General features: G+C 40.7%; 8 protein-coding genes across 25 annotated transcripts in view; 3 read left to right on the top strand and 5 right to left on the bottom strand.

Moving 5' to 3' along the window:
- dusp16 (dual specificity phosphatase 16) overlaps positions 1 to 112,877 on the top strand; it is a 128,278-nt gene extending 15,401 nt beyond the window's left edge. Inside the window, exons 1-8 of one of the 3 annotated variants that reach the window (XM_048548540.2) lie at positions 19,996 to 20,380; positions 33,560 to 33,674; positions 53,718 to 54,220; positions 68,932 to 69,070; positions 94,873 to 95,036; positions 95,355 to 95,514; positions 100,557 to 100,680; positions 107,863 to 112,877. In XM_048548540.2, the coding sequence (XP_048404497.2) occupies positions 53,990 to 54,220; positions 68,932 to 69,070; positions 94,873 to 95,036; positions 95,355 to 95,514; positions 100,557 to 100,680; positions 107,863 to 109,069 (2,025 nt within the window). In that variant the 5' untranslated portion in view covers positions 19,996 to 20,380; positions 33,560 to 33,674; positions 53,718 to 53,989 and the 3' untranslated portion in view covers positions 109,070 to 112,877. Of the gene's footprint in view, positions 1 to 19,995; positions 20,381 to 33,559; positions 33,675 to 53,717; positions 54,221 to 68,931; positions 69,071 to 94,872; positions 95,037 to 95,354; positions 95,515 to 100,556; positions 100,681 to 107,862 lie in introns of those variants that run through there. The other 2 variants (XM_048548539.2, XM_048548543.2) reach the window with 2 other exon arrangements.
- Positions 107,361 to 201,579, bottom strand: borcs5 (BLOC-1 related complex subunit 5). 2 transcript variants are annotated; one of them, XM_048548545.2, is made up of 5 exons: positions 201,253 to 201,579; positions 196,288 to 196,378; positions 193,848 to 193,994; positions 143,336 to 143,493; positions 107,361 to 112,705 (listed from the first exon to the last, which is right to left on the bottom strand). In XM_048548545.2, exons 2-5 carry the CDS (start codon positions 196,340 to 196,342, stop codon positions 112,472 to 112,474), a joined length of 594 nt encoding a protein of 197 aa, XP_048404502.1. In that variant the 5' UTR covers positions 196,343 to 196,378; positions 201,253 to 201,579; the 3' UTR covers positions 107,361 to 112,471. The 2 variants fall into 2 exon arrangements, with proteins under 2 accessions (XP_048404502.1, XP_048404501.1); XM_048548544.2 differs by having other exon boundaries at positions 201,137 to 201,577.
- Positions 201,580 to 224,903: 23,324 nt separating this feature from the next.
- lrp6 (low density lipoprotein receptor-related protein 6) lies at positions 224,904 to 407,661 on the bottom strand. 5 transcript variants are annotated; one of them, XM_048549411.1, is made up of 23 exons: positions 407,419 to 407,661; positions 404,091 to 404,484; positions 320,971 to 321,168; positions 295,154 to 295,350; positions 285,478 to 285,609; positions 278,552 to 278,948; positions 277,909 to 278,080; positions 258,643 to 258,859; positions 257,797 to 258,086; positions 256,824 to 257,050; positions 254,569 to 254,753; positions 253,981 to 254,307; positions 253,210 to 253,412; positions 249,478 to 249,689; positions 249,162 to 249,352; positions 244,126 to 244,335; positions 243,098 to 243,223; positions 242,524 to 242,760; positions 233,180 to 233,290; positions 232,194 to 232,424; positions 229,800 to 229,936; positions 229,081 to 229,178; positions 224,904 to 227,030 (listed from the first exon to the last, which is right to left on the bottom strand). In XM_048549411.1, the coding sequence occupies exons 1-23, from the start codon at positions 407,471 to 407,473 to the stop codon at positions 226,748 to 226,750; spliced, it is 4,830 nt and encodes a 1,609-aa protein (XP_048405368.1). In that variant the 5' UTR covers positions 407,474 to 407,661; the 3' UTR covers positions 224,904 to 226,747. The 5 variants fall into 5 exon arrangements, with proteins under 5 accessions (XP_048405368.1, XP_059508406.1, XP_048405370.1 ...); XM_059652423.1 differs by lacking the exon at positions 242,524 to 242,760; XM_048549413.2 differs by lacking the exons at positions 404,091 to 404,484; positions 407,419 to 407,661 and adding an exon at positions 361,782 to 361,855.
- A 24,040-nt stretch (positions 407,662 to 431,701) lies between these two features.
- On the bottom strand, positions 431,702 to 463,451 carry LOC125461067 (hepatitis A virus cellular receptor 1-like). 4 transcript variants are annotated; one of them, XM_048549415.2, is made up of 6 exons: positions 463,364 to 463,451; positions 456,448 to 456,609; positions 456,181 to 456,265; positions 448,615 to 448,958; positions 439,599 to 439,742; positions 431,702 to 435,684 (listed from the first exon to the last, which is right to left on the bottom strand). In XM_048549415.2, the coding sequence occupies exons 4-6, from the start codon at positions 448,835 to 448,837 to the stop codon at positions 434,555 to 434,557; spliced, it is 1,497 nt and encodes a 498-aa protein (XP_048405372.1). In that variant the 5' UTR covers positions 448,838 to 448,958; positions 456,181 to 456,265; positions 456,448 to 456,609; positions 463,364 to 463,451; the 3' UTR covers positions 431,702 to 434,554. The 4 variants fall into 4 exon arrangements, with proteins under 4 accessions (XP_048405372.1, XP_048405371.1, XP_048405373.1 ...); XM_048549414.2 differs by lacking the exons at positions 456,448 to 456,609; positions 463,364 to 463,451 and adding an exon at positions 456,370 to 456,440; XM_048549416.2 differs by lacking the exons at positions 456,448 to 456,609; positions 463,364 to 463,451 and adding an exon at positions 456,404 to 456,425.
- An 8,447-nt stretch (positions 463,452 to 471,898) lies between these two features.
- LOC125460654 (apoptosis facilitator Bcl-2-like protein 14) lies at positions 471,899 to 486,082 on the bottom strand. Of its 2 annotated transcripts, none has more exons than XM_048548324.2 (6): positions 485,895 to 486,082; positions 483,734 to 484,152; positions 481,257 to 481,376; positions 481,099 to 481,169; positions 480,712 to 480,993; positions 471,899 to 474,717 (listed from the first exon to the last, which is right to left on the bottom strand). In XM_048548324.2, exons 2-6 carry the CDS (start codon positions 484,143 to 484,145, stop codon positions 474,685 to 474,687), a joined length of 918 nt encoding a protein of 305 aa, XP_048404281.1. In that variant the 5' UTR covers positions 484,146 to 484,152; positions 485,895 to 486,082; the 3' UTR covers positions 471,899 to 474,684. The 2 variants fall into 2 exon arrangements, with proteins under 2 accessions (XP_048404281.1, XP_048404280.1); XM_048548323.2 differs by lacking the exon at positions 485,895 to 486,082 and adding an exon at positions 485,622 to 485,857.
- A 24,202-nt stretch (positions 486,083 to 510,284) lies between these two features.
- Positions 510,285 to 531,607, top strand: LOC125461116 (BH3-interacting domain death agonist-like). Of its 2 annotated transcripts, none has more exons than XM_048549524.2 (5): positions 510,285 to 510,624; positions 510,932 to 511,171; positions 517,270 to 517,409; positions 521,796 to 522,017; positions 524,291 to 531,607. In XM_048549524.2, exons 2-5 carry the CDS (start codon positions 510,958 to 510,960, stop codon positions 524,303 to 524,305), a joined length of 591 nt encoding a protein of 196 aa, XP_048405481.1. In that variant the 5' UTR covers positions 510,285 to 510,624; positions 510,932 to 510,957; the 3' UTR covers positions 524,306 to 531,607. The 2 variants fall into 2 exon arrangements, with proteins under 2 accessions (XP_048405481.1, XP_059508405.1); XM_059652422.1 differs by lacking the exon at positions 510,285 to 510,624 and adding an exon at positions 510,680 to 510,775.
- Positions 526,131 to 549,132, bottom strand: bcl2l13 (BCL2 like 13). Of its 6 annotated transcripts, none has more exons than XM_048549518.2 (7): positions 548,914 to 549,132; positions 547,502 to 547,642; positions 546,701 to 546,805; positions 542,926 to 543,082; positions 538,815 to 538,884; positions 535,417 to 535,551; positions 526,131 to 527,898 (listed from the first exon to the last, which is right to left on the bottom strand). In XM_048549518.2, the coding sequence occupies exons 1-7, from the start codon at positions 549,020 to 549,022 to the stop codon at positions 527,059 to 527,061; spliced, it is 1,557 nt and encodes a 518-aa protein (XP_048405475.2). In that variant the 5' UTR covers positions 549,023 to 549,132; the 3' UTR covers positions 526,131 to 527,058. The 6 variants fall into 6 exon arrangements, with proteins under 6 accessions (XP_048405475.2, XP_048405474.2, XP_048405476.2 ...); XM_048549517.2 differs by lacking the exon at positions 548,914 to 549,132 and adding an exon at positions 548,515 to 548,831; XM_048549521.2 differs by having other exon boundaries at positions 526,408 to 527,898; positions 548,946 to 549,029.
- A 76-nt stretch (positions 549,133 to 549,208) lies between these two features.
- Positions 549,209 to 562,326, top strand: LOC125461115 (V-type proton ATPase subunit E 1-like). The gene is made up of 9 exons (XM_048549523.1): positions 549,209 to 549,512; positions 553,077 to 553,142; positions 555,127 to 555,236; positions 555,522 to 555,588; positions 556,837 to 556,926; positions 558,177 to 558,245; positions 560,168 to 560,262; positions 561,146 to 561,233; positions 561,782 to 562,326. The coding sequence occupies exons 1-9, from the start codon at positions 549,480 to 549,482 to the stop codon at positions 561,842 to 561,844; spliced, it is 681 nt and encodes a 226-aa protein (XP_048405480.1). The 5' UTR covers positions 549,209 to 549,479; the 3' UTR covers positions 561,845 to 562,326.
- Positions 562,327 to 576,716: the final 14,390 nt, after the last annotated feature.

Below are 576,716 nucleotides of genomic sequence, written 5' to 3'. Positions count from 1 at the left end.
TGGAATGGTAGGTTTAGCATATGATGAACGGCTAAGGATCCAGGGATTGTACTCATTAGGGTTTAGAAGGTTGAGGGGAGATCTAATAGAAACTTACAAGATAATGTATGGTTTAGAAGGGGTGGACGGTAGGAAGTTGTTTCCGTTAGGTGGGGAGACTAGGACCTGTGGGCACAGCCTTAGAATTAGAGGGGGTAAATTTAAAACTGAAATGAGACGACATTTCTTCAGCCAGAGAGTAGTGGGCTTGTGGAATTCATTGCCACAGAGTGCAGTGGAGGCCGGGACGTTGGATGCCTTCAAGGCAGAGATCGACAAATTCTTGATCTCACAAGGAATCAAGGGCTACGGGGAGAGTGCAGGCAAGTGGTGTTGAAATGCCCATCGGCCATGATTTAAATGGCGGAGTGGACTTGATGGGCCGAATGGCCTTACTTCCACTCCTATGTCTTATGGTCTTATCTCACCCACTGTGCTGACAATACAATATTAAGTTTCTCAGTTCACGGTGACTGTTAACAGTAGTGTTTGTGTGCAATTTCAGCACACACGAGAAATATAATTCCATAGGGTAACACAGTGCGGAGCTGGAGGAACACAGCAGGCCAGGCAGCATCAGGGGAGCAGGAAAGTTGACATTTCGGGTTGGGAGCCTTCTTCAGAAATGTCTAAGTGAAATATAATTCCATGATTGTTTATTTTGTTTTCACCCATTTAGTTTCTGTTTTACCTTTTGGAAATTTTAAAATTTATATATAAGATGTGGTTGTTACTGGCTGGGCCAGTATTTATTTCCCATCCCTTTGCTCTTGAGAAGATGATAGTGACCTACCTTTGTGAAGTGCCACAGACCATTTGGTGTAGGTACACCACAGTGCTGTTCCTGATGTTGCCTTGTTTATTCATCACTTAGAACATGGATGACTTGACCTTCTTGCAGGACTGGAATCAAGGTGAACTCAAGTTTTTGTTTAACCAGAAGCCAATGTGTGTTAGTGAACGCAAAGATGAGGGTGAAAAGGACTCTGTGCTAACTCAAACATGAGCAGATCTCAACTTTACAAAGGGTAGAATTTGGCAGGTTGATTAAGAGTGCATTGGAATAATCAGGTCCAGAGTTAATTATAGCATAAATGAGCAGAACCAGGCAACAAGATTGAAGTGGACAGTGTGGTCTTCGTGACAACATAATCAAGTGGTGGGAAAATCAACCGGCCTTGAGTATGCCCCATGGTTGTGAACACTCTGGTTTGGCATCAGATAGTTGTTGGGGAGAGAGAAGAAGTTGTTGACTAGGAATGGAGTTTGAAGTAGGGGCCAAAGATAATAGTTTTGACTTTCCCAATATTTAATTTGAGAAAATCAGTACTCATCACTGGATATTGTGCAACCATTTAGACACAGAGACCAAGAAGAAGATGGTACTGATAGACTCATATTCTGCTTGGGAACCCTGCAGCCCAATGGTATCAATGTGGACTTCACCAGCTTCAAAATCTCCCCTTCCCCCACCACATCCCAAAACCAGCCCAGTTCGTCCCGTCCCCCAACTGCACCACACAACCAGCTCAGCTCTTCCCCTCCACCCACTGCATCCCAAAACCAGTCCAGCCTGTCTCTGCCTCCCTAACCTGTTCTTCCACTCACCCATCCCTTCCTCCCACCCCAAGCCACACCTCCATCTCCTACCTACTAACCTCATCCCACCTCCTTGACCTATCTGTCTTCCCTGGACTGACCTATCCCCTCCCCACCTCCCCACCTATACTCTCCTCTCCACCTATCTTCTTTTCTCTCCATCTTCGGTCCGCCTCCCCCTCTCTCCCTACTTATTCCACAACCCTCTCCCCATCCCCCTCTCTGATGAAGGGTCTAGGCCCGAAACATCAGCTTTTGTGCTCCTGAGATGCTGCTTGGCCTGCTGTGTTCATCCAGCTCCACACTTTGTTATCTTGGATTCTCCAGCATCTGTAGTTCCCATTATTTCTGGTAATGATAGAGCTGAGTACTGTAAGTGTACATGTGTCATTGTGCTGTCAGATGATGTCAATAGGCAGGAAGTAGATGAGAATTAAGAGGGCCCAATGACAGGTCCTTGGGAGACACCAGAAGTAACAGTGCAGGAGGCCATTTAAAGTTATCCCTTACGTACCATGTTTGAGAATGCAGTTTCGCCCAGCTGAACGATACTGAAGGGACATTGGTGGCAATACTGTGGTCAATTGTATCAGAGATTGCAGATAGGTCAAAGGTTTGAGATGTGATAGTTTATTTTGCCACACTCACATAGGGTACTTGTAAAATTAACAGCTTTTTCTATACCGTGACAGGACTAAAATCTGACTGAGTGATTCAAACATGGAGTTCTAAGAATGATAGACAAGAATTTGGGAGGCACCAGCGTGTTTGAGGCCTAGCAAGCAATATTTCTCAATTGCTGTGCAAGACAAATTGATTTCAGTGCATCTGATTACAGAAGTATTATTATAAATATACTGGCTCAGATCTTCCAATCTGGAAAGATAACTATTACAAACAGCTGACTCTGTGAGAACAGCTCAGGAAATTGAAAATTCCAATGGGCAATTGCCTGGTATGCAGAACCGTGTGGAAAGGTTGGAATTGGAGACTCTGGAAAGTTCTGACTGAATTGGCTTGAGTTATCTAGGAGGTTAGAGGAAACATGCTCCAACTGCGGGGTAACTACTCATCTGACCCTCCAACTCAACAATGACACCCTTCTGACCTTCTACTGACATCCAACTCCCCTCTCAAAACCTTGTTTTTGCTAGAGCAATCCTTACTCACAACCCTCCCGGACCTGGCACCCTTTCTATCTTGACACCGTCTGCCCTCGGGACCCTTGACATGCTCCAACCAACCTGACCCAATCAATCAGCCTCTGCCAGCACACCCCACTACTCTCACCTACCCCACACCACGTCCTGGCAGGACTGTCAACAATTTGACTCCCATCTCCACCCACTTGGCCTGATCCCACCCTATCTCTTCTCCCCACTAACCCCCAATTGATTCTTCAATCAGCCTGACCCAATTTCCAATTGTTCCTGAACATTTCCTTCAGTAATCTCAACCTCCATCCCCTAGCATGGTAATATTCCCCATCTCAGAAACTGCACTTACCCTGCTCCACCCAATAAAACCCCTCCAACTCCACACTCCTCCAACACAATCTCACCTGGCACCCTATCTACTCAGCAATGTGCCACCTCAACCATTCATCCACCTGATACCTGTACCCTTACACCCTTACCTGTCAGACAGCAGATATAGAAGTGGCTTCACTGACTACAGCAGGCTACTTGTGAAAGAGAAGCATAGCCCATCCTCTAATGTGCATCACAGCTAACTGAATGGAATCATGGATTATGTTGGATAGTTTCAGCTTAAAAGCCTCCTGGCCTAGAACTTTGCAGGGTGAACTCCTCCAAAGGGAAGTGTGTGTGTTTTTTTCTTCACACACGAAAACAGAGTATGCTGGAGAAATTCAACAAGTCTAGCCGAATTTGTGGAGAGAAAAATAGAATTAACATCTTGAGTGCAGTGACCCTTTGTCAGAACAAAGAGGTATTTAAAGCTTTTTGAATCCTTCTTTGTTCTAATGAAAGGTCACTGAACTCAAACGTTTAACTGCGCTTTCTCTCCGTAAATGCTGCCGGACCTGCTTAGATTCTCCAGGATAATCTGATTTTGTTTCAGATTTCCATCATCTGCAGCTCTTTAATTTTTGTTTGTCCAATCAAGATCATAAATATTATTTCCAATCTTGGTCGGAAAATCTGGCCACCACAACGGGAGAAACAATGTGCAAATATGTGATGTGTGCATACTGTACAGTGGAATAAAATGATGTGAAAGTTACAATACAGTTATGTAAAGTTCTGGTCAGTCTCCATTTAGTAGATTATATTCTGTCAGGACAATACAACTCAAGAAGGATGTATTAGTCTTGGATAGGAAGCAGTGTTGATTCACCAGAGTTATACCAAAGCTAAAAATATTAAATTACAAAGGACAGTTTACATTGACGAGGTTTGTATTCCCTAGATTATAGAAGATTAAAGGTTGATGTAATTGAGCTGTTCAGGATAATTAGGGAAATTGATAGGTCACTCAGAAAAAACTAATACCCTTAATGGCAGAGTCCAGAACAGGGAAATGTAATCTTAAAATCAGATGCTCTTCTTCCAAGAAAGAGTAGGGGAAATTTGGAGCTCTCTACTTTTTAAAACTGAGATGGGCCAGGTCCTTTGAACATTTCAAAATTGAGATTGACAAATTGTTAGGCAAACGAGGAAAGATGGAGTTGCTAGATAGATTAAATTGCATGATGGAATAGGCTGGAAAGACTGAATAGACCACTCCTGTTCCTACAATGGTATTGAAAATTTGTTTGGCTCACTTATTTTAAGCCTAATTGGGTTCAATGCTCAGGTCGTATTTTGCTTTCAAACTACAAATAAAATATTTTTTACCATATGATGCTATACTCTGAAAGCAGGTCACTAAACTATGAAACACAAATAGGGAATGATACATTGCCTACAAAATAAAAGGAAAATATAGCTACAAATAAAAGCCAAAAACCTTTTCAAAAATGTTATTGTGTCACCAAGTGGCTAGAGCCTGAAACTGCATGTAGGTGCAAAACCAGCATTATTTTATAATTTCTTACTCTCGGAATGAAGCAAGTTTTGGACCGATTAAAGAGAATATTTCATCCAATTGATGATGTCCAGAGTAGTTTATTTCTTTTTCTTAATGTGTCTCCCAGGGAACAGTTTGTAGAGCATAAATTCCTATAGAACATAGAACATTACAGCACAGTACAGGCCCTTTGGCCCTCGATGTTGTGCCGACCTGTCATACCAATCTGCAGCCCATCTAACCTACACTATTCCATGTACGTCCATATGCTTGTCCAATGATGACTTAAATGTACTTAAAGTTGGCGAATCTACTACCGTTGCAGGCAAAGCGTTCCATTTCCTTACTACTGTCTGAGTAAAGAAACTACCTCTGACATCCATCCTATATCTTTCACCCCTCAATTTAAAACTATGCCCCCTCGTGCTCTCCGTCACCATCCTAGGAAAAAGGCTCTCTCTATCCACCCTATCTAACCCTCTGAATATTTTATATGTCTCAATTAAGTCACCTCTCAACCTTCTTCTCTCTAACGAAAACAGTCTCAAGTCCCTCAGCCTTTCCTCGTAAGACCTTCCCTCCATACCAGGCAACATCCTAGTAAATCTCCTCTGCACCCTTTCCAAAGCTTCCACATCCTTCTTATAATGCGGTGACCAGAACTGTATGCAATACTCCATGTGCAGCCGCACCAGAGTTTTGTACAGCTGCAGCATAAAACATGTTAAGTAACTGTTTGAGATAAACCTTGGATAGAAAACTGCTAAACTTCTTTCCAGATGTACTTTATGATGACATCTCTAGAAGGTGAAGAAAATTCCACTGCAGCTGTCTTGAGGACAGTGCAAAGGGAAATCAGATGTACATGAATGATCTGATTACCACCATCAAACTATATCACAGGGCTTGTTTGAAAGTTCTGATGTTAAGGCATTCTGCTAAGACTTTGACACTCTGTTGAAGGAACCATCCAACAGGATCTGCTATTTCCAGCATATAATGAGAACATTATGTAAGAATATAGGAAATAGGAACAGGAGAAGACCATATGGCCTGTCGAGCTTGTTCTGCCATTCATTATTGTCAGACCTGATACACTTTTTGATTCCCCATCATTGATCACCCAAAATCCCAACTGTCTCCCAGCTCCAGTTGTAAATATATTCAGCCCTCTGAGGTAGAATAAGGATTTTGTGTGATACTATAGCATATGCTTTTAGGAAATCCATATAACATTTGTTGGTTCCCCATTCATGAAGCTACTAATTACATCTACAGTGAACTTTAATAAATTAGTCAGACAGGACTTCCCTTTCCTGAAACCATGTTGACTTGTTCAAAGGCTAACGTTTCGGGCCTAGACCCTTCGTCAGAGAGGGGCATGGGGAGAGGATTCTGAAATAAATAGGGAGAGAGGGGGAGGTGGACCGAAGATGGATAGAGGAGAAGCTTGAGCCGCACCTCCATTTCCCACCAACTAACCTCATCCTGCCGACTGACCTATCCCCTCCCCACCTCCCCATCCATACTCCCCTCTCCACCTATCTTCTCCTCTATCCATCTTCAGTCCGCCTCCCCCTCTCTCCCTATTTATTTCAGAACCCTCTCTCCATCCCCCTGTCTGATGAAGGGTCTAGGCCTGAATCGTCAGCTTTTGTGCTCCTGAGATGCTGCTTGGCCTGCTGTGTTCATCCAGCTTCACACTTTGTTATCTTGGATTCTCCAACATCTGCAGTTCCCATTATCTTTGACTTGTTCAAATCATAGTTCCCTTTTTAAAGTACATTATCAAGACTTCTGTAATAAGTTTAATAGTTAACCATAGTTTTCAACACTTTCCAATAAGTGATGTCAGATTAACTGGCCTGTAGTTCCCTGTTTCTACCCTCCTTTCTTGAACTGGAGTGCTATATTTGTTAAAAACTAATCTGCTAGTACCTTTTCAGAATCTAGGAAATATAGGAAAATCATAGCCTCAAAGAGTGGCCAGCGTCAGAAGACTGGCCGTAAAAAGCACAGGCAGATGTGAGTACTGTTTCCTATGATTGGTATCAGTCAAACTAACTCCGATGCCAATAGGAATTTGTGGGCTTTAGAGTTTGTATATCTGGGGTTTATGCACAGCTTGATCTAGTGTGCACTCGAGTGACTAACAAGTTGAGGAAGGCATCTTTACAAATATGACTGATTTTCGATCTCCACATCTAGTGATTCATTTTGGAAGATCGAATTTGAATGCAGAATACAGGGTTAATGGCAAGATTCTTGGCAGTGTGGAGGAACAGAGGGATCTTGGGGTCCACGTCCATAGATCCCTCAAAGTTGCTACCCAAGTTAATAGGGTTGTAAAGAAGGTGTATGGTGTGTTGGCTTTCATTGACAGGGGAATTGAATTAAAGTGCTTCGAGGTTATGCTGCAGCTCTATAAAACCCTTGTTAGACCACACTTGTAATATTATGTTCAGTTCTGGTCACCTCATTATAGGAAGGATGTGGAAACTTTAGAGAGGGTGTAGAGGAGATTTACCATAATGCTGCCTGGACTGGAGGGCAGGTCTTATGAGAAAAGGTTGAGGGAGCTAGAGCTTTTTTAGCGAAAATGGATGAGAGGTGACAAGATAAAGGTGTACAAGATGATGAGAGGCACAGATAGAGTGGATAATCAGAGACATTTTTCCCAGGGCAGAAATAACTATTACAAAGGGGCATCATTTTAAGGTGATTGCAGGAAAAGTATATGGGAGGTGTCAGAAGTAGGTTCTTTACACGAAGAGTGATGGGCAAATGCAATGCACTGATACTTTAGATACTTCTAAGCGACTCTTGGATATGCACATGGAGAATAGCAAAATATTGGGTATGCAGGGTAGTTTGATCTCAGTAGGATTTTAGATTGACACAACATCATGGGCTGAAGGGTCTGTACTGTGCTGTACTGTTCTATGTTTTATGTTCATATGGTACAGGATTGGGATATGGGCCAGAGCTAAAATGCCTTTCACTGAAGACTAGGTTTTTACTCACAACAAAGAGGGGTATTGCTCCAAAATTCTCATTTTCTGCTTTTCTTTTGTTATAAACTCCTTCAGGTTCTTGGTACTATATCGTATTTCCATCATTTTAGGTAATCTGATCTTATGCTAAATTAAACAAAAGATCAATTGGCTGAACTCCTAAAGAAAAAGACACTTTTGCTGTGGTTTACTTTGGCTCCATAGGCCAGTTCAGATGCTGCTCATCAATCTATGGATTGATAGTGGATCCAAGCAGAAGATGATAACGTTTCCGTGTACAGGGAGGTCTTGACCTCAATTTTTCTGCTGCCTGGAATCATCACCCCTCTTAAGTTTGAATCCTTTTCATTGACTCAGCAAAATATTCAATATAACAAATGAACATAATATAGAAGAACAGTTCATGCTATCTGACACCAGATGTGATCAGAGCACTTTCCACTTATCACTTCATTAAAGGTGTACTACTAATGTTTGTATGGAGCAGCTGGATAAAAATTGTAGCTTTCCACCCCACACCCATTTCTGAGAGCATCTCTATCATGTACAAATGAGATATTCTGTCAAAGGCCTTCTCTTGGTCCAAAACGATTAAGTAGGTGTCCAGGCTCCTGTTCTGCATGTAAGTGATCGTATTCTAGCATAGCCAGATGATTAGAAGTCTTCCTTCTGGACGTGGTGCAGGGCTAATCAGGTGAATTCAAAGCAAACTTGATACAATTGGCAATGACTTCGGATGGAATTTTACTGTCCATGTTGTATAGTGATCTCTTTTTCCTTCTGCTTATAGCTGAAGGTGATGGTGAGGGAGCGTCAGCTGTGGATCAGGTGGTAGCACTGTTTCTTCAGTCACAAGATTCCAGGTTCAAATCTCACCTGTGTACAAAAATCAAGGCTGATGCTCCATTGCAGCATTGAGGGATTGCAACACTGTCAGACAACCTGTTTTTAGATGACGTGTTAGCACAAGGTCCCAACTGCCCACGTAGTTGGATGTAAAAGATCCCTTGGCATCAGTATGAAGTACAGGTGAGCTATTCCCAATGCCCCTGACAGTATTTACTCCATGATCAACATTGCATAAACAGATTATCTAGTCATTATCAGAATCCTGGTTTTGTAAGCTTGATTATTTATATATTGGCTGCTGCATATCCCACACTGCAACAGTGATTATCCTTGAAGACATTTTTACTGTGGAGAAAGAAATGGAGGCAAGACAACTCAGGGAAATAAATGTTGATGTTTTAGAAACAGTTCACATTAAGGAAGAGGATGTTTTGGAGGTCTTAGAGAATATAAAGGTGGATAAATCTCTGGGACCTGACCTGATAAATTCCAGAACAATGAGAAGTAAGGGAGGAAATTTCAAGGGTCCTTGCAGAGATATTTGCACCATCCATAACAATGGGTGAGGTGCCTGATGACTGGAGTATGGCTAATGTTGTGTCCGTGTTTAAGAGGGAAGTAAGGAGAAACTGGAGAACTATCGACTTTGGTTGTGGGTTGTAGGATTTATGGACACTTAGAGAGGCAAAAATTGGTTAGGGATAGTCTGCATGGTTTTGTGTGAGGAAAATTCTGTCTGACAAACTTGATTGAGTTTTTCAGGAAGTTACCAAAAAAATTGAAGAGGGCAGAGCAGTAGACATTGTTTACTTGGACTTTGGTAAAACTTTTGGCAGGATTCTGCATGGTAGGCTAGTTAGTAAAATTAGAGTTAGGTCACATGAGATTCAAGGTGAGCTTGCCAGTTGGACATGTGATTGGCTTAATGGCAGGAATCAGAGAGTGGTGTTGGAGGGTTGCTTTTCAGACTGGAGGCCTGTGACCAGTGGTGTTCCGTAGAGATCGATTCTGTGTTCTCTTCTATTTGTCATTTATATAATTGATTTAGCTGAGAATATAGAGACATGTTTAGTATGTTTGCAGACGACACCAAAGATGGTAGATTAGTAAACAGTGAAGAAGATTTTTTAAGATTACGAAGGGATCTTCATTAAGTGGGTCAATTGACGAAAAATAGCAGATGGAGTTCAATCTGGATAAATGCAAGGTATTGCATTTTGGTACAACAAACAAGGGCAGGACTTATACAATTAATGGTAGGGCCTTGGGTAGTGTTGTAGAACAAAAGGACCTAAAGGTTTAGGTATATAATTCTTTGACATTTGTGTCACATATAGACAGGAGGGTTAAAAATGCATTTAGCATGTTTGCCTTCATTCCTTGATCCTTGGGTACAGGAGTTGGAAAGTCATGTTGAGGTTTACAGGATATTGATGAGGCTTCTTCTGGAATACTGTCTCCAGTTCTGGTCACCCAGTTAAAGGAAGGATATTATTAAGTTAGAGAGGGTTTAGAGCAATTGAAAGAGATTCCAGGATATGGAAGATTTGAGTTATCAAGAAAGGCTGGATAGTCTGGGACATTTTCACCACAGATTAGGAGGCTGACAGATGACATTATAGAGGTTTATAAAATCTTGAGGGGTATAGATAGGTTTAATGATCGATTTTTCCCCCTAAGATGGGGATTTCAAGGCCGAGGGGCATATTTTTAAGGTGAGAAGAGATTTAAAGCAGACATGAGGGGCAAATGTTTTACACCGAGGGTGGTTCACATGTGCAGTGAACCTCCTGAGGAAGTGGCAGATTTAGGTACAATTAAAACATTTAAAAGACATTTAGATAACTACATGAATAGGAAAAGTTAGGAGGGATATGGGTCAGGAGTAGGCAGGTGGGACTAGTTTAGTGTGGGATCATGTTTGGCCTGGACTAGTTGGACTGAAGAGTCTGTTTCTATGCCATATAATTCAATGACTCTAAGTGTTTAATTGGCACAAACTGCTTTGAGACATCAGGTGCTTATGAAAAGCACAATACAAATGGAATTTGTTTACTTATTTCTCTTTTACAGGATGCCTTTCCTCACATATTCTAACATTCTCCTGGCTGGAAACATACTCTTATACACTTCATCAGGCCCAAGCTGATCCAGTCCCACAGAGTCAAATACAACTTAACTGTAAATCATCTCTTCCAGGGTTTTGCTGTTCTGATAGGACTGAACTGCCTTTGAGAGTTTATCGAGAGATAGCAAGTAATCTACACTGGCACAATGTAGTTCCTCCACATGGGCTAAATGAATAGCAACTCTGCAATCAAACTTATCAATGGTGCTTCCCTTCCATTTCTTTAAAAGCACGCAGAAATTTCAGGTATATAGTAGTCATTTAAACATTACATTAAATTATCCATTGTTGAGATTACCCTGCAGACAAAATAATCCATAGATTGAAATCCAAAGTAGACGAACAGAATTTTCAAAAACTGTTAGTCCATGGACATATCTTTCTCCATATTCTTTGCTATCACCCTTATAGGATTCCTCAACCTGGATCGGAGCTTAACACATTTCATTCTTCTCCTGCTTTGGTGTTAGACTGAAAGCACACAGAATGCATCAAACATAGTGAAGATTCCACATAGCAAGATCATTAAACCAGGATCACCATTGAGAATGATCCGATTGTCAAACACAGGATTTGTCATTTGGATTTTCTGCTAAGAACAGATATTGCACTGGATTCCCAAAATGTATTACTTCACACTTACACTAAATTGCACGTAGTGCCTGCCTCAGAAGGGAATTGAGGTATTGTTATCCTTTGTAATCAATCTTTAGTGTACACAGCTAATTGTGAATTGTTCAGTATGAAACTAGTAGTAGTATCTGAAAACTGGGAATGTGTCATTTACTATCTCATTTCATTAGTGTTAGAGCACATCTTGAGTGAAATCCTGTGAGAAAGAGTTAGTTAAATACTTGTAATATGTATATCAGGGTTGTGTGATTTCATATGACCCAAATACAGTTTGACGTATAAATGAATTCTATGTCTAGATAATACAGTGAGTTGGAAAACAGCAATGTGCCTTGATGCCTAGAACCTTAGGTTTGCTAGGGCATTGCAAATTACTTTGAGTATAGTCCTATGTAACCTTTTATTCCTGTCTCATGTTTGAAAAAGTGAAAGCGATCATTTTGAGGTGATAGTTAGGAGGGTGACGATGATTGTCACTGTAGGGAATATCCCCAAGAAATTACTATTACATTGTGATTGGAAGGTTAGTAAAAAGCCTGAACTGACCATTAGAGCCAATGATAGTGCTAGTCCAACATCCATTTTAGCATCTGCTCCTTTACTGATGCACTGAATTTCAACCTTTTTACATTTTCTAAGGAATGCTGTTGAGCAATGGTCCAGAAGTTGCTGTGACATGTATCTGTTGGGATGCTACTGAAAAATAACTGGCCAGTGGGGAGGTACTGGATGTGGTCTGGAAGTGTACCAAGGAGGGAGAAGGGCAGAATTATATGCCTACTAATGTTACAGTGAATTTCAAGTTTCAGATTTTATAGTACTCATGCATTTAAACACTATGCAACATACATGGATGAGAGAGAATTGCAGTTTGGGGATTGAGGGGGCTTGATTGGAAGGAAATGATGCTCAAGGCATTAGAGTTGCAGGATTTCAACAAAATGGTGAGAAGCCAGAGCAGCAGTAAAACTAGTAGGCCCAAGTCGTAGAAGGAAGAGGTTATGATGGGATCCGAAACAAAAACGGAAATTACTGGCGAAACTCAGCAGGTCTGGCAGTGCCTTGGGCAGAAAGTAGAGTCAATGTTTCGAGTCCAGTGACTCTTCATCAGACCTGCTAAATTTCACCAGCCATTTCGGTTTATTTTCTTGTTTCAGATCTGCAGCTGCTGCAGTTATTCGTTTTATATAAGGATGGGATTTGTTTTGATGCTGGCTTATTTCAGTATGAGACAAACAGGAGATTAGCTTGATATGAAATTCAATATAACCTCCAAATAATAAACTTCTCTTCTAATATTTCTATTTTTTTCATTGCCAGGGTTAAATTAGGTCATCAGTTGTAATGTGGATTACACGTTGATACAGTCTTGGGGTGGTACATTAACTGATTTGCTAAATGATGATCATGTGTCTTGAAAAAAAATTAGAGAAGCAGTGGTTCAGTGTTCAGACGGACAGGTGACTGCCTACTCCCATTTTTGATTGCGGCTACATCTATTGTTTCCCAGTTACAAATGAGTTCACAACAGATTTTCTCAAATGAATACCATATTTTGTTATGCACTTGGACGGTTCACAACCACCTTCTCAAAGGTAATTTGGGATGGGCAATAAATGCTGGACTAGCCAACAAAGCCTGCATCCTTTCAATTAATAAATAAAAACTATTAGCACATCACTTTGACTAACAGCTAGTTAAATAATGTTTACATTACAGTAGTTGTAGTTGTAACAGTAAAATCCACTCTTGTCCTTTGATCTCACACTAAATATCATCTAGATTTTCCTGTTATTTGAAAGGCTCGTGATGAACACACCAGGAAACAACAGCATGAACCAAATAAAAAATTTTGCATAAAAACAATGAGAGCACCAAAGACAAATTTTTCAGTAAGATAATGCTTTTTATCACCTTTATTAATGTGTAAAACAACAAAATATGACATTCGTATTTTTGCTGATGGCCCAAACTCACTTTACAGTTAACAGTCATCAACAAACTGGTGTTAATCTATTCTCAATCAGATTTATTCATAATTTAGCTTGACGTCTGATGTTTTCTGACTGTCTCCTTCCTTATTCCAGACTGACTTCTGCAGACAGAATCTGACCTCTTACTTTTCCCTCAACTTCCTATGATGAGGATTGGTATGTTGGTTTGCTAATCAACGTTACAGTCTTAAATGAGAATCCCATCCTGAGATGCTGCTGGGCCTGCTGTGTTCATCCAGCCTCACATTTTATTATCTTGGATTCTTCAGCATCTGCAGTTCCCATTATCACCCATCCTATCTCTGTTTGGAAGCTCAATTTGCTGTTTGCCTGCCCCTCCTCACTTGCTGACTGTATTGAATACCATCCATTTCAAAATCAGACTTGTGTGCTGCTCTCAAAAGAGCTCAAGACTTGGTATTCAGTCAAAATAAATCAGTTATGGAAAGTCCAAGATAACAAAGTGTGAAGGTGGATGAACACAGCAGGCCAAGCGGCATCTCAGGAGCACAAATGCTAATGTTTCGGGCCTAGACCCTTCATTAGAGGGGAGGATGGGGAGAGGGTTCTGAAATAAATAGGGATAGAGGGGGAGGCGGACCGAAGATGGATAGAGGAGAAGATAGTTGGAGAGGAGGGTATAGGTGGGGAGGTAGGGAGGGGATTGATCAGTCCGGGGAGGACGGACAGGTCAAGGAGGCAGGATGAGGTTGGTAGATGGGAAATGGAGGTGCGGCTTGGGATGGGAGGAGGGGATAGGTGAGAGGTAAAACAGGTTAGGGAGGCGGGGACGAGCTGGGCTGGTTTTGGGATGCAGTGGGGGGAGGGGACAATCTGGGCTGGTTTTGGGATGCGGTGGGGGAAGGGGAGATTTTGAAGCTTGTGAAGTCCACATTGATACCATTGGGCTGCAGGGTTCCCAAGTGGAATGTGATTTGCTGTTCCTGCAGCCTTCGGGTGGTATCATTGTGACACGTGATGGACATGTCGTTTAAGGGATGGGAGGGTGAGTTAAAATTGTTCATGACTGGGAGGTGCAGTTGTTTATTGCGAACCAAGCGGAGGTGTTCTGCAAAGCGGTCCCCAAACCTCTGCTTGGTTTCCCCAATGTAGAGGAAGCCAGAACGGGTACAGTGGATACAGTATACCACATTGGCAGATGTGCAGGTGAACATCTGCTTGATATTGGAAAGTCATCTTGGGACCTGGGATGGGGGTGAGGGAGGAGGTGTGTGGGCACGTGTAGCACTTCCTGCGGTTGCAGGGGAAGGTGCCGGGTGTGGTGGGGTTGGAGGCGAGTGTGGAGCGGACAAGGCACTCCCAGAGAGAGTGGTCTCTCCGGAAGGCAGACAAAGGTGGGGATGCAACAATGTCTTAGGTGGTGGGGTCGGATTGTAGATGGCGGAAGTGTCGGAGGATGATGCTTGTATCCGAAGGTTGGGGGGGTCGTATGTGAGGACTAGGGGGATTCTCTTTGGGCGGTTATTGTGGGGGCGGGGTGTGAGGGATGTGTTGCGGGAAATGCGGGAGACACGGTCGAGGGCGTTCTTGACTGCAGGGGAGAAGTTGGGGTTCTTGACGACTGCAGGGGAGAAGTTGTGGTCCTTGAAGATCGTGGACATCTGGGATGTGCGGGAGTGGAATGCGTCATCCTGGGAGCAGATGCGGCGGAGGCGAAGGAATTGGGAATAGGGGATGGAATTTTTGCAGGATGGTGGGGGGGAGGAGGTGTATTCTAGGTAGCTGTGGGAGTCAGAGATATTGTGAACTGCAGACGCTGGAGAATCCAAGATAACAAAGCGTGAAGCTGGACGAACACAGCAGGCCAAGCAGCATCTCAGGAGCGCAAAAGCTGACGTTTCGGGCCTAGACCCTTCATCAGAGCTGTAGGAGTCGGTGGGCTTGAAATGGACATCAGTTTCTAGCTGGTTGCCTGAGATGGAATCAGAGAGTTCCAAGAAGGTGAGGATGTGTTGGACATGGCCCAGGTGAACTTGAGGTTGGGGTGGAAGGTGTTGGTGAAGTGAATGAACTGTTCGAGCGCCTCTTGGGAGCAAGAGGTGGCGCCGATACAGTCACCAATGTAACAGAGGAAGAGGTGGAACTTGAGGTTGGTGTGCAAGTTTTTCCATTCCCACCCTTGTCTGCCTCCCGGAGAGACCACTCTCTCTGGGACTCCCTTGTCCGCTCCAAACTCCCCTCCAACCCCACCACACCCGGCACCTTCCCCTGCAACCGCAGGAAGTGCTACACTTGCCCCCACACCTCCTCCCTCAGCCCCATCCCAGGCCCCAAGATGACTTTCCGTATCAAGCAGATGTTCACCTGCACATCTGCCAATGTGGTATACTGTATCCACTGTACCCGTTGTGGCTTTTTCCACATTGGGGAAACCAAGCGGAGGCTTGGGGACCACTTTGCAGAACATCTCTGCTTGGTTCGCAATAAACAACTGCACCTCCTAGTCATGAACAATTTTAACTCCCCCTCCCATTCCTTAGATGTCACGTCCATCCTGGGACTCCTGCAGTGGCACAATGATGCCACTCGAAGGCTGCATGAACAGCAACTTATATTCTGCTTGGGAACCCTGCAGCCCAATGGTATCAATGTGGACTTCACAAGCTTCAAAATCTCCCCTTCCCCCACTGCATCCCAAAACCAGCCCAGCTTGTCCCCTCCCCCCACTGCATCCCAAAACCAGACCAGCTCATCCCTGCCTCCCTAACCTGTTCTTCCTCTCACCTATCCCCTCCTCCCACCTCAAGCCACACCTCCATTTCCTACCTACTAACCTCATCCCACCTCCTTGACCTGTCCGTCCTCCCCAGACTGTTCTTTCCCCTCCCTACCTATACTCTCCTCTCCACCTATCTTCTCCTCTATCCATCTTTGGTCTGCCTCCCCCCTCTATCCTTATTTATTTCAGAACCCTCTCCCCATCCCCCTCTCTGATGAAGGGTCTAGGCCCGAAACATCAGCCATTTTGTGCTCCTGAGATGCTACTTGGCCGGCTGTGTTCATCCAGCTTCACACCTTTTTATCTTACCCTCAGAAACAAAAGTGACATGAGGAAAATCCTTTCCATGAAGCATGTTTGAAGTCTCAAAGGCACTGTCTAAGACTGTGGTGGAGGCAGGTTAAATTGAAAAATTCAAAGAAGAAAGACTCTGTCGGGTTACAAGGAGAAGGGAGGTGAATGGCACTGAGTATTTCAGCCATTTGGGGAGCCACTGTAGACGCGGTAGACCAAATAGAGTTTCTCTGCTCTGTAACAATTCTATAAAATATTACCAGAAAGAGAAATATTTGCACTGTTAGGTTCACCTGTGCTACTTGCAATTCCTGGCTGAATGGTTATTGTGTCATCTGCACTGTGGTGAATGAAATCAGACTGGGTTGAGTTAGTTTTTAAATCCCAACCTCTCAATGTGACGGGAAATACCTTTCCCTTCTTAACCTTTCCTGAAGTAACAGTACTAAAATTTAGACAGGAAAATAATTTATTTCTAAATTCCATGTGATTGTTATAATTGCCAAACCTTTAGCTTTGGAAAAAACATCAGATGTTCACACATGGTGTGGAATTTTCCACTCCTTAAAAGTGCTGAGGTTAGTGGCAGCAAGGTCAAATAACAGGGCAAATGAACATTGATGAGTTACCCAGCCCTTTCCCACCACTTCAGTAGGCAGATTCTAGCCAGGAAGTTCCATGGATGACCTTCGCAACCTGCTACTAATTTAGGCCTTTAAGATCAATTGGTGACTATTTAAAGACTTCAACCCATCACTGTCCAATATACCTCACCTGTTAGCAGGAGAGAAAAGTGGATTTTCCTGACAAGGAAATCAGAGCAATCCATCTGCACATGTGTCAAGGCCATGTATTTGCCCCATTCTGAAGCAATTGAGGTGATGGCGTGGGGTTGGCATAGCTGCTGAAAACTATCCCCTGCCATTGCTGCCAACCATCCACTTCCGTGACCCACCCCCAAAACAGAGACATATTTGTGTCATTCCCTGTCTTCAAGGCTGTACCGCCTGAGCTTCTGATGACTCATTCCAACTCCTAGTGCCTCACAGCCTTTCAAGGATTGTCAGCTTCAGGTTGAGCAGGACTTTACTGATGACAAATCCAATAGGTCAACAATCCGACAGGACAATATTTAAGTGCCTGCTGGTTGCTTTGTTCCTGGTGGAAGAACAGGTTGTTATTCACTGTTAAAACATTACACACATTACAAAGAAAAACACTAAATTCAGCCCATGATGTGGTGCTCTGATTTATTATGCGAATCATCAATCAAATGTTCAGATTTTCCTAAACTTATGAGTGAACTATATTGCTGTGAAATGTACAAGTGTTATCATTTTAACAGAGGAATGCTCAGATTATGTTGGTCAAATCCAACTGAGATGGCTACTTGGTAATTGCAAACTCTGTCGGGGTTTGTGGTCCTGATTCCTGTTGTGGCTATTCCAGGTGTTAGTTAGGCCAAAAACAGAGTAACCTAGGGCTCTTGTAGCACAGTACTGGTGTCCTGACCTCTGAGTCAGCAGACCCAGGTCCAAGTCCCATCTGCTCCTAAGGGGTGTGATACCATCTCTATCAGGTCAATTAGAAAATATCTAAACAGGGTAACCCAGTGAATGCCTGCTGGATTCAATTGTGAATTTTTTAAAGAATACTTTAAAAGTATACTTTATTCATTAAAAAATACTAAAGCTGTTTGGTTCTGTACAATAGCATATGAAGAAAACAAACATTGGAGTTGGACTCTATCCAACAAACGAATCAAAGGCATCTCTTACTTATGATTATATTTGAGATACTTACATATTCTTGAGGTACTAGGAGGGTCTGATAAGCGAATGGATCCCCAATTAACTTCAGCAGAAAGACCTCAGGCAGTGGTCTTTCCCCACTGTTCCCTAGTAGCCCCAAGCTTTAATCTGTCCCTCAACACATAGTCCTATACTTGGAATGTGTCAGTCTACAACATTTAGTCAGGGTGAACCTCTTGGTCTGGAAGACCTAACAAGTTTCAGGCAGATCAAAGAGTCTTTCACTGAGTTGATGGTTCTCACGATGCAGTCGATGTTTGTCTTGGTGTGTGGCACAGGGAGCAGAACCTTAACAAAAACCAAGGCATCTTTCTCCAGAGGTGAATTTTTGCAAAGGCACATTCCAGAAGGAGATGTGTGACAGTCTCATTCCCCCACTCCACCACTTCTAGAGTAAAGTGCTGCAACACAGATAGAGCATGTGTCGAAGAAGGATCTCACAGGTTGTACCCTTCTCACACCGTATCAAGTGATCCCTTGGTGCTTGTTGCAAAGTTCTGGTGATAAGGCATTCTGCCAAATGACTGACAGTCAGCTCAGGGAACCATGCAACAGGATTCACGTTCTTCTTTTCCCACAGGGTCTCCAGAACACTATGTGCTGATCACTTCCTAATGGACATGTGGTCAAAGGTGATTTTTCTTTGCAAATTTTTCCACCAGTGAAATATTTCTGAGACTTGCTCGCTTTCTGATACATAAATAAAGACTGAGAATGTTATCCTTTTTGCTAGTAAAGGTGAAGGTGACTTTCAAAACAAAACAAAGAATATTTAAGAGATAGTTGGAACTGCAGATGCTGGAGAATCTGAGATAACAAGGTGTAGAGCTGGATGAACACAGCAGGCCAAGCAGCATCAGAGGAGCAGGAAAGCTGACATTTTGGGCCCTTGGTCTAGGCCTGAAACGTCAGCCTTCCGGCTCCTCTGACGCAGCTTGGCCTGCTGTGTTCATCCAGCTCTACACCTTGTTATGAAAGAATATTTAACTTAAGTGGAAATCTTGTGAATAAGTTGGCCTAGAATAGATTTTTCTTAGTTTAAGAAAAAATATTAAAGTGAATCTTGGAGAGCCAATTGAATTTATCAGCAATAAAAAAAATTCTCAGTGGGCCTGTGCTAGGTTTTACTTGAATTTTAAGGCATATCAAATCTGCCAAAGAATTGATTGGCTAGCTTTATCTCATGTTTTGTATACACGCAATGCATGTGTTATGTTAGATGAAAATCAATTTAGCACGTCAGACTATTTACTCAATTCAATATGGCATATATTTTCATACTTTTCTTTCCTACTAAGTTATCTAAAGTGCAGCAATGTATGTGTTGTGTGTGTTTTTCCTGTTATCAGCAACAGATTATCCCAATCAACTCATATCGTAAATGCCATGCACAGCTCTTAGTTTGTCAGTCTAAAGAATGCATAAAGACGACATTTCTGAATTTATATTATCGTCATTTCTGGATAAAAAAAATTAAGTGTAAAAGTAATTTTATTTATCAGAGACAAAAACAAAAAAAAATGACCATAACCCGAGTTTCCGATGAGATAGATGCTGTTATATGCAATAGATCTGACACAGGAATTAAGAGAAAAAAAAAATCATGGGAATATTGATTCCAACGTAAGAGCCGATCGGCTTTCTGTATCTAGAAGCACAGTGTGTCTGATGTCTATACGTTGAATAAACACAGTGAATATTTACATACGAGAATTAATTTTATGTAATCCTACCCAGAAAGAAACAGGGTGGAATAAAGGTTAAAAAACTCTTTGGAAGCGTTCCCAAGCAGCAGCGCAATTTGAATATGGAGCATTGTCCTTTCATTGCTGCTCCCTGAATTCCCGCCTCCTTTGAAACAAAGTAACAAGAACTGGTAAAGCGAGGAAAAGCTTGGGGAAGGTGAAGAGGAAACAGTTTTACCACCACCTTTATGCGAACGGCGATATATTGTAACAAGGTACCTCACTGCGGCTGGGAAGTAGAGTGAATAGTTTGCCTTTCCCAGCCCCTTCTCTGCTGAGTGGCTATCAGTGGGATTGGTCTGAAATGACGCCATCCTTTTATTTTTAAACCAATGACCTCATCCCTGCTTCAAGTTTTAGTGAACAGAAAAAAAACCTCTTGTGTATGTTTTTTTAAAACTAGTCCTACTTCTCTCCTTCGTGTCACGTCAAAGTTACAAATTGGCTGCACAGAACATCGGGTAAAGAGACTTTGAACTGCGTTGGAGCTTCGAGTTTGTTGAAGTAAGTTCTCCCACAAGAGGAAAAAAAACACCCAAAAATCATCTGTGGGCCTGCAGTTGTCGCCTCACGTGTTGGGGGTGGGGTGGATGTGAGAAAGTGTCGGAGATGGTTGCTTAACGTTATTGGAATTATATCTGCTATTGTTTATAAAAATGTATTTTGTTCTCGTAAATTTAATTGAACAGCTTTTAGACATGCTACTGGGTAAAAGGTCCCCGCCACTTCTGCAGTCGAAGCTGCCTGCTTTCCTTACATGTGAAAGGCCTGGGGAAACGACAAAATATTACAACAGAGAAACACTTTAAGAGATGTTTCACCGATCTTTAAACAGACCTGAAGTTTTAATAACACTGGAAACTTGATATTAGACATAATGTTTTCATCTCCAGAAGAGCTTGCCCAGTATTTTATTTACTTGCCATTGGTTAGAGTGCGGTGCTGGTCCAAATGGACTCAATTAAATGCTAATCCTGCCAATAAAAATTACAGAATGCAAATAAACTCCCGCAGAGCTCCAGCTTGTATCTGTCTGTTTTAGCTTTTATGTTATGATTTGTAATACCGAAAGTCAAACTTGTAAGGCATATTACTGGAAACGCTAACTGAAGGGGAAAGTAGGTTTAAAATGAATGTATAAATTCGATTAAGTGGATTTATGCAGTATGAGGTATCTAACTTAGCCACCAGGACAGATTTCATTAATAAACTTAAAGTTTGAAAAAAGTAAATGACCATATGTGTACATTTTGATTGGCAGGTTAACCTAGATGCTATATTCCCATTTAAAAGAAAAGGAAGAATTTTTGTAGTGCTAAATGTAAAATTTACTGAGATTTTTGGGAACCAATCCTGGCTGTGTTTTTACTTCCCTGAGCCCCTAACGCCCTTGCTGAATGTGAAAGTATATTGTTCACCTCAAGTGATAATTATCTAAGATAACTATGACAGAATTAAATATGCCTTTATACCATTCCATCAGTCTTTTATCAATTTTGATCTTCATTCCTTTACTGTATAAAAGCAACAAAATGTTGTGCTTACACAGTGATTTTAATATAGAAAAGTCTCGCAGCATAGCAAAAGTTGATGCTGGATTAGAAATTGTGAGATGACCAAAAGGATAGTGAAATGAAGGGCACACAAATTTGGGGTAGAAGTTCCAGAGATTAAAACATAAATTATTGAAGGCACAACAGTTGGAGAGAAAATGCACAAGAGGTCAGAATTTAAAAAAAGCTTTGAAACTTACAACCAGTTGTATCTTTCACTTCCTCCCTCATTTTTCTCATCATTTGCTGTTCCAGAAATGTACAAATTGTTGTGTGTGTGTGTGTGTGTGTGTGTGTGTGTGTGTGTGTATATATACAAAAAATAAAAGCTCTTGAGACTTAAACTTTGTACATTTTAAATGCTGAATGCAAGGTCATAGTATACTCCAAGCAAATGTTTGAGCCACAGCCTGTTCCAAAGTGGGATCTGAGTATTAGTTAAATTGTAATCTTGTCAGAGATAATAATAAAAATTTAATTCTAAATGCCCCCAGACATCCAACAAAAGCATTTAAATTACTGGACAGTATTGAATAACTGACTGTAAATTGTATTTCCTCAAATATAACTTGGCAAAGTTAACTAACCAAAATTAACAAATGTTAAGAGTTGTTTAACACAGCACCTATTTTGTATTTCTTTACTATGTCCAGCATATTTTCTGTTCTGCACCTTGGGTATTTGAATTTTAGCTGTAGGTTCTTCAAAAGTGATTCCTTATTAGTAAGGTTTATAAAACTGTAGTATGAGTAAATGGTTCATATTTGTAGTACATGAATGCAAGATGCTAAATGTTTGTTTAAATCCTGCCAGGTTGCCCAGGTCCAATTGGCCTACATTAGATAGTCCAGCTTATACCCAGACTGCTCATCATCTTGACTGTGTGTGTGTAATACTATAAAATGTCGACTATTACTTCTTGTGCGCATTTTCATGCACACCATCAATGCCAAAAAGCATTTTACTAGGGTGGTGGGATAGCACAGGATAATATGCATTGGTTGAACTAGAGATGGCGAATTCTAAAATTGCATTACACCACAACCCTGATAGTAATTACCTTCAGGAAAGGTTATGCTGATAATATTTACAAGATAATAGTACAGTTGGTATAAAATTCTTAATTTAAGTTTTAATATTAATTTAAACATTAGCATTAGCTACAAGTGCCAACACTGATCCTCCCAACATTAGAAATGAAGGGGGATAGCTGGCTAATAGATTGTTTTGCCAAAACTATTACCAAGCAGATTTAAAATCTGCAGGTGAAAGGAGCAGCTGTTAAAGCAAGATCAGTAATTTATTGCAGCAGGTGAATGGTGTGCTTATAACACGCATTGCAAACCATGCAAGTATAGTTCAGTTGCTCTGTCAACATTATGGTCTTTAAAATATGGACAGAATCTCAAATGATTATTTTATTTTAAAAATAATTTTACCTTAAGATGCTCCAGGACATTAACACAAATTTCTTTATTGTGACTATACAACAGTAATGCTCTGGCTAGTGTAGTGTATTTAGCGGTAATTGTTTTGGCATTGTTTCTGTAATGATCTCCCATTTATATGACACAAAACTCTTCCAACATGAAAACAATCATAATTCAAGATACAGAAGCTAAATTTTTCATGAAGGTTAATATGGACAAATCTTACAGAGAAAATACTTTTAAATGCTTGATATCAGTATGTTCAAAAGTGCAAGGCCGTTGGGACTAGATGACCTTCATAAACTGCCCTGCCATGTAATATTGTCTCAGCCACCTGCCCAAATCCAGTCACCAGTCCCCAGTTTGCTACATACTAAATTAACTATACAGGATAGTAAATCAGTGATGATATATGTAAAGCTCTTGTGTGTATTTGCAGTACAAATTTAGTGTTGGTTATGGTTTGGTTCAATGGTAGAGTCACACATTTTTTGTTGCCTTTTAAACTTTGTTGAAAAGTGAAACAACTTTGCACCAATGAAACAGTTGTGCAAAACTCAACAGTAATCAAAACAGCTTTTCATTGGATTTTGATTTTTAAAAGAAATGTGATTATAGGCAGAGATAATGGGAACTGCAGATGCTGGAGAATCCAAGATAATAAAATGTGAGGCTGGATGAACACAGCAGGCCAGGCAGCATCTCAGGAGCACAAAAGCTGACGTTTCGTGCCTAAACCCTTCATCAGAGAGCTCTCTGATGAAGGGTCTAGGCCCGAAACGTCAGCTTTTGTGCTGAAGGGTTTAGGCACGAAACGTCAGCTTTTGTGCTCCTGAGATGCTGCCTGGCCTGCTGTGTTCATCCAGCCTCACATTTTATTATCTGTGGTTATAGGCAGTTTTGGTTGACGGGCAGTTGTGTTGTTTATTAAATTATAGTAAATTCCAAAGTGATGCAGATAAAAATGATTAAGTGATCTTACGAGTTTGTAAATATCAATAGTTGTTTTTGAGGAAATTGTACGGAAGTGCATTTCTGAAGGAATTTTACAAGAAGGTGGCGCGAATGCCGAACAGGTGGTGAATTATTGGTTGTATTAAAAACACAGTGAAACAGATTTTTAAAAGGTTTGTAGATGTAGATGGATGAGGGAAGAGATTTCATGGATTAAATGTTTGCGATAGAGTCAAACCCTTTCCATTTGAAAGATCAGCCGGAGTAAAAGGCAGTGGGATTGGGAAATGAATAGAAAATAAGTCTGAAGAACAAAGTTGTGAACCCAGGATATGTTTGGACCAAGTTCTGAAATAAGATAGACCATGAAAGGAATTATAATCAAGAACAGTTTTGAATTCACTGCATTTTGGGAAACTGGTGGATCTGGGGAGGAAGGGCAGATTTGGTGTTATGATTTCGTGCTAAGAGCTAAAGAATATGGTAATTTAACATTGTGTACAAAATGGCTGCTACATTTGTCTGGATTGTAACGGTGATTGCACTTCAAAAGTCCTTTTCATTGTCTTTTGAGTCACTTGAAAGGACTTTAATACATGAATATAGTTATATAAATGCAATTTTTGCTTCTTTTTCTTTTTTTCTGTCTTGCAGTGATATTAAACTGATTTAAATTATATTATGGATTTGCTGACATCTTGAAGTGCAGTAATTAAGATGCTTACAAGGTGATAATTTGAGAAATTGACCTTCGTTATAATGGGTGAAGAGGGTAATGCTCTGGAAGAGGAAGGCAGCAGTTTTGGAAATAGACCATATGTGGAATTGAAAACGCAGCTCAAAGTCTAATTGAATGCCTGAGAAGCACTTTGCTGGGTTCAGCCTAAGTGAGCAACAGGGAAGATTGATTAGGTCAAAAACAGATGGATGTATGTACTGAGCAGAAAACGGAGTGGGTTCAGTTTTGTTGACATTTAGCCACAGGATTCAAGTACTAAGTAATGCAGAAGATATTAGGACTTCTTGCAACGGCTCAAGAAGAAATAGCTGTCATGTACTAAAGTGTTCCAACACAGGAATGATTATCAAAAAAAATTTCATAGTTAAATAGTAAATGAACAGTAATGTTTATGTATTGCCACCATCATGATTTGCTAAGTGAGCATGCAAGATTTTATGGAATTTTATTACTGCGTTTATTTTCTGAAAACATTTTAAAAAAATTTGCGGGTTATTAATGCAGTAATGTTGTGACAACATTCAATGTTTATTTAGCAGGAGTATTAAAGCATCATTTATGTTTTTAATATGGTATGCTAAAATGAGAGGGTTTTTTTGCATCCTTTCATGCAAAGTTAATGAACAGAATGTGAAGTGGGAAACATTAGTTTTTTGGTATCTGAGGAACATTTGTGAGCCAGAGGTTTAACTCCCTTGGAGAAGTGAGCAATTTTCATATCCTTTTGAGAGTACCTATGTTTTTGCTTGTTTAGTTAAGTTCTCTTCATAGGTGAGTGAACAGTAAAACCTTAGTTTCTTCCTTTTCAGCACCTATTTTCTTATGTCTCTGTTTCAAAGACTCATATAGGATTTTACAATCAGCCAATACTACAGTCATCATTTTAAGCTTAAAACGTAATGAGCTGGTTATGCAGACACAAAAGATAATGTAGTAGTGAAATGTAATGATAAATGACTTTCCAGAATGTTGTTTAATAAAAGCCAGCAATTCCTAAAGCAAAACCAGGTAAACACTAAGATTTTCCTTTTTCCCCATTAAAGATATTGACCAGTTTAATTCTTTCCATAGTGTCTCTTAGATATTTTTGAGATTTTTAAACTTTCATGTTTAAAGGGATTTTCCAATTGTATGTCTTCATGACATTCTTCACCTGCAAAAAAAAGTGAACATTCCTCACTGCCCCATCTCAAATTCTTGATTTTGACTAGGAAGCTGCTGTAACTCCCAGAAGAAATTGTCACTCCATTAGAAGCTGAACCAGTCTTATTATACATCAGATTTTCTCGCAAGCTTGGTAGCAAGGCAACCTTCTTGCTGTTCTTACCTTACTTGACAGTTTAAACAGTCAATTTACTTAAGGATTTTTCAAGTGGTAACAAAATCAAGACTTAGACAAACACTTTTAAATATTACACTGTGGATACCTGTTAGATTGAAAGTATTGGTTTAAGAACAGCATCTGACTTGAGTTGCTAAACAGCAGCACACATATTATGTATAATACCTCTGCCTTGTGATATATTGGAAAAATTAATATTGCATTCTGCACCTGATAAGAATTCTGAGCCCTGTGCATCAACTTGATCTCTTTCTCTGGCTGCTCAATCAATGTGGAACCAGACTGTTCAACTTGCATCCTATTTGTTAACAAGGTTGCATCCTTCCAACTCCCTGCAGCATTGCTTTGCCAAGCCCCTACCTTAGCAGACTATTGTGAATCTTTTACTTCTATATTCAATTTATCCAACGTTCTTTTGTCTTTCTGACATTCACTGTCAATGTAATTCAGACTATTCATCTGTTCCACACATTGCTTGTCCTTACTGAGCTACATTGGCTCCTAGATTAACGATGACACAATCTTATTCATCCTCCTTATCTAGAATTTGCTCTATACCCTATCTTTGCAACTTTAACTAAAGTGAATCTCTATCTCTTTACTGTATGACCCATCTTTTGAAAGCCTTCAGAAAACAAGATCAGGTTCTCCCCATCCTCCCAAAAAGACTAAAGCCCACTAATTTCCTCTTCTCTAAAGCAGCTTGGGATGTTCAATGCAAATTGCACATTTATAAGCAATAACTGCAGAGCTTTGGTCACTCTTGTCCAAAAAAATGAGTCCATTTTCAAGGTTGATCAATAGCTGATTGGACATTCTGCTCTTTCTGCTAAGACTACAACGTATAAAAGTGGAGGCTTCAGTGATGTGAAAGCCATGCAGTTTTATTGCATTGTTGAACTACGATTATTTGTTTGTAGGAAATTACATTTGTATAGTGTGGATATTTGCCCCTGGATAAACAACAAGATTAGTGAAATATGTTAGGATAGGGTTAGAACTTGGGATCAAGAGTAGACCATTCAGTTTGTCAAGCCTGCATCGCCATTTAAACAGATTCTGCCTCTGTCACTTCCCACATTCCCTACTATCCAAATCTCCCTAGGTTTTATTAGAGCCTATAAATTTAATATTTCTGCTGGAATACGTTCAATGAATAAACTTCCCAAGCCCTCTGTGGTAGAGAATTCCAGAGATGCACCTATCCCTCTGAGTGAAGAAATTCCCTCTCATCTCAGGCTTAAGCGACTTGCCCCTTATTCTGACTCTACCAGCCCTGTCACATTCTCTAAGAATTATATACATTAAGTTTCAAAAGGGTCACCTCTCATTCTTTAAACTCCAGAAAATGCCTGTCCAGTCTCCTCAGTCTCACTTCAAAAAACAATCCTGCCTTCCTGGGAATTATTCTGGTGAACCTTTGTTGCACATCTTTTATGCCAAGTACATCATTCCTTGGCTAAGGAGACCGAAGCTGTACCCACGATATGACATGAGGTCTCACCAAGACTTTATACATCTGTGGCAAGACATTTTTTAATTCCAGTACTGGAATCATCTTGCAGTAAAAACCAACTTGCCATTTGCATTCCTAATTACTTGCTGAATCTTCGTTCAGGCTTTTGGTGACTCATGAACAAGGACACCTAAGTCCTGTTGGACATCACCAGTTCCCAAATTCTCACATTTAAAAATTACTTTGCTTTCTACTTTGATCTACCAAAGTGGATAAATGGAAGAATATGCATTACAAGGGGAGATCACAGAAACTACAGTTGTTTCCCAGAATTTTTAATAAGTTAAGTGGTGATTTGATTGAAGTTTCAAGATCTGAAGCTGTACAGGAAGGATTCATTGAAAGTATTTCTGCTGGTTGGGAGTCAGGAAGTAGAGGCCACAACCTTAAGCTAGGGTGTGACCTTTCAAGAACTAAATTAGGTAATTTCTTGAACACAGAGGATGTTAGAAGCTTGGAACGTTCTTCCTCAAACAGCAACTATTGCTAGATCAGTTAATTTTAAAACCAAGTATGATAGATTTTTATTTTGAAACTGTATTAAAGGTTATTAGCAAAGAAGCAGATAAACTCTGATGTCACTGAATAGTGGGATAAGCACACCTTAGCCACCTCTCAATCCTAAATTTACAATCTTAATGCTTATTTTCTTTTCATTATTCGCTTCGGTTTTTTGTTATTTTGCATCATCAACCCATTCGAATGATGTCTTTCTATAAAATAGTGATGGATAATGAGTAAATCCTGTCAACCTTAAAATACCTTATCCTTTGCCAGCTCATTCCAATTATAGGAAAATTCTGATATAAACTTGCATGAATTTTCTGTTCATCTTAAAAACCTGACTAGTTTAAAATTTCTATTTTGCAAAGAAAAACTGCATCTTCTGTGTTCCAGCTCATGTCTGTGCATTTTTCTCCCTTTGCAGAAACACAGATTCATTGCATTAACTATTTTTGCTGGCACTTTTAATTAACTTTACAAATAATTCTGCAAGGTTTCCAGAAGAATTATCTTTTCTATCTAAAGACATTCTGATTGGCCCTAAATAACAAAGTATGCTGTAAATAATTAGTTTAATCATGATATTGAATCAGGCATTACTTCATGACTTTTGATCAATGTTACATTGATCTGAGTTGACCAACTCTTTTCCTTTGGTGAATCAATCAAAGCTGTCATTCAGAGTTATAGACTTTTGCTGCACTTGGCTCAGTCTTCTGTACTATGCAGTTCCAAGTGTTCACTTAAATACTTCTTTCATATTGTGATGATTCCTGCCTCTACCACCCTTTCAAGCAGTGAGTTCCAGGTACCCACCATTCTCTTGGTGAAAACAATTCTTCTCTAAATCCTAACTAAACCCTAGCTTATGCCTGCAGTATTTGTTCCCTCTACTAATGGGTAAGTTCATTTCTAATTACCCTATTTATGCTCCTCTTAATTTTGTAGACTACAATCAGGTCCCCTTTCGGCCTTCTCTGCTTGAAGGAAATTCTGGACTATCATAGCTGAAGTGCTACAGCCCAAGTCATGTCCTGATATACCTCCTCTGCACCTTTCCGTGAACTTCTACCTGCTTCCTGTAGAATAGTGATCAGAATAGCCCATAGTACTCCAGCTGTGGCCTAATTAATATATATATAGGTCCCTCATAGCCTCTCTACATTTGTGTTCAATGTTTAGATTAATGCAGGTTACCCCACATGTCTTTGTAACCACTTCATCCACCTGTACTGTTGCCTTAGTACGTATGTGGGCATATAAAGCAATGTCCCTCTGATTGTATGTAGTTCTCGGGGTCCTACCATTCATTGTGTACTCCCTTGTCGTTTTAGTCTTTCCTTAATGCATTACCTCCCACTTTTCATGATTAAATTCCATTTGCCACTGTTTTGCCCTTCTCACCAGCCCGTCTATGCCGCAGTGCAGTATGAGCTTTTCCTCCTTACTATTTACCACACCTCCACAATTTGTGTCATTTGCAAATTTATTGGGCAACTCTGTCATATTCATGCCTGGATCATTCATGTATGTAACAAACATAAAGGGGCACAGCACTGAACCTTGTTCTGTGTCATTAGACACAGACTTTGGCCACAAAAACAATCTTTTTGGTCATCACCCTCTGCCTCCTCTCACTAAGCCGGTTTTGGATTCAATTTGCAAATGGCCATTTGGTCATGTGAGATCTTGTCAAAAGTTTTACTGAAGTTCTTGCTGATGACATCAACTGTTATCACCCTCATTTACACACCTAGTCAAGCCTTCAACAAATTCCATCAAATCAATCATGTGTGACCTGCCCCAGACAACAGTACGAACTATCCTTGATTAATCCTTGCTTCTCAAAGTGCAGGTTATTTCTGTCTCTCAGCACTTTTACGAAAAGCTTCCATACCATAGATGTTGGACAATAGGCCAGTGTGTCTTGCAGTCATCTGACCCTGTTCCGTGGTCAGACGGGATTTACAAAATAATGTCAGGGTCCCTGCAGTTCCCCCTCTCGCCTCCTACAACAACCTATGATACATCTCATTTGGGCCTATCCAATTAATAAATCTATCCAATTTAAAGCCTACTGCAACTGTTAATGCATCCTTCCTCTCAATTCCTTCATCCTCTTCCTTTTTTTTCTCTTCCGCAACAAGAACTGAACTTTACAGTGTAGTATTAAAGCAGAGGTATTACTAATGGAGTAAAATTAAGCAGCTAATTTATTTTAGAAAAGGAAAGTACTAATACATCTTGATCTTGTATAGAAGATATTAAGATACCCATGGCTAGTGAGAGTCTTCTTTGATAGGTAGGTTGCTAAGATATTGAGTAAGTTGGAATATATTGTGCCAAGCTGCCAATACTTTGTATGTAATTAATTCACTGTTCAGAAAAGATGAAAGAAAACTTATTTGCTGTCATCTTTGAAACTTGATTGAATTGAAGGATGTACTGTTTTGAATCTTTTTTAAAAAAAATCTAGGTCATTCATGTTTCATGTCTGGTGGGTACTTCAGTAACCAACCTAATGTAGAATTTGATGGTATTGAATCTCTCTAATCTGCTGTCAGATAATTGTAAAAGAATGAGACTAGTCAGTCTTCACATCAATGTTAAATAAACTAATTCTTAACAATTATTCAAGAATTTCTAGGTACCACTTAAAAAGGCTATTTGTGTACTCAAATCTTTACAGATGTTATTAGTATATTGCTTGGAATTTTTGCTTTTTTTAAAATTAAACTTAGGGAAACCTCTACTGTTCGGAATTCTAACATTTTGGAGAAAGTTTTTTTTAATGCAGGAAAAATAGCCTTGAGTGACCATGTTCAAAATAATACTTTCCTTAAATACAGTACCCTATTTCCAAACTAACATTTCTGCAGTATTTTAGTTCAATAGGAAAATGCATTTTTTTGAACAAAATTGGATTGTATTTCTTTTGGAAAAATCAAAACTTATTTGACAAAAGAATAGATGTCCATTTTATTGGCCTTGAAATGCCCTGATCATATTTTTTTGTTTTCTCAAGGTAATTTGGAACTTTCCTCTGATTTGCTATAGACTTGCTCAATTTTAAAATGAGACTTTATAATAGCAGAATTAGGCAAAGTTGTGCTCACAGAAATAACAAATGGAATTGTCTTAAACCAACAAATTACTGGCAGGCGTGTGGTATCCATTTGTAAAATGTCAAGAGGTGAACTTAAAACTAATATTATCAGGACTGAGACCCTAGAAGAACAGCAGCCTTGTAACTTGAATAACTCATTTCAAGTGACTTATAAGGACTGTCATGTTTGACACAAATTGTGGACCGAAGGGCCCATTTCTGTGCTGTCTGGTTCTATGTTCTCTGACTGGAGTATTTCACTTATTTAGTAGGGCAGTTTTGTCCCGCATCTTGGGTATATAGGTCTAAGTTTATGTACACTAGATGACTTGGCATTTGTTTAATGATTAGGTTTTGTTGCTTCACTGTTCAGAGAGGTTGTTTAAGTGCATTGTGTTTTGTTTTGTATCTTATGACCCCTAGGCATTAGAAATTGTTTCATATTTCCACATTGGCTTTTTATAAAACCAAGAACATAAGCCAGTCTGTATCAATCTGGAACTTCTTTTGTCCAAGTAGTTCTGATGATTTGGTTTTGGTTTTCAAACACTTGGAGGAAATTTCTGATCTCAATTTCTATTGCCTTCCAAATGCACCCAGCATAATTTAAAATGTTTTTGATTTCCTTGATAAGGAGACAAAGCATTACTTGTTAGCAAATGTTATATGTGTGGAGTTGGAGAATGGTAAAACAAAACCTTGCTTAGCAGTTAGTTGTCCGAAGACGCACATGACGAAGAGGTCGGACCTGTTATCTGTTGTTAGTTCCTACATTCCTCATCTAAAGTGGAGCACCATTCAAGGAAATGTTCCTGATATTTAAGGGAAGGGTGCCGGAGTTTCTATCAGAACAGGAAAGCAAGAAATCCTGCCATATTTAACAGAATTAATTCAGTTTTTAAAAAACTTTGCCCAGCAACCACTTAAATTTAAGGCTGGCTGGCTGCTAGATTTGAAAGCCTATGTTGTAAAGCAGCAACCAGAATCAACTGGTGACAGTTCTTGTTAGTTGAAAAGATTTGTGATAACGAGGTATAGAACTGGATGAACACAGCAGGCCAAGCAGCATCAGAGGAACAGGAAAGCTGACGTTTTGGGCCTAGACCCTCCTTCAGACACTGGGGAGGGGAAGAGGGTTCTGAAATAAAAAGGGAGAGAAGGGAAGGCGAATAGAAGGTGGATAAAGGAGAAGATAGGTGGAGAGGAGACAGACGGGTCAAAGAGGTGGGGATGGAGCGAGTAAAGGTGAGTGTAGGTGGGGAGTTGGTGGGGGATAGGTCAGTCCAGGAAGGACTGGAGTTGGTGGGCTTGAAATAGATATCAGTTTCCAGGTGGTTGCCAGACATGGAAACAGAGAGGTCCAGGAAGGAGAGAGAGGTATCAGAGATGGTCCAGGTGAACCTACATTTGGGCTGGAATGTGTTGGTGAAGTGGATGAACTGTTTGAGTAACCTGTCCTTCCTCCCACCTATCCCCTCCTCCCACCTCAAGCCCCACCCCCATCCCCCACCTACTAGCCTCATCTTGACCTGTCCATCCTCCCTGGACTGACCTATCCTCTCCTTAACTCCCCACCTACCCTCAGTTTTACAAGCTCCACCCCTGCCTCTTTGACCTGTCTGTCTCCTCTCCAACCATCTTCTCCTTTATCCATCTTCTATCCACCTCCCCCTCTCTCCCTATTTATTTCAGAACCCCCTTCCCCTCCCCCATTTCTGAAGAAGGGTCTAGGCCCGAAACGTCAGCTTTCCTGCTCCTCTGATGCTGCTTGGCCTGCTGTGTTCATCCAGCTCTACACCTTGTTATCTCAGATTCTCCAGCATCTGCAGTTCCTACTATCAGTTGATAAGATTTAAATGGTTGGTGCTTGGAGGAAATGAGGGCGATTTTGAGGAATTGGAGTGATTGATGCTGGAGTCATACATTCGTATGAATGGAGGCAGATCCTAGTAGGTTTCCCTGAAGAATGGGGAATGTACTTCTGCGCCTTGCCCATAAGCAGCATTTAGAAAGCTCTTGCTTAGTGTATTTGACAGCTACAGCCTCCCTCTTTTTCGCTGCTAAATTTTCCAAGCCTTGAGAAGCCTAGGGCGGAATCTATATAGGGCCTGAACAACGTGGCTATGGTGAGAAATGTGGGACAATTGCGTGAGAAGTCAGGCCGTGCTGTTCTTGACTTTAGGAGCAACTTGTTGCAATTTTAAGATTTCCAAGTGTGAAAACACGATTCTCATGAGCGTGTGGCATGATGTCTGTTACGCGGGTTTATTATTTGCTGATCATAATAATATGCACACTTCTACCCTACCATTCACCAGGAGTAAAAGAGGTGCCAACAATTCCCAGCATGAAAGTTAAAGGAGGAACCTGGTGATTTCAGCTCTCTGATTTGCTTCTCTGGGCCACCATCTGGGACACGTGGAAATAATGTCTGTGCATAGTCCAGGAAATCAACTACATGCACCTGGATCGACAGACATTGGCATCTAACACTTGCTAGCCTCTCAGGACTCTCATGGCACCTTTCTTCTACTTACAGGATGTTACTGCTCTTTGGGGTACAACAGTAACTACCATTGAAATGCTGCTGTAAAGATGCTTTGCATGCAGGGACAGGCAGCCATCTCATGGATTGAACAAAGCTGCATCGCAAGGTCATTTACTTTCTTTCTTAATGCTCACTTGCTTTGACCTTACCTGCCTTGCCTTGTCTTTTTGTGCTTTGTTCACTTCAGTCAGTACTACCAGGCTGTTATTGTTCTATCTAGCCTTGCCATTTAGCACAGACATGAGGCCTGGAAGCTTGTCATGGCTGCCAGCAATTGTCAGTCAAGTCAAGGGGACAGTTTAGGGAGTCCCAGGGCAATAAGTCAAGGGCAGCCTTTGATAACAGTGCAGAGGTTTGGGCATGGTCAGTTGGATACGTGGAGCAGTTAGAATCATGATCCTCCCTTCGTAGGGGGTGAGAAACCAAATGTTCAGCAGCCCACCCACTGTCTTGGCTCTTTTTTTCTTATTGTGGGCTCTTATTTCCTGGAATAAAGTGAAAGTGTGTGCCCCAGCTGTTAGTTCTGGCTGGGGGAAAAGTGAACATAAGAACTAGGAGTAGGAGTAGGCCATCCGGCCCCTTGAGCCTGCCCCGCCATTTAATAAGATCATGGCTGATCTTTTTGAGACTCAGCTCCACTTAACGCGCCCACACACCGTAACCCTTAATTCCTTTACCGTTTAAAAATCTATCTAGCCTTGCCTTAAAAACATTCAGCGAGGTAGCTTCAACTGCTTCACAGGGCAGGAAATTCCACAGATTCACAACCCTTTGGATGAAGAAGTTCCTCCTGACCTCAGTCCTACTTCTGCTTCCCTTTTACTTTGAGGCTGTGCCCTCTACTCCAGTTTCACCAGCTGGCAGAAACAACCTCCCTTCCTCCACCTTATCTACTCCCTTCATAATCTTATATGTTTCTATAAGATCTTCCCTCATTCTTCCGAAATTCCAATGAGTATAATCCCAGCCTACTCAGTCTCTCCTCATAATCCAAGCCTCTCAACTCTGGAATCAACCGAGTGAATCTCCTCTGTACCCCCTCCAGTGCTAGTATATTCCTTCTCAAGTAAGGAGACCAAAACTGCACACACTACTCCAGGTGTGGCCTCACCAGGACCCTATACAGCTGCAGCATAGCCTCCCTGTTTTTCAACTCCGTCCTTCTAGCAATGGCAGACAAAATTCCATTTGCCTTTTTAATTACCTACTGCACCTGCAATCCTACTTTTAGCGATTCATGCACAAGGATAGTCAAGTCCCTTTGCTCAGCAGCATGCTGCAAGTTTTCACGATTTAAAACATAGTCCACTTTGCAGTCATTCCTACCAAAATGGATGACCTCATACTTAACAACATTGTACTCCATCTGCCAGACCTTTGCCCACTCACTTAGACTATCTGTATCCCTCTGCAGACTTTCAGTGTCTTCTACACGCTTTGCTTTACCACTCACTTTAGTGTCATCTGCAAATTTTGACACACCACACTTAGTCCCCAACTTCAAATCATCTATGTAAATTGTAAGCGATTGTGGTCCCAACACTGATCTCTGAGGCACACCACTAGCCACTGACCGCCAACCAGAAAATCAACCATTTACCCCTACTCTGCTTTCTCCTGGTTACCCATTCCTCTTTCCATGCCAATACATGACCTGTAATACTGTGCAACTTTATCTTATGTAGCAGCCTTTGGGTGTGGCACCTTGTCAGATGCCTTCTGGAAATGCAGATACACCACATCCACAGGTTCCCCATTGTTCACCATGCAAGTCATATCCTCATAGAATTCCAGCAACTTAGTTAAACATGACCTACCCTTCATGAACCCGTGCTGAGTGTTCCCAATGGGAGAATTTATATCCAGATGTCTTGCTATTTCCTCCTTTAATGATAGATTCAAGCATTTTCCCCATACTAAAGTTAAGCTAACTGGCCTATAGTTAACGTTCTTTTTGTCTACTTCCTTTTTTTAAACAGTGGCGTCACATTGTCTGTTTTCCAATCTGCGGGAACTACTCCAGAGTCCAGTGAATTTTGGTAAATGATTACTGGTGCATTTGCTATTTCCTCCCATCGCCTCTTTTAATACCCTGGGATGCATTTCATCAGGGCCAGGAGACTTGTCTACCTTTAGCCCCATTAGCTTACCCAACACTGCCTCCTTAGTGATAATGATAGTTTCTAGGTCCTCACCTGCTATAACCTCCTTGCCATCAGTTTTCGGCATGTTATTTGTGTCTTCCGCTGTTAAGACTGAAAGAAAATAACTGTTTAATGCCTCAGCTATTTCCTCATTCCCAGTTATTAAATTGGCCTTCTCATCTTCAAAAGGACCAATGTTTACCCTCACTACACTTTTATGATTTACATATTTATGAAAATTTTTGCTGCCTGTTTTTATATTTTGAGCTAGTTTACTTTCATAATCTATCTTCTCTTTATAACTTTTTTTGTGTGGCTTTCAGTTGGCCTTTAAAGATTTCCCAGTCTACTAGGTTTCCACTACTCTTTGCTTTTTTGTATGTATTTTTTTAATCTGATATTTTCCTTTATTTCCTTAGACATCCATGGATGTCTATTTATTTTCCTATATCTCTTCCTTATCACTGGAATGCACTTCTGAGCCCTGTGAACAATTTTTTTGTAAGTCTTTCACTGTTCCTCAGTTGACCCACCATAAAGCTTTTGCTCCCATTTTACCTTATCTAGCTCCTCCCTCATCCTACCATAGTCTCCTTTGTTTAAGGACAGGACATTGGTACTGAATTTAACCTTCTCATGCTCCATCTGTATTTTAAATTTGACCATACTGTGATCGCTCCTTCCAAGAGGATCCCTAACTGTGACATCATTAATTATTCCTGTTTCATTACACAGGACTAGATCTAGGAAAGCTTGTTCCCAAGAAAGTGGATAAGCAGCATTGTGGCTTAAGAGGGAAGGGGGTTTGGGTGGGTCGGAATGACTAAGGCAAGATGTGCATGTAATACTGGGAGGGAGGGGGTAATAATGAGCCTTGGTGGGAGATCACTACAATGACAGAGATGGACTAAATATGAGGTAGCAGAGAGAAGGTGGTGTAATCTACCCTGACCAAGAGGAGAAGTTCCTTCATTGCTGGGCATTCCTCTAGGCTGCTGTTGGCCCTGCAGTCACCCAGGTGGTAAACCTGACCAGGCAGGCAGTGTCTGAGCCTGGCATTTTCTTCTGGGTCTGGATTCTACTGACAGGCATTACTCTGTCCACTAAGACCTCCTTGTCTGCAAAGCTGTGTGCCAATTCAGCATTAGGAGATCAGTATGAAAAAGCATCAATATATAGTCTATGTTGGGTAAGAGGATAATTTCGGATAGATTACAGTAGTAATCTATCAGACGGCAAAGTAATTGCGTACCTGCCTTAGTGACTTGATGGCCAGGAAAAAGAGTTGTCCTCTGAAACATACCAGGCTCATCCAGAATGTGTTCCAGGTATTATTGCATGGTTCCACTTTCATTTGAGAATGAGGTTTTTCATGAACTCTCCTCCTCTTGTTAGAAGCATAGAAACCAGGAGCAGGAGTACACCATTTGGCCTATTGAACCTGCTCCACCTTTTGACATCACCTCTAGTAGAATACCCCATTCCTATTTTCTCTCCATTTCTCTCTAATATCTAAAAATGTGTCAGTTTTGTTTTTGAATATACTCTGCCACAGGTTTAGCACCCTCTGAGTGAATAAATCTTTTTGTCTCAGTCCTGAATGGCCTACCCCCATATCATGAGACTGTGACTCCTGATTTTAGTTTCCCTGACCAGTGAAAACATTTCTCTGGATCCAGTTTGTCTAGCCCTGTTTAAAATTTTACATATTTCAATCCGATTTCCCCCCCTGCCCCCATCCTTCTAAACACAAGTGAATACAGGCTCAATCGAACCAATTGCTCATGTTACAGTCCTAGCAACCCTTGTAGCAGCTAAGTACACCTTTGCTGCACTCTGTCTATGGCAAGTAGCAAGACCAAAACTGCGCACGGTTGTTTAATTATCTACCAGACTAAACGTGGCAGCACTGCAGATCTTTGATCTGATTTATTGATAATTTAGTTTTTCGCCCAAAAGAGATGTTCTGACACACTTCTAGACCAGATGGGACTAGAATCCAGGCCTCCTGGTTCAGAGGTAGAAACATTACCACTGTATCATAAGAGCTCTCTTATTTTTTCATTGTATATGTTTTAATTATCTTGCTCAGAGATGTTATGATACATTGCTAGTGCGTGTGGCACTTAAACGCTGGTCTTCTGACTAATCACCTTTGGCTGCTTTACCAATGATCTTCCCTTCACAAAGTCAAAGGTCACGAAGCTCACCGATGGCTGCATGGTGTTTAGGTTCATTCACAGTTCCTCAGACTGAAATAATCCATATCTGTATGCAGCATGACTGGTAAAATATTCAAGATTGACCTGATTGACCGAAATGACAGATAACATTTGCACCACACCATTGCAAGGTCAAGACTATCACAAATAAGATAATCTAATTGATCCCCCTTCAACTGCATATTCATTGCTGGATCCCTCATCAGTATCCTTGGAAGTCCTTACTCCATAAGAAGCTAAACTGGAGCAGCCATTATGGCTTCAAAGCCTGGTAATTCTGCACTGAGTGAGTTACCCCCAACTCCTGCTTGTCTACTGTTTCCAAAGGCACAAGTTGTGAGTGTGGTGGTGTGCCCTCCATTTGCTTCCTTAAGTACAGCTCCAACAACATTCATTGAGGCCTGGCACCACCTAAGATGAAGTAACCTGCTCTCTATTAACCACCTTAAACATTCACTCCCTCTACCATCAGCATAGAGTGGCACAGTATGTACCGCCTACAAGATGCTCCAAAGTAACTCTGAGGGGGAGGTGATGATGACGTAATGATAATGTGACTGGACTAGTAATCCAGAGGTCCAGGCTAAAGCTACGAAGACATGGGGTCACATTCCATTGTGATAGCTGGTGGGATTTGTAGGTAATAAATCTGGAATTGAAAACTAATCTCAGTAATGTCGACCATGAAAACTATTGTGGGGTTTTTACAAAAAATGTTTGGTTCGCTGCTGTCCTTTTAGGGGGAAATAATTGCCATCCTTATCTGATCTGGCCTATAGTGATGTTGTTGACTGTTAACTGCTCATGGAAATGGCCTGACAAGCCACTTAATACAAGGGCATTTAGGGATGGGCAACAAATGCTTGGAGCTTTGCCAGTGCTGTCTGCATCCTAACGCAAACCTACAACATCCATACCCACAAGAGAGGCCTAAGATGCATGGGAGTTCTGCCACCTATGAGTTTCCCTCCAAGTCCCACCAATCTGACTTAGAAATAAATAATTATTCTCTTATTGTCACTGCCAAAATCCTGAATCTCCCAAGTTTACATACTGTGTGTTTGTACTATAATATAACATGTAATAACCATATCCTGAGTGTACCCACACCTCACATAATGGAGCAATCTAAGATCGTGGCACATCATCATCTTTAGGGGAGTTGGGATGGATGACTAATGCAATGATAACTATATCCTATGAATTTTTTAAAAAAGTTTCTCAACTTTTCTATGAAAAAATGATGGTTACACATTTGCCACTGGGGGAACAATTTGACAAGTTGACTGTATCACTGAAGTGGTTTGATGTATGAGAATACGATTAGCATTCTAGCTTATGGCCATTTTATAACTATAGAAAATGAAGCTTAAAAAATACTTATGGACTGTGTTTTGCTAATCACACTGACAGTTTCAACCAAAGAATTATATGCACATTGATTTTGTTGCATTTTAAAGAATCGTGGTATAAATGAGTGAAAGTTATAAAAGTATATTGTAGTTTTCAAAGTGAGAATCAAAAGTTTACAGCACAAAGTTGATTGAAGCCTTGGATATCTCAAGGTATAAATTCAAGTAAGGCAAGTAATAAAGAGTATTTGAGTGCTAAGTAGTAGGCACTTTTCAGACTAGAGATATAAGTAGCATTGTCTCTGGGTGTTTGGTGTTAAGCCTACCATTCCTCTCCTGAGATGGTTTGAGAGACTTCTTTGCTAAGTTAGAAGTATCTTTGAAATGCAAGTTTTTGATAAATGAGAGTGTTGGAAGTAACAGTGCAGATAATGGGCTCAACCTATATTGCATGTCTGTTGTCAATGGTCTTCTGTATAGTCTTTTCAGATAATGGTTCATCTTGGATCTGGTTTCAAGGCATCAACAGAAGTTGTTCTCATAGCCATTTTATATTTCAGCTGAAGCTGTGAAGATCAGTTAATAGGGTCCATCAGTGTTTGACCCTGGACCATGCTTGTGCCTATGCCTACCTTCCCAGCACACATGCTAAACTGCTTTCCAACCGATGTCACTAAGTTAACCAACAGGAGTTTTCGTCCTGTTTCCTCTTTCCAGCACTCCAAGAGCAACTAAAGCCAACAGTAGTAGTCCTATCTCAACTTTGGTTATCAGTAACAAATTTATTATAAACCACTTATCTTGATCTGTTCATTTACCCATTGGTATGGAGGGATTATTTTGTGAGCAAAGAAGAACAGCTTGGCTTTCTGTTCACTGGAGTCTAGAAGAAGGAAAAGGTGATTTCATTGACATATATAGGATTTTAATGTTCTTGAAAGGCAAATACTGAGAGGATGTTTCCCCTCATGTGAGGGTCTAGGATGAGAAGGCATGTGTCTGTGAGAGTTTCCTCTAGGTGCTCTGGTTTCCTCCCACAGTCCGAAGATATGCAGGTTAGATAGATTGGCCGTGCTAAAAATTGCCCTGTTGTATCTAGGGATGTGCAGATTAGGTGGATTAGCTTTGGTATAAACCTCATGTGGGGTTACAGGGATAGGATAAGGAGTTGGGTTTAGGTGAGGTGCTGTCTGGAGGTTCAGTGAGGACTCGATGGGTCAAATGGCCTCTGTCTGCACTGCAGAGATTCTATGCATGTCAGACCAACCATGACCCTATTGAATGGCTGAGCAAGCTCAAGTGACTAAACTACCTACTACTGTTCTTATTTCTTCTAGTCTTGTGGTTTAACTGTCAGGAAAGTTTGCAAATTTGTATTTAGTGTCAAAACTGCGTTACTTTTAGATAGGTGTATGTACCAAACAGCATTCTGAGAGTGTATTGTGGTATTGTATGAAAACAAGACCACATATGTAAAACAGTTTTCTGTGGTAATTTGTATTAATTGTGATAAATCAAACGAAAAATTGATCTTTCTACCCTTTAAGAATACAGAGGAACTTTGTTTTTCTGTTTTGATTCAATAAGAGGAGTAAAGGTTACTTGAGTTTAACTGGCGACAATTGACTGGTTGTTTTCAAGGGGAAATGTCTAGTTTGACCTTCACCCTTGGCAAAATTTAAAATTGTCAATTAAATTACCGCTTCCTAAGTAATTACATTGTCATAAATCAGTTGAAAGGTCTTTTGAATCAACAGTTGTTGAATACGTTATTCATATTCTAAATTTTGTTACTATTGATTTCTGAACAGAATTCAGTAACATGTTGATATTAGCATTCAGTAGTATTGAAGTTAATTGTGGTATAGTATTCATTAGTAAAATTGTGGAAAAATTTAAAGGAAGCAAAGGATAGCTGAATCTGTTTTGAATGTCTTTTGTTGGTAAGAAACCAAATTTGCACCCCATATTCACTCACTGATATCTGACACAAGCCAGCATCACTGCTTCATGCACATCTCTGATCCATTAGCAATATGCTTCTGCTCTTTAATACTGTACTTTAGAGTGCAGTGACATCTTTCATACTAATGCTGCCACAAGACTACTTTTTCACAGGGATAGGCACCCAGCTCATGGATTGGATTAGTATGTACCTGAGGCCTGCTTAGTTAGGAAGTAATAGTTTAATTGACAAGTTTAAATATTGCCAAGGCTGAAGGTCAAACTGTGTACGTTTTTGCCTCAAACAGCGAGCCGATTGTTGTCTCCAGTTAAACTCAAGCAACCTTTATTCCTTTCTCAGTATTCACTCACTTCACATCTTCTTGGATGCTCGCAGCATCTGCCTTGCAGTGCTTTGCATTTTAGCACTTTGCCTTCCCTGAGCATCTCAAAGGCTCAGAGTGCTTCTGTCTTGCCTTGAAGTTTAATATAGACACAAAGCCAGGCAGCTTGTCAGCAATCATGAGTCAATGGCGGTGGGGAGGGTGGGTGGGGGGGCGGGGCGGGGTGGGCGGGGCAGGCGGGGGGGGGGGGGCGGGAGTGTAGGGTAAGAGGATACCTTGCTGTATGACAAAATGCAGCATTAATCTCGTACCTGTACCACATGCCAGTCGAGTACACACCAAACACCTTGCATGTTCACCAATCAAGTAGCCATTCTCAGAGCCGAAGGGGAGTAGGCCTCGGTTATAGAGTCCAACTCACCCATGCAGGCCAGATATCCTAAATGAATCTAGTCCCATTCTCCAGCATTTGGCCCATGTACCTCTGAACCCTTCCTATTCGTAGACCCATCCAGATGCCCTTTTAAATGGTGCAATTGTACCAGCTTCTGCCATATGCTGTGGTAGTATTCCATACGTGCACCACTCTCTCTGTGTGAAAAAGTTGCCGCTGAGGTCCCTTTTTTTTTTAAATCTTTCTGCTCTCACCTTAAACCTCTACCGTTTTAGTTTTTAACTCTCCTGCCCCAGTCAAATCCAAGGAGTCACCCTTCAGTTGAGAGGTCCTGATGGTGAATCAAGGGCAGCCCATAATATTGGCCCCAGAGCTTGGGCACAGTCAGTGGCCCCTTAGGGTGGTCAGGGTCAGGATCTGAACCTCTGCAATCAGGGTGTGACCCATGGTCCTTTCGGATTCTGTGCAACCAAGTCTGAGGAATAACGGAACCACAGATTGGGAGCCGTACAGATATCCAGCAGGGGCCTGGTCACTCATCGTTTAAGGCTATTTGGCTAAATGGTTCAAAGTTAGGGCAGATTTGGGAGTCAGTCCTCTAAATGTCATGGGGTAGTTGCTGCCTAAGGGTATCTAGTGAGCTCAGTTTTGAGGATTGGAGGCGGAATACTGTGATGTAGAGAGGATGACAGCACTGAAGGAGGGTTGGAGTAATGTTATATGTAAGGCAGAGAGGCATGGGAGGAAAGGGAGTTATGTAGGAGAGGTGTCATTGTTAGTCAGTAGCATCCTGGCCCATTGTAGGGACAATGCGCTACTCGATCTGGTATGTTTATTTGATGTGCCTAGGGCAGGGAGCAGGAGTGAATGGGAAGATAGATGAAGACTTGGATTGACAGGATGTGTGGGCTACCAAGAAGGGGATGTTTCAATTCAGGTGTTCAGCAGAATGGAGAGGCTGAACCTGAGACTCTATGTTCGAGGAGCATCTGCTGTTGCCTTCCATTGAGCTTTAAATAACCTTTGTGCAGTAGAGAAGTAAGTGGTTGTGAGTGTACTTGGAGTGGGTGGGGCAAGTGCTTGCGTCGTAATGCTTTGATTGTGAGTAATAGGAGGCCCTTCAAAAGGTGATGTTGCCACCCAAAAGCTGAAGCTGAAACACAGTTTCAATCACTTTGTGAACCATGGGCATTAGCTGCTTGATGCAGCTCAAATCGTTGTCCTAAGCATTCCTGACCATATCATGCCAGATAATAAATGAATGCCATGAATGCCTGTGATGCAATAACAATGTCCATCTGTCTGGAATGATGGAGTCTAGTTGCTGAAGTAGCAGCAGCCACCTGTCATTTACTCATAGCTGTCTTCACACGTTGGACCATGGAACATCATGTAACGAAAAGGAAAATTAGACTCTGTACCTCCTGTGTTGTTATTGCTGCTAGAAAGAGATTTGCAGACACAGTTGATGGTGAAAACTGAACATGTACAGTCCTGTTTAATGTGGTTTGGACTGATGTAGTTTCACCGGAACACAGTTTTGACTTTACTACCCCTGATTCGAAAAACACTCATTTGACTGGCGATAATGAGATTTTTTTAAAAATCAGATTCCCAGTTCCACAGAGAGACAAATTGTGTGCCAAAACTCACTTCCTGGGCAAGTTCCTGTTTTGGCCATTGCCTTCCTCAATTAAGACTGTATAAGTTTTCTAAAAGTGCCCATAGCCTCCCACTTCCAGATGAACAATCTTGTAAGTGAGGAAAGAAACATTTAAATGATATTCATTTTGCTTTTTTTCCCTATCTTATTTTGATGCTTTTTATTAACTTTGTGCTGGTATTTGTTTGGAGTTCTGGAAACATAACCTGAACAATTGTGTTGGTTTCAATGTAAATATGTGTTTTGAATAACAGTTTTGCATAATGTGATTTTTCAGGATTGCAGCTATTAAAATTTGAGAATTAGCTGTGTTTGCAAATGTGCAAACCTATTTCATGATGGGGTGTCATCTGTGAGTGCTCAGAAGGTCTCTTTTTCTCTTTTTTTTCCCTCTGTTTCCGTGCATTTCGGGGTCCTGAAGCTATAATGGAGGGAGTGCACTCTGCAGAGAAGTATATTGGCCCTGGAGGCTAGGTCTAGCAACCCCAGGTGCAGTTTTGTCTCTAGGGTCCAGACATACTGAGTGAATCCTGTCCAGAGGGAGGTGTACACTCCCTGACATGAACTCCCTCAGGCTGAAGGTGGAAGGCCCAGCGGCTTCTGGAGTGTACTGAGAGGAGACTGATTGGGTTGGTATGGGAGTGGGGGGGGCACCAGTGAGTGGTTCCTCCTTTGGTTTGGTGCTTACTGATACCACCCAGCCCCCCTTCTAATGAAGGGGCACCTGGACTATGCTCAACCTTCTTCAACAACAAGGTGCTTCCCTGCAGAGTGCACTCCCTCCATTACAGCTGCAGGACCCAGAAATGGCCCACTATGGCTATGCTGACCAAAAAAAACCAAACTATACTAAACCCATTTTACCTGCATTTGGTCCAAAGCCTATTAAGCCCTGATGTTTTAGGTCTTTCATCAGCCTCCCAGGAAGCACTTTCCGTATTTCTGCCACCCTCTGGGTGAAAAACATTTTTCTTAGATCCCCTCTAAACCAATTACTCATCACTTCAAACTTATGCCCTCAGGTCTTAGCATATCTATTACAGGGAAAAGGTTTTCACAATCTACTCTGTCTATGCCTCATTATTTTGTATACCTCAATCAGATCACCCCCTCAGCTTCTTCTGCTCCAAGGAAAACAAAGCTAGGCTATCTAACCCCTTTTCACAACTGAGTTATGACGTGTTAATATAAATGAACTGTGGGAATAAATGGAGTGTAGCTAACTTCATTTCCGGGACAAAGAGGTTTTCACATTTCCGTAAGAGTGATCCAGTTCTTTGCCTCCTTTGGTCAAGATCCTCTTTTAGGGGAAAAAGAGATAAATATTTGACACCTCAGCACAGGTCCTGCTTTCAGCTTTGCAGTGGGCATTTTTTTTCTGTAAGAGTAAGGGAGGTATTGAGTGAGGTGAAGATGACTGAGGCACAGCTATTAGTGCTCGTGCAGGTGGGGATTGGTGATGACATGTTCCGATTGAATGAGTAGGCGATGCAGAAGCCATGCAGGGTAAGTAGTGTGGCATGTTGGGGTGGGTGAGAACCAGTGAGGGAGGACATCATGTGCTGTAGTGGAAAGGGAGAGCATGAGCAGTAACAGAGAGAGTAAGGAAGTATGAGGTAGCAGGGAGAAGATGGAGGCATTGACCGTGTTCCTGCATTGCTGGTTGCTCCTCCAGACTACTGACACTAGTTGGGTACCAACCTTGGACCATGTAGGCAGTCTCTGGCACTGTAGCCTCCTCTGCCAGTCCTGACAAACGGCACGATCCTCCTCAGCACCACGCCACCGATCTGGACTTCGAAGTCTGTGGCCACAAAGCAGGGCATCAAATTCTTTTTGTCTGCCACATCCAGGGTGAATGTTTGCAATGCAGCTGCAGACTCTCGGCACTTGACTGAGTGCACAGCAGCCTTTTAAACATGGTGCTGACACCAGGGATGCTGGTTTATCTGGCTGTACTCGGGCTACTGTCAGTGGAAGCATTGAGCTAGCATCGGACAAGTGGAGCACCTTAGAGGCTTGACAGGTAGTTAATGAGGTGTATTTGGAACAGTTGCTAGGCTTCACCAGAGAGAAATGCTGTGTGAAAATTAACGAAAATCACACTTTCCCAAAATGTTTATTTATTTGTTTGTGTTGAGCACCGTTTGTACATCGAATAATTTTTTTTATGTTCTTGCAGAATAAGATGCTAAAATATTGTAACCTTTTAGCATTTAATGCAATCTGTAAAAGAAATCCAATGCTATTTAGGGATTCACAGTTAATATTGTAAAAATGTGCAGATGAATGAAAATCATGGGGTGGATGATTATTTTTGTTTAATTTTGAAACGTAAGGTTTACAGTAAAGTCTGATTAGTTTCTGCTGAGAGAGGCAGCATTAATTCGAAATTAGCCTCACTTTTCTAACCTAGTCCACCACTCTTGACACTTTAGGAATACTTAGTATTTAAATCTGTGCACTTTGCAACGTATAAAGGGATGCCTCAGAAAATGGGTGATTTTGAAATCTCACCTGCACAAGAGGCACAAAATATGTTGGTTGAAAGGTGGGAAATTCTGGGATTTGGGAAGGCAAGACTGAAGCCCCTACCAAAGAGGGAAGCCTGTATGGCTGAAAGATTTGAAGACTAAATTTAATTTGTGTGATTTCCTTTTCTCCAGATGTTTTTAGGAATTTGGGTAAAGTGTCATGCATGGAATATAACACACAGCCTAAAAAATGTAATTATTGTTGCACTTGATTAGTTGGTTTTATGACACTTGTAATTCATTTGTAGCTTGTTAGTGAATGGGAATTTTTGAGAATGAGGTGCTAAATGTTTTTGTAGACAGTGGTTTATATTTTAATCAATGGAATGTTTTGCCTCAGAAATATTTTCTGTGCAACTTTTTATTCCTCCTAGGCCATGTTTGTTCTACAGAAATGTATTAGACGTGAAATGCTTAATGTGGATATACAGTACAGTGCATCAGTAAGTATTTGGCAGGGCTGCTAAAGAACCTCTAAGTAGTACAATACAAGGATATGTTTCATAATACAACAATGTTGGCAAAGACTTGCAAACTCTAGATCCATATGAATGACAAAGGGAGAACTGGCAAGAGTCTGAACATGCACTTAGTACGATTTCAACACCGTATTGATGTGCTGCTAGTTATTTTGAAACCACTGTAGTAATTCAGACTTTGGATAGGAAATTGTATCCTTCTTAATTTCATGATTCATAATAATTTTTTTTACTGCAGTTATGAAATGGCAAAATCTATGTTCACTTTCACTTTTTACCTTTTTTTTAAAAAATATCCTTCCTTCCATAGTTCTTTCTGCTACTTTACATACACTGAATTATATTTATCATCCTCTCTGATAACATGCAAATAGTTTGAAATTATTCAGTTGTCTGTAAGCAGCAAAATTTGTGACTATGCATCTGAAATGTTTCATTAATGCACCCATTAATGTGCATTATTTTTTTTTGCTAAAGGTGAGCGTGACGTAGGACTGAGAAAATGGAGTAAAAGGCATAATGTAAGATTAGAGGATAGAGCGCTTTTGAAATGAAGCTTGGAAAATTGATAGTGGTGTCCAAGGGAATAGTGGCATTGGAAATTGGATCAGATTTATCTTGGATAAGTGTGAGCGACACCGGTATTTGGTTTTGATTTTCTGAATATAGTTGAATAGCTTGGAAGGCAGTTTAAGGTTGAGATTGAGAAGGAGTGGCAAATTTTCAGACTTGGGTTATGTGTGGAAAGGGAAATGGAGGGGAAGGTACAGGTCACATACTGGCCACTCAACAGAGAGCAAGATTCTCTCACCATAAAATTTATTGCTGCTTTGATTGTTGGTGCCCAAACCTAAACAGTAATTAACCTGTAGAAGTGACAAGGTGCTGCCTGGGACGGAATTTGTTGAGAGAAGTAATCTGCAGAGAGCAGTGGGTGATGGGGACCTCAATTTGCTTCTTCAAAAAGGATTGGAAGCAGAGCCACTGAATCTTTTTAAGTTACCGGTAGATAGATCCTTTTTACACAAAGGAGTGAAAGGTTTTTGGGGCTCGTCAGTGTGGAGTAATGAATTTGGCTGTGATGTTTATTGAATGGCAGAACAGGCACAAAGGACCGATTGGCTTATTCCTCCTTGGTTGTATGTTCTTGGTGTACCTGATCTCAGACAACCTTTTAATTGCTGGGGGAATTTGATATATACTACTCTAATTACATTTTCAATGTGCTTAATTGAAAGAGAAAAAGAGCCCCATGGGAGAGAATGTTGAGTAAAACAAAATTATACAATATATTTTAGTACAATGCCATTTCTGTCTAACTTGATGAAAGCCATGAATGTAGAATAAAAAATGTTCCACGTGTACACACAACTTCAAAATTAACAAGACAAATGCAGTGTGACAGAAAATACTGGAGAAAAATAAACAGCTTCTCTTCAATTTTATTGAAGCACTGGCAGTTTTGTGCTGGGTATCACAGTTCAACAGAAACAGCTTTAAATCTGTCACAGTTAATTTTGTACAGTCCACACACGGCTGAAAATGTGGGGATTTTAGGAGTAATTTTTACCTAACACAGTTTATAATCTCCAAGTTTATGTGCAGTCAAAAGTAAAATTGGAGTTGGGGGAGTGGGTGTAAAGCAGGTGATTAATCCAGGATCAATTAATTGTATTCAAGTTGTTTCATTTGATGCCAGCAAATTGATTGGATGGCAGCTCGGAAACCAAAAGTGAAAAATTGTGCTAGCCCATGGCACTTGGTCACTGTTTATTTTTTTTTAATGCTTTTCTTGCCCTAATTTGGCATTTTATGAGCTAAAGAAAATCAAAGAAACTTGAATACAGAAATACAAATGTTTGAATTCAAAGCTTTCAAACATTTCAGAACAAGTGTTCTCTAATACTCTCCACCCCTTGGTGTACAATCCTGAAAGTAATTGATTTGAATATTGTACTTGAAATTTATTTGTGAAATTCCTTTCCTGTACAATGAGGTTGACTCCTGAGCAGGTGAAGGGGAGCAAACAAAATCTTGCTTTGTTTTACTGTACTGAATGTTAGACTGTGGTAGTTTTATTTTCTTCTTGCACCTCTTTGTCTTTATAACAATTATATTGTTGAGTGCAGTGTTTCTTTCTTTTTGAAATGCGGTGCTTCCAAAACCAGCATTGCTTAGTTTTTTTTCTTGTCCGCTGTGCATCCTGTTAGCTTCCTTTTATGATGTAATTTGAAACATTCTCCTCCTGCACTTCCTATCAGCTTTTAGTTTTGAGAAAAATGTTTCATTTTCAAAACAAAATGTTAGACTGTGCCTAGTAAGGCTATTTAATGCACCGTATGCCGGATATGGTGAATGCTGGCCAAAATAATGACCTAGAATCTCATCCTTGAGGTGGGTAATGCGAGTCAGGATAGTTCCCTGCTGGGCTTGCCCCCCTCATGATAATGTGTCCACAAAATCAGAATTTTCTTTGCAGCCCACAGCTGGCTTCCCGTAATCAGGCCAGCTGACCCAGAAAAAAGGTTGGAGAGAGCTGCTGGAGATGCTGCTGCTGAGCTGGGGTGGTTTGAATGTCATCCTTTGGTTAACTGGTACCAGTTATGACGAGAAAACCAGGTCCTCCAGCCCTCTCATTCCACAGAGCTCATGCTCCATTTATGCTAGCTCATGCTCTCTACCCTTCCCCATGGTCCATCCTGCCCCGGGTCAAATTGTGTCCCTCCACTAACCCATCCCTTCAACACCCATCATAGCCCCTTATACCTCCTAGGCATAGTTATTGTAAGTTTATGCCCATTTACTCACCGTACACAAGTATAGCACTATAGTGACAATAGGATGTATTTTAAAAACATTAAAAATGCCAGTCATTTATCATTGATTTTCTACTTTCCTTTACTACAGGGCAAAAAATATTTTCATACCGATCCTTTAATTCCATAATAGAAACAGCAAGTGTTCTAAAGAAGTGAATGGACTTGCAAAGTTAACTCTGTTTTCTCTGCACAGATGCTGCCAGACCTGCTGAGTTTTTCCGGCAATTTCTGTTTTTGTCTGTTTCAGCACTGATGAAGAGTTATGTAGACTCAATGTTAGCTTGCTTTCTGTCCATGGATGCTGGCTGACCTGCTGTGAACTCCAGCATTTTATTTTGTTTGCAGTTCACTACAGTTCAGGCTTGTGTAAATAAACATTGTGTAATTGAGATCAGACAGCCAGGGCTATCAAACAGGCAGTGCTTTTTCCTGGGACTTAGCTGTTTCAGCACACTTGGCTGAGAGCCCAGACATCCGTTAGATTGTTGAAACTGCTTGATGGATCCATCCATAGACTATATCTGACAGGTCAATATGTGCCAGTTTATCACCGTATGGCCATAATTTTTCTTCAAATTGCAATTGGTGCAATGATTCGTTTCTTCATTCCAATATTACAGTCTTTCTGTATACAAGAATATCTATGGTAAATAAATGAAACATCTTCCAAACCATAATGTAGAGAATGGCATAATTCAATCAGTAAAGCTTGATGTGGAAATAAACAGTTTAGGAGATATCTGTCCAGATTTTCACTCTTGGGACAGGTAGTTCAATTTGGGACATTGGCTGACTTGCAGATCTGCCCTAGAAACCATGCCCCCAAATGTCTCGACCTTCTCTCTAATGGGTGGAAAGCAGGCAGGATAGAGTTGGGTCAGCTGAGCCCAGAAACAAGAAGCCCTGATTGGCAGCAGAGCCAAGTGAATGCCAAGTTGCATTGATTAGAGCCTTCACTCCTCACAAACCCTCATCTCTACTGAATCCTATCCCTGGGCTTCTTAACACCTCCATGCTAGCTGTTGCCAACTGCTCCCATCCTATGAGGTTCCTTATACTCCAAAGACAACTCCCCCAGTAACCACTCTGGACAGACATCTGGGGACCTGTGGAAGTTAAATGAAGTTCCAAAAATCTTACACATTTTTCACTACATGTACTTGATAGTGAACAAAACTCCTTCATGATTGATTCTAATTTTTAAAAAAATATTAAATGCTTTGTCTGTTGCAAAGACAAATATTTATTTCTATCCTACATCAATAATATCTAATCCTTTTAATTCATTCTTAAACCGGTCAATTAAATTGTGAAATGAAAACTCTTACCCCACTCAGATTTTTTTTTTGGAAGTTGGGCAAATACTTACAAGGAATCCTTGTGAAATTCTCAACCAGCGACTGCTGAAATTGCTAGAATTTTGTTTTATTTGAACTCTCACTAGCAGCCACAGCCCGACATTGGTTTTGAAGTGTTGGGTATTCAAATAGCTTTACATCATGAGAGTTAAACAGATGGTATTAATCCTTCAAAAGAATTTGTACCTAACCCATAAATTTGTAACTCCCGCAATGCAGGTGAGGCCCATAAATCAGCCAAAATCGAGACTCGTGAACTTAGCTGAGTTCAAATGACCCTTTTGAGTTCACTTTTGCTTGTGTGTATCATTTCTTGACTCCTTTCTCCAGTGCAAAAGGTTTGATTTGTTGGAAGTAGGGTGTGATTCCACATCTGTATCCAGTGCACAAATTTTTTTATTGGTTAAATTTGTATCAAGATTCCTACCCAAGGGTGTGGACCTGGAATTATGTTAAAATGGCTTTGTGTACTAAAAATCTTATTCCTTTATAATAAATTTATCTAATGGTGTTCTTTGATCTTGGGTGAGAAATGTCTGTAGTGCCAGACACCTGTGTAAAATGAATGTCAGATTGGAATCGCGCCTAAAAGTTTTGGCCCAAGACTTTCTGAAAATTGGACCTTGGTGCTGAATTTGAGCAAGCTGCAGATGCCGATCTATTTTGATTTTGGTAACAGAGTATTTCCGTCTCTTAAAAACAAATCACGTTTTTACCTTGAAACCTGGAATCAGGATGTCATTGGTTAGAATGCCCCATTGGACAATACTGAGTTCATTTACATTGGCTTCCGGTAAAACCAGGATTTTCATTCAGATATAGTTGCATGCACATAAATTGTTTGTTCTTTACGTTATTGCAATTCTTGATTGGACTTTGCATTGCTAGATACCGCTTTACTTGAATCATTCCAATGTAACTTGTAGCTTGTCTGCCCTCCTTTTAATATATTTAATTGTATTATATGTATCACACTTGTCTGGTTGTTTATTTGAGATTCCAATCACCAGAATACGATTTGCATTGCTGACAGATTTCACAATTTGAAAACCTGAAGTTGTTCTTAGTTTGAGTCAACACCAATGACCAATAATATTTAAAAGCAGTCCCTAGATAATGAAGCACAGGAAGAATGGATGCAAGTATGAAAAAACATACTGCTGTCACTTTGCTCTGCAGATAAAATGACATTAAATCTAACTGCATTACACTCTTAGAGTCTCAAGATGTGAATATGTTTTTAAAATGCTTCCCAAACATCAATGTATGAAGTTTTCTCCTGATTATTCAACACAATGGTATAGTTCTGCCTTTACAAAAGTCTGTGAAATATGTTATCACTTTTTTATCTTTGGATGGAAAGTTACTATGCGTAGCATATAGTTTTATTTCATACTACACTTCGATTGTCCCCTTTTTGAGCATTTATTTTCTACAGTAGCACAAGTATTGACAGACCTGCAAAAGATTATAGATTTGGAATTTCCACAATCATCTCCACAAAACCTTCATTGCAAATGTAATGCTACAATGCCAGTTTTGTGAGAAAGTAAATTTTGGTATTTGTGATATTTTGAAATGGAACAGACTATACATCAAAAAGAAATTGAATAAAGCCATTAACTCTCTAAGGTTTGTAATGCTGTGTCAGTGATTTTCATTCTACCAATGTTGTGCAACTATATAATTAGTAGAATATGGTATAATTTGATTATATCAAAAGATCTACTAAGGATCTGGGCAGACAAATGTTTAGTTCTCACTGAATTTTTGAAATTTGACACATTTATGGAATACTAAGGTCTAATTCTTCTATGAATATATTAGACTTAGTATTAAGTTTTATTGTCATGTGTACTGCAGTTCAGATGCACAGGAGTATAGTGAAGAGTGTACAAAGGCACTATTCTCCTGCGACAAAAACCAAAGCAACAATCTGAGATACAAAAGCTAGATTTTTTAAAAAGAAAAACAAAAGCAGAAATGCAATAAAAACAGAGCCAAGAAGAAAGGGGGAAATGTCTAGATCTAAAAGTCTTGCCTTCATAAGGTAGCCTTATCTCTGTATCTCGAGACACTAGGTTCTCAAAGGCTGGTTGCATAGCTTACTAAATATGAACATCAAAATCAATAAGATTCGATGACAGTAGAAATCCCTAACATATTTCAGAAGAAACACAGACATGTGAATTAGCAATGTACAAATTAATGGAAATTGAAAATTGGTGGTAAACAGACATTCAAATTTGGAACAGTCACTTGAATCAAGTAACTGGTAGGAATACAAATTCTGTGGCTTTGGAATTATGGCACACTAGGGATCCCAAGCATTGACATTTAAGAGATATATTAAACCTGCAGTCAGTCAGTCCGATAAGCCAGTGTAATTTAAACTGTTCACCTACTGGTTCTACCAACTCCATCTTTCATTCTTGCACTTCAAGCACTCTGAATACGTATTCTAGTGACACTTCATAGAAATGCTGTCAGACAACATCAATCTGCCTATCTGCCACTTCAAGTCCTTTTTTGGAAAGGTACAAAATCTAGTCATACTCAACAGTGTGCAGTGTTGTAAATAATATAGGCAAAACAGTCCATTAGGCACTTGAAACAGAATGTTTAACCTGGAGAAAGGCATTGTAGCACTGTGTTTTAAATTAAGATACAGTAAATCATTCCAATGTTTTGTGAACTTGCGGTTAGTGGGTTTCTTCTTTTGAATTTGGAAGCATTGTACTCCGTATGTGAACTTCAAAACTGGGAGATAGTAGAGTATTTAATTCCAAATATTTCTGTAACTTGTTGCTTTCAACACTAGTTTGTGTATAGTAAGTTAGTCTTCAGAATGCTATTCTATTTTTTTTCTAAAGATTCCTTTTTGTTTTGTTTGCAGAATGTTGAACTGGAGATGTAGGTGAAGGATAATGTAAAGCTGAAGTCTCTTTTTCACTCAGGAGGTGATGGTGTCCCAGAGCAACCCAAAACAAGGTTGCTGTCCAACAACTGGATACTCGCAGTGAAAAAGTTTAAGCTTTATAGACTTTTGAAATGGATTTCACTTTTCTAAGAAAATTGCAATCTACGTGACTATAGGTGCTGTTGAAATGAAGTGGCTGTTTTTTTAATTTCAACCAGCCCATAATTTGGGGACAGTCCAGTGTCGCCATGGCTGCTGGAAAAGCCAGGACTCAAATGGTAACTGCTGAGAAGCTGGTGGGACTGTTGGAGAATAGCATACAGAAAGTGCTGATTATTGATAGTCGTTCTTTTGTTGAGTACAATGCTTCCCATATCTTGGATGCTGTGAATATTAATTGCTCAAAGCTCATGAAGAGAAGACTGCAGCAAGACAAAGTGCAAATAATAGAACTCATCCAGCACTCTGCAAAACAAAAGGTATGTTTCTGCTAGAAAAATAACACTGAATTTATTGGGGAGCCTGTATAACGTATTACTTTCAATTTCCTTTCAGTTATCCGTGTGGAATTAATTACATATCTATATCATAAAAATAATATTTGTAGTATCCCAATTGCCTAGTAACAGAGAGACTCATGTATTCCCCTCTCCCATACTTAATGAAATTTTAAGCATTAACGTTGATTTTTAAACATTTAAGCCAACATCATTGCTATGGTGCTGAAATGGAAAATGAAAGTATGCATGTTGGAGGTAATATTTTATGGAATGCTCATGGTTTTAAAAGCAGGTGTATCTCAGTGTTGGTATCATGGGATTAACATACAATCCAAATATTTGTTCAGATTGATGACAATTGTTGGTTAACTGCATGTCTTTTTCTGCATTTTGAGAAAAATGTTTCATCAATTTTGTTTCAAAATTAATTTTTTTAAGAGGTAACATTACCAGTTTAAAATTTACAATGTAGAGCCACTTATCCAAAAATGTCTTTGCCATTTTTTTAAGCTCTATATGTCCTTCTATTCTTTTTTTTCCCCCTTCATGTAGTTTCTAGTTTTCTCTTAAATGCATCTGTGCAGTTTGCTTCAACCACATTCTGATCCAGTCAGCGTTTTCTTACAAATTTTTAAAATTTGTTTGTAACTGCAATGGCCCCAGTTCTAGTCTCCCTAACAAATGGTAAAAAAACAGCATTTGTCCGTCACGCCAATTTTAAAAAATGTGGATTAGTAGCATTGCATATGACACTATGGAGGATTCCTTGAGGTTTACAGCGCAAGAGGCGATCATTTGGTTTGTCATGTCAATGCTGGTCAACAAAGATCTGACTACATTTAATCTCATTTTCCAGCTCTTGGTCCACAGCTGTAGAGGCTGTGGTAATGCAAGTAAATATCTAAATACTGCTTCAATGTTACAAGAGTTTCTGAAATACTTACTTGTTCAGTTGTTCCAGATTCCGCACCCCTCTTGGGGAATACTTGCACTTCATCTCTCCCCTTAATCTCCTGCATCATGCCTTAAATGTATTCCTCCTGGTTATTGACTCCTGTGTTAATGGAAAAAGTATCACTACACATGCTTCACTATTCCAAAGAAAACAACCCCTACCTATTCAGCTTTTCCTCGTAGCTTAAACTCTCCAAGGTAACTTTCCCCTGTATGCTCTCTATTGCAGTCACAACCTTCCTATAATATGGTAACCAGATTTGCATGCTGCACTCCAGTTACGGCAGAACCCTCATTTTACACCATTGTTGCATAACCTCTTTGCTCTTCTATTCCACGTATGAGCTAATAAAAGCAAATATCCCGTAAGCTGCCTTAGTTAAAGAACAGGGTTCTGTTCTTCAGTACTTTGGTTCTACCACTCATAGTTTAAACCCTTGCCTTGTTAGCCCTCCCCAATCATTGAATTTGAACTGAAAACATATACAATTTGCCACTATTCTATCCACCTGACCAGTCAATTGATCTCCTCTTGGAGTTCTGGCTATGTTCTTCACCACCCTACCAATTTTTGTGTCATTCACAAACTTCTTGTTAATACCCCTGCATTTGAATTTAAGTCTAACTCTCATTAATGTGCACTGCAAACAGCGAGGGCCTTAGTACTGACCCCTGCAAAACCTGATTGGAAACATTCTTCGAGCCACAGAAACATACTGTATCATTAATCTGTGCAGCCTGAATTCCAACTAATTTTGGATTCATTTTGCCTTGGGTCCATGGGCTGTTTTTTTTTTTGACCTGTCTACCAAGAAGGATTTTATTAAAAGCCTTGCTAAAGTCTATTTAGTTCACATCAAATGTATTACCCTCAACCATCCTTTTGGTTATCTCCTCAAAGAAATTTTGATAAAGTTCATAAAACTATCTTCTCTTAAGAAATCTTTGACTATTCACAATTAATCCTTACTGTTCCAACTGCAGATATGTTCTGTGTCTCAGAATTCTTCCTAGTAATTTTCCCCAACATTGAGGTTAACCAGACTGGTCTATTCCTTCCATTTTTTGAAATAATGAGACAAAGTTAGCAGACCTTTGGCACCTCACCTGTAGACCAAAAAGCTTTGAAAACACCTCATCTGGACCTGCGGATTTATCAACTTTTTATAAAGCTACCAAGCCTGCTAGCACTTCTCTCACTCTGAATTTCCTTTTAATATTTCACAGACTGTATGTTGATGCCTAGCCTTGGTTTTTCTATTCCACTATGAAAACTGACACATAGTATTAATTGAGGATTGTACTACATCTTCTGGGTTCTTCCTGTACGGTCTCCAGTAGGCTCTTGTTTTTCTCAAGCTGTTTTCTTGTTCTTTATATATTTAATAAGCATTTCTTTTGTTTTCCTTTATCCTCCAGTGCTTTCTCATGTACTCCTTTTCCCTTCCTTGTTTTGTGTAGAAGTTCCTTCCCTGCACTTATTTACTTTTCTAGAAACTCTGTCATACTTAACCCTCAGTTTCTTTCCATAAGCTTTTTTTTTGTTTTCTCAATCCGTACCTTTACATCCCTTGACATCCAGTCTTGGTCCTATCCTTTCATTTCATGTCTCGCTATTTCCTCCTTGAATGCTTCCCACTACTGTGATTAGAAAATTAGAAAATAAGAACACCAGAACTAGGCCCCACAAGCCTGCCCTGCCATTTAGTAAGATCATGGCTGATCTTTTTGAGACTCAGCTCCACTTACCCGTCCACTCACCTTTTAAACCTTAATTCCTTTTACTGTTCAAAAATCTATCTAGCCTTGCCTTAAAAACATTTCAGTGAGGTAGCTTCAACCACTTCACTGGGCAGGGAATTCCACAGATTCACAACCCTTTGGATGAAGAAGTTCCTCCTGACTTCAGTTCCACTTCTGCTTCCCTTTTATTTTGAGGCTGTGCCCTTTACTCCCAGTTTCACCTGCTAGCGGAAACAACCTCCCTGCCTCCACCTTATCTACTCCCTTCATAATCTTATATGTTTCTATAAGATCTTCCCTCATTCTTCCATAATTCCAATGAGTATAATCCCAGCCTACTCAGTCTCTCCTCATAATCCAAGCCTCTCAACTCTGGAATCAACTGAATGAATCTTCTCTGTACCCCCTCCAGTGCTACTGCACACAGTACTCCAGGTGTGGCCTCACCAGGACCCTATACAGTTGCAGCATAGCCTCCCTGTTTTTCAACTCCATCCCGCTAGCAATGGTAGACAAAATTCCATTTGCCTTTTTAATTACCTACTGCACCTGCAATCCTACATTTAGCGATCCATGCACAAGGACGCCCAAGTCCCTTTACATAGCAACATGCTGCAATTTTTAATCATTTAAAACATAGTTCATTTTGCTGTTATTCGTACAAAAATGGATGACCTCACACTTGCCAACATTGTACTCCATCTGCCAGACCTTTGCCCATTCACTTAGTCTATCTGTATCCCTCTGTAGACTTTGTGTCTTCTGCACGCTTTGCCCTACCACTCACCTTAGTGTCATCTGCAAATATTGACACACTGCAGTTAGTCCCCAACTCCAAATAATCTATGTAAGTTGTAAACAATTGCAGTCCTAACACTGATCCCTGAGGCACACCACTAGCCACTGACTGTCAACCAGAAAAACACTCATTTACCCCTACTCTTTGCTTTCTACTGGTCACCCAGTCCTCTTTCCGTGCCAATACATTACCTGTAATACCATGCAACTTTATCTTATGTAGCAGCCTTTGGGCGTCGCACATTGTCAGATGCCTTCTGGAAATCCAGATACACCACATCCACTGCTCTGATGAAGGGTCTAGGCCCGAAACGTCATCTTTTGTGCTCCTGAGATGCTGCTGGGCCTGCTGTGTTCATCCAGCCTCACATTTTATTATCTTGGATTCTCCAGCATCGGCAGTTCCCATTATCACTCACACACCACATCACAGTTTCCCCATTGTTCACCATGCAAGCCATGTCCTCATAGAATTCCACCAAATTAGTTAAACATGACCTACCCTTCATGAACCCATGCTGTGTGTTCCCAATGGGAGAATTTGTATCCAGATGTCTTGCTATTTCTTCCTTAATGATAGATTCAAGCATTATCCCCACTATCGCAGTTAAACTAACTGGCCTATGGTTATCTGTGTTTTGTCTACTTCCTTTTTTAAACAGTGACTTTACATTGTCTGTTTTCCAATCTGTGGGGACCACACCAGAATCCAGTCAGTGAATATTGAAAAATAATTACTAGTGCATTTGCTATTTTCCACCCGTCACCTCTTTTAGCACCCTGGGATGGGCCAGGAGACTTATCTACCTTTAGCCCCATTAGCTTACCCAGCACTGCCTCCTTAGTGATAATGATAGTTTCTAGGTCCTCGCCTGCTATAACCTTCTTGCTGTTGTTTTTGGCATGTTATTCTGCCTTCCACTGTGAAGACCGGCACAAAGTAATTGTTTCATGTCCCGGCTATTTCCTCATTCCCAGTTATTAAATTGGCCTTCTCATCCTCTAAAGGACCACTGTTTACCTTTGCCACTCTTTTATGATTTACATATTTATAGAAACTTTTGCTGCCTGTTTTTATATTCTGAGCTAGTTTACTCTCAGTCTATCTTACTTTTTTTATAACTTTTTTTTGTGGCTTTCTGTTGGCCTTTAAAGATTTCCCATTCTCCTAGGTTCCCACTACCCTTTGTGTTTTTGTATGTCATTTTTGTTTTAATCTGATTATTTCCTTAGACATCCATGGCTGGCTCTCTCTTTTCCTACAGTTCTTCCTTGTCACTGGAATATACTTCTGCTGAGCCCTGTGAAAAATTGTTTTGAAAGTCCTCCACTGTTCCTCAATTGACCCACCATAAAGTTTTTGCTCCCATTCTGCCTTAGCTAACTCGTTCCTCATTCCTTCATAGTCTCCTTTGTTTAAGCACAGGACATAGGTACTGGATTTAACTTTCTCACGCTCCACCTGTATTTTAAATTCGACCATGCTGTGATCGCTCCTTCCAAGAGGATCCCTAACTGTGACATCATTAATTATTCCTGTCTCATTACAAAGGAGCAGATCTAGGATAGCTTGTTCCCTCGTGGGTTCCGTTATATGTTGTTCAAGGAAATTATCGGGAATGCATTCTATGAACCCCAATTGATTGATTTACTTTCAAGTTGCTTCTCCTAGTCAACTTGGACCAAAATATATTTTATCTTTAATAAAATTATCCTGGCCGATTCTTATCTTTTTACATAGCTACTCAAAATATCACTGATGTTCATACTCTCCATAATGTTCCCCTACTGAAACGTCCGCTACCTGCCTGGGTTCATTTCTAAATGTTAGGTCCACCTCCATTGCTGGGCTTTCTTCGTATTGGCTGAAAAAGTTCTCCTGAGTGCAATTTAAGAATTTTATTCCCTCTCTACCTTGCACACTAAAACTACCCCTGTTACTATTTGCAAAGTTAAAATTCCCTACTATTAATGCAAATGTTTTTTTAAATTAACATCAACTTTTATGCATCTAAAATTATTTTTATCGTTTTATTCAAAAATATTTTTAATACAATTTCAAAAGAAATTATGCAATGACACCTTGATTCAGAAAAGATTAACCTGGGAAATGGAGAAATTTGATCATAATCCTTTGCTGGAAAAGCCACAAACAGGAAGGTGCAGTGCTACACATACCGTGCTCCTTACCCCTGTGTTCAGCCATTCTGACTACAATTCCTTCAGAATCGAGACTTTACTTACTGAACATAGTCACTGGTGGAAGTGTCCATCTTCTTCCCAACATACCCCCTGCCATTTTTAGGCTAATATTGCTTCCAGTTGTATTGGACAACTGTACGGCATTGATAAAAACATATGGATTGCAAAAAGCATTTGGTGCAGTATGGAAGAATTGTTCAGAAAATTATTGATATTCCTTAGATGAAGTTCCTAAATGTGGTTACCAATGACAAGGTGCATATCTATAAACGTGCTCTGACTTGGCTCGCAGTCCTGTTGGTGCAGAATCGCTGGAGAACCCCTTCTCTGATTTCTTCAAATTGTTGTATGATCCCTTTCCATTCCTGTCTTCAGCTCTTCATTCTTTACAAAATATTATATGAAGTAACATATTCAGTTTGTTCTCAGACCTGCTTCATCTCAAAAATCTGGTTCAGGACTGCCAATGAGAAAGCTGACCCTTTTTATGGAGAACCTTGCTTCCTTCCGCTCGCGCTCTCCCGCGTGCGCTCTCCTTCTCATGAATTGATAGCAAAAGGCAGCAGGTTGAAATCCTACCCATTACAATTGTCTTTCTTCTATTTGCTCTTTGCTTCTTAGCTGTTCATCCCCACAAGTACCTCTGGCCACGTGGATATTTCTTGCAACCTAATAGTTACATAGTTAGGAAGTCAATTAATTCTCCTATAGAATATTTCCCAGTTTACCTTGATTTTAGTGCACGCTTTGCACAAAGGACACAAAGATGAAGCCATGGTGTCCTTTGACCTTGCCGCCCTAGTCGCATTTATTACATACCACAGGCAGGAGAAACACTCCTGAAAGAACAAAACCTGAGTGACACCAAAGCTGCAGACGACATGCTGAAGTTACTGGACCTATACCCCATGACCCACTTTACCTTTAATGGCCAAATCTGTGAACAAATCAGGTGACCCCATGGGTGTCCCGTTATCTCTGGACTAATAGCAGAAGCGGTGATGCAGAGACTTGAAAGATAGCCCTTCCACAGATCCAACCTAAACTATGGATCTGATATGTGGACACCACTTTCATCGTCATCAAACAGACTAAACTAGAGGAGACACACTGACTTGTAAACAACACTCTCACTGGCATCAGATTCACCAGGGAAGAAGAAAAGAATGAACAGCTCTCATTCCCGGATATGATAGTAGAATGCAGGGCCAACGGGGAAATTCTGACAAAGGTACACTGAAAGGCCACACACTCGGTTAGAGTCCTGAATTTCAACAGCAGCCACCCCAACACACAAACAGAGTTGTGTAAAAACACTGCAGCAACCAAAAAGAAAAAGAGTATCTCTACCAAGTATTTAAGGACAAAAGATACCTGAACAGCTGGGTCCAACAATGCTTATCACACAAACAACAACAGGAAGATACAGTATGCCCTGACACACTCGTCACATTACCATATATGAAGAACATATCTGAACTGACCATAAGACTCCTGCAACCATTGGGCGTCAGAGTGGCACACAAACCTACGTCAACCCGACACCAACTGCTAACTCAAACCAAAGACCCCTTACCCACTATGGACAGAACCAACATGATATACAAGATCCCATGTAAAGAATGTGACAAACATTACATTGGACAGACAGGAAGGAAACTGGCCACAAGAGTACATGAACACCAACTAGCAACAAAAAGATACGACCAATACTCACTCATTTCCATTCACGTGGATAAGGAGAACCACCAGTTAGATTGGAACAATGTCTGGATTCTAGGACAAGCCAAACAGACGAGCATGGGAATTTCTAGGTGCTTGGTTCTCAACCAAGACGGCCATCAATAAACACGTAGAATTAGACCCTATGTGGTGTCATTTAAGTGGGGTATTTTACATAACAGTGAATATTTTTTATCATATATGTGAAATGCTGTATCACTAACATGGTTTTCATAAATGTGAAATGAGCTTGAATTCACAAATTTATGACATGGTTTTGAGCAGTGATATTGACCAGACCGTTGGATGTTCTTTTATTCGTCTTTTAGAATTTTAAATGTATTAATGATTAAAGCTATGTTCTTGTGATTGTAATTTTTAAAAGCTTTATGAATAGAACAGATAGCATAGTATTTGCATACAAGGCTTCAACAGGTGACATTTCTGTTTTTATTAGGTTTTTTTGCAACTTTTAACCTGAAACTCTAAAGTAGTTCCTAGACAACAGCTGTTTATGAATTCAATTTAAATTTACAGCTAAATAATTTAGCAGATCCTATCGAACTATTATGCAAAGAACCATCGCAGCAAACTGCATAGCTGCAATTATTTTGTCCACACAAAATTGCCAAGTTTTTCCTATGTTTAATGCAAGGAGCATTACAGAAATGAGATTTAAAGAAAATGGGCTTGATTTATCTGGAGCAAAGAAATCAGAATTAGTATTTGTAAATAGATTTATCTTTTGTATCTTGAGTATTTTAAAATTCAACACCCAACTTCCATTGTCAGCTACAGTTGCCTCATCCTCCCCTTCACATGTTTCTTTTTCCTTCAGATGGATTTCTGTGGAATTATTCCCAGAAACTGATGCCATTGCGGTTCTGCCACTTTCCCTGCTGGGCTCCCGACCAATCAACTCTAGCCAGCTCCTCTCTCATGTCTTTGCAGGTCTCTTGACTCAACTGTGGTACTGTCACATCTGATTCCAGCTTCTCCCTCCCACTGCAGGGTGATGGGGTTCCGTCATCTTAAGCTCCCTAATAAAGCCTCCCTCATTATACATCAGCAAATCTAGATCCAGAATTGCATGTTCCCTAGTGAGATTCAGCACAAGTTGCTCCAAAAACCCAAGCCATAGACGTTATATGAATTCTTTTTCTTGAGATCTGCTACAGACCTGATATTTCCCAGTCCACCTGCTTTTGAAGTCCCCCATGATTATTGTAGCATTGCCTTTCTTAGATGCCTTTTCAATCTCTTGATTTCCTTTCTTCTTCACATCCTGAATACTGCTTGGAGGCCTATACACAACACCCTGCTGGGTCTTTTTCCTTTGTGTTTCTTCAGTACTACCCAAACAGATCCTATGCCTTCCAATCCTAAATATCGCTTCTTTCTATTGATCTAATTTAATTTCTTTATAACAAAGCAACACCACTCCCTCTGCCCATCTGCATATCTTTTTGATGGGATGCCCATTTTTAGATATTTAGTTTCTGGCCCTGATTTCCTTGAGCAACATCTCTGAGATGCCTACAGATCATACCCCACCAATTTCAATTTTTGCTACAAGCCCATTTACCTTGTTTCGTATACCATGCATGTTTAAGTACAGTACTGTGTTGACCATCTGCCTTCTCATCGTAGTGACCTCATCTGCTGTGCCTGAGGTTACATTCCTGAGCCTTACCATATTCTTTCCCACTAATTTCCTGGAAACTTTAGCAACGATGCCTGAGCACCATTCCCCCGCCCCCCCCCCCATCCCCATTTTAACCTTAATTTACCTTAAATAATGCTATCAGTTTGTCTATTTTACTGTGAATGCTTTGTAGATTGAGATACAAAGCCTTTAAATTCATACTATTATTGATTTGCCTTAGGCTCTTTGCAATATGACATTCACACGTCTACCCCTTCCTTTTATTTTCTGGTAAGTATCAGCTCTGTCATAAATCTTAAATCTTGCCTTCCCCTTTATCTTTGATGCTATAATTTTCCAAGCAACTGAAACCATCCTTGCTCTATTTAGTTTAAGCCCTATCCACAACCTTAGCAATGCAGTTTGCCAGGTATCTGATCTCCGCATGATTCAGGTTGAGCCTATCCCATTGGAACAGCTCCCTCCTTCCCCAGGCCTGGTGCCAATGTTCCATGAATTTAAACCCGTTTCTCCCAAGCCCATCTTTGAGCTACGCAGTTACCTATTCAGTTTTGTTGACCTTGTGCCAATTAGCCCATGGCTCAGGTAGTAATCTGGAGATTATTACTTCTTTGGCTCTGCTTTTTTAATTTAGCCCGAAGCTGCTCATTTTCCCTCAACAGAACCTTTCTTTTCCCCTCTTTCCTTCTATATCATTTGGTACCTATGCAGACAGTGATAACTGGATCAATCCCTCCCATTCAGAGTTCCTCTGCAGTCCAGATGAGAGATCCCCAGGCAAGCAACACAGCCTTCAGGACTCTCATTCATGGTCACAGAGAACAGTGTCTATTCCTCTGACTATACTATCACTGATTAAAATTGCATTTCTCTTTACCTCCCTGCTGTTTAAGGTATTCCTATACCATGGTGCTATGGTGAGTTTGCTCATCCTCCCAAAAAGCCCCTGCTCTCATCCACACAGGGAGCAAGAATCTTGAACCTGTTAGATGAGTTCAAGGGCTGTGGCTCCTTCAGTATTACCTCCTGGATCTGCCTGTCTGTCTTGCTTGTACTTGCATCCTCCTGTCCCTGATCACTGACTGGATTCAAGGTTGTTAATCTAAGGGGTGTGACTGCTGCCTGAAACATAGCATCCAGGTAACTGTATCCTCCTCTCTGTATCAGTGTTTGAAGTTCAGACTCCAACTTGTTAACTGTGAGCCGGAGTTTGTTGAGCAAATGGCACTTGCTGCACATGCGGCCAATAACGCAATGGTGTCCACCACCTACCACATCATGCAGATGTAACACATCGCCTGGCCCTGCATCTCTGTTGTATTTACTTAGTTCTTAAATTGTTTGATTTTTTTTTTAGTTTGTAATCTGTAAGTAGTTCTCCTGGTTACCTTCAACCTGAAAGTAATCTTCAATAGACATAATATTGTAGCCAAATTAACAGCTATTACAAACTAATGGACCTAAGGTTTTCCTGTGATGTCACTTTGTTTTGTGCTGGGCCCCTGATTATTGGCTTCAATTTATCCTGTAAGAAGAAATTAGAAAGTAGGAACAAAAAAGGAATCAAAAAGCGCTTCTTCTCTCTGCACCGATTTCCCATGCTGCCTCCAAAGTCCCAAAACTATATACTCACTCAGGCTAAGTCTCGTTCTGAATATGATCTCCTCTCCTTACCGACCTATGTGAATGAAGCTTCCTGGTTCTCATTTATAATAATTTTCATGTACAATCTGTACTTAGTTGCTTGATACACCAAATCTGATCATTCACTGAGTACTAATTTCTCCTTTTTATGTATTATATTGTGTAATATAATTTCAATAATTCAATATTTGGCACAAAAATGACTTAATTATCATGAGTAGAGGTTCTACATGTGTGCGTTTTTCTGCAGTTCAGGTGGACCTAGGAAATTCTACAACACTGTTCTAAATGGAAGGATGTAATTAGTGTTTATATAGGTAGTTTACATTATAAATGTGAATGTAGAGACTTGAATAGAAAAGATCAGCACAGGGCTTACGTTATATGTGTTATGCCGTAATAAATCATATCACAGAAATTCAAAACAACTCACTACCCCATTTTCTGTCAAAAAACACTTGAGAGTGTTCAGATTTGTTATTTTCTTTTTAGATGTTGACGCTTCGAGTATCCTTTGCAACAAATCCTCCATTGCTGTTAATACAGCATGTAGTCTTACAAAAAAACACACCAGCACTTCCTAACATTCACATTGAATTTATTTGTACATGCCAGTTTAAATTACAATCCTTGCAGCTAGATGACGTGTGGAACAACTGTAGATGCACTGCAAGTGATGGAACTGATTTGATAGTGACATAATGGAGTTACTGTTTAATATTTAGCAGTTAAAGGAGGAAAACTGGAGAGCTTGATAAGTGTTTGTGGGTGTCATTTGTGCTGTTGCTCATTTAATATTGCCTGTTTGCTGCTATAACGTGCTGTGCATGATTGCACTCCTCAGCAGATTTCATGATCATGTGGGACTGGGACTAGCACAAGTACAAGCTTAAGTGCTTAAAAACAGTCTGCACTCTTTCAAGAGGTGGTGGCCTTTGATTGGTGCAAGTGCTGGAAGTAATTTGAAAATTTACGTGGAAAAAAACACGAATGATGCAATGTGGCAGAGTATGCTCCAAAAATCTCTAAGGCAGAGCAGGAAGCCATGATGCAGGAGGTGGACAGAACGATGGGTATCTTCTATCCATTGAGGATGAGGTGGTCCTCCAAATACTAGGAAAGCAGTTCAAGCAGATAGCCATCACAAACAATGGTAGCAGTGTTACTGTTGAGAAGATGGATGCAGTCCACAAGAAATTCAGTGACTACAGTCAAGTGGAGGTGGCCAGTGAACGCATCTTCAAATGTCAATTCACCCATCTGTTCCAGTCACAAACCTTCCACCAGCCAACAATCTCTGTCAAAAATGTTCATTCTTCATATTCATAACTACTTTGCCAGTTATTCTGGAAAATTAGGCACAACACCCCTCTGAGATTGGACTGCATTTACAGCTGTGTCCAAGTAGACACTCCCATTATTGAATCTTGAGGACCAACTCTGGTTACTTAAATGCATAATTGGTAATCAAATTGGAATCTTCCAAAAATGGCAATGCAGGACTCTTGATGGCGAGTGAGACCCTTATCACCTGCATGTTAAACCAGTAGCCATATAACAAAATAAATAATGTTACTTGCTTTCCTTTTGAACAGAGAACACAACCATTTTTTTTTCCCTCTTTCACTCTGGTTTGCCTATGTGAATTTGAAAGGAAAAGTTACGATTTGTATGGTACGCTAGACATCCGTGCCATAAAATATGTTACTTCTGTTTCCTTGATAATGGGAACTGCAGATGCTGGAGAATCCAAGATAATAAAATGTGAGGCTGGATGAACACAGCAGGCCCAGCAGCATCTCAGGAGCACAAAAGCTGACGTTTCGGGCCTAGACCCTTCATCAGCGAGGGGGATGGGGTGAGGGTTCTGGAATAAATAGGGAGAGAGGGGGAGGCGGACCGAAGATGGAGAGAAAAGAAGATAGGTGGGGAGGTAGGGAGGGGATAGGTCAGTCCAAGGAAGACGGACAGGTCAAGGAGGTGGTAGGAGATGGAGGGGTGGGAGGAAGGGATGGGTGAGAGGAAGAACAGGTTAGGGAGGCAGAGACAGGTAGGACTGGTTTTGGGATGCAGTAGGTGGAGGGGAAGAGCTGGGCTGGTTGTGTGGTGCAGTGGGGGGAGGGGACGAACTGGGCTGGTTTTGGGATGCGGTGGGGGAAAGGGAGATTTTGAAGCTGGTGAAGTCCACATTGATACCATTGGGCTGCAGGGTTCCCAAGCGGAATATGAGTTGCTGTTTCTGCAACCTTCGGGTGGCATCATTGTGGCACTGCGGGAGGCCCGTGATGGACATGTCATCTAAAGAATGGGAGGGGGAGTGGAAATGGTTTGCGACTGGGAGGTGCAGTTGTTTATTGCGAACCGAGCGGAGGTGTTCCGCAAAGCAGTCCCCAAGCCTCCGCTTGGTTTCCCCAATGTAGAGGAAGCCACACCGGGTACAGTGGATGCAGTATACCACATTGGCAGATGTGCAGGTGAACCTCTGCGTAATGTGGAAAGTCATCTTGGGGCCTGGGATAGGGGTGAGGGAGGAGATGTGGGGGCAAGTGTAGCATTTCCTGTGGTTGCAGGGGAAGGTGCCGGGTGTGGTGGGGTTGGAGGGCAGTGTGGAGCAAACAAGGGAGTCACGGAGAGAGTGGTCTCTCCGGAAAGCAGACAGGGGTGGGGATGGAAAAATGCCTTGGGTGGTGGGGTCGGATTGTAGATGGCAGAAGTGTCGGAGGATGATGCGTTGTATCTGGAGGTTGGTGGGGTGGTGTGTGAGAACTTCTGTTTCCTAACTGATCGGGTGATCATTGCCTGGTGTTTGCAATGCAAGATAACCCCTAGCCTTGGAGATCACTGATGCCCCAGTTTAACTTGCTTCTTGCATGTGAACAACAGTGCAATGTTGGTCAACATGAGGGCTGATTCACCTTTGCAGAACAGACCGCTATGATGAACCATTCCATCACATACACATCTACATCATAATGCAGCATGATAGTTGAATATATCATTATATTTTAAACGTATCTTTCAAAATTTTGCCTTCACATTAGCACAATTTCACATTTAGTCATGAACTTTCTGAGAAGGAGTGTTTGTTTTGTTTGTTTGCCAAACGAATAGCAAAATCTAGGAGAAAATAGCTGTCTTTAGCCATATTCCCTTTAAGATGCGCTCGCACTGATGTTTCATGCACAATGATTGGTGTCGGCAAACTGATTGTGACATTGACTTCCAGAAGTCAGTGCTGTGCACAGACCTCAGAGGGTCATGCATTTGCTAAGAAAATTAGATGTAATGCTAGTCTCTAGGCTTTGATTACCTTGATGTCAAGAGCTATAGAGAGAGACCCTACTCCTTGCAGTCTGGAAAATCAGCTTCCACCGGATTGTTCATGCACACAAACTGTTCAGTTGCCCAAGACCGATAACTGTCAGAATCTACAACTGGTCACAATTGAACATACCAATGAAATAGGGAAGCAAGTTTTACTTTGCAGACCCACCCTGGTACTATGCCGTCTTCTTTCACTTCTACCATTGGTTGTGAAGTAACTGTGTAAACACAACTCAATGAGTTCCAGTAACTTGTTTTCAAACTTCCAGCAATTCCTTTCAAAGTCCTTGGTTTTAAAACCATTCTTTTCCATTTTAGTCCGCAATATAAATAAAGAAAAATAGGTGGTGCGGTCCTTACAATGGATAGGTGAGGCGTGCACCCAAGGCTTTCCCAACCCACAGGAATGTCACATGAAAATGTGTGGCAAACCACATGAAAGTGCTGGTCCAGCAAAATAAAATTAAGTTTAACATTTCATGACCCTATTTGCAACCCCACTGGGATATGTAAATTTGGTCCTAATTCTACACGTGAAAAGAAAATCAAAGTATGTTATATTTGTATTGTACTTTAAGGTGTGTTGGCTATTGTGGGCATTGCTTTCTGTTAATTGTTTCCCCCATTTTCATTACAGATTGCATTTGATGATGAGCAGGATGTGGTGGTATATGACCAATGTACACAAGATGTCAGTGCGATTTCCTCTGATTGCTTTCTCGCTGTTCTTCTTAGCAAACTAGAGAAAAGTTTTAATAATGTGTCCCTCCTCACAGGTAGGAACTACTATTATCTCAGACTTTCTACCAAAGAAAAAAGTACATAGTAAATGAATTGTTGTAGCGCATTATGTACAAAATATAAAATTTACTATAACCATTCAAAGTTCCTAGGATCTCATTATTCACACTCTATCGGAATATTTGGTATGAAGTATAAGTTACATTGGCCTGAGTTTTGCTCTCAACAGTGAAGGAGTGGACCTTAGATAGTTTGCCTTGTATATAACTTTGTTGAACCTTTTTGCAGGCTTATAAGTGAGGATTTCCACTCATCTGGTGCCTGTAGTGATGTAACATCCCCAACTTGTATCTGTGGCAGCTATGAAGCAACAGTAAGGCTCTTCACCCAATTAGATTGAAGTATCCCCTCTATGAAACAGTCTAAACCCAAACCAAACAAAAAACCCCAAGAATTCACCAAATCCAATTTGGAAAACATTTTAAGTTGCTGGAGAAGCTCAGCAGGTCTGGCAGCATCTGTAGAGGAAAAAAACAGTTAACGTTTCGGCTCCGGTGACCTCCCTCAGAACTGGAGCCGATCTGAGGAAGGTCACCGGACCTGAAACATTAACTGTTTTTTTTCCTTCACAGATGCTGCCAGACCTGCTGAGCTTCTCCAGCAACTTTGTTTTTGTTCCTGATTTCCAGCATCCACAATTCCTTCAGTTTTTATTAGGAAAACATTGTTGTTGTTTTGATTGGAAACATATATTTAGGTTTCATGAATCCATTTGTTGTGAAGTAGTGAGACAGCAAAACAGTGTTGTAGAAAGGGCAAAGGATGTAGGCTTAAAGATAAATGTTGCAAGTAGGTGTAACATAGGTACAAAAGGGCTGCATTTCAACAGAGGTGACACTGATTACATTTTTCAACATTGTAAAGCATAATGTAATGAGGTAAATGTACTCTCTCATGAACACCACTCTCAATCAGTTTCCCATTGTCTACAAACTTATGAATGGATTATATCATTGTCGTGGCTATTACTAAATTTGTGAACTTAAAAGTTGTAACAAATATGTAGGACAAACATCTGATGCTCAAATATGGCTAAAACCAATTTCATTCTGACATTAGATATTTGCTGATTGGAGATCAGTTACTTTGTACTTTGCCTTGTTAAAATGAAAATAATGGTGGCAATTATCTAAGGAAATGGCTTGACGTAATTGGCAGCAATATCCTTGTTAACATAGTAATACCCAATGAACTCACCATGGACGTGTAATGAAACATTAAATGGTTGAGTTCAAAGTTTGAGTTTTGTTTTTATATGGGTCATTGCACTTGGAGTTGTGCTGCACATATTGCAACTTCATCAGGCCCACAAACTGCTGAAAATAACATATTCCTGTATTTGTATAGCACCTTTTAAAAATGGTAAAATTTGCCAAAGCTCTTCACAGAAGTGTTAGCAAACAAGATTTGATGCTAAACCACGTAGACTTTGGGGAACATAAATAGTGGGTTTTAGCAAGCAGGAACTAAATTTTAAGGAGAGTTTTAAAAGAAGAAAGAGGCTGATAGGTTTAACAAGGTTTAGACCTTTGCATTTTAATATACACCTGAGAGTTGTGGAGCTTATTAAAAATCAGTATGCTCAGAGGTCAAAATCGGAGAAAACTTTGAAAGCTGTATGCATGCATCTTCTGAGTTTCCTTTGTACATTGGTGATTTGTTGAAGTGTCCATACATTTACATTTTTGTTGCGCATGGTTATGCATACCTGGTGTCCTAAAGATTTTGTCATGATTGGCTTGGCAACTTTCAAGGGCAACTGTGTGACTTAGAGGAATCATTGGTTCCAGGGCTGGAGAAGATTAGAGACTCGGGTGGAATGTGAATGTGTGGAAGAATTGTTAAACAATAATCTAAGTTTTAAGATCAAAATGCTGCTTAACTTGATTAAAAGCAGAGATTTCTGGAAAAGCTCAGCATGTCTGGCAACCTAATCGTGAGAGAAACACAGTTAACATTTCAAGTCCAGAATGACTTCTTTGTGCGTTAATAGAATCACTACAGTGTGGAAACAGGCCTTTCAGCCCAACATGTCAACTCCAACTGTACAAAGAGCACCCAAACCTGGCTCAACACCCTGTGTTACTGTGTAACCCTGCACTTCACATGGCTAATCCAATTAACCTGCATACAGTGGGCAATTTAGCATGACCAATCCAACTATTCTGCACATCTTTGAACTATGAGAGGAAACCCGCACAAGCACTGGAATTGAACCAGGTCACTGGTGCTGTGAGGCAACAGTGCTAACCACTGAGCCACTGTGCCACCCCTCTAGGACTGAAAATGATGCTGCCAGAACTGCTGCATTTCCCCAGCACATTGTCTGGATGTGAGTTTGCTCGCTGAGCTGGAAGGTTAGTTTGCAGACGTTTTGTCACTTTTTTTTTCATTTGAAAAAATATACTTTATTCATAAGATGTACAAAAAATAAAACATATTTATACACCTACCCAGTCATGCAAGCCGCTCCGGGTTACCCAGGGGGTACATACACCAACTAAAAGAAGAAAATAAAAGCAAAGAAAATACCTCGGCAGTCGTCATCCCGCACAGTCCCAGTTGGCCCCCTGACCAGATGGGGAAGGCGCCAGCTGGGCCCAGTTACCAGATAGGGCCCTTTTTCCGATTCTGGACGAGGGGTTTCATACCGTGGTCTTTCCCCACCGCACCTTGGCGGCGGCTGCCCCAAGCTTTAGCGCGTCCCTCAGCACATAGTCCTGGACCTTGGAGTGTGCCAGTCTGCAACATTCGGTCGGGGTCAGTTCTTTCAGCTGGCAGACCAGCAAGTTGCGGGCAGACCAAAGAGCATCTTTCACCGCATTGATGGTCCTCCAGGCGCAGTTGATGTTGGTCTCGGTGTCCGTCCTGGGAAACAGCCCGTAGAGCACGGAGTCCCGCGTCACGGAGCTGCTCGGGACGAACCTCGACAAATACCACTGCATCCCCCTCCAGACCTCCTGCGCATAGGCACACTCCAGAAGGAGGTGATCGACAGTCTCAACCCCCCCGCAGCCGCCTCGAGGGCAGCATGCGGTGGTGCAGAGATTCCGGGCATGCATAAAGGATCTCACTGGCAGAGCCCCTCTCACCACCAGCCAAGCAATGTCCTTGTGCTTGTTTGAAAGTTCTGGCGATGAGGCATTCTGCCAAACGACTTTGGCAGTCTGCGTGGGGAACCACACGACAGGATCCACCCTCTCCTTTTCCCGAAGGGTCTCGAGGATACTACGTGCTGACCACTGCCTGACGGCCTTGTGGTCAAAGGTGTTTCCTTTCAAAAATTTCTCCATGAAGGACAGGTGGTATGGGACGGTCCAACTACTCGGAGCGTTCCGCGGCAACGAGGCCAGGCCCATCCTTCGCAACACAGGGGACAGGTAGAACCTCAGTAAGTAGTGACACTTGGTGTTTGCGTACCGAGGGTCTATGCTCAGCTTGATGCAGCCGCACACAAAGGTAGCCATCAGGGCGAGGGTGGCGTTCGCTACGCCCTTTCCCCCATTTTCCAGGTCTTTGTACATGGTGTCCCTGCGGACCCGGTCCATCCTCGACCCCCAAATGAAGTGGAAGATGGCCTGGGTGACTGCAGCGGCGCAGGTCCAGGGAATAGGCCAGGCCTGCGCCACATAAAACAGTACCGAAAGCCCCTCACAACCAGGTTCTTACCCGCGATGGAGAGGGACCGGAGCGTCCACCTGCCCAGCTTCTGCTTCAGTTTGCTGATACGCTCCTCCCAAGTCTTAGTGCATGCCCCAGCTCCACCGAACCAAACACCCAGCAACTTCAGGTAGTCTGTCCTGACAGTGAAGGGGATGAAGGAGCGGTCATCCCAGTTCCTGAAGAACATGACCTCGCTCTTACCCCCGTTGACTTTGGCACCTGAGGCCAGTTCAAACTGGCCGCAGATGTCCAACAGCCTACTCACTGGCCGACGATCGGTGCAGAAGACGGCGATGTCGTCCATGTACAGGGAGGTTTTGACCTGAAGGCCTCCGCTGCCTGGGATAGTCACGCCCTTCAGGCTCATGTCCTTCCTGATGGATGCGGCGAAGGGCTCCACACAGCACGCGAACAAGGCAGGAGAGCGCGGGCAGCCCTGCCTGACTCCAGATCTGATGGGAAAACTGTCCGATTCCCACCCGTTGATTGAGACTGTGCTAATGATGTTGGTGTAGAGCAGCCGGATCCAATTGCGGATGCCCTCCCCGAACCCCCATTTGGAGAGGACGTCCCTCATGTAAGCATGAGAGACCCTGTTGAAGGCCTTCTCCTGGTCCAGGCTGACGAGGCAGGTGTCCACCCGCCTGTCCTGCACGTAGGTGATCGTATCCCTGATGAGCGCGAGGCTCTCAGCGATCTTCCTGCCCGGCACAGCACAGGTTTAGTCAGGGTGAATGACCGATTCCAGGACAGACCTGACCCGGTTGGCAATGACCTTGGCCAGGATATTGTAGTCCACGTTCAATAGTGAAATGGGACGCCAATTCTCAATTTCTTCCCTCTCCCCCTTCCTCTTGTAAATGAGGGTGATGATGCCCTTCCTCATGGACTTGCACATTTCCCCTGCCCGAAGCGCACTATCGTACACCTCCAGCAGGTCCTGGCCGACCAGGTCCCACAGAGCGGAATACAGCTCGACCGGTAAGCCGTCGCTCCCAGGAGTCTTATTCCTCTCTGAGGACTTGAGGGCTGTGGTCAGCTCGCCCAGGGATATCGGCCGGTCCAGCCACTCCCTTGTGCCGTCGTCTAAGACCTCCGTGATAGACGACAGGAACGACTCGGAGGCCGTGCTGTCCGTGGGCTTCGTGTCGTACGGTCCGGCATAGAAGGATCTGCTGATCCTCAAAACGTTGGGCTGAGATGACGTCACCGAGTCGGCATCCTCCTTCAGCCGGCTAAGCACAGAGCTCTCTTTGTGCACCTTCTGAAAGAAGATACGCGAGCACGTCTTGTCCTGCTCCCTGGACCGGAAGATTATCCTGGAGGCCTCCACGGCGAAGAGCGAGGCTTGCTAGCCCCTCACCTCGCGGAGGTCCTCCGTGACATCGACCCCCATCAACTGCAGAAGGAGCAGGTTCTGCACCCTTTTCTGGAGTCGCGACAGCTTTCCCTGCCTCTCTCTCGCCTTCCGAACACCCTGGAGGACAAAGATCCTCTGATGTTCTCCTTCACTGTCTCCCACCAGTCGCCCGGAGACTCAAAGAGGGGTTTCACAGTTCTCCAACCGGCGTACTCCCTCTTAAGCTCCTTGACGTTCTCTGGGGTCAACAGAGTCGTGTTGAGCTTCCAGGTCCCCTTGTCGGCCGGCTGGTCATCCTGTAAGTGACAGTCGGCCAGCAGGAGGCAGTGGTCAGAGAAGAACACCGGCTCCGTGCCGGTGGACCTGACCGAGAACGCCCGTGACACAAACAGGAAGTCTATCCTTGAGCGAATAGACCCGTCTGGCCGCGACCAGGTGTACCTCCGCTGCGCTCCATCTGCAGGGGTGCTGAAGACGTCGAGCAGCTTGGCGTCCTTCACCATGCCCATCAGGAATCTGGACGTGACGTCCAGTTGACTTCCCCCCCCCCCCCACCCGCTGTCCCCACGCCGGATCTTCCATCTGCATCGATGATGCAGTTGAAGTCTCCGCCTCGGATGACCGGCCTGGACGTAGCCAGCAGGGGTGGAAGCCGCTGCAGGACGGCCAACCATTCACTCCGTACCGCTGGGGCATACACGTTGATCAGCCTCAGGGGAGCGTTCCTGTAGGTGATGTCAGCCACTAGGAGGCGCTGCCCCCCCCCCCCAACAACCACCTGAACTTGAAAGATGGTGAAGTTGCGCCCCCGCAGCAGAATAGCCAGGCCCGAGGAGCGACAGTCGTTACCCCCCCCCCCCCGACCAGATCGAAGGCCCACAGGTCCAGGCGCCGGACCATTTCCCGTACCTGCTGAGGTGTGGTATCCCGCATTCCTGCACAAACAGGAGGTCCGCCTTGACGGTGGTCAGGTAGGCCACCGTGGACACACATCTTGCAGTGGACTTGACGCTGCGCACATTAATGCTCGCAACTCATACCCCCATTGTGGGCAGTGACCGCAGTACCCTCCCCAAGTCCAAGGTCCAGCCACTCTATCTGTCCCTTCATGCCCATTGCTTGGGCTAACTGCTGGACGCTGTCCGGGCTCAGGAAACCGTCCATGCTGCCTTCCGGGTGGCATCCCCCCGTCGGGGGTACGGAGGCAGGAGAGTCCGGCTCTGGGTCAGGCGGGGACGCGCTGTTGCCTCCTTCCCGCCTGGAAGTTCCGGGGGGTCCTCCAGTGCCCCAGCAGCACGTGACTGGGTGTCAGAGGGAGCCTGAGGACGCCTTCCGTCACCTGGAAGCTTGGTGCTGCTTTCCTTCTCCCTTGAGATCTTTAGCTTCTGCTTCGGGCGGGCCCTTTCCAAATCTCCCTCATGAGAGGAGCTCTTATAGCCCCCCTGTAGCTGCCTCTTCCCGCCTGATGATTGCGGTTCCTGGGCCTGCCGACGCACTTTCCGGACCGTCGTCCACTCCCCTGGGTCACCTGTCGCTGCCTCCATCGACTCCGGGTTGTCGGGGGGGTGCAGAGCCTGCAGGGGCGCTTTGTTGGCCTCGGGTCCATCCTGTGGGGCTGGGCCCTCCTGCACGACCAGGCCCTCCTTCCAGGGCCCTGGTGCCTTCCTCTGCTCTGGGGGGGGCTGGCCCCACATCGCCCCTGCTGGCGACCTGGGCGTAGGTGGTCCCCCGCCGCGGGCATGCCCTATAGAGGTGGCCCGCTTCCCCGCAAAGGTTGCAGCTTTTTTCTTGTGGGCAATGCTTTGCAAGGTGTCCTTCCTCCCTGCAGATGGTAGCTTTGCAGTCGGCCGCCACATGACCTGACCTACCACAGGCATGGCAGACTTTAGGTTGCCCTGCGTAGGTCAGGTAGCCCTTGCTCCCGCCGATCGCAAAGCTGGACGGTGGGTGTACGATGTTCCCGTCTGCGCCCATCCTCAGCGTCACCTTGACCTGCCTCTTACTGGTCCAGATGCCAAAGGGGGTCCATGATGTCAGTTAGGTCCCCTTCCACCTTCACGTACCTTCCAAGGAAGGTCAGGACATCAGCTGCTGGCACATGTGGGCTGTACATGTGTACAGTCACCATACGGCTCCTCTGCGCTGGCATCACGAACAGTGGGACAGTGGTCAATACAGAGAGGGGGCCCTCACCTCCTTTCTCCTTGAAAACCTCCAGGAAGTGCTCGCAAAGCTTGGCACTCCTGAAGATCACATCGTAAAAACCTCCTCCAGGGAAATCCTGCAGGCAGTAAATGTCCACAGCAGTGAACCCACAACAGTCCAACAGGACCCACTTCACGAAGAAGGTGCGGTCCACAGGTGCACCTTCATCCACCTTCTTCACGGAAACACGGATGGTGTTCCGGACCCCCTGACCTGGGGCACGAGCACTTGCCGCAGCCATCGTTGCAGGCTGGCTGCTCCCCGGAACCAGCGTTAGGCGGAAGCCAGCATTAAGATCCACCAGTTGCAAGGGTGCACAGCCAACCCGACGTCTTCCTTCCACCTTCAACACAGCGCTCTCCTCCTCTCGGCCCACAAGAGAGTGGGTCTTTATTTTGTTCCAGATGTAAGCTGGTTCACTGAGCTGGAAGGTTTGTTCCCAGATAATCAGTCACCATTCTAGGTAACATCAACAGTGAGCCTCCTAACGAAGTGCTGGTGTTATGTCCCGCTCTCTCTTTATCTGTTTGGGTTCCCTTGGGTTGGTGATGTCATTTCCTGTGTTGGTGATGTCATTTCCTGTTCTTTTTCTGAGGAGGGTAGATTGGCTCCAAGTCAGTGTGTTGATGGAATTCCGGTTGGAATGCCATGCTTCTAGGAATTCTCGTCGTGTCTCTGTTTGGCTTGTCCTAGGATGGGTGTGTTGCCCCAATCAAAGTGGTGTCCTTCCTCATCTGTATGTAAGGATACGAGTGATAGTGGGTCATGTCGTTTTGTGGCTAGTTGATGTTCATGTATCCTGGTGGCTAGCTTTCTGTCAGTTTGTCCAATGTAGTGTTTGTCACAGTTCTTCCAAGGTATTTTGTAGATGACGTTCGTTTTGCTTGTTGCCTGTATAGGGTCTTTTAAATTCATTAGCTGCTGTTTTAGTGTGTTGGTGGGCTACCATGATGCCAAGAGGTCCGAGTAGTCTGGCAGTCATTTCGGAAATGTCTTTGATGTAGGGGAGAGTGGTTATGGTTTCTGGGCCCGTTTTGTCTGTTTGTTTGGGTTTGTTGCTGAGAAATCGGCGGACTGTGTTCATAGGGTACCCATTCTTTCTGAATACGCTGTATAGGTGATTTTCTTCTGCTCTCCGTAGTTCCTCTGTGCTGCAGTGTGTGGTGGCTCGTTGCAATAATGTTCTAATGCAGCTTCGTTTGTGGGTGTTGGGATGGTTGCTCCTGTAGTTCAGTATTTGGTCCGTATGTGTTGTTTTCCTGTAGACGCTGGTTTGAAGTTCCCCATTGACTGTTCGCTCTACTGTGATATCTAGGAATGGCAGTTTGTTGTTGTTTTCCTCCTCTTTTGTGAATGTTATGCCAGTAAAGGGTATTATTGATGGTCTTGAAGGTTTCCTCTAATTTGTATTGTTTAGTGATGACAAAGGTGTCATCCACGTAGCAGACCCAAAGTTTGGTTTGGATGATTGGCAGAGCTGTTTGTTCGAGTCTCTGCATTACTGCCTCTGCTAAGAACCCTGATATCGGAGATCCCATGGGTGTTCCGTCGGTTTGTCTGTAGGTTTTGTTATTGAAAGTGAAGTGGGTGGTGAGGCATAGGTCCACTAGCTTGATGATGTTGTCCTTGCTGATGAGGTTGCTGGTGTCTGGTGTATGTGTCTTCGGTTCTTCTAATAGTGTAGTCAGTGTTCCTTTGGCCAGTTTGATGTTGATGGATGTGAACAGGGCAGTTACGTCAAAGGAGACCATTATTTCATCCTCTTCTATCTTGGTGTCTTTGGTGTTCAGGAATTCTTGGGTGGAGCGAATGGAGTGGTGGGAGTCTTCTACTAGGTGTTTTAGTCTTTGGTGTAGTTCCTTGGCTAATCTGTAGGTAGGTGTTGCAGGTGGCAATACTGTGGGTCTGAGGGGGTCTCCTGGTTTGTGAATTTTTGGTAGTCCATAGAAGCGTGGTGTGTTGGATCCATCTGGTTTCATTTTTTGCAAGTGTCTCTTGTTTAAGTCTCCAGATTTTTGAAGTAATTAAACAATTTTAATTAAAACAGCGTATTCAAAAAGAATGGGTACCCTATGAACATAGTCCGCTGATTTCTCAGCAACAAACCCAAACAAACAGACAAAACGGGCCCAGAAACCATAACCACTCTCCCTTACATCAAAGACATTTCCGAAATGACTGCCAGACTACTCGGACCTCTTGGCATCATGGTAGCCCACCAACACACTAAAACAGCAGCTAATGAACTTAAAAGACCCTATACAGACAACAAGCAAAACAAACGTTATCTACAAAATACCTTGGAAGAACTGTGACAAACACTACATTGGACAAACTGGCAGAAAGCTAGCCACCAGGATACATGAACATCAACTAGCCACAAAATGACATGACCCACTATCACCGTATCCCTACATACAGATGAGGAAGGACAACACATCCATTCTAGGACAAGCCAAACAGAGACACGCACGAGAATTCCTAGAAGCATGGCATTCCAACCGGAACTCCATCAGCAAACACATTGATTTGGAGCCAATCTACCATCCTCTGAGAAAAAGAACAGGAAATGACATCACCAACCCAAGGAAACCTAAACAGATAAATAGAGAGCGGGACATAACACCAGCGCTTCGTCGGAGGCCCACTGATGATGTTACCTAGAATGGTGATGAAATGTCTGAAAACTAACCTTCCAGCTCAGCGAGCAAACTCACATCCAGAACCTCAACCTGAGCTACAAATCTTCTCAAAACTCGCTAGCACGTTCTCTATTTAATTTTAGATTTTCAGCGTCTGCAGTATTTTGCTTTTAGTTGGCTGCTTAACTGGGAGCCAGGACATGTCAGTGAGACTGGGACTTAGAGTGATTAGGGTATGGGCACACAACCTCAGTTTTATGGGAAAGTAGAACTTGCAAGAACAGCAAGGAGTACGTTTAAATAGTCAAGTCTAGAAGTAATGGAGGCATGAGTGAGGATCTCTCGCAGATGGGATGGGGTCATCTAAATGATGGGGCAGATGTGCAATCAGAAAGTATTTTGGAGTAAAATATGGTACTGAGTTTGCAAACAGTCTGGTTTAGCCTTAGTCGTCTGTCTGGGCAAGGAGTGAGGTTTGAGATAAAAGTTGAAAATAAAGGCCTCAGTTTTGTCAATGTTTAAACCACAAGACATAGGAGCAAAAATAGGTCATTCAGTTGGCTTATGGCTGATCTCATAATCCACAACTCTACTTTCCTGCGTTCCCCTATATCCCTGGATTCCCTTACAAAAATCTGTCTATCTTAGCCTTGAAAATATTTAATGAGCCATTCACAACAAGTAAAACAAAAGTCCATAGATTCACTGACCTCTGAGAAAGGAAAAAAAATCCCCTTCATCTCTGTATTAAATAGGTATAATCTCAGAATAATGAATTGCTGATCATCCTGGATGTCACCTGTAAAGCAAAGGCACTGCTCAGCATCTACTCTGTCAAACCCCATAAGAATCTTACTGGAGTTGTGAAGAATGAGAGGTGACCTTGTGATTCACATGAGTATGGATCCAACATAGTTGATCTTTACTTTTATGAAAGTCCTGCCATAACTGGAATCAACTGAGTGATTCTGTAGACTGCCTCCAATGATAGTATATCTTTATGGAGTTCAAGAGACCAAAACTTGTTGCAGTATTCCAGCTGTGGTCTTGTATAGTTTTAGTAAGATCTCCCCATTTTTATACTCCGTTCCCTTTTGAATTTAAGGCCAGCAGCCCATTTGCCTTCCCTGTTATTCACTGAACTTCGCTAATGTTTTTGTGATTCAGGCAAAAAGCCACCCAAATCTCTCTGTGCTGCAGATTTCTGCAGTCCTTCTCGATTTTTAGATAATATTAAACTCTTCTATTTTTCCTGCCAAAGTGCAGAAACTGACATTTACTAATATTACATTCCATCTGCCAGGTTTTTGCCCACTTGCTCAACCTGTCCATATCTCTCTGCAGACTCTGTCATCCTCACTACTTCTCTTCCCACCTATTTTTACATCACCTGCAAGCTTGGCTATAATACATTCATTTCAGTCATCTAAGTCATAAATACGTATTTTAAATAATTGTGGACCCAGCACTAAGTCCTCTGTTGCAGGTTTCCAGCTCTGAAAATGTTCCCTTTATCTCAACTCTCTGCCTTCTATTAGTTACCCAATCCTTTACCCATGCTAATATACTATCTCCAACACCATGAGTTCTTTTGTGTGGTACCTTATTGAGCACATCTGGAAAATATAAATTTTATAGTACATCTATGGTTCCTCTTTATCTTTCCTGCTTATTACTACCTCAGAGAACACTCAAACAATTTTGTCACGGCATGATTTCCACTTCAAGAAGCCCAGCTGATTCTGCATGATTTTGTTATATATTTTTAAATACTTTTTGATTATAGCCTTTGTAGTATATTCTAGCATTTTCCTAATGACAGATGTCACTGGCCTGCAAATACCTGTTTATTGTCTCCCTCACATTTTTGAATAAGGGTGTTACGTAATGTTTAGGTGTGAAAAAAGTTCTGCCTATCCAGGACTGGTTGTTGGATACGGGAGGGGTTGAAAGAGGTGTTGGTGAGATTGATGGTCATCCAGTTCTGTGTACGTGGGAATCGTGTTTATTTGGATGGTGCCATAGAGAAGCATTGTGTGGATGAGAAAGAGCAGACTGGATAGATCCTTGGGGGAACACCAGAGATAACAAGGTGTGAAAGAGGTGGTAGTCAGCCATTGCTGGCAATTATCTGGCTGTGGCTGTGTAGTCAAGAATAGAAGCAGCTTCTTGAAGTTTGACCTAGCTGAATGATGGTGGCAAAATGTTGGCGGAGTGGTCAACTTATCAAAGGCTTTGGACAAGTCAAATAGGTTGGAGAGGGATAGTTTGATCTAATTGGAAATAACATTTGGAGAAGAATTGACACTTTTGTAAAATTTCTATATTTAAATTTTGCTAACAGTGGATCTTCCTGTATATTACGCTTGGTTGTGTGCAGGTGGTGGACATTAACTAGAGTTTTAGTTGAGCATATAAAGAGATGCTTATTGAAATGTGGTTGTGTTAGGAAGTGAATGCTTGAAATGTTTATTTCTGTAACTAAGTTTTAAGTCTGAGTAAATATTAACTCTCGTTCATTGTCACCACAGGCTTTCTGTAAAGTAACAGTTCACAGTGAGCTGAATGATGTATAGGGAGGTGCACATTAGATGGTCAAATGTGAAACAATATATATTCTGTTTAAATAAAACATCAAAATTGGCCAAGCTAATCACTGTTCAGGACTGCTAGAGAGTAGAACTCCAACTTTGTTGAAAAAAATAATTCACAATCAGCTAACATTGTAGTTCCAGTGTTTCCCGTATATTTGAATTTATTGACATTGCTGCATTCAAAATCAAACAAAAAGAAACATGGAAAACTGCATTTCACTGTGATGATATCTGTGGTATGATGAACAGAAAATTTACACTAGATAGCATTTTTATAATGAATCTTCCTTGCAAAGATGTACAATTATGCTTTATAATCCTTTTGTAATAGTCAAGAGTGTTGATTTTATTGTGAATAAATGCAGCCATCTTCCTAATTTTTTTTGTCTCTAGGTGCAAAGCTAAAAAGAGAGCAAAATCCATTCTCGTGTCTGTATTGTTTACATTTCCTTGAGCCTGTGCTTGGTATGAGGTTGGGTGCCTTGAGACTGGAATCATGGGATAGATGGAATGCTGTTAGTTAAAGAATCTGGAGAAATGTAGCAACAGATATGATGGCAGTTGGGTTACCAGGAGGGAAGGTTACGATGTTTGGAAGCCAAGTGACATATGATAGTTCTACTAGGGCTTGTAGAGGAGTGTTAAGATAAGGTAGCAAGGGGTTGGAGGATCTGCAACTGCATTTGAAGTATTGGGAGAGAGGTGGTGGGATGGACATAGGCTGTGTAAATACTGTTACCATGATGAGTTATTGTGGGTTATCATTAGGGTGGAAACTCTCCCTGGGAATCTTTAGAGGATGAGTGTAATGGGATCTGGATAAGAGGAGAGCGACAGGGAAATGATGTTTTAATATGTCTGCTCAGCAAGGATCGGGAACAATGTGGGAGCTCAGGAAGCTCAGTAAGGAGAATGGGAACAGGCTAAAAGCGAGCTAATTAGCTTGAAAATTCTACCATAATCTTAGTTCAGAGTCACTAACATGCTTTTAGAGAAACTCACTTTTAGTTTGTGGAGGAACTTAAATGTGTATATACCTAAACCTTGCTGTAAAGAAAGCACCCTCTTATGTATTGATTTGATAGAAGAGAACGCTAGCCAACTAAATGATTTTTTAAAAATTATCAATTATCCATATCTTGCTGTTACTTTCGCAGAAACATTGCATTGTGTAAGGGTGTAAAGTATTATTAAAAACATTTTTAGAAATATATTTCGTGGCTGCATAATTCAGAAATGTATAAGGTTGAAGGGCTAAGCTTACCAAAAGTGAGTTTGAAGCACAAACTTTGACCTGTAGCTATGACCCCTGTTATCATCACAGAAATGCCAGTTTGAGTATGTATAAGTACGCAGTTCCCCATTGTGATTTCCTAGTGGCTAGAGATTTTTACTAAAACATTACAAATCTGGATATACAGTTCTATTATTCTGATATACTGGAACTGTTGTTAAGTGACTAACTTAGTGCATAATTTAGACTTGTAAATGTATAAAAGCATGTTCAAACAGATATAAAGAAGTGGTGACGCTTTGCTGAATTGAGTTGAATAATTCCTTTCTCGGAATTCACGGTAGCAATAGACTTACTCCCTATTTTCTCTGTCCTCTTCATTTTCTTAGTTTTTTACAATAATTGTATTACATAAAATGCTCCACCTACATAAATACATTGTTATAGCGCCAGAATAAATGCTTTGTCTTTGGGACAACTGCTGTTCATACAGACAATCCTTCTGGGCTTTGTGTAAGTCATCTAATAACTCGGAGGTGTGTAGATGTTTTGTTTGCAATTCTGTTTTCCCCTTTTTCTGATCACTAGATTGTGACTCATGCTGCAGTATAATTCCAAAGCTACCTCAGATGCTCTGCCAGCTTGGTTAAGTGAGTATTAGTTATACATGGTCTTAAAACTAGATGTTTGGAGACTAGGGGTGAAATACTCCCAGCTCCAATGAGAAATTTGAAAAATCGTTTGAGATGCCCAGCAGAGAACTGCCCAGCAGAGAACTTCTCAGCTTGAAGAACAAAAAGCCCCATTTTCCAACCAAGTGTTCTATGGCGAATGAGGTCTTGTCAGTGAGCAGTGAGAGACCTATTTACATATATTAGCACATATTAACATACTGCAATTAGTTAATCTTGCCTCATTTACACAGTTTCCCAATCTCCCACATGCCAGATAGAAATGAGATGACAGCAGTTCCTACATGAAAGTTAGTATGGTTACCTGGTAACTTCAGCTCACCACTTGCTTCTCCACACCTCAATTCTGAACACAGGCATCTCAGGGCAACATGTCTTCACTGCACCATGGGCCTTGTGCCAGTTTCATCATCTGCAGTCCACTTACAGTACAGCTTTGTACTTCAGTGCTGCACACCTTTCACTGGAACAATGCTGCAGAAACAGGCAGCCACCTCCTGTTTTGTACCTGAGTGCACTCTCACACTCTCACTCTCTCTATTCTCACTCTCATTTTATGCATGCTCCATGTTCGCAGCATCCATGCCTTGTTTGGGCTTGTCTTTTATGCTTTGCACCTTATGGTACTTTTTCTTGACTTTCTTTTTAGAATAGATACAAAGCCAGGCAGTTTGTCTTGGTTGTCAACAGTGATCAATTAAGAAGACAGTCCAGCTTCTGTGTAGAAACATACAGTGTCAATCTCTCATCTATAGCATGTGCCAGCAGAGTAACTGGCAAACGCACTCCAGGTGGATCAGCCAAGTGGCCATGTCTCAAAGTCGAAGGTGCTTCATAGTCTTCAGTCAAACCAAGGGATTTGCTGTCAGTGGGAGGGTCCCAGAGCATTATTGGTGGATAAGTTTTGTTGGCGAAGGTGGGGAAATCAGTTCTTGGGATTGAGTCAGCAACTTGGGACACAGAGAGAACAAGAACAGTGAAGTGAAGAGCAGGAATGTAAATGTTTTAGTCTCCCATAATATACGTGCAACGTGAATGCACTTCCTCAGCGGAATGAGTTGCTGTTCCTGCAACCTTCGGGTGGCATCATTGTGGCACCGCAGGAGGCCCATGATGGACGTGTCATCTAAAGAATGGGAGGGGGAGTGGAAATGGTTTGCGACTGGGAGGTGCAGTTATTTATTGCGAACTGAGCGGAGGTGTTCTGCAAAGCAGTCCCCAAGCCTCCGCTTGGTTTCCCCAATGTAGAGGAAGCCACACCGAGTACAGTGGAAATGCTACACTTGCCCCCACACCACCTCCCTCACCCCTATCCCAGGCCCCAAGATTCACCTGCACATCTGCCAATGTGGTATTCTGCGTCCACGACTCATATTCCGCTTGGGAACCCTGCAGCCCAATGGTATCAATGTGGACTTCACCAGCTTCAAAATCTCCCCTTCCCCCACCGCATCCCAAAACCAGCCCAGTTCGTCCCCTCCCCCCACTGCACCACACAACCAGCCCAGCTCTTCTCCTCCACCCATGCATCCCAAAACCAGTCCAGCTTGTCTCTGCCTCCCTAACCTGTTCTTCCTCTCACCCATCCCTTCCTCCCACCGCAAGCCGCACCTCCATCTCCCACCTACTAACCTCATCCCACCTCCTTGACCTGTCCGTCTTCCCTGGACTGACCTATCCCCTCCCTACCTCCCCACCTATACTCTCCTCTCCACCTATCTTCTTTTCTCTCCATCTTCAGTCCGCCTCCCCCTCTCTCCCTATTTATTCCAGTTCCCTCCCCCCATCCCCCTCTCTGATGAAGGGTCTGGGCCCGAAACGTCAGCTTTTGTGCTCCTGAGATGCTGCTTGGCCTGCTGTGTTCATCCAGCCTCACATTTTATTATCTTGGATTCTCCAGCATCTGCAGTCCCCATTATCACTAAATATCTGCTAACTCAGGTTCTACATGTAGAAATGGTCACAGATGGTACAATAGGGACTGTGGCATATTGGTTATACTACATCTAGAGCTGTGTTCAAATTTCACCTTGGAAGCTGGAGAATTTAAATTCAATGAAACAAATAGTGGAACAGTGGTGATTATGGTGCAACCAGACTCATTTACTCCATTAGTTTCCTTCAGGGCAGGCAATCTGCCAGCCTTGCTCATTCTGGTCTGTGTGCGACTTCACACTCCGAATTATAATTCATTCTTAATTGCCCACTGAAATGGCCAAGTGAACTGTTGTCTCGTATTCAAGGAAGAGATGACCAGCACGCTCATGAGGGCAATTGCCAGCAAAGTCTGAGTTAAGTTTTTAAAACTTATTAGCCTTCAAGATCAATTGTTGAATATGTAAATTGGCCCCTGCTTGGCTTTACTGTGCCAAATATGACAGGTTATCTGAAGTCATGGGGTTCTTTATTGATTAGATTTTAAAATATTGTTCAGTTGTGTTTTAGGTATATTTTGCATATACAATTTAACATTTAGACTGTGATCACTGCCCTCAAGACATTATATATTGTAGATTTCAAACCAGAAAATCTGGCAAGTGAAGATGAAGTAACCTTTTGCTTTTATGGAAAAACTTTTTCATGACTCTTGTCCAAGAATAATTATTATTTTTGGGGCCTGAGATCTCTAGTGTATGATTATCACCAATTCTCTTCTTTCTGTAACTACAGATTTCAGAAATGGAGTGACCAGAAACCAGTGCTTTCAAAGATGTTAGACTGAGACTAATGTATGGCACAATGTTTCCAAAGATTTTGTTTCTTTTTACCACCTGAAACCCAGATTTGAATCCATTCCAAATGCATGGAATAAAGATCTCGCTCTCTGATGTTTTTTTCAAAATGTTCTGAGTTTGTAAATTTGATCTTCTTCCCAATGAGTCCTGTAAATAGTCTTTTATGATCATTTGAAGTTTGTTATGGTGAGTGAAAACTTGAACAAAATGTTTCTCTTTTCAACGAAAACTGTAGTGAATAAAGAAATAGCAGAGACATTAAAAATATTAATGGGATTTCAAGTTGATTAATCTCCTGGACTTGATGGGTTGCATCCTAGATCTTTTTAAAGATGATTACTACAGAGGTAATAGTGCATTGGTCTTCCAGAATTCCCTAAATTCCAGATCAGTTGTAATGGATTAGAAAGGAGAAAATGTAATTTTGTTATTCAAAGAAGAAGGGAGAGAGAGAACTGCCAACTATAGACCAGTTAACCTGAAATCAAGAGCAGGAGAAATGCTAGGATCTGTTTTTGGTATGTGGTAACTAAGCACGTGGATCATCTTAAAAAGGTCAGATAGTCAACGCTGAACTGTAAAGGAAAATCCATGTCTGACAAATCTGTTAGTGAATTTTGAGATTTTAAACTAGAAGGTAGATTTAGAGATTCGGTGTACTTATTTTCAAAAGGTGTTCTGTAAGTTTATTGTACAGAATTACAGCTCATGGGATTTGGAGTTAATATATTAAGCATGGTTTGTGAGTCAGTTAATGGGAAGAAAAGAGAAAGTAGGAATGAATTGGTCATTTTTGGGTTGGCAAGCTGTACTAATGAGATTTCCAGGATCAGTGTTTAGGACCTAACAACTTACAATGTATTTCAATAACTTGAATGAGAAGACTAAATCTAACGTGTCCATGTTTGCTGCTAACATAATTGTTGGTGATAATGTAAAATGAAGACAACATGATCTGCAAAGGGATGCAGGCAGATTAGGAGATTTGGCAAGAAGATGGCAAATGGAATATGGGAAATGTCAGGCTACTTACTTTGGAAAGAAACAAAAATATTTTAAATAGTTGGTGACTGGTTAATGCTGGTATCCTGAGGGGACATGGTTATACTTTATATAATAACACAGGCAAAGTCAATATGAAGGCACAATAAGCATTATAAACGAAATAGTTTGTCAACGTTTATTCCACTCTATAATCTAAAAGAAGCTATACCGCAATTGTATAGCGCTTTGGCAAGATTAACTTGGAGTATTGTGTATTATTTCAAGTCCTTACCTAAGAAAGGAAATCCTTACCTCGGTGGGAAGGCAACAAAAATTCATTGCTTTGACTTTTGGAAAAATCTTGTCAATGAAGGGAGTCTATGTAGGTTTGGTCTGTTTTCCCCAATGTACAACATGATGAGAAGCCTTTTCAGTGAAGCATCTAAAATTCTTAGGGGCTGTTGAAGGGATAAACCTGGGAGGATGTTTCCCTAACTTAACAGTCCAGAATTAGGGGTTTAGTTTGATTTTCATTTATTGTTGTGACATATACCCAAATACAGTGAAAAGTTTTTTGTTTTATGAGCAGTACGGGCAGATCATAGCATATAAGGACATACAGATCATATGGTGTTCAGATGATCGAAATATACAAGGGTGTGGCTGCACAGGAGGTGCACAATAACAAGATCAATGTTAGAAATAGTAGGAACTGCCAATGCTGAAGAATCTGAGGTAACAAGGTAGAGAGCTGGATGAACACAGCAGGCGAAGCAGCGTCAGAGGAGCGGGAAAGCTGACGTTTTGGGTCTGGACCCTCCTTCAGAAAAAAGATCAACATTAGATTTGAAATTAGAGAGGTCTATTCATTAGTCTAATAACAGCAGGGAAGAAGCTGTTCTTGAACTGTTGGTTCACGTGTTTTAAGCTTCTGTCTCTTCTGTCTGACACAAGAGGTTGGAAGAGAGTACTATCAGGGCTTGAATAATGTTGGCAGCCTTTCCACGGCAATGAGAAATGTAGATGGAATCCATGTATGGGAGATAATAAAATGTGAGGCTGGATGAACACAGCAGGCCAAGCAGCATCTCAGGAGCACAAAAGCTGACGTTTCGGGCCTAGACCCTTCATCAGAGAGGGGGATGGGGGGAGGGAACTGGAATAAATAGGGAGAGAGGGGGAGGCGGACCGAAGATGGAGAGTAAAGAAGATAGGTGGAGAGAGTGTAGGTGGGGAGGTAGGGAGGGGATAGGTCAGTCCAGGGAAGACGGACAGGTCAAGGAGGTGGGATGAGGTTAGTAGGTAGCTGGGGGTGCGGCTTGGGGTGGGAGGAAGGGATGGGTGAGAGGAAGAACCGGTTAGGGAGGCAGAGACAGGTTGGACTGGTTTTGGGATGCAGTGGGTGGGGGGGAAGAGCTGGGCTGGTTGTGTGGTGCAGTGGGGGGAGGGGATGAACTGGGCTGGTTCAGGGATGCAGTGGGGGAAGGGGAGATTTTGAAACTGGTGAAGTCCACATTGATACCATTGGGCTGCAGGGTTCCCAGGCGGAATATGAGTTGCTGTTCCTGCAACCTTCGGGTGGCATCATTGTGGCAGTGCAGGAGGCCCATGATGGACATGTCATATAGGAGGGGGAGTGGAAATGGTTTGCGACTGGGAGGTGCAGTTGTTTGTTGCGAACTGAGCGGAGGTGTTCTGCAAAGCGGTCCCCAAGCCTCCGCTTGGTTTCCCCAATGTAGAGGAAGCCGCACCGGGTACAGTGGATGCAGTATACCACATTGGCAGATGTGCAGGTGAACCTCTGCTTAATGTGGAATGTCATCTTGGGGCCTGGGATGGGGGTGAGGGAGGAGGTGTGGGGACAAGTGTAGCATTTCCTGCGGTTGCAGGGGAAGGTGCCGGGTGTGGTGGGGTTGGAGGGCAGTGTGGAGCGAACAAGGGAGTCACGGAGAGAGTGGTCTCTCCGGAAAGCACCCGCATGGGCCCCAGCTATGCCTGCTTTTGAATAGTAAAATGAGCTCAGAGAGCTAAATGGTCTATTCCTTTTCAAGCTGCTTGTACCCTTCTGTTTTTAACTGGCCTAACATGGCAGTTGCAAGAAAAGGACAAAAAACTGAGTATCTCCAACAAATGATTTATCACTCCCACCTTCATCTTCTTGACACTCGTCATGCCAATAACTTAATGCTCTTCTGGATGAGTGCAGCATCAAAAATGCTTGACATTCAATACCATATAGAATAGAATACTCCATTTGGTTGCTCCTACTAAATTGCTGAAGAGACATAATTCATACATTAATGACTCTGTATAAATGCAAGCAGTTTCAGTGAAGAGGAATTGTTGAATGAAGGGAATATAGTGAAGGAGCTAAATAGAATTTACTGGCTTCCTGCTCCACCTATTAAGAATTTTAGGAGAACAGTCTTAGTGCAATGCTTCTAAAATATGAAATCTTAAAATAGGCTTAGCCTTGATTTTTCATGGATCTGAAATGTTGCCAGTTCCATGAAATTTGGGCCCATTTTGATTAATGCACGTAACCAATAAAGGGTGGACCACGTGCTGACTGTGCTTTTAATATAAAAATGTTTTTACTTATTAACAGATAATTACAAACTGCTCCAAAATGCATTAGCTCCAATTTGAAGTAGTTTGATTAGCATTACACTAACCACTTTTTCAGTCTGTGACGCATGCTGTTTTGTTATTACTTCTGTTAAATGCAAATGAACATCTGTTCTTGCAATTATGGGTGCCAGAAATCTGCGTAATAGTCCAGAGCATGAAAGTGAAGATACCTATAAGGGAACAAAATTTGAAACTCTTACATTAAAATAAGTGAATCATGTTGGAATGTGTGAATTATTTTGGGGAAAATGAGTGAGTTGAAACTTTACAGGTACAAAATTAAAGGTTTTGTTTTAAAAAATGCAGGTCATGACTAAAATAACATGAACAATTTGCATTATCCATGTGTCATGCTCAGTAAAGAGCCACATTCGTAATTCTGAAGATAAAAACTTCATTCACTGTGACTATCAAAAGTGGATAATTACTGCTTAAATGGCCACTGAGAATCCACTGCCTACTGTTTGATTTCTACAAAAAAAAATCAGCTTCTGTCTGAAGCTGTTTCTAGAAAGTTCACAAAATGTAAATGATACCTAAAATTCAATAACCTGCCTGTCTGATGTGCCTTTATCTCTAAGATCAGCATTCCACAAAGACAAGTGTGAATATCCACAATTGTGTAGCACTGGCTTCTAACATCTAATTGTGTGGACAGTGGAAGCACTGATCTTACAGTCACATTATCGAAACTGACTTTAGACCTATTTGCCTACTGCAAGGATCAGACAGGAATGAGTCACTCTGGGAACCTACAGGACAAAGAGAGACTATTGCTCCAGTCAGTAGAAGAGAACCTTGCCTGACACCAATCCAGCTCAGACAGTATGAGGGCAATAAATTCACTTTTACCTGCAAAGATTTGTCAACCATAGCTTCATCCAGAGATTGAGATTTCCAACTTGCATTCATCTTCAGAGAACTATGAGAGGCAGCCCGTCAGACCTATTCTATGTACACCTTAAAAGACTCCATCTGAGTGTGATTTGCTTCTTGTATTCTGTTAATAAACTAGTGGTATGCTTTGTCCTCTGGAATCCATCCTTCTACATGTGTATGTGAGTTTTTGATTATACTTGCATATTGGGGTTTTGTGTGAATAAAGAGTTGTTGTTGCATACAACTAATGAGAAAGAGGAAAACATATCCCATAATTTCTCTACCTGTCCATAATACATGGCAGGGATGACAGAATTATTGAATTGTGATATCAAAATAACACCAGAGAAAATGATGATGACTTTGAAAATGGACAAACTTAGTGTTTTTGGGAATTAGCTTCAAAGTGGTTTTGAAATCACAATGTATCCTGAACTGTGTTGTGACAGGTTTATGATGCACTGAAAATTATAACTTGAGATATTTTAGTCAAATGCTAGTGAGTGCTTACAGTTGATGGTTGCACTTGTAATTCTGGTTTAAAAAAAGTATGGTTCATTCGTTTGGTAAAGACTGCATAATTTTATTTTACTTTATTTTTGATAACTAAATTTAAAAAGACTTTTAAAATAAAGGACTGTGGAAGGAACTGCCATACTTTTAAATACAAGTTACTGGAACTTATTGTGAATTGTGCTGTGGGTTGTGTCTGGACTGCTGGTCTGTTCAAGTTGTGAGGGAGGAGAAGTAAATTGGCATGGCACAGGGTTGCATGTGTGGTGTTAGATTTGGTCAGCAGCAGAGTGCTGAATTGATCTGTGCAATTGTGAGCAGTTGTGGATGCCAGAAGCCATCAGCCTGATGATAACTCTGGTTCTTGGGCAGCTCTACAGCTTGTGTGTGAACAATTCAAAGGCAGAGGTCTCCAGACTGAAAGATACAGGGTGTGTGTCTACGTCTGCAGCAAAGTAACTCCAGCCTGGAGAGATAGCAAATGATGGGTAAGATTAATTGGCTATTAGCTGTTGCCTTTAACCAGTAACTCAAATTTTATAATTACATTACCAATTGCCCAGTACCTCCAGCAAAGAAGTGAAAGATTCCACTTGGAGAAAAGAAGTTCATGGGAAGCAAAGGAATATCTCATCAAATGCTGTGGACTAATGCTTTTAAATGATTTCCTCAGAATTATTTCCTCCACCCATAAGACCAATTTTTTTTCTATTAATTCTTGGAACATGGGTTGTATTTCATATTATTGTTAATCTGTGTCCAAAACCTGAGTCTGTCAGGCAGGTTAATTGGGCACTCTGCATACTTTAATCAAACTATTAACACTTATGGTGACTCTAGGAGCCGTGAGGCTCAAGAATCAGTGTACTTTTGCAATTGAGTCACAATGTATCACAAAATTTCTTCTCTCCAATCTTCATCTCCTGGGCTTGGTGATTAGTGGCAAATGATATCTCATTGTTCTTGATCTGTCTCTAGTCTTTGACATGACTGCATTCTCCTTCAGCATCTCACCCAGTTCCATTTAAGTCTACCTAATTATAACCAGTGTATTATTTACAATGGTTTCTCTTCCTGCTTCCCACGTTCCCCGCAGGTCTGTCGTTGAACATTTCAGCAATATCAGCTGAAGGCCCAGTCAGTTTTCACATGACACTGAACAAACCTAGATCTAATTGCCACCACCTCTTTTGACTCATTCTGTGTTGCTAAGTTAGCAAACAGCTTGACTGTCATCCAGTACTGAAATCATCTTCGGATTCCTCGGGCGCGAATGTGATTTTCAAGAAGGCCGTTCGGTAATAAGAACTATATTAATTGGTAGAAAGTTGAGAAATGTGTCCTGTCAAATTTGATTGCTTTCACTTTAGAATTTTTAAAGGATTGTAATGATAATCATGTACCACTATACAATTAGTGTATTTTGTGAAAGGTGAGCAACTGTTTATGGGATGTTGCAGCGAGTGCTAAACTCCTTTGTGTTACTGATCTTTTCAACAAGTGTAAAGCAAGATGGAAGTTCAGAAATTGGAAAAAATCTGTATTAACATAATTCTGTTCACATTCAGGATAGCGATTTAACGTAGAATTAGTACGTCTGAGGCTCTTACAAGACTTTTCACATGTCTGTGCCTTGTGCTGTTCAATAATCCAAGGTATCAGTTAAGCTTATTTTTATTTGCAATTGTGCTATACTGCCCTTAATTTCCGGATAACATTGTTTAGACCATGTAGTTTTACAGGGAGTGAGATTAACAGACATCAGGGTGGATGAAGGGATCACAATAGTGGACTTGAAATGAAAACAATCTTATGATCCTACTGTGGTAATTGGGACAGTTACCATTAACTGAATAATGTCATCCATGGGAAAGGTTGAGTACTGGTTGGGCCTAACAAATGATGATTTGTGCCTTAATACAGTGTGTATTGCGAATGGAGAGATGTTTGTGATATACCATTAATAAGTTTCACAAAACGTTGACAGCACCTTTGACAGCCAATGGCACACTTTGCTCTGTGTCAACAAATAGAAAGCTATAAACATCAGCAGCAACCTGTCTAATGAAGAACAGCCTCCTGCTGTACACATTCTCAAAGATATCCAATAAGTTCTGTTTAACTTTTGCACGAGGTTTACTCTTACTAACGCAAAACCCTCTTTCACCTATCTTCCAACAGACTTATCTACTTATCTGGGGTAATGAGGCGATAATTCCATCCAAAGCAATGAAACAAAAATAGAGCCTAGGGTAGTAAACTGCGAGATTTCACAAGACAAACAGTAAAACCCCATTGGGAATCCACTAAATAGAACCGCATACTGACCTCACTTTTAAATAGTCCTTTCCGTCTGTCTGCAGTTGTATTCGGTGGATTTGCCCCAGGGTGGGGCAGTTAAAATCATATTGACATCCTTCTGTATTAAAGGACCTCAGTTTGCATGAATTCAGGAATCTCTGACCACTATTAAATGGACAGTTAAATAGGCAGCCAGAATAATTACAAGAGGTTAAGGTGCAGTAAGGTCAAATCATTCATTTTATTGACTTATGAATTGCCACCTTTCCACAATATTATGCTTCTTTTTCAAGCAATAACTGAAAAAAAGTGAAATGGCATTCAGCACATGTATGAGATTTGACTGACATCAAGTCTTCGCGAAAGAACAGTGACTATATTCCAAATGTAAGCATTGGCTGTAAGGTACTTTTGAGATGTCTGGTGGTCATGAAAAATATGATATGAATTTAACTATTTTCTTTTTAAACAATAGTTATACACCAATCATCATTTTAAAGGTTGCGACCGTTAATTGTGCGTTTTTGCTTTAATCTCCTTGCCTTGTGCCATGAAATGAGTGAGCCATCAGATTCATTTTGGTATGACTTGCAGTGGTGGCCAGGAGCCTATGTGGAAGAAGGTAAAGAATAGCCAGAATAAAATGAGGATTGAGTCTGAGCCTAGAATACAAGACTCTCTTGGAATTATCATCTTTAATACAGGGAAATCAGCCAACAAATTTATTTCTTTTGCTTAAAAAGATAATTTATGCAGCCAGTAATTAGTTTTATCACTAAATTTCTCCAGTCAATACAGTGTGGAGCTGGAGGAACACAACAGGTCAGACAGTATCAGAGGAACAGGAGAGTCGACTCTCCTGCTCCTCTGCTGCTTGACAAGCCGTGTTCCACCAGCTCCACATTATATTGACTCTGACTCCGACTCCAGCATCTGCAGTTTTTGCTAAAACTAAATTGTTCCATGCACTTTGGCAACTATAATTGGGAGATTTGGGAACTAGAATTTAGTCCATCATCTACAATAGGCAGAAGGCGCTGCACGGGGTGAGTGAATAGAAGGTGGAAAAAAAACTCTAGTCTTTGTACTGTACACGGACTAGTTGTTGGGTTTGTTTTGGCGAACTTATTGAATAGCCGAAAAGAATAAAGCAGTATTAATCACTGAGCATGCTTGATACAGGTAATAAACAAAATAGAAGGGAGAGAAAGTACTGTTCCTTATCTCTTTGCGTTTTGTGTATTGTTTTGCAAAGAGTTGATCATTCCCTTTTGTCAGTTTTTAAATTGCTAGCGTTTTCAGTTGTACTCTGATCATTTTGTCTGTTTTTGATGTTTTCTATAGGTGGATTTGTTACATTTTCATCTAGCTTCTCAGGCCTCTGTGAAGGAAAACCTGCTCTAGTACCAACAAGCATTTCACAGCCATGCTTACCTGTCACCAACACTGGCCCAACTCGCATTCTTCCTCACCTTTACCTTGGTTGCCAACGAGATGTATTGAACAAGGTAATGAGTGTGGCTGCTAGTGTACACAAACCTTTGATTTTTATTAAGTAATTGACTTATTAAAGTGATGTTTTACCACTTGTGTATTTGTGCCATGAAATGTATCACAAAAAGGAAATAAATGGAGCAAGAATGATTCAAAGCACACCCATTTTTAGGAAGTTAAAATGGAGCTCAGTGTTTTGAAATAAGACAATACGGATCACAATTAGAATTAAACCAAGCAAAGCTCCAGTTTGAGATAGTCATATAATTTGAACTGCACTGAATAGCATTTAATAATATTTGTGTTTTTTTTCTGTTTTGCTTCAAATATAGGAGCTAATGCAACAGATTGATATCGGCTATGTACTCAATGCAAGTAACACGTGCCCAAAACCTGACTTTATCCCAGAGAGTCACTTTCTACGTGTTCCAGTCAATGACAGCTTTTGTGAGAAGATATTGCCTTGGCTTGACAAATCAGTAGAATTTATAGGTCAGTAGGAATATTTTTTTTTCCCCTTGTTTCTTAAATAAATTGTAATACATTCTTTGTGGTAATTTTCATCATGCCTTGTGACTCTTTGAGGCTTCCTGATTATTAATTGTCCTTAGCCGGAAAGGAGATGGACACGTGAGGAGAGCTTGGGGCATTTCCCTGTTGTGACAGCTCCCCTCCCCATGAAATGTTATTTTTTTCTATTTGACACAGCTTCATGAAACTGAGAGTACGACCTCTGAGAAATTGCAGATGTAAATCTACATTAGATCAAAGGAATGGAAATAGTAAAATCTGTTATTTTGACCTTTTAGCAAATGCATATTCAGGTTTTTTTTTCAGAAAAAAAAACACACTAGCTCACAAATTTAGAAGATGAAGTAGCGCTTTGGAGAGAGGCTGAATAGGTAGAGAATTTTTTCCTCTGGAGCCTCGGATGCTGAGGGGTCACCTTTATAGAGGTTCATAAAATCCTGAGGGGCATTGATAAAGTGAATGGTCAAGGTCTTTTCCCCAGGCTAGGGGAGTCCAAAGGGAGCATAGGTTTAAAGAGGGGAGAAAAACATTTAAAATGGACCTGATGGGCACCTTTTTCATCCACAGGGTGATGCCTGTATGGAACAAGCTGCCAAAGGAAGTGGTGGAGGCAGGTACAATTATGTCATTTAAAGGGTATCTGGATGGATACATGAATAGAAAGAGTTTAGAGGGATGTGGGTCAAATGCTGTTAAATGCCACTTGATCAGTTTAGGATATCTGGTCAGCATAGATGTGTTGGAACAAAGGGTCTGTTTCCGTGCTGTATATCTCTATGGCTGAGTAGACCATTGAACTCCTTGAGCTGGCTCTGCCGTTCAGTGACATTATGGTTGCTCTTTAATGTTTCAGGTTCCATATTCCCCTCTCTCCCGAATAAGTTTTGATTCCCTTGGCCAAAAAGAATCTTATCTCCTCCACTTTTTAAAAAATATTCAATAACCTTGCCTTCATTGCTTTGAGACAAGTGTTCAAAATTACAGAATCCTCTGAGGAAAATGAAAATGTTTGTGTAAAGTTGGTTGCTGTAAATTTTTTCTGGAATTTTCTTTGCTGGACAATCCGTCTGACTGATGGTTAGCACTGTCACAAAGCAGAAACAAGTGTATTACCCAATGATCCATTTTGTAGATAAACTTAATTTTCTTTCATCTCTTAGTACTTACTTTAATCTCTTATTATCCAAGCATTGTCAGCTATTTAACTGAATGTTTGTGGTTCATTCAGTCTGCTTGATATCATCAGTGAAGGAGGAGAACAGTTCACCCCGAAGTCAATAAATTTCAGCAAGTTCGTTATATACTCAACCTACCAGCTACTGTTCCCCAAATTTTCTTTTAGTCCTTGACAGATCTGGGATTGGCAAAGATGGATTGCAGGAGAATTAAGCCACAAGTCATAGAGATATACAGCATGGAACAGACCCTTCGTTCCATCTTGTCCATACAGACCGGATTTCCTCAATAAATTTAGTCCTATTTGCCAGCATTTGGCCGATATCCATCTAAACCTTTCCTATTCATATACCCATCCAGACACCTTTTTAAATGTTATAACTGTACCAGTTTGCACCACTTCCTCTGGCAGCTCATTCCATACACGCATCGCCACTGCATGAAAATCTTGCCCCTGAGGTCCCTTTTAAATCTTATCCCCTCACCTTAAACCTGTGCCCTCTAGCTTTGGACGCTCCCACCCGGGAAAAAAGACCATTGTTGATTTACCCTATCCATGCCCCTCATGATTTTATAAACTGCTATAAGATCACCCCTCAAACTCCAGTACTTCAGGGAAAATAGCCCTAGTCTATTCAACCTCTCCCTGTAGTTCAAACTCTCCAACTCTAGCAACATCCTTCCTATTGCAGGGAGACCAGAACTGCACGCAGTATTCCAATAGTGGCCGAACTATTGTCCTGTACAGCCGCAACATGACCTCCCAATTCCTATACTCAATGTACTGACCAATAAAGGGAAGCATACCAAACAGCACCTTCGCTATCCTATCTACCTGGCACTCCACTTTCAAGGAACTATGAACCTGCACTCCAAGGTCTTTTTGTTTAATAACACTCCCAAGACCTTACCGTTAAATGTATCAGTCCTGGTCTGATTTGCCTTTCCAAAATGCACAACCTCACATTTACTCCCTCACATTTATCTAAATTAAGCACCATCTGTCGTTCCTCAGGCCACTGGCCCATCTGATCAAGATTCCATTGTATTCTAGGGTAACCTTCTTGGCTGTCCACCATATCTCCTCCAATTTTAGTGTCATTTGCAAACTTACTAACCATACCTCCTTTGTTCACCTCCAAATCATTTATATAAATGACAAAAAGCAGTGAACCCAGCACTGATCCTTATGGCATACTGTTGGTCACAGGCCTCCAATCTGAAAAGCAACCCTGCACCACCAACCTCAGTCTTCTGCCTTCAAGCCAGCTCTGTATCGAGATGGCCAGTTCTCCCTGTATTCCATGTGATCTAACCTTGCTAACCAGTCTACCATGGTGAACCTTGTCAAACACCTTACTGAAGTACATGTAGATCACATCCACCTCATTGCCTGCATCAATCCTCTTCAAAAAAAACTTAATGAAGTTAGTGAGCCACGATTTCCCACACACAAAGCCATGTTGACTATCTCTAATCGGCCCTTGCCTTTCCAAATACATGCAAGTCCTGTCCCTCTGGATTCCTTCCAAGAACGTTCCCACAACCAATGTCAGACTCACTGCTCTATAGATCCCTGGCTTTTCCTTACCACCTTTCTTAAATAGTGGAACCATGTTAACCAACCTCGGCACCTCAACGTTCACTACCAATGATACAAATATCTTAGCATGGGGCCCAGCAATCACTTCCTTAGCTTCCCACCAAGTTCTAGGCTACACCTGATCAGGTTCTGGGGATTTGTACATCTTATGCATTTTAAGCCATCCAGGCCCACCTCATCTATAATATGAACATTTTTCAAGATATTGCTATTTATTTCACCATGTTCTATACCTTCCATATCCTTCTCCTCAGTAAACACTGATGCAAAATACTTGTTTAATATCTCCCCCGTCACCTGCATTTCCACACACAGGTGGCCTTTCTGATCTTTAAGGGGCCCTATTCTCTCCCTAGTTACCATTTTTTGTCCTTAAGCCCTTTGGATTCTCCTTAACCCTTTTTGGCAAAGCTATCTCATGTCCCCTTTTTGCCCTCCTGATTTCTCTCATGCTCCTACTGCCTCTATACTCTTGTAGGGATTCACTCGATCTCTGCTGCCTGTATTTGACATGTGCTTCCTTCTTTTTCTTGACCAAAACCCCTCTTTCTCTAGTCATCCACCCCCTATCAACTTTTGAAAGTTCTTGCCTAATACTGTCAAATTTGACCTTCCTCCAGTTTAGAACATTAACTTCTAGATCTGGTCTATCCTTTTCCATCACTATTTTAAAACTAATAGAATTAAGGTCACTGGCTGCAAAGTGCCCCGCCACTAACATCTCCGTCATCTGCACTGCCTTATTTCCCAAGAGCAATTCAAGTTTTGCATCTTCTCTAGTAGGTATATCCACATACAGAATCAGAAATTTTTCTTGTACACACCTGACATATTCCTCTTCATCCATGCCCTTAACACTGTGGCAGTCCCAGTCTATGATTGAAAAGTTAAAATCCCCTACCAAAGCTACCTTATTATTCTTACAGATAACAGATCTCCTTACAAATTTGTTTCTAGTACAGTCTCAATAAGGTGATCATTCTCTTTCTTATTTCTCAGTTCCAACCGAATAACTTCCCTGGACGTATTCCCAGGAATATCCTCCCTAAGTACAGCCGCAATGTTATTTCCCTAATCAAAAATGCCACTCTCTCCTCCTCTCTTGCCCCCATTTCTATCCTTCCTATAGCATCTGTGCCTTGGAACATTAAGCTGCCAGTCCTGTCCATCCGTGATGCAACATCTCTGTAATTGCTATCATATCTCAGTCCTATGTTCTAACTGTGCCAAAAGTTCATCTGCATTGAAATAAATGCAATTTAAGTAATCAGTCTTACCTTGTTCTTTGCTTTGTTCTTGCCTGCCCTGACTGTCTGACTTTCTCCTTTTCCCAACTGTATCAGTCTCGGACTGATTTCTTACCTCAATGTATCCTTTAGGTCACCATCCCCTGTCCTCACTAGTTCAAATCCTCCCAGGCAGCTCTAGCACATCTCCCTGCCAGTATAGTAGTCCCCTTCCAATTCAAGTACAATCCATCCTTCTTATACAGGTCAGTTCTACCCCAGAAGACATTCCAGTGATCAAGAATTGTGAATCCTTCTCCCTTGCACCAGCTTCTCAGCCACTCATTTATCTGCTCTAGCCCCCATTCCTACCTTCACTAGCTCATGGCACTGGGAGTAATCCAGATCTTACTATCCTCAAGGACCCAAACCTGTGTGGGAGAGCTCATAGCAGGGAGCAGCTAAGTAGCTTTATAAAGTGTAACCATACTCTTTTTTTTTTTTCCTCCTCATATAAATTTTCAATAGGGAGTAGAGTGATTGTATGCTTTATTGAGATCTGTTTCTTGATTAAACTTGAAAAATATAAAACATAGGTGCTAATTTAGCTTGGAGCAGATTTTTTTTAAAAAAGAGCCGTGACTGTGCTATTTTCTGGTCTGTAGATTGTTAGGGTGCAAAGGTGGCCTTTAGCAGAGTGATGTGCTCTTCCTGCTAGATGTGGAAGATTACAGAGAGTTTCCATGTTACTGAGTAAATTAACAACAGAAGTTTGGGGCGGCACCTAGATATACACATGAACGTCGTCTAGCAAATCAGCACTTCTATAAACAGTCACAGCAATGTAAACAAAATATTACTTTATAAAATAACAGTACAGTTCCAACTAATCTTCCAGAGCATGGAAGTGTAATGTTGCAGATTATAAACTGTATCTAAATTCACCATTTGAAAAAATAAAGAACATCGCTAAAGTTCCATCTCCGTTTCATTTCTAGAGAAAGCAAAGGCATCAAATGGATCTGTGTTGGTGCACTGCTTGGCTGGAATTTCCCGTTCTGCCACCATTGCCATAGCTTATATAATGAAGAGAATGGATATGTCACTAGATGAAGCTTACAGGTAAGTAGTAGGATGTTATCAGTTTAGTAGTTTGTGCAGAGATTTTGTTACTGACTCAAAGGTGAGTTAAAGTGGCAGAATGTAGATGTAATAATAAATTTAAAGACATGGAGGTATGTATGTTATTGAAATAGTCACTAATTGACCCATAATCTAATCCTTCAAAATAGTGGTAGGTGGCAGCAATTTGGTTTATGGCTCTGCCATTCATAATAGAGGGCTATTGGTAGAATCATGGACTGAGCAGTTCAAGTTTATCTCTTGCCATTGCTGGACTTAGCCATACTGAGGATAGGGATGTCCGTATGGCTCTGGGACAAGAAATCTTCAAGGGAGAAGGGTGTTGGATTTCAGATGATAAAAATAGTTCAATGAGACAATCACAGTAGACTTCTGATTTGAACACCTAGCTAAAAGGGGCAAATATTTGAGTCACTTGGCTGGAATTGAGAGTCTTGTTCTGATTTGATGCCTGGGTTATGTCCGTGTTTATCAAACACTAATTTAATGCTGCTAATCTTATAACAGCTATTTTACAGCTGGATGATTTTCGCTTCTTAAAAAGCTGTTTGACTGGCCAAACAGGCTGTTATGTTTGGACTACAATACATGGGAATAGATGGACAGAGACTCTTTCACAAGTGAACATGATGGCCTTTGCCTCAGATCAGTTCAGCTTAGTGTCAGTGAGCTTATGGCAAGTTGGAAATATTCTAACCCATAAAAGCAGAGATGTATTTACATGGTTTGCTTCAGACTATGACCACATCTCAGAGGTGCAGGTTCAGAACAGGGTTGATGAAACCAGTATTGGACGGAATAAAAAGGGAAGTCTGGGGGATTGAGAACAAGGATCCAGAGAAAGGAATGAGGGGGCATGCTCTCAAAAAGACAGATAATTTGCTGACCATAGCACTTGTTAAAGCAGGAACCTTTTCAAAGGGACGAGTGGAAAATTTGATGTAGTTATCAGGTATTAGGAGGATGGCTAGCATCCTTTAAAAATAGGACTAAGATTGATTTATTGTCTGCCTCGTGCCGATGCAAGGACCATGTTGAAGGGTATTAGAGAGTGAAGGAGTGTTTTCAATTGTAGCTGTCTATATTGGAGCCTAAAACATGAAGCAACAGACAATAGTTTTTGAGAGAACTAGGAACATTTTTTTTTTAAAAAAGACTTTGAGTGTTATTGTCTTTGGATTAGTATGATTCATTTGTAAATTAGAGGTTAAAAATGGCTGAAGGAGTGGTATCAAAGAGGGACTTCGTGTGACGATAGCTAGTACAAGTATACAGTTAAGAAAAGTATACACTTTAGGAAAGGCAGTCATAACGACTTAATAAATAGGAGGGCATGCTCGCAAGTTGTGAAAGGGAGTTGAAATCCTGCCATTTACATTTGAAATCACTGAAAATCTGGAATTAAGAGTATAATGATGATCATAAATCCATTGTTTGTCAGGAGAAAAAAAAAAACTGATTCACTAATGTCCTTTTAGGGAAGGAAACTTTCATCTGTACCTGGTCTGGCCTACATAGGACTCCTGACCCTCAATGCGGTTGGCTCTTTACTGCCCACTTGGGCAATTAGGGATGGACAGTAAATGCTGGCCTAGCCAACAGCATCCTTATCCCATGGAATGAATCTTTTAGAAGTCTTTGTTTTTGAACTATTAAAGTAATAAAAATCAGAACTGGAATAAAGCAAACAGGTACCAGAAACAACACTGGCAGAATAAAGAAAGAAAATACTTTAAGACTGTAATGGGAATTGTGTATTACAAGCATCTGTGAAATAGTGGAATGTATTTATAGCTAGAAATTGGCTGCATATGTTGTCCAGAGTAATTTTTAAAATAAATATCTTGGTTGTGCTTGGGAATGATAATTTTGGAACAAAGGGAGCAGCATATTAAATAAAATAATGATGCCAAATTAGAGACAATAAGGACAGATGCTGGAAGCCTGAGTCTATTGATGTGAGGCTGGAAAAATCACAGCAGGTCAGACAGCAGAGAAGCAGCTAAGTCAACGTTTTGAGCTGAAACCCTTCGTCAGGATTGGGAGGGGGAGCCCAGAAGTAAAGACGGATGGGGATTAGGCTGAGCAAGTGTTATGAGAGATGGTGAGAGGTAGATTCTGGTAGGGGGTATTGTGATTGGTCCCTGGGTACAATGGAGCAGATAGGTTAGTAGAAAGATGGTCAGGATGGTGAGGGAGAGAAAGAGGGCTGGAAAGGGGATGAGGCTGGGTTGTAAACTCCCAAAGGTGAAATACCAGTTAGTATTCCTCCAGTTTATGTTTGGCCTCACTCTGACAGTGGAGGATGCCAAGAATGGACGTGTCATCAGGGGAGTGGGAGGGGGAAAATTTAAAATGGATAGCAACCAGAAGATCAGGTGGGTTGATGCATGCAGAATGCAGATGCTCCACGAACCGGTCCCTGACCCTGTGTTTCGTTTCCCTGATATGGAGGAAACTACATCAGGAGCAACACATGCAATAAGTCAGGTTGGGTGAAGTGTAGGTGAATCTCTGCCAGATCTAGAAGGATTATTTGGGGCTTTGGATGGAGGGGAGAGGGGAGGTGTAACAGCTGGTGTTGCATCTCTTGTGGTTGCTGCGAAAGGTACTGGGTGTGGTGAGGAATGTCGAGCTGACGACAGAGTCGTGGAATGGAACAGTGCCCACAGAAAGCGGACAGGGCTGGGGAGGGAAATACCTTTTTTGGTGGTACTGTCTGATTGTAGGTGGCAGAAATGTCAGAGGATGATGTATTGTATTCGGGAGTTAGGGGTAGCGCATGATCCAAGTTTATTTAACAGCCTCAGATTGTGTGAACACTTATCTAATAATGACTGTAATACAGTTGTTACAGTAATGATATTTTAGGAGATGGTTTTGAAAGGGGAAACCTAAGATTTGAAATTTAGATACTGCTGACTTCCACCTGTAGTAGTAGTAACTGGGTTGTTTGCAATAATTTGGCTAAAATTGTAGGTGATCAGGGGATATCTACAGACAAATATGAAAAAGGGTGAAAGGACAGTATTTCAAATTTCAAGATTTTTATTGTAACAAACTTACTAAACACATCACTTATACAATCAGACTAAAGTTAAAACATGTCACATTAACTAATACAATCCAAAATATGTCTCCGTTTTACACAATGTCTTGCTTCTGGCAAATGTGTAGCATTATAGGAACAGTCAGAGTCAGTAAATCTCAGCACCAGCATTTCTCCCGGTCATTGACGGAGGTCTGCAGTCCTTTGATAATCATTCCACTCAGCTAAGTTTTCTCATGTTGTATTACCCTATCATAGCATACTTTTGTTGACTTTCCAGTACTTACAAAGAATCCCGCTTGCCCACTGCAGTAGCTTCTTTGCTCTGCATCTTAAACAGCTGATGACCAGTTTCTATGAAATTACCCAAAAAGGTGTTAAAACTGGCACCCATCGCTTGAATACATTGTTGTTGAACTTTTTCTCCCTATAGCAACCCGATCACAATATATCCATTTGAAAAATGATGATTTCACCTTTTTCTGAACATGATTCTGCCTTGCCTTTTATTACATAACTGTCTTGTAAAGTTCAGGGTTTATAGCAGGAAGTGTTGAAAAAGGACTTGATGCAATACAGAACTGGCTTATATTCCCAAGTAAAAAGCTTGTGGGAAAAAAAACTATGGGCGGCTAAAGTAGTAAGGGCACCATAAAACAAAAGAGAAACAAAGGATAGAATGGGCGAAGCAGATGAAATTTGCAAGGAAAACAAAAATCTTTTTCCTAATTGTAGAAGAGGTGGTGAAGAATAATGCAGATTCCTTAAAAACTAAATGATGTTATAAATGGTGAAACTGAAATGGCAGATTATAGAAGAGATTAGCATTTTGGAAAACCTAAGTAATAGCAAGGATGCAGCAAAATTGTTGTAATAAGAAAAAAGGCACTAAAAGTGTTACATCTCCAGAAATGGGATGTTTTACAATTCACTTTCTCAGGAAGCAGGTTACATTGTACTTTCCCTCTGATCAGGAACTGCTCCTGTATTTTAAGGGGGGGGAAAAAAATCAGGGCATAAATTTCCCCAGTGATTAAAGACAGAACAGCTGAACACCTTAGATTTTCAGCTGGCCAGTATGGATCTGCAAAAGACGGAATGCACCCAATGAAAATTGTTGAACATTTTCAAAATGTATCTATACAGGAGAATGTCTATGGCTGCTTTTAACACAAACTCCAAGAAACTTCAATCAATCAGATATCAGCAAAAGCTGAAGCTCTGAATTGAACACATTTTTTGAACTGATCAGATTGAACAACCAAAGGATAATAAGCAGATACAGCAAGTCCTCACTGAAACTTGCAGTGCCCCTGAAATCTGCAACTTTAAGTACATCACATTTTTCTCCATTAAAACCCTTATCAGAACAAAACACATTTTACTTTGAAATACTTTACATTTCTAAATTTCTACACCTTTTTTTGTTTTACATTGATTTTGTTTAACAGCATCTCCTGCTTCTTGAAAGCTCCAGCTTTCCGTCCTCAAGTCTTTCACTGTGTGTGTCTGTGTCTCTCCCTCCCTCCCTCCCTCACTGCTTACATCTCCTGAACCTATGTTTCCATTCAAACTTTGGATCCAATTTGATCTGACCTAAAAGGTGGAATTTGGGGTGGGTGAGGTGAACAGCGCAGAGCTGGGGCTGTCATCATTCATTCATTTTTTTTTAAAAGATGTACTTGTTCACTACTTCTTTATCTTGAATCCTCTCTGCAAGATTGGAGTCTGGAGTCAAGTGGCAAGAGACAGCATGAGTGGCTTTCTCTTTAAAAGAACTGAAAATGGTGGAGGTCTAAAGAATCTTACAAGACCATGGTACATGAATTAAATTGTGATGGATAATTATAAAGAATAATCAGTAAAACAAAATGAAATTCTGACCTTTAAAATATAGATATTAGAGAATCCTGTTGCTCCCATGCCTCGGGAACGACATATTGGTTCCAGAGGGGTAAGCACAATAATTACCAATGCAATACTTAGGGTACAGGTCTCCGGTATTAGTAAAATTAAGGACAAATTGATTAAATTTGAGAATATCAAGGCAACTCATAGAATAGAGACACTATGTCCACTGAGTGCAGAATCTAAGACCAGCTGACATAGCGTACATGTTACAGCCACACCTTTCTTGAGCAAAGTTTGGAAATGCTTCTTTATCAAAAGAATTACAGAAAGTTGGAACTGTTTTGGAAATGGCAGACAGTGCTGGGCTGACAAATCTATCAAAGGTATTAAAAGATAATGGAGCAAAGGAATATACAATAACGTAGCCATTGATTCAGTCAGGAGGCCTGCTCCTAAAGTCTTAAAGTAACCCACTCCTAAGTCACCATTATGAGTTTAACCACTTATACAACAGTCACATATAGGCTAGGGTCTATCATGTAAGCTGGTTCTCTTTCTTTGAAGGAAATTAGTGAGTCTGCTTGGTTTCCAACAGAATTACATTTGATTTGACAGTGTTTAGGGGACACTACCATAAATACTCAGATAACGAAATGTGAGGCTGGATGAACACAGCAGGCCCAGCAGCATCTCCGGAGCACAAAAGCTGACGTTTCGGGCCTAGACCCTTCATCAGAGAGGGGGATGGGGTGAGAGTTCTGGAATAAATAGGGAGAGAGGGGGAGGCGGACCGAAGATGGAGAGAAAAGAAGATAGGTGGAGAGGACAGTATAGGTAGGGAGGGGATAGGTCAGTCCAGGGAAGACAGACAGGTCAAGGAGGTGGGATGAGGTTAGTAGGTAGGAGATGGAGGTGCGGCTTGGGGTGGGAGGAAGAACAGGTTAGGGAGGCAGAGACAGGTGGGACTGGTTTTGGGATGCAGTGGGGAGAGGGGATGAACTGGGCTGGTTTTGGGATGCGGTGGGGGAAGGGGAGATTTTGAAGCTGGTGAAGTCCACATTGATACCATTGGGCTGCAGGGTTCCCAAGCAGAATATGAATTGCTGTTCCTGCAACCTTCGGGTGGCATCATTATGGCACTGCAGGAGGCCCATGATGGACATGTCATCTAAAGAATGGGAGGGGGAGTGGAAATGGTTTGCGACTGGGAGGTGCAGTTGGACAGATGGACAGACATGTCCATCATGGGCCTCCTGCAGTGCCACAATGATGCCACCCGAAGGTTGCAGGAACAGCAACTCATATTCCGCTTGGGAACCCTGCAGCCCAATGGTATCAACGTGGACTTCACCAGCTTCAAAATCTCCCCTTCCCCGACTGCATTCCAAAACCAGCCCAGTTCGTCCCCTCCCCCCACTGCACCACACAACCAGCCCAGCTCTTCCCCTCCACCCACTGCATCCCAAAACCAGTCCAACCTGTCTCTGCCTCCCTAACCTGTTCTTCCTCTCACCCATCTCTTCCTCCCACCCCAAGCCGCACCTCCATCTCCTACCTACTAACCTCATCCCACCTCCTTGACCTGTCAGTCTTCCCTGGACTGACCTATGCCCTCCCTACCTCCCCACCTGTCGTCTTTTCTCTCCATCTTCGGTCCGTCTCCCCCTCTCTCCCCATTTATTCCAGAACCCTCACACTATCCCCCTCTCTGGTGAAGGGTCTAGGCCCAAAACGTCAGCTTTTGTGCTCCTGTGCTCCTGAGATGCTGCTGGGCCTGCTGTGTTCAGCCAGCCTCACATTTCGTTATCTTGGATTCTCCAGCATCTGCAGTTCCCATTATCACCATAAATACTCAGTTATTTTACACTTTCTTCCCCTCTGGATTTACCAAAAACTGAATTATTGTTTTATATATTGGGAAGGAATGTTATTCTTAAGGATGTTCTTCATATTTTATTTCTTATAAACATCATCAATAGTTCTGGGGCTGTAGGGAGAAGAGCCACTAAGCAGCGCCTATATCTTCTGGTCTAGCAAATCACAAAACTAATTTGAAGTGGCATCCTTCATCATGGTCAATAAGCTCATTTCCACATTGGCTATCAATGGTAAGGAAGGATTAATGCTCTATACAGTTTAACCACAAAGTTTTAATTTTTTTCTGACCTAATAACCAAATTTAACACAAGCCTATTTTTTTTTGGAAATAGTTCATTGTATCCTACATCTCAGTCACAAAGAAATTTGCTTTTGTTTTTAAGATTTGTCAAAGAGAAGAGGCCAACCATCTCACCTAACTTTAACTTCCTTGGCCAATTGCTGGATTTTGAGAAAAGGTTGAAAACTCAGACTGGACAAACAGGAACCATTACCAAACTAAAATTCCTGCAGGTGGAGCGAGCTGGGGAACAGAGAGTGATGCAGGAAAGTGGCCATTTTGATACAGTAACAGAAAACCAAGCCTTTACATCCACTACCTCAGAGACTATGGATCAGAATCTGACTGCACCTGTTAAACCTTTATCTGCACTTATGGAATCCACTGTTTCCGGTCTGGAAGAAGAATGTTTTCTGGCTCAAGGACTCAATGGACTCAACCTGTCCTTGGACAGACTAGAGGACAACAATCGATTAAAGCGCTCATTTTCTTTGGACATAAAGTCTGTTTCATATCCCACAAACAGTGGAGGTGCTAGTTCTACACCAATTGCTGCTTCTCCAGAAGACAGTTGTGATCCTTTGAAGGAATCAAATGTGGGTGAAACTGGCCGGTTCTGTTTTTTCTCATCTGCTGAGAAAGAAGTGGAGCAGCTTTCAGAACACACTACACCCATTGTGATGGAGATAAATACAAAACAACCACAAACCATTTGGCAGCAAGGATCACCAAAAAGTGCAGCTATTTCTTCAGCGCAAACAGCAGCAAGCACAAATACAATGCCTAGAACACTCCTGTACCCCTTGCACAGAAGTGGAAGCATGGAGGATAACTACAGAACAAACTTCCTACTAGGTCTTTCTAGCAGCCAACAGCATTTGGCAACATCTGCAGCAGGAATGGGGCTTAAAGGGTGGCATTCAGACATACTCTCACCTCAAACGTCAACTGCATCATTGGCTAATACCTGGTACTTTGCAACAGAAACACTGGCTGGGCAATCTCCTCGTTTCTTGTCAGGTTCTACTCTATTTGGAGGTACCACAGCCTATTCAGCATTTAGCTGTAGTCAGCTATCATCAGGCGTTGATCAGGCAGGGACAGTGCGTCGGCGTGAAAAACACTGTGACCGCCGAGATTCCAGACGGAGCTGGCATGAGGAAAGCCCTTATGAAAAACAATACAAACGCCGCAGCTGTCAAATGGAATTTGAAGAAGGCATGAATGAAAGTAGGTCCCGGGAGGACTTAGGAAAAATTGGAAGTCAGTCCAGCTTTTCTGGCAGCATGGAGATCATTGAAGTTTCCTGAAGAAATGCTAACGTGCAGTCTGGTAATTTGACCAAGTTATAATTCACGTGCAGTTTTGAAGAAATTGTCTTTCACAGCTTCAGCCAGAGACTTCAATAATTTAGAATATTGTTGTTGAAGTCCTACCAATCATGACTGTTCATCAGTTAATTCAACATTAAGTATCTAATCAAGGCAATTATGCATTGAAGTCAGGCTTTTGTATGCATTTGAAAAAAAATCCCAGTTAGCGTTATGTAATTGTCCAATAATGCACTTTGCCTCTGAAGACTGAGCCAAGTTCCGTGGAGGTTTTTTAAAAATTCCAGACAAGCTGGCAAAATCTGGATATCTGGTGTAATCTTAGCTTATTTGATGCAAACTTTTTTGCATCTGTAAATAAATGATGTAACTATCGTGATTTGAGTTTATGGATAGCTAATGTACCAGTGCTGCTTAGAGCAAATACCTCAGAATTTTAATGCTTAAACTGTTTGTAGGTATTCAGTAAATCAAATCTCAGGTCTTACTTGAAACAGATGAGATTTCCAGTTTTTTTGGCTAGGTTTGAATTGCTAATTAGCACTGAGAAAACAACTGTGTATACAAGAGCTGTGTAAACAAGGGCAGAATCAAAAACACAGGGGTATAAATGAAACAACAATGTTGATGCTATGCAGAGTGCATGAGTTGCAGGTTAAAGCGCACTTGTGTGAAGGTCCTGTGGTGGAGATATGCTGGAAACTTGTTCAGAATGGTACAACATGTTTGCGTGATGGAGCTATTTTGTTCAAATGTGTAATGTATGAAGCTTTGATGGATAACTGACAAAAATGTTCTTCATGAGGTGAAATGATGAGCATATTTTGAAATAAAATCTGAGATGGTACCTGTTACATACAAGTGTAATTTAAACATTGTGTCAAGTTCATAGTCTGCTTTAAGTGCCTGAAGGTAAATCCTACCTCATGCTCCTGCAGGGAAAGGAAACTGCGGCGGATGTAGAAATCTGCCAGAAATATTGGAAGGTAACTAACCTAAAGTAGTACTTTTGTCCCCCCTCTTTCTCTGCAGATGCTAATGACTTAAGCATTTCAATGTTCCGTTCATGTTTTCAGGGTGATCTGAAAGTGCTTTACTCTGATCAGAGGGGAAAGGTGATATCTAATATCTGGCCTTCATCTTGTACCACCATTGAGATGTACTGAAAAAAAAAGGTTTTAAAAAAACCTAAATTTTTGCACATTGCTCTTGCCATATGCATTTCCAGCATTATCTGGATTTATTTCAGAGAGCAAGTGAGTTCACTTTTTGAGGATCCTAAAAATATAGCCAATTATTAATACTTTTCTAGGTGACAGAAGTTCACTTTAAAACCAAGGGAATGTCCAGTTAAATCTTGAGAGGGTAACTTATTAGAATTGCCATAACAAGTTTCTTAAAATTCTTCAGGACACCATTTTGGCTTAACTAGCTCCATAAAGAATGTACATCAGTGTAACTAATTTATTGTCCTGTTTATGATCTGTTTTTTATTAAAAAGTGCCAGACACATCTTTAAAACAAAATTTCCAAAGCAGCACAACCCTCCATCCTCAACCCCCACCGAATGTCACAGTAAGTGAATAGCTGAATCATGGGAATACCCAAGGTTTTGCATGTGATACATGGTGAGCAGACAGAGCAATTTTGTTATGATTAGCTCATTGACTTGCACTCTCTAAAAAGAAGTGACATGGGGGGAGAAAACATGCACCAGTTTTGTATTTATATTCTCAAAGTTTTAAAACAAGTGCACAAAATATACAGTACATAAGAATGAAAATACTTGTACATAGTAAAATATAAGCTATCAAAGCCAATAAAAGCATGGAAGTTAAGTTGTAACTTAAAGTGAGCAATTTCCCTCTAGAATGTTCAACTAGTCAAATATAATGTCTAAAGAGAAGATTAGGGATCTTGCAAGCTGAAACGAAACTCAACAGAGCACCTAGTAAATTTGCAAATCCACAATATTGATGCATTTTTGTAGTAATTGCATTTCTTTTCCCTTTGCTTTTTAAATTCTTATTTGTAGAATATCCCTTTTAGAGTTGTGTAGGAACAACATGACCCAGCACCAGCACCAAAGTTATGTGTTCATTCAGTCTGAACTGAAAAATCTTACCTGTGAATCAATTTCTTTTTACATGCCACCAACAGAAGAAAGTGTCCAGTTTATGTTCTTTGTTACTGATTGTTGAACTAGAAGAACTATTAGAGTGGATATTAAATGCTTAGCTACATGCAATATAAATCAATATTGTTTACAATGCTATGTAGCTTCATAAACTTTGAGCCTGCTTATATTACCAGCTTTACTCAAAATTCAGGCTTCAAAAAAAAAACCAGCTTTAGTATGGAGATTTCACAAAGTATGATAAGTATTAGTTGCAGGTAACAAAAGTAACATTGAGATTGAATTTACAATTATAAAAAACCTTACAAAAATTAAATTAATTTCATATCTTCTGCCTATATTATGTATTGTACATTACATCATTGTGTTCTGTTATTTACAGGAGGGTTCAGGAGTCACATTTCAACATTATTAGACTATTTTACAACCCAATAAATGACCTACTTTAAAGTAAATCGTCTCAAACTTTCGAGAAATGGGAGGACAATGATCCAATGTGAAGTGACAATTGCATCACCAGCTATATGAAAATAACCTGGTCAGCCTGTTCAGGGATGTTATTATACAGCTCTGTTGCAGATGGGACTTGAACCCAGGTCTTCTGGCTCAGAAGCAGGGACAATACCACAGACCCCTGACCAGCTGCATGATGGCTTGCAACCTACCATCCCTTGTCGACTATGACTAGTTAAATTTATTCACTTCAAGTGCCAAGGATGAACACTTTCTACTAAGCATAACAGATATCTTGACAGATTAAAAGAGAGAATCACCATGTCATAGAGATGCTTCAAACATATACACAAGGTGCATATTAGCCATCTGAGTATGCTACAGGGCACCAAACAGTTTAATTAGTAAGTGAAGTCTTCAAATCAAGATCTTAATGCATGTAGAGGGATGGGATACTAATTCAAAATCTAGTAGTGGCTACCATGATGCTAACTGATTTGTAGTAGTGCAAACTGATGCAAATATTTGACCTAAAAATCGCTGCAAATGACTTTAGCAGTCTTATTTAAGTAACTCCTTCCACCAAAACTGGATGAAAAGGTTCATAATGACAACAGTTGGTACACTGGATCCACAGTGTTTTGGAAGTGGGGCAGAAGAGCGCACAACAACAAAATGCTCAGCATACCTGGAAATAGATGAAATTTCACTGACTTAATATCCAAACTGCAGATTTAGTGGTGATTGTATACATAATCTAGTGAATGATAAAAGGTTGAGTTTTAGCTTATCTACTGGTACTTTACATCTTTGTCAGCTCTCATGCTGAAAGGTTCAAGTCTTTCATTCTCTGGCAATAAGTTATTAAGTTTCTCCATTAGTGGAATAGTTTGATCTATGCCCATCTGTATACGCCGGAGTATTGCAGACATCTCATTAACTTTCTGTATTTGTTCCGCATACTTGGCGTATCTCTTCTGTCGCTCTTGCATAACACTGTATAAGGCAACAACGGACAGATCCATCTATAACAGAACAAAAATAATACAAGTGGATAACTGTTAGAAATTAAAGTTTGCCTTAGCTGGTGTACAATATTTTATTAACAAAGTATTCATGTTTACTGTACATAGTTGTCTATAACACTGATCAACTTCTGTCTCATTATTTAGGAATTAACAATACAAAACCAACAACCTGATGTAATGCAAAAATTGTAAACATAGGACTGAAGAAAATATTTATCTAAAATTAAAGATCATCATCCATGTTTTATGTCACAACTGTCTTCAGATTTTTCTGGTCATAACATGTAGTGGAATACTTAAATTCATTTCCATTAATGTTATTAACAGTGATTAGCTTTCAATTTCCTACTAGCCAAAATTCATTGTCCAATATCTGACTACACCGCAATATTTTCTTTACCTGAAGAATTCTTCTCCTCTTTGTTGTTTCATGGGATACGGAATCACAGGCAAGGTCAGCATTTGTTGCCGATCAATATCTGAATTTGGGCCATTTCAGAGGGCAGTTAACACTGCTGTAGGTATAGAACCATATACAGAATGGAACAAATAAGGATGGCAGATTACCTGCCTATAGGCTCTTAGTCCTTGGTGATCTAGATGGTTTTCATTTTTAAAAAATGGTGATTAATGGTCATGGTCATGGTCACCAACTCTCACACTAGCTTTATATGCCAGATTTATTAATTGAATTTAAATTCAACCTGCTGCCATGGTAACATCTGAATCCTTGTAATCCATGTCCAAGCAGCATTTCTAGTTCAGTGACCTGTCCATAAAGATGTTGGAGTAGAAGTAGGCCATTCAGCCCATCAAGTCTGCACTACCATTCAATAAAGTCATGGTTGACCTGATAATCCTCATCTCCACTTTCGTACATTTTCCACAACTTTTGATACCCCAACTAAAAATCTGTTACATCAGCTTTGAATATACTTTCTAACAGGATGCTATCAAGGCTGAATTTCACAGGCTGACTCCCCTCAAAAAAAAACTCTTGTCTTAAATTGATGAACCCTTATCCTAAGATTATGCACAGTGGTCCTCGATTCCATGATAAAGGAAAACAACTTCTCTGCATAAAACGAAAGAACAGGAGTAAGCCGTTCTGCCATTCAATAGGATCTGGCCTGATCCTACATTCCTCACGTACTTTTCCTGCCTTTTCACCATTCCTGTACTGATCAAGAATCCATCTCAGCCATAACTATAAACGAGGACCCTGCCCCACATCTCAGTGGAAAGAATTTCCAAAGACTCCCAACTATCTGAAGGAAGAAATTCCTCCTAATCTGTCTTAAATTGGCTCCCCTTTATTCTGAGTTATGCCCTGTGATCCTGGACTGTCCCATGAGGAGAAATATCTTCTCAGCAATTACCCTGCCTCGCCCCTTAAAAATCCCATATGTTTCAATGAGATCACCTCTCATCTGTCAAAACTCAAAGTGACTAGAGCCCTCATCTAGTCTTTGCTCATTAGACAATATCTGCTTATAGCAGGGGCAGTGTCATTCTCATGACCCTTCTCAGAACTGCCTCCAATCAAATGATATTTCCATAAGTAAGGGGACCAAAATTGCTCACAGTACTCCAGATGTTGTCTAACCAACACCTGGTACAGTTAGTGAATTATACTCCAACCTCCTTGAAAATAAGGGTAATATTCCATTAGCCATCCCAACTACCTGCTACACCTGTATACTAGCTTTCTGTCATTTGTGTACAAGTATCCTTCAAATCCCTGTGTTCCAGACTTCTGCAGTTTTACTCTATTTAAAATAATACTGCTTTATTCTCCCTTTCAAAATTAACACTTCACATTTGCCAACTTCTTGCCGAATGACTTATTATCAATACCTCTCTAAGCAGCTTGTATCCCTCTCAACCTGCCTTTCCAGCTAATTTAGTGTTGTCTGCCGATTTGGCTACGGTACATTCACTTCCTTCTTCCAATACAGTCTGTTCTGCTGTAACACAAATTGGTTATAACACGACGAATAAATAGGAAAACGCTATTTCTCAAACTTGAACTTGTGTTGGCTATAACGTGATTCCACTGGTGAGGATGTTGAGCTCCGAGTCCCCCTGTGAAGGCCTTTCTACAGCTGATCAACAACTTGTTGCTAAGGAGTAAGTGGAAGCTGACAATGAAGTACTGGTAGTCCAGGATGCAGCACCATGAGAGCTTTCCATTTCTGTTCTATCTTCTATCCTGAGAGAAATCGAGAAGCAGTTGCAGCTCTTTAGAGGATAATTACAATGCAGAATGTGGCAGGGTAGCACTTCATGGAGTAAGATCTTATTTGGCACCCTATGAACAGCTTCTTCATGAAAGCAGAAAAAAGGGCAAAACAACAAAAACTGGATGACTTTTTAAGCCAACCCCCAAGAAATAAACAGCCAGAAGACAATGAACCACAGCCATCCATTTCTGGATTAATTATTTTTTGCCCTAACCCTGCAACCACAGCTGCGCCTGGTGCTGGTGGTGATGACAATGACAACGACAACGCCCCTCAGCCCCTGCATTAACACAGTAACCTCAAAACCTCCTCCCCCATCAAGTCATCTTGACAGTTTTTTCCTGATGTAAGGTGTTAAATTTACTTTTATTTCACTACGAGATTGAATAAAATGTTTAATTCAAACTTTGCTACCCATTGTGTTAGGCTTTTGAGTAATCTTTGAGCGATATTTTTTGGTGGTCTGCCCCAACACCGCTTTTCCCATGGGCTGTTATTTCTAATAGCATGACTTTCTATAATGCCATGTTGTGCAGGAACAATTGTGTTATAGCAGAAGCGACTGTATATAAACGGATATTGTAAAGAGTTGTGGTCCCAGCACTGATCCTGTGGATCGCCAACCTGAAAATGAACCCCTTAGCCCAATCACCATTTCCTACCCATTAGCCAATTCTCTACCCATACCATGTTTATATTGTCCACCAACTGCTCCCTAGCAAAAGAGAGATTAATTCCACAAGCAAGTTAATGAAAAGGCTTATACATGTTACATTAGAGGCTCTCTCAAAAACATTTAACTTCACAAAACACTGGTCTCATACCTAGTAATATTTCTCAATTTTATACATACCTTCTGATATGTAAATAATACTTTTTAAAAAATCTAGTGTTGATCTACATCTTCGACATCACCAATATAAATATTAAGCGATAACACTGACCAGTAGCAAGTACCTAACATATAATTGTCTTCTATTTCTTCTCATAAATTAACTACAACTTGCATTTCACCAAAGCAAAATCAGGTAAGTGATGATACAGATGGAGGGGATATTAAGAGATATGTTTTAAAGGATGAGGTAGGTGGCAAGGTTTAGGCAGGGTATGTTAGAGTTTAGAACTTAGACAAGTTTAAGGTATGGTTACCAATGGGGAGACAAAATGAACCAAAAGCCAGATTACCACAAGTTCTACATTATTTACTACATTAGCCCAGATCTTCCAGTTAACTGTATAGTTGAAGACTGAAGATATGACCCAAACAGTGTATCAGTATGCCATGAGTCCTAGTGCACTTAAGTTGTGGAAGTTTGCCCTCTTCACTAGGACCATCCAAAATTGCTGACTCTGTTACAGTTAGATCATTTGGATATTTCCAGCTTGCTTACCTCTAAAGTTACTCAGGAAACATTGGACAAAAAAAGATCATTTAACCTAACCGACCTCCCTAAGCACCAGTCTCCTATTCACTCATACACTAAAGCAGTGAAAAACAGTGTAAATGCCCCAAAATCTCTCAGTGTGTTTGAACGCTAAGTAGAATATGGCAGCTAGTGCTGCAAAGAAGGCACATGGCTTACCTGCCACCAATCAGCACTGTGAGGATGCAATTTGATGAACAGTTCTGAGCCTGGCATTGAAAAATCCAGAAATACAGCATTTGGCTGTGGCACAAAAATAGGAGGAACTGAATGGCAATGCATTGTGATTGCTACTACTCCAAAGATTTTGATCATCACTTGGGAGGTTACCTTTAACACTCTATTCTTAATATACTCAAGGCCAACTCTCCATGGAAAATGTCAGTACTAAAGAAAGTGAACCTAGCAAATCATAAATGTAATTTATTTATAGAACTGGAATAGGATGTAAAATGCAGACATAACCATGAATTTAAAATTAGGTACCAATGCACAAGGCATAATTAATTACAGTATTATGGACCACAAACATTTTCTTTCCCCTCAGATAACACCCAACTTTAACCCAAACATGGTGAACACAGGAGATAGCTTGTACGTGTACCAACATAACAAAATCATGTTCCAGTATCCAAGTCTGTTACAGTTTATTTCTAAACATAGGTTCTTGTTTACACAATTCTGTACTGAAATTACACAAATCATATGGGAATGTACTGAATGTTCTGACAAACAAATGCTGATGCTAACAGTCCTCCATTAACTCAAATCACTTTATTGACTGAAGTGTTCACTTTCTCATATATAATAGAGTGGCAGACAAACAAATTGTTTCACAGTACTGAAAACAATACTGCCTAGACAACCTGCTATGTCTAACGTCCCACTTTTTCCCCTCTGTAAGCAATGAGAGACTTTGAGTGTTTTGGACTTGCTGCCAGGTGGTAGCATGTTACGGATTTCTGGACTCAAGGTTCAACAATTTTGATCATAACCTCTACATCTAATTTTTCAGACACAGCAGAATCATCAAGCAGCTATTTTTATTTACAACTCTAGACTTTTTTTGTTTCTTTAATTATTCTATTACCAGCTCATTTCATCTTAATTTAATCTCTCCTACCATTTACTCAATCGCAGACCTTCATTCTTGTTCCTTCTCTGCCTAATCTGTATTTACTTAAATTTCTAATTATTTCTCTAGTACTGCCAGTCTGATTCATCGACCTGAAACATTTAATGTTAGATGCTGTCCAACTTGCAGCGCACTACCAGGTATTTTGCTTTTATACCATGAGGGCAATTGAGTTGAATACCGTAACTACATTAAAGGAAAAGCTAGATAAGTACACGTGCAAGAAAATAACAGAAGAACATGTTGATCAGGTGAGATAGATAAGTTTGGCGAAAGTCGACCTAGAAGATAAATACTGGCATAGACCCTTTTAGGCCAAAAGGTTTTTATGGTATTCCTTCAAACACCAATATAGTCTTCATCATGGCCTACCAGTTATACTTCAAAACAAAGGAAAAGAAATTCCCAAAAGCAGATAATCAGCAAAATACAACATGCCAAAACTGTGTATAAGTCAGGCACTGACAAAATGCAATGTTAAAATACAAAAAATGAATGATAATCAGGGCACTACCTCTAAACACATTCTATTTGGTGCACTGTTGCTTACAAATGAGGAACTGGTGCAAAGGGACAATTTACAGAATCAAGTTTACAGTTAGCAGTTTATAATGTAGCCTCATTTCTCAGTTGCTTTGCACCAAGTCCTGCATTAAAGCTTTTATCTACTTTTTAATCTGGGAAGACATTCCTGGAGTCAACATTGTGGCGAATCTAGTCAGCACAGCAGCAGGAGCAGAGCAGAGTGAACGTGGGGGTGAATGGGAGCAGCAAAACTCAAGGATAGCCTGAGAAGCCCAGACTGAGCGAAGTTGAAGCAGCGGTAGGAGTGGGGCAGAACTTTCACCGAAACGAGAGGCGGAACCCTTGAGGTGAAATCAGGATTCAAAAAGTGCCACCAGGAAACAGGAAGCAGCTCACTGGATAAGCAAGGTTAGGTGAACGTTTATACAATTGTCATCACTTCAAGTTTGTAAAGTCTTTTATTTTGGTTTATTGAGGTCAAGATAAGACAGGCCCTAGAATATTTCATAATATTTGATTTGAAGGACGTCAAAGTTTTAAGCTAAAGGGTTATGTATGGAGATCAAGGCCATGGTGTGTTTCTCTGGCTCAGTGCGGGAAAATAGGCAGAGTTCCAGTGCCTGATCCAAAATGTGTGCAGGAATAGTCTTTAGCTGTAGCTCTTGGAAGCCCAATTTTTAAAGAGTTAGAGCAGTGGCTGGAGACAATGTAGAGCAATCACGAGGCTTTAGTATCGTTGATTGTACACAGAGGTCGTCACTCTGCAGGCTCAGATGCCACAAACTGGGGAGGGAATGGGTGCCCACCAAGCAAAGAAAGAGACAAAAACAAAGCTGCTGGAAAAGCTCAGCAGATATGGCAGCATCTGTGAAGAAAAAAATTAGCGTAACGTTTCGAGTCCAGCGACCCTTCCTCAGAACTGATGGTGGCTGGGAAAATGTCAATTTATATACAGAAAAATGGGGAGGGGGATGGGGCAGGGAACAAATGATAGGATAGAATCTAAAGAGAGAGAAGAACAGTTGAACAGCCAAAGGAGTTGATAATGATCAGGCTGGAAGGGTGAAAAATTGTTAATAGGGACTATTCGTGTCTAACAACAGATAGCGTGTAATGGCCTGTTCTCTCTCTCTTTTAGGCTCTATTCTTTTGTTTACTCCCTACCCCATCCTCCTCTCCTTTATATTGCATATAAACCGACATTTTCCCAGCCAACATCCAGTCTGAGGAAGGGTCATTGGACCTGAAATGGTAACTTTTTTTTCCTTCACAGATGCAGAGATTTGCAGCAACTTTGTTTTTGTTCCCGATTTCCGCTGTTCTTTCAGTTTTTAATTTAAGCAGAGAAAGAGAATTAGACAGGCAGTGCACAATAAGTCCCTTATGGTCATTCCCCTGCATGACAGGCAAATCACTTGGATTCTGCTGTGGGAGAATGACCTCTAAGCGTTAAGTAGCAACACCCAAATTCACTACATCATGGTTAACTCTGCACCTGAGACGAAGAATAAGTGTGGAAATACTATTGTAATGGGGGTTCAATCATAAAGAGAATAGATAGACATCTCTGAAACAGTAAATGAGACTCCAGGATGGTATGTTGCCTCACAGGTACTCGAGTCAAAGAAATCTCGGAGCTGCTTTAGGATATTCTGTAGCAAGGGAGTGAACATCCACTGGTCATGCTACACACCAGTACCAAATACATGGGTAAAGTAGTAGTATAAGGTCCTAAAAGCAAACTATTGGGAGTACAGAAGCAAGTTAAAAAGTAGGACTTTATAGAATGATCTTAGGATTGCTACCAGTACCACATACTGGTTAGCGTCGAAACAGCAGGATATACCAGATGAATACATTGCTGGAAAGATGATGCAAGGGCCGGGCTTCCTCAGACAACATGATCAGTTCTGGAGAAGGGGACTAGTACAAACTGGACAGATAATTTCTAGTCCTGCCTAGATACAATGTCTAGTATTTCCTGGTGAGTTTGAGGAGTGTTTAAACTAAATTGGATGAGATGTTAACTTACACAGGAAGGCAGACGTGTTTGAAAGAGTTGGCAGAATGTGAGGAATGGTCTGCCATAGGGGCCGCAGTTGGGACCTCAGCTACTTATAATCCACAGAAATCATTAGGATGAAAGGACTGACTGTGTGGTTACAAAATTTGCTTTGGAGACTTACTTTCCTACCTATCTTTGTAAAAAGAGGACGTAAGAAGTCTAAAAAACATGAGACAGCCCGATAAAATGAGTTTGCTTAAAATTTGGCAGATGGAGAGCAATGAGAGATACTGTGAACTTGTCCATAAAGGCAATAAGAACAGCAAAAGAATTAGCATATTATTTAAATGAGACAGAGTTCTGCAAGCTAAGGTACCTTCAGATCTGGGTACCCTGGTACATGAAACACAAAAAGTTAGTTTTCAGTTCTAGCAAACAGTTGAGAAGGAAAATGTAAAATTCTTTATTGCAAGGGGATTGGAATATAAAAGTAGAGACATTTTGCTACTGTTGTAAAAATGTAATAGTTGTAATTTGACATCCAGAGTACTGCATACAGTTTGGTGCTCTTATTTAAAGAAGGGATTAGAAGTGTTACAGTTAGCATTTTAAAGAAGGCTTTCACTTCATCTACTGGGTAGTAAGTTCCATGGGACAGAACAATGGGAATGCCTGAGCAGTCAATTTGTGGATTTTGGGGAGAAGGTAAATGTGTACTGGGTTGGGGGACTATGAGCTAGGAGGCTATTATGGGGAGATCCTGGAGGTGCCAGGAGGTTTGTTTCACCAGCAATTTGTTAGTCTTCCACTTGAGATGGAGACTGAAGCTTTTCCTCTCGAATAGTAGGAATTTTCTTTCCTTCTTATCCCCAGAGAACAGCAAAAGTGGGGTCATAAGGCAGAGTAGATTGACTCCCTTGTTCAGCAAAAATCTAAGGTTATTAGAGGTAGTTGGACACATGGACTTGCCCTGATGATCAGGTTCGTAATGAACTGCAGTGCAAGTTCAAGTGACCTAATTCTGCTCCTAATATGAATTATTGTTGCATTTAACATTTAGCATTTTCAGGGAAGTATTTAATTCTAATCAATCAGAATCTTCAATATTTTGGAAGAGTAGTACTGTGATGAGGCTGTGGCAAATATAAATGTTTCAATGAGGAATGAGCAGAGTTTTTTTTTCATGATTCAAACGGCACAAAATTTTTGACATCTTTACTTGGTGTATTTGCACAATTCCTTTACTTGGCTAAGAGAGTTTTTTTTAATGCTTCAAAAGCAGTAACCTCAAACATCTTGTCCAACTTTCCATTTAAGCTATTGCTAGATGCTCCTGCACTTTGCCTAAAATACAGTTGATTGAACCCAAATCATCCTCCATAGCCTCAAATCTTTAAACACTTACATTCAATCATCTCAAAATTAAGATTACAGCATGGTCTCAATTTCAAGATCAATTACTGTCTCGATTTTGAATTTAGGCATATAGCTTTCTTAAGTGTTTTAAACTTTGACTTTTTGTTTTACCATTTAGGTAACGTATGTTTTTTGCGGAAACATAGAACTTATTAGGATTATAGATTAGGCTATTTGGCCCTTCAAGTCTACTCTACTATTCAGCAAGGTCATAGCTGATCTGTTTTTTGTTTCATCTCCACTTGCCTGCCTCCTCACCATGACCATTGACTCCCCAGCAGTCAAGTATCTATTAAACTTGCAAACTAACGTTTTGAAATTCATGTATCAGGAAATCCAGAACATTCTGCCCTCAGATCTGCAATCATCCTCAATCTAAATAATATACTATTTAATATTCTTCTTGCCAAAATGTACAAGTTCACATTTTCCCATATTACTCTCCATCTCCAATTTTTTTTTGCCAGCTCGCTTAATTTACCTAATCCCTTCTGCAGACTTAATGTCCTCGTCACAACTAACTTTCTGACCAAACTGTGTGTCATGACGTGGAGGTGCCAGTTTTGGACCTCCACAACTGGTGGATAAAAGGTCAGAAATCATATGACACCGGGTTATAATCGAACAGATTTATTTGAAAACACAAGTTTTCAGAGCATAGCCCTTCATTAAATAAACCTGGTGGACTATAACCTGGTGTTGAGAGATTTCTGACCTTATCCTTATGTCATCTGTAAATTAACTACTATATATTTGTTCACATCCAAGTTATTGAAATAGATTGGAAGTAGTTGAGGCTCAACACTGATCAGTAATACTTTATTTACATCTTGCCGAACTGAAAAAAAAATTAATCTCTACTCTCTGCTTTCTGTTAGCTAATCCATGAGATACACCATGTGCTCTTTTCTCACATAGCAATCTTCGCTGTAGTACCACATCAAATGCCTTTTCGAAATCCAAGTACACCTCATCTACAGATTCCTCTTTATCCACACTGTTGGTTCTTTCCTCAAAGAATTCTAATAAATTGGTCAGGACAATTTCCCTTTCACAAAAGCAAGTTGATTCTTATAGTTTTGTTTATATTCTACAGTTTTGGGTCTGGTCATTCCTTAAAATTAAATCTGTTGTTCATTCAATACAGAAGGTTACTTGAACAAGTGCCAGTTCATGCTAGTTTATGGCAATGTTCACTGATGCATAAACATGTTGGCCTAAGGATCACTAGAAATTGCTGATAACAAAGTGTGGAGCTGGACAACACAGCAGGCCAAGCAGCATCTTAGGAGCACAAAAGCTGACGTTTTGGGCCCAGACCCTTCATTAGGAAAAAATTGAAATTTAACTGAAAACTAGAAATTGCCGATGTGCAGTTGTCAATACGATGTTCTTATGGAGATTACTACTCAAAGCCAGCTACAACTTTGAATCATTAGCATGTCATAGACATTTGGTAGTCACTGACTTTAGAATTTGGCAGCTGGCGAACGTTTAAGGGATATGAGCATAGGAAAACGCAAACCAAAAACGTTGCCAAAACAGACTTAACAAGGGGTCAATTTCTACCCCCTTTCAATGTGAGCAATAAGTCACCATTTACTGTCAATATTTCCCCTTGCCCCACACAGCAACCCTTCGTTAGATTTCAGTCACGTATAAGACTTAGATCTTCTAGTAACTGAAAACAGTTGAAAGACAAACATTTTAGCAAATCTTGATGAGTGCAGAGTAGCTAAATTTAATTAATTGAAACAATGGTAGTTTTGGGAGATTGATGAATCAGAGAAGCAAGCAGATAGAATGTAACTGAGACTTGCAACTATTTCTAAAACTCCAGTCCATTATCATTTCATGATCTATGAAACTGAGCTTTTTGACCAATTTTATAAGAAAACTATTTCTCTCAGTTGAATTTCCCTATACATCTTCATGATGTGGCATGCTGCACATCATTTCAATAAAATAAAAACTGAAAAATGGCATAAATGAAATAAAAGCTGCTGGCACCTATACTAAAAATCCAAATCCAAATTTTTTTTTTTTAAAAAAGCACCATTTTTATAGTGCCTTCCATATTCTCAGGCTAATATAGCTAATGAAGTCATATGGTTCCCAATGAGTCATGAGCAAATAAGATCCCACAAACAGACAGGACAGTCAAGAATTTCCATGCTCTTCTTTGAATGGTGAACGTAGCTTAACTAGAAGTGGTGCTGATTTGTTGTGTTATGCTATGCTATTGATCGGATTCTCTTAATTTTGTGGGTGGGGGTTGATTTTCTCACCTCTTGTTGGCTCTGAGAGTTTATGTTGTATAATTGAAATATGGTGGAGTAGTTAATACTTATGTGCCAGCAGGCAGCGTGGCTGAACGATACTGTCTCTGCTTCCACACCGGTGCAGAAGGAGCAACCGTAACAAGGGTAATAATTGGTATGCTACAATCCGATCTGTCGGGTTTCAAGGATGAAGTACTAGATGTTAGAAAATACTCAACATTCCTATTCTTGATAAATTGCAAGTATGAGAATGTGGGAAAGTTAAAAGTTAGGTTCAGTTGTAATGCTTCCATAAGTGAACTGTTGTCAACACGCCAAAAGACAATAAGGAGCTGGATTAACTTTGGTACTTCTCCCCAGCATGATAGAGCTCATCATCAGGTATACTATAGATTTGTGAATGAATCTCGGGATTCCCAGGTCTGCACAGATCAGTACCAGGCATATTTATTTCATTAAAAGAACTATTAAGGAAACAAAAAAAAATACAAAGACAAACTTATTGATCCATCCTATTTTCTAACTTACATATCGTCACAATTTTGAAGATGACAGAATGTGAATGACCAACTCCCAGATTTCCACCAACATTGCACTGATACCTGCTGGAGGTTAAGTTAATTGATTTGCAGCTGGGTTTTTACATCTTCCTGCTTCTACATCTGAAACAGGTCATCATTCATGGATGGGCTCTGTAGATTCAACAAAGTCGGACTGCAAAAGAAAAAGCTTGCCAAACAGCAAGGGCAGCAGTCCCATCTAATTTCTGTTGGTGGCCATTTTGCACAATTCAGACCAAGGAATGCACCTACCACTATCAAAAAGCCTAAAAGGTCATATACTGCAGGATTTTCATCAAAGTGGGCTTCAAAAGCCCTTGAAAATCACACGAAGAGGCAGGCCAGAAACAGGCACTGATGAGGGACAAAGTGACCATGAAACATCTTGCAAGCTAAAGCATTTTTAGGATCCTGTAGGTGATATTGGAGGGAAAAGTTTTGAGGATGTCTGAGAGGGGGTATAGTCAACAAGACAAATGCAAGAAATGATCAAATTTTGGGTAGGCTCCATGTCCTCCAGGAGGTACATATCTGCATTTTTAAGTACCAGCAAGAGGGACCCAGGCCCGTTAACACAATGAATCTTTGGAACTCAGAATAAAAAAAAAGTCTCTTCAGTTGAGGCTAGGCTCTGGAACAAAATGGGCCTCCTGCTACGCAAGTCCTGTTTCTTAACAACCAGGAAGAGAGGCTGGAAACCGATTTCACCCTTAAAACAGGAACATCTGGCCTACCATAGGAAATCACTGCAAAATCAACAATTCCATCAATGTGCTTTGCACTAAGGTAGTATACTATGTTATTACTATGGTTGCAGACTAATGCTCTGAAGGACATGGCTTCAACTAAATACGCCTGGAATGTAAAACCAGCCTCAGTAGTACTGCCATGAAGTTACCATCAATTGTTATAAAAATTTATTTTATAAAAAAAAATCTAGTTCACTAATATCCTCTAGGAAGGGAAATCTGCAATTCTTACTTGGTATGGCCTACATGTGACTTCAGGCCCACAGCAATGAGGTTGACTCGTAACTGCCCTCTAAAATGACCTAGCAAGCCACTTAATTCAATGACAATTAGGGATCGGTAATGAATGCCCTGCCATGATGCCCACATCCATGGAAGAATAAAGAAAATAAACTAAATTTAAAAGCTGACATCAATAATACTGACTTTGAGTCAAGTATTTCCTAATGATGGAGAAAATTATTCCTTCCACACAAATTTAAACAACACGCATATTTTCCCCACTCTGTGCCAGACGAAGTTTAACAAAGCCTCTCTAACATCAACCTGGCTGAACTTGGAGAATTAGGTCTTTTAAACAAGATAATTTTGATCCAGATGGAATTCCCATTTATGAACTGACAGGCAACCTAAATCATGACAAAAGAAATTCTAACTCAGTCTGTAGACAATCCTATTCTGTAACAGACACAAGGCAGAAGCCTGGGAAAAAGATGATACATGACATCCCTCCCATAAAACATGAATGCTCCAACCCCTTTTTGGAACGACCTCCCTTCTCTCAAAACATGCCTTGAGAGATGAACCTCAAAGCTCAAAAGAACACAGAAGCTCGACTCCATCTCACCACAATGTGTTCAAGAAGCAGGTAAAGAAATAATTGGCTGCCTCATGTCTATTGCGCAAGTACAGGTTCACAGCCCAAAGTATCAATCTTGATTTGTTTAAATGAAACAAGCTCATGGCATTTAATTCCTTTTTCTTTCTCACTTACATCAATTGAAAATGTCTATCAAATATTTGTTATGAAAAACAGAAACAACGTACAACTCTGATATAGTGCAAACACGGAGGGTTTCCAAAACTAGCATGGGTGCATTAGACTGGTGATGCACCATAGATCATAAAACTCCCAGGAATTTTGTGTGTGTGTGTGTGTGTGTGTGTGTGTGTGTGTGTGTGTGGGTCAAATATTACTTAATCCATTCCTATTGTCAAGTTGCTTTTGAGTTCAAACAATAATAGTTATAAAGGAAGTGAAAATCTTAGCACTGCTAGGGGGTCATTTAAGCAATGATAAATCAGTATTTGGTTAGGTGTGAATGGTATTTCTAGACAAAGTCTGTGCCAGCTACAAGGTTACTGTAGCAACTTGCTAAGGATTCATCTCTTGTGCCAGAGAGCTGCACCAGCTAGAAGGACAAGATCAGCAGGCAGAGATTATGCTGTTATGATCACAGCTGATAACATTGGACAAATCAGATCTCAGAGTTAAACCTAACTTGATAGATCATAAGTTTGTCATTATAATAATTGATCACTGAGCATACTCAAGGCTGCAATACTCATTTAACAAAAAAACACAAAAGTTTGTTGCAAGAAATCAAAAAGCTATATTTGGAAAGATCTTCAGTAACAAAAAAGAGATTCCATCGTCTTTCTTGAAATATTCTTTAGAGTTGCTCAGTACTGGAGAAGTTTTACATTTATTTCTTATTCAAGCGATTCTTTACAGCCTCTCATTTGGACTGCTGAAGCAGCTGAAGTAAACTTTTCAGCTCCAATGACCTGGATACATCTTTGCAATTCAAAAATCTTGGAGGTTTGGCCCAGTTGCCTCAGCCAGGAGGCATTTACAAACCAAACTCTGACAGTCTAAAGACTCCTACAAACAAAAAGTAACAGCTTAGAGACAAGAAAAATATTTTTCGGCAAGGATGACTTCTTCTGAACCCAATTGTATTTTGGCCACTGACCATCTGTTTTGATGTCTTAAAACTCAACTTTGTAAACATTCAGCAATCAACTCCCCAGTGATTGAATGATTGAATCGTTTAACTTGAGTCACATGCTTTCTTGGAGAGGTTTTCTTTAGATCACTGCTCAAAATTACTTTCTGACCTATGACCTTCACAGTATTGTAAACTGAAATCCATTTATCCTCTACTTTCAAATCAAAGTTCGCAAATAATGAAAAATAGTTTTCAAATCTACAACACTACCACCTCCACACTACACACAATCTTGACTTTAAAATGTATTATCCTTCAAAGTTCCAGGTTTCCCGACTCAACAGCCAATGTTGGAGCACCTTGTCCACACAGACCCCAATAGGTGAAGTTAACTCAATACAACCTGCCCAGGGCAACCAGGATGGATGATAAATACCAACTATCTGGCAGTAAATCTTTTCAATCCTATTCAACATCAACTAAAAGAAAGAAATACTGCCCTTTATGGAGAAGAGTTAACAGTTTATAGCTCTTATGAAATGACTGTTTCATTGGCAAGTCAGCATTTAGTGCGCAATCCTAAGTTAGCCTGAAGACAGTGGTGGTGAGCAACTTTTTAGAACCACTGCCATCCACGCATGCTTCCAAAGGAAGAGAGTTCCAAGATTCTGACCCAGCAACAGTCTGGGTTTCAAATCAGGATGTTGAGTTTCTAAGATGGTGTTGCACATCTGCATCTGCTGCCCTTGTCCTTCTGGTTGGCAGTGGTTGCAGGTTTAGAAGGCATTTTAAAGACAACTTGTCTTGTGAAAAAGTCTAGGAGCAGAGGGCATAATCTCAGTAAGGGGTTGATCGCTCGAGAGAGAGATGAGGAAGAAATTTTTCTGAGATTGCGACACACAGACACCATTGGCAATCAATTTTGCAATTCGCACTAAATATGCAACAATGGAAGGATGTTATAATCAAGGCAGGGATGAGGGTTGTTAGCTTATGGCTGGTTTGAGATTCCAAAAGTGTGGGTTTGATTCATCCACCGGGTGAGATTACCACAAAGGACTCTCCTTCTTAACCTCTCCCATCACCCGAAACGTGATGACCTTCAAGTTAAATCACTTTCAGTCATCTTCCTCTAATGGGAGAACAATTTTACTGTCTGTTAAAATTATGGCAACTTTACCTTTTAACTTACTATTTGAAAACATGTTTCTATAAATTTAATCAACTTCTGCAGAGTCAAAGTAGATCATTCATTTAATTCTCACAACTAGGAAAGTTATGTTGTATCCCAGACTTTGTTGTGAAACGACAGCCACACCAAATGTTGCAGCGACTTCAATGGGTAACTGCAGGTAGCATTGCATCAGAAGACATTGTGGGATTGATAGCTACCAAGGCCTCATGCCATGATTGTACAAAATACAAAAAGTGAGATTAAATTACCAATAAATCAAAGGCAAGTGTAACTTTAATTTCAACATTTAGACTCAGACTTTCCATCTCTTTCCCACTGGAATAGCGGAAACTAAAACGAGACATGTCAAGTGTCAAACAAAGAACTATTTCTCCTTATTCTTGGTATCCTATAATGAATGGATCAAAAATTGACACATTCAAAACATTTGGTATTTTAATGTTACACCAGAACGTTATAATGATTAACTAACATTGCTCCAGCCCACGGTTTGCTTGAAGTCCCAATATTCCCTTTCATTGAACAACCAAAGGTCAACCCAATATGTACAGTTTGTGAGAAAGCAAAGCAAGAAACCAGGTCTGCTTAATTGTAACCTGGAAATTAACATTACCCAAAACAGACTGTAGTAAATCTGTCATGTCCTGGATTTTCAAAGCATCCAAAAATAATAAACACTTATTCTACAGGGACCAGTTTAATGTCATTCATTTCTGTTCTTCCCCTCCTCTATAACATTCAAGTTCACGTTTGAAGAAGATATTGTAGTTCGCCCAGTGGGTGAATGGACAGCAAGATGTAGTATTCAAGGAAGTAGATCAAAAACATTCCTTGTTGCCAACGTAAAATCTACTAATTTCTACAGAGTTAGCTCATCTGGACACAAGAAAAGATGATGAACCCTACATTTCCACTCAGCTACTATCCAGGGATTCCTTCTCAAAGTTGTGTAAAAGGTAAGTCAAGGCCAGGATTGGCAGGGGCTTCCAATGCATCAATAAAACTTCCCCCAACTGAGCATTCAAACACCTGACCTTGTGAAAAATTGCCAACTGGATGAATATACTCGCACGCCTCACCTCAGTGTACTTACTGCCTTCAACAGATAAGAAAAAGGATAAAAAGAACACATACAATAAAGTGACATTGTTGACTACAATTGTATATAGGAATTCAGGAGTTAGTAACAGATTTAACTAAAAATGTTTCCATCCTTCAAATCAGTATGTCGCAGTAATGACTTCACAAAACCGACATACAAAATAAGTTTGAAGAAAATGCTCTGGTACCTGTGTGCGTGGGTTGGGGAAACTCAGCATTTATGAGACTGAACATGGCCAAAATTTGTTAAATCTTTGTACCTTTTGAAATGCAAATTGGAATTCCTTCACTTCCCTATTTCCCTTATGCAGGCCTGAGCTGCAGCTGTCTGGATTCTGGCTAATTATTATTCCAACTGATGAATGAATGAATGACCTTGAAAATTCAATTGGCATCATCCAGAACACTTCATTTGTATCTTTCAAAGTGTGTAGCCCCTTTATCTATGGTTGCCTAGAAACATCACACAAACATAAAAATGAACCTTAATACCTTGGTTTGATCAAATAAACCATAAGCATTTACTTATGTATTCCATTTTTTAAAGTAATTATAAATCTCTGGTGCATCAGAATAGCATTTATTCCTTCTCATGGTCATTCTTCAGAAACATAGATGTCCTGAAATTAAAGCTAGGACTTGATTAAATTGACAGAACTATATGCCTTTCATCTGTTACAGTAAAACTATCTATACAGTTTCATTTTCCTATCACTCATAGGAGGCTTGCTCATAACTACTGCCGACCTATGGGCTTTTTAAAAAAATATTCCGACTGGTAGCAATATTAAAAAACAGTACAGTTTCTATTAACCCCGTGATTTACAATTTCAGTTGTAAATGCATTTAAAAGCAATTCAAATTTGTCAACATTTACCTCTGGGAGTTCATGAAGGGAGTGCTGGGAAGGAAAGGTGCAAATGCGAATTTTCTATGCAGCCAAATAAAAATAGTTAGTGTTATTGCACTGGCCAAGCATAGTCAGGACCTGACATTCAATATAACTGATAAGAGTACAGTGACTGAAGCTTCACCCAAACCATTTTCTAGGTAGTTTTTGTATATATCAATCTTGCCACTGCCAATCTAATGACCACCAGAGAAAGGAAAATTAATTAAATACGGAGGTATGGAATTGGAAGTGAAGAAAAAGAGAAATTCCCAAAACAATAAGGAGTAGGATGGGACAGAAGAACAAGCCAAGACATAACATGTCCAAATACACGTTTCAATTCTTCAAGCATACATGATTATTTTGTCACAGTGGTTTTCCCTCTGGAGAGATTTCCCAAGACCTACTGTCAAACTGAAACATTCCCACACATTGAAAGATCTGGCAATCAGATTTTTGGAAGGGTAAAAAGATCATTTTAGACAGAGTGGAGGACAAAAATTTGGTGAATATGCTGCTGCCTTTTTAAATAATTCAGGGTTGCAGTACCACTGTCATCAACAAGCTTTAAAGTGAGGAGAAACAAAATTAAACTGCAAATTCCTGCAGTTATTTCGAATAGCTGATGACTCACTGAAGTCATAGAGTTACACAACAAAAACAACAGAGCCTTCGGTCCAACTGATCATGCCGACCTAAACTGATCTTGTTCCATTTGCTGGAATTTGGCCCATATCACTCTAAACACTTCCTACTTATATCTCCATCCAGATGCCTTTTAAATGCTGTAACTCTATTCACCTCCAGCACTTCTCTGGCATCTCATTCCACTCATGTACCACCCTCTGAAACAGTTACCCCTCGGGTTTCTTTTAAATATTTCCCCTCTCACCCTAAATCTTTGCCCTCTACTTTTAGACTCCCTCAGCCTGAGGGAAGACCTTGGCTATTCATGCTATCCATGCCCCTCATGACTTTAAAAATCTCTCAGGTCATCCCTCAGCTTCCATCACTCTAGGTGATGAAAGCCCCAGCCTATTTAGCCTCTCCCTACATCTCAAACCCTCCAATCCCAGCAAATCTTTTCTGAACCCTTTCAATTTAACAACAACTTTCCTATAGCAGGGAGACCAGACTGAGTGCAATATTCTATAAGTAGCCTAACCAATGCCCTTTACAATCACAACATGACATTCCAACTCCTATACTCAACATACTGACCAATGAAGGCAAAGTGTACCAAATGACTTCCTCATCACCCTACTTATGACTTCACTTTCAAGGAATTATATATCCGAATGCCTAGGTCCCTTTGATTGGCAACACTCCCCAGGGCCCTACCATTAACTGTATATGTCCTACCGGATTTGCAACACCTCATATTTCTAAATTAAACGCCATCTGCTACTCCTCAGGCCATTGGCCTATCTGATCAAGATCCTGCTGTACTCGGATAACCTTCTTTACTGTCCACTACACCACTAATTTTGATGTCATTTGCAAATTTATTAACCACACCTATATTTATATCCAAATCATTTTATATAAATGACAAAATGCAGTGAACCCAACACTCATACTTGCAGCACACTGCTGGTCACAGGGCTCCAGTCCTAAAAACAACCCTCCACCACCACCCATGTCCTACCTTCAAGCCAATTTTGTATCCAATTGGCTAGCTCCCCCTGGACTCCACGTGATCTAACCTTACTAACCAGCCCACCAAGCGCAACCTTGTTGCACATCTTCCTGCAGATCATATAGTCAAGTTTTAACTTGAATTTAATCAAATATATAACAACAGTTTGTAAGTCCATGAATTACTTGGGTGCTGATTGAAGACAGGGAAAAACTTGTTAGGTTCAGCAACAAGCAAACATCAATGCCTTATATCATCAGTTCAAACTCTCATCGTAGGTGTTTTAGTTATACAGACGCAAAGATTTCTTCCCTTCCTCAAATTGTCCGTGTAAAGTAAAACTTCACCTATGAGTATATTGGATTGCGGCACTCAATTTGGTATTATAAATCAGTGTAAAGTTAGTAACAGAATATTTCACACACCATTCAGATTCACGGAATTATTTTCTCATGCACTACATTAATTTGAAATATATGTAAGCTGCATACTGTGCTTAACTGTAATTCTCTCCTGATCTGTGCAGAAATATTTATTCAATGACAAAGTTTGAAGCGACAACTGGTTTAGGTCAGGGTCAAATCATTGGACTCATGAACCATTAAGTGATAAAGTATGCATGGGAAACAAATGTTCTGAAGTAATAGGAGAACAAAGGAGAACATTATGAAATGTTGCGATTTAGTAGTGGTCAAGATAAACTTCGTTTATGGTTTAAATTCAAGACAAGTTAGCAAGAATTCTTTACTGATTAAAAAGAGAAAAATCACAAGAAATTATAACTCCCAGCTAACTCTAATTTTTATTTTCCTGTTTTAATCGAACACAGAGCATGAAACAGTACAGGACAGGAGCGTGCCCGTCGGCCTACGAAGTCATGCTGAATATGATTCCAAATGAAACTAATCCCTTCTGCTTGCCCTTGGTCCATATCTCTCCATTCCTGGTATATTCAGGTGATTATCCAAAAATCCCTTAAACGCCCCCACCACCACCCAGCAGCATGTTCCAGGCTCCTACCACTGTGTAAAACAAAACATGCCCTTCATTTCTTTGAATTTTTCCCTTCTCACCTTTAAATGCATGCCATCTAGTATTAGACATTTCAACTCTGGGAAAGAGGTTGTGACCATCAATCCTATCTATACATCTCATAATTTTATAGACTTCCATCAAGTCTCCCATCAACCTCCACCACTCCAAAGAAAACAACACATGTCTTTCTAGCCTCTACTTACAGTTCATAGCCTCTATTCCAGGCAGCACCCCGGTGAACTTCTTTTCCACCGTTTCCATAGCTTGCGCATCCTTCCTGTAATGTGGCGACCAGAATTGAAAACAATACTCCAACTGTGGCCTAACCAAAAAAATCTTATAAAGCTGCAACATGAACCCTGACTGTTGTACTCAACTGCCAACCAATAAAGGCATACAACCATACATCTTCCTTACAACCCTATCTACTTGTGTGGCCACTTTCAGGTAGCTGTGGACCTGAACCCCAAGATCCCTCTGTACATCAATGCTGTTCAGGGTCCTGCCATTAACTGTATATTTAATAATTACATGATGCCTTGAATTTCACCAATGTTGTATTTACACAAATAGTTACAACCCATTCATTCAGAATTGTTCAAACGCTTTTAACCAACAAATGGACAATGCTATTTCATGACAAGAAACAGATGGCGGTCTCATTTTCTAACTGCACAACTTTGTTAGCTAACATGGGAGAAGAAATCCACAATTCTCAATAGGCAGAATATGGATAAAGTTTTCAAGAGGTTATTTTCATGAATCTAGCTTACTTACACACCTTAATTTTATGTTGCTTCAAGTGTGAGGAAAATATTATCAACTTTCTGTCCCAAAATTGTTAAGTGAATGTATGCTGTATTGCAATATAAAAGATATTACCTCAAGAAAGTAGAAATACTGCAAAAATTACATTGCAGAAAAATTTGAGTCTACTCTAACTCAGAAAATTCTATTTCATCAGTTACAGAAAAATTTATTTTGATGTCTATGTTAAATCTGTCACACTTCATTACACAGAAACATGGTCCATTTAAATTAGGAAAATTATAGCAAAATGAAGATTAAAATGACGGGACTTGCATCTTTCTCTAGTCTTTACTTTCCCCAATTTCCCTCATGTCCTGTCCAAGTTAATCTTGTCTGAGGCGCCAGTCTCCTGTTCCCATGATTCAATTCCCACTAAAAACTGATCACCCAACTTCCCCTCCTGCCTCCACCTTTATCAACATTGTAAATGGTTATCCCCCTCTCCTTTAAATATGCTGTCATTCCTGTCTTCAAACAGAAATCACTTGACATCCAAGTCCTCAAACTACCACTCCACCTCTGACCTCCCTTTCCCTCCTCACAATCCTTGACTGTGCTGCCATTTCCCAACTGTTACTAGCTTTCCTGAAAATCTGTTTGAATCCCTCCAATCAAATTTCCATCCATGCCACGCAGCCAAAACAGGTTTAAATAGCATTCAGACAAAGATAAATGTTCCATCCTCATCTTTCTTGACTTGTCTGGAGTATTTGACAGTTGACCGTACCATCCCTCATTCATAAACTTTCTGCTGCCATCCAGCTGAGTGAGACTGCTCATGGTGCCAATTCAGACATATCTAATTGTAGTGATGCCTTTCTTCCTGTTCATGCCACTTACCTCCGTCTCCCAGTGATTTATCCTTGGATTTCTCCTATCTCTGATGCTGCTGTTTGGTAACACCAAACAAAGGAACAGTAATTAACTTCTCCCGTACATTGATGATTCAGTTCCAAGTTACCACAGTCACTCGAGACTCCCCCACTGCCGCTAACCTGTCGCGCTACTTTTCTGATATGTAGTACTGAATGAACAGAAATTTCCTTGAATTATTGAGAACAGTGAAACCATTATTTTCAGCTATTTGTTCCACAAAAACCCATTCTATTACTACTGACTCCATCCTTCTTCCATGGCAAAAAAAAATCTGAGGTTAAGCAAATGTGTTCCCAGTTTCAGCATCACATTTGAACTCAAGATGAGCTTTTGACTGCATTTTTGCATCTTGAAGATGATTGCCACTAGACTTTGTCCCTGCCTCATCTCATCTGCTGCTGGAATCGTCACCCATACTTGCATCATCTCTAGACTCAATATTCCAATGTACTCCCAAATTCTACTCTCTGCAAACTTGAGGTCATCTAATGCCTATTCTACTGCTCAGATTTAAACGCAGTCTCAATCCCCTCTCAGCCCTAAGCTCACTGACCTATGCTGGCTCCTGGTCAAATGACAAATTGATTTGAAAATTCTATTCCTGGTTTTCAAATTCCCCCAGGTCTGAGTAATCGCCTCCAGTCTTGCAACTCTGAAGGAGGCTAACGTGGTGCCATTATTTAAGAAAGGTGGTAAGGAAAAGCCAGGGAACTCTGGTAAGCCTGACATCAGTGGTGGGTAAGTTGTTGGAAGGGATTCTGAGGGACAGGATTTACATGCATGTTGGAAAGGCAAATCAGGGCCGGTCTTATACACTTAATGGTGAGGTCCTGGAGAGTGTTGCCAAACAAAGAAACCTAAGATGTGCAGGTGTATAGTTCATTGAAAGCAGAGTGGCAGGTAGACAGAACAGTTAAAAAGTGGCATTTAATATGCTTGCTTTCATTGGTCAGTACATTGAGAAAAGGAGTTGGGAGGTCAGGTTGTGACTGTACAGGACATTGGTTGGACCATTTTTGGAATACTGCATTCAATTCTGGTCTCCCTGCTATCGGAAAGATATTGTGTAACTTGAAAGGGTTCCGAAAAGATTTACAAGCATGTTGCCAGGGTTGAAGGATTTGAGCTACAGGGAGAGGCTGAATAGGCTGGGGTTATTTTCCCTGGAACGTCAGAAGCCTCCTTCTAGAGGTTTATAAAATCATAAGAGGCATGGATAGGGTAAACAGCTAAGGTATTTTCTTCCCAGGGTAGGGGAGTTTGAAAACTACAGGTTTAAGGTGAAAGGGGTAGGAATTAAAACAGGACCTTAGGGGCAGCTTTTTCCACAGAGGGTGGTGTGTGTATGGAATGAGCTTCCAGTGGAAGTGGTGGAGGCTGGTACAATTACAATATTTAAAAGACATCTGGACGGGTACATGAATAGTAAGGGTTTAGAGGAAATAGGCCAAATATTGGCAAATGGGACTAGATTAGTTTAGGATACCTGGTTAGCATGGACAAGTTGGACTGAAGGGGCTGTCTCCATTCTGTACAACTTTATGACTATATTTGGCCAAGTGCGCAGTCCTAATTATAGTGATGACCATATCTTAATTTGCCTGGGGTCCCAATTTCTATACATGCACTTCTCCATTTTACTTCCCTCTTTTAAGAATCTTCCTAAAACCATCCTGAAACCAAACTTTCGGTCATTCGACCTAGTTAGTGTCATTCTTTGTTTTATAATGCTCACAGGAAGTGCCTTACGATGTTTAATTACAGGAAAATGCAACATAAACACAAGTTGTTGTAAAGATCATCAAGATATCAAGAATGCCACTTTGCAGCTAACAATTCACTGCTGTATTGTGCAAATGCTATTTATTGTTTAGAAAACAATAAGACAGATACTGCCAGCCCATTTGTTAATTAGCAAGTACCTTTCAAAGAAACTTCACCATACCACGTACTTGATGTTTGATGCCCTGCAGTGAAAGGGAGATGAGGAAAAAGCAAAGGAAGGGAGAGATGAAAATTATCGGTTGACAAAGGCCAACTACGCTACAGCTGGCTCATTATTTCCCACTGCAACCACATATATGTAGCCAGTGGGAAAAAAAACACTTAAACAGAAAAACGGGGTGCTGAAGCAACACTTTCACTGCCTTGATCATTCCATGGAAGCTGGAGTGGGTGCTTTCATTTGTAGTGGTCTGTTACATTGTGGACAATCTGGTCATCACTGGCACAAAGCCTACTATCACCTCAGTAACCTTGCGCTCCCATGAATACAACTTCAAAACCTACATGATGCAACAATCCCACTCCCTGTAATTAATCAGTTATGGAAATTCATGAAAGGACCATGAATTTCACAGTGCAGATTTCTTGGTAAAAGAAGCAAAAGCACATGAGGAAAATAAACTTTTTCATGCAGTGAGCATTTAGATTCCAGAAAGCACGACCTGAAAGTGTGGGGTGCAGTTGGTTTAACCAATACATTTTAGTTGAAGTAGCTCTCTGTCAATTTTCAAACTACCTAGACATGCTTTGGAATTTTTATTTTGTTAGAAGTTTAATAACATCAACCAGGACTTTTCAAATGGCTGTGCAAAGAAAAAAGTAAACATAAAAGGGCAGAATTTGTTAAGTGCATTGAAGAGAGTTTCTTGAAACAGTATTGGATAGCCTAACTAGAGGATGGGCCACACTGGACCTTGTATTGGCTAAGTTACTGACCTTTCAGTAGGAGAGGATTTTGGTAACAGTGATCACAACTCCTTAAGGTTTAAGATTGCTATGAACAAGGATAAGACAGGACATTGTGAGAAGGTACTAAATTGGGGGAGGGTAAATTACGTGAGCATTAGGCAGGAGCTGTTATTAGGCAAGTCCACATTTGACATGTGGGAACTGTTTAGAGACATGCTGGGGAGATTTCAAGACAGTCATGATCCAGTAAGGAGGAAAGGACAAGGATGGCAACATAAAGGATTCCTGGACAATGGAGAGAGGTTGTGAATTTAGTCAAAAAAAGGAAAAAGAAACACGTGTAAGATTTAGGAAACTAAAATCAGACAGGGCTGGCAAGGAATGCAAAGAAAGGGCATTTAAGGGAATTTTAGATAAGCACATGAATATGAAGGGAATGTAGGGATATGGACCAAGGATAGGCAGAAGGAATTAGTTTCATTTAGCGTCATGTTCAGCACAGCATCGTGGGCCAAAGGGCCTGTTCCTGTGGTGCACAGTTCTCTGTTCTAGTAAGAGGTGTTCAGATTTGGGAAAATGCATTAGTTTAGTACAGCCATGAGATTAACTTGCATAATTCAGAGGAGAATAATGTATTGGAAATAGTTAGTGTTTGAAACATCTGCAAATAACTTTACATACTGTGTAATACTTGGCATGCAGCTTAGAATTAAAACATAAACATATTTTAATTCCTCCTTAGATCATCATAGTTCCATCGTTTAAAATGGAACAATTTCCCAACTGGCAAAAACAAGCTGGATCCCTTCCCCCTCCTCATTTCTGAAGAAGTGTCCCAACCCAAAACGTCAACTTTCCTGATCCTCTGATGCCGCGTGGCCTGCTGTGTTTCTCCAGCTCCACACTTGTCTCTGAATCAACTTGAGTTTACTTACATTTGCACACACAATTTTACCCTTAATTAGTTGCTCCAACTACTCATTCACGTATCATAAAACAATAAAAACACAAATATGACTCATCTCTACCCAAAGAAAATTAGTAAATTACCCACTAACCCGCTAACTAAAAAAAATCCTCAGCCTTTTCAGATATGACTGTTACTGTTGTAGCAATCCTGCTGGAGAGGCTGCTCACCTGCTTCTGGGACTCTTTGAGATTATGTCTTGTAAATGCAAGTCCAAGCCATTAATGAACTTCAAAAAGACCAGAGGGTGAAATACCCAACCCTTGTGGGTGGGGGATGGGTTGTCACAGCCTAACATTATCTCCAGAACAGACAATGGTTCCTCACCGTTCTCCTTCTAGCCCCTAGCTATTTTTTGTTTTCCGTATTCATTTAAGCACTACCATCCAGTTCTATTCAAAGTCCATTAAAGGGTTACTTTATCTTCTGAAGATCCACATGCACTGGAGCACTAATCTTATTAACCCTCCACAAATACTTCTAAATAACTAAATAAGATTATCCAAGCATGAACACTTCTTAAAAAATCCACCTAGTTTCATCCATTATCTCATATTTTCCCAAGTGCCAGTTAATTTAAGTTTAGATCACAACCTCTAAAAAAAGTGTCCACACCACAGATATTAAGATGTAGCTGTTGAGTTTATTCTTACGACATGACATGACATTGGCACAACCTCTATATCCAAGTATGATTGGAAAAAATTGTGGTAAAGCCTCCATTCCACCCTTACAATGGTGAGATGAGTGCGAAGTGGTAATCTATCACTTGGATAGGACATATGGTTCCAACTCCACCACAACCACTGTTGGAATTTAAATTCAATTAATAAAATCTGGACTTGAAAGTTAGTCTTAGACTGGTAACCATAATTACAATCATTAATTGCTGCAAAATCCCATCTGGTTCACTAATGTCCTTTAGGAAGGAAAATCTACTAACCTTAACTGGTCTGGCCTCCCTGTGACTCCATTTCTACAGTGATGATTCTTAACTGCCTTCTGAAACATCCTAGCAAACCACTTTGTTCAAAGACAGCAAGGGTTGGACAACAAATGCTGGCTTTGTCAGCCATGCCCACATGGAATTAAACAAGAATCAAACAAGAACTTTACTCAGGAAGCAATGAGAAGACCACAAGACATAGGAACAGAAATTAGGCTATTCTACCCATCGAGTCTGCTCCGCCATTCAATCATGGCTGATAGGTTCTTCAACCCCATTCTCCTGCTTTCTCCCCATAATCCTTAATCCCCTTGATAATCAAGGAACTATCTATCTTAGTCTTAAATGTAGTCAATGACCTGGCCTGCACAGCCTTCTGTGGCAGTGAATTCCATAGATTCAGCACTCTCTGGCTAAAGAAGTTTCTCATTATCTCCATTCTAAAAGGTCTTCCCTTTACTCTAAGGCTGTGCCCTCGGGTCCTAATCTCTCCTACCAATGGAAACATCTTCCCAACATCCATTCTGTCCAGGCCATTCTGTATTCTGTAAGTCTCAATTAGATACCCGTTCATCCTTCCCAACTTCAATGAGTACAGTCCCATGGTCCTCAAACATTCCTCATATCTTAAGCTTCTCATTCCTGGGTCCATTCTCGTGAACCTCCTTTGAACCTGCTCCTGGGCCAGTACATCCTGAGATAGAGGGTCCAAAACTGCAAGCAATACTCCAAATGTGGCCTGACCAAAGCCTCAGTAGTACATCCCTGCTTTTACAATCAAGTTCTCAAAATAAATGCCAACATTGCACTTGCCTTCCTGACCACCGAGTCAACCTGCAAGTTTACCCTGAGAGAATCCTGGACTAGAACTCCCATGTCTCTCTGCACTTCAGACTTCTGAATTTTCTTCCCATTTAGAAAATATAGTCCATGCTTTTATTCTTCTTACCAAAGTGTATGAACTCACACTTTCCCACATTGTACTCCATCTGCCACTTCTTTGCCCACTCACCTAACCTGTCCAAATCCTTCTGCAGTCTCCTCGCCTCCTCAATACTACCTGTCCCTCCACCTATCTTTGTATCTTCTGCAAACTTAGCCAGAATGCCCAGTTTCTTCATCTTGATCATTAATGTATAAAGTGAAAAGTCGTGGTCCCAACACTGACTCTTGTGGAACACCAATTGTCACTGGCTGCCATCTTGAGAAAGACCCTTTTATCCCCACTCTCTGCTTTCAGCCAGGCGGCCAATCTTTTATCGAAGCTAGCACCTTATCCTACTCAGCAGCCGCCTATGTGGCACCTTGCCAAAGGTGTTCTTGAAGTCCAGGTAGATAACATCCATTGGCTCTCCTTGGTCTAACCTGCTTGTTATTTCCTTGAAGAATTCTAGCAGATTTGTCAGGCATGACCTCCCCGTGATGAAACCATGCTGACTTTGCCCTATTTTACCATACACTTCCAAATATTCAGAAATCTTACCCTTTACAATGGACTCCCAAATCTTACTCACAACCGAGTTTAGGCTAATCGCCCTGTAATTTTCCGTCTTCTGCCTTACTCCCTTTTTAAACAGGGGTGTCAGGTTAGCAATTTTCTAGTCCTCCGAGACCCTCCCTGACTCTAGTGATTCGTGAAAAAAAAAATCACCACTAACGCTTCCATTATCCCTTTAGAACTCTGGCCTGCAGCCCATCTGGTCCAGGTTATTTATCCATCTTCAGGCCAATCAGTTTTACCAGAACCAGCACCTTCGTGCTGGCACCATACTTAGTTCTGCCCCCTGACTCTCTTGAATTTTTGGGCTATTTCTCGTGTCTTCCACCATGAAGACTGATGCGAAGTAATTATTCAGTTCCTCAGCCATTTCCTTGTTCCCGACTACTATCACTCCACTGTCATTTTCCAGTGGTCCAATGTCCACCTTTGCCTCTCTTTTGCCCTTGATATATCCAAATCTCTTACAGTCTTTGTTTATATTACTGGCTAACTTACCCTCATATTTAATCATCTCCCTCCTTTTTTTTTTGCTGCCCTCTGTTGGTCTTTGTAAGCACATTTCACCTAGGCCAGATCATCCATCAGCACCGAGTACCGCCAGACTTTCAGTGCCACCTCTTCATCCACCTTTGACTTTTTCCGAATATTGTTCCCATCCTCTCTTTACTGCTACATTACATCTGTGTATATGACAGAAGAGGATGCTGCCAAAGTACTCATTTTTTATCTCGCCTACATGCTCTGCCTTCATAAAATAATCTTTTGTGGTCTCTAGTCAGGCTCACGCTTCCTTAGATTACTCTTTTACGTTTCCGAGAGAGTGTTTTCGTTTTCCTGTTATGCTAACCACTAATCCAATCCCATTAAACTCTTTGTCTCATTTATTTCCAGACAAAGTCTTTCCATTCCCTTTTAAATTCTGCTTGACTTTCCATCAAATTATTCAACTTGGTTCTCTCTTGAATTTTGAACCTGATGAGATTTGTCATAAGTTGGTGTTTTGGTTTAAACCTTATGCTTCTAGCTCTTTCCTTTTGTTTCCTCCATTCTTGTCCATTTTTTGTTTTCTCTCACTTTGCTTCATCTTTTCCTTGCTGCCTTACTTCTTCCTTTTATCTTTCAGCATCTCATTTTTAAGCTGCTTCTTGTAGTTATGGAGCCGTCACCACAATGAGCAATATATAAAAGAGTAGAGAGCTACAGGACAGAGATTTAAGTGAGAGGGAAAAGATTTTAAAAAGGATCTGAGGAGTAACTTTTTCCACACAGACGATGGCGCATATATGGAACAAGCTGCCAAAGCAAGTGTTGGAGGGGGGTACAGTTACAATATTTAAAAGGCATCTGGATGGATATATGAATAGGAATGTTTTAAAGGATACAAGCCAAATGCTGGCAAATAGGAGTAGGTCAGATTGGAATGTCTGGTCAGCATGGACAAGTTGGATTAAGGGGTCTGTTTCGTGCTATATGACTGACTGACTCCACTGAAAAGCATATGCAGCAGGGCCGTGAAAAGGTGAATGGAAATTAGAGGGTGGTACGTTCAAAAGGGACCACAGAAGGGAAAGCTGACCTTGCACGTAGGAACAGAGAACAGGTGGGTGGTTTTTTAGAAGGTGATTTTTTTTTCAAAAAAAAGCATTCATGGGATGAGGGCATCACTGGCTAGCAGCATTTATTGCCCAACCCTAATTGCCCAGAGGGCAGTTAACAGTCAACCACGGTGCTGTGGATCTGGAGTCACATGTAGGACAGACCAAGTAAAGATGGCAGTTTCCGTCCCTAAAGGATATTAATGGATTTTTACGACAATTGACAATGGATTCAAGGTCATTAGATTCTTAATTCCAGATATTTATTGAATTCAAACTCTACCATCTGCCGTGGCAGGATTTGAACCTGTGTCCCCAGAACGTTATCTGGGTCTCTCAATTAACAGTCCAGTGATAATACTACTAGGTCATTGCCTCCCCCAACTGCATATTGAACAGCTGGTTTTTACTAAATGTTGATCAGAACTGACCCGGGAGGGCTAGCATACATGGCCTCATTTACACTGACAGACACTACTCTTGCTCAACTCTCCAAACACACTATCAGACGTATTGTGTATTTCAATCCACCTTTTAATCTTCACTATCAAAGAAAGGAATATACTGTTTGCAAATGTGAAAAGTGCAAAAGCATATTTAGTAAGAACTATACTACTGATATTTGGGCCAGGGAATATTACCTGGACATATAGGAAAAAGTTTTAGTGCACTTCCATTATATCCAAATTGATAATGCTTAACATTCTGACTGGATAAGTAGAATAGTAATTCACACAATATATCTTGTAAAACATTTTCCAATTCCTGTACCTTTTCTCAGATGTTAACTATTTATTGATCGTATCAAATATATGTGGCCAAATTACAAGAAGTTCGGATGTAAGTGGAAGGAAACTCAAAAAGCAGAACAGTCAAAACTGTAGAGAAAAAAAGCACTTAGGAAACTAACAAAATACAGAAATATACTAAAGTTATTCTAAAATCCAATGTCTTTTTAAAGAGAAACATCAAGATCTATTCTATTCTGATATTTATAATAAAGGCTTAAGAAACTCGCTCAGAGTTACTTACAAAGTTTACTTGGTACATATCATTTGTCCCCTATTCTCATTCCTTGCTCTTACCTCTTTGATTCGCTTAACAAGGGCATTTTGATCAAAAGTCACTGCGGCTGCACACTGATGGAGATGATCCTGGTACCGTAAACAAAGTTTCAAGACTTGCTGTGAATCCAGCTTCTCCAATTTGTTACCACTGGTTGTAGTCTGACCACTTAACAGTCCTGAGAAACACAAGACTAGAGTTAGATTACGTACACAACCTATCAGCCTACTGACCAAGTAAAGCCTGGATGTTAGATTAATCATGTAACAGTTTATTGAAGACATCATAAATAAATCAAAAACAATTATATACAAAAAAGGAAAAACATAGATTAAGTTATGAAACAAAAAAACACATGCAGTATAAGTTACATTACTGTCTCAGTGCAATCAACAGTTCATATTGCTCCTCAGCCTGAAGGTGAGAAGACCAGCTGCAAGACCATCAGGTACAGCCTCCAATACAGCGACAAAAGGAAGACAGTCCATTCCATTGCATAGGGTGACTTTACACCCATGTTTTCCCAAGCATTGTCCTAAGTTAACATACCCTGTCCCCAAGAAAATAGTGTTCCTGAAAAAAAGTGTCCAATACATCAAAAAAATTTCCCTGAATATTGAGATGTTTAATTCTTCCATGTTGGAATGTACCTAATGTATAAATGAAGTGCAGCACAGAGTACATAGTTAAAGTCACCTTGAATAAAATGTATCCACTAAATATCTAAATAGTAATAAATATGTTAAAGAGAAATATTCAAGTGTTTCTAAAACACATTGTTATTAACTCTAACATAGATGGTGCAACACTTTTTGCAGTTGCCATAGTTGAGGCTGACTGAATAGTATATGACAAAATACATGCAAAATTTCAGTGAATGGTGGTCAAACATGCATGATTATTAGATAATAAAGTGTGAAGCTAGATGAACACAGCAGGCCAAGCAGCATCTCAGGAGCACAAAAGCTGACATTTTGGGCCTACACCCTTGTCTTTTTTAAATAAAAAGATAAGAACCTTCTATATTTAGGACCAACTAGGAGAAAAATGTGGTGGCAGGAGGTCTATTAAAAGGACACAATAGTACCATTTTAAAAAAGCTGTTCTTACAGCATATGCTAGTTCAAGTTTCATTATTGCTTCTTTTTTGCATAATTGAAAAAAAACACAGACTAGACAGTGAAAAACAAATAAGGTCCCTATACAAGATGTTGCTTAGAAGGGAGCTTGAATACATTTCAATAGTGCGATGTCACATCTATGATAATTGGCTGCACATTTGTTTTCTCCTTGCAGTATATATGCTTAACTGTCAATACATAGACTGGGCAATGTACATTCTTCATCCTGGTTATTTTTCTGTGCCCTCACATGGTACAATGCTGGATTTGGTTTAGAATACATGGTCACCAACATAGTTTAATTTAAACATCATACAATTTTAATTATGGATAATTTTTTTTCGTAAGAAAATGCAAAGGAGAGCACATTTTTCAAGCTTTATACTGGAATGTCTTGTTAATAATTACTTTAAACAGCTTTGATTTTTTTCTATTATTATTGCACTGTTGTTATTAGTTATTGAATAATTGCAAAGAATCAAAGCCTTATTAAAAATCAGCAAGCGATCTTTTGAGAGCACAACTACATCCACTGCAAAACCACAGTGCTACTCAAACTGTACTTGGGATTGGGATCTTTTTAAATAATTGTAGTGCAAATAACTTAATTCCATTACATTAGAAGGTATACACTTCATTAGAAACAGGTATGAATCGCTAACAAAATAGCAAATGTGCACATTGATATTTGCTTTTCAACATATCATGGAATGATTTAAAAAAGGTTTTAAATATATATGTTCAAACTGAATGCACATTGCAGAGTTTCTTATATCTGTGAAGCACTTTCAATACAGCCTTTCATAATTTCTGCGTAAGCCACTCTCAAACATTTGCAATCCAACAGCTGTTGATTAGTTACTTCGCACTACACAGTGGATTCATCAACAGTATTATACATTTCTGAATTAGCAACTGTATATTTCACATTCTTTCTCAAGTTCTGGAATGCTGAATGGAGCTTTGGGTGATATTTTACAAGTGTGTAGTGTCTCTGTGTTTAACTGGCGTGAAATAAATTTGCTTCAGCGAGGATGATACAAAAATATTTGTAAATAATTGGAAACTATAAAATTTTCTGAACGCAAGTCAATTAATGGCTTGCACTGATACAATTTCAGTGTTTCAAAGCAGCATTCAGTGTAACTGAAATTAACATTCTACAGCCCCTACAAAAAAAAATGAAACCCCGCACATTTGTATTTAATCAGACTAACAGCACAAATTTTTCCAGTTAGCCAATTGTGATAAAGTATACTGACAGCATTAAAAGCAAAAGATAAGAAATTTGATCCTCTTCCCTTCCCTTATATCCATAACTTAAGTGCTCAATGTTCACAGTTCAATCATTTTCTACAGAACGTCATTAGTGGCATATTGTACTCCTTTAACAAAAGCTGAGCAAAACACCAGCTTCCAGCAGAGTATAGCAGGTGATTCAGAGACCGGACGCTGTATTTTCCGGTCACTGATGGCAAAGACAGGATGATCGAAATTGCAGCCTTCTGGGTTTTGTCTCCATTTCAGGCCTTGCAGTCCTTGTGGCCTCCCAATTCTGCAGGCCCAAAAGGACCAGTAACTCCAGACCTTTGATGGCCCACTGGGTGAGGTAGGCCACTAAAGGCAGGTGGAGCCTGCAAAGGCCTCTCACAAGGAGTCAACCTCGGAGATGTGAACAGAAATCAATCATCGTCAGGGCCAAAGCTATTAAACTAAAACACAGTTCAATATTTTACTTTCACAAGTACATTAACCTGTTAATATCCAACGTAATAAATCATCAATAGGCACTTAAAAGCTCTAATCAATATGCAATTCCAGCTTGTTATGGTGGTGTGCAATAGTTGAAATAACATGAACTAAAGCACAAGTGAAAACTGATCATTTCTAACCAAAACCTCAGTTGTTTTTAGGACAGAAATGTCAATCATGTCAAATTTAAAAACCTAACACTAGTGTTCAGGTGTCTGATTCGAGTAACTGCCCCACATCCAAGGTAAATAAAACTGTCACAACAGACAAGAAATCTAACAGGAAAAGATGAAATGAATTGGCCTACTTCATAAATGACTCATTTATTTTCTGTTAAACTTCTCAAGCAATCTAGTTCTACAGAGGACAGTGTGCAAATCAGTATCAATGAACATCAGTAGGCCCTCTTTAGGCCCAAGGCTCATTCCAAACAGGAAGGTGTAGATTACTTTGCACTTAGCCCTCATACTGATAAACTAATTCTGAATAGATCAGCTTCATTCAAATAACAGGCCAACATTATCTTTTCTTAATTTAACCTATTTTTCTAATTAATCTAATCAGAGGTATTATTACACAACTCTGAAGCAGTTGGAATTGAATTATGGCCTCTCAGTCCAGTGGCAGGTATCCTACTCCCGAGCCACGAGAGGGCCCATTAATTGCAGACTATAATTGAACTGAAACTCCACTGTCAGTCATGGTAAGATTTGAACCCAGGTTGCCAGGACATTACCCAAGTCTCCGGATTAATAGTCTAGCACTAACAGCACTAGGCCATTGCCTGACAGTAAAGAGGCCAACCTTATCCACAACTTAAAATAACTAAAAATCAGATTAATTTCATTTTACCAATAGTACTTTCTTGAAACGGAGAGGGTTCAAAAAAAAAAGATTTACCAAGGTGTTGCCAGAGTTGGAAAGTTTGAGTTTAAGGACAGGCTGGGACCTTTTTCACTGGAGCATCCGAGTTTGAGGGCTGACCTTTTCAAGATTTATAAAATCATGAGGGGCACAGATAGGGTGAATAGTAACCATCTTTTCCCTAGAGTGGGGGAGTTCAAAACTAGGGTGTATATTTTTCAGGTGAACAGAGAAAGATGTAAAAGGTTTGGGCATCTTTGTCACATGGAGGGTGGTTCATGTGCAGAATGAAATGGCACAGGAAGTGGCCGATACAGGTACAGTTACATTAGTAAGAAAGGTTTAGAGGGAACATGGGCTGAATGCAGGAAAGTGGGACTAGTTTAGTTTGGGAAACTTGGTCGGCATGGATGAGTTAGACCGATGGGTCGGTTTCTGTGTATGACTACGACTTGAAGTGTGTCAAATAGTCAGAACCAAACTTCAATTACGCACCTATTTTAAAATTCACCCACAGCATTCATGACAATGCACACATAAAATGACACTTGAAGAATACCACAGGATCATTTCTCAATCTGTCACTAACATCCTGGATCACATACAGTTGCACATAACTCAAAGCCACAACCTAACAATGTGACTTCAGTGCTATACAGAGAGTGGTCACGTTTCCACACCAAAAAAAAATAGTTTCGCCTTAAAAGTTATTAGTTTTTTTAAAAAGTGTTCACAGGAGGTGTGTCACTTGCTAAGCCAGTGATTAATGCCCATCCTTAAGTGCCGAGAGAAGGGGGTGGAGAGTTGCTCTCTCAAACCACTGCAGTCCTTGGGGTGTAAAGTACAGTCACAGTACTGTTAAAGTGGGGGGGCTCCAGGATTTTTCATCCAGTGAGTGAAGCAATAGCGATATAGTTCCAAGTCAGAATGGTATGTGGCTTGGAGGGGAACTTGTAGCTGGTGGTGTTCCCATGCATCTGTTTCCTTGTCCTTCAGAGGTTGCAGCAGGTCCAACAAATCATGTTGGACTATTCCAGACTCCCGACTTGTGCCTTGTATTTATAGACAGGCACTGGGGAGAAAGAAGACAAAGTTAAAAAGTTACTCACCATAGAACTCCTAGTCTCTGACTTGGTCTTGCAGCCATAATATTTGTTTGGCGGTTTGGATCAGCTTCTGGTCGATGGTAAACCCCAAGATGTTGGTAGTGGGGGATTGTAAATGCCATTGAACGTCACGGGGCAATGGTTAGATTCTCTTTTGTTGAAAATATTCGTGCCCAGCACTTATGTGACATGAACATTTTATGCCACATCTGCCCAACCAAAAGCCTGGGTTTATCGTCCAGATCTTACTGAAGTCTCAAAACTAGAAGTGCTAACTCTGTGCAACATACAATCAGATTTTCTGCCTCTTAACAAAATAAATAGACTCTGCATCATTTCGGTTAAACTGAATGCTCGGCATAGGGCTGCATTTCAGTGTACAATACTGTATTTAGATTAGCCTTATTCTAGTCTGAATATATAGCACATACATCAAAATATAACCATTTCTGCAACTGTTTCAAAAGTGCTTGTAATTTTTACTTATTATGTAATTTATACATGTCAATTAATGTTTTAAAAAATTCAATGCAATAACTCATTTTCATGAGGCATTAAATTATTTACAGATGACTAAAAAAAGCTCACTCCAACCTATTAATATACTAGCTATTTTCACTGAGAATTTAATGCCTGCAAGTTTACATTTCTATTTGCCTTGTGAAAGGTTACAATTTCCACTATGACAAAGAGTTTTTGGATATGATGCCATTAAGTTAGCAATCTCACTCAGAACGAGTTCAGATAAGTATTTGTTGGAAACAGAATACAAAGTCCTTGCCAGTAGAGGGTGCTGAGTTGAATATTCAAGCTGAGTTTCAGACAGACAATTTGCTGCACAGAAACAAGAATTATGTTCTGCATCTGGCTGCCCTATGCCTGAACCGGTGCTACTAGTGACAAAATGGCCTAGCCAGAAAAATGTTTTCCATTTCCTAGTGCTGAAAGTCAGCTTGATAAATTAAAGTATCCACTATGAAACAAACTGTAAACATCCATCTCTCATCTTCATTCAAGATGATTTGGTTTTAAGACAGCTGTTTTCATCAGACCCATTATTGAAAAAGTTTTAAAGTTATACTTTGTTGCTAAATTTAAATCGGTTTTCCATTTGCTTCCTTTACTTACCCCATGGGGCGACATCCTGTGCCATCATTTGATGAGCATGCCATTGAGGAAAACAAAAAAAAATGCTGGAAATAGCACACCGGACATGCTCATTTCATTTTCTTCCCCCAGCCCCACATAGAACACACCAATAAAATCATTGTACAGTTGAAATTGTGATTATTTTCACTCTATTTTGCTTTTTAAAAAGGTGATAACTTGGAAATTACAAAGCAGCAATGTAAACTTTACTGAAGTGGAATGTCAAATTTAAGGTGAGAACTACAAAACACTGGCCACAAAAGAATAAAAGCGGTAAAACCAAAAGAAAGGAATCTGACTTTGTTACAAAGATTTGCCTTGGTCAACCGTTAATTTCTAGCTCATCAGTTGGACTCATACGATGTACTTTTTTAAAAAGCATTTTTTTTTGTTATTAAAACAAGAGACTCACAGCAAGAGGCCACATCAAATTAACATTACTACACCTCCTGCATTCCCATTCTACAGTGAGGAAGCAGCATGTCTACAAAATTCACTAAAGGCAATGGCTCACCTATTAATTATAAATGACTTATTCTTGCATTATCAGCGAGATATCTACAGAAACACCTACACAGTATTCAATTACTGAAAAAAAAATTCCAAAGCTCATCGTTCTTTCCAACAATATTGAGGAGATAACTTCCAAACTAGATTTGATCAAGCCATTATTGGAAAATACAAATTGTCTGAATTACTGCTAGTTGGACTGAGAAGTCACATGTCAAGCCAAGCACACTCACTGTGTTCACTCATGTTTTTTTTGGGACTGGACCGCAGTTGAGTGAAAAGAGAGTCCATGATACTCTACAAACAGAAGCTCATGCCTACCCCTCTGGCTTTAACAACATATTTGCACCCTGTCTATTAATTTGGCTGCTCCAACTTTCTGCAGTAGACAGAATTTTTTAAAAGTAAGACTTCAAATCCGCAGCAATATCTGTGGGGTGGGGGAGGGCACCAGAAATACTAGCCACAGCTTTAAGACACCTCAGGTCTTGCTTTTGAGACTTCAGGTTTTATCTATGGTTGCCAACGCTTCCAAAATGACCAAGAGTCTGCAGGAGTTGATATCAAACTCCTGGTGGTTCAAAGAAAGCATCTTGGGAGATTATTAAACAATATTTTAAGCAAATCACTCACATAATTCATAGAAATTGTTTTGGAGATTCAAACTGATCAAACATGATCTCACTGTATTGAGAATGTAGTACACGGCCAGTTATGTGACATGATGAAATGTGATCATTTAAACTGCTAATATCTTGTATCTGCACCACACACAAGTACTGCACACACAAACATATTTGCCCCTTTGCTCACCAAAGCTGAATCCCAAAAGGAGGAGAAAAGAAGTGAGTAGCGACAGACTAACTATCAGCAAAAGGGCACTGCTGACATGGCCTTGGGGTAGCAATGGTGGTGTAGTGGTTAGCACTGCAGCCTCACAGCACCAAGGACCCAGTTTCAATTCCACCTTCAGGCAACTGTCAGTGTGGAGTTAGAACATTCTCCCCGTGTCAGTATGGATTTCCTCCAGGTGCTCTGGTTTCCTCCCACAGTTCAAAATATGCAGGTTAGGTGCACTGGCCATGCTAAATTGCCCATAGTATCCAAGCATGTGTAGGCCAGTTAGATGAGCCATAGGGAAATGTAGGGTTACAGAGGTGGGCTGGGTCTGGGTGGGATCCTCTTTGGAGAGGTAGTACAGACTCAAATGGGCCAAATGGACTGTTTCCACACTGTAGAGATGCTACAATTCTGTGAAATTCTGCTGACATAAATGAAAACAGATGATACATAAACACAAGGCTTTCCTTAAAGAGATCACATTCTGTGATAGACAATATTTCCATATACTGTGCTTAAATCAAGTATGTCGGTATCTGAATCTTAGACAGGAAAAGAACTGCATTTCTACTGTTCAGAATGATCAGTCCTTTACCCAGATCACAGAGGGCCAAAGTCACTAGACAAGTGGTGGGGTTGGGGGGAGTGGCGGAGAAGGTCGCTAATTCTATGGAACAGTTAGGAGACCATTATTGTGTACAGGTTGAACTAAGGCTGATGGGGTAAAACACGATCATTTTTAAGGGAAATAAACTATTTGTATAGCTTCAGCCACAGTTGGCACCGCTGATGTTAGCTACAGTCAGAGGAAACAGCAAGCCTCAAAACATTGAACTTATTTCATATGGCCTGTAACACAGCCAAACCTATACTTCAGTACTCTGTAATCTGTATGTGCGTGTGGGAATTTCAGATACATAATTTAGAGCATGATTTAAATATTTTACCTAGGTTGGTTTTAGTGCAATAAAACTAACCTCTAACTTTGTTAAGCTCAAGATAACACGTCTTGACCAGTTCCTTATAATCACAGAACTAAAAATACTGAAGTATACATTAAACTGGTGAAGATATGCTAATCCAAAACAAAAACCTGTCATACGAGGAATGGGAAAATAAAAGTCATTCTACCCCTCCTTACCAGGTTTTGGCAGTTCTTTCAGTGACCCCTGATAACCAGTCAGAGATGAAGAATTTTTTTTTTCCCCCAGAGGATGGGGAAACCTTGGAACACTGTGCCTCAAAAGGCAGGATCTTTGAAATATTATAAAGGCAGAGGTAGACAGATTCCTGTTAGGAAAGGGAACTAAAGATTTTCAGGTGTAGATTGAAATGTGGAATTTGAAACAAATAGATCGGTCATCATTCCTATGGAATGGTAAAGCAGGGTCAAGAGGTCATATGGCTCCTATTTCATATGCATGCATCACCAAACCTGAAGTGTCATCTTCAGTTTCGCAGTCCAGATCTTTTTCATCAACCTAGCCCAAGGATTAAATCTGTGACTTGGCTTCTACAGATCAGTAGAATTGAGCCATCAAACAATCAACATGTGCATCCGCAGATATGCTATGGTATTAGTAATCGTGTGTCTGAAAGACCCAGTTTTACAAAGAGAGGGATGTAATCTTCAGGTCTGTTGATACATACACATAAATTAGGAACAGATGTAAGCCATGCAGCCTCTTAAGCCTGCTTGTTAAACTCGGGAATGCATGATGCGTTATTCTACTGGCAAATTACTATTAATTCAACATTTTGTGTCCATTCACCATCCCTTGATTCAGCCGGTTTCCAGCCTTTAACTACCCAGTTCTTGCGCAATGCCCCTCTTAGCCCCCATTCAGCTAGACAATCTCTTCTGTCCTGTCATAGATATAATTTCATGCAAATACCTACTCCTCCAGTTACACCTGGACTCCCAAGGATGTACCTTGCTGTCCTCCTAGTCCTCCAATATATTTTGTCTGACACCAATATAACCTGACTGATGATTTCAGATCCCACATGTAGTGGGCTCATGCAACTCTATCTCTCACCAACCATCCACACAAGTGGACAGACTGTTTATCCAACACCCTGAGGAAGAGTTCTGCGGAAGGGTCACCAGACCCAAAACGCTAACTCTGTTTTCTCCTTCACAGATGCTGCCAGACCTGCTGAGCTTTTCCAGCAACTTTGTTTTTGTTCTTGATTTACAGCTTTTGGTTTTTACTTGCTAAATTTACTGTATCATTCCATTCCTGGTTATGAATTTAACATTTATTTAAAACCATGCTACTCTTTGTGTTAGGCTAACTACTAGTTTCAATTTTGAGTAATATTTTTGGTGGTCTGCCCCAACCCTATTTTTCTTCCATTAGCCTAGTTATTGTGTGATTTTCTGTAGCCCACAAGAATGCAACTTTCGCATTATAGCCGAAAGGACTGTACCACCATCTCTATGCCAGGAAGGACTAACCTCCATCTACATATCACTTGTCTCTATTCGTCAATGTTAGTTCATCTGCTGTTGAAACCCTTATCCGTGCTTTTATTTCCATGAGCTCATGATCAACTTGAATTTGCCTAAAACTTTGGACTGGATTAGCTAAGAGGCAAAACCCATTCAGCTATTATCTGTGAGCACACTGATGCAACAATGCTCCTGATCACACCCATGTATGCATTTTAAAATTCCCACCCACAATATCTCTATTTTTGCAAACTGCTCCAGTTTCATAATTGATCAAAAGATTCTGCATTAGTGTACGACACTATTTGTTCTTGTCCTGCTCAGTGGTAGAGTTTGGAGGTATTTTCAAAGTTTTTAAAAAGGTGCAAGAATTAAACTGTAGACAGCATAGAGGGGACTGGTGTTAGCGAGAGAAGATACTTAGAGGACGGGGATCTGACCAATTGGAGTTTTTTTTTAATTATTGCATGATATCACAGTTAGTATAACACCTAACAAGAGGTGAGTACTTATTCATATTCCATAACACCTTATTTGAATCTTGCTGCTGCTGGCAAAGCATTGAGGAATCATGAAGCAAGTGATCACTGAGGCTCTGACAATTGTGTAAACTTACCTAAAATCTTCTTACCGTAGCAACATCTCAAAATACTAAAAAAAATCAGAAATCCTCTTACATCATGATCATTTGAAATCTACAGAATTCCTGATGTGTAGACTTTCAGGACTGTTGTCTGGAACCCCAAGTCAGACAGAGATATGGGCAGATATCACAACTTGCCTTGATAGCCACGCAAGAAATGTTGGACAATTTAAAGAGAGAGTTCCAACACCTGTGTAATTCTATAACCAACACATGGCCCAAACTACCACTGCACCACTCACTAACTTAAAGACTGCGCCTTTAAATTTACTTGAATACAGCAGCTAATGTTGCAAAGGGGGTGGTTCATTTTCTCCCCCAGTTTCACGGAAATCCACTATACTCCCCAGGGAGAAACTGTATTAACCATCATTCCTCAAGCCAGGCCCAGAAATTCCAGAACAAAATGAGAATTGTCAAGTCAGGAAGATCTTTGGCAACGGGCCCAGCTGCGCTTTTGCGTGGCTGTCCTTTCATTTCACCTCCTCTGTTTGAATTGGCAGCTTTCTTTCCCTGTCCTTTAGTTATTTTATATATCTACTTACTGCAGCCTCACAGTGCCAGCGACCCGGGTTCGATTCCAGCTTCGGGCGACTGTGTGTGGAGTTTGCACATTCTCCCCGTGTCTGCGTGGGTTTCCTCCGGGTGCTCCGGTTTCCTCCCACAGCCCAAGGATGCCCAGGCTAGGTGGATCAGCCATGCTAAATTGCTTGTAGTGTTCAAGGGTGTGTGGGTTATAGGGGGATGGGTCTGGGTGGGGTGCTATAAGGGGTGGTGTGGACTTGTTGGGCCGAAGGGCCTGTTTCCATACTGTAGGGAATCTAATCTAACCTAAATCTAAAAAAACTTGCAACTGTAAGATCAGGACACTTGCAGAGAGTTGTGAAATTCTTTGGCACTCATTGCTGGGAAAAGCATGATCATATTGCTTATTAATATCACAGAAAATAAGTTTCTGATAGGCTAGGCACATGACTTCATAACAGCTGAAAGGACTCGGTGTATATCAGCCCTTATAAGATAATTGGCTCCATTGACATATTAATACTGAGACCAGGAGGTCTGAGAGAGTCAATAAAACAAATTGGTTGGTTCTATTAGAAGGTTTCAAGGGAGCCGTGTTTTTGGGTATTTTGTATCTTACTACCTCAGCCTTTTCAGTTTCTGTGAATTTGAAAACTCTAAAAAGACAAGACTTGGCATCCTCCAAGTGCAACAGAATTTTCAACAATTGCTATCCAGGCAAGCTTCTGGTAATGGGCATAGGATGCCATGCTAGAACAAAAACCTCAGTTATTTTAGCTAATGGAATTATCCTGTTTGTTCCCCTTTTGCAAAAAAAAAGGGGAGAATATCCCACAATTTCCTTCTTACATCTAGCAAAATTATGTTGTTCAGCAAGTAAGGAATTGAATTAGAGGAAGCAGATAATGGATATTTCCTCCAATTGGCAGGTTATGACTACTGGGCTTAAAAACGATCTACCCTGGGATCTTAGCTTTTCAGCATATTTAATAATTACTTAGAAGAAAGAACAGAGTACCATATGTCAGAGCTTGCAGATGACACATTTAGGAGGTATGGTCAATAGTGCAGATGAAAGCAGAAAGTTTCACAAAGACATCAAATTAGTAGCTCTAAAGAAATATCATAAACATGAAACATCAACTCTTTCTCTCTCCACGGATGCTATTAGACCCATTGACTATTTGAAGCATTCACATTTTCTGTTTCAGATTTATAGCATCTTCAACATTTTGCATTTGTATTGCTAAATCAAGTGAGTAGTCAATTTAATTGGACTCCTTTAGCTTCCAAAAGGGTGGAATACAAAGTGTAATTGTCGAAAGGGAGCTTTATACTGCATCTGAAGTCCTGCAACTCAGGCATGATAGTTTTTTTTAAAACCAGCTTGTTCATACATGTTATGACCCTCAGCTTAGACAGGCGGGATGTGAACTTGAAGCACCTGGCTCAGAGGTAGTGACTCTCCCACTACCCACAAAAAACCCTCAATTCATATGACATACTGACCTTGAAAGGGATGCACCTAGGTTAATGAGATTAATTTGCAAGGACATTAAGATTGTTCAAGGGAATAGAAGCACATTGTTTGAAGGATGATTTAATTAAGCTGAAGAAGATGACTAAAGGTATTGACAGGATAGGTAAAAAGAAGTTATTTTCTTGAGTGGAAGATTCTTTGGGCTAAAGGGATGAGGGCTGTTTTGGGGCAGATAGTGTTCCTAGCTCTGAGCCAGGAGGCCGGGGCTCAGGTCCTACCTGCTCTGGAGGCATGCAATAACATTTCTGAACAGATTGATTAGAAAATATTTAGAACAAATAGGGCACGTTCTTGAAAGTGGATCTAAGCCATTAAAAGATGACATCAGGAAACACTTTCATACAAGCGCGCTGTGGAAATCTAGAACTCACTGCCCTGCAAAGCAGTTAAGGAGGTGAACTGAAAATACAACAAACCAGACAGCAATAGTGTGTCTTGTAAGGATATCAAGACAAGTAAATAGACGTAACAAAATTAAATAAACTATGATGTAATTGAACAATGGGAAACAGACTTGAGAAGCTATATTCCAATATGTAGCAGAAACCAAGTGATTTAACATCACATTTCCAAAGTTAAAGCCCTGGATGAGAAACAGTTCAGGAAATTCCTAAACCTCATTTCAGGATCTGACTAAAGCCAAATTTATTCAGCAGATAAACAACTAAATAGGTAGCGATAACTTTTACTGGAGAAATTCTATTCTCCAACTTTGCAAAAGGAAAGCAAGTTTGGAATCCCTATTTTTGTTCTCATTCCCAATTTGCATATTATCAATTGAATGCTCTTTCAATGTTGATAAAATGAGTGTGTTAAACTAGTTCATTTAGGTTTTAAAAAGAATTCAGAATTAATCCTTCAAATTTAACTTTTCAAATTACTTTAAATCCCTGGGTGACTTCTGTATTTCATTAACTGGCAGGTCAGTTAAAAAGGATCAATATTCATAAACAGTACTGTGTAACTGGTTGTTATGTTTCCATTATGTAACTTTATTCCTGTATCTTTGTAGCCTTGGAGACAAATGCCCTAAGCATACAAGTTTTATTGATTTAGGCCAAGGACACTGCATTTTGAAAATGCAACCAACTTTTAACACAGCATGCATTTCCAACATACAGCACCATTAAAAACTGATAATGAAAGTTGTTTGTCCATTGACAGAGCCCAGTTGCCTTTAGTCTCCCACATCAGGGATCTCATTTGCCAGTCTGCCCCTGTGCGTTGTCAGATAACATCACACAAACTGACATTCTATCCTTTTATGCAAGTTAATGTTCACTATCAAAAGAGGAAACTTAGGGGTCTGAATGCCAAGTACATCCACTAATTGATCTTAACATATATTGTACAATATACTAAGCTTAAAATTCACTACAATAACGTAGTCCTTTCCCTACCTAAATGGCTATTTGTATCAACTCAAGTCTCAGTCACAATAAACCAACTGCAACCCCACCACCCAGTCTCCACCTTACCCTAAGGCAGCAGCCCTTAAAATTCTGGTTTAACCTGAACCAAATAAGGTTGTATAACAGAGACATTGCTGCTTGAGAAGTAAATAAGTTTCATTTGGTCTCTTCTATCAGAATGGTAGAAAGATATATTAACTATTCCCAGCAATCAGATTCCAAAATCTGGGTGGGATGCTCTTCTACAGTTGGTGCAATATTGGTGGGCCAAATTGCCTCTCTCCGTGCTGTAGGGGCTCATGATTAAGTCAGCGAAGTTCACTATTAAAAACACAAGTACTTTACTGTTACATTCAAGTTTGATAGTTTCTTAGTAAAACTAAAAGAAAATTGTACAAATTTTTAGAAACACATCTTTTAGCATCCTTGAATATGAAAGAATCTACTCAAATTTTTCCAAGCCTCCCAGAAGACATCCAAATGAGCAATTAGTGGAAAGGACCAATATTGATTAATTCAGACAGGGGGTCAGTTTTGTAAGTAGGCTTGCTTCCATAGTGGTCATCTTAGATTAACACTAAGAATTACAGTGATTCAAATTATGCTGAATGCAAATTGAAATTCTGGGATTGAGAGGTTCTGGTGTCAAGTACATCAATTTCAGAGAACCACACCAAAGAAACCAATGTAATTGAATAGAAATTGTGTGTTTAAGTCATTGAGTTTCAAAACAAGAATACCCCACTAGAGTTCAGAAGTCATATGGTCTATTACTGGCCTTCAATGACCAATTAAGAGCACAGTAAAATACATGAGCTTTATGTATTCAGTAAAAAGGCAAGAGGAAAGAGAGATTCATTTTCAATACCAGAAATTCAAGAGTACAAATGTTAAAACAAATGATTACATTGTACTGCTTATGTATATTTCACAGAAGCCAAAGTACAACATTCTTTTTTAAAATTATCAATGCATCATCTGATTGCATGCCATGTGGGACCTTAACCATTCCCCCTTCAAATGATTTGTTCCTTACCATAAATGAACACAAACATCAGTATTTTTTTCAACTTTGTTCATAAATAATGTTAGTATGTCCAGGCTTTTTGGAATAAGAATCAAGTCTTTCATTCCGCCAAATCTGACTTCAATTCACTAGTATTTACTGATCATTTCCATGCGCTGAAGACACACAAAAGATTGTTTTCTCAATTTAACCTTGCAAGTTTATCCAAATAATTTTCATTCCATCCCCCTTTAGCCCTAATCTTGCTGAGAAAGCAAGAAACTATAGGCCAGTTAGCCTGTTGTTGGGAAAATGCTAGAGTCTAATTATTATGGAAAAGAATAGAAGGACAAATTAGAAAAGATCTATGTAATCAGAAACAACCTTATGAAAGGGAAATCATATTCGACACATTCACTCGAGTTCTTTTTCACACAAGCAAAGATCATAAAGGGGAACTGACAGATTAAATAGAGTATTTGGATTTCCAGAAGGCATTCAATAAAAAAGGTGCCAGAGAAAAGGTTAGAGTTCACAGAACTGGGTTGGATTGAACATTGGTTAACAAACAGAAGACAGAAAGTGGGGATTAATGGGATTTTTTTTGGTTCGAAATGTGTAACTAGTGGAGTGCCACAAGGATCAGTCCTAGATCCTCGAATATTTGCCATATTACTGACTTAGTGGAGCAGAGTGTAATATATCCAAATTTGCTGCTGATGCAAAAACAGGTGAAAGGGCATTTTCTGCTGAGGATACAAGGGTCTACAGGGCATATAGATAGATTGAGCAAGTAAGGAAAAGCTTAACAAATGGATTTCAAACGTAGGATAGTGAGAGGTCATGCACTTTAGTGGGAAGAATCACAAGGCAGATTATCCTAAAAGTGTGGCACAGGGGGATCTGCAAATCTTATGCATAAAACAAAGTTAATATACAGGTGCAGCAAGCAATTAAAAAGGCAAAATTCAATTGTGAACTTTATCGCTGGTGGTAAGAATTGTAAAAAGAAAAAAAGGACAGGTTGATGCAACTGTACAGGACGTTGGTGAGGCCACATGTGGAGTGCTATGCATAGTTTTGGACCTCATATTTAACTAAGGATATACCAGTTATGAAGACAGTTTAAAAAAAAATCAGTGGGCCAATTCCAGGGATGAAGGGTTTTGCTTAAAAGATGGATATACCAGTTAGGGTTTTATTCATTGGAAGTTAGATGAACGAGGAGTGATTTAATTGAAACACACAATATTGAGAGGGTTCAACAAGGTAGATGTTGAGATGTTGTTTCCTCTAATGTGCAATCTCCAAATTGGGGATATAGTCATGAAATAAGGGAATACGCACAAAATTAGGATGCAAAGTAAACTCTTCTCCCAGAACAGAGTGTCTGCAACTCTCTACCCCAAAGTGAGCTTTCGCAGCTCTTCAGGCTTATGGCATATGGTCAATCTACTTCTACTTTTTCCTTAACCCCAACTATCCTCCTGTGATTGTCTGTTATCAGTCTACTGGGTTTCATTTTTAAGTCGGATGTCCAGGAGCAGTATTAATAAAATAAACACTCATCATTCATTTACACTAAAGTGGATAAATAGTTGTGTTTTTTAAGGCAACTTTCAAAAGGAAAATTAAATTCAGAGCTGGCCATTTCAGAGTACAGTGCAATAAATGCAAAGTAATCAGTTCCACTGCAATACCCTGTTAGATCATAAATAGACAAATGACTGGCAATTTACACATTTTAAATGACAGCTGTATGGTTGAACTCGATAAAAAGGCAAGATGGCATCACAGTAAGACGCTCCAGTCAGTACTCCTCTGCTTGCCAGTTCCTTTTCTTCTTCCCCTCTTTGCAGCAGTTTCTCTATTCCCCCCACTCCTCCCCTAAACTACCATATTCTACCTAGGGAATGGGGGACCAGTACAAGAAGGACGGATTGCATCCGAACTGGAAGGGGACCAATGTCCTGGGTGGAAGGTTTGCTCGAGTAGTTTAAGAGGGTTTAAACTAGTATGGCAGGGGGGTGGGAACCTGAGCTGTATACCGGAGGTGAGAGTTGATACAGGTGAGGCAGTAGCAAGAGGTAGACCAGCTAGTGGGAAGGAACCAAGGGATCGGTTAAAGTGTGTTTGCTTTAACGCAAGGAGTATCAGGAATAAAAGTAATGAACTTACAGCATGGATCAGTACCTGGTGCTATGATGTTGTGGCCATAACAGAGACATGGGTTTCTCAGGGGCAGGAATGGTTGCTGGATGTTCTAGGGTTTAGAGCATTTAAAAAGAATAGGGAGGGGGAAAAAAAAAGAGGAGGGGGTGTAGCACTACTAATCAGAGGGTATCACAGCTACAGAAGCTTCCATTGTCGAGGAAGATCTGCCTACCGAGTCAGTATGGGTGGAAATTAGGAACAGCAAGGGAGTAGTCACCTCGTTAGGGGGTTACTACAGGCCCCCCCAATAGCAGCAGGAAGATTGAAGAAAGCATAGGTCGACAGATTTTGGAAAAGTGTGAACGTTGTAATGGGTGACTTTAACTTTCCCAATATTGATTGGAACCTCCTTCGAGCAGTAGATTTGAATGGAGCTGTTTTTGTAAGGTGTGTTCAGGAGGGTTTCCTAACGCAGTACGTTGACAGGCTGACGAGGGGAGAGGCCATTCTAGACTTGGTGCTCGGAAACAAGCCGGGGCAGGTATCAGATCTTGTGGTGGGAGAGCGTTTTGATGATAGTGACCATAACTGCCTCACATTCTACATAGCTATGGAGAAGGAGAGGATTAGGCAAAATGGGAGGATATTTAATTGGGGAAGAGGAAACTATGACGCGATTAGACACGAGTTAGGAAGCATGGACTGGGAGCAATTGTTCCATGGTAAAGGCACTATAGACATGTGGAGACTGTTTAAGGAACAGTTGTTGCGAGTGATGAATAAATATGTCCCTCTGAGACAGGCAAGAAGGGATAAGATAAAGGAACCTTGGATGACGAGAGCGGTGGAGCTTCTCGTCAAAAGGAAGAAGGTAGCTTACATAAGGTGGAGGAAGCTAGGATCAAGCTCAGCTCTAGAGGATTACAGGCAGGCGAGGAAGGAGCTCAAAAATGGTCTGAGGAGAGCCGGGGGGGGGGGGGGGGGGGGGGGCACGAGAAATGCTTGGCAGAACGGATTAGGGAGAACACAAAGGCATTTTACACTTACACGAAGAATAAGAGAATGGTGAATAAGAGGAAGCTGATGTGCTGAAAATTTTGTCAAACATTAAGATTGACAAGTCGCTAGGTCCGGACCAGATTTGTCCTCGGCTGCTTTGGGAAAAGAGAAATGCAATTGCTTCGCCACTTGCAAAGATCTTTGCATCCTCGCTCTCCACCGGAGTCGTACCTGAGGACTAGAGAGAGGCAAATTTAATTCCTCTCTTCAAGAAAGGAAATAGGGAAATCCCCGGCAATTACAGACCAGTAAGTCTCACGTTTGTCGTCTGCAAGGTGTTAGAAAGTATTCTGAGAGATAGGATTTATGACCATCTGGAAGAGCATGGCTTGATTAAATGCAGTCAGTCAACACGGCTTTGAGGTGGGCAGGTCATGCCTCACAAACCTTAGAGTTCTTTGAGGATGTGACTAGAAGAGTTGATGAGGGTCGAGCTGTGGATGTGGTGTATATGGACTTCAGCAAGGCATTTGATAAGGTTCCCCATGGTAGGCTCATTCAGAAGGTCAGGAGAAATGGGATACAGGGGAACTTAGCTGTCTGGATACAGAATTGGCTGGCCAACAGAAGACAGCGAGTGGTAGTAGAAGGAAAACATTCTGCCTGGAAGTCAGTGGTGTTCCACAGGGCTCTGTCCTTGGACCTCTACTGTTTGTAATTTTTATTAATGACTTGGATGAGGGGATTGAAGGATGGGTCAGCAAGTTTGCAGATGACACAAAAGTTGGAGGTGTCGTTGACAGTATAGAAGGCTGTTGTAGGCTGCAGCGGGACATTGACAGGATACAGAGATGGGCTGAGAGGTGGCAGATGGAGTTCAACCTGGATAAATGCGAGGTGATGCATTTTGGAAGGTCGAATTTGAAAGCTGAGTACAGGATTAAGGATAGGATTCTTGGCAGTGTGGAGGAACAGAGGGATCTTGGTGTGCAGATACATAGATCCCTTAAAATGGCCACCCAAGTGGACAGGGTTGTTAAGAAAGCATATGGTGTTTTGGCTTACATTAGCAGGGGGATTGAGTTTAGGAGTCGTGAGATCTTGTTGCAGCTCTAAAACTTTGGTTAGACCGCACCTGGAATACTGCGTCCAGTTCTGGTCGCCCTATTATAGGAAAGATGTGGATGCTTTGGAGAGGGTTCAGAGGAGGTTTACCAGGATGCTGCCTGGACTGGAGGGCTTATCTTATGAAGAGAGGTTGACTGAGCTCGGACTTTTTTCATTGGAGAAAGGAAGGAGAGGGGACCTAATTGAGGTATACAAGATAATGAGAGGCATAGATAGAGTTGATAGCCAGAGACTATTTCCCAGGGCAGAAATGGCTAACACGAGGGGTCATAGTTTTAAGCTGGTTGGAGGAAAGTATAGAGGGGATGTCAGAGACAGGTTCTTTACACAGAGTTGAGAGAGCATGGAATGCGTTGCCAGCAGCAGTTGTGGAAGCAAGGTCATTGGGGACATTTAAGAGACTGCTGGACATGCATATGGTCACAGAAATTTGAGGGTGCATACATGAGGATCAATGATCAGCACAACATCGTGGGCTGAAGGGCCTGTTCTGTGCTGTACTGTTCCATGTTCTGTGTTCTGAATTCTAAAAGGAAGGGAGACGAGTTGTGGCCTGAGCCGGGGTGGAGGACAGCAGAACAAGTCCTGGATGGAGGCCAGCAGGCACAGACTCATGTCGGAAAAGGGCTGTGAGGACTAGAACTTCTGTACTTCATAAGTACATTTTATTATTATTCTGGACTTTAAACTCTGTATTGCCATGCTAATTTTTAAAAACTATTTCAATTCTGTGACAGCACTTAAAGCACTGAGAGGCAACATTACAAACTTTTCACTACACTCATTCGAGTGTACGTGCCAATAAAGGCCATTCCATTCTAAAGATTTCAGTTACTTTAATGCATTCAGTAAGTTATTTGGCATCACTACATTGGTTGTCATAATGTTATCACAAAACTCAGATTTGCACCCTGCCCTTGTTTTGTAAATGAAGAATCTATATGTGTTTACAATCTTTATACAGAGGGCATCTCAGGGGCATTGCATGCTGCACATGATGTACCATAGTGCATGAAACCTTTAGTGGGAACAGAAGGCCATAAGATATAGCAGCAGAATTAGACCATTTGGCCCATCGATTCTGCTCCACCACTTCATGATTGATATGTTTCTCAAAGCCATTCTCCTGCCTTCTCCCTGCAACCCCTGATCCACTTAATAATCAAGAGCCTATCTGACTTAATTATACTCAGTGGCTTGGCCTCCACGGCCTCAAGTTACACAGATTCACCACCTGCTGGTTAAAGGCAGTTTGGCCTCTTGACCTGCTCTGCCATTCAACAGGGTCGTGGCTGATCCGATACTTTTCAAGTCCATTTTCTACGTTTTCTAGGTAATCCTGATTCCCCAACCGAGAAATAATCTATCTCAGCCTTAATTATACACAAGGACACTGCCACCCTACCTCAACTCTCCTATGGCAAGGAGCTCCAAAGACACTGAAACCCTCAGAGGAAATTCCTCCAAACCCAAATCTTAAAGTGGTGCCCCTCTGTTCTGAGACGATGACCTCTGGTCCTAGACTCTCCCGTGAAAGGAAACATTCTTTCTGCACTTACCTTATCAGATCCTTAAGAATCCTTTATGTTTCAATGAGATCACCCTGCTTTCTTCAAAACTCCAGCGAATAGAGTCTCAACTTGTTTAGCCTTTGTTCATAAAATAATCCCTGCTCGAGATCAACCCACTGACCTTTTCTGAATTGCCTCAGATGAAAGGTCCTTTCTTTAAAGTAAAAAAGGACAAAAACTGCTCACTCACCAGCACCTTGTATGGTTGTAAGATGACTTCCCTACTTTCCAATCCATTGAAATAAGGGCCAACATTTCATCAGCCTTCCTGATTACCTGCTGTAGCTGTGTGCTAGTTTCCTGTGTTTCATCTACAAATATCTTCAAGTCCCTTTGTGCAGCTTTTCATTGATGTAACTATTGTTGTTTTTTTATTCTCCTCTTCCAAACTGAACACTTTCACATTTTATTTCCCCCTCACATCACACTCCATTTGCCAACTTTTTGCCCACTTAGTTAACCGGTCAATATCCCGCTTTAAACTGTTTGTAACTCTTACCACTTATTTTTGTGTCATCTGAAAATTTAGCCACAGTACATTCATTTCCTTCCTCCAAGTCACTAATATATATTGTAAACAATTGTAGTCCCAGCAGCAATTCATCTGGAACCCCATAGGTCACGGGTTGCCAATGTGAAAAAGAACCCATTATCCCCACTTGCTGTTTCCTGTCCATTAGCCAAATATCTATTGATGCCAATATACCACATCCAACACCATGCATTTATCTTACGACTAAAACTTTTTGCAAGGTACCTTGTTGAACATATCTACCTGTGACCACCTATCCACTCTAGTTGAGACTTCCTCAAAAAAACTCAAATTAGCCATTTTCCGATTATCTGGTACTTTTCCAGAATCCAATTATTTTCAAAAAAATTATCAGCAATGCATTTGTTATCACTGTAACTCCCTCTTTTAGGAACCTAGGATGAAAGCTATCAGGGTCAGGGGGCTTATGTGCCTTTAGCCCAGTTAAGTAGTAGTATGAGACAAACTAAGTGATTGTGATCGGACTTAACTCCTTCCCTGTATTTTAGCAGCAAGATACAGTTTTGCAGCCACAATCCTTCGCAAATTCAGTTTTCAACCTCAGCTGCTCAGACTGTGTGGCATTGCAGATGACAGTGTCTAAGTGTATGAAAGGGAGAAAGATTCAATAAAAAGTAGCACAGCAGATACCTTCGCTCTCACACAGGTGAAGTCTTGCAATCTTATCAAACTGGTTAAACATGAACTCATTGCCACAGTGCACTTAAACGACAAATAGGAAGCTAAACATCAAACAAAAAAAGTCAGAAAATGTACAGACAGGTCAATTAGTACTTCTCTTTTACTTTTATGAAATCAAAGGTAATTTTATAGGGCTGTTATTTAAATAATTGCCTAATAGTGATTAAAAGCTTGTTATTCAAGAATTATACAGCAAAAAGACAACAAAGGTTGAGTCAGGAAAAAACTATTACAAGTCATATTATAATTTGCTGGGGGGGGGGGGGGGTTGGGGGGTTAGTCATCAACACTGACCTGCTTACCTTCTCAAGTTGCCATTCATTTACATGTTAATCTACCTGGCAGATGTTGTGTGGTTGCAATGGTACTGAACGTCCCTTGACCATAACCTAAAGGGTAGAATCTTGTGCTATCTCTTCTGGTAGGTTTGATTGCAGGTACAATTTAATCAGGCAAGTAGGGATCTCACCACTTGTCCACCTCCAACTCAATCAAGGCAGTGAAAGGGAAAATTAGCCCCTAATTGTGCATTAACTGCCCACTTAAGGTTCTCAATCATAGGACTCATCCTGCTTCTTGGTGGGAAGGAAGAAACATCAAGTCTGAACGGGTCACACACACACACAAAGATTTTTTTTAAATCCAGCAGTCAGCTGCAGCCTGCGTTGTATTTGAGTAAAAATATAGCTTGCTGGTTGATTTAATTTAGCTTTGTTCTGCCTGATTCAGTTGTTATTTTTACTTCCTGTCCAATTCTTATACTGACAAACTACTGCTTTTATCCCTTCAATTCATTCACCGCTACTTCAGTTTTGTAAGAGTGAACAGCTACAGAAGTATAAACCAAACTTAACCATGAAAAGTATGACATAATTTTGTCTATATTTATCAGTTTCATGCTGAATATATAGCTCGGCGTCAGGTTCTCAACATCTGTTGGGAAATTTCTGGTCTTCCTTTCAAAAAAAACTGCAATTTTGTATCTTCTTTCAAAATCGATTCCAACTGAGATAACGAAACTGAAAGTGCAAAAGGTTCAGTGGGAGAGTAAACCTGGATGATCGGCATTAGGACTGAAGTTTTCACCAGCACTGCAGTATCATTGTGTAAAACATCACTGATCAAAAAAACTATAAACAAATATCTTTCTGCATTGCACATCTGCCCTCTGCTGGCACAAAAGGTGTTGCGGTTTGGAGGGAGCTGTTTGGGGAGGGGTGCGAGAGTGAGAACACGCGCGCGCGCGCGCGAGAGAGAGAGAGAGAGAGCGCGCGCTATTAAATAACAATTCACAGGTGAATCCAGGGTGTAAACCGGTCTCCAGTGCAATATTTTAACATTAGCATTGCTACATCAGTATCTGCTGTAAAATAAAGTAAAATTTATTTTTGGTGAAGTTTGTTTGAAAATGAAATTTTATTTATTTTCAATTTGAGAAAAGTCCTTTGCCTTCGTTTCTTTCACTTGTGAGAGCCATAACACCCACAGTTGTCATTTCAGGCTGTAAGCTATTCTGATGAAAGTCACTGGAATCAAAACTTTGATTTTATTTCTGTCTCCACAGAGGCTTCCAGACCTGCTGAGTTTCTCCAGCATCTTGTTTTGGCACACAAAATAGCAGGCCATTTAGTTCCTCAAGCCTTCTCTGCCATTCAAAAATCACAACTGATCTGTGTTTTGTCTGTCATGTTGCTATTGACCCCCAATAACCCTGAATTCCCTGCCTTACAAAAACCTATCCACTTCCAGTCTTTAAAAATATACAATGAGCCCACATCAAAGCAGAAAATTCTAATGTTTCACAACCCTCAGAAAATATTTATGCTCAACAATTCTGAAGGGGAAACCCCTGATTTTAAAAACAGCGTTTCCTACCTCTGGGCTGGAGAATCCAGAAGAGATATTTATTACAGCTATTATATACAAATCTGGCTTAACATTGAGCTGTTGTGTCACAATAAAGAGGCATGCTTCCAGCAGCATCAAGATATCTGAAGACAGTAAGAATACAAGGCCTTTATACCCTTCAGGTCACATGTAGTAACACAGTGAAGATCATAAGCATGTCTCCAAAATGGAAAACAGGCAGACAAACTTACTGACTGTAAGACAACTACACAAGTCCTACCACCTAATAAAACAAAATACTCTGAAAATCTGAAATAAAAACATAAAGATGTTGGAGAAACTCAGCAGGTCTGGAAGCCTTTGTAGAGACAGGAATAAAATCAAAGTTTTGATTCCAATGACTTTCATCGGAATAGCTTACAGCCAGAAATGACAACCGTGGGCATTATGGCTCTCACAAATGAACGAAACAAAGGCAAAGGACTTTTCTCAAATTGAAAATAAATTTTCATTTTCAAACAAACTTCACCAAAAAGAAAAACTTAGAGGTTTTGTCCAACTACATACAATATACAGTTCTTATATTTTTAAAAAAAAGTGTTTATCCTACTGTGATGGACTTAATGTCATAAAGAAACTAAGCAGTCTACCCATGCAACAATTTTCTCAAACTGAAGTTCCCACAATGGAGCGCTTTTGAATGGTGAATCAGTTGTCTGTAATTAGATGAAGTGGAGACCCACCTTAGACTCTTTGCCTGTATGGGAGACAGCCGGTGGGGGCTGCCAACCAATGAAGCTCCCAGGGAACGATCCCTTTCAAATTAGCCCCACTGTTGTTTCTCAAATGATCAACACGAGCCATCCATGGATGGCTCAAGAAAGAGAAACACTTCAATAGAAAAATCATTCAAGCCACGTGGTGCGAGCACAATATTCCTTACCGATTCGGGCTGGAACGGCATAGAAGAAGCACCATTAAGAATGGGTTTATCTACCTTCTTTTTAAGTCAGTGCTACTATTCATAGTACTCAAACAAATAAAAAGCACATTACAGTGTAAATCATACCACCAACCTTAAGTAAAATGATTAGATATATTTTTATAATTAATCAGATGCTAATGATATGAATATTCCTCCAATCTATGGATTTTGTCTGGTGATGGTCTTGACAGCCACAACATGAACTACCTCTAACCTGCTGCAATCTCCTCAGCCGTACAGGGGAGAAAAATCTCCTTTCTGGATTTTTCCTATGGGAGGGAGACATAATTCTGATGCAAGTCATTGCTGTGCTCAGTATCAAGGCCTGCAAGGAGTGAGTACAGATGTTGTTGTCACTCCAGAAAGTGACAAATAGACCACTTCTGCCTAAATTGCCCCATAAGCCTTGACATAAAAGAACTCCTTAAACAGCCAGGCTGCTAGATGATTGGGTGGAGAGGCCATAGCCCAGTTGCCAGCTTATTAATCCAGACAGCCAGGTAACACACTGGGACCTGGGTTCGAAATAGACTATGGCAGGTTATGGAATTGGAATTGACTATAATCTGGAAGTCAGTCCAATGATGACATGCAAGCATCGTCATCTGTTGGAAAAAAAACCATCTGGTTTAGGGGAGGTAACTGCAATCTTTATGTTACCTGGCCTACGTGCGACGACAGACCCACAGCAATGTGATTGACTCCTAACTGCCCTCTGGACCAGAATTTATTTGCCAGTCAGTGGCACCCATATCCCAAGAATAAATTTAAAAAAAACAATACTTCTAGAAGAGCAGCCATCATTATCGAAGAGTGACTTTCAAAGGCTAAGTTTCCATCCCAGCCAGCCATCCTCAATATCTTAGGAAAACAGCACTGAAAGCAAGTCAGCCAGCTGGCAATTATGGTATTCACAATGCTTAAAGTGCTTGTCGAAAAGGAGCACATGCTTTGATAGCATTCCTGGAGGAATGTGATTTCCTGTTTAAAAAAAAGGCAGTTTGGTCTCAAAGTACAGAGAAATTTTGCTTTTGACTTTTAGAAGGAACAAGAATTATATTGCAAGTGATTTGACAAGATAATAATCAATTCTGTTTGCAAAATAATCACACTTAAAGTGTAAGATTACCCAACCCAAACCAAACTGGCACATAGTTGCTGCACTCCAAGAAAATCAGCTATGTTCCAAAGTAAGTTTTGTCAGAAATCTTCAGATGATTACTTTGCCTAACAAACTGTTCTTAGTTGGATCAATGAATTTTAAAAAAAAGCAATTATTTGGAATAAGCAATTTGGTCGGTGTCATTATTAAACAGAAGGATTTTGATGGCTTTATAAACTTGCCCCATAAAATTTATTGTATTCTATTTTCAGTGTGAAACAGGAGTGTTTATTTCTTAAGTATCATATCAAGATGCTTTGAATTCTCCATACAGGACTTAGCAGAAACATTTACTTCATTTAACCCCTTAAGAGCCATTTCCTCATTGTTCATATTCTGAAATGTTGGACACCTCACTACCTTACCACTATTAAACAGAGTAAAATTCTCAGAAGCGAGTGTGTTGATGCACTTGAGTGGGAGTTTTTATACCATACATTTCTGTCCAAAGACTTTCCAGTCTCATCTGTACAAATATATAAGTAGATAGTCAGACTGGGTGGAAAGCTGCTGCTAGGTTTGTTAGGGCAATTTACAGTTTTAATCTTACTCTGCAATCCCACTTTAGGTGCAAATGTGAAGGCGTAGTTTAACAAACAAACAAACTTACTGAGTTACAGATGTAGAACTGGGGTATTCAAATTGCTGTTAAAATACTTAAATTCTCTATTTCTACACACAGAAAATAAGAATATTTCATTGATATTATGGTTTGCAACAGACATAAGGACACAAAGATCGAAAGACAGACTTTAAAATAACACACGCCTGTAAACAATTCTAGAAACAGAAATACAGTTTTTTCTGTGAGCAAAACCACAATGATCAAATATATATCAGTGTTTATTTTAACACCTTTTATAGTCTTAGTTTGTTATAAATTTCTATATCAGATTTTGAGGAGAATTTGTAGGGCAGTGGGTAGCATCCCTGTCTCGGAGAAATTCTAGGTTGAAATTATACTCCAAGACTTGATGGCCAAGGAAGGTGCATTCATAACATGATCAAAATGTTTGAGTATTAATTTGCAAACCCTTCCAATTTATACTAAAGTCACACAATAAGAATAGGAGAGAAACGTGGACAGCAATTTGATGGAAAGAAATTGGAATCTCTATCATTCATACTCTCAGCAACAAGACACAAGACAGAAGAGGAGAGGATGAGGAAGAATGATGATTGTATTCATGTTTACAACAGAAACTGCTTTTCCTCAAATTTGCTTTTCCCTGTTCAAGCTATGTACACAGAACAGTATCTCCAATCCTCCATCAAAACTGGTCTCAGCATCAATGTTGGTGTTAGATTAATTATAAATTAGGAATCACCAAAATAAAGTCGGATGGGATGTCTTCAAACGGGGACTGATGTCTCTAGGTGCACTCCAGCCCGTTTATTTCCTGCCTTCTAAACTGGCTTCATTGTAAGACTATAAAATGTGAGGCTGGATGAACACAGCAGGCCAAGCAGCATCTCAGGAGCACAAAAGCTGACGTTTTGGGCCCAGACCCTTCAGAGAGGGGGATGGGGAGAGGGAACTGGAATAAATAGGGAGAGAGGGGGAGGCGGACCGAAGATGGAGAGTAAAGAAGATAGGTGGAGAGAGTGTAGGTGGGGAGGTAGGGAGGGGATAGGTCAGTCCAGGGAAGACGGACAGGTCAAGGAGGTGGGATGAGGTTAGTAGGTAGCTGGGGGTGCGGCTTGGGGTGGGAGGAAGGGATGGGTGAGAGGAAGAACCGGTTAGGGAGGCGGGTGAGAGGAAGAACCGGTTAGGGAGGCAGTGGGTGGGGGGAAAAAGAGCTGGGCTGGTTGTGTGGTGCAGTGGGGGGAGGGGACGAACTGGGCTGGTTTAGGGATGCAGTAGGGGAAGGGGAGATCTTGAAACTGGTGAAGTCCACATTGATACCATATGGCTGCAGGGTTCCCAGGCGGAATATGAGTTGCTGTTCCTGCAACCTTCGGGTGGCATCATTGTGGCAGTGCAGGAGGCCCATGATGGACATGTCATCAAGAGAATGGGAGGGGGAGTGGAAATGGTTTACGACTGGGAGGTGCAGTTGTTTGTTGCGAACTGAGCGGGGGTGTTCTGCAAAGCGGTCCCCAAGCCTCCGCTTGGTTTCCCCAATGTAGAGGAAGCCGCACCGGGTACAGTGGATGCAGTATACCACATTGGCAGATGTGCAGGTGAACCTCTGCTTGATGTGGAATGTCATCTTGGGGCCTGGGATGGGGGTGAGGGAGGAGGTGTGGGGACAAGTGTAGCATTTCCTGCGGTTGCAGGGGAAGGTGCCGGGTGTGGTGGGGTTGGAGGGCAGTGTGGAGCGAACAAGGGAGTCACGGAGAGAGTGGTCTCTCCGGAAAGCAGACAGGGGAGGGGATGGAAAAATGTCTTGGGTGGTGGGGTCGGATAGTAAATGGCGGAAGTGTCGGAGGATAATGCGTTGTATCCGGAGGTTGGTAGGGTGGTGTGTGAGAACGAGGGGGATCCTCTTGGGGCGGTTGTGGCAGGGGCGGGGTGTGAGGGATGTGTCGCGGGAAATGCGGGAGACGCGGTCAAGGGCGTTCTCGATCACTGTGGGGGGAAAAGTTGCGGTCCTTAAAGAACTTGGACATCTGGGATGTGCGGGAGTGGAATGTCTTATCGTGGGAGCAGATGCAGCGGAGGCGGAGGAATTGGGAATAGGGGATGGAATTTTTGCAGGAGGGACATCCGACCCCACCTCCCAAGACATTTTTCCATCCCCTCCCCTGTCTGCTTTCCGGAGAGACCACTCTCTCCGTGACTCCCTTGTTCGCTCCACACTGCCCTCCAACCCCACCACACCCGGCACCTTCCCCTGCAACCGCAGGAAATGCTACACTTGTCCCCACACCTCCTCCCTCACCCCCATCCCAGGCCCCAAGATGACATTCCACATCAAGCAGAGGTTCACCTGCACATCTGCCAATGTGGTATACTGCATCCACTGTACCCGGTGCGGCTTCCTCTACATTGGGGAAACCAAGAGGAGGCTTGGGGACCGCTTTGCAGAACACCTCCGCTCAGTTCGCAACAAACAACTGCACCTCCCAGTCGTAAACCATTTCCACTCCCCCTCCCATTCTCTTGATGACATGTCCATCATGGGCCTCCTGCACTGCCACAATGATGCCACCCGAAGGTTGCAGGAACAGCAACTCATATTCCGCCTGGGAACTCTGCAGCCATATGGTATCAATGTGGACTTCACCAGTTTCAAAATCTCCCCTTCCCCTACTGCATCCCTAAACCAGCCCAGTTCGTCCCCTCCCCCCACTGCACCACACAACCAGCCCAGCTCTTCTCCCCCCCCCACTGCATCCCAAAACCAGTCCAACTTGTCTCTGCCTCCCTAACCGGTTCTTCCTCTCACCCGCCTCCCTAACCGGTTCTTCCTCTCACCCATCCCTTCCTCCCACCCCAAGCCGCACCCCCAGCTACCTACTAACCTCATCCCACCTCCTTGACCTGTCCGTCTTCCCTGGACTGACCTATCCCCTCCCTACCTATCTTCTTTACTCTCCATCTTCGGTCCGCCTCCCCCTCTCTCCCTATTTATTCCAGTTCCCTCTCCCCATCCCCCTCTCTGATGAAGGGTCTAGGCCCAAAACGTCAGCTTTTGTGCTCCTGAGATGCTGCTTGGCCTGCTGTGTTCATCCAGCCTCACATTTTATTATCTTGGAATTCTCCAGCATCTGCAGTTCCCATTATCATTGTAAGACTGGCAAGTCTAAAAGAGGGCTTGACTTTCAGCATGCAATGCACTGCGCAGTGAAAATTAAACTACAGTGTATTAGAAATCTCAATGTTGCATGCTTAATGGCTGCGCCACTTGGTTTCCTGCTTTTTGTCACATTTTTATGTAAAAATTTCCATGACACACTATTGCCACATGTACAATAAAAATCAGTTACATAAATGTTATCACTTAGATTGTGTACACTGGCAGTATGTTCCTGGCGTTCCGTCAAAATGCTTCTTGAAAAGGGGCTTCAAGCATCATTTTTCCTTCAGTAAAGTCGAACTTCTGATGTCCTGTTATATGAACTCCGAGGAGGAAACCTTCTACAGTTAATTTGTGTTTTTTGAACTAATTTAAAAATTTGCTCAACCCCAGATTCTTCTGAACTTAAAATACAGCTAATAACCTTACATGTTCACCTTAGCTGGAATGTAAACTTTTTTGTTCATAGCACAAGGGTCTGCAGTCACATGCTTTCTCACGAATACTTTATTCCAAAAGAACTTTTTGATTTTATGCTTATTTTTGAAGAAAAACTCTTCAGAGGTAACCAATACTCATGTTTCTACTTCAAAATCCAAATTTCAAAATTAATATGAATTATACACCTTTTATCACAAATGCAACTTAATTTTTGAAAAAGAAAATCAGTTCTAATTTGAAGCCAACTAATTAGCACACCAATGGTTTATTAACAGTTTACTGCTAATGAATGACACTGTCCAGAGAGGGTTTAAGAATGTTTTTTTAAAAAACAGATTTTTCTCTAAAACAGTAGGAAGGATAGAGCAAGGGAATAGGTAAGATCATATAGGTTTCAAGAAGATCATTCGTCATGCTTCCAAATTTTAATGCAAACAGGCCCGACCTGTCCAAATCTTCACTCATAAAGACAATCCCATCATCAGAGCAATCAGTAAATGAACCTTTTCTTTTCTGCTTATCATGCAATTACTCAACTAGCTGTCCATCAAAGTTAGCAACCATACATTTATTCCATTCATCCAACTCAGTTATGTGGATTGTTCATGGTTAGAATAGATTAACCGTTACGGGCCCTGTACTGGTCCTTATGGCATTCCACTATTACATCTTGCCAACTTAAAAAGTGACCCATTTATCCCTATTGCCTGCTTTCCATTAGCTCACCAATCCTTTAAAACATGCTAAATATGTTGCCCTTGACCACAAACTCTTTTTTTGTAATAACTTTTTGTGTGCCACTTTATGACATTGAGATTCTCCAACATTCTAACCTAGTCCCCTAACCAGTTCCCTGTTTGTGCTGTCCTTCTCCACACAGAGATGGGAGACAAGCACATGTCTGACAGACAAATTACATCCATCCCCTTAATCTCCTAGGTTATCTATATCAAGTGTTGGTTGGAAAAAGAGAGTTGCAGGACAGGGCAAGATGCTGGGAGAACTCCCTGTTTCAGATTAAGTAGTATTATGGGATGTTTAATATCACCTTATCAAGTAGGCAAGATGTAGACCTGAAGAGCAGAAGGGACGAAATTAACAGTAAAGATATGTTTGAGTAGCACTAATAGAAGAAAATGAAAGGAGATTGTGGAACAAAGTAGGCTAAAGGGACAGAATGTTTGCCAATTTTTAATTCACAAGTTGAGTCGACAGCTGCAACAAAGTATTCACCATGTTCTGCAAATAATGAGGATGTTTAAATCAACAAAATGACCTCTTGTTGCATTATTTCTAAGAAGTGACACATTTTTGCCAGTTTAATTAAATAGAGCTGACCCATGATCAATGCATAGCATCTAATCTAAAGTAATCTTCTTCATTTGAGTTAAATTCCATAAGCATCCAATGTCTCTAAAATAACGTGTCCCCTTGATCTCACCCACTTCCTTAATACCATGCCTCTGGATAACAGTTACAAGTCTGGCAACAACACAAAGGGTTCATATAGACCCAGCCCAGAGAAACAGGAAAAGCTGAACATGTGAAGGAAAATAGTTCATCCTGGAAATTCAAAAGCCGAAAGCTGCAAAAAAAAAAATCACAGATGACATTTCAAGCAGAGACCCGCTGAAGAAGATGTACAGCAGGGAACAAGAAAGTGAAATGTCACTGAACCAGGATAAAGGAACACAAACCTCAAATTCAGAACCAGGTTACTGGAGACAGCAGTCAGGAAACACATTATTCATGTAAATGGTATTATCAGCACGGAACTATCTCCCATAGAAAGCAATAGATACCAGCTCGATTAGTGATTTTAAATCTGACAGGTTCAACAGATGCCCATTATCGCCTGATAATAAGGGGTTCGGAGGCAGTGCGTATGGATAAGAGTTAATAGGCAGATTGTCCAAGATCTCATCAAATAGCATAATAGGCTTAGGAGACAGATCGACTAAAAACCATAAGATGTAGGAGCAGAATTAGGCCATTCAGCCCATCAAGGCTGCTCTACACTCAATCATGCTGATATGTTTTTCAACCCCATTCTCCTGTTTTCTCCTTGTAAGCTTAAGGCCTTTACTAACCAATAATTGATTGATCTTGGTCTTAAATACACTCAATGCCTTGGCATTTGGCAGCTATGAATTCTACAGAACCACTGTTAGGCTGAAGAAACTCCTCCTCATCTCAGTTCTAAAGAGGTTGTATTCTCAGATCCTAGTCTCTCCTACTAGCGGAAACATCATCTCCATGTCACTCTATCCAGGCCTTTCAGTATTCTGTAAGTTTCAATGGAGGTTCCCCCCCCCCGCTTCATCCTTCTAAATTCCATTGAGTACAGACCCCAGGTTCTCAACCACAGCTCACATGACAAACACTTCATCCCCAGGATTCTTGTGAATTTCCTGCGGACTCCCGCCAAACCCAATACATTGTTCCTTAGATATGGGCCCAAAACAGCTCACAATATTCCAAATGCATTTTGACCAGAGGTTTATACTGCCTTAGCAGTCAACTAAACCTGCATGTTAACCTTAAGGGAATCCTGAACTAAGATTCTCAAGTCCCTTTGTGCTTCAGATTTCTAAAGCTTTACCCTATATAGAAAATAGTCCACATCTCTATTCTTCCTACCAAAATGTATAACCTCACACTTTCACACACTGTATTCTATCTGTCCATCTTCTAGCATGTCCAAGTCCTTCTACAGCCTCTCCGCTTTCTGCCTGTCCTTCCACCCATCTTTGTCATCAACAATGACCTCAATTCCTTCATCTAAATATTTGATGTATAACGTGAATAGTTTTAGTCCTATCACCGGCTGAGATTCTGAAAAAGAACCCTTTATTTCTACTGTCTCCTGCCAATCAGCTACTCTTTACGCATGCTGGTATGTTTCCCCCACCACCATGGGCTTTTAACTTATTTAACAGCCCACAGTGCAGCATCTTGTCAAAGGCCTCCTGGAACTTCAAATAGATCGCGTCCACTGGTTCTCCTTTGTCTCTCTTGCTTGTTGCCTCCTCAAAGAGTTGTAACAGATTTGTCAGGTGTTACCTATCCTTGATGAAGCTGTGTTGACTCAATCTTGTTTTACTATACACTTGCAAGTAGTCCACAATCTTATCCTTAGTAATGAACTCTACAACCTTACCAACAACGGAGATCAGGCTAATCTGCTTATAATTTTTTGTCTTCTGCTTCCCTCCCTTCTTAAATAGGTGTGTTACATTATCCATTTTCCAATCCTCTCATACCCTCCCAGACTCCAGTTATTCCTGAAAGATCCACCATTACCTCCATAATCTCCAGGCCATCTTCTGAACTCTAGGGTGTAGTCCATCTGGTCGAGGTAATATTATCCATCTTTGAACTTTTCAGCTTCCCCAGAATCTTTTCCTTCGTGATGGCCGCTGCTCTCACCTCTGCACACACACACAAACCCCTCCTGGCCCCCCACCGAATGTCTTGAAGTTGTGATATGCTACTTGTATTGTCCACTATGAAAACTGATGCAAAGTATGTATTCAGTTCTTCTGCCATTTCATTACTCCCCATTAATACTCCAGTCCATTGTTCACTTTTGTCTCTCTCTTTTTTTTTTAAACACATCTGAAAAACTCTTGCAATATTTTAAGTTATTAGTCAGTTTACCCTCATATTTCATCGTCTCCTTATTGCTTTTCTGCTGGTTTCTAAAAGGCCTCCAAAGCCTCTGACACCAACCTAAACTTAGACATGAAACAAAATCAGAAGTCAGTGGATAACTCAGCATCTGTGGAGAGAAAGCAGAGTTAACATTTCTGGTCCAGCATCCCTTCTTCAGAACTGGCACAGTCCAATAACAGCAACAACAGCTTGAATTTATACAATGCCTTATAAATAACTCGGGGGCACAAGATAGCTTGGGCTAAGAAGATTAGGATGTAACCAAAAATGCTCTATAAGTGTATTAAAGGAAAAAGAATAAATAGTGAGAGAGTAGGACCCTTCAGGGACCAAAGTGGACAATAATGTGTGGAACGCAGGAGATGGGTGAGGTCCTCACTGGATATTTCTACTCTATGTTTACCATGGAGAAAGACAAAGACTTGGGAAAGTTAGTGGCATTATCTTGGAGACAGTCCACATCATAGTAGAGGTGGTGTTGGAAGTATTCGAGCACATGAAGGTGGATAAATCTCCTGGTCCTACTAGATATATCCAAGAACCCTGCAAGGCACTAGAGAAGAAATTGCAGGGACCCTGGCTGATATACTTGCATCGTTGTTAGCCACAGGGGAGGTCCCAGAAGACTGGAAGGTAGCTTATTCAAGGAGTGCTGCAAAGAAAAACCTGGGAATTATAGACCAGTAAGCTTAACATCTGTGGTAGCTAAGTTACTGGAGAAGATTCTGAGGGATAAGACACACAGCATTTGGAAAGACAGGGTTTGATTAGAAGCAGTCAGCACGGGGTTTCGTGCGTGGGAGATCATGCTTAACAAATTTGTTGAGTTCTTTGACGAAGTGACCAGGAAGGTTGATGAGGGCAGGGCAGTAGTAGACGCAGTCTGTATGGATTACAGCAAGGCCTTTGTAAGGTTCCACATGATAGGCTGTTCTGAAAGGTTAGATTGCATAGAATCCAGGGAGAGTCAGCAAATTGGATTCACAACTGTCTTGATGGCAGGAAGCAGGGTGTAACAGTGGAAGGATGCTTGTTGGACTGCAGGCCTGTGATTAGTGGTGTGCCTCAGGGGTTGGTGCTGGGCCCATTGCTGTTTGTTATCAATATGAATGATTTGGATGAGAATGTACAAGGCATTAGTATGTTTGAGGATGACATTAAAAATAGACGTTATCATGGACAATGAGGAAGGTTATCAGAAGTTGCAGCAGGATCTTTATCAGCTAGGGAAGTGGGCAAGTGAAGTTTAATGTAGATAAGTGCGGGGTATTGCATCTTGCAAGTGAAATCAAAGTAGGAGTTTCATGGTGAATGGTAGGGCTCTAGGGAGTGTAGTGGAACAGAGGGACCTTAGAGTTCAGGTGCATGGTTCTCTGAAAGTGGAGTCACAAGTGGACAGGGTAGCGAAGAAGTTTGGTGCACTGGCCTTCATTAGTCAGGGCATTGAGTATAGAAGTTGGGAAGTAACGTTGCATTTGTACTGGAAATTGGTGTAGCTGCAGTTGGAGTACTGTGTTCAGTTTTGGTTTCCTTGCTATAGGAAGGATGTTATTAAACTGGAAAGGGGAAGAAGAACCTGTGTTTCTGTGGCGCAATTGGTCAGCGTATTTGGCTGCTAAGTGCGAGGTTGGCAGTTCAAAGTCTCCCAGCAAAGCACAAGCACTGTTCTCACTCCACCAGTTCAACAAAAGGGGCGGCGTGGTAGCTCAGTGGTTAGCACTGCTGCCTCACAGTGCCAGAAACCCAGGTTCAATCCCACCCTCGGGCGACTGTATGTGTCGAGTTTGCACGTTTTCTCCCAGTGTCTGCGTGGGTTTTCTCCGGGTGCTCCGGTTTCCACCCACAGTCCAAAGATGTGCAGGCTAGGTGGACTGGTCATGCTAAATTGCCAAGAGAGTGTTCAGGGGTGCGTAGATTAGGTGGGTTATAGGGGAATGGTTCTGGGTAGGATGTTCTGAGGGTCGGTGTGGACTTGTTGGGCCGAAGGGCCTGTTTCCACACTGTAGGGATTCTATGATAATCTAAATTCATCACATCCTCAGGCAGACCTTTAATCCATATTAAAAGCAAAGTACTGTGGATGTTAGAAATCCAGAACAAAGAATGCTGGAGAAACTCAGTAGGTCGGGCAGCTTCTGTGGAGAAAGAAACAGACTTAACATTCAATTCCAATGCAACTGAGAAGATCATAATAGACTTGAAAATTTAACTGCTTCTCTCTCCACAAAATGCTGACAGACAAAGACAGCTGGAGAAATTCAGGTCTATCAATGGTGTTTGTTAACTTGCTCAAAAGAATTTCAATGAATTAGTGGAATGAGTTCCCTTTCACAAGCATTCCAATTCTATCTGATTTCAAAAATCCTAATTCAATGTCCTCTATAAACCCCTTAATCATAGATTTTAACATTTTCCCCTACACCAGACATTAGCCTGTAGTTCCTTTTGTTTTTATAAAGAAGCAAGATATTTTCTACTCAAACTGTTTGCAGACGTAATTGCAAATCTCTGGAGCAGGAAGGATTTGAACTAGAACTCCTGGCTCAGAGGTAGGATAACTACAACTATGCTATAGAGTTTACTGGAGTTGCATGTGTTATTTTTCAAACTGATTTAATTTTTCAGAACCAAGCAAATCTTGCAAAACTAAATCCAATGCATCCCTATCTCAGCAGCCACTCTTTTTAAGACCAAACAATGAAGTCAATTAGGAGCCTGTTAGCATTAACCTCTAATAATTACTGTTGTCATACACTTTGGTGATTAAATTGTTAGGGATTTAGCATTTCACCCAAGGACTCTTTTGTAGGTGCAAGAGTAAGGACAATACTGTGGTATTCAGTGCAAGATCCTAAGATCAATCATTTTTAAATTGCTTCTGTGACCTTCAATCCATCCATATTAGGAGAAGTGGCATGTTCACTGATGATTGCACAATTCAGAAGCAGTCAATATTCAAACACAGCAGAAACTGGACAATGCACAGACTTGTGCTAATATATGGTGAGATTTTTACCTATCAGTTGTGTGCAAAGCAAGGACCATCTCCAAGATAGTATAACCAAGTCTTCAGGACACGTAATAGCTAGGATTACCATCAAAAGAATCCTCTGCAAAAATCATTCTTGGGAGTTGTCACTGACCAGCAAACTGAACTTGACCTAGCCGTATAAATACTGCGGTTACAAGAGTAAGTCAGAGGCTGGGAATCCTGTGATGAGTAATTCATCACCTGTCATCCAAAGGTTTCTTCACAACCTCCAAAATATAGTCAGGAACATGATGAAACACACACCCGCATGGAAAAATACAGTTCCAACAACACTCAAGAAGCCTGACACCACCCAGGACAAAATACTTTCACACCTTACGGCAACTCCATAAAATTGCAGCAGAGAGCTGCATCTACAAGATGCACCAAGGCAACTTGCTAAGTCTTCTTTACTAGAACCTTCTAGACCTATGACCTCCACTAATTAGACAAACAAGAGAATCAGATCCGTGGCAACACGGCCACCTCCAAGTCAACAGTGTCCTGATCAGGAACAGTATTGTCCTTACTCTACTATCACTGGATCAATATGCTGAAACTCCTGTCACAGTGCTGTCAGTGTACATGTACCACATGGACTACAGCAATTCAAGATGGCAGCTTTTATCTGAAGGGCAATAAATAGTGACTTTGTAACAACGTCCATTTTCCAATAAATAAATAATTTAAAAAATCCCATTGTTAGATCAGGTTCAGTATTAAACACTCAGCAATAAAAGATTCATGGAAAAACTAATCCATCATTCAATCTCCTTTTCAGTCATTTCCAGCACAATCAACATATATTTTTGAATCTACATTAGACCTGGATTTCATTGTCGTGGAAAATGCTTACTTATATTAGAAGTGATTATAAAATTTCAAAGTAAGTGGATTGTGAATACGAGAATGAAATAATGAGGCTCTCACACAGTAGCGCTGTGTGTGGCGCCACCAATCCAGCTGAAAAAACGTCACTGTTTCCTTAAAGCACTCACTTTTAAGAATCCTTTCTGTAACATTCTCTCCTTTAAAAATGTATTATTTGGTTGGCCACGTGCCAAAAATCACATTTAAGTATCAATTCCAAAAGCCATGTTTGCACCTTCAACTTATATGAAAAGGTGACCTCGTAAGATGTCCGTCATTTCCTTTGATTTTAATCAGCCCAACCACTTAAACCTCAAAGTGGCGAAAGCTCAAGGTTTCCCTCTGTTGGCAGTAACAATGCACAACTGTTTATTGCAGTATCTGACTAAGAATTTATCATTCCAAACTTCAATTCACATCTTGCTGTATAGAACAGATTATAATAACTGGTAGATTAAAATCGATTCAGTTAAAGTACAATGTCAGCCTTTATTTATTTTTCTAGCAACTTAATGATTGATCAGATCAATAATTTCTATTAACCTTTTCAAGTGTACACAACAGTTACCTAAAAACAAGAACAGCAGATCCTCCTCACTTGAAAGGTTGTTCATTTGGCAATGAATTAACATGAATGAATGTTGAGGTTGAGAATTCTAAATGTCGAGAAGGGGTTAAAACTCATTGCTTCTCAATCGCTGGCCTGCGTGCTAATCTAAGTCATACTCCATAATCTTGATTAAAAAGTACTAAAGTCAGGCTGGTTAAATATGAAAATAAAGATTGACTTTAAGACAAAGATGAAAAGCCGTAGTCACTTGAAGTTTTGATGTCAAGTTTCCAATATGGAATTGCAACACTTCTAGACAGAGGAAAGTAAGGTTAGCATTTCAGGTCAATGACCTTTCGGCTGTGCTTCTTTACCACCTGCTGCACCTCAGAGCAATAATGCTGCAGACTCTGGATCAGTGTCCGTCCAAAACCAACCTTTGCCATTTGATAGAGAGAAAGTGAGATTTCACGGTACAAACTTTTCTCTAATTCCCCACACTTCCCAGGTATTGGTGTGGGAAGTCTGCCTGCCCTGCTGTCAGAGTATTTTTAAATTCAAATCCTACTGATGTCTCCTCCCCAAGTTCTTTTCCTGCTCCACTGATGAATGCATGTGCCACGTCCTGCACTTACACAGAGCTGGAGAATTTCATCAATTTTGCTTTGAAAATTTGTACCCTAAAAAAAAAAGGAGTATGGGTGAAAATATAAATCGATCAAGAACAAGCTCTCTTCATAGACTCCTCGACATTGAGTGTTTCTAGCAGTATGTCTAATAAAAGGTTCTCAAAAACAATTTTTGTAAATGACAGCAATACCACACACACGTGAAGAAAGTTAGCCAATAGCTCAGGTGATATACTATTGCCATTTTATTCGGTTATACCCAGTTTTCCAGGTGCAAACCCACTAACTCTGTAATGCCTTTGTTTTCAGCTCAACTGATCCCCCTGTAACTCAGGCAATTTCATATTTCTCATCAAGCCAAATCATAATTTCTCCCTAAATGTTGGAAATATGATCATTGTCAATCCAGATACTTCTTTTAAAAAAACCAACCTGCTCAGTCTTGTTATGATACGCCTTTGGAGTAGGTGGGTCTCGAATCCAGGTCTTCTGTTATCGCAAGTATTTTTAGTCAACCTTATCGGATATCTTAATTTCACACCTCTGGCGTGGATGGGATCTAAACCCTGGCCTCCTGATTCAGAGCTAGAAACACTACTACTGCTCTACAAGAGTCTCATTCATTGTCATTCTATCTTTTATATTTTTGACTCGCGGTGAAGCGAGTTTCTTGCTCGACAGGGGCAAGCTGCCAATCAACAGGGATTACTGGCTTGCTTTTTTTTTTTAAAAAAAATATGACTTTTTTCCTCCAAAAATCAACTTATTCAGAGGTGTTATTACATATCTGGACCAGATAGGGCTTGAACCCAGGCCTCCTGGTTCAGAATAAGGAACACTACCACTGTGCCATAATATTGGAATAAGAATGAATGGGGCTGTTAAGTGTTAGTTGTAGTCAGCTGTGTTAATCAGCTAAGCCCAACTGATGTTATGCAGTTGTGCACATCACTCCATCTTGCAAGAAGGCGAAAGTGGAAAAGTTGAGAATTACAGACTAATTAGCTTAGCATCAGTGGTGGGGAAATTCTGGAGTTTATAGTCAATTATGGGGCAACTGAACACTTAAACTTTCAATTAATAAGGGACAGCCAGCATGGATTCGTGACAGTTATCACATGCTTCGCAAACCTCAATTTTTTTTTGAAAAGAAAAGATGTGGCAAAGATAATGGATTGGAGAACATCAATGTTGTTTATATGGGCTTTGCGAAAGCATTTGATAAAGTCTAATGTAAGAGGCTGTTAACAAATGCAGATGGAAGGCCACAGAATGGAGGTCAAATTACTGATGTGTCTGGGAAATTGGTCAAGTGGCAGGCGACAGAAAGTAGGAATAATGGGTAGCTCCTGAAACTGGCAGGCTGTGACCACTGGTGTCCCACAAGCAACTGTGTAAGGGTCTTGCAGTATGGCACAGAAAATCATACATTCAAATTTGCCAATGACAGAAAAGTTAGACAGTGTACATGCTAGCATAAAATTACAAAACAATAATGGCAGACCAAGAGAATTGGCAATGGAGTTCAATGTAACACAATGCAAGGTTATCCACTTTGGACCAAGTGAAGGATAAGTAAAGGGTATGAAAGTAAATATGGTGGATATCTGAAGAGACTTGACGTTCAGGTGCATAAATCTAAAGAGCGGCACTAACAAGTGCAGAATATAACAAGAAAGCTGATGGAATGCTGACTTTTATATTTCGAGGGCTGGAGTACAAAAATGCAGAAGTGGTGCTGCTTAGACCCCATGGGAGTACTGTGACGACATCTGGGAATCACACCTTAGGAAGGATATATTGGCCTCAGAGGGAGTACAATGAGATACATTGCAGATACTCAAAAATCCTTCGACAGCATTTTCCAATCCTATGACCACTTCCAACTAGAAGGATAGAATCAGCAGATACATGGGAACACCATCACCTGCAAGATCCCTCCAAAGCACTCAACATCCTGACTTAGAAATATATCGCCATTCCGTTGTTGTTGCTGGGCAAAAATCCTGCAATTCCCTCACTAAATGCATCGTGGATCAACCTATAAGCATGTGGGCTGCAGTGGTTCAAGAAGGCAAATCACCACTATCTTCACGAGGGCAGCTAGGGATGGGCAATAAATACTAGCCAACTACTGATGCTGGATGAATTAAGAAACAGAGTTCCAAGAATCTGTTACAAGTATCTGGACTTCAGCAGTTAAGTTATGAGGACAGATTATACAAACTGGGCCAGATTTTTTTTCTAGGGTTTAAAAGGTCAAAGGGTGATCTGATCACCATCCTCAAGATATTAACAGGAAAAGACAGGGAAGGCAAACTATTTCCACTGGTTGGGGATTCTAGAACTAGGAGGCACTAGGGCTAGAGACTGTTCAAGAGATGTTATGAAGCAATTCTACACACAGGAATGTGAGCATAGTAGATGTTGGAACTCTTCACACGTGCAAGTGGATGCCAGATCAGTTATTCATTTTAAATCTGTGACTGATACCTTTGCTTAATAAAACAAAAATTATCAAAGGATACTGGCCAAAAACAGGTATAGATCAACCATAATCTTACTGAATGGCAGAACAGGTTCAAGGGGCTGAATGGCCTACTCCTGTAGCTATGGACCTAAAAACATTTTACAGGTAGCTCATGCACAGATGTTCAACATTTTCAGCTGAAGCTGCTTTTCTCTGCTATTTTGACTAAGGCATTTATTAAAATAAACTTAGATGTTGTCATTTGGTGGCGTAATTTTAGGGCCTACTGTTTTAGAAAATCTATCAACTTGGATCTAACTTGGTTCTTGGCTCTAACTTCGAAAATTAGTTCCTGTGACCCCAAAATGGTCTCAACTATATGATCTGGGGTGTCACTACAAGTCAGTAATGCTGGTTGTCAGCTTAGTGATTCACACATGATTCTTCCAAGACCCTGACTGCCAGCTCAGGGAACACAAAAAGATCACATGCGACCACGTGAAAGTCACCAGCGAGTTCTCCCAGCAGCGTTTATTTCTGATGCCACAGGTAAATTTTCAAAACAAAAAAATCTGAAACTAAAACTCACGATTTAGCACTCTGCAGTTTTGGATTAAGTTACCAATGAACAGCAGACAAGCTTGGATCTTCCAGCTTTTAATGATTTTCAAAGCCTGATGCCTTTAAGCAGTGGCTGCTTATTAAGCTCATCCACAAATGGTGTTTGAATTGTCTTTGGCTTCAGAACTAATTGTTTGAGTCCACAGCCACATAAGCTAAAAGAAAAAGTATATTCATAGTTCTGAAACTCTGTTGGCCCATTAATGGTACAGCAGCAAGATTCCTTTCCTCCACTTAAGCTGGTGTCCCAAATGTACTGAAAATGGGTGCAAATATTTAAAATTATGAACCCATGAATTAGAAACAGGAACAAGCCATTCAGCTCCTCACAACTGCTCTGCCATTCTGTAAGATCATGATCTAATTCGATTGTGGCATCAAGTTCACTTTCCCATCTGCTTCTATATCTCTCGATCAGCTCTGAATATTCAATGACTTAACCTCCAACAGAAGCAAGTCCAAAAGATTAAGGATCCTCAGAGAAAAATTCTCCTATTCCCCATACAAATGGGAGACTCTCATTTATAGGTTGTGTCCTCTAGTTCTGGACTCCTGCACAAAAGGAAACATCTCCCTGTATATACTCCATCAGGTCCCCTCAGGATCTTATGTTTCAGTAAGATCACTGCTTATTCATGCAAACTTCAATTAACATAGGCCCAACCTTGTGAACTCTTACTCACAAGGCAGCCCTTTGTCACAGGAATCAGTTAAGTGAACTTCTTTAAGCTGCTTCGAGGGAAAGTAACTTGTAAGTGGACCAAATTGTACACACTACTCAGAGCCCCTTACTGCAGCCACATTTCCTTACTTCTACAAGCGATTCCCTTTGCAATAAATGGCAACATTTAGTTTGCATTCCTAATCTTGTAGCTGTTAACTGAATTTTTGTGAATCACATATCCAGGACTGAGATCCCCTTGAATTACAGAGTTTTTCAATCTCACTTTATTCAAATAATATGCTCCTATTTTACCCATTCTTCCTGCCAGTTTTCCTACATAATACTCCATCAAGTCATTAAACACTCAATCTTTTTATATCTCTTTGCAGGATTTTTAAATGTCCTGTTCACAACTTACTTTACGACTTACCTTAATGTCATCAACAAATTTAACTACCATACATTTGGTCACTTCATCTAAGTCATTGATACAGACAATAAATAAAAGAGACCATTAGTTAGTACTTGCCGATCCCAAAAGGACCCATTTATCACTACTCTGCTTTCTGCTAGCTAAACGAACCTTCATCAACAGTCTCCCACAGGAATCAGTTATCCCCCATGAATCAATGAGACCAGAAGTGAGGCTGTTGTTGTCAGCAGTACCTAGAAGGCAATCAGAACTGGCATTCTAAAAGAAAAATTTGGGGTCTGGACAAGGACCTCAGAAATATTGAACTATTTTCCCTTCCCTCAAATTGAGGGAACTATTGTTTATTTCCAATACATCAAGCACTTATCGTGAATTCCAGCATCTGCAAGATTTTTAGTTTAGTCAAGGATTGGGATCAATTACTAATCCTGTACATGGAACCCCTCCCAAATAGGAAAGGCATGCCAGCCTCTAGGTTGTCAGCACAGCTAAAATCATGTAACCTCCTTCTCAATCAAGGTACAAGTGGAACATACTGTTAAAATCAAAGAAAAATGTATCAGAGATAATGGGAACTGCAGATGCTGGAGAATCCAAAATAACAAGTGTGGAGCTGGATGAACACAGCAGGCCAAGCAGCTTCTTCAGAGGAGGAAAGCTGACACTTCGGGCCTAGACCCTTCATCAGAAATGGGGGAGGGGAGGAGGGTTCTGAAATAAAGAGAGAGACGGAGAGGCAGATCGAAGATGGAGCGAGGAGAAGAGACAAACAAGTTAAAGAGGTGGGGATGGAGCCAGTACAGGTGAGTATACGTGGGGAGATAGGGAGTGGATAGGTCAGTTCAGGGAGGACGGACTGGTCGAGGGGGCGGGATGAGGTCAGTAGGTAGGAAATGGAGGTGTGGTTTGAGGTGGGAGGAGGGGATAGATGAGGGGAAGAACAGGTTAGGGAGGCGGGGACAAGCTAGGCTGGTTTTGCGATACAGTGGGGGGGTGGGGGGGGGGATTTTGAAGCCCGTGAAATCCACATTGATACCATTGGGCTGCAGGGTTCCCAAGTGGAATATGAGTTGCTGTTCCTGCAAACTTTGGGTGGCATTGTTGTGGCACTGCAGGAGGCCCATGATGGGCATGTCTCTAAGGAATGGCAGGGGGAGTTGAAATGGTTCGCGACTGGGAGGTGCAGTTGTTTATTGCGAACCGAGTGGTCCCCAAGCCTCCACTGGGTTTCCCTGGTGTAGAGGAGGCCACAATGGGTACAGCGGATGCAGTATACCACATTGGCAGAAAATGCTGGAAACATGCACAAGTCTGATGAAGAGAAAAATTGAGGGTGGATTCTCATCAGGGTCTAAGCAACGTGCGTTCTGGTGAGATTTGAGGTAGGATTGGACAAAAGTCTGGCAAGTCCAAGATCAGTGTCAGAAGAATCTCACTCCATCGTTTGTTTTTCACAGCATGGGGAGCTGCCAATGAAGGGGGATTATTGCTTATTAAATATCTGGTCAATGGTCAACTGCCGTCATAATATTCAGCTTTCTATCTTACCAAGTATATTGAACATCAAGAAAGAGTGACATGAAAATCAGAGTAGACACCTGATGAACTCACTATATGCTGTGTTGCTTAGGACCAAACAGCATCTCAACACACAATCCTTGGGCACCAGCCAAATCCACACACACTTCATCCACAGACAAGGCATTTGCTAAACCCTCAGTAATATCTTGCCCCTCTCCAATACACTCCCAGGGCATTATGGAAGCATAGACTTGCACCAAGAGTTGTGCGCTGGCAAACAAGTTTGAAAGGCTATTGCAAGGACACTGTGCACACAGGAGCCTCGCTCAAAAGTTGGGGGCACAGTATATTTCACAGCTGCTTGTTTGTTCCATTAGCACTGGCTCACTTAGCACTTACCCCTACACCCACAGCATCTGTGCCTTACAGCATTGGCACCCTGTCATCTTCAGTCAAAACTAATCAGTATTACAATACTGACCTATCGATAAGACACAAACAGGTTGTTTCTCACAGCTTGCACACATATTCTGGTGTATAGCAGACAGAGATATAGATCTAACATCTACAGCATGTGCCAGCTGCCTGCACGACAAACACACTCTTTTCAACCAAAGGGTCGCGTGAGAAAATCATTGGGAGCTAACGCTCAGTCTTGTCAAAACTATGGCAAGGTGGAGAAGGTTAATGACACAGAGGAAGGTATTCACACTGAAATCTTTAAGCTCAAATGTTGAGACTTGACACTTAGATAATATACTTCGGCAGAAGGTGGTGCTGCTTCTTGAGCTTGCGTGAGCTTCATTGAAGCACTGCAGCTGACCAGAGACAGAAATGTTGACCAGGGAACATGGTGCTATCAACAAGCGGCAGGCAACTGGAAGCTTGTGTCAGAAAGAACAAACGTTTTCCACAAAGTGGTCATCCTGTCCCTCATATCCCCAAATGGAGGAGACAACATAGTGAATAGCAAATACAGCAAACTAGATTGAATGAAACGGAGGCGAATCGGTGCTTCACTTAGAAGGAGTATCTAGGCCCTCGGATAGTGGCGTAAATGAACAAGTATCGCTCCTTGAAATCGCACGGGAGTGGAGTGAGAGTGGATCAGGGTGACTGAGAGGGAACAGTATCTGTGGCGTGGAACATTGACTTTAACAATTTTAAAGATTGAACACATTCCATGTTCATTACCCATCTCCACACCTTCATGTCCTTTTCTGTAGGAATTGATCCATGTACAACCAACCCATTTTTCACTTAACTGATCACATGTCCCATTAGCACTAGTCTAAAAACACCCAATCACATCTGGCCCCACAGTTTAATCAAACTCAGCTCTGGTTAGTACTAGAATGGGGTTGCTTATGAATATCAGGTGCAATATTCTTTATAAAAAGAGCTCTTGGTGATGCGATTGTAGCATCCCTACCTCTCGACCAGTTCATGCCACCTGTTCCAGAGGTTCATCATTCCATGTCAGAATGAGTTGATTAAAGAAATGTGTACCAGAATAGGTCAAATTGGCTGGCCGAGAAAAATAATATGTTGGGGATTGGGAGCAGTTTAGAATTCAGCTAAGAACCAAGGAACTGAATAAGAAGAGAAAAATGCAGTACAAAAAGTAAGCTTGCAGGGAACACAGAGACTAACACCAAGCGTTTCTATGGGTATGTGAAAAGAAAGAGATTGGCGAAGACAAATGTAGGTCCCCTAAAAACAGGAACAGGGGCATGTTTATTGGGAGAGAAAGAAATGTCTGAGCAACTGAATACATACTTCTGGTTCTATTTTCACAAAAGAGGACACACAAATCAGACACCAAAAATGTTGAAGAATGTAAGATTTAGTGAGAAGGAAGAACGAAGGGAGATCAATATTAGTACCGAAATGGTGCTGGAAAATTGATGGGAATGAAGGTCAATAAATCCCCAGCACCTGATAATCGACATCCCAGAGTAGTTAAGGAAGTGGGTCTAGAAACAATGGATGCATTAGTGGTCATCTTCCTGGACTCTACAGACTCTGAAACAGTCACTGCAGATTACAGTGAGATTAGCTACCCTCCAATATTCAAAAAGGGAGGTGGAGAAGAAACAGGGAATTATAGACCAATAAGTCTAACATCAGCAGTGAGGAGAATTCTCTAATCTATTATCAAGGACTTTATAGCACAGCATTTAGAAAACAGTGGCAAGATCTGACAGAGTCAGCATAGATTTAGCAGTTAAAATCATGATTGACAAGACTGTTGAAATTCTATGAAGATGTAACTAGTAGGGTTGACAAGGGGGAAGCAAGTCAATGTGCAATACTTGGACTTTCAGAAAGCATTTGACAAAGTCCTGCATAAAGAGATTATTGTGCAAGATTAAAGGGCATGGGATTGGAAGAAAGTGTACTAAAATGGATAGAAATCTGGTTGGCAGAGGGGAAACTAAGAATAGGAATTAGTGGATCCTTTTCAAGTTGGCAGGCAGTAACTAGCGGGGTGCCACGGGGATCGGTGCTGGGACCCCAGCTATTCACAATATTTATTACTGATTTTGGATGAGAGAACAAAATACACATCTTAATGTTTGTAAATGATGCCAAGTTGGATGGGAGGGTGAGCCGTGACGAGGACGCAGTATTTGGATAGGTTGGGCGAGTGGGCAAATCAATGGTAGATGAAGTATGATTTGGATAAATGTGAGATCGTTCACATTGGAAGCAAAAACAAGATGACAGACTACTGCCTGAATGGCTGTAAATTAGGAGAAGGGAGTGCGCAGCAGGACCTGGGTGTCCTTGTGCACCAGTCACTGAAGGTAAGCATACAGGTGCAACAGGCGATAAAAGGCGGCAAATGGCATGCTGGCATTCATTGTGAAAGGTTGCGAGTACAGGAGCAGGAATGTGTTGTTGCAGTTATACAGGGCCTTGACGAGGCCTAACCCAGAATACAGTGTGCAATTTTTGTCTCCTTTTCAGAGTAAGGATGCTTTTGCTTTCAAGGGAGCACAGGGAAGGTTTACCAGGCTGATTCCGGTCATGGCAGTGTTGACACATGAGGAGAGATTGACTAGGTTAGGATTGTTTTTGCTGGAGTTCAGGCAAATGAGGCGGCAGGGGGTTTCTCATAGACACTTATAAAATCTAACAGGACTAATCAGGGTAGATGCAGGGAGGGCGTTTTCGACGGTGGGTCCAGAACCAAGGGTCACAGACTGAGGATTTGGGGTAGGCCATTTAGGATGGGGATGAGGAGATATTTCTTCACCCAAAGAATGGTGAGCCTATAGAATTCATTACCACAGGAAATAGTTGATGCTAAAACACAATGTATTCAAGAGGTGGCTAGATATAGCATCTGGGGAGAATGGGATCAAAGGTTATGGGGGAAAAAAGCAGGAATAGGCTACTGAGATAAATGATCAGCCATGATTGTGAAGAATGGTACAGCAGGCTCTAAGGTCCAAATGGCCTCCTCCTGCTCCTATGTGCTTTGTGCTCTTGGACAAGTAGCTCATCTCTTGATTCCTCAAAATCTCTCCAGCGCCTTCAAGTCAAGAATGTGACACAATACTCAACATTCACCTGCACGAACAACTGCACTCAAGAACAACATCCCAAACAGTTTATGATTTCATTTACCATTTGTAGCTGCATTGCAACAACTCACGAAAATTGCTCTGACATTACCTCGTTCACCTGCAGCCTCTACCACCAAGAACAAAAGCAGCAATGTTGTAGAAATACTATTATCACCAAATCAAAGACCTGCTCAACTTAGGCAACACCATCATTAGGCAACCATCCTGGAATTTTCTAACCATCACAATTATTGAAGCACCTTCCACTGCAAGAACTACAGCTCTTCAAAAGAGAGGTAATTGTGAACCTCAGGCCTATGAAAGATGAACAATCAGGCATTCCTATTCAGTTTGTTCAAAAAAGTGATCAACATTTAAAAATCAGTGACTGTCGTCCTGTATTACAGAGCACTTCATAGAAAATTCCTGCTCTCAGTGCCACATTATTGGACTAACGGAATGCACTGGAGACAGTGTACAGAAGTGGGTTACAAAGACATTTCCAGGGATGAACAGTTTCAGTTATGAGCACAGACGGAACACGTGCTGGAAATGTGCTCCTTGCAGAGAAGGGTAAGGGACAATCAGAAAGGTTTTCAAAAAATGGCTCAGCTGGATAGAGGGCATAGATTTAAAGTGATCAGCAAATAAAAAGCAAGTTTGAAGACAGGAGAAACTTTTTCACTCAATGAGTGGTTAAAGTATGGAACGTACTGCCTGGAAATGTGCTGGGGGTGGGTTCCACTGAGGCTTTCAAGAGGGAATTGGATGATTATTTGGATACAAATAATGTTCAAGGGTGATGGGATAAAGCAGGAAATTAACACCAGGTAATGACAGTCATTTAACAAGCCAGAACATGCATTAATGGTCCAAACGGCCTCCCCCTGCATCGTAGTACCTCTATAATTCTATCATACATTTAATTTTACATCTGTTCTTGATCTTAGATTCCTCCTCAAAGACTGAAAACAGTCCATTAATCCACAATGAAACATTTAACATAGATGGAAAATTGGAATAATTGTATGATTATTTGCATTTGCAGGGAATTTCTAATCAAGTTCTGAATTTAAATATACAGATACACTTTAATAATGTTAGTCTTGGAAATATTAAACAAAGATGACGCAGATTACCTCAGCCTACTCGAAAAAGACTTGAATTTCTATATTCTCACTACAGGAACTTAAACTCTAGACAAATAGGACAGAGCATCCATTTAATATCCTGTATAAACAGCTTCTCACTTATTGTGAAAAGTGAAGAGACGTTAGTCTAAGTGTAGAAGTATTTTCTCTGTTAACTTGATATGATAAAAGAAAACATTTTCCAGGAGTCCATTCAAACTTTGACTTCACAGTGTCCCAGCAGATTTTTTCATAAAGTTGTTCCAAATTCTCTCGCTAGACATGTGCACTCTAGTTTTGACCTCTGTACAGTTCAATCCGACAATGAACAACACCAAAGAACAACTCCTTTCAGTAAGTGCAACCGAAACAAATTACAGAGTCAATGTTAAATTTAGGATTAAGGAAATGAGTTAAAGAAAAGAACGTTTGTCTTCATTGGTCATGTCATCCCAACTCCTGTACTCAATGTAATGTTTCTATTCTATAGGCCATTGGCCACTTAAGAATACTGGATACAGTGTTGGTCACCCTTGTATAGGATGAACGTTGTTAAACCTGACAGGCCGCAGAAAAGATTTACAAGGATGTTGCCAGGGTTGGAAGGTTTGAGCGATAGGGCGAGGCTAATTAGGCTGGGACAATTTTCCCTGCAGCAGAGACTGAGGTGTAACATTTTAGAGGTTTACAATATCATGAGGGACACATATAGGGTGAAATGCCAGGACCTTTTTCCCAGAGTCCAAAACTAGAAAGAATAAGTTCAAGGTGAGAGGGGGAAAGACTTAAAAAAGTGACCTGAGGGGCAACTTTCTCCACGCAGTGGGTGGTCTGTATGGGAAGAGCAGCCAGTGAAAGTGGTGGAGGCTGGTACAATTACAACACTTAAAAGGCATCTGGATGAGTATGTAAATGGGAACGGTTTAAGAGGGTCACAGGCCAAACGCTGGCAAGTGCTGGTTGGAATTGGGATATCTGGTCAACGCTGACAAGTTGGACCAAAATGTCTGTTTCCGTGCTGTACAAATGTAAGAAGTAAGATATTTGAATTAGATAGGTATACGTGATACCTTTGTGGTCTTATTGTAAATTCAAAAAGCAAATGACATTTAACTGCATTGGATATTGTCTACAGGCCACGTATTATAGGAACAAGAATGGAAACCAAGCATCACCTTTGAGCAGAGGTTGAAAGGTAGGAATTTCATGAAGCTTAATAACATCTGGATCATTCCAAGTGGTTCGAGCAGGTTGCTGTGTTCCTGTAGCAACAACTATGATATCATCCATTTTAGCTCTTTGCTTCGCTGGAGAATTTGTTGCTGAATAAGAAACAAAAAAATAAAAAAATTTAAAATATGTACATGTATTAGTAGCCCATGAAAATGAATATGGCAGCATTACAATATATCTGATTATGAAACTACAAACTCAAAAGGCCACCAAAAGGGCAACAACCTTTCATCTACTCGTGGCAGAGAGGCAACTACAATAAAAGGAATAAAAAGTGAATAATAAGAAGATAGACAATAGAGTAAAAGGGAAAACTATCAAGTCAGGAAAAACAAACAAGATGAATATTAAAAAGAATATAAAAAGACGAAACATGGAAAAGTAGAAACATGGGTGCAAGAAGAAACTTAAATGTGTAAGCTGAAAAGGGGAAAAAAAAATTCAAGATAGGAACACAAAAGAAATTGAACTGGGAAGGAAGAACAATACAAGCAGAAAAATAGTAGACAATGGACAATAGGTGCTTGAATAGGCCATTCGGCCCTTTGAGCCAGCACCAGCATTCATTATGATCATGGCTGATCATCCACAATCAGTATCCTGTTCCTGCCTTATCCCCATAACCCTTGATTCCACTATCTTTAAGAGCTCTATCTATCTCTTTTTTGAAACTATCCAGAGACTTGGCCTCCACTGCCTTCTGGGGTAGAGCATTCCATATATCCACCACTCTCTGGGTGAAGAAGTTTCTCCTCAAATCTGTTCTAAATGGCCTACTTCTTATTTTTAAACTGTGTCCTCTGGTTATGGACTCCCCCATCAGCGGAAACATGCTTCCTGCCTCCAGAGTGTCCAATCCCTTAATAATCTTATACATCTCAATCAGATTCCCTCTCATCCTCCTAAACTCAAGTGTATACAAGCCCAGTCATTCCAATCTTTCAACATATGATAGTCCTGCCATTCTGGGAATTGACCTCATGAACCTATGCTGCACTCCCTCAATAGCAAGAATGTCCTTCCTCAAATTTGGAGACCAAAACTGCACACAATACTCCAGGTAGAGTCTCATCAGGGCCCTGTACAGCCTCAGAAGGACCTCTTTGCTCCGATACTCAATTCCTCTTGTTATGAAGGCCAGCATGCTATTAGCTTTCTTCACTGCCTGCTGTACCAGCATGCTTGCTTTCATTGACTGATGTACAAGAACACCTAGATCTTATTGTGCTTCCCCTTTACCTAACATGACTCCATTGAGATAGTAATCTGCCTTCTGTTCTTGCCACCAAAGTGGATAACCGCACATTTATCCACATTAAACTGCATCTGCCATGCATCCGTCCACTCACCTAGCCTGTCCTAGTCACCCTGTATTCTCATAGGATGCAATTCTCATGCAATAGGAGAAACAAAAGGAACAAAGTTAAAAATATAGCAAGGCAAAATACTGCTTTTACAAGACAAACTGAACTTTTGTTCAATGAGATCCAGGCTGGCATAGATTTGAATTGGTGCAAATATGAAAAAAATTCAGATGGCCATTTCACTTGGGTTAGCAACAGAACTAGAACACAAACGTATCCCACATACTAATTTCCGAAAGTCACATTTTAGTTCATAAATCATATAATTCTAGTGTTGATGTTGGATTGGAATCAGGTGCCCCAGGCTAATGTTCTGGGAACATAGATTCAAATCTCACAAATACAGCTGATTGAATTTAAATTCAATGAATAAATCTGCAATTAAAAGCTATTCTCAGGTGACCATGAAGCTGTCAATTGTTGTAAAAATCCATCTGGTTCACTAATCTTGTTCAGGGAAGAAATCTGCCATTCTTACCCAGTCTGGCCTAAATTTGACTCCAAACTGATTGCCATGAGTTTGACTCTTGATGGCCCTCTGAAATGCCATTCAGTTAAGAACAATTTGGAATGTGCAACAAATGCTGGCCTAGCCGGTGTTACCCACATTATCTCATGGAAAATAAAAATCAAGGGGAGGCTTAACTAAAATGATCAATTTGATCACTTTAGTCCCACAGTTAGCAGAATTAACTATTATGCAGCATTTAGATATAGAAGATATAGTTATGGTTTAGATTGGATATAGTTATAAAGCACATTCTGAATGTTTCTTTTTGAGTTGGTCATTAAAGAATATTATTATAAACTGCTTTCAGTGTATGAACAGTTGTAGTAAAAGGTACTTAATATTATAATGCTTTAAAATTGCCACAGTCACAGTATTGGAGAATTTAAATTCCATTTCAACTTTAAAATTTTTTAAAACTAACTCTGTATTACTCAATGGAAGGGCACAAGAAATTACTTCCACTTAACTGAGCATCAAGGAAGTCCCAGCATTTTAACTGTTACTTACCAGAAGCATGACATTCTAGTTGTTTATTGTCGTAAGTGCTCTGTTCAGCTCCCATGCTATTGCAGTATGGCCTGCGTAGTTCAACTCAACCCTGCACAAACCAAATAAAGTTAGAACAAGAAGGTATATCTGCACAGCACCTTTAACACAAATGCTAAAGCATTTCGAAAAGACCATTGTTCATAATAGGTAAGGTGATGAAAAAAAGTCAAAAGATAAGTTTTAACAGGAATACAATCAGCTAATCTTTTTTCCTAAGCATCTCCTTCCAAACTCCATTTCCAAACCCCACCCCCAATACATTTTCTTTCCCACAAAAGGAGAAAGCAGCAAACTTGCACACCAAGAAAAAAAATGTCTTCAATGACAGATCCAAAGAAAACTTACAGCTAAATAGCTTGGTTATTTTCAGGCTTCTGTGCCGTTCAACACCCCCCACCCCAAAACCAGAGGTTCTGAGTGTGTTTGCAGCAAACTTATTAACACAGGCTGCAATCAGCTGTGCTCAGTACAGACTGTGAAAGACTCTGACATTCTTAGTCTCAATGACTTGACTCTATTAAGAGGTAGAGGGGAAAACACCTATGTACCAAGCCATTAGGACAGTTCGCAGTAGTGGTAGCGGGTGGTAAATTTAAAAAAAAAAGAGTCCAGGAACATAGGAACCCAGGTGTAAAATGTCCATAAGTATGTAAAGTTTGCAAGTTGAGAGCAGCTAATAAAGCATACAGTATCCTCAATTTTATTAACAGGGACATAAAATGCAAAGCAAGATGGTCACGTTGAAATTATACAAGGCACTAGCTCAGCCACTGCTGAAGTACTACCTCCATCTATGAGCTGCACTTTAGGAAGGATATGAAGGCACTGGACAGACTGCAGAAAAGACTAATGAGAATGGATCCAGTGATGAAGAATAGGAGAGCTTAGGGTTCGAGCTTCCTAGGAGAAAAGAAAAATTAGAGGGTAATTGAAAGAGGTATTCAAAACCATGAGCGGTATGGGCAGAATAAACTATTCCCACTTGCAAAAGGATCGACCACTTTTTCTGTCTAAGCCACTCATCATCCTAACATGGAAATGTATCACCATTCCTTCACGATCAGATCCTGTACTTCCCTCCCTGAGCACAATGTGGGGTCAACAACGTCCAAGGAAGCAGCTCACCATGGCCTTCTCAAAGGCAACTAGGGACAGCTAATAAATGCTGGCCAGCCAGCAATGCTCACATGCCATGAATGAATTAAAAAAGGGAGAAGTCAAAGCTCTAAATTAATTGGCAAAAGAAGCAAAATCAAATAAGACAAAAAAACGTTTTCATGTCATGAGTGTTTGAGATCTGGTATGAACTGCAGGAGTTCAGTGGAGGCAGACTGAATCAAAGCATTCAAAAAGGATGTAGACTATATCTAAAGAGAACAAGCACACAAAACTATGGAAAGAAGACAGGGAGAAAGGGACTCAGTGAATTGTTCAGCGAGGTGTCATGGATGTGATGGACCAAATGGCTTCCTTCTGCACTGTGTCAATATGTTGTTAAGCAATAATGCAAAGACAAGTTTTAGTGACTGAACTGTCTGATTACATCTGTTTCTCTGTTGCCAAGGTTCTTCACAGAAGCACATATTGAAAAAGAATGAACACAAAGCCAAAACAAAAAGGATGACTAAAAGTCTAATCAGAGAGATGGACCATTTGGAGGGTCTGAAAGGAGCAAGTAGAGAATCGAAAGGAGGCAATTTCAGTCAATACGGAGGGCACAGTAGTTAGTACTCCTGCCTCAGAGCACCAGGGACCTAGGTACGATTCAAGTCTCAGGTAACTGTCCGTGTTGAGTTTGCATACTCTCCCTGCATCTGCATGGGTTTCCCCTGGGTGCGCTGGCTTCCTCCCACAGTTCGAAGATGTGCAACGTAAGTGGATTGGCCACACTAAATTGCCGATAGTGTCCAAGGATGTGTCAGTTAGGTGGATTAGCAATGGAAAATTAGCCATAGAGTTACAGAGATGGTGTGGGTCTGGGTGGGATGCTCTTTGGACAGTTGGTGTGGATACGATGAGCCAAATGGCCTGATTCCACGCTTTAGGGATTCTAGTGATTCACAGTTGACAATTCCGGGAAAAAAAATGGGCACAAGGAAGAGGGTCCAATTGGGGGTTCACAGTGAAACCCAGATTTGGAGGATTGCAGAGTTGAGGGCATGATGTAGAAATGGAGGTGGTCAAGTAGCAGGATTTCAAACTGAAAATGTCAGGGGGGCAATAAATCAATATGGATCAACAAGGACAGGGTAATAAACACATGAAACAGTAATACAACCAGAATAGAGTTTGAAGGTGCTGATGCTTCCAAGACAGGCAAGATGCCAGCTTTGGAATAAATCAATTTTGAAGGTGACACGTGCACAAGTCAGGGTTTTAACCATAACTCTGCCGCTACAGCATTAGTGAGGGAGAGGACATGGGCATCAGTGCCTCTATTCAGTGTTAAGAAGCGCATCAAACAAATAGGAAAAAGAAAGGAAGAAAGAAACAAACAATTGGTAAACAGTTTGGTTCAGCCTGAAACCACAGCCTGCAGCTGGTGGTACCAGTAGCAACCACAGGGTCCATGATTTGGGCTGGAGTCCACCAGTTCTACCTTCCCTAAGAAGAAAATTACAGTCAAAAGATTTAACACTGACTATACAGTGTACCCCCACAGAGGTGATACTGGGGTCAACACAGATTGGGGAAATACACCAGATGTCTTCCTTGTATTTAGGAAAATAAAGCCCCAGCTCTGCAGGTGATGTCACCAGGGGGCAGTTTGTAGATGAGGCATAAGAATTAGGTCAAAAGATAAATTCTTATTGACTCTGGAGATATTACTTCAGCCGCAGAAGAGAAGTCAATGTTGGAGATGTTCAGGTTACAACCAAAGCGGAATCCTTTCAAGAGTGGAATGATCGAGGAAACCACTGGAGAACAGTCTAGTCAACTATATTAAAAGATCGCAGTTAGGTCCAGGAGGGAATATCTTTGCTTCCTTATTCTTTACCCCCACCCACTTCCTCTTTTTTAACACATTGTACTTCAGGAAACTCCAATGGAGGATGAATTTTTGTTTTAAAAATGACAACAGACACACTACAATTCTGTTATGGCTGACTACACATATGCCTGGAATCTTTCAAGATAATAAAATGTGAGGCTGGATGAACACAGCAGGCCAAGCAGCATCTCAGGAGCACAAAAGCTGACGTTTCGGGCCTAGACCCTTCATCAGAGAGGGGGATGGGGGGAGGGAACTGGAATAAATAGGGAGAGAGGGGGAGGCGGACCGAAGATGGAGAGTAAAGAAGATAGGTGGAGAGGGTGTAGGTGGGGAGGTAGGGAGGGGATAGGTCAGTCCAGGGAAGACGGACAGGTCAAGGAGGTGGGATGAGGTTAGTAGGTAGCTGGGGGTGCGGCTTGGGGTGGGAGGAAGGGATGGGTGAGAGGAAGAACCGGTTAGGGAGGCAGAGACAGGTTGGACTGGTTTTGGGATGCAGTGGGTGGGGGGGGGAAGAGCTGGGCTGGTTGTGTGGTGCAGTGGGGGGAGGGGATGAACTGGGCTGGTTGAGGGATGCAGTGGGGGAAGGGGAGATTTTGAAACTGGTGAAGTCCACATTGATACCATATGGCTGCAGGGTTCCCAGGCGGAATATGAGTTGCTGTTCCTGCAACCTTCGGGTGGCATCATTGTGGCAGTGCAGGAGGCCCATGATGGACATGTCATCAAGAGAATGGGAGGGGGAGTGGAAATGGTTTGCGACTGGGAGGTGCAGTTGTTTGTTGCGAACTGAGCGGAGGTGTTCTGCAAAGCGGTCCCCAAGCCTCCGCTTGGTTTCCCCAATGTAGAGAAAGCCGCACCGGGTACAGTGGATGCAGTATACCACATTGGCAGATGTGCAGGTGAACCTCTGCTTAATGCGGAATGTCATCTTGGGGCCTGGGATGGGGGTGAGGGAGGAGGTGTGGGGACACTAACCTCATCCCACCTCCTTGACCTGTCCGTCTTCCCTGGACTGACCTATCCCCTCCCTACCTCCCCACCTACACCCTCTCCACCTATCTTCTTTACTCTCCATCTTCGGTCCGCCTCCCCCTCTCTCCCTATTTATTCCAGTTCCCTCCCCCCATCCCCCTCTCTGATGAAGGGTCTAGGCCCGAAACGTCAGCTTTTGTGCTCCTGAGATGCTGCTTGGCCTGCTGTGTTCATCCAGCCTCACATTTTATTATCTTGGAATCTCCAGCATCTGCAGTTCCCATTATCTCTGCCTGGAATCTTTCACACTGCTATCATTTTCTCATATGACATGCAACTTTATCTTGACAGACTTGTATTTATGCAATGTGGTCCTACTGCTTATTAGTAGACAGTTAGATTTTACATTCTATCCAATTATTCAGATCCATACTATCGAAAGGTAATTCTAAAGCTATCATCTCCTACAATAAAGTGTACAAAAAGGTACAAAACAAATTTGCTTTCAGAAATGTACAAACACGAGTAATATTTCTGAACAAACCTTTCAAAATTCATGCTTGTATGTTGAAAATATCTCGGTATCTTCAACACTCCGTAGTAATATTTGATCTAAGTTATTTTCAAAACGGTCTCCAATTTAACACTTGCATTATTATTACTACCAACCCATATAACCGACCATACCCCTCCCCCAGCCGCCACACACAAATTACATTCCTCAAAACATAAACTAAAAACTTAATTTTGTCTACAAGTACGCTAATACCTAGGCCAATTCGTTATGAAAATATCCGGCTCACAAAACCTTTGCCCAAGGATGAAAGCAGACTATCATACCTGGAAACTCACAAAGCCAGTAGTTTTATCCTTTAAACAGCAGACGCAGATCACAACAAACGAAGGTGTCTCTCCACACTGCGGCCTGCTGTTTCCGCAAAACATTCACAACTCACTTTCTTTCTCTCTCTCGGTGTCTAGTTGCTAACAGCAATCGCACAGCCTCCTGGATGCAGGAGCTCTCCGGGTAAGATTCGAATTGGAACGTACTGTGGATATACCAGGTTCGCTCGTGTTGCGATTCCTCCCTATAAATGTAACACACCAGTGCCGATGACTGCTTACTTCCGGGTCACCCTCAATCCCGGAGACAGAATAGGAAAGGTCTCCAAGTTGCTCATGATCCTCTTGCTGTCAACAAATCGATATTTATTTGCATGCAACGGGTGTAAGCATTTGATTGCAATGTTGCTAAGGGGGCTTTGGGATCTGGTAGTCGAGGCATTTCTCCTAAGACTCCAGCCCAGCAACTAAGTGCTGTCATTCGACGGAAACATTAAACTGCTGAACAAGAACGGAGTTATGTCCTTGTGGATAGACAACTCAAGTCACGTTCTTCCAGCTCCATACCGTGTTGTGCATGTTTCTAAGCTGACTGCTCTCCAGCGTTTGCAACGCCTTATCTCCTTCTACTTATTTTGTTCTTTCAAACAAATATCGCAATTCGAACCACGTGTAGAAAACAACGAACAGGAGTTTTCCATGCTTATTTTACAAACCCAAATTAATTTAATGGCTTTTTACAGAACGTAATATTGAAACAGGAATAAATCAGGTAACAGATACAAAACACATTCCACAGGTTTAAAGAGGAAGAGAGAAAGTCTTTTTTTTAAAAAAATCCAGTTTAATTATTGAGAAAATAGTTTTGAAGGTTCAACGGCACAGATGATCAGGCGTCCAATAACGTGTAATCGTCTCAGTCCCGAAACGACTTGCACAATGGTGAATGAACCGTTGGTAAAATATGTACAGAACAATGCCATTCTTGACATCGAGGGGACAAAAGTTGGATTTTTCCACCCAAGATGTTAAAATAAGCGAGAATCTCGCCAGTAACAAGAAGTCTATTTGCTCGGAGTAACATCTCATGAATCCTACCTCATACGTGCAGTTTGCTTTTTTACCAGGTAGTTGAGACATATCAGAGGGCTACAATTCCTGCCAGGAAGGTCAGAGTGGGTACCTGGCAGTTACAACTTGCCACCATCTTCTCCAAATCCAAAAAAGCAAAAGATGTAGGAGCAGAAATAGACGATTCAACTCATCAGTCTGCTGTGCCATTCAGTGAGGCGTTTTTTCAAAGAAACCTGTTGGTTTCTGATCCCATTCAATGAGATCATGGCTGATCAGGTAATCCTCAAGTCCACTTTCTTGCCTTTTCCCTCGATTTATTTACTGATTAAAAATAATCTCTTTCATTCTTGAATATACTTAACAAGCCAGCCTCCGCAGCCTTCTGTATTAAAGAATTCCACAGAATGGTGTCTTGGCCAGCATTCCTCAACAACTTGAGGCACAAGCCAGTGGCAGTCACTGTCTCGGTCCATGTGCAGTTTGGCACCAGCAAAATAGTCAGCATCGCTACATCATGGCACCTATGGGACTCGCGTTTAATACAGTTCAGCACTTCAATGCTGCATTTTGGAACTTACTGTCATTTTACATTGCAATGTTGCTCCCAAACCTCTTTGCGCACAGAGACAGGCACCCATCTCTTGCGTTGGAATAGAGTACATCTCAGGGCTCTTAGTTTGCTTTTTTTAAAGTCTCACTCACGTTGTGCCTTTACTTGGATGGTCATAGTGTGAGGTAACAGAGCAGTTGATGAAGATCACACTTACCCTTGCAGAGTGCAGAAGGTCATGAATCTTGAAGTATTGCTGCGTGCTCCTCCAAACTGTAGACACCATGGTGACCTGGGAGGCTACTTCAGACAAAGCTGGCAGTGTTTAACATTGAAGAAGGGTCAGGACCCAAATCGTCAAACTTTCCTGCTCCTCTGATGCTGCTGGGCCTGCTGTGTTCATCCAGCTCTACACCTTGTTATGTCAGTGTTTAACATAGTATGTAGTTGATGTTTAAATATGGCACCCATGGTGAGAATGCAAGAAGGTCTCAGCACCAGCAAGCATTCCAGTAATAATGGATGCAAGATAGCCATGAGGTGAGCGGTAGAAAATTATGTGAGATAACTCACCAGACCCCATGGAGAGAACGTCCCGTGAAACATCCTGAAATTGACACAGCCAATTTTTGTTAAAATCCAGCCGTCTCCAGCTCCGGAGCAGCCAGCTGCCATCCAGCACCTGCAATTCAAGGCTCCCATTGTATTCAAAGGTAAGCCAAGCGTGGCTTTCATACATCTCTGAAAATCAACTCCAAGGTTTGCGTCAGCCCAGAGGAAAAACCCATCAGTGGGCTGTTTGTAAAGGAGTACAAAAGCTGCCGATTGTCCATGGTCAAGAGGATATTGTGTAAAGACGAACCACTCCCAGGTTCTAGGCTGAAATTAACATCCGTAAACACCGCCAGAAAAATTCTGAGCCAAACATTAAAATTCTGAATCTAATATATTGACTACATTTGCTTAGATACTTCTTCTTGAATTTCAAACCTACTGACATCCCCATCTTCAAAGTCTGTCTATCACTCTTGCCTTTAAACTTGTCTCATTTCACATTCCCTTTCCTCTCTAGGCTCCTGGAATGTGTTCGAAGCAGCTTGGAAATGCCTTAGTAGTTTTAAAGCTGCTATAACATTCAAGTTGTTAGATGTCTCAGTTTGAATTCATTCATTCCTGATAACATCACCATGGCTGCTCCGGCAAAAGTCACAAAGCTCTGTAGCTGAGACCATAACATATCATCTTTCCATGTTTTTATAACCATGTCATTCCCCATCTTTACATTATTAATTGTCCCAATGTAGTTGCAAATTTCCAGCAATGATTTCACCTTATGTATTGCCTCTTATTCTGGTCTCCTCTTTGTCTTCATGTACCCTTTGGTAATACTGTTTACAGCATGGGGTAGCTTTCAAATATATCATGACAGCATCAGACAGCGTTGGTCTGGTCCTACAGTATGCGGACCTTCTAACTGAACTGTTGATGAATAAAATTTTCCCATAGAGCATGAAGATTGAAACAGAAACTCTGCTTCCTTGCCCTATCTCCATCTTTGACCATGTTCTGAAATTGAATCAGATTATAGTAAACTTATGTCTTGAGCATGCTAGGGATTTCATTTTTCAATTTCCAGCTACCATCTGCCCAGGAATACCGTATTCCAGTTCCAGATCAGTTCCCACTTCCTTGTCTATCTCATTCCACTGTGGCTGAAGCTTTTACCCCTGTTTGAAATATCTCATGTTCAATCTGGCTAATAATCTCCTTACAAGCCTCTCATTGTGCTATCTCCATGAAGTCCAAATCAATCAAAATACAGCCACCCATTTTCTATTCTACATTATGACACCATTATCCCCAATCTCACTAAACCACATGTGCTGTAATTTGACTATATCTGAGTTAAAGTACGATAAGATTGTATTAATGGTGACCTAGGTGATCAATCTGGCTTTCACCATGAATTTCACGTATTTGCGATGTAACTGCATAACAGTATCAAAAATGTGTTGTGCAGCCACTGGAAATACACAAGTTAAATAGTTCTAATGAAAGTTATTAAAACAACATTCATTTGTTGATCACAAAATAGGAAAGTTAACTTAAGTATGAGCTACAGTCTCCTGCTCAAATAACACCAATATGCATACACACGATACCCTTACTGTGAAAATAATATATTGCAAGGATGCACTTCATGAGACAATCATAACAAAAATCTGGCACCAAGCCACACAAGAAGCTTGAGGGCAGAATGCCCAAGGTCTGCTCAAATGCATCGATTTTAAGGAGCTGTTAAAAAAGGAAACTGAAGTGGAGGATGATTAGGGTGAGAATTCCAAAGGTTGGTGCTTTATCAATTGAAGAAACAGTCACCAAAGGTGGATCAGTTAAAATTGAGGCTACAAAGGAGTTAAAGCAGTACAGATATCAAAGAGATTTATGTGGTTTGGAGAGATAGAGAGTGGCTTTATTCTTTAGTCTGTTAATCATTTCAAGATCTCTTGTTCCAGCAAGAAATATAGTGGAATATTCATTACAATATTTCGTATATAAATTTTGAGGCTTATGTCTAATTTGCATCAAGCATGGAGCTACAGACGCTGAAGGAACATCCTAAGGAAACCCACCAGTTTTCAGTGACAGAAATCACAGTCAGATGGGACAACAGCTACAGCCACATACAGGAAAAAAAAATTAAGGCAAGGCTGAGTAGAGTGAGCACAGTGGTGTTAAAAAAATTAACCTTCTGTAGTGCCTCTGAGTATTTCACTATTAACTAAATGCAACTCAGTGATATTGATGAAGTCCTCGTTGTCAACCTTGCCCTTCACCAGTCAAAATGGTGACCCTTAGGTTAAACTCACCAGCAGTTGTCTCTCTCTAATAAGAGAGCAATCCTGTGTCTTCTGGGACTGTGATAATGGGAACTGCAGTTGCTGGAGAATCCAAGATAACAAAGTGTGGAGCTGGATGAACACAGCAGGCCAAGCAGCATCTCAGGAGCACAAAAGCTGGCGTTTCAGGCCTAGACCCTCGAGCTCTCTGATGAAGGGTCTAGGCCTGAAATGTCAGCTTTTGTGCTCCTGAGATGCTGCTTGGCCTGCTGTGTTCATCCAGCTCCACACTTTGTTGTCTTCTGGGACTGTGGCGGCTTTGCCTTATATTGGTAAACTTGTGCCCGTATCCTTATCCATCTTAGAAACATGAGACAGTAAAATGTTGATGGGATTCATCTTACATTCAACTAACAAACATTCAGATATTAATGTTTCTTTCGTCCATGGCGGAATACAAAGTTGACTGCCAAAATTCTATAGTTCCATTGGTGATGGTCGTCTTTAAACAAAGGGATGTACTAATTTCCTGGCTTGCTGTGATCGTATGGCTCATCTTTGTGTTTGGGAGAATTTTAATCAATCTGTTCAAATGTGTTGCATATTTTGAATAGGTAGGAACTGCACCTAGTCACCAGAGTCCTCACATTTGTGTTTTTTTAAATAAACTCTCACCAAATCACCAAGTTAACAAATTAAAACAAATAATAAATTAGAAATGATGCAACAATAACAAAAAGTAAAGGGAATGAAGAGAGGAACAGACTAAATAATAATGGGATTGAAATTAGAGACAATGCACTGCAGCCACTGTGGTGCCCACCCCTCTCTAAAAGCCATAAGGGTACTTGGACACTGTGTACTCCCATTCTAAAGATATTCTGGCACGCACATAGCCTCAGAAGAGGGCAGGCAGTTGGGAACAATGACTCACTCCACTCCCTGAAGCCATTGATCGACACTTTTGTTGGGCCCAGGAGTACTCCCACAAGGTTAAGAGTGTCGGCTGAGGCAGGGTTTTAAATAACGGGAAGTGCCAACATATGCATGGTCCACAGACTCCACAGCACCGCAAATAACCATTTGGGTTGCAAGTTCATGAATCATCGCAAATCTGATTACGTGGGACTGCTACATGCTACACCTTCCAACTCAGTTACCCAGTGGAAAGTTGGAGGACTCCCAGATAGAGAAACATTTGCGTTTCATATATTTTCTAATCAACGTGTACAAAACTGTTAATGTACACCACTGGAGCAGATGGAACTTAAACCTGGGTCTCTTGATTCAGAGGTAGGGACACTACGTTGAGCCAGAAGAGTCCTTAAACATTTGTGCTATATTTTTTAAATAACCTGTTTAGAGACATTATGACACACATCGGGAGCAAATGGCATCTGAACCTGGGTCTCCTGACTCATAAGTAGGAGCACTAACACCGCACCACAAAAGCCCAACCATTTGTTTTTCAGAATAGTTATCACAGACAATCAAACAGCAATTTTTCCACTAAAGAACCTGTGGTATTTTTCATCTATTAACCAGGGAGGTGATGGTCTAGAAGTATTATCGCTGGACTATTAATCCAGAGATAGAAATAATGTTCTGAGGACGTGGTTTCCAATCCTGCCACAGCAGATAGTGGAATTTGAATTCAGTTTTTTAGAAGTCTGGAATTAAGAGTCTAATGATGACCATGCCAATTGTTGGAGAAAGCCATCTGGTTAACTAATGTCGTTTAGGGAACAAAACTTTCATCCTTACCTGGTCTGGCCTACTGGTGATGCCAGACCTGCAGCTATGTGGTTAACTAGTTACTAGTGGTGTACCGCAAGGGTCGGTGTTGGGTCCACTGCTGTTTGTCATTTTTATAAATGACCTGGATGAGGGCGTAGAAGGATGGGTTAGTAAATTTGCAGACGACACTAAGGTTGGTGGAGTTGTGGATAGTGACAAAGGATGCTGTCGGTTACAGAGAGACATAGATAAGCTGCAGAGCTGGGCTGAGAGGTGGCAAATGGAGTTTAATGCAGACAAGTGTGAGGTGATGCACTTTGGTAGGAGTAACCAGAAGGCAAAGTACAGGGCTAATGGTAAGATTCTTAGTAGTGTAGATGAGCAGAGAGATCTCGGTGTCCATGTACACAGATTCTTGAAAGTTGCCACCCAGGTTGACAGGGCTGTTAAGAAGGCATACAGTGTTTTAGCTTTTATTAATAGAGGGATCGAGTTCTGGAACCAAGAGGTTATGGTGAAGCTGTACAAAACTCTGGTGCGGCCGCACTTGGAGTATTGCGTACAGTTCTGGTCACCGCATTATAAGAAGGATGTGGAAGCTTTGGAAAGGGTGCAGAGGAGATTTACTAGGATGTTGCCTGGTATGGAGAGAAGGTCTTACCAGGAAAGGCTGAGGGACTTGAGGCTGTTTTCATTAGAGGGAAGGTTGAGAGGTGACTTAATTGAAACATATAGAATAATCAGAGGGTTAGATAGGGTGGATAGGGAGAGCCTTTTTCCTAGGATGGTGATGGCGAGCACGAGGGGGCATAGCTTTAAATTGAGGGGTGAAAGATATAGGACAGATGTCAGAGGTAGTTTCTTTACTCAGAGAATAGTAAGGGACTGGAATGCTTTGCCTACAACAGTAGTAGATTCGCTAACTTTAAGTACATTTAAGTCATCATCGGATAAGCATATGGACGTACATGGAATAGCGTAGGTTAGATGGGCTTCAGATCGGTATGACAGGTCACACAACATCGAGAGCCGAAGGGCCTGTACTGTGCTGTAATGTTCTATGTTCTATGTTCTAACTCTTAATTGCTCTAATAAATGCTGGCCTGTCAGTGATGCTCACATGAATAAAAACAAATCATCACCATTAAATCAACTGTATTCCGATTGATTAATTTACATGCAAAGCCTGTTATTGTCAATGCAATAACACTAAAGGTGACAGACAGACAGGGTATTAATAAATGTAAGGAAAAGTCACCAAAGTCCCACTGGATCAAACAGCTGCTCCCTCATGAAAGAGACTCAACCGGTGGTGGTTTAACCTGAGTGTCACCACACCTCAGGCCAAGGGAAAGATTCAGAAAGACAGTTCTTTGTGATAATCTCAGTTGGTGAGGAATTGAACCCATCCTGTTGGTATCACTCTTGTTAAAGTCAGTCACCCAGGCATCTGAGCTAACCAACAGCATTTGAGTCTTTTTTATCCGCAAGTGCAAAAACAAATAACTGAATGCCTTTCCTTCACAAATCACTTGTGGCAATTTTCACCTACCAGCCACCACCAGAAAATCACCTGCGTTTTCCAACTGACGCATTCACATTCAAAGCCTGTTAAGGGCAATAATGATCATCAAAGGTGATGGAGAGATAGGGAGAGTGGAAGCTAAATCAAAATGAAGTTGGAAGGGGAGAAATATTTGTGTTTTATTGATGGCTTCTAATCAACCTGTTCAGAGATGGTACTACGTATCTCTGGAGCAGGTGGGACTTGATCCCAGGCTTTCTGGCTCAGAGGTGGGGACAGTACTACTGCACGACAATAGCCATAACATTTTTCTATTGGATTCAGATGTCACCATCTGCCACAGTGGGACATGATCTTGTGCCCCGAAGCCATTAGCCTGGAGTTCTGGAATCCTAGCCCAATGACATGACCACTACACTGCCACCTCCTCTACAACATTAGTGTTTAGATACTTTTGAAGGAGTCCACTTGGAGATGTTGGGATACACCTCTAGAACAGGTGGGACTTGAATCCAGGCTTCCTGGCTCAGAAGTAGGGACACCACCATTGAACCACTGTACCACAAGTGCCCAGCAGTCGTGTTTTATGTAACATAATTTAATACTCACAGCAGTTCTTATCAGTCCAGAGTTGCATGAATGTTCCATAAAAATTGGGGGTGGGGGATTTTGGGGACTTAGATTTGACAAAAAAAAATCTTTTCAAGAATTAATTGCAAATTTCTTGGTCCATTGTGTTTTCCTAAGCCAGGCTAAAAATTGATAAACTGCAAACAACCTCAACAGAAAGTGGTGAACAATCTCAATTATTTAAACATTTCTTTAATTAGCTTGTATGTTCTTCTAATCACAGGGAACCATTCTCACAATATCTTTCTGCTCTGATGCAATAAAACAAGTGCTTGAATCTGTAATCGACTGAGGGTACTCTGCCAACGCACTGGTGTTGCCAGACAACTATTCCAGAAACATGGATTAATCAACTGGACAGACCAAAGCATCATGGTGGGAATGAAAATTTGACTCTATCCTAAAGGATAATCTGGGAGTGAAAATATTGGCATTAATAAAACCACAAGAGTGACAGATTGCTAGAAATTGTTAATTAATTGAAGAATATCTGCCATTCTTCTCTGATCTAGACTTCATGTGATTCCAGTTCCAAACCAATATGATTAAAACTTAACTATAGCAGCCTACCGTATTAAACTTCAGCAATGGACTTTGTAGTTAAAGGAAAAGGCGTGTTATTGCCACCTTCTCAAGGTAACAAGGCATTGGCAATAAATTCCAGCCTTAAGATCCATATCCCAAAAAAGAATTTTAAAAATCAATTTACTTATAAATTCTCAAACAATTGTGAAAAAACAATATGTCAGGAATTCAATTCCAAGTTTTAGGAACACTGCTAACAGGCTGTAATAGTATCAAATGTAAAAGATAAGTCTAACATTCATGACAATTGTGTTAGTTTCTATATCTGAATCTATCATTATGTATAAATAGCTGAACACTGTTTTCCATCAAATCCAATTTGAAGCAATATTCTGAATATTGTTGTTATGCCACTTGGCAACAGGCTGGAGATAGTCTCCCACACAATTTTTAAAAATATATACTAAAACTTTTGGTTGTTTCAATATCTATTTAATAGTTTTGTTACCCAAAGTCGTAAGTACTCATAAAGCCTTGGGGATATGGACAATGGAATTTAACAACTGACTGTTGTAAAATTCAGCTATTTATACATTATGATAGATTCAGAGAGAGAAACTAACACAATTGTCATGAATGTTAGTCTTATCTTTTTACAGTTGTAGAATTACTTGTTGATGATCAGTCAATCCTATGACCTCTAAGAAATCCTGAATGAGGTTAGTCTCTTTTTTTGTTTCTTGTACAGAAGTGCTCTTACACACAATTAAAGGCTTTTTTAAAAAAATGAAAGACTGCAGATGCTGTAAATCGGAAGCAAAAACAGAAGTTGCTGAAAAAGCTCAGCAGGTCTGGCAGCACCTATGATGAGAAATCAGAGTTAACATTTCAGGTCTGGTTCTGAGGCTAACTCTAGTTTCTCTTCACAGATGCTGCCAGACCTGCTGAGCTTTTCCAGCAACTTCTGTTTTTGTTAACACTTTTTCTTCCCCATCACCAAATCACTCATGGTTTTTTATTCATCTATTAATTGTCACCAGTAAATCACCTACTGAATTTAGTAATAGAATTACATCTTCCACTCATCGCTCGATGAATTTTTCAATGGGCATTTAACCCCTTATTTGCATAGTTAAGTAGCCTAATAACCAGGTTAGGTATCTGCCCAGAATACCAAAGGAAGATCTCATGTATTCAGCAATAGACCCAATGTCTTCATGAATTGGCTAAATTGATAAGCTTGCATCAGTTCTCCACCAGCAAAATTGGTGTAACATCTATCAATTTCAACTCTATTAGATACATTTTATTGTCATATTTGATGTTTCAGTTTAATTCTTAGACCGGCATAAATTAATTATTGCCTAAAAACAACATATATAACATAATAAAATAAAATGTCATTCCTAGATTATTTACATTTGTTCATATAATAATCTAATCTAATATGTTGAACTTTAAATGATATTTGATGTAATGCTTTGCTGTTTTTAAATATTTTCTGAAACCATAGTCCATTTCTAAGTTGAATAGCAACAGAGCTGTCTGTTTGTTTCACCAGACGAATTATTAAATTGCTATTCTTGAAAGTTTCAAAATAACACGCAGTCGGAGAGCTAAAACACTCCAGTGGAAGGTGACTGTAGGAGCACCAAAAATGTTACATCAAGTGATTTACCATTATTGGTTCAAGCCAAGGACAAGTTATTGGTGTAGGACAAATTATAGGATGTGTCTTTATGCATAATATTTACAAGAGTATGAATATACCAACCTTTTCCAAGCTACAGTCATCTCTGAAGAAGGGTCACTGAACCCAATAAGTTAACTGTCCTTTCTCTCCACAGATGCTCTCAGGCCTGCTGAGTTTTTCCAACAATTTCTGATTGTGTTTCTGATTTACCGCATCGCAGTTTTTCATTTTTTTTTTGTTTAGGTGTTGTATCACTTGTCTTCTTCAATATCTGTTGTTTATGTGCAGTAAGTTTACAATTTATTTTCCAAAAGGCCAGCACTTAAGGGATATAAGTACACTTTTTATATTTTAAGGCTCCACCATGCCAGAATCTGCAGTGTTGGCAGTGATTTGTTGATATAATACTTCTGTGGTTAATGCTTCATCGGTTCAAATCATATATTAAGTTTGTAACTTTTCAAACATGCCAAAGAAAAAAATGGAAAATTCTGCATTGCTTCCAAACAGGGCATAATCCTGCAATGTTTTAAGATCAAGATTTAGGAGCAAATGCATCAATTTGCTCTTTCCTCATTTGTTTCTTTATTTTAAACATTGAAATGATTTATTGCTAATTATAAACCATGTTAGGAGTCTTATACCATTATTTTCTAATTGTGAAATGGAACAAACTATAAACAATAGATTAGATTACCTACAGTGTGGAAACAGGCCCTTCGGCCCAACAAGTCCACACTGCCCCTTGAAGCATCCCACCCAGACCTATCCCCCTATAACCCACACACCGCTGAACACTACGGGCAATTTAGCATGGCCAATCCATCTAGCCTGCACATCTTTGGACTGTGGGAGGAAACCGGAGCACCCGGAGGAAACCCACGCAGACACGGGGAGAATGTGCAAACTCCACACAGACAGTCGCCCGAGGCTCGAATCGGACCCGGGTCCCTGATGCTGTGAGGCTGCAGTGCTACCCACTGAGCCACCATGCTGTAACAAGAAAGAAAGTATAAAGGAGGAGGAGAAACTGCAAGTTGCTGTATTCTGGACACATATTTTTGGGTAAAAAATCATTTTCAGAAAAACAGAAACACACAACTAAAAAAATCTGCGGAAGCTTCTTTGGAGAATCAAAACACATGTTTCAGGACAAAATCTTCATCCTGGAAAATGTCTCTTCCTCCCCCCCAATTTTTCCCTTCCTTTCTGGAATGTTTTGACTCCTGCTGGAGTGAGTTCCACAGCATTGGATCTTCAGAACTTCGCCACAATACCTGGATTTAAAACCTCATTGATGTTTTCCTGCTTTTAAGGATCATCAGGTATGTTATTAAGCTCCCTAGTTTCTTCTACTGCCCTCAAGTAACTTATAAAACCAACATTTGTGCTTTTATCCAATATACCATTAGGGCAGAGATAGTAGGAACTGCAGATGCTGAAGAGTCTGAGATAACAAGTTGTAGAGCTGGATGAACACAGCAGGCCAAGCAGCATCAGAGGAGCAGGAAAGCTGACGTTTCGGGCCTAGACCCTTCTTCAGAAAGGAAGGTCGAATTTCTGAAGAAGTGTCTAGGCCCGAAACATCACCTTTCCTGATGCTCTGATGCTGCTGTGTTCAGTTAGCTCTATACCTTGTTATCTCTACCATTTGGGCAGAAGGTGTTTGTGTCAGAGTGGTAGTGTCCCTGCCTCTAAGCTGGAAGAGGTAGGTGCAAGTCCCATTTCCTTCAGAGGACAATGCATCTGAGTTGGTTGATTGCAAGAAAGTCTAGTGTTAAGGCAGTGGAGATAATTCTTTTATCAGAACAAACTATATGTCATAGAGATTTACAGCACAGAAAAATGTCCTTCAGCCCATCACATCTGCACCAGTCAAAAACAACAACCTAATCATTCTAATCCAATTTTCCTGCATAATGCCCATGGCGTTATATGCCCTGGCATCACATGAGCACATCCAAATACATCTTAAATGTTGTGAGTGTTTCTGCCTCTATCACCCTTACAGGGAGTGAATTCCAGATTCCCCTCTGGGTGAAGAGATTCTTCCTCACATCTCCTCTAAACCTTCTGCATTCACCATAAATCTATGCCCCCAGGTATTAATCCCTCCATAAAGAGTAAGTTTCTTCCTCTCTCATTTATGTATGCCCCTCATAAGTTTATATATCTCAATCATGTCTCTTCTTAAACTTCTCTAAGAACCGTATGAAAGGAATAGGAATAGGCCACTTGGCCTTTCAAGCCTGCTCTGCCATTCATGGCTGAGCTGATATTCTCACATCCACTTTCTTGCCTTTTCCCTGTAACCCTGGATTCCCCTACTGGTCAAGACTCATCTATCTCAGCCTCCTCTGCTCTATGGAAAACAACTTCAGATTGTCCAATTCCTCTTCATAACTGAACAAGTACTGGTACACCTTTCCACTGCAGGTTGAATGCAATTTATAACAGTAAGTAAAGAAGGGTTAGAAGCAATAAGCTCCCAATGACAGACATAACACGGTGTGAAGCTGGATGAACACAGCAGGCCAAGCAACGTCAGAGGAGAAGGAAAGTTTGATGTTTCAGGCCGAGACTTTTCTTCAGAAATGGGGCCGGAGAAGGGGATTCTGAAATAAATAGGGAGACGGGGAAGGCGGATAGAAGATGGATAAAGGAGAAGATAGGGTGAGAGGAGACAAACAGGCCAAAAGCTCCCAATGATGCTGGTCATTGCACCAAACTTTGTTTTACAGACACATAGGGTCAACATAATAGGTTTAAAAATAATCAAATGAAAATGAACAGATAATTTTAATTTATAAAACTCATTTTCTAAAAAAACCCTCTTTATCATGTAATCTTCAGCACGATGTTCAGACCTGATCACTCAATTTATTTCTATTCACCTTTATTGTCAAGATCAGGATTAAAATGATAACCAAAGCAAGACAATGCGTGCAAGTTAAATATTAGGTATGTTGCTGTAAATGAATTCAGATGTTATTTTGTTTCACAGATTTAAGAAAACATTACTGTTGAACCTTGTAACTTTTGTTTGGTTGGTTGAGAATCCTATAGTTAGTAGTCCCTAAAGAGAAGAAATTTTATCCAACATCTGTTATAACCCAGGGTATAAATAATTTAGATTTCTGTATACACTCATTCTATAAGTGAATACTGATCATAATCCTGTAAGCTTGGTCCTTAAATAGAAAGAAAATTATTTCAAAATACATACTGCAGAAACCGTCAGCTTTCTAATCTCCTTTGAAATGGGTAGTTTTGGTTTCTGCTGAAAAATCTGTAAGAAGTTAAAGGAACAAATCAAAGTATTTTTGAAGACTAAAGTCACCAGTAGGTACAAACCACTTAAGAAAATGGCAAACCATTACAGAAAATTATATGTTTATAGAAGATACTGAATTATATAAGAATCATTTTAATTCACGGGCATGGTAACTTTATTAACTCATCAGTGACTGAGTAAAAGTAATCCTCAATAGAATTTTACTGAGGCAGAATATTGGGCAGTGTTGTCATTTTTACAATCACTTTTTGATGAATGTCAATTTATCCCGGTGCAAGACTGAGAAATCAGATTTCAATAAACCAGTGGTTTAAATTAATTCCAGATAAAAGACATGTTTTAATGAGCACAATGTGGTATTGCAAAGTTTTTTTCCTAAAATTGTTTTACAGGAGTTTATCTCTTTGTCTTTCCATTAGGTGAAAAATAATTTGTGGGAACATGCAGCATTGTTTAACAAGACCAGTTGGATTTATATAGCACCTTCAGTACAGAAAACAGTCCTGAGGCATCTCCCAAAAAGATTCTAAAATGAAGAAAATGGACATTATGCTGAAGAAGTAAGAATGGTCAAAGAATTGCCTAAATGCAATGGAAAAGAAATTCAGAGATTAGGGTCTATGATGAAACTATAACTAGATCTACTTTCTTGGCTCGATATTTTTATTGGTGGCTACTGTTGACCTGTGCTTGTTATATGTACTGCAAGCAAAACAAAGCTTTTCACTGCACTGAGGGACATGTTACTACAATAAATCGAATCAAATCAAGTGAATGTCATAGGGGCCTTTCATTCATGTTTCCTAGATTCTAAACCCATTGGCTTGTGATTTTTATTTAAAAGTAATGTGAATCTTAGATTAAGTAGATGCACATACAGCACATTTACAGCTAGACATGTGACAGGTGAAACCCATGTGGAGGGCAAAATAGATGCTTGACCATGCAGTCAGGGAGCTGTGATTCTAGCAAAAGGAACAAGACTAAATGATTAATAATTCCAGAAGCTGTCTGATCAAAATCTTTGAATTTAATTTTGTTATAGGAACAGAGTTATCTTTCTCATTACCATGTAGAATTTCTGCCCACTCTTCTGTTTCAGACAATTTCTCTAAATCTGGATTTTTTAATCAACCTGTTTGGACATGTTATTGACACATCGGTGGAGTAAGTGAGATCGAAACCAAAGCCTCCTGGCTCAGAGACAGGCATACTATACCTTTTGAACTTGAGTGGTAAGACCAACAAAAGACTGAATAATTAATTGTTAGTACAAGATACCCCAAGCTTTTTGTTTGCTGGCAGTCTTTGTGATTCTCTACATGTGTACGTATGTTTAAAATATATATTGACAATTTTGGAGTAACTTGAGAGTCCCTGGGAAGGTGAGAAGTCATGCTACTTATGGATAATCTGCAACCAGCTGAATCACAGTGAGATTTTTATTGTGCAGTCCTATTTATGATGACAGTTGTTATTAAGATTACTGTTATTGGACCAAAAAATTGTTCCTAGTTCATTTCCATACGTTTAACTCCTACCTACCAGTAATATACCAGTACAATGTCAAGAATGGCTTATACTGTTAGATACACAACTGAACAACAGGTTTCAAATAACCTTCAAAAACATCAACTCATTTCAAAAAGTTTTTTTACCCACATACATTATCAAATGAAATTACTGATTTTCTTAGATGTTTGAGTTATCATTTATAATCCTTTTGAGCTAATTTCTCCAATTAAAACTGCACTGCACTAAATATAAATATTCAGAGTTCAAAAAATTACCCTATTAAAAAGTGGACTTCACCCCCATAACAAAGAAGAATATTGTAATTAAATATCAAATTCCACTGATTTCATTGAAATTATGATGCTCCATCCACCTGTCTTTGTGGGTGAAAATACAGTATTAAGAGGCAAGGTACAGCTGCGCTCTTGTCAATATTCCTTGTAACTAGTACCAAGTTTCCTTCAGGGCACAGACTTAAGCATCAAGTTGTTTTGTGAAACTGCCATTTACCAGACTAGAAAAGGAGCTGACAGCGTCATTGGAATAAAAAACGAAATTTTCAATACAAAGTCAAGTAAATGGAAGTTAATGTTCTGAGATAGTGCTTAAAACCTGTAAATTCTACCTAAATGAATGATAAAATCACAGTCTCCAAACATACCTTTAGCTGATCTGAATTTAGCATACACATTTACATCCTTCTCAAACATATGTTTTCAGTTACCTTTTGCAAAGCATGGTTGAGAAAGCAAAGTATGTAAGGAATTCAACAAAAAAAAACCTTTGACCTGGTGTAAAGAGTTATGATTGTTCTGGAATAATGACACTATCCTCTTGTGCAATACTCAATTTTTGGCGTTTTCTATTTGATTTTCATTTTATTCGGTTACGTATGTTGCTTTAAACGAATTCAAATGTTTCATCTTGTTTCACAGATTTAAGAAAACATTACTGTTGAACCTTGTAACTTTTGTTTTGTTGGTTGAGAATCCTACAGTTAGTGGTCCCTAACAAGAAGACATTTTAACCAACATCTGTTATAACACTGGGTAGCGAATATTTTAGTCAGTAAAATGAAAACAGAATGCTCAATAACAGCCAAAGGGACACCACGACATTGTTTTAACAGGAAAATAAATTCTAAAAAGTTATGGTGCTCCGAGTGTCTTGGGATACAAGAGTGCAGCTATTGTTATTGCACGACTGTAAATATAATCAGGAGAATGATAAATTAATACCAAAGGGCGAGGCTTGGGAAATGTGTCTAAGTATCATTTTAATACAGCCTGGAATACATGGCAATAGAATTGATATCATACGGTGGATGTAAAAGCTGTCCAATTTCCGGTCTTACATTAGTTTCAGAACTGGAATTGTTGCATTATGTGTTGCCTAACACAGCAGTTATTTAAATATAAACAGAGGTGGTTTTCAGGAAACACTAACTCTGTTGCATTATCAGGATGACCAGTAACAAGAACTGTTCATTTTAGGGCTCTAAATTGCAGTTTCAGGATTTATACATTTTCAAATTTGCAGATGTTTTAACAGCGCATTAAGTTTGCTGAACCAGTAATTTTGGATCCATTCCTCTGATATATCTAAATAGCAACTTCAAATTTAACAACAGAACCAAAGAAGATGGTGTCCTATTTAAATGTTTATATTTAAACTTAATTGGAACTTATCACAACACCAGGCATACAATTAGCTAATTTAAGTACATCTACAATGTTTTCACAGAGACTGAATATATTACAGAATTGTTGCAGCCCAGAAGGTGATTTGGCCCATCATGTCTGCACCAGCTCTCTCAGCATGTTACCATTGTGCCAATCTACTGTCATTTCTCTGTAAAACTGCAAATTGATTTTATTTGAACTACTATCCAGTGCCCTCTTGAATGCCGTCCCTGTACCACAATTCCAATGTATTCGAAACCCAGACTACTCACTGGATGAAAAATTTTCTTTTACTCACCTCACATTTACTTCTTCTGTTAAGCTGTGCCCTTTGGTTCTCAATACTTTTACTAGAGGAAACAGTGTCTCCCTATTCATTCTGTCCAAAGCTCTCATGATTTTAAAAACTTCTAGAAGATCCTCTTAGCCTTCTCTCCAAGAAAACAATCCCAATTTATCTAACCCATCTTCATAACTGAAGTGCCTCATCCGTGGAACCATTCCCTTAAACCTCTTCTGCACTCTCTCCAAGCCTTCACTTCCCTCCTACAGTGTTACACACAGCAAGTCAATAAAAACCTGAAAAGATACATTAATTATCAGTCTTCATTTCCTATCACTCAACCAATTGTGCATCCACATTGCTATTGTTCTCTTTATTCTATGACCTATAACATTTTTCACATATTTGTTGCCTTTCACTGTTCTAAATGTTTTTGAAATCCATTTACACCTCATCAACAGCTGTTACCTCTTCAAAAAATATTCCAGTTAAAATATGAACTTCCCTTAACAAATCCACACAGAGTCTTCCAAATCAACCCACATCTTTCTATGTAACTATTAATTCTTTCTAAACAATTCTTTCTATAAATTTGCCAGCCACAGCTCCTTTGACATGGGGCTGGGGAAGTTTGTGGGTGAGGATAGGTTTTACTGGTAGCAACCACGGCCTTTGTCTTGGTGTTGCAAGTACTGGCCAGCAGCTCTTGGCAGCTGGAACTACTTCATCCCAGGTCCTATTTCCTGCCTGCCAGCAACCAATTGTATGATTATTGGAAAATCCAACAGATCTTCCTATCTTCACGGGCTGCAAGTTTCCTTCCTTTGAACACTTCAACTTTTGGACTTATTGCAAAGACAGAAAGGTACTGCATTTCAAAAACAGAAATTGCTAGAAAGACACAGCAGGTCTGGTAGCATCTGTGGAGGAGAAGCAGAGTTAACATTTCAGGTCCAGTGACCCTTCTTTAGAACTCATCATGGCTAGGAAAAAGTTGGTATGTATTCTGAACATGGAGGAAGAGTAAATGATAGGTAAAACTGGAGCCCAGAGAGAGAGAACAGAATTTGGGCAGGCAATGTAATGGGTAATAGTCAGCTTGGGGGAAATCAATAGCTGCTAATGGGGACCATTAGCGAGACTGATTTCTTGCTGTCAAATGTATCTTGAAAATACAGTGAGCTGTTTTGTCACCATAACCTGGCACCATTTTGAGTTACAAGTTACAAAAAGAATAAAATAAGCTACTTAAAAAAGATTTCATCATCTTTTCTCTGCAAGGTGTTCCAGTCCTCAAGGAGTCTCAACAGCAACAACAACGCTGATGCCCAAAAATACAACTCCAAACTCTGCAACCACTGCCTCCACACTAACACTGCTAATAGTCCAGGCTCTGTGCCTACTGCTGCCACTAGTCCCCGCTGTGGGCGCTGCTGCAGCCAAGAGTCAAGGCTCTGGGTCTCCTGCTACCAAGAGTCCCTGCTCTGGGCTCTGCCACCAGGGCCCCAGATCCACATCACCGATGCCGCAGCTACCACCCTGCTAAAGATGAAGAAAGAAAAATAGGCTAAAAGTACATCAAGAAAAGGATGCCACTGTCCTAAATTAGAGGGGCTCTGATGAGCCTGAACTTGACCTACTATGCTGGTGCCACCATCAACTTAAGCTTAATGGCTGACAATAGTTTGGTTGTGGTAGCAGGCCACATGGTAACAAATTATGGCAAGGGGTTTGGGGTAAGGACATGGGAGAAGGTGCACAGATCCTAAAATAATTTAACTCAACACTGAATTTTTTGTTTATGGTCCCACACACCTTTTGTCCACAAATGCTGCTTGAACTGCTGCAGTCTTTTTATATGTGCTCAACTTGAAATTTCTTGATAATGTTTTGAGGATGGATTGACAAGACTGTTGCAGATCACATTGTCTTTATGGACTTCTGAAAGGAATTTTGATAAAGTGCCACATTATGGGCTTCAAATTTGCTGCCCAGCCTAGAATAACAGGGAAGTTGGTAGCATATATCCATAGCAACATACAAAATGCAAGGTGAAGAAGGCAATGGCATCGTGGTATTATTGCTGGACTGTTAATACAGAGACCAAACAACATTTTGGGGACCTGGTTCAAATCCAGCCTCGGCAGATGGTGGAATTTGAGTTCTATGCATATCTGGAATTAAGACGCTAATGATTACTGTGAATCTATTACTGATGGTCAGGAAAACCCCATCTGGTCCACTAACGACCTGTAGGGAAGGAAGCTGCCATCCTTACCTGGTCTGGCCTACACGTGACTCCAGACCCACTGCAATGTGGTTGACTGTTAACTGCCCTCTGTGCAATTAGGGATGGGCCATAAATGCTGTGTGGCCAGCAACACCCTCATCCCCCAAATGAACGAAGGGAAAAAAACATAGGGTTCCAAAATAGATCGGCTTTTATATCAAGGGGGAAGAAGTATAAAAATAAGCAAGTCTTGCTAAAACAATACAAGACAGATGTTCGACTGCACCTGGAATACTAAGAACTGTTTTATGGTCGCCTTGGCTAAGGAAAGATATCTTGACATTGGAGGCGGTCTGGAGAAGATTCATGAGTTTGATTCCAGGTATGGAATATGAGTTAATTGGGTTCATACCCATTGGAATTTAGAAGAATTAGAAGAGTTGCCCATTTAAGAGCATGTGAGAAATTTCTTCCTGTGAAATCCTTTACTGCAGAGAGCAGTTGAGGCTGGCTCACTGAGCATATTCACAATGAAGGTAAATAGATTTCTAGTGAGGGCATCAAGAGTTGTAGGAAAAGGCAGGAAAGTGGGGTTGAGGATTATCTGATCAACCATGATCTAATTGAACAGCACAGCAGAGTCAATACATGAAATGGCCGACTTCAGCTTCTACACCTTATTATCTTAAGAAATATGTGGGATCCTGGGATTCATAAGTAAAGCCATGGAGTACAAAAACGCAGAACCTATGCTGTAACTTTAGCAACTCTGATTTACTCTTAACTAACATATTACATTCCTTTCTGGAAACTGCACTCAAGGAAGGATGTGAAAGCTTTAGAGAGAGTGAAGAAAGATTTACTTGAATTGTTCCAGTGAAGAGGGTCTTCAGTTACAGAGATTGATATGGAAAAATGTTGCACTATTCTCCTTGAAAATTGAGGACATTGATAGAGGTGCTCAACTTCATGAGTGTTTAAACAGAGGACATAAACAGTCCCATTTGCAGAAGTGTTGTGAACCAGACAACACTGACTTATAGATAGTAGGAACTGCAGATGCTGGGAGATTCTGAGAAAATAAGCTGCAGTGCTGGATGAACACAGCAGGCCAAGCAGCATCAGAGGAGCAGGAAGGCTGACGTTTTGGGCCTAGACCTTGCTTCAGAAAAGAATTATTTTCTGAAGGAGGGTCTAGGCCCGAAATGTCAGACTTGCTGCTTCTCTGTTGCTGCTTGACCTTCTGTGTTCATCCAGCTCTGCACCTTGTTCACACTGATTTATAGCAAGAAACCTCACAACAATGAGGGAAGCTTCAATATGTAACAGTGGTTGGCATCTGGCTTATATTACCTGAGAATGGTGGATGCAGATACAAACAAACACAGTTTTCAAAGGGAAATTAGGTAAGCACCTGAAAAGAAAAACTATGCAGGACCTTCAGGAAAAGGGAGTGGGACTAGCTGAGTTGCTGATGCAGATTGTAGGTATCTCATTCGCTGCTGTAGTCATTCCATGATTCTATAACTGGCCTATGCTGTTGTTGATCTGCCACACCAGCTATTTTTCTTATTAACACATCCCACCATGCTAGCCAAATCACTCCAAAATATTTAATCAGTCCCCTTTCTTTACTCCATTTTAGTCATTTCTGCACTGGCCATGACTTGCACTAAAATACAATTGATCTAATATATTCAATACCAAGCTGTTAATCATGAAATTTAACATGCAAGACATGTACCTGCACAGAGGTTATGCCAAAAGAATTACAGTAGCCTGTAATAAAAAAAAGTTAAGCAAAGTTTTTTTTGCTCCAATCAAAATCTAAATCTATTTACCTTGGTCTCCGTGGTACTGTATTTTTCTTCCAATATTTTACCAATATTCAGTTAAAAGATGCAATTGACTCTACCTCAATTAATTCCTTCAACAATTACACTGTAAATACAATTACTATCTTTTCCATGAATATTTAGAACTGGTGATCCTTTGTAGACCAAGGGAAAATCCATTTTTTTAAATGTAACATCCACTCTTAGCATTGTTAGTTCCAAACAAAATTGCTGTTGTGATCTCTGGGTTTCCAAAGTGTCATACAGCATGAAAACAGACCCTTCAGTCAAATTTGTCCGTGACAACCAGACATCCCAATGTGAATAGTCCCCTTTACCAGCATTTGGCCCGTTTCCGTCGAAACCCTTCCTATTCACATACCCATCCAGATGCATTTTAAATGTTGTTATAATTGTACCTGCCTCCACCACTTCCTCCGGCTGCTCATTCCATACACACCATCACCCTCTACGTGTATCTCAGGTCCTTTCTAAATTTTACCTCTCTCCCCCACCCTAGGGAAAAGACCTTGACTATTCACTCCATCTATGCCCCTCATGATTTTGTAAACCTCTATAACATCACCCTCAGCCTCTGATGCTCCAGGAAAAATAGCCCCAGGCTGTTCAGCTTCTCGCTTTAACTCAAATCCTCCAGTCTTGGCAACAGACTTGTAAATTTTTTTTCTGCACCCTCTCAAGTTTAACATCCTTCCTATAGAAGGGTGACCAGAATTGCAGTTTTCTAAAAGCAGGCTCACCAATGTCCTGTGCAATCACAACATCATGTCCCAACTCCTGCATTCAATGTACCAACTAATGAAGGCAAGTGTACCGTGTACCAATTAATGAAGGCAAGTGTGCCAAACACCTTCTTCACCACCCTGTCTACCTGCGACTCCACTTTCAAAAAACTATGTACCTGCATCTCAGGTCTCTTTGTAGTGCAACACTCCCCAGATCCCTACCATTCACTGTATAAGTCCTACCCCAGCTTGCCTTACCAAAATGCAACACATCACATTTACCTGACTTAAACTTCATATGCTACCCCCACCCATTTGATCAAGGTCCCATTGTACCCTGAAATAATCATCTTCACTGTCACTACATCACCAATTTTGGGGTCATCCGCAAACTTATCATATCTCCTATATTCACATCCAAATCATTGATATAAATGATGAAAAGCAATGGACCCAGCACCAATTCATGTCGCACACTGCTGGTCACAGGCCTCCAGTCCAAAAAGCAACCCTCTACCACTACCCTGTCTGCTACCTTCAAGCCAATTTTGTATCCAATTAGCTAGTTCCCCCTGGATGCCATGTGATCTGACCTTTCTAACCAGTCTCCCATGTGGAACCTCGTCAAACATTCTGCTGACGTCCATATAGATGTCGTCTATGGCTCATCCTTCATCAATACGCTTTGTCACCTCTACAAAAAACTCAGTTAAGTGAGTCACTATTTCCTACACACAAAACCATGTTGACTATCCCTAACCAGTCCTTGCCTTTCCAAATGCATGTGAATCCCATCCCACAAAATCCCTTTCAACTTCTGGCATGCCACTGACATAAGGTTCACTGATCTACAGTTCCATGCTAGAAGTTTCCCCACTCCTACCGTGTCCTTGTGATGCTAATAATGTACGTTCTGATACAGACTGATATCCTGTCAAAAATAACGAATCTGTAAATGTCATTTGTCAATGGGTATAAAATAGCTAAATATAGTATCATACATTAGGGTTCAGGTATTCAAGAAGTATTTTAGCTTCAAATAGTGGCTGCCAATGCTAACTAAATCATTGCTTGGTGGTACAAATTTTAACAAATACAAAAGTATGTGCTTACTTTTCGTTGTTATGCATTATTTTGCACTAGGGGTCAATTACATCAGTAAATTGCCTTTTGGTTCACCCTTCCAGATACTACTCCATGCATGAATCTTCACACCCCTGTGATTTCTTAATTCAACAGTACTTACAAGTTTGAATTTTGAGTTTGTTTAGAAATATAGAGAAAGATGAGACCCTATACATTACAAATAACTGACTCCCAGGTCCAGTAATCCTTTCTGATGGAAGGTCACAGGCCCAAAATCTTAACTGGTTTTCTCTCTCAGAGGCTACCAGACCTGAATATTTCCAGCATTTTCTGTTTCTGATCTTACTTCTATTTAAAAAAAAAACTTTTATAGTTACTGCATAATCTCAAATTTGATACATGCACAAATGGGGTATGGTATTTTCAGTTCCTTCAAGTCTGAATCAAAAATTCAGTAGTATCTCCCTGACATTTCTTTCCAGCTTCTTTGTTGTGTTGGTGAAAAAGACACATACAGGTTTCAATCTTAGTTTTATTATAAAAATCAATTTTTCATTTGTTACAACTTAACTTGATAGTAACAGAAAGAGCTTTATACAAGGTGCTTTCTTTTTCTCTTTTTAAAAGAATCAGAGTTCAGACAAATAAAGCACTTATTTTACATTTTCAGGATGTTATTGGGCAAATGGATAAGACTGACCAAATGTTGGTCATTAACATAAACACATCCTTGCAAAGCATACTGGTACCAGGGGACTGCACCTGGTACACAACAAAACAGTTAGCTCCAATCGACGGGAGGAAAATCAAAAGGAAGAAGAAAAAAAAGAGGTTTACAATTAATATATTGAGCAGCACCAGATCCTTCACTTCCAAACAAGGTCGTTTGCTTTAGACACACACCACTAGGGTGATTTTTCTAGTAGAATTTGGCACAGAGTTCTATTTTCACTTAGAAGTATACCTGGACAAATATACCAGACATTTCTGGCTCCATGTACACAGCAGCAGACATTTTAAAAATCGTGTACTAATTATCCTATGCATATCTTGACCAAATTTTACGGAAAATAGTGACAATTAAATAATTGAATACTAAAAATACTTTAAATGGCTGCATGATTTAGATTCACTTGGCATTTCAGTCAATCATAAAGGCTATTACAAAGTATTCAGTCTTTGCTACAAAATGTATTTTTTAATACAATGTAATATGTAAAGATGATAATCTGTATTTTGCACAGTACCTTAACTGATAATTGAAAATTACATTTAAAATGGAAAAAAATAAACTCATCTGGCCATCTATTAAAAAAATCTGAGATTGTCATTACCCTTGTACTAATGTTTTATAGAAAAATAAAATGAGGCATAAAGTAATACAACTATACATGAAAGTATTGCAAGGATATATGGACAGGCTTTACAGGAAATCTAATACAAGGTTATTTTATAGCTTATAAATAGGTTATCTACACAATGTGGTATAAAAATACACTCAGAAGATTTGCGGGCACTGAAGTTAAAAGCTCACTGACTAAGAATTTAAAAAGTATCAAGGCATGGTTTATGCCCTTGGTAAAATACTTCAAGATGTCACAGGTGCTATTCCACTATTTGTCCCCATAATTAAAGTAATGATTTTCACCACAAAGATGCGAAAAAGAAGCCGATTTCCTTCCAACTCTACCCCACCCAGACTCTGAAGCAAAGGTGCAGAATAGCTTCCGAGCACATGGCAGAGATCACCTTTGAATGCTGCAGTGTGTTTGACATGGGCTTCACCTTGAAATTGTATACATTACTGGCACTGGTGTGACAAGAATCGCAGGAAGTGACTCTGCATGTGCTCTCCTTCAGCTGACTGTAGCTGAAACAGCTTTGCACAAAAATGCATCATCCCCATGCCAGCTCTCCATGAGTTACTGTTTTCAATTCTATAAGAGTGTTGTGCAGTTGTCTCTCTTGTATTGAAAACAGATGATAATTAACATTTTTATTTTCACTATAAAACACACTGTGATTCTCTTTGGGCACTGGAGTTGCAATCCATCCGGTATCCCGTGCCCTGTTAATGTGTCTGCTAGTTTTCTATGTCTTCTTAGGTACGGTTGCTTCCCTGGGTTAAGGCATTTTTGTTTGCATGTGGAAAAAAAAATCTCATTTGTACAAATTTTTACAAATTTTATGGCACAACCAGCAGGCGCTGTTAGAAAATACATAAATATCCTCTTCTGTACAAATTGTTTGCAAATCATTTCCCTTCCCTCCCAACCTATTTTCACTGTACAAATTACATCTCCCACTTTTAAAATGCAGTCTCTTCATATCAACAATTATTTACAATAGGCAAAGATGGTGCTCATGAGGAGTCTGTACATGGAGAGGGAGGGGGTGGATAAAGATGATGCGAATAACTCCTTTCTGTATAAGGAGAGGGTGGGCAGCTTTCATAGTTCTCCTCAGCAGACAAATACTGGCTCCGTGGAGTCGGAGGTGGAGGGAACGGCTCAGAGTCATAGTTCAAATCGCCATAACATTTTGTTGTAGCAATTCTCCTCCCAGGGGTGTAGTCACTGTCACATACATCAGTACTGCAAGGAGTAGTAGGTGGAGCAAAATTTCTATAAGCATATGGTCTGTAGCTATGTGGGGGGGGGGGGTGGGGGAGAAAATAAGGTATTAATATCAATGTATTTGTAAAGTACATGCAATTTTAATTTACTGGTTAAATTTTTTTAGATTTACTATAAAAAGTGGGTAATGACATAAGGTACAATCTTGTTTTTCCTCTTAAAATTTGTTGAAACACCGTTTCTCTAACACTTTTTTCATGAAATTAAACCAGATGTAAAATTAAACCATCTATGTAAAGAGAAACACAGTTCATGTTTCAAGGCCAATATGACTTGAAAGTCATATCAGACTTGAAATGTCAGCTCAGTTTCTCCAGCATTTTCTGTTCTTATTTAAGATTTCCTGCAACTGCAGTGTTTTGCTTTTAGATGGCAACAAAACAATTAGCTGCTTACAAAACAACCTATTTTTGAATTTGGCTGAATAAGCTTATGTAGTAATTTCTTTTCTTCATTCATGGGATTGGGTGTCACTGGCTGGGCCACTATTTACTGCCCATCCTTAATTACCCTTCAGAAGGTGATAATAAGCTGCCTTCTTGAACTACCGCAGTCTATGGGGATGTATAATACAAGAGTACTGTTAGGAAGACAGTTCCAGGATTTTGACCTATTGAAAGATTGGTGATATAGTTCCAAGTCAGGATGTTGTCAGACTTGGAATGGAACTTGCAGGTGGCATGTGTTAACCCTTGTTCTTTTAGGTGGGGAGATGGTGGCTTTAGAAAGTACTGCTGAAGGAGTTAAGAGTTTTTGCAGTGCACCTTGCAGATGGTACCCACATTGCTATTGAGCATTAGTGAAGAGAGTCAATGTTGAAGGTAGTGGATGGCGTGACAAACATGCTGTTTTGTCTTGGATGGTTTTGAGCTTAAATGAGTGATGTTGGAGCTGCACTCAGTCAGGCAAATGGAGAATACTCCACCACCCTCCTCATTTGCAATTTACTAAACAGGCATTGGGTAGTCTGGTGAATTACACCTCACAGAACTCCTAGCCTCTGACCTGCTCTTATAGCAATAATATTTAAGTGGTTGAACTAGTACAGTTTCTCGTCAAGGGTAACACCTGTACATAAATAGTGGAGGATGGTATTGGCATTGAATGTCAAAGAAAGGTGGTTAGATTTTCTCTTGTTGGAGATGGTCATTGTCTGGTAGTAGCGAGGCACAAATGTTACTTGCCACTTATCAACCCAAGTCCGACTACAGCCCAGGCCTTTTAGCTTATGAACACAAGGCGGTTTAGTATCAGGGGAAATTACAAATAGTGTTGAATCTTAGGTAATCATCAGCGAACATCCCAACTTCTGAACTTATGATGGATGGAAGGATATTGATGAGGCAACTGAAGCTGGTTGGGCCTAGGACCTTACCCTGAGACACTCCTACTGTGATACAGTCCTGGGATTGATTGACCTCCAACTGCCACAACCGCCTTCCTTTGCGACAGCAAGAACTGCCAATACTGGAATCTGAGATAGTGTGGAGTTGGAGGAACACGGCAGGCTAGGCAGCATCAGAGGAGCTGGCAAGCTGATGTTTCGGATTGGGACTCAACTCGAAACGTCAGCTTTCCTGCTCCTCTGATGCTGCCTGGCCTGCTGTGTTCCTCCACGTTCCTTTGGACTAGGTAGGACTGCAACCAGCAGAGAATGTTTTCCCTGATTCCCGTTGAATCTAGTTTTTCCAGGGCTCCTTGATATCCAGAGCTTCATTCTCATCCTACCTCACCTCACCTCTGGAGTTTAGCTCTTCTCTACAATTAAACCAAGTCTGTAATAAAGTATTGGTCTGTCTTTTTTGATGTCCAGATAATTGCTTCCAATGCTTAGACAGGAGTAGCGCATGGGGAGTCTTCAAAATCCCTCTAGCAGCAGACTCCAAAAGAATCGCTTGGGAAATTGAAGATTCCAACAGGCAATTCCTTAATGCTGGAAGCTCTCCAAAATTATCCAATTAAAATTGAAGAATTTGAAGGGTTCTGCTCCAGTTAATAAGTAGTTACACAGAAAAAGGCAGCCTATTAGATCACTAATCTCATTGTGTTCCCCGTTTACCTGTATGATCTATGAGTAGAAGGACTGTTAGAGGAGTAACCAAATTCCATGGTATAATGTGAACGTTCAGTAGCTGGTGATGGTGGAGGATTCAGCATCTATAGAGGAGGAGAAGTATAAATATATATGTAGTCAGTTTAAAAGCTATGTTCATAGTGGTAACTACAAACATGCTGTGGAACAAGCTACAGATATTTCTCAGATTCATATGCTGTGTTGACTTATTTCAGCCAGAAACATGATAGAAACAAAGCAACAGTTTCAGTATCCTCAAATGTGAGACATGGGGAATCAAAGAGGACAAAGTCTGCGAGCTGGAGTACTTGTGTCTGACTGCTGTCTACACCCTCCAACAAATGCATAGGTGTATCAGCTGCCAAGATCCGTCAATACTCTTGCCCATGATACACATGAAAATTTACTTTTTATACAAGGTTCTGGTATGTTGCTGGCACCTGTTCTCAAAAATTTGTTCTGCCGACCTCCGAATTCAGGTATAAATCAGTAAGGTTTTTTTCGTGAAAAAGGATCAATACATTTCTTTTTTCCTTTCACATTGACTAAATCTGTGTTTGCATTCCCAAACAAAAAATGGAGCAAAGTAAAAATAAGACATGGCAAAGATATCATTTTATTTAAAAATAATTCATATTGGTTTAATTTCGGCTATTCTTTAAATGAGAAAAAAGTTAAAGTTGGTAACAAAGCTGTCTACTTACAGGAGGAAAGTAGGTGCCTTTTGTACTTGAAGAACTGCTGGATGAGGCCCCTGTAACATGTGCCCTGTCATATGGTGGCCCACTGCTTCCACCCATAAGACTCAGGGAACTCATCACAGGCTTGCTACGGGACATACCTATAATTAAATAAAACACAATCAGTAAGTAAATTAAAATACGTACAACATGATAAGTATGTTCACAGTATGCAATGTTAATTAAAATGCAGACACAATCACTAGCCAGAGCTTGTGACAGGTCACCTCCTTTACCTGACCACCCATTACTATTGTTAGCTTTGAAACGGATGTGAGAGATGAAGGACTGGCCCTAATGCAGTCGAAAATAGTTAACGCTCTCATAACAGCATCAAAATTCAAAATAAGCCAAGCTGTTTCAGGGTTCATTATTAATGAAGAAATAAAACTTGAAATTCATAAAAGCTTAACATAATTGAAGATACTCAATATGGTACTGTGAAAAGGATATCATATTTAAAAAGTTTGCCAGATTTCTTTGAGGATATAGCAAGCAGTGGTTCAGGGCAAAATTGGTAGATGTAATGTATTTGGATTTCCAGAAGGCATTCAAATGAGGTGCCACATACAGTGTTATTGCTGAAGATAGGAGTCAGTGTGTCAGGAATAACAAGATATAGTTGGGATCAATGGCATTTTACTAAGGTTGGAAATTCCTAACTAATGGAGTACCAGAAGGTTCAATTACATACTATCTATAGTATTGACTTAGAGGACGAGGCAGCGTGTATTGCATCCAAATCTGCTGACAGTATAAAAGTGAGTAGGAGAGTATGTCATGATGAAGACACAAGGAGTGTGTAAGGGTACAAAGATAAATTGAGTGAGTGGGCAAAACTTGGCAGATTGAGTTTAAATGCAGGAAAGTGTGAGGTCATGCACATTGGTTGGAAGAATCAAAAAGCAGGCTATTACTTAAATGGAGGAGACTCTAAAGAAGTGCAGTGCAGGAGGGGTCTAGGTGTTCTTGTACACAAAATGCAAAACTTGCATTAGCACACAAGTGCAGTTAGCATTCCCACAGTGCAATTGCTCCAAGGGTCTGTGCACAGCAACTAGCACGCTGATGCTGTTTGCAACACTGACCCCCAGTTCCGAAGTTGTTGCCGCACAGCGGGTCCCCATAAAAGAAAACAAAATTAGTGGGAAAAACGGGTGCAACAAGATGTTCAGGTGGAATTTTGGCCTTTATTACTAAGGGTTTTAATTTAAAAATAGGCAAACCTTGTTACAACTATACATGGTGTTAGTTAGACAACTACACCTGGAATACTGTGAATGGTTTTGCTCTCTTATTTAAAAAAGGGCGTACTAGCATTAGAGACCATTCAAAAGAGATTCATCAGGCTGATTCCTAGGATGAAGGGGTTGACTTATCAAGAATGGTTAAACAGTTTAGGCTTTTATTCAAATGATGTTTAGAAAAATGAGGGGTGATTGGATTGAAAACTATGAAGATTCTGAGGTGCTTTGTGAGGCTAGATGCTAAGATGTTTCCCACTGGTGGAAAATCTCAAACTAGGATCCACATTTACAGAATAAAGCTGAGATGTGAAGGAACTTCTTCTACCAGAGGGTAATAACTGTCTGAAATTATTGCCTACAAGAAAATCATTGCAGATGAGTCCAGTTATATCAGTATCATGTAGCCAAGCAAGAAATACAGCCAGCGTCTGCTAGAGTTGAAGGGTTGCTGCTAGTGATCTCAACACTGCTGGTCTCAGGAAAGGAGAATTTCAGCTGCACATTCCACTCCAATCAGTGGCCTCTCTGAAATGTGTATGTGGGTATTAGTGAGAGACTAGATCAGATGTTACTACAATTTTGGCATAAGTGAATAGTTTTCTAAGTCACTGCCCATTGTCCTCCAGTTTGGGGCACCCAGCGAATACGCCGTGCTTATGGAACCGCATAGTTGGTGCAGTCAATGAGAAAAAGCCATGAAACTAACAGTTAAATAAGGGAAACCTTAAGTGGTTTCAAAAGAAGAAAGCGTACTACTGGTAAAATGTATCAAAATCTATATCAAAATGTAATGCTGCCGTAATTATCAAAACAACCTTTTCTCTTATGCAGGATCAGTATTACCTAGAAATGACTCATGGGATGTTTTACACCTACATGAGGAGGAAATGAAGGGCCTTATTTACCATCTCATTAGCCTCATCAGGTATAAAGTACAAATTTAAAAATGTGCATAAGCTACATTAAAAGAGTTTGCATAAAGGAAAATAAAAAGTTCTCCAATAGTTAAAGACAGAAAATGGCTGAGTAAAATCTACACGATCAAAGCTTTCCATTGTGATTTCACACACAAGGCCTCAATTTTCAATAGAGGGTGATAGTGCATTTCTACCTTGCAGTGATCCTGGGAGGGAGTTAGTATGTGGCACATAGCCTAGAGGCACTGAAGCAGATCCATGCACGACAAAATCATTTGTCATTGTTTCTCCATCACCTTTCATCCTCGGGCACAGAACACGCTGGCAAATAAAGTATATAGCTCCAATCACAAAGACAGAGAGGATGACACCAATAATTGAACCAATGGTGCTTGTAGGTTGAGGGGTAGGCTCTTCTGTGGGATCTGTGATAAGTTAACAGAAAGATATTTGACAAAGCATAGATCTGCTTAGTCAGTAAAGACCAAGGTAAATTTGCATACATTTGGTATGAAATGAGTATATTGACAGTCTTTTTGCATTGGTACTTTACATAAGAATCGACAGAAGAGAGGCAGATTGATAAATTTATTTAAATAGGACGATGCTGAGTTTAGCTTCAAAATAGTGAAGCAAACAGAAAATAATTAAAAGTAAATCTCAAAATTACTTCAATTTTTAATTTTGTCACAAACGTCAAGTCCACAGTATGCCAATTGCATACCAAAGCATGAGCAGTGACAATTTTGTAACAATGTAAAACAGACTACTAAAACTTTGTAGTAACATTAATAATACTCAGCTCATCATTTCACAGAAACTATGAAGCACAAATCTGCAACGGAGAAACCTGGTCTGCAATTTGATCAAGTGCAACGTGTATTGTACACAGTGTACTGGCACCTGCAACAAGCTAGAATTGGGATTGCCTGGTAATTGAGAGCAACTGCGAGAATTTATGAACATAGCACAAGAAACCATGCTTGCAGGATTTGCTCTCAAGAACATCAGAACGAGGACAGAAGACATTTTGTTTGCTGCATTGCAAGAATTTGAGAGAAGGGAGAAATCACTATCCTTCATCCTTGAAGTAAACCAATGTTTTACATTCACTAAATATAAAGCACAAACTTATTAAAACAGAACCCTGTAATACAATGTGTTATTGGTGAAAGCTTACAGCAGGCATGTTCATCTGAATTATCGGTGCAATCTCCATTATGATCACATCTTTTATGCTTGGCAATGCATTGTCCAGTGGCACACTGAAACTGGTCCATGGCACAGAAAACTGAGAAGTACACAAAAGACAAGATTTTACTTTCTTAAGAGGTCAAACATAACAGAGAGGTTCACTATAGAAACACATCTTAAATACAGAGCAATTTAAAAACACTGACAAGGTGCAGAGCTGCATGAACACAGCAGGCCAAGCAGCACCACACGAGCAGGAAAGCTGACGCCTCGGGTCTCTGCTGTGTTCATCCAGTTCTGCACCTTGCTGTCTTGGATTCTCCGGCATCTGCAGTTCCTATCTCAGAAACAATTTAAAAACAGTAGTCAGTTTTCCAACATTTTTTCCCCAAATTTGCTGTAATTGCCATCAGCATCACCAACTGAGACGGTTGAGTAAGAAGCAAAATGTTTAGATTAGTTGCTCAGTTTTTTTGACAGTCATAGTCTCAGTAATATTATCTTGTAACTATCTGCCAGATATCAGGTGGGAGTGAGAATAGATTGATCTGGCTCTCAGGACCATGAGACTGAAAACATCCTGTCCCACCGATGAACTGCTTTTGATCACTCCGAACTCCTACCCCTCCAACCTTCTGAACAAATCCCCCCAGAGCTATGGAAACATCTGTCAGGGCATAAAATTCCAAGGACCTACATGTGTTGCAGCCTATTGATTAGATTACTGTTAAGTAATTACAGACTTGAACAGAGAGGGGTGGGAGTTCAAATCAACAAATTCAGTTAACTAAATAAATTTCAAGTTAGCATCAGCAAGCGTCACTACAAAACTACTGGATGATCGTCAGAAATCCAGCCAGTTCATTAATATCGTTTGGGGAAGTAAGCCTGCTGTCCATATCCAACTTGTCCTTGTTTAACTTCAGACTCACAGCAATGTAGTTGATTCTAAGCTGGCATATAAAAGGACCTTCCTGGTATTACATTATGAAAAAAGCTGACAAAAAGCCATCATCAGAAGCAAATCCAATTGATTACTCAACGTCCATTAGACACTAGACTCAACAATTGTACAGTCAGCCCTTTCAACACTGCAAAGTCCTCCTAACAACTAGAGCCTTGTCCCAACATGGGAAGAGCTGTCCCACTCGTGATTCAGCTAATGACTGACAGTCACATTCATAGAACTGTACTTCGCAACTGATGCCCCAGAGTCTTCCATCAACAGTTCTGAAGAGGAGTCACACTGGACTCGAAAGTTTAATGTTTCTTTCTCCACAGATGCTGCCAGATCTGCTGAATTTTTTCCAGTATTCTCTGTATTTGTCCCTGTCATTAGCCCTGACTTTTCCCATTCCACTGAGAGGGCAGAGATGGTGGCAATGTAGTGTACAGTTAGGAGTGAATGGCTTTGGAGTACATTCAATTAACTCCATGCTCACTGAGTCTCATTGCTTCAATTACAAGGATACCTCCTCTAGTTTACCATTTACCATCCTCCATCAGCTGATGCATCAATGCTCTTCAAATTGAGCATTACTTAGAAGCAGCAACGACAATAGCAAGTACACAAATGTACACTGGAGGCATCTTAAATGTCCATAACTCAGACTGGCTTAGTAGCAAGACAACTGTGCAAGTTGGCCAATTTCTGAAGGACAGATTTGCAATACTTGGCCTGTGGCAGGCATTGAGAGGAACAACATGAGACAGAAAAGCTACCTGACTTCAATCTATTGGTTGGATGAATCTGTTAAGCTTTTATAGGAATGACCACAGCATAGTTATATGGAGTCAAAAATCCCATCTTACATTGGGAATTTCACCCAATGTGTGTGGTACTGCTGTACTAAATGGGATAGACTTGAACAGATCTACCAGCTTAACAGTGGGCAACCTGAAACACCAATAGTGAACGCAACCACCATCTGCAATGTCATGATCTGGTATTTACCTCACTTTGCCATAACATCGAGATGAATCCTGGTTCAATTGAGATCACAAAAGAGCATGCCTGGAGCTGGGCAAAAGAATGAGGTGCCACCATGGTGAAGCAACATTACAGATTACATGCATGCTTAAAAGCAGAAGCAGCATGCAACAGACTAAGCAATATCGCCACAGATGCATCAGACCAAAAATGTGTAGTTCTGCTGCATCCCGTACTGAATAATTGTGGACGAGAAAATTGTTTACTTGCAAGAGGCTTTATGAATAGCTCCATGCTTAATACCGGCTCGGACCTGCAAAAGACACGTCTGAAGTTTTTTTTCAGCCAGTTGTACCAGAGGGCAATTGATTTCAGCCTCCACTTGTGAACATCACCACAGATGCCAGTTTTAAGCTGGATCAATTCATTCCATATGCTATCAAGAATCAGTGACAAAGCTATCAAACAGCATTTTCTCACCACATACTGATGCTCAGTGTGGGTTCTGACAGGACCACTCAACCACAATTTGTAACCTTGACTGAAACATGAATATGACCTGAATGGCTTAGGTAAGTTGAGAGTGACTGTACTTTATATCAAGGAGCCCAAATAAACTTTAAGTCAATGGGAACCAGGACAAAGACACACATGACTGAAGTCATGCTTATAAAAGCTAGATGCTTGTGTTTACTGGATGCAACAAACACTAACCTAGCCAGCAAAACTCTATCCCATAACTAAACTGAAGATTTAATTCTGACCTCATGGAGGGAAGGTCATTGATGAAGTAGCTGAAGATAGTTGGGCATAGGGCACTACCCTGAAGAACTCATGGAGGTGATATTCTTAAACTGAGACAACTGACCTCCAACAACCATAAACACCTTCCTTAAAGCCTGATACCATACTTAGTTGAATTTTGCCTCATTGTCAAGGGCAGTCACTCTCACCTGACTTCTGTGGTCATTGTTTGGCCCAAAGCTGTATTGAGATCAGGAGGAGAATGATCTTGCCAGAACACAGACTGAGCTGCAGAGAACTTGTTATTCTTTTGCAAGGACTGCTTGATGATACTATTGACAACACCTTTGGGGACAGACAAGGAGGGCTTTTTTTAATCAAGAGTTTTTAAATCAAAGGAATCAAGAGTTAGGAAAATGATAAGGAGGTGGAGTTGAGGATTATCAGACCAGCCATTATTTCACTGAATGGCAGCACAGACTTGGCAGGTTGAATGGCCCACCTCTAATCCTACATTTTATGGTCTTTCATCACCATGCAGATGAATGAAACTAAAGTAACAGGGCATTAAGGATACAACAAGACATAGATCAATTGCAGATGGGCGGAGAAATGGCAAATGGAGTTTAATCCAGGTAAGTGTGAGGTGCTGCACTTTGGGAGATCAAATGTTACGGAAAAGTATACAGTTAATGGCAACACTCTAAACAGCATCAATGTACAGAAGGATCTTACTATTCAAGTCCATAGTTCTGTGAAAGTAGCCACTCAAATAGATTGGGTGGTAAAGGCACCATATGGCATGCTTGCCTTTATTGGTCAGGGAATTAAGTACAAGAGTCACAATGTCATGCTGTAGCTTTATAAGACTTTGGTTAGGCCACATTTAGAGGATGGTGTTCAATTCTGGTCACGACATTACAGGGCAGATGTGGAGGCTTTGGAGAGGATGCAGGATGCTGCCTGAATTAGGGAGTATAAACTGTAAAGAGATGCTGGAAAAACTCAGGTTGTGTTTTCTCGAGTGGTGCAACTTGACGGGAAATTTGATAGAAGTCTATAAAATTATGAGATGCATAGATAAGGCTGACCGTCAGAATTTTTTTCCCCCTGAATTGAAATGTCTAATACTAGGGGGCATGTATTTAATGTTAGAGGGGAAAAGTTCAAAGGAAGCGTGAGGGGCAAGGTTTTCACATAGAGATTGGTAGCAGTTTGAAGTGCACTGCCGGGGTGGTGGGAGGCAGATACAATAGCGGCATTTAGGGAACTTTTAGATAAGCACACAAATATGCAAGGAAGGGAGGGAAATTGACTAATGGCAAGCAGAAGATATTAGTTTCATTTGGCATCACGTTCGCACAACATCGTGGGCTGAAGGCCCTGTTCCTGTGCTGTACTGCTCTATGTAAATAGCCAAATTGGATGTGTCCTGTTTTATGTGGAGAGGATATTGCTGGACAATTTTCCACATCATTTGGTAGATTCTAGTACTGTAGCTGTACTGAAACCGACTGGGCAAGGCTGCAGCTCGTTCTAAGTTTGCAGTCCTACTGCCAGAACAGTGTCAGGGACCACAGCCTCTGTAATACTGGTAACCTTCAGCTGTTTTGTGGTATGAGATGCAGCAAATCAAATTAGCTGAAGGATGGCATCTGTGATGCTGTGGGCCTCAGTAGGAAGCAAAAGATGAATATTCACTTGGCACTTTCAGCTGAAGGTTGATGCAAATGCTTTAGCTTGTCTCTCTATTGATGGGCTGGGTCTTCCCATCAATCAACAAGGATGGGAATATTTGTGGAGCATTCACCTCCTGGTATTTGTTTAATTAACAATTGGATGTAGCAAGACTGCAGAGCTTGGATCTGATCCATTAATAGTGGGATCGTTCAGTACTGTCCACTGCATACTGCCTCAGCTACAAGCACACAGTCCCGGAGGAACTCTGCAGGTCTACCAGCGTCTGCGGAGAGAGAAACAGAGTCAACGTTTCAAGTCCAACAGGACTTCTTCAAAACCCCAAACCCTTGAGTTCCATAGAAGAATCAGTGGACTTGAAACGTATGGTTACAGACTGTAATTTTTACTTCAGATGTTGTAGTGTCTTTGATCCACAACAGTGACTTGCTAGGCTATTTCAGAGATCTGTTAAGATGCACTGCAATGACTGAATCTTAAGTCACAAATAGACCAGACCAGATAAAGATGGCAGATTTCCTTCCCTAAAAATGGGCAGATGGGTTTTAAAACACAATGGCCACTAATAGGCTAGATTTTATTTCCAGATTTTACAGGCATCTCTGCCATGGTGGGATTCAAACCTGTGTTCTAAGAACTATCACCTACAACACTGGATTACTAATTCAATGACATTACCACCTCTCTTAAAGGCGATTCACTGATGGTTGTAGTGTGCAATACCATTCATGACTCCTCTGATATTGCAAGAGTCTGTGCCCAGGTGCAGCAAGACCTGGATGACGTTTATGCTCGGCTGCACAAGTGTCATTAAACTAGTTCCAACAAAAGCCAATGTTACCACTACCTCTTGACATTCAATGGCACTACCATCATTGAGTTCTCCAATATAAACATCCTGGGAGCTATACCAACTAATTTGTCTTTTAGCCTCATAAAACGTATCCACAAACTACAAGCTGAAATCAGAAGTGTGAACTCTACGCTTGCACAAATAAGCGTGCAACACTAAGACATGCGATCCAGACAAATCAGCTCGCTTGACTGTTTAAGGGTTGAAGTTGGATGCAACTCACATCCACTGCCTCTGGTGCGCAGTGTCAGCAGCCATCTGCAAAATACAATGCAGCAAATTACCAAAAGGTTCTTCTGACAGTACCTTCAAAACCATTGATCCCTAAGTGCCTGGACAGACAGGGAACAGGTAAGTGGCAACACTATCATCCATAAGTTGTCCACTACCCTGATTTGGAAATATACAGCCTTCCTTCAACAACACTGGGTCAAGATCCTGTAACTCTCTACTTACTAGTGCTATGGCAGTACGCTGACCAGATTTATCCACTGTAGTTCAAGGTGACAGCTCACCAAGACCCTCCCAACAGTAATTAAAGCGAAGCCGATGTATTCGGGCAAGCCCATCTGCATCTTGCCACGTGGTGGCGCAAGTTGCCAGTAAATCAATATGTCTCTCTCAATACCAAGAAACAATTTTTCAAACAAAGATGTACATTTTGCAACCTCCAAACAAAACTGCAGCCTTGATAATTTGCTCACTGATTTTCTTTCATTCTGCACTTCTTTTTATTCACTATCACTCTACATGGTAATTAAGAACATATACGTAGAATTCATCCCTCTGGAGCAATAATACCCATTTTGTCTTCAGGTTTTTTAACTTAAAGAACTAAACTTCCAGTTCACAGAGTCATAGGAATCATTTTCACCATGGACGACCAGTCCCTATACACCTGCATTCACCATACAGATGGCTTAAAGGCTCTCCGTTTCTTCCGTTCCACAGGCCCGACCAGTCGCCCTCCACCGAAACCCTCATCCGCCTGGCCGAACTCGTCCGCACCCTCAACAACTTCTTTCGATTCCTCCCACTTTCTACAGACAAAGCGGGTGGCCACAGGTACCCGCATGGGCGCAAATTATGCCTGCCTCTTTGTAGTTACGCGGAACAGTCCCTGTTCTGTAACTACACTGGCTCTAAACCCCATCTGAACCTCTGTTACATTGATGATTGTATCGGCGCCGCCTCATGATCCCAAGAGGAGTTTGAACAGTTCATCCACTTCACCAACACCTTCCACTCCAACTTTAAGTTCACCTGGACCATCTCCAACTTGTCCCTCAGCTTCCTGGACCTCTCTGTCTCCATCCCAGGCAAACACCTAGAAACCGATGTCCATTTCAAGCCCACTGACTCCCACAGCTACCTAGAATACACCTCCTCCCATCCACCGTCCTGCAAAAATTCCATCCCCTATTCCCAATTCCTTCACCTCTGCCGCATCTGCTCCCAGGGTGAGGCATTCCACTCCCATAGATCCCAGATGTCCTCGTTCTTGAAGGACCACAAGTTCCCGCACGCAGTGGCCAAGAACGCCCTCGACTGTGTCTTCCGCATTTCCCGCAACTCATCCCTCACATCCCGCCCCTGCAATAACCGCCAAAAGAGAATCCCCCTCGTCCTCACATACCACCCCACCAACCTCCGGACACAACACATCGTCCTCCGACACTTCCGCCATCTACTATCCGACCCCACCACCCAAGACATTTTTCCATCCTCACCCTTGTCTGCCTTCCGGAGAGACCACTCTCTCCAGGACTCCCTTGTCCGCTCCACACTCCCCTCCTAGCCCACCACACCCAGCACCTTCCCCCGCAACCGCAGGAAGTGCTACACTTGCCCCCACACCTCCTCACTCACCCCCATCGCAGGCCCCAAGATGACTTTCCACATCAAGCAGACCTTCACCTGCACATCTGTCAATGTTATAAACTGCATCCGCTGTACTCGGTTTCCCCAATGTAGAGAAAGCCACACCAAGTGGAGGCTTGGGGGCTGCTTTGCAGAACACTTACGCTCGGTTCACAATAAACAACTGCACCTCCCAGTCGCGAACCGTTTCAAATCCCCCTCCCATTCCTTAGATGACATGTCCATCCTGGGCCTCCTGCAGTGCCACGACGATGCCACGCGAAGGTTGCAGGAACAGCAACTCATATTCCGCTTGGGAACCCTGCAGCCCAATGGTATCAATGTGGATTTCACAAGCTTCAAAATCTACCCTCCCCCCGCCACTGCATCCCAAAACCAGCCCAGCTCATCCCTGCCTCCCTAACCTGTTCTTCCTCTCACCTATCCCCTCGTCCCACCTCAAGCCACACCTCCATTTCCTCCCTACTAACCTCATGTCGTCCCCTTGACCAGTCCGTCCTCGCCGGATTGACCTATCTCCTTCCTACCTCCCCACCTATACTCTCCTCTACTGGCTCCATCTCCACCTCTAACTTGTCTATCTCCTCTCCACTGCTCTTCTTTCCATCTTCGATCTGCCTCCCTCTCTCTCCCTAATTATTTCATAACCCTCTCCCCATTCCCCTTTTCTGATGAAGGGTCTAGGCCCGAAACATCAGCTTTTCTGCTCTTAAGATGCTGCTTGCACTGCTGTGTTCATCTAGCTCCACACTTTGTTATCTCGAATTCTCCAGCATCTGCAGTTCCCATTATCTCTCAGTCATAGGACTTGGCTGGTTATGAAAACGAGTAGCTGATGCCTAAATATCATGAAGATTCCAAGGTGATTTTTTTCACTCTGAAAAGCCATTTAGAAAAGAATAGAACTGGAATCAATTTTTATACAGTTCTACGCTTCGAGTTACATATTTATAAGCATGCATCTCCTCACCAGTGACGACCGTTTTAAGCCTGTATTTATTAACTGGGGGTGGGGGCAATCAAATGAATGTCCCAGTTTATCCCTACCACATGGACACCAATAACCATAATGAGCACAGACTCAGTATATTAACAGTCGTCAGTCAGTTAGTCTCTGATTCTAGACAGGATAACAGCCTTGAAGAGGGCACTTGTGGCACAGTGGTAATGCCCCTACCTCCTGGGTCAGGAGGCCTAGGCTTAAGTCTATTTGCACCAGAGGTGTGGCATAGCAAGTCTAACAGGCTAATTTAAAAACATTTAAAATGATTTACTATTGGAGAAATTCGGAGGCTGTTGTGTTATGTGAAACTATGGTTATAATGTAGTGGTTATCATATTTCCCTCATATCTAATAGATCCTCAGTTCAAAACAGACAGAAACATTATCAACACTTTGGGTGAGAGTGATGGTCATCCACGAGTGAGCATAATTGCTTTCCAGTGGTTGTGCCAGGTTTGAATCCCCCAACGCTACAGTGGTCTGAAACTTGAAGAAGGGTCACTGGACCCAAAACATTAAACCTGATTTCTCTCCCAAACTAAAATTGCCAGACCGGCTGAGTTTTTCCAGCAATTTCAGTTTACATTTCTGATTTTCAGCATTTGTAGTTCTTTGATTTTTGTGGCTGAAACCACCTAGGCTTGAGGGCTAGGCTTGGTTAGTACTTGGATCGGAGATAACAGGGAATACCAGGTGCACTAGGCTTTAGAAATCTTGTGATGCAGTGGTAATGTCAATATCTCTGGGCCAGAAAGTTAAGACCCAGGACGTGTCATTACACACCTGAACTGACTGATTCAGGGAGATGATGGTATATTCCTAATGTAACTGGACAAGTAAACCTGAACAACAAGGTAATGCCCTAGGGATGAGAGTTTGAATCCCACCATGACAAATGGTGAAATCTGAATTTAATAGAAAAAAGTCAATTTAGTGGTTATTGTAATGGCAATTAATTATTTAACCTCTATTGTACTAATCTCTTTTATCAAGCCTCATCTTTTCAAGAAGTCATTATAGCACATCAAGTTGACTGAACACAAATACCACTAATTTCACTGGCATTCTTGGGTAAGGAAGGCAAGGAAATCTGTCAGGATTTCCTTTTACAAATCGTTATTCCGTGACCCCTGCTTGAAACCATATCTTGCTATACAGTGGTGGTACTGCAACAAGTAAACAAAGAAGTAGTTTATTCTACGAATAAAAATGATCAACTACCTTCACATTTCTGTTCATCAGATTGGTCTTGGCAATTAGTCTCTCCATTACATCTGAAGACAGCATCAATACACTGCCCACTGGCACACTGGAACTGACTGTCTGAACATACTGGACAGTTCTGCTCATCACTTTGATCATCACATTCAGGATACCCATCACATCGCCAAGCCAAAGGAATACAATCTATCTCACCAGTAGCACAAGTGAAGTGATCTGGTGCACAAGTTGGTGGCTCTGAAAACAGACAAAGTTGGTGGCAAGCTTACAGGTTTAAGAGTGGCAAAAAAAAAGCAAATTGAGCAAAATTCAGCTTTTCTATTTCAATTTTTAACTAAACTGAGGACACAAACTGTCAGTGCACAATTCCACAGTTATCAAAATCCTCAATGATAACTGGTCTGGCATTTTCAAAGAAATGTATATCAACAGGATTGATATAAATCTAAAACAAAATGTCTCATCGCTTGGTTCTCAAATATTTTGTTGTTTGACTTTAAGCTTAGTCACTAGGGGAGCACACATTGCATAAAATCTTGAAATCAGGATTGAGAATGAACAGTTTTGCTCTTACCTCCACATGACAGTTCATCTTGCAACAGTACAAGGTGAACAGGACAGGAGCAGCGTGTAGTACCATCTCCCTTTACAATACATATATGGGAGCAGCCACCATTATCTTGGGCACAAGGATGTTCAGCTGTAACATCACAGGAACAGTAATTTCAATGCTACTAAAACTGAATATGCCAGTCACAAATTTAGCAAAGGAAGTATTGACAGTCTCAATTATTATTTTAGAAACAGATGCATTTAGAATTTTTAAAGGACCTCCTTCCCAACTTTGATAAAATGTTTTAAGCGACTGAACGAGGCTCCAAATGTAGATCATAAATTTACAAGGCAAGAATCTTTCCTGCATCATCCATGTTTGGCATGAACAAATGATTTTTTAAAAAACTGCTGTAAAATCTAATCACTATTTACATGCGCATGCTTATGCTTATATAATCAGAGCTGTTATCAATCAGTACATGCATGGGCATTGCACAGACACAAAAGGTAAACAGTAAGGGAATGGCATACAAAACACCCTGAAAGCTTGTGCATAACAGTGACACAGGAAAAATATGTTTAATTTTTTTAAAATCCTGTGTTTTCAAGTGGATGCAGGAAGGAACTGATTTGAGAGAGGTGATTTTATCTTTAAACTTATTGCACCTATTACTTTATTTGATAAATCTGACCTGGGGCTGACGGGCAGATTTTACTCTGCTTTGGCTTTATTTTGTTATGTAAGGAAGTTGTCCAATACCTATGGCTTTCATTTATCTCAGCAAACTGGATACACAATGATATTCACAGAGACAGATTAAACAGAACAAGTCTACAGAGTAATTATTACTACAAGCCTATGGAGTAATTATCTAATTAGGTATCAGGAATTAAAATATTTAAGTTTTAAACTGCCGTACTTTACAGAACCATAGGAAAATACAGTCAGTAGTTTTATTTCTAGTTTCTTCTCTTTCAAGATTTCTCAGACTTGACTGTTTTTTAATCACGTATTGACTAGATGTAGTTTTTACATTACTAACATACCAAATTCCTTTAGATCGAGTTCTTTCACAGCATGAATGTCACTCAGTTGTGCTATACGAGCTTGAATCTTAGTACGACCATTACCATTTGTCTTTTCAATTCTCTCAAGCATCTGTTGTTGTCTATCAATCCAATATAAGTGGTTACCAAATATAGTCAGACCTACAGGTTGAAGTATGTTGGCATCTTCCAAAACAATTCGATTTGCACCTAAAAGCAAATTTAGAAGATTTTATAAAATAATTCAATTTTTTGTACGCAATTCTACATGGTGGTGATGCTCAACAACAGCTGCTAGCCACATATGGCTAATTGGGAAATTAAATTTTGACTAATGGCATTAGAAGTGTTAGAGGTGGGTGGCATTACAACATTTAAAATACATTTGGACAGGTACATGGATAGGAGCAATTTAGAGACATATGGGCCAAATGCAGGCAAACAGGACTAGTTCAGTTTAGGAAACCTGGTCAGCATGGACGAGTTGGGTCGATGAGTGGGTTTCCGTGCTGTCCGACTCTCTCTCAATTGCAAGACGTACTTGCACATAGGTTTACTTTTTCATACATGTGTTGGCAACATATTGAGACAAAAAGCAGAGTGTGATTTTCTTCTTATTTCGATTGCTGATTAAGCTTCTGGGTCATCTATTCCAACTTGGTGTCCAATTTTGTGTAATAATACTCCTGTGGCACACCTTGAAACATTTCACTGACCCAAGGGTGAAATTAAATACAGATTGCTGTTGTTGCCTCTTTGGTTACTGACAATGGTAGATATTATTAATTAAATACTCAAGAAATTACATTTCTCCGTACTGAGAGACTTGTTTTCCTTTAGAACTACTGCATGTGGCAAAAATGGGGTCAGTGTAACCACTGAACAATTCCGCCATGTACACACATTTCCAAAATCTTGTTCATGTTCATTTCCAAATTAATTCTATGGACCACTAGTTGCTAATGTATCAAAATCACAAGGGCTTTCAACCACATTCCAAGTCAGTCGTCGTGAGTTTGAAATATTAACACTCTCGCTGTACACAGAAGCTGAGAGATCTGCTGAGTTTCTCCAGAAATTTCTTTACACATTTTTTCTGCTTTGATTCATTTACTCCTCACAAACAGCGGGAATCTTGCAAACACAACTATGTAACATTATCTTGCCAACCGTATAACCACAGAAATAGAAAGGATTTTCAACTAGATGGTGGCATCAGGGGATCAAATTTGGGAAGATGTGGTAAATTAAAGCGTTAATTCAAGACCAAAAGAGTGCAGTATTAATACAGGAAATGATAAACACACAGTGACAGGAAGGGACATACAATACAAATCTAAGAGTTGAACAATAGGTAAGACTAGAGTTTCCTAAGAAGTTTAAGGCTAAAGGTTCTGTACCTGAATGCTTATACTATTCAAAGAGAAACTGACGAACTGAGAGCACAATAGAAATAAATAAGAATGATCTGGTAGTCATTACTGAGGCTGAAGGATGATATGGATTGGGAAATTGAACTTAACCCTTGAACAGTACAGGAAGTTAGGAAGAGCACGGAGGGGTTGCTCTTATTAGTTAATAATGATATTAGTACAAAGAGAGGAATGACATATGTTCAGGAGACCAAAATGTGGAAATAGTTTTCATAGAGATAACAGATGTGTGAGAAATTTAGTGCGCGCAGTTCTGGTCACCGTAGTTCAAGGAGGATGAGATTGCACTAGGGGTTGTGAAAGAAATTAACGAGGATGTTGCTGGGGTCAAGTGATTCAGCTAGGAAAAGAAACCAGAAAGGCTGGAGTGGTTTTCCTCAGAGTAGAGGAGGCCAACAGGGGATCTAATTGAGATGTACAAAGTTTTGAGGGGCACAGACAGGGTACAGAAGGAAAACATTTTCCACTTAGTAGATGGATAAGTAAGCAGGGTCACAACTTTAAGGCAGGGAGCAGGAGATTTAGAGGGGATCGAGAATTTCTTTTCTCTTCTGAGGATTCTGGTATTCAGAACTCACTGCCTGAACGGTTGTTAGAAGCAAGAACCCTCGAGAAAATTAAAAACTATTTTGATGAGCACCTGAGATAACAAGATGTAGAAATGGATGAACACAGCAGGCCAGGCAGCAGAGGAGCAGGAAAGCTGATGTTGAGAGTCCGGACCCTTCTTCAGAGAGGACCTGAAACGTCAGCTTTCTTGGTACTCTGGTGCGGCCTGGCCTGCTGGATTCACCCAGTTCTACACCTTGTTATCTCAGATTTTCCAGCATCAGCAGTTCCCACTATGTCTCTTGATGAGCACTTGAAATGGCTATGGTCCAAATGGTGGAAAATAGGATGAGAATAAATGGATGTTTGATGTTTGAGGACACTAAGAGCTGAAGATCTATCTGACAAAATAAAAGGCAAGATATCATTTGATGGGGTGGTGCACAGGTCCCTTAATAGTAACAACATAGTACAGTAGAGCATAAGGGAAGAAATAATAAGAACTTATCAGAAAGGCATTGTAATCATGGGCGATATTAATTACATATTGACTGGAGAAGTTAGAACATTTTCAAAGTAATTTCTTTTAACACGTTCTGAAGCTGACCAGAGAACAGTCAAGACAAAACCTGGTATGGTGTAATGAAGCAGGACTAATCATCTCAAGGTGAAGGTGCTCCTACGTAGCAGGGACATCATTAAATGTTACATTCATTTTGAGGAAGAGAGTAATAGTTTTGAGATTTTTTGTTAAAATTGAAATGAGAGAAACTGACGGTTTGAACACAGAGCTGGTTAAAGTGAATTGGCAAATTAGCGAAGAGGATACATCAACAGAAAAGCAATGGCAGACATTTAAAAGGAGATATTGCAGAATACAACACAGAACAGATACCTTCCAGCGAGTAAGAAAAATTCCAATGAACCGACACACCATCTGCGGTTAACTTGAAAAGTTATGTGGTATCAAATTAAAGGAAAAGCATGCAATTGTGACTGGGTGACAAGTCAGAAGTTTGGACAAATTGTTTAAAAAAATGGAAATAATGACCAAACATTAATAAAGATTTAAAGTTAAAATATGAGAAAAGGCTAGCCAAAAATATAACAGACAGTAAGCGTTTATAGAAATAATTAATAAAAAGATGTAACTGGGAAATAATAACAGAGAACAAAGAAATAGCAGATGAATTGAACAGATATTATGCATCAGTCTACAATACATGTGACTACAATAAACATTCTAGAAGTAGCGATAAATCAGAAAAATGGAACAGAGGGAGGAACTCTGGAAAATCATAACATCTATCAAAGGGAAAGTATCAGACATTAGTATTAAAAGATGTTACAACAGGGTACTTAGATAACTTCAAGGTCACCAGACAAAGTTAGAATAGTTTTGTGAAAGCAAAGTCACGTTTGATTAACCTGTTTGAGCTCCACGTGGGGGTAGCACATACAGTGGGTAAAGGGGAACCAGTGAATACAGAGTATGTAGATTTGGAGTAACCATGCTGGCATGGTCAGAAGACTGGCTGGTTAACAGAAAGCAGAGAGAAGGCACAAGTCCTTTTTAGTTTGCTAAAATGTAGTGAGTGATCTGCCACATGAATTGGTGCTGGGATCTCAACTGTTTACAGTTGATGTAAATGCCTTGAGTGAAGGGATAGAAGGTGTGGCTGCCAAATTAGTCAACTACACAGGGTTAAAGTAGGAAAGTAAGGTGTGAAGACAACAGTGGAGGCTATGAATAATTACAGGTAGTTAAGTGAGTGGGTAAATGGAGCTGTGAAGTTGTCCATTTTGACTGAAAGAATAAAAACCTCTAAATGGTGCAAGATTGCAGAGCTTTATGATACAGAGGAATTGGGATAACCATATACAAGAATTGCAAAAAGATTGTTCTACTTGTATAACAATTCATTAGGAAAGCCAATAGAATCTAGTCATTGATTGTAAAGGGAACTGAATACAAAAGTGGGGAGGTCATGCTTCAGTCATACAGGACAATGGTGAGATAGCATCCAAAATGCTGTTCACAGTACTTGTCACATTATTTGAGGAATAGTTGAAGACATTTCAGAGAAGGTTCATCAGACTAATACCTGGAATTAGTCACATATTGAGAGGTGTCTTATGATAAAAGCTTGGGCAGACTAAGTTTATATCTTTGGAATGAAGAAGATTTGCAAGCTACTTGCTTGAAACAAATGAGGCCCTGAACTGTCCTGCTAGGATAGATGTTGATAGGATGTTTCTTTTTAGGACAAAAACTAGAATGATAGGTCACCCATTTAAAATAGAGAACAGCTGAAATTATTTCTCTTAGAAGATGTTTAGATCTCTCTTTTAAATAAGAGGTGGTGGAAGCAAAGCTTTGAATATTTTATGACAGAGGTAGATTGCAATCAACTCTTGATAAACTATTTAAATTTGAGGTTACAATCAGATCAGTCAGGATTTTATTGAATGGCGATACGTTCTGGAGTGGCTAAACAGCCCTCATCGTTTCCTATCTAGTATATTCATGTAATTTTACAACATTAGTCTGATTAGTTTGTAAAGACCAGAGATCAGCAATCCTTTTCCTGTGTCTGATAGAATCATTAAACTGGTAGGGAAGAATATTACATTGCAAAACAAAATGAAAGTTACCTACCCAATTGTTAAATACTTCTAATCAATGAAAATTTGAAATGGTGCAATATCCCTGTGTGCCAAAATGCTGAAGTGTTTTGCTGTGAAAGAACAACAATAATCCACGGCGTGAAGAGTAATACAACTAGAAGGCTAGGAAGAGAGTCCTGCAGTTAGGGAAAATGTAACTTGCGAAATATTTGGAGGGAAGAATAAAATGTAAAACATTTCAAATAATAATACTGATTATATGGGTCATTGTGTAATCAAATTATTCTGTTCATTCAGAAATAAAGACTTGATGCTTACAAAAACAGCACTTCTCATACATATTTAAAATAATGCATTTTTTCCTTCACTTTCTCCTCCTTTCTCTTTCGTAGAAGTCCTTTGAAAAAATTATTTTCCTCTCTTTACCTGATAAGTCACTGCTCTCTATGCGGCGCAGATCAGAGTCAGCCCAGAACAGTTTGCCAAGCTTGTTGTCGATAGCAAGTGCAACTGGTTTACTAAGTCCACTAAGGAAGAGAACTTCACGCTCTGTACCATCCAATGCAGCTCGCTCTATTCTTGGTGATCTGTCTTGAAGGTTAGTGAAATACATATATCTATCAGTTTGAGAGAGGGGAAAATAAAGGGAAAGCAATTATTTAACAAACTTCTCCAAGTTGCCCCTGGCAAAAGCTTTAATAATAACAATGTCTGTAGGTCAAGTGTCAAATTTTAGTTTTACCCCCTCTCTGGGTTTACGATGATTGCCCTTGGCCTATCTTGTTCGCCTCTCAAAACCACACCAATTGGTTTGCCATCTAGCCGTGTTATGTTTATTACATTAGTCGCCTCACAAGTCCAAAAGATGTAACGACTGTAGATATCAATGCTGAGGTCATAGGGCTGCATATCCAAATTTTGGTTGGGAATTACACTGGTTACAACAGTAAAACTCTGCAATAGAAGTAGAAAACTAAAACAATGAAAGAAACAACATGCAGAAATAAAACAAATTGACAATTACTGTAGTATCGTTTTAGAAGAGTTGGATTATATTATGAATAGTTTCAGAGATTAGCACATTAAGGAACCAATTAGAGGACGTGCTATTTTAGATCTCGTATTACATACTGAGAAAAGGGTGATTAACAATATTGTTGCAAATGAAACTGTAGGGATGAGTGACCAAAACATGGTAGGGATTTTACATATGTTTGGAAGTGAGAATAACAATCTGAAGCGAGGGTGTTAAATTTGAATAAGGTGAATTACAAAGGCATAAAGCACAAAACGGCTGAAGTGGATTGAGAAAATACATTAAACACCGTCCACTGACTCTCTATGGTCATTCGTTTTTAAAGAACTATTATGAGATACAGCAACTATACTTTCAAGGTGCAAAAACTCAAAACAGTCACTCACTGCGGCTAAGAAGGGAAGTTCAAGGTTGTACAAGAGTAGGAGAAAACACCTGTAACATTGCCAGAAACATCAGTAAAACTGAGAATTGGAGGACTTTTTGAACACGTAAAGGAAAATCAGGAAAATAATAAGAGAAAACAGAACACGAGTCTGACGACAGAGAAACAAAAACGCATTGAACAGTTTTGACAGGCATATGAAAGGGAAACATTTAGCTAAAATGAAGTCTTTTTATTTCTGAATGAACAGAACAGTTTGATTTCTTGGTGATCTGTCTTGAAGGTTAGTGAAATACACATATCTATCAGTTTGAGGGAGGGGTAAAATAAAGGGAAAGCAATTATTTAACAAACTTCTCAAAGTTGCCCCTGGCAAAAGCTTTAATAATAACAATGTCTGTAGGTCAAGTGTCAAATGTTAGTTTTACCCCCTCTCTGGGTTTACAATGATTGGCCTTGGCCTATCTTGTTCTCCTCTCAAACTAAGAGTGGGGATAAAACTAAACCAATTTGGCCCCATCACAAGCACACTGACCGATGGGATCTGAGCAGTTCACGTGTAAATGAACTTCAGAGCAAGTGATGGATGTGGACACTAGTTAAGTACATGAACAGGAAATGTTTGGAGTTATATGGGCCAAGTGCAGATAAGGGGGACTAGTTTAGTTTGGGATTATGGTTGGCATGGACCGGTTGGGCCGAATCATCTGTTTCTGTGCTGAATGACTGAGAATTGGTAGAGGAACTACTTTCTAAATAATTACTTTGTCTGTTCTCATAGAGAAATATACAAGAAATCACACAGAACTGGAGATCCAAGTGGCTAGGGAGAATGATAAATTAAAAGGAAATTACTACGTGCAAGAAAATTGAATTGGAGAAATTGAGAGAGCTGGAAGTTAATACACCCCAAGACCTAAAGTTCTTCATTCTAGAGCATTGAGCATGTGGCTGTCGAGATAGTCAATGCATTGATGATTATCGCCCAAAATTCTATGCATTCTAGAATGATTCCTGTGGATTGGAAGATGATGTCACCCCACGATTTAAGGGAACGAGAGAAAATGGAACTACAGCTTGCTTAGCTGTACACCAGTAGTAGGGAAAAGTTAGAATCTATAATAACAGATCTGATAAAGATCACAGAACAGATACTTGAATAACAATGATCTGATTGAGCAGAGTCAGCGTGGATTAGCGAAAGGGAAACTGTGTTAGATGAACTTGGGAGTTGTTTTGAAGATATTAGTAACAAAAGGCTTTTGACCAAGATCCCCACAGGAAGCTGGTTAGAAAAACCGAAGTATATGGGATAGGGTGTGTTGTACTGGCATGGACTATTGACTAGAAAACAGACAAAAAAAAAAGAGTTGGAGTAAGTGAGTCATTCTTCAGTTGGTAGATTGCAGTGGTACAAGGCGGCAATTCACCACCACCTTTTCAAGGGCAACTAGGAATAGGTAATAAATGCTGCCCAGCCAGTGAACCAAAATCTCACAACTGAATAAAGAGCTGAGACTGGTGGAGTACCACAAAGATCAGTACTTGAGTCCCTAATTGTTCATGATACATATCAATGATTAGGAGGTGAGGATGAAACATCATAATTTCCAAATTTTCAGGTGATGCAAAGCCAAGTAGGAATGTGCACCATCAGGAAGACAAAGTAGCTTCAGGAAAATTTGGACAGGCTTTGTGAATGGGCAAACAGAACATAATGTGGAAAAATGAAGATTATTATTATCAACAACAACATCAAATACAGAATTTGCAGGAAAAGCTCAGGATATCTAGGAACATTTGTGAAGAAAAGAAAAATCAGTTAACGTTTCAGGGCTGGTGACACTTCCTCAGAACTGGACCCGAAACATTAACTCTTGACTTTTCCTTCACAGATGCTGCCAGACCTGCTGAGTTTTTCCAGCAAATTCTGTTTTTGTTCCTGATTTACAGCATCCACAGTTCTTTCAGTTTTTATTTTGACAGATTATTAACATCAGTAGAAGAAACAGACGTGCAGAGTATTTTTTAAAAAGGTAAGAGGCCGGAAAGCGTAGGTATAGGTTTTTCTGTTGTCAAGTCTTTGAAGGCCAACGTGCAGGTACCGCAAGCCATTAGGAACGTTATAGATTGTTAACCTTTATTACAAGTGGATGAGAGTCCAGAAATAGTGATAGTTTGCTTTGGTTGTGTTGGAGCTTGGTTAGAATGCACCTGGGAGACAGTGTGCGGTTTTGATCTCATCTCGAGATAGAGGTAGTTTAATGAAGGTGACCAGATCTGTTCCCAGATAGTGGAACTGTCCTATGAAGACAGTTTGGGGAAACTAAGCCTGTATTCTCTAACATTTTGAAGAATGAGAAGTGATCTCATTGAAATTTACAAAATATTGAAAAAGAGAGACAAACGGGGCTGATGCAGGGAACCCGTTTCACTGATCAAGGAGCTTATAACCAGTGAGAGCAACTTAAAAGGTGAGGCCACCTAAATTTTCCTCATTCCAGACTTGCTTTCACTCAGTTGTGAACTGCTGGAATTCTCTACCAGACAGCTGTAGCAGCTCCATCTCAGAATATGGTTAAGGCAGGGAGTTGATAGATTTCTGATTTCCAATGGTGTACTGAATTATGGAGACTGGATGGGATGGGTAGGAGGCAGTGAAGTGTTGATTATCCATGGTCATATTGAATGACAGGTCAAGGTGAATGGCAAACTCCTGTCTCTACATTCCTAACATAGCTAGGTTACCTTGATGAGAGTTAAAATGAGCAACATTATTGCAAGAATTTGACGCAAATGTAAATCAAGATGATTTAATGCATTCTTTTCACCAGTGCTCTCAGCATCTATAATGTATTTACAAAACATATGAGCATGCTCGAGAGTATTGTTAAATAGACAGAAATAACTATTACGTATTCTTAAAAGAGAACTCAGAATAAATCCTGACAGGGAATTAGAGAATGAAGTAAACACTTGTTCGAAAGGAGGAGAAAATGTGCGCGGTTCAAGGCACAAGTATTTTTGTCTCAAACACCCGTGTGAATACAAACCTGGGTCCCATCCTCCTGTGCTCGCCTTATTACATTTTGACGAGAATCAATCCAATACAGATGTTTATCGACGGGATCATAATCAATGGCCCTTACGTTCCTCAGACTGTGAATGGGAAGAATGATGTCTGGGCTCTGTTGTTCATCAATAACCATCCGGTTAATTGCATTCTTTTGACTGAAGAGCAGAAATGAAGTTGGAGCTGCAAAATGATGATATTGCCTTGTCAATCTGAACTGGCTGAGAAAAGTCAAACACTTGAACAAAATATGGAATTCAAATATATGAAAAATGTTCCCCATATATATGAAGCAATTTTTCTTTTTACATAACAGGTTTAGTTCTAAAACCAGATTATATCCAAAAGGCAGCATGTAATTTAGTAATGCACCTAGACATAAGAAAAGTCCTTTTACAATCATTGCTTTGATCGCTGTGCAAATAAATAATGCAATTTATAACATTGTGAGAAATATTTTAACCATATGCAAAATAAAAACATTTAAAAATGCAATCACTGCCACAGATGACAAAAGCCCGATGTCACACTTTTAAATTCAGGTTTCCATCATTCTTACTTATCGCTCTACAGGACCATGCGTTGCCAGTGTTACTGTGAGACAGCAGTATGCTAAGACAAGAAATTCAGTGCTATTGCCTCCCTCTCCCTCGCTGCTTTAGTATTTCATTACAGAATGCCACGTTGCCAACTTCTGAAAACACACGCCTTATAAATAAACGGCAAAATAAGGTACTGTGATATTCCTTACGGCTGCAGGTTTTGTTGTCCATATTCAAGTAGTAGTGAGCAGGGCATCCACAAACATAGCCAACGGTTGGCATAGCCAAACACAAATGAGAACAATGTCCATTGCTTGAAGCACACTCATTCCAACCACCTTGCCTTGAGGAATGAAATACCAGTATGTCCATGACATAATCTAAGTGGCCTTGAATGATGGTGCGATTCTGGCCACTTGTTTTGTTGGCTCGTTCAATGCTACGGCGGCTCCAGTCTGTCCAGTAAATATAGTCTTGATACTGCGTTAAACCAAATGGATGAGGCAAATCGTCTGCAATAACTTCACGGTCCAGACCTACAAAACAACCAGTTAATATTGCTGCAGGAAATTTGTTTCTCAGATCAAACATTTTGATGCATAATTGCTCATTTTCAAAGTGTTATCAATTAAACCAAACCACAAGTACACCAACAGCAGCTGTGCACTGCCCAAAATTTAAAGACACTTTCCTCGAAACCTTCTCCAATACAACCATGAAAGATACAGAATAAAATCAACATTAAACCAAAGAAAGTCAGCTCTTGCCTGCAAATTTAAATACAATTACAAACCTACCCAACATATTGGAGGATTCAATTAGACTCGTATCTAAATCTGTCCAATAAAGCCTTTGCTCTGCATAGTCAATAGTTAGTCCATTTGCTCGTCCAACATTTGGCACCAAAGTGATACGCCCTGTTCCATCCATGGCAGCCCTATCTATCTTTGGCTTGCCACCCCATTCAGTCCAGTACATGAACCTAAGAAAATACATACAAGTTAATGGTGCAATTATAAGCACATTCAGCCAAACACTTACTTCAATAAATGAGAAAGACATTTTACAATAATTTAGGACAATGGAAGAAATTTGCTTTACAATGTAAAATGATGCTACTGAGGCTCAGTGGTGATCTTATCCGTTGCCACATTATTGGAAGAAAACTCAGCTTTCTTCTCCTGCCAAGGAAAGCAGGAAAATCATTTAGAAATCTAAGTAATGGCAATTGAGTCAACCTTGCCCACTTTAGTCTTCATACTATGAGCCAGGTAACGTTATGGGAGCAAGTCACCAGTACGATCTGGAAGGATATGGGAAAATTAACCTAAAGAATATTCAGAACTTCCTGTTACTTGCTGTCCCTTACACCTATGAATTCTTGCGAATTTGAGGAGACTTCTCAGACATGAGATAAAGTAAAGGTAGATCCTGAGCAAGGCTGGCCTCACTGGCAGGTGACAACCCAGAGCACGGACATCAGGGCTTGGAACATATCTTGCCATGACATAACAATGCAGGGCCACTTGATACTGCTGTAGACCTAAAGCTTTTTGATTAAAGACCTTTGAATGAAGTAATATTCTTAATTGTATAGGTCCTAAAAATATCCTTTCCATGGAGAACTTTTCCATTAAATGTAGTAAAATACAGATATGAACTCCTCGATTACTAACCAATTTGAGAAGGCTATCTTGAACCAGAAAAACTCTGGAATTACTGCATCATATAGTAACTAAGTACATCAACAGATCTCACACCAGCAATAACTGGAAACTTTCTGTATTTACCAGTGTGTGACTAAAGCAATCAAATATAATTTAGGCCTTATAAAGTTCATTTCTTCATCTGAAATAGTTGATGTTTCATTTCCAAATAATAAACTGATTCCAAAATTGTTGCTCCATGTAAAAACACTTTGGGAAATGCTATTCAACAATTTCTGGGAGAAGAATTTTGGACATTTTTGCCAAACACAATTTTAAAACAAAAACCAGAAATATGTCAGAGATAATGGGAACAGCAGATGCTGGAGAATCCAATATAACAAAGTGTGGAGCTGGATGAACACAGCAGGCCAAGCAGCATCTTAGGAGCACAAAAGCTGACGTTTCGGGCCTAGACCCTTCACCAGAAAAACTCTGAAATAAATAGGGGGTGGGGGGGAGGCGGACCGAAGATGGACAGAGGAGAAGATAGGTGCAGAGGAGAGTATGGGTGGGGAGGTAGGGAGGGGATAGGTCAGTCCAGGGAGGACAGACAGGTCAAGGGGGCGGAATGAGGTTAGTAGGTAGGAAATGGAGGTGCGGCTTGAGGTGGGATGAGGGGATAGGTGAGATGAAGAACAAGTTAGGGAGGCTGGGACGAGCTGGGCTGGTTTTGGGATGCAGTGGGGGGAGGGGAGATTTTGAAGCCGATGAAATCCACATTGATACAATTGGGCTGCAGGGTTCCCAAGTGGAATATGAGTTGTTGTTCCTGCAACCTACGGGTGGCATCATTACGGCACTGCAGGAGGCCCAGGATAGACAGGTCATCTAAAGAATGGGAGCGGGAGTTGAAATGGTTCGCGACTGGGAGGTGCAGTTGTTTATTGTGAACCGAGCATAGGTGTTCTACAAAGTAATCCCCAAGCCTCTGCTTGGTTTCTCCAATGTAGAGGTAGCCACAACAGTTGCAGTATACCACATTGGCTGTTGTGCAGGTGAAGATCTGCTTGATGTGGAAAGCCAACTTGGGGCCTGGGATGGGGGTGACGGAGGTGGGGGGGGGGCAAGTGTAGCACTTCCTGCAGTTGCAGGGCAAAGTGCTGGGTGTGGCGGGGTTGGTGGGGAGCGTGGAGCAGACATGGGAGTCACGGAGAAAGTGATCTCTCCGGAAGGCAGACAAGGGTGGGGACGGAGAAGTGTCTTTGCTGGTGGGGTTGGATAGTAGATGGCGGAACCGACGGAGGATGATGTGTTGTATCCGGAGGTTGGTGGAGTGGTATGAGGACTAGGGGGATTCTCTTTGGGCGGTTATTGTGGGGGCACTCTGCTTTTCAGTGACTCACCCTTCAGCAGGATCCAGTGCCAAAGCTCTGGGGCTGTCCAGATCTTTCCACACCAATACTTGTCTGTGCTGTCCATCCAGCCTTGCGACTTCAATCCGATTGGTTCCAGTATCAGCCCAGTACAAGTTTTTCCCCAGCCAATCTACTGCCATTCCTTCTGGGTAATCAAGACCAAACTCTACAACATGTTCCAGAGAACTGCCATTCATGAAAGCCCTGCTAATGGTCTGTAAAGTAAAATAGCAGTGTACTATATGTGAGATTAACCATAGTCAGGATCGGAAAAAAAATGATGAGCTTGTTTATCTTTGTTATGTGTATCTTAATAGTTATAGTGTGGTAATGACAGTCATTCCAAAAATTACTTGCAAAACTACTTTGATCCAAAAACAAATGCTGACTTTTAAAAACATCTACTGATGTGAATTAAGGAAAATTGGAAATATAACAAGTGAATGGTATTGGCCTCTAGTTTTCCTATCTTCAGGACAATTTATTTTCGGTCTGAATCAGTTAGCCAGCAAAGGTTGAGGACATGTTTAAATGATCTGTGTTCGCATTACAGCAAGGTTCACAATCTGCTAACTTGTAAAAGTAATTAGAAAAATATACTTAAGAAATGTTTCAAACTATACCAATAAATTGCTGGGTCCACAGTCTTTAATGTTAGCATTTCTTGATGAAAAATTGTTGCATTATATTGTAAATAAATTGAACATTTAATAAAGGTAGCTTTCCATTCCCCTTCTAGATCTAAGTAATAACTATTCTTTTTTAAAAAAGTACACAAACATTCAAGTATATTTTCCAGAATCATGCTTTTCTTTCTCTACATGATAGAAGTACAGGTTATTTTTATACCGAGACTGCAATTACTATTCTAGCAGAATCCTGCGGGAGCCTATTAGCCCTGGCAGCTCAGAGACACACACAGATACCACAGAAACAGCAGCAACAGCAAGGCTTTATATACCTTCAGGCTAATATCCGTCCAGTAAATCCGGTTGTCAGTCACATCGAAATCCAGAGCAGAAGCTTCCTTTACCCCAGTCAGTGGAATAGCCACATTGTTATTGTTTGTTTCGAGCGAAATCCTTCTGATGTCAGCTCTCCGAGAGAAGAGGAGGAAAGCTTCAGGTACTATACAGGTTTTCATATCTCTAATAAGCTCCAAACCTATTGGACAGGCACATCGCACACCCTGAGGTCTGTACAAGCACAAGTGGCTGCATCCACCATTATCTTCTGCACATGGGTTGGTACCTGAAAAATATTAAAACAACCTACTTTACCTGTAAACATGATGGTGTTACAATAAAAGGAGTGACTGTGAATAAATATTCAGAAAAACAAAATTTCAAATTGGTATAGTTACTATTTACTGAAATAAATAACTACTTTTACTGATTAAAAAATTAATACACTTATGACTGTATTTTTCACAACTACCTAAGTCTTAGCCTACAAAATGCAACATGTGAAAGCAGTTTTCACAGAAAATCCACAATAACTAATGTACTTATTTTTAAGCCATTTTTTGGATTAAAATGGAACCTTTCCTAAATTGCACCTTGGATCAATACTCAAAGTGAGAACAAATGGTTCTTACTTTTCAATATCTCTCTCAAGTCCACTTATTTCCCAACAGCACACAGTTAAGACTGGGCTGTTAACAGAAGTTTTCCCTGATAACTTATGCTTCTTGATAGCAACAGGAACTTTATTCAATTCCCCACTTCCAGCTCAGAAAAACCAAAAATTGACAGAATCCTGTTTTCAAAATAAAGAGATAGGATTGGCTACTAACATTTTTACTTACCCAAGATCTGATGAACATTTGTGGCCTTTAAGCCCATCAAATCAGGCAACTGGTCAATGATTATCTCTCTCTCAGCAGATCTTTTGTCAACACGTTCAATGCTACGGCGCTGCCAGTCTGTCCAATAAACATAATTGCCCAACAGAGTAAAACCAAAGATGTGTGGTAATTTATCCTCAACAAGGACCCGCCTACCAGTGCCATCACAGTTCATGACCTGTTTTGTACAAAAAAAAGAAAATCTACATTCAACACTAAACACAAACACTTAACTATAAGATTTCAGGGAAAGTCTCTGAAAGACATTTGCTGAGTTTTGCAAATATAGTTCTTTCTTGCAATTATCTTGTACCAGAACAACTTTCACGAATGATCTAAGTATGACTGGAAAGATTGAGTGTTTCCTCTACACTAGATTGAAGAATGCTTGAGACCTTACCAACTATGTTTAAAGAATGAGCCTTTAGATAGTAAAACAAAATCTCAAGGGGAGTAATCTTAATAATTATCATAGATTACCATCAGACATGTCAAACAGATGAAAATTAGGAAAGTTGACCTCTAAGGCTCAAACAGGAAGACTGGGTTCATGATTGAATAGAACATAAGAGCACAGAATCTATACAATGTGGATACAGGACATTTAGCCCAATAAGTCCATACCATACCTCCAAAGAACATCCCACCCAGACCCATCCTCCCCACCCTATCCCTGTAACCCGGCATTTCCCATGGCTATGGCACTTAACCTACACATTTCCTGAACAGTATGGGTAATTTACTATGGCCAGTCCACCTGACCTGCACATCTTTGCATTATGGCAGGAAACCGGAGCACCAGGTGGAAACCCACACAGGGACAGAGAGATCATGCAAACTCCACACGGACAGTCTCCTAAGGGTGGAATCAAATCCTGGTTCGTGATGCTGTGAGGCACCAGTGCTAACCATGGAGCCACTCTGCCGACTGTGATCTAGGAGCACAAGCGTAATATTGTGCATCAGTTTTACAGATCAATGTGCAATAGAATGGACGGATATAGAATCATTACAATAGTCAATGATGCAAAAAGATTCAGTTTCAAAAATAATCAGGACTCAAAATTATTAGGCCCTGACAGTGAGCACCTTACGCTATTTAAAGAAATCAGCAAATATTGAGAGAGACATATGTTGTATCATGTTATGTTCTACCATATAGATAGCACAGCCCCCTTGTTCAAGCTAAATTACGTCACTATCAATCATTTAAAATAGAATAAAATCAACTGTTAATAGTTTTAGAATCTATAATAATATCAGTTGGTAAGCAGTGATCAAAGTCCAAAATGGATTCATCAAAAGTCTGGTCAGGTACAGTAAATTTGGAATTTTCTTTTGAAGACATGACTAATTGGATAGATAAAGAGAATTCAGTAGATATTGGTGTATGTGGAATTTCAGAAGACAAGTGCTACCAAGTCCCAGAAGAGGAGTGTTAGAAAAGTTAGGCACAAGTTTCAAAATTTAGAATTTCTTTTCCCCCCACAAAAAGGCTTGAATATAGATTTCAACAAGTACTTCAGCAAAAACTCCAAGAGCAGCTAGCTTTTTTGGTTCATGGGCAGAAAAGAATTATTTAAAGAGCAGGAAAGGCAGTTATTTTTACACATATTCCAAACAATAGTGAGTGAGCTAAAAATGTCTTGACTACCCAGACGCGCGCGCACATACACCCTACACACTCTCTCTCCCTCTTCCCACCCCACACATGTAAATCATTGGCATGAATTTGTACTTGCAGATACATTCTGTCTTATTCAAAAAGAATATATTTATAGACAGTCAGTCAGTCAATGTGGCGTTTTATAAATTCCTACTTTAGAAATAAAACTCGTCCAAATTCAAACCAAAACACAAATAGATTCCAAACAAAGCCTCACACCTAACATGCATTATCTGACCGAAAATGTCATTGTTTCTTTACACTGATAAAACCTTTCGTTCTCTCAGGTCAGTGACTTGAAAGAAATTCAGGGATTTACATATACATGTCAATCAATTTAAAAACTTCTAATTGTTTGAAGATTTAACAGAATCTTAGGTGTGTTTAATACATCCTCTTCAGTTGTGTGACCCTTTGATGATTTACTTACAAACTGAGAGTCTGATGCCACCTCTCTAACACCTGACGGAGGAGCAAGACTCTGAAAGCTTGTGTTTTCAAATAAACCTGGTGTCGTGCGATTTCGGACCTTCTCTGGAAGGCACCTTGCTGAATTCAAAGCTTTTCAATCTATAATAGTTTTGAAGCAAGACTTTGGAAAAATCAGGACAAGATATCTATGAGGTTTGAGGCAGGATGTAGTTTTATGAGAATCTGAAGTGGGCTCATATACACTATAATAAGATAACAAGGTGTAGAGCTGGATGAACACAGCAGGCCAAGCAGCATCAGAGGAGCAGGAAAGCTGCTGTTTTGGGCCTATACCCTACTTCAGAAAGGGTCTAGGCCCAAAACGTCAGCTTTCCTGCTCCTCTGATGCTGCTTGGCCTGCTGTGTTCATCCAGCTCCAAACCTTGTTATCTCAGATTCTCCAGCATCTGCTGGTCCTACGACCTCATATATGCTATTTTTAAATTTGAAATGCACTATTCTCTCTTTACACCCTTTTGTTCCGTACAGTTTTCATACCGAGAGATGAAACCATGTACAATTAAAATAAACACTGGGCGGAACGGTTAAATCTGCTTCTCTCCACAGATGCTGCTAGACCTTTTATAGGGCATTCAGAATAAATATGATAAAAGGTCGAATCAACCCTAGATAGTTTAGGAGACTAATCTCAATTGTCTAAAGATCCCAACAAGATATCTATAGCCTCCTCCCGCTTAAGCTGTCCCTTGGGATCAAGGATAATTTACTGACACTCTTATCAGATTGGCCTCATTAGCTATTTCGGAGCAAATGTGTGAACTGCAAGATCTGTCACATGTGGGGCAAGTGTTACCTGAAGCATTGGGGAAATAAGGTGTTTGGAAGTTTGTACGCTCTGTGATGCCTGGACTCAACTTGCGTGAACCCGAAGTCTCCCAATATGTTTGGTGCCTTTGTAATGTTCTTTCCAGCAAGCTTGGACTGCCACCCCCGATTTGGCTCTCAGCAGGATGGGCAATCAGGTATTTTACCAACAAGTCATCTTGACAGCACTGAGGAAACCATGCATGTTGGCATGGCCTGTGTGCTGTTGGATTTCTCACGCTGTTTCTACCTGCCATTTGTTCTTCACGTTACAGGTTTTCCCCTGTAGAGTAATACTTGTAAGACTGCTGTTTTTCTCAAGTATAACAAATCTGTCCAGTAGTACAGTTTAACAAGAAAAACCAAAGAAGTAGAAAACTGCTAGACAGCAAGGAAAGGCAGATTTCAGATTTATAGACTTTGATGCGACTGGAAAAGCACTGAAAATGGAAAAGTCAAGGAGTTACCAAGGAGTCCACTTTATTTCCTCACTACTTAAAGATACAGAAATTCAGGATTTAGTAAACAATGAATTTTTGGAATATGTAAAGTTGGTGGAATGCACAGCCATAATTTAATAAAGATAATGCATGACAACACATTCTGTGAGAAGAAAACAAGGAACAGGAATGTACACTTGAAGATGACAGTGAAAAACATCCAAAGATTCATTTCACATCTGCCGGAAAATGACAGCATTGATAAGTAAAGGCAACAAAAACATTAATAGAATTCTGGTTTTACAAACAGCTACAGCCATAATAATGGATTTAAATAAAATGTACTTTTGACGGACTGTAATCAATGTGCAATCCTGGGTACCTAATTACAGAAACTGCATGAAAGCTGCAATAGACTCTGCAAAGTAGAATTGCGGAAGGTGAGAATCCATAGAGAACTATTTCCACTGGTGTGGAGGAAGCAAGGAAGTATAAAAGAGAGTTTTAAAAGATGATATTGATGAAATCAGTCAGGGAAAAAAATATTTCTCAGGTGACTAGGATTCATCAATGCAAAGTTAAGAGAACAAGGCTAAAAATTACTGAAGCATATTTACACAGGACTGTTGAACCATTGCATGCTTGAGTGGCTAAGGCAGGGACCATTGCAATCAACGGTGGTTTCATGGTCGACATTACAAGACTACCTTTCAATTCCAGATTGCAGCTACCAGTTGCAGCTCACACCCCAGAAAACTAGCCTGGGTCTCTGATTACTGGCCGAATGGTATTATCAACTACTCCACTTTCTCCCCCACCACCTTGTTCTGCATACAATAAGAACGAGGTGAAGACAAAGTTGTCAGAATTGAGCTCAACATGATACTGGATTGGCAATCTCTCTGATAAGCAGGAACGGTTGATGTGGGAAACTAACATTACAGCAAAACAATTTAGTGGAATGGTTAACATGTAAAGTTACAAAAAACAGAAGTTGCTGGTAAAGCTCAGGTCTGGCAACATCTGTGAAGAAAAAAGTCAGAGTTTACGTTTCAGGTCTGGTGACCCTTCCTCATAACGCTCTTCACAGATGCTGCCAGACCTGCTGAGCTTTTCCAGCAACTTCTGTCTTTGCTCCTGATTTATAACATCTGTAGTTTTTTTTCGGTTTTTAACATGTCAGTTAGGCCAACTTGAACCAGTTGGCAATTATACACTTAAGAACTGTATTGGAATTAAGTGTTGTCAACCAACAAGTCTCCCGAGTCCTCACTTACCACTGTAGCTGCCATTTCAAACAAAATATAATTAAGCAAATCAGATTTTCTCATTAAATCCAATGTAAAAGCTCTAGTTCAGTTTTACAGGACATTTCATGTTAGAATAGAACATCAAACATTCTATACTGTAAAGTGAAATAACTTACATTGCTAAATTCCTACAGTTGAATTTAAGCAACTTTTAAACTAAAATGTAATAATAGTTGCTAACTCTACTTACGTTGAGTCACTCCCTCCCCTGAGCCATGACACACACATCCCAGACTAACTTTCCAGTCACCATCTCCTTCTCCTGAACCTAGAAAACAGCACTGTCAACCAGTGGGAGGTTTGCCAGTCATTGGGAGGGTCAGCGAGAAAGAAAGGGTGAGCACTGATCGAGTGTGTCACGGAGCAAGAGAGGCTACTTAAAATTGTTGTAGACTGGGTTATCTAAGACCTGGCATGAAATGACGTTACAATGCAAGTTAAATGACTAAGGGTGAATATAGAACCTGTAACTAACTAGCAAAATGGCTAAAATCAGAGCAATTAAAAATAAGGGCCTACTTCACTCTTCTGGGATTAGGATAAAGTCACAAGATGGGAGCACAACACAGTACCCAAATTTGGAATAGCTCAGATGCAAGTGTGTGTATTACTGGCTTTCATTACTTTGAACAGTACGTACCTACACCTGACTGTGTGTTAAAGAGTTCTAGATTTATTCTCTAAGAGTTGGCCAGCCTTGTTATGTGTGTTTCCCTCTTGTATATGAATCACAATATCACAGAACTGTTATTAACCAGAAGGGCACCATCTGGCCCACTGTTTTTGCAGGGGCACCCAATGAGCAATTCTCTTAATGCCATTCTCCTGTCTTCTCCCTGTAATCTTGCACATTCTTCCTTTTCTAACAGTCTAATGCGCTTTGAACGTTTCCACGGGAACTGCCTCTGCTATCGTCTCGCAGTATTCCAGATCCCAGCCATTGAACGAAAATGTTTCTCATTATTGCTTTCATCTGCTGTCAATTCATTTAAATCTATGCCGTCTTGTTTTCAATCCTTTCACCAAACAGAACAGATTTTTCCTGATCAATTTATCTAGACTCCTTTTGTCCTTGGATGCCTCTATGAAATCCTTCACTTAGCCTTCTTTTCTCGAAAAGAAAACCGTCCTGATTTCTGCAATCAATCTTCAGAGCTAAAGTCCTTCATCCTTGAAACCATTCTCGCGCATCTTTTCTGTGCTGCTCTAACATTTTCAGATGTTTCCTAAAGCACAGTGCCTAGGACTAGCACAATACTCAACTGAGGCCAAATCTGTGTTCTATACAAGTTCTCTATGTTCCTATTAATAAAGCCTCAATATCGTAATCTTCATCAACCAAGAACAGTCTCAACTTGTCCTGCCACCTTCAATGACTTATGCACATATATACAAGTGCCTCTCCACTTCTATCCTTTTTCAGAATTTTGCCCGTAATTCTATCTTGTCTCTCCATGGTCTGCCTACCAAAAATGACTTATTTCATATTTCTCTGTACTGACCTTTATTCGGCATCCGCCTGCCTACTCCACCAACTTGTCTATGTCCTTTTGAAGCGCTCCATGATCCTCCCTATAATTTACAATGTTTCCAAATCTCAGATCATCTACAAACTTTGGAATTATGCCGGCACATCATGGTCTAGCTCATGAATGTATACCTGGAAAAGAATCCAACACTTAAACCTGACACACACTACAAATCTTTCTCCAGCCTGCAAAATATCCACCAACCATAATGTTGGAGCAAATTACTGCAAATGCTGGAATCTGTACTGAAAACTACAAATGCTGGCGATCATAGCAGGTCAGACAGCATCCATGGAGACAGAGAGTAAGCTAATGTTTTGAGTTGAGACGACTCAAAACGTTAGCTTGATCTCTTTCCAAGGATGTCGTCTGACTGAAGGTAATAAAATGTGAGGCTGGATGAACACAGCAGGCCAAGCAGCATCTCAGGAGCACAAAAGCTGACGTTTCGGGCCTAGACCCTTCATCAGAGAGGGGGATGGGGGGAGGGAACTGGAATAAATAGGGAGAGGGGGGGAGGCGGACCGAAGATGGAGAGTAAAGAAGATAGGTGGAGAGAGTATAGGTGGGGAGGTAGGGAGGGGATAGGTCAGTCCAGGGAAGACGGACAGGTCAAGGAGGTGGGATGAGGTTAGTAGGTAGCTGGGGGTGCGGCTTGGGGTGGGAGGAAGGGATGGGTGAGAGGAAGAACCGGTTAGGGAGGCAGAGACAGGTTGGACTGGTTTTGGGATCAGTGGGGGGGGGGGGGGGGGGGGGGAGAGGGTGCTGGGCTGGTTGTGTGGTGCACTGGGGGGAGGGGATGAACTGGGTTGGTTTAGGGAAGGGGAGATTTTGAAACTGGTGAAGTCCACATTGATACCATTTAGCTGCAGGGTTCCCAGGCAGAATATGAGTTGCTGTTCCTGCAACTTTCGGGTGGCATCACTGTGGCACTGCAGGAGGCCCATGATGGACATGTCATCTAAAGAATGGGAAGGGGAGTGGAAATGGTTTGCGACTGGGAGGTGCAGTTGTTTGTTGCGAACTGAGCGGAGGTGTTCTGCAAAGCGGTCTCCAAGCCTCCGCTTGGTTTCCCCAATGTAGAGGAAGCCGCACTGGGTACAGTGGATGCAGTATACCACATTGGCAGATGTGCAGGTGAACCTCTGCTTAATGTGGAATGTCATCTTGGGGCCTGGGATAGGGGTGAGGGAGGTGGTGTGGGGGGCAAGTGTAGCATTTCCTGCGGTTGCAGGGGAAGGTGCCGGGTGTGGTGGGGTTGGAGGGCAGTGTGGAGCGAACAAGGGAGTCACGGAGAGAGTGGTCTCTCCGGAAAGCAGACAGGGGAGGGGATGGAAAAATGTCTTGGGTGGTGGGGTCGGATTGTAAATGGCGGAAGTGTCGGAGGATGATGTGTTGTATCTGGAGGTTGGTAGGGTGGAGTGAGAGAACGAGGGGGATCCTCTTTGGGCGGTTGTGGCGGGGGTGGGGTGTGAGGGATGTGTTGCGGGAAATGCGGGAGACGCGGTCAAGGGCGTTCTCGATCACTGTGGGGGGAAAGTTGCGGTCCTTGAAGAACTTGGACATCTGGGATGTGCGGGAGTGGAATGTCTTATCGTGGGAGCAGATGCGGCGGAGGCGGAGGAATTGGGAATAGGGGATGGAATTTTTGCAGGAGGGTGGGTGGGAGGAGGTCCGTGACTCCCTTGTTCGCTCCACACTGCCCTCCAACCTCACCACACCCGGCACCTTCCCCTGCAACAGCAGGAAATGCTACACTTGCCCCCACACCTCCTCCCTCACTCCTATCCCAGGCCCCAAGATGACATTCCACATTAAGCAGAGGTTCACCTGCACATCTGCCAATGTGGTATACTGCATCCACTGTACCCAGTGTGGCTTCCTCTACATTGGGGAAACCAAGCGGAGGCTTGGAGACCGCTTTGCAGAACACCTCCGCTCAGTTCGCAACAAACAACTGCACCTCCCAGTCGCAAACCATTTCAACCCCCCCTCCCATTCTTTCGATGACATGTCCATCATGGGCCTCTTGCAGTGCCACAATGATGCCACCCGAAGGTTGCAGGAACAGCAACTCATATTCCGCCTGGGAACCCTGCAGCCTAACGGTATCAATGTGGACTTCACCAGTTTCAAAATCTCCCCTTCCCCAACTACATCCCTAAATCAGCCCAGTTCGTCCCCTCCCCCAACTGCACCACACAACCAGCCCAGCTCTTCCCCCCCCCCACCCACTGCATCCCAAAACCAGTCCAACCTGTCTCTGCCTCCCTAACCGGTTCTTCCTCTCACCCATCCCTTCCTCCCACCCCAAGCCGCACCCCCATCTACCTACTAACTTCATCCCACCTCCTTGACCTGTCCGTCTTTCTTGGACTGACCTATCCCCTCCCTACCTCCCCACCTATACTCTCTCCACCTATTTTCTTTACTCTCCATCTTCGGTCCGCCTCCCCCTCTCTCCCTATTTATTCCAGTTCCCTCTCCGATGAAGGGTCTAGGCCCGAAACGTCAGCTTTTGTGCTCCTGAGATGCTGCTTGGCCTGCTGTGTTCACCCAGCCTCACATTTTATTATCTTGGAATTCTCCAGCATCTGCAGTTCCCATTATCTCTGATACCATGTTGTCTGACTTGTTGTGATCTGCAGCATTTATTGCATTCATCCATTGACCATGACTCTCTGCCTGTCACTTTGTCAATTTTCACGTTGTTACTCTCCCTTTTATTCCATGGGCTGTAACTTTTCTCACAGTCTATTACATGATACTGTACCAAATGCTTTCTGGGAGTCTATGTACACCACCACAACAGCACTGTACTGAACACCCTTCGGCATCTCAAAATTCTTCCAGCAAATTAAGTAATCATGATTTTCCATTCAAAAATCTATTCTACTTTAATTAACCTACATTTTTCTATGTAATTATTCATTTTAGTCCCCATGATTTTAAAATTTTATGAAACTCTACCCTGCTTCCTTTTACATCATCGAAGTAATCGCCCTCAGCCTGAAACCCTTTACTACTATGGGCTTCAAGTGACTATTCTCTGCATCTTCTTTCCTGGTGCTCCAGCCTTAATATGCTGCACAGAGGGGAGGCATAAACTGTCACGTCTCACTGTATTTATTTGTGTACATCTGTATTTATTTAAGAAACACATCCGCTGTTGAAAATTACTCAATACTGAATCAAATGCTGATTTTTTTTTAGAAAGGATACCAAAAAGTGAAGACTTGGACGGTCTTACAACCAAACCTATTAATTGTCAGTTCTTTTAATCCAATTTATCAGATAGCAAAGTAAGAGTTATGGAGACAAAGCATCATTTTTGATTTATATTATGAATTGACAGTAAAGTAATTTCTTAGTTAAAATTAAACTTTCATTTCACCTTGAAACCATACCCAGTTCAAAACTAGTTCACGGGATTAGTATTGAATTGTAGACACACATCAGGTTGTTTGCATAGTTTGCATATATTCCATAGATTGTAAGAAATTCGTCGCAAGAGGAGGAAATCATAAGGTCTGCCATTAACCAGCAAAATTCCCCCACTGAGGTCTTTGAACTTTAGCTCTGATCAAATTTACACTTCGATCCAAATCGCTTTTGGGTCACAATATACAAGTGCATTTTTCCAATCTGTATTTACTAATTACAGTTATGGTCAATGCATGCAGGTTATTGCACAACAGTTCCTAACAGTTAATAACTTTTCTTTAGTTAGATAATTTGGATATGGAGGTATTATTGATATAACTATTTCACGTAAAAAAGGATGAAAAACCCAGAAGGGCAATTTGATCAAATTGTAATAATAAGTTTATTTTATTCAATGAGTTACATTTTATTTGAAAGGTGAAAAAACGTACATGAAAGTACTCCACACGAAGTTTTGCTTCATACAATAAAATGTACTGTCAGTTTAATATTTACTGTGTACAATGGCAGCCACTAAGATTTCAGTGCTTTGGGAAATTTTCAACCTTTATCATGATTACTTTCGCTCCAGAAACTGAATCAAATTAAACGATGCTATTTTAGTGGATGCATTTAAGAAATACAAAGTTGTTTCCATTATGTGTTGCAACAAGAAAGAACTGGTCCAATGAAAATAAAATCGACACAAAGTTGATATTTGCCTTCCCAAAAACAAACTCAATTTATGTCAGCTCCGCCATCTCTGCCAAATCTCCGCCATCCAAACTTACTTTTCCTGCACAAACCATACTGTGGTACAGAGTTCACGTTGTGCCATCAAAAACTTAAACCACAGCATGAATATTGTCTACAATAGCAAACAGCTGAGACTATACCACAATCACTAACTTACCAGACATACTTCAGCAACACTGAAACATAATGCAGACACAACAAACATACTATGTTAAAAGCAATTGATGTGCTTTAAAATTTTCTTGGCAAGATTCTGGCCAATTTTGCATGACTTATTTTACACATACAAATCACTAAAATCAGGAACAATTAAAGTCGGAACAATATAAAATAAAAACTAAAGCAAGTTCACTCTTTTCTAGAAATAATAACAAAGATAAGGAATAAATATAATTTCCAAAAAAATAATGATTTGACCAAGGACTGAGCTGAATAACTAACAGAACAGGAATCTATCCATTTGACCTTTGGTTATTCTAAATTTACTTACAAATTATGTACGACATTCACCTTGTACACACACACATAGAACAAATGATTTAAAAAATTAAAATTAAATTAAAATACAATAAGTCATTAGACACAATGATAGCAATTATGCCAGGAAAAATAAACCCATTGTGATTCTTTACAATAAGCACTGATGGTCTATCTAGATGAGCCAAGCATCGCTACAGAAAAATGAATCTGTTACTGCTCATGACTGTTCATGATCTGATTAATGTTTAGTGGACAGCCCAAAAAGAAAACAGCAGAGTATGAATCAATAGCATTCAAAAGATAAAAACAAAGTTGGAGTGAAGATGAAAAAATATTTACAAATAAAGTCATTTATAGATAACAATACAGGCTTTACCATAACCTAAACTTAGGATTCTGGCAGATTTTGGGTGTGGAGAGAGGTACAATGATAATTACTAAGATTGGAAAAAAACCCCACATTCTTGAGATACCGAATCTTTAGCTGAAATAGCTGCACAGCAGTGCTGCGTAAGGTGATAGTGGAGTGATAATGTCACTGGACAACCGACAACTCCAAACTCATGTTTTGAAGATATGGGTTCAAATCCCAGTGAGGCAGAATGAAATCTACTATTCTGCTCTGAATGAGTCACCAGACTGGGAACATACGCTCCGCTTTCTCCCCACAGATGCTGCCAGACTGGAGTTTCGCCAGGAGTTTGTTTTTATTTCAGATCTCCAAAATCCAGGAGTTGTTTTTTTTATTATAAATCTGCCATCCTTATCTGGTCTGGCCTGTGACTGCGGACTCACAGTAATGAGATCAATTTTTAACTGCTGTGGGGCGCGTGCACACACACACACACACACACATACACAATTATCAGAAACTCAGTGCTTCTGAAATCCCAGCAAAATAAAGTTAAGCGTCATCTCACTGCACAGTGGAGATGAAAAATTTAGATCCAAGAAAAATTAGTCAGAATATTTTTGAAGCTTAAATTTACTTAGGCCTTTTAACAAAATAAGGCATTCAAATTGAGTTTGAGATTGATTCTGACTTGTAATAGCATAATGAAAACTGACAAGGTAAAGAATGGTCGAAGTGGTAAAATCTCAAGGTTTTGAAGAAGGGGTTTTAAAAAAAGCATACTGGAGAGCATGCCACAGTAAGGCATAAAATGGTTAAATAATCTGTTATAAATTCTAATCTGAAGGTGCGAAGACAGCAAATGTTGTAGGTGCTGGTGCCGGTCACAAGAACTGCAAGTTGTAAAGCTATGAAGGGTAATATAAAATGGGATTTGAAAATTAAAGTAAAGATTTTCAATTAATTGAGTTGGGTAACACACTACAGCCTTGAATGGTGTTTGTGGAGTACACCAGAGGAATGCAACTTTGCAATCTTCAAATTAGGTGGTTTTAATGATAGATATGATATAGGATTTGAAACAGCTTAGGGTCAAACAGAGCACTGAAGATATGTGCTCAACTTTAGCTTAAGCAGGTTTCTGAGGATAGAGAGAGGGGAGTAGGACATACAATCTTAGAGGATGTCAAGCAAATGGGTTTTAGCTGTTGAATATCATGTTCCACAACCAACTCCTCTATAGCTAGCTATTCAGCAACACATAGTAATTGTCAAAGGTACTGGTTGTTATTTTAATGAAAGCTGATCACGTAACTGTAAAATGTGCTGAATGAAAACTCCATCCAGCACTGCGATTTGAAATACTTCTACTCCTCCTGTCCAAAAATTAGAAATAAATTTAAACTAAAATTTGGGATACTCAAAAGGCCAGAATTACAGAACATACTAGGAAGGGGCAAGGTCTTAGCAGCATTTGATAATAGGGTCGAGAATTTGAAAATCAAGTTGATGATTAACCAGGAGTTAAGAAAGGTCAATGAATGTAAGGATAATGGATGATGTGAATTTTGAAAAAGTTAAAATTTAAGAGGTGAAGTGTGGTTGATAGTCTCAAGAAAAGGCAACAAGAAGATATTGAAGAAATCTGTGAATGTCTTAGCCCAGTTAAGATCATTGATCTCATAATCCATTCATTGTAATCACAGAGAAGTTCACTAACCAAATCTGCCACTGACAGTTAGGCATAGATATCCAACACAACAATAACAAATATTAAAGTAGCATTTACCACAAAAATCTAAGTGCAAAAAACAGCAGAAGTAACCAGAGTGATTATGCATAATGATAATCTTACAATAGTTCAAAAATACAGATGCAACACAGACGTGCAATTCAAAAGCTCAGCATAAATTCTCAAATCACAATTATTAATGCACAGTTTCTTCGATAATGATAATTTTTACTAAAATAAATGGACATTCATGCACATTTCCCCTTTCTCAACAGTTTTAAACCTTTAAAATGAATCATAAAGAACTAATAAGTCTCAAAACAAAATTCAACACAAGCATCTTTAGGCATCAACCACAGTTCAGGTGCTTCTGATTTTTCCCATTATCAACTATGTAGTGAGTTGTAGAACAAAGACTAACTGCAAAGCCTGTGACACAAAACTTGTATACCTCAACTTCCTAATTCACCACATTAAAAGCAAATGCAGAAATCGTGAACCACAGCATACGGCATCAAACTTTGATAATTAACTTACACACACCACATGATCATACTACAGTAGCTGAAGTCTCATTTCCAACCTGTTACAGCCTGCAAGTCTGGTATGTATAAAGATCATATATCAATTAACAGTTGCGATATAATAGAACCACGACCCTAGCATTTATCTCAAAGAATTGGAATGCAAACATCTTGGTACTGATACAAGACATGAATGCCACACCTGTGTCATTTTAACAAAATATCTTGTGCTTATTGGGATACTAGATTACAACCTACAGCTGTCATAAAAAATCTAACGCAGATCATGTGGGTGAGTCTTCCTTCCAAAGAGTAGTAAAAACAATTTTGAAACCAAGAGTAAGGTATGAGAACGTGGGTTAGGAAACAGAAAAGCCAATGTTTTCACTATCTTCTTACCAGAAACACTTGCTGAAAATTAAGGCAAGAACTGGTTCAACTGTGATGCCACCCAGGTTAAACAGCTTGCCTCTCATTCATTATTTATGGCAGAAAATGAAGTCACTCAGAAGTAGAGGTTATTCAAAACAGATAGGGATCTGAACCCAATTCAAATCAGCGTCTCCAGAGTAAAGTGGAGACTCTCCAGAATAAAAGGAGAGAAAATAAATAGCTGCCTTAAGAGGGAATTCATAAAAAAGTAGGAATTCTCTGATCCTGTTGATCAGTTAAGAGCAGATTTATGGCATTTCCTAAAATCTTTATATGTGTAGTGTTTTATTAAATATAAGATGTAGAGTTTTTGAACGCTATAGTTGGTTAGAGAGATACCACGGTTTAGATTCTGTTTTGTAACTCTTGCTCACTCTAAGTCAAAAACCATTGTTGAAAAGATCTCTCTCACTCCACCTCCACCACCGCCCTACAACCCCTCTGGGAATTTGGTCATCTCAAAAATATGTCAAATCTAGTTACACACTGCTGACACACAATATCGAACTGCCCTTCAACTGCCTGAGCTGTAAACCTCCTCCCCAAATCAATTTGTATTCAACTCAGTGTTCACTAAAGTCAAGGTTACAACCTTTGAATCTTCTCTGCTTGACTAAATGGAAGCCTTGTGTTTCATTATTCCCCACAGTAGGCAGTGCAAGCTGCCACTCACCGATAGAATTTTACCCAGTCTAGACAGCTAAAAACAAGCTTCTTTTTAGCTGGACTTTGTAGTCTGTCATCAGAGGAAAAGGCAGCCTCAATTTGAGGATTAGGATGTAAAATGAAGCATTCTCTGGATACTGGTTTTTGGTTCCCATCTAATACAAATGATTCACCAACAAACAAGCGGGGGGGGGGGGGGGGGGGGGGGGGGGGTAATCCTCTGTTTCTCTCTGACTTTGTGCACAGTTCTTTATTAGGCAAATTACTGTGTGAACCTACTCAGTACCTCACAAAATACAGAGGCTGCAACCTCAGACTATACAAATAGCTTTGTTTCACTGAAAGAAATTCAACTACACAATATAGGCAAATGTTGACAACAGTTCTTAGTAAGCTGATTATTCAAAATGGATGATAGTGTAAAATCACAAATGAAAGCAACAAAACAAAATTTTAAGCCATTCCCTTCCCATCCTGCTTGCGTACTTCTCAGAAGAAGCTTAAAACTGAAAACATGCTGGTGACTGTTCTCCATAGGTAGGACATAAGTAGAAACTACACAACAGCAGCAGAGAATTAACAAGGATTAAAGCTGCACAATTAGAGTCTCACCCTAGGTTAGTGCAACTTCTTCATTTTGCTAAGAGTCCCAAGTTCACTTCCCAAGCACAGAATCTTCACATAAACCTAAACATCGGTTAACAGAAAAGCTCAAGACTACCACACTAGAGATTATCTGGCTGAGGTTCAACTCTTCCAAGAATAAAGACGTTTGACATGATCTTTAGTCCCCACATCTGCTCCAGTCAGCTTACCACACCTTTCCCTTATCTCTATCAATGCCATAACTTCCTAAGCTCCAGGAAGCCATATTAGAGTCACATAAAACAAAAACCCATCACAACTGATTTATACAGTCTCTCTCCTTGGACTTCTTAACTACTGCTTATGATGTCAATAAGTCTCAGTGCAGAAATAAAATCAAGACAAGTATCTCAATGAAAGTTTCCTAGTCCACAATGCAAGTGATCCTTGAATAATCTAGGGAAATACATTTGTGGAATAAAATATTCAAAATGCAATATTGTAGCACTGCTTTTCACAGTACTGATGTGTCTACTGCTGGGAGCATGTAAGTTAACATTTACAAAATATTTAAATTTCCACTTTCACAGCATTGAAAATCTGACGAAAAACCTCTCTAAAACAAAATAACTGAGTGTAACTTCCTTCTACATAGATTTTACAGCACCCCTCTCCCTTCATGTGGCATCCTCTGGAGGAGAAAGAATGGTTAAATAACCTGCTAGAGCAGTTGAAATTAGAGGCTATGGAAATGGATGAGTGAGGCTAGGTTGGCTCACCTCCGATATCCTGTTTTGGAACTGCCAAGCTCCAATCTGCACTAATCAATGGTTTCTTTGGATTGACAAAGCTGCAGACAGTGCACTGGCTAAACCAACATATTTACATACCACTGGGTTGCCTTATTTAAGAAAATTTCTTAAAACACTTAAAAATGCACATTTTGAAACAAAAACACATAATACTGATCATTTCCTCTGTAAACTGCATGAAGCATAAATCTACAACTTCAACACAACATTAACATGAAAGCCAATTATGGCGTTCAAAAATACTTCAAGATATAATGTTTTTCCTGACTGGGTACAATCCATAAATTTATTCAATTCGGCACTTACTTTCCCATAATTACATCCAATGAAAAATGCTGCATTATCTAGTTTCAGAGCAACCTAAGTACATTTTATTGAAACTACTCAAGGTTTTGACTTTATGCATGCTTAAGACTGGAGATTAAACATATTATTAGTTATACGCTAAAGGAGGCGCATTTAAACTGTTTCAAGGAGCACTGGAGAAATTTCACTTATTTCAGTTTGGAGTATTTAAAATATTGCATATGGCAGATGTGTCCAGACTCAGAAAGCTGAGACTTTCATGCTAGACTGAAGATGTCAATAGATGCAATTGTATCATAGTTTACCAGCAGCAACCAACTGTGAATAATGACAAACCAGACTTCCAAGTAGCAGGCTGCTTTGCCCACTGTACGCTGCCAGATAAACTCAGGACAAAAGCATCCTGCTGCACCTCCTGCTGATCTCCATTAACCCCTGCTGTTGCTTACTATCTCGTCGGGGCCCCTGTAGTACAGTGGCCGTGCCAAAGCCATACTTCCTAATGAATCTGTCTCTGCTGATGTAACACTGCATGTGCACAATATCCACACAATTGGTTACTATGCAATCGAAAGGTCAACTATAGGCAAACCTGCATTCACAAGAAGTGCATTTTTTAAAAAGTCTGAAAATATCACATTAAGACCAGTTTGCAGTTGCTGTACCTTCAAGTGTCTGTGATTGCCATTCAACAAAAATCTTAACACAACTTGTACAGAGTTCTTAAATTTACTATATGTTATTAGCACAATGTGTGTGTATTAAATTTTGCTTTTTAAAAATACGTTATCTGCAGTACAATTTTTTTCAGCCCTCTAACAGACTGCTTAAGAATGGCAAGATGGAGACTTGCTCCCAACATCCAATGATAACATGGCTGAAACAAACATTTTTTTTAAGCACAGATAGGAAGAAATGAAGGTAGGAAAACTAGAAGAATAAGAAATTTAGATAATAATTTCTGTAGATCTTAATGGTAGTGCAGATTTGGACATGATAAATGCCAATTAGCTTTGCTTGTGTATAAAATGAAGCTTTGTCAAACAGGGAGAGCATACTGTTTTGAAAACTTTTTAAACTATGTGGGGAAGAGGCTGGAGAAATTCATTTCAGGTCAGCAATTGCAGTAATATCAATGGAGAGTAAAAACAATGTGGTGAATAAGTCACAATAATAATATAGCAAGATGGTCAAGGAAAACGGAATGATCTGCATGCAGTTTGTCTAGACCTTATCAAATAGAAAAACACTGCCTAAACCTTTGCGCCACTCCAAAAAATGAACTTTAAAAAAACGTGAGTTTTCAAAATGTTTTGTTTCTTTTCTCAATGCTGGTGCATTAATAACAGGTATATGCAGCACAAAACTAACGTCAAAAAAGGAACTGAATAAACAGATGTGAGCATATAGGGAAAGCAACAGAGGAGGATCAAATCTTATCATAAATTGTTAAATCAGCATCTTACCAACCAATCAAGCCTGACTGAGTGAAGCAGTGTTACAGTTGTATGCTGAAACCCACTTCCCTCCCTACCCCCCCCAAACGCCACAGTAATCCTTCACAAGAAATTGATACAACTGTTGATTCCTTAAACACAAAGTCTGACTATTAAGCTGATGATTCCAGGTATATTGTTTCAAACTAAACTCAATCAGTTACAATGCTTTTAACAAATGGTGATCTGCCAGGAAGATTTTGTTTCACAAAATACATAAAACTCTTCAAAACAGACTTTCTGTTGGGATTATATTCAAAGTAATGGATAAGGTTTGAATAAAATTAAACTGTGCCGAGTTCCTTTTCTCGTCACCAGAAAGCAGATTATTTATTTCCCAACAGGAACACAGGTAGTGTATAAAAGAAGAACGAACCATTTTGAATTCCTAGTCGTACACATTCCTCCCTATCATTACATGCATCATAAAGTCTCCGGATGTCTGTGGATACATCTGTCAAGTTAAGATAAGTTAGATACTCGAGGATAGTGGCTTATCCTTATCACATCAATGTGTGAAAAAACACCACATTCTCACTACAACAGACCTGTGAAATTTCCTTGAGCAAAAGACTACAGACTATTATTTGGGCATGCGGACTTTTAGAGTGGGCCTACTTATTTGCTAAAAGATACAGGGAAGAACCTATTTGAATAGTGTACTAAATTAGAGGACTGTGTGGTACAAATGGGTTGGGTTGAATGGCCTCCTCCTGTATTGCAACCATTCTATGATTCTATAACATAGGAGATAGGCAACAGCTATTTTTATTTCTTTAAATTAACTGTGGCACCTTTAAATACAATTTTATTGCATATTGGAACTTACTGCATTGTTGCAAATGTAATCTTTCATTGTTTGTAAAAATTAGAAAACTGCCAAAAATACAATTTTTTTTATAGCTTTGCTAAGATAATGACGCACAACAAATGAGTTTTAATTAAATAATTTCAGTAGCTTTTGAATTTATTTGGAGAAGTTGGCTATGAAGTAGGAATATTGCAACTATTAATTTTTTTTAAAAATCCCTTCATACATAGACCAAAACTTTTTCTTGCTCATTATTATTTGAGCATGATATTTTTCCCAGAGGTCAATAAAGTAAGATTCAAAGACTACAGTGGGTTGGGACATGTGTAGGACATAGCAAAATAAAATCAAAACCTAAGATGGTATTATCCTCCACTCCACAGTGTCTGCACTAGTTAGTTATGAAAACACAAGCCTTAAGCAATTTAACCTAAAAAAATTTCGCAATGAAAACTGACATGCATGAAAACAAACAAAAAAAACCCAGCCCTGAATAAATCTAAAAGTTCTTAAACTATTTCAATTGGAACATTTAAATCAAGCACATGCACAAGAGTTTAAGTGTGCAAAACTTACGGCAGTTAACATTTTAATTCATGTTACATACAAACCTCTATCTTATCAGTTTTTGCATCTCCCCAATACATTTTTCTTTCTTTGTAATCCAGGGCTAAACCATTTGGCCAGCCCAATGAAGTGTTAACAAGGATAAGTCTGTCTGATCCATCTAAAGCGGCACGTTCTATCTTTGGAATCTCTCCCCAGTCTGTCCAATACATGTGCCTGTTTGGAGGAAACAAAGAGAAATGTGGCATTGGCTGCTTATTTTTTAAAGCAAAAATGAACTAAATACCAACTACAATGTTTACCATCTTGGATTTTAAAAGGGGTGAGGAAACAAAATATGACAGGATACTTGCTACAATGTACATTCTAACACACTTATACCGTCATAAGTAGAAACAGGGCAATAGCTGACAGCCCCTGCAGTCAAATTTTGACATTTCTATCTGTCCAGCCTACAATGTTACATGAAATAAACTAACATTACTTTCCATGATGGGAATTCACAGCACCATTAAATTTTACAAGATCCCTTATGATATAAAAGAGTGATTTCTTTAATGCTCGAATTTTCTCTCTGAAGAAGAGCTTCTAAACACAAAAACACAGGTGAATTTAAGCTTCATCAACAATCAGATTTCAGCAAAAAAAAGCTTCAAAATACGCAAGAAATATTAAATAAGGTCTTACCCAGACATTGGGTCAAGCACAATTGCTCTTGGTTCATCCAGATCCTCAGAAATTAGAATCTTGCGCATTGTCCCATTCAATCTAGTTACTTCAATACGGTCTGTGCCAGTATCGGTCCAATAAAGGTTTCTCGCCACCCAATCTACAGCAATGCCATCAGGATGGTTAATTTGGGAGGTGACAACAAACTGGCTTCCTGAGCCATCCAGATAAGCACGCCTGATAGCACGTACTTCATCATCAGTCCAGTATATATACCCTTCCACCGGATCATAATCTATTGCAATTGCATGGCGGATATCATCCAGCTGTAAGATGACATCTGTAAAATCAGGAGTATCTAGAGATATCCGCCTTAAGTCAGTTCGTCGAGCCAACAGCAATAATTCAGAGGCACCTTAAAAAAAATTGTTTTTAGAAATACATAAGTTGACAACTGGCATCAGTTTGCACCCAACTGACTGTCTTGCAAAATAGCTGCTCAATACAAGATTAACCTGAACAGAAATTTCATGGTATTTAGTCAAGGCAAGGGAAAAAACACACTTACCAAATAGAAGGACAAGAAAGACACAAATCAGACAGAAACAGACTTAAAAATGTGCTATAATATAATTATCTCTTTATAAGCATTTGATTTCACTTGCTAATAAAATCTTTTAGGAATAAAGAGCTAAACTACTTCTGGTGAAGCAATTTGGTTTGTACAGCTGTGCGTGACCAATGGGGTACCAGCATTCAGCTTTGGATACTTTACTCTCAGCCTTGGAGCAGTTTTATTGCTTTGATTGATGACAAAAGCAGCTTTGTTGCTGAGAAGCTACGGCTAAAAAGCCTGTTAGATGCATACAAGTCATGACTCTATGGACCATCAACATGACAAAATAAGTTACTTTAATTGTGGTGTCCTATTGCCATTAGAAGGAGCAAGAGGAAGTAGTTGTAGTGTAGCTCAATGCCATATAGTTTTACTATATTTTAACTGCTTTTAAACATGGCTGACTTTTTAAAAAAAATGTCAGTTTATAAAGTAAATATTAGGTTGAAAGTCTAGGGCCTATAAAGATTTGAGTGTAAAAATAGGAACAGATGTACATGATGCACACTGCATTGTCACAGTATCTTGTGAAGCAATTTTTACTTTATAGGAAAATATTGGAAGTTTTATTGACAAATGATCCTGTTCAAAAATGTTATATTTAACAAAATACATATTCCTGATAATGCTATCTTGGCAATTTGCATCTTTATGCTGATTAATGAATTCTCCATTACAGACACAATTTGGCATCATTACCACTATAATCCTTGTTCCTGGGAAAATGCCAATTGGTGGTGTCATTATTGCAAGCTGTGCAGATTGGATATGGGCTTTATTGAGGGATAATTCAGTGGCAACATTTAGTGAGGAGTCCAACTGGCCTACAAAAGGACAGGGTAATGTTAACAACGTATAAGCAGTGAATCAATTAAAACTGTAAACAATTAAAGGACCACTTTTTTTTGTCTCTGCATCTCTACGGCCATCGGAATAAGAAATATCCATGAGATTCAACTGATATACATATTCCACCTTTTGTAGTCTATGTTGAGCTTTTACCAGATCAATCTGATCAGTTGGAAGGTTCTTTCTATATTCTCCCACCTCAATGGCAATAGGGAATTTTGATGTATTCTCAGCCAACATTTTAGGGTATATTCTAGTTTTTAGCCATACCAAACGTTTTACGGGATTCCGATATATCTATGGCGGCTTTCCTTTTGTTATCAAACAGGCATTTGAAAAATCAGGGCTGCCCTCACATGTTCATCTCCTAGCAACAAGAATCAGTCTCCCTACAAAAAAAATTCTTTTATGGCAGTGTTTTTATTACACAAATTTCAGTGCAGATGAAAGAAAACTCCGTTTTGCATATCTACAAAACTTCTTCCACTGCTGTAAGTTTCCATTTATCAGGTTTCATGCTGTATGCAGGCTTTTGCTGTTGGAATGTAAATAGCATGGTCTAGTCGTATCAATGGCTCATGTCATTCTCTATTAGAGACATCTCAACCAGGCGGCCAATGCTTGCACCATGCATGACCAAACATGCGCTCTCATTTAATTTAAGAGCTGAGGGAAAAAGAAAACAGTGAAGGTACAGATGAATGAAGAATTGTTCTTGTATAAGTCACAGGGCCACAGAACAAAAGACACCTTCTCCTTGCAGTGGGCAGAATACATGCAAGAATGGCCTAGCTGTAAATCCTAACTATTCACAACTACAAGTTTCCATAGTTGCTGTTATTTGCCTAGGGTCAGCTCACCTCATCTTCTATAGCAAAGATCATCAATCAATGCCAGGAGGAATCCCAAAACAAAGGTTACCATTTTACACTCAAGTCAGCAAAATGCATTATTTGTGGGACACAACTGACTCAGCATTCAAATAACGAGATAAATGAGATTACTACTTGCTGGGGAGGGCAAAGAGCGAGGTATTTTCCATTATCTTTTGCTTATAAAAAAAATTGTTCAGAATATCTTATCTTAGAGGAGATGTTATGTAAACTCCAACCTGTTAACAGATGCTGCACACACACGAGGCAGATTTAACACCAGTAAGGAAGTACAAAAACATCAGAGTTAGGCCGAAGCTATGACAATAGGTTCTAGAACCAGGGAAGATACAGATCCTGCACTTGGCATTCCAGCTTCCCTGACTAAATGTCCCCACCTCTGGGCCAAGAGGTCCTGGTTACGTCCCACCTTTCCTGAGAGTGTCATCACATGTCTGACCTGGCTGATTAAAATCCCAAGGGTTCTTGCAGTGGAGTGGCTATCACGTTTGCTTCACACGGAAAAAGGTCCCCAGTACGAATCTGGGCAAAAGCAGCATTATTATTTTAATGCCCTTGTGTGAGGGGGAGGTATATTGTTAGGGACACAGAGGTGGTGTCCCTCCTTCTGAGCCAGAAAATCCAGGTTCAAGTCCCAGCTGTGCTGGAGGTATGCCTAAAGGGGTTGATTATGAGGGCTCACGTGGTACAGTGGCCCTTTGCCGATCTGAAGGCCTGCAATCAAGACCCACCTGTTCCAGAGCGATGTTGTAACACATGTGAACAGGTTGATTTTTGAAAAAAAAAGCAGGGTTCTTCCTCAGTGGAAAGCTGGCTTTTGGACAAGGTAAGGGTATAGAATGGAATGTATGTGTTAAATGATAGGCTTAAAATAAAACCTTTGTAAATCTCTGAAAGTTATTTTCTGCTTAATTCAACATGTGGATATCAACCTATTATGCGTGGGTTTTCACCAACATACCCACTAATTTTCTTCCTTCTGCATGGACCATTGTGGTCTGTGCTTGGCAGTAACTTCCGGAACCAGAAGGTAACGCTGCAAATGGCACTAACATGCCAAGTACACACCTCTGGAGCAGCTGTGTAGCCACATAGCTTAGAGGGAACTGGGTGCCTCTTCACTATTACATAAGAACTAGTGGCATATGCAATTCAGCCTTTCAAGCCTGCTCCACCATTTGATGCAAATCGTGGCTGATCTCATCTCAGCTTCAATTCCACTTTCCTGCCCAGTCTCCACGGCTCTTCAACCATTATTAATTTTAAAAATATGTCCACCTCCTCCTCCAATTTATTCAATGTTCCCAGCATCCCCAATATTCTGGGACTGCAAATTTCACTCTTTGAGAGAAGTAATATCTCGATCTCGGTTGTAAATCTGCTACCTCTTATCCTAGAACTATAATCTCTGATTCTAGATTGTAAGTGTGGAAAGGATATTTCCTCACGAGGCACTCAGTTAAAACCCAATGAAATAATTCAACATTTTTACAAACAAACCCTGTTACCCTAACACTAAAGCACCGTACCAAAAAAGTACAAACAATATTTCAGGAATAAAAGTGATGAACTTAGAGCATGGATCAGTACCTGGTGCTATGATGTTGTGGCCATAACAGAGACATGGGTTTCTCATGGGCAGGAATGGTTGCTGGATGTTCCAGGGTTTAGAACATTTAAAAAGAATAGGGAGGGGGGAAAAAGAGGAGGGGGTGTAGCACTACTAATCAGAGAGGGTATCACAGCTACAGAAGCTTCCTTTGTCGAGGAAGATCTGCCTACTGAGTCAGTATGGGTGGAAATTAGGAACAGCAAGGGAGTAGTCACCTCGTTAGGGGTTTACTACAGGCCCCCCAATAGCAGCAGGGAGATTGAAGAAAGCATAGGTCGACAGATTTTGGAAAAGTGTGCACGCAGTAGGGTTGTTGTAATGGGTGACTTTAACTTTCCTAATATTGATTGGAACCTCCTTCGAGCAGAAGATTTGAATGGAGCTGTTTTTGTAAGGTGTGTTCAGGAGGGTTTCCTAACGCAGTACGTTGACAGGCCGACGAGGCGAGAGGCCATTCTAGACTTGGTGCTCGGAAACGAGCCGGGGCAGGTATCAGATCTTGTGGTGGGAGAGCATTTTGGTGATAGTGACCATAACTGCCTCACATTCTACATAGCTATGGAGAAGGAGAGGATTAGGCAGAATGGGAGGATATTTAATTGGGGAAGAGGAAACTATGATGCGATTAGACATGAGTTAGGAAGCATGGACTGGGAGCAGTTGTTCCATGGTAAGGGAACTATAGACGTGTGGAGACGGTTTAAGGAACAGTTGTTGGGAGTGATGAGTAAATATGTCCCTCTGAGACAGGCAAGAAGGGGTAAGATTCAGGAACCTTGGATGACGAGAGCGGTGGAGCTTCTAGTGAAAAGGAAGAAGGTAGCTTACATAAGGTGGAGGAAGCTAGGGTCAAGTTCAGCTAGAGAGGATTACATGCAGGCAAGGAAGGAGCTCAAAAATGGTCTGAGGAGAGCCAGGAGGGGGCACGAGAAAGGCTTGGCAGAAGGAATCCGGGAAAACACAAAGGCATTTTACACTTACGTGAGGAATAAGAGAATGGTCAAAGAAAGAGTAGGGCCGATCAGGGATAGCATAGGGAACTTGTGTGTGGAGCCTGAGGAGGTAGGGGAAGCCCTAAATGAGTTTTTTGCTTCTGTCTTTACGAAAGAAACCAACTTTGTAGTGAATGAAACCTTTGAAGAGCAGGTGTGCATGCTGGAATGGATAGAGATAGACGAAGCTGATGTGCTGAAAATTTTGTCAAACATTAAGATTGACAAGTCGCCAGGCCCGGATCAGATTTGTCCTCGGCTGCTTTGGGAAGCGAGAAATGCAATTGTTTCGCCACTTGCGAAGATCTTTGCATCCTCGCTCTCCACTGGAGTCGTACCTGAGGACTGGAGAGAGGCAAATGTAATTCCTCTCTTCAAGAAAGGAAATAGGGAAATCCCCGGCAATTATAGACCGGTAAGTCTCACGTCTGTCGTTTGCAAGGTGTTAGAAAGGATTCTGAGGGATAGGATTTATGACCATCTGGAAGAGCATGGCTTGATCAAATACAGTCAACACGGCTTTGTGAGGGGTAGGTCATGCCTTACAAACCTTATCGAGTTTTTTGAGGATGTGACTAGAAAGGTTGATGAGGGTCGAGCTGTGGATGTGGTGTATATGGACTTCAGTAAGGCATTTGATAAGGTTCCCCATGGTAGGCTCATTCAGAAGGTCAGAAGGAATGGGATACAGGGGAACTTAGCTGCTTGGATACAGAATTGGCTGGCCAACAGAAGACAGCGAGTGGTGGTAGAAGGAAAATATTCTGCCTGGAAGTCAGTGGTGAGTGGAGTTCCACAGGGCTCTGTCCTTGGGCCTCTACTGTTTGTAATTTTTATTAATGACTTGGACGAGGGAATTGAAGGATGGGTCAGCAAGTTTGCAGACGACACAAAGGTCGGAGGTGTCGTTGACAGTGTAGAGGGCTGTTGTAGGCTGCAGCGGGACATTGACAGGATGCAGAGATGGGCTGAGAGGTGGCAGATGGAGTTCAACCTGGATAAATGTGAGGTGATGCATTTTGGAAGGTCGAATTTGAAAGCTGAGTACAGGATTAAGGATAGGATTCTTGGCAGTGTGGAGGAACAGGGGGATCTTGGTGTGCAGATACATAGATCCCTTAAAATGGCCACCCAAGTGGACAGGGTTGTTCAGAAAGCATATGGTGTTTTGGCTTTCATTAACAGCTGGATTGAGTTTAAGAGTCGTGAGATCTTGTTGCAGCTCTATAAAACTTTGGTTAGACCGCACGTGGAATACTGCGTCCAGTTCTGGGCGCCCTATTATAGGAAAGATGTGGATGCTTTGGAGAGGGTTCAGAGGAGGTTTACCAGGATGCTGCCTGGACTGGAGGGCTTATCTTATGAAGAGAGGTTGACTGAGCTCGGTCTCTTTTCATTGGAGAAAAGGAGGAGGAGAGGGGACCTAATTGAGGTATACAAGATAATGAGAGGCATAGATAGAGTTGATAGCCAGAGACTATTTCCCAGGGCAGAAATGGCTAGCACGAGGGGTCATAGTTTTAAGCTGGTTGGTGGAAAGTATAGAGGGGATGTCAGAGGCAGGTTCTTTACGCAGAGAGTTGTGAGAGCATGGAATGCGTTGCCAGCAGCAGTTGTGGAAGCAAGGTCATTGGGGTCATTTAAGAGACTGCTGGACATGTATATGGTCACAGAAATTTGAGGGTGCATACATGAGGATCAATGGTCGGCACAACATTGTGGGCTGAAGGGCCTGTTCTGTGCTGTACTGTTCTATGTTCTAATACTTAGAACTCCCAAGTTACAGTGAAGAGGAGCATGAGTTAAACACTGCCTGTGAGATACAGGAATCTCATGTCTCAGAGTTAGAGTTACTTCAAGTTCACATGAACAAGGAATTCACTAGCGACCACAGGGAACTGATAGGAAGCACTTGCCTTCATAAAGACTCTAAGGTAAGTGACTAAATCAGACATCTAGCTTCATATTTGCTATATTCATACCATCTTTACACATTGCTCCATCTTCGAGTAGCTGGACACCAGTTGGACAGGCACACTGAAAGAATGGTTTGATTGGAGACATCAGGCACAAATGGGAACAACCACCATTATTGCTGCCACAGGGGTTTGTAGCTGTTCGAGTAACAGAATTGTAAATATTAACGCAAACTCAACTTCCGATTTTAACCAACACTGATTTTAATGCTTAATATCTAAAATTAGTTGTATGTCAGAGGTTATACTTCATACATTTTCATGAGGCAAGATGCACTACTGTACAGAAAACAACCTGATTATATGTTGGTGAATAGTTTGATAAGAGCAGAGTTTTAAAATTAAAAACATCAAAACATCAAATGCATCACTTTAAACTAGTTCTAAACATGTTTGATATAAGTTGTGTATGCACCATGTTACAGAAAGAGATTCAGCATGCATGGCAAAACATTTTAAATGCAAAACATAACAAGCAATCTTAGCCTATCTATTATGATTTGATTACAAACAACTGAATTGACTACAAGTGGGCAGTGGTCAAAAAGCAAAGCAGCTGCTTGAAATAGTGTAAAATGAGTATCAGGAAAAAATAAATAGCAACATTCAAATATATATTAAAACTGACACGTACCAAACAACTAAGTTGTATCACCTTTTACAGATTCTCCTTCCCATTGCTCACTACACTATTTTCTACCCCCTCCTTTAGGCTCTTGTATGCAAAGGTGGACTGTGTTGAAAAGGCAGGCATTTCCCAAGCCATTTAATGCCTACAGCTCAAAAATAAAACTTTAGCTGGTTCCCAAGGTCTAGGCAAAAGGCAAAAAGAAGTAATAATCTTCTGCTTTTAACCTTCATCAATTCCAACTTCAGTGCAGCAATAGACAGAAATCTGTATTTTCACACTTCATGCCCTAAAAGTTCAGGAATACTGACTTGCATTTGGCTCAAGCACATTCAGAGATTTTTTCCTTGTTTCTCATTTCTTAACTTCCTGGATCATGCATTGTTATCATTTGCTTTCTGCAAACCACCAAAGGCAGTTTAAACAAGCTCCCAGGAAACACAAGAACATTCTAGGAAAGAGGCTTGCAGCTAATTTTCCCTTTTCTAGTGTCTCTTTTACACTTCCCACATGTATTTCAAACCTGTGACTGTCCTATTAACGGCAATACAAGCTGACACTGCCATACACTATACCACTAAAGGACCTGCAGGCTGGTGGACCTGCGATAGTGCAAGAGGGGTTGACAATGAAGGGTCAAGGACATGTGCTAATGGGGTGGGGCGTGAGCCCTGTGAAAATGATTGTACTCCATCTGCACTGAGACTAGGCTATACTAGACCTCAAGATAGTAAGAACCTCCAATGCTGTAGTTTGAGATAATAGTGTGGAACTGGAGGAACACAGCAGGCCAGGCAGCATCAGAGGAGCACGAAACCTGTTGTTTCGGGTCAGGACCCTTCTTCAGAAATGGGAGAGGGGGAAGGAGGCTCTGAAATAAATAGAGAAGGGGAGGGGCCGGTGATAGCAGGTAGGCAGTGGAGGGGATTGGTCAGAGGTGGGAGGAGCGGATAGGTGGGAGAGAAGACGGACAGGTCAATGAGGCGGGAATGGGGTGGGGTGGGGTGGGGGAAGGGTGCTGGTCTTGGGATGAGGTCGGGGGATAAAAGGGGAGTGTAGTTTGTTAGTGGTGGGGGTTGGATTGGCCAGCCCTCCACTTCTTCCTCTCCCGCAGGCCCAACCAGTCCCCTTCCACCGACACCCTTATTTGCTTAACTGAACTCGTCCTTACCCTTAATACAGACATAAGGTGGTGTAGGGCTGGATGAACGCAGCAGGCCAAGCAGCAGAAAGGCTGATGTTTCGGGCCTAGACCCTTCTTCAGAAAAATCAGCAGCCTAATTCTTACTATCTCTGAATGTTAACTTCTCCTTTTACAACTCCTCCCACTTCCTACAGACTAAGGGGGTGGCCACAGGTACCCACATGGGCCCAAGCTATGCCTGCCTTTTTGTAGGAAACGTGGAACAGTCACTCTTCTGCAGTTACACTGGCCCCATCCCCCACACCTTCCTTTGTTACATCAATGACTGTATTGGCTCCACCTCCTGCTTCCACCCCAATCTCATGTTCATCTGGACCATTTCTGATAACTCTCTCCTTCCTGGAATGCTCTGTCTCTATCTCTGGTGACCATCTCAAAGCATACCTATTTCAAGCTCACCGACTCCCATAGCTAGTGACACTACACCTCCTCTCAACCACCTTCCTGCAAGAATGCAATCCCCTACTCCCAACTCCTCCGTATCTGTTTCCAAGATGAGGCGTTCCACTCCCAAACATCCCAGATGCCCTCTTATTTCAAGGACTGCAACTGCCCCCCTTCAGTGATTGTAAACGCCCTTGTCCTCATCTCTTGTGTTTCCTGCAATTTAGCCTTCACACGCCCTCCCCGCAATAAAAATGAAGACAGAATTCCCCTTGTCATCATGTATCACCATAAACCTCTGGATTCAACATATCGTGCTCTGCCACTTCCGCCACCTGTAATCTGACCCCACTACGAAGGGCATATTTCCCTCACCACCTTTATCTGCCTTCTGTAGGGACTGCTCTCTCCGTGACTCCCTTGTCCGCTCCACACTCCCCACTAGCCCCACCACCTTTCCCTGCAACTGCAGGAGGTGCTACACCTGCCCCTGTACCTCCCCCCTCACCCCCATCCAAGGCCCCCAAATCCAAGGCCTTCCACATCAAACAGATGTTCACCTGCAAACCTGCTAATGTGGCCTTCTCTACAATCAGCGAGACTAAGCAGAAGCTTGGAGACCGCTTTGTGGAACACAGACGCTCAGTTCGTGACAAATGATAACATCTCCCAGTCGCGAACCACTTCAACTCCCTGTCCCACTCCCTGGATGACATGTCCATCCTGGGCCTCCTCCAGTGTTACAATGTTGAAACCTGGAAACTGGAGGATCAGCACCTCATATGCCACCCTGGAAACCTACAACCCAATGGTCTCAATGTGGACTTTACTAGCATCAAGAGCTCTCCACCCCGACCTCATCCCACGACGAACCCTCCCTCTCTTCCCTGCCTCACTGACCTGTCAGTCTTCTCTCCCACCTATCCGCGCCTCCCACCTCACTGACCAATTCCCACCACAACCTACCTGTTATCGCCACACCCCTCTCTACTTATTTCAGAGCCCCCTTCTCCTCCCACATTTCTGAAGGCGGGTCCCAGCCCAAAACATCAGCTTTCCTGCTCCTCTGGCCTGCTGTGTTCCTCCAGCACCACACTGTTATAACAGGGCTCATATTGTGCAGTGAATTGGACTATTTATTGATCTCTTAGAGAAGGCATCCAGAGATAGCAGCGATCATAATATGACTGAATTTTACATTCAGTTTGAGGGAGGGGGGAGTGCATCTAAGACTATTTTTAAAAGTTTAGTAAGTGGACTCCTGAGGGCATGAAAGCAGAAGTAAATTAACAAATTATGTTAAAGGACCAGTCAATAGAGAGGTAGTGCCTGACAGAATGATACAGCCTGGAAACTCATCCAAACTGACAGAGGTTCCCAAACTAAACTAGTCCCATTTGCCTGCCTTTGGCCCATATCCGTCTAAACCTTTCCTATTCATATACCTGTCCAAATATCTCATAAGTGTTGTGACTGTACCTGCAACAAACACATCCGCTGACAGTTGAATCCACACAAAACCATCCGCTTTTTGAAAAAGTTGCCCCTCAGTTCCCTTTTAAAGCTTTTGGCTCTCGCTTAAAATTATGCTCTATATAGTTTTGAGCTTCATACCCCAGGGAAAGTACCTTGACCTAATCTATACCCCTTACGGTTTTACAAATCTCTATAACACACCAACTCTCAAGCTCCTAGGCCAGCCTCTCCTTTAACTCAAACCCTCCAGGCCCGGTAACAACCTTAAGTCTTTTCTGCACCCTGTCCAATGTAATAATATCCCTCCCATGGCAGACTGACCAGAAGTATTTATAGCACTCCAAAAATAGCCTCACCAGCATCCTGTACAATGGCAACATGATAACCCGACTTCTTAACTCAATGGTCTGAGCAAAGGAGCTATCAGTGCCAAATGCCTTCTTTGTCTACCTGTGACTCAACTTTCTATCCTCAGGTAGCTCAGGAAATTTGACATGTCCATAAGGATCCTCACCAACTTTTATGGATGCATCACTGAAAGCACACTGCCTGTGTGCATTATGGGCTGGCATGGCAACTGCTCTGCCCAGGAATGGAAGAAACTACAGAAGGCATGTGCAGAGCCCATCACAGAAGCCAACCTTCCGTCCACTGACTACATTTACACTTGCTGTTGCTGCAGAAAGGCTGCCATCATCAAACACCCATTCCACCCTGATAATACTGTTACAACCTCTTCCATCAGGCAAACGATACAGAAGCTTGAACACATACAACAGGTTTAAGAACAGCTTTTTGAACTGACGAATGGCTCTAACTTCAAACAGTGTTGATCTTGGTAATGTTGTTCTTGCTTCGTTCATGTCCTATGTGGTACGCCTCACTCTGTCCAAGTTTTTTTTTCACCTGATGATTTGTCCTTGCTTACTATGATTTGTCTTTTCACTGTTTTTAGGTACATGCGATAATAAATCAACTCAAATGAATAATATACCCGAATCCCTAGGTCTCTGTTCGACTAAATATGTAATAAATACATTCTGAAAAGAAAAAGTTCCAAGGGACAGCCACACACCCATGGTTTACTAGAAAATTAAAGACAGCATCAAGCTAAAAGAAAAAGCATACAATTGTGCAAAGACAGTGTAAAGTCATAAGATTAGACAGAATATAAAACAAAAACTGACCAAGAGGTAAAGAGGGAAAATAAGAGTACAAAAGAAAGTTGGAAAGAATGAAGTTAAAAGTTAATGAAGTGAACATTGGTCTGATAGAAAGCGAGACTGGAAAATTTGTCATGAAAAATAAGGAAACAGCAGATACACTAAACAGGTACTTTGCAGTGGTCTTCACCTCATAGGATACAAAGAATATCCCAGGAAATGGAAGGGTTTGAGGAATTTAAAAAAAGTCACAATTGCTGGTTATGTGGGTACAAACTAAATGACTGGACACATAGGCTAACAGGGTATTAAAAGAAGTGGCTAGTGAGAGAGTTATTTGATTTTTAACTTTTCAAACATTCCTTCATTGAGAGTCAAATGTCATCAGAAATAAAAGTTTAAAATGTTATTTTGAAAAACTAAAACAACAGTAAACTAGAGAAAACGGAGGGAAATGGAAGAATTTGGCATGAAAAAGTTTAATATGCATCAGGTCAGAGTCAGGTAACTACCGTAATTCACTGTGCTTTTGTTTTCTTTATTTGTTTAGAGATCAGTTGGGTTTCTGCTAATGACATGGTATTTTGGACTGTAGCATGAATTTCAGCCCTTCAACAACAGCATCCATGTAATAGTTGATTTAACCCATATTTTTAACATTAAACAATAGTCAAAAAAATACAACTTTTACATGAGCAAATACAGTAAATGCCTTCAATGAAAGGACAGAAGATTGATTAAAAAAATTTTGATGACACAAAGATAGGAGGGAAAGTAAGTTGTGTAGAGGACATATGCAAGGTTGCAAAAAGACATAGATAACTTAAGTCAGTGGGCAAAGTTTTGACAGAGTATAATGCAGGAAATTGTTCATTTTGCCAGGAAGAATAAAACAAATGTATTATAGAAATACTGAGTGTATGTAGATCTTGAAGGTGTGGAGATTTCTCGGTGTAATTCATGTAAGAGGGCAGAAGGTCAGCATGCAGGCATGCCAAGTCATTAGGAAAGTTAACAGAATGACATCATTTCACAGTGAATACAAAAAGGGGATTATGCCTTTGAAGTACACAGAATTGGTGAGACCGCCTCACCTTATTTAAGGTAGCATATAAATACATCAGAAACAGTTCAGAGAAGGTTTGCCAGAATAAAATTTGGAATGGAGGAACGAGAGTTACTCATGAGGAACGGTTGGATGGAATAGGCTTGAGTTCAGATGAGTCAGAAGTGACCAAATCAAACATACAACATCCTGTGGAATTTTGACAGAGTAAATATGGGGAGAAGGTTTCCTCTTGTGAGATATTCCAGAACTAGGGACCATTGGTTAAAATATCAGGGCTCATTCATTTAAAACAGATTGGCAATTCTTTCCTCCAAACATTGTATGCCGCTGGAATGCAATTTCTGAAAAAGTAGCAGAGGCAGAGTCATTGAATGGTTGTAACCAGGCGAAAGACAATTGTCAAGAGGCTGAAAGGCTATCAGGAGTAGGTGGGAACACACTGAGGTTATAATTAGATTAGCTACAAACTTCTTGAATGATGGAGCAGACTTCAAGGTTTAACAGCCTACTTGCGCTCCTAATTCATGTGTCTGTATAACCAGTGGTATACTGGGGCCTCAACCACTAAACATGCTGATGCTGCAAGGATGGGTAAAAAAAAGCTAGTTGTAAAAGAGAACTTAAGAAATCTACAAAAGGGATATACATGGGTTATGCTCACAGGCAGAAATGTGCTAGTTGGAGTTTAATGGGTAAAAATGAATGACTGATAGCAAGAATAGAAATTAGCATTTTGTTTAAATAGAAAATGATTAGAGAACTCTGTGGTACACAAGAATCTAATGTCCAGGTATATGAATCACAATAAAACAGCACACAAGCACATCAACTTCAGCAAGGCAAATTAATTTTTTTCTCGTTAGGAAACAGAACTGAAAAGGTAGGGACATGTTGACACAATTATATAGGGGTAAGACCACATACAGAGTTATGTGCACAGTTGTCCTCTCCTTACTTAAAGTATATAAATGTATCTGAAGCAGTATGAAGAAGTTTCATTTGAGCGATTGATGAGACGAAAGTATCACTCTATGAAGTAAGGTTGGACATGTGGACATTGGTGTTTAGAAGAATGAGGGGGATCTTGTTGAAACAGAAGATTGAGGGGACTTGATGGGGTGGATACTGGGAAGACATTTCCTCACCCAGGGGAAGAGAAGGCAGAGATAAGAAGAATTTCTTTCTCAAAAGGTTTGTTAATCTGTGGAATTCTCTACCTAGTGAGTGAGGGACACTGGGTATCAATATTTTTAAGGCTGAGTTAAACAGATTCTTGATTAACAAGGAAGTCAAATGGCTTAGGAGTCAGAGAGGAAAGTAGCTTTAAGGTCACAATCAAATTAGCCAACACCTCATCAAATAGCAGAGCAACCCGGAGGAGCTGAATGGCTGAAGTCTGCTCCCAAACATGTTGGTAAACCTTTGAGATTAATGATCAGAATTAAAGTTATGATGTTATAGTTCATAAAATAAAATTCAAAACTAATAGTTTTGAGGTCCTGAATAATTCTTGCATCACCCTGTGGAAACACTCAAGTGCCTTCTTTCATATATAAAAATGCTGTGAAAAATGACAATTTTCTCAAGCACTATCTTTTGAATTATTGAAACATTAAGCCAATCCAGTTAGTTTCAAAGGGAAGAGCAGCATAGTCGTAATGTCACTAACTCGTAATCCAGTGGCCCACTCAAATCACATAATGGCAGCTGGTGAAATTTAGAGTCAGGTCATTAAATCTGCAAGTGAATACAGGTATTAATCGTCATGACCATGAAATTATAATTAATTGTCATTAAAACACATCTAGTTCACTTCTGTCCGTCAGAGAAGGAAAACTGACATCCTTGTAGAGCCTGACCTATAGCGATACAACTGCGTCTGAACTGTCCTCTGAAATGATCTAGCAAGCCACTCAGTTCAAGGGCAATTAGGAATAAGCAAAAAAAAATCTAGCGTTGATAGTGATGCCGACTTCTCATGAAAGATTAAAAAATACCTGCCACATTCATAAACATTAAAGCAGGAAGCAGAGATGTGTTGTGAGCCGTACTCTCTCTCTGATTAATTAATTTCTTATCCCAAGCAACATTTAGATCATAATAATAGGATAAAAATACCGTTTTCTCCTCCTGTTCAGGAACTAGATACTTATCTGATATCAACACCATAAAGCTGTTTAGTTAACAGTTAACCTTAGGCTTATAATTATAAGCCTCTGTTGAAAATCAGTAGACAGCAGTTCATTGAAAGGATCTCAGATGATAGAATTATTTCCATTTCAGGAATAGTAGTTATAAGTATACATTAGTCTTCCACACAGTCTAAGAACATAATAGGTAGGAGCACAGTAAACCATCTGGCCCTTGAAGCACACTCCACCACTCATAAGATCATAGCTATTCTGATTGGGGCCTCAAACCTGTGTTTCTGCTTAAGCCATATAATGTTAATTCCCTTGTAGATCAAAAATCTGTCTAATCAAATAGGTGAGCACATTTAATCCCTAAATTGTAAAGTATTGAGAAGGCCGCAGCATGGATTTAAGACAAAAAACCATACTGAAGAAACAAACGTGTTTCCACACCGAGCTTAAATAGGTGTTTCAATTCTTTCTAAACGTATGTGCTTGCTATTAACTATTCCCAAGAGAGGGAATAATAATGGTGTTAAGGTTGAGCAATGGCACAGTGGGTTGCTGGTTCAACAAAGCTACCTATTACGTCCGGGTAAAAATATCTGGTCATCAATGACTCATTCCTCAGGGAGAGACAGGGCATGAGCCTGACAGGTTTTCCAAGGAAGGGCTCTGACATCCAGCAACATTGGATGGCAATATTCCAAGGGATCACTTAACGTTGAGTTTTGTATTTTGAGATTGTTTTCAGGATAATTACCAGTGTGTTTTTACAATTACTAATCATTGCTAATCTGAAAGGCAGTACTTAAAGCTTTCAAGAATGGACCCTTTACACGACATGGAACAAACTGAATGAAGAAAGACCCTTTTTCTCTCTCACATCTGATTTTAATTAAAATGGCTGGATTTTCAAATTATCAACATAATAGAAGGGATAATTAAAGGGCAGTTTATGTTGAAATTAAACATTTTAACTTTTCAAAAATTCAATTTCAATAATAATATGATAATTAAGCTGTTTTTGTATACAAAGCACAAACATTATAATGAGTATGTAGTCAGCAATTTATTTTCTCAAATTGTTCTACTCTCTATAATATAATGGTTATTGCAACACGCATGCACTACAGGAGGCAGCAACAAACTCTTTTACATGTTCCTTGCACGACATATGGTAGCTACACTTCTAACTGATTCACTGACTATAAAGTGCTTTAGAACATTTAAGGTCATAAAATGTGCTTTTTTTTTCACCACTGAAGCTCCATCACAATTATCAACAAGTCCCCAAGGAATCTAAATTCTCCTCACGCTGTACAAGAAGTTTAATTATGCCATACAATGATGCATGCAGTAAGTATATATACACACATCTATCAGCATTGCAATGTATGAATGTGAACCATTATCCCAAAATAGATCGGTACTTGCTTTAAGGCAATAAGGTTTATTTGTCGTGTAATCAAAGTTTGGATCAATTATAGAGTTCAATGTCTTGGGTTGGTAAGATGTCGATCGAAAATACTCATCAATATCAAGCTGGTGGAGAGAAGCATTCAGCATTAGACAACGTGTATCATACATTCAGATGTACTGGCTGACAGAATTACACAATCTTACCATTAGGTTGTCTCTGCTGGTTAAATACATGGATGTCCATAGGAGAGAAAATATTACGGTGCACTTCCCGGCGATAATCTCCAGTGTATTTGTTGCATGCATGAATGGAATGAGTGTTCCAATCTGTCCAATATAAAGTGTCTCCAAACAACGTTAAAGCGAACGGATGTGGAAGTGAGCCTTCAACCACCACTTGCCTGACAAAACAAAATGCAGATTAAATGAAAATTACAATGCTTCCTAGTTTTAGACTAAAATATGAAGTAAAATGAATCTCCCAACCAAAGCTGATGAAAAGCACAATTTGCATACCAGCTGTTAGAAGCTTTGCACTGCAATTAAATGTCTAGCAACTTCAAAAGAATAAGACAAAAACACATAAAAACAGATTCTTTAGCCACAAAATTAAAAGCTTCTCACAGCCATGAGTCTGCATACATAGTAGTAAGTGATCGTAATTCCTAAGCTTTCAGCCCAGATAGGACAGTTATGGTCTTGATCGAAAGAGGTTTAAAGGAGATTTAAATAACTAATTATCGTAGGCGCTGCTAATTAAAATTGAAAACAAAGTGCTGAAGAAACTCAACAGATATGACAGCACCTAGAGTGAGGCGAGTTTTGAGAAGATTTGTAGCTCAGGTTGAGGTTCTGGATGTAAGTTTGCTCACTGAGCTGGAAGGTTAGTTTTCAGACGTTTCGTCCCCATTCTAGGTAACATCATCAGTGAGCCTCCGACGAAGCGCTGGTGTTATGTCCCACTTTCTATTTATCTGGTTAGGTTTCCTTGGGTTGGTGATGTCATTTCCTGTTCTTTTTCTCAGGGGATGGTAGATTGATTTGGAGCCAACGTGTTTGTTGATGGAGTTCCGGTTGGAATGCCATGCTTCTCGGAATTCTCGTGCGTGTCTCTGTTTGGCTTGTCCTAGGATGGATGTGTTGTCCCAATCAAAGTGGTGTCCTTCCTCATCTGTGTGTAAGGATACGAGTGATAGTGGGTCATGTCGTTTTGTGGCTAGTTGATGTTCATGTATTCTGGTGGCTAGCTTTCTGCCAGTTTGTCCAATGTAGTGTTTGTTACAGTTCTTGCAAGGTATTTTGTAGATGACGTTTGTTTTATTTGTTGTCTGTATAGGGTCTTTTAAGTTCATTAGCTGCTGTTTTAGTGTGTTAGTGGGTTTGTGGGCTACGATGCCAAGAGGTCTGAGTAGTCTGGCAGTCATTTCGGAAATGTCTTTGATGTAGGGGAGAGTGGTTATGGTTTATAGTAAAAAAGTACAAAATACCTTGCAAGAACTGTGACAAACACTACATTGGACAAACTAGCAGAAAGCTAGCCACCAGAATACATGAACATCAACTAGCCACAAAACGATATGACCCACTATCACTCGTATCCTTACACACAGATGAGGAAGGACACCACTTTGATTGGGACAACACATCCATCCTAGGACAAGCCAAACAGAGACACGCACGAGAATTCCTAGAAGCATGGCATTCCAATCGGAACTCCAGCAACAAACACGTTGGCTCCCAATCAATCTACCATCCCCTGAGAAAAAGAACAGGAAATGACATCACCAACCCAAGGAAACCTAACCAGATAAATAGAAAGCGGGACATAACACCAGCGCTTCGTCGGAGGCTCACTGATGATGTTACCTGTATGGTGACGAAATGTCTGAAAACTAACCTTCCAGCTCAGCGAGCAAACTCACATCCAGAGCCTAGAGTGAGGAACAGTTAACGTTTCAAGTTCAATATAACTTCGTTTGGAATACTGAAGGACTGGCAAATTATAGTTTAGTTTATTTTATTGACAAAGAGATATGGGGAGCAAGTTAAACAAAGAGCAAGGATGCCCAGGGAAAAAGGAAAAGAGCGAGTTCTTGGTGGTAAAGACGTGATATGGAATTATAGGTGTTAATGGCAAACGCAACTGGTAGGTCAGGTAATCAGTGCAAAAACATGACCACAGGAGGTATGGGTGGGTATGGAAACAGAGGACAGTGTTCACACACTGAAGTTGCTGAGCTCAAATGTTGAATCCTGTAGGCTATAAAGTATCTAAGTGAAAAATACAGTGCAGGTCCTCCAGCTTGCTTGGGTTTTGCTGCAAAACTGCAGCAGACCTAGGAGAGAAACATTGCCTTGAAATAACAGGCAAATGATGAAGGAGTGAACCAAAGTGTTGCAGAGGCAACTGTCCCTGTTAAATGCTGACAAGGGAGGGGAGAAGATAATTGATTTGGTTGTGGCATTCTGCTGGAATTGGTAGGGAAGGCAGAGGATGATCATTTGATTGTAGTGGAAAGTGAGGTCATGGTAAACACCATCGTTGTTCTTGGAGGGAGGGAAAGGAGCAAGATCAGAACTGTGGGAAATGGGTCAATCATGTCTGACATCACTGTCAAGCATGATAAAGGCAAATCCTCAGTTGAGGAAAAAATGAAGAGATGCTGGAAGCATCCCTGTGGAAGATGGATTTAACAGTCAGAGGCATACAGATACACAGCTTAGAAATAGACCAACTTGCCCACGCCAACCAGATTTCTTAAATAAATCTAGTCCCATTTGCCGGCATTTGGCCCACATCCCTCTAAACCCTCCCTATTCATAAACCATACACATGCTTTTTAAATGTTGTAATTGTACCAGCCTCCAACACTTCCTGTGGCTGCTCATTCCATGCACACACCACCTTCTGGATTAAAAGGTTGCCCCTTAGAATCTTTCCCATCTTACCTTAAACATATGCCCCATAGTTTTGGGCTTACTCCATCCTGGGGAAAAGATATAGTCTATTTACCCTCTCCATGCTCCTCATGATTTTATAAACCTCGAAGGTTATCCCTCAGCCTCCAACACTGCAGGGAAAATAGCCCCAGGCTATTTAGCATCTCCCTATAGGTCAAAGCGTCTGACCTTGGCAACATCCTTGTAAATCTTTTCAGAACCCTTTCAAGTTTCACAATATCTCTCCTATAGCAGGGAGACCAGAACTGAATGCAACATTCCAAAAGTGGCCTAATCAATGCCCTGTACAGCCGCAGTATGGCCTCCTAACCCCTATATTCAATGCACTGACCAATAAAGACAAGCAGACCAAATGCCTTCTTTGCTATCTTGTCTACCTGCGATTCCACTTTCAAGGACCTATGAACCTGCACTCCAAAGTCTCTCCATTCAGCCAACACCTGTCAGGACCTCATCATTAAGGTGTACACAAGTCTTGCCCTGATTTGCCTTTCCAAAATGCAGCACCTCACATTTATCTAAATTAAACTCTATCTGCCACTCCTCATCTCACTGGCCCATCTGACCAAGATCTCGTTGTACTCGGAGCTAACCTTTTTCACTGTCCACTACACCTCCAATTTCCGTCTGCAAACTTACTGACCATATGTTCACATCCAAATCATTTATATGAATAATGAAAAGCAGGGGACCCAGCACCGATCCTTGTGGTGCAGCTCAGGTCAGAGGCCTCCAGTCTGAAAAGCAACTCTTCACCACCACATTTCCACCTTTCAGCCAGTTCTTTATCCAAATGGCTAGTTCTCCCTGCATTCTGTGTGACCTAACCTTGCTAACCAGTCTCCCATGATGTGCCATGCCCTGATTCCATGTACCTTACTTGTCAGGCCTCTTACATTGAAATAAATGCAGTTTAATTTCAGTCCTATTTTGTTCCTGCATGCTCAAAGTGTAGAATGGTCTATTTGACTTAATCCTTTTCCCAACAGTATAAGTCTCAGGGGATTCAGGTAGGTTAAGTGAATGGGCAAGAATGTAGCAGATGGTATACTATGATATGGAAGTTATCAATTTTGGTAATAAAAACAAATGCCAAATATTTCTTAAATTGAGAGAAAAAGAGGAGTGCCGAGTTACAAAACGTATCTACAGTCACTAAAAAGCCAATGTACAGGTACAACAAGCAATCGGGAAGGCAAATGGTATGTATGTTAGCCTTTATTACCAGAAGATTTCAGTACAGGATTCTGCAATAGTACTCAGTCTTGGCAAACCACATCTGGAATACAGTTTTGGTCTCCTTATGCAAGGAGTAGAGGGAGTGCAATAATGAATCACCAAATGGATTCCTGGTATGGCAGGACTGTTGAGATTTCTACATATTATAAACATTGAGGTACATGGAGATAACAGAAACCAGGGGATGTACCTTTTCTTTTAGCTGCATTACGTCTAGTGGTTCCCTGAAATTCAAAATGCTTACCTACTTAGCACAAATACTTGCATCAAAGGTATTCATCATGACAGGTGAAATTATCCAATGCTGCATGTGTACATTACTTACAGAGCAGCAGAGAGCAATATGGGACCCTGAATACATATGTGCACCGCTGTATATTTTCTATGTCACTTTGAAATTATATAAAATCTCTCTTTCGAAAGCAACTTAACTGAAGATCGGAAAAGTTTCGACATTACATGTGAAAATGTCAATACAACTGACTTCTTCAACTTGATATGTGAACATTTGTAAAGCTTTTTCATGCTTTTTCTTCACTTTGAAAATACTGACAGCATCACTCCCTTTCATACTGATCCAGTTTACAGTGATGGATGGGCACACTATACCGACGTTGTCACATTTAATGTTGATGATGACCTCTCTTGCTTGACCATTCTTGCTTTCCCTAGTTATTCTTTCAATGCTATCTACAGAGACACAGCATGAAACCGCAGCAGCATGGGTATCATCCATGCCTTAAGAACTGGGAATTGCAGGATAAGATCTTCAAGTCTGCTCCTTTCTTCAAGTCCATTGAGACTATCCTCCAACAGGGAAAACAGATTCTTCCTCAGACGTATACTGTCTAATACGTACTATTTCTTTTGTCAGTAATTTATCATAGGGAGTAATTCCCTTGAAGCATACTTTCCTTGAGTGCATTTGTGTGGGATGAGTTCGTGAACTTGTAAATAAACATCCTATTTATTTAAATTCTCAAAACACGTACAGTTGGTTATTCAAAATCGTCTGTATACCTGAGGGTTAAGAAATACACAGATCTTTCTTTGTAAAAAAAAAGGACACAGACAGGTAACAGGGGAAAGGAACAGGAGTTTGAGAAAAATTATTGAACTCGATAGGGTCCTGAAGGCTGCAAGCTCCCCAAGCGGGAATGAGATGCTGTTCTTCCAGTTTGCACTGAGCTTCACTGGAGCACTGTAGCAAGCCCGAGTAAGATGTTAGCCAGGGAACATGGTGGTGTGTTGAAGTTGCAGGGAATGGGAAGATCAGAGTCATTTTTGCAGGTATAATGTTAGTGTCACCTTCCAGCAAAGACCAGTGCAAGCTGGAAGAACAGCAATTCTAACAGACCAAGTCTGATGGTCTCAACTCTGATTTCATTCCGCTTCAGTGGTGTTACATTCACAAGGTGATGTATCATTGAACCTTGATCTTCTGTTGAATTTCTTGCATGGCAATAAGTGAGAAAGGGCATCAACTAGCACCATTTCTCTTTCTGGCTATGCTGTGGAATTTAATGAAAATGGTACTCGGCCTTAATTGGCATGTGGAATAAAGATGGCTTGCTTCAATTGCATAGAACCTTGGTAAGATTGCATCTGAAGGGCTGCTTGCAGTTCGATTCCCTTATCTCAGGAGGATACACCTGCCAGTCAGGAAATGTAATGGTAATTTGACTGTGGTGCATGTCGAATTTCTCGACAACATTGTCTGGGTATTGTACTCTCATCCTCACATTTTCCAGCAATTGACAAGCTGTTACTCTTTCTCTCGAGTCCAGAGAAGGAAAAACCTGACCCATTCCACATCACTAGCGCCTTTTTGAAAACCACTGAAGGTCAATCTGCACTTTTGTTTAAACTTCTCCACAACAACCTTTCAATTTATCATGGGCTGAAGCTGCATGTTTGAAAGGAACAAGAACTGGCATAGGCCAGTTAGCCCATCAGCCTGTCCCACCATTCAATTAAACCAAATCAATATCCTCTAAGAACTCTGTAAATTTAAGATAGATCTCCATTCATTCTTCAAAGCAACATCTTCCTCACCTTACATCCCCACCTCACTTTGAGCCATCAGCAAATGTTGAATGATTGCACTGGTTCCCACATCCAAATAATTTATAGAGATTGTGAACAGCTGTTCCAGCACTGATCCTTCCTGGATCCCAGTGGTAAGGTCTCGCCATTCCAAGAATAATCAGTTCACTTTTAATCTTTGCTGTCTATTAATCAAGTCTCAATTCATACATTAGCTCTGTGCACATTAATTTTGTAGACTAATTGCTTCATTGCTGCAGCAGTAATAATTTGAATTGATGTCTCCTCAATATAATCCAGCATTTATGTTCAAAGTTTGGGTTCTACACAGATATTGCTGTCATTATGTCTCACTATTCTCAACAGTAGGAAATAATCATATTTTTAGATACGAACATATTAAGTTACGTAATTATAATGTTTCTTTCTTGCATCTCATCATTTCAGGTGAAATTATCCACCTTGTGGCTTTACTGTACCATGGTAAGTGTACCAGTGAGTGATGTGGTCCTCTGGATACACATGATTATGTATGCATGACAATAACAATTCTAAATAATTTTGGAATAACAACTCGTTCGGGTGTAAGTGGGCATTCACTTTGAATTGAGCCGAGCTGATGTGGTGTCATTATCAACTTTTCATTTATAGCAAAAGGTAACTAACTTTGTTGCCCATCCTTTCTGCTAATCAGGTTAGCTGGCATGTGACCCCAGGCCATGAACAACCATGTTATTATACTTTCAATACTAAGCAAAAGTTAAGACTCAAACTTGTTTATGCTCATTGATGTGGTCATCATGGCTAGAGTGTAAATCCCAACATTTCACATCAGCGCATGAGAAAGAATGAAACCAGTGCTATCACTTCAAATTATTCCACAACTTTTGGAAGAGGTTCTGTACCATGTAAGCCACTGCTTTGACGTAATAAACAATTACCCCTTTCTTAATTGACTGTAATAGCCACACACAAAGTAGTCTCACCAGAAATTCCAGCGGCCTTTGAAAGCCCTACTTTAAAATAAGGTACAATCCATCCAATTACACAGGAAAACAGGATTAGAACCCCTTACTTTTCTAGAACTGTATCTAACGTTCAATTGTCCACCTACACTTAGTCACCATAGCTAATGAAATCATGATGCTTTTTTTAAATTGGAAAAAAAAAATTGCACTGCCTTCTAATTTAAAATAATCTCAAATATTCAATGTGACCATCAAATATATCACATTATAACAAGTTTAGGAGGTGATTATCCACAGAGTACAAAAATACTTTCGGTTTCTCCTTTAAAAGAAGGGATCATGAAAGTGTTGAAGACCAAGAGACCGATCACTTGAAACTCAGCAGCGTTTGAAACAATAATGAGTGCGGATGCAAGAAGCCACAGTCTCTAGGTGTGAGCATGGAAAAGTGCAGCAGGTCAAACAGCATCTGAGGAGCGGGAAAGTCGATGTTTTGGGCCAAAACCCTTCATCAGGACTGGGGAGGGGAGCTCAGAAATAAAGAGCTGATGAGGGCTGGGGGACGGGTAGGAGAGATGGTGATAGGTGGAACCAGGTGGGGGGTATTGTGATTGGTCCATGGGAAGGAGGTGAACAAGTTAGGTTAGGTCAGGGAGGTGAGGGTTTGGAGAGATTTTGAAGTTGGTGAAGTCAATGTTGAGGCCACTGGATAATACGGTCCCAAGGCGAAACATCAGGTGTTGTTCCTCCAGTTCACATTTGGTCTCACTCCGTTACTGCAGGCAGCCAAGGATGGACATACCATCAGGAGCGTGAGAGGAGGAATTGAAACTAATGCCAAACGATATTTGATATTAAAATAAAAGATGATCTTTGCTAATAATTTGCCACAGGATATGCAATTATGGATAACTGTAATGGAATTTCACCAAAATAACCCTCACCTTTGTCTAAATCCCAGATCAGAAAGATGACCTGATGATACAGTATTGTGGCATAGCAATATATTTGGTCACTGAGTGGTAGGACAAGATTTTACTACATTACTATGAACAACAGAGTTACTCAGCAGAGCTAACTTATTAGTCAAAATGGATTAAGGCAAATTTACATATAGTTACAACTGGTGTAAACAAGTCTGATAAAATCAACAATATTATTCATTTTTAAAAATTACTCTCAGTTTGGCTTAAGCAGGACTTGGAAAATAACCAGTATTATGAAGAATATTTTGACAATGGAAAGCTAGAAACCAATAAAACTTACATTGCATGCAACAGTGAATTTTACCTACAAGTCAACAATTTGGAATCTGATCATGGTAAAAGCATTTGTACTTTTTTAAAAAATGGCTCACTAAGTAGCATTGTAGAAATCAAACCCTGCCAGACGTCACAGAAGTTAAAGATTTTATAGAAGCACAAAGTTTCACATTTATCCAACATTCAGACTTCAAAAGCATGGACCAACTATAAGTAGTAGTTCTTGTTGAATACAGAATGAGTGTAATTAGGCTCTAGCTACAGATAAAGAGTTATAAATTGTCAGCATGTAACACTCCTAACTAAAACTCTAATCCCCCATAAACACCTTTTACACATACAGACAGGCAGGGAAAATAGGTCACATACAGAGGGAAGAGAAGTTTTTGCTTCCAAATACTGTTGCTGACATGACGCTATTGTTTTATGCCACTGCATGACTGCAAACTGTTTTTCTGTTTGCTTCTGGTGATTGGCGAGACACACAAGAGATGACTGGTTCATGTATAACAAGTTTTTTTGGTTATCAGTTGAAAGTCACACCATACAACTGTTGCAGGAAAGGTAAACTGGCTTTCTTGAGGTATCAAAGTGTGGAGCTGGATGAACACAGCAGGCCAAGCAGCATCTCAGGAGCACAAAAGCTGACGTTTCGGACCTAGACCCTTCATCAGAGAGGGGGATGGGGAGAGGGAACTGGAATAAATAGGGAGAGAGGGGGAGGCAGACCGAAGATGGAGAGAAAACGAGATAGGTAGAGAGGAGAGTATAGGTAGGGAGGGGATAGGTCAGTCCAGGGAAGATGGACAGGTCAAGGAGGCGGGATGAGGTGGTAGGTAGGAAATGGAGGTGCGGCTTGAGGTGGGAGGAAGGGATGGGTGAGAGGAAGAACAGGTTAGGGAAGCAGAGACAGGCTGGGCTGGTTTTGGGATGCAGTGGGGGGAGGGGACGAGCTGGGCTGGTTTTGGGATGCGGCGGGGGGGGTGGGGAAGAACTGGGCTGGTTTTGGGATGCAGTAGGGGAAGGGGAGATTTTGAAGCTTGTGAAGTCCACGTTGATACCATTGGGCTGCAGGGTTCCCAAGCGGAATATGAGTTTCTTGAGGTATAATGAGTTTGACTGCAGAGTACAGAGAGACCACACCTGATCTGGGGATGAACTAAACATCTGTCACTCTCTCTCTGCATCTTGTTCCCAGATCCAAGCTATTCAGTTACCCAAGACTCAAAGTTGCTGGCAGTCAAAAACGCTTCTGTTGTTGATGGCTGGCTGCTAGTCATTGGACCAATCAGCTTAAGTGTTGCCAGCAAAGGCTGCATCAGTATTCCCTTGTTCCATAGTGTCTGCATCTCTGCAATTACTGCTTTTTCAAACAGTTCTTTACATGATGCCTGGCATGCGCGTCAAATTGCATAATTTTCAAATCTGCAGCAACTCTTTCAAACACAGGTTCTAAGACAGCACTTTCTCATATCAGTCCGCAGTTTTAAAAAAAAAACAACAAAATATGTCTTATGGATGGTGGACAGCATTTGGGGAGCCAGGAGTCAAGTTACTCACAGCAGCATTCCTAGCATCTGGCCTGATCTTGAAGCCACCATACTCATATAGCTAGTCCAGTCCTGTTTCTAATCAATGATATCCCCTCAGAACGTTGAGGGTGGGTGATTCAGTGATGGCACTACTATACAATATCAAGGAGTGATGGTTAGATTCTCCCCTGGAGATAAACATTGCCTGGCATCTGTGTGGCACAAACGTTATTTGGCACGTATCAGCCAATGCTGGAGTGTGCCCAGATCTTGCTGATTTTAAAAAGGCCTGCTATGATATCTGAGGGGTCATAAATGGCGCAGAATATTGGTGCAATCATTAGGGAACATTTCTACCTCTGACCTTATGAATAAGGGGAGATCATTAACAAAACAATTGAACACATTTGAACCTAAGACACTTCATTGAGGCACTCTAGTAGAGATATCTTGGAGATCAAATGATTGATTTTCAGTAACACATCCATCTCCCACTGAGCTGAGGATAACTCCAACTAGTGGAGAATTTGCCCCTCAATTCCAGTTTTCTCTGGCTCCTAAATACCGTACTTGGTCAAATGCAGCTTATGGTCAAGTTACTCTCACTTGAACTCTGGAATTCTGCTTGTTTGTCCATGTTTGGAGTATGACCATAATGACGTTGGGAGTTGAATGGACCTAGTAGAACTGAATGTCAGTACTACTTCAATTATACTGTCGCATCACAATGGGGACTGCGTTTGATATCTGCAATTCTACACATAGCAAGGGAGTGCGGGGAGGAAAGGCCAAACTCAAAAACATTTGTCAGTTTTTGTTTGAACAAGGGGTTGAATGTAATATGTATCAAAATAACGTGGTGACAGTAATAGCATATAACATTGTAGTTTTGCATACACAATATGTAAAGAAGACTAGATTCTAAAAGTACAGCAAGTTATTTTTTGTGCTTCACCTCAACAAGTTATTTTTCCCAAAACTTATGGCACTGAAAATTAATTGATTGGATTGAGCTGCAACACCCTGGCTGATAGGGTATTCTTACACTGTTTTTCTACAATTGTTCAAGGAATGGTGAAATGCCTCAAAACACATTTAATGCAAGGAGAATCTTATAGCAGTTTCCTGCCATCCTAGTCACATCAGCTCAAATTCCTTACATCATCACAACCTGGTATTGCCCTGGAGTAAAATTATTCGAATCCTCTTCAAGGGTCCAAAAGGACAAACATTTCTCATGCTACAGTAGTAGTGGCAGGCTGGTCAAAAGAAGTTAGCAGTCTGCTATATGAGGAGGGAGTGGACTGACTGGGCCTGAAGCCACTGGAGTTTAGAAGAATGAGAGATGATCTTACCGAAACAGAAAATCCCAAGTAGATTTAACAGGTTGGATGGTAAAAGGATGTTTCTGCATGTGGAGAGATGATAACTGGGAACAGAGTTTAAAAATAAGGGATCTCCCATTCAAGGTGGAGGATTTTTTTTCCCCTCTCAGAATATTGAGAGTCTTTGAAACTCTCAACCTCAGAGCAACGTAGATGGGGGCATTCGGAATGATTCAGGCAGAAAGATATAGGAATGCAGAGTTGAGGCGACAATCAGATTCAGTGTGATCTTACTGAATGGCTGATTAAGTTAGAGGGGTCATATGGCCTACTCCTGCTCCTAATTGATACTGTTTGCATTTATGTTTACAAGCAGTACAAAGGCAAGGAAGTTTTGAACTTTTATGCACTAATTCAGTCACAGTTGCAGCTGTGTCCAATTTCAGATATCACACATGAGCAAGCATGAAGACTCGAAAAAGAGGCAAAAAAAAGGATAACAAAATGGTTTCAGCAAGGGAGGATGAAGGGATTGATTAAAGAGGGGAAAACAGATTATGAGAGTAAGCTTGCAGAAAGCATGCAAAATGGTGTTTGGAAATTGATGGGATTAAAGACCAATAAATTCCCAGATAATCTAACTGCCCAGAAATAGTTAACGACATGGCCCTAGAAATGGCAGATGCATTGATGACTATCTTTCCAGATTCTATTGCCCCTATAGATTGGATTATAACTAATTTATCCACACTATTACTAAAAGAAGAGAGAGAGAAAACAGGGAATTATATACAGGTTAGACTTACATCAGCAGAAGGGAAAACGCGAGAGTTCATTATTTAAGATTTAATTGCAGAGCACTTGGAAACAATGATGGGATCTGACAGAGTCAGCATGGATTTTCAAAAAGGAAATAATACTGAATGTATCTATTACAATTTTGAGGGGATATAACTAGTAGACTTGATAGATAAGATCCAATAGATGAGGTACTTGGACTTCCAGAAGGCTTTTGATAAGGCCTACAGATGATATTAGATTATAGGATTGAAGCACGTGTGACTAGCGGGTAGCGTAATGATGTAGACAGAGAACTGGTTAACAAACAAGAAACAAAGAATTGGAATATAAAGGAGCCCTCCCGCCAAAAAAAGTGGTAGCCAGTGTCGTCTGGCTAACGCAGGGTTTGATGCTTGTATCCTAACTTTTCCAGATAACTATTAATGATTTCAATCATAGAATTAAATGTAATATCTCCAAATTTGCAAATGATGACACAAAGCTGGATGGGAGACAAACTGTGAGGAGGATACAGAGATACTTCAGTGCAATTTGGACAAGTTGAGAGAATGGACAAATGCATGGTAAACAAAGTGTAATGTAGCAAAATGTGAGGTTATCTACTTTGCTAGCAAAAACAAGGAAGCAAATTATCTAAAAGCCAACAAATTGGGAGGAGGTGCAATGAGATCAGGGTATCCTTGTACACCAATCACTGACAGTAAGCATGCAGGAACAGCAAGCAATGAAAAAAGTAAATGGTATACTGGCCTTTACAGGAAAATGATTTTTGTGCAGGCACAGGGACAGTTTGCTGCCATTGTACAGAGCCTTGAATACCACATCTGGAATACTGTGTACAGTTTAGATTAGATTAGATTCCTACAATGTGGTAAGGTCTCTTTATCTGAGCAAGGGTGTGCAGGCTACGAAGGGAGTGCACCAAAGCTTTACCAGACTGATCCCAGAGGTGGCAGCTCTTGACATAAGACCAGATCAGCTAGGTTTATATTCACTGAAGTTTTGAAGAATGAGAGGTGGGAATCTCAAGTAGGTTAGACGGGCTTCAGATCGGTATGACAGGTCGGCACAACATCGAGGGCAGCAGGGCCTGTACTGTGCTGTAATGTTCTATGTTCTATGTTCTAACAAGTCCTGATAGTAGCAGATAGGAAAATTGGAGAAAGGAATTCAGAACCAGGAGTCACAGTCTAAGCATATGGAGTAGGCAATTTAGGACCAAGGTGAGGAGAAATTTCTTTACCCAGACAAAGTCTGGAATTCTCTGCCATAGAAATTAGTTGAGGCCAAAACATTGAATGTTTTTAACAACGAACTATAATTTTTAGGGTAAGAGGAATCAAAGGAAATGGGAAGAAAGCAAGAATAGGGTACTGTGTTGGATGATAAGCCATTAAATGGTACAGCAGGCATGAGGGATTGATTGGCCTATTCCTGTTCCTATTTTTTCTGTTTCTATATCTGACAGAAATATACCATCAGCCAAAGCTGGGACATGAAGTAAATAAATAATATCAAAACTTAATATATAACCAAGTGAAATGAATATCTTCACTTAGCAACTAAAGACTACTTAATTAACTAATACAATACACAAATTTCATGAAATAAAAGCAAGGACTTTATTTATTAAAATTGTACAGAATGTTTCTCTATTTCCTCTGTTCAATTCACACCTAACTGCCCTGTTTGCAAGTTTCCAAAGTCATATTGTATAATGTTGCAATTTCTGGAAGGTCAGCAATGCCTCCAAATAAACCTAGTTCACAAAAACGAAATGAGGAAAGGCAAGAGGCCTTGTTTATTTTGTGAAACACTGTAGATCCACCCACAGTTATATTCAGTTTCAAAGAAATGATGCACAGACCCATTCTGACTGTGCAGATTTTTGATAGATATTCTGCAGTGACGTTTGCCAAAATAATTCTGAACAAAGTGAAAAAATTCAGTCAGACATATTCCCAAGATAATGCACAGTTCAGCTTATTAACACAGACGCTTCCTGAGGGAAAGGGTAGCAAATCTGCTTGTTATCAACCCGCATCCTGACTTATTAATAAGGGTTATTGCTTCAGGGAACAAACCAAAATATAACTGATAAGCTGCCTCAACAAAACCACATCATCTGCTTCATGCAGTGGTCACAGGAGAGAAGTGTGAATTTGACTGGCATGGCCCCACCATGTCAGAGGATGAATACATTTCAGGAAAGTATTTGAGAAACTGGGCACCAGGGTACGTACTGGTTTATGTTAATGTTAATCACTTTGGCTTACAATATAAGTAAAGCTAGAAAACCCTCCCATGTGACACAGTGGGAAAGCTACAATACAAGGAAGCAGAATGGTCATTTACTGGATTGGGTGAGGGGGGTTGCAGGTAGTGGTTGATGGTGATAGTGGCAGCATACAGACATACACAGTGAGCGGGGAGAGAGATGAAGCAAACAGCTGGAGAGGGAGACCAGACCGAGAGAGGGCAACAGCATGAGAGTTAATGAGTATGAGAGAGAGGAGACACAGGAGGTAGACAGGGAAGGTGAGAGGGACAGCACATGGGTCGGAGAGCTATAACATGACAGCGAGCCAGACAGAGTGCAAGAGAGAAAGATGGAGAGTGGGAGACAACAAGAGCGTGAGAAAAACAGCAAGCGGGCACGATAGACAGTCAGATGTAGGGAGGCAGAGAGGAGGAAGCAGCATTTTAAAATTGTACATCTAACACAATCCACCAGAAATAGTACACAAAATACTTAAAATTCAAACCGCATTTATATTACAGCAGCCTTGTCACAGTGGAGTCCCAACACCTGTGGCAGTGGTATGAGAGAGATAAAGTAGCAATACCCCCACTGGAGACAAGACAGATTGTTGATGGTTCAATTCCCAACACTTGTACCATCCGTGGATTTCAAAGCATCTGCCTATATTAGGTAAAACGGCACCAATCATTTAAATGATCCACAGAAGTCAATTACGAAAGTAACACAAACCATTAAACATGTTGGCTATTTTGGGCATTTAGCACCAAAAAGCCTTCATATTTTGCCGTTCACAAGCTGCAACCATTTTCAATGATTTTGAACGGACTGATTTTATAACAAAGATGCACAGTGCTTCACTGAATTTCTTGGGTATTGTGCAAAGCGATACACAAAATAAGTAAACTATGAGAATCACAATGATCTAGAAGTAGTGACACAGAAAAGTGTAACTTTTGGAAACAACACACAGCATTAATGCTGATGTACAAATCCACTATAACCAATGGGAACCACCATTCTTTGCCCTCGGTCATGTTTTCTTTGCCCTGAGAACTCAAGCTCCTTTAATATGCCAGCAAAGTACATTTTGCTTTATTGGCCCCCTTTGTTGTTAAGGGATGTTATTACTTGAAAGCAGGCTGGTCTTGAACTTAGGGCTCTTGGCTCAGAGGAAGGGCCATTACCACTGTACCACGAGATCACGCAGGTACCAGTACAGTGTACTAAGCCAAACCAACTTCAGATGCTTCTTCAATGACCTGCCTTCTATCATAAGGTCAGAGGTGGAGATTTTCAATGATTACTCAATGCTCAGCATCAACAGAACTCCTTGGATGCTCAAACAGCCCATGCAGTAAAACCTAGCCAATATCCAGGTTTCAGCTAACCAGTAACAGGCAACATCTGTGCCACACAAGTGTCAGGAAATAATCATGTGCAACAGGAGAGAATCTAAACACCACTCCTTTACATTTAATGCTTTAACCATCACAGAGACCCCCACTATCAAGTATCCCAGGGGCTACCACTGACCTGAAACTCCACTAGACAAGCCATACATACTGTAGCTACAGGAGCTGGTCAGAGATTAGGAATCCTGCAGTGTGTAACTCACCTCCTGATTCTCCAGAGCTTGTCCATCATCTACAAGGCACAAGTCAGCTTAGTGGCATGATGTAACAATTTCTCCCCTAACGTCAACAAAACGAAGCAGCTGGTCAACGGCTTCAGGAAGCAGAGTAGAGGACATGCCCTTGTCTGTAATCAATGGTGCTGAAGTGGAGGTGGTTGAGATCTTCAAGTTCCTGGGAGCAAACATCACCAATCTATCTTGGTCTATCCACAATGCTACAGTCAAGAAAACACACTGACGCCTCTACTTCCTCAGAAGGCTAAGGAAATTTAGGACGTCCACAATGATTCTCATCAATTTTTACAGATGAGCCAATGAAAGCGTCCTATCCAGATGTAGCATGCTTGGTATGTTAACTGCTCTGCCCAAAACAGCAAGAACTTAGAGCTACGAACACAGCCCAGTCCCTCTCAAAAAAAACAACCAGCCTTTTCTCCATTGACTCCATCTACACTTTGCGATGCCTCAGGAAAACAGCTGACATAATCTACCAGAGTTTGTCCTTTCATTTAATCGAACAATTTCTCTTTCTAAATTGCTGCACCAGTTTACACAACTTAATGCATCAAGCAGCAATGAAGTCAGCAAATTTAAATATATGGTTCTCTATTCTTTTTACAAATCACATGCAAGAAGTTACAAGTAAAGGCACCTCTATGGATCCCTAGGGACATGATTAATCAAATCCTGCCAATTTGAGTAGATGTCCATTATTCATAGGCATCTCCTACTTTAGAATTAATTTCCTATTCATACCAATAGATTACTTCCAACCCATGGCTTTAAATTTCATTGACAGCAAAAATGAAATTATTAAATGCTTTCTTGGCTGCAAGTTACTGATTTGATAGTTTAGGCAGAGCACAGTCAATTGTTTGAGATATTTTCTTTTCGTCTTAGGCATAATTGCCATGGATGTTTTTATGTGCATGACAACTCTTGCAAAGAAAATTTACTTCCAAGAGGAAGATTTGAGGTTTCATAATATTTTCCTCCCTTATTTTGTTGCCTTTTTTCCCTCCCCACTCTTGAAGGTGTTGTATCTTAAGTGAGAACAATTCTACATGTGCCTGCGTGCAATCATCTCACTTAAATGGTCATCGCTCACGTGCACCTCAATATAGAGGGCAAGGCATTTAAATACTGATGGCTTCACAGCTGGTTCCAACTTTGTTGTCACCTCCACATTTTCCAGGAGTCAACTGGATAGAAATTTGACTAATTTCCCTCCTCGCCCTCTCTCAGCTCTGAAATGCAGAGATCAACCGAATTCACAAAACAAACACTTCAAAGTGTACACATTAAGAAAAGTTTTGCTTAAATCACTACTTGTCACTAAAGCAAAAACAAAGATGCAGCAGGCATTAAGAACTAGCTGCAGCACACGGCGTGCGGTTTATCCTTCAGAAATGGCTCCAGCCCTGGAAACATTCCAATTACGTCCAGATGTACATCTGTGTTTTGTGTGCTGTCACACAGACAATTCATCGCAATTGTATCAGGTCCCTTTCCACACCCTACCCCAATTACCATGCTTTGTGTAGCTTCAGAGAGGGAAATAACGCAACTCTTACTACAATTCACACTTTCAGACTGAAGAGATTCACTTGCTCTCTTCAACACTGATCAGAAACCAACCAATTTTAGTGCATTAGTGCATACATGATACAAAGTTTCGTTTAAAAACATAAAAAGAGAAAAATGCTGCAATACCATTTTCAGAGTAGAAAATTATGGCACAAGTGATTCACACCTGTTGTTTTTTGTTACACTTGAATCTTTTGATATATTATGCCAAATTCTGCACGTTCGCCATTCACACCCTCTGCTGCTTGTTGATATATTTGCAAACATTCTGCAAATGTACTGCTGTGTATATTTGTGAAAAGTGCTTACTGAACAGACTTTGCACCTAAAATTTTCTCAAAGTCATGCTACTCGGAGTTATTTCTTTTTTAATTTTTCTTTACCAAAATCTGTCTGCCCATAACTTTAAGAAATCAGAATAATTTGCATAAAGAGGTGAAAAACTGCTATTGCAGTGCATAACCGATGTGCGTAAATAATACTCAGCTGGCTCGTAACTTCTTCCTCTTGCCCCAACCCCCCACCCCAACATAAGAGGTGAAAAAAATGGTCAAACGTTACTGCTAACGTCAGGCCTCCATTCTTTTCAATGTCAACCAGTTTTCATCCTCTACTAAAGATTGAGATTTTCAGAAAATTTCACCATAACTCACAGTCGGTAGACTGATGTATACTTCAGGATTATTTGCCAGTAATATTGTTTCAGAAAATTATGGGCCGTGATATTACATTTTCATTTTACACCAAAAATTTCCATCTACCACCAATGCCCTCCTCCCCGTGCACACCTCCACAACAATCTCACAGACGTTGCCTGCCAACTAGCTTTATCCAAAAGATCATTCTTTACCCGTGAGCAAAGGGTGAGTATGCTAGCAGGCTGATCGTTGATGGATAGAATCACTATCTGCTCAGATTCTGCCCTAAGTAAACATTAATATACTTGGAATTTACAACACCATTGAAATAGCAATTAGAAAGGTCAAAATTCTATCCGATTTTAACCTTTTATTCAACCAGAGCTTCTCCAGCTCCCTGTAATACAATTGCTGCTTTGTTTTAAGTAAATCAGCTCAGAGCAGAGTGGAGTTCAAACCTGGAACCTCCTAGTCTGTATCACTTACTGCTATGCTAGTCAGCCTTTTCACACTGGGTGGTCAATAAATCTACCAGACAGACTATGATGTAACATTATTTAACTAATATATAACATTAATATAACTAATTTGTGACGTGATGAGTTAAACTAACTAAGATTGACACTGCTAAATCCTATAAACTCTTAGCATACAAGTAATGGCCTGGATTTTCGAATGTCCAGATACCTTTTCTGTAACATAGATGGGAGTTCTATATTGGGAGCCCGAAGAATCAATGACGGAGCAGGCTCCATGGACGGCCCACGAAACTGAAGATTCTGAAGGGCAATTCTCCAGTGCATGTAACCAATTGAAAGTATCCATTTAAATTGCAAAATTCAGAGAGTTGTGCTGCATTTAATAATTAGCAGGAAAAGATAATTAAAAACCTAATCCAAATACTTGGTACATATTAAACTGAACCTTCTCACCACCCGAAACAAAAACAAAGTGCTGGCAATGCTCAAAAGGTTACACAGAATTTTGACAACAGAATTCTGACAACAGAATTCTAAGCAATCTTTATTCCAGATTGGTTACAAGTGAGCAGGCATAAATTTGGTTAATAATGTGGGTAAACGTGAACTTATCCACTTTAGCTGGACAAACAGAACAGCAACATACTACCCGTATTAAGGTAGGGATTCAAAATTGTGAAGTACAGTGTGATAAGAATTTTGATACACGAATTGTAAAAGTTAGTGCGCAAGTATAACAAATCATTAGCAAGATGAATGGATGGAATTAATTTTTTGAAATTGCAAAGACAGATAAGTATTAAAGTAGAAAAATGTTACTACTGTCATAATTCTTTCTTAGACAACTGCTTGAGATGAGGAGGAATCTCTTGTCGCCCAAGTTACAGGTTCTAAGGTGGCTCAAGCAGAACTGGAATCAATGGGAATAAGGGGGCAAATTCTCCACAGTGAGTCTTGGGCGACACACAGGAAGATGGTCATGGTTGCTGGAGGCAACCTCATTTCAGCTCCAGGGCATCTCTGAAGGAGTTCTTAAGAATAGTGCCCTAGGCCCATCCATCTTCAGCTGCTTCATCAGCGACCTTCTCTCTATCATAAGTCAGAAGCGGGATGCTCACCAAGGATTGCATAGAGTTCAGCACCACTCGTGACTCCGCAGATACTGAAGCAGTCCACGTTCAAATGCAAAAATATCTGGACAATATCCAGCCTTGGACTGACAGGTGACAGTTAACAGGTAATAAATGCACCATACAAGTGTTAGGAGATAACCATCTGCAACAAGGGAGAGTCTAACCATCACTGCTTGACATTCAATGAATCTCCCACTAACAACATCCTGGGGGTTTATAATTGACAAGAAACTCAACAGGACTCAACATATAAATCGAGTAGCTACATGAGCAGGTCAGGGACTAGGAATAATGCAGCAAGAAGCTCACCTCCTGATTCCCCAAAGCCTGCCACCACCTATACTCCCCACTTGCCTGGGTGCGTGCAGCTCCAAGACGAGGCATGACACCATCCAGGACAAAGCAGCCCACTAGATTGGTAGGACACCCACAAGCATCCATTCCCTCACCATCGACATTCAGAAGCAGCAATGTGTAACACGATAACTCATGTACTCAATGCTCTGATCGATGAAGGCACGCATGCCAAATACCTTCTTCACCATCCCGTCTACCTGTAGCTCCACTTTCAAGGAGCTATGAACCTGCACCCTAGGTCTCTGTTCAACAACATTCTTCAAGTCCATGCCATTAACTGTACAAGTCTTGCACTGGTTTGTCTTACCAAAATGCAAAACCTCACAACTATCTACATTAAACTCCATCTGTCATTCATAGGCCCAGTGGCCCAGATCAAGATCTCATTGTATTTGGAGATAACCTTCTCCAGTGCCCACTATACCATCAATTTTGATATCATCTGCAAACTTAAGAACTGTAGCTCCCATACTCTTATCCAAACCATATATATATAAATGATTAACAAAGGTAGAACCAACCCTGATGGTCATAGGCCTCCAGTCTGAAGAATAACCCTCTACCACACTATCCCTAATCAGTGCCTGCTTTTCCAAAGGTATTTGGATTCCATCTGAGAATCCCCTCCAATAACTTGCCCACCAGTGACGGCTGGCTCACTAGTATCTAGTTCCCTCACTTTTCCTTGCAGCCTTTCTTAAATAATAGCATATCAGCCACCCCCCAGTCTTCCAGCACCTCACCTGTGCTGCTACGGGCCCCACAACTTCTTCCGTAGCTTCCTACAGTGTCCTGGGATACACCCGATCAGGTCCCAGGGATTTACCCACCTTTCTGCATTTTAAGACCTCCATTTGGTCTCACCACCTTTCTTGAAAATGGTCATAACTGAAGCATCTCCGAGATGCTGACAATCTCCTCTTTCCAGAGGAGGAGAAAAGGCAGTGTAATTATATTAAAGAGTTCTTCACGGTCATATTTCAGTGAAGATTCTATCTACACCTGCAGCCTTGTTGGTTCTCAGCTTTCCAATGGACTTTTCAACCTCATGGCAGCCTGTGGTTGCGCTGAGGTGGTGACAGGTACATAGCAAAGGGGAGGCCACAGCTGAAACTGTGTGTTTGTTCTGACATCCTTATTTTAAAAAAGGATATAATTGCATTAGAAGCAGTTAGAGAAGGATCTCCTAACTGATTCCTTGGATTGGGTAGGTATTCTTTTATCAGACTTGTTGTACAAGTATTTACTGGAGTTTAGGCGAATGAAAGAGAACCTTATTGAAACCTGCCAATATTCTCAGGGCACTTCAGATGGTGGATGATGAAAGAATGTTTTTCCTTATAGATTAGAACTAGGGAACACAGTTTAAAAATAAATGATCTCCTACACAAAGTAGAGATGAAAAAAAAATTCTGAGGGCCATTAATTTGTGGAATTCTCTTTCAAACAGCAGCGGAGTTAGGGTCATTGAATTTTTAAGCTGGAGTTAGATACACTCTTGATCAACAGGGAGTCAGAGTACAGGGATTGCTAGCAAAGTAGAGTCTAAGTCACAATCAAATCAGACATGATCTTAACAAATGGCAGCAGGGCTGAACCCAAGGACTTCTAATGACTTCTGTTCCTAATTACAGCTTCATGTTCATTAACTTGAGACTTTACTTATTTTTCAACAGATGCAGTCCGTACTGCTGAGCATTTCAGGCATTTTTTGATTTTGGTTTATATTTCATTATTTACTTGAAACTCATTAAGAATCCCTTTGTAATCCTATGCTTCTGTTTCCTTGTATTGTATACAATGTCTGAGAGTAGGCTTCCTCTTCTGGCAACTGCAGGTCCTTGTCTATGTGGCATTTAGTCTTGGGTCTGCGAGATCATAACGCTCACAAAATGAACATCTGAGAAAACTTTCCCAGCTATCACTATACCAATAGGGCATGTAACTATCCTCTTCTCTGATTCACCACTGTTGCCTATTCCATACCCTTAAAATAACTGCTACCAAGATGTTTCTGACTGAAGATGTGGGTTCCTGGTTAAAAGGAAAAATATACCCTTCAAAAAGACACCCTCAGCACAGCATATGTTTAAATACTTAAATCACTAGGACTAGATTATTTTTATAGTTACTCCTTCATGAACAAACTTCAAAGTCTTCAGATCATTCAGAAGTGGCTGCCATTTCAGCAAATAGAAGATTTTTAAAAATGTAATAAATTCAGATTTTGCTTATGCAGGCTCACAAATCAATTTTTTTTAAATATACTATTAAATTTGGCTGCAACACAAACATGATAGCACCTCAAAAGTCATTCATCAGTTGCAATACATCAAGTGTCATCCAGAAGTCATGAAAGACAATTTTTACATTTCCTTGTCTTTCCATTGCCTTCGATTTCAGATTATGGTATAAATGAAAACAGATCAGAAAGTGCTGGAAAAGAGGAATCAATGGAGGTTTTGAGACCTTTAAATTTAGTTACATGCACAAATCCAGCAGTCAGTGCTGCAAAAAGGGAAATGACATAGCTTCCCCCTATAATTCTACAACACAAGGATTCAGCAAGTTTAAAAGGAATGCTGCATGTTCCTGAAGCCTATGACACCAGCACTTAGACCCAGAAATGCAGGGTTTGGATGTTGGGCAAAAAAGTCAATGTAAGAGCAGTAACACTATAGAGATAGATGCAGACTTTCAGCTGCAGCAATGTTTCCTATTAAAATTTGTTTTTTTTAAAACATATGCATACATGAAAGAATGCTAAGAAAAAGCATTTATTCCAAAATTATTAAACTAAAGGTATTTGTTTTTACTTCAAGACATTTGAAACCCAAGACCTTCACTTTTTAAACTTCATAAACATACAGCTTGAACTAATTTCAAACTTCAAGTCTCGAGATGAATCATCAAAATGCAATAGAAATGGAAGATCACCTTCAGTCAGCTACTACAGACCAAAAAGCAAAATGGCAGAATGAGACTTCCTCAAACCATATGAATACATATGCACAAAATGATTTTCAGATGCCAGATGAGCACTAAAGTTAGCCACAACCATTCCATTTTGGAAAAGATCCGCATCATTTCCATGTGGCTCCAAAGTAGTCAGCTTGCACAATTATGGAAAACGTACCACAGGATTTGAAGGGAATCTTCCTTGATATATAGAAAATTAGTATTTAAACAGAAATATACTTTAAAACAAATGTAAGTTATCCCAAACTCCAACTTTGATCTTGGGCTCAGCACTCATTATGAGAGAACAGGTCTGTGGAACAACTGGACATGAGAGTCAAGTCACTTCCATCAATTAAAAAGCACTATTTTAGCCAGGCACATTACTTGATCACTCTGAAACAAAACACGTTGCAAACAGTTACCTGGCCTAGGGCTTCCCATTTGATTAATTTCAATGCCATACAGTTACATTATACAGCTACATAAAAACCAAAAGAACTGCGGATGGTGTAAATCAGGGGCAAAAACAAAGTTGCTGGAAAAGCCCAAGCAGGTCTGGCAGCATCTGTGGAGGAGAAAACAGAGTTAACATTTCAGGTCCAGTGACCTTCCTCAGAACTGCTGAGGAAGGTCACCGGACCTGAAGTGTTAACTCTGTTTCTTCCTTCACAGATACTGCCAGGCCTGCTGGGCTTTTCCAGCAACTTCTGTTTTTGTTCATACAGCTACAACTTTTGCTTTGCACGCATTAAAATGACTCATTTGAGATTTTAATAGTAGCTTCAAGAAAATAAAAAAAAGCATGATGGGCAGGTAGAAAATAAATCCTTACTTTTACATACTAAAAACACAAAGTCCCATTCATGCAATTATACAACTTTTGACTTATAGTTTGTTAAGATCATGCCATTTAAATAGGTATGGCGAAGGATAACTAGGCGATGAGTATTATCAATTGTCTTTTCAGGCAGTGAAAGCTGAAATAGATCAGTCTAAAAAGTCTTCGACTGAAAATCTAAAGATTCCTAAGTTTCAGCTGCTTTCAGTCTATGAGAATCTGTAGGACCAAGGTAGCCATTAACAGATCCAGGCAGGACGATAATAGATCTAAATGTTTGCCTGTCTTCTATGGTCACATTTGAGCCTGTGCTCCCTTTTCAGGGCCTCCAATGTCATATTTACATACATGCAATCATACAAAACAGGAACAACAGTGGGCCATTCATTCTTCAAACCGGTTTCAAGAAGATCATAACTGATCTACTCGTAACCTCAAATCTGCATTCCCACCTACCTAGGATTATCTTTTCACCCTTTTGCTTCACAATGAATTATTTACCTCTCGGTCTTAAAAAACATTCAAAAAGTCTTCCAATGCCTTTTCAAGAAGAGAATTCCCAATTCACAACCCACTGCTCTCACGACCCTCCACAACTATCTTGTGGAGGCCAGTCAGGATCTTGTGCTTCAATCAAGTTGCCTCTTACTCTAAAGCCCATTGGGTCCTCATAAGACAACCTGGTCATTCCAGTAGTCGATCTGGTAAGCCTTCTCTGAACTGCCTCACCTTCCTTGAATGAAGTCACCGATAATGCACACAGCCCTACAGATGTGGTCTCACCAGTATACTGTATAACCAAGATACAGGATTGCTACTTTCGTATCTAATTCCCTTGCTGTAATTGATTTTTAAAAAATTATTTGCTGCATCTGCACACTAACCTTTTGAAATTCATGAATGGGAACACAGATCCCGCTAAAGCTCAGACCTCTGAAACCTTTCACTATTTTATATAATACTTTTGTATTCTTCCAGCTAAAGTGACCAATTTCATATTTTCCCACATTATACTTCTTTTGCCACTTCTTTGCACGCTCGCATAACCTATTCTTTTTAATCTCCGAGTGTCCGATTCTAAAAAACTTTCTTTAATACCTCACTCTGTGATACCAGCAAATTTGACAACCATCCCTCCCATGCCTTCATTCAAGTTAATATAAATTGCAAAACGTAAAAGGTCTCAGCACCAAGCCCACAACTCTTTAAATATTGCCAACCCAAAAAAAATTTCCATGTCCACCATCTGTCTTCCTGTTAGCTACAACTATCTTCCACTTAAGCCAACAAGCTACTCCCTGCACTATGAACCTGGAGATAACTTATCAAATGCTTTCTGGAAATCCAAACGTAATACATCGACCAGTTCTTTTATCCAGAGCACGTTAAGTCCTCAAAGAACACCAATGGATCAGTTAAGTATAGCTGCCTTTCACAAAAGCCATGCTGACTCTCCCCGATGAGCTTAATGTTACCTAAAGTGCCCACTTATAACTTGCTGTTAGTAGCTTCTAACGTTAACCCTTCGACAGATGTTATGATTACTGGACCATAGTTTCCTGTTTTCTGGGATTGCCCTCCCTTTCTTTTCAAGAGAAGTAGTTCCATTTGTCACCTTCAAATCTAATAGGACCACCCACAACTGAAAAGTGAGTTTTATTGGAAGAATAAAACCACTGTATTAACTGTCTCACATATCACTTTTGTTTTTAAAGACTCTAGAATGAAGTCCAGCAAAGCCCTGGTACTTGTCAGCCTGCAGTTCCAACAGTTTACTCTTCTACTTCATAGTATCACTTCTCAGGTGACAAGTTTTCCACCACTAAACAAAGAGTTCCAACTGTTGAACTGCACTCTTCAAAATGCATGTTGTAATATCTCCAACTGTTAGTAATTTGATATAAAAGCTTTCCAAATCTAGAATTTAACTCGACAAAGACAGAGAAGCAGGAGTAAGCCATTCTGCCCTTTGAGCTAGATCTCTTTTGAAAGACTTACCGCAAGCTTCCATCAAAGTTTGATCGGTGAATGAAGCTCAGTTTAGCATCTGCCCAGTATAATTTCTCTTCTTCATAATCCAATGTCAATCCATTTGGCCAGTAAATATTACTGTCAATTATAATCGAGCGTGTTGTACCATCCATTCCAGCTCGTTCAATCTTTGGCACTTCTCCCCAGTCTGTCCAATACATATACCTGGAAATTTGTTTTTTTTAAAAAAAAACAATTAGATAACGTACTTCATGATTCTGAAAAAGACTTCTAGTTTTGATGGCGGGGGGGGGGGGGGCGAAGAAAAGTGGGGTTGGCAACAGGTTGGACATTTAATTGTCATGCTTTCTTTAAAATAATGAAATGACAAACAATTGAACTTTTGTCAACCAAAAGTTAACTGTTGTAGTTAACTGAGCTGATAAAAGTATCTGTTATCCTCCAAATAGCATGACTGAATTTCTGTCAGAGGACAGACAAACTACTCCTGTTAAAACAGCAATAATTTTCAAACCATTTTTATTAATGTTTTATGAAAAATTAAATGGACCACAGTAATCTGTTTACAGGATGATTTAGGGCACTGTATATCATTAGTTTGACTGCAACACATCATTTCAAGTTTGACAGGCAATAGCAAACCAAATGCATTCAACAAGCCATTTGATAGCTTCAATACTTGGTAAAAGATGGAATATGTTCAATAAATCAAATAATACCTCAAACATGATACCTCAGAGACGAAGATGCATGTTATTACCAGGATGCAATACAGTATGAAGATGGTTATTAGCTTCCAATTGCCTAATGATATTTCCCCATGTACACAGAAATAATTGATATACACACAATACAATTAATAAATAGCACGACGGCCATTCTGTGGCAGCTTACACACGTTTAATAATTGTATAAAATATGGCCACACCAATAAGAATCTCATTATCTAGAACTTGAGGCCTGCTAAAAATGTGTTTATTTGCAAGGTACAGTAATAAATTCACGTTGTTTCATAGCAAATAGTGCCCATTTCAGCTTAAATTCCATGGTCAACATTTTTTACAAAGAAAGAGACAAGCCGATAATTTAAAAAAAACACCTTTCATAAATCATAACATTTTAAGATTTATTCCTCAAGTAGCCTACAAAGTAAGACAGTTTCCTATCTTAGTTACTACAAAACTGAAAACTTGCTATCGAAACCAATACAGAATAGACATCCTTTGGTTTGCACAGTTGCTTACAGTTAACTTGTGGAATTTAAGAAAATAGATTACTACATGAAAGGACTGCTAAATAATCTCTTGGAACAACCACTTCTGCATGTATGTTTTATGCAATAAAATTCATCATTCTATGACTATTCATGATATTTCAGTTGCCTGACAATAGCCTAAACAGTACCTAAAATTAAACATTTTTTCAATGAAACAGTTCTCATCACAGTTCAAACTCTGATGCATGATGTTAGGCAAGCAGTAATAGGGACAGCATTGCTGCTTTTCAGCATCAACAACTTTATGATAAAGATACTTCCATAATCAATAGATGTTGCAGTTATTCATCGACCAAGACAGCAATTCTGTCTTTTAAAGAGCAGGAATAAAATAAAGTAGTCAAGATTTCGCTGACAGGTCACAAGTAATATGAAGGCCAGGCAAAGATCATCCTGTAGAAGGAAATATCCAGCCATCTCATTTAGATTTTCACAAGTGAAAAGGGAAGGATGGGGGAAAGACAAAGGTAATGAGGGCAATGCAAATATGTCCATGGTGGGTATTGCGACAGATTAAAGATAAAGGCGGGGATGAGGCAATTAAAGAACTGGGCAAGATATGCAAGGGTATTGACATGTGCGAATGCAAGTATAGGCATCAAATAATATAGTCAGAACTGAGGTCCAGTAATGAGGATTACTTTCAGATGAACTAATAAACAAAAAGAGGCCAAATTGTCTGCCCACTTGGGTGGATATTAAAATAAAACAATGTCAGTTCTCAAAGCAATAAAGTTCTCTAATGGCTAATACCTTTCCGTCAATTAAAATCCCAGAAGCACCATAAATTGCCTATTCAATCACACGCAGTTTGCATATGCAAACTGTGTGCCACACTGGTCTACATACTGCACATCAGAAGTAATTAATCGATTGTAAATTATTCTGTAACAACATGAATCCATAACAAGGCACTATAAAAATGCAACTTGTTTATTTTCTAAAGTCTCCCTGTGGTCGGCAGAAGTATTATTTTTGGGCCCTCCCAATGCTTATTTCATCAGAAATCAATTCAGGATTATTCATTCTGAAGGTATCTGCGACAAGAGAAACAGTTAGCATTTCAATAAAGTAATAACTCTGATAAAAGATCATGGAGCTAAAATGTTAGTTGCATTTGTCTCTCTACAGATGCTACCCAACCTACTGGAGGTTTGCCTGCATTTTCTGCTTTTCTTTGATATTCCAGAATCTGCAGTGCTTGCTTTAAATTCAAACAAAAATTTGGTGAAGTTGGTTGAAGTGATTTATCAGGAAAACAATGTTTTTGTTGGAACGACAGTAAAATTAACTTACTGGAAAAACCCATGAAAATAAAGGGATAAATCCCAATACTTGGCACCTTGAGTAATGAATAATGTATTTCAATTAAAGAAAAACTACTAGCAGTGCAATAGGATAAAATATGCAAGAAAAAAATGAAGCAGGATACATTACTTACAATCACATTATAGTAATCAAGAACAAACAAACAAACACTACGGCCAGTCAATGTTATATTGTGACAGACCTATGGCTTTTCTGTTTTACATGAGTGTTGAGCACCTTAAATAGTCCCCCAGTCACAGGGTTAAATAAAAATTCTGGAAATCAGAAACAATAATAGGAAATTATCTTACAGCAACGTAGAGGTCAGGCAAAATTAAAAAGGAGAAAAAAAACAGGATCATATGCTGAAGTAGAACTGGAATATGTAGATAAATTAGACTATTTCAAGGCTTGGACAAGAAAGAAAGAACAAGGTGAAGGAAGAGGAAGAAAGACCCAGAAATATCTATGCCCTACAAAGAGAGTCAGCTAATACTCTTTAAACATTTAGGAAAAATTGCACTGAAAAGATGAAAGCTGCTGGATAAGTTTGTATGGCTGTACAAACAGCAGAACAGGGAAAATACAGCCAAACGATGGATAAGAGGTAGTTTTAAGGATCCACTGCCAAATCATTAGTTCTTCCATTTTCTCCAGCAATGTTACCTCGAGCTCTACCAGAATTTTCAATATGTGCTTCAAGCATCGGCAAAATTTGTGAAGTTTTCACATTGGGAGTGAAAACATAGGGAGATAAAGATACATAGAAAGTTCCAACATGGAAGATAGTTGAAAAACAGTGGTGGCAGAAAACAGTAGATACACACTTTGAACTGTAATGCAGAATAGTCAATTGTATTCTGCCTGTCAGTTATACTCTTCATCTCAGTCAGTTCCATTGGATTCATTGTGGCACCCTCCAAGGTGAATTCCTACCCAAAGTTCCTACATTCAGGAGTCTGCAAAGGGATGCAGGTAATTGGCAGGTGGAATAAAATGATGGAAAGTGCAAACTTATCCATTTGAAGGATGGTTTCCTAGTTCTATACAGTAAATGGCAGAAGCATTAACATAGAGATCTAGGCGTACAGATCCCTAGTTCCCTGAAAGTGGCAACACAAGTGGATAAGGTGATTAAGGAGGCAATTGGCACACTTGCCTTCATCAGTTAGGTCACAGATTGGCAAGTCACACTGCAGCTGTACAGAAAATTAGTTAGGCCATGTTTGGAGTATTGTATACATTCTGGACGCCACACCACCAAAAAGGTTGTGGGAGCTTTGGAGAGGGTACAGAAAAGGTTTACCAGGATGTTGCCTGGTTTGGAGTGTCTTAGGGAGAGGAGAAATTGGACAGATATGGTTTGTTTTCACTTGAAATGTTGCAGGCTATGGAGTGGCCTGATAGAAAATCACAAATTATGACAGGCATGGAAAGTTAGAGTCTTTTTCCCAGGTGCATGAATGTCAAGTACTTGGGAACATCGGGGAGGGGGTGTAAACGAGATGTGAGAAGCAAGTTTTATTTACAGACGATGGTAACGGCCGAGAATGTGCTGCCAGAGGTGGTGGTAGAAGCAGATACAACATCGGTTAAAGGGGCATCATGACAGATACATGAATAGGCAGGGGAAAGAGGGATATGAACCATGTGGAGGCAAAACGTTTTAAGTTTAGAAAGAAATCATGTGTCAGTGTAGGCTTGGTGGGCCAAAGGGCTTGCTCCTGTGATGCACTGTTCTTTGTACCAAGCAATTTGAGGTCGATTGTACACATTTAAAGCAAGCTGTGTCTAACAATAGGGAAATGATTAATTCAGCAAATCAATTAATCATGCAGATTTTCTGTTTACAAAAATCATTGTTCTGAAATGCTTTAGGTAGCTACACAGTATTATAGTATGTGCTAAATTTTTTGAATGAGAAATTGCTTGAAGACCAGAAGAGTATGATCGAAAGATATTTTTTAAACTGGAATGCATTAAGTATGTTGTATGCTAAGAAAAAGGTAAAGTCGCCATAGAACCAGAGGACTATAAGGCTACTCTCTCCAAAAAAAAGAGCAGCAACTCGCAGTGGTTTAACCAGAGGGTCGCCGCACCTCAGACAAGTGGGGAGAATGAGAAAGAGAGAACTTCATGGTAACCTGAGTTTGTGCGGCAATTAAACCCGCATTGTTGGCATCACAAACCAGCCATTCAGTCAAGTGAGCTAACCAATTGCCCCCTAAGTATCAGCTTTGGGACAGCTATTTCATATAATCACAGAATGATGTATAGTGGTGGAGGTCAGTCAGTCCATTTTACCCATGTTAGCTCTTTAGTAGAGCTATGCAATAAATTCCATTCCTGAGGTCTTCCCCATGGCTCTAAGTATTTCACTTCAAATATCCAAGAAATACTTAGTCAATTCTATTTTGAATAAGGTTATTGAATCTGCCTTCAGCACACTTTCAGGCATTGTACTGAAGATCACAAGTTGCAAAGAGTAGTAAAAAGGAACACTGTTTTGAATGGCGAAGTTGCCATAACCAAAAAGGAGATAAATTTAAGATATTTTACAAAAGAAGTAGAGTCAATTTGAGGAAAGCATTTTACTTTGCACTGTGATATGCTGATCTAGAATGTAATACCTGAAACATAAAAACTGATTCAATAGAATTTGAACGAAAGTGGATAAATATTTGAAGGTAAAAAATGAACAGGATTAAGGACAAAGAGCAAAGTATAGGGACTGGTACTTTTGTTCTTTGAGTGTCAGTGTGGACCTAATGGGCTGGTAGTTTTTTTTTCTATAATCAAACTAGATAAAAAGACCCAAACTTGGTTGCAAGAGACACAAATAGAAAAATGTGTACTAAAGCAAGTACAGAAATATTTGGAAGAGATTTTCAAAATCCAAGGACTGTATGGGAAAGAAGTAGTAGGGGACAGGCATCAGCCTGTAGTGTCAGCTAGGCAGTGCTAGGAGCTAGGAGCTCCGCTGGTAGGTCGTGACTTCAACTCCCACTCCATAAATTGTGGACAAAAATGAAGACTGACACCAAAGGGCAATACAGAGGGGGTGCTGCACTGGTGAAGCGATGTCATCTTTTGCACAAAATTTTAAATCAATGTTTCTTTCCACTCTCGGGTGTAAAAATCCCATGGTGCTATTTTGAAGAGCAGGGCAAGAGTCTTTGCCAATAGTAAGTCATCAAGCAATATCATAAAAAACACGTCACCACATTACTGCTCATGGGAGCTTGCAGTATGCAAATTGCCTGTCATTGTTCCCACATTTCAACAGTGCCTACACTTCGGATATATCCTATTGCATACACAGTGCCTTGAGATGTTTGGTACTCATGAAAGGCAATGTGGAAACAGAAGACTTTTTATTCTCTGGGCAGTAGCATTCAGAGGGCTGGCACAAACATGTCTCCTTTTCTGGTGCTTCGAATTTTATATTGTGAAGCATGTTCTTGTTCAGTAATGTTTCCATTCCAGGCATTTGTGACATAGTCAGTCATTCAGATTTTTAGTAGAAACAGATGCAAAACACATGAAGAGAATTTTGAACAAACATCACAGGAAACTTAAGGAAACATAGAAAATATTCTTCTCTCAGATTCCCCATTATAAGGGGTAAAATACTCGCTCGACAACTTGCATTTAGTAGATGTGATACTCCCAATGTCCAAACTTCTTTTTTAAAAAAAGTAATTCTAAAGCATGTTCCAACCCAGAGGCTTTTTCCATTTACCCAGTCACTGCAATTAATCACTAAGATTATTACCAGACTTGCCTAGTTCCAAAATAATACTGTTAATAGATTATTACATCAGCTCACTTAAATATTCAAGGATAGCAGAAACGCCACAGTAGGAAAATTCTGAATTTTTGAAGATTTGATCTCCCCCCAACAGAAGTACAGCTCATTGCAAGTCGTCATTTTGCAATATTTACCTAAAGAGATTTATTTTGCAAAAACAAAATTTACAGTTGCTATGTTGCAGGCAGTACTTCGTCAAAAAACAAATTTATCTATGCAGCTGACCTAAAAATTCATTCATTGGTGAACCAGAACAAGTTCATTAAGCACGAGATATTCACTTTCATATCGATAACACTACTGCAATCTTTGAACGGAGGCTTTTTTAAAAAAAAAAAATCAGCATTCTGACCTAAAGGAAACTGAGCAAGGATGTAACTCGGTTTACATGATTTCTTTCTTCAGTTCCATAAACTGAGTAATTACAAAGGTAGGGAATGTAGCAGCTAAGCTTCACCAGGATGTTGTGAGCTGTCAATTAAATCAGTGAAAACCTCGAGGCATTCTAGAGTCTCAGTGATGGTTCAGCAATAGTCAATTTGAATGACAAGCTGTCACCTTTGGGAAGACACTGCAAGCCCTGCTGATGTACATTGGAAACACAAATCAACATGGGCAGCCACAAGGGATCAGCAACAAGAATATGCAGGCAATTCTAAATGTGGGCTGCAATGACTAATCTGGCTAGGAGTATAAGAAACACATAGCAAACAGTTTTCTGCTACCCTACAATTCATACGTTATTGATGGAAAAAGTGGGAACAGATCCATTGCTGACAAACATTTGCTAATGTGGTATGGAGTCCCATGCAGAAAATTAGCTTACTGCCCAAGGGCTTGCTTGCATTAGTCAAAAATATGATGTCTGCAGATCCTAAAAGGAACAAATTCCTACTGTGTACATGACAACAACTGTCATTCAATAGCTCTAGACAGTCATCTGGTCTCACTGGACCTCTGTCTTGGTCATTAATCTAATACAGTTCACAAACCAAAGAATTTCTCTTGATTTACATTCCAATCACACTTGCGCAACCTTTCAATGTTTGACAGATGTCAGACATTTTATTACATTACCAAATTAACTCTTATTGCCTATGCATCTTCTAATAAAAATAAAATTCTACTCAAACTCAGTTAAATGGGAAACATAAATTGTAAATGTTTCAATATTAAATATCCAATCTATAAACATCCATAGACTGTACTTCTCTTTCCACTTCGATGTCTTTAGGGTGGTTAACATTGTAAAAATTAGAGAAAGGTTTTAGAGTTGATGAATCCAAGTTTCTGTCGTCCCTCTGCAACATTTGTTTCCTCTATGAATTTAATATCTATAGTCCCTTAAGATTAAAAAAAATGCTAGCACTACAACAGTGACCACATTTGAAAAGTATTTAATTCACAAAAATCTTTTCAAACATCCAAGGTCATAAAAGGTGCTGTATACATACAGGTCTTCGATCAGGAGTTAATGGCACCAGGCAGGCTGAGAGATAATAGCAAAGCGGTAGAAAGGACTCCTGACTGAACCAACATCCTGGGCAAATTCATTTCAGCAAGCAAAAGGATTTCAGTGCGAACGCAAACAATTCCAAAACTACATGAAAATTTTGATCCGGCATAAAATGGAAATTTACAATAGTTAGACCAAATCAACAAGTAACAAATTAATGTCCTTTTAAAAACGTGAAGATTGAATCCAACTGAATTTCAAGCAATGTAAAGTTGACCATCTTTCCCTTCAGCAGCATTTGTTATAATCTTCTCCACATAATATATGAAAATGGAAAATTTAAACGCAAAATGAACAAAGAACAAATCAAACTAGTTTTTTTCAATTTCCATATTCCAGGGCTGGATTTAATATTTATGGTGGATCTAACTGAACTAAATTGTCTCTGTTGATCAGCATTTGAAGCCGAAATTCACATTTTTAGTTGTCCATCACTGTTAAAAAAAGTGAAAAACACTCAGGCACCTGGAAGCCAAGTTGAATTTCAGAACCAAAATTTCTCCTGATATGACAGTAATTCATTAATATGAACTTTAAGAATCAGCACAGTGGAAGAAAAGCACCTTACAGCAGATGTTGGAAATCTGTCCCTCAATTTTGTAATCTTCTATCAGGTCACCTCTCAGCCTCCAGCATTAAAATGAAAACAAACTAAGTTTGTTCAATCTCTCCTCATACTAAGACCCTCCAAACCAGGCAACAACCTGATAAATCTTTTCTGTACCCACATCCTTCTGGTGGTGGGGCAAATAGAACTCTATGCCATGCTCCAAACTAAAAGTTTTATAAAGCTACACCAAAAAACTTGTCTATCCTTATTCTCAATGCTCCTTCCAATGAAGGCAAGCATGCCATCGGACTTTTTTTTAAACTACCTTATCTATCTGCACTGCCACTTTCACTGATCTGTGCATCCCCACACCCAGAACTCTCCGCATATCCTGCTAAGTATTGTATTTCCACTTCTACTTGACCTTCCAAAATGCATTTGTCTGGATTAAAATCCATCTGCCACTTTTCTGTCGAAGCCTCCAAATGATCAATATCCTGCTGTATCGACTGACAATCTTCCTCATTAACCGCAACTCCACCAATCTTAGTATCATCTGCAAGCTTACTAAGTAGACCAGCTATGTTTTCCTCCAAGTCATTTATGTAGATGACGAACAGCAGAGGACCCTGTACTGATCCCTGCTGAACACCACTAATCATAAGCGTCCATTCCAAAAAGATCTTTCCACTGCTACCCTCTCTCCTATGAGAAAGCCAGTTCTGTACAGGTTCCCTCACAATCCGAAAGGTGTTGACAATTTCAGAGACAAAAGTAGCTGAACAGAAGCAAAGGGGTGAGTCCACAAAAGGGGCAAGGAGATGGGTGTACTAGATGTATCAATTCTACTCCATGTTGTTAAACTTGAATGGGTCCAAAAAAGATTTATAAGGATGTTGCCAGGGCTGGAGGGTTTGCGACATAGGGAGAGGCTTAATAGGCTGATGTATTTCTCTGAGGCATCAGAGACTGAGGGGTGACCTTTATAGAGAATTATAAAATCATGAGGGGCAGATTTGAAAGAGAGACCTGACGGGCAACATTTTCCACACATAGGGTGTTTCTATGTCGAATGATCTGGCAGAGGATGTGGTAAATGCAGGTACAGTGACAACATTTAAAAGACATTTGGACAGGTACACGAATAGGAAAGGTTTAGAGGTATATGGCCAAATGCAGGCAAGTGAGACAAGTTTAGCATGAGAAACCTGGTCAGCATGGACTAGTTGACCAAAGGATCTGTTTCTGTGCTGTATAATTCTAACAAATGAAATAGTACACCACACCCAACTGGTATAACTTAATAACAGCAAAAAAAATTACCAAAACTTGAAACCCTTGTACAGAATTTGAGAGCGTGATTTCAGTGATCTGCAACAGAGATTCCTTTCTCAACACTTCCAAGTCAAACGGATTTGATTAAATATAGGAAAGAAAATAGTAACTGTTAGAAATGATTAAATCTTTGGCTCTGATAACCTAGTGTTTTTTTCTCTCCTCCAAAGCATTTTACAAACATTCATGCTAGGCTTTGTAGCTACTGAAGTAATATTCCTCCAGACTGAAGGCAGACCCAAAGACAGCCATCCAAGAGCACACATGTTCTGTAGTAACTAACTGAGACTGTTTTACAAAGAACAGTTTGACAAGCTATTATGTGGAATTCTGAGTGTGGGGCACATGCTGCTAGACACACACTAAGCCAAACAGATTTTCTGCCAATATGGTACATGTTATCTTACCATCTTGCTGGCATTTTTTCTCTTTTTGAATACAAAAAGTTTTCAGCCATTTCTGGCAAACACTGAAACACATCTGTATGAAAAAAAATGATTTACCAACAGATTCTAGCCCAGTGTTTGAAATAAATGCCACATCACAGGATACTACAGTTCTTTTATTTCAAAAAAAAACAGCAAGACAAAATCTAGCTTCACTGTAATCCAACATTTATTTTTCAGATGGTTAAATCGTATTACTTATAATCAAAAGGAAATTTAAAAGCACAACTACAGCTGCATTATTATAATTGTAGCATCAGTACAAAGTGGTTTCACTTTGCACCATTGCTGCAGTCATAGTTGTAAAGAAAAACTAGTATATACCATGACACCAAAATGCAATATATTGCAGATTTTGGAAATCAAACAAATACAGCTAACTGGAGAAATCTCAAATACAAAATCACCTCTGAACAAAAAAAAAGTACTGCAGATTCTAGAAATCTGAAATCAGAGTAGACAGTGTCATACAAAAATCAACATGTCTGGCAGTATCTGTGAACAGAGAAAATGTGTTAATGTTTCCAGCTCAATATGACTCTCCCTTGTTCCAAAACCTTAACTTTGGTTTTTCTCTCCAAAAACGTTGCCAGATCTGCTGAGACTCCCCAGCACTTTGCTTTTATCCTTTGAAGTGCCAAACCCAGTTCGAGGCATGAAGAATTAACTTGTGATTGCTCTTCACAACTCTTGCCAGACCTGCTGTTAACTGTTTTCAGCAATCACTGTTTTGTTTCTATCTCGTGAGGGTGTAGAATGCAAGACCCCAAGGGGAGATCTTTGGGCTCCACTTTATTAACAAGCCAGTTTATGCATCAACATCTGAGTAGTGACATACAAACTCAGAGCTGATATAAATCTGAAACTCTGCACACAATGTAGCATTAGAACAAATACCCATTTCCTTTCACAAACTTATTTCCAAGTAAAAATTCCAACTACAAATGCTTGTGGAAGTCAGTCAATAAGTTGGAGGGAAGTGTTACTAGCTAAAGAAACAAGCTTGTGCTTTGTTTTCACTCATTAAAATGTTCAGTTATAGGACAGTATGGTGGAAGAAAAGAAGATTCTTTTCATGTTAAGGACACAAGGTCCAAAAATGCTTTGTATCAAATTTGATGTAAAAATTGGCACAAAAGTTGATATTTAATGACAGATTAGTTAAGATGGTTTAAAGTGCTCACAACCACAACTAGATCTTGCATTTTTGGTGCGCCTTTAAATGAAAAGTAACAAAAAAAAAATCACCTGACCCTCTGATATCTGTGTTTAATTTCTCAGAAATCCACTGCACTACTGGATATTATTTTGAAAATCCTAAAATACACTACTTTATAAAAATCAAAAAGAGTTTTGGTTTTAAAAAGCATTTGGACATGCTTGAAACAAGAATAGCGACAATCTGGTAGCTTTGTCTTCTCCCCTTGCACCTCCATTTTTACTCTCCATCTTCGGTCCGCCTCCCTCTCTCTCCCTATTTATTCCAGTTCCCTCCCCCCATCCCCCTCTCTGATGAAGGGTCTAGGCCCGAAACGTCAGCTTTTGTGCTCCTGAGATGCTGCTTGGCCTGCTGTGTTCATCCAGCCCCACATTTTATTATTTCAGTGCCCTTAGTTGTGTTTTAAAAAGTCTTTGATCCCTGCCCTGCATAGTTCCCCCCACCCCATAGAAGGGCTTACAGTTCTTTATCTTGCTTGCCCTACAGGAATAATACCAGCCCTTCAACTTATTACCTTTTAACATTTGCAGCATGAAGATGTGCAGGTGTTATAAACGCTATACAGCACATCAACCTACCAGCACCATTCCAAACTGCCACTGTATTTTGTTCAATTTTAAAGAATAGAAATATTAGTTCCGGTAAATTGGACTTCTTCAACTTTGAAGAGTCAGAACAAAGTGAAGGACTTCTGAGGTTAAGTGTAGCACAGTAAAGCTATGTGTGCACTGTACCAAACTCAGAATCAATGCTGTTAGAACATGGCACGTCTTCTGGCACCATTATGGTTGGCAGCACTTACAGAAAACAAATGAAATATCAAAACAAAAAACTTTTATTTATTCAACAAACAACAAAGCATTTTTCTAATGATCACATTAGTGATGTTTTGGCATGTCTGAACTTTAGCCTTCCAAATAGCATCAATCAGGAGGAACTGGATAGAGACTCACTTCCTGTAATTTTGAGTTATTACGGCATAGGCTAATGCATAAACAATTGTGGTACAACATAATATTCTCAAAGATAAAAAGGACAGGCAGCAAATTCTGGCCTTGGCACCAAAATCCACTGTAATGAAAGAATGAAGAAAGGACATCTAGCCATGCCACTTCTCCATGTGAGAAATTTAGCGAGTCTGAACCTGAGGTCCTTTCCGACACTTTGGCAATATTTTCCCTTCAGATATTCTTTCAATCCTTTTTGAAAGCCATAATTGAATATTCCTCCATCACACTTTCAGATGCTACATTCTGGATCCTAACCACTTACTCAGTAAAAGTGTTTCATTTCCTCATCTCACCTTTGGTTCATTCACCATACAGTTTAAACCTGTAGCTTTGGTTCTCAACCTTTATACCAATGGGAACACTTTCTCCTAATTTAATCTGTTCAGGGACTTCATGGTTTTAAAAACTCCATTAAATCCCGTTTCAACTTTCATTCAATATCTATTGGCAAGAACAGCTTTAACTTCTGACATTTGATCCACCTCTTTCCTTAGAGCCAGTTCCAACAGCATCCCCTCCTTCAGTGGGGCAGAACTGTACCAGAGAATTCAGCCAAATACAATACAAAACTTTTCCTTGTATCTACCCTTTAACTTTTACTAATTCAGCCTTTTTTAGGATAATGAAAGGTTCTCATCATCACTACTCTTAGATGGTTCTTACACTTCAATAAGATGCCTGAGAACTTTCCCTCGTTGGCAGCCTGTGGAATACATCCAAAATGACACTTCAATTGTTTCTTAACTCTGACCAAATTTATTTTGCCCTTTCACAATGAGTGGCACAAAATTAATGTATGTCACAGGCAAACCCACAATCATGTTACCAAATGGTTAAGGAGGTAGAAAATTAGTCAAAATTACAGCGAACTGGAACTATGCTTAATTTTACACCATGTGGCCGGCTAACAAAGCTAAATGAAAATACATATTTAAGAGTGAGAAAGAAATCTGAGGAAAAGTGAAAGTTAAATGGACTGTACCACTGATAGACAAACTGATTTTAGTTTTCACTTTTAAACTAGCTGCACTGGTCAAACACAAGAATACCAAGTCAGTTGCGAGAGATTAATAACATTGAAAAAAATAGTAGACTAAAAATTTTACTGTCAATGGCAAGACAATAATGCTTGCCCATTAACCTAAAAGAAAGTGGCCTATAAAGACTGAAGGATTTCCATCGGCTCAGTTACCCTTTCTCAATGTCAGGCTCACAATCAAGGAGATCTCCTGGGATCTAACTTCAGTCAGTCAGTTTGCACAGGCAATGGCCTTGAAGTTGGATTCCAGAGCCCAGAACAGTAAAGAAAAACCCTCACTTTTAATGCGCTTAAATTTTATAGGTAACAAAAAAATTGACTGGGACATACAAATGGGATGAAGATAGAAGCTAAAGTATCAAGCTTTTAACAAAACCGTCAAAACGGAGAAGGGTGAAATCACTGATAAAGTCTGTATTTCAATATTTAATTGCAAACTCATGGTAAATTTCACATGAGCAATGAGGGTGAATGCCAACAGTTTTATTGTCACTATACTGACAAATCTAGACCAACGCCACTGCCAGGCAGCTCTTCAAAACTGAGGCAAAGCCACAACGAATGTACCCAAGTTATCTCCCACTTAACGTTGTCTATAAAACTTCATAAAACTTTGTAAGAGATAATGGGAACTGCAGATGCTGGAGAATCTGCGATAACAAAGTGTGGAGCTGGATGAACACGGCAGGCCAAGCAGCATCTTAAGCGCACAACTCCTAAGATGCTGCTTGGCCTGCTGTGTTCATCCAGCTCCACACTTTGCTACAAAACTTCATAATGCAGTTTTACAATAATTGAAGGAGAAAGGTTGGGCAAGGTAACTCAAGGGCAATGTACAGCTTTGGACAAAATTGAATAAAGTGAATCAGGAAGGGACAGAGGGTTTACCAAAAATAATGGGATTTAAATGACTAAAGCCACAGCTGGGAAACTTGTATTGAAGTCTGGAAATGAAAGGTTCCTTAGCTAAATTCCCAAAGCTTTCTTAAGAAGGCAGATGAATTAATACCACAAAAAGAAAGACAGGTTTGATACAGTCATCATCAGTGATATGTGGCCACAGGGTAATCAAGTTTGGGAACTGTGTGTGTCAGGGCACTTGGTTTTTTCGAAAGGATAGGTAAAACATCTGAGGATTAGGTAGGAGAACCCTGAAAACAATGCGAAAAAAATCTTAGCCCAGAAACCAAGCATGGATCTTCAGTATATGTGGCCTTTCACATACCACAATCTATAAATCTGATGTTATCCAAAACTCTGCTACCCAAACACCAACTAGGGTCAAATCTCTTAACCCGTCATCCACGTGTTCAATAAAATGCACTAGCTTCCAGTTAAACAGCATCACAATTTTAAAATTCTCATCTTTGTTTTAAAATTCTGCTCCAGCAGTCTCCCTCCCTCCATCTACAATCTCGCTAGCAATCACATAGCCCTCACAGATATTGTTGCTCCTCTAATTTTGGTCTCTTCAGCAGCTCCAATTTTAATTGTTCCACAATTGGTGGCCATGGTTTCAGATGCTAAGGAATGCAGGGTGCTGTCTTCTTTAATGTTTTCTATGTGACCTGGAACCAAACTTTACTTCCAAGGTTTCTGTGAAGCTCTTTGAGGCATATTGCAATGGTAAAGATGCTACTTAAAATCAGAATGTACCTATATCCAAAAATCAATAATGAAGGGTACACAATAGTGGAACGAAACTGAACAGCTTTAGAACCTTACTTCTACCAATGATTTTCTTACCTGTGAGCATGCAAACCAAAAGGCACATACCCGAAATAATACTCGGCCAGTAAATTACAGATGTTGAAGCCTTTTCAAATAGGGAATGCATTTCTGGAGATTACAGCAAAAAAAATTTGTTGGACTTCCATCATTCCCTAGATTAGTTACTTCCCCATAATAAAGCAGGACTTCATTCTCTGAAGGAACTGTGGAAATTTTTTAAAAAACATAACAGCAATCTCTTCAGGTGATCCTTATGTAATGCCTCCCAGCATTTATTCATAAACCAAGAGTAAACTGAAAGGTCTTCAATTTGTACGCTCTGATTTGTTACTCTTCTTAAGTACTGAAAATGAGACAGACTCCACCTCTGGTCCAAAATCTGGGAGCTATCAAAAATATAAAACAATGACAAACACATTCCCAAAACCTTCAGTTATTTGGAGCAAATACCATTGTCTCAAAGTAGTCACAGGACTGCTGGCAATCAATCAATCAGCTTTGATGCCTTAATTCCAGCCAAGATAATCCTGGAATTTATTTCGATAGAGTATATTTTTAGCAGCACTTCAATTAGTCACAACAGTCATCCGCAATAGTGAAACAATTCATAGAATGCCTACAGTGAGACTGCAGCCCATTCAGCCCATCAGATCCATAACAACCCTCCAAAGAGCATCCCAGTTAGACACAGCACCCACCGTATCCTTGTAACTGCATTCCCCAATGTCTAATTCATCTAACCTCCATACTCTTGAGCACAAGAGCATGGCCACTCCACCTAACCAGCACATCTTCGCCTCGTGTTCACCCACAAAGATACAGGGAGAATGTGCAAACTTCACACACACAGTCGCCCAAGGTTCCCTGATGCTGACCAGCAGCAGTGCCAACCAGAGTGACTGTACTGCCCACAATTAGCAGTTTCCTCATCCAAACTTTGAATGTTATTTTAGTCTACTAACAATTGCACTTTCTTTACATTTTAAGAACCTTGTACGTTACTTTGAATGCACTGAGATGCCACCAAAGCAACCTGCTACTTAATACATGTACATTGTAATAGCACTACCTGTACTATCAGTACATGGAAAACAACCCACTTAGTATTTTGTTTCACTGCACATTGCATATGATTAACAAGAAATAAAATGAAGGCAATTGTGCTTGTGTAGTGTTCTTTGCAGCCACTCTGTTGGCAAGCTTTTTCCAGCCAGGTAAATTCACTCAGCTGGGAAACACAGGAGTCAATATGTGCACAACAAACCCCTATGAAACCAAATATGACAAATGACAGATAATCTGTCTCTGGGATAAAACATCAATTAGGACACCTAGATATCACTTGCTCTTTTTAAAAATACTGCAATGAGGACTTTTATGTTCACTCGAGCAATAGATCAGGACCGGTTAACATTTCAACTCAAAAAAATGGTTTGGTTTTTGCACTCGAGGCTCAAGTGGGTCTTGAGCCAGAATCCTGTGTCCTGGATAAGTATGTACCTGTCAGGCAGGGAGGAAGCTGTAGAGCGCGGGAGCCGTGGTTTACGAAGGAAGTGGAATCTCTGGTCAAGAGGAAGCAGAAGGCTTCTGTTACTATAAGATGTGAATGCTCAGTTAGGGTGCTTGAGGGTTACAAGGTAGCCAGGAAAGACCGAAGGAGAGAGCTCAGAAGAGCCAGGAGGAGACATGAGAAGTTGTTGGCGGATAGGATCAGGGTAAACCGTAAGGTTTTCTATCAGTATTTAAGGAATACAAGAATGACAAAAGTAAGATTAGGCCCAATCAAGGATAGTAGTGGTAAGTTGTGTGTGGAGTCAGATGAGATAGGGGAAGCGCTAAATGAATATTTTTCAACAGTATTCACTCTAGAAAATGACAATGTTGTCGAGGAGAATACAGAGATACAGGCTACTGGACTAGGTGGCATTGAGGTTCACAAGGAAGAGGTATTTGAAGTCCCACAGAGGGTGAAGATAGCTATGACCCCTGGGCCGGATGGGATTTATCCTCGGATCCTCTGGGAATCCAGGGAGGAGATTGCCGAGCCTTTGGCATTGATCTTTAACTCATCATTGTCTGCAGGAAGAGTGCCAGATGACTGGAGGATAGCAATTGTGGTTCTCCGGTTCAAGAAGGGGAGTAGAGACAACCCTGGTAATTCTTGGCCATTGAGCCTTACCTCAGTTGTTGGCAAAGTGTTGGAAAAGGTTCTAAGGGACAGGATTTACAATCATCTAGAAAAGAATAAATTGATTAGGGATAGTCAGCACGGTTTTGTGAAGGGTAGGTCGTGCCTCACAAACCTTATTGAGTTCTTTTGAGAAGGTGACCAAACAGGTAGATGAGAGTAAACCGGTGATGTGGAGTATATGGATTTCAGCAAGGCGTTCGATAAGGTTCCCCATAACAGACTATTGTACAAAATGCAGAGGAATGGAGTTGTGGGAGATATAGCAGTTTGGATTGGAAATTGGCCTGCTGAAAGAAGACAGAGGGCGGTAGTTGATGGGAAACATTCATCCTGGAGACCGGTTACTGGTGGTGTACCGCAAGGGTCGGTGTTGGGTCCACTGCTGTTTGTCATTTTTATAAATGACCTGGATGAGGGCGTAGAAGGATGGGTTAGTAAATTTGCAGATGACACTAAGGTTGGTGGAGTTGTGGATTGGTTGCAGAGAGACATAGATAAGCTGCAGAGCTGGGCTGAGAGGTGGCAAATGGAGTTTAATGCGGACAAGTGTGAGGTGATGCACTTCGGCAGGAGTAACCAGAAGGCAAAGTACAGGGCTAATTGTAAGATTCTTAGTAGTATAGATGAGCAGAGAGATCTCGGTGTCCATGAACACAGATCCTTGAAAGTTGCCACCCAGGTTGACAGGGCTGTTAAGAAGGCATACAGTGTTTTAGCTTTGATTAATAGAGGGATCGAGTTCCGGAACTGAGAGGTTATGGTGAAGATGTACAAAACTCTGGTGCGGCCGCACTTGGAGTATTGTATACAGTTCTGGTCACCGCATTATAAGAAGGATGTGGAAGCTTTGGAAAGGGTACAGAGGAGATTTACTAGGATGTTGCCTGGTATGGAGGGAAGGTCTTATGAGGAATGGCTGAGGGACTTGAGGCTGTTTTCATTAGAGAGAAGAAGGTTGAGGGGTGACTTAATTGAAACATATAAAATAATCAGAGGGTGAGATAGGGTGGATGGGGAGAGCCTTTTTCCTAGGATGGTGACGGCGAGCACGAGGGGGCAGAGCTTTAAATTGAGGGGTGAAAGATACAGGACAGATGTCAGAGGTAGTTTGTTTACTCAGAGAGTCGTAAGGGAATGGAACGCTTTGCCTGCAACGGTAGTAGATTCGCCAACTTCAGGTACATTTAAGTGGTCATTGGATAAGCATATGGTTGTACATGGAATAGTGCAGGTTAGATGGGCTTGAGATCGGCATGACAGGTCAGCACAAGATCGTGGGCCAAAGGGCCTGTATTGTGCTGTAATGTTCTATGTTCTATGTTCAAAGGCAAGACTGTGCTAACATCTAAGCCACAGGTAACACATTATAACTGGGTTTAATGCAACTGTCGTGGATGCTAGAGACCGGAAACAAAAAAATTCCGAGAGTTATAGATGTTGAAATGCAAACTCTGATCCTCTTTCCACAAATGCTACTATGTTTCTCCAGCACTTTCTGTTTATAATACTGTTTAATATGGATTTTCAGAAGAACAGAAAATTTCTTACATAAAACCACTGCCTTCAGAGCCTGCAAGAAAGTTCATTCCCCTGATACCAACTCCATCCATCTCTGCACTACTGCTTGCGGCTGAACCAGGCCACTCGATGTTGCACTTGACCCAGAAGTGGGTTCTCATTATGTTTCCATGCCAGGTTGTCCTTTTTACATCTCGATAGTCAACTAGTTCTGACGTAGTTCTCTCCCTGCTTCTGTTTATCAGCTGTTGAAATTCACAATGCTGTTGTTATATACAACTTGACTATTGGAAAACAAAACTGGAAATACAAATAGCAGCACACCATTTGGTCCTTTGAGCCTGTTTTTCTTGTTAAAATTTCAATGTCACCATCTCCCATAGTGGAACATAAACAGGTGCCCAAAGCATCATCTGGGGTCTCTGGATTACTAGACCAGCGATAATAGCAGTACACCAATCCAAAACTGTTCCTACTCTAATAAACTCCATGGCCAACCTCTCAACTTACAACTTTTATGAATGCAAACTCACCTCAAACTCTACAGCATGCTAAATTCAAGTCACAGCAAGCACTATCCACCACCATCCAATGCTCACTGATCTCCATTGACACCCTTTAAGCAACTTGCTGCTTTCAAAACTCTCACCCTTCTTTTTGAATCTCTCCCCATCTCTAAACTCTACCAGCCCAACAACCCTCCAAAATGCTGCTCCATTCTGGCTTATTTTCCATTTGCTGATTTCATGTGCTCCTTTACCTCCCTTAGTGGCCAAGGCCTTATGCTCTGGGTCAAAAACATAGGCCTTGCTCTCCAACTGCAGTCCACGTACCTAACTGCAGTGGCTCAAGGCAGCTGCTGATGACTGCTTAGTCAAAGACAATTGAAAATTAACAACATCTGGCAACACGTGCACATGAAATTTTTTTTTCAGAAAGCTCTTCCCTAAACACGAGCAGCTCTCTTTACTCCTTTCAGATTCCCCTTAATACTACCATCTTAGACCAAGCTCTTGTTTACCAGCACGACGATATGGTTTGACAAATTTGGCTTCATAATGTGTCTATGAAGCACTTTGGTATGTTTAACTACACTAAACATGCTGGCTAAATAAATAAAAGCATAGTTAATATTAGACAGAACATTTTAAACTGGATACAATTAGCAGCTTTCTTCACAACATTTTTAAAAGACCTTGTTTCCTTTGGGAGATGCCTGCTGCAAAGGATTTTATCACAAATTCAGAGGTGCATACCAGAAGAGAGGGGAGTATTTTCATCCAATTTATAATCTATGTTGGAAGGCACACAGTCCATCTCCAATGACTTTCTAGAAGCCTCACAAGGGAACCATTGATTGTTTCATTTTTCCTATTGCACAACCAAACAAGGCCACAGTCTGTCTCTTTAGTCGAATTAGTCTCAGCTTTCCAGTAATTCCCATCCACCAGAAGATATCCCTAAGGTACCAGGTAATCCATTTTCAGTCCTGCTATAATTAAATACTCTCTCACTTTCTCATTTGCTTCCCTGTCCTCTGCTCTTCACGAGTAACAACCACCAATCATTAAATAGATCTGTCATAGTCCCCACTGTGTTTTCAATTTTCAAATCACAGTGGAAAGAAAACATTAGTCAAAATTCTGACAAATACTGGTTCAATTTCTTGCATGAAAATTGAAGGCATACTTCATATTTTACTGCACCTAAATTCACATGCAATAGTACAATTCCATTAAAATTCTAAAATTTCTGCAAATAGAAGTCAGAATTGGACCTGCACATGCGTGGAGCTCATCACGTCCATGTTGGTTGCTCACATGACAAGCAATGAAACAGTGCGCATGTGACAACAGCAAAGTTATTTTTGCATGGAAGAGTGAGGAGAATTTAAAAAGGAACAGTTCTGTAAAAAGAATGGATAAAGAAGAACCTATGCTGAGAAACCTGAACAGTCCTAATCTTAATCCCTGTTTCGATATTTCCACAAATTCAACATCAATTCAATTCTTTTGAAAGTCAGATCCAGATAGGATGAGACAGTAGAGTCATTGACAGAAACCCAGGACTGATCTCTGGCTGTACAAAGTTATTTGAGCTTAGAAAGGATGCCACAATTCAGCTCAACACCAATGGGGCCATCCTTCAACAATGAAGCAGAAACTAGAGAAGGTGGGGACAGGAAAACTTGAAAGAACTGTACTACAGGGTAACATTCCACCAAAAGCAGAGCAAATTAAAACAGCACGAACTTACGCACGGGCGTTCACATTCTCAGGGTGTCAAAATCAGGTTTCTAGTCAACAAATCATTCAAGTGTAAGAACAGTTGCTTTGCAGTCAGAAGTGGCAAACTGTATGTTGACAGCAAAATCCTGCAAATGGCAACGAGCTGACAAGTTCAGCTATTTTAGTCGCATTGTTTGATCAATAATTGTTGAGGAAGCAAAGGAAAGTGAAATTAAAAACAGAGTCTGGATTTTGTGGGTAATGGCGAAGCAACAGTGTGCGCTCCTGACATCAAAAAAGTTTGCCCATAAAGAAATAGTGAACTTGTGACACTGATTTCACCATCTCTGCCGGTGCCGAATCTGCTGTCAAACCAAAAGGTATCTATCTCCAGCCATCCAAAATCTGTGATGTTATTGAGCAGACGGATACACTGAGGAATTCTCAGGGACAAAACCTGGAAAATGAAGTGCCCTGACTAACGTTTCTGCTTTATCCATTTTAAATAAAGCAAAATAAATAATTTAGAAATTCACATTACAAATAGAAATATCAAACTGCAAAATATAACTTGGAATCTTGATCAGTGTGGTAAAACGTGAAACTATGCAAATTTAATTTTGCAGATTGAGAGACTCTTTTCAGGAGCATTAAGTATCAACACTTAATACTGAGTTAAAAAGTGAATCTCACTATCAAATTAAACCTTTTTTTTAAAATGGCTCTTCCTCAGAATTGTTGGTAGCTAGGCTAAAGTTGTTTTTTATGCAGATAGGGTGGGGGGAAGGGGTAAGGAGTAAGCAATAGGTAGAAATAGAGCCCAAGGAGAAAGAAGAACAGTTGGACAAAGGAGTAGATAACGATCAGACCAGGAGGTGAATAGTTACCATGTGGGCTGTTGGAGGCTAACAATGGTTTGTGTGTAGTAGCATATGATAACAAGACGTAGGGTATGGGGGCAGGGGCAAGGACACGGGACTGGCTCAAGCTCTAAAACTGTTGAACTTGATATGGAGTCGAGAAGTCTGTAGAGTTCCCAAGTGGAAAACGAGGTGCTGTTCTTCCAGCTTGCACAGAACTTAGCTGGAAAGCTGCAGCAAGCCTGAGACAGAGATGTTAGCCAGAGAATTGCATGCTTTTATGAAGTGGCAGGCAACTGGAAATTCAGGGTCTTTTCTGCAGACAGAATGTAGGTGGTTCTGCGAAACGGTCACCCTGACTATACTTCATTTCCACAATGATCAGCAGCCTTATGTTTCCAGATGCTGATAATACTGAACAAGTCACTTTCCACACAAATTAGGCTTGATAGTCCAGAAGTTTAATCTTTGCAATTTGTTTTCTGTAGTGATCAGTCATTGAAAATATTCACAAGAGGCTGTCAATGTACTTCTAACGACTGAAAAATCAACAAGTTTATTTCATGTAAGAAGAAAATAAACTATTTTATACAATGCATTAACAATTTGAAACTGACCTATTACAAATATCAGAAATAAAGATTCATCTCTTTCGCCCTCAACAACTACCTTAGAAAAACTCAAAGGTCAGTAAAAAGTAATCCTCTTTCCACTTTAAAATTCCTGATTCATTTGGCATGGCTATATTTGGTTTCTTTCTGGGATATGTCTGCATCCACACAATCTAACTTCTTTACTTAAGGTCTCTTCGTGAGATCCTGAAAACAAACTGCACAGCACACTCCTTTGCCTCAGCCTCCCGTTTCTGGAGCTTTAGTCCTACCAGTCAAGGTACTCATGACATTTTCTCAGCCCAAACTACTTTGGAGACTTCCAAGATACCTTTCCCTTAGGCCTGTTCTCCCAAATGGTACCTGCGCCTTACTTAACTTTCCGAATGGTTCTGTTTTTCCTTCCAAAGGCAAACTTGTTTTTGGTTTCTGTCATAGGATATTTTCTTGCTAGGCAACAGCTCAATATTTTTCCTCTCTTCGCTCATTTCCATTTTTTAAATATATAAAAGCCTTATTTAAGTGCATGTCATTAAATTTCCAAATCACCTGGGACTCACTAACCTAACATGAAATTCGAACAATGGCCTCACACACAATACAGAAATACAAATCAAAGTTAAACTTATACACGGTTCTGTCATATTTAGAACGCAAGTTTCCAAATAAGAAAAATAAAGCATAAATATTCGTCAAATTATTAACAACAGGTAACCTGATCAGTGGAAGCTATTGTCAGGTCAGTATTTTCAATTGATTGCAGACTGCAGGAATTTTAGCACCAGTCTACTCACTGTACGGAAAAGTCTAGAAAATCAATGACAACAAATTCTGGATTCTGGTAGTTACCTAGTGGAAGTCACTTCCCAGTTTTTCCGGACTATGGAGGGCAAACACTGGAGCTGTTGCTGTCAATACTACTGCAAAATCCAAATCAGCGAATCAGCAACTCTCATTCAGAATCCTACAAAACTGGAAAATCGCCCAAAGCAAACTAAGTACTAAAGCAGGTTTTTATGATGGAGTATGAAACATAAATATTTGCTTTAAGCAACCCTTAAAGACTCAAAGTTTATCGAGTCAACAGATGAAGGGCGTGTTCCCAACTTTGATCGCTGGTCTTTGCTGAATTGCTTGACCTTGTGCAGTATCATCATGAGATCTGAGGCTGGCGTGGTGGAGGCAGAGTTAGAGAGGGCTTTTTGAAAAAAAAGCAAAGTGCCTAAGAATTCCATTAATTACATGAGTGCAATAACCTCTGCTGGAAATCCTGATCCTGATTTGCTCAGTCTTTGCAAAAGACTGCTCTGCAGAATTCAATTTGTAACAATCACATGAAAAACTGGGCAAGGTGAAGCTCTGGAAGGATCATGGATGCCAAAACAAAAAAAATTAGTTATGCTTTGAGCGAGGAAAAAATGGATAAAAACCAGGATATGTTAATCACAAAGCAACTCTTTAGAAACAATCAAAAAAGTTGTCACAGACAATGAGAACTAAGATTGTTTGCAGGAGAACAGAAAAAATTTTCTAAGAGTTATTAATATTTCTTCTATTTCTGTTGAAATTATGTAAGATCCACTTCATTTCAAAAGCATGGAGAAATAATTGCTTCTTTCAACAAAAGTTGCAGTGCTTCGTATCTACTTAATAGGATGAGATTGTAAAAGACAAAAAACAACTTATTCTGTATGCTAGATAAAAAAAATGTGAGGCTGGATGAACACAGCAGGCCAAGCAGCATCTCAGGAGCACAAAAGCTGACATTTCGGGCCTAGACCCTTCATCAGAGAGGTGGATGGGGTGAGGGTTCTGGAATAAATAGGGAGAGAGGGGGAGGCGGACCGAAGATGGAGAGAAAAGAAGATAGGTGGAGAGAGTATAGGTGGGGAGGTAGGGAGGGGATAGGTCAGTCCAGGGAAGACGGACAGGTCAAGGAGGTGGGATGAGGTTAGTAGCTCCCCAGAGGAGCTCGAACAGTTCATCCACCTCACCAACACCTTCCACCCCAACCTCAAGTTCACCTGGGCCATCTCCAACACATCCCTCACCTTCCTGGACCTCTCTCCATCTCAGGCAACCACCTTGTAACTGATGTCCATTTTAAGCCCACCGACTCCCACAGCTACCTAGAATACACCTTCTCCCACCCACCCTCCTGCAAAAATTCCATCCCCTATTCCCAATTCCTCCGCCTCCGTCGCATCTGCTCCCAGGATGAGGCATTCCACTCCCGCACATCCCAAATGTCCATGTTCTTCAAGGACCGCAACTTTCCCCCCACAGTGGTCGAGAACGCCCTTGACCACGTCTCCCGCATTTCCCGCCACACATCCCTCACACCCCGCCCCCGCCACAACCGCCCAAAGAGGATCCCCCTCGTTCTCACACACCACCCCACCAACCTCCGGATAAAACGCATCATCCTCCGACACTTCCGCCATCTACAATCCGACCCCACCACCCAAGACATTTTTCCATCCCCACCCCCGTCTGCTTTCCGGAGAGACCTCTCTCTCCGTGACTCCCTTGTTCGCTCCACACTGCCCTCCAACCCCACCACACTCGGCACCTTCCCCTGCAACCGCAGGAAATGCTACACTTGCCCCCACACCACCTCCCTCCCCCCCATCCCAGGCCCCAAGATGACTTTCCATATTAAGCAGAGGTTCACCTGCACACCTGCCAATGTGGTGTACTGTATCCACTGTACCCGGTGTGGCTTCCTCTACATTGGGGAAACCAAGCGGAGGCTTGGGGACCGCTTTGCAGAACACCTCCGCTTGGTTCGCAATAAACAACTGCACCTCCCAGTCGCGAACCATTTCCACTCCCCCTCCCATTCTTGAGATGACATGTCCATCATGGGCCTCCTACAGTGCCACAGTGATGCCACCCGAAGGTTGCAGGAACAGCAACTCATAATTCCGCTTGGGAACCCTGCAGCCCAGTGGTATCAATGTGGACTTCACCATCTTCAAAATCTCCCCTTCCCCCATCGCATCCCTAAACCAGCCCAGTTCGTCCCCTCTCCCCACTGCACCACACAACCAGCCCAGCTCTTCCCCTCCACCCACTGTATCCCAAAACCAGTCCAACTTGTCTCTGCCTCCCTAACCTGTTCTTCCTCTCACCCATCCCTTCCTCCCACCCCAAGCCGCACCCCCATCTACCTACCAACCTCATCCCAACTCCTTGACCTGTCCGTCTTCCCTGGACTGACCTATCCCCTCCCTACCTCCCCACCTATACTCTCTCCACCTATCTTCTTTTCTCTCCATCTTCGGTCCGCCTCCCCCTCTCTCCCTATTTATTCCAGAACCCTCACCCCATCCCCCTCTCTGATGAAGGGTCTAGGCCCGAAACGTCAGCTTTTGTGCTCCTGAGATGCTGCTTGGCCTGCTGTGTTCATCCAGCCTCACATTTTATTATCTTGGATTCTCCAGCATCTGCAGTTCCCATTATCTCTTATTCTGTATGCTCATCTGTTCAAACACAAAAAAAAGTATAAAGCAGACTATCTAAACTGCAAATTTTTCAAGCACACAGCAAAGTTGTAAAACTTAACGTAGTACTTCATTACTCCAATTCTGTCTACTCGCTCTTGCCGAATTCATATGTTTTATCCCCGCCCCACTGATCAGGAACAGCTTGTGTAGCACAACAATACACAAATGAACAGAGGAAATATGAATACACTGCCCTAAACCAAAATATTTTCAAAGGCTCGATTACACAAATCATACTTAATTGTTTCCATACCATCGTGAGGTGCATGAACTTATGCAAACACGAGAAACAGTTACTCATTATGGGGCGGATCAAAAAGCACATGATTTGATATGTATTTGCTACATTTCAATGTATCCAATTTCCAGGTCTCTGAAGGGTGAAATGGGGCAAAGAGGCATTTCAATGCCTCCTACCTCCACTCTCATGGCATGCCCTGAAAACTACACCAGCCATTTATACTCAAGGCAGCCAATACCAATAAAATTAAATCAAGGCAGATGAAGGAAAACATTAATAAACATACAGAAAGGGAAAATAATTGGCAAATGAAGTTCAACACAGATAATTGAGGCAGAGCCTTTTACAAGGAAATGTACCAAAACTACTTATTACTTTGGAGTAACAGCTCTGAATTCGGCAGAGGAACAAAACAGATTTCAGAACACACTCATGTCAGTGAACACAGTCGCCTGTACTTAGTGAGGCTATGTTTTTTTTAAAAGTAAAAAATACATTTTACCAAAAGGATATAGGTGTTGACCAACATTTGATGCACAAAACAGAATCCAGCCTGCAAAGCTATGGTGTTCAAAAGACAGGTGTGTAAGTGAAATATTCTGCAAAGAGATTTTCCTTCCACCACAAACTGCTTACCCCTCCCAAGGTCTGGTAGGTTCACCGGCCTATCAGCCACAAATGCAGAAGAGAAATAGCCTGCAATTGGGCATGTACAAGGAGTGGATAACATTTGTTTTGTTTTCGCACCCAAGGTACATTCTGAAGAAAGTAGTTCATGTCAGGAGTTCTGAAGAAGGATCACTAAACTGAAAAAAATTAACTCTGATTTCTCTCCACAGATGCTGCCTGGCCTGCTGAGTTTTTCCAGCAATTTCTTGTGTTTGTTTCCAAATTCCACCATCCTCAGTTCTTTGCGTACTTTTTCACATCATGTCAGCCATTGGCAGTGCTCCATCACACAGTACCCCCTCACTGTCTTGGCAGTGCCCTCTCATATACCTCCCCCCCCCAACAATGGCTCACCATCCTTGAGAGGATAGTGAGACAGAGGGGTGGGAAAAGAGGGAGTGAGCAGGTGATGGGAAGGTTGGAAGAGGCAGGGGAGAAATAGGGAGAGGAAGTGGTATAAGATTTAGTAGAGGGTAGGTGGCTCAGCTGGAACAGACACCCAGCAGGCACTATTTGGGCTGAGTGACCTGCATCTGGTCATTACATCCTGTGCAAACAGTGAAGCTATGCATTCAGTTCCCTCAAAATTATTTGTAAAAAATGTATAAAGCTTTGATTTTGTTTTAAAAGTTCCAATTTTTCAGAACATACTGCTAGCCAATAAACCGCAATAGTAGTTATCCCTCTTGCCGCAGATGCTGTAACATCAGTTTGTTGTCAGCATTTTGCATTCTGGATTTTTAACATTTACAAGATTTTATTTACAAACATAAGGGTGAACTAATGACAAATTATTTGGCAAGACCCTTTTTCAAGTATTTGCAGTTACCACAATACCACCAGAAAACCTACAAGTGCACACACTTAGTACTTGCAACAAGTAGTTAAAAGTGGCAAGTAGTAATACTAGTCTTCATTGGAAAGGGACTGGTGTAGAAAAGCAGGGAAGTCCTACTGCAGCCTTACAGGGCTTTCGTGAAACCACATCTTGAGTAGCAGGTGCAGTTTTGGCCTTCTTACCCAAGAAAATACATGCTTCCAACAGTGGGAGCATGGCATAGGTAAGGCAGAATGGTAACTGGGAGAGTGGGTTTGCAATACTGGACCTGTATTCAATGAGGTTTAAAGGAATAAGGGAGCATTTCCTTGAAATGTTTCAAATTCTAAAACAGACGCACAGACTACATATATGGCTATGTCAGGGCTACCTTATTTGACCCATTTTATGTTCAAAGTATGTTCAGGATGTTGCCTGGTATGGAGGGCACCAGCAACGAAGACAGGCTGAGTAGATTAGGATTATTTACATTAGGAAGGCTGAGGTTGAGGGAGGACCTGATTGAGGTCTACAAAATCATGACCAGTATAGACAGGGTGGATAGCAAGAAGCTTCCACTGCTTCCCCGCAGCACCACCACCCCCCCCCCCCCCCCCCACCCCCGCAGAGTCGGGGACTCAATTACTAGGGGTCACAATGTCAAGGTGAGGGGGGAAAGTTTAAGCGAGGTATGTGTGGAAAGCTCTTTATGCAGAAGATGGTGCATGCCTGGAACACGTTGCCAGCAAAGGTGGTAGAGGCGGGCACGATAGCGTCATTTAAGCTGTATCTAGACAGATACATGAATGGGCCAGGGAGCAGTGGGATACAAATCCTTGGAACAGGCCCTTTGGCTCTCCAAGCCTGCGCCGATCCAGATCCCCTAAACCCGTTTAGAGGCAGGTTTAGAGGGTCTGGGTTGGCACAGGTTTGGAGAGCCAAAGGGCCTGTTCCTGTGCTGTAATTTTCTCTGTTCTTTGTTCTATTTGCTATTTTGACCTTTAAGCCACTCTTCCCACTATTGTTCTTCATGCTTGCTTCATTGTACAGAATCTATATTGTCATGCCTCACTGAGTAACATGCTGGAAACTAACTCCTGTTATCCCAGAGTGATCACAAAAGTTAAAGCTTTTACAAAAGTATGCAAAATTTACCAATGACCTGATGTTCAGACAGACGTTGACATAAAACCATTGGAACATAAAACTCCACTAGTTAAAACTTGAATCCCCTTATAAATTGTCCCTACATGTCCATTCATAGACAAAGACAGATGGAGAGACAGAGAGAAGGGGCTGGAGGTAGGGGTGGATATAAAAACTGAGAGAGCAGTTACATGGTCACTGTTCACAGGATGCATTCACAGTTCTTGCACTGATCAGAATATGGCTTCTTGATCTTCCTTCTCCAGATGCTTCCACTGATTTGCTTGAGGCACAGGATGACTGGTTCACATTTACAAAATATATCTGATAATGATTCAAGCATAACAGGTTATGGCACCTGAAGGAAAAATAGACTGATCTTTAAGCAGCTTCTACTGCTGAGAACAGAGAGCTATCCTAAGCTGGAGTAGATCTGATGACTTTTCACAATCCTGTTCATAGCCTCAAGCTGTTCAGCTACCCGAGAACCAACCACAGAGCTGCTGGCAGACAGAAGGCTTCTGTCATTGATATGTGTTTACTAGTACATAGACCGATCAGATACTTGTTACAAGTCGAATCTCCATTTGTACACCCCCTCCTACTAATGCTTGGACTGGTAGCTGTGTGAACACTGTTTCAATAAGTATAATGTTACTTGCTTTCAAAATGTGCAGCAATCTTTCAGCAATTCTGGACTTTTAAAACTATTCTTTTCCAATTTCAATCAACAATTTAAAAATACAGAAACCTAAAAAGATACATTCTTACATTAATAATATCAGAAATGTTATACTTCATATAGAATTGCATTGAAACAGCTAAAAATTACAGCTGAACTTTTCTTTCACCAAATATTCAGATTAAGAGTATCTTCCCACAGTTGGAGAAAACAACAAGTGGTTCCTGGACTAGTGGTCCATTTAGGAACTAAGCATGTGGGTAGAGAACCAGGAATAAGAATCTGCTAAAGACATTGGAGAATACAATTTTAAAAGCAAAGCCTCAACAAAATAATATACGGACAACAGATGAAGTAAAATATGGATGAATGTGAGGTTATCTGCTTTCTTCGTGAAAACAGGAAGGCAGGTCTTCATGTGAAAACCTAAGATTTGGAAAACTGAGCGAGGTGCAGTGAGAGCTAGATGGACATATACACCAGTCACCAAAAGTAAGCATGCAGGTGGTGAAGGCAGCAAATAGTACGCTAACCTGTATAGTGACAGGATTTAAGTACAGCAGCAGGGATGCCTTGCTGCAACTCTACAGGGTCGTGGTAAGATCACACCTGGAGTATTGTGCGCAGTTTTGGTCACGATATCGGAGGAAGGATGTTCTGGTGACAAAGGGAGAGTGGTAAAGGCCTTCCAGATTGATTCCCAGGACAGCTGGACTGCCATATAACCAGTCCAGGCCGTCTTCAGGAGTGTTTTAACTGGAGTTTAGAAGAATTGAGATGTGGGGGGTGAGAATGGGATCTCACAGAAATGATTAAAATATTAAAACAGAACCAGACAGCGCAAAACACAGGAAGGATGCTTCTGATGACCGGGGAATCCTGAACTATGGGTCACAGTTTAAAGATACAGAATAGGCTATTTAGGACTGAGAGGAGAAGGAATTCCTTCACCCAGAGGTTGGTGAGTCAATGGAATTCTCATAATATAGAAACCAGTTGAGGCTAAAATTTTTAATTTAAGAAGGAGTTAAGACGATAGCTGTTTGGACTAAAGGGATCAAAGGTAATATTGGTGCAGGCTCAAAGGGTTCCGACTTTCTAGTGTTCCCATCTTTCTATATCTGCGTTTTGAATTGTGTTGGGAACAGGAAGGTAAAGGAAGGCTCCATTTCTGCTCAGCTGGTAATCAGTCACCCACCCATGCTGAAAAGTACAAAAACATGGACGTGGAAGTGCAGCGTGCAACTCTGCTGTGACAAACACAGTCAAATAGTTTGCCAATAATTACTCAGAGATAATGGGAACTGCAGATGCTGGAGAATCCAAGATAACAAAATGTGAGGCTGGATGAACACAGCAGGCCAAGCAGCATCTCAGGAGCACAAAAGTTGAGGTTTCAGGCCTAGACCCTTCATCAGAGAGGGAGATGGGGTGAGGGTTCTGAAATAACTAGGGAGAGAGGGGGAGGCGGACCAAAGATGGAGAGAAAAGAAGATAGGTGGAGAGGAGAGTATAGGTGGGGAGGTAGGGAGGGGATAGGTCAGTCCAGGGAAGACAGACAGGTCAAGGGAGGTGGGATGAGGTTAGTATGGAAGAAATGGAGGTGTGGCTTGAGGTGGGAGGAAGGGATCGGTGAGAGGAAGAACAGGTTAGGGAGGCAGAGACAGAGGCAGAGGCTGGGCTGGTTTTGGGATGCAGTGGGGGAAGAGGAGATTTTGAAGATGGTGAAGTCCACTTTGATACCACTGGGCTGCAGGGTTCCCAAGCGGAATATGAGTTGCTGTTCCTGCAACCTTCGGGTGGCATCACTGTGGCACTGTAGGAGGCCCATGATGGACATGTCATCTCAAGAATGGGAGGGGGAGTGGAAATGGTTCGCGACTGGGAGGTGCAGTTGTTTATTGCGAACCAAGCGGAGGTGTTCTGCAAAGCGGTCCCCAAGCCTCCGCTTGGTTTCCCCAATGTAGAGGAAGCCACACCGGGTACAGTGGATACAGTACACCACATTGGCAGGTGTGCAGGTGAACCTCTGCTTAATATGGAAAGTCATCTTGGGGCCTGGGATGGGGGGGGAGGGAGGTGGTGTGGGGGCAAGTGTAGCATTTCCTGCGGTTGCAGGGGAAGATGCCATGTGTGGTGGGGTTGGAGGGCAGTGTGGAGCGAACAAGGGAGTCATGGAGAGAGTGGTCTCTCCGGAAAGCAGACAGGGGTGGGGATGGAAAAATGTCTTGGGTGGTGGGGTCGGATTGTAGATGGCGGAAGTGTCGGAGGATGATGCGTTTTATCCGGAGGTTGGTGGGGTGGTGTGTGAGAACGAGGGGGATCCTCTTTGGGCGGTTGTGGCGGGGGCGGGGTGTGAGGGATGTGTGGCGGGAAATGCGGGAGACGTGGTCAAGGGCGTTCTCGACCACTGTGGGGGGAAAGTTGCGGTCCTTGAAGAACTTGGACATTTGGGATGTGCGGGAGTGGAATGCCTCATCCTGGGAGCAGATGCGGCGGAGGCGGAGGAATTGGGAATAGGGGATGGAATTTTTGCAGGAGGGTGGGTGGGAGAAGGTGTATTCTAGGTAGCTGTGGGAGTCGGTGGGCTTAAAATGGACATCAGTTACAAGGTGGTTGCCTGAGATGGAGAGAGGTCCAGGAAGGTGAGGGATGTGTTGGAGATGGCCCAGGTGAACTTGAGGTTGGGGTGGAAGGTGTTGGTGAGGTGGATGAACTGTTCGAGCTCCTCTGGGGAGCAAGAGGCAGCGCCTATACAGTCATCAATGTAACGGAGGAAGAGGTGGGGTTTGGGGCCTGTGTAGGTGCGGAAGAGGGACTGTTCCACGTATCCTACAAACAGGCAGGCACAGCTGGGACCCATGCGGGTGCCCACGGCCACCCCCTTTGTATGTGGGAAGTGGGAGGAATCGAAAGAGAAGTTCTTGAGGGTGAGGACGAGTTCGGCTGGGCGGATGAGGGTGTCGGTGGAAGGGGACTGGTCGGGCCTGCAGGACAGGAAGAAGCGGAGGGCCTTGAGGCCATCTGCATGCGGAATACAGGTGTATAGGGACTGGACATCCATGGTGAAAATGAGGTGTTGGGGACCAGGGAATTGGAAGTTCTGGAGGAGGTGGAGGGCGTGGGTGGCGTCACGGACGTAGGCAGGGAGTTCCTGGACCAAAGGGGAGAAAATGGAGTCCAGATAGGTGGAGGTGAGTTCAGTGGGGCAGGAACAGGCTGAGACAATGGGTCGACCAAGGCAGGCAGGTTTGTGGATTTTGGGAAGGAGATAGAAACGGGCCGTGTGGGGTTGGGGGCTGTGGGTGGGAGGTCCCCTGAGGTGATGAGGTCATGGATGGTGCTGGAGATGATGGTTTGGTGCTCGGGGTGGGGTCATGATTGAGGGGGCGGTAGGAGGTGGTGTCGGAGAGTTGGCGTTTGGCCTCGGCGATGTAGAGGTCAGTGCGCCATACTACCACTGTGCCACCCTTGTCTGCGGGTTTGATGGTGAGGTTGGGGTTGGACTGGAGGGAGCAGAGGGCTGCCCGTTCTGCAGGGGAGAGGTTGGAGTGGGTGAGAGGGGTGGAGAGGTTGAGGTGGTTAATGTCTCGACGGCGGTTAGCGATGAAGAGGTCAAGGGAGGGTAGGAGGCCTGGGGGTGGTGTCCGGGAGGACGACTTGTGTTGGAAGCGGGTGAAGGGGTCAGTGGAGGGAGGGTTAGGCTCCCGGTTGCCAATAATTACTGACCAGGCTACCATTTGAAGAATACCTAATGAGTAACAATATCTCAAACAAACATTCAGCGCTTGCAAAAGACAGAGTGTGGTCAAGGGAGGAGGAGGAGCAAGGCGGGGTTGGTGGCATGGAATAACAATGCTCTGCAAGTCTTCACAATTCCAAATTTTGGCCGATGCAGTAACTAGACAATGCAATCAGAATGCTGCCCAAACAACTTTCACCTCCCCATGGTCAAACATTATTTCTTGAACAGGATTGCACCAAGCAACACAGATAACACCAGAGCCCATTTTCCACAAAACCTTACCTACATACTTGAATCTGCTACTTTGTGGCACAATGCAATGGAGATTCAATGTAATATGTCAATATAAGCTCTTGGTTTCTACTTTAAATTCATGCTCCCAGGGAAACATTTTGAAAAAAGTGCTAGGCAAAAATACCACTTAGTTCACATGATTAAAAGTGCAACATTGTCATTTTTAATGAATTGCGTCCCTTGGAAGGAAGTATCTTAACAAATACTTCATTTATAATAGACCAACAGTAACAGCCATTCCCAGAATGCTGACCTCACTTCATTTTTGCTGCACAGTGGAATTTTTTTACAAAAAAACAGAAACAGAACCAGAAATAGGGCACTTAAAGCAGTGTTAAAATTTTCCACTGAATTATATCATAGTTGACCTGCAACCCAACTTCTTATTCGCACTTTGCCCCATATTCCTGGTTAAAATTTAACTCTCCTGCAAAAGGAGTCGAAGTTCAAAACTGCAACACCCTGTTTTTGCAAGAAACATTTCCTAACGTCCATTCCTAAAGATCTCTGATACTACTGTCTTTTAAAAAAAACACTTTCTTTTAGGCCTAGATTCCCCACTGGAAATAGTTTATTTCCATCCACCGTATCAATTCTCTGCAATATCTCGAAAGCTATGTTCAAATCACACCTTAATCTTCTAACTTCCAGGGAAAACAATCCTATTTTGTGTGAATTTGCATTGTAATTCAGTCCTTCGATTCCAAGTATCAATTTGATGAATCTATGTTATAATCCTTCAAAGGACAATACATCTTCCATGAAGTGTGGTGCCCAGAATTGCTCACAGTATTATAGCCAGTGCTTTATAAAGTTCCAACAACTTATAGATGCATTTTGCTAAAAAAAGTACAAAGCCGATGACTTCAAAATTGCACACATTTAGAACATAATAGTACAGCACAGGGACAGGCCATTCAGCCAACCATGTCTGTGACCACCATGATGCCATTCTAAACTAATCCTATCTGACTACACATGGTCCAAATTCCTCTATTTCCTGTCTGTTTACATCTGTCTAAATGACTCTCAAAATGTTGCTACCGTATTTGCTTCTCCCACCTCCCCTGGCAGTGTGTTCCAGTTACGTACCATGCTCAGTGCAGGATAGCTGCTTCGCAAATCTCCTTTAAAAACTGCCCTTCTCTCATTATACCTCTGCCCCTTAGTATCTGACATTTCCACCTTGTGGAAAAAAGACTCCAACTACCTACTGTATCCATGCCTCTCAGTTTGATACACTTCTATTAGGTCACTCCTCAGCCTCCGATACTCGAGTGAAAACAATCAAAGTTTGTCCAAACTCTCCTTGTAACTAACACACTCCAATCCAGGCAACATCCTGCATTCCCCATGCAGATGGCCTAAAAGACCTCCACTACTTCTTGTCCCGCAGGCCCGACGAGTCCCCCTCCAGTAACACCCTCATCCCGTTTATCCGAACTCGTCCTCACCCTTAACAACTCTCCTTGAATTCCTCCCACTTCCTACAGACAAAGTGGGTGGCCTTGGGTACCCGCATGGGCCCAAGCTATGCCTGCCTCTTTGTAGGTTATATGGAACAATCCCTCTTCTGTGCCTACACTGGCCCTTTCCCCATCTCTTCCTCCATTACATTGATGACTGTTTCGGCGGCGCCTTGTGTTCCCATGAGAGCTCGAACAGTTCATCCACTTTAACACCTTCCACCCCAACCTCAAGTTCACCTGGACCATCTCTGACACTTCTCTCTCCTTCTTGGACCTCTCTTTCTCCATCTCTGGCATCCACCTGGAAACCGATATCCATTTTAAGACTACCGACTCCCACAACTATTTAGAATATTCCTCCTCTCACCCACCTTCCCTCAAAAAGGACATCCCCGATCTCAATTCCTTTGTCTCTGCTGCATCTGCTCCCGAGAGAAGGCATTCCACTCCCGAACATCCCAGATGTCCTCTTTTTTTCAAGAACCGCAATTTCCCCTCCACAGTGATCAAAATGCCCTCAACCGTGTCTCCCGCAACTCATCCCTTATACCCACTATCCGCAATAATAACCAAAACAGAATCCCCCTCATCCTCACGTACCACCCCGCCAACCTCCAAATCCAACACATCATCCTCCAACATTTCTGCCATCTGCAATCTGACCCCACTACCAAAGACATTTTTCCCTCCCCACCCTTATGTACTTTCTGGAGGGGCCACTCTGTCTGTGACTCCCTTGTCCATTCCACACTCCCCTCCAGCCCCACCACCCCCGACACTTTTCCCTGCAACTGAAGCAAGTGCTACATCTGCCCCTATACCTCCCCCTCACCCCCATCCCAGGCCCTAACATGATTTTTCACATCAAACAGATGTTCATCTGCACATCTGTTAATGTGGTATACTGCATCCGCTGTTCCCGTTGTGGCCTCCTCTACATTGGGGAAACCAAGCGGAGGGTTGGGGACTGCTCGCAACAAACACCTATACCTCCCAGTCACGAACCATTTCTAGCCCCACCCCTCCCCACTCCACACCTTGGACGACATGTCCATCGTGGGCCTCCTGCATTGCCACAATGACATCACCCAAAAGATGTAGGAACAGCATCTCCCATTTCGCTTGGGAACCCTGCAGCCCAACGGTGTCTATGTGGACTTCACAAGCTTCAAAATCTCCCCTTCCCCGACCACCTCCCAAAACCAGCCCAGCTCGTCCCCGCTTCCCTAACCGTTCCTCCCACCTCAGGCCCCACCCCCATCTCCTACCCACTAACCTCAGCCCGCCTCCTTGACGCATCCATCCTCCCTGGGCTGACCTATCCCCTCCCTAACTCCCAACCTACACTCACCTTCACTGGCTCTAACCCCGCCTCTTTGACCTGTGTCTCCTCTCACCCTATCTTCTCTTCTATCCGCCTCCCCCATCTCCCTATTTATTTCAGAATCCCCTTCCCATCCCCCATTTCTGAAGGAGGGTCCTGACCCGAAACATCAAGCTTTCCTGCTCCTCTGATGCTGCTTGACCTGCTGTGTTCATCCAGCCTCACACCATGTTATCTCAGATTCTCCAGCATTGCTAGTTCCTACTATCTCTGTAACATCCTGGTAAGGGTTAGTGAGAACTACCAATGTGGAAGTCAGAGATAACAGTGTGGGGTTGGAAGACAGCAGGCCAGGCAGCAGAGGAGTAAGCAAGTTGATATTTTGGGTCGGGACCCTTCTTCAGAGGAAAACATCAAAACATCAACTTTCCAACATCCTGGTAAACTTCCTCTGCATACTGTCTGAAGCCTCAATGCGCTTCCTATACAGTGTGGTGACTAAAAATGCAGCCAATATTCCAAATACGGCCTAACTAAAGTTTTATACAGCTGCAACATGACTCGTCAACTTTTATATTTAATGCCCCTTTCGATAAAGGCAAGCATACCCATACAGCTTCTTTACCACCTTACCCACTGGTGTTGTCACTTTTACCCACTGGTGTTGTCACTTTTAGGGAGCTATGGACTTGCACCCCAAGATTCCCCTTAGTAATGCTCCTAAGCGTTCTGCTATTTACTGTATGACTTCCTCTTCCATTTGAGCTCCTAAAATGTATCACCTCACTTGTTCAGATTAAACACTGCCATTTTTCCACCCAACTTTCCACCTGGTCTATATCCTGTTGTATCCTTAGGCAGCCTTCCTCACAATCTACATTCCACCAGCTTTTGTGTTGTGTTATCTGCAAACTTATTAATCAGATGACCAACACCAACATCCAAATCATTTATATATATTACAAACAACAGAGATCCCAGCACTGATCCTTATAGAACACCACTGGTCACAGACCTCCAGTCAGAAAAACACGCCTCTGCAATTACTTTGTCTGCTATGACCAAGTCAGTTTTGTATCCACTCACCAACTCACCGTGATTGCCACATGACTTAACCTATCATGAGGAACCTTGTCAAATGCTTCACTAAATCCACATAGACCACATCCGCTGTCTTCATTAATCATGTTCATCACTTTCTCAAAAAACTCAAATTTGAAAGACAAGGCCTCACCCTCAAAACTATTTGTTGTTATTTTGCCCATTCACCCAATGTATTTACAGATGTCATTGTTTTGCTTCCGTCCAAAATAGCTACTCCGTGTTGTAGATACAAGGAAGGATCCCGACCCGAAACGTAAGCTTTCCTGCTCCTCCAATGCCGCCTGGCCTGCTGTGTTCCACAGCTCCACGCACTGTTATCTCAGATTCCAGCATGGGCAACTTTCAATATCTCTACTGTGTAGTAATTACAGCAGCAGATTGCACACAAATGGTACATTCATACATTTTAAAATCAACATTCTGACAGAACAACATCCTTCGTATTACAGGAGGTTTACTGTAGTCAATACAGAGAACTCAGTGAACTAGGACAGACTATCTGGTATCACATGGATGGCAGCAGTTCAAGGCAGATCACCAGTTCTTCCAAAGGCAACTAAGGATGGACAGAGATAATGGGAACTGCAGATGCTGGAGAATCCAAGATAATAAAGTGTGAAGCTAGATGAACACAGTAGGCCAAGCAGCATCTCAGGAGCACAAAAGCTGACGTTTCAGGCCTAGACCCTTCATCAGAGAGGGGGATGGGGAGAGGGTTCTGGAATAAATAGGGAGGGAGGGGGAGGCGGACCGAAGATGGAGAGAAAAGAAGATAGGTGGAGGGGAGAGTATAGGTAGGGAGGGGATAGGTCAGTCCAGGGAAGACGGACAGGTCAAGGAGGTGGGATGAGGTTAGTAGGTAGGAGATGGAGGTGCGGCTTGGGGTGGGAGGAAGGGATGGGTGAGAGGAAAAACAGGTTAGGGAGGCAGAGACAGGCTGGGCTGGTTTTGGGATGCAGTGGGGGGAGGGGACGAACTAGGCTGGTTTCGGGATGTGATGGGGGAAGGGGAGATTTTGAAGCTGGTGAAGTCCACATTGATACCATTGGGCTGCAGGGTTCCCAAGCGAAATATGAGTTGCTGTTCCTGCAACCTTCGGGTGGCATCACTGTGGCACTGCAGGAGGCCCATGTTGGACATGTCATCTAAAGACTGGCAGGGGGAGTTAAAATGGTTCGCGACTGGGAGGTGCGGTTGTCCATTGCAAACCGAGCGGAGGTCTTCTGCAAAGCGGTCCCCAAGCCTCCGCTTATTATTATCCTTATTATTAAGGATGGACTTCAATTTCCTTCCCTGCCTCATGAAATAATACCTCCAAAGATCCACTTTCGAGTCTCGACAAACACAGTTTTCCTTGCTCACGCTACAGCACAGCCCATATACTAGTTCAATCAGCAGATTTAGAAAAAATTTCTTGTTGGCATAACAGAGCCAAGGAAATATCCTTTGTTAGCTGTAGTGCTCCTGTTCCTGTACAGGGTCTGTATGTGTTTTTTTTTGGGTGAGCAAGTGGTCTTTGAGAGGGTTGAAAGCAATTGCAGTTGTCCCTGAGTCAAACTCTTTCAATCTGATAAGCAAAACACTGTACAGTGGAAGATAGCTGTGCAACAGATCATCTAAAATATGCTGTCCAGATTGATAAAGACTGAAACATTCATGTTTGGTAAGTTCAGGTAGGTAGGCAGAAACACTAAATAGAAACAACTTATTCCGAATTTCTTGTGCACACTACTGCATTTTTAAAAATGTTGTGTATGTGCTGTCTCCAATGACATTTGATCAAAACTGTATACCTAATACCCAAATTTTGTCAGTAAACATGCAAATTTACACCTGACAGCTTTTAGAGATTTTCTCCAATATTGATGAATAGGATGGATCACTGGGAACAATGCGCAAAACTATCTACAGTTCTCTTCTTTATCCATATGTTGTTTCTATATATTTTTACCCTTCCCCCATTGCTTTGCTCAATATCAATTTCTTGACGATGTCCTTTAGTTAGACTGCTTTTCCCAATAGAAAATCCTGGGAAAAACAAATCATAACTTCCTTCGCTCAAAATCTCAAAGACCAAAGATGGCATACTTTTAGTCCCTGCCAATAATTCAGCTTCCTTGTTACTGTCTCTAGTTTTCTCCCACTAGAGTTTTATCAAACTGCTCATAACGGTGTTGTCCTATTCAACCCTTAAGGTGAGTTCCCTCCACCCCACCGAATAAAATAAACTCCACTCATCAAAGTGTAACCCCCACCTTGGTTCCTGTGCTGCTGACACTGATCACCCACAATACCTTAAATGGTGGCTCAGTCGTTAACACTGCTGCCTCACAGCACCAGGGGCCTGGATTCAATTCCACCCTCCGTTGACTGTGTGGAATTTGCACATCCTCCCCTTGTCTGTGTGGCTTTCCTCCATGTGCTCCAGTTTCCTCCCACAGTCTAAAGATGAGGAATGGCTGTGCTAAATTGCTCATAGTGTTCAGGTATGTGCAGGCTAGGTGGATTAGCCCTGGGAAATGCATGGTTACAGGGATTGGGTAGCTGCTGAGTCTGGGTGGGATGCTCTTTGGAGTGTCGGTGTGGACCTCATGGGCTGAATAGCTTGCTTCCACACTGTAGGGATTCTATGATTCTACAGATAACAACACTTGATTACTGAAAAGCTGGCAATATGAAGAGTTTCACTCATCACATACAGGATATGTTGATAGCATCTTAATTTACTTAGCCAAGTCTTTCCAGGTGCTGGAGTATCATGTAATATTAGCTGTAAATAATTTTAAGTAATAATTTCAAAACAAATGCACACTTGGACGCTAATTCATGCAAAACTGCGTAAAAATGTCTGCTAATTGTCAGAAATTATTCTACAGCACAAGTTGTTACCAGGAAACAGAAGCTCCATTTTACATAAACATTAAATTATTAGTTTTGTTGTTCTATGTTCTCACTTCAATTCAATTGCGCAGGTAAATTGTACAAGTCATTATAAACTTTATTTTCAGACAAATGAAGCACAAATCATATTACTTATTGTACAATGCACTTTTTAAAAGAGGAGGATAAGGGTCAGACAATGCAAGCATTGATACAGCAAATGCCTATACATGTGCCTGTCTAATTATACCTGGGACTTCTGAGGTTTTGACATACAACGATACATACCCTCATCCCACAGGCACTCTACATTGTACCATTCCAATCAGCATCTCTTAGTGTGGCCTTTAATGCTGCCGCCTCACAGTTCAAACTGTTCACCTGCTCTTGCAGGAAGCACCAATAATGACCTCCATCCCAGTCTGCATACAAAGCCAGCCAAGCATGCACAGAGAATGAATAAGGCTGCGTGCAGTTTCCCTTACCCTGGGCCTCTTGGGGCATGGACGGCAGCACTGAACAAAAAGAAATTTTAAAAAACTGCAAGCCTTTCCAACTCTTGCACTTCAATTTTAAAAAAACAGAAAGCAAATGTTTTCTCACAATAGACCAGAGATAACCTTTATCACGCAAACATTTTAAATATTTAAACAAAAACCTCTCCTTTGCTTTTTACCATCGCAGTTTGCCGTTTTTGGCTAGCACTGCTGATAACTTCCCAGCCGTTAATCAATGCACTCACCATTCACTCTTTTTATATCAGAGTCCTTTGAGCAACTTCAAAAACATTCCATGCCTGAACTATTTTGTTTCATAATGAAAATTTAGCTTTAATTCAAGTAGGGTAAAAAAGTATAAGTATTTACTATCAAGATAATTTAGAATTCACAGTTCTATCCTGACTACCCCTATTTACACCCTTGTAATTTGCTGCCATTGTCCCTATAGGTGATAGAGGTCAGGTACTGCAGTGGGTTGTTGAGGCTGGGTAATGGACAGGGTTTTAAACCACTAAAGGAATCAAGGGTCACAGTAAGTTGGGAAGTGGAGCTGAGAATTATTAGCCATCTCACCAAACAGCGCAGCAGACTCGATAGGCCCCACATCTGACAATTTTATGGTAAGATCCTGTCTTCGGAGGGAGCAACAAACACCACATGCTTTCAGGAATAGCATTTGAAATATTTCTTGCGTTATTTCGTTATCAAACAGGCACTCATTTCTTTTCCATTTGAAGTCTCTGTTCCACAAGTCTGCTTACTGTGAAGGTGATTCTCTATTGAATGTTTTTATTCCAGAATGGCCCTGCCTGGGGATCCAGATTCTTTTCTGCCATTCTTTTCCACATCATCAGACAAATGTCTCTCCAACAGCAGCCTTTCAGTTCTTCACTGGTCTCTCAGTATCTGCTTGTTAAGTTCATCTGGTCTTGCCCCACACCACCACCACCTCCTATTCAAGCATTATTGTCAATGATTCTTACACCATTTTAATTATTCATCTCAAAATTTCCCTGCATGTAGTTAAAATGATCCTGATTGATTTCCAAAAAGGTTGTCCTCCAAATCCTGCAACTTCACTGCACTGTGAAGTCTCACACCAAGTCCCCTATAACTTGATTTGACTTAACTTTGACTTCAGTAAAGCCTTTGATAAGGTTCCACATGGTAAGCTATTGGAGAAAATACAGAGGCACGGGATTGAGGGAGATTTAGCAGTTTGGATTAGAAACTGGCTTTCTGTAAGAAGGCAACAAGTGGTGGCTGATGGAAAATATTCAGCCTGAAGTCAGGTCACTAGTGGTGTGCCTCAAGGATCTGTTTTGGGACCACTGCTGTTGGTCATTTTTATAAATGACTTGGATGCAGGCATAAGTGGATGGGTTAGTAAGTTTGCAAATGACACTAAAGTCGGCGGAGTGGTGGACAGTGTGGAATAATGTTGCAGGTTGCAGGGAGACTTGGATAAACTGCAGAATTTGTTAAGGCATTTGATAAGGTTCCCCATGGCAGGCTCATTCATAAAGTCAGGAAGTATAGGATACAGGGTGATTTGGCTGGCTGGATTCAGAATTGGTTGGCTGACAGGAAGCAGAGAGTGGTTGTAGATGGTAAGTATTCGGCCTGGAAGTCAGTGCTGAGTGGTGTCCCACAGGGCTCTGTTCTTGGGCCTCTGCTCTTTGTAGTTTTTATAAATGACTTGGATGAGGAGGTTGAGGGGTGGGTTAGTATGTTTGCTGATGACACAAAGGTTGGAGCTGCCATTGGTAGTATCGAACACTATTGCAGGCTTCAGAGACACATTGACAGAATGCAGAGCTGGGCTGAGAAAAGGCAGATGGAGTTCAACCTGGATAAATGCGAAGTGATGCATTTTGGAAGGTCGAACTTAAATGCTGAATATAGGATTAAAGGCAGGATTCTCGGCAGTGTGGAGGAACAGCGGGATCTTGGTGTTCAAGTGCATAGCTCCCTCAAAGTTGCCACCCAGGTGGATAAGGATGTTAAGAAAGCATATGGTGTTTTGGCTTTCATTAACAGGTGGATCGAGTTTAAGAGCCACGAGGTTATGCTGCAGCTCTACAAAACCCTGGTGAGACCAAACTTGGGATATTGTGTCCAGTTCTGGTTGCCCTATTATAGGGAAGATGTGGAGGTTTTGGAGAGGGTGCAAAGGAGATTTACCAGGATGCTGCCTGGACTGAAGGGCTTGTCTTACGAGGAGAGGTTGACTGAGCTCGGACTTTTCTCTCTGGATAGAAGGAGGAAGAGAGGTGACCTGATCGAGGTGTACAAGGTAATGAGAGGCATGGATAGAGTCGATAGCCAGAGACTTTTCCCCAGGGCAGGACTGACTGCCACGAGGGGTCATAGTTTTAAGGTGTTAGGAGGAAGGTATAGAGGAGACATCAGAGGGATGTTCTTCACCCAGAGAGTTGAGCGCGCATAGAATAGTTTGCCAGTGGTAGTTGTGGAAGCAGAGTCATTAGTGACATTTAAGCGACTGCTGGACATGCACATGGACAGCAGTGAATTGAGGGGAATGTAGGTTAGGTTATTTTATTTTTGGATTAGGATTAATCCACGGTACAGCATTGTGGGCCAAAGGGCCTGTAGTTTTCTATGTTCTATGTTCTAATTGGGCTGAAAAGTGGCAAATGGAGCTTAATTCAGATAAATGTGAGTTGATTCACTTTGGGAGGAATAATAAGGCGGCAGAATACTGGGTCAACGGAAAGATTCTTGGTAGTGTGGATGTGCAGAGGGATCTTGGTGTCCATGTACATAGATCCCTGAAAGTTGCCACCCAGGTTGATAGTGCTGTTAAGAGGGCTTACGGTGTGTTAGATTTTATTGGTAGAGGGACTGAGTTCCAGAGCTGTGATATCATGCAACTGTACAAAGCACTAGTGCGGCCTCATTTAGAATATTGCGTGCAGTTCTGGTCGCCCCATTACAGGAAGGATGTGGAAGCATTGGAAAAGGTGCAGAGGAGATTTACCAGGATGTTGCCTGGTCTGGAGCGAAGGTCTTTTGAGGAAAGGCTGAGGGACTTGGGTCTGTTCTCATTGGTGAGAAGGAGGCTAAGAGGTGATTTAATAGAGACTTACAAGATGATCAGAGGATTAGATAGGACGGACAGTGAGAGTCTTTTTCTGAGGATGGTGACTTCAGCTTGTACAAGGGGACATGGCTAAAAATTGAGGGGTGATAGATTTAAGACAGATGTCAGAGGCAGGTTCTTCACTCAGAGAGAGGTAAAGGAGTGGAACACCCTGCCTGCCAATGTAGTTAACTCAGCCACATTAGGGGCATTTAAACAGTCCCTGGATAAGCATATGGATGATGACAGGATAGTGTAGGGGGAGGGGCTTAGATTAGTTCACAGGTCAGCACAACATCGAGGGCCAAAGGGCCTGTTCTGCGCTGTATTGTTCAGTGTTCTATAAAAGGTGTAGTATCATCTCCTCCATCACTGACTCTCTCATTAAGTCAGTCTAAAACCGGCCAGCCAATCATTCATATTCATCAGTATTCAATAGCACTAGAGTCATAATACAAGCTACAGTTTCAGACTAAAATACATATTATTCCTTTTGAAACACAGTTGTACCTATTGTATTGTACATCTATTGTACCTGATCCACCACAATAAATACATTTCACTGCCTTCATTTGGTAGATCAAGCTGTCTGAAAATCTTGGAAAATCTGCAGTACTAATCCAAAATGCAAGGCCACTTTTAACACAACGTTCACCACAATCAGGTTCTTCAAAGCCCCTCCACCATCTTCTAGCTGACCAGGGTGCTCTCAACGGGCAAATTCTAATCAACTTAGTCATAGCTAGAGCATCATTTCCAATGGCTTCTCTTTCCAATCCTGCACATTTGGTCTCGCTCTATTTTTGACAGCCACATGGTGCCCTTTGTTTTTATTCACTTGTGGGCATCACCGGCTAATCAGCAATTAATTCCTGCCCTGAGCCGCCTTTGAGAAGGAAGGTGGTGGTGTACTCCCTTCTTGAACTGCTGCAGTCCACATGCTTTAGACAGACCCACAATACCCTCACGGAAGAGATTTCAGATTCCAGTTTTGTAGGCCTCCTTGATGCCACACTCTGTCAAATGCAGCCTTGATGTCAAGGGCTGTCACTCTCACCTCACCTCTGGAATTCAGCTCTTTTGTCCATGTTTGAACCAAAGCAGAAATGAGGCCAGGAGCTGAATGGCCCTGGCAGACTCCAAACTGGGCAGCACTGAGCGGGTGCTGCTCGAAAGCTCTGCTGATGACACCTTTCATCAATTTACTGATGACCGAGAGTAGAACGATGGAGCAATAATTGGCTGGTTTGGATTTGTCCTGCTTTTTATGTGCTGGCCATATGCGGGGAATTTTCCATACTGTCAGTTCGAAGCCAATGTTGTAGCTGTACTGGAACAGCTTGGCTAAAGGAGTGGCAAGGTTTGGAGCATAAATTTCAGTACTATTGGCAGCATGTTGTCAGGGCCCATAGCCTTTGCAGTACCCAGTGCTTTCAACAGTTTCTTGATATCATGTGGAGTGAATCAAATTGGCTGAAGATTGGCATCTGTAATATGGTGGAGCACAGGAGGTTGAAATGAATCATCCACTCGGCACTTCAAGCTAAAGACTGCTGCAAATACTTTCAGCCTTAGGATTACTCGTGTTGGTTTCTTCCATGATTGAGGACAGGGGCATTTGTGGAATCTCCTCCTCCAGTGAGTAGTATAACTGACGACCAGCATTCACAATTGGATGTGGCAGGACTGCAGAGTTTAGATCTGAACTGTTGGTTGTCAGATTGCTTAGCTCTGTCTATCACTTGCTGCTCATTTTGTTTGGGATGCAGTATTTTCAGGTGTTCCTTGTGCTGCTCCTGGCATGCACTCTCTATTGAGCCAGGGTGGATCCGTTGGCTTGATGAGCATGGTTTAGTGGGAGAAATATGCCAGGCCATGAGGTTGCAGGTTGTGTTGGAGAACAATTCAGCTGCTGCTGGGGGCCCCACAGTGCTTCACGAATACCTGGGTGAGTTGCTAGATCTTTTCTCAGTCTGTCCCATTTAGCAGGGTGATAGTGGCACACGATACAATGAAGGGCATTCTCAATATAAAGGCAGGACTTTGTCTCCATGAGGACTGTGCTGTGGGTCACTCTTACCAATACTGTCATGGACAGATGCATTGGTAAGGATCAGGTCAAGTATGTTGCTCCTCACCAATTGCCACAAGCCTAGTCTAGCAGTTACATCCTTTGGGACCCAACCAGTAGTGCTGCTGCTGCTGAGCCATTCTTGGTGGTAGGCACTGGACTATCTCCAGAGTACATCTGGTACCCCTGCCACCCTCAGGTGTTTCTGAGTGTTGCTTAACATGGACTGTTTATGAACTGTTCTGAAGAGGAGTCATCGGACCTGAAATGCTAATTCTGCTTTCTCTCCACAAATGCTGCCAGATCTGCCAAGTTTTCCCACCAATTTCTACTTTTGCTGACTTCTAACTAAACACTGGGATGAATGAAGCCATCACCTTTGGCTACACTCTAGCTACCAATCCCATCGCTCTCTCTCCTCACCAACTGACTGAGGCCAAATTGGCCCATACACAGCCTTGGTGTCACATTTGATCAAAATTAGCTTCCAATGATATTTGCATAGATTCATTCAGACCTTCTGAAACATCACATTTATCCACCCTGCCTTAGTGTATCTATTTGAGAAACTGCAGACTGACTTTGTTACCTCTAGACTTGGACTATTCAAGTGCTGGCGTCCAACTGCCCTCCCTCTGCAAACTTAACTCTTTTGCCCATTAATTTTTCATGCCAAGTCCTATTCACTCAACTCCTCTGCTACTGACCTACTACACTCAAGCCAGGTCTCAAGTTTAAAATTCTCATCCATCCTCACCTCTTAAATCTCATTTAAATTACAATCTTCAGGAAGTTAAAGAGAAGGCAGTGGCGTTGTGGTAATCAAGAACTCCCATTTTATGTCCTGGGAAGAGTAATTCAAATCCTACCACGCCAGATACTGAAACTGAATTTATTTAAAAGAACTGGAATTAAAATAAGGCTAGCCTAGTGACTATGCCAACACTGCAGACTGCCATAATTACACATGCCATTCACTAATGTCCTTTAGGGAAGGAAATCTGCTATCCTTGCTTCTCACAGCAATGTGGTTGACTCATAACTGACCACTGGGCAAGTAGGGATAGGCAATAAAATTATTCTTTCATGGGATGTGGGTGACTAAAGAGAAAACAAAAACTGTAGTTAACCAAATCTGATCTCTTGGGCATCCTTGAGGAATGAATGACTCACCAGTCCTTCAACCAATATAGAGCATGCTATGGTCAGATTAAGGAGATGGGGACAAAAGGAGTTGAACACTTCTAACATTCAGTAAAACAAATATAGGATATTGCTGAGGAAAGACACATTTTAGAAGCTTTTCACCTTACACTCATCTGGACAGAATCGCAAGAATACTCAACATTCAATAGGAACAACAATTTATACCGCTGATTGGACTGCCAGATGGATTCATCAAAAACATCAACATCTCTTCTCATGCAGCAGAAACTAGTGCTCTCTTTGAAATCTGGCATTGTGTCTGTCCTGATGGGTGCAAAATGAAAGGCATCCTTTTCTCCACCCATCAATAGTCAAGTTGTAATAATAGAAAATAGAATAATTAGTGACAAATCCAATAGGAAATTTTTATAAAATCAATTGTTAAATGCTCATAGGATAGCAAATATCTTTAAACGTACTAAAGTTGGTGGGGGGGTGGGGGGGGGGGAAGGGGGGAAGAGAGAGAGAGAGAGAGAGAGAGAGAGAGAGATGGACGAGTACATAAGGTAGGAAGGAACCGAAGGTCATTCTGATTGGGCTCAATGAGGTGGTGTGGGAGCAGTTGCTTGTGGAGTAAGGAGGAAGAGAAAATACGAACTTGTCAATGACTCACCCTCTCAAAATTCTTGGGTAGATTAAGCGCATTCAGTCACAGCTCATGCGATATGGCTGAACAGGTTTCCAAACATGAACATATTTAAGTCAGAGCCATGAGCATTAGCCAGTTATGGAGTGCTCGTTCAAAAGCTATTTTTATACCAAAGATCATTAAAAGTTCTGAGAGTCTAGCTAACATAAAGGTTCACAAGTTGTATTCTTGCTGCATAACCTAAAGCTGATATTTCGTAATGGCTTTTTTCAGGCTTCATAAATTCATCAGAAATCCAGCAACAGAAAAGAAATGAACTAAGCAAATGGAAGCTTTGAATTTGTTCATAGGTAAGGATGCAGGAACATTCACTGACTGCTACAGGCAAAGTAATCAGCCCTAACCGATCACAGCAGGAGGGTTTCAGAAGGCTTCTGTAATTAATAGAATACTTACTGAGCTATTTGTACAATGGAGTAATTATAGTACAACTGCCAAAAGAATGCTTTCCTACTCAGCTCATCTCATTAAGCCTCCTGTGGGAGTAAAGCCTGCCTGTGCAGACAGAGTTACAATAATTGAATAACTATGGAGAACCAGAGTTTATCACATGTTTCAAGCTTTAAACTATCCTGTAAAATCTTTAGTTACAGCGTAAAATGATCCCCTGCATCTGGTTAGATGTCTTAAGTATTTATCAAAAACAGTACAATCTTGCACCAATGACTTCAAAAAGATCAGCGTGCATTTTGTTCTCAGCTAAAATGAAAAGATTTTAAATAAAGATCACACTCCCCGCATTTAAAGAGAGCATTTTAACATGCCAAATTGTTGGGAATTTTAAATAATAGAAAATTTTGGGAATAGTCAGATCCAGCACCATCTACAGCGTGAGAAACTGAGTAAAGTTTTCAACTCAGTCACTTTCTAATGGTTGGATAATTACTCCATTGTGCAAAGATTGATCTATGGTCCTTAGCCAGACTGTAACTTGTGTTACTTGCCTCTTGCCCAAACTGCCTGCAGTATGCTAACAGCAGCACTTGTTATGCCTAAAGCCACTTCTCTGCCTCAGCACTCTCAGTTTCAGTTTCTATCTGTGATTCTTCCCCCAGCAAACATACCTCCAGATTAAATGAAACGAGGGAAACTTCTTAAATTTCAATCTTCATGTGTTGAGTTGAACATGGCTTTTAGGGTTTACTAAGCATTTTAGCTAATTTAGCTCAAAAAAGGAAAAATGCAGACAGTATTATTTAAGTGAAACATGACTGCAGAATTTGGGAGGTACAGAGGAATTACAACATTCTGTGCGTAAAATCCCTAGTGCAGAAAGAGGCCATTTGGCCCATCAACCCTCCAAAGTGCATCCCACCAAGACCCAGACCCCACCCTATCCCGGTGCGGCTTTCTCTACATTGGGGAAACCAAGCGGAGGCTTGGGGACCGCTTTGCAGAACACCTCCGCTCAGTTCGCAACAAACAACTGCACCTCCCAGTCGCAAACCATTTCCACTCCCCCTCCCATTCTCTTGATGACATGTCCATCATGGGCCTCCTGCACTGCCACAATGATGCCACCCGAAGGTTGCAGGAACAGCAACTCATATTCCGCCTGGGAACCCTGCAGCCATATGGTATCAATGTGGACTTCACCAGTTTCAAAATCTCCCCTTCCCCCACTGCATCCCTAAACCAGCCCAGTTCATCCCCTCCCCCCACTGCACCACACAACCAGCCCAGCTCTTCCCCCCCACCCACTGCATCCCAAAACCAGTCCAACCTGTCTCTGCCTCCCTAACCGGTTCTTCCTCTCACCCATCCCTTCCTCCCACCCCCAGCCGCACCCCCAGCTACCTACTAACCTCATCCCACCTCCTTGACCTGTCCGTCTTCCCTGGACTGACCTATCCCCTCCCTACCTCCCCACCTACACCCTCTCCACCTATCTTCTTTGCTCTCCATCTTCGGTCCGCCTCCCCCTCTCTCCCTATTTATTCCAGTTCCCTCCCCCCATCCCCCTCTCTGATGAAGGGTCTAGGCCCGAAACGTCAGCTTTTGTGCTCCTGAGATGCTGCTTGGCCTGCTGTGTTCATCCAGCCTCACATTTTATTATCTTGGAATCTCCAGCATCTGCAGTTCCCATTATCTCTGAGCCCTACATTTACCATGGCTAATCCACAAGGCCTGCACATTCCAGGATACCACTGGGTAATTCAGCATGGCCAATCCACGAACCTGCACACCTTTGGACTGGGGGAGGAAAATGGAACACTTGGCAGACACGGGGAGAACATCAAAACTACGCACAGTCGTTAAGCAAATATAACACACTCAAAAAGGCTGAGATGCTATCTTTTATTATGAGAAAAACTGAATATAGAAAAGGACATCATGCTTCAGTTAATTAGGTAATTGGTGAGACCCCATCTCAAATACTGCGCAGAGTTGTGATCTCATTATTTAAATGAAGGGTATAAATGCATTGGAGACAATTTAGAGGAGGTTTACTAGATCGATATTTGCAAGGAGTGGTTGTCCTAAGAGAAAAGGTTGGACAGACTAGATTTGTTTTCACTGCAGTTTAGATGAGAGGGGATGAATTAGATTTAAGTGTACAAGATCCAAAGTGACCTTGACAAGGTGGACATGGATTTTGTTTTCCCTCTTGTAGGTGAGTTCAGATACACTGACTTAAAATTAGGGCCTGTCCTTTTAGGACAAAGATGAGCAGAACTTTTTTCCCTGAGAGGGTTGTGCTACTTTGGAACACTGCCCCAGAAGGCGGTGGTGGTGGAGCTGTTGCATATTTTTGTAAGACACAAGTAGGCTTATTTTTTTGTCAGGCCTATTTCAGTTCCTATTTTGCCTGTTCATATGTAACTGCCTCTGGAGTGCATCACAGCAGGCGTTGCAAACCTCACGTACGTCCAGCAAAGTAAGCAACACGTTTTTCTAACTCATTGCATTATTCGCGTTCTATTTTTTAAAAAATGAGTAATCATCTGAACTGATATTTCTTCCAGGTGTGCTGGCAATCGACAAAGCCAAGGATTGTATTTATCATACCTTCCTGTTCACCTCTTAAAATGACCCTAACCTTCACTCTGCTATACACCAAGGTATTTTAACTGCATTTAGCCCTTTTCTACTGTTAAAGTTTAATTCCTAACCCTAAAAACTAAAATACTAAAACACAAGCCATAAGCAACATATTGACAATGCACAACTTATTGAAGTGTCATCAGAGTCAGTATGGTAGGTAAAATAATAAAAAAAAACCTACACAACTCAAACAATTGTGAAAATCCATCAAGGAATCAGTTGTATTTATAAAAAGGGACTACTACGAGACGAGGGACTTTTGAGGGGCAGTCAAAGCAGGACTGAGTGTGTTGTATTTAAACGCTAAACAAACTAAATGAACTTTAGTGCAGAGTGAAACTGACACGCTCAATTTTGTGGGTATCACACAGGCATGGCTGCACGGGGAGCAGGGCTGGGAGCTAAATATCCAAGGATACTCATCCTGTCAAAATAACAAGCAGATGGTCAAAGGGGTGGGGGGTGTACTTTGCTGGTAAGGGGGAAAATAAAAAACCCTGAAGGGGCTACAGTACAGACCACCTAGTTGTTTTTTATCCTTCCCCATATCCTGACAACTGCTATCAGAAGTTGAGGCGGGGGGGTGTTGGAATCTGATCGAAACTTACAGAATACCGGATAGAGTGGACACAGAGAGGATGTTTCTACTAGTAGGAGAGATTAGGACCCAAGGGCACAGCGTTACAGTGAAGGAACGGCCCTTTAGAACGGAGACGAGAAGGAATTTCTTCAACCAGTCGGCGGTGAATCTGTGTGTAATCTCTTGAGGCGGGCAGGGGGAAATGTTGTCAGTCTACACCACAGAAAGACCCAGAGACCAAAAGGAGGGAGGGAACATCAGAAGGTTTAGCTCCACTGAACCATAAAAACAGCAATATTTCACCTTATCTTTCCAATACTTTGGTGGAATTTACTCATTCTTTTTAAGAGATTTAAATCAACTTTTTAATAATTCACAAATTCAACAATGAACATTTATACAATGCATTTAATATTGAAAAGCTTTACTGACGTCAAAAATATTATAATGAACTAACTTTTCTAGTTTCTCATGTCATTTGGGAGAATTCCAAGCATAAATACTTGAAATTCCCATGCGACGCCACATCTAAGTCATCGTCAACAGTACTATAATGATACTAGTTTCAGTGACATAGCATTCAGTGAATAGTTTTATCCAAGTGATACAGCTAAATGGGACAGTATCATTTACTAGTGGGTAACCTGGACAAATGCATACTTGTCACCCAAATTCAGTCCTGAATAGAGAACATAAGCATGTTTTCAGATATCTGCAATATCTCCTTGCTGGGAAACCAGATTGAGAGGACGACAGCTGACTGCAGTGTAAATTACTATCACCGTGCAATGCACGATCTTTCTGAATATTCATCACTTGCACCCATCAGCTGTGATGAGCTAGCCAGTCTGCTTGGGATGGGGATGTCAACATTGTGCCCCTCCTTCATGGTTATGCTCTTGCTCCAGGTGTCCTTGGAGATGGAGCAAGCAGTGTCCATTATGAGCTCAATGTCTTTAATGAGGGGACAGAATGCTTTATCCAACTCCATTCTGATTTAGCCCCTTCCCTTTCTCCTGACCACCCCCTCACTTTACAGGTTTTGCATGCAAATACTGATTTGGTTATAGGGGCGATTTTACTGGTGGTTATCACTTTAAAAAAAATGAAAAAAAGTTAGTGATTTTAGTGGTGAGAAAGCAGCTGTTACATGTAACAGCACTTCTGGCTATTAAAATAAAAATTGGGATTGACTGCTAAATGTCTGCCCTTCTTCTGCAGATATGTTCGTGCCAGGGTATCTGGAGAGGGAGCGTGTGGCTTCTATCAATGCTTTTGAAGCCTTCAGCGAGGTGGGCACTGCAGGAGATACGGTGCTTTAACTCCTCCTCCAATTCCATTTTGTTTCAGCCCTTCTTTCTCTCCCAACCTCCCCCTCACTCCTGATGATTTGCATTGCCCATGACAGGCTTTACTTGTAAATATTTAATTGACTACACAGGTCACTACTGGTGGTAGTTAAAAGGAAAACAAAAAGCCCTCTTGTGGCACATTGGTAGCATCCCTACCACTGAACCAGATAGGCCCGGTTAAAGTCCCACCTGCTCCAGGCAGGTGTGTAATAACATCTCTGAAAAGGCTGACTCGAAAAATTGCACTTCTTTTTTAAAGAAAGCCCTAATAAAAAGTCACAGTGATTTTGGTGGCAGGAAAGTCAGTTGTGAGAAATAACACTTCTGGATAGAAAAAAAAAATTGGGATGGAGGGTGAAATTTGGGGTGAGGTAGGTGCACTGTTCTCGAACTTAAGAGTTGCAACAGGTTGCTGGGAATGTAGGGAGAAAAATCATTATCAAAATTGTGCAAGTGGATGCATTCAGTGAAGACAGGTTCCAATTTATTGCTGTTCTGGACAGTTTGTCAAGTCACCATTAAGCTTTACAGTGAAAAACGTGCAGAGGCTGCAGGTCTATATAATTCATTTTTTCAGCACCTTCAGAAGAGGAGTAACCGATGCATATTTATACACATTGCATTTATAATAGGCTTTTGAAAAAAAGTCATATTATAGTGTGTGTGGACATGGGGATTGTTCATTGAATATGAATCGCAAGAGGCATCCTCTGGTCCATTTATCAGAGGAATTTGCCTGGACTAAAATTTGAACAAAGCTTGATGGATAGTCATCACTAACTGGTGCATTCCCCATGACAAAACCTCTATCTGAGTCCACTTGCCAAGCCAGCATCACTTTCAGTGGGAAAACAACATTTCTACTATCACACAACCTCCCAATCCACAGGGACTGGACAAGACACATGCTCTTTGCTCACCGGTGTATTCATGCATATGGAGGGGAGTTGCATCCATTCAAAATGGCATACAAGTTCCAAGGTCATGATTGGATACTATAATCAAGGGTACATGTCTTGGTCATCATTAGATGGTATAATCAGATCAATGCATCAATCTCGTACTGTTTCACAGATAACTTGTTTGCATTTACAAGTCATTACTGTAGACATTGTTACTCTCTTTGCTTAAGTGCGTCTGCTTACACATAATTAGTTTACCTTATTACATTCTCAGCATGTGCACACAAGTGCGGTATCCAATTATGACCACAGCATGTACACAGGATTATACTATCCAATAATGACCAAAGCACATGGAAACCTCAAGCCTGTAACTCATGACTACTTGTGGTTTGTCAAGCTTCCTACATAACTCACAACCACTTGTCCTTTAACCTCCTCACCTCTCCTTTCAGTTGACAGATCTGGCAAATTGACTTGACAAGTGCAAAATGAAAAGTTTTGACAATGTGCACTTTTTTAAGCACTTTCGTACACAGTCATTTGATCCAACAGCCATAAATATAACCAATAACAATTTCCATCAAGTTCTGCTTTTCTATTAAACCAAACACATATCACTTCATTCCAAACAGCTTTTTAAGTTTGTCTCCTCAATGTGATATTTTCATCAAATTTGACGCTCCCTATTTTTAGCAATCATCTGAGCAAACTTTGGAAAACATGGTGTATTCACCTTGAAGAAGGATTTCACAAAAGGATGGTACGGCAGTTCTCTCTACGCAAGCTGAACTTGTGAATATTTTTTTAAAAATCAAAGGCTGTAGATGATCAAGTTTGGATATTGGACCATAACGTTAATTCTGTTTCTGCCCCTGTCCCTTTAAGTGATGTTGCCAGGCCTGCTGAGTTTCTCCAGCAGTTTTTTTTAAAAAATGTTGCGAATATTTCATATTGTGAGACAAAGTTAACAATCTCATGACAGAATGCTGATTGTGTTCATACAGTCATACAAAGAAACAGGCTCTTTGGCAAGTGATTTTTTTTTTCAACCAATCATCTGCATGGAAATTTTAAATTCTACTGTATCTGCTACATACTGTATCTTTGGTTAAACTAAGCATAATTTGAGTTTGAAATTAAAGGGCACAACAAGACCTGCAGCTGGAATAGAAAGTAATTCACAGTAATATTTGGAAATATTTTGTGACACAATGATCAGCATAACATTCTCTCTGTCTGGGATATTGTTTAAATCTGCCCTGCAAAAGCATGTTGATAAAATTCTCTCTTCTGGCTGCAAGGAGCCTTTTTAAAATTACATTTCCCAGCAGTCTCGACAGATTCCAGAAAGCAGCGTTACTGCATTGTCCATAACTTAACACAAGTACAATTTAAAATGGCTCATAAAAAGGTTAAGATGAAGGCACCGTAGATCACATTCAGTCATGAGGGAGGTGATTGGTTGTGGTTTAACCGGAGGGCTTCAGGCAAGGGGAGAAGTCGAGAAGGAGAATCTTTCATGGTAACTTCAGTCAGTGCAGGACTTGAACCCAAGCTGCTGGCATCACTTTGCATCGCAAACCAGCTGTGCAGGCAACTGAGCTAACTGACTCCCTTTTGGCTCACGTAAGTCAAAGTGGGTGGAGAAGATGGCAGTTGGATTAAATGGGGTTTAAGTAGCAGAAAGCAGTAGTTATTGTTACGCCAGAGCACACAGAGCTAGACTATGGGGCAAGTGTAACCAACATGCAATTTCATAGTTTCTAATTCCTGAATACCACATTTCAACTTCCCAAAGAAAATAACCTTTTGCTGAAACATAAAACCGCATTATCCTCATCTTGCCAGTATTGCAAGAATCTGTGACGAGGAGAACACATTGGCAACTATATTACATGTTGGCTGGACAGAAACCTGAGGTTGCCTACAGAATTTATATTTTTCCACTCAATGTCAATGTCACAAAGCAAAACATGGTTTTTATCTGAAATCTGCATTTATAACACTTGCCACAACTAACCATTACAATCTTCTACATTTAAAAAAAACTGCAAAAAAATTCACAAATGAAGTAAATTGAAAAGTTAATTAAGTTAATATTTTAAGCCAGAACAATGGCTCATTCTGTTTGCATGAAATGTTTCTATAAGGATAATTCTTTGTAGTTCAACAAACTACAAAGCAATAAAAAAGTGTGATTTATATGGGCAATTTCTGTGATAATGAATTATTGAAGAGTTGGAAAGGAAAGTACTGATTAAAATGAGGAATACACACACTAAAATATGATACAAAATTTTAATATCTTAGTGATGGTTACAGTTGCAGTTCAAATGTGTTTCAAGCAATATCTTCTATTGATGGTGGAGGTGGTGTTTGGTTTTGGGGAAGGGAAGATCTTTAAAATCAGTTGTCCAAACCCTAAACTGCATTCAGAAACAAAATCAAATGTGCGTGCAAGTTTAATTTTTTACACATTCCCTGCATCTAAGATTTGATACGGTCACAATAATAAATAACCAAACAGTAAGTAGGCCACATTTAGGTTTCACTAAATCCCAAGCATACTACTGTACATGGACAGGCAAATTTCCCTCTTCAATGGCATCCAAATTTCTGAGGAAACCAGAACACACTGAATCTACCCAGAATGGAGGATGTGGCATTTGCAGTATGACACAGTCACATAATGAACTGCATACTGGTCCTTCGATCTAGAAATGAGTCAACCTTTATTTTAAGTAGTTCAAAACAACATTTTAAAATGGACACATACTAGCTGAGGTATTTCCATTTACAGAATGGAGACCTACTTCCTTCAAAATAAAGCATATTTCATTTAAAGCTACTTAAAATAGTTTCTTCCCATTTTTAAATTGGACTGGAGTGCAGCAATTCCATTAACTAGTGGATTGTACACTCCCAGTGGAATATGTTTTTAGGCCCGCTAAAGGCAATAGATACACTAATTATTGTGTTGTCCTTTGCCTGCTGAATGCAGTCAGCCTACGGAAAAGCACAAATATGCAATTCTAACATCATCTTTTGCTATTAAACAAAAAATGGTTTAATGGTAAAATCTAAATAGTTGCAAACTCTGCCAAATTAAAGCTTATGTAATCCTTAAACCAGCTGCTGCTATTATGTTTTAAATAAGGGGCAAACTGCAACTTTTTTTTAAAAGCAGCATGTGAAGCCAGCAAAAGGGAGCATCGAAACAAAACGTGAGTGCATCAATTTGAATCAAGTCCATTCCAGACAGGAATAAAGCAGACCCACAAAAATGGGTATCTGTTTTCTGTCTCAAGACAACTACAGAGGGGTGATCTGTCACACCAGGTCATCTTCAAATACAAAAGCTACCCATGATCCCCCCCAAATAAACAATGTTATCAAATTAATTCCCCCCCCAATGAACTAACACATTAGATTAAAACTACTGCAGATTGAAAACACGACTTGAAATGTTTCAAAATTAATTTACAGATTCTTAGAAATATTTAATTAACTATAAATTGTATATACATCATCTCATATGCCATTCACAATCTATTCAAATTTGAAGAGTCCGCTTGCAAATGGGCAACTTCAGCTCAGGAAGCACAACCAGCAGCAGAAAAATATTGGCAAGGAAGTCCAACTGTAATTTAGCACTCCACAACAGACTTGGTACTAGGAGCTGCACAAATGAAAACATGGTGTACCCCTCGAGTCATGCATATTTTCAGTGTTAATGGAATTGCATAATATGGTATAATGGCTGCTATTTAATAACTGCAACATATTATCCAACACAGGCAATCAACTGTGCATTTATTATTTAATATGCTTAGTTATTTTTCCAGGTGCAACTTTGTTTTCTACAACTACTATTCCCATCAAGAAATTAAAATAAAATTGTCAAGTGACATTTCACAGTAACATGATTAAATGTATCCATTGAAAATTATTTTTTCCTCATTTAATGCTTATTAAACTTTTACCTGAGGGTCTCAATCTCTCCCTGAGCCTTTGTTTGGAGGGGGCTGGGGCTCTCACTTTCCCCTCTCATCACTCTGTGTACCCACATAATTCAGCCAGCTTTGTTATGGATTTTGTATCCGTACTTACTACCTTAGGAAGAAATTTTTCTTCATTGTTCTTTTTTGTTGTGTTGGGGGAAGGCAGGGTGAGGTTAGAAAAGAGTAGAGTACAAAACCATTTTTAAAACTACAAAAGCATACTGCAAGACATAATAAAATAAATTATATTTGGAAAAGCATATTCATGAATACATCTCAAAAGTGAGATAACAAAACACTGCTCCCAGTAACAAAATGTATCAGTAGGCACCCCTTCTTGTGTCGAGATGTTTAAGTTGGCTTTGAATTATCCAGTCAGCAGATCAGCTTTCCTAGCTGCAACATCATAGACTTCAAACCATATCTACGCGTCCAGAACAAATGTTTATTCCACCACAGTCCTTGTAAATGAAAAATTAATTTCTGAGAATGGTCTTTAAACCTGTCAATATTTCCACAACAACTCAGCTTTTCCTAGAGATGACTTAGGTGTCCAAATTAAACAATTTCAAAATGATAAAAAGGTGACAGTATGAAAAAATTGACTGATAAAATTAATACGAACTTCTGGAGAAAAATTACATGGTCCAATCTTCCTTTCTTTACTCACCACCTGTGTTTTTTAACATTCATTTTTCAAGCAACTTCTAATTTCTGTTCAAAAAAAAAATGAACTTTACTTCAACTGCAGTTTCAAATTCTAAGGTTGTACGTCTAGCTGTCCATGGATACAAGTATTGCCAGAGCAGTTAACACATCACTCTGAAAGGGGATGTTGATCAGACAGACCAATCAGGCTGAGAAGTGGCCGACAGAGTTTAATTTCGATAAATGTGACTTGTTGCATTTTGGTGAAGGAAACCACAACAGGTTTTATACAGTTAATGGTGGGGTGCTGGTCAGTGTTGCTGAACAAAGAGACCTCAGGGTGCAGGTGCAAGTTCCTTCTAAGTGGAGTCACAGGTAGAGACAGTGAAGTCAGCATTTGACACCCTTGCCTTCATTGGTTAGATTGGAGGGTTTGAGTTACGTGAAGAGGCTCAAAAAGGTGAAGATTTTTTCGTCCCTGGAGCATCAGAAACTGACGCATGACCTTACAGAAGTTTATAAAATCATGAGCGGCATAGATAGGGTGAACAGCCAAGGTCATATTTCTTGGGGGGGGGGGGGGGGGGGGGGGGGGGGGGGAGGCAAAACTAGAAAAAGGGATCTGAGATGTAACATTTTCCAAGCAGAAGGTGGTGCGCGTATGGAATGAGCTGCTAGAGAAAATGGAGGAGGCTGGTATGATCACAACATTTAAAAGGCATCTGGATGGGCACACGAATAGGAAGGGTTTAAGAGGGACGTGGACCAAATACTGGCAAACAGGCCTATATCAGCCATGCTGTATGACTCTACGACTGTATCTCATTGAATAAAACATACTGCAACGTAGACATTTTCTGACGGAAACCTGCATTGCGAGATGATAGTGAGTCTGAGACAGAGGTGGCAACTGCAGTGGGAGTCACTGCTCGAATGCTTCAGATGTTTGACTTCAGCAAATATATTCTACCAAACTGGTTTAAATTGCACCAAGTGCTCATTGGACAAAGTACATTGTAAACGGATTTCAAAAGTTGTCAATTCACTACAAGTGGGAATCAGATGCACAAGGGTCTCCTGCAATTAGCTTCTAATAGTTGCAGTCATACAAGTTACAGACAGTGAAGTATGAGAATTTAGTGAAAAGGAAAAAGATTACAACAAGATTTGAAGTTTGCCTGGAGTGAAGTATGTGGAAATTTCTGGACTGCAAGACTGTCCTGAATCAAAACGTCTGCAATGATGCCTCCATTCTCTAATCGGTCCCACTCAGTCATTGCAGTGGAGCTTGGTTTGGAAATATTCTGACTGTAAAGGGAATGGAAGCAATCTGAATCTTTACATATTCATGTAAGTGACTACGTAAAAGGAGCCCTAGCTAAGAAAGAAAAAAAAAATCAAGAATTTTTACCATGGTCTTAATTCTTTGCTGTTCAAAATTATGCAAGGTTTTGAAAGAGTTTCCAGTGGTAAAGTTAATGAGTGGATGGTACAGATTCACAGGTGATTGCAAAAGATTCAAAGGCAAGAGTAGGAAAATAATTTTACACAGTAAATCATGATGATTTCAAATGCACTGCCAAAAAGGCTAATGAAGCATATTCAAGCTTATTTTCAAAAGAAAACTAGATAAATACTTGCAGCGATACAAGGGAAGAGCAGAGCGGTAGAACTAACTGGATTGATTCTTTGAAGAGTGCTCTTAAAAAGTCTGCACAGGCAGGATGGATCAAATGGCTTCCTTCAGTGCTGCATGATTCTATACCTCTATGAAAATGATCTTATCCAACAGCAACATATAGTAAGTATCGAGGATAAAGACAAAGACTGTGAAAGGATAACTGGACTGTGGATGATGATGTAATGGGACAGGACGTTATTCAAACAAGGGGAAGCATGATGTGGTCACATGATTTTTGTTTTGGTTGGGGGGGCGGTGCGCAGTGTGGAGAGGAAGAGTGTTCTGGCAGGTTGAAAGGGATAAATTCACAGGGTCGGAAGAAACGTATCCCAAGCCACTGAATGAGGCAAGCAAAGAAATAGCAAGGAGTGTGTTAATCATTTTCAATTACTCTCTGGCCACAGGCGAAATGTCAGAGGACAGCTACTCAAGGGATAAACCAGGAAGCTACATGCCAGTCAGTTTAACCCCAGTGGTGGGAAACAATTCTGAGGGACAGAATTAATCTGCACTTGGACAGGTTGGCAATAATAAGAATAGTCCACATGGTCTTGTTAAAAGGGAGGTTTATATTCATGAATATGTTTTTCCAAATATAATCTATTTTATTGAGTCAGGCAGTTTGCTTTTGTAGTTTTAAAAATGGTTTCGCACTACTCTTTTCTAAACTCACCCTGACTCCCCCAACTAAACAAAAATGAAGAAACGTTTGTTCCTAAAGTAGTAAGAGTGGATACAAAATCCATAATGTAAAGTGGGTTAATTATGGTAATACACAGAGTAGCAACAGGAGGGAGAGAGACCCACTCCCCTCGGAACAAAGATTCTGAGAGAGATTCAGACGCCCAGGTACGAGTTTAATAAACATTAAATGAGACAAAATAAGAGCAGTCTGCATGGTCGTGTTAAAGGGATCCATGTCTGACCAAATAGATTGAATTTTTAAACAAGTAACCAGTAGTATACTCAGACTTCAGCAAGGTTTTTGTTAAGGTCATGCATGGGAGACTGATATCAAAAGATCCATCGGAAACAAAGCAGTTTAGCTGATTGGATCCAGAATTGGCTGAGTGGCAGGATGTTAAGGCTGAAGCTTGAGGAGTGTTTTTGTCTATCTGGGTTCCACGAGGACCTGTGTTGGGGCTTATAATATATAACACGTAGATATTTAGACTTGATTGTTGGAGGGTTGACCAGGAAGCTTACAAATGATACAAAAACTGGTGGGATGGTAAATAGTGAGGAGGATCACTTTAGACTACAGGAGGATATAGATAGGCTAGTCAGGTGGGCTGCTCAGTGGCAAATGGAACTCAACACACACAAGTGTGAGGTGATGCACTTAGGCACAACAAACAAGGCAAGTGAATACATAAACGATAAGACTCTGAAAAGCAACAAGGATCCAGGGGACATTGCTGTACATGTCCAACAGTCCCTAGAGTCTGCAGGACATGTGGATAAAATGGTTTAAAAAAAGTGGCATATGGGCCACTTAACTTCATTAGCCAAAGCACAGAGTTCAAGAACAAGGAGATTATGTTGGAACCATATAAAATATAGTATTCTGTACAGTTCTCAAATTCACATTATAGGAGGCGTGCATTAAAAACAAAGTGGTGCGGAGCACAGCAGGTTACACAGCATCTATGGAGACAGAGCAAGCTAGAGTTCAGTTTAGATGACTCTTCATCACAGCCACGTCGGGTCTGATGGAGAGTCGTCTAGACTCAAAACCTGTGCTTGCTCTCTCGATGGATGCTGCCTGACCTGCTGAGATCTCCAGCATTTGCTTTCAGTACAGATTCCAACATCTGCAGTAATTTTCTCCTATTGGAAGGATGTAATTGCACTGAAGAGGGTGCAGATGAGATTTACTCGATGTTGTCTAGATTGAAGCATTTTAGTTTTGGAGAGAGATCGGGCAGACTGGAATTGCAAATCTTGCAGAGGGGACTGACAGGGAGCAGGAGACGATTGAGATGTATCAAATTATGTTGGGGAGGGACAGCGTTGACAGGAAGAAACTCTTGGTAGAGACAATGACCAAGGAATAGATGGACAGAGCTACTTCTGCTATTATTACTTGCACACAAAGAATAAGAAGCACACAATCTAATAATTCGTACCAGATCTCTTAGGAGTGGAACTGAGAAAACATTCTACACTTAAAAAGGTGGTGTATGTTTATAATGGTCTTTCGGTTTAAAATCAATTATTCACTTTGAAACTGAAATTGATAAAAGCAGAAATTTAAGGAGACACGCGACAAAGGCAGTTATATAGACTTAGGTTGAAGCTCAGCCATCATTTTAACCGTTGAAGAGCCTCAAGGTGCTAGACGGTTGATTCTGTAATTCTATAAGAATGATGTATGCCTATTTTAAAAATGGTACACTAATTGTAACGTCTTTCCACAGCTAAAATGGTAAAAACTAATAGAAATATTCCTTGCGTCAGATTCGTAGTCATAAAATTTACAGGGCGGAAACAGATTGTTCAGTCTGTGCCAACCAAATATCCGAAATAAACCTAGTCCCATTTGCCAGCATTTGGCCCATATCCTTCTAAACCCTTCCTATTCATATATCCATCCAGGGGCCTTTAAAAAAATTGCAATTATACTATCCTCCAACACTTTCTCTGGCCTCTGGCTGCTCATTCCATACATGCACCATCATCCATGTCAACAAGTTGTCCCTTAGGTCCCTTTTAAATCTTTCCCCTCTCACTCTAAACCTATGCCCTCTAATTTTGCACAGCCCTATCCCCAGGAAAAGAGCCTTGTCTGCTTAACCTATCCATGCCCCTCATGAGTTTACAAACCCCTAAGGTCACCCCTCAGCCACTGGCACTCCTGGGAAAATAGCCATAGCTTATTCAGCCTCTCCCTATAGCTCAAACCCTCCAACCCTGGCAACATCCTTGTGAATCTTTTCTGAACCATTTCAAGTTTCACTGCATCCTTCTGATAACAGGGAGACCAGAACTGCGCACAGTATTCCAGAAGTGGCCTAACCAATGCCTGCATAGCCACAATAATTGTGGGGTTCCCTTTGTAGGAGATTCCTACACACTTGATATAAATGCAATAGGCCAACTTCTGTGAACAGCCAGAGTTTATTTAAGCAAGAAAAAGCTTTTGGAGGATCACTTAATCTTTGCAGGGCTTGCGGAGCTGTATCAAACGACACTCCCGAATTAGGGAATCATCCTCCCCTTATATAGGATTTTACATCACAGTCATGTATGCAAGATATAATTTTTTACTTCCCCATAGTCATACGCCTAGCATCAGTGATAGTACGTGACTTAATCACCTAACATTAGAAGCAAAGGTCAGCTGCCCAAAAACAATACGTACAACTAGACAGTTCCTCATTTCTCAATCGCCGCTCTGGACAGTTCCTCATCTTTTAGCCTTATTCAACATTTACAGAGAGCTGAGTATAATTAGATTACCACATTTTGTCTGCGAGACAGAAGCGCCCACAGCGCAGCTTAGCACCTAATTTCTTACATGTCAGCAAAACAAATATTCACTCCTTAACATTTCATTCCCTCCTTTTATCATTCCATGATAACCTACTTACTGGGGGCTGGGAAAGGTGCCGCCAGCTTATTCATAAGAATCTTACAGCCAGTATTTAAGCAAGTTATTAACACACAACATACGGTGATTATAACAACAAGAATTGCTAGCCCATGCAGTAGATAGGATCCTCCCAGTAGCCACCCTGGACAGTCATCTCCTTTCTTAGGACCTTGTCTGAAATCATCCAATTGTTTCTTAACAGACTGGATGGCGTGGGTTATGTTGTATGATTCGTCCATAACACGGATGATGCATATGTCTCCTACTATAGTACAAACTCCCTCTTGTTGGGCCAATTGATAATCCACTGCATATCTAGTCAGTTGTGCACAGAGCCTTAACTCTGTCAATTCCCAATTAACCGCTTCTATTCCCCTCACTGTACTGTTTCCCAGGATAGTTAACCCACAAATGAGGTAATTCCAGTTCCTCGCTGCTATTACTCATGCCAATCCTCCGAGGGACAGTGCCCCCAGGAACACGTCGCTAAAGGAAGATCCCAGAGTTACTTGGTCCTTCCGATCCGTGCAAAATTCCTCACTAATAGCTCGAGTAACTATTCTGTGGCGAGTATGCGCTTTCTGTGGGCATGGGACAGTAAGTGGTCCTATTGTCCCTACAGGGAGAGTCGGGGTGGCCATTGTAAAGGTCCCGTTGAAAAGGAACACAAACCCTCTTTTGGGCCAGTAGCATTTGACCACTTTGTTATTGGCACTCATGAAATGTTTATATGTCCAGTTTCTTTCCTGGTTGGAATTTCCTCTGGATCTGATCAGTTGGTAATTGTAAAAGGGATAAGACCAAAAAGCAGAGCTGACATTGGTTCCATTATGATGCCCACAAATGAACTGTCTTCCTGCAGTAACATTTAAGCACCTTTCCTCATCACAGGCGCAGGTGAATATTCCACTGCTCACCTGGCAATGTCTGTGGGCACATTGTCTTTGGGAACAAGAGGCATTGGTGGGGACCAAAGCGTTTGCACAACCCCATCCCCATCCTGAGAAGCAAAGTGGATAATTCATGGGATCAGAGCAAATGCTACCGGCTTCTCCCCGGGTTCCTGTGCAGTTAGGAGACTGAGACCTAGCTGGATTTATCAGCTTTACACATCATCCTGATGACCCCCTTCTGAGCCTCCCACTTTGACCCACACAGGGGGTGTCTGAAGGATCTGTGGTGTCTCTGTTGAGGGGGGTCCACCCAGGGATAGCTACAAATAACGCCTCTCCTGACTGGACAAGTGGGTAACACCTGTAAATTACCCTGTAAATGCATATGAGCCTTATAAAACAAGTTGTCCTTCAGGCCTAATACCATGAAGGTGGCCATGATATCGCAGAGTGCGAGTGTAGTCTTCAGGCCATCTGAGGGCCCCATCGTTTACAGTAACTCAAATGGATCCAGAGACTCTGTCCTCGGACTTTGACTGACGTTGGCGTCAGAGAGTATTTGGAATGATCCTCGCCATCTGGGTCCACACGTGGGGCGGTCCTAGTATCAGCATGAGATCTGCCATTTGCTGTCGACTGTGTGTGCGCGCGTGCGTGCGCATATATATACACACACGTGCGTGTGCGCGTGCGTGTGTGTGTTCCGATCCGTCACCTGTGAAGGTGGTCCAAAGGCCTACTTTACCTGTGAATGGAGAAGCTTCCGGGACAGTGTTGGCTGTCGAAAGTATCTTTGCACGTCCTCACCCATAATGTTTAAGTCTACATTGGCAGGTGGGTCTGTGTCGGCACCCCAAGGGATACTGGGTCGGCCATAAATTATCTGTGCCACTCAGAGTCCAGTAGTGGAGTGGGGTGTTATTCACATGTTGTACAGAGCTAGGGGCAAAACCTTTAACCAGTTAAGGCCGGTTTCAGATGTTAGCTTAGTCAATTTAGCTTTGAGAGTTCTGTTAGCTCTTTTCACTGTCCCTGCCGCCTGAGGGTTGTGGGCACAGTGGAATTGTGGTTGGATGTGCAACACATCACACAATTCCTTATTGATCTTTCCTACAAAATAGGGGCCACTATCCAAACTAATTTGTCGAGGCACTCCAAACCTTGTTAATACTTCAGCTAATAACAGTTTTACCACCATCGAGGCTTTGTTGTTTGTCATTGGGAAAGCCTCTAACCATCTACTGAATACATCAACAATCACACGACAATACTTATAGCAGTGTACATGCAGTAATTCAATAAAATCTATCTGAATACATTCAAACAGTCCATATGGCAAGGATGTTTTTCCTCGTGAGCATCTCAGTCCCTGACCAACATTGTTTTGCTGGCATGTCAAACATGACCTGACATGCTTCTGGGCTGCATCAGCCAATCGGGGGTGCCACCAGGTAGGTAACATGATATTACTCATTCCCTCCTTGCCAAGGTGGGTATCAGTATGAAGACAGTCAATAAGCATTGGTAACAAAGCATCAGGTATACACACTTGGCCAACTGGAGTGATCCAGAGACCTCTTGACACAGAGTGTGAACACCCATGTGTCTTCCATATTTCTTTTTCTGAGTCAGGGGCATCCCCATACAAATGCTGCACAGTGACAATATCTGGCATGCCTGTCATGTTCAAAGAAGGTGAGTGATTTATTGCCTACTTGCTCATAGAGGGCACAATAAAAGTTTGATCTGCGGCAGCCTGTTTGGCAGCTTGATCAGCCCGAGCATTGCCCTAAGTAACTGCAGAGTCATCGGAGGCACGGGCAGTGCATTTGATAATGGCCAATTGTTCAGGGAGGAGGATTGCCTGGAGAAGGTTTTGGACATACAAAGAATTCTGGATGGGCATGCCCGTTGGGGCAAAGGGGTGCCTTCTCCAGTACTCATCGTCTTGCTCATTTATGTCATTACTTTGGAACAACATTGGCAAGCCAGATATGTCAGGAGGTACCTCCATTTTATTCCCACATGATAAACCAGCTTGACATTTCAACCCAGATTCCTTATTTTGCCTCTCCTTTCTCAATCTTTCCCGTTCTGCTTTACTCATTTCATAATCTTCACACTGCTGCTTCAACACCTCCCACGACTTAGAGTTTCCCTCATGATCACACACTCTGATCCCTCTCTGATGTGCATTATTCTCTCAGCTGGCCTGTTTAGATTTATTCGTTATTTCCTCAGCAGCCTTTCTTCACGTGGATATTAAAGTTTTCCATTTTTTTCCCCGTATTACGTTTCCAAATTGCCTCTTCCACTTTTATGCATTTATCTACATCCCAAGTTCCCCCTATTGGCCAAATTTCATTTCCCAATTTCTTATTTAGGCACGCTGACAGACATCTGAACCATTCTTCATTTTCGGGGTCATCCCAGCATAACTGATGTAAAGGGTCTCCGACTTATCTAACGTTTGTCCCATTTTTAGCACTTTTACTGTTTACTTATTACTACACCAGTGTCCTTAGTCTCAACACCCATTTCATGGTCTGGACCTTCGCGTGGGGGGTGGGGGGGGAGAATCTCCCCTCTTAACAACCGGTCTAATGTAGGGTCGTTGAGACAGACATTGACTATTCTATACCTACGTTTGAACACTTATTCTACTTTATCATTTTTATACTAACTTATGTAGTCAATTTCACCTGACCTGGGGACTCTAACCTCCTGGATTTTTCAGTCACCTGGAGGATCACTTAACAATCTTTGCAATTCCCAAAAAGGGAACAGTCTTCCCTTTATATAGGATTTTACATCACAGTCAGTCATGTATGCAAGATACAACTTTTTACTTCCCCATAGTCATATGCCTAGCATCAGTGATAGTACGTGATTTAATCACCTAACATTAGAAGCAAAGGTCAGCTGCCCAAAAACAATACGTACAACTAGACAGTTCCTCACTTCTCAATCGCCGCTCTGGACAAGTTCCCCATCTTTTAGCCTTATTCAACATTTACAGAGAGCAGAGTTATAATTAGATTACCACATTTTGCCTGCAAGACAGAGGCACCCACGGCACAGCTTAGCACCTAATTTCTTACATATCAGCAGAGCAAATATTATCCCTTTAACATTTCGTAATGACCTGCCAACTCCTAAACTCAATGCACTGACCAATAAAGGCAAGCATACCAAATGCCTTCCTCTTTACGAGGTAGTAAGAACTGCAGATGCTGGAGTCAGAGATAACAGTGTGGATCTGGAGGTACACTGCAGGTCAGGCAGCAGAGGAGCAGGAAAGTTGATGTTTTGGGTCTGTCGTCTTCTTCTTCACTACCACATCTACCTCCAACTTCACTTTCAAGGAACTATGAACCTGTACTCCAGTCTCTTTGTTTAGTAATACTCCCATGACCTTACCATTAAATGTGTCAGTCCTGCCCTGATTTGCCTTTCCAAAATGCAGCACCTAGCACAACTATCATTAAGACCTTCTAAAAGCTGCTACCAATGTATGTTTATTACATTATTCCAAAATAGTCGTGTATTAACACTCAAACTAATTAGAATATGCGAAGTCACTGTTGTAACAGACAGAAATACAGCAGCCAATCTTCACCCAAAGGTTCCACCAACAGCAAATGAAATAACTCAGTAGATAATTTGTGTATAAGCAGTGTTGAACGTGGGATAATGTTGGCCATAACACAAAAATTGCTCGCTATTCTTCAAATAATAGCACAAGACTTTTCTTTAACATCCACTTGAAAGGAATATACAAGGCCTTGATTCAAATCTCATCCAAAAGATGTGCAGTGATTCCTCAGCACTGACCTTAAGTGGAACTTGAACCCACAAACTTCAAACACAAGGGATGGGAGCACCACAGAGGGACAGCTGATAGTTTCATTAAAAGTACAGAGCCAAAATTCTTAAGTACCTGACGGGGGCTTAGTACACTTCCTGGTACCTAGTGTAAGTGACTTTGCATCACATGAAGCTAGGCAGTGCGTGTTGCAAGGGTGGGTAGGGGAGAAACCAGACTTTTTTTTAAATGTATGTTTAAAAACTGTTGAACAATTTCAACAATTTGGAATTAAAACACATTCAAAATGTTATCCAGCCCTCTTTTCTAACTTGCGTGCCATTGAGCATTAAAAAGATTAATCATACATACTGTAATGATATTAAAAAGGGGAAAAGGCTCCCACGTCTCCACAAACCACTCAGGATATCTAGCGCTTTCAAACATATGATCACAAGTACACCAGCTCTCACTGCTTTGCTGGAACGCCAACATTTGTTTGCAGTGTACTTTCAAAAGGAAATAGTTTAAACGGAACCAGGCCACAAGTTAACTTAGAGTCAATTCCTCAAATAGCTGATTTCAGGGGTGAATATAACCACTGGCTATGGTAAATGGAATACTGCAGGACACTATTTCCTATTTAGAAGTTATCATACTGGCAAAACTTTGTCGTTCTAAACAGATACATGAAATTCAAAATTAACTAAATCCACTAACTTAATGTCATAACCAAACTTGATGTTCTGGCTCTATTATGTATACATGTAGTATTGTATTACAACACAAAAACCTTTAAGAAGGGCTTTCAGTGGTTTTAGCAATATGAAACTGAGTACAAAACAGACAAATCAAATAAAATTTCCAGGCTGCTTTCAGCCCCAGCAGAAGTGAATCTAGTACAGTTAGCCTCAATGAATAATCTTATTTAGAAAAAGGTAACAGAAGGTCCCAACAGGGATTACTACTAAAAAGGACAGGAGATGGAATTGAAGAGAATCTGCAAAAATAATGTTCAGTTTAAAATTATGAAACTCCAGTATAATAAAACAATATAAAGCGATGCATTTTTCTAAACTGACAGGGATGATTGCACAGAACTAAATGCAGATTTAGCCTCAACTGTGCTAACAGTGCACAATTTACCATGCAATTTTGCATTAAAAAAGAAATTAAAAACTTACAGCTAAAGTTAAAAGATTGGATATCCAATCAATTCAAAATCTGCATTAAACACGTGAAATAGCTTTAAATTTGAGCACCAAAAACGAAGAAAGATGAAAAAAATTAAGGCTTCATGGCTTAAATAAGCAAAATTATATTATTTTAAATTTTAGAAGAACAGCAGACAGCATTCAAAATCATGGAATAAATTCAAACTTGAAATAATGGCCAAATCAGATAACAAACTGCAAACATTAAAATTCATCCTTCCAGGAATGTAGCTTGCATATCATCTTTAATACAGTGTTTAAAAGGCAATTCCACTGCATTTTCACTTAACTTGAGCAATAATGCATTTTATCCCCAATTTGAGAGACTAAAAAGTTTATTTTACTAAAATTAGTGACATGGATGGGTAGATGAACAGGAAGGGTTTAAGAGGGACATGGGCCAAATGTTGGCAAATGGGAGCAGATTAATTTAGGATATCTGATCCGCATGGATAAGTTGGACTGAAGGGTCTGTTTCAATGCGTACAGCTGTATGATTCTATAACCTACAATTCATATTGTGTAGGAAAGTCAACAAATGTGAACAAAAAATGTCACTTTATATTTCTAAATTATCTTACAACAGGGTGCACATACAGATGCTGGACAAAGATATGGTTTTCTCAATCCTTCGCACCTAACAAAGATCATAGCTTAGATCTCACCAGAGTCAAGGTGAATGGAGATCCACAACATTAAAGCTGAACCATACATCAATCATATGCAAATGACTGTTCAAATCAGACTACCAATGGAGGGAAGTAAAAAAATTCATAGGAGTAGAAGAATCAGATTGCCTTCTTTAGGTTGAGGCAAAGGCAAGATGTGTATCACTATTGTAGATATTTCTGGGGTTCTACAGAGCACAGTAAGAGTCAATGCTAATCACATGTGTTAAGTAAACAACTTTTCTTACTGCCACTTGATTTACAAGCAATAACACAAGACATTTTGTGGTCTTCCTCAATTTGCATTGCAGCACCTTCTGACGTGTCAAAAATCCCTTATCCTCAAATGTCTGAACAATCAGACTTGTGGACTTTACTAACTTCAAAGTCTCCCCACCATGGCCTCATCCTATGACCAACCCTCCCTCTCATCCCTGCCATGACCTGTCCGTCTTCTCTCCCACTTATCCACTCCCTCGACCTACCTGCACTCACCTACCACCTTCCCTAGCCCCTCTCATTCCTGCCTCCTTGACTTGTCCATCTTCTCTCCCACCTATCCGCTTTTCTCATCTCACTAACCAATCCCCACCACTCACCTATCATCATCCCACCTACCTTGCCCAACCCTACCCCTCCTCTATTTATTTGAGCCCCCTTCCCTCTCCTCCATTTCTGAAGAAGGGTCCCGACCCAAAACATCGACTTTCCTGCTGCTCTGATGCTGCTTGGCCTGCTGTGTTCCTCCAGCTCCACACTTATCTCCTGACTCCAGTATCAGCAGTCCTTACAATCTCTAACAAGTCTGGTCAGTACACTTTAAATTTTAGCTATTTACAGTGCCAAAGCAAATATTCAAAATGGATTTGGTTATGTACACACATGCATTTCAACTATCAGCTTATCGTATTCTACTGCAGGGAATAAACATTTCGCAACATACACTTCGATTACTGCTTCCAGTTTGCCAAATATTTTGACTGAATTCACTCAAACATTAAAAGCATAAGATTGGCAGGGTATATAGGGATATTACTTTTTTGATGCACAACATGCCAGTCTATAATTCTGAGGAAGGGTCACCGGACCAGAAACATTAACTGTGTTTTCTCCTTCACAGATGCTGCCAGACCCACTGAGCTTCTCCAGCAACTCTGTTTTTGTTCCTGATTTACAGCATCTGCAATTATTTTGGTTTTTATGCCAGTCTATAACCATCTACTGATTAATTTAACAGGAAAGTAAAAGTAGTACCCAGTTGGTGGAAACAAACTAAACTGGTGCTTAAAAATCCTTTGGGGTTTACTGGTTTTCCCCTTGAAAGCCAACTGGCAGATCAGAGGACCCACGAAAGTATGGATTGCTGCTAGACTCAGCAATGCTAACTAGCAGGTTTAATTTTGTAGCCTCTCTAACTGCGTACAACCAACATGGATTGCCATAATACTGAAGCCATTTTTAAGTATCCAACTGTCCATAATAAGTAACAGACATTATGACTCACTTGAGTTAGAAGAATCACAAGCTAAATGAAATGCTTCAGTTAAAGATGGTTAACATATTTCTCAGATTTAGAAGGTATTCACAAACCATTCAGGTTTGGTTTCCTCATTTAAGAGAGTCCATCCGCTTGGTTATTTCTTTCTAACACATCTTCCAAATCTACACTTCCTTCTCAAATCTAGTACCATTGATACCACAACATTCCTATTAACTGTTTGTTTTGATCTTTCATCAACCTCACATCCACTGTATCATGGAATAGTAAACACTTTTATTTTGCACAACATTAGAGGCAAAGTATTGATATTTGAGATTAATTCTGATCGCACAATCCTTGGAACAGAGAGCTAGTGAACTACATACTCTAGGACCTCAGTGAATGATACCCACACCAGTGCTGGTGTATCACCATTTTACTCTTTTTCTTCACTCCTTCCCCAAACGTGGATGAACAATCCTTCAAGGGAAAGGAAATAGTGACTGTTTCCAACTGTTTCCCCTCCTAAGGCCAATCCATACATCAATTTTAAGAAAATGAAATGCACAAAATCATAGTTTCTGCGTTTCAGAAAGAAATAATAAACAAGACAGTTTTTTTGCACACAACTGTTTAGTGCTATGAAGCAGTACTGTCATTTCAATCAAACAAATTTAAAACAGACCTGCTCATATGGCACTTCAAAATAAAATTTCCAACTGGCCTATCCCAGTATATGATAACCTGATCCATGAAACAAGTCAAAAATTGCACAGGATTCTTTTTCAGAAAATACATTAAAACTGATGAACCGCTAGGGCAAAATAAAACTACCAAAAATACATCACGTTTCCTCAAACCAGTCAAGAACTACCATTATTTGTGTAACTACTACTGGTACCACAGAGAACAGGTCATTGGCTCCATTTAGAAAATTTCAGGTCTTCACTGAACCATTTCACCCAAAATGGCAAGTTTTCAACAGTTCATAAATCAAACTACAGAAATGGAATGGTTCTGCATTATCCTTCATTGTATGGGAAATGAAATCCAACATTTTGGGAGTGGGCAAAGTGTTAAAAAGAAAAAGATAAGCAAAAATAACTGTCCCACATTGGAAAGCTCAGTAAGCTGAAAATAAATCTTGAACTGAAATATTTTCACAATTGCTAAAAGAATTATACCAGAAATAATTTAAAGGCAACAGACTAACAATAATTAGCCATATCAACACCCAAAATTTTGCCCCTCTCTTCCCCAGAACAGTACTTCATATTGAAGGTACACGGTACTTCAAAATAGGAATGTAGGAATTAGGAGCGGGAGCAAGTCAGCTCTTCGAGCCCACTCCAATTAACAAAAACCCAAATAAGTTTTCAAGTTCAAGCCCAGACAATCATCTAATAACGGAGTGGACGAAAATGTGTCCACGCAGAGCAAAATGTTCAGATGTAAACTACAGATAATACGTACACATTAGAGTTTTTCAAAGTACCTTTCCATGCTCAGGCACCTGCGGTAAAGCAATTCCAGAAACGTTTGGTGAAATATCTGACAACCTTCACAGCAAATGCCTCCCTGTTTCAGTGGTAAGAAATTAGTAGTCAAGTAGTGATCAAGTAATCAATGAGTCATGCTGACTACATTTTTGCATCTGTTGAGTTAGGGTTACTCTCTTAAACCACTAGTGAATGCTATCACAGATACTCAACCTCATGAAAAACTGACATGACTAAACAGTGATACAATTAAGAGGACGATTGATGGTGCCTCTACAACAAATTAGTCCAGTTTATTGCTCTATACTAACTGATCCTAAGCACAGTACGTGCATTCAACACTGTATGTAAGCCTCTGAAACAGCTTAGAGAATAAAACAGCAATCTGATACAGAACCAAATATTTAAAAAAGGGCCCGCAGTGAATTGTTTGATCATGGTTCTGGTGGCTGTCGTGTAACAATAGTCAAAACCACTTTGGCAAGGTTAGATTTATGGTGGATAGAGAAGAGGGGGGTGGTGTTGAAGGTTCAACCAAGGTTTCAGATATTATTATGCAACAGCTCCAAAAATATGCATATATACGGAGAATCACGACAATCAAGTTCAGTGGCAGGTGATGAGGGAACCAACAACTAGGAAAAAGCTGTTACAGGTGCATTAGTCCATGACATTAGGAGTGACCATTTCACTGAAGAATTCATGCAAGAAACCTTACAGCTGAAATAAGTTGATGTTCAGACTCAGGTTGTAAGATTGGTTCACAGTCTGTTGTATTTGACATGCTGATATAACACAATGGATGACGTGAAGACAGGATTTGATCCTCAGGTGGAATATGGAGAAGTCTCTTGCACTGATGCTGTCAGAGACCAATGTGTCTGTGACAGGTAGACTGGTGAGGGCATGACCATGTAAGCTATTCCTGCTTCTTGGTTCACCCACCACGTGCTAGAGACCCAGGTCAGCAGTTACGTCCTTTAGGACTTGTAGATTGGTGAGCAGTGTGCCACTGAAGCTACTCTTAAGAATGCACACTGAAGGACTCCACCCAGAGTAGAATGTGTCTTCGTGTCTTACCATGCAATGCTGCTTGGTTAACATTGGGGCGTGTGCGCATGTGGTCTCAGCAGGATGGTTCTTTGTGAATATTTAACTTTATATCATGGACTTCAAGGGGTTGAGCTTGATAAGCAAGATCATACTGAATGGTAGAAGCGGCCTGAGGGTCAAATAGTCTACTCCTGCTTCCACCTTACAGATAATGTCTGACCATTCAATAGGACAGCTCTCCTAACTTTGACAAAAGTCCTACCTATATGTTAGCAGGGAGGACTTTTCTGGGTCAATAGCTCTGGGTCTGCTATTGTAACTTCCAGCGCCTAGGTCAAGGCCATGTGGTCCATCTGATTTAATTCCTTTCTTTAGACTTTGCTGTGGTTTTAGTCATAGAGTCATAGATTAACACACCATGAAGCTGGCCCTTCAGCTCAAACTGGTCCTTGTTGACCATGCTGCCCACTCAGCTAGTTCAAACTGCCCACATTTTGTTCACATCCCTTTCAACCATTCCCATCAATGTACCTATACAAATGTTTTTTTTTCCAATGCTGCTACTGTACCTGCTTCAACCACTTTCTCTGGCAGCCCATTCCGTATATACACCACTCCTTACATGAAGAAGTTGCCCCTCAGTCCTTAAAATCTTCCCCCTCTCACTTAAACCAACGCCCTCTAATTTTCCAATTCCCCATCCCTAGGAAAAAGACAATACACATTCATCTTTTCTATACCCCTCATGATCTTATACACATTATCAAGGTCACCCCTCATTTTCTTACGTTGAAAAGAATAAAGTTGTGTCCTGGCCAAACTCTCTCTTCAACTCAGGCCTGCTATCCCTAGGAGCATCCTCATTAATCTTCTTTCCAATTTAACTGTTGTTTTTCTATAACAGGGTGACTAAAACTGTACACAATATTTCCGTGGCCTCACCAATGACTTAGGCAACCGTAACATAACATCCCAACTGCTATACTCAATACCTCGACCAATAAGGCCAGCATGCCACATGGCTTCATCACCACCCTGTCCACCAGTGATACTGCTTTCAATGAACTATGTACTTGATCTTCTAGCTCGCTGTGTTCCACAACACTCCTCAGGGCCTTACCATTTACTGTACAAGTTCCACCTTGGTTTGACTTTCCAAAGTACTTATCAGTGTTGAATTGCATTTGCAAATCATCAGCCCACTTGCACATCCGATCAAGATCCCTCTAATATTTTGATAACCTTCTTCGACATCAATTATACCTCCTAACTTTGTATCATCTGCAAATTTACTTATCATGCCTTTATATTCACGTACAAATCATTTATGTAAATAGCAAGTAATAAATAACAAAAGGTCCCACCACTGATGCCTCTGGCGCATCAGTAGTCACAGGCCTCCAGTCCAAGAAGCAACCTTCAACTATCACCCTCTTCTTCCGACCATCGAGCCAGTTCTGAATCCAATTAGCTAGCTTCCACGTTAGATCCCACCCGACCTAACCTACATGACTAGCCTGCATGCAGGACCTGGTCCATATGCACTTTTGTAAGGCCTTCAACAATATCCATTGCCCTACCTATTCGGTTACCTCTTCAAAAAACTTGAAACTTTTTGTCAGACATGACATCCCACACTCAAATCCATGCTGACTATTCCTAATCAGACCTTGACTCCAAAAGTTGGTTGATCCTGTCCGTCAGTGTCCTTTAAATAACTTGCCTACCACCAATGTCAGGCTCATTGGCCTGCAGTTCCCTGGCTTGACTTTGCCAACTTTCACAATTGAACAAATGAGTTTTGATACAACTGAGTTACTTGCTAGGCCATTTCAAAGACCAATTAAGATTCAACTATATTACTCACAATCTGGAGTCACAGGCAGGTCAGACTATGTAAAAACTGCAGATTTCCTTCCGAGAGATTAATGACCCAATGGGTTCTGACAGCAACTGACATTGGATGGGGTCAGTGGCTGAGGAGTTTAGAGTTCCAATCATCAGTAAACATGATTCTGACATTCTCTTCAATCGTGGACAGGAAGCATGGCCATTTGAACAACATAACAGAAGGCTAATGACGCATATAGTGAAGCATAACTTTTAAGATTATCCATCTACTAAACAGAGTGTACCAACTAATATACTGGTGAACAGTCCCAGTGAAACATTCAAATGATTGATGAGCCAATGTGTTCAAAGAGAAAAAGACTGCATATGTGCCCACAACACCAACTTAAGCTATCCACTTGCACTACACCAGAACAAACAAAAAATTAGTCACGGTTCAGTGTTTACACACACTCATCGGAGTCCAAATTAATCGACTAAAGTTCCATTCCAGGAATGTGGGCAAAAATAAAATCCGGGCCGACAGGCCAGTACAATAACAAGGAAGCACTGCATTGTTGAAGGTTCTGCCTTTCAGACAAGATGTTAAAGGTAATATTTACATCCCAGATGGATGTAAAGATGCAAATGGCTCTATTTTGCAGAGGATCAGAGGAATTCTTCTCACTGTCCTGACCACTACGTATTATTTTCCTTTTAAAAGGTGTTTGTTCAATATCTAATCATGATCAAATTGCTGTTTGTGGAATCTTAATGTACAGAAACTGACTGCTACATTTCATTACTTATTGCAGAGACCACGCCTCAAAATTTCTTAATTGGCTATCGAGCACTTTTGGATATTATGAGATCATGAAAATGTTTTTAAATATTAGGGTGTGCTGGTACAAGTGCATCAATGTTGCCTTGCAGTTCATTTAATTCTTGTGCCAAGAAGCAGGATGAATTCAAAAATCGCTAATAATGTCTAGCTTTGTTTTAAAATTTAGATCCCCAGACATAATACAAAAATAGATCCCTGAAGAATTTGACATTTCTCAAAAGGAGTGGCTATCAAAATTTAATCAAACTCTTGAGAAACCGTAAACAATTATGGAGAATGGACGAGACCAGAGGACATGAGCAAGGTGGATGAATGGGCAGATGCCAGCTAATAACTGAAATATGGTTCATTGTAGTCCAAGAATAAAGAGTGAATATGTATTCAAAACAGCTGAAGTTTCTCTACTAAGTAATTTGAAAAGCTGGTGAATTAAATAATTCTCAACTAGCAAACAATGACAACATTTCGAAGGCAAATCAGAAGTTTAAAATTAGTTACAAAGTTGACATATTAGGGCGTGGAATCTGGGGAGTCCAGGAATGAAATTTGCAAGGATCACTAAATCAGTAACCTGGACTTTGATGCTGGAGTTGCTAAATGACAAAACAAAATTGAAATTTAAAAACTGGGTATTTTGTGGGTTAATAATGAAACATTAACTACAAACTAAATAGTGTAGGAACATACAACAGGCAAGAAATCTGCTACAACAGATTATTGGGCCTGCATTTGTCTCCAGCTCTATCCTACATGACTGACTAAGGCACTTAGGGTTGAGCAATTAATGCTTTCTTGTCACACAATCCACAAAACATGACCAAGTTGAAATGAGTGATTCTACATTCATCAGCTATTATATAACTAGGAATAGAGACAAAATTGATAGTACTATAGCTCAAAAATGTGGACAAGACAATCCTAAACCTGGAATATGACTAATCATGCAGCACAGCAAACCACAAGCTGTTTATTACATGCAATGCACACTCAAGGGTTCAGCAGAGTCTATCCCACAAAGACCCACACTTGCAGTAAATGAAACAAAGAGAGCAGAGCACAGGGCTCACACTCCCAAAACAGTGATTTTTTTTAGCAGTTTGCAAAATATTATTTGGGTGGTCATATAAATATTTTATAAATCATCTTTTTGTATATAAAGCAGGCATTTTTGACCAATCTGAGTGCATATTTTATTGAGTTCAATTTTGTATGAATTGATGTATTAGTTTATTTGTTAATATTCATTTAGCAGTATACCACCATGTACAAGTTAAGGGGAAAAAAAAACTAAAAACACAAAAAAAAACTACTTAAAGGCAAAACTCAGAGATAACCAAAGGTTAAAGTAAGCATTGACTAAAATAGGTAGGATATGCTTTTGGATCACCAATAATGGCAGCAAGACAGATTCTAGTGACCACTGAATGCATTCAGATGTCCTGCATGCTTACCTCACTGTGCGCACACATGCTCATGAGCAAGTTGCTAACTGTTCTGACAGCTGTGTAAATAAAATGCTTTTCTACTTATTTCTTCGGTTATGTGGAGCGTGCATGTGTATTTTTCTTTCATTGTCTTAACACTTTTGTTCAGCATGTGTACACTGAACTTCTAAACAGATCCAGATCAGAAAGAACTTGCATTTATCTAATCCCTTATGTACAGACAAAAACTCAGTGCTATATAACAGAAACAGAGAATGAGATAAAGGGGAAGGATATCTAGCAGAGGTCAGAACGAAGCAACCAAAGACTGGTTTGAAAAAAAATATTGATTTTAGTAAGCTTTTAAAGTAGAGGCAGGAGTGAAGAGGTTCAGCACAGAATTAAGAAATACAACTTATACTAGCCCAAGGTTCAATGACCAATGATAGAGAGATTGAAAGACCTGATTCAGAGGAATAAAGAAAGCAGGAAGGAATAACTGGAGGGAGATAGGAAGAGATTTGAAGACAACGCTGCAGATTTCACATTTACTGTTTAGAGGACAATCAGCCAAAGAGGGTCAGACAGGATAGAGGTGACAAGTTGATCTCAATATGGCTGAGATAGAATGAGTTCTCAGGCTCGATGCCCATCTTATGCAATGTCTGCTTAAGATCAGCTGATTATGTGGAACATTGCACTTGGCATTAATGTCCTTCATGAGTGTAAGCACTCAAGTGAAAAAGAACTTTGTTTTTAAATTCAAAGTGTTGTGATCAAGAGGGTGATTGAGCAACATGTGGTTGAATAAATAAATCAAACTATTTCCTTTAAGGAAATACTGTCCCTTTAACTGTTATACGTAGATTAGACACATTTGTTGCACACAGTTATCATAAAAGGATTTATAAATTGAAGTTTTAAACAATTATTAATTCCCGTGGAAGGGATATCACCAGAAGTTCAGTCAATGCAATATACAATGTTCTCATACCACATTCATTTGAACTTCAAAACTATTTGCCAAAACAAAGGATTTAGAAGGCCATTTCACCCCTTGAGCCTGCTCCAGCAGTCAACTAGATCATGGGTGATCTTTCAGCTCAATGTGATTTTTCTGGACAATCCCGATTTTACTTGATGGTTTCAATATCTAGAAATTTGTTGATTCCTGATTTGAACACACATGACTGTATTGCCTCCACAGCGTCAGTAATGTATTTGCAGATTTTTGTCTTCCTAAACTTAAAATTATCTCTCAAATATGAGTTGCTACAGGTGGAGATGAAATTGAATTCTAAACAGAAAGCTTATTAGCTCATTCAGGTGATATTACCTCAAAGTAATACAGTCAATAACAAAGCCAAGGGAATGTTTAGGATCACATATTACATAGAAGGCTAACAGTCAAGGAACCATTTTATACACTCTTGACACCAATATAATTTTTAAAATGGTAAATCATGGTTAACTTTCCAATTTTGTGGACTGTTTGCATTTTGAAAACAAGTTTTTGTAACACTACAGAAAAACACAGTCGGGAGCTACTAACTAGAAACTCTGAATTGAGCATTCTGTCCTTACATAGACAGAAAAGAAGCTAAAGCATTGATTTGATCAACAGGGTGCATACCCACAAGACTAACAAATGAAACAGCCTCACCAGTGTTATTGCCTCTATTTTACAGTAGCAGCAACCATCCATTACCAACTGTTAGCAAATGCAATGAGAGTCCACATTTATTGAAACATCAACCTCTCACTGTGAAAGCTGACAGTCAAGGAGCTGCAAGCAACACAAACCTAGATACTTTGAATTGCTCATAGATCCTGGCCTCATTTCAAAGCAAAGCTGATCCATGGTGCTTAAAGGTGACAGCAAATCAAAATAAGAAAAAATAATGAAAATGATACCTTAAAAAAAAACATACATGAACAGATTAAAAATTACATACCAATTTCTACAGACTTGCATAGTAAAGGGCTTGGAAGATAAGTGAAGAGTAGCAACGTAAATCACATATCTCAAAATAAAATTCAAATTCATTAAGAAAATTTCAAAACAAACTGATAAAAATCTTCTAGCCAGTTTTTTATCGTTAAATTTCATCCAAAATGAAAAATCAATTCAGGATAAAGCTCAATAAGAAACACGGTTATCTCTAATTCTTCTGTCTCTGGGCAAAATGAATTTTGTTACATACATCAATATCAAGGTAGCGTGTAAACATGTCCCACCAGCATCAATAAAAACTCTAAATGCTCTTCTATTTCATATGCTCAAGTATGGAAGAAAGAATACAACTCCACGGCTGATGAGATGAATGATTATAGGCCATAAATTAACAGATTCACTGAATTCAAGACCAGACATGGATCTTTTGTCTCAAGTTGATAAGCTCAATATATAAAAGGTGGTGGTTTGTCTTTTGACTTGATCAAAAATATGAAACAAGCAAGTTTAGCTTTTCAACTTATTGGCTGTTCTTTTCTACTTACTTTGAAGACTAAGGAAATTGCCTAATTTTTTTTCATGTCAAACATTCCTGCAGACACAAAACATCTCTGTAAATTTGGAGACACATTGCCTGGTGTGAACTGGAGGGTGAAGGTCTGAAGATACATTTTCACCATGCATCAAGTGAATTTTGAAGAAGGTAATGACACTTGGAAACTAGTGAAGACAGAGTGCTAAAGTAAAATAGAGAATAGAATCCAGGGGAGGGAAAGTGACAGCTGAGGTAGATTGTGAAGTTGTAGTGACATTCATTCAACCTAAAACGTTTTGCTGAGGTTTCTTAGAAAAATACAATATGTGAATTAATACACCAGTTCACCATTAAAATAAATTGTCTCCCACAATGCACAGAAAGGTAAACAAGGAAAAGTAGTTGTTAGAGATAAGCACAGTTTAAAATATCCAATGGGATAACTACACAAGAATCTTTGCACTATTATTCAGAGATCCAACTAGGAATCCAAAGATTTTTATGAATTTCAAAATCGCTGCAATACAATGCTCGTATCTTAAATTAACGTCTGTTCCTACTCAACTCTTGCTCAGCACTTCCACCGCACCTTAACTTCCCATCCGAATACTCCGTTTGCTCCTGAACCCTACATGGCAGGGGGTGACAGACTAAGTAAACAAGTGACAGGGGCTGCAACAGGGTGGTCAGGGAGCAAGCACCAAACAAACCACAGGAAATTCACGTGATGACATCTCTCAGGCTCCCAGGACTGTCACAAGTAAATTTGAGATGTCAATTCCACTTGATTAATCATTACTCTTGATCATTATTTGCCTCCCATGGAGTAGTCTACCAGTTCTTTGCAAATGACTAGAGTACAACAGTAAACCTCATTTATACATCAAATAACGGATGGCCATAATGTTTAAACCCATGACACTTGATGCACACTGCACAGCCACCAGCTTAGAACGAACTTGCCAAGTGACTATTCAAATTGATTAAAGTGATTACGATGAAAGAAATGCTGTGAATAGGAGAAATCAGATTTTTGAAATCATTGATATAAATGCCATGGTTATTTGGTTTCTTTGAACTACGTTGAAAAATACCTAATCATGGGCAACAAACAATGATTTATATAGATTAAAATATTTAGTGCTTTATTGGCCTTTTTGCGCCAATTAAACTGTTCAGCAAACAAAAAAACACCTTTTCATTTTATTCTGAGGAAGAGTTAAAAATACCCTGGCTCCAAAGTAGATTTCAGTTCAGCTACAAAACCTAATGGGAGGCTCAGACAAGGATTTGTTAATGCTACATTACTGTCCATTTGTTTGGCATCTGTAAACAGTTAGCAGTATCTAAATTTTAATTTTAGGCTCTCTACATACGAAATGTTGCAAGACCCTTCTACAGTCCTCAGATTGCATAGTGCGACAGGAATTTGGTGAACAATCAACTGTACTTTTCTGCATAATGAATACTGCACCACTTTCCTGCCAAGATTTAATAAAATTGTGATCTTACAAGTAGTTTTCTCCCTTTTTTGGAGGGGGCTGGGGCTGGGAAGAGTTAAAAGGAGGCCATCTTGTATTAGTCTAGCAACTCTCTTAAATCAACTGCATTATTGTCAAAAATTTCTCTACCCTAACCCTGAAGTTATACATAGTTTAGTTCCCAACTGCTGCAATTCTAACAATACTATTGACTTCAAAAGTTGGAGAGATTTGTTCCAAATAAAAAGTAAAAAGAGTTTATAACATTTTCTCATAATTCATCCGGTACGTGTACATGCACATGCATTTCTCTTTAAAAGTGATGCCATTTTTTGCTACCAGTCTTTTGCCCTCTGCATTAATAAAGCATTTTAGAGTTGCTGTATGAAATTCTTAAATGAGAAATATTCCAGAACTATCTTTGAGAAAGAGTAAAAACCAACTTCACTTTTAAAAAAAGTGAAAATTCAGAAACAGCAACACAGACAAGCTATCCCTTTACACAAACTGCTTCAAAATAAAATTCACTAATTCCGAATCGATAACTTTGTGGATAAAACATTAAAGTACGTTACACTCACCCCCTTGCTGGATCCAATGTGATTGCCCTGGGTTGGTCCAGGTCTTGCCAAAATAATACCTTTCGCATTGATCCATCTAAATTAGCAACTTCTATCCGATTAGTTTCAGAGTCTGTCCAATATAACTTTTTCCCCAGCCAATCACAAGCCAGGCCATCTGGTGATACAAGTCCTGATATAACTACATTCTGGGAGTTTCCCGTCTGGTTTAGAAAAATCAATTTGATTGCTTCTTCACTCACATCAGTCCAGTATACAAGATCATCTGCAAATATAAAATCCACCGCAGCTGCATCTTCTAAACCAGCAACAACAATGGTGGCATTAGTCTTTCCACCAGCAGCATCCACCAACCTCAAATCTCGCCGATTTGCAAACAACAAAAGTGGTGCACCTGTATTCATAAAAGAAAAGACATTGTCAGTTAAGCATTACTGATGTAAAAAGAAAGCATATGATTTGCAAAATAAAGGTGAAACAAAAAAATGTTACTTCAACAAATGATTAATTTCATAATCACACATCCTATAATAAAGAAACTTAGCACTTACATTCTTGTTGTGCATGCTTCTTTCTAAACTGCAAGTTATATCTTACAAAACTGTAAAACTGTCAAAATGACTTCAGCAATTGGTAGATGAGTGCTCATGCCACTGCACAAGTGCAAACTGGAAATTCTTGCCCAAAATAAAGACTGGTCAGAGATTTCCAAACTGTCTCAGTACATTTGCACAGGTAGTAGCTCGAAAACTGACTTACACGGTTCTAAATATGATATTCCAAAATGTTAGAAACTATCTGAATACAAAGGATGTATTTGATTAAAATAATGGAATGAGAAATACATCAGTTCCATTAACTGGAACTATGGCATAATTAACCTAAACAGTGCTTTAGGCTTTAAATTCCCCACCTTATTCCCCCCCAACTCTATTTAATTCAGTTGAATTGAAACAGTCTTGTTGCTTTCAATATTTCAGTGCTGTAGGGAATCTTGAATGAATTGTTATTGAAAAGCAGAAACAGTGAAATTTAATTTTAAAAAACCTGCGTCAAATTAGAGATTACTACAAATAAATTTTCAGATTTAACATATTCCAAAGTGGCAAACATGGCATTTTCAGAGATAATAGGAACTGCAGATGCTGGAGAATCCGAGATAACAAGGTGTGGAGCTGGATGAACACAGCAGGCCAAGCAGCATCAGAGGAGCAGGAAGGCTGACGTTTCGGGTCAAGACCGAAACATCAGCTTTCCTGCTCCTAAGATATTGTATTTTCAGTGCAACTTTACAGGATTATGACTATAAAATACAAAATTACAATTCCAGAATGGCTGTATACTTAAGATTACATTACTACTCTGGATAAACAGAATTATAAACATCATGGATACCTGGTGTGAATTAAATTGCAGCAATGTAATCACAGACTGCCCAATACCTTTATGACGACATACCAACTAAAACTAAATTACTTCAACAGTAATCCTCACGGAAATAAGCTCTTTGAGATGTCGAAGGTATTGCACATTTCAAATTGACATCCCAGAATGTTTGGAATCAATACAAAAGGCAATAAGGTCAAGTCCTTCACCAGACTCCCCGTTCCAACTAACTAATGGAACTGCACAATAATGAGAAAAATAACTCAATTTTTACACAAATATGACCCCCACCACACCTCGCCATGAAAAATATGGAGTCAATTTTGAGAGCATCAGGTGATTCTGTGCATTGACAACTTACATGCAAAACAAATCACATGGGTAAAGGTGAGGGGAATTTTACCAATTAACCACTTGGATTCTAAACATCTGTTATTATTAATATGCCTGCAATTACGATCAGGCATATAAACTTGTACACTATTTCATATTCAACACCTAGCAGTTTCTCCTAGGATTATATGTACTGCATTGAACTTGTTTTGAAGTATATACAAAATATTCTTTAAAAAAAAACAAACCTGCAGAAGCTGGAAATCAGAAAGAAAAACAGAAGGCTGTGAGGAAGGGTCTCTGGACCTGAAAGGTTAATTGATTTCTCTCCACAGATGCTGCCAGACCTGCTGAGATTTTCCAACAATTTCTGTCTTTATTCGTGACAAAATATTTAAAGCTTCTTTCACTTAATCTGTCATGTAGGCAACATGTATTTAAAAATTACCTTTTTCTAAAAAATAACGCAAGTTCTTTCACCTTCCAAGATTAGTTATATTAATCTAATTGCAAATTAACTAGTACCTACCTGTCAGGGTTCCTCAAAGTTGCAATCCAGAATGTGAACATGTGAAATTTGGAATTGCACTATTAATAAAGTAATTTGTCTGTGGTATATGTGTAACCAGATACAAGGCTGCACTCGAATTACCCATGAACGATTTGTTAGCCCCCGAAAGATATCTTTCCTGCTTTTGTCGACAATGACTTAATTCACGTATGTTTTACAGGACTACCTGTTGCATTTGCCTAGAACTAACGTGTTCAACGAATGCAGGACTGAAAAAAGGTGTCAGTTATTGTTTAATAAAATAATTAAATTTGAAATCTGATCTGTAGCCCTGTAGAGAATGTGATTTTAAAGAAAGCTCTTTCTGATCAGCTATTATGAATAAAATAGAATACGGTAAAGAAATATGTCTCCAGAAAAGTTGTAAAACGTATTTAAAGCAACCCGAGTGCACAGCCGAAATTCTTTTATTTGCTCTTACAAGCAGGCCCTTCCTAAAACAAAACTAAACTGCTCTTACAAATGAATTAAGATTTCGAATGGACAGATCGGATCCGTCCGTCTGTTTGTTCGGGAACACTTCGATCGGCTTTTAGTGCTCCATAAACAACCAAAAGATGGTAAGCAGATGCTTAAAAGCATTGCAGAAAAAGTTCCAGCAGACCCGTTCCTCCCCATTGAGCACCCTGCGCTGTGTTTTGCCAAGCATTTCCCCCGCACAAAGTGGCAGCACTCCTGAGTGAGAGAGAGAGAGAAATCGCGGCATTCATTCCACCTCACGGCCGGCTCTCTATCACACACACACACACACAAAACCATTCCAGCAGCTAAAAGCGTTGAACGACGTTAGAGTTTATAGTTGAACCATTCGCCTTCCAATATAAATGGCAATGCATGTAAACCGGGGCAGAGAAAGCCCCTTCACCTTTCCCTTCTGCCCCCGTAGACAGCCAACCCCCCCCCCCAACGAAACACACACACACACCATCAGCCCCCTCGCGGGCCCCTCACAGTAACATGCAAGACCGTTCTCACTCAGCCTCCTTTTTTTAATAAAACCAAGAGAGAGGGCCAACCAATCTTTTAACTTTTACTCACCCCTTATCAAAGAGCAAACGCTGCACAACAGCAAACTCCTCAGCGCGGTACCCATGTTTCCCCTCCCCCCCCCCTTCTAGGCAGTCAAAGAGAGCTCAACGTGGCGCCACATTGAAACACATAGTTACAATTCCTGTGACTTTGGGCAGCGCTACAAAGTATCTCGCTCGCCAGCCATGGTTCCGTGGCCTCTCTATCTCCGCTCACCGTCGGCGCAAGCACACGCCTCCTCTCCCTCCGCCACTAACACCCTCCCTTTTCCTTTGCCCTGTTTCTCTCCCGGCGTACTATTTTCTTTACGGCAAGCTCGCTGGGAAAGAAAAGAGCCTTTTTAGTTCATTGTTCCTCCCCATGTGCCCCCTCCCGGGTGTGTAAAAAGATATATTCCCCCGCTCAGTCTCTCATGCATCTTCTTAACCGAGGCTTGGAGCGAGCCTTCCCGGGGATTTCTTTTGCAGCAGAGAGTGGTGCTCTGCCTTAGAACAACATAACCATTTGACCTGGACTGCGGCGCTACTTTTTTTTAATACTAGAGCATCAAGTATCCTTTGTACATGGCTGCGCGTTCAGGTAGTGTGTGTAGGAGGTGTGGGAACGAGGAGACGGTGTTAGGGAGATGGGGACGGTGTCTTTACCCACGTTAATGAAAGAGAGATTACTGCAATTAAATCGAAGGAGCGGGTGGGCTGGGCAGCGGGAAATCACATCTTTGCATTGAAATGTCGCCGTCAAAAATCCTTCCAAAGATGCTCTGGTTGAGAAATTGCGACAACATTGTGAAGAGTGATTTTTCACGCTCAAATAAATATACACGCGTAAAATAAAATTCGTTTTAGATAAAATTGTTATTTCTTTCCTTTCTTTAAAAGGTTTTAATGTGATATGAATTCCAAGAACCTCTTCCACGAATTATCCATCCATATAGGTTTAAGAAAAACGAGAACTTGCCGTCAGCAATGAAAGAAAACGAACAATTCCAAAACATTTCACACGTTTTTGTTTCTGGCATTAAAAATGATTAAACTCAGTTTAAATGTCTTACTGAGTTTATCTATGAGAGAGCTAGACCATGACGACGAATACATTTGGTCATAAACTGGAGATGGTTCTGCATCCGTGCTGGACTACGTGTTAAATCAGCAGCCTCAGAAAATCAATGCATGTAGTGCTCAAATAAAACAAAGAACTGCGGATGCTGGAGATCTCAAAGAAAAACAGAAATTGCCGGCGAAACTCAGAAGCAAGAGTCACCGAACTCCAATTGTTAACATTGCTTCCTCCTCACAGATCATGCCGGACCTGCTGAGTTTCGGCAGCAATTTCTGTTTTTGAGTTGGCACCGCTCAACACTTAAAACAAAAGTATGTGAAGAAAGAAAAACAAACAAAATGATACGCATTTGTTTTTGTGAAAGAAGCGAAAATAAATTAAGTTTAGGTGGTTTGGAATATGAAGCAGCTCCCCCCGCAGTGTTGCTCAGGTCAGCCAGACGGAAGAGGACCATGTCGTGGTCAGCAGATCTGACAGTATCTGCGGAGAGAGAAACCGAATTTAGACGGCAAGGCGAATACGATTTTTAGTGAACTCAGCCAGAGAAAACATTTTTATTTTAGATATTACCAGGTGTCATAGTATTTTGTAACCAAGTAATTTACCACAAACAGTAAGAGATAATTGTTCAGCGTCAGAGCAAGTAAGGATGCTTTTTAAGGTCTGCAACATTCAGACTTGGTTTTGGAGGTTGAGGGTCTGGGAGGTTATGTTATAGACCAGACTGGAATTTGGGAAGGCATGGAAAATTACGTAAGAGCTAAATTGCTGCAGATTTGGGGCAGTACCTCAATGGTTAGTACTGCTGTCTCAGAGTACCAGGAACCTGGGTTCATATACCAGCCTTGGGTGACAGTCTGTGTGGAGTTTGCATGTTCTCCCTGTGTCTGTGGATTTCCTTCCACAGTCTGAACATGTGCAGTTTAAGGCCATACTAAATTGCCCATAGTGCCCAGGGATGTGTAAAATTAGGTGGATTAGCTATGGGGGAATACTGGGTTATAGGGTAGGGTGAGGTGGTGAGTCTGGATGGGGTGCTCTTTAGATAGTTGGTGTGGATTTGTTGAGGTGAGTGGCCTGTTTCCACACTAGCAAAAAAAACATGTCTGTAAGACCAATTGAGGTGAGAACCTGGGAATTCCAACTCTATCTGCAAGTTATCAGGAGGAAGTTGAAAAAATATGCCTGCTCAACCTCATCTCTCTCTCTTCAAGTTTGTCTTCTGCCCACTAATCCTTATGTTTGTTCTTACTTCCACTTTCTCCTTTCCCGTACTCCCTGTTCAATGTTTTACATGCCCACCTCATTTGACATTCCCATGACCACTATTTTCCTTCTATTCAACCTCCCCTAACCTCTCTTTACTTCTCTTTACCTCATTCTATGTTTTGTCTCATTCCTCTTTCTTTCCTCTCTCTTTCCTACCCTGTACACCTTTTCCCCCTTGGTTCGCAAAGCTTTTATTGAGCATTAGAAATCGCAGTCATTTCAGAAAAGAATGTACTAAACGTGAAGCATTTTCAACCATCAATGGGATTTCACTTGCTAACAGCATTTTTGCGCTACATTGAAAATATTTACCAAAATAATGTATGCTAGGTATTTAGTGTCAGTTAAATATCAACATCATAATCTTAATCTTAAGTAAGTAACTTGTATGACAATAAATTCCACAAAACTCGGTTGCAATGAGAAATTCACATAACTGTAATAAGGAATACAGAAAATGCTGGAAATACTCAGCAGTTCTAGTAGCAACTGTCCAGTGAGAAACTCTTCAACACTGTTAAGGGCAGGACTGAAGGCAGGCGGGCATGGAACTACAAACTGGCCTGTATACCAATTACCTGCCTCCATCCCATCCTGGCCATTTTTTAGAAGGTAGGAGTGACAATAGGGAGGTTGAGGGAGCTGGGCTACTCATCTGTAAGAGTTAGATAACCTAGTGAGCTAATTTAAGGGCTTTCTGGAGCCTGGTATCAGTGGCCAACTAGCATTTTGCAGTCAGCCTCATAAGCCCATAGAGGTGACAGGGGACATTTTAGCTGACTGGTGGTGGCCTTCTGGCTGTCCATAGCTACTTGGGTTCAGAGTAGGCACATTGCAGTTTAAATGTGAAAAAGTTGGAAAGAAGGCATTTTTTATTCATGGGATGTGGACTTCATTGGCTGGGTCACCATTTATTGTTCATCTCCAGTATCCACTGAGAAGTTTATGGTGAGATGCCTTCTTGAACTGCTGAAATCCATTTGGCATAAGTCCATCCACAATGCTGGTTGGGATGGAGTTCCAGGATTTTGATCCAGCAACATTGAAGGAAAGTAACATTTTTTCAAGTCAGAATGGTGTGTGACTTGGAAGGGAACCTGCGGGTAGTGGTCTTGCCATGTATCTGCTGCCCTTGTCTTTCTATATGATAGTGATCATGGGTTTGGAAGAATCCTGTCTAAGGGTCTTTGGCAAATTTCTGCAGTGCATTTTGTAGATGGTACACACTTCTACTGCTGAGCGTTGGTGGTGGAGGGAGTGAATATTTGAGTTGCCAATTAAGCGAGCTGCTTTTTCGTGGATGGTGTCAGGCTTCTTATTGGAACTGCACTCATCCAGGCAACTTGGGAGAGTTCCATCACAACTCCTGACTTGTGCCTTGTGGATTATGGACAGGCTTTGGAGAATCAGGAGTTGACTTACACACTGCAGAATGCCTAGCCTCTGGTCTGCTCTTGTAGCCACAGTATTTATGTGGTTAATCCCATTCAGTTTCTGGTCAATGGTAGACCCAGAATGTTGATAGTGAGTAATTCAGCATTGGTAATAACATTGAATGTCAAGGAGTGATGGCTAGATTTTCCCTCGATAGTGATGATCATTACATTGCAATTGTACAAATGTTACTTGCTATTTGTTAGGGGCGGCACAGTGGCTCAGTGGTTAGCACTGCAACCTCATAGTGCCAGGGACCCGGCTTCAATTCCAGCCTCGGGCAACTGTCTGTGTGGAGTTTGCACATTCTCCCTGTGTTTGTGTGGGTTTCCTCCCAGAGTCCAAAGATGTGAGGTGAGGTGGATCGGCCTCGCTAAATTGCCCGTAGTGTGTGGGTTATAGGGGGATGGGTCTGGGTGGGATATTCCAAAGGGCAGTGTGGACTTGTTGGGCCAAAGGGCCTGTTTCCACACTGTAGGGAATCTAATTAATCTAGTCCAAGCCTGGATATTTCCACATCTTGCTGCATTTGGATATGGACTACTTCAGTATCTGAGGAGTCTGTGTTGGTGCTGAACGTGCCCACTTGTTAACTTATGATAGAGATAATGTCATTGATGAAGCAGTTAATATGGTTAGGCCAAAGAAACTAGACACAGGAATTCCTGCAGAGATGTTCTGAAGCAGAGATGACTAACCTCCAACAACTACAAACATTTTCTTTTGTGCCAGGTATAACTCCAACTCATTTACTCCTTGATTCCCATTGACTCCAGTTTTGCTAGGGATCCTTGCTGCCACACTAAATCAAATGTGACTGTGATGCCACAGGCAGTCACTCTCACCTCCTCTCCAGAATTGAGTTATTTTGTCCATGCTTGAACCAGAAGCTCAGTAGCCCTGACTGAACCCGAACTGATCACAAGTGACCACGTTATTGCTCAGCAAATTGTGTTTGATAGCACTGTTGGTGGCAACTTCCAGAACTTTACTGAGAACAGAGAATAGACTGATGGGGCAGTTATTGATTAGGTCAGATTTGACCTGCTTTGTGTATAGGACAAACCTGTCAATTTTCCACATGGCTGGGTAGATGTTAGTGTTATACCTGTTCTGGAAACAGTACAGCTTGAGGCACAGGATGCTTAGGAGCATGTCTGCAGTACTATATGTAGGTTGAATTTCCCCATAATTACTGTATTAGCCATGTTAAATGCACCACTATTTTCCTGATTTATGTCATTTTGGCCAATAAACAACTCCTACCAATATTACTGACCCTTGCTGTTCCCTAGCTCCAGTAAACTGATTGTAGTGCTTGATCTTCCAACCTAAGATTCTCTCTCATGAATGTACAGATCACATCCTTTTCAAACAGTACTACCCCATCTCCTTTACTTTTTTGCCTATCATTCCTAACTGTTAAATCTCGTTGAGTATTCAGATCCCAGCCTTGGTCACCCTACAACTGTATCAATAGCAATTAGATCATACCCTGTTCTCCTTCTACTTCTGCTGTCAATTTGCCTGGCTTGATGTGAATATTATGAGCATTCAGATAGAATGCCTTTAATTCTATCCTTCTTAAAATGTTGCAACCTTACCTGCGAATGCATTCTAAGGTATGTACAATCTGACCATTGCTGAGACATTACGCTTATCAAATGACTTATTGCTACCTTGCTTTCTTGCCCTTCTGAGCATGATTATGCTGAAGACCATCCCAATGGTACGGTCTCATTTTTCCCAGCGCTGGTACCATTGCTCATGAATTGAGTCCCGTCTATCCCACATTAGTCTCTAAGCCACACATTTAAGCCATTAATCTTAGTTACCCTATTCTAATTTGCTTGTGGCTCAGGTAGTAACCCAGACATTATTATTACTTTTGAGGCTCTACTTTTAACTTGGCTCCCAACTGCTGTAATCCTCTAAGCAGAATCTCTTTTATAACCTTACCTGTGTCATTGGTATCTATGTGAATCTGAACAATAGAATCCTTCCCCTCACACGACAAATTCACTTTCAACGTGAAACAGAGGTGTCGAACCAAGCCATTGGGCAGAAAATGCGGCCTTCTAGACTTTTGTTCTCAGGCCCAGAGAATTGTGTTCATCCACCACACTATACTGGACATTACCCTTATTATATTTTTATTAATTTCCCCAGTTGGAATAACTTCCTGCACAACAGTACCCTGGTTAATATGTTCATCCCTCTGCATTCCAGGGTTTTCATCTTTCTAGGCTACTGAACCTCAAACCTGTTGGATAACTGCGAGGGCTTCACTTCTACCTTTTCAATCCCCATATTTGCCTCACTCACAGTCACACCCTCCTGCTCCTTACCATGGATCAAATCAGATGTCCCTATCCTAAAGGCTATGAGGGTCTTCTGGATCAGTGTCTAGATAACCTAATCCCGCTGAATCTGCAGCTTGCCCTCCAGCTCAATGAATCTGAGCTGAAGCTCCTCGAGCTGCAGACGCTTACTGCAGATGTATTTGACTTCGATCACACAAGAGTCCATGAGCTTCCACATTCTGCAGCTGCCATTTATCACCTGATCTGGCACCGATATAGCATTTAAACAATTATTTTGCTGATTTTTAAAACAATGTATATATTGTTAAATATTTATTTCCTTATTCATGATTGCAATGACTGAACTGTGTACATTGTTGATTAAACATTATCATTCTCAAATTATTATTCTAATTAGTATTTTTAGTCATTAAATTTGTTTCTGCATTCAGCCATTCCCACCTCCCTCAAATCAATCACAATGATAAACACAACAATAAGACTATCCCATTTGTCATAATGCCACATGCTGAAAATAGGAATCAACTTTGGCCTGTTGACCCTGTCCACAGAACAGAAGCCTTGGAAGACTACTAGAGATTCTGACTTAATCACAATTTTCTATTCGCCAGATTGTTGGTTGGTTGTAGAAACATAACATTGGAAATTCTAACAGTAAAACATTACTTAATTACGTAATCTATTCAACAATCTTCAGAACATTTAGAAAAATGGTAACTTGTCTTTTATCATTATTGTTAATTGATCGTTGAAGCTGTTCTCTCAGAGAGTCTGCTTATGGTTATTTCAATGAAAACAACTGTACTTTACTATTATTAATATAAATATTATTTATGTCTAAATATTACTAATTCTTCCAAATCTACAGTCTTTGTGCTTGATTTAATGGGTTAGTCAGAAGATATAAGGATTGCTGACAACAAGTTTGCTCAAAGTGCATTATAGCTAAATAAGGTACTTTTCAAATGTTCTTGCTGTTGTAATACAAGAAATTCAGCAAACAATTTGTGCAAACCAAACCCTAACAAACAGCAATTTCATAATGGCCAGATAATCATTTTGCTAATGATAATTGAGAGAAGAATGTTGGCCAAATCACCTATTGTTCTTTAAAGTAGTGCAGACAGAAGGGCTCACATCATAATCAAAATATAGCAAGTCTGACAGTACCGCATTCCCTCAGTATTACACTGGAATTCCAGTCTTAATTTTCAAGAAAGTGGAACATAATTTGAATGTTTATACACTATATATAAAACATTATCGACTGCAGGGTATATCTGTCATATTGAATATTTTTATTCATTGAATTGCTTGCTGTTTTCAAAATCCCACTTTACTAAACATTTACGAGCCATTCGTTGTGTCCATCACAAAGTAATGTGATTGAGCAAGTGCTGATACTGTTCCATTTTATTCATCAATGTTGTTATGTTTTGTTTCCTCTTCTCTTGCACAATTAGTAAGTTTTGTAGGCTTAAGACAGTCTTATACACTGGAAAATAAAAGCTCACATTTTTCTCACTGTTTGGAGTGATAGCCTTATTGTATGTATTTCCCATCCAGTGGACCTCAAATATCTGAGCAGTCTTTGTGCTATTGAACCTACTTCTGGCAAGCTTTGACCAAATATAGTACACAACCAGTTGCTCATGCCAGTCTGTTCTGGTTCCAGTACAAGACTCCAGGACTGGTCTTGATATCTGACAGTTGCTTTTCTAATCACGAAGAATCTGTCTAGTGCATGAGACATAATGGGAACTGCAGATGCTGGAGAATTCCAAGATAATAAAATGTGAGGCTGGATGAACACAGCAGGCCAAGCAGCATCTCAGGAGCACAAAAGCTGACGTTTCGGGCCTAGACCCTTCATCAGAGAGGGGGATGGGGAGAGGGAACTGGAATAAATAGGGAGAGAGGGGGAGGCGGACCGAAGATGGAGAGTAAAGAAGATAGGTGGAGAGAGTATAGGTGGGGAGGTAGGGAGGGTATAGGTTAGTCCAGGGAAGACGGACAGGTCAAGGAGGTGGGATGAGGTTAGTAGGTAGATGGGGGTGCGGCTTGGGGTGGGAGGAAGGGATGGGTGAGAGGAAGAACCGGTTAGGGAGGCAGAGACAGGTTGGACTGGTTTTGGGATGCAGTGGGTGGGGGGGAAGAGCTGGGCTGGTTGTGTGGTGCAGTGGGGGGAGGGGACGAACTGGGCTGGTTGAGGGATGCAGTAGGGGAAGGGGAGATTTTGAAACTGGTGAAGTCCACATTGATACCATATGGCTGCAGGGTTCCCAGGCGGAATATGAGCTGCTGTTCCTGCAACCTTCGGGTGGCATCATTGTGGCAGTGCAGGAGGCCCATGATGGACATGTCATCTAGAGAATGGGAGGGGGAGTGGAAATGGTTTGCGACTGGGAGGTGCAGTTGTTTGTTGCGAACTGAGCGGAGGTGTTCTGCAAAGCGGTCCCCAAGCCTCCGCTTGGTTTCCCCAATGTAGAGGTAGCCGCACCGGGTACAGTGGATGCAGTATACCACATTGGCAGATGTGCAGGTGAACCTCTGCTTAATGTGGAATGTCATCTTGGGGCCTGGGATAGGGGTGAGGGAGGAGGTGTGGGGGCAAGTGTAGCATTTCCTGTGGTTGCAGGGGAAGGTGCCGGGTGTGGTGGGGTTGGAGGGCAGTGTGGAGCGAACAAGGGAGTCACGGAGAGACTGGTCTCTCCGGAAAGCAGACAGGGGAGGGGATGGAAAAATGTCTTGGGTGGTGGGGTCGGATTGTAAATGGCGGAAGTGTCGGAGGATGATGCGTTGTATCCGGAGGTTGGTAGGGTGATGTCTAGTGCATGGTAGTTTTTTGCTGTGAGGTCACCTCATTCCATCACTGTAAACATATTGTTGATGCATGACAAGTACACATTGATGACCTCCCTAACCATTCCTCCCACCTCAAGCCCCACCCCCATCTCCTACCCACTAACATCATCCCGCTCCCCCCCCCCCGACCTGTCCGTCCTCCCTGGACTGACCTATCCCCCCCAACTCCCCACCTATATTCACCTTCACTGGCTCTAACCCCTCCTCTTTGACCTGTCTGTCTTCTCTTACCCTAACTTCTCCTTTATCCACCTTCTATCCTCCTCCCCCTGTCTCCCTATTTATTTCAGAATACCCTTCACCTCCTCCATTTCTGAAGAAGGGTCCTGACACGAAACGTCAAGCTTTCCTGCTCCTCTGATGCTGCTTGGCCTGCTGTATTCATCCAGCTGTACACCGTGTTATCACACAATGATGATGCCTGGCTGAATCAGTCTTTTTACAATACCTTCAGTAGAAAGATTGCATGTGCACATTCAGCCAGTTAACTTGTACCTTATGTATTGGAAGTAATCATAAAGAATATGATTATATCCAGGTTCTGTGCCTGGAAAATCTGAAATGTTGTAGTGTGTTCTATATATTTCTTACAGAAAAGAAATTGCTGTATATACATTGATACTCTCAGTCATTAATTTTAATTTTCCAGTGATTCTAGCTATGGAAGAGCTCTCATAAGTGAGCATAGTTGTCATATTTTCTCCATTCGTATATGGCTTCCTCCCCTTGATCCTTTTGATGATGATCTTTGTAGAGCAGTTGTTGCTGCTCCTGTTAGAGAGATAAATGCTCTCGTGCATTCTGAGCATCTCCTCCACAATTTATCAGTTTAATCGCAATAAAATATCAGACTAACAAACTTTCTTATCCAATCACGTAGATCTTATAGGATCTGCTGCTTTGCCTCAGTGGCATTGGGACAAGTGTTATGCACCATCTAAAAAAAGCAGTTTAGATCAGAATGTTTAATTTTTGGTTTGCGTTGTATTAGCTGATTTTAGACAAAGTAGCAGGTAGGCTCAGCACTGCTGCACACACCTTTGGACAAAAACTGAATTAGGTTCAACTTTTGTACCATTGAATAATCCAATAACAGTCACTGTATAAGCTTACAATAAAGAGTAATCACTCAGGTATAACACAAAAGGGCTGCTGTAATCTTAGCATTATACCTGAGAAAGAATTGTTGCTTTCAGTTGTGAACAGGATAAAAATTTATCAATAAAGTCTGAAGTAGTTATTTTTGCCACACTCAATCCCTAGAAATTGGCACTGACTCTGAAGATTAGCAATCTAGGAAGTGATTTGATCTAAAATTTTCAAATAAAACACTTGTATATAGATTATAACAAAGTAATAGTTAATTTGCATCATGCAGTTAAAGCTAAAAACAATTTCAAGAGTTTAATGATCCATTCTTAACATTTATTGATTAATTTCATAATGTGCCAAGCAGACAGGATCCTGAAGTTTACAAGCAGAAGTATAAAAAGTAAGGAAATTGTGCTAAATGTTTACACATTACAGTTGAATAAAGTTCAGTTCTTCTAAAATTGCTGTTCCTCCTTGAAGTGCCCCAAGTCTTATTTGCCCATCACCCAGATTCTCTGATACCTTTGATAAAGTTCCACATAATAACTAAGGTTAAAGCATGTGGAACCAAGCAGAATTAACTGCAAGGTCGCTATAAAGAGAAAACAGTAGGTGCCAAGGTGTTAAATTTAGGCTGGCAAAATATGGGAAGTGGCTTTCAGCAGGGATCAATCAATACTAGGATCACTGTCCACTATTTAAATTAATAATTTGAACTTGTGAATCAATTATGATTTCTAAATTTGTAGATGAATCCAAGTTGGAGTATGGTTAATACAAGAATGCTTAGATAAAATACAAAGAAAATACTAATAAATTTACAGGAGGAGTATTTAATTGGAAATTAATTTCAACATGGACAAGTGTGAAGTGGTACATTTCGGTGAGAAGAAGGTTATAAGAGTCAAAAAGGAGTGAAAGAACTACCATAGGGAGCTAGCAGTACAGATATATGATCAATAGTGATAGCAGAATAGAATAATAAGGTTTTTTCTGAAAAGAAAATACAATGAAGCAGTCAGGCTAATTTCTGGGAGGATAGAATTAAAAAACAAAAGAATCATTTAAAAATTTTCCGGAACCTTGGTTAGATCACGTTGGAGATAATGGGAACTGCAGATGCTGGAGATTCCAAGATAATAAAATGTGAGGCTGGATGAACACAGCAGGCCAAGCAGCATCTCAGGAGCACAAAAGCTGACGTTTCGGGCCTAGACCCTTCATCAGAGAGGGGGATGGGGGGAGGGAACTGGAATAAATAGGGAGAGAGGGGGAGGCGGACCGAAGATGGAGAGTAAAGAAGATAGGTGGAGAGAGTGTAGGTGGGGAGGTAGGGAGGGGATAGGTCAGTCCAGGGAAGATGGACAGGTCAAGGAGGTGGGATGAGGTTAGTAGGTAGCGGGGGGTGCGGCTTGGGGTGGGAGGAAGGGATGGGTGAGAGGAAGAACCGGTTAGGGAGGCAGAGACAGGTTGGACTGGTTTTGGGATGCAGTGGGTGGGGGGGAAGAGCTGGGCTGGTTGTGTGGTGCAGTGGGGGGAGGGGACGAACTGGGCTGGTTGAGGGATGCAGTAGGGGAAGGGGAGATTTTGAAACTGGTGAAGTCCACATTGATACCATATGGCTGCAGGGTTCTCCACATTGATACCATATGGCTGCAGGGTTCTTTCTCACCCCTCTCACCCACTCCAACCTCTCCCCCGCAGAACGGGCAGCCCTCCGCTCCCTCCGCTCCAACCCCAACCTCACCATCAAACCCGCAGACAAGGGTGGCGCAGTGGTAGTATGGCGCACTGACCTCTACATCGCCGAGGCCAGACGCCAACTCTCCGACACCACCTCCTACCGCCTCCTCGATCATGACCCCACACCCGAGCACCAAACCATCATCTCCAACACCATTCACGACCTCATCACCTCAGGGGACCTCCCACCCACAGCCTCCAACCTCATTGTTCCCCAACCCCGCACGGCCCGTTTCTATCTCCTTCCCAAAATCCACAAACCTGCCTGCCCTGGTCGACCCATCGTCTCAGCCTGCTCCTGCCCCACCGAACTCATCTCCACCTATCTGGACTCCATTTTCTCCCCTTTGGTCCAGGAACTCCCCACCTACGTCCGTGACACCACCCACGCCCTCCACCTCCTCCAGGACTTCCAATTCCCTGGCCCCCAACACCTCATATTCACCATGGACGTCCAGTCCCTGTACACCTGCATTCCGCATGGAGATGGCCTCAAGGCCCTCCGCTTCTTCCTGTACCGCAGGCCCGACCAGTCCCCCTCCACCGACACTCTCATCCGCCTAGCTGAACTCGTCCTCACACTCAACAACTTCTCTTTTGACTCCTCCCACTTCCTACAGACTAAGGGGGTGGCCATGGGCACCCGCATGGGCCCCAGCTATGCCTGCCTCTTTGTAGGTTACGTGGAACAGTCCCTCTTCCGCACCTACACAGGCCCCAAACCCCACCTCTTCCTCCGGTAGATGACTGTATCGGCGCCGCCTCTTGCTCCCCAGAGGAGCTCGAACAGTTCATCCACTTCACCAACACCTTCCACCCCAACCTTCAGTTCACCTGGGCCATCTCCAGCACATCCCTCACCTTCCTGGACCTCTCAGTCTCCATCTCAGGCAACCAGCTTGTAACTGATGTCCATTTCAAGCCCACCGACTCCCACAGCTACCTAGAATACACCTCCTCCCACCCACCCTCCTGCAAAAATTCCATCCCCTATTCCCAATTCCTCCGCCTCCGCCGCATCTGCTCCCACGACAAGACATTCCACTCCCGCACATCCCAGATGTCCAAGTTCTTGAAGGATCGCAACTTTCCCCCCACGGTGATCGAGAACGCCCTTGACCGCGTCTCCCGCATTTCCCGCGACACATCCCTCACACCCCGCTCCCGCCACAACCGCCCCAAGAGGATCCCCCTCGTTCTCACACACCACCCTACCAACCTCCGGATACAACGCATTATCCTCCGACACTTCCGCCATTTACAATCCGACCCCACCACCCAAGACATTTTTCCATCCCCTCCCCTGTCTGCTTTCCGGAGAGACCACTCTCTCCGTGACTCCCTTGTTCGCTCCACACTGCCCTCCAACCCCACCACACCCGGCACCTTCCCCTGCAACCGCAGGAAATGCTACACTTGTCCCCACACCTCCTCCCTCACCCCCATCCCAGGCCCCAAGATGACGTTCCACATCAAGCAGAGGTTCACCTGCACATCTGCCAATGTGGTATACTGCATCCACTGTACCCGGTGCGGCTTCCTCTACATTGGGGAAACCAAGCGGAGGCTTGGGGACCGCTTTGCAGAACACCTCCGCTCAGTTCGCAAAAAACAACTGCACCTCCCAGTCGCAAACCATTTCCACTCCCCCTCCCATTCTCTTGATGACATGTCCATCATGGGCCTCCTGCACTGCCACAATGATGCCACCCGAAGGTTGCAGGAACAGCAACTCATATTCCGCCTGGGAACCCTGCAGCCATATGGTATCAATGTGGACTTCACCAGTTTCAAAATCTCCCCTTCCCCTACTGCATCCCTCAACCAGCCCAGTTCGTCCCCTCCCCCCACTGCACCACACAACCAGCCCAGCTCTTCCCCCCCACCCACTGCATCCCAAAACCAGTCCAACCTATCTCTGCCTCCCTAACCGGTTCTTCCTCTCACCCATCCCTTCCTCCCACCCCAAGCCGCACCCCCAGCTACCTACTAACCTCATCCCACCTCCTTGACCTGTCCGTCTTCCCTGGACTGACCTATCCCCTCCCTACCTCCCCACCTACACTCTCTCCACCTATCTTCTTTACTCTCCATCTTCGGTCCGCCTCCCCCTCTCTCCCTATTTATTCCAGTTCCCTCCCCCCATCCCCCTCTCTGATGAAGGGTCTAGGCCCGAAACGTCAGCTTTTGTGCTCCTGAGATGCTGCTTGGCCTGCTGTGTTCATCCAGCCTCACATTTTATTATCTTAGATCACGTTGGTGTAGTTTGCCCTTGTAAATATATGAACAAGCAGCAGGAGCAGGCCATACAGCCCCTCCAGCTGCTCCACCATTCAAATGTATTCCTGACAACCTATTACCCCACCTTGCTTCACAAAAAATCCATGTGCCGCTGACTTAAAAATAATCAAGACTTTGCTTTCAATTCCTTTTCAGGAAGTAAGTTCCTAAGATTTACATTCGAGCATATTTGTTGTGGTGAGTTCTGCAATCCAGATTATAAGAAGGATATGGAGGTATTTCAAAAATGTGCAGAAACAATTTTCAAGACTATGGGTGAAGTTCAGATGAGGATGAGAATTGTACATGCAAGGTGTTGCCGAACCAAGAGATAAAGTGGGTACATTAGTTCCACACCAAACAACCAAGCCATTTAGCTTGGTGTGTCATGCTCCACTTGGTCATTTTCAAATCTCTCTTCATCTAATCCCTAATTCCCTGACCAGAGAATATATTTATTTGTATCTAGAAGTCTTGATTACATCACATCTTAAGCTTCTACATTCAACGGAATACAACCCAAGTTAAAGCATCCTGTTCTCATAAATTAATCCAGATTCTTGTGAATCTATAATCTAGATTTTATTTTCATGGTCAAAATATCCTTCTTGTGGCACACTGCCCAAAACTGAGGACTACACTCCAACTGGGATCTGACATACGTGATTGCAGTATGATTTTGTCATATTTGTTTTCTGACCACTACATTTTATGATTTTTAGGAATGGAAAACAGCACAGGGACAGATTTATTTTTGAATAAAATTTCTATCCATTTCAAGAGAGGCCACTGGCCAGTTACTACAGGAGCTGCAGGGAAATCACACCAAATAGGTCTTTGGCATTGTTTTGCACTTTTCACTGGAATTAGGTCCCATTATTATCCTATTCAGCAAAGAAGAACCAAAGTGAAGATTGCCTCACTAATTGTTCTTCAAGATAAAGCTGCAGAGTCCCAAAGGACCTTTGGACTGCTCTCTCATTTTAGAGAGAGAGAGAGTGAGAGAGTGAGTGGTGGTTTAACCTGAGAGTCAACATACCTCAAGCGAGGGGAGAGATTGAGAAGGAAAGTCCTTCATGGTAACCTCAGCTGATGCAGGAATTGAACGCATGCTTTTGGTGTCATTTGCATCGCAAACCAGCTGTCCAGCCAACTCAGCTAACCAACCGCCAAAATACCCAGGGTAAGATGAAGCGGAAGAAGAACGCTTTATTTATCTTTAGCATTTACCTTAGCGCTGTTTGTGGGATTATGCTGTGTGTTAATTGACTGCAACATATTTCTACGTTGTTACATTTATGAGGTTTTCTCTGATGATTTGTTTTTTAAACTGCCTCTTTTTAAGGTAAGCCAGGGCGTGTGACCTCTGGCTAATTCTGCCTGAACATAGGCCGATTTGACCTGATTGCTGTGGTGTCTGGGAGCCCAGGTCAAGTGCCAGATTGAGGACCTGAACTTAGAGACAGAAGTAGTTGATCTTATTTTATGCAGTCTTACAGACTCTCAGTCAGACTCAGAAATCCTGGAGACAGAGCAAGAAATTCAAGAAAACAATTATTGTCAGAGTAGAATGGTGGTGGGATTAGATGACCCCATCCGAAGGCAATATCTTGCTGTTCAGGAGTAAAAGAACTTTTAAAAAGGACCCTGGAGGACTTGCCCCAGCGTACAGGAGAAAGAACATGGCATTATGAAGTGGGTGGGGCTGCTGAAAGCTCCCCACTCTGCCTTTGTTTTCGACCCTTTCCTCTCCCGTGAACCTCACCCCATGACTTTTATCTCACTCTCACTCATCTTTGATTTGGTTTTGCTCTAGGGTCAAAGGTGGGTGCACTGCCAGGAGTTGCTACTGCTCCTGGTGATGGTGTCTGTGGAGCCACCCTCTTGCCGGTTGGCATTTCTTGAGGGGGGTATCATTTCTCGAACCCCACAGGGGTCCTTCAGCCTGGGGAATGTTGAACAGTGGCTAGGTAGCTAACTGGTGGGCACTGAGTATGGCTGTTCTTCTCCAAACGGGGCGACGAGTGCACCCGGTGGCAAGATCTGGATGAAACTCTAGCACCTGTTTGTGAACTTGTAGTTCAGTCTGAATGTGTAGTCGGGAAGGAAGGAGTCGATGCAAAGTCAGTGGAGTTCTTTCGGGGGTGGGAGGGAGCAAAGGTAATGGGTCTAGTCTTGTGACATTATTGTTTCTTTAAACTGTAACTAGCTCCCCCAAGATTTTCATATCGGAGAGAGAAACCACCAACTGGTAGAGGAGTCAGAAAAGGTGGCAAAATGCTCACTTGAGGGAAGTGAGACATTTCAAAACCAAGGATTTCTGGAAATAGTTGCAGAGAGTAGGCCTGAGGCAGATAAGAAGATAGGAACTAATGGAGGAGAAGTAGAGGTGCACAGTGAGTTGGAATATGAGAATGATTGAGGTTTTAGAGCTTGGAGGCAAAGGTCTATTCATGAATTTGAATTTTAAATTCAGTACACATCCTTCCAGCAGGTATTTGGTTAAATTTTCTACTACAGTATCTCCATTCATTCAAAGAACCACAGCAATTAACACAAACCCAGAAAAGCAGAACATAAAATTAAGTACAGGCGACATCTAAAGATTTAAAAATAAAACAGTTAATGTGACAATATGAATATTAGAATCAGATGTGGAAATCAGTATAATTGTTTGTGATATCTAAGTGAAGCTGTTTACGCAATATAACCGAGCCTGTTAAATTCAGCTGTATTGGACCACATTTTTATGCTTCAACCAGGAAAATATTTTCTGATACAGTCATAGAGTCATACAGCACAGAAACAGACCCTTCGGTCTAAAACATCCGTGCCAACCAGATATCCCAAAATGATTTAGTTCCATTCCCCAGCATTTGGCCCATATCCCTCTGAATTCTATCATCCTATTCATGTACCCATCCAGATGCCTTTTAAATAGTGTAATTGCACCCGCCTCTACCACTTCCTCTGGCAGCTCATTCCATATAAATATCACCCTCTGCATGAAACTGTAACCCCTCACGTCCTTTTTAAATCTTTCCCTTCTAACCTTAAACCTATGCTGTCTAGTTTTGTGGGACCCCACCCTGGGAAAAAGATCTTGGCTGTTCATCCTATCCGTGCCCCTCATGATTTTGTAAACCCCGATAAGGCCACCCCCTCCACCTCTCACGCAGCAGGAATAAAAGCCCCAGCCTTTTCAGCCTCTTCCTAAAACTCAAACACTCTAGTCCTGGAAACATCCTTGTAAATCTTTTCTGCACCCTCACATGTTTAACAACATCCTTTCTATAGAATGGTGACCAGAAGTGTATGCAGTATTCTAAAAGTGGCCTCACCAATGTCCTGCACAGTAGCAACATGACATCCCAACTCCTATTTCAATGTTCTAACTAATGAAGGCAAATGTGCCAAACACCTTCTTCACCACCCTGTTTACCTGCAATTCCACTTTCAGAAACTATGCACCTGCACTCCTAGGACCCTACTGTTAACTGTATAAGCCCTGCCTTGGTTTGCTTTACCAAAATGCAACATCTCACATTTAACTGAATTAAACTCCGTCTGCCACTCCTTGGCCCATCTGATCAAGGTTCCATTGTACTCTTAGATAATCTTCTGTTCACTACGCCACCTATTTTGGTGTAATCTGTGAACTTACTAACCACAACCTCCTATATTCACATCCAAATCGTTTATATAAATTATGAAAAGCAGGGGACCCAGTAATGATCTTTATGGCACACAGCTGGTCCTAGGCCTTCAGTGAATTCGACTATATAAATAATTATAGAAACATAATCATAGAAACATAATTAAGTGAACCTGTCAGTGTTGATTTCTGCCACATTCTACATTATCTTAAATTCAGCTAGTCAGCTCCTTTTTGTAATGTTTCTACCTATACAAAGAATCAGAAGTGGACATGGACGTGAAACAGGGTTATTGTAGTAGACTTTGCTGAACAAAATAACCAAGTGTTGTTCTTTGGGGAAATATGTTTATTAATTTTCAATCCTTTCTCAATTTGTAAAGTTGGCAATATGCAGCATAGAGAATGGGTTATTTCACAGGTAACTCACATTTGTTGGTTATATTTTATGACTGTCAGTGAGAAGCGTGCTTACAGCAAAATTAACAGTATGAGTTCTTTCCAGCCCACAAATAGCACAGCAGCTCATTTCAGTAGCACAACTGAGCTCTAATTAAATTATTTAATTCTCTAACAGTTTTTTTATTTTTTTAAAAAGATAACTGATATTGATATAACTGGTATTGGAAATCAAATGGATAAATTCTTCAAAAAGTGCTCATTTAATACCACTGCAAATTCATTTTCTTCACAAATGTAAGTCATCAACGAACAGAAACCAGAACTGATACACACTTCTGCATTTGGTGAAAGTGGATAAAGTGTCATCATGATCGTGATTTATTGTTTGTTTTGAAAAGTTAATATGCTCTGACTATATCACTGTGTTTCCTCATATCACCTCAAAGCTGTGAAACTGGACCAGGGAAATGCTACAGGCCACCACCTATCCTATTGTACATCCATTTGGTAGATTTGTGTGCAGTCCTTTCATTTTAGTCCCTACAGGAAATTCATCGGTTTCTGTCTGGTTTCTCTAAATGACGGAATCTTAATACTAAGGTACGTTCAACTGCCCTTTGGCAAAATACTCATAAGATTCATGACACTGAATATGATACTTCTCTGCTCTCATACGATATTTAATAACGATAATTAATTAATATTTGTCAATGGACTTTGCTTCATTCTGAAATTTTCGCTAGAACACACCTACAGTTTTGATATACATTGTACATTTTAGCTATCCAGCAGGAGGCTTGCTTATGTTGGGTTTGTATGCCACCATATGGTTGGAAGAAATATTTCAACATTTGTGATCTTTCAATCTGTCATGTTCTTTCTTTTTGCTTTCCCAAGTGAGAAAGAACAACATTTTTTCCAAACATTTTTGACTTGTTTTGGTAAGGATGCAGCGTTAGATTAAAATAAACCCTTTTTAAAATAAGATTTTTATGCTTGGTGAATTGCAGAAATCTCTTGACAGAAAATTTGCTTTCCTTGTTAAAATAAGTATCTGACATGTTTTGCTGTCTGTTGAGCCGAGTCTGGTTAATATTATCCAGTACAAGGGTTTTCAATCCTCTGAGATTACCATGGAGTCTCCAGGCATTGAAGATTAATCAACAAGACACCACAGCACGTAATCCAGGTTATTAGGGAATTAAAAACATTTGTGTTTAACTGCCTTTGAACATTTTTGTTTATTAGTTATTAAAATATTGGAGGTCAGAGAAATGGATGTTTTACTGGCTGTAAAGAATCATCCAGTAATGTAACAGATAATCCATTCACTTCCCACTGGGTGGTTATGCAGTGTGTTGTGAGCATGAACATGTTTGATGACGAATGACAGGAGCATGGACAAGGTTAAAGTGTGTAATTAAACCTCAGGAACACTTCTAAGCAGAGTTAGTCATCCTATTCCAACACTACTCAAGTTGGTCTGAAGTTGAACCAGCTCTCTGAAATGGAAATCCTCTGGCCAGTATTACTCTACATCAGTTTTCACAGTTGAAGATATCGGCAGCATACAAGGCCTTCAAGAGAGTCAGCGTGAGTGTAGTAGCCATCACTAAGGAGAAGGTGCCGTGGAAGGTCTGAATGTGGACAAATCACCCAGACCAGATGGATACACTCCAGAGCTCTGAAGGAGATAGCTGAGGTATTGGTGGTGGCCTCTCAGGAATCACTGGAGTCAGGGTGTGTCCCAGAGGACTTGAAAATGGCTGGTGTGACACCGCTGTGTAAAAGGCGTGGGGAGGCAGAAGAAAGGAAACTATAGGTGGTTAGCCTAGCCTTGGCTGTTGGTAAGATTTTAGAGCCCTTCATTAAGGATGACATTGCAGAGTACTTGGAAGTGTATGGGTAAAATAGGGCTGAGTCAACATGGCTTTGGCCCTCCAAGCCTGCACCATCATGTGGCCTGTTATAACTAAAACCCCCTACCCTTCCAGGGACTGTATTCCTCTATTCCCATCCTATTCATGTAATTGTCAAGATGTCCTTTAAAAGTCATTCTCGTATCTGCTTCCACAATCTCCCCCAGCAGCGAGTTCCAGGCACCCACTACCCTGTGTAAAAAAACATGCCTCGTACATCACCTTTAAACCTTGCCCCTCGCACCTTAAACCTATTCCCTCTAGTGAATAACTCTTCCACCCTGGGAAAAAGCTTCTGACTGTCCACTCTGTCCATGCCGGTCATAAACTTGTAAACTTCTATCATCAACCTCTGTTGTTCCAGTGAGAAAAACTCAAGTTTCTCCAACCTCTGCTCATAGCTAATACCCTCCATACCAGGAAACATCCCGCTAAATCTTTTCTGTACCATCTCCAAAGCCACCACAACCCTCTGGCAGTGTGGCGACCAGAAGTGAACATAGTATTTCAAATGCGGCCTAACTAAGGTTCTATAAAGCTGCAACATTACCTGCCAATTGTTAAACTCAATGCCCCGGCCAATGAAGGCGAACATGCTGTATGTTAACTACTTTTTCCACCTGTGTTCCCACTTTCAGTGGCCTGAGTTTCTGTATACCCAGATCCCTCTGCCTACCGGTACTCTTAAGGGTTCTGCCATTTGCTGTATATTTTCCATCTGGATTGGACTTTCTGAAATGCATTTCCTCACATTTTTCTAGATTAAACTCTATCCACCATTTCTTTGCCCAAAGTCACCAACACATCTATCTCCTGCTGTATCCTCTGATGGTCCTCATCGCTATCTGCAATTCCACCAACCTTTGTGCCATCAGCAAACTTACTCATCAGACTGGTTACATTCTCTTCCAAATTGTTTATGTATATTACAAATAGCAAAGATCCCAACGCTGATCCCTGAGGAACACCATTAGTCACAGCCCACCATTCAGAAACAGACCCTTCCACTGCTACCTTCTGTCTTGTATGACCGAGCCAGTTTTTTTATCCATCTTGCAAGCTCACCTCTGGCTGCGTGCGACTTTACCTTCTGTATCAGCCAGCCATAAGGGACCCTACTGAAGTTCATGCAGACAACATCCACTGTTCTACCTTCATCGTTCATCTTCATCATATTCTCAGAATAAAACTCAATCAAGCAAGTATTTAGAAACAGATGAGGATGTAAATCAGGAACAAAATCAGAAGTTGCTGGAAAAGCTCAGCAGGTCTGGCAGCATCGGTGAAGAAAAATATCAGAGTGAACATTTCGGGAACAGTGAAGGGTTCTGAGGAAGGTTCACTAGACCCGAAACATTAATTCTGACCAGACCTGCTGAGTCCAGCAGGTATCAATGTGGACTTCACCAGTTTCAAAATCTCCCCTTCCCCCACCGCATCCCTAAACCAGCCCAGTTCGTCCCCTCCCCCCACTGCACCACACAACCAGCCCAGCTCTTCCCCTCCACCCACTGCATCCCAAAACCAGTCCAACCTGTCTCTGCCTCCCTAACCGGTTCTTTCTCTCACCCATCCCTTCCTCCCACCCCAAGCCACACCCCCATCTACCTACTAACCTCATCCCACCTCCTTGACCTGTCTGTCTTCCCTGGACTGACCTATCCCCTCCCTACCTGCCCCCCATACTCTCTCCACCTATCTTCTCTTCTCTCCATCTTCGGTCCGCCTCCCCCTCTCTCCCTATTTATTCCAGAACCCTCACCCTATCCCCCTCTCTGATGAAGGGTCTAGGCCCGAAACGTCAGCTTTTGTGCTCCTGAGATGCTGCTTGGCCTGCTGTGTTCATCCAGCCTCACATTTTATTATCTTGGATTCTCCAGCATCTGCAGTTCCCATTATCTCTGTTCTCTACTGGTTTTATTCCAGTTCCCTCTCCCCATCCCCTCTCTGATGAGGGGTCTTGGCCCGAAACGTCAGCTTTTGTGCTCCTGAGATGCTGCTTGGCCTGCTGTGTTCATCCAGCTCCACACTTTGTTATCTTGGATTCTCCAGCATCTGCAGTTCCCATTATCACAAAATGCATAACCTCACACTTTCACACACGGCTACTGTGCAGTAATTTTCTTTGCTTTTGTTCAAATTTCACTGCTCCTCGCATGGCTTTTTGGAGATTTTAGGGGAAAAACTAATTTCTAGCAGAGTTAAGACTGGGTCCTTTGATTGATATTGAAATGAAGATCAATAGCACCGTTAAGGGAACAACGCAAGCATTTGCATCTCCGAAGTGGTTGTATATTTTGGGGACCTCTTCTGTTTGTATGCACCAACCATCCATCCTTCTGCAGAAAGATTGTTGACAAGTATCTATCTTTCAAAGAAAACATAAATAATAAAAGTAATGCTTTGTGAATCTGGGGATGATGAGATTTTTGGGCCTAGGAATGAATATCTTTGGCTGCACTTCTACTCATGATGGTCTTTAGGGTGGAAAAGTGGGCCATCCTAAGGCTCTGTGGGAATGACCAGAGAAGGTTAGAAACCTACCTAAGTTTGCAGCTTTTTCAGGTAATTTGTAAAAAGACCAGCTAGAACATTCTAAAGTGGCTTTGGCAGATGCCATAGGATGGTAATTTGTAGAGAAGTACACATTGTGCTAGGTTTCATTGCAACTTGGTGACATCCAAGCCAATAGTAGACCATTGTCAAAAATGCTCAAGATCATCAATAACATGAACAGTAAAACATATTTCATTCCAGAGAGCATGGATTGGAACAGAACTTTGAAGGTGAAAGATACCTTAAGAATTAAAAGCAACTTCCATTCCTTTAAAACCGAGTCTAGGCCCAAAACGTCAGCTTTTCTGCTCCTAAGATGCTGCTTGGCCTGCTGTGTTCATCCAGCTCCACACTTTGTTATCTCAGATTCTCCAGCATCTGCAGTTCCTATTATCTCAAATACAAGGGTAAGCGGAAGGTAGTTTAGAGGGATAAAGGGGTTACCTTACAGAAGAAAATGTAACTCCCAGCACCATGGAAATGTAATTTGCAGAAAGTAATTTGCAGACAACACTGCAGTAAATGTATATCTCAGAATTTTATACGGTATTGGTCTAATAGATATTTCAGTTTTCATCTTAGTACTGATTATCAGCATGAGAGAAATAAACTAGGGACAACTTAACAGACACAGGTATCTGTGGTCTGTTAGGATGGAGGCTTGATGAACCATATGGTCAATTGTCATTCAATAATACTTTAGCTCATAACAATAGTTACAACTTCTAAAATTATTTAAAGTTGCTTTTGTTTTAATACCATGTATACTTGTGTAAAAGTCAAATTTTTTAGACAATTTTTAAGGTTAAATTTATGAGGTTGACTATTAAATAGATACTACTTTTGAGGGGCTAAAATTCATGCTACAGTCCAAAATACTGCATCATTAGTTTACCTCCCTCAAAGTTGCCACCCAAGTGGATAAGGTTGTTAAGAAAGCATATGGTGTTTTGGCTTTCATTAACAGGGGGATCGAGTTTAAGAGCCACGAGGTAATGCTGCAGCTCTACAAAACCCTGGTGAGACCACACTTGGAATACTGTGTCCAGTTCTGGTCACCCTATTTTAGGAAAGATGTGGAGGCTTTGGAGAGGGTGGAAAGCAGGTTTACCAGGATGCTGCCTGGACTGGAGGGCTTGTCTTACGAGGAGAGGTTGACTGAGCTCGGACTTTTGTCTCTGGAGAGAAGGAGGAAGAGAGGTGACCTGATCGAGGTGTACAAGGTAATGAGAGGCATGGATAGAGTCGATAGCCAGAGACTTTCCCCAGGGCAGGATTGACTGCCACGAGGGGTCATAGTTTTAAGGTGTTAGGAGGAAGGTATAGAGGAGACATCAGAGGGAGGTTCTTCACCCAGAGAGTTGTGAGCGCATGGAATAGTTTACTAGTGGTAGTCGTGGAAGCAGAGTCATTAGTGACATTTGAGCGACCGCTGGACATGCACATGGACAGCAGTGAATTGAAGGGAATGTAGGTTAGGTTATTTTATTTTTGGATTAGGATTATTCCACGGCACAACATGGTGGGCCGAAGGGCCTGTACTGTGCTGTACTTTTCTATGTTCTATGTTCTATGTTCTATTAGCAGAAGCTTATTCGATCTTAAAACAAATAAAAAAAATTACAGTAATTACCAGATAAAGATAATTGAAACAAAAATGAATAAGTTTTTATTTATTCATACAAAAAGCAGGAACATACCATGGTTTTAAATTACAATTCCATAGTCCTTCTTAAGTTAAACACGTCAAATACAAAAGTTCATTAAAATCCTGCAAAAACACATTGTTCAACATCTTCATCATCGAATAAAGTAATAGGCATTTTGTCCATGTTTCCAAGCATGATAAGTTGTCGCCTTCCTTCTGCCCATGTCTGATTACAGACTGGTGAAACTGTAATATCTCCTAGTTCAGCTTTTGTGCAGTGTTAGTTCTCTGCCAAAGTACTAAGTCACGCCTTCGCATGAACCTTGTGCACCATTCAGCACTTGCCTTAAAATCCAATATGCCATCCTTCTTTGATTTGTTTCATGCATGGATTCGGACGGCTTCATGACTAACATTTTTATTATTTTGACAATTTTCAAGTACCCACTCAGCAACTTTTTTCTCCAATTGCAAGGTTTACCTCTGCTGCCACATTCCTGTTTTGCCATTGTTTGAAGTTTGCTTCATACATTTCTCTAGTCTGTCACGTTTCTCGGAAACACAAAATTCTGTTGCTGCTACAGTTATTTGTCTACTCTGCAACTTGAAATAACTTTCAATTTAAGTGCTGCTGTATATTTTTTGTTTTTTTTCCTCTGGAGGGCACTTTTACACAAAATGATGAAGAAATTTCAAAACTTCAACTAGGTATATAACTGTACTCTATGAATACTGCATTCTGACCTGATGCATCTTAAATTTACATACCAAATTCATCCATTTTCCTCCATTTTCTCCAATCTGCTGTTGTTTTAGTGTTTCAAACTAACATTTGAAGTTTTTATTTCCTATTATAAAGAGTTATTGGACATTTAACTCTCATACAGTCTCACCGATCATTCTTCGTCAACATTTATGTACAGGATAATACCTTGACTCAACAAATCTGGATCTGTTATCTGTGAAGAACTGGAATTGACCTTCACACGAGATATATGGAAAATTCAAGATTTTTTGCCAACAATAGTGAGTCAACTTTTACTCCAGTATATATAGTTCTTCATTCGATTCTTCCGCAAGAAAACATAACACTTCAATTGCAATAAGATTTAGATCAAAGTACAAGCCTTTACAGTGAAAAAACCATTGTTCCAGTTCTTAATTAGTTTGTACATTCACTTATTTCTAAATTTCACTTGTCCATTTATTTGTGCTTTGGCTGATAGAAGGTCCTTGGCTCATTGTCTGCTGATATTTCACCTTAAGCCATTTCCTTCAGTGGTCATTTGCTATTGGTTTTTATTCTCAGATGCAAGTTCCAAGCATAGCTCAACTAGCACAGAGATCAACCCATGCTGTTCACATTATTCTGAATGACACATTAGTCACGGAGACCATGGAGCTAACTCATCTCCTATTTCTACATCTAGTACTAAGCATTTGATATGACCATTGATTACAGGCAGCAACATAAAAATCTTGACAAGGGCATAACAAATCTTGCTATTCTTTTTTCCATGTACATTAAACAAGTTCCTAATATTTGAAACAAAAAACAAAAACCTTTCTTCATGGCAAAGTAGCTCATGCACTAATTTCCTTTACACCATTGAAGTGGGATGCTGTTCAGTGTATACTCAGTCTCCCCAACCACAATTAAATATCCCAGATTGTTATCTCAACACGTTTTGGGAAAATTTAATCGCAGATTATCATTCTATAAATTAAGAATTTAAATTATAGGATCTGGTACATTTTTCATATTTACAATTTTTTTTACAGAGCAGGATTCAACAGGAATGAACTTGCACTTTGGATGGGACATAAAATGGAGGCAAGCAGATCAGCAACTTCACCTGATTCAACCATCCTTTTAATTAATACATCTTAGGTGTATTGCAGTTAAGAATAGTCTTCCATTTTTTGACTTATTTTTCTCCACAATGTCATGCCACATGAAACTTGCTTTGCATCTTAATCCTTCCTTCCTCTTGCAAACATTTAAATATTACATTTCAAGTTTGACATCACATGATCATTACTTCTTTTTCACTTCTTTTCCTGTATTCTGAAACCTTGGTAGTGTCCAGGAACCACTGTTTTTACATTAGAAAAATAATCGAAGTTCAGAATGAGGGTCAGTAGTTCGCTATTGTAAGCTTTCTGGTTCATTTGTTGCCACCAGCACTTTCTTGATAGGGAGTCACAGTTTGCTTGGTCTAGCAGAGTAGTGGAAAACCATTTGGTGGTCTAATCAGAAGAGGCACTTGTCTTAAACAAGATGAAATTTATTGCAATGATAGCAACTCTGATGAAGGGTCTAGGCCTAAAGCGTCAGCTTTTGTGCTCCTGAGATGCTGTTTGGCCTGCTGTGTTCATCCAGCTTCACACTTTGTTATCATGTTGCATGCTATTGAATTGAAGCAAATAACCCAGGACTTTCTAATAAAAAGAGCTGTGCCTAGTTGTTCAATTTTATTTTTAATGAAAAGATGGGACTTGTCAATAAATGATATATTAGGAGTTATCATTTATTTGGCTTTAATTTATTTAGATTCCACCAAATTCCTAACAGAAGATCATTGTTTCTCTTTGCAGTTGTGTTTTACATTGGCTGCAGGCAGCCTTCCTGCTGGTTGTGTGCCATGCCTACCCCAAGGCTGACAGCAGGGGAGCAAGTAATCCAGTCGATGAACTATTTAATTTAATTTTTTAATTATTCAGAAATGTAATTTGCATATTATTCCCCACATCCAATAAAGGAAAGCTAGAAGAGAAAATAAATAATATTTATGTATCCCTTCCATAAAAGGGACAAATCTTTTCATTATACTGGGCTTTTCCAGAAAGTCCAGGTCTATTCATAATGAAACTGGTATTTCTTGGAATCAACTTTACTTCATGCGGCTATATACATTCCATTTATGAGATAATTAATTCTGGTATACTGCCTTCTACTATAGGACTCTGATATTCGTTTACTTAGCAAAAACATTACTATAATTAGAAACAACAAACCAAATAATAAAGCAGCAATCAGTCCACTCTGAATTTTCACTTTTGAATTGTCCATTTGTCCTGCCGATTTGTCCTGTCTTTCCAAATGTTGCTTTTGGTCCAGTATGCTGTCATTTCTATTATGTGATGCTACGGTTATGATCCCAAAGAATGGCGTTTTCACAACTGGAGCCTTTGATAAGGGGGATTGTACAGACTTCTTTGGGATCTGTTTTGCTACTGAGACATTACGGGTAGTTAAACGGCTCTTTGGAAGGATGGTCATGGTCAAGAGTGTGCTTCTTGTCGTCTGAAGGGTGGTGACTGGGAGAGTGGTTGGGAGGGTAGTTCTTATTTGAGGGGTGGTAACTGGGAGGGTAGTTGTCCGAAGGGTGATGGCTGAGAGGGTGGTTGTCCGAATGGTAGTGACTGGGAGAGTGGTTGGGAGGGTAGTTCTTGTCTGAGTGATGGTGATTAGGTGAGTGGTTGGGAGGGTAGTTGTCTGAGTGGTGGTGACTGGGAGGGTAGTTGTCTGAGTGGTAGAGTTTGGGCGTATTTGTGGGACAGTGGTGGTTAACATTGGCTGGATTTTATTCAAGAGTGGAGTCAGGCGATTTGTTCTTGTTAACCGTGTAGAAGTCAATGGCAGATTGGCTAGGAAAGCAGAGGCTGTTATTGACTGGGTAGTTGGAAGAATGGTAGATGTCTTTGATTTGTCAATCGTCCATGAGTGAGTGTTTCGGAGCAACGTTGCTACCATTGACACTCTGGGAGATCTTGTTATGGTTAACTTTTTGGTAGCCACTGAGAAAGTGGAAACTGTTGGATGGGTTGAGAAAGTTACTGGCTGCACTGTAGCCTTTTGAACAGTAGAGACTATAGTTAACCGATGAGTGTTTATTGGGGTAGAAGCAAGATTAGATATCGGGTTGTTGAGCAAATCAGCAGAAATTCCATGATCTGATAATTGTTCCTCTCTGTCAGAAAGTATTTCTTTCATAGGCTCATCCAACTCCTTCATACTCGCAAGATCTAGGAGCAAAAAGAAGACAGTAGAAAAATTCCGCATTTTTGCCACAAAATGTTGAAAAGTGGTAACTTTGTGAATTGCAGAGTTTCAGGTAGCAATCCACCCACATTGCATGTCACTGAGATAAGATTGAGATGATGATATGATGGGTTCACACAGTTCTCTGGGAGCTGAGTTCAAATTCATGCAAAACTGATTGGATTAAAAGGTCTTCATTTTTCTGCAGGCTGTATGACTCCCATTTGAAATAACAGTTACAGAGAACTCTTCCAGCTATGATAAAGCTTATGCAATTTGGGTATTCAAGTACTGAATTGTGCAATTTCTCATCTCCCGTCCCAACTTTTGGAATAAATCCTCATCTCGATCAAGATGGACTGATTATTTTAATGTCAGAATTACCTGAGAGATTGACAACAGTGGACTTAGTACGGAGTTTAGGTTTGGAATAGATCTAAGGCCCCATTACTTATCTATCGGTACTGGAAAACGCACGCTGTGTGCTCAAGATACATTGCAAGAACTCAAGCAATATGCCTGATAGAGGAATGGCGCATGACCCAATGACAGAGGACATGGTTTAGGATGTGTATTAAATTTTTGTCGTGAAAATGTACAGGGTTTACTTTGTATTCTATGCCACATTAGGTCTTAAATTGATGGATTTCGAGTGGCATTACAGTCAACTTAAGTTATTGCTTTTGACATGATCCAAACCCAGCAGCATTAAGAGATTAGGCCCACCTGTGCAAGGAACTGGAGGCTGGCCAGTGCTCATAGATATTTTTGAGAGGAAGAAACCTGAGGCATGGTGGAACTTAGGGCGTGGAACAAGTGATAATGTAATGGAGTGTGTGGCTTCCTATTGTTTACTGGAGAAAATTGCAGATTGTGTAAGACATCAGACAACAAATCAAGAAAGAAATGCAGAGATCGTAGTGCAGTAAAGCAGAGTGCCATCAGCTCACAGATGGAACATTATTTTTTAAGTCACTCATGCGATACAGACATCACTGGCAGGCCAGCACTTATTATCTGTCCCAGATGCCCTTCAGAAGGTGGTGATTTGCCGTCTTGAACCTCTGCAGACTGTGTGCTGTCAGTGGACCCACAATGCCCTCAGGGAGTGAATTCTTGGATTATTAACCCAGTGACAGTGAAGGAACAACAATATACTTCCAAGTCAGGATGCTGACTGGCTCGGAGGGGAATTGACCACCTTCTAAAGAGGGGATATCTCTGGCACAGTGAAGATAAGATTCACATGAGGGAAAAGTTCAAATCTAGAGTTCCCTGAATGATAAATACACAGAGTAAAGTGAAGTAGAAAAAGGATGCATGTAGAAGATGCTTTTACCTCACCTCTGGAATTCAGCTCTTCTGTCCATGTTTGAACCAAGGCTGCAATGAGGTCAGGAGCTCAATTTCTGGCAGAATACAAACTGGATTTCACTGACCAGGTTATTGTTAAGCAAGTGCTGCTAGATAGTACTATTGGTGACATCTTTCATCACTTTACTGATGATCAAGAGTAGACTGATGGGGTAGTAATTGGCCGGGTTGCATTTGCCCTGCTTTTTGTGTACAGGACATGCCTGGGCTACCTTCCACATTGTTGGGTAGATGCCAGTGTTGAAACTGTACTGGAACAGCTTGGTTAGGGCAGTGACAAGTTCTAGAGCCCAAGTCTTCAGTACTGTTGAAGGAATGTTGGCAGGGCCCATAGTTTTTGCAGTATCTAGTGCTTCCAACTGTTTCTTGATATCATGTGGAGTAAATCGAACTGGCTGAAGACTGATCTGTATGATGCTTGGGACGACTGGAGGAGATGGAGCTGAATCATCCACTCAGCACTTCTGGCTGAAGATTGATGCAAATACTTAAGGCTTGTCTTTTGTATTGTTGGTCTCTTCCATCATTGAGTATGGGAATTCATGACTGGATGTGGCAGAACTGTGGAGATTAGATCTGATCTGTTGGCTGTGGGATCACTGAATGGTCTATCATTTGCTACTTATGCTGTCTGGCATGCAAGTAGTCCTGTTTGAGTGCTTCACTGGTTTGACACCTCATTTTGAGATATGCCTGGTGCTAATTCTGGCATAACCTCCAGCACTCTCCATTGAACTAGGATTAGTCCACTGAATTGATGGTAATGGTTGAGTTAACAATATGCCAGGCCGTGAGGTTACAGATTGTGCTGGAGTACAGTTCTGTTGCTGTTGATAGCCCACAGTGCCTCACAGATGCCCGCTCCTGAGTTACTAGATCTGTTCAAAGAATCCTGCATGTTTGAATAAGCATTTTCTCAACTTGGCTTGCATGCTTCGACTAGTGATTTTATCCCTCTGCATCTACTCTGGCTTTACAATTGTATCTTTTGTTTTATGATACCTCTCCTTGTTATTTCTACTGAAATGATTCATTTCACATTTCTTTTGCCTCTTGTCCATCCATTATGCCAGCCTGTCTATGTCCTGTTGAAAGGTGAACATTATATCACAGGTGACAATACTTCCAAGTTTGTGTCATCCACAAATTTTGACACTGTTCCTGGCACACCCAAGTCTAGGTCATTAGAATTTATCAAAGAAAGCAGGAACCCCAAAATGAATTGCATCATAAGCCTTCCTTCAGTCTGAAAAACAATGTTCACCCATTAATCTCTCTTTCCTGTCACTCAGTCAATTTCATATCCCTGTTGCCCTGGTCCTTTTTATCCCATTAGGTCTAAGTGGCTGACAAGTTTGCTATGTGGTACATTATCAAATGTGCTTTAGAAATCAATGTACCCCACGTTGTCTGCATTTCCTACAATAACATTTATCTTTTCAAAAGCTCAAACAAATTAGTTAAACACATTTTTCCCAGAACAGATTCATGTTGGCATTCTTTAATTTATCTGCATTTGCCCAAGTGACGGTTAATTTGTCCCCTGTTATCATTTAAATAGGCTTCCCTGTCACCAAGGTTAGACTGACAAGTCTGTACTTACTGACCTTACCCATGCACCCTTTTATGAACTCTCCAATTGTCTGGCACCAAGCTGGACCTAAAGAAATTTGAGAAATTGCCAGGGCCTCTGCAATGTTCACTTTCATGTCCCTCTGTATCCTGGCTGCGTCTCATCTGATCCTGGAGGCTCAGCAGTTATAAATATCCATTGCTTTTCACCTTCAACTTTTAGCCCATTTACAGCTTTAATTACCTCCTCTCTATACTGACCTGATCAATATCTTCTTTCTCAGTGAAGACAAGGGAGATATGTGGAAAATTCAAGACATTTTGGCCAAAAATAGGGGGTCATCTTTTACAGTGAGATTAACTTTTACTTGAGTGTATACAGTAATCATAGAGTACCTCAGCTATGTCCCCTAAAATTCCTTTCAGGTCTCTAATCAGCCCGCCCCTCCTTTCATCACCCTTTCACTATTAACATGCCAAGTAGAATTCAGGATGCCTTTGTACGTTAGATGTCCATCTCTTTTCATAGTCTGTCTTGTCTTTTGTATTTCTTCCCCACTTCTACTCTGAACTTCCTAAATGGAGCCTAGTTTTCAATTGTGCTCCCCACGTGGAATCTTCTACATGCATCCTTTTTCTACTTCACTTTACTCTGTGTATATACAATTCAGGGAACTCTAGATTTGTATATCCAAACTTTTCCCTCTTGTGAATCTTATCTTCACTGTGCCAGAGATATCCCCTCTTTAAAAGGTAGTCAATTGTTCCCTTCCTAATCTGTGATTCCAATTTATCTGGGCCAGGTCTCCTCTCATCCCTTCCTCAATTAATTATTTTTACTCTGGCTTGCATTCGGGTGTAAGACATTCAGATACAAGCCAATTTGTCTTAAAAATTAAATTTAACACAGTAAATCAGATGGTAGCCTCTCAAAACTAAATTATAAAGTTACCTCTTTGTATAAAGTGGCTTACGAACCCTTCTGAAGACATCAATGGGCAAGCATCTTTGTCTGGGCAGTAGAAAAGGTAGCAATTTTGAAAGGATGAATTATTTCTTGGATCAAATGTCATAAAATTGCATAGGTTGTTTTTTCCTTCCATTTAAAAACAGAAAACAATAGAATGTTTAGTACACCAAACATCTGTGTCACTTAAACGAATCCACAGCACTCTGATCTATTAAGGTAAGCAGAGCAAAGGAAGCCTGTGGTAGAATATCAGACCAAAACAGTAAATAATCTACATTTTCTGAGTCTCTAACAGAGATCACACCAAACCATTATCTGTCATTTTAAGATTTGGAGATGAAAGTTGGCCGGGAACCATTGGAATTATTACACTAGATTTTGACTTTTTAATAAGTGAATTCACGAATGTGGGCATTGTTAGTTTGGCCAACATATATTGCCTTTCCCTAATTTCCTTTCAGAACATGTTGGGGAGCTGCCTTCTTGAACTGCTGAAGTCCAATTGCTGCAAAAGGCCACAAAATAATTAGGGAGGGAGTTCCAGGATTTTGACCCAATGGCTGTTGGACAAGCAACCAGTAGAATATATCAAAGTTTCTAGGTAGATTTGAGTTCTAGTCAACATTTGAATCTAACCAATGAATTGTGCGAGTCTCAATGCAGTTTGCCACGATTGGGCATGGGACGGCGACCAGCTGGAACATTGGTATTAGTTGCAGGTAGGTCGCAGGGTGGGATGAATTTGGGGATGACATGTCTGAGCTGATAGCTACCCACCATTTGTGGAGTTGGGGTGAGTGTAGCTCCCACTCCCAGCCCTCCAGAATGAAATCCTTTTGGGACCTTCTTTGTATTAATTGCCTACTGATTTTGAGTAGACAGGACAAATGGTTCACCCAGTACACTTCACAAAATCCCAAGTAGAGGTCAATGGGTGTATCCTGTGGTGCTGCTCCTTGTCAGGATGGTACACAGGTTACTGCGGGAGGTTGGGGGGTGGGGTCAGTTGGCCAGATGGTCAGTTTGCAATACAGAGCAATGGCAACAGTGTGGATTCAATTCCCGCACCAAATGAAGGATTCTCCTTTCAACCTCTCCCCTTGCCTGAGACAAGATGGCGCTCAGGTTAAAACATTATCTCTCAGAGAGCAATCCTATGGTCTGGTAGGGCCTTGGCAATTTTACTTTTACTTTACACAAGGTTATATGTCCAGAGTGCCTTTTGAATGTACATTATTTTTTAATTCACTTTTTGAATTACTGCATAAGTTACTCCATTAACAAATCAAAATTGATGGAATTGGTGGGAATTTTTCCTTTTTATAGAAACGCATTTTCATGAAGCATTTCCTCTATGAAATTATTGTTAAAAATGTGAAAACAGAAACTGTAAGGGCAACTTACTGAATCAATGCCAAATGGTATCTTTCTTAAAGATAGTTTATTATTTAGAGAACTTGAATAGTGGGGTGTAGTTTCCACTCTGGTGCAAATTGTAACTGAACAAAACATTCTTCCTCATCTCCTCCCTCCCCCAACACTGAGCTCTAAAAGCTTTGCCACAAACTAGCTCAAATTGGACAGCGTTTTGAAACTTTTGTTTTAAAAACTAATTTACTTTAAGATATTCCTTGATTTATTTCAGAATGATAACTGGACCCAATTTATTTAATACAGCTGAGAAGGGGCAAAACATAAGATGTAAACCTTTTAATCACAGTGACAATTCACCACTTGATTTTAAGTGACATGAAATGACTTAAATAGTTTTCATTATCTGTTGGTATAGGCACCAGTTTCTTAGTAACTTTTAGAGCTTTTTCAGAGATCCACCAATGAGTATTATTCGTAGAAACTTCCAATGGTACGGGTGGCACAGTCTGGTAGTACTACAATGGTTTCGCAAGTAATGCAATAAATTGTGAAAACTCTAGTTGCATAGAATGTGATTCGATTCCACAATTCTTTGCAGCAGTTTACACCAGTTTTGACAAATTGCTTTAAAAAATCCAGTGCAACCAAACAAAAATTCCAGAACAGTAATTTACATTTTCTGATCTTCACTACTTTTCACAAGGGACACAGATACAAGGATTCAAAAGTTTGACAATTCTGAGTAATTTGGTGGCATCCACATGCAGAAATCTGATTGCTCTGCCTTCCATATCCCTTTGGACAAATGGTATATTCTTCTCCTTTAGCTATAGGAGAAGCAGGTCTTTCCCATTTAATCTCCTTAAAATTTTGTACACCTCAATTAAGTTTATCCAATATTCCATCATTGGTGCAATTTTCAGGCTCTGGCAATATCTTGTAAATCTCCTCTGTACTCTCTTCAGACTGCTTACGTCTTTCCTTTCATTGTAGCTGTGACCTAAACACCATTGTATGCAGTTCCAGCATTTCATTCCCGCTTTCCTACTCTACACCTTGTCCAGTAAAGGCAAGAAATCATCAGGAGGTCTTACCCAACTGTCCTGACACCTTCAAGAACCAGTGGGCATGCACTTCAAGTGTTGACTTCCTCCATCCATTTCAATATCCTCCCATTAATGGTGTTTACCCTTGTTTTGATTGCCTTCCCCAGTTCTCTGGAGCTGAATTTTATTTGTCACACTTCTGCCTGCTCAAACAAACCATTGATATTATTCTGGAGTCAAAAAATATTTTCTTGACTATTAACTAAACAGCCAATGTTTGTGTGATCTGCAAATTACCCACAATGCCTGCAATATTTAAGACCAAATCAAACAACAAATAGCAAGGAACCAACACCAAGTCTTGTGAAATAGCACTGGAAAAAGCATCCTATTCACAAAAACTCTCATCGTTTTTGTTGCTGAGCCGATTGTAATCAAGCTTGCCACATTCCTCTGTGCTTTTATTTTTAGCGTTCTTGATTTCCTGCAACCTACAGGACATGCATTCCACACAACTGAGCTGCTCTGCCATGCCTCAACATTGATTTACTTGGCCTTAACTGAATACACCTTACAACTATTGATAAACTTACTCATACTGATAAAATCGACGATCAACCTTTGACCAAAAGTCTCTGATTTTATTTCCTGGTGAAAGTGAAGCTGTCACAGCCATCTCCTCACTCCTGTGCAGATGGTAACTTCCGGGCACTCGATCAGTCATTGGTCAAACCTTACCCTGATTGGCTGCCTATCATACCCCATCACCTTACAGCTTTCCTGCGTAGTCACAGTTCTCTCAAAAACTGAAAGGGATTTTATAATAATTTCACAGTCACCATTACTAAGATGAACATTTTTCAAAATTTAATCATTGAATTCAAATACCAGCTGCTGTGGTTAGGATTTGAACCCCTGTCTCCACAGCATTAGTCGGAGAGTCTGGATTGTTAATCCAGTGACATCACCACATATCGCCCATTTTGCTTCTGTTGTGCAAGATAAATAGGCAGAATTAACCTGAAACTCCCTGTCTATCTCCACACATGCTCCCTGACCTGCTAAGTATTAACAGCATTTTCTCTTTTGAAAGAAGTCACAGTTTTCAATTTAATAAAATGTGAGGCTGGATGAACACAGCAGGCCAAGCAGCATCTCAGGAGGACAAAAGCTGACGTTTCGGGCCTAGGCCCTTCATCAGAGAGGGGGATGGGGTGAGGGTTCTGGAATAAATAGGGAGAGGGGGGAGTGGACCGAAGATGGAGAGAAAAGAAGATAGGTGGAGAGGAGAGTATAGGTGGGGAGGTAGGGAGGGGATAGGTCAGTCCAGGGAAGACAGACAGGTCAAGGGGGTGGGATGAGGTTAGTAGGTAGATGGGGGTGCGGCTTGGGGTGGGAGGAAGGGATGGGTGAGAGGAAGAACCAGTTAGGGAGGCAGAGACAGGCTGGATTTGTTTTGGGATACAGTGGGTGGAGGGGAAGAGCTGGGCTGGTTGTGTGGTGCACTGGGGGGAGGGGACGAACTGGGCTGGTTTTGGGGTGCGGTGGGGTTAGGGGAGATTTTGAAGCTGGTGAAGTCCACATTGATACCATTGGGCTGCAGGGTTCCCAAGCAGAATATGAGTTGCTGTTCCTGCAACCTTCGGGTGGCATCATTGTGGCACTGCAGGAGGCCCGTGATGGACGTGTCATCTAAAGAATGGGAGGGGGAGTGGAGGGGTTGTGAGGGATGTGTTGCCGGAAATGCGGGAGACGCGGTCAAGGGCGTTCTCGACCACTGTGGGGGGAAAGTTGCGGTCCTTGAAGAACTTGGACATTTGGGATGTGCGGGAGTGGAATGCCTCATCCTGGGAGCAGATGCGGCGGAGGTGGAGGAGCTGGGAATAGGGGATGGAATTTTTGCTGGAGGGTAAGTGGGAGGTGTATTCTAGGTAGCTATGGGAATCGGTGGGCTTGAAATGGACATCAGTTACAAGCTGGTTGCCTGAGATGGAGACTGAGGGGTCCAGGAAGGTGAGGGATGTGCTGGAGATGGCCCAGGTGAACTGAAGGTTGGGGTGGAAGGTGTTGGTGAAGTGGATGAACTGTTCGAGCTCCTCTGGGGAGCAAGAGGCGGCGCCGATACAGTCATCAATGTAACGGAGGAAGAGGTGGGGTTTGGGGAGCACACCTCCGCTCAGTTTGCAATAAACCCCGCCCCCGCCACAACCGCCAAAAGAGGATCCCCCTCGTTCTCACACACCACCCCACCAACCTCCAGATACAACGCATCATCCTCCGACACTTCCGCCATCTACAATCCGACCCCACCACCCAAGACATTTTTCCATTCCCACCCCTGTCTGCTTTCCGGAGAGACCACTCTCTCCGTGACTCCCTTGTTCGCTCCACACTGCCCTCCAACCCCACCACACCCGGCACCTTCCCCTGCAACCGCAGGAAATGCTACACCTGCCCCCACACCTCCTCCCTCACCCCTATCCCAGGCCCCAAGACCACTTTCCATATTAAGCAGAGGTTCACCTGCACATCTGCCAATGTGGTATACTGTATCCATTGTACCCAGTGTGGCTTCCTCTACATCGGGGAAACCAAGCGGAGGCTTGGGGACCGCTTTGCAGAACACCTCCGCTCGGTTCGCAATAAACAACTGCACCTCCCAGTCGCAAACCATTTCCACTCCCCCTCCCAATCTTTAGATGACATGTCCATCATGGGCCTCCTGCAGTGCCACAATGATGCCACCCGAAGGTTGCAGGAACAGCAACTCATATTCCGCTTGGGAACCCTGCAGCCCAATGGTATCAATGTGGACTTCACCAGCTTCAAAATCTCCCCTTCCCCCACTGCATCCCAAAACCAGCCCAGTTCATCCCCTCCCCCCACTGCATCCCAAAACCAGTCCAACCTGTCTCTGCCTCCCTAACCTGTTCTTCCTCTCACCCATCCCTTCCTCCCACCCCAAGCCACACCTCCATCTCCTACCTACTAAACTCATCCCACCTCCTTGACCTGTCCGTCTTCCCTGGACTGACCTATCCCCTCCCTACCTCCCTACCTATACTGTCCTCTCCACCTATCTTCTTTTCTCTCCATCTTCGGTCCGCCTCCCCCTCTCTCCCTATTTATTCCAGAACCCTCACCCCATCCCCCCCCTCTGAAGAAGGGTCCAGGCCCGAAACGTCAGCTTTTGTGCTCCTGAGATGCTGCTTGGCCTACTGTACTCATCCAGCTCCACACTTTGTTATCTTGGATTCTCCAGCATCTGCATTCCCATTATCACTGATACAGTTTTCAATTTGTTGGACCACAGACTGAACTGGACGTTGGACTGCTTTAAATGGAAAAACAAGGAAGTTATGCAACTTGAAAAATAAGTGTTGCACGTTGTTAGGCTGTGCCACGTTGTTTTTTTGAGGAACAAAAGAAGGGAATGTTGAAACCAAATGATACCGAGAATCTTTCAAGAAAATTCTGCCTGGCAACAATGTGCTGACTGGTTCAGCTGCAGGATGTTAAAAAGTGGAACAAAAGGAAACTTGCCAGAAAAGTCCAGCTGGTCTGGCAGCATTTGTAAAGGGAAAAACAGAGTTAATGTTTCGGGTCTGGTGATCCTTCCTCAGTATGTGCTAAAACGCAGAGTGAAAACATTCAGCCCGCAAGCAGTATCCTCTCTCCCATGAGGAGCTCGAACAGTTCATCCACTTCACCAATACCTTCCATCCCAACCTTAAATTCATCTGGACCATCTCTAATAACTCTCTCTCCTCCTGGACCTCTCTGACTCCATCTCTGGCAGCCACCTAGAAACCGATTTCCATTTCAAGCCCACAGACTCCCACAGCTACCTAGAATACACCTCCTCCTACCCACCGTCCAGTAAAAATGCCATCCCCATTCCCAAATCCTTTGCCTCCGCCGCATCTACTCCCAGGATGAGGCATTCCACTCCCATAAATCTCTGATGTCCTTGTTTTTCCAAGGACCACAACTTCCCCCACTCAGTGGTTGAGAACACCCTCAACTGTGTCTCCCACATTTCCCACAACTCATCCCTCACATCCCCTCCCCGCAATAACAACCAAGACAGAATCCCCCTCATCCTCACGTACCACGCCACCAACCTCCGGATCCAACGCATCATCCTCTGACACTTCCACCATCTGCAATCTGACCCCACCACCAAAGACATTTTTCCTTCCCCTCCCTTATGTACCTTCCAGAGGGAAAACTCTCTCTGTGGCTCCCTTGTCCACTCCACACTCTCCTCCAACCCCAACACTTTTCCCTGCAACTGCAGGAAGTGCTACACCTGCCCCCACACCTCCTCCCTCACCCCCATCCCAGGCCCCAAGAAGACTTTTCACATCAAGCAGATGTTCACCTGCACATCGGCTAATATGGTATACTGCATCCGCTGTACCCCTTGTGGCCTCCTCTACATTGGGAAACCAAGTGGAGGCTTGGCGACTGCTTTGCAAAACACCTACTCTCGGTTTGCACTAAACAACTGCGCCTCCCAGTCGTGAACCACTTCAACTCCCCCTCCCATTCCTCAGACGACATGTCCATCCTGGGCCTCCTGCAGTGACACAATGATGCCACCTGAAGGTTGCAGGAACAGCAACTCATATTCCACTTGGCAACCCTGCAGCCCAATGGTATCAATGCGGACTTCACAAGCTTCAAAATCTCCCCTCCCCCAACCGCATCCCAAAACTAGCCCAGTTTGTCTCCACCTCCCTAACCTGACCTTCCTCACACCTATCCCCTCCTCCCACCTCAAACCCCACACCATCTCCTACCTACTAACCTTATCCCAACCCCTTGACCTGTTCATCCTACCTGGACTGGCCTATCTCCTCCATAACTCCTCACCTTTACTGACTCCATCCCCACCTCTTTGACCAGTCTCTCTCCCCTCCACCTATCTTCTCCTCTATCCATCTTCTATCTGCCTCCCTCCTCTTTCTCTATTTATTTCAGAACCCCCTTCTCCTCCCCCATTTCTGAAGGATCTAGGCCCGAAATGTCAGCCTTCCTGCTCCTCTGATGCTGCCTGGCCTGCTTCGTTCATCCAGTTGTACACCTTGTTATTTCTTATTTTTGATCTTTGGTACTCTGTTTACTGGCTCTATACTTTCTTCCACCTATGATACATACATTAAACCAGTTGTCTTTTGTCAATCTTAATTACGATTGGGTGTGTACATTTAGGAGCGGGGGGGGGGAAGAGTTGAAGGGGTATAATTTAAGTTACAAAAATTAGAAATCTTTTCTTTTCACTGTTCTTGTTAAAGTTAAGCATTACAATAAATAGCCTTTGTTTAGCTGTTGCTCGTGAGACCTGGTGTGGTTTGCTTTTGTCCTGCGTAATAGGCAGCAGACAAATTGGTCATTTTGGTGATGTCATTCGAATTTTTATACATTTTGTAACAACTTATGGAGCAGTGGGGCAACACCATTAGCACACTATTCCCAGCTAAATTGTGAAAGATTTTACTAACTTAGGTCTTACATTCTTTACATTCTCCTTGGTAGTGTCTATTGACTTCAAAAGATCAACTTCCCTCTAGATAACACCATTTAGATGGAAAACTCTTTAATCCCAGTTGTTGACAAAATGAAAAAGACTACTACAGACGTACATGGTCTACACTTTGTAACTGACTGCAATGCTGTTGCCCACTTTGCACCAGGTTTGAAAGCCATTTTTTGAAATCTGCAATTTTACAGGCAAAAAAAAAATGCCTTGTACTAAGACATTACCAAAGCAAAACTCATACCACCCCATCAAGTGAGCTAAATATTCCACCCCTATATTTGTTGAAAATACTCTGGAATATGCTCCATATGCATTCAGCTCACCAAAAACTGCTGCCCCCTTTAGGGAGATAGCAAGAACTGCAGATGCTGTAGTCTGAGAAAACAAAATGTTGAGCTGGAGGAACACAGCGGGCCAGGCATCATCAGAGGAGCAGGTAAGCTGACTGCCAGAAGGCCCTTTTCAGGTCCTGTTTTCTCAACTTTCAAACAAATAATCATCCACAGGAGGGCAAAACTAATGGTTCAAAGATAGTCAGAGGCTGTCCTTGGAGCAAGGCAGCATTGACATTAATAATCGAAGGCCTTGTTACCAGTTGTTCATAATAGTGACAACTTGTTCAACAAGGTGCCTCATGCTTTCAGTAACAACTTGATGAGGCAGAGCAGTGGTGGGAGGAGCAAAACTAAAATAATTCCCATATTCTGAATCCCACTATCTCATCCGGCACCTTGTCCCTTGGGCCCAAAGTTTTGTTAGTCAAGATTCAGTCTGGTCAACCACACGAAGACCAATAGCAGAAACTCATAACGCAGGGGAGGCATTATCCTCAAAATAAGACACACGTGAGGATAGTAGCTTTCAATTTTTCTGAGCAATAAATTTAGCTAACGCAGAAGTTGTTTTTGTCAGTGAACAATGTTACTTTACTGCTATTCAAACACAAGAATATTTAAATATTTTGGAAGCTTGTTTGACACGTAGAAACTGATATTTCATACAATATAAAATACCTTAACAAATCATTGCTTACCTATGAAAGGTGGGTCAGTACAGCACTTATTATGGCACTCCTCCAAGCTGCCTGTGTGGAAAGGTTCCAAACTTTTCAGCCCTTTCGTTAGGGCAATTTTTATGTCAATTATGGTATCCATGGTATTTGAGAAAGTGCACTTGGACTGTTGCAATAGACTGCTGCGGTTTGTAAGTATTGCCAAGAGCAACAATAGCAATGATTCACTGTGACGCCAAAGCATACTGACTTACAAATTCTCAGGCACTTAATTGACAATGACTGTGCACACATTAGGTGCAGTAACACAGAATCTTAGATAGTTTGGAGAATGCAGTGCTTCCAAAAGCAGTGGAAACCAATTCCTGTAAATTTGTAAAAAAGAAGGATTAACATGTCATTTTTAAATCATACATGATTCAAATGACCTAAAAATGGTGGTAAAGCTTTACGAATAATCTGAACAACTTGATATCAAACTTTTTCAATATACTTTGCTGACCAAAATACTGAAACATTTTGAAGCACAAGGTTAAACAGCTGCCATTTAAAGGTGACTGCCCAGTACCAGAATTTAGATTGGTTATAAGTGGACATTTGACAGAATTGAGAAGAGAAAAAGCAGTTGGGATTCAGACTTTTCACTCCAGCCAAAATTTCTCACTCTGACTGACTGTAAGTGTAAGGAATAGTGCTCAAAGACCTTGAACAAAAGACCTGTAAATTCAAGCCAAGATCTAAGTCAACTGAGCAATTATTGAATTAAGGATTGCCACAGTCAACAACAATGGGATACCATTGCCAAAAACCAATGTACAACTACAAGAAAGTGACCTCATATCCCCTTTTGGGTTGGACTCAGATTGATAGACTTTGTGCCATCTTCCTTATGTTCCTCATCCATGATATTGCTGAAAAGACTGTTTGTCTTGTTTGATTTGTCCATCCTTGGATTTAAAATCTGAGTTTCTTTTATCTTAGTAGTAGTAACAGTCAGACAGTAACCATTCTAGAGATTATATTGGTCTCACTACACCTTTATGATATCTCATGGAATGCAGGAGCCTTATTTCCAGTGCACCATCCCCAACATGGTTGTAACACAATGGCTCGATATTATCTCAGCCCACATCTAAATTAGAACCTTTTCTTTTACTACTCTCCAACATCTATAACTGTCTGCATCATGCTTTGGATTTGCTCCGATTTCAATCCCTTCAAAAAGAATGTACACTGCTTCTACCCTTGCCAGTTTGGAGTACTCACTTCCTCCAATCAAGGCTGAATGCCAACAGCCTGATGTCTCAACTTCCCCGGACAATAATCTCAGAACCAAACATCAAGTCAACTCTTGTCACTGACTTCATCTCCCCTGGAGATCTTCCCTCCCAGTTTCTCAATAATGAGAAGCTGCTTCTACACACTTCCCAAGATTCGACAATCATTTGTAAACTAATCATTTTAGCCTCAGAAATCACTTCTTCTAATCTCTATTTCCCATCCCTGTCCCCATGCCCTATCTCTTCCCACTCCCCATCCATGGCTGTATTTCTTCAACTTTGAACAGTTTTCTGCCCTTAGTCATGTTCAATTTATCATGGGCCTTGATCCCTTTTATGCCTCCAGCCCCCACCAGGTTTGTCTGAGTGATTGAAAATCCTTTCAATTTGTCTGCTGCATATCTGGGCTTTGTATCCTTCAACTTCACTTACTTTCTCGAAATGAGAAGTTTTCTTTTGGGAATAAAGGTCCTACTAAATCTGTCATTTTGTGAAATATGTGAAACATTTCTTATTCCAATTCAGAACCTACCTTAACCTCTTCTGGTAAACTCATGAAAGTACTGAAAGTGTGAAGCTGGAGGAACACAGTAGGCCAGGCTGCAAAGGAACAGCAAAGTTGACGTTTCTAGTCAGAACTCTTCTTCAGAAATGGGATGGGGGAAGGTAGCTCAGAAATAAATACAGAGAGGAGGGGTGAGGTTGGGAAAGATAGGTGGGATGGTGATAGGGGAGTACAGGCAGGGAGTGGTGAGGATTGGTCAATGATTTGGGAAGAGCGGATAGGTGGGAGAGAAGATGGGCAGGTTGTGTCAGGTCAAGGGGGCGGGGATGAGATGGAGGGTCTTGGGACGAGGCCGGGAGTGGGGAGATTTTGAAACTGGTAAAATCCGCATTGAGACCATTGGACTGTAGGCTCCGAAGGTGGAATATGAGGTGCTGCTCCTCCAGTTTCCAGGTGATGTCATTGTGACACTGGAGGAGGCCCAGGATGGAGATGTCACTTTAGGGGGGGGGGGGTTGAAATGATTCACAACCAGAAGGTGTTGTTGTTTGTTGAGAACAGAGCACAAGCGCTCTACAAAGTGGCTTCTGAGCCTCTGCTTGGTCTCACTGATACAGAGGAGGCCACAGCGGCAGCAGCGGATGCAGTAGACCACATTAGCAGATTTGTAGGTGAACCTCTGTCTGACGCAAAAGGGTTTTTTTGTTCCTTGGATGGAGGTGAGAGGGGGAGGTGTAGGGGCAGGTATAGCACTTCCTGTGGTTGCAGGGAAAGGTGGTGGGGATGGCGGAGAGTGTGGAGCGGACGAGGCAGTTGGAGTGGTCCCTCTGGAAGGCAGATAGGGGTGGGGAGGGAAATATATCATTGGTTGTGGGGTCGGTTTGCAGGTGGCAAAAGTGGTGGAGTATGATATGTTGAATCCGGAGGTTAGTGGGGTGATACGCGAGGACATGGGGGATGTGGACAAACGACAACATCTTCCAGTCGTGAACCAATTCAACTCCCACTCCTTGGGCGACATATCCATCCTGGGCCTCCTCCAGTGTCAGAATGATGCCACAGAGAAACTGGAAGAGCAGCACCTCATAGTCCACCTTGGGAGCCAACAACCCAATGGTCTCAATGTGGATTTTACCAGATTCAAAATCTCCCCACCCCCTGCCTCATCCCATGACCAACTCTCCCTCTCATCCCTGTCTCCTTGAACTTACACAACCTATCTGCTCCTTCCACTTCACTGATCAATCCCACCACTGCCTACCTGCACTCACCTAACACCATCCCACCTACCTCCCCCAACCCCACCCCTCCTCTCCCTATCTATTACCCAGTTCCCTATCCCCTCCTCCATTTCCAAACAAGGGCTCCAACCCAAAACGCCAGCTTTCCTGCTCCTCTGTTGCTGCCTGGCCTGCTGTGTTCCTCCAGCTCCACACGGTGTTGTCTCTGACTCCAGCATTGGCAGTTCTTACTATTTCCAGTTTCTCCTGTTGTGTTTCCTACACACAGGCCATCAGCAACTCTTCAGTAATCTTCTTTTCAGATTTCTGAGCATAGGCTATCAATCAATATTCAATAAACATACATTTTCTCCACAGATATCTTGTCTAAACTTTCTTCCACCCGAGTTCTTGTAAGGACTAAAGTCATAGAGTCACAGAATCATACAGCATCGAAGCAGGTTCTTTGGTACAGCCTATCCATGCTGGCCGTAATGCCAAAGTAAACCTGCCTGCACTTGGTCCTTATCCTGCCAAACATTTTTTATTCATGTATTTATTCAAATGTCTTTTAAATGTTGTAACTGTATCCACATCCATCACTTCCTCTGGAAGTTGATTTCACACACAAACCACTCCTCCTGTGAAAAAGTTGCTCCTCATGTCTTTCTAAAATATTTCTCTCACCTTAAAAATATGCCCCCTGCTCTTGAAATCCCCCACCCTAGAGAAAAGGCACCCACCATTCACCTTAACTGTTACCCTCATGATATTATAAACCTCTAAAAGGCTACCTCTCAACCTTCTGTCCTCCAGTAAAAAAGTCCCAACCTATTTAGCCTCTCCTGACACCTCAAACCTTCCATTCCCAGCAACAAACTGGTAAATCTCTTCCTAACCCTCTCCAGCTTAATAATATTCTTCCTGTAAAAGGGGAGACCAGAAGTGGACACAGTACTCCACAAGAGATCTCACCAATATCCTTCACAATCTCAACATGACATCCCACCTCCTATACTCAAAGGTCCCAGCAATGAAGGCAAGTGTCCACAATACCTCCTCAGCTACCCTAACTATATGTGATGCACACCTCAAAAATTACGTACCTGAACCCCAATGTCTCTCTGTTCTACAACACTACTCAAGGCCCTACCTTTAATTTTATAAATCCTTCCCTTGTTTGTTTTACCAAAATGCAATATCTGGCATTTATCCAAATTAAATTCCATCTGCCATTCTTTAGCCTATTGACTCAATTGATGACGATCTTTTTATAAATTTGGATAACCTTCTTCACTGTCCACTATACCACCAATTTTGGTGTCATCTGCAAACTTACTAACCTTGCCTTCTCTATTCTCATCTCAATCATTTAAATAAATGACAAACAAAAGTGGACCCAGCACCAACGCCTGTGGAACACCACTGGAGGTCTGCAGTCCTAAAAACAACCCTCTACCATCACTTTGTCTCCTGCTGTTAAGCCAATTATGTATCCACTTGGCAAGCTCATCCTGAATTCCAAATGATCCAACTTCATTAATTCGTCTACCATGTGGAGCCTCGCCAAAGGCTTTACTAAAGTCCAAGTAAACAATGTGTACTGCACTGCCCCCATCAATCTTCTTGGTTACTTCCTCAAAAAACTCCATGAAGCTTGAGAGGCATGATTTTCCTCTCACAAAACTATGATGACTATCCCTAAACATTCCTTGCCTCTCCAAATGCACATAAATCCTAACCTTCAGAATCACCTCCAATAACTTACCTACCACTGAATTCAGATTCACAGGTCGATATTTCTCAGGTTTCTCCTTCAATCCCTTCTTAAACAAAAGCACATTAGCCACTCTCCAGTCCTCTGGCACCTGTAGTTATAGATGATATGAATATTTCTGCAACGGATCCCTAACTCCCCTGCAATTTCTTCCCTAGCTTCCCATGACTTTGTAAGACCTCATACCAGTCTATCAGCTTTCCCATTTCTGTCAATGCCATATTCCAAAGTGATATTTTCAATAAGTATTCTTTTTGCCTCATAGGATTCCTCTCCACTGTGTGAATTAATTGCTTTTGAGCATGTCCATTCCCAGACATCTGCTCTCACCGTTCCCCTCCGATACAGAATTAGGCTGTGGCTGTACTTGCCTTTACCTTTCACATTCATCAAATTCTTTCACCATTTCCACCATTACCTAACACCTTTCCCTCAACTACCATTTCAGCATTCTGGAGACAGTTCCCTTCATGTTATTCTGATTCACTACTCCTCCACCCCAAACATGGCCAGCACCTTCACATGCACAGACAGGAAGTGCATACCTATTCCTTTTGGTTTCTCCCTTCCCAACATCATTGGCCCCAAACATTTTCCCAGGTGAAACAGCGATTTACTTGTTTCAACTTAGGAGACTGTTATTTGCCGTTCACAACATGATTTCCTCCATGCAGGGTGCATGACAACATTGTAGACAAAATTTGCATCATCCACAAACATGACACCAAACTTGTGGACATCTGTAATTTTAATTCCCCACCTTGCTCCAACTTTGAGGAACAGCACCCCACCTTCCAAGTGCATAACCTTGCAGCCTTCTGGCCTGAATTCAACAATTTTATCTCCATTCCCTTTTATTTCTTTACTTTCTTCCTTTATGACAGTGGCCATTCATGATCCTATATTTCATCTATTCTCTCAACACATTTATTTCCACACTTGTCCCTTTAGCCTTGAACCATGAAAACTTTTTTTGCTTTCACTTCTGCTGCCCTCCCAATCTACCACAGATCTTCCATACACATTTCTAACAGTTCCCAGTTCTGATGGATGATAGACAATGTAAAAATTAACTGCACTTCTCTTACCATATTTACAGTCAGATCTTCTGAGCATTTCCAACCTTTGTTTTTATTTCAGATTCCCCCTGCACAAAATCTCATTAGAGTTTGGTCCGGACATGCACAAAAAAAAGCTAAATTCCAGAGGAAAAGGAGAGTGTGACACCTGTTGTTATCTAGGAAGCATTTCAGTAACTGAAGTGCCAAAGGGCTCAAGAAAAATTGAAGTTAATGGCATCAGGAAAATGCTCACCACTGGTTGGAGTCACACCTTGTATGAAGAAAGATAACTGTGATTGATGAGACCAGTTGTCTCAGTTCCAGAATACCACTGAAGGAGCTATCGCCTAATTCCAACCACCATCATCATGACTACCCTCCTATCATACAGTCAAATGTGGTAATGTTCACAACTGATTGTACAATGTTCAATATTGTTCCCAACCCCGCAGAGACTGAGGACTATGACAAGTAATTCACCTGCAGACTCCCCAAACCCCATCCACTCTTTTGAAGGCACAAGTATGATGGATGCGCCTATTTACATAGTTACGTGTAACTCAAACTACATTCAAGAATGTCAACATCATTTAAGACCACTTGATCACCACCCTATCCACTACACACTCTCCGTCCACCACCCACCTACAGCGGCTGCACTATATTCCATCTACAAGATGCACTACAGTAATCAGGACAACGTCTGCCACTGAAATGAACAAAGGAGCCAATGCGGAGGAACACCACCGACTGTAAGCTCTTCACAAAGATTAATTTGGAACTATCAATTCTTCATTTCGCTGCATTGTGGAATTTATTCTCGAATGGGGCCACGGGGATACATACACCACCTTTTCAAGGGAAATTAGGAATGAACATTAAATGCTATCTTAGTGCATTAAAGCCCAATAATAATTATTATTATTTTTAAAATCAACAACTACGGCATTTTGTGTTGTCGGTTAGTGAATGAGGGAGGTGATGCCGCGGTTGTTGAGAAGCCCGGGCAGACTCCCGTCTGAGGTACTCAATTCAGCACAAAAGCAAATATTATACATACTCTGCACCACTCGAGAAAATATCGCACAGCACGTAGCCCGCTAGTTACACTGAAGCTGCTAACTCCGGTATTCAAAAACACTGAATGCTATAGCAACATGAGAGTGACACTAAATAAAAACCGAAAGATCTGCAGATGCTGTAAACCAGGAACAAAAACAAAGTTGCTGGAAAAGCTCAACAGGTCTGGCAGCATCTGTGGAGGAGAAATCAGAGTTAATGTTTCAGGTCCGGTGACCCTTCCTCAGAACTGGACCCGAAATGTTAACTTCTATTTCTTCCTTCACAGATGCTGCCAGACCTGTTGAGAGTCTCCAGCAACTTTGTTTTTGTTGTTGAGAGTGGGACTGTTAGCCAATGTTGTAATGCGACGCATCGTTTAAACAATCGTGTCCCCAAACTGCTCGACCAACCCGAATGCGAATAAACAAAAAAAATGCTCAGCGCCGTCAGGAAGTTAGCACAAAAAGTTACGGGCTAAACTACAAAGGCCCTTCGAGAAATACAAAACTCCCATTTAGTGAGACAGACCCACAAATGTCGAAGTGTGGTGCACACCCAAGTCCACCCACTGCTTTCCGCCTTTCCTGAAAAAAAACCCTATCCCAAACCTTTCCCTCCACAGACAAAACAGCTGCGCAAGCTGCTCATTTTACAGCAAAGTCAATAGCTTCAGAAAACGTACCTTTCAATCCACCCCTCGTCAAGCTACAAGTGAAAATATTCCAACTTGGGGAAAAGTTGCCAAAGTTACTCTTGACGTCCGCGCCCTGCAAACGTACAAAGGAAATGAGAGTTTTATTAAAATAACTTGCCAAAACATTATCAACGAGCTGTTAAAACTTCTTGCGAAGCGTTATGAAAAAAATCCCACTATTTGAGAAAACAAACACCATGAAAGCGAACACCTAAAACCAAAGAAATCCGTGCAAGCACAGACTGATGAACTCACCGAGCAGTTTCCTGTACGTCTGCAGACCTGGGTGGAACTTAATTGCTGCTGGAGTTTGGGTGTGTTGCACTGATATTCAACTTGATTCAGAGTTGATCCGACTAATATGACTGCAATTTACTGAAAACATTTGCAAGCTTCCTCCCCCGTCCCCTATAGGTGCTAGGAATTCAAATCATAAAACATTAGGAAGTCACAAATAAACTTTAAGCCAATGCTCTATTAATACACATATGTCAGACTGTTCTCGCTAACATTCATTGCCCATTCTCCAAATCTGTAAGGCTCGCTATGAATTGAGTTTGCATGTGCTTCACCACAGCACATTGAACAATGCTGGTGTAGAGAAAACCGTTTCTATTTTAGTAACGTATCCCCTCAATGAATGTGGATAATAGGCCATCTTAAAAGGCTTTCAACGGTGGTAAATGTCAGAAAGTAGGTTTATACTGAGAAAATGAAATATCTGCTATAATTGGGGCATCTGGGATATGAGCACACAAATCATTGAAGCTGACAGGTACGTTCACAGAGCAATTTTAAAAAGTCAACAATATCCTGGGTGTTTGCAGTAGGGGCATGGATTACAAAAAAAAAGTTTGTTTCCACCTCAAATGGAATGTTGTGTCCAGTTCTGATAGGAAGGATGTGAAAGCATTTGAGATGATGTAGTCAAAAGTTCACAAGAATGGCTTCTGGCTGAAGAAATTCAGTAACTTGGATAGATAGAGTAGTTGAGACTGTTCTCCTTGTAAAAGAGATGGCTGAGAGGCAATTGATAAAGATATTCAAAATCTCCCCACCAGGGAACGAGACAGAATGGATCAGGAGAAACTGTTTCCCATTGGTAGAAGGATGAAAAAGTAATGAATGCTGATTTAAGTTAGTTGGCAAGAGAAGCAATTGTGACATGAGGAAAGAGATAGTAAGAACAAGATAGTAATAAGAAGGTAAGAACTACGAGCAGGAGCAGGCCAACTGGACACTCGAGACTGCCCCGCCATTTAATAAGGTCATGGCTGATCTTTTTGAGACTCACCTCCACTTACCCACTCACTCACCATAATCCTTAATTCCTTTACTGTTCAAAAATGTATCTAGCCTTGCCTTAAAAACATTCAGTGAGCTATCTTCAGCCACTTCACTGGGCAGGGAATTCCACAGATCCACAACCCTTTGAGTGAAGGAGTTCGCCCTGACCTCATCTGCTTCCCTTTTATTTTAAGACTATGCCCTCTAGTCCTAGTTTCACCTGCTAATGGAAACAACCTCCGTGCCTTCACTCTATCTATTCCCTTCATAATCTTATATGTTTCTATAATATCTCCCCTCATTCTTCTGAATTCCAGTGAATATAATCCCAGTCTACTCAGTCTCTCCTCATAATCTAACCCTCTCAACTCTGGAATCAACTGACTGAATCTCCTCTGTACCCCCTCCAGCGCTAGTATATCCTTTCTCAAGTAAGGAGACCAAAACTGCACACAGTACTCCAGGTGTGGCCTCACCAGGGTCCTATACAGCTGCAGCATAGCCTCCCTGTTTTAAAACTCCATCTCTCGAGCAATGGCAGACAAAGTTCCATTTGCCTTTTTAATCACCTGCTGCACCTGCAATCCCACCTTCAGCGATTCATGCACAAGGACACCCAAGTCCCTTTGCACAGCAATGTGCTACAATTTTTCACCATTTAAAACATAGTCCATTTTGCTGTTAGTCCTACCAAAATGGATGATCTCACACTTATCAACATTGTACTCCATCTGCCATTTGCCCACTCACTTAGACTATCTGTATCCCTCTGTAGACTTTCAGTGTCTTCTGCACACTTTCCTCTATCAGCCACTTTAGTGTCATCTGCAAATTTTGACACACCACACTTAGTCCCCAACTCCAAATCATCTATGTAAATTGTAAACAATTGAGGTTCCAACACTGATCCCTGATGCACACCACGAGCCACTGAAGGCCAACCAGAAGAACACCCATTTATCCCTACCCTTTGCTTTCTACTGGTCAACCAATCCGCTATCCATGCCAATACATGACCTGTAATACCATGCAACTTTATCTTATGTAGCAGCCTTTGGTGTGGCACCTTGTCAAATGCCTTCTGGAAATCCAGATACACCACATCCACAGGTTCCCCATTGTCCACCATGTAAGTAATATCCTCAAAGAATTCCACCAAATTAGTTAAACATGACCTACCCATCATGAACCCATGCTGGGTGTTCCCCATGGGGCAATTTATATCCAGATGCCTTGCTATTTCTTCCTTAATGATAGATTCAAGCATTTTCCCCACTACCGAAGTTATGCTAACTGGCCTATAGTTATTGCAGATGCTGGCATCAGAGATAACACTGCTTTAAAAGAGAATTGAATTATCATTTGAAGAAAGAGAATTTCCAGCATTACAGGAAAGAGGTGGAAGAGTGGTTTTCAGAGGATTATTCTTGCAAAAAGGCCACATAAAACTGCCTACTGAACAGTAAACATTGTACAATTTGATGATTCTGTTATTTAAAGTAGGGAACTCTTTTTTGGTTGAGGCATTACAAAACAAAAGCAACATCCTATACCAGTCAAGCACTTAGTTTTTCTTGATATGACGGATCACCCATCTTTGCTTAGCTGTGCAGAGAAGTGAAACTGACATACCATAGATTGAACTGTATTGCTGAAGGTCTTTCTAGTAAGATTATTTCAAATGGAATTCTGAAAATTACACCCATGAAAAAGCATTGTTACTTCAAATGAGATTTACTAATGTTGCACTCAAATGTGTTTCTCACACAACTTCCACAATGTCACCGGTCCCTTGTAGTTCCAATCCCAGTCACATTGTAGACATTATATTATCTCCACAGATTTTCCTTTCTTACTTATATGATCACCTGTCATGTCAGAGATCCATGTTCTTTTCTCATCGGCATGTATTGTTATAATGTTGCTACATTATTTGATCAACATGTGACAATATGACCTCAAGTCTTGTATCCTACCTACTTTATCTTGATTCAATTTCATTGATTCACTATGTCCAATAAGCTAGATTTAAAGATTTTTATTGGTGCTTCAAACCTCCTAATGATCCCATCCTAGCCAGCCTTATATCTAGTTCTCACTCAAATGTCCAGCTAATTCCTTGTTCCACTGTTCCACCATCACCAGTTGCATCCTTAACCACTATGCTCTCACTCTCTGAAGCCTTCTCCAATCACAGTCTCCATGTCAACTCCTTCCCAGTCTTCAAAATCCTCCCTCAGATCTTCTGTTTAAACATTCATTCAACTCCCAATCTTCCTATTTTCTTTCATCTTTTTCACTTTCCTCTTCTCAATTGGCATCTACATTTTGTAGCCTGTCTGTAAAAGACTTGGATTAATCATTCACAAGTTCAGAAGCATCACTGAAACACAACTCGTTGCTGCTGGTTGATTTTTGTTGCTGGCAACATCAAATCCTTAAATTTCCCTCCTGCTTCCTCATGCATCAATCAACAAAAGAGGTTTATGTTTGTACAGGAACACCTTATTTATATTTTAGCCATTTTATTTGTGAGAACTTTCTGTTTTCATGACAGATATTTAGTTCCACCCTGCAGAAATAGTCCTGCCTATTATTTTACGTAGAATAATACCCTTAGTTTCAGCTGCTTTATGAAAGTTTGTCCTCATCTTTGATTGTATATACAAATATGCATACTAACATATGAGGTAGGAACAAATCCAGATCATTCAGCCCTGAAAGCCTGCTCTACTTTTTAATAAAATTGTGGCTGACCTGTGTTTCAAATTGCAATTTCCCATCTACCCCTAAAACACCTTTCATTCCCCTGCCAGACATAAGTCTATCCACCACAGTCTTAACATATTTAATGATCCTACCTCCATTGCCTTCTGAGGCAGAGTTCCAAAGTTACATAATCCTGAGGTTTTACTATATTTCCTTATCTCTGTCCTGAAAGGGTATTCCCCCATCCTCGCCCACCCCTGACCCTGATTTTAGAGCAGTTCCCCCTATTTCTGGACTGTCTTACAAGAAGAAACATGCTTTTCATATCCACCTTGTCAAGATCATTCAAGACCTTATACAGTTCAATCACGTCACTCTTCACTCTTCTAAACTACAGTGGAAACAAATCCAGAATATCCAACTTATCCTTAGTTTTTCCTTTATTTCTGGAGAGATAGGGAGAAAGAAGATAAGAACATAAAAGATAGAAACAGGAGTAAGTCTTTTAACTCTTCAAATCCACTCAGCCATTCAATGAGATAATGGCTGATCTTCCACCTCCACCATGGCGGCTTTATCTCCAATCCCACCAATTACTAAATGTTCATTTAGAAATAGTGATATAAAGACCGTATGCTGAATTTTCCTGCATTATCTCAATTTCTGTTGATGTTTTCATAATGTAGAAATCTATCATATTCAATGACTGAGCCTCCTAAGTCCTCCATAAAAATCCAAATATTTTCCACCCTTTGAGTGAAGAAATTCTTCCTCATCTGAGTCCTATGTGGCCTCTCCTTTATTTTGAGACTATACCCCTGGTTCTAGAACTATCCCTGACCCACCCCAGTCAGAAGGAACATCCTTCCTGCACCTAATTTTTCAATGACTGTAAAAAGTTTGTATATTTCAATTAAATTACCTCCCAATCTTCTAAACTCCATAAAATAAAAGTCCATTGAAGTCCTCCCACTTTACTGACCAATCCCCAACACTCCTACCTGCACTCACCTATTGCCACCTTCCCTAGCCCCACCCCTCCTCTTCCTATTTATTTCAGAGTCCCCCTCCCCCTCCCCCATTTCTGAAGAAGAGTCCCGACCCGAAGCGTCAGCTTTCCTGCACCTCTGTTGCTGCCTGGCCTGCTGTGTTTCTCCAGCTCCACGCTGTATTATATCCACTTTAATTGATCTTCTCATGTGGTAATTAGATACATGAATCCCCATTGCACTCCCTCGATGGCAAGTGTACATTTCTGTAAATAAATCAAAACTGTCCACGCACAAGGATTTTAGTGGAGGTCAACAAAGATAGTTGAATGAGTGCTTACATTCTCTGTACAAAATACATATGACAAATTGATTCTAGAATCATTGACTCCTACAGCACAGACAGAGTTAATTCAATTGGCCAACTCCTCTCTGGTGTCTGATAAATCTGAAATTCATTTGTGATTAACAGACTGTCCACTTCCTTCCTGAAATTCCTGAAGGGTTCTTGTTTCATGCGTACACATGCATATCATGTTTCTGCAAAAAAATCTTTCCTTTTTTTGTCCTTAATTTATGACTGTGAGTTCTTTGCTTCTGTATATGACAAAGAATATATATGGATACCATTTTTTCAAAGTTTTCATAATTTTAAGCACTTGTATCAAATAATCTCAAAGTCTTCAATTTTTGAGAGAAAACCACCAGCGTAGTCAATCCCTTAGAGTCATAGAGTCATAGAGATGTACAGCAGGGAAACAGATCCTTTGGTACAACTCAGACATGCCAATCAGATATCCAAATTAGTCTGGATTCATTTGCCAACATTTGGCCCAAATCCCTCTAAACGCTTCTGATTCATATACCCATCCAGATGTCGTTTAAAAATGTAATCGTATCAGTTTCCATTACTTCCTCTGGCAACTCATTTCAAACATGCACCACGCTCTGTGTGAAAAGGTTGGCCCTAAAATCCCTTTTAAATCTTTCCCCCCTCACCATAAACCTATGCCCTCTAGTTTGTATCCCCTACCCTGGGAAAAGACCTTGTCTGTTCACCCTGTCCATGCCTTTCATGATTTTATAAACTTCTAAAAGGTCACCCCTCAGCCTCCGACACTTCAGGGAAAATAGCCAAAGTCAATTCAGCCTCTTCCTATAACTTAAACCCTCCAACCCTGGCAACATCCTTGTAAATCTTTTCTGCACCCTTTCAAGTTTGACAACATCTTTCCTATAGCAAGGGAGACCAGAATTAAACACAGTTTTCCAAAAGTGGCATTATCAATGTCCTGTACAGCCTCAACATAACCTCTCAGTTCCTACACTCAATACACTGACCAATAAAGCCAAGCATACCAAATACCTTCGATGCTCCTTGGCCTGCTGTGTTCATCCAGCTCCACACTTTGTTATCTCGGATTCTCCAGCATCTGCAGTTCCCATTATCTCTGATACAATTTTAACCTCACTGTGAAGCCTCTTCCAGGGATGCCTAACCTGAAGAAGGTACCCTCCTCCCTCCAGACAAACCTCAGGGGATCTCTCCTATTTATTTCCGAACCCTCTCCTCCTCCCCCTTTTCTGATGAAGGGTCTAGGCCCAAAACGTCAGCTTTTGTGCTCCTAAGATGCTGCTTGGCCTGCTGTGTTCATCCAGCCCCACACTTTTTCTCGCACCTTCTTCACTACTCTGTCTACCTGTAACTCCACTTTCAAGAAACTCCGAATTTGCAGTTCAAGGACTCTTTGTTTGTTAACAGTTCCAAGTCCTTACCATTAAATGTATAAGTCCTGCCCTGAGTTGCCCAACCAAAATGTAGCACCTCACATTTATCTACTTTAAACTCCATCTGACACACCTTCCATTGGCCCAGTCAATCAATGTCCCATTGTACTTTGAAGTAATCAACTTTGCTGTCCACTACACAACCAATCATCTGCAAACTTACTAACTATACCTCCTCTCTCATGTCATTTCCTTATGTTCTAGGATCAACCATAGACCATTTATGTGCAACTGTTCCAATAAATGAATATTCTTTTTGAAATATTGAGATGAAAACTGCGTGCCAAATTTTCCAAACGTGGCCTCAGCAGGGCAAATAATATTGGATTTAGTGCTCATTGGACGTTCAAAACTGCCCTGAGTTATCTAAAAAGCTTCACTCCAGCCTTCATACTCACCAAAACAAGGAACCATCTCAAAATGTATAGTATACTGTGTAAACCTGGACTTGTGTGTGTAGGAGAAAACAGTGCACAGCCTACACACTGGACTTGAAGAACATCAGCCCTGCTTCAAAGAGAATGAGAAAAATGCGTGATAACCTGCACATCTAATGGTCCACCACACAAATTATCTAATCAATCAGCTGGTGTACTAGAACTATTAGAAAGGCCAAGTGGATCTATCAACACCACACGTCTCCTTTAAGATGGTGGCTTTTTCATCAGGGACATCTACCTGTTGTTTCAGGTTGAATTTGTCATTTGCTTCTGTTACTTGTTCTGGCTTCGGTAGTTGGGAGCACTGTGACATTAGTCTTTAGACTGAACTATTTTTCATGCTTTCAGTGGATGCGTGCCTCCATTCAACAAATACCTTATACAATATATGTGAAGGATTTAGTCCATTTCTTCATCATCGCTTTGATGACTTTTTACTGCTTCATCTGCCATTTCATTTGACTGGGGATTTTGTGGAGATGTCGTATGGTGTTGACATTCCTGATCTCTCACGAAGTGGCTCAACTCTTCACTCATGAACTGAAGGTCACTATCACTCATCTCAAAACTGGTAATGCTGGACTGGCAGGAGTGTACTTTCAAGCATCCATTAATCTCATTAGTAGTCATGATGCCATTTGGTCTATCCCTTTACAGTCAGAATTAGTCAACAATTAGAAGAATATCAGTTCCTGTGAAAATGAAGAGGTCTACACCAAGCTGTATCAATGGCCTTCAGGGATGTCATGCATCATAAATAGCTTTTTAACTTACGTAGATTGGTATTCATTACAAGTGTTGCATTGGTTAATGTCCTCAATCTTATTGCTTATATTCGGTTTGTAGACCACCTCTCTTATGTTCCTTTGACTAAACTTAAATCTTCGATAAATTGCATGGGTGCAATTTGGTATCTTTTTGTCTAATTTCCTTGGGGATAATGACTTTACTTCCTTTGTACACATTGCCATCTTCAGCTATAACTTCACCTCTGTTTGCTCAATACTCTCCGGTATCAATAGAGGTGTCCTTGAAACCTTCAGCCCATTCTTACATCACTGCTTGGTTTTAGCACTTAGAGATTTGCATCTTGTTATATACTGTGCTTCATTTGAGCAAGATGCTTGTCTCTCTATTTAGTGCTTCTGCTGCGTGAATGACTTCCAGGGTGTGGTAACCTATTGTTTCTCATTGATTGTGAGAGTTTTCACACCCTGTCTTGGCAGCCTTAACTTTTATCATAAGGGTGCTGCTTTTAACGTCCTGTTGGCAATGTACATCTGTTTCCTTTGCTTATATTTCACATATAGATATCTCTACAAATGAAGTAACATTCTTAACAGATGCTTTGGAGCAGTTAGAAGGTGTTTGAAGAAAATATTTTAAATGGTTTGTTGTCAGAATCCACTGTCATTTTGTCTTTCCCAAACATGTGTTGGTTAAAATTCTCACAAGGAAAGACAATAGCCAGGCACTCTTCTCAATCTGAGAGTAGCATTGTTCGGTTTGTATTAACATCCTGTTGCAAATGCAACTGGCTGTCTTTGCTGCATTAGCATTCCTCCACATCCTGTCTTGTTGGCATCACACTGCTAGATGACTTCACTGAGCAAGGAGGCTCAGTACTGGTGTTTTCATCATTAGTTGTTTGATTGTATGAAAGCTGGTTCATGTTCTATGTCCCAACACTACTGCACATCCTTTACAACGAGCAATTGTGCAGAGGTGCACACTCTGATGATTAATTAGGTGAGAAATTTGCCAAATGGTTCTCAAATCCAAGAAATAGTCTCACTGCTCAGTGCTTGACTTCAGGCACTTTCACTTGTATATTTCTCTTGTTCTACTACAAGTTCATCTGGCAAGTTTTAAGTGATGCATTCTCCAATTGTATCACCACATCATAGAAGAGCAGATTGTACACAATACAACTGTATTCCAGGAAGATCTTGGGCTCTCTGGTCTGTCTGCATTGTGTTAGAAATTGGGGTCTTTAAAAGTTGTATCTTTCTAGTATTTCCTCTGCTGCAGCAGTTATTTCCTTTCCTCAAAATAAACAATCTCTAATCAATAAGGACACAGGGAATGTGACAATAAAGACCACTGCATCCATTATGTCCCATTAACTAACATCAAAGTATTATCTGGCACTGTATTTATCTAATTATCAATCCAGTGATCAGGAAAATAAAAGCTTTGTTCCCGTAAAGAACGAAAGCTGACTTTCAGATGAAAGTGGAACGTGGGGGAGAGTTAACTAATTTTTGGTGAGTTATCACTTGTCCATTGACTAGAAGTATTCAAATTGGTGATTAACTGAGGTCAAACTACCTGCCCCTAGAAGTCAGCTATATCAAGAAGTGTTCAGGGGCAGAGGGCTGTCCTTGTCAGGTGTCAATTCTCACCAGACAGTTACCTCCTTCAGATGGAAGATGGGCCAGAAGGAGAGGAAGTGAACCCAAGAAACCGTTCAGCTGCCTCCACCACTTCAGGCTTTTAATAGCACGTGTACTTTGTTTCTCTAACTAACTAATGCATCATATCTAAACTTCTGCTTCCTAACAAACTTAAGAAACTTCCTGAGAATTTCAATGGAATATTTGACCACCTTTGTAGGAACATTCAGTAAGCTGGGAACACTACAGATAAAAATTACTGAGGTAGATAGGGAATGGGTGACCAACAGACATAGGAAGAGTAGGACGGCTGTGCAGGAATCCCTTGCGGTTAACTCCTTCCAAAACAGATACACCGTTTTGGGAACTGTTTGGAGAGATGGCTCACCAGGGGAAGGTGGCAGCAGCCAGGTTCATGACACCATGGTTGGCTTTGCTGTACGGTGGGGAGAGCAGGAGAGGGCAGGAAAATGAGTGGCAAAGGTAAAGTGATGGGGGATTTAATTGTAAGGGGGAAAAATAGGCATTTCTGTGGCCACAAACGAGAACCCAGGACAGTATGTTGCCTCCTTATTGCAAGGGGCAAGGATGTCTTGGTGCAACTGCAGGAAGTTCTGGAGCAAGTGGGTAAGCATCTAGCAGTTGTGGTGCAGAGAAGCACCAATGCTGTAAGAAAAATAAAAGGGCTGAGGTCCTACAAGCTGAATTTAGGGAGTTAGGAGTTAAACTAAAAAAAGGACCTTAAAGGTAGTAATCTCAGAATTGCTACCAGTGCCATGTGATAGTCAGAGTAGGAATGGCACGATAGCTAAGACGAATATATGGCTTGAAGGATGGTACAAGACGGAGGGATTCAAATTCCTGGGACATTGGAACTGGTTCTGTGGGAGGTGGGACTAGTACAAACGATATGGTCTGCACAGGGGCAGGACCGGACCAAATACCCTACAGGGAATGTTTGCGGGTGCTATGGAGAGGCTTAAACTAATATGGTGGGAGGGTTGGGAACTGATGAAAGAAGTCGAAGGGAAGTAAAGTGGGGACAGTAAAAAGGACAGTAAGGGGAAAAGTAAAAGTGGAAGGCAGAGAAGCCAAAGACAAAAATCAAAAAGGACCACATTTCACAATGATTCTAAAAGGGCAATAAATGTCAAATAAAATGAGCCTGAAGGCTCTTTGTCTCAATGCGAGGAGCATTTGTAAGAAGGTGACTGAATTAACTGTGCAAACAGTTATTAACAGATGTGATCTCATTGGGATCATGGAGACCTGGCTCTGAGGTGGCCAAGAATGGGAACACAATGTCCAGGGTTATTCAATTTTCAGGAAAGATAGACAGAAAGGAAAGGGAGGTGGGGTGGCATTATTGGTTAAGAAGAATATTAATACAATTGTAAGGGAGGACATTAGCTGCCATGATCTGGAATCAAAACAGGTGGAGCTGCAGAACACTAAAGGGGAAAAGATGCCAGTGGGAGTTACGTACAGAACACTAAACAGCAGGTGTGACATTGGGGACTGTATCATAACAGGATATTAGAGATCCATGCAGTAGGTGTACAGTAGTTATTATGGGTGACTTCAGTCTACATATTGATTGGACTAACCAAACTGGTGGCAATGCAATGGAGGAATATATCCTGGAATGCATGAGGGATGACTTCTTTGAACATATGGCAAGGAACCAACTACAGACCAAGACATCCTGGACTAGATATTATATAATGAGTGAGGATTAATTAGCAACATTGTGGTGTGAGATCCTTTAGGGAAGAGTGACCATAATATAGTAGAATTCTTAATTAAGATGTAGAGTGACACCATTAAATCTCAAATGAGGGCCCTGAACTTAATGAAAGCTAACTTTGATGGTCTGAGGCATGTATGGGGTAGGATAAGCTGACGAAGGACACTAAAGGGGGGCATGGTGAATAGGCAATGGCAGACATTTTAAAGAACACATGGATGAACTTCAACAATTGTACATCTCTGCCTAGCGTAAGAGTAAAATAGGGAAAGTGGCTTAACCATGGCTTACAAGGGAAATCAGAGATAGTGTTAAAGCCAAAGAAGAGGCATATAAATTAGCCAGCAAAAATAGCAAACTCGAGGACTGGGAGAAATGTAAAATTTAGCAGAGGACAACAAAGTGTTTAATTTAGAAATGGAAAATAGAATATGAAAGTAATCTTGCAGAAAACATAAAAATTAACTGCAAAAGCTCCTATAGATATGTGAAGTGAAAAGACTAGTGAAGACAAATGTAGATCTCTTGCAGTTAGAGTCAGGTAAACTGATAATGGACAACAAAGAGATGGTAGACCAGTTGAAAAAATACTTTGGATTTATCTTCACTCGGGAGGACACAACTAACCTTCAGGAAATTTTAGGGAAGATGGGTCAAGCATGAAGGACAAAATGAAGAAAATCCTATTAGACAGGAAATAGTGTCCAAGAAATTGATGGGATAAAATCCTGTCACATTCCCCAGGGCCCAATGCTTTGCATCCTGGAGTACTTAAGGAAGTGGCCCCACAAATAACGGATGCAGTGGTAATTATTCGCTAGCATTCTACAGACTCTGGAAGAGTTACAATGGACTGGAGTGTAGCAAATATAACTCCACTCTTTAAAAAAGGATAGAGAAAATAAGGAATTATATGTAGGTTAGCCTGATGTCCAGATGGGGAAAATTCTGGAGTCAGTCATTAAGTACATAATAACTGAGCATTTGGAAAGCAGAATTGGTCCTAGTCAGCATGCATTCACTAAAGGGAAATCATGTTTGACAAATCTGGAATTTTTGAGGTTGGTTTTGAGCTTGGGAAATTGTATCTCACAAACTTGATTGAGTTTTTTGAAGAAGCAGAGGTCAGAGTGGGTGGACATGATCTATATGGACTCCCGTAAGGTGTTCGACAAGGTACCCCTGGTTAACTGGTTAGCAAGGTTAGCTCACATGGAATACAGTAAGAACTAGCCATTTAGATACAGATCTGGCTCAAAGGTAGAGGGTGATGGTGGGGGGCTGCTTTTCAGACTGGTGGCCTGTGACCAGTGGCGTGTCAGAAGGATTGGTGCTGGGTCCACTGCCTTTTGTCATTTATATAAATGATTTGAATGTAAATATTGGAGGTATAATTAGTAAGTTTGCAGATGACATCAAAATTGGAGGTGTAGTGGAGAGCGAAGAAGGTTACCTCAGAGAACAATGGGATCTTGATTAGATGGGCCAGTGGGCCAAGAAGTGGTAGATGGAGTTTAATTTCGATAAATGTGAGGTGATGCATTTTGGAAAGGCAAATCAGGGCAGGACTTATCCACTTCATGATAAGGTTCTGGAGAGTGTTATTGAACAAAGAGAATTTGGAGTACAAGTTCATAGTTGCATGAAAGTGGAGATGCAGGTAGATAGGACAGTGAAGAAAGCATTTGATCAGTGCATTGAATATAGGAGTTGGGAGGTCATGCTATCATAGAATCCCTACAGTTTGGAAACAGGCCATTCAGCCCAACAAATCCACACTGCCACTCCAAAGAACATTCCACCCAGATCCATCCCACGTCCTTAACCTGTAACCCTGCATTTTCAATGTCTAACCAATCTAACTTATGCACCCCTGGACACTACGGGCAATTTAAGCATAGCCGTTCCACCGAACCTGCATCTTTGTACTGTAGGAGGAAACCCGAACACCCAATGGAAACCCACGCAGACACAGGGAGAATGTACAAACTCCAGACAAACAGTCACCCAAGGGCAGAATCAAACCCGGGTCTCTGGCACTGTGAGACAGCAGTGCTAACCACTGAGTCGCTGCGCCACTCTTGCTGCTGTACAAGACATTGGTTAGGCCACCTTTGGAATACTGCATTGAATTCTGGTGTCCCTGCTATGGGAAGGATGTTGTGAAACTTGAAAGGGTTCAGAAAAGATTTACAAGGATGTTGCCAGGGTTGGACCATTTAAGTTGAAGGGATATGCTGAACAGGTTGGGGATTTTTTTCTGGAAGGTCGGTGGCTGGTGGGTGACCTTATAGAAGTATATAAAATCATGAGTGGCATGGATAGGGTAAATAGACAAGGCCTTTTCCCCAGGAAGGGGGGGAATCCAAAACTCAAGGATATAGTCAGAAATCACATGATACCTGGTTTTAGACCAACAGGTTTATTTGAAAGCACAAGCTTTTGGAGCTTAGCCCCTCCAACAGGTAAAGTAAAAAAAAGCACACAGAACACAGAATTTATAAGTAAAAGATCAAAGGGTCACACAACTGATGAGGATGTATTAAAGATGCAATTAAATATTTAACTAGTTAGAAGGTTTTAATTGATTAATATGTATATGTAAATCCCCAAATTCCTTTCAAGTCTCTGCCCTGAGATAACTAAAGGTTTTAATCAGTGTAAAGAAGAGGTGACATTTTAGGTCAGACAAAGTATGTTGGGTGTGAGGCCTTATCTAGCATCTCTTTGTGTTTTGGTTTGAAGTCAGATTAGTTTTATCATTATGGCATTTTTGAATAAACCTATTGGACTACAACCTGATTTTGTGTGATTTTTGACCTTGTCCACCCCAATCCAACACCAGCACCTCCACATCAATGTTAGATAAAGACATGCAGGAAGTGCTTGGGTAGAGCATAAATTCTACCATTGATTAGTTATGTTAAGTAACCTGTTGTGGTGTATATGGATTTCTGCAAGGCGTTCGATAAGGTTCCCCACAGTAGGCTATTGTACAAAATGCAGAGGAATGGGATTGTGGGAGAAATAGCAGTTTGGATCGGAAATTGGTTGCTGAAAGAAGACAGAGGGTGGTAGTTGATGGGAAATGTTCATCCTGGAGACCAGTTACTAGTGGTGTACCGCAAGGGTCGGTGTTGGGTCCACTGCTGTTTGTCATTTTTATAAATGACCTGGATGAGGGCGTAGAAGGATGGGTTAGTAAATTTGCAGACCACACTAAGGTCGGTGGAGTTGTGGATAGTGACGAAGGATGCTGTAGGTTGCAGAGAGACATAGATAAGCTGCAGAGCTGGCAAATGGTGTTTAATGTGGACGTGTGAGGTGATGCACTTTGGTAGGAGTAACCAGAAGGCAAAGTACAGGGCTAATGGTAAGATTCTTAGTAGTGTATATAAGCAGAGAGATCTCGGTGTCCATGTACACAGATCCTTGAAAGTTGCCACCCAGGTTGACAGGGCTGTTAAGAAGGCACACAGTGTTTTAGCTTTTACTAATAGAGGGATCGAGTTCCGGAACCAAGAGGTTATGCTGCAGCTGTACAAAACTCTGGTGCGGCCGCACTTGGAGTATTGTGTACAGTTCTGGTCTCCGCATTATAAGAAGGATGTGGAAGCTTTGGAAAGGGTGCAGAGGAGATTTACTAGGATGTTGCCTGGTATGGAGGGAAGGTCTTACGAGGAAAGGCTGAGGGACTTGAGGTTGTTTTCATTAGAGGGAAGAAGGTTGAGAGGTGACTTAATTGAAACATATAAAATAATCAGAGGATAGGGTGGATAGGGAGAGCCTTTTCCTAGGATGGTGATGACGAGCACGAGGGGGCATAGCTTTAAATTGAGGGGTGAAAGATATAGGACAGATGTCAGAGGTAGTTTCTTTACTCAGAGAGTAGTAAGGGAATGGAACGCTTTGCCTGCAATGGTAGTAGATTCACCAACTTTAGGTACATTCAAGGCGTCATTGGATAAGCATATGGACGTACGTGGAATAGTGTAGGTTAGATGGGCATGAATCGGTATGACAGGTCGGCACAACATCGAGGGCCGAAGGGCCTGTACTGTGCTGTAATGTTCTATGTTCTATGTTCAATGCAGTAATTTTTTACTTTCATTAAAGACATGGGTGCTATCTAGTGGCCACTATATGTAATTAACTAATGGCAAAAATCCTAAAATAAAACTCAGTTTGAAGGTACACAGAATCAGTTAAAACAGGCCCTTGAACATTCTTTGTTTGTAAAAATAATTGCTTGAAATACAGAACCTAAACACTGCTGAAAATTAATACAAAGTCAATGCTTTGTTTGTCTTGCCTACATCAGGACTGGATCACAAGAAAGCACAGTTAGAGTCGGAGCACCAATTTATACAGCATAAGAAGAGGGTGCTAACTGGTACGACCATGTTTGGTATGACATTGCAGGAAGAATTGTTAACCGTCGGCCTTAGTTATTTGAATACACTCCGACAGACCTGTATGTTAATGTATGTAACTTTTGCACATGTAAATGAATCACATTTGGAGACCAATTTATAATCTTAAATTGGTTTCTGGTGTAATTCTCATTTTGAACTTTGTCACGGTGGTTACTCTACACAGCTTTTATAAAAAAATGTACAGGTTTGCATTTCTATTTATATCGGTTTGATTTTGATTGGATTTATATAAACAGTCACATTAAATGCGATAATCTAAATTTCTGCTTCTTTCAATTTTGCGAAGAACAAATTGCAAATGAATTAGGGAAGCAAGCTGCATTTATTAATGATTGTAAAAGGCACAGCCTCCAACGTCTAAGTGGCCACAGCAAGAAAAGGAAGACTTATGAACTAAGAATCATCTGGCAGTACATCTGATATTTCGCTCAATCTGTTTAAATTTTTTTTAAAAAACTGCATTTACATTCCACAGTTTCCCAGACAATAAAATTAGGTTATGGGCACATCCATTGTTATCTACAACAAATCAGCTAACCCCCACCTCACCACATACCAACCCATCACCCAGAAACACCAATCCCCACCCCCCCGAGGAGGTTAACCCTGTGACTTGCACATGACAAAACAATGGTTTCTGAGTGAGAAAGAGGACAGGTGCAAGTACCAAAATAACCTATTTAATTTCAAATTGATTTAACAACGATCAAAGTAAATCAGAGGTGCTATACACTTTGGGGACAGGTGGAACTTGAATCTGGGTCTCCTGGCTCATGTGGCGAGTTCCAACTCACTTCTGTGTTTGTGGCCAGGTGAGTGTTCACCTAAGGTCCAAATGATTTGAGGAATTAGACCTCAGATAACTGACTGATTTTCACAAGTGAAAAGAGTGGGAGAACAGCAGAAAGAGCTGGGTGAGGTCCAGGTCCCCTGGGTCCCACAAAGGACAAGAATAAATTTACTCAAAAGGACAGTTTCTCTCAGAGATCAGTAGGAAAATAAACCCGCTTCAACCTTCAGGTTTGAAAGCCTTCTTCATTCAGGCCCACCTTAACACAGTAGTCAGGTCCCAGTGACATAATTGGATCTCCATCTTTGATTAAAAATGTCCATCTGGCTTCAGGCTGATTTTCTTGCTCCCGAAATTTAAAACCGCAGGTTGAGGGCAAGAGGAATCTGGGTATTCTCAGCTCCATTTTAACTACCCCTGCATACGGAAGGGGTAATGAACTTTTTCCTTGCTATTTAGATTTACCCTTCAAGGTTCATGGAAGGAGCAGGGAGGAACTTGGAATGGGCACTGCAATCAGATCAGCTATACTCTTAACTGAATGGTGGGCCAGGCTGGATGGGCCAAATGGCCTACTTCTGCTCCTAGTTTTTACATTCTTTGTCCACAACAGTCATCAATCAGGAAATTATAGACCTTCATCTGAACATACCAACTTACAATTGTTCTTTGATAGTTTCACAAAGTCTTGCAGTATCATAACCTTTCTATTTGAAATTTATACCTCCTAGAAATAGGGCTTCTTTCTTGCCCCCAGAGTTCTTACATTATAAAGACTACATTTTAAAAAGAACTCAATAGGCTTTCAGACCGTTGGGTGCCCAAATGTTATGAGTGACTTCATACACGTCCTTGAGTAGATCTTAATCTTAAGTAAACTCAGACTGCATGGAAGTGATAGGGTGAATGTAATCACTGGTCGTTGGCCAATTACCAGCGTACAGCCAAACACGTGGGGGTGGTGAGCAGGAAACTGCAGATCACATCTTCAGGTGGTACAAGCAGACAGTGACACCACTTTAAATGCCAGTTAGACCTTAATGCAGGATGAATAGAGCTGTTAACATAGCTACGGGAGGATGAAGAAGTATCCAATCTCAGGCAGCATTGGTGACTTTGACTCCTGCTCCTTCCTTTCTCTGCTGCACTCAGGAATCCAGGAGAACTGGGTGGTTGAGTCACGTGTCCATTGCAATCCCTCTTTACTGGGTGTTATCCTTGCAGTAGATATTCTCCAGTGGGTTGCAGGTGCCCCCAATCCATTTGGGACACTTTGTTTTGCTTACTTCATGGAGAATTGACTACATCTGACAGCTGCCCATCAGCTCCATGGAGCCGACCCTCAGCTTTGCGATTGTAGTGGCCATCTCTTCACTTTTGGCAAAATTCAATGGAAGTCAGCTCTACCATGGCTGACCATCTTCTTGGTACATGAGGCCTTGCCTGAACACTGCCACAGTTGAGTGATTAACTGATAGCCTTTGAGCCCTTCATACTGCACGTTGAAGATTTACATTTAAAGGAAAAACTCCATTCAATTACATTGAAATGAGATTAATCACTCTATTTAGCAGCTTCCTGTCGGTTCCATGACACTAGCAAAATACAGCCTGGAATTCATGGTCTCAGATCCCAAAACGCTACACCATAGTACTGTGCACCTAATGCCTTCTCCCATCACTTCCCACTTCATTGCTTACATTAAAATTTCGTCTCATTCATTATTGTTCTGTTGGAGTAAAATAAAGAGATTCTGGTTCAATTTCCGATGTCTCAAACTTCATTGTTGATTCAACGTCCAAACATCTCACATCTGCAATCAGTCATTAATTAATTATCAAAATGTGAACCAGCTTGAGAAATATAAGTCAAAAGTCTATTTTGGAAATGTAATGGGTGTGCATTTTGCGTCAGTCAGTCTTCTTCTCCTTGATTATTTCTTCCTGAAACAAAGAACATTGAATGATCATCTATGACAGCACACATATTCCTTAGACTATTAGGATGTAAGATATAGAGTTTGAGAATGAGAAAGAAAAAAAGTAATTAAACTGATGGATCAGTTCTACGGTAAGGCGTATCCTATAAATAGACAATGTATGGGGAAGACAGTCAAGGTGAAAAATCACATGACACCAGATTCTAGTCCTACAGGTTTATTTGAATTCACAAGCTTTCAGAGTCTCACTTCTTTAGGTGTCAGTCTGACCCCTGAAAAAAGGAATGAGACTCCAAAAGCTCGTGTCTTCAAATAAACCTGTTAGGCTAGAACCTGGTGTCATGTGATTTTTGACCTTGACAACCCTGGTCCAACACCGGAACCTCCACAACATGGGGAAGGTAGTCTACTGGTACCATAGAGGAAAAGCCGAGATGCAACATATTTTTGAACAAAAAGTAGAGATGTACATTTCTTTCTCAATAACTAAATTGCAAGTTTCATAGCTGCATTCCCAGAATATTTTTACAAGATAATTTACTGCAGCTAATATTTATTTATCATTAAAACAACGATTTCATCATGCAAGTGTTAACTTCTCAGAATCTCTATCTTAAATCTGGTAGCAATTGCATGGTTATTAGCCAATCTCCTGTGCTTCAGTCAAGTGAACAATCTACATATGAGAGCACTAATTCAATAAAAGGAACGGATATTCTCTTCCTTATCTGATGGCCACACACACTATAATTGAAGTTATCAATTTACTAACTGCACAACCTGCTGGTAGTAAGACACTGTATTGTGGACTAGCAAGTTACACCATTTGTTAGAATCAATGTGACTCTTTGCCAGAGTGATTTTCTTGTACCTTAACCTTAGTTTCTTCCATCCTCTATTAATCATTGCTTTATATTAGTAATAGGAAGTGAATTCTGAGGTTCCATGTCACACAGCCTGACAACATGGCACGGCAAATAACTGTGAGGAAGTTTGGCAAATCTAAAGGGGCAAGGAGTAGAAATAATGTTGGATCGGAAGATCCCTTTAATGCAAAGAAACATCCAAATAGTTCACGAGACAGCAAAAATCAAAATTTGGGTGGAAAAGTGTAAGACCACAAGAAGAGAACAGCAGACTGTCTGACAACGGAAAAGGCAGTTACACAGAAGAGTAGATAAAGAGCACAAGAATCTGTTGTATTGAAAAAAAAATGTCCACCTCCGAAAATATCATTTAGAAAGGACAGGAAACTAGGAAGAAGTGGAGACTGAACTCTGTAAATTAATGATAGTTTTACCATAAAAGAGAAGGATAATGCTGTACATTCAAGAATGTAAGGAGTATGTTGGGTGGAGATGAGAAATGATAAAGGAAAAATGTCACTTGTGAGAACATTGTATAGACCCGCTAACAGTGATCACATAATAAAGTGAAGTATAAAGGGACAAATAATAGGATCTTGTGTGAAAGAAACAGAAATAATCATGGGAACCTTTAAATCTACAGAAAGACCTGGAAAATCAAGGTGAAATGGGCAAAGGTAGCCGAGATAAGTTCATAGAATGTTTTCAACATAGTTTCTTAGAACAGCACATTCAGGTTCCAACCACAGCAGAGGCTATTCTACACCGGCATTGGGTAATATGATACGTTTAATGAATGATCACACAGTGACGGCAACCTTCTGTAGTAGCGATCACGATGAAATATTACATTCAGTTTGTCGGAAAGAAGGACAGATCCAAGCATTAAATAAGGGCACATATTGGAGCATAAAAACAGAGCTATTTAAGGTCAACTGACAAATTAGGGTTAAGGAATATATCCATTGGGACGCAGAGGCAGATATTTAAGGAGATATCAGAGCAAACACAGAATAGGCACATTTGAACAAGAAAGGAAGAATTCCAAGGGAAGATCACCATTCTTGGTTTTAAAAAGTTCAAAAATAGCATTTAAGATAGTATGAAACTTAAAGAAAAAAACAAAATTGTGTAAAGATATGTGGCATGTCAATAGATTAGACAGGATATCAAGAGAAATGTGTAAATGAAACATTAATAAGAAGAGGAAAAATAGAATGGGTGAAATTTAGCTAGAATATTAAAAAATTGCAAAAGTATCTGTAAATATTTACAAAACAAAAGTTAACAGAGAGTGAATCTGTCCTTTAGAAAGTGAGTCGGAATGATTAACAGTGAAAAGTAAAGGAGATGGGAGATAAACTGAACAGGTATTCTGCATTAATCTTCACTACAGAATATAACTATAACATCCCCTAAATTGTTGTAATTCAGGAACTTGGGGAAATTAGAACGAGGAGGTTGTGCTACTGGACAAATTGTTAGAGCTGTAAACTTAACCATCAGGTCTTAAAAGTTGTTGCATATGAGATAGATAATATGTTGTTTCTAATTTTCCAAGACTCCTGATATTCAGGGAAAGTTCTATCATATTGGAAGATATAAAGTCTAACTCCTGTTATACTAAATGGGAAGGGGTGAGTGAACAGAAAGGTACAGGCCAGTTAGCTTAACATTTGTCTGAGGGAAAAATATTAGAAGCTCTTATTAAAGACTTCACAGCAGAATACTTTAAAAAAAATCAAGGTGACCAGGTGGAGTTTTGTGAAAAGGAAATCATATTTAATCAGTTTGTTGGAGTTCTTTGAAGAAGTGGTCTGTTCTGTGGAAGAAGGGGAATTGGTGGATATATTGTACTTAGATTTCCAGAAAGCAATTGATAATAACATTTTGTGACACATTGCGGAAAATAAGGCTCATGGTACAGTGTGTAATATCATGGCAATGACAGAAGATTGCATAATAAACAGAAAACCAGGAGAGGTGTAAATGAGTCTTTTTTAGCGTTACAAGATGTAGCAAATAGTGTGCCACAGTGATCAATGTAAAGTCCTTATTTTAAAATTTATTGAAATTATTTGCATGATCTATATTATGATCGCTAAGTTTGCTGACGACATAGTTAGAAAAACAAGTTGTGATGAAGATACAAGTAGGCTGCAAAGGGATGTTAAGTGCATGGGCAAAGATCTGGCAAATGCAATCCGTGGCAAAATGTAAAATTGTCCAGTTTGGCAGGAAGAGTAAAAAAAACTGCACATCATCCAAATGGTGAGAGACTGTACAGCTAGGACATACAGAGCGATTTGCATGTCCTCATGCATAAATTAAGCAAAGCCTAGATTGCAGGCGCAAAACGTAACTAGGAAGGCTAACAGAATGTTATTGTTATATGTTCTGAATACAGAAGAACTAGAGAAGTTTGCATCAGTTACGTAGGGCACTGGGAAGATCAATATTTTCAATAGCCACAATTAAACTTCTTATTACCTCTCTGTCATAACAATAAGAGGAGATAGGAGCATGAATATGATGCACACCCCATCAAGCCTGTTCCATATTTCAATACTGATTCAATGTTGAGAGTGGTCTTCATCTTCACTTTCCTGATTACTTCCCACATCACTTGATTCCCCGAGTGACTGAAAACCTATCTACGCCAGCCTCAAAATATTAAAAAGTACTTTAAGAATTCAGATGCAATTGTTGCATTCTGCTTATAAAGAGGACCAGTGTTTGAAGAAGGTTCTTTTTATTCAAAGTGCTTTTACGTTTGATTAAAAATTATTATAAAAATGAGGGACATACTTTTGAAAAAATCATTTTTTTTAGCTCTGTGAGAAATCCTATCCCGTTGAATAACTACGTGCAAGTATTTTCTGTAGTATTGCAAATCAGAAAGTACCTGGAACAGCTTCATTGAAAGCTTTGGAGATGATACTGGAACCCTTTAAAATTAGCTTTATAGTTTCATTAAGTTCCAAGAAGGTTTACTTTAGTACTTTGGGGTCGATGCTAAAACACCAGAATAATTTCAGCAGTTTAACATGTGCAGCAAAAGGTAGACTGTGCAAATGTTGACATCTTTACAGAAGCTCATCCTCTCACACCTGATTGATATCATTAGCAACTTAAAAATTGCATTGCAAATCACTGCAGAAAGCATGGACTGAATCTTATGTTCTTTTGGCTAAGTGAGAGTTGTGTCAAGACTGTTAAGAGAGATTCTTGCCAGAAGACAGAGTGAGATTTTGCATCATGTTTCACCAAACATGCTTCATTGAATGCCTATCCCATGGTGATGGAGTCCCTCGCCTCCAATTCTATCTCCATTGCATCATCACTTCAACCTTACTGATATCCATCAATAAAACATTTTCTCTGGTGCCCAAGCCATTAAAAATCCTGCTATGTACCCAGTTTGGTCAAGGATGAGTCTGAACATGCTGAGGAAGGGGAGATGGCACAGCAATTCTTCAACAGGGACTTGGAGATCCTGGATGAGGGAGTGGTGCAAAGAAAAGGATTCTCTTAGCAGAGTATCAACCTTGCCACCAAAGCCCAGATTTTGCAAGCCTGCTCTGAGGTCACTGTTGGTGTCTCTGCCACTTTGACAGTAAGGACTGACCAGCAATGCCTAAGAAGGTCAATGACCTTTTCTGTTTCTCCATGAATAAGTGCTACACCTCTTTCTGCTACTTCACACTCACTGTCTCTTCTGCCACACCCACTCCCCCACCAGGGCTCATATTCTGCCACTCTCCATTACCTAACATCTTACTCTCAACAACACCATCTCCACTCACCATTAAACCTCCAAGCCACCATGCATTACCTCCTCACTCACCTGAGGCATCTCACCAGCTTTTCCCACCTGTACCAACACTAACAGCCATGCCACCCACTTTCACCTCACCTCAACCCCTCCCTTTCTCTCATTCCGAAATAATTCAGACATAAAAGGGCCAAAAATGCCCAGACAGATGGCAGGTTGCCAAACATTTGACTCCTCACCTCCTACAAAGAAACAGTCCTGGTCCTCATAGGAAAAGACTGGTGCTACTCCTGCAGGAAATGCTGTCTTACCAATTCAGTAAGCACCTTCCTTTATTTCATTGCAGCCGTCACTTTAACCCCACTGGCAGCGTCATTCATTTCTAACCAATGGCTGTGATTTCTTCTCTCTACATTATATCCCCATCACCTCCATGAAGAAACAGCCAGCTTTGTTAGAAGCCACCTCCTTAATCTTGGAGGGCAGAATATTCAGGCCTCAGAGGAAGCATCAGCATGACTGTACGCCCCACCAGCTCAGACCCTGGCCCCTCGGTGGGAATGTTAGTCTTAGAAAGCTTGGGAACACAACCTGGTGAACAGTTCGCTCTGCAGCTGTACAAGATAGAAACACCCAGGCACTTGCTCAGCTTCAGGTAGGGAGATAACACTGTGGTGCCCGGAATCAGGGAGCAAATACACAGGGAGGAAGAAGAATGACAGACAGGAGTATATAGTACACATTGCCCACAAATTGTAGCAGTGAATCATGCAACTGTCTGGCTGCCACCATGGTCAGGTTGGCATCTGCCACGGACAGCCAGTAGAGCACAATAAGGGTTTGGTGGAGGTGTGCATATACCTTCATTCCTTCACCCCTCCCAGACCCTGATCCTCAGGACCAAAGGGATGGCAACAGGGGGACAGGAAACCTGCCATTTGCTCCAGGTGCCTCTTCCCCACAGAGGCAATGCCAAGTGACCCCTAGCCAGAGGAGAGGCCACACACAGGCTCCTTATACATCAAAAACCCTGGAAATGTTTAAGGCACCAAGTGGTTTCAGCAAAAATCTATCACAAAATAGAATCTGGAAAGAATGCAGAATTAGAGTGGACTGTAGCAATGGGGTAGAACAAGGCTATGGATTTGTAAGGTAAAGTGAGAAGAAATTTAATTGATGCGGGAACGAATTTCAAATGTCAAAGTCAATGTAAACTTACGTAATGGTGATTCATTGACAAATGCCTGTGGGGTTTCATGAGCCAGTTAACCAGACTGAAAACTTTGGCGTTTATGGAGATATATTCATCAAGGAGAAAGCAAGACTAAATGTTGAAGAATTTACCATATCAACTTACCCATCCTCCCTTCTGCATGACCCAGGTAGTGTAGTGTTCCTGCAAATACTTTGCTCCAAAGCCCATAATTCGAGCCACTGGGTGATGACCAGCAGCTGCAAATCTAGTGGTTGCATGTACAACAAAGGCAATCTTCTTCAAGTTCCCTTCTGTTTGACTGTCCATTTCAGAATTTGTTTCTGCAGGCACGGTTGCTTCAAGAACAGAATCCATAATTGTTTTAAAGATTGAAAAAGATGACTTTTCACCAAATAGTTTGCTAAACTGGGGGTCCTTTTTAATCTAAAACAGATGAAAATAGAGGAATTTATTTATGCAAGCAGAGAAAAGCTATTGCCTAATTACTGACATACGCAACACTGCACACAAATAATGTAATTGAATTACTTCTTCGTTTATATGGTCTCCTTCAGTGGTCAATAGTGCAATAATCTGGTCTATGGCTTTCTGATGATCTTCTGTAAGTAAATAGATTTGTTTTATTGGTAAAATTTACAATTTTTTTTAAGACAAAGGTCTAAGACAAATTCTTGCCAACTACTTACCAGCTCCATCAACTTCCAAACTATAGGAACGAAGCATCCTGAAGGTACCTTTCTGCATTGTGGAGTTCATAATCTCCAGCAACATTTCAGCAACCTGATCATTGACAGAAAGCTCTGAATCTGAAATAGGAGTTACAAATTTAAACCTGCAAAATCAGATAGTTCCAAATTGATTTTATAACTAATACATAATAGAAATAACTTATTTTTATACAGTCATACATCATGTCCATCAGAAATGATGCAAACACTACACGTAGAATGATTTACCTTGAAGAACTGAGGTTCCTGTTTTCTGCAGGTGTATAAGAGTAGCACTAATCTTGTATGTTTGCAGAATTGGTTTGAACACGAGCTTCTTGATTAAATTAACCAAATAGTTGCTAAATGCATCTTTTTCTAATTCACTTTCTGAAGGTCCACAAGGCAACACTTACCAGTTTAATTTCATCCAAAAGTCCTGCATCACAACACAGATAAATATGTTTGTTATTTTTAATCACCTTGAATGCCACAGCCAACCACGTATCCTTAAAACATCAGCTAAAAAACTCACTTGTCACGATCTTTACAGCCCCCAAAAAATTGTGTAGCTTGCACTGCACTCATTGATCAACTAGAGGAGGTGCTCCACATTTCTACATTTAACCCATTTGAGCTTATTTTTAAACAAAGTGTCCATCTAACACTTTATAGTGCATTTACAGGTAGATAAGAATTGATCTGTACATGGACACTTAAATCTATCTCTTCACAATTACTTGAAGTACGACTCTTTTAATTGCAAATAGTGACAAATCTAATTTAGATTGTTGCAGAACCAATAGTCTTTAATCCATTACTAGTAAAACAATGGAATTGATCGGCAGGAGCAAACTTGACTGTAATGAAAACCTTGTACTTAACCAATAACAATTTCAGGACAGGAGGTACTATTTGAGCTGACTGGCTTGATGTCATTTTTCAGTACATCCCAAATGCAAAAGGAGAATTATTCTACATATTGTTAATTATATCAGAATCTGTCTGTAAATATAATGTTCACAGAAGACCTCTACTGCATTAGAAAATGGGGTGACATATCTGTAGAATTAGAGGATGGGATAGCCTCACATGAGAAATTACAGTTTAAAATGTCTTCTTCGACCAATAGTTTTACTGCATAAGACACAAATAGCTACGAAGCAGTCCTGTATACACCCAGAAGGGGAAAGAATATATTGAATGGTGTTGTAGCTTAAGTACTACAAGCTTAAGGGTGCACTGCCTTCATAAAACAAACACTTTAACAACAGAAAGAAATGAGAATCTTCTCTACCAAAGTCGGCGACAGATTGCAATCCCTATGGACCTGTCTGTTTCACAGCATGGCATTTCATTGTTCTTTTCAAAAAGTTTTGTCATTTCTTGTCTTCCTCACCACTGAGTATACAATGGATGCTGCTAACTGTTCAAGGAAGTAACTAAATGGACACTATTCAATGTGAAATTTTACATAGGTTATGAATAAATTATTTGATGAGGGAGGGAAAGTATGGAAGCCCAGCCTGGGTATGTCATCTCTGCTGTCAATCATATATAATGACACGGATAGCAATCTGCAAAGACAGCCTTGGTCAAATTTCTCCTCACCATCTCAAGGATGTTTAGGCAAAAGTTATATTCTTACTGCTCTTAGTTGAGACGAATGAAATCAAGTCAGACAGATTTTTTAAAGAAAATCTGTAACCCATCTAAAGCACAGCATTTTTTATTCTTTCACAGGCATTGCTGGTTAGGCCAATACTGATTGCCAGCCTAATTTCACACCAGGTGGTTGTACTGAACTGAATTCTTGAAGCATTGCAGTCCATTTGGTGTCGGGAACACACAATACTATGAAGAAGGGAGTTTGAATATTTTACCCAGCTGAACTGATCATGATAAGGGATCCTACTTAGGGAAATGAATATGCTTCTTATTTTTAATGCATAGGATCAACATCAGATGTGTCTGGTTGCAGTATGATGCAATTCAGAACAATGTTCCATCAGTTTTGTCTCGGCAATATGCCTTAAATCTAATTGAGCCATGCTGAGTGGTATTATTAACTTATTGCCAAAATAAGAGTAGTTTTTAAATCATACATAAATGAATCCAAGTGGAGAATGTGTTCACTTGCCACACAAGATTTGCTAAACTTTATCCCAACAATTAATCCACATAGATCAAAAGGTTCAATCTGTAATATACGCTGAAGTAGCAAATCTCAGTCACAGGTGCAGGAAGGTGCTGGGCTTGAATAAAATGTTGGAAATTGGTGGGGGCAGGGGGTAATGTCCCCATTCCTGATCTATCCAGTAAACTGAGATAATGCTCTATAGGTGTTGACATTCTAGGTGGTCAACTTAGGCTCCAAAAATTATAATTTAACTCTGCATCTCTCTCTAACTGCTCCTTGAAAGAAATTATTTACTATCAGGCATCAAAATACTTACTTTGTTGTATGGTGTCTGGAAGAGCAAATTCATGTGATGATTTCAATTCCATCTTATACTCTTCATTTATTCCTTGCTCTTTGAAGTTAATGTCAGATTTGTCTGTTTCTCCTCGTAAACATGGGATCCTTTTCCATAGGGGTTTCCTTCTGTGTTTGAATTTACGATTGTGACTTTTCACTTTTCTGTCAAATTGGATTTTGTCTGTATGACATTGTTCAACTTTTGATGCACTCAAACTGCTCACTTCAATTGAAGGCATGTCTGCTTCCTTTTTACCAGTTTTAGTTACTTTAGCCATTGGCAAAGTCCTTTTTGCATAGGCCATCAATATTCTGAACTCATAACTGTTGTCATCCATAGAGGTGCAGTCCAACATGGAACTATCCTCTCCTGCATCAGATAAACCCATGCTTTACCTAGAAAAGAGAATGAAATCCATTTAATTTTATAGACAATCTATCCCATGTATTCCTGTTGAGAAAATCAGTGGTTAGCACATACAGGTAGATGTAGAAACAGTTGACCTCGTCTTCCAAACAGCAACAAGCATTGGACTGCAGCTCCATTCAAACATTGATGGGTCTTACAAGCTTTATTTCTACACAAATTCTGAGCGAATCTTCAGAGCTTCATCACAGCACCACAGAATGGCAGTGGAAGGTGGATAGGGCTGTGTGGGGAATGGATATGCCCCCTTTCAATAGCATGAGCTGCCTTAAAACAGGTTTAAGGGTTCATTGTGAATGGATAAGTGGATGAACGAGTGAATGAATAGGCTGGGTAAGGTAAATAGGGTGAGGTGTAGGGGAGTAGTGGTGTCAGGAGTAGTCGACAAATCAGGGAGTAGTCAGATTGAGCCAGGAATTAGTCAGACGGTAGGGGAAGTCAGGTCAGTGGGGGTTAAGTCAGGAGGTGGTAGTTGAGACTGTCAGTTAAAATACCACTTCCTGGATGACTATTCAGGTAAAGTTTTTGTGGACAGTCTTGGAGAATTGCCCATTGGAAATCCAAACTTCCCAAGTATTTTCTGTGGGCACAGTGTGTCAGGTCTTTCACAGAGTTTCACTACACATGTGGGTTTGTATGCTGGGTCACCAATGATTTGGAGCCTGACGGTCAGTGCCCTAGAGGTATAATTATTGTGTTGTAGTAACGTGTCATTGTAGATAAACCCCTTTATAATTTCCGCAAGTCCAGGGGGACTAAAGGCACCTGCTGCACAACTGGATTATCGCTGTAACTGCACATTTAGTTTCAAGTGCATAAGTGTACAGAATTGCAAGTATAACACAGCAGGCTTCAAATTTACTTTGTTATTTTCAAAAAAATTCAAGTCTTGGTCACTAGTATGGTGTACAATTATGTGTTCCTTTTCTAACTCCCTGCTTATTATGTTTGGTATATCTCAAAGTCCCGGCACAGACAGGCTTTCCTTTCAATCCAGTCAGGCTGCCTGTTCTTCACTATTTCACTTTCATTTTCTATCCTTATATTCGCTTTCCTTGCTATTCCTCCATAGATTCGGAATTTCACAAAGCTTCAAGGAATAATGAGTGGCCACGCAGTTTGGCACTGAGTTTGCAGAATTCTAATTTATTTGATCAACCATTGTGCGGGATCCATCGTATAGTTTCAACGTAGCAAAATTTTCAAAATTAGCAATTTTTCAGACAAATGAATACAAGCTTAGGTCGTAGCAAACGGCACAGCCAGGATTAACAGAAAATAAAATGAATGATAATATATTAACAGTTTCTGGGTTTAGCATTTGGCTCACGAAGGCTATCGTTCTCAGTACATTGTTGGCTTTCGAGGTTCCTACTTGTATCCTGTAAACAGCATAGACAACGAAAAACATAACACTGCAGATCTCAGTAGGACTTACAGCAAATTCAGCTACTGCAACTTCTGAGTATGCAGAAACTCCTTCCACATGGTTTGGGAGCACTATTTATTTCGGGGGAAACTGAATTTCCCGGAACTGAAGAGCGCCGCACGTACGAAAAAGGGTGGGTCATTCCATTTCGCAAATTTTCTTCGTATTTAATACATGGTCATTTTCAGATATTTGATTTTGAGATACGAGAGTTTTATGCTTAGTCCAACCCAAGCACACCGTTTCCCGTACTTGTTTGTATTCACAAAAGTAATTACAAACCTTATGTGTGGAATTTAGTTTTTCTTGTTCTGGGAGAATCTGTTCAGCGTGGTAAACTCTGCAACGAGCGGCAACTACAAATAACTGTATTGCAGCCGGTCAGATCTACTTTTCTCACGAGTAACAACCAAACAGACAGAGCTAACAGGTCATGGAGGAGAGAACTGTAAGCCTCGCACAAGACTTACCCGCCCTTGCACAAGTTGGAAGGATTTGCAGGTTGACAAATCAACTTTGCCTGCATTGTGATCACATGCTCTTTGGCCGTGAATTCCTGAGGCGAATGGGACGTGAATCAGGAATTTCTGACTTAGTGGTGAGAATGCACCCATTTTATCACAAGAGCTCCACGTACCTAAGGTGAACATTGTGACAGAGTGGATGGTATTATTGGCAATCACTCCCTAACGAGTATGAATGTCTATCTAGGAAAATCCTGGAATTTCCTCCCTAAAGGCCTTGTATGTCTACCTAAAACACATGGACTACAGCAAATTCAATAAGGCAGCGCATCCTTACCATCTTAAGGGCAACTAGGGACGGGCAATAAATACTAGCCAGCCAGTGCCACCCATGTCCCACAAGTGAATACTTTAATAAATAATTATCATGGCTTCTATGGGCCCTGTGTGGCTGATAAGCCTGATCCAGGAGCCATATCTCTGACCACACACTTGTCAAGTCTTTCCAGGAGGTGGAATTGATCCTAGGTCTTGAGATCGTTGGCGTTCCTTTCTCTGGTTCCTTTTCCATACTTCCTGTTGCCACCAGTTGTTCTCAAAGAAATCATGTCTCTTCATACAGGAGTTTCCTCTAAGTCTGTTTCTTCTGAACCAGGGTCTCCAATGCATTGACATCCATGTTGCATTACTTGAGGGAAGCCTCAGGGAGTCTTTGAAAAGCTTCCTTCATTGTCCTTTGATTTGACTGCCTTCCTTGAGCTGGGCAAAGAAGATTTGCTTTGGTAATCAGAACCCAGACATTCTAAGGATGTGGCCTGTCCCAGCGGGAGATGTTTTTGGATGATCATGACCTGGATCATGATGCTACTGGCTGCTTCAAGGATGCTGATGTTAGCACGCTTGTCTTTCCAGCTGATGTGGAGGATCTATCTCAAACAGCATTGATGAAATCTCCAGAAGATAATGAGAACTGCAGTTGCTGGAGTCAGAGATAACACAGTGTGGATTTGGAGGAACTCAGCAGGTCAGGCAGCATTAGAGGAACAGGAAAGTTGACATTTCGGGTTGGGACCCTTATTCAGAACTTCTCCAGGATTTTCTATACAGAGTCCAAGTTTCAGAGCCATAAAGAGTCAGAAGCTGACACCAGGATCTTGGTATCAGCATGCATATCATGATCGTTGAAGACCAACATCCTTAAGCATTGAAAGTTGATGGTCGCAGATTGGATGTGATTTTGAATCTCTGCAGTGATGTCAGATTTAGCCGAAAGGTAGCTTCCTAGATAAGGGAAATGTTCCACATTTGAGAGGATTTGTCCTATGATCTTAATGGAGGGATTGAACAGAACTTGGAATGGATTGGTAAAGGATTCTTCTTGAGATTGAGGCTGAGACCAATTCTTCAGTATGCTTCTGCAAAAGTGTTAAGCAAGGCTTCTGAGGGAACAGAGATGGCATTGGCGTCCACATACTGAAGTCCCACAGAATCATATAGTACCGAAGAGGCCCTTCAGTCCCTTAAATTTCTACCATTCTATCAAAACTATGCTAAATATACACTAGTCCCATAGCCTTGAATGTTATGGCATTTCAAGTACATCATCATGGCCAAGATATGAACACAGGAACACAAGATATAGGAGTAGTGTATTCAGTCCCTGCTGAACAGTGGAGAAGCCAGCCGCCAACATTCCAAATAGTAAACGAAAAATTACGAATGGGTGCCCTTTTTTGTTACATTTCCATGCACACATTGGAAATATGATTTTACATACCAGCAACATTTACTATTAAGTGTAATTAATTATTAAAACATATTCTGTATAGTGTTTATGCAGTAATTGAGTGATTAACTACTTTCCCCACTATCCACAATGATTTTAACCAAAGGGGAATCATGTATCATTGAAATATAGGAATTATTATTGAGTTTAGTTGACAGTGCTACAAAACAGAAGCAAACTCTTTTACATTATAGAATGTCAGAATGACAAGCACTGGTTCTGGTTTAGTCCATAGAGTGTACCTTACCACTTATAACACCGGTAGCCATCTGTCCTGTAAAACGTAATTGTTCTGCTTTCTTCCTCATAACTTCTAATAAATTTGTCTTGATCTAATTTCCCTTAAAAGTCAATACATTTCGTATCCTAATAACACTTTCTGAAACAATTGTTCTAATCCTTTACTTATGCTTCTGTTCTTGAATTTAAACCAGTGGAGGTTAAAAGGTTTTCCATTCATCCTGCATACAATGTCCACACCATTGGGAAGCTTGTTCTTGACAAGGTAAAGAATGGTGTTGTTGAAGATGGAGAAAATGGCGTTTGAGGGAAATTATCATGTCTTTTTCTCTGTTGTCAAAATTGTTCATTCTTTTGAGAGAATTCTGGAGTACAAGGGTAACACCTGGGTAAAAAGAAAATCTCTCAGAAACCCCATCTGCCTCCTCACACACAACAAGACCATTGGGCTACTTGTGAACTTCTATGTTACTAAGATTGTGATCATCCAAATAGCAACTACCTCCTTCCCTTCCTCCAGCACATTGGGCCACCTTTTTCTTAAGCTTATGCTCTGTCCCAGTCCTCAACTTGCATTTTTTTACTGTGTTGGTCATCTTATCTCCAGTGATGTCTCCTTCAGATCTGCTATCATCACTGTCCTTTACAAAACCCCAAAATCCCACCACATATTCTCTTCTTTTCTTCAATGTTCTTGAATACGTGTCACCTCCAAGATGATCGCTACTAACTTTGACCACAATTCATTCTTGAACCTTTTCAGTCAGGTCACATAATATTCTAGAGAACAAAGTGTGAAGCTGGATGAACACAGCAGGCCATGCAGCATCTCAGGAGCACAAAAGCTGACGTTTCGGGCCTAGACCCTTCATCAGACCCTCTCTGATGAAGGATCTAGGCCCGAAACATCAGCTTTTGTGCTCCTGAGATGCTGCTTGGCCTGCTGTGTTTATCCAGCTTCACACTTTGATATATTGGATTCTCCAGCATCTGCAGTTCCCATTATCTTTGATCACATAATATTCTATATGACTGGCAATCACATTTTGCCTTTCTCAACTGGTCAGCAGTTTTTGAGCTTTAGAAAGTGAGGCTAGGGAATTAATAATGGAAAATAAGATGATGGGAGATGAATTGAACAGCAACTTGCAGCAGTCTTCACTTTAGAGGATTCACGTAATATCATAGAAATCAGGAAGAAGGGTGGAACACAGGAAAATGACAAACACGAGAGAACTGGTACTGAACAAATTTTGGTCTTTTTTTAAATTCAGTCATGAGATAAGGGTGTCACTGACTAGGCCAGCATTTAATGCCACTCCCAGAGGGCAGTTAAGAGTCAACCACATTGTTATGGGTCTGGAGTCACATGTAGTCCAGATCTGGTAAGGATGCCAGTTAATTTGCCTAAAGGACTTTAGTGAACTAGATGGGTTTTTCCTGACAATTTGCAATTTTCCAGACCATTGGATTCATGGTCATTGTTAGAGTCTTAATTTCTATGACCTGATATGTCTGTAGGTCCTAATGGGCTTTATCCTAAAGTTTTACAGAAGCTGTAAGTGAGTTAGTTGATGTGTTGGTGCTAATTTCTAAAAATTCCCTTGATTTGGTATGATAGAATCACAACAGTGTGGAAGCAGGCATTTTCAGCCCATCAAATCCACACAACCCTCCAAAGAGCAACCCATCCATAACCACCTCCTTACCTTATCCCTGTAGCCCTACATTTCCCATGGCTAATCTATGGAGGGTGAAATGAAAGGAATGGAGAATTCCATGTGTGTTGATTGGTTGTCTGCTGAGTAAAGATTAATTTTTCATATTTACTAATTTCTGCATAATTTCATACTTAGGGAACATTTGACTCCAGTAATGTTAATCATTGGGCTACCGAATTGATTTCAATGCATTAAATAAAATCAAAACATCAAACATGCAATGAAAAATTATATCATGCAACAGGATAAGCACTTCCAACTGTAAAATTAGCAAGTTATATTTATATATATCCATTCCAACAAGGGTTGGAGGGGCACGAGTTGGTAATGTTACTGGCAAGTTCATGTTGTGACGGTACAAGGCTCTGTGCAAGTGCAATTTTTGTGTGATAGGTAATGTTACACTTTGAAGCCCTCAGAACCAGCAAAGAAAGTAAATTTTCATTGTTTGTCAGGGTTGATTCAAACACAGGTCTCAGAGGTGAAAATATAATGTATCAACCCATTCAGTTAGGCCCATTTCACATTATTCTACAAAACAATTGAAATGGAATTAACAAATGTTTAATAACTGTAAAATTCAAAATATTCTAATGTTCCAAAACTTTAATCAGACATTGACCATTCTTTTGACCTCTAAAAGCTCTTTAAATATTCTTGTACATACAATTGGGAATTGTCTAAATGTGCTCCTATGATAATATGACCATGGCATTCAGGCCATCAAGTCTGATCTGCCATTCAGTAAGGTTCTGGTTGATCTGATCCTCAAGCCCTGCTTTTTTGCCCATGACCCTTGATTCCTTTACTTAATGACCCAGCCTTGACAATGCTGTATGGTGAGGATTCATTACCTCCTGAGACAAGAAATTCCTCCTCATATCTGTCTGAAGTGTGTGACCCCGTATTCTGAGATTATACTTACTGGCCCTAGATTTTGTTACAAGGAGAAACATTCTCTCCCCATCTGCCTTGTCAAGTCTTCTAAACCCTTGTATATTTCAATAAGGTCATCTCTCATTCTTCTAAATCTCAATGAGTATAAGCTCAATCTACTCAGCCTGACCTCAAATGACAGTTCCTCTAGTTACAGATTTATTTATAGAACATTACAGCACAGTACAGGCCCTTCAGCCCTTGATTTTGTGCCGACCTGTCATACCAATCTGAAGCCCATCTAACCTACACTATTCCATGTACATCCATATGCTTATCCAACGACGACTTAAATGTACTTAAAGTTGGCGAATCTACTACCGTTGCAGGCAAAGCGTTCCATTCCCTTACTACTCTCTGAGTAAAGAAACTACCTCTGACATCTGTCCTATATCTTTCACCCCTCAATTTAAAGCTATGCCCCCTCGTGCTCGCCGTCACCATCCTAGGAAAAAGGCTCTCCCTATCCACCCTATCTAACCCTCTGATTATTTTATATGCCTCAATTAAGTCACCTCTCAACCTTCGTCTCTCTAACAAAACAGCCTCAAGTCCCTCAGCCTTTCCTCGTAAGACCTTCCTCCATACCAGGCAACATCCTAGTAAATTTCCTTTGCACTCTTTCCAAAGCTTCCACATCCTGCTTATAATGCAGTGACCAGAACTGTACGCAATACTCCAAGTGCGGTCGCACCAGAGTTTTGTACTATACCTGGTATCTTTCTTTGGACTACCTCCAATATCAGTAATAGCTTTCCTTGAAAAAGAAGCCCAAATCAGCTCGCAGCATTCTAGCTGGAGTCTGATTAGTGCCTCGTAAGGTTTTAGAAAAACCTCTCTACTTTTATACTCATTACATTTTGAAATAAAGTCCAACATTCACTTACCCTCTTTATTCTCCACTGAATTTGGATGCTAGCTTTTCATGGACGAGGACACCCAAATCCGTCTGCTCCATAGCTTTATGCAGTCTTCCTCCATTTAATAACATCCAATTCCTCTATCGTCCTAGAGAATGTAGATGTAGGGAGGGTGTTTCCAATGATGGGGGAACCTAGAACTAGGGGCCACAACTGGGTACAGGGTAAACCATTTAGGACTGAGATCAGAGATATTTCTTGACCCAGAGAGAATTCAGTACCACAGAAACATTTTATGATTTCAAGAAGGAGTTGGATATAGCACTTCGGTCTAAAAGGATGAAAGGATATGATGGGGGAAAGTGAAAACGAGTCATGATTATAATGAATAACGGAATAAGCTCTAAGGGCAGAATTGCCTAATCCTGTTCCTATTTTCTATGTTTTTATGTGTCATCTGCATTCTTCACTATAGTACATCGACTTTCTTCATCCTAGCCATCAATATATATTGACCCTGCACCTATCCCTGTTGTACACCATTAGTTATACCTCCCCTCATCCCAAATCCATGTCTTCTGTTTAGATAATTCTCTGTCCATGGTAATATACCACCTCCAATACATTGGCTCTACAAGTTACTTTAATATGCGGTATCTCATCAAATTCTTTCTGAAAATCCTAATGCTTTACGTTCATTGTTTCCCTTTTACATATCCTGTTTGTTACCTCCTCAAAGCTTTTGCAGCATTGGGGCAGCACGGTGGTTCAGTGGTTAGCACTGCTGCCTCACTGCTCCCTAACCCTATCGCTCGGGACCTGATGGGTCCTTTGTGCAAACTCCACATAGACAGTTGCCCATTCTCCTCTTGTCTGCGTGGGTTTCCTCCCACAAACCAAAGATGTGCAGGTCAGGTGGATTGGCCACGCTAGTGTCAAGGGATGTGTGGGTTAGCAATGGGAAATGTGGGGTTACAGGAATAGGGTAGTGGGTGGGCTGACCTTAAAAGAGTTGATGTGGACTGGATAGGGGGAGTGTCCTGCTTCCACACTGTAGGAATTCTATGATTCAAAAGTAATGAATATGTAATTATGGAGAATTTTGAATGGCAGTTTATGAATCATGTTGACATTTGAGATAAATGGTGAAAATGCAAGAAATAGGACTAGAAATAGGCTAGTTGAGCCAGCTTCAATCAGATAATAGCTAATCTAATTGTGGCCCTAACCCCTCTTTCCCCCCTGTTTTCCCCTGACTACTTAGTTGATTAAAAATCTATCTAAGTCAGGCAAACAAAAAAAGGAATGTCTAAAGAAATGCCTTAATCATGGTGACAGTGAAAAACTGCCTCACTGAAGCCTTGGAACGTTTCCAAGTCTCTCTGTGAAGAATGTTTTTTCTGACGTATTGCACAACAGAGAGCACTGAGGTAGAAAGCATGGCAAGTCCAAACTGTATCATGTAACTACATGTGGAACTGCTGCTGGACTCTGGACTTTTGACCTGGACTATGCAGCAGTATTTTATATTTTATCTGGGGACTAAAAACGATGTTTTAAATTAAACTTCAAAATGCCTCATTAATGTAATGAACAAAACATAATTTACACATATTAAGTATTAGTTTGGAAGTTATAAACAAAAACAAAATCAAGAATAGACCTGAAAGTGATTCTTGTACGATGACGGACAATATATTGACAAGTAAGCACAAATTTTGTAGAATCTAACCGGGGCAACAGCCTAAGGATGCAGGGTAAACCATTTAGGACTGAAATGAGGAGAAATTTCTTCACCCATAGAGTTGTGAGTCTGTGCAATTCACTATCACAGAAAGTAGACAAGGCCAAAACATTGTATGATTTCAAGAATGGTCTTGTGGTTTTATTGCTGGACTGCTAACCCAGAGACGTGGATTATGTTCTGGGGACCCAGATTTGAATCCTGCCACAGCATATGGTGGAATTTAAATTCAATAAATATCTTGAATTAAGACCATAAGACCATAAGACATAGGAGTGGAAGTAAGGACATTCGGCCCATCAAGTCCACTCCGCCATTTAAATCATGGCTGATGGGCATTTCAACACCACTTCCCTGCACTCTCCCCGTAGCCCTCGATTCCTTCTGAGATCAAGAATTTGTCGATCTCTGCCTTGAAGGCATCCAACGTCCCGGCCTCCACTGCACTCCGTGGCAATGAATTCCACAAGCCCACCACTCTCTGGCGGAAGAAATGTCGTCTCATTTCAGTTTTAAATTTAACCCCTCTAATTTTAAGGCTGTGCCCAAGGGTCCTAGTCTCCCCGCCTAACGGAAACAACTTCCTAGCGTCCACCCCTTCTAAACCATACATTATCTTGTAAGTTTCTATTAGATCTCCCCTCAACCTTCTAAACTCTAATGAGTACAATCCCAGGATCCTTAGCCGTTCATCATACGTTAAACCTACCATTCCAGGGATCATCTATGTGAATCTCCGCTGGACGTGCTCCAGGTCCAGTATGTCCTTCCTGAGGTAAGGACATTAATAATTAAGAGTCTGATGATGACAGTGAAACAATTGCCACTTGTTAGAATAACCTATCTGCTTCACCAGTGTCCTTTAGGGAAGTAAACTGCCATCCTTACCTGGTCAGGCCTATGTGTGATCTGGACCCACAGCAATGTGGTTGGCTGTTAAGTGCCCTCTGGGCAATTAGGGATGGGTAATAAATGCTGCCTAGCCAGTGATGCCCTCATCCTGTGAATGAATTTTAAAGAAGGGAGTTGGATGGAACATTTGGGTCTAAAGGGATCAAAGCATATGGGGAGTAAGTGGAAACAGGCTTTTAAGTTGGATGATCAGCCATGATTATAATGAACGAGAGAGCAGGCTCTAAGGGCCAAATGGCACTATTGAGAAATTAACTAGCTGTTGTAGTACTGAGATACACAGGCCAAGGAGTTTACAGATTTGATCCTTAGTTTCTACTGAACAATCTGATGTCTGCCTCCTTGTTGGGCACTCTACGCCCATTAAAGACTTCACCAAAGTATGTCTGTCTCCTCTGTGCTTCCCTATCCCTTATCCTACCAATCCTGATCCCCTTACCTTTTCTCTGGAGCTTGCCACCCAGTTCGTGGAAAGACTTGCTTTTGGGTTCAGGCTCCACTGCATCAATTCTTCATGACAGTCCATACTCACAGCAACAGCCACCATTTGTGCTGATGCTACTTGAAGAAGAGAAAGGACGGCTATTCGTTCTCAGGAGTGCAATCTCCTTTTGGATGGGACAGTTTTCATATCTCAGATCAATTAAAAACCCAATGGCCATTAAGTTGCTGCACCAGAGAAGGAAAAATTGCTGATACAGGTACTCCATTAATGATATTAATGTAACTAAGGATGAGATTGTTTTTCATTCATAGGATGAGGACGTCACTGGCTTAGGTCAGCATTTATTACCCATTTCTAATTGCTCAGGAGGCAGTTAAGAGTCAACCACATTGCTGTGGGTCTGCAATCACACGTGGCCCAGTCCAGGGAATGATGGCAGTTGTCTTCCCTAAACGACATTAATAATCCAGGTGGGTTTTACTGACAATCAGCAATAGATTCAAGGTCATTATTAGACTCTTAATTCCAGATTTTTAATTTATTGAATCCAAATTCCACCATCTGCCATGGTGGGATTCAAACACGGATCTTTAGAACATGATTCGGGTCTCTGATTAACAGTCCAGCGATAATACCATTACTTCCTCAGATGGAAAGAGTGCAAAGGTCATAAACACTGCTCAACAAATCTGATAATGCAGAATGATACTCAGCTAAGTCAATTAAATCATACAGCCAAACTGTAGCATAAGAGTCAGAGAAATCATAATTAAATGGTGCAGAGATCTGTTCAGACTGTATTTTGGAGTACACTAGTAACCAAAAGATAAAGCAACAATCCACGTTTTGCACATATTGTAGAGAAGAGCCAGAAGCAAGTCTTATTATGGCGAATCAGTAGAATGTGAGGCTTGGGGATGTTAGGCAATGAGACGTCAATAGAGAAGGAGTGATAGGTATTCAAAGGATATTTAAAAAATACTCAATAAACATAATCCTATGATGAAAACTAAGGGCAGGACTCACCATCCTTGCTTAACTAAAGGAATTAAGGAAAGCATCATACTTAAGGATAAAGCACAAAGGGGAAGAGCAGATCAGATAATTGGACAAAACTTTAAGAACTGTAGCAAATGGCTAAAAGAGGTTATCAAGAGGTTAGAATATGAGAGGAAGCTCGCAAATAATGTTAAAAAGGGTAATAACAGTTTCTACGGCAATTTAGAAAGGGAAAGAGTAAGTAATATGAGTGCTGGTCCTCCAAAGAGTGAGATTGGAAAGTAAATAATACATAATAGGGAAATGGTAAATGAAATGGACAAATATTATGCTTCTGTATTTGCTATCGAGGAGATAAAAAGCATTCCAGTAACACCTACAAATCAAGAGGTAGAAGGGAGAGAGGAACTGGATGAAATTACAATTACGAGGGAAGGGTGGCTGCTACAACTTGGGTCCTCATGCTGGTCAATGAAGTAGTGAATGCACTGATATTAATCTTCCTTTGTTCACTAGATTCTGGAAGGTTCCCATAAAACTGCTCATTAGCAAATACAATTCCTCTACTTCCAAAAAGTAGGGAGCGAGCAATTAGAAAATGTAAGCTAGATGGCTTGATGTCTGTCTTGGGAAGGTGTTAGTATTGATCACCAACTTGGTTATAGCTGAGCACTTAGAAAAACCTCAAGGTGATGGGAAATTTAGGAGTAACCTAATTTATTTCGTTGGGAAATATTTGCTTGCTTTGGTTTAAATTAGGTGCTTGAATTAATCTTTGTTTGTACTATTCTTAGAATGACAACATTTTAACTATTACCTTTATTTCTTTATTTTTCTACTTTGTACCTAAAATTTTGTACCTTTGTAGCTAAGGTGGTGCTGGGAATGGTGACTTTGTACACTTTTCACTGTACTCATATACTTTTGTACCTGAGTACAGTGTAAAGTTTCGGTGACTAGACCTGAACGGTAACTCTGATTTCTCTCCACAGATGCTGCCAGACCTGCTGAGCTTTTCCAGCAATTTCTGTTTTTGTTTCTGATTTACAGCATTCACAGTTCTTCCGGTTTTTATAAAAGTAAGGATGATATGCTGAAGTTATTTAGAGTATTAGTGAAATTATATCACAAATACTGCGTGTGGTTTTTGGTCTCCATATTTAAGGAGAGATGTAAATTAATTTAAAGTGGTTCCGAAGAGGCCTACTATGATATCTGGAAAGACGGGATTGGCTTATGAAGAAAGGTTGGATGGATTGAACTTGTGTTCCCTACCAATTAGAAATGTGGAACATGATTGAGATCTATAGATCCTGATTCGACAAATTGCTTTGAAAAGGATGTTTCTCTTATGGGTGAGTCCAGACCTGGGGAACAATGTTTTAAATTTAAGGGTTACTGTCTTAAGACAGAGGTAAGGAGAATATTTTTGTCTCAGTGTGTTGTGTGATTTTGAAACTCTGCCTCAGAAGGTGCTGGAGGCGAAGTCCTTGTTTGTGTTTAAAATGAGAGTAGATTGATTCTCATTAGGCACGGAGATCAAAGCAAAGCTTGTTGGTCATGGATGAGAATGTGAAATTCTCAATATAAACAGGTCAGCCACGCTCTTATTAAATGGCGGACCAGGTTCGAGGAACCAAATGGCCTACTTCTGATCCTAATGTATATGTTGGTGTTGTCCATCTAGCTGGAAGTAGTTGTGAGTTTGGAAGGTGCCATCCGAGGACCCTCAGAGAAATTCTGCAGTGGTTCACACTGCTGCTACTGAACATCAGTGGTGCAGTAAGTTGAATGTGGTCCCAAAAAGGTAGGTGGTTTTGTCCAGAATTCTGACAAGCTTCATGAGTGTTGTTGGAACTGCATTCATTCAGGCAATTTGGAGTTTTTCATCGCACTGTTTATCTGTGCCATGTAGCTGGTAGACAGGCTCTGGGGAGTTAGGAGATCAGTTACTCTCTGCAGAATTTCTAATCTCTGACCTGTTGTGTGGCTACAGTACTTATATGGCTAGCCCAGCTGAGTTTCTGACAATGGTAAATCCGAAGATATTGATAGTGAGTGAATCAGCAGTGGTGATGCCATTGAATGTCAAGGGGGGATTATGTTTAGTTCTGTCTTGTTGGAGGTGATCATTGCCTGGCACGTGTGTGGCATGAATATTACTTGCTTCTTGTCAGCCCAACCTGGATATTGTCCAAGTCTTCCTGCACTTGGATTTGGACTGCTTTAGTTTCTGAGGAGTCATGAATATTTGACAATCATTAGGAAATATCCCCATTTCTGATCTTGTCATGGAGGGAAGATCATTGATGAAGCAGCTGGAAATGGGTACCGCTCTGAGGAAATCCTGTACAGATATCCAGTGGCTGAGATGACTGACCTCCAACAGCTACCACAATCTTTTTTTGTGTTTGTTATGAATTGTAGTGGACAATTAAACAGTTCACTGGAGGAGGAAGCTCCATAAATATCCTATCCTGTATATTGTGGAATCCAGCACATGAATGGAAAGGACATGCAATGGTAATACAGCACATACATGTACATGCATCTTCAGCCAGAAGTGCTGAGTGGTCCACCTGAGGTCCATAGCACCACAGTTGCCAGTTTTTAACCACCCCAAATCACTCCACGTGAGATCATAAAATAACTGCAACACTGGATACTGTAAAAGCTTTGGCACTGTCAGCACTCCGGCAATAGCAGCGAAGGTTTGTCCTCTGGAATGTGCTGTAACCGTAGCTAAGCTATTCCAGTATAGCTACAACACTGATATCTGCCTGACAATGTTGAAAAGTTGCCCCGATGTGTTCTGTTCAGAAAAAGCAGAACAAAACCAGCCCAGTTTCCACGCCATCAATCTAATCTCAATCATCAACAATAACCTGTGCACCAGCGCTCAGTTTTGGTTCTGCCAAGCCCATTCAGCTTCTGATCTCGAGTCATAGAGCTGTACAGCATGGAAATAGATCCTTCAGTCCAATTTGTCTTTGTTGGCCAGATATCCTAGATCGATAAAGTCCCCTTTGCCAGCATTTGGCCCATATCCCTATAAACGCCTCCTATTCATGTACCCATCCAGATGCCTTTTAAATATTCCAATTGTACCAGGCTCCACCACTTCCTTTGGCAGCTCATTCCATTCATGCACCATCCTTTGTGTGAAAAAGTTGCCCCTTAAGTCCCTTTTAAATTCTACCCCTCGGTGACTGCCAATGACACAGACCCAACTTAATCAACCTGTCCTCCTAAAACAATCCCTCTGTATCTGGTATCAGTATACCTTTCCTGGACTGCCTTCGATGCCAGTATATCTCTCCTTAGATGAGGGTCACCAATTTGATTGCAGTATTCCAGATGTGGTCTGACAAGTGCTTTCCATAGTTACATCAAAACCTCCATCCACTCAAGTCTTCTCAGGACGTTACATATTCCAATTAAGTTACACGCTGACTCTTCTAAACCCCAAAGGATACAGGCCTTGCCTGACTAGCCTGTCCTCATAAGATAATCCTCTCATTCCAAGTATTAGTCTCGTAAACCTTCTTTGAACTGCTTCTAATGCATTAACATCCTTTTGTAAGTCTGATGACCGGTACATAGTATTTATAGAATCATAGAATCCCCACAGTGTGGAAACAGGCACTTCGGCCCAACAAGACCACATCGGCAATTTAGCATGGCCAATCCACCTAACCTGCACATCTTTGGACTGTGGGAGGAAACCAGAACACCCGGAGGGAACCCACGTAGACATGGAGAGAATGTGCAAACTCCACACAGTCACCTGAAGGTGGAATTGAACCCGGGTCCCTGGTGCTGTGAGGCAGCAGTGCTAACCAAACTGCAGTTTCACCACTGACTTGTATAACTGAAGCATAACTTCCCTGCTCTTGCATTCAATTCCCCTTGCAAAAAACCATTGCATTCTATTAGCTTTCCTGATAACGTGCTGTACTTGCAAACTAACCTTCTGAAATTCATGCACTAGGACACCCGGATCTCTCTACATCCCACAGCTCTTATCATTTAGATAATGTGCATTTTGTTATTCTTTCTGCCAATTGTACACCATTTGTCAGATATTCGCCCACTCACTTAAATTATTTTGTTATCCTATTTGTGCGATTCTTATGTCCTTTTTACAACTCACTTTCCTACCTATCTTTGGGTCATTAGTAAATTTAGCTGCCATGTTCCTTGATGCAAATCATTTATATAAATTGTAAAGCATTGAGGCCCCAGCAGCAACCCCTATGGCCCACACATGACACCCTACCAGCCTGAAAAAGACTCAATTATTTATAGTGCTAGTGCCTCATGAACTGTAAGACATTCCACCGACATCAATTTTAATGCCATGCATTTAATGGCTCCAACTGATGCAAAATATCTGTTCAATTCATGTCATTTCTCTACTTTCCATTACTAATTCCCAGACTCATTATTTATAAGAACAACATTTATTTTGTTTAAAAAAAACCCAAAGGAGCTGTCAGCTTTCCTGCTCCTAAGATGCTGCTTGGCCTGCTGTGTTCATCCAGCTCCACACCTTGTTATCTCAAAGTTCCTTTGGGTTTTTTTAAAATTAAGGATTCTTAGAGGACTTGAAAGGGTAGGATCCAATGTGTTAACTCCAATTTCTCTCCACATTTGCTGCTAGACCTGCTGACGTTTTCCAGCAATCTCTGTTTTTGTTGCTTATTTTGTTAATAATTTTCTTTTGTAAACATCTTTAAAAGCTTTTCCTGTTTTCATATTTTTGGCAAATTTCCTCTTCAGTTCTAATTTTCCCTCCTGCCTAATCTTTTAATAATTTTTTGGAATTTAATATACATGCCCAATGTTTTGACTTGCCACCTATCTTTATATGTTTTTCCTTTGAGTTTGATACTACCTTTGACTTTTGTAGTTAACTACTGATGGCAAGTCCATCCCTCAGAATTGTTCTTATTTGTTGGAATGTGTCTATTGTGTTTTTTTAAGAATACCCCCGCTAAATGTTTGTCATTGCATCTCTATTGACCTATATTTCTATTGACCTGTACTTTCACCTAAATTGCCAGCTTACTTTCACTAGCTCTGCTTTTATGCCCTTTCAAAATTGTGGTCTTGGACCCACATTTCTCTCTCGTAAATTGTATGTAAAATTCAATCATGTTATGGTCACTGCTACCCAGGGGTGTTTTTACTATGAGATCAGCAATTAATCCTATCTTGTTGGTCCAAAACAGGTCTAGTATAGCATATGTGTGAGTGATAATGGGAACTGCAGATGCTGGAGAATCAAGATAATAAAGTGTGAGGCTGGATGAACACAGCAGGCCCAGCAGCATCTCAGGAGCACAAAAGAAAGCAAGCAAAGCTTGAACCTAGGCCTCCTGGGTCAGAGGTGGGGACATTGTGTTATTATATTCACTAGTTCTAGCCTCCATATTGAACTTATTTATCTCAATTTGTGCTCCTGAGATGCTGCTGGGCCTGCTGTGTTCATCCAGCCTCACATTTTATTATCTAGTATAGCATATTCTTTGTTGGTGCAAGCGCATGCTTCAAAGAAATTGTCCTGAAAATATTCAATAAATTTCTCATCTTGACAACATTTTCCCATTTGATTTTTCCAGTCTGTGTGTAGGTTAAAATACCCAATTGCTGTATCATTATGACCAGCTTGCACTATCCCTTCCTTGATACCTTGTCCTACAATGTGGTTACTGTTAGAGGACCTATACACAACTCGCACACATGACCTTTTGCCTATATCATTCCTTCTGGCTGCCCAGACTGCTTCTATATCCTGGTTTCCTGAATTTAGATCAGCACTCTGTATTGTGCCAGATTCAATTTTAAGGAACAGGGTCACTCTTCCATCCTTTCCTGCCCTTCCTAAATATTACATTCCATTCAATAGTTAGGTCCCAATCTAGGTCATCCTGCAGCCATGTCTCAGTTATAGATATTTTCTAATTAACCCATTAAGAAAGCAAGCAAAGCTTGAACCTAGGCCTCCTGGGTCAGAGGTGGGGACATTGTGTTATTATATTCACTAGTTATAGCCACCATATTGAACTTATTTATCTCAATTTGTGCTTCTAGTCCATCTGTTTTGTATGACTGCTACATACATGTAAATACAGTGCCTTAAGTTTTTTGTCCTTTATTATTTTTGTAACTTCTAGTTGTATCTGCTGATTTGCTCTCAGACGTGCATTCTCTGTCTCTTCCAGCCATTGTCTATCATTCTCACGTTAATCTATGCATTTCCACACTCTTTGAATCACCCCAACTTCCCAGACATGGGCCTATGCCCCAGATCAGTTTAAAATCCTCTCGACTTCTTTAGTTATGTTGGGTTTCCTGAGCACTTTCTCCGTAGAGACAGTTAGCATATTTATTTTCACTCCTCCCTTTGCCCCTTGATTATTTTGTAGTTTTGTAATGCTGTTAGTGCCCTCTACTGGCAAGACTTATGCAAAGCATTTATTCAACCCCTCTGCCAATTCCTAGTTCCCCTTTAACATTTCATCCTCGTCATTTTGTAAGTGGCCTATATTCACTTTGACTTCTCTCTTCCTTTTTATATATTCAAGAAGGGCTGTTCAACTACTCTTCCCATAAAAGATAGCATCCAATTAACCTTTCAGATTATGTGTTGTACTAGAACATGTAAGTCCTTCTACTTTTTGGAATTTTGCAGTCACTGTCCATTGAATAAAAGCTCAGATATTTTTATTCTTCCTGCCAAAGTGAACAACTTCATGTTGCCCAAATTGAATTTCTGCTAACTCACTCAACCTATCTGGAACTTAGTGATAATGGGAACTGCAGATGCTGGAGAATCCAAGATAACAAAGTGTGGAGCTGGATGAACACAGCAGGCCCAGCAGCATCTCAGGAGCACAAAAGCTGATGTTTCGGGCCTAGACCCTTCATCAGACTGATGAAGGGTCTAGGCCCGAAACGTCAGCTTTTGTGCTCCTGAGATGCTGCTTGGCCTGCTATCTGGAACTTGTGTCTTCTTCACAACCTAGTTTCCTACGTATGTTTATGTCATCTGTGACTTTGCTCCCCTCGTCTAAGTTTTTGGTGTAAATTGTAAAAGCGTGAGGTCTCAGCACACACCCTCTGCAACTCCATTCATCACACATTTCAATCAAAGATCTATTTATGCATAATTTCGTTTCTGCAAGACAACCAACACCTAATATGTTACCCCTTGCACCACTGGTTTCTAATTTCTTCAATAATCTTTGATGTGATATCTTATCAAATGTCTTCTGGAAATGCAAGTATAGGGTGTCCATACTTTCCTCTTTATCCACAGCGTATGTTACCCTTCAAAAAATTCCAATAAATTGGTTCAACATGTTTCCCTGTGACAGAATCGTGATGACTCTTTCCAGTTACCTTCAGTTTTCCCAGGTTACCCAGCCGTAACCTCTTTAATGATTGATTCTGACCTTTTTTTATAGACAAACGTTAAGTTAACTGGCCTGTAGTTTCCTATTTTCTAAGCCCCACCACCCTTTTCAAATACAGTAGTTATACTTGTCACATCCCAATCTGATGGAACCTTTTGAGAATCTAAAAATTTTGGGAAACCAATTCTAATGCATGTAATACCTAATTAGTCACCTCTTTTAAGACCATTAGGTGACACCCATTGGGACCCAGGACATGTCAGCCTACAGCTCCACCAGTCTGCCTAGCACTGTTTCCCCTGTTATTGTAATTTCAGCAACTTTCTCTCTCTCTTCCTCTTCCTCATTTATAGCTTTTACTGGATGCCTTTTGTATTCTTGTTAGTCTGCAGCAAAATGCCACACAAAGCAACATGATAAGTAATATTTGTTGAGTTATAAATGCTGACCAAGACATTATGGGAAGTGCATAACTTCCTTCAAGTGCCTCAGGCAATCTCCAGCTTACCCAGATATGCAGATAGGATCCTGGTCTACCATTTCATCCACAATACAGTGTTTCTAACACAACAGCCCACAGCGTTATGACTATACAGAAACCTAATTCAGATCATCTTCAAATTCTCAATGGGACGTATGCAAATTCTTTAAATAAGAGGTAAGACGGCTATTGATTCAACTCAGCACATGTAAATCACAGGAGAAAGTGGGGAAAATTTATTTTAAATTCCCCACTAATAAAAAAAATGCCAAAAATTTAGGGGAAAATCACTCAAAAATTCCCAAAGACAAAGGAGCAGCAATATTGTAAGCTATTCTGCAAACTTTAAGTCACATAAATTGCTCCAGAGACTGCTGGAATTTTTTTCTTCTTAGCTAAGTACTGAACAAAGCCTTTTCATGCAGCCCAATACCAAAAGTGAAAGGGTGAAGAGACTGTGTGTGCAGAAACACATTTAGTGAAGGTTTCATGTTTTACAAATTGTACCAAAATTTTTTTTGACAAGAAAACATGATTGCATCCTATTCATTTAATTCTATTTTGGAATCATTTCATCAAATCAGAGAAGATTATGGGGTTATATAAAAGAGCTCTTTAAAATTAGAAATAATATCGATAGAGTAAATAAGAAGCATTTCCACTGTCGGGACTGTGGGGACCTGTGACCAGATGACATTGATTTAAGATAAATGGCAAAAGCGACACAGAAGACATTGATTTTCCACAGTGTATTGATAAGATCCAGAATATTTTACCAAAAGGAATGGTAGAAGCAGATTGAATAGCAACTTTCCAAGGAAGTCAGTAATACGCTTGCAAACATTTTCATAGCTGTGGGGAATAAGTAAGATTATGGGACTAATTAGATAGTTCTTTCAAAAAGCTGGTCTGAGCACAGTGGGCTGAATGGCCTCCCAAAGAGCCAAATGATTTTATTTCTCAACCTGTTGTGCCATCACATTGTGACCTTCTGTCCCAGAGGTTGGGACACTACCACTACCACAAGACCCCGCCCCCCCTCCCCAACTAGCTGCAACAAACAGATTGGAACACATGCTCACCCTCTGGTTATCACTAACCTCAGCCTTCTAAATGATTTAATGCTTTTTCTCTTTTTTTATACAGACCAGTACACTAAAGATACTAATTACTGCTAAATACAGTATTGCGCTGCTTATCCCTCTTGTCTACTTTACAAAAATGGCTGTTCTTTATCCCCAAGTCTTAACAATTATAACCTACTCACCTATATGCGAGTTGGAGCTTATAGGAACCAAGCTAGATCCTATCCTCATTTTAAGTACAGATCAGTGGAGTTCAGTAGTAGCACACAGACTGCAGATAAGAGATCTCAAGCTGTTAGTTTTCACATGAAGGCACTCTCATTTAAATCACACCCTCAGCTACTTTTAGTGAATGATGATTTCATTCGATCAGAGAAAAAAGTAGACCAGGTTTTGTAGTAACAATGATGGTGAACCTGTTAGTGCTCATTGTCATTAAAGCATTGAAACTTAAGGAATCTGCACACTAGCAGAATGAGCAGGAAAGGTGATGGCTTAGTGGTATTATTGCTAAACTATTAATTCAGAGACTGTGGGGACCTGTGTTTGAATCCTGCCAAGACAGTGGAATTTGAACTTAAAAATAAAAATCTATAATTAAGAATCTAATGATGACCATGAAATAACTGTCAGGGGAAAATATGGTTCAGTAATGTCCTCTTGACTCTTAACTGCCCTCAGGGCAATTAGGAATAAGCAATTAATGCTCAGCTGACCAGTGATACCTACGTCCAATGAATTTTAAAAAAAAGGAAACTAAGTTGTTGTGAGTGATACAGTGCACCTTCAAAGGGTGCAATGCTGAGATCTACAGAATGCAATCCCTAAGCAATCATGCTATGATTTCCATAGAGATTGATAACTTTTAAAAAGAGATATGAATTCCCAATGATCAACACAAAGAATTACACAACAAGATTTTACATTTTAAGACATTTACTGCAACAAAGTTAGATCAATTTTGACTGAACATTACTTAGTAGGCAATGAATGTGCAAAACTCCAGAAGATATTTCCTCTACATTTGTGGCACAACTGAAAACTTTATGAAGGTGAATCATCCAGTACTTCTTTAAATCAAATCCGCTTCAATTAACCATTTGAGCAGACTTGAAACAACTTAACAATCCTTGTTTCCGCTTGGATTCTGTCCTCACCAACTCTTGGTTTGTTGATTAACCCTGGCTGATTAACAAAAATATTCTTTTTCATCAACTTGAAATACCACCCCTGCTTTTAATCTGACAACCTCTATGAGTCTGCAAGCAATAAGGCCAGCTGCTTCTTCATTACCATCTGAGTCATACAGAATGGAAAAAGATCCTTCGGTCTAACCAGTCCATGCCAAACATAATCCCAAACTAAACTAGTCCCACCAACCTGCTCCTGCTCCATATTCCTCCAAACCTTTCCTATTCATGTATCTATCCAAATGTCTTTTAAATGCTGTAATTGTGCCCACATCCACCACTTCTTCAGGAAGTTCATTCCACACACAAACCAACCTCTGTGTAAAAAAAAGCCTATTTTTTAAAAAATCTCTCTCCTGTAACCTTAAAAATGTGTCCCCTTGTCTTGAAATCCCTCCATGCTCGGGAAAAGACAACTACCATTAATTCTATCTATACCTCTTGTTATTTTATAAATTCTATCGCGTCACCTCTCAATCTTCTACACTCTGGTGAAAAAAGTCCCAACCTATCCAGCCTCTCCTTATCACTCAAACCCTCCATTCCTGGCAACATCCTGGTCAATGTCTTCTGAACCCTCTCCAGCTTAATAATATCCTTCTAGTAACTGGGCAATCAGAACTGGAGACAGTATTCCAGAAGAGGCCTCACCAATGTTCTGTACAACCTCAACGTGACTTCCTAACTCCTATACTCAAAGGACTGAGCAATGAAGGTAAGTGTGCCAAACACCTTTTTAGCCACCCTGTCTACATATGATGCAAACTTCAAAGAATTATGTATCTGAATGTCTAGGTCCTTCTCTTCTACAATACTACCCAAGGTCCTGCCATTAATTGTATAAGCCCTACCCTTGTTTGTTGTACCAATACCTTACATTTATCCAGATTGAACACCATCTGCCATTTTAAGCCCGCTGACCCATGTGATCAAGATTCTTTTGTAATCTTAGAAAACTTTCTTCATTGTCTATTATGTTACCAACTTTGGAGTCATCCACAAACTTATTAACCATGCCTTCTATATTCACATCCAAATCATTTATACATGACAAACAAAAGAGAACCCAGAACTGATCTCTGCAGAACACCAAATTCAGTCTGAAAAGCAACCCTCCACCACCACTCCTCTGATGAAGGTCTAGGCCCGAAACGTCAGCTTTTGTGCTCCTGAGATGCTGCTTGGCCTGCTGTGTTCATCCAGCTTCACACTTTGTTATCTTGGATTCTCCAGCATCTGCAGTTCCCATTATCACCTCCACCACCACCACTCTGTCTCCTGCTGTTAAGCCAATTATGCATCCAATTGGCAAGATCACCTTGAATCCCACGTGACCTAACTTTACTAATTCGTCTAATATGTCGAACCTTGTTGAAGGCTTTACTAAAGTCCAAATAAACAATCTCTACTGCTCTGCCATCAATCGTTTTGGTAACTTCCTCAAATAACTCAATCAAATTTATGAGAAATTATTTTCCTCGCACAAAACCATGCTGACTATCCTTAGCCATTTTTTCCTCTTTCAATGCCCATAAATCCAATCTTCTAGAATCGCCTCCAACAATTTGCTCTCAACCAAAGACAGACTCACAGGATTTTCCCCATTTTCTCTTTATAACCTTTCTTAAATAAAGGGTTAACATTATCCACCCTCCAGCCATCAGACACCTCACCCATAGTTATAGATGAAGCAAGTATTTCTGCAAGGATCTTATAATTTTCTCCCTTACTTCACACAGCATTCTGAGATACATCAGATTTATCCAACTTTATATTCTCTCAAGACCTCCCGAATTACCTCTTCTAATCTGAACTGATTTTAAAATATCAAAGTTAATTTCTCTGCATTCTCTAGACTCCATTTATGGAATAGAATTTTTTTTTTACAGAATCCCTACAATGTGGAAACAGGCCATTCAGCACGGCATGTTCACATTGACTCGCTGAAGAACATCCCACCCAGACTCACCCTCCTACCCTTGACAATTTAGCATGCCCAATCCAACTAACCTGCACATTTTTGGACTGTGGGAGGAAACCAGAGCTCTGGAGGAAACTCAGTCACCCAAGGCTGAGAATTGAACCCAAGTCCCTGGTGCTGTGAGGCAGCAGTGGTAGCCACTGAGCTAGCACGTCACCAGTTTCTTCATGGTAAAAACTGACATGAAATATTAATTTAGTATCTCTCCCACCCCCTGGAGTTCAACTCAAAGACAACCTCCTTGATCTTTAAGAGGCCCCTACCCTCTCTCTAATTGCCCTCTTTCTCTTAATGTATTTGTAGAATCTCTTTGGACTATCCTCAAAATTATCTGTCAATGTTATCTCATATCCTCTCTTTGCCTTCCTGATTTCTTTCTTAAGAATGCCCCTGCACTCTTTATATTGATTCAGAGATTCAGTTGAACCAAGAAGATAGAACCAATTGCGGATGCCAGAAGTCAGAATCAATACAGTGTGGAGCTGGAGAAACACAGCAGGTCAGGCAGTATCAGAGGAACGAAGGTTGAGACCCTTCAACAGGACTGTTGTCTACATCTAAAATATGATTCTCTTTCATTCTTGATTAGAACCTCAATATCTTTATTCATCCAATACTCCTTAATCTCATCAGCACTACCCTTCACTGTAACAGGAACAAAATGCCTCTGAACTCTCATCATCACACTCTTGAAGGTCTCCCACATGTCAGATATCCTTTTACCTGCGAACAGTCTATTCCTATTAGTTTTTGAAAGGTTTTGTTTCATACCATTCAAATTTGCCTTACTCCAATTAAAAAAATTCTAATTTTTATGTAAGGCTTATTCTTTTCCACAACCATTTTGCAACTAATAGAATTATGATCGCTAAACCAAAAGTGTTCCCACACTTTTAGTTCTGTCACCTGCCCTGCCTGATTGCCCAAAAGAAGGCCTAGTTTTGCTCCTTTTCTAGTAGGAGCATCCACATATTAATAAAGAAAATTTTCTTGAACACGTATGACAAATTCTTCACCTTCCACCTTTGATCACTATAGTTGCCCAATTATTCCAACCTTATTGTACTTACACATTTGAGAGCTTCCTACATGTTTGCCTCTCAATTTCCCTCTGACGATTGAGGGCTCTATAGTACAATTCCATCTTCCACCATGTTTGTTTCCAATGTCCCAGGTCCCGTTCTGGATGGGTTGTTCCCAAGCCAGCCAATCCATTTTCAAATGTTCACATCCGATTAGGACTTACCTCTCTCCCAGCAATCTCTTTGCTTCATTTTTTCCTCTATCTGGGCACCTTCTCTATCTACTAATTCACACTCCCCCATTATCATTTGCGGAAATACCACTTAAGGTCTTTGTCCCAAAATGTAACAAGGGTCTGTTAAGTTTTGCGGTATCCTAGTGGCCTTCATGGGAATGTAAATAGTTCTCTTTCATGATTAGAAAATGCCCTCTTGCAACTGGACTGAAGTGTCACAAGTCCATTGTCTATTCTGTAAAAGCTGTACCAATGTGTTGTAATTGTTTTTAACTTAGATAATTTATTTTTCTGAAAAATAAAAGAAACCACCATTCCCCAGCTGCCTTCCGTTCTGAGAAGGGTGACTAGATGAGACACTGAGTGTTTTTCTCACAGTGGAGCTGCCGGAACCGTTGAGTTTCGCAGCCACCCTCTGTTTCTGTCACAGAATCATTTGTGGCTTTCAGAAAGGAATTTGACAAGCACTTAAAGAGAAAAAGAAAAGGGGAACGATTAAGGGGATAAAAACCAAAAGAACTGCAGATGTTATAAATCAGGAACAAAAACAAAGCTGCTGGAAAAGCTTAGCAGGTCTGGCAGCATCTGTGGAGGGGAAAAGAGTTAACACTCCGAGTCTGATGACCCTTCCTCAGAACTGATGGTGGCTGGGAAAACGTCAGTTTATATGCAGAAAATAGGGAGGTGGGTGGGGTAGGGGGTAAACGGTAGAATAGAGCCCAAAGATAGAGAAAGACAGTTGGACAGACAAAGGAGTTGCTAACGATCAGGCTGGGAGGGTGAATGGTTGATAATGGGGACTGTTAGTGATTAACAGCAGAGGGTGTGTAATGGCAGGCTATGTGATAACAAGGGTATTAAGGAGAATACTAGGAAAGAGGGAAGGGGATTGGGTGAGCAAGTCGGGGACTGGCTGAATTGCCCTTGCAAACAGCAAGCACCCCGCTTACTGACTGCTATACTGCACCCATTATCACTCATGGCATGTGAATGACCACTTTCCTCCTCCAGCGCTATTTCACTGCGGGTTGGGGCGGGAGTCTACTGTACGTTTCTTCACACTGTGTACGGACATAATTAATGTCCTGATTGAATACTCGAAAAACTTGCGGCCAGTCGGTATTACTGGAGCAGCAGCTAGAGGAGGAACCCCCATTCTGCTGGGAAAGTGCTTGTTATTTTTCTCCCCTGGAGTGTGTTGGTGCCTCCTGCAGTTGTAACAATTTATGTCGCAGCTTCCTGGAGCGCCCACTCATCATTGACACACTTTTAGCGCCACCACATCAAGTCAGAAAGAGCACAATCCTGGCTCTTCATCAGCTCGGGCTGCAAGCAGTCGAAGCACATCAATGGGGCGTGTTTTAACGTTGTGTAAGGCTTGCGGAAAAGGGAGGGGAATTTGTGTAGGCTTGCATTTCCCAGCAGCAACTTGTACAGGATTCGGCGAAGTCTTTGACCAAAAGTGAAAAAACCCGCGCTGCTGATCGGAGTGAGTAATTGAACTATCATTGCTGGCTAGTTTCTTCACGTTAAACTTGCTTTGCGAATGTTGGGGAGGTTTGAAGCGTTTTAGGTGTAACAAAAATCTGTTTTGGCTTCCGGTATCTGCATTTCCTCAATTTAACAGTTGTGTAGATTGCGTACGTAAATTTATGTGTTCATCTTTGCTGGAATCAAGAATCAGCTCTGATGTGTACCCCTTCCCCCTCCAAAACGAAACTGTTTCAACTCAGCTAGACTTGCTGTGTCTTAATTGGTCTTGCCACTAAAACATGTTATTTATGTTTAAATTGCAGGGCCGAGGGCAAGGAACGTTTTGAATATGTTTTGGGATGCTTCCTTTGACGAACAGACTCAACATATTTTGTTGAAGTTTCTTCAGCAAAATAAAGTTGAAAATCGAACCTACCAGCAAGAAATTCAGAAACTTGAAAGTGAATTGAGAAATGGATCCAGATTTGATGATGATATTCAGACGGATGGACACTGCCCCTCAGGACCTCAGCATACAGACTTCCGTTCAGATGTGGGACAAGGTACCAACTCACTCCCACAGTTAGCTCTTGGCTACACATCTTCCAATCCTGTTTCCTGTTGGAAGTCATAGTCAACCTTTCACATCTGCAATCACAGTGCAGCCTCCCATACCAGTGCTTGGACTATTTCTTTTGTTTTCCTTACCCACGATTCACCTTCATAGTTAGCAGGTTTCCTCCCACAGTCCAAAGATGTGCTGGTAAGGTAGATTGACCATGGCAAACCGCCCCGTAGTGTCAGAGGAAGTATGCAGGCCAAGTGGGTTATCGAGGGTAAATGTGGGGTTATGGGGATTTGGTGGGAGGCTGGGCCTGGATAGGATGTTCTTCAGTGTTGGTGTAGATGCGATGGACTGAATGGCTTCTTCCTGCACTATCGGGAATCTGTGATTCTATCAACAGGATAATCTCTCATTTGCTTCCCTGCTTCTGTACATGCTGTTAGATCTTTACAAATTCTGACAAAAAGTCAGAAACTTGAAGTGTTGACTCTCCTTTTCTGACCAGAGGTTGCCTCACCTGCTAAGTGTGTCCAACATTTTCAGTTCTTACTTAGATATCCAGCATCACCACCATGTTGTAGTGTATCTTTAGTATTTAACTACTGTGATCGTAGGCTCAGGCACGTTTCGGTTCTGGTACCACAATATGTGAATAATGTTTTAATTACAATTGAAAATGAGTGTTGCAATTTAGTTTTTGCTGGCTAGTGATTTCATTGGTGTTGGCTATTCCTGGCAATTTGGCCAGCACCCAACAGGAAATAAGTTTCTGATGTTCAACCAGCACTCTCAAAACTTGAGTAGGTGTAGCAACTAGGAAGAGTTAACAATAATGAAGAAATTAATAGCATCATGATGGCTCAGTGGTCAGCACTGGCGAAACGGTGGCTCAGTGGTCAGCACTGCAGCCTCACAGCGCCAGGGTTCGATTCCAGCCTTGGGTAACCATCTGTGCGGAGTTTGCACATTCTCCCTGTGTCTGCGGGGTTCGTAATTGGAATATAAGTTACTGTTCCTGCAACCTATGGGTGGCATCATTATGGCACTGCAGGAGGCCCAGGATTGACATGTCATCTAAGGAATGGGTGGGGGAGTTGAAATGGTTCGCGACTGGGAGGTGCAGTTGTTTACTGCGAACCGAGCATAGGTGTTCTGCAAAGCGGTCCCCAAGCCTCTGCTTGGTTTCCCCAATGTAGAAGAAGCCCCACCCTGTACAGCGGATGCAGTATACCACATTGGTAGATGTGCAGGTGAACATCTGCTTGATGTGGAAAGTCATGATGGGGGTGAGGGAGGAGGTGTGGGGGCAAGTGTAGCACTTCCTGCGGTTGCAGGGGAAAGTGCCAGGTGTGGTGGGGTTGGATGGGAGTGTGGAGCGGACAAGGGAGTCACGAGAGAGTGGTCTCTCTGGAAGGCAGACAAGGGTGGGGTCGGAAAAATGTCTTTGGTGGTGGGGTCGGATTGCAGATGGCGGAAGTGTCGGAGGTTGCAGGAACAACAACTCATATTCCACTTGGGAACCCTGCAGCCCAATGGTAACAATGTGGATTTCACCGGCTTCAAAATCTCCCCTCCCCCCATTGCATCCCAAAACCAGCCCAGCTCATCCCACCTCCCTAACCTGTTCTTCCTATCACCCATCCCCTCCTCCCACCTCAAGCCGCACCTCCATTTCCTACCTACTAACCTCATCCCGCCCCATGACCTGTCCGCCCTCCCCACCCATACTCTCCTCTCCACCTATCTTCTCCTCTATCCATCTTCAGTCCGCCTCCCCCTGTCTCCCTATTTATTTCAGAATCCTCTCCCTATCCCCCTTTTCTGATGAAGGGTCTGGGCCCGAAACGTCAACTTTTGTGCTCCTGAGAAGCTGCTTGGCCTGCTGTGTTCATCCAGCTCCACACTTTGATATCTGTGATATCACCTTCTCTGATTAAGAATATTACATCACTGCTTTGTTTCAGAGGTGGATTATGTCAATATAACCCCTAGAGATTTAGCTGGCAGTAAATCACAGTTGAGCTTATGCTAGTATTACCCAGCATCTAAACATAAGCACTTTACAAACAGATAATTATAATGAGCAAGAAACTTTGTTTTCAACACTCCTGATGTTCCAGTTTTAAAGAACTGATGAGTTAGATCATAGAATCCCCACAGTGTGGAAAGAGGACATTCAGCTCATCGAGTCTGCACTGATGCTTCAAACAGCATCTCACCAAATCCCTGTAACTGCATTTATCATGGCTAATCCACCTAGCCTGCACATCCTGGGACACTACTGGGCAATTTACCATCGCCAGTCCACCTAACCTGCACGTCTTTGGATTGTGGGAAGAAAGTGGAGCACCTGGCAGAAACCAACGCAAACACGAGGAGAATATGCAAACTCCACACACAGTAACGCAAGGCTGGAATTGAACCCGGATCCCTAGTGTTTTGAGGCAGCATTGCCAACTACTGAGCCATCGTCTCATTCACATATTTTTCATAGAGACTTGAAATAATATGAGAAGTGATTTATGAAACATTGATATTGAGAGAGTCAGTAGTCACAGGGTCCCAATAAGTTAATGTAATTCTCTTCTTTAGAAAGAATGATGGTTCAGAAGGTTGCATAATGGTATTAGGAGCTTACTTGAGCAACCCAGTAAATCAGCCAGCACAGGTTTAGAAGGCTTCCTCAAATAAACATCACAGTTTTTTGAGGAAGTGACAACCAAATGGACTATGTTAAATTATTTTTACATTGTGTACCAAGATTTCCCAAAGACATTTGATAAAGACGCAGATTAAAGTCCACTAGCTAAGTGCAAGGCTCAAAGAAATTCAGGGTAAACTTGGTAATGGCTAAGAAATTGCAGAAGGGTGGAAAATGACAAATATGTGTGATGAGAAGGAACTGTACTTAGTATGTTGAGAGGACTGATGCTGCTTCTAACTGACATTAGTAAGTGATTCAGAAACTGTTGTTTAATCAGTTTGGAGATAATATCATCCAAGGATGATATCAGAGCAGGAAAGTAAAAAATTACAGAACGAGTTCAACAATATTTGGTCAATCAGACAAATGTAATGTAATGCATCTAGAAAGGAAAATGTGTGACAATGTATTTTTTTTAAATAGCTAAAGGTGAAGAGGAAAGAAACAGGTAAACTGTACACAAATCATATCCAGCCGGCACAGAACAAGAATCAGAAAAGCTAATAAAATACTGAACTACATAGCCAAAACAATACAAGTCAGAGGAAGTTGTGATCAACTTGTGTGGTATTGTGCTGACATCATACCTCAAGTGCTATATCTATTTTTGATTGCCAACAAACAGTAAGATATTAAAGCAGCACCAAAAAATGCCACAAGGCTGAACACCTCTCAACCAATTTGAAGGCTCGTGAAAAACATTTGAATTAGGAGTCTGAGAATGCCATTCACCCTCTTGATCCTGCTCTACCATTGATGAGATACGGTTGATTTGATTATGGCATCAAGTCCACTTTCCAGCACTCTTTGAACATTAATGTTTTAACGAAGATCTGTAGCTCGAGTTGTGGTTGGAGTTGTTGGTTGGTAAAACTGAGCTGACTGGTTTTCATGCTAACTTTTCATCTCCCTTCTAGGTGACATCTTCAGTGCTGTCTAGTCTCTGACGTGCCATTGTTTTGTTTTGCCCCGAATTTATATGTCTGTCAAATGGGTCATTTCTGAAGAAGGGCCCTGACCCAAAATGTCAGCTTTCCTTTTCCTTTGGTGCTGCCTTGCCTGCTGTAATGGTGGGCAGTCTCGTTTCCAGTTTTGTACCGTAGTGGTGTGTAGATGGGGGTCTGTTTCAACACATTTGTTTATTGCACCGGTAGTTGAAAACCAAGTCACCAGGAATCCTCGTGCTTGGCTTTGTTTTGCTTGTCCTAGTACTGTAACTTTGCCCCAGTGAAACTGAAGTCCTTCTGTATCGAAGTGTTTTGAAACAAGGGAGAGTTGGTCGTGCTGTTTTGCTGCGAGTTCATGTTCATGTATCCTGGTGGTGAGTTTCCTGCCCATCTGTCCTATGTAGTGTTTCTTGCAGTTGCTGCGTGGTATTTTATATGCTCTCCCTTGTTTCAATACACTCCGATATAGAAGGACATCAGTTTAACTGGGTCAAAATTACAGTACTAGGACAAGCAAAAACTAGGACATGCACGGGAATTCCTGGAGGCCTGGTTTCCAACCATCGGTGCGATAAACAAACCTGTTGAAATAGACCCCATCTACATACCACTACTGTACAAAACTGGAAACAGGGCTACCGACCATGTGAGACTGGACGATTTAATTCACAGCGGGACAGAAGCACAGTGCTTCAGCGGAGGCTACACAGCGCTGAAAGTGTGACCGAGAAGGGAGATGAAACATTTGCACGAAAACCACTCAGCTTGGTGAGCCAACTAACAACTCCACTCTTTGAACATTGTTAGTTAAGAATCTAACTACCTATGCCTTAAAAATATTTAATGACTGCTGTCACTGCTCGCTGGAGAAAAGAATTCCACGTACTCATGACTTTTGAGGAGAAAATATTTTTTTCTCATCTTTGTCTTAAATGAGAGACCCCTTACCTTTACACTGCCCCCACAGTTCTAACCTACAAAGGGAAACAGACTTTCTGTATCTACTCTTCCTGTCCCCTCAGGATTTTATCTGCTGTAATGAGATGTGATCTTATTCTTCTAAACTCGAATAGTTACAGGACCAACATGTCTAATCTTCCCTCAAAAGTTAATCCTTCTTCCCAGGAATAAGTTGGTAAGTGAACCTTTATAAAAACCTAAAGAACTGCGGATGCTGTAAATCAGGAACAAAAACAAAGTTGCTGGAAAAGCTCAGCAAGTCTGGCAGCATCTGCGAAGGAGTAAACAGAGTTAATGTTTCTGGTCCAGGTTCTGAGGAAGGGTCACCAGACCCGAAAAGTGAACCTTTAATTCGCTTCTTCTAATGCAGCCATGTTCTTTCTTAAAAAAGTTGACCAAAACTGTACACTGTACTCTCTAGATGTGGTCTCACCAGAGTTTGATGCAACTGTAGTGAAAATCCTTACTTTTAGATATTATTCCTCTTGTCATAAATGGCAAATTTTGCTCACCTTTCTGATCACTTGCTGGACCTGGAATCTAACTTTGTTCCATCTACCAGGATGTCCAGATACCCCTGCACCTTAAGAGTTTGTCAAACTCTTCTTTTAACTAATGTGCTGTATTTCTGTTCTTCCTGTGAACTAATAATCACATGCTTCCACTTTCAACTCCAACTCCCCAATTATTGCCCACTTGCTTAACCTATCTATGCCCTTTTGCAGATTCCTTGCATTCTCTTTAAAGCTTACTTTCCCACTTATATTTGTACTATAAGCAAACTTAACGACCACACATACAGTCCCTTCATTCAAGTAATGTAAATTGTAAATAACCTGAGATCACAACACTGATCCATGTGGCATTTTACCCACCATATCATGCCAAACCAAAAAAGACCTATTCATGCCTACTCTCTGTTTGCTAACTGATCCTCTGTTCCATGCCAATATGTTACCCCAGGCATAATGAGCTCTTATTTTGTTCAGTAACTTTTGTGGCTCCTTTGATTTCTGGAAGTTCAAGTACACCACATCTGCAAGTTCCCTTTGACACTTGTTACTTCCTCAAAGAGCTTTAATAAATTAGTCAAGCATAATTTTTCTTCCACAAAAATAAAATGCTTGATTGATTTGGGATTTTATTAGTGTCCCACTGTAACAAATACCATCAATTTCCTTACGACAGATATAGATTAATTGTTATTTCCTGCTTTTAGTCTTCCTCCTTTCTGAAACAGACAACTTACATTTGTGTCGGGACTTGTCTAGAATCTAGGGACTTTTGTAGAATGAAAACAAATGCACCTACTATCTCAGCAAAAGTCCTTTAGGAAATGCTGAAGAAATCTAGGCTTTTCATTCTTGAATGGAGGTATTTTCTTAAAAAATCCTGAAGATATAAATATGACAACCAATTTGATGAAAAAGCATTTACTTGGTAGAAGCTGAATTTAATACAAATTATCTATTGCTTTATTTTCAGCAAATCAAGGTGATGATGAATTATACAGAATGGTAGCTGCACAGTTGGTTGAGTTGGGAGATGAGTTGGATCAAAGTATCATTAATCGTAACTTGATTGAACAATTTATCCATGCAAATGAAGCGATTCAACTGCAAGAGGTAGGCCGTCAACGTAGTTACTAAGCTATTAGAAAAATGTTGATTTCATCCGTATTTTTGTGCATATGGAGGAAATATTTCAAGAATAGTAGGTTAACAAAGTTGCTTGGTGGTATAAAATTTCAGTATTGCTTCAAAAAGATACATTTTTTTGTCCTGTGTTCATCAGGACAATTCAGCAGAAATACTAATGTTAAAGGAAAACAGCATTTATACTGTATGAAAGGAGAGTGCTGATTGGTTGGTTGGCAAACGGCCCTTATTGGTAGGGGCACTGTTATGTTTTTGTTTTCTGCAGTAATAGGTTGATGGCTTTAGCCTTTTTTGGTTTTTCATTTTTCACGACAGTTCTGCAACTATCAACTTGCCTAACCAATGTTTTGCATGTCCAACTGATCTTGGAGAACTAGGACATCACCAAAGGATAATTTCTTTTTCCAGACCTTCCCCTGTCCCGTTGACACAAAAAATACTAGTAACACCTGGATTTCTGAAGATCATGACTATCCACAAAGCTTCCTACGATGTAACTACGATGTAACTCCTATTAAGTTTGGTTCAGTGTTTTCACTAAGTTTGTCACTGTGTTCTGGAGTTTCTAAACTATCTTCCCCTTTGCTACTGTCTTTAGGCTCATCTCATTCATGATTGAAACAAAATGTGAGGATGCAAGTTTTAGATTTAACAAGTTGGAAGAGCCACTGAGGGTTGGGGTGAAGACCAAATGGGCCAGAATAAAGCAGAAGACATTTGACATGGTGTTGTCTTTGTCTACCAGCCCTAAATCCCAAATCATTCCCTCCTAGCCCATAAATTTTCCGTTGCTGTAACTGTGGCCTTTGCCAAATTTCCCTGTTATGGGGCTTGACAAGCTCAGTTGGCTGGATGCTCATTTGCGATGCAGAGTGACACCAAGAGTGCAGGTTCAGTTACCACAAAGTTTTTGCCTTTCCAACTTCACGCTTTGCTTGGGTTAAACTAACCACCAGTTGTTTCTGTCTGATGAGAGAACGCTTTTGTGGTCCTCTTAGACAGTGGTAACTTTGCCTTTGCTGTTCATGACAACATTTGCAGCAGAAATTTGATCATATTCTGCATAAACTTTTCCATTTTCCCTAAACTTTTCTCTTTAAAATCTCAAGAATCTAGTAACTTTTTTATTCATGCCTAAACTCTGTGGCGTCACTATCAAAGAAATGTATTTGAATACAAATACAAGTTTATTTATGGAGAGGTCCTAAAAAAGCTGTATTCTGTGTTGATTTTTTGCTTACCTATATTCCATGTTGTTTCTAATTTATATGCAGTTTGAAGTATATTTTCAACGGAGCAAAAAATAATTATAAGAGTGAATAAATTAATAGGAAAGCACTGATTAGGATAAAAATACAAAAAAATCATAGAACTTGAGTGAAAAATCATGCATTATGTTAAATGAGAACGGTTTGGGTCCTTCAAAAGTTAACATGTATGCTCCATCATGTAAAGGAGCAAAAATAGCTTCTTTAACGTATTATTTTTGTTCATGCTTTGCAGTAATCCATTTAATTAGTACCACAAGTAAAGCCATTTGGCAGCATCTTTACACAGTAGAAATGTCTCTATGGTTTGTGTGACAATACAATGGCTTTTAAGAAGTGTATTTTGTCCTGGTTTTATGAAGAGAGGTTGAGACGGAGGTCCTTAACATTCTGTTTCCAGCCAATAACGTAAACAGCTTGTGATAAACAGGTCTTGAGATAGCAAGAACTTTAGATGCTGTAGTCAGAGATAACACAGTGTAGAGAATGAGGAATACAGCAGGCCAGGCAGTATCTGAGGAACAGGAAAGTTGACATTTTGGGTCAGGACTCTTCTTTCAAAATGGGGAGGGGAGGAGAGCTTCGAAATAAATATACAGAGGAGTGGTGGGGCTGGGGAAGGTAGGTGGAATGGTGATAGGTGAGTGCAGACAGGGAGTAATGGGGATTGGTCAGGGAGGTGGGGGGGTAGTGTTTAGGTGGGGGGAGAAGTTGACAGGTTGTATCAGGTCAAGGAGGTGGAGATGAGAGGGAGGGTTGATCATGTGATGAGGCCAGGGAGGGCAAATTTAGAAACTGGTAAAACTCACGTTTAGGCCATTGGGCTGTAGGCTCCCGAGGTGAAATATGAGCTGCTGCTCCTACAGTTTGAGGGTGGCATCATAGTGATACTGGAGGAGGCAGAGGATGGACATGTCACCCAGAGAGTGGGAGTGGAAACGTTTCGCGACTGGAAGATGGTGGTGTTTGTCATGTACAAAGCGCAAATGCTCTACAAAATGGTCTGCGAGTCTCCACTTGGTCTCACTTGTATAGAGGAGGGCACGTCGAGAACAGCGGATGCAGACCAAGTTGATGGTTGTGCAGGTGAACCCATGTCTGATGGCGAAGGTTTATTTTTTGCCTTGAATGGAGTCGAGGGGGTCGGTGTAGAGGCAGGAGTTGCATTTCCTGAGGTTGCAGGGAGAGGTGCCAGGAGTGGTGGGGTCAGTGGGGTTACTGGGGAGCGTGGAGCAGACATAGGGACCGCTCTGTCTGTGACTCCCTTGTCTGCTTCACACTTTCCACTAACCACACTGACCCCACTATGCTGCATGTGAGATTATCTATTTTACTGAAATTGCCTCTGCCAAGAGTGTGTTGAAGGGATGTTACTATCTTGGAACAGCTAATCAGTGGTAGTTAACGGATTAAATTGCTACTTATTTCGATAGAGTTATAGTAAAGCATTTTTAAAATTCTTATTTTGTCTGCAATTTAACTATAGCGTAAGAATAAATTGTGTATTTCTTCAAGCCAATTTGACCCATTGAATTGTATCTGGATAACAACACCTTACAGTTGCCTTTTAAAAATAAGAAAAGGTTGGGGTTGAGGCAATCTTCCTAGTATATTTTGAGGGCATCCAGTCTGGTCCATAACATTTGCAACAATGGTGTGAAATATTAGTCTTTCTTTAATTTTTTTCTTTGGAGCAGTGGTAGAAATGTTAAAACATAAATGGTTCAGCTGCAAAGGAATTAATATGTGCCTAAATTAAAAAGCTCTGAGACACTACTTATCTAAATACATGAAGGCATCAGTTTAATTTTGACAAAGTAGAATTTCAGAATGAAAAACACTGTCTTTCTCCTTGATTGCTTACAGAAGTTCCATCTACAAAGGGAATTCTCCTGATGTGATTTAGTATCTGAAGACTGCAATGTGCAACTTAACAGTAACTTCATTGAGGAAAGATTTGTGATGAAATGTGGAATTCATAAGTTGTTTGACATGTTCTGCTTTGCCACTGGCTTATCAAAAATGGCATCCCACTTTTTGACTTACCATTGAAATGCATGAAGTGACACGAAGGTGCCATATTTGCATGGCAGTAACAAAATTAAATTTGCCATACAAAGTTCAAGCTGGTCTGAAGTGACTGGAGGAGCCAGTATTTAACCTTTATTGACTGTCTTTTCATTATATGCTAATTGGTAATTACTTCAATGAACTCTGTCTGCCTCCAAAAATGAACTATTCAAAGTTTGGAGTTTCATTCATTTTAAAATTAATACATGTACTTCTCCTTTGTATTCTTTCCTCAGTTTTCTCATTTTTAAGTTCTTTCAGTACCTGATTTGATATTTATACTTTCTTTTCAATCCCTGTGCTTTTGTTTCACAATCTTTAATGTGACAGCTGCTTGCCCTGCTCATTTCCAGTCATGGTGATTGATTTCTTCCTTTTGTGCACTGTCGTCAATCTACACTTAGAACATCTTGTGGTTCAAAGTATTGGGAAGATTAAACAGCCAAGTGAAGTCTAGCTAATGATAGACTTTATTAGAGCCACTTGTGCAGCAAATTATGACACCCTCATTGTTTATACCCATGTGGTTAAAATGTAGGTAATGGAAAATAAAGTATGTGAAAAGTGGACCGAAGCAGCCATCAGCATTAGAAAACTTTTAGCTTTTCACTTTCTGAAGCTGGGATATATATGTTTTCCTGGAATTGTCTGCTACAAAATCCAATAAGATTAGAGTTATAAATGCTGATACAGAAAGTAATTTCCTCAAGTTGCTCACTGAATTGGCATCTTCCATTCTAATTATAAAGAGTTAATGACAAAATAAGAAAGGAAACAGCTTGAAGAAACTGAGCTTGAATAACACAAACAACTTCCTTGTTTTGGTTTGATTCATGCTTAAGATCAACCTATAAGGCTAGGAGAAAGTGAGTGATTTTATTGTGACTTATTTCCATTATAGTAACATGTATTTGTTTGCATATGCTTGTATAAATTGTACACATAAAATTATTACCTAATAACTGGATGTAAATCTTGTCAATATAATCATTCATCTTTCTTTTTAATATATCAGGATGGAACCAGAATTATGTCCGCCATGATTGCCCATTTGACTACTCAACAAAATGATGTTACTCGAGATATGCCCCAGGAGAAAGTCTTCCTATTGCTGGCAATGATGCTGTTCAAAAAAACTGTAGTAGAGAAACCGCTATTGCTTCCACGCATCTTCAAAACCACTGTCCAGTACATTAGTAATACGCTCCAAAATTATATTCAGAATATAGGAGGATGGGTAGGTTTTTTTAATGTATTTAGTGATACATTGTGGATTGATTTTGATAGTAAAAAAAATTTTAATTACTGTTTAACTTACTGAAGTTGTTTTGAGTAAAAACTGAAATAATGATGCAACATAATGAAAGGATGAAGAACCAGATGGGCCAGAAGGCATCAAGTGATCCAATTGATTATGAAATGTGGGCTATTATGGGGAAGAGAGAGGAAGGACTAAATACAAAAGCAAATTTGTGTCAGTGGTGAAGATCTGAAATGAAAGATGATGTGGGAAATATGCAGCAGGTCTGGCAGTAACTTTGCAAAAAAAGTTAACTTTTCAAGTCAACGACCTTCCCATAGACTATGTAAAAATCTAGTGTTTGGTCCTTCTTAGATGTCTTACACAAAGTCAGACTAATAAAGTATGTGGCTAGGATGTAGCTGGGCTAGAATCAGTCTGGGAAATAGATGAAGCAGTGTTGTCAGTTTTGCGCTTAAAGCAATTGATTCTCATGTCATCAAGAAAAATAGCATAATCCTGATGATAGACGAATATAAAAATTAAATGGAGCCAAACCCAACTATTGAAATTGAATAGGCTGATGGGCAGGAAACAGCTAGAGGGGATAAGGGGTTCATTTTCAGGTTGTCGACCTGTGTCCAATGGGGTTTTACAGAGATGAGTGTTGGGACTGCAACTGTTTACAAAATAATGACTGAGGAAGGAAGCAACTATACTGTGGCCAGATTTGCAGACAGCACAAAGATAGGTGGAAAGGCAGGTTGTGAGACGGATGTACATCGTTTCCAGAGAGATATTGATACGTTAAGTGGGAAAATTAGCAAATGCAGTATATGTGGAACAGTGTCAAGTTGTTCATTTTGGAAGGGAGAACAAAGGAACTATTATTTAAAACACAAAGCTAGCACACAAGTGCAGCAGGTAATCAGGACGTCTAATGGAATGTTGGCTCTTATTTCAAGAGGTTTGGAGTATGAGAGTAGGGAAGCCTGACTGCAACTGTACAATGTCCTGGTGAGTCCATAGCAGGAGCACTGGTGATAGTTTTGGTTTCCTTATTTAAGGAAAGATATCATTTCATTGGAGGCAGTTTAGAGAATGTTCACTAGGATGACCCCCGGATGGAGGGTCTTATGAGCAAAGGTTAAAGAGTTTAGAACACTACTCACTGGAATTTCAAAAAAAAATGAGCAGTAATCTCATTGAAACAAATGATTGAGGCTTGACAGGGTAATTGCTGAGAGGAGGTTTCTCCTTTATTGGACAGTCTGAGATCAGATTATAGTCTGAATTAAAGGGTGCCAGTTTAAGACTGTTGGGAACAAATTTCTTGCCGCTTTTGAACTCCGACATGTGGGAGCAGAATCATTATGTATATTTTAAGGCTGAGATATATAAATTAATTTCAGTAGGAGAATCTAGGGTTACAGGGAAAGGGGATGTGGGGAATGTCAGATCTGCCATGATCTTAATCGAATGGCAGAGCAGGCTCGAGGGGCCAGAAAAGGCTTCAGCTCTACCTTATTTTCTTCTGTGTGCTACAGTGTTAACAGCTGGGAATTAGTGTACAGAATGGCAATCAGCTCTGTCTCGATGTTTCTACAGTGTAGAAACATTGCAGTAGCAGGAGTATTCAGCACAAGACTAGCTAATGCTAGCTGCGGTATTGAAATTAAATCACAACCTTTTGTTTAAAAAAAAAAGTGAAGCTGACACATTTAAGTGATCTTTATTAGTGGAATAAGAAACTTGCAAAGATTTAAAAACTCCATTTTATTTAAACAACCCTCATTCCACATGAGCTTCACCAACTTGCCAATTTCATCATTATGGAAATAGGTTATAGGAAAATAATAATGAATTAATAATTGAGCAATGCATAGTAATTCTTCCAACTAAATTTTCACCTAGTCTTAACAATTTGGAATGAAACTTTCTCCTTTATGTTCCCCATTTGATACCACAAATATGAGGGTCACGTGTAGTGTAGTGGTAACGTTCCAACTTCTGAGGCAGGAGACCATTAGGGTAGTACAGTAACATTTTTTGAAATGGTTAATTAGAAAATACTTACCACCCATCTTTTTTCTGTGTACAATTAAAATTCCTAAACAAATGTTTTACTCTTGATGCTAACCTTGTGGTGGAAAACAGCTAATATCTATCCATAACTTTTGCTGAAATGTTTGTATTATAGATTAAAGAGATTAAAATCATATTGCAGTATTATAACCATAAGCTTAATTTGATTTATTTTCCTTTCACAGCAAAATATACAGTGAGACTGCAAGCAAGCAATAGGAATATCTTTGGTTAAAATTGAATCAATTTGATTTATATTCCTGTAAAACAAAGTTACAGAGAAGCCATTTTAAGAGACTTGCTTTAGAATATGAAATAACAAATCTAAAGGACCCTAACTGAGAACTGAATGGATTTGAAAACAGATAAAATTGAGGAATCACTCAAAGTGCAATGAATGGTGGTAGTTTGTTTTTGAATGAAATCTAAAACAAACAAAGCCTTCAGCTCCATATTCCAACAACTTTGTGATTGTAGTTTCTAAATTCATGACAGTATGAATTTGATTACAAATGCTATTAGGATATTGTTTATGGCTAGCATATCATTAAAAACTGAAGTGTGAAGTTTGCTATCTTTTGAATGAGAAAATGGAGAGCTGAATCTGAGAATTACAACTTGTTTGGCAATTTGTGTTTACTGTATTTTAAAATAAATTTCTAATTGAGTTTGAGAACAAAATAATCATGTCCTTAAGCTTTCATCTCCCAAGTGTTCTTCAACAAAAACAAACCAGCTTGCAATGTTTTATTTTTCACTAACCATATTCCAGATTCATAGCTAATCTTCCTTACGAAAATGCAGGTACAGCAATGTAGACTGGTTTATCAGAATAGCTGAACACCATGCTAATTTTAAATGTCAAACTGGGCGCTTGAGGGGAAGAATAGAGTTGACAGTTTGTGCTGTTGCACAAAGTGCTGCCCAATCCTGTTAATACAGTTATTGAATTTAACAAGTTAATCCAGTTTTATCTTGGCTCATCCATACTTGAAGTGACAGGGACTTGATTTCTGCAAATAAGATAAAGTTCGAGCCTTTTTTTTTAAAAAAAAAAAAAGAACTTACCCAGAAGCATAGGAAACCTACAGCACATCTCCACCCCATTTCACCTTGCTTTCTCCATAGCAAAGACATGGTCAATGGATGTACCTAGCTTCTTCTAGGGAGTATGAATATAGAGATTGAAGTTAGAAGTCTTGCATTTGACTAGATAATTGCAAGATTAGAAGTTCCTTGCTGAAAAGAAATTTTAAGTAATAATTTAAAATAAAGTACCTGTTGAAGCCCATAATGCTTGTTTACTCAACAATTTAGCTTAAGGCCTGCAATGACCCTTGCTGTTTAATTCAGGAATTATTCAATAGCAATATAACATACTCAAGATGCTAGGTAGAAATATCTAGAAACAAGCTGTACAGATAAGTCTGTTGAATGCTAATAAGAAATTTGCTGATTTACTTTGGCTTTGGAGCTTAAATGGCAGTCAGTAGTCCAGGTTCACATTACAGGTCACATAGGCTCTTTTCACTTCACCTGTTGCAGACAAATCAGCTTCAGTTACTGCAACTAATGGAGTATACACTAATATTTCAGTAGTAGCTGTGAAATTGACTTGTTAATTCTTGGAATGCTAGCATTTATTGACATCTCATTACCGAAGGTGGTGGTGTTGAGGACAAGCTGCCATTTTGAACTACTAAAGTCAAAAATAGTTCTATACACACTGACCTGGGTGAGGAGTTAACCCAGCAACATTGAAATACAAGCTATAATAAACCTAATACAGCCACAAATTTGTGGCATTTCCAACAAAATGTACCATACAATCGATGTGAAATAAAATCAAAACTATTTAATTTGAGTTATGTGCCATGGCTACTGTCGAAGTTGATGGTTTCTTTAGGGAGAAATGAAGAGATTAAGAACTGCAGCAATTTTAGTTATTTCAAGTCATAATGCTCTAAGGTAGAATATAAATTTACTTTTAAATGACAGTTTTGTAGAAATAAACGTTACACCCACAATAGTCCATATTTTATTGTGACTCATTTTTGAAATTCAGTACAAATTTCAAAGCTGGCACTGAAAGACTACTGAGTTGCTTTGAAAAAAAATAATCAATTTATGTTGTCTCGCTGGGGAGCATGTGTGTCATCTTAACATTAGTACAAATAAAGGTCACCTGCAGACTTCCAACATGAAGTCATGGAACACCACATCTATCATCTCGGCATTAGTAACAGTACTGAAAAAATACCTACTTTAAATTTTACTTTTAACCTTACGCACATAGACATGATCAAATGAAGTTCTCATTTTTATTCATCAAAAGTGTTCCGTAGTCTATGGAAAAATAAACCAAACCAAATACAATCAGAGAAGGAGGCAAAGAAAAATATACAAGCAGAAGTAGATCTGAATGAATTCAAACTAGTGTCACAAATCGCTCAAGGCTAACATTAAAAATTATGAAGTAATGTTACCAGCAGCTAAAGAATCAAAATGACAAAGAATGAATTAATTCATATTATATATAAAAAAAAGGTCTCAGCTAACCAAGACCTCAATACTTAGTTCCCCAGAATGGAACTTGTGGTTTTTCTTGTCAATGTTCCAGTTTCAAAGTGCTTCTCTCCTCTACAATGATTTAACACTTTTCAGTGCTATTTAGAGATTTATTAGCATCATTCTAAGATTGTACTGCATACAGTGAGAACATCTTCCGTGCTGCACAATTTCCATTCCATTATACAAAATTTATTTCCTCACTATATAGTACCACCCAGTATTCATGCATTTGTGTTGATTAGCTACCCCTATTAACCATGGTTTCCTCATTGATCACGTTTTCCGCAATGCAGCTGAATAAATAGGCTTAATTAGTCATAATAATCAATTGTAGAACAGAAAGCCTTCCCAAACACATGGTTCATAAGTGAACAGCTCACGATTAAAATCTTCTTCTCCAGGCTAGCACCACCCCTACTGCCACAGCTAGCATTGCAAAAGCAGCAGCTCCACCATAAATCAAAAGAGATGCATTTGATTTTGCAGGAACAGTTTCTTCACCATCCTCTGATGTAGGCAGTGGTGTTATTTCAACTTTTTCACCCTTTCTTACATCATCTTCTGGTTTGGTTTCTATTTCATCTTCCCAGATTCCTTTTTTAATCTCTTCCAATTGCTTTCTTATTTCTTGCAGTGAAGTTGATGGATGTGGTTTGCTGGATTCAACAGCCTGTTCTCTGGCCAGTGTTACAGTTTTTTCCTCTACTTCAGAGGTTGCTATTGGACTTGATACTAATAAAGGATCAGCTTTCCCTACTTCAGCAGGGAGTTCAACCTCCGCTTGTGCAGTCTGTTGCAAGAGTAGAGGTGCTGATTTAATTGCTGCTGCAGAAACTTGAGTTTTTAATTCTGCCTCCTGACTCTCGACTGCTTCAGGAAGCTCCTCTTTTTCTACATGGACAATATCAGAATTAGAAGAGTTGTTTTCACTTCTCTCTTCACCACCACCATTACTGTCCAAGCTTTTCATGTCCTCTGGGTCTATGGATAATTGTTGCCAAGACTCTGTTCCAAGAGAAACTGGCAAGCTTTCAGTATGCCAGCTTTGGCTAGTAGACAGTGAAGCTGGCAAGCCAGCTGCCTGCCAAGAACTAGTGACAGTTAGTGGCTCAGGAGGACTTACTTGACCAGAGTTGTCACTTGTTAAGATGTAAATATCATTGCTGTCATCTACAGTTTCTCCTTGTTCTTCCTCTTCGGAGTCCAGATTAAAAACAGTTCCCTAAGAATAACAAATGTACACTGAAATCTAACATATTAAACAGTTTGTTGCACAAATTTCACACTAACAATCAGATTGACGTTTTCACAAAGCAATCTTACGTAAAGATTAATCATCTATTTGTACCAAGATAATACACATCTTTGCAGGATAGGCATAAATAGACAAAATTCATTGTTTGAAAGTGATGAACGGAATTATTAAAAATTGGCACAAAATCTTAATTAGCCATAGCAGTTTAATTTGTTATCAGAATCCAAATTAATTTAGGCTTACCAGAAGTTGAAAGATATTAAAGCAATAAAAGGTAACTGCAACACGGAAAAATGACTCAATCTCCAAATGGAGAAAACACCATGAAGGTAATGATCATTAAGATGACATCTCAGTTTGCACTATTGCTTTAGTATAAACAGACTCAAAATATGAAAAGGCTGCCATTTGTAATAGACTGAAATGAAAATTTACTTCAATTATGTCATCAGATTAGAACGTTTCCTTCAACCTATTAAACTAGCTATTTAGCACCATGTGAAATTATTCCTGCAACATAAATAAGTTGTGAAAAAGGAACACTAAAAATGTTGAAAATGGAAGCAAGGTGTGCTAACACCATGAATTTGTTTTACTGTATATCAAACCATGCTGCTCACTATGTCACCATAATAACATTTGAAAAAGGTAGAAACTGAGGATCTCTGCAATTATTCATTAAGATTCTTGTCAAGAGATCATTATGCCATTTAAATCAGAATCAATTAATTTAATAGCTGTGGTTCTTTCATGGAGGTTTTTTTTTGGCCATCATACAATTGAAATGCTAGTTAATTTACCCTGCCTTATTAGGCCCAAAGACCTTGTGTAACTTCACTGCCATTGGCCAAAGATAGTTTTTTGAATAAATACCTAAGAGTCTTCTAGCGAGTTTTGAAAAGATTTGTAGCTAAGAGTCTTCATTTGGACTTTGCTGATTTGACAGGTGTGGCTATTTGTTGGATAAACTAGTTATTTTAAATAAATGAACAAAATTGGCTTGGAAAAAGCAATATGAAGTTTCGGTTCAACATTTGATAAGTTGGTAATTTTCAGTTTTAGAAATGGTTTACAATATTTTGACCACCCTCCAATACAATAAAATAATTTGGTACAATGTACAGCTTATGGATAGCACTGTAGGCACAGTTTCCTCAGTCATAGTGGTTGGTACTGCTGTGTCACAGCACCAGAGTTTAATTCCAGTCTTGGGGATTGTCTACAGAGTTCACACATTCTCCGTATCAGTATGGGTTTCCTTTGGGTGCTCCGATTTCCGCCCAGTCTGAAGATGTGTGGGTTAAGTGGATTGACCATGCTAAATTGCCCATAGTATCTCGGGTGCAAAATGCAGGGATAGGATAGGGAGTGGGTCTGGGTGGCTGGCTCTTTGGAGGGTTGGTGTGGACTCGATGGGTTGAATGGCCTGCTTCCACACTGTAGGGATTCTACGATTACATGATCTTATGATTATATTTATCAATTTAATAGGAAAAAGTTTAGGATGTGCACAAAGCATCACTTTTGCTCTATCAACATTTACAAAACAGCAAGAATCAGGTAGCATCAAGTCAAAAGGTCACAGATCTTAAACTTTTTATCTCTTCACACACAGCCAAGCCTGCTGAGCATTTCCAATAATTTTTAATATTATTTCTATCCACAAAACTTGGCTTGTGTGTACTTGGAGAGAGTCAACTTTACTCAGAATATTCAGGTATTTTACAGCAAATGCTTTGCTTCAGTGACTGATTGTGGAAAACTTGATTTAAAAAAAGGAATATCCACAGGGAATGAAACCAGGATCAAATCATAAATGCTACAAAAATCTGCAGAAAGAGATGGGTCAAATAGACTCAAAGCTGTGTTAAGAGGCTATCTAGTTGTTTTTATGGGTAAAGACAGGCTGATGTACCTAACTTAAAAATATTCTAATGCACATGCTTTAAAGTTTTAGTTAGAGCACAATCTCATCTCACATGCCAAACTGCTCAAGTGTGTCAGTTTAGCATGGCAATCGGGAAGTCCAAAGAGTACAGTAACTCTGCTGGTATTCAATCGGAAAAAGGTGTGCAACATTTACAAGGTTGGGAACTAAAAATCATCTTCCAGGGTAATGTTAGTGACTTCTACTTCTTTAGAGGATCATCGTTCTGTTTTTTTTTAAAAAAGAAAGGAAAACCCAAAAGAGGCAATTTACCGACAAACAATCGTCATAAAATCTCCACTTTCAGCTTTATATACAGCTTTGGCTTTTCTCCCCTCACTCTACCCCAGCCAACAGAATTGAAACTGCAGTGTCCCTATAAACAGGGAGGTTAAAACAGCCATAAAGTGATTTATTATGACATTTCTAGATTGAACAATACTGACATGAAAAACACGTCAACTTGATTTTGCAAGGACTAATTAAATTAATTATTAAAGTTGTTAAAAGCATGTGGAGCATGTGCAGAAACATTCAACCTCAGGTAAACATTTCCATTGTAATCTGTGACAGGACAGTTTCACGGGTGACTGAACTTCAATTTCTCTAATAGGATTATTCTTTGCATTTGATTCCATTGTGTGAAGTTCTGTAACATTTGGTCAGAGGATAATTACAAAGTGTACAGGCTAGACCAGAAACAAAAATTACATGTGACAATCCTATTCTGAACAAGGTCCCTAGAGTTACAGCTTACATTATTTTGTACAATTAAAAACAATTACTGCAAAGGTATCAGGATGAATTTTGAAAAACAATGCTTCTCAAAGTATTTTTTCCCCTCTATGACTCTGCTTGAACACTTCAAGTGACGTGATACCTTGGTGCCAACACAAACAGCAATAAAACAGTATAATGCAAATAGTATATACTGAATAATACTTTATGTTCAATATAATAGATTATTTGAAGAGAAATTTTTCCATAATTTTGTTCAAACAAAATATTGTAATCATCAGTTGATTACCCTACCAGAGTTGCTCCAGCTCATAGACCTTGGCCAGGAAACATCAGACGCACAGGTTGAGGGTCTTGAAGTGGCTGACATTAGAGCTCAGATTCTGCAGCCGTGAGCTTGGACGGGACACAGCTCAGCATCTGAGGCATCATGTCCAAATTCAAGGTTAGGTCCAGATTTTGGAAAGTAAATGGGAGTGCTTCTGAGCAGGCAAAGAGCATAAGTGACAGTTACTGATCTAAGAGTTAGTCTTCCTCAGGGACCGCAGCCTATAGCAATGCAGAAACCCGAGGATCAGTAGGTCCTGCCCTTCTCATTTTCTCTTTCCAGGTGATGAGCTCCTGCATATGGCCACTTCAAAAGTTATCAGTAACTGGGAATGTCGAGAGCTTTTCTGAAAGCTCAGTGATCAGTAACTGTTGTATATAATGTTCTTTACTGTTCATAACTACCTCACATTTCTTGAATTTTGGCCCACACATCAGTGGCAACTCTCTAGCCATGGCATTGTAGAACAACCTGGAGTCAACATGAGCCACCTCAAGATCAAATAGTGCAGTCACCCATCCATTCAATTACAAAATATTTTAAAAGCAGGTTTTCATATATGCATTGATCTATTATATGCAAACTTTAACACATGTACTGTTATTACACTGATTTGTTACTGATGTGTGTTCGCAAAAGTTGTATTAATTTTCAAAGTACTAAAATGGAATTATTAAACAGTGGCTTAGGAAGCAATGGTTTACTTTCTTCTTAGTTGAAATTCAGTGTTTTCTTTCTCCGAAGTGTAACAACATAATGTCAATTATTAGGAGGCTCCCGATTAATACTTGATCAAAGTGATTTATCCTGAAAAAGTAATTTCTTCTGTTAGATACCTCAGTCTTTGATGAATGAGATAAAAGTACTGCAGTAACACTTGTACAATGGATGGGGAAGAATGTTCATTGATCTCATTTCAACAGAAGTGCAATAACTTATCGGAGGGAAAAATTGAAACTGTAGTCAAAAAAATGTTGTTACACAACCAATAGTTAACATTTCCCCTTAAAATATATTGTGAGGCCGAGAAAGGGGCGACTGACTGCAATGCACTGAAGAAACTACAGCAAGGACAAAAAAGGTTAGTTAAAATATATCCTGTTTGGTTAGAAACAAATTCCTGAAAGACAAACACACAGTTAATCTTTCCCAGTGGGATTCAAATGTCTAAACAAAAGCTGAAAGAACTGGGGATGCTGGAAATCAGAAACAAAATCAGAAGTTGCTGGAAAAGCTCAGGAGGTCTGGCAGCATCTATGGAAAGAAAGCAGAGTTAATGTTTTGGGCCCATTGACCCTTGCTCTCAATGCTGAGGTTATTTTTGTTTAAGACAAATCACTTACAAAAGTAAATAAAAAAAGTAATGTATCTTTGCATTAACAATAATTACCAGGAAAATAGCTGCTAATTTGAGTTATAGAAGTATCAATTGACTTGAACTTCTTTACAAACAGCATCACAAAACACCAATTACTATTTGAAAATCTGTATTGGAATGAAAAATATTTAATTTGATCTTCAACGTAATTTTAATCTAACACAACAAGCAGGAATCCTGCTGTTACATGCAGTCCTATAGCATCCTCAATAGACTTGAGTAATGTGTGAAATTCAACAGGTCTAAAACCAGAGTTTGCCCTGATCATGTCAGTTTCTTAGGATATTAAAGTTAAAAATTATCCTTATGTCAAAAAGTCCTCTTTTTAAATTTAATAAAAAATATTTTGCCCCCTAAACTGGATTGTCTGACATTATTCCCAAGCTACCACACACATTTCATTGGGTAACAGGGGCTACCAAGATGCAATTCCACCCTTTGATTTTCTCTCCTTAACTCTGAAATGCCATAGCCCCGGAGTACCCTCAAGGTCAAAAGGTCATGTTCGAGAAAGGTGGTGAAGTAGGACTGGCCATCTGAAGACTGACTTCACAGTAAAGGCGAAAGATTCAACTGTAAAAACTTCAGCAGCAAAGCAATGTACCACCCGTTTTATTTCTGCAGTATCTGAAGATTTTAAATTAATTTTTTCAGGATTTATGCCTTGTAAAAATCAATTGTTTAGAGAGTTAATGCAATAAAATTTGAAGCTTTAGTCATTTTCTTCAACATTTCACACAAGGGAAACAAGTATGAAGCACTGCCACCCTCTCCTACCAATTGATCAAAACAAGTTGATTGATACATTTCAAATCAGAAGTACACTAAATTCAGATGGCAAAATTTTGGATTAAAAGTTTATAGCATTTCAAAAAAAAAACAGCTCAGCAACTAGTTGCAGAAAACAATCGGACCCTTGTAATTCAAGTTTAGATCCAACCATTTTTAGGGATATAAAAACAAAATTGTGACAGATTTTCAACTTCACCTGGTGGTAGCCTGGAGAAAGGTGTACCATCTTAGCTTTAGAAAAAGTTAATAGTCAAGCTGAACGTTTGGTATTCAACCTAGAAAACTCTTTGCATTGAGACAGATTATAAAAATTCAAGTTCAGAAACATGAGGATGATCAGCTTCTCCTGAAGTACAATTCATGGACCGTGAAAGAGAGCAGACCCAGTTGTTTTATGAACAGGCAAACAAAAAAGTCTGTGCACGCCCTAACTTCCTCGGATGTCAGAAGACCAGGTGTTGCTGGATCTGACAGCCATGTTACCAGATCTGCCAAGGATCTGCCTTGAAGCTGTAGCAATGCAACAAAGCCAATTAAATAATAATGTTCAAACTTGGGCTAGGGAGTGGCTATGTCTCGGCATGCTGTTGACTATTACAGCACGTATGAAGCTGCATGTGCAAGTTTTTTCTAGCTCCATCAAGGAATAAACTGCATGGCAAAAAGGCAAATTTCATACTGTATTGATTAAGTAAACTGCAGATATTACTGGCTAGCAACGAACAGGAAACTTTGATTCAAATACCAATTTAACAAAGTGACTATCAACATGTTAATTTAGACATACAGTAACATTTGTCAAGGTCAGATTAGGACATGAGCTAAAGTCCAAACAAGCTAACTTCAGCTCTTAAAAATCATGCATAGCATTTCAAACAAACAATAAAGTTAACTGAAAATTTGCAGGCATTTTGGATTTATAGCAGCATATGGCTCTCATCTGCCTAAACAATTGATGTTCTTGTGCTTTTGACCTTCCATGCAACAGCTTCAAGTAATTATTTTAGGAGCAAAAGAAACCAAAACTGTAGAAAACGCTCAACAAGTGAGGCAGCATCTATGGGAAAAGACAAAAATCAGTATTTCAGTCACTGACCTACCATTTTAACAGATGTGGAGACAGCTTGCAGGCCAGGCAACTAGTAGCTTCAGCAGGAGATAGGCAGTATCTTCCTTCCATTTCCATACTACATACCCACTAAACCTACTTTTGCCCTTAATTCCACTAGTTACCTTTAACTTAGACTCAAATGGAATCCTAATAAATATAAAATCGGACAATCCAAAAAAAATACATTTATAGACACTACTGTCTACTACAATAGTTACTCAAAAAAATTACACATGGCTATTCTTTTCAAAAGGTACATTGGTGAGGCAGTCAGCTCAAGTTTCTGGATTTTCTCCTTAAATTATAGATAAAAGCCATAAATGGTCAACAACATTCCTGATTTTCCCTCAAATCTGTGATTCTGAAATCTTTGAGAGAATGAATGAGTTACATTTACAACAAGCGGATAATGACATATTCAAAAGTACTTTGGAAGTCTAATCAGAACATCTGCAATGTTCTCATTGACTTTAACACACTGGAGATAGAAGCTCTCAAGTCCTGGGGATGTGTCACCATTTTTTTATTATATAGTTCTCCAGCTTATTTTAAAATCTTTAGTGAGTTTCATCACTGCATTTGTTAATTTTTTGGAATGTCAGATACATTATCAACTTCTTCTAGAGTGAAGATTGATTATAAACATTTAATAAGTCTTCAGCTTCTTTGTTATTTGCAAATAATATTACTTTTTTCTGTAAACAGCCTACCCTTTAATATACTGTTAGTAGGATTATAAAATTGCATTAAATTTTGATATCCCTCCAGTTTCTTCTGGTTTTAAAAAAGATTCAAGGGCCACAGTGGTGATTTTTTAAAAAAATTATTTGAGGGTTTAAATCCATGCCAGACTAACTCAAATAATTTCAAAGAGTTGAGACAGCACAGATCTTGGTGCAGAATAAAAAGATTATATAATTTCACATTCAAATCTATAATTCTTACAAAACTTCAGGATGCCAGATTTGGGAGAACAGCGTACCATTGTTGGTACAGTCACAGGATTATCATACAAGTTTTGATATATAGGAGCATAAACATTGTCCATATGATGGCACTGAGGGTGATCCTAAAAAAAAGCTTATTGCAACATGGTGCTGTCAAAAGAAGGATTTTGCAACACTGGAACTTGGATAGTCCTATTTGGTAATCTAAAAAGAAGAAAAAAAAAGTGTTCTTGGATTTTTGTTTGGATTAGTTGATAAACCTACCCATCCTCCTTGCTGGATGATATAATCAGCATCAGTCTCCTCTATGTACTTCACTCCAAGTTTCACTAGCTCGCTTAGCGGCTGCTGGTGGTGACTGGCGAGCAGCTGCTGCAACAACACTAAAGAGATCAGAACCTATAAAATAAATAATAAAAAACCTATATAGTTCACAGTAGGGATAAACTACGCAGTTCACATAACTTCCCACTTTGAGAACGAGAAAGATATTTATTGTTTTGCATATATGCAAAACAATACTTGATAAAAGATAAACAAGTGTAATACAGACAATGCTGGTTTACTGCGTCTCGAGTCTCAAAACAGCCCACAGCACACAAAATTAATTACTTCCCTCCTATCCCTCAAATGTAATCACTTGTAATGCAGTTTAGCTGCACAGAAATCAGGAGCAGGAGCCATTCAGCCTCTCCAGCCTGTTCTGCCTTTCAATAAGATCATGTCAGATCTTATTAACCTCAAAGCCACATTCCTGCTTATCCCCATAATAAAATATTTGAGGACACTATTCCCAAAAAAAGGGTGGTGGATGCAGCATTTCAAAGACAAATTCTTTGCTTCATCTTGGTTTCAAATGGGCTTTCTTCGATTTTAAAATCAAATATCTCTAATTCTTCCATAAAAGGGGAAATACCCTCTCTACATCTACCCTGTCAAGGCCCTTCTAGATTTTATATATTTCAGTCAAGTTGCTTATTACTCGAAAATCCAGAAGATACAAGTCTAGTCCATCTAAACTTTGCTCATATGAACACCTGCCCATTCCACATATTCATCATAATAAGTCTTCTTTGAGCTGTCTCCAATGCATTTACATCCTTCCTTAAATAAGGTGACCAAATCCTAGGCACAGCACCCCAGACACTGTCACACCAACATGCCATGTAAATCAAGCATAAATCTGTTGACTCGTAGATTCATACTTTTATTTCCAATTATGGTGTGCTTATCATATTCTATCAGCAGCTTTATCTTTGGTCTTGACTCTACTTTTTGATGAATCACATATTCCCAACTTGGATTTCTGTCCACACTATTCAGTTCAAAATCTTCTACTTTTCCAGTTTTGCAGTTCACAAGAACACCGGCCCCATCATGATTCAGGTGGACAATATCTTATCTATACAGATTCTATTGTCCCCATTGCTGGTGTCAATGCCCCATAAACCAGACCCACTTCTCCCTTGCCAGTATTTGAGCCACGCATTCATCTCTTATCCCATTTGCATTATGACAACTTGCACATGGCTTATGTAATAATGCAGAGATTAATTACCTCAAGGTTCTGCTTAATTTGACCCTGAACTCTCATTGACTGTGCAGAACCTCCTTTATCCTGCTAATGTCACTGGTGCCTACATGGATCACAGTGACTCAATCTTCCCTTCTCCCAGATTCTTTACCTGCCCTAAGAGATCATCAAACCTGGCAGCTGGCTGTCTCGACTCATGATTTTTGCTGCAAACGGTGTTAATTTCTCTCTCTATACGACCTCCTTACGACCCAATCTTTCTCCTTCAGAGTCGCTTTCTATAGTGCGGTCAGTTAGTTCATCCACCCTGCAACCCTGATCGTTATCCAGACAAGGAGAAAGAATCTTTAATGTACAGAAGGTTGCTGGACAAACTGAGCAGGTTTGGCAGCATCCATGAAGGAAAACAGACTTAACATTTCGGGTCCGGTGACCCTTCCTCACTGGACCCGAAACGTCAAGTGTGTTTTCCTTTAGAGATACTGCCAGGCCTGCTCAGTTTGTCCAGCAACTTTCTGTTTCCGATTTACAGCATCTGCAGTTCTTTTGGTTTTTATTTAGAATCTTCAATGTGTTGGACAATCAAAAACAGACTCTTGCATTCCTGCTTACTGGATACCCTGCGTTCTTCACTTGCAGTTACACTAAGGCAGCAACAGACAATAAATGGTCTTTAAAATTTCCTGTTCCTCAATTTGAAGATTTGCCTTCAACTTTGAGAGTCAACCAAACAATATCATTAAATAAGACCTGGAAATGCATTTTCTTTTCTTCATGGACTGTTTGGGTGGGTGCTTTAGAAGACTAAAACTCAACTGCAACAGAATCACAAGGTATTTGGAGAATAGAAAAGAAAGATCAAAGTCACCAAAGTTGTTTTCCACCTCCTAATACAAAATGTAATATGCAAGCCTCCAGCATTAATTTCCTGCATCAAACTTGTGGTATGGTTTCAATCAAATTCATACAACTAGTCCACATTACAGCACGACAAAAGAGTCAGCTCTGATCTCCAACTATGTACACAGTGTGATTCCATTACTTGCACTATATTCATTTCTCATACGTAGATGTCTGCTGAGTAAAAATTATAAAAATTGCAGCTGATGATAATACTAGACAAGTTAGATCACATTGGATTTTTCTGAAAAAGTTTATAGAAGTTCTTACATACAGGGACAATTTAAGAAGTTAATAATCAGCAAAACGGGTTCAACCCTTTGCCCACTTTTTTTAAAAAAAGTCACAGTGAAGCTCCCATCTTAACATCTTCCCCAGTACGTTTTCTGTCTCTCATTGGAGATTTCAGCTGTTTGAGCAGTCCAATAAGCTGAACTCTCAGTTGGGAGACCTCTACAAACTCAAAATACCTGTCCTTCTGCCAGGATGACTTTTGTTCTGAACTCAACCACAAGTGGCAACTGAATTATTTCTCTTGAATTTGTTTGAAAAAAATTCAACTTTGTAAAAATTTCACAATTAGCTATCTTAATAGCTGGTCAAGTCATTGCTTTATTGGAAATGCAGTCCACTGCTCAAAATACCTTTCTGACCTTAGTTGTTAGAAGTGTTACCTTCACAGAAGTGAAGAATAAAAATCTATTTTTCTTCCACTTTTGAATCCAAAAAAAAACACTATAAACTTACACCACAGTATTATTTACAGTTCCAGAAACTATGCATACTGGTGTTTGATGAAAATCCATTTTACTCTTATAGCAATCAACATTTCCATTGTCAAGGAACCCTCATCAGTTTACAGACAAACCATAAAGAGATTCACAGTAACTCTGACTCATACCATTTTCTAACATTTTCATGTTTCATTTATATATCTTAAGTTCGTATTGCTGTTGATAGTGCAGTTCTGTTGCCTAATAGAGCAGATATCAATACAGGAGAAATTCTGAATGACTACAGAATTGTAAAGCACATTTCCAGCACTTTATATATTCCTAACTGTCCCATGAAACTGGGAAAAGTTGACTGGACAATGTCACCCCACCCTTATCTACTTCATTCAAGTGCTTCAATTTACATAGTCTGCAACTTTCAAATTCCCCCAAAGTATTGATACTAGAACTAAAACTCTGCTTCACTGTCAGTTCATTGAGGAAATTGTGCTTACCTTGTTCCACCCACTGGTGTGGCTGGCAACACTATTTGCTTGTTCTTTGTATACTTCATATTCCAGCGGCCTATAGAATTATAAGAGAATGATACCAAGCTTGAACACCATATAAATTGTTACAACACTTCAAATGAAATATCCATAACAAAAAGGGAAAAAAAAGAGGGAAGAATAAATTGAAGTGAAAAGGTTTGACGTGCAATGAAGCGTGTCGACAGAACAATATTCAAGTGGATCATGCAAGTCTTAAAAAAAAACAGCATTTACTGCTGACTAATGCTTTTAAACCTCATTATGCCTCTTAAAATTCACCTCATCAAACCTTCAGTCATCCCTCTTCAAAATAATTCTGCATGTAATATTTTTCTACTTAAAAAATTGCTTAAAGAAATGTAAAATATCCAATTCATTCTATTGTAGAGATTGCGTTCTCACCACCTCAGGATGGAGGCAATTTTTTTTGCTAAATTTAGCTTCATAGATTTGACCACTTTCACAGGGTCACAAATAAAATTTGATGGAAAAAAAAGTGTTGTCAGAATCATCATTATCAAACCCAAGAATAAAAAAAAAATCAGCCAACACTGAAAAGTAGAAATTTTAAAAAGGGACACATAGGACAATTTAGAAGTTCCACTCCTTGGCAGACAGCCACTGAACCAGCAGTTAGAATAAACCCTTGGGTGTTGATGAGCTGTATCAATCAATCACTGTTTGGATATATAATCGGGCGAGACTTCAAAAAGGAGTTATAATACAGCATTATTAAAAAAACCATGCCATTAAAAAAAAACAAACATCACCTCAAATATACATAAAGGCATGTTAAAAGAATCACACAAACTGACAGACAGAAATAATTATTTGGAGTGGGGAGATCCATACTCGATACAGTTTTGCCTGTGAGTGAGAGGTACACTGTCAGGAGAAAACAAGAACTATGTACAAGGAACTTTATTTTATACCCAAATAGCAGATTCCTATTGCTCAAGAATTATGTTAACTTTCTGGGCTTTGAGCCACCAGTGATGGCATTCATACGATACTTTGCCAAATGCAGTTTATCTGGATTTTCAAAAGGCCTTTGAAAAAGGTACTAACAGTACATAAGTGAATAAAGATTAGAGAACATGAAGCCATGCTACAAGTGACAGGATGAATTGTAATTTACATTCAAGCTAGAGAGCAGCATGGCAGTATAGGATTGTTACTTCGCATTAAAAAGTTTGCAAGTGGTGTTGGAACCACTTGTTTTCAATCTACATTGGACACTGGAATCACAGATTCGTGCAGGGCCCAATCAACAGAGATGGATGGTAAATAATTTCATGCAGATTGAGCAAACAATTGGCAAATTAAGTAGAAAACAGACAATCATAAAGGTAACAAGTTTGGAAAGAATAGGGAGGTCAGGTAGAATTGAAGGTGCAAGGAGGCAAGGTATAGAAACAAAGGGATGAGTACAAACACAAAGTTGCAAAACAGGTTATCACAGTCAGAAAAGCAAAGCACACCAAGCAGTAGGCTTTAGTTTAGAAGTACAAAGTCAAAAAGTAGCAAAGGTATGCCAAAAACTGGTTCACGCCACTCAAGAACTGCACGCAGTTCTAGTCACCACAATATATAAATAAAAAGGCAGAGAGGGAGAAGTTTACAGTGATCATACAATTGTGTGGGTGTACATAAAATATTGACATGCTGGATCTCTTCTTGACAAGTGAGATTTTGATAGGCAGCGTTTTCTCTGTATTCACTACTTTGGGAAAATACATAAACAGAGACAGAGACAATCAATATTTGGCAATTATCAAAAAATCCAATAAGAAATTCAGAAGGAACTTCTTTACCAAGTATGGCATGACAATGGAATTGCTACCACAGAGTGGCTGAGATGAACAGATGTATTCAAACAGAGGCTAGACAAGCATACGAGGGACAAGAGACTAGATGCACAAGATGGGGAATCTAAAGTAAATTCAGAAACATAGTACGTTGTTCAAGTGAAGCATGAACACTTCCAAGAACTGGTTAGGGCAACTGGCCAGTTTCCATGCCACATATCCCATGTATTCTGCAAATGTACATGTGGAACCTGACATTTCTTCTAGATGTTACCTCTTGGCAATGAAATCAATCTTTTGTGGGCTTCAGAGAAAGAGGTTTGGGAGTGGACAGGGTAGCTATCACAGATAACACTGCTTAGCTAAGAATCAGGTGAGGGCAGTCTGCCCTTCAAATGCTGAAGGAGAAATGTCAGAGCAGAAGTTGTCAGTTGCATCAATCCTTGAAGGCATTGGAAATGGATGGTACAGATTTATGATTGGTAGATGAGGGAAAAAAATCTTTGTTCAACATGAACGGATAATGGAAAGAGTTTTGACTTTGGCTTTCCAAAAAAAAATAAAAAATTTGCTTGCAAGCATATTATATGGGAGGAATGGAGTTGCAACAGAGAAACCACTTGCTTTTCCAGTATTAGTCATGCCAATTCAGCAAAGTGGCAAGTACAGACCAGCTGAGAAAGAACTCAAAAAGTGGTACCGACCAAGCTCGGAGAGGATTTCATGGCCACAATTGGTTCAAAGAAACCAGAGTATTAAATGAACGTAGAACAGCATCGCAAAGGAACAGGACCTTCAGCCCAGCATTTCTGTGCTGACCATGATGCCATTTTAAGCTAATCCCATAGTGCTGGATACCCTGGAGGGGAACAAGTGTGTTTAACAGTATGCTTGAGACCTTGACTGGCCAGTGCATACCACAGGGGATGCAGTAAATTGGGTCCAACATTTTAATTTGAACAGTAAGCTTACTTTAAGGAATATGATTTTTGCAGCACAGACTCTTTCAAGGGCATTTTGTTACTTGCCAAATTGTGTTTTGATTATTAGGTTTTCAGAATGTTAAGTTTCAAATGTGGTACCGTTGAGAGAATGACAGAATCAGACAGGACTCTGCCAGGTACCATCTTCCACTCAGCCTGTCCCACATTAACAAAATCATGGTCACACAAGTCTCACGGGGGGGCCGATACAGATATGAAGTTGGTGAATTTTAAAAAAAAAGTAGAAAGGCAACTTATACAGCAACATCATACAGCTTCACGTGTAACAAACTAAACTGTTAAGTGATGCCAAAGAAGGGCCAAGTCAGCAGAATTAGTGTTCACACCACTGATGTTGACATATTATGGGACAAATGTGAGGTGATGCATTTTGGAAGGTCAATTCAGTGGAAGTTATATAGCGAATGGCAGAACACTTAGGAATATTGAAATGCAGAGAGATCTGGGTGTATGGGTTCCAAGGGCCATTGAAGGTGGCAGTGCAAGTAGATAAAAGGTAGGAAAAAAGGTCATGCTTGCCTATATTGGAAGGGGCACTGAGTAGAAGGATAGACAAGTTTATATTACAGCTTTACAGAACTTGAGTTAGGCCACACTTGGACAATTGTGTATGGCTCTGGTTACCACACTTCCACAAGGATGTAGATGCTTTGGAAAGGGTACAGAAAAGGTTTGCTGAGATGTCACTTGGTATGAGGGATTTTAGCTATGAAGTACGGTTGAATAGAGTGGGTTTGTTTTCACTGGAACACACGAGTTTGAGGGGCAACCTGATAGAAGTTTAAAAGATTTTGAATGGCATGGATAGAGTGGAAAGTATGATGCTTCCCCCCCTCCGCAGGTGGGGGCAATTACTAGGAGATATAGGTTCGAGGTGTGAGGCACATTTTTCACACAAAAAGGATGGTGAGTGCCTGGAATGCACTGGCAGAGGTGGTGGTAGATGCAAACACAATTGCAGCATTCAGGAAGCACCTGGGTGAATAAATGAATAAGTGAATAAAAGGGAAGAGAGGAAGTAGGATCCTAAGTGAAGGCAGTTTTCATATGGAAGGCCAAAATGTATCAGTGCAGTCTTGGAGGGCCAAAGGGCCTGTTCCTGTGTTGTATTCTTCTTTGTTCTATTATTATAGATTGATTACTTATCTATCATGCTGAGAAATCAAAAAGAAGTGCGGTTGTTGTGGCATCCGGAATGTTATTCTGGACTTTCCATTTAGTAAGAATTTTACCAATATTACATTCAACAACTGCATAGCTCACTTGCTCAGAATATTTTGTAGTGCTGTCTGCAGTTGCACAGCAAACTCCCGGAATACTTTTTCTCCAAGTTGAGCCAGGCAGTCTTCTATTGAAATTGCTGGATTTGCTGGACTAAATACTGGAGATGAGTGGCAGTCAAATCCTGTACTGTTAAAGTCTAAAATGAAAAAGACAAGAAAAGAGGAGGAAATGAAAGAGGTTTAGAACAAAATTTATTTAACCAAATAGAACTCCTATTCTAAGAACTGGAAACATAAATATGGTGTTAAGTTCACTACAGTGCAATAAAAGCAAAGTACTACAGATGCTGAAGATCTGAAATAAAAATATAGTGCTGAAGAAACACAGCAGGAATGTTGGCAGTGAAAAAAGGTCAAGTGTTAACATTAAGTCCAAGGACTCGTCTTTGGATTTACGACACCACAATGGCACATCACATTCCCAACTGCGACAGTATCATTTTCCTTCATCGGTATTTTGTACTATTAAGCTCTGCAAATTGATCCTCAACTTTAAATGTTAAACAAATAAAATAACAACCTGCATTACACACAGACTTGGTACTTTGTTGGACAAAAATTTCAACAAGTCAACATTACACAAGAATGAATGGAAAACAGAATTAAGAACAGGTATGCCCTTTCTACTGATCTGACCCCAGCCTTTTAGTGCTCTACTCCATCCATTGCAAAAATACACATTTAATTCTGCTCCATAAAGAGCTTCTCTAGAAATGCATATACATTCTACAGCGTTAAGCACAGGAAATAATTCTAAAAACAGGGTGGAATACAGAATGTGGATCACCATAATACTCCAGGTTATATTTAAAATTTGGATTTTTAAAAATTCAACCAAGGTTAAATTGCTATTTTTTAATAACAGAATCAATATTATGAGGAGATGCTGGTACAGTACCAATGTCATCAGAGTAACAATACAATCCCAGGCCATTGTTCTGGGGACATAGATTTGATTTGTATTTTAGCAGATGAAGTTTGAATTTAATAAAGATCTGGAATAGAAAGTGGTCTAATGGCAAACACGTAACTGCTGTCAATTGTCATCAAACCCATCTGTTTTACTGAAGTCCTTCAGGCAAGAAAATATTCCACCTTTACCTGGTGTGGCCTATATGCAAGAACAGGCCCACAGCAAAACAGTTGACTCACAACTGCCCTCTAGACAGTTAGGAACAGGCAATAAAATGCTGGTCTAGCCAGTGATGCCACATCCCACATACACACCAAGCATGTAACAAGAATCAATCATAAGAAATCAGAATTATTGATAGGTAAGACTTCCTTTTTGTCCCCAGCAAGCATCGTCCCCCACAACCCACCCCCTCACCGACTTAGAACATAGAACATTACAGCACAGTACAGGCCCTTCGGCCCTCAATGCCGACCTGTCATACCAATCTCAAGCCCATCTAACCTACACTATTCCATGTACGTCCATGTGCTTATCCAATGACGACTTAAATGTACCTAAAGTTGGTGAATCTACTACCATTGCAGGCAAAGCGTTCCATTCCCTTACAACTCTCTGAGTAAAGAAACTACCTCTGACATCTGTCCTATATCTTTCACCCCTCAATTTAAAGCTATGCCCCCTCGGGCTCTCCATCACCATCCTAGGAAAAAGGCTCTCCCTATCCACCCCATCTAACCCTCTGATTATTTTATATGTCTCAATTAAGTCACCTCTCAACCTTCTTCTCTCTAATGAAAAAGAGCCTCAAGTCCCTCAGCCTTTCCTTTTAAGACCTTCCCTCCATACCAGGCAACATCTAGTAAATCTCCTCTGCACCCTTTCCAAAGCTTCCACATCCTTCTTACAATGCGGTGACCAGAACTGTACGCAATACTCCAAGCGCGGCCGCACCAGAGTTTTGAACAGCTTCACCATAACCTCTTGGTTCCGGAACTCGATCCCTCTATTAATAAAAGCTAAAACACTGTATGCCTTCTTAACAGCCCTGTGAACCTGGGTGGCAACTTTCAAGGATCTGTGTACATAGATGCCGAGATCTCTCTCCTCATATTCCCTAGTAAGAATCTTACCAGTAGCCCTGTACTTTACCTTCTGGTTACTCCTATCAAAGTGCATCACCTCACACTTGTCTGCATTAAACTCCACTTGTCACCTCTCAGCCCACCTCTGCAGCCTATCTATGTCTCTCTGCAACCTACAGCATCCTTTGTCACTATCCACAACTCCACTGACCTTAGTGTTGTCTGCAAATTTACTAACCCATCCTTCTATGCCCTCATCCATTTATGAAAATGACAAACAGCACTGGACCCAACACCGACCGTTGCGGTACACCATTAGTAACTGGTCTCCAGGATGAACATTTCCCATCAACTACCACCCTCTGTCTTCTTTCAGCAAGCCAATTTCCGGTCCAAACTGCTATATCTCCCACAATTCCATTCCTCCGCATTTTGTACAATAGCCTATTGTGGGGAACCTTATCGAACGCCTTGCTGAAATCCATATACACCACAAACGGTTTACTCTCATCTACCTGTTTGGTCACGTTCTCAAAGGAGAAATGGCTTCCAAATGTGCCAACAACACATTTCCAATTAAAACCTTAACTTGGGAAAACCTTCACAGGCTGATTTAAGACACTGAACAGGCTCCTAAAAGGTGGTTGAAGTCATGGATGAAATAGTAACAATCTCCCAGTGGCAGGCTGGAGACATCAACCGTTCATACTACAAAGTAGCCCAGTATAGAACCAATGGCTGCAGGCCATCCTCTATGAATATTTTGTTCCATATACCAACCTTCAGCTGAGAGTCTCATTTTGAAGTATCCTAAAAATCCCCTATCCAGAGCAATAGAGCCCCCGTTTATCCAAGCAGCAGTTAGCTGTCAAAACCATTGGTCCTCCCACTGCAGGCTACTCCCCACCTTAACCAGACAAGTCAAGCCATTTTTTCCCTTAATTGATCCATCCTGAAATCTTCAGGGTTTCTGACCCAATCTTCAGGATTGGGACCAAGGAAGCAAAAATTCAGCACAACTTTAAGAAAAAAAGCAAATTACTTGATATAAATTTAAGTGCAATTTCACAATAAAAACATTTAAAAATTCAAAATTGATACACAATGCTTCATTCCAAAAATCTATACTGTCAGAACAAATAAAATTTAAAATTTCACAATACAGTAGAACAAATCAGACTGCTGTTACAAAAGTATAAACCATTTTTATAAACCACAAGCATAAATAGATTGATGTGAAAAAAAAACTTGCATGTGAGCTTTTCATCATGTCCACTAGCAGCCACCTAGAAGTACTCTTTGCTCTATTACCAGTAGAACATAAAAGTCTTGCAGGATAACGAAGTACTGAAGAACATGCTCAGCCATCCCTACAATGTTCATGGATCACAAATTGTTAACTTCACCTGCTCAGTTAATAAGTTAAAAATTTCCCACAAACTGGAATATAAGATGGCTAAAATCCAATGCATCATTTTCCACCCCCTCGAATGCTTGGAATTCTCTATGCCACCAGTTGAGAAACCTAGATCAATGGAAGTATTTAAAGAAGATATACCAAGTTCTAAATTCTATCAGGGAGCTGACAGCTATGCCGACCTACCACAAGAAAAGATCGACCGTAATCTTGTTCGAACAGCATAGCAAGCTTTAAGGGCCAATTACATACAGCCTCCTATTTCTTATATTCTAATGAAGTAAAGCTTATCAATAGCGAGACCCTTTCAGCAAGTTTTGCATTTAAGATTTGAACTAACCTTTATTGATGTCATTATGCAGGAGATGGAGTTCTTCTTCAATTTCAGTCTTAATTTTCTCAGCTATATTCCTTTGCAGAGAAGGCCTTTCTTTTGATTGTATCCCTGTTTTAAAAAAGGTCATTTTGTTTCAGCAAATTCATAGCAGATCACTAGTCATAGCAAATCAGTTTTACGCCAAAACTGAATTTATTGATTACTGTATTGATAAGAATATTGAAAGCCTAATAAAGCCATTTAAGAGTTTTTTTAAAAATTGCAGAAATTCCTCCAACTTAAGTCATTGTTTTAGCATTCCTGTCCAGTTAGATTACGTTAAAAGCTTGTAAAAACATGAAATATTTTCTATCTAGCGATAGAATTCCATTTCCAAAGCACTGCTCTTTATACTGATAGCCTGTGACATCTTGTCAGAATTCATAATCAAACCATGCAGAAGTGAAATGACAAGTTTTGCATGACTACAAAACAAAAACCCATGAAGTTTATTTTCCAAAGTCTATTTTGATAGATTATCAAGATAACAAAATGGAGCCCAAAATTACTTTTATTTGTAAATGCATTTAACCTCTGTTTCAAGTGCAAAAGCAAACAATTAAAATTTTGTACTTTTAATATTCAAAAGACCGTAAAACTTGTCAAACATATTTGAGGATGTAGCATGCTGATCTACTGCTCTTGTAACTATGTCATTTAGCCAACTTTTCTTTAAAAAAGTGATATACAAATTTAGTCCACACAAGATGTTAAAGTAATGGTTTAAATATATATCACCTTTAAGTATTACAGTGCTGAAATTACCTTCCCCTGTTTGTTTTGGAGTCTTTTCTTGTGAAATCAGCCCCAAGTAATTCAAAACAACATATCTGGTCTCATAATGAAATCCTTCTGGTATGGCTGTAGCCATTTTCACGTCGTCTCGATCGCGTTCAAAAGATATAACTAGATAATGATACAAACGCAGGTTGGGGTACAGCGTAGAATTACACAACAATAAAAACATTTCTCGTAACGATTAAAACCAGATGTACAGAACCAGCAGTTCAAAAACTGAAATTTAAGTTTTAGCCAGCACTAACTTAACCACATTACTCAAAGTCATGTACTTGGCAATAAATTTAAACTGATATTTCCAAAGAAAATGTTTTGGGGGGAGAAAAAAGTAACTACCTTGAAAGCTTCAGAACGCTTTTCTATAGCGCTAAGTATACCCAAACGGCAAACGGGTTCAACATTAAAATTCGAATTCATTGGAGTATGCCCAAATAAATACTCGCAATAATTCAATATGTTGCTTTAAGGGAAGCAACCCGCAGAATAGAACAAAGTCAATATGTCCTTTGTTCAACGACCCCACCAAATGCCCATGTGCACAAAGTCTGGCATCAGCTGAAAGAGGTCATTAACGACGTGAATCCTAATGCCAGTCCATCTTGCGCTATTATAAGCAGGGACAATTATACTAAAATAATAACTCCTACATCAGTTATGAACTTGAGTCATTTGCTCAATATCATTGACATGAACTGAAGAATACACCGCGGCATCATAAATAACGCTAGAATTATACGTTTTAAATACTGACCCACTAGATCCCAAGTCACACCCCCAACTCAAAAATACAAGAACATAAAATGCACAAATTTCGTAAACAAAAAGGCACCAATCAATCTCTTCATTTCACACATCGTTTCTCTACTTATAATACTCAATTAAATATCAACTCATGCAACCAACACGTGTCGTTTATTTTAACCTAACCGCCTTTTCATTCTCCCTTAACATTTTGTTTTCAAAACACTAACTGGTCAGACTTAGCGTGTTTTGAAACGGGACAAGCCACTGCAGCTGCAACTCCAGGACAAGTTCCTTATTTAGACGCGCACCATCTTTACGGGGCAAAGTGAGGAGAAAACTCCACCCTCTTCCACAACACGGGAAGGGAGGGGGCAAAGTGTCAAAGGGCACAATTTTTAACATTTAAATAAACCGCCAGGACTCGAAGGTCTCCGCCCCTGGTATCCTGCCTTCGAAAAATTCTCATTAAAAAAAGTAGCTGATTCGCCAAATGAGAAAAGAAAGCATAAAAATCCAACTTTGCCTCCCCGAGCCGTAGCTGACGGAAACCCCGGGGTCAAAGGTCAAATATAATAAAGCCGCGGTTGAAACGCGATGTTTTAAGTACTGCGACTCAAATGGTCGTCAATACAAACAAGTAAAGAATGTTTTCGATGGGTAAACATGCGTTTTTAAAAATCTTTGTTGGCAAAATATCCGTTTGTGGTCCTGAACTCCCAGCATGCCGTGAGCCCTGGATGTCATTACGCGGAGATGGTTTCTGAATTGGGTCAGTGATTTAACAGACAACACACGCGAAGGGAGCCCAGCTGCGCGCCTGCGTGTTGACAGGATCAAGCAGACGCTCAGTAGATTGCGCGGAGTGATGAGCTGCCGCGGTCACGGGGGCGGGGAGAGGGAACGTGACTGCGTATGGGCGGATCACCTCCCGTCCCTACCACCCCACCCCCTTCACTGCGTCAGCTGACTGCGTACAGCTACAGGGGTTTGCTGTTGTCTGTTGCTGCCTAGCTGTCAGCTGAGTTTTCATCCTTTTGCGGCGCAGTGTCCTTTCATCCCTCTAACGGGACGATTATTAGAGGCCTCTCCCCGACAAGCTTCGAGGAGTACGAACGCCTACTACGAGTTTCTGCTTCCCTGCCCTCTGTAGGGTTTGATTTTTGTGGTTTCTCGCTCGGAAGCAGGCAAACCTCCGACGATAATGGCGCTGAGCGACGCAGATGTGCAGAAACAGGTAAGTAAGGGTCTTGGTGACATGTTGGCCGGAGCTGCGGGAAAAGATGAAGGAGAATTATTAACGTAACACACTACTGCGTTTTGAGTGTTAACCCCTTTCCAGAATTGCATTGGATTTGCGGGAAAAAGGGAGCGGCGAATGGAATACCATAATCTCAAATCGTTTCCCAGTTTGTGTCCACCAGTGGTTGGTTTTTAAACCTGCAGGATGGTGAAGTTAAAGGGAGTTAGAGACTCTTTTCATATAAATCTGGTTCGGATGTAAGACTTAAAAACTTATGAAATTATCCTTTTTCTTGGATTGTGATGGAAAAGGACTTCTACTTTCTGCATGCACAGTATTACGAAATTTCAGAAACTTTGTTAGCGTTTCATATCAGTTTGTCTGGTGGTAATGATTTGGGTTGCGAGTACCAATAAATCAAACAAAAATGTTAAAATAGTTATTCTTTCGATGCTACTAAATCAACAACATTTCCTGTTTATTATTTAAAATGTCCTTATTCGTTATCAACGTAATTCAACCAGAAGCATTCTGTATTTATGAATAAAGTTAAAACATTGTACGTCTCCTTGCAGGATTTCACTGCCCCTTGTTTGTAGTCTGTTTTTAAGTTGTATAATTCAGTGCACAAAATGGTCATTCAAGTATGATTTGTTGAGTCAAACCCTAAATGTGTTTCTGTTAAATGGCTATTTTTTGAACTTGAGTGAATGTTTAACCTTGTTGAAAACCATTGTTCATGTTCTTTCAGTTTGGCTAATTTAAGCCTTTAGAATGGGAAGATCTAATTCATTTTGAACTAGATGTATTCACACTTAACCTTTTTAAAGTTTTTTTTTGCATATATTTGCATTTTCTTTTCTTTGACTAGACCTAGTTTCCCTGGTTGTATTTTGACTTTAGCCAGATCCTAGTTGTCAGTAAGCAGGACTGTACTTTTGTTGTTGAAATCTAGTTTCAGCTGGACCGCCTGGTTGGAAGGAGTTGTGATCTTGTCCATTCTAGTGTGGGAGGTAGTGTTACTTGTGCTAGGTTCCTCCAAATATATACTTTTTCTAAGATAAGTTTCCAGTTCCAGGCAAGGAGGATGAATTTACTTTCATCATACTTTCAGTGCATTCCAGCCCCCTCTAACTTGTGTTTAATAACAAAAATATGGCATTTGCCGTACACTTTGATTACTGATTTCTTCTGCTACTAGGAACAGTTTCTTTTTAACTGCCTTTACAAGTAATATGAGACAATACAGCTCAGATGCGTTCAGTTAATTGTGTAGTAATGTATTATTTCAAATGCTAGGTTTAAATTTGAAGACTGAAATATTGGTTATTTCAAATCTATTAACAGCAAATAACTCTGAACTTTGCAAATTTTTGTCTGCTGTTAAGTATTGTCAATAGAGAAATGCAACAAAAGTTCCAAGTACAATAAGGCTGTTTATAACTTCCAAGAAATATGGAACAAAGGTGGGCAAATGTTATTTGGATACAAATTGGCCTTAATACAATTAGAACATAACTTGGGGATAAACAGGCAGTTTCTATATGTGCTGTAATTTCTGCCAGTAACAGACATTGTATTTAAATCCACTGTTGAACCTGTTTATTGCAACTCATCATTATTATTTACATACTAATTTGTTTCTCTGGTCAGAAATATTTTCTTCTTGTAGCAAGTTTTGAGAAGATTTGTAGCTCAGGTTGAGGTTCTGGATGTGAGTTTGCTCACTGAGCTGGATGGTTAGTTTTCAGACGTTTCATCACCATTCTAGGTAACGTCATCAGTGAGCCTCTGAAGCGCTGGCGTTATGTCCCGCTTTCTATTTATATGTTTAGGTTTCCTTGGGTTGGTGATATCATTTCCTGTTCTTTTTCTCAGCGGAAGGTAGATTGGCTCCAAATCAAATGTGTTTGTTGGAGTCCTGGTTGGAATGCCATGCTTCTAGGAATTCTCGTGCGTGTCCCTGTTTGGCTTGTCCTAGGATGCGTGTGTTGTCCCAATCAAAGTGGTGTCCTTCCTCATGTATATGTAAGGATACAAGTGATAGTGGGTCTTGTCGTTTTGTGGCCAGTTGATGTTCATGTATCCTGGTGGTTAGCTTTCTGCCTGTTTGTCCAATCTTCTTGTAATCTGGTTCCATTGGTGCCATTTATCTTCCAGCGCATTACCTAGCGGTCACTTCTGTGTACTTGCGATCAGTGTTAAGAGGCCATCTGGTCTTTGGAGACATCACTACTAAACCTGCCCCTTTCCTTGCCCAGTATTACCTTGTGTACATCCAGATGGCTTAGCTTTATCTTTGTTCCGCATGGTCTAGTTTCTTGCAGGATGAAGTTATTGATCTGCAGTGGTAGACATTCTGTCTTTTTAAGTGGCAAGCATGCTGTCAACATAATGATTCTGAGGCCTATACAAAGAAACATGTTTTTGATACTTCTGGTCACAGTAGACATATAGTTAAACATAGGCGTAATGGGTTATATCATTTATTCTTTAGAAGCATTTCCTTGGGTCCCATGCAGTTTGATTTGGGTTCTTGATATGTTGGTTGATGATTGAGATGCCTTCTGATCCTACTGTACTAGCTGCTGTACATTTGAGCTAATGCCACGTGGAAATTATTGACATGCTGATAGTCAAATGTAACTAAAATAGTTTTTAATTCACTTTTGTACAATTCCACAAATGAATTTGTGGCTAAATCTTGACTGAATTAGTTGATCTGAAAGCTTTGCTGGTGCAGAGATGGTTAGAGGTACATTGATCTTGGATAACCCTGTAAGAAGCAAAGGCTTTTTGATAAACTAGAATATTTATGTTGTTTTGGACATTTTAGAAAATTAATATATTCACAATTACAAATTTACACTCTCATGATTAAGGATGAGAGGGGAACCTGATTGAGACGTATAAGATTATTAAGGGATTGGACACTCTGGAGGCAGGAAGCATATTTCTGCTGATGGGTGAGCCCAGAACCAGAGGACAGTTTATAAATAAGGAGTAGGCCATTTCGAACAGAGTTGAGGACAAACCAGAGTGGTGGATATATGGAATGCTTTGCCCCAGAAGGCAGTGGAGGCCAACTCTCTGGATACTTTCAAGAAAGAGATGGATAGAGCTCTTAAAGATAGCGGAATCAAGGATTATGGGGATAAGGCAGGAACAGAATACTGATTGTGGATGATCAGCCAAGATCACAATGAATGGTGGTGCTGGCTCAAAGGGCCGAATGGCCTACTCCAGCACCTATTGTCTATTAACTTTTTATGTAGTTATCAAATTCATCGAACATGCAAGGGGTCTCTGGTTTGATACCAGGCAAAACATTTAATGCTGGTATACTTGTCTGTTCATTTATTATTCTTCACATAAAAATCCACCTGATAATGCACTCAATATTTTACTGAACTAGAGCTTATAGTGGGTGGGGAGAGATCTGAATAAAAGAGGTGCTAACTGGTGCTGAATCAAGGAACACATCTAGCATTAAAAAAAATCAATGATATGACTCTGGAAATCAGATCTATGCAACTGATTTCTCTCTTTATTCCACAGATCAAACACATGATGGCCTTCATTGAGCAAGAGGCCAATGAGAAAGCAGAAGAAATAGATGCAAAGGTGTTTTTTTAATGTTGTAATTTTCACATTTCTAGTTTGCAAATGTTTGTGTACAACGTCAGTCTATCAGATCTATGATCCTGCATTACTTACTTTTTTACCACAGTAGTGTTGGTGCAGATTAGATGTTGACAAATTCTATTTATCATATCATAGATTCCAAACAGCGTCAAAGCAGGCCATTTGGCTCATTGAGTCGACACCATCCCTCTGAAGAGCATCTTACCCAAACCTCACATTTCCCATGGCTAATCTATCTCAGCTACACGTCCTTGGATACTATGGACAATTTAGCATGGCCAATCCACTCCACCTACACTTCTTTGAACTGTGGGAAGAAACCTACGCAGACACAGGAAGAATATGCAAACTCCACATAGACAGCTACCCAAGGCTGGATTCAAACCTGGGTCCCCAGTGATGTGAGGCAGTCGTGCTAACCACTGAGCTGCTGTGCCATTCTCTACCATTCCTCATCTGTGTTCAACACCTGATTCATTTGCTAAAGAATGAGAACTGAAACAGAAAAAGCTTCATGCAGCATAACTATAAGATGGCCCAAATAAGGAACTTAAATAGTGATGTTCGTTCAGATCTTCACAAAATGGAAGACGTGCAATGTCAGTCTTCAGTTGCTGCTTTGTATTGCACAATTAAGCAACTGGTCATCACATAGCAATAAATTATACAATTGTTTTGCATTTGAACGGGTAAGGTGAAAGTTAGACCTTAAAAAAAAAACTGGCATGAATTCGCATAGTTCTAGAAAATTTCAATTTGCTTCAGTTAAAAATTTACTATGAAGTTAGATGGTTGTAAAATTAAGCTGGTTCACTGATACCTTTTTAAGAGTTCAAGCCTTCAGTTCTTTGGATTATTTGCCTTCCTTTAACTGCAGTTCTGCACCAGCATGGTTGACTCTTAATGGCCCTCTAAAATCGTTCAACAAGCTTTTTCGGTTCAATAGCTCTAAACCCCTCCTTATTATAGGTTAACTTAGGGAGCGTGCAATAAATGCTGGCATTGCTGCTAGCTGTAATATTCAGTGAATGATGTATATTATGACATGGAGGTCAGTTTGCTAGTTGGCTCAATGGGGGCTGACTTGCAGTGAAGTGGTGTCAGCTGTGTGGGTTCAATTCCCATACTAGCTGAGATTGCCATGAAGGACTCTCCTTCACAGCTTGTCCCCTCATGTAGCCCTTAGGTTAAACCACCATGAGTCGTCGACCTCTAAGAGCAGCCCTATTAAAAGTAATGTAAAATATAATGTCTGAATTTTACAGCATAATTTATAACTTGAACTTACATTGTGACTGGCCAAAATCTGTGACTACCAAAGCAAATGCCCTGTCAAAGTTACAAGGGTTTTCCTTTCAAGTGCAGAAATAAATCACAGATCCACAATTCCTGGCAATTTCCTAATTTTGAAGAAACAGAAGTGATTAGACTTCTGATTTGTCTGTTTGTGTCTTCTGAGGAGTTCCAACAGGAATATGGAATGTAGCCAAAATATGTAATCCTCATTTGCTGGGATCTTTTAGAACACTTCTGCAGAAATTGATTAATCTCAGCAGTTCTGTAGACAATTCCTGCTGGTCTGGTTCTGCACCACATTATTATGGTGCATTTATCAATTAAGCTTCCAGAGGTCTTGGGCTGCAACTTTACATTTCTTCCACTTAATGTACTGACAGCTTCATTTTACTTGGGTTATGTCTATATAATAAGGTGGAAATCATTTAAACTCCTGTTTAGTTAAGTAACGTTTTCTGACCTGAAGAGGTGACTGCAGTGGGTTCTTTGTTGAGAACTTACTGTGCAAATGCTGACACTTTTTTAAAACGTGCACTCTTGTGTAGCATAGTTTGAAATGCACAGAGCAAACTCTGACAGCTTGTTTGTGAATCTATAAAATCAATCCTGTTTTCTTTTGTACATTTGATGCTGGAGTCATGTTGAAAGTCAATGCATTGGTTTACAGGCAGAAGAAGAGTTTAACATTGAAAAGGGCCGACTTGTACAGACGCAAAGATTAAAGATTATGGAATATTATGAAAAGAAGGAAAAACAAATTGAGCAGCAGAAGAAAATGTAAGTACTATGTAAACTCAAATGCCAATATTTCACTTTGAAATTTTACTTGAGAAGCTTGATTTATAACAAGATTTATTCTGGTTTGATAAATGTAGAAATTGTCACCTAATTTTTGTGAAATTTAAAATAAAGCCACTTTTATTTGGTTTCGGAAGATGTTCATTTGTCTACAAACTGAATATTCCACTATTTGCAGCTTGCTTAGGTTCTCAATGTTGGGCATGCTGAAACCTTTCTTTACTTGAATTGACTGTATTTTCTTTTTTAATTGTTTACTTGCAGTCAAATGTCTAACTTGCTGAATCAGGCTAGATTGAAGGTCCTGAAAGCCAGAGATGATCTCATTTTGGTGAGTTCGCTAATACTTTGAATTAAAATACTGTGTATTGGTGGCTTATGTTCTGGAAAAAGCATGCTTGCAATTTTTCCTGTCTATAAGATATGAATATATGTCAAACAATTACTAAGTTAGTTCATCTCAGTAATGCTGTAATAATTGACAATTTCTGGTCCTGGTTATGTCTTTTCTTAATTAGCTGATGCTTAGTTTTCATACAAGTTAACCTGCAATTACCTCTTGCCAAAATTACACTCTTGGTGTATCTCTGGAAGAATTATCCATTGAGAAGGAAGCTGTTGTCTAGTCACATTTTGTGCTACCTAAATACATATTACAGACAGTGGGAATTTGCCTTTCTTCGCACTGCCATACTCCATGACATGAGAAAAAAATTACTTCTGCAATATTTGTTTTTAACCCAACCACAATTTGGAGAATCCCAATTTTAGTTCTTCATTTCTATTGATTTGGTATTCTGATTGCCCTTGGACAATGGAAGGTGAAATAGTCCAAGTTCCTGCTAGCAATCCCCTAAGCAAAGTTTTTGAATTGGGTTTCTTCTTGGGCTCACTCCTCTGAACAGCTATTCCACCAAAGTTCAGTAACACATATGTAAATAAGAGTCTTTTCAATAAGATACTGAAACAAGGAGAAATTTCTTGGAGTGAGGGTTTTTGGCGTTCCATACCCAAAAAAAACTGAGAATGCTCTCTCATGGAATATATTGAAGATTGAAATAGATAAGGTGTTTTTGGTAATGTGGATGAGGATATTATGAAAAGGTGAAGTTGACGCTGATCATTGTTGATGATCTCACCTACTTGTGGAGATGGTACAAAAGATTGTATAGTCTCTTGCTGCTCCTGTTAGAACAGAATAATACTGTGATCAATAGCACAGGGTTCATATCTACTTTAAGAGAAAGGGAAAATATTCTCTACTCCCAGGCCAACTACTACTAACGAAATGTTTTTATTCAGAAGAATTAATTTTCAACATTAACAAATCAGTTTTTAAATAAAAATGAACATTATTTTTTTTCTTTAGAAATCAAGACAAAATGCCTCATTCATTATTTTAGAATTTAGGAGAGTGGTTGAGTAGTGGGATAGAGGGTTCAAAATGAGTGCAGTTTTTTTGACCTTGCATCATAAAATGATGCAGACTTCTACTTGTGGTATCTGAGTTGTCAGCTGTTGCATCTTCTCCAGGATGACCTTGAGGTCTCCATATTTAGTGATTTTACTTTGTTTACAGGATCTGTTGAATGAAGCTAGGCAGAGACTGGGCAGAGTGACAAAAGATCCTACAAGATACCAAACACTGTTGGATGGACTTATACTGCAGGTAAGTGGGGGGGGTAATATTGTAAATATGCTGAATGATAGAACGGTACATACACTGCTGTTGAGATTAGAAACTAACTCCCATGTCGATATTGATTAGCAATAATACTAAATTCCATGTTGAAACTTTTTCTGGTTTAAGGTCCTTGTGAAGATTTGTAACTTGGGTTGTGGATGCAGTTACTGGCCTGCTCGCCAAGCTGACTGGTAATCGTACAGATGTTTTGTCACTATGTTGGGTTATATCAAACTAGCCTGATGTTACCTAGCATAGTGATAAAATGTCTGCGATTACCAGCCAGCTCAACGAGCAAGCCAACAACCTCACTTCTGGTTGCTGTTAAGGTAAGGAGTAGGCAGGGTGGTAATTGTTTCTCACCTTGCCCAGAATGAATTTGCCATATCCTTCGTGTAGTTGTTGATTGGCAAGACAAGTTTCTTACAAGGCAGCAGCCAGTTGCTAGTTAATATTAGAGCCTGTTAAAAGACTTTGATAATGACTTAAACGGTCAGCGCTTAGCAGGCTACAAGCCAAGTGCAGGTAAATGGATTGGTCCAAAAACAAAATGCAGGTAAAAAGATCTTTGGACAGCAGTTTCCAAACCCATGACCACTACCATGTAGTAGGACAAGGGCAGCAGATACGTGGGAAAGTAAAAGTAGTTGGATCCCCTCCAAGCTACTCGCCATCCTGGTTTGCAAATATATCGTCGTTCCTTCACTTGCTGGGTCAACATCTTGGAATTTCCTCCCTGATGGCATTTTGGGTCAACCCACAGCAGGTGGACTGCAGTTCAAGAAGGCAACTTACCACCATTTTAAAGGGCAATGAGGGATGGGCAATAATGCCAGCCAGTAATGCCCATGTCCCACAAATTAATAAAAAGTTGCAGTAATGTAGCTAGTTATTTGTTGCTCGCCATAGAAACCAGCCCTTTGGGCCACTTTGTTTATGCTGTATGACTGTATGATAGCACGTCACAAGTTAGGAATCCTACAGCACCTCCTGACTCCCAAAGTCTGCTCATCTACAAGGTGCAATAGTGGGTTTTCATTGAGCACAGAACTAAATATTTTATAAATGCCCTAATTTCCTTAAGTTTTTGGAGTACTGTTAAAATATGCTGTTTACGTGGTTAAAACTGCCAGTGACTCTGTATTTTCTGTTTTGTTGAATTCCTGTTTATGTTGCAGTATAAAAACTGACACAATAAATTGATTTTTTTTTTCTTCCCCTCCTCCATATTTTAGGGCTTTTATCAACTGCTGGAACCTGTGGTGATTATTCGATGCCGCAAGCAAGACACTGCTGTAGTTAAGGTAATGGATTTTTAAGTTCCAGACAACTGTTCTAAAGTGACCTTTTATATGTGAACGTTTTTACACTATTAGTGAACTTAGTGGTTTCATGCAAGTGTTTTTTCTTAATATCCCACGTAGAATTATGCCTGTTGTATGAAGTGAAGGTGGGTGTGCTCATAGGGCATGTTAAGGCTAGAGTTAAATTGAGACCAAAAGTTACCTCATTGTCCACTCAGCCTCAGTTGGCTGAATAATGAAAGTGCAAAGAGAATGGAGCATGGGTTTGACATTCTGAAGATGGAGAGTGGTTAGTATGGTCTGTTAAATCAGATCCATTGCTGGAGTGGCCACGTGAATGAGCAGCTCCTCTGTCTACAAGATATTGGATATAACTTCATGTTTTACAGCAGAGTACTTTGTTAGTAACTGTTCAATTTTTGACGTGGAAAGTTTTTTTTTTCTCTTCTCCCATCCCCTCCCTGAGGGGGGAAAAAACTTTCTCCGTGTTGCCTACAGCTTTTAGAATGGTTGACAGCAAGATTCACCGTGACCAAAAATTATTTTTAAATCTGCCCTTCTACAGCTGTAATTCTGAGAAGTTTAGTATCTCTATGTATGTCAACTTCTGATACATTGAGCAATGTGATGGGTAGTCATGCCTTTTTGTTTTAGAAAGTCTTGAGTACATTTCTTATCTCTCTCAATTCACAAATTTTTAATGTGCATATTGCCCACTTCTTGAGCCTCATTTCTTCCTCCTCCTCTTCAAAGCAGCTAAATTCTAGTCTGATTGCTTCCTTATCAGACTGTTATGGTGAAATTCTGGCATATTGAGTCTCCAATGTTACTCTGATAAATAAGGAACTATTTTTAATCAATGGACTATTATACAAAGTAGAGCATTTGTACAGCAAAAGTGCATATGAGGTATAACTTTCTTAAACCTAGAACTTGCAATTTAATTGCAGCTCAATTGTTGGTTGAACATTTAGCTTTTCCTGTTCGAAGTTCAGTTTAAAAGCCTTCAAGCATTGTAGGTGGAATTATGTTCATGGATAATGACTCTCTTTAGTTATCTATCTATTTTTAAGGACACTAGGATGGTATAAACCTTTAAATCTAACACACAAAATTCCCCCCTCCCCCTCTGTTCTTTTTGAATGGCTGTATTTTGCTGTGATGTTAATAGATGTTGAATGGTTGTTATTCTTGAGACTGAACTCCTTTATGCATTAATTGCTAGCAATTAGTCTTAGGTCCTCCAATGGTATGTATTGTAGAGGCTTGGAATGTGATTTGCTGAAAACTTTCAATCTGACAATTTGTTTTGAAGTAAGCACCCTAAGAAATTACACTTTGTCAAATAACATGTACAATACTTGTGTTTAGGAGTTATTACGAAGATAATAAATGAGCTTGGATAAATGTGTATTGGGGAGTTGATACATTTCCCTTGCATTAGACATTCCCAAGTTTTTGGATCAAATTAGAAGTAATCATTTATTTTTCTATCATGAGTTGCCAAACTTAAAGTGAAAGTATTTGATAGTTTTAGCAAACCAGGAAGTTGAGTGAATATTTGAACATGATTGATTCCTTTCCTGCTTGTTGATATTGTGGATGCTGCATGCTAAAACAGTCATTTAATACTTTCTTTTGGGGTGAGGTAAACCACAACAGAGACTGCAAGCTTTTCCTGGGCTACTTTCTTCAATTAGGGTGAGGGCTCTTGCTTTTTGGAAAAATCCAGCCCATTATAACTGTTCCAAATTTTGTAATGTACTGTGATGAAACAGTTTGTGTGAATTTGTGTAATCCTGCCTGACTTGAGTGAAGAAGCTGTATGTAATGCTACTTCAACCTTAGAACGTTGTTTCCTCTGACCACAGACTATGCCATAAATCAGTTTCTGTATCTTCACTTTTTTCAATTCTTAATAGGCCTCCATCAACAAGAATGTTCCTGTTTACCAGAACTGCATAAATAAAAATATTGATGTTCACATTGACCAGGAAAATTTTCTACCTGAAGACATGTAAGCATCTACGGCTTTTTCTGTTTTTAGAGACTTGAGTTTGGTTCATTTCTATCTGTTGAAAGTAGTATTTTTAAGCAAATCATGTGGCTAACAAAAATGGGAATTTGTCTAACCTGCTGTGATTCAATCCAATGGCAGTTCTCTTAATCCAACTTATTAATATTCCAGACATCATCTTGTACATTTGAAGTGGATCTGTATGATATAAAGTCTTTCTTTATATATTTCCGTTAAGGTCAGCAGCCCAATGTTGCCCATTTTCATTAGTTGGATTTTTAGTCTTGGATTGGTAAGATACAAGTTGTATTCCTACATTTGAACCATTTGGGCTTTCAGCTGAAATGCTGCTTAGCAGCAGAGTATTCAGTCGCTGAAAGTGGAAGAGATAGTAGGAACTGTTGATGCTGAAGTCTGAGATAACAATATGAAGAGCTGGGTGACCACAGCAGGGCAGGCAGCAGCAGGAAAGCTCATGTCTTGGGTCTGGACCCTTCTTCAGAAAACTTGTCTGAAGAAGGGTCCAGACCCAAAACAACATCAGCTTTCCTGCTGCACTGATGCTGCCTGGCCTGCTGTGGTCATCCATCTCTACACATTGTTATCTTAGCTGAAAGTGTTCCAATTAGAATGTAATTCTGTATGAAGTACTGACCATGCTTCTCTAAATCAGTAAACCTTAATGGTTTTTGTAATATTTTATTATCCTTGATGAAAGATTGCAGTAACTTCCTGATAACAGATGTTGGGCTAATTGTTTGTCACTGATGTAAATCACTATACAGACATGCATCTTCTGCTTTTCCTCGTTAACTAGTTATGAATTGTAGGGAAAGTTGATCATATCAAAGTCAAGAATTGTTTCTTTTCTCTTCGAACACAGTGCTGGAGGTGTTGAAATGTATAACTGTACAGGAAAAATAAAGGTTTCCAACACTTTGGAGAGTAGATTGGACCTCATTGCACAGCAGGTATGGAAATTATTCATGAAACTCTGAAATTTAAGTGTTAGTTCAGTAGTACAATGGCAGGCAATTGAAACAAGTTGTTGATCTTGCTCTTCCCTTTTGTGTAGTATTTAAAAAATAGTGTCTTTTTCAAGTGCTTTTCTGGTTCAGTAGACTAACAAACTAGTTTCCTCCCTGTCAACATATATCTTGGGTAAAATTTGAAGTGAAAACACAGCAGACCCTCATCCCTGTTCTGAAACAATGCAGCCAGTTTCTACTTCTCGGTGCTAGCAAGTAACACTTACAAACTCAAACTCAGTCTGAGTCAGTGTATATGATTCTGAAGTTCTAACAAGATTTCTTAACACTTGAATTGAAACTAGACTGCTTATGGATAATAAATGTAAAGGAGCAGGTAATGTAAGCTTGCTGAATTCCTAGTTTGTCTGAATTGCCACTGAGCACCTTAAATCCATTTCTGATGGAAATTGCATGTTAGAACATCTATGCTGATTTGTAATTAGCTCATTACAACAAATAGTAAAGCTAATGTTTCATCTGTCTTTCAGATGATGCCGGATATCAGAAGGGCTTTGTTCGGTGCCAACCAAAACCGGAAGTTCTTGGACTAAATGCTATGCTTTAGACCTGGTATTGTATCCAAACAATACAGTAAAAAGATGTAAAAGTTACAGACATAATTTAAAGAAAATGATCTATTGTACTTGCTGTTCTGTGGTGTTGTATCTAAACTGTTTGAACCCACTTCGTTGGGTTGTTTCTGTATCATAACTACGGGAAACTTCCAAAAGGCATTGGGAGATCATTGGGCTTATTGAGAACTCCAGATTATTAATGTCAGTCGTACTTTTTGTATGCATTAAACTGTTTTTCTTTCCCAAATGTGATCAAAGCTTTAGGAATGTTGTTTCGTAGCACAAGAGTCAATCATTGCAGCACACAAGTGATTTCCCTGAATATGAAGAAAATATTACATCTCTCGTTGCTATTAAGTCAGATCTGTACTATTTAATTGCATTGAAATGGTCATTTTGTTTTCAGGTACTGTATGTGTATATATGGTTCTGAAATAAACATCTTTTGCTGGATCTTCTATCTTGATTTCACTTGTGAAATGACATTTTAATTTATTTTATCTTCAATTATTTAAATATTTTGAAATCCAGTGTTGAATTCATTTTAATGTTATGGTAATGGTAACTTTGGGCGCTAAAAGAATAATGACATACCTGTAAAATGCTTTAAGTTGGCACCAAAGGTATGCTTTCACTTTTTTGACACTTGCACTCTTTAGTGATGTCCTTGAATTTCTTTACTTTTTAATTTGTTGTTTCTAAACTTCGTATTTCTTCAAGCTGTTGCCTATTTGTTTTACTGTGCTTTTTAAAAATACCAACAATTTTCTTCATATATGAAAAGGAATTTTAGTTGAGTTTTTAATTGGCTATTTTGAGCACATAGCTGGTCCTTTTTGTTTTAATTTACATTTGTCCCACTTAACATCACTTTGCTTGAACATCATTTTGTTTATAGGACTTGTTTCTTCAAATTGCACTGTCATTTATGGTTCAAGGTTGTGTTTCATTGCCTGTTAGTCATCTGACATCTGAACCTGCTTTGGTGTAGTATTGGAGAATTCTGAAGAACCTCAGACCAGAATTTTTGTGAAAGGGGACGGGTCGTGCCTCTCGACATTGCCTCACCTAGGAACCTGCTTTCCTACTATCTTCTCTCTCAGCCGTTTCCTTCTGGTTGCTATTCTGAACTCTCACTCTCTCTCCATCTAGTGGCAGCGATTGCTTGGAATCAGTAACAATGTGACTAAGCATCACCATCTGCATTGGCCAACTTCTGCCACTAGATGGAACTAATTTAATCTAAATATACCAGAATTTAAAAATTGGAAACATCAAATTCATCTATGGACATATATTCAGTGGTGTACTTTTATTTTGCAAATTAAATCAGGTTGGACTCCATTGTTCTCTACATCTGCAATATTTCAACTTGTGGACTTTTCTGGGTAGAAAATGTCTTGAAAGAGTCAAGCTGTGACTTAATATTGTCAATGTCTGGGAGATGTCAGGCAAATCAGTTTTTGAGTTTCATGGAAGGTTTCCCTCCTTCAGTCTAGTGCCTTTTCCTACACATTTTTAAATGCTGCTCACTTCAGAGTGCACACCTCCACTGCTGCTGTGTTACAACCTTGCCCAAAAACAGCCAAATGCCAGGACCTTCCAGCATTCATTCTGAATGTCACATTTAAACTGCAGCCAGGGGTCTGAGATACGATGTGGAGGTCTTGGTGTTGAGGGTGAACATGTTAGATGAACAAAAGGGTTATGGTCCGAAAGCTGCTGCTTTCAAATAAACCTGTTGGTCTATGACTTGGTATCGAGTGATTTCTGACCAGGACTGAAATAAACATAAGGTCAGTGTGGTGTTCAGTCTCTGAAACAAGCTGCAAAGACCTAAGTGGCTCACTTAGTGCTGTCAATGTTGCATGCAGTACCTTTTCTTTCCCCCAATGGATCTTCACACTATTAAGCCTTCCTTCCACCTGCAATTCCAACTTACAGACAATAATGCATTACTTGAATGTGTTGTTAAGCATGACATCTGTTTTCACTCCAGAGCAGAGATGTTTTTCATGTTCAAGGAGATATAAAGTTGATAAATTGTGGAAAGAACCCTGAGGTTTGTTCTGATGCTTGAGATGTTGCTATGGGTAAAGCGATTTTGGCAGCAGTATTGTGACGAGAGGTGTAGTTGAGCTCTGAATTGTTGAATTGCATGACTAGTGTGTCATGATCTGGTGAAGGTTGTTCTCTTTTTGTCATTACACCTCTCTGGACAGAGGATACTTGTGATCACTGTGCACAGAGCATGCAGTGAGGTTTTGGGGCATGCTGACCAAGATGGAGTCTGCAGAAAATGCTAGAAAGTGCACCTGTAAAGTACATACTCAGACTTCCATGTTAGAAATTGTCACTAATTTCTTTCCACTACCTGGGATAATAAGTGAACATAAAAAGGGTGCAATTAAGTAATAAGATGCAAATAAATCTCATTACTAGCACAATTCTCGTCTGTCAGAACCTTGGGTGGAAAACAGGGCTGTTTCTTCTCAACCTGTTTGGTTTTTGTTTGGATCTCCTATTGGCCAACTTCTTTCAGACCCTGACTGACATGGGCAATGGTCTGCTTGAGTCACATCACAAAGTAGCTGCATTTCTGAAAAATCACTAACTTCAAATGTAGATTATTATTTTGTTTCTTGTTGGTTTGCTCAAAGTTGGCCTAAATTTTTGCTGGGCTTCTGAAGAATAGATTGATCAGGAGGCAGTGGTCGATGGGAATAGCTTTGTTTCTGCAGAACTATGTAGTCTCCATCATTTATCCTGCACTGAGGAACTAGCAACTCTTTCATGCTGGTTCCCTCAGTGTTTTGTGTCTAGTAAGTAGCTTTGATTTAGTCACTGCTTCATATGTGGACGACTCTAAAGAATAGATTACAACAGCTTAGACTCCTGTGGAAAACAATTTTATGGTGCTGATGACTGCTGAAAATTATGTCACAATTGCAGATAGATGAGAAAATATGGCAGTCCTGAATCTTTCACCTAGTCAATACACAGTCACAGCACCAGTAAAGAGGCCAATGTTTATTTGGACTTAATTGGAGGAATCCAAGTTCAAATGTGATGCATTTTCCATCAATCCAGAAATGGTACTTGCACATCACTGTTAAATAAAATCCAAAAACTGAACACTGGTTCAGGGTAAGGAATGTATGGGAGATTACCTGAAGTAGCAAACGTTGATCTGTAGTTAATTACTCTACAAATTAAGTTGAAACTGTATTAAATGTTTGGTTGCAAATTCCTTTTACTTGATATTTTGTTTAGTTAAAATCAAATGGCCATATTAAAAATGTCATTCTTCTAACTGGCCTCTGGCCTACACCCCTATTTTCTTCACTTCTGACATTGGCATTTGTGGCAACAAAAGTTGTTGGAAAAGATCAGGTCTAGCAGCATTTATGAAGAGAAATCAGAGATAAAGTTTCAGGTCTGGTAACCCTGCCTTAGAACTGTAGTACATAGGAAAATGTCAGTTTACATGCAGTTTATATTCTGCAAAATAGTCACCCAGCCTACACTGGGGAAACAAAGTGTAGAGGAGACCACCTTGTGAACAGTGAATGCAGTAGACTGAATTGTGGGAAGTACAGGGAAAGTGCTGCTTCACCTGGAAGATGTTTGGGCCCTTGGATGGTGGGGAGGGGGATGTAAATGGAGCAGGTGTTACACCTCTCCCCACGGCACCTTCCTCTGTAACCGGTGAAGGTGTAAGTATTGGGAATCCAGGAAGAGTGGACCAGGGCGTCCCAGAGCAAACAGTGCTTGTGGAATGTGCACAGGGAATGTGTGTCTGGTGGTGGCATCTTGCTGGAGGTGGTGCAAGTGGTGTCTGGTGATCTTCTGGACATGGATGTTGGTGGAATGGTAGGCAAGAACAAACCCTCTCGCTGTTGTGGGAGGGAAGGGAGGAGGTGAGGGTGAAAGTGCACAAGATGGGGTGGACCTGGGTGAGACCTCACAATAGAGGAAGAAGGTGGAAATTTGAGGCTCCCTTGTTGAAGTCGGTCTCTTGGAACATATGTGACATAGACAGGAACTGGGAGAATGGAATGGTGTCTTTACAAGACACAGTGCAAAGATGTATAGTCTAGTAGCTGTGGGAGTCATTGGCTTTATAGTGGGTACTAGTGCCCAGTTTATCCCCAGAAACGAAAACGGATGCCTAAGGGAAGGGAGGAGTCAGATAGGCTAGATGAAAGTGAGGGTAGGGTAGAAATTGCAAGTGAAATCAATGAACTTTTCCAATTTTGGACGAGAGGAATCAGCACTGATGAAGATATTTTGATATATCAGAGTTGTGGGTGGGGGCCAGCATAGGACTGGAACAAGACATGTACCATACTGCACGAAAACCCCTCTGACCTGAAGAAAATGAGTTAAAAGTTGTTAAGGGAGAGGACAAGCTTGACCAAGAGGTGGAGGGGTTGGTGATGGTTCTGGTTGTTGCTCCAGGAAGAAGCAGAGTGCCCTAAGACCATCCAAGTTGGGGATGGACATGTAATGTCCATGGTAAAGAGGAGGTGCTGGAGCCTGTAAACTGGAAATTCCAAAGCTGGTGTAAGCGTCAGAGGAAACAGATGTACGTGGGCAGGGACTGGACTGGGGGGGGAAAAAAGACCAAACCTAGGTAGAAAGATGAGTTCTGTTGGCCAGGAGCAGGCAAAAATAATAGGTCATGCCTGGGCAGTCCTGTTATGGATTTTTGGAAGAAAGTAGAAGTAAGCTGTGCGGGGCTGGAGGACTACCAACTTGGAGGTAGTGAGAGGGAGATCACCAGATGAAAGGTGGTCAGTGACAGTAGTTCATACAATGGCTTGATGTTCTGCAGTGGGGTTATGGTCCTCTACATTGGAGAAACGAAGTGTGAATTGGTGACTGCTTCGCAGAATATCTACATTCTACCAGCAAAAAAGACTGAGCTTTCAGTTGCCTACCATCTCCTGTTCACTGGCCAACATCTCTGTCTCAGGCTTGCTGCAGTGTTCTAGCTGAGAAGAACACCACCTCATTTTCCGCTTGGGGAGGCTGCAGCCTTCTGGACTCTATAGAGTTCACTAATTTTAGGGCCTGAACTCTCCCATGTCCTAGCCCCCAACCTCTCACACCAGGCATGGTTATCACAGTCTGCCATTATGCGTTATTTTTGTTAGCAACCAACAGTCTCCATTTAATAGCTATTCACTCTCCTAGCCAGAATGTTTCCACTCCTTTGTTCTTCTCTCTCTCTCTCTCTCTTTTGTCTCTATCCCCACCTATCTTCTGCACATAAACCAACATTTTCCTATCTACATCAATTCTGAGGAAGGGTCACCAGACCTGAAACACTAACACTGATTTCTCTTCACCAATGCTGCCAGACCTATGGAGCTTTTGAAGCAACTTCTGTTTTTGTTTGATTTACAGCATCCACAGTTAGTTCTTTTTTAAACTAGTGGCATGTGGGTTTGGTCTATTCATGAGGGAGTCTAACAATTAACTAGTTCAATATTTTCAGAATTGTAATTTTAAACCAGGATGTCTCCGAGCAAATAACTGAAGGCCTCCTGAAGTAATAATGCAAGTTTACTTACATTGTGCAACTTACAAAAGAAGAAAAAATGATATGAAGCCATTCAGTACAGCAAAAGCTAGGATAAGCAAGTTTTAAAAATAGTTTTAAAACCGTTTGAATTCAGTCTGAAAGGGAGTGAAAATAGACACCGTAATAGTTTTTCTTAGAAAAAAAATTAGTTCTGTCTCCTCCCCATTTAAGCCCTACCTGGAACATACAGGTGGGACTAAGCATGTTTTTTGCTTATTCTAACATCCTCTCTAGGTTGGTAATAACTTATGAATGATTATGTTCTTGTGAATGGTTTTGGTACATTTTGTTCTGCCAGTGCCATATAAATGCAAATTGTAGTTTGTATTTGGAGCACCAGTTTAATAAAGTGAGATTTGATATAAAATGATTGAAGTTATAAATGTCCTTTCATAGCAGAGGGAGTTCCTGTTAATGTTTCAGTAGATTAAATTTATCTCGAGGGGCAAACTTGTGTGACACCACAAAACACATGATAATGCATTTGTAGTCCATGTAAAACCTGTACAAGATGCTATTTCAGATGCTGGTACTGTTATGATATTCACTATCGAAAAATAATTCAAGAAATACATTCTAATCTGTTCATTAAACTTTGTTACACTTGTGATAGCTACACATACTGAAATTTCCTGAATGAAAGGGTGCTTGCCCAAAAATGTGTTAGACATAGCTTTGAAACTGCTGAGGAAATGCCTAAGAAGCCTAGATTGCCTACAGGCAACCTAAGTTTTAAATTTTTTTTAGAAAAGTGACTGAGTAAGAGTTTTTTCAGCTTGTTCACATTTAACAATGGTCTGACCTTGTCCAGGAAAAAGTATTAAAAATGTTGGGAGTTACCCTTGGCAAAGGCAGTCGTCATTTTTTCTGCTTACTGTGCTGTCTTTGCACAAGGCCACCATGTTGTCAACATAGACAAACATCTCTTCGTGCTGCATTGCAAAATCTTTGTGGCTTCAGCAAGGGAAACAGGTTGGTGAGCAGATGGGCATTCTTCAGGTTCTTGGAGTGATAATCCTGTGCTTTCCATTAGTAATTGTTAGTAGCATTTTGATGTATGCAATGCAACCTGGCTTCTTGGACTTTCCCATCACAAATGGCAGCATTTCAGTACCAACCACGTTCCTTGTTGCACTTTCTACCATTAAATGTTTTGTCTCTCTACCAGATTTTGTTTTTACAGTTCTTAAGGTCTCTGGGTTTTAAAGAAAAATAATTATTCATCTCTGTTCTAAAAGAGATACTCTTTACCCTTAGAATGTTACCCCTGAATCTGGACTCTGTCCTCCAACAAGTCGCTACCTACCCCTCCTGAAGAAGATCTGTTTCTTCTGACTATGATAAGGTGTTGAGCTGGACGAATGCAGCAGACCGAGCAGGAAGGCTGATGTTTCGGGCCTAAACCCTTCCAGTTCAAATGTTATCTCGGATTGTCCAGCATCTGCAGTTCCTACTATCTCTGTTTCTTCTTACACTTTGTTACCTATCTGCCATTTCAGTACACTACCTCCAATCCCATGTATTTTAATATGTCATGCTAATCTTTTATGCAAGACCTTATCAAGCCTTCCAGAAATCCAAATAAACCACATCTAATAGCTTCTCATCTGCCCTACTAGTTATATTCTCTTTTTTAAAATCAAGCATCAATTTCCCTTCATAACTCCAAGTTGACTCTGTTTGTTTGATCTTGTCACTGTCTTTCATGTGTACTACTATTAAGTCTTTTATAATGGACTCTAGCATTTTTTTCCCTACTTTCAATGTCAAACTAACCAGTCTACTGAAATGGCCTGACAGAGTGAGAGACAGGATCAATGAAGACTATATTCACTAGAGTTTAGAAAAAAATGACAGAGGGAATGATCGTAGAAGCCTACGAAAATACTAACAGGGTAGACTGGAGGAAGGATATTCTTGATGACAGAGTCCAGATCCAGAGTAACATTCGAAGGGTGAGGAGTATCTCTTTTTAGAAAAGAGATGAAATTTTTTTTTTAAAACCCAGAGTGAGATGAACTAGTGGAATTCTGCCACAGGAAATGTTGAGGCCAAAACATTGAAGACTTTCAAGAAAGATGTAGATATAATTTAAGATCTTAGCAAAGACTTGTAGCTTGGGTTGTGGGTTCACAACCTTCACATAAGCTGGAAAGGACCTACAACAGAGGATGAAACACCTAGTTGCTGGATCACCATTTCATCCACTCACCCCAAGAATTCCTCAAGAAAATAAAAATCAGCAATGATGAAATTATGATATCCTTTGATGTCACAGCATTGTTCATCTTAATTGACATCCCTCTAGTCAAAGACACCCTAGCCACATTACTAGAGGAAGCAGGAGCGCAGACCAGCAACTATTAGCAATGACAACATACTCAAACTACTAGACTAGTGCCTCACCACACACTTCACCTTTAATGGTCAAGTATACAAACAGACCAATGGCACACCCATGGGATCACCCATCTCGGGGCTCATTGCAGAGGCAGTCATTCAAAGACTAGAACACACTACCCTTCCCTATATTCAAACTAAACTGTGGATCTGGCTTGCAGATGACACATTTGTCGTTATTAAACACAACAAACTCAAAGAGACCCACCACTTCACCAACAATGTATTCACCGGGATTAAATTCCAAGAGAAGAAAACAACAATCAACTTCCTTTTCTGGACATCATAGTTGAACATATGGCCAATAGGGAGTTCCAAACCTCAGTATACAGGAAAGCAACTCCCACTGACCAAAGCCTCAACTTCCACAGCAACCACCCCAATGTCCAGAAACAAAGCTGTATTAGGACACTATTTAAACAGGAGAGGACATACTGCAACACTCCAGAACTGTGCAGGAAAGGGGAAGAGCACCTATACACGAATTCTGCAGAGGATAACTCAGACAGTGTAGCAGTGGGAACAAACACAAGGTCAGCATTAGTCAAATTCAACTCATTTAACTTGGACACAGTTCCCTTCCCCAGAGATGAGGATTTGGTGTATTTCTCTCTCTAGCTCTTCCTCTTAACTGAAAACACATAACATTTTCATTGGCATTATAGAGGCATAGAGTACAAAAGTCAAGAAGCTTTGCAAAACCCAAATCAAACCATTCAACTCCACCAGGACCATCACTAGGAATTCTGGTACCCTAGGTGAATGTAGTTAATACAACACAATTGATTGAAAAAAATATCCAGAACTCTTGAGCACTTTCTGACAAATCTATGAACATAAACCTACTAATCACAGGAACATCTACAAAGTGATACATACGTATAGATACTTATGGGCTCAGGCACATATTTTTGTGCATTCATTACAGTGTACCATGCAGAATTGTGGTACTCTCAAATGACAGCTAATCTACGTGGCAAAATTGTTAATACAGCACTCCACTGTCTGTCCTCTCTTTAGTACCGCATCATTCACACCAGAAATTACTTCTTCCCAGATTTAATACTGTTCATTAAATGTCCCTACCATATTATTCTTTTGTTTGGACAATTACCTGCCTTGTGAATTTGATCATGCTTTTTAAAGTAAAATTCTATAGTTGTTGTTGAATCGCAACACCTTGTCCAAATGACCACTGGTGTTGAGTTTAGTTATTAAATGTTGACAAACTATTTGACTGATTGGAGTGTAACAGCTGAGCCCCATGACATCTACATATGCATACTTTCCAGAAGGAATGCTCACTTGACCCACCGAGGCATGAAGACTCTTCGTGTCATGGAGATTCTGTAACTGTGACTGCTCTAAGCAATACTTAATGTAAAATTTGCAGCATGTTTTATCTGTACACCATCACCCGTTTTGTCATTAAACTAATGAAAAATGTGCCAATATTAAATGTCTGGAAACAGAGATTGGTTTCATTTCTTTAAATTATAGAAAAACTCATCTGTGGCACAATATAAAGTGGATATATATTAAAATAGAAGTTTTGAACTCCCACTATATCTATTCATGTGCCAATATTTAATACTTTCTTCTACGTTTTCATTGTCTTCATTTGATATAGCAACCAGCGTATTTTACATTGAGTGCATCTGAAACATAACAGATGAAGGACACAGATGCAAAAACAAAATTGCCTGAAAAGTTCATGTCTGGCAGCATCTGTGAAGGAACAGAGTTAACGTTTCAGGTGCGGGGACCCTTCCTCAGAGGGGTTCTGAGGAAGGATCACTGGACCCAAAACGTTAACTCTGTTTTCTCCTTCACAGATCCTGCCAGACCTGCTGAGCTTTACCAGCAACTTTGTTTTTGTTCCTGATTTACAGCATCCGCAATTCTGTCAGTTGTTTTTTTATTAAGGATACAGATGCTTTAGGCATTCATATGCTAATCATCACAATATATATTTTCAGGGCATTTTAGCAAATTATGAAGGGAAACAAATAATATTTTTTCTCCTCTTTTGTCCTCTTTGTAGCATTGACAGACGCTGGAAGAGAGTTCCAGCTGTACCAGCAGCCTCCAATAAGTCTCCCAAATAACCACTCCTCAGAGGCAAACTTACACTTCGATGCTTGGAAATTGGATTGTGAGCTAGTTCCTGGCATACAGTCTTGAATGGTAGATGAAGATTGGTGTCTAGAATGCTAAAATTGATGATTGAATCCTACCTCTGAATCTGGAATATTCAGAATGCCCATGCACTCTACCCTAAACAAGTACATTTAGTTGTTCAGCTTGTTGAAGGCCCAATCAGTATTGAGGAGCTATTGTTTTTTTTCCCCAAAAATGTAGTTAGTGAACTGTTGATAATTGAATCTCAGAATTGGTGATGACTGGCACTCCTTTAACAATGTTCAAGCCCTAAAGTGACAGTAAAAGCTGACATGTTTTTTGGGTATCTCAGGCACAATAATTCCAACTGACACTCAAATTACATTATAATTTCTACTTGTTATAAACAATGGAATGGATTACACCCTAATATTTTGTTAATTCTTCCATTAAATATGCCGTAAAATCAAATTTCTTTCAAATGCAAATCACATTATTCATAATGCAGCTAGGTTTCAATGTTGGAAAAGTTATTGTGCTACACTCCCTGTGGGACTGGATAGGACTTTTGCAAGATTCATTCGTGGAATGTGGGCGTTGCTGGCTGTGCCAGAATTTATTGCCCAAGCCTAGTTGCCCTGGAGAAGGTTGTAGTGAGCTGCCTCTTGGAACCATTGCAATCCATTTGCTGTATGTAGACGGAAAGAATACGGTTCCAAGTCAGGACAGTGAGTGGAGTGGAGGGGAACTTTCAGGTGGCATTGTTCAGATATATCCATCATCTTTCTAAATGGTAATGGTCAGGATTTTGAAAGGTATCACCTAAACAGCCACAGTGGATTCCTGTAGGGCATCTTGTAGATGGTACACAATGCTGTTACTGAATGTTAGTGTTGCAGGGAATGGATGCTTGTGGCTGGTGTCAATGAAGTGGGCTACTTTATCATGATATTAAGCTCTTGAATGCTGTTGGTGATGTACTTTTCCAGGCAACAAGGAGTATTCCAACAAACTGCTGACTTTGCCTTAACAAGTCAAGTCAGATAATTAGAAGCATTTGTAATAACATAAATGACCTGTCAGTTCAAATGGAAATAAATAAGATATCGTAATTAATGCAGAGACACAGGTGGAATGTTCCCGTTCAGTGAAAGTGCTTTGACAAGTGATGTTATTGGTGCCCAGTCTGCCATGGCTCAGAGTGACTTTCTTCATGCAATCTTCTGCTCTCCACCTCTTTAATTATTGCAACCAAGTCCTTGGGCACATTTCTCAGGCAATCATGCGGCTACGGAAACAGAAGGGTTTACCATTGCCGGGATCAGCCAACGTTCATCGTTCTGGCGCCACATTTGAACCCAAGCTACAAACTACTTCAGACGCTGCAAGCCAAAAATGACTCGTTGTGGTCCACAGTTATTACTCAACACGTGACCCAAAAGAAATCAAATCTTGAGCCCAGGTTCCTGGACGGGAATCTGGTGGTGCTAGTGCAGAGGAGAGCATCTTGTTTTCTTGTTGACTCTAGATAAGCACAGATCACCAGACCAAGGCAGCCTGCACACAATAGTGGATGATTACAGCGGTATCCCAGGTGACAGTCGTATGAAGCATTACAGGAAGAATAATGATCTTTTGCTTTCCATAATGACAGTGTAATCATCATCTGTCTGTTACCTCACACTCAGAGCCACTAATCACTAAGTCAGCTATTGCATATAGCTGTCACCAAGGCTCACAGATTATGATACTCAGTATTATAAGAAATCCAGTCAATGGATCTCATCGACCTCATCCTCCCAAACTACTAAGAATTTCTGCCCTCTGAGCTACCTACTCATTTAATGGGGACACCTCACCATCTCCCTAAATCACGACTAACTGTTCTTTCAAATATTTCCATAACACAAAATCCTTTCATTATCATCTCATTGCAGGGGAAATAGGCCTCCATGAACAGACTGCTAACCATCAAAGAGAACCAGGTCCATCACACACAATATCTGTCAGATATATGCATTGCATTGCATCTCTCTAGCCATAGATATTCGGCATCAATGGCCAGGTGAGTGGAAAACAGGTACTTTGACCTCATTCCAGGTGGCCCTTACTCTCTAGGAGACAAAAGTGGTACCAGCAGCTTCAGTAGGCAGATGGAGCCATGCACAGGATCTAAGATACTTCCTTTCAGGACACTCCAGAGACACATGATCCCTCCACCAGCTCCTGCCTGTGATCCAAAAGCTTGCAGATTCAAGCTGAAGATGCTAAGCCTGCATCTTAACAGGATGGTCAACATGCCTGGGCAATCAAGGCCCAAAGACATCATGGAACAACTAACCAAAAGCCCCAAATTAACAGGATTAGACCAAGTCAGCTGTGAACATCAGGACTACATTTAGCTGTACTGGGAAGCAAAGGAAGAAACATACAGGGCAAATAAGGTATCTATTACTTGCTCTGTCTGCTCAAATGTCGTTTCTACTTTTGGACCTGGTTAAGTTGCACCATGTGGCCATCAAGGATGAAAGATGCTGTAATGGCCAAGCATTGCTCATTTCTTTTGCAACAGAGACCTTGACAGAAGATAGGCTCAGACATCGGGAATTCTTTAACTATCACATCGATGACTGCAGCCAAGGTATTGTGATAGGCCCTGGTCTACATACAACATTTCACAGTTGCATCCACATTGCGGGTGAGAGTGCAAAATCAGTGACGATTCCACATATCTTTAGAAAGGTTCAGGGTTGGGAGATATCCAACAGGCTCTTCACAAGTCTCCTCTCTGCCTGGTAGCACATTGCTGAGAATAACTGTGTAAACCTCTACTTCTCGCAGGTTTATCAATAGCCTTGAGAACGTTCAAACATTTCAGGGCAACTTCATAGCCTGCACACATACTTGTGAAGAGCCTATTGGATATCTCCCAACCCCGAACCTTTCTAAAGATATGTGGAATCGTCACTGATTTTGCACTCTCACCCGCAATGTGGATGCAACTGCGTTGCAACTTGTGTTTTTATAATAACATCACATGCCATAATCAAAAATCTAAATGTTAGCAGATACAGCCATGAAAACACGCTCCTGCTGATTTTAATTCTGAAATTAACACTCTCTCTTTTGTGGTTCAGCAGTAATTATTTCTCTCTTTGAAGCCTTGCTTTAGCACAAGTGAGCTAGCGCCCAATAGTGAGCTACAATCTAACTTAAAAATCAGTATCCATTTTGTTTTACAAGCATATTTATCATTTATTCTCCTCTTTACAGAAGCATAGGCATATAGGTGAAAATTTCATTTCAATATCTCTCCTATCCTCCTTCAACTCACAGACTAGGGAATAAGTGGCCTCTCTGCTCATGGAAGGATGTTGTGAAACTTGAAAGAGTTCAGAAAAGGTTTACAAGGACATTGCCAGGATTGGAGGGTTTGAGCTATAGGGAGAGGCTGAATAGGCTGGAGCTATTTTCCCTGGAGCAGCGGAGCTTAAGGGGTGATCTTATAGAGGTTTATAAAATAATGAGGGGCACAGATAGGCCAAGGTCTTTTCCCCAGGGTAGGGGAGTCCAGAACTAGATATAGGTTTAAGATGAGAGGGGAAGGATTTAAAAGGGACATAAGGGGCAACTTTTTCGCACAGAGGGTGGTGCATGTATGGAATGAGCTGACAGAGAAATTGGAGGAGGCTGGTAAAATTATAACAATGAAAAAGGTATCTGGATAGCAATGGTTTAGAGGGATATGGGCTGACAGAGAAATTGGAGGAGGCTGGTAAAATTATAACAATGAAAAAGGTATCTGGATAGCAATGGTTTAGAGGGATATGGGCCATATGCTCGCAAATTAGACTAGATTAATTTAGGAAACCTGGTCAACATGGATTAATTGGACTGAAGGGTCCGTTGCCATGCTGTGAAACTCTATGACTCTACATGTAAAGGGACAATGCTATTGCTCCAAATGGCTGGGTGGAGCTGTAGCAGAGCATCATATTCAACTACATGTTGTCCTCATTAAATGCCAACTCACGTACATTAGCAAAACATTATTTTATTGCAATATCTCAGGATCCAGGAATGGAATCTTGTTGAGGCAAGAGTCTTGCCTGCCGGCCAGAGCGCTGGTGAGAGACCTATGCTGACTCTTCTCGAGAAGGGCTTAGGAATCACAGGTCCATCAAGCAGTGATGAGACCACAGATGTGCCTTCATCTGGAATTAAGCTGTTGGGAGACGAAATCTCCCCTACCAAGACAGCCAGACAATCATAGGCCAGTTGCTATGGTACTGAGCAATGACATAGGGAGGCAATGGCTGCTGCAGGGAAGCCACGCACCATAGTTCCAGGATTGCAGAACTACCCTGACCACAGGTAAGTAATATGGAAGTTATGGGAAGTTCATGCAGAGAGGGTGCAAAGTTGCCAGGGAATGGGCCCTTATCTGATCCCACTCCTTCTAATTTCCAGATCCTCAATCAGGCACTGAGGTGACAAGCTGGCTATGAAGTTTTGTTGCCATGAACAGTAAACAGTAACAGGTTCTCTCTCTCTGTAATTTAATGCTACTTCTTTAAAATGCACCTCCTTTCACCATATACCTACTCTTAACTTCCATAATGCAATGACTGTACTCTCAGTTTAAGTAGATAATAAAGCGCAAAGTTTATTGGTTCCATTAGAGAGTATAACAATAGAGGCAATTTATCTGTCTGTATTCACACGCACCTGTCTGTA

The sequence above is a fragment of the Stegostoma tigrinum genome, chromosome 18 (genome assembly GCF_030684315.1).
Source record: "Stegostoma tigrinum isolate sSteTig4 chromosome 18, sSteTig4.hap1, whole genome shotgun sequence".
Classification (NCBI taxonomy): domain Eukaryota; kingdom Metazoa; phylum Chordata; class Chondrichthyes; order Orectolobiformes; family Stegostomatidae; genus Stegostoma; species Stegostoma tigrinum.
This window is presented reverse-complemented; position numbering and strand designations above follow the sequence as displayed.

What these genes read in the sequence shown, in the direction of transcription:
- borcs5 (XM_048548545.2), bottom strand. Translation starts at nt 196,342, where the DNA reads ATGGGAGCTGAACAGAGCACTTACGACAATAAACAACTAGAATGTCAT. An exon ending in ACTAGAATGTCATGCTTCTG is followed by an intron (nt 193,995 to 196,287) that starts GTAAGTAACAGT and finishes TTTCTTATTCAG; the next exon opens with CAACAAATTCTCCAGCGAAG. An exon ending in TTGTTAAGCGAATCAAAGAG is followed by an intron (nt 112,706 to 143,335) that starts GTAAGAGCAAGG and finishes GTTCTGTTATAG; the next exon opens with ATGGATCTGTCCGTTGTTGC.
- lrp6 (XM_048549411.1), bottom strand. Translation starts at nt 407,473, where the DNA reads ATGGGTACCGCGCTGAGGAGTTTGCTGTTGTGCAGCGTTTGCTCTTTG. An exon ending in CGTTTGCTCTTTGATAAGGG is followed by an intron (nt 404,485 to 407,418) that starts GTGAGTAAAAGT and finishes TTATGAATACAG; the next exon opens with GTGCACCACTTTTGTTGTTT. An exon ending in TGGAGCAATGTGTAAAGATG is followed by an intron (nt 278,949 to 285,477) that starts GTATGAATATAG and finishes ATTTTTTTTAAG; the next exon opens with GTGCCTCTGAATTATTGCTG.
- LOC125461067 (XM_048549415.2), bottom strand. Translation starts at nt 448,837, where the DNA reads ATGCTTTGGCGTCACAGTGAATCATTGCTATTGTTGCTCTTGGCAATA. An exon ending in TACTGACCCACCTTTCATAG is followed by an intron (nt 439,743 to 448,614) that starts GTAAGCAATGAT and finishes TTTAAATGGAAG; the next exon opens with GAAAAAACAACCTATGCAAT. An exon ending in AAGCCACTTTATACAAAGAG is followed by an intron (nt 435,685 to 439,598) that starts GTAACTTTATAA and finishes TTTTGCTCCTAG; the next exon opens with ATCTTGCGAGTATGAAGGAG.
- LOC125460654 (XM_048548324.2), bottom strand. Translation starts at nt 484,145, where the DNA reads ATGGGTTTATCTGATGCAGGAGAGGATAGTTCCATGTTGGACTGCACC. An exon ending in GAGACCATATAAACGAAGAA is followed by an intron (nt 480,994 to 481,098) that starts GTAATTCAATTA and finishes CATCTGTTTTAG; the next exon opens with ATTAAAAAGGACCCCCAGTT. An exon ending in TCATGCAGAAGGGAGGATGG is followed by an intron (nt 474,718 to 480,711) that starts GTAAGTTGATAT and finishes TCTTTGTTTCAG; the next exon opens with GAAGAAATAATCAAGGAGAA.
- LOC125461116 (XM_048549524.2), top strand. Translation starts at nt 510,958, where the DNA reads ATGTTTTGGGATGCTTCCTTTGACGAACAGACTCAACATATTTTGTTG. An exon ending in CCGTTCAGATGTGGGACAAG is followed by an intron (nt 511,172 to 517,269) that starts GTACCAACTCAC and finishes CTTTATTTTCAG; the next exon opens with CAAATCAAGGTGATGATGAA. An exon ending in AAGCGATTCAACTGCAAGAG is followed by an intron (nt 517,410 to 521,795) that starts GTAGGCCGTCAA and finishes TTAATATATCAG; the next exon opens with GATGGAACCAGAATTATGTC.
- bcl2l13 (XM_048549516.2), bottom strand. Translation starts at nt 548,680, where the DNA reads ATGTTAAAAATTGTGCCCTTTGACACTTTGCCCCCTCCCTTCCCGTGT. An exon ending in GCATAATGACATCAATAAAG is followed by an intron (nt 543,083 to 546,700) that starts GTTAGTTCAAAT and finishes TTTTCATTTTAG; the next exon opens with ACTTTAACAGTACAGGATTT. An exon ending in ACACCAGTGGGTGGAACAAG is followed by an intron (nt 535,552 to 538,814) that starts GTAAGCACAATT and finishes TTTATTTTATAG; the next exon opens with GTTCTGATCTCTTTAGTGTT.
- LOC125461115 (XM_048549523.1), top strand. Translation starts at nt 549,480, where the DNA reads ATGGCGCTGAGCGACGCAGATGTGCAGAAACAG. An exon ending in AATTTTCTACCTGAAGACAT is followed by an intron (nt 560,263 to 561,145) that starts GTAAGCATCTAC and finishes CTTCGAACACAG; the next exon opens with TGCTGGAGGTGTTGAAATGT. An exon ending in TGGACCTCATTGCACAGCAG is followed by an intron (nt 561,234 to 561,781) that starts GTATGGAAATTA and finishes TCTGTCTTTCAG; the next exon opens with ATGATGCCGGATATCAGAAG.